We start from the raw sequence: 495,631 nt of genomic DNA, 5'->3' as shown, positions 1-495,631 counted from the left end.
GCAAAGGAGATGACCTCTTCTACGTTTGGAGACACATTATCATTTTCTGAATCATTTACTGTGAGATAAGCCATCTGTAGCATGAGCAGACCCGCGTCGCTGAGAAGAATTCCCCTGACGAGCCGCACCGTCTGGCCCAAACAATGAAACAGATGCTTCCTCCTCGGAGAACTTGTTACAGCTCAGGACATCAATGAGACAATCACTGAGACAATCACAGAGACAACCACAGAGACAAGTGCTGCCTTCGAGTGCTCCTTGGAAACTTCTAATTCCAGGTTAGAAGTCATAAAAATGAGTTGTGGCTCATTAAAATGCCTCTGCCCAGAAAATAATATTAAAATGAAAACCTATTTATTTCTTTTTCTTTTTTTTTTTACTTTTGGAATAATAATCCCCAAAGACGTAAGATGTTTTTGTCCAGAAGCAACTTATTTGCCTGAACATGCCCTCAAATCAGGGATTGCTCAACAGTGAAGAGGCAGGAGGAGCTGAAGCACCCACCCTCTGATTAATGACCAACCTGTGCAACCTCTTCGTGGCAGAAGTTGGACAAGTGCTTGGAAACAGATGTCAACATTTACACTAAATGTTCCTCTTCACAATCCATTCACTGATGCTCAAATTGTATTTGTGATATTTATTGTTCTTGGAAAACTTTCAACCCAGAGTCGCCTGCAGAGACGAGCCCTTTTCTGCCTGTGTTCATTTCAATTCTTATATTCATTGTGTCGTCTCACTTTTCTCTGTGCATTATCTCTGACGTGTTGGGGGAAGTTTTTTTCCACACATTTTTATGGATTTTTTGACTGCACTTTATTGTGGCACTCCGAAATATCATGTGCAACCATGTATTGTTCTCTTTTTAAAATGTCTCTCTCCTTCAGATCATAGCATCCCTTTCAAGAGAAAAACATGGCGGCATGGGAAACATGTCTTCCAGGTAACTTGCTGGCAAATAGCAGATTTGAATATTTCACTCAGAGAAGTGTAACCTTGTTCTGCTTTCCACCCATAGGTGTCGCCAAAGCTTTCTTCCCCTCTGTGATTGTGCTGGTGAAACAGACATGTGAAAAACATTATGCAACAGATTTACTAAGTATATCTGCCCATAAGATAAAGATTGAATTCAGCAGAAACAATGGGGACAGCACGGAGTTGATTTACGTAATATATGTGGTCTGTGCAGTCGGGATAGATTTAGCAGTATTTGCTCATCTAAGCAGAATTGAATTATGGGTTTAGCTGCTGAAGTTCAGTGGGACTAAAATTTAATATTGCCCCCAAAACTAATTCAGAGAAGTTTAGCGTGACCTCATGACAAACCTGGGTTGATTTGTGGTTAAAATTGGTGCCAGTGAGGCCGCGCAGGGACATTCAATAGCATGAGGAATCAGTGGGGGGAAAAATTAAGAAAAAAATAAATCAGTATTCAATAAGAACATCTGCAGTCCCAAGGAAGCAAAAATAAGAATAGTTGGTAGAAAAATTGTATCTTATGTAAGAGTTGAAAGGATGAGCTGACCTACTGTACCAACATTTATTTCTGGGCTGTATTATAATGTCAACTGTTTCTGATTTGCACGGAAATCAAACTTTATTCTAATCTTAACCTGAGATCACTCAGGACATGTTGATGTTTTGCTCCTCTAACAAACAGGTTGTTTTCACAGTTCACATGTTCCTCTCTCTGATTCATAGATTAGTTCAGCACTCAAGACTGAGGACACTGAGGTCATAACCTTCTTCTGAGGATTTGGGTTTTTCTATATCTGTATCTTAAACACTATCTTTCCTGAAACCACTAACCAATCCTCTTTCCTTATACTTACCTAGCTCTCCTTTTGTATATTGCTTAACTTCACATTATTATATTTCATCATCATTATTATTATTAGGCCCACTGTTTCTTCTTTTCCTATTCCTGGTCACCACTCAGCCTGCAGAGTTCTGAATCATCAGTTTTCTGTTTTTATCAATCTTCATGCGTACATGTATTTCAAAATATGTCAAATTATTCCTTTTAGCACAGCACTTGAGTAAATGAACCATATGTTTCACCCTTGTGTTTATTCCCTTCAGAAAATGATCTCAAACTCTCCGTTAGGTCGACATGCTACAAGAGTGAAAATCTAAATGTGAAATCTGAGAGAACAATGTCTGTTCTAAATACTGAATATCCACATTCCAATGACCCTAAATTAAATGAAAACTCCTGATTTTAAAACGTCAGCCCACTAATTTAAGGGGTTTGATGAGACAGACTTTCTTGGACATGTTGTTAAGAGGCAGGAAAATGTGAATGTGCATTTTAATTAGAACGGAGTTAAGCTTCCTAGAGGGCTTTGCTTTTGCGCACATTAATTTGGGCTCTTGCCAATCCTCTGCAGATCAGTCGGCTAATGTGTTGACAAGTGGAGGAAAGTTATCGCAGAATATCAAGCAGACCACATTTGCCATCTGCAGCAGCCTCTAGTCCATGCAGCAACAGCGTGTGTGTGAAAACGTTGTGAATATTAAAGAGGGCAGGATTCGGCTGTAACCCTGGGCTAGAGGAAATGGTGGTGCTATATGTGATGCTGCAAAACGACAAAGATTTCATTCCCCAAATTGACGTGTTCGCCACGTGTTTAGATTTGCATACAGATAAATTAATTCACACTCATGCAACCCGCCTAATGTAAACTATTCTGTTTTCTGCATTTAAAGAGGCTAACTGCTCTTATGAATTATAGAAAACACATGTGAACAAAAAAAACCCATCCTGGCTCTTTCCCAAGTGTGAGAGCTTTAATGAATGTGAGTCTTAGGATTCTTTATCTGCAGCTTCTTCTTGCCTGCAGTAACGCAGCCTTCTCCTCGGACTCTGTGTGGAGTCGAAGAAATCGCTGAATTTGTAATCAAATGGAGGAAAAAGAAATGGACTGTGTGACAGCCTCAGCAATTCCCACCACGGGATGGTTTTTCTTTTTAACAGCAGTCTCTTTTTTTTTTTTTCTTCCCTCCAGCTTTAGCTTGTTAAAAAACATGCCTCTTTTCTCTATCATCTAAATCCTTCCTGCGTTCTGTCACTTTCGCATATTCTCTTATTATCTCCAACTTCTCGTCCTGCACTCTCTTCATCAGTGTCTAATCTTTCTATCATCAGGTTGCATTTCCTCTAACCCCTCTTAACCCCATCTTAATTTTAGTCAATCGCTCCGTTCTCCACACTATTCACCCAATAACCCCCCAACCGTCCTTCTTTTCCTCTTTCCCTCCAGATTTAGCTGTAATCCCTCATTTCTGGTTGCCACATCTGCACATCACTCAACAGCTGGGGACCTACTCACATAAACAGGCATGAACTTCATGTGGTGTGTGTGTGTGCGTATGTGTGTGTGTGTAGATATGTACATGTGCCCACATTTCGGGCACTGGATCCAGACTTAAGCCCAGGAATAGCTAATGCTTTTCCCCAAACAAAAGTATCTCAGTGAGGACGAGGGATTCAGGATGTTGCAGAGTTACGCAAATAAGTATCAGAGGAAATAAATAATGTTATTAACAATGTACAGGGAAGAAAGAGAGGATCTTGTTTAGTTGGTAAAAACTTTTTTAAAAAGGACAACCTGCTTAAAGAAGAGAATAACTTTCATAAACTGGAACTTGAGACTTTTCTCCCTCTGATCTGTGTTTATAAATTGCTCTTTTAAAGTTGAAAATAGAAGAGCTGATAGCGCTTCATAATGCTATCAAAAGACTCATTCTGGAGCTTCTTCACCCACAGATAACATGAGTGAATGTGTAGATTAGATGGGAGTTGCCAAAGGGTTTTATGTCAATTACACACTTTGTTTTACCAAATTAAATCCAGCATAAAAGACCAGAAAATACCAACTCAACTCAGAGTCTGCCGACATGCTAGCAGCTCTGTGAGGGAGTGATTAGCAATAATGCTTTGAACTAAAATTGGATATAATCATGCTACAAAAATTAGCATCCAAGACTATAGTAAAGATGAATGACCCCTTCTTTCGATTTTCCCAATGTCTAGAAATGAAGCCAAAATATCCCAGATGCCAATGTTGCCATGTTGCACCAATGACACCATTAGGAGGTGGAGGTGTGGGATCAAAGTCCCACTGACACAAGTGCTAGACCAATCGTTAGTCAATAATATCATCTGTTAAATCATGACGTTTCACCCTGTTCATATTATAGAATAACTCATTAAAGCCAAAATTAACAGAAACAATTGCACTCAAGCAAACATCTTTCTAAAATGACAAAAATAATTGATGAGAAAATAATTGATTTCAGGTTATCTGGAGTTTTTAGTTTAGTCCATGTCCCATCCACTAACATGGAGGGGGCTGGGTTTATGGTCTGTACAGCTGCCACTGGTGATGGAGACACTTTGGCTTCACATTTTGGGATCTGTCATTCCCTCCATCTTACAGTCTCTGTTTATATTTGCTGATTAGCACTAAACACGAAGTACAGCTAAGACTGATGGGAATTACATTAGTTTTGCAGATATTGTTTATAAACCAAAGTATTGCACAATTTTCTGCCCGATGCCGCTAGATGGAAATCAAGGGATCACCAAAGTGAAATCATGAATGTCTGAAACAAATTTCATGCCAATCCAGTTGCTAAGCCAAATGCTAAGCTGGTGCCAATCATGGCGGCACCAGAGAGAAAGTCTCTCACCGAAGCCAATAGGATTCATCCTCTAAGCATCATAGAGGTTTGTGTCAGATTTTATGCCAATCCATCCAATAGCTGATGAAATATTTCAATGCATTGGTTCCAGTCCCTCACAGACCTTAAAGGATAAGCGGTATAGATGATGGAAGCATTGAGGGATGGAGGGAGGGATAGATAGATAGATAGATAGATAGATAGATAGATAGATAGATAGATAGATAGATTCAGACTGTACTTAGGGTTGGGATGGGTTCATCCCGAGAGCCACACAAGTGTGACCAAATCAAATCTGTCTAATGTCCAACAATGTTATATAAGTTCAAACTCTATGAGATCATGTATCATACATGTACATTTCCTGAGAGATTTCTGGTTGCATGACACATTTCAGCTGTGAAACCGATTCATCATTGATTCAAGGTAAAGCTTGTCGTACTTCAAAGTTTATTTTGTACCTTGTGCGAGCATGAGTCAGATCCACTTACTTCAGCTGACTGCTTCGCATGTCACAAGGTATCGTGACTCGTGTCCCCTCGGGGAATGTTTTCCCAAATGTCATATTGACAAACTAATTTTGCAAATGTCTTTCAGTTTCAGTTTTTTTCTTGTTTTTCACAGACTTTGATGCAAAGTCAGACAGACATGTTGTTTGACGTTAAAAATACACTTTCAAACTGAAACCGAAACACGACAACCCACGTCATGAAAACAGTCGTGATTTCAGTGTTTGTGAATTGTCATTGTTTTCATCGTGTTTCACTGACAGTTGTGTGTTGACTTCTATTCCTCATTCCGGAGCATAAATAATCTTGTAGGTTGAAGCAACATTCACAGCACGAGTCTCGTGTGAGTGCTACATTACACCAGCGGCCTGCAAAGTGTTAACAGCCACGATGATAGATGGGAAGTAGACACAGATTGTGACATCTCACTGCAAGAACTTGTGAAATGTTGGAAATGCTCAAACTGGATTTTATTTCTTTATTAATCAGCCATAAAATTAACAGTCCTTTCATCAACTGAGCTGTTTTTCTTCACAGTATAAAGTTGGACTGGCAACATCTGGACAGAGTGTATAATGTTTGCAGAGTCTGCAGTGTTTACGGGCCGTGTTGCATACTTAAATATGAATTTTTCTTCTCCAGATGGCAGCTCATATTTACAGAAAACCTAACGTGACATGAACACAGCTTGACGGTCGGTGGGAAACCAGCAGAGGTCCAAGAAGCTTCACCTGTGTCTGATCAAACCTCTGCCTGTATATCTACCACATGTGGGGCATATTGTAAAACCATCTAAACACAGCCACTGAGCAGAGAGCGTATATTTAAAAGAATAAACCTAAAAATCATGACTGATGCTTAGCCTGGTGAACTTTGACCCCTGCCTTCTCGTATGTGTTACTGTGCCCGGTTATTGATGTGACAAGCAACAAGCACACAGACCTTTTCCTGGCATCACAACATTTCTTACCTCGGCCAAGTGGTTGTGTTTTTGTCTGTGTATTTTTGCATTTGTTTGTTGGCAGGATTACGCAAAAAGTACTGCATCAATTTCCATGAAATGTTGTGTGGCGCATGATTCAGATTCAGATCAGAGGAATTCATGGATAATGATGAAAATACATCGGGCTTGTTCAGGGGGACTGATACTTATGAGTATGTCCAATTTGGTGCCGAAATAAAAATCCAGATCTAGTGAATTTAGATGTGGTTTCACAATGGGACACGGTGGAGATATGCACTGAGAACCATGCTCCTGTAGTTCAGTGTCTTGTGGGCGCACAGCAAACAGTGGGTTTATCTGGGCTTTTTTTTATGCAAACATCTGCCTGCAGCCAAGACCTGCACTTTGTGAGAAGAAAAACAGTGAAGTTACAGACCAGAGACCCAAAACAATGAGCTGCTGTGGATTAATGCCACATATCACAGTGCAAGTTCATGGAGTGTATTTTGAATGCTGCACACATACAAACACACACACACACACACACACTGATCACCCAGCTTATCAGAAAAACCTGACTGTGGCTTTCTTGGCTTGGTTCCTCTGCTTGGCTGCAGGTCACAGCGTATTTTAGTGTCAGATCCATATTAATAGTCATTAAAAAGGGTCGTATTCCCAATCCCCTCCAGTGAGCATTGATACGGCTGCACCAGATTTTTGTCTCCTTCACGCTCGATATATTTTTTTTTGTATATCTAACTACTCTTTAGCAATAATGCTGCATTGTGACTGTGCTCTCGTATATATGTGGTAGAGTATACTGAAAAATACTGCTTATTGCAACACCTTCATTTAATTACTTATTATTTGTTCTTATAATGGCTTTTTCATTATATTAGTATTTTATTATTGTAAATTTATTGTGTAAATACTTATTTTCCTCTATTCGGTATATTTATCTTATCATTATTATAGTGCTCTGTCTTTTTTACTTACATAACTACTAGTTTTGCTCAGACAGAGCTTCTCTGCAAATGTTTTTCACACTGTTATACTCGCTTAACCGGTATGACGATAGAAATCTTGAATCTTAGTTCATGGAGGGGGTGATACCAGTGTGTGTCTTATGAAAATGGTTCAAATTGAGGCAACTCTTCCCCTAACAATAAAAAACTGTCATCCTGAAAAGCAATTTTCAAGATGAATTCATGTTAAAATGCTGCTTTGCACTTTTAATTACAGAGCTGGCATTCTCTAATGGATTAAACTTCTTAAGCCCTAACTTTTTTATTAAGGATGATAATGATTTTCAAGTATTTTTTTCTTCCATAATGTTTCAATGCAAATTTCAATAAAATTATCTGTTCACAGAAAACACTGAGCTTCCCTGTTCCTCTTCAAATGACCTGGAACAAACCTCAGTCCCGGTGTGGCATCGAGGTCCCAGAATGGGCTGGTAGAAGGTTCAGTGGTGACACACAATAATAACCTGGAGGCACAACCTCAGTTTATCCCTGTAGTGCTAATGCTCATATCCTCAGATACTCCCTATTAACCAGAGTTTCAAATGGAAACCTAGATGCAGAGAGTAATCAAAAGACCTTAGCTGGCCTTTTATCCACAATCAAATGGCCTATACGAGGGAAGTAAACAATCGTGACCTCTAACCAGACGTGAATAAGACTAAGCCTTCTTAGGCCATCATGATGTGTTATGAAATAGCATTGATTGCACTGAGTGGTATAAAACACTCTCTGTGCGATGCTTGAAAATCTATGGGAGGTGATTGAAATGGTAAACGAAGCAGATGCAGGATGAGTAAAGAGAGAATGACGTGTGTGGTGCGTCTGGCGGCGAGGACTCGTCTGAGGGAGCTGAGTGCGATTGTGTGTGTGTGTGTGTGTGTGTGTGCGTGCGTGTGGATACATGCTCAAGGCAGAACTTATTCAACAGAATGAAAACAAGTCAGAACATAGTTACATGGTTCACCTGTCTTGGCAGCGCTGTTACACAATCCCTGCTCAGTTAAAGGCGTACCTCAGTGAAACAGACAAGAAACAACCCCCGACTTTCAGCTGATATCCGGCTCAAATTATTAGCTCTGTTGCTTCCATATAATTATATCTTAATTAGAATTAGCGGTTGTGACTAAAACTGTGTTTAAGCTTTACATAACAAATGCCACTCCTCGCCTGCGCCCTGTCATAGATTGTTTGTCATTTTGAGGTGAATGTGTCATACAGTTGAAAACCCCCCCGCCCACAGGGTCAGCAGATCATGTCATGTGAGGATGTGTTTGTTGTGTTTATGAAATCACTCACATATCACTTCACATGAAAACAACTCACTGTCATGGCATTTTGCAATTTCGTAAATGGAAAATTTCTGGTAGCTCAAGAGAGTGTTTTTTCATCAAAGTCAATCAAAGTTGGTGTTTAATCCACTTTTTTGTTTCTATTTACATTTGTATTATCATTTTAAAGGCATAAAGATTGGCTTTAACTACAAAACAATATTCATGACACATCAAGAGCAGGAAGACTTTGTCATTGTGGCTTGAGTACAGGCGCTCTGGTCCTGTAGCTTTAGATCTTAGTTGTACCAGCATTTATAAAGTGCCTGCTGCTTCCATCATAGTTTTATATCATGGCTTTTATGCCAAGCTAAGCAAACCAACTTCAAGCAGTAGCCTTGTATTTAGTGCACACATACGAGAATGGTATCAACCTTCTCATCCAACTCTCAACAAGAAAGCAAAAGTCAACTATCACTTAAAGTCTGCTGAGCGGACTTTGCACAACTGCACCATATTTGACTTCTTGCTGCTCATGCAGGGAACTCTGTGAAATAAAGAGAAGCCACCATATTGTGTCCTATGACCCGCAGGACATCGATACATCACCAAGCTTCCAGCGCTGCCTATTTCATGATGGCACGTAAATATTTTTTTTTACTTTTAAATGTCAATGGGCAGTTCCTCCTCTCCCTTCGTGCATTTAACCCAGTGCTCCAGACAACTGCCTCACAGAGAGATCACCAGTCCGTTAATAGCAGATCACCAGCACTACTGGAACCCGCTACCCCACTGGCCAACGTGGACACCGATTAATCCCGCACTAATACGGTTTTTCAGTGGAACGGTGAAATTTGCCAATGTCTATGAGGTGATTTAGAGCACCAGACTGGGCTGAGCCCCTCATATCTCATAAGATGAACATAGCTTACTGTATGTGCACTAATGCCTCCTTGAAGCCTATTGGTGGAAATCCAAATGAGGACACATCATCCCGGAGTGCATCCATATGCATCGGCCCACCAAGAGGTCCAGGAGAGGCCGCAAACAGACCATCCAGCTGTTGTGCCAGTTGTGTGGTAAACACATCAAGGATTAGCCCCTGCTCTTAAGCTTGGAGATAATGATACGAAATGGTCCTGGGTCAGAGGTCGATTGCATGTGTCCTGTTCTGTGGGCGGAATAATATGCTCCACGTATCCTGTCTGTTTTCAGAAATAGAGAGACCTGTGGTCGGGGTTGACTCCCAAGTGATTGCCGTCACACCGCAACTTCCAGGCTCATTTGGACATTTTGAGATGCGGAACTGAAAAACTAATATGTATGATGCAGGTTGCACGCACAAGCAATCAAGCACTCACACAAAACTGCATATACAATGCACATAATTTGCACATTTCACTGTGTTATGATGAGAGCGAGAGTCTCAGAGTGACCTCAGGAAGACTCTAAACCTCTGGATAAAGTCTACAATTCACACAAGGTCATGAGAGGTCTTAACTTGCATAATAGACATTAATGAGAGCTCCGACATATGAGAGCAGCTGAACCCATTAAGGTCAACTGATGAATATGACCTTAACTCGCCTCAAATATTAAATCTGATTGCTCTGTATTAACACAGCAGAAAGAATAATCACTCACTGCAGTGGCAGCAGGAGCTGTAGTTATTGGATATATTCACAGTGAAATTCCACCGGTTATGAGCTCAGACAAATCCATACAAGTATATAATGTACCTTTGGAGTTCAAAGTCATGAAGAGCCACAGCTGTTAGAAAGAATAATGTCCCGGAAAAAAGACGCATGAATGTTATTATGGTAATTATATAATTACAAAATTACAGCATGTTAGAGGTTTAGGTTCACAGTATAATACAACCGTTATTTGACCACATCTTCACAGTTTAAAGACTGGAAGGATCTGCAGTTAGATATTCCAAGCTATCCCAACTACTTGTGGAGAACAGTGTCACCTCAGTATTGTGGGTTTCAGCAGAAAAGCTCAATTGTTTTTTTCCCAGTTTAAATACACAAGAAGCTTCTTAAGGCTCATGTGTTAGATATGAAAACGGACGGACCATGCTGCCAGTACTCACAGTATTTGCACACGTCTTCTGAATGTTTTCGGATACGGACAAAACACACAAACTGGAGCTGTACAACAGAAGATTGTGAAAGGGCAGTGTAGCCTAGCGTTCAAGTGAGATAACCTGAAGATATTCAAAACAGTGGCAGAACTTTTTGTGCAGACACTTGGTTGTCTAAGCCGGTTGTTCGTAGGAAAACTAAAGGCATATAAATGATGACAAACGTTTACTCTGACAACCATGTGCATGCGCTCATTGCATGGAAGTGTGTGGGCAGTGATGGACCAGTAATGGACATGGATCTCTGTTCATAGGTCAGAATGAAAACGCCTTTACTGGGAATGCTGTGGCGAAAGAAATAAGATATCACTGTTATGAAGTGCATTACGTTCAAATATGTGTCATATCATATATCAGTGGTACAAACTCTTCATCACCACCCAAGCCTTGCTTCAGTCTAAACAGGAGTAAACAGGAGGAGTTTACTGAGTGGTTATTATGATTTCTCCAGCAGCACTTTGTCTATGTTGGCTTAAAAGTAAATATCAAAGTTCATTTCTGACCTTGGGAATAGCTTTATGTTTGTTTCCTTAAAGGTTTCACACCATGAGCGACTTCACCATGTCAACAGCGATGACACATGCAGAAACAGACGAGCTCTTTGTCAACTCTGTCATGTCCAGTCACTTTGTGCAGAAAAACCTGCTCGACAGACAGGACTTGTCTCGCACTCGGCTCAGAAAAACAACTTTCCCTGTGCAAACATGTTTCCATTTAAAGAGTCTCCAACTCCCCTTAGGAGACAGCACATAAGTGAGCATGCATATTCATGACAGGGGCATGCTTTGTCATGTTACAGCGACAGGAAAGCGCGTACCCACTAACTCCCACATGCTAACAAACACAAGTGCATGATGCATAGTGGTGAGAGTGCACAGGAGGCCGTGCAGCGAGAAAGATTCGGACAATAATGGATGCAGGGTGCCAGCAGGAGAATGCAGCCTGTTTAAGAATGATAGCTGAAAGCCACGGCTTTTTAGTGGGGCAGATCCATAATGTAGGAATCCCAAGGGGCAGCACCTGCCTTCTTATACAGGCAAGAACACACACTTTTTTTCCCCCAGGCACTCACACACACAGTGAGCAAGGCCAGTGGAGGCTGTTGCTGTGGTGGTGTGAGGTGCAGAGTGGGGCCCCTCTTTGGCTGAAAGTCTTTGTTCCTCTTTCATGGGCTCTGCTTCCCTCTGATGATGGGCCCATTGTCCGTCGCTTCCAGTGGACCTGCACCATTCAGGCCCGCTGATAAAGCCCCCTTTCACAAAACCAAAGCAGGGGAAGAAGGTGGGAAAGAGGGAGAAAAGGGTAGAGAAAGGCAGTGATGGAAGTGTGGAAAGGCAAAGGAGATGGGGTGGACAAACTTTAACAAGAAGCAGATAGGTTTTAAGGTATAGCAGAGAAAGGCCTGGGATGGAAGAGAGAGTTTGACTGGTGAGATTTTTTGAGGGTCGAAAAAAAAAAAGAATCAAAGTTAGAAGAAGAAAAGAACAAAAGAATAACAGGATTGAAGTTGGGTGTTTCAAGGTGGATAAAAGACGGTTTTGCTCGTTTCCCTCACTCCTCATCTGCTGATCTGAGATGAGCCATCAGGCGAACAGAAGCTCTCGTCTCTCTAGTTGTTTCCAGGCTGCTAGATCACACACTGTGCAGTCTAAACCAGCACACCCCCAGCGAGCATTGCATGACCTGAAATGTTTTCCCATCATTGCATGAAAACCAAAAAGCTCCCGAGAGGAAAAAATAGCATTTGATGATGATAGCACCTTTTTTCTTAACTTTGAACAATGCTTTGTGCCACCCTGCATGAGAGCAAACATCACCGCTTGAATCACCAAACTCTCCTCTGCGGTTCAGCAAAACACTGCTTACGTAATTATGCAGATTTATTTATTTATTGTGTGTAACCATGCAACGAAACCCTTCTTTTTTTTTTTGCCCAGAAAGGGAGGGAAGAGAAGGCAAACAAAAAAAATGACCGCCGTTGTTGACATGCAGAGCCAGAAGGGATGCTGCTGAGAATGTCACACAGCGTTCGGTCATACAAACAGGGCTCGGCCTTGGAGCAGCCTCTCCCCTCTCTCCTCCGCAGGATTAGAGGAGCACTCATCGTGGTCATGTGTTTTTTTTCCACCGGGGGAGAACGCACAAGCAGAAAGAAGTGAAGAGTGGTAAACAGTAGCCAAGCACCACAGGAAGACATGGATTGGGGCCGCACAGGCCATGGAAGGACAAGGATAGAGCGAGGCAGCTGGTCACCTCAGATGGTTAATGATCCGGTTGCTGTTCGCTCGATGACTGAAAAGCAAGAGAGCAGAAATAACAGATTTGCACTGAGAGAGATATTAAAGCAGATTTGTCCCGAAGATTTAATGAGATCTTTCCCTCATCAAGAAGTTCATTAATCTGCAGTGAAAAGCAATAATCCAAAAATAGTCCTCGACCCCGACCTCGAGAACATGTCCGACACATTCTGCATGCTATTTTTGGTTAAAGCCTTTTGACGTGATGCGCTTCAGCGGAGGTGGTCATCATAACATGATCTGTACTGAGCCCATCCAGAGTGCTCCGTAGCAATGGCTCGAATCGTAGCTTCACGCATTAATGCATGTGTCTGGATGTATAAGCACACTCTCTATGTAAAATGCAAAACAGGAGTCGTGGAGGAGTCTGCTGAGAACAAGCAGGTCTGGTTCTGACACACGAGATGAAGACGCAATTGCACATCGAGTGAAAGATAAATCAATCGTGGTGGCGACTCAGTTTGACAACTCCTGCACTCTCATTTGGGCTCTTTTTTTAAAGCTTAAACGTTTGCCACATCTGTGAGAGAAAACTAACAAATTGCTTTGCAGATCCGCATCAGAGGGAACTCAAAGCACGCTCGGTGCGTCGTGGCATTTCGGGTTAAATTAAAAAAAGTGAACTTTCTAAAATGGAAAAAATATTCAGCTGTGATTATAAGCGCTGTCAAAAAGCCGCTGAGGGCACATTAGTAAGCCGACGCAATGAGCCATTTCAGAGGTGCAGTGTCCGCTGAGTTTTAATTTTCATTTTGTCATTTTAATCCAGCGACTGTGCCCATTACACGTCCGATATCTCACATTCTCATGTGCATGTGCAGGGTCACTCCGAGGGACAGAATAGATTTAACAGGTATCAGGAATAGAGCTGAGCAATTATGTAAGCAAAGAGACCCACTAAATGAGCATTTGCATAAATCCTTACACAAATAGACATGATGTGAAAAAAAGGAGAAAAATCTCTGTCGCTGAGATAAAAATACCCGTTTTGTGAATGGAGGGGGGGGGTTGTTGCAGATCCTATAGGTTAAGACGATAATTACAGGCGGGCAAAGGGGGGGTGACAGGAAGTGCAGAAACTGAGTGGCGAGCAAAGCCGCAGGGAGGACATGTTTTTAGAGGAGACATGGATGTTTTCAGGACTCCCATCCGCACAGCAACAGGCACCGGGACAAAACAACAAGGAGAGAAAACAAGAAATGTGAAGGGAGGAGGAGGAGAGGAAAAAGAGAAAAGAAAAGACAAAGAAGAGTTTGGAGGTACTCGTGTGACTTCAACATGTCATTCTGATATTTAAGGTCCTGTGTGGATTCAAATCCAATCATATCCAGCAAATTAAACCATTTCAAACATTCCATTAACAAAAGCAAAGACAAGAAAGATTAGTGTCATTTGAGTATAAGGGAGGTATATAGGGAGATGGGGGAGGTTATGGAAGGCGGAGGGACGGAGCAGGAGGGTTAAGTACAAATTTGGAACCACACAAGCCAACCACACGCTGAAACACTGTAATTTGGATTTTCCCAGAATAGCCAGTAAACGAGGGAGAGAGGAGGGACAGAATAACATAAACTCTTCAGCAGCACGCAACGCACACAACAACACACTGCACGGGACAGTCATCACATCTCACACACACACACACACAAGGCACACACACTGTACTTATATGTATACACACCCACATGGACAAGCATTGCAAAGTTATATGTAGGCTGCATGTGCTGAAACAAAATGGAATATTTAAAAAAACTTAAAAAAGGACTGATTGTTTTTTCTTGCAGAATGTTTGATGAGAGGATCACTATCACTCTCATCAGCCATCATGGTTAGCTTAGCTTAGCATAAAGAAACAGTTTGTTCCCTGTTTTCAGTCTCTTTGCTTAGCTTAAGTACAAAATGTATGCAATCAAATAACTGTTAAACGTTTCCTTTAATTTTTATGTAACTCCAATGTGATGATAATGGAATCACCAAATACTAAAACTAATGGGTTTTTTTTACAGAATACACAAACAAACTCCATTTCCACTCATTACAATAAGCTGCTGGAATGGATTTAGTTTCTGTAAAGATATTAAAGCGACAACATTCTTTTTCTGTCAAGAAAATGATGAAGCATGTTTTTTTAAAATGTCAATTCCTTTAACACTTAGGTGTTTTCTTTCTTCAGTTTCTCCTCTGCAACCTGATACAGTTAAACCCATATCACTCTTCTCTGCGAAGAACCCTGGAGACATCTGCATGTTTCTTCAGAGAACCATAATCCCAACCGCAGAGTTTCCACTGACTGTTGTTCTAATGCTAACAGCACTCTTGATACAATCTTCAATTCTTCACTTTTCTTTTCTTTTCTTTTCTTGTTTTCTTTTCTTACACAAATCTGTCTCCGTAACTGCACATTCCTGCGAGAAAGTAATTCTTCTGATCCATCCCAAAACATCTGAAAGCAATATTCTCATCAGCAGCAGTAGTGTCACGGCAGATTTACGACTTTGCATTTAACACTTCTATGCAGGCCTGTGAAGCGGCGCACAGTGAGATCGAGATATCCATCTCTGTGGAGGTTATGTCCTCGTCAAAACACTTTCAGCTGCATGTCAGTCGCGCAGACAATGCACAGACATGCGTGGCTTGCAGCAGCTGTCTATCAAACGTGCAGATAGTTTTAAATATCCATGCATTCGGCATAACTGGACCCAGATGTGAAAATCTCTGCAGGATCTGACATGTTGTCTGAGACAGCGTGGATTGCAGAAGAGTAAAAACAAAGTGTCCTTCATGGCAGGGAATTGAAAAAACATTTAAAAATCACTTCTAATATGTCAAGTCTTTCCATACATACACACGTTTTATATGCAGCTTTATTTGATTTTCATGTAGGGAGCGGAGGTTATGATGGCACAGACTGGAAGATAACTGGTTTCAATTGTGGCTCTGCTCAGAAAATTTAATGAGGAAACATTTATTCTAATAAAAATTGCTCAGTGTAATTCCAGTAACTGCTGCTAAAGTGCCCTTGAGCAAGTTATTGTTGACATTATTAACACTGAGCAGTGGTGTGTTGAGGGTGAATGGCAGCTGCATACTTGAGGTAGGGCAGGAAAACAGTGGAGTCAAACACTGTGAAAACAGTTTGAGTTTTACATTTGTCTTCATTCCAAAATAACCTCTCGTATGTACAGTGACATACACTAGGAAGAAGGAAAAAACAAATTTAATGGCCAAGTACAAAAAAGTGAGAGAATGTAGGGTAAAAGTAAACAAATATAAACACACTGATATTAACTTAAAAGTTGTGATTACTGTTTAAATGAATTAATGAGGTCAGTTGATTTCTTCTTATTGTTGTATAATTCATCTAATTTAACAGTATTGTTTAAAATATTGATTCTAAGAGAATGATTCTTGTAACCTTCATTTGGAACATGTGCACGTACACTTGAATTAAAACAATGACTGTGATTTATATCATTATATTCAAACTAGAATTAAATACATTTTTCAAAACCAAAGTCAGTCTTAATTAGTTGTAGTAACTGGGGGGTCACTAAAAAAACATATCATGCCGACCTTGAAGATCCATTTCTCTGAGTGCAACCTTAAATGTTATGTTATCGTGATCTCCACATTCGTACCATGAATATTATAACCCACATTCATTATGAGAAATCCGAGGCCTTCTTAGCTTTATCCACTGTATTTGTTGGCTTCACATACTACACTGACAATATTTACCCAGCCCCTGCTGTGCTCTTACTGGACTGGAATACAACCTTTTATTTATTTTCACCTTGTCTGCCTTATTGTGCATTAACATCGAATCACTAGTTTTGACGGAGAATGAAAACAGCGAACAAAGCTCGTGGCGACCATCGGTCCCCCCCCACTATGTTCTGCTTCAGCAGGTCAAGCAGAAGAAGTAGGTCAGCTGTTGATTTAAACTGGGTCACATCGGCCTATTGCTGATGGCCCTTAAGGCCAGGCAGTGTGGGTATTAAGTGTACACTGCCCTCATTAACAAACAATCATTTTCACTGCAGCAGTGTCACCCTCTGATTCTGCTTGAAGACTCGCTCACAGATGGAGAGAGATTCTGTTTTATTTAAAGTTTAAACAGAAGAGAAAATGACTAGAATAGAATTCAATTCCTTGATCTTCTACTTCTTTGTTTGGCTTGTTTTCCTTTTAAAATGCACTAATGTCTAAAATCATTTCAAAATGCTGACTTTCCTTATTTAAATCAACTGACAGCTCTGTAAAACTAGTCAAATGCATTAATATGATATCTGGTCTGACAAAAGGATTGTCCAGAAATACAGATATATTTTATCCGGTACTAAAAATTAGAGAAATAGATTTTGGAAGACAACTTCACCTCAAAAGGGTGGTTGAATAGATGGATGGATGGATGAGGAGGATGGATGGATGCTGTGTTGGTTGGTTAAATGGATGGATGGTTGGATGATTGGTTGGTTGGTTAAATGGTTGGATGGTTGGATGATTGTTTGGTTGGTTCAATGGTTGGTTTTCCCAGTTTGGGGAAATTCAATTTGCTAGACACCTAGCAAACACTACACATCATTAGATAACAATACTACGTATGATAAAAAGAGATCTCACTCACATGAACTATTGACTAAACTGATTGGTTACCAGCAGAATGGTTGCTATGGTTTCTGGGCTTTTGCGTTCATTATGTTCAAATAGCAGTCGAGTGAGTGAGGTCATGTGCTTAAAATGCTTAACTTTTAACCCAACTGCTGAAAGAAAGTGAGCAACAGCTCAATATTTTCTCCGTAGTGCAGGTCCTTGTTCAGATGTCCTACTTCATTAATTCAACCACAGAGGAAAACCGTCCTTCCTGTGGGATAGTACTCACTTGCTGAAACGCATTTGTGATTTTATTGGCTCCGTGTGTGTGTTATTACCACAGTGTTCTTCTCTATGGTTTCTGTAAAAGCAGCCTCGGGAGTTATAGTCTCTGCAGAGATGATTCAACCCATCAGAGGAAACCAGTATCACCACCAGGCATGTGTCATTAAATATTCCCCGAACCTCCCTGTCGCAGCTCTGCAGCTGTCCTCGTGGTGTCTCCAGATTTTGAGAGACATTCGACACATCTGTGATTTTCATTCTCCATTAGGTAAAGCAAATAAAGCAAAAGTAGAGCACCAGGGCTAAACCGCAAAGATGAGCCAGATATGGCTTCACTTGTTTGGACTGATTTGATTTGAGATTGGATTTCTTATGAGCATTAAACAAGCTGGAGGGCACACTTGACATCTGGAGGGAAACAAAAAAAACTTGGCTGTCAGAACAAGTCATGGAGATGGGTTTGATGGCATTGTTTTGCTCATTGTGTTGGGCATCATCAGCGTAAATGTTGGCGAGAAGAAAAACAATACGCGGTTATTTTAATCTTCCGTTTGGTTCTGAATTTCCACGAAGATTGTTCTTCTGCCATGATGCCAGTGTTGGTGAGGGGATTCAGTGCAGTGCATAAAATAGATGCTGACATCTACCCTCATTGTTACTGGGGACCCTCAGAAACAATGAGCGTACATTTTTCTGTTCATGCGGATTTGACCACATTCGTTTTACTGTCTGTGAATCCAGCGACATTTCTAATACAAGTCTCCCCCACACAAAGTCTTTTCACTCTTCAGACCAGAAATAAAGACTTTCCTGGCAAGCACTGATCCACACTGGGATGCAAATAAATCATTCTGGTAGTGCACACATGACAGTTAGTATCTTTTAGGGGCTTTGTGCAGCTTAGAGCTCAGGATAATTATATTTGATCCAAGGATCTCCTCATCACACGTTCCTCTGTGCGCTTAAAGAAACGGTGAATACGGTTTGATGGAGAGATTGTTATCATGGAGCTGAATGTACTGAGGTGTGTTTGTTCTGCCTGCAAAGCTGCCGCAGGCCATTCACACACCCATCATCAGAGTAACGTTTAATCGTACATACACATAGCTTTACACATACACACACTTTGTATTCATTACATGAGAACAGATGATTTATCATCACTTTTCAGTTTCATATGTCACTTTTGCAAAAAACTGCTTCGCTGGTTGAAATTCGAATCCATCGAGAAAATGGACTCAAAACAGTGAAGCTTCTTATTTTTCCACAGAACAAATACAAATGCAGTTTCATTTTTTAACTGTGCTCTGAGGTTATGTCAGTTATTTGTGTCCTGCTGTGAGCGACTGTCACCTCACAACACTCACAACAAATCAAAATTGACAAATGACCCGATGAATTGAGCCACTTTTTGGAGCACTCTTTTCCATCGATTTCACTTTGGCCGACTCCCTGCTGAGTACTTTTAATGTGATTGACTTATTCTGTGTCGCATTAATAAAGTTTTAAAGAATAAATAACTTCCTGGTTTCTCCCCCTCGGGTCAAAAACAAGAGATTCTATCGCCCAAAATGCTTTTAGCTGATGCCTTGTCCTCAAAATATGTCCAGAATTTCCAGTATTTTCCCTGAGAAAACTGAACTGATGAATCAGTTTGTGTTTTGCCACTTGGAGACACCCACAAGTCTTTGTTGCTGAAGATAAACCAGGCCGCCCAGTCCTGATCCATGATTGTATTTAAATAAGATGGTTTTGAGCCTTTTTGTGGTCTTTTGTGTTTGGTATTACACAGCAACTGTTTTGTTTTAGCATTTCTAATGTGGTCAGGACTCACACGAGAGTCATGTCCAGCACAGGGCGGATGTGCGATATGTGTGAACACCGCTGGCTAAAACTGTGCACTTTGCAAAAATACTGAATGAAAATATCTACAATTTGTGTTTAGCATTGTCAAAAAACATACGTCTCCTCATTTCTAAAAACATGTGTCTCGGCAGTTCTTGGAATTCTCGCTGCTTTTTTTTTTTTCCTCTTAAATTTCCGTGCATGTGTTTGTATATTTGCATTGGGGAGAAACCTGGGAAGGGCCAGCGTCTGGCAAACCGGGCGGACAGACGGACGAACCTGCCAAAATGTGACCGAGAGAGAGGAAGGCGACGTTAAAAAACAAGGGAGGACAAGAGGAAGAAAGAGCAGGGAGACGTTGGACGGTGGAGAAAGCGGAGAGAGACGGGGCCCCTGACCTGACCACACTGACACACTCGGGTCTCTCTCTCCCTGCCAGCTGTGCATTGTGGTCGACTCGCAGAGGACACACTCGCACACACATATACTTATCTACGCATGCTGGCGATGAGGACATACTTGGCCTGTATGCATGTGTGTGTGTTTGAATTAGTGTTTGGATGTGACAGCCCGTCCATGCGTGCTAAAGAGAGTGCGAACGCTACCAAAAATCCTCCCTTCTGTGTTTGTTTTCCCTCCAGCCTTTGTGCCTTTGTGTTCATATCCCTGAACCTGTATGCACATCTGTCCGTGTGTGTGTACACTTATATTTACACGTCTGCTGGGGTGTGCTGGTGCTCATTTCCATCTGTTTTTCTTGCTCGGCAGCTCGAGCGGGCAGGATATTGGTGTGTAGTGTGTCCCCATGTAGCACTCCATCATCTTAGCCTCTTCTCCCCGTCTGCATATGTGTGTCGCGTCTGCGAACCATTAGCAACGTCAAACACAAACGGAGTAATTAGGAATAAGTGCTCAAAGGTGCAACCGTTAGACCCCTAAACCTCCCAGAGATCGCTTCCCACAATGCTTTGCTGCATTGTGAGGCCACCGTTCCCACTGCTGGAGCCTGCCTGTTGCCCAACACGCACATCTCCGCAAATAGAAATGGTGCTGCTAACAGGCGATGTGGGCACCCTATGTTTTCAGAGCGGGCCCCATATGCTGACTGGCCCTCGCAAGGATTATTTTTACCGTGTGTGTAGTTCCGTTGGACTGGCAGAGGAGAGAGGAAATGCAGTATGGTCAAAGAGTCGAGGAGGGGAAAGTTCCCTCTGAACACAGCAGTTTGTCATGTCTGTGTATCACTCTGAGTGGGTGTGTGTGTGGACGTTACACTATAACCAAATGCGGGTGGGCTTCTACAGTGTGTGCGCGCTGTGTTTAGACAAAGAGAACCGTCAGTGTGTCTTGTTTGTACGACTGTTGTGTGTTTGTCTCCCCATTCCTAGGAAACAGGCTTTCCTTGGCAAAGCAGGCGGCCAACAAAACTGCTGTAACCTCTGTAACCCCCACCCACCACCGCCACCACCAGCACCACCACCATCCTCCACCACCTCCACCCTTCCTCACCCTTCAGGAGAGAAGCTGGGAATCGATACTGCACAATCTGGGGGAGTGAGCGTGCCAGCATCCGTAAGCTGAGGTTTTGGGCATGGAACATCAGTCGGATGCACACGCACGTGTGCTTACAAACAATTACACGTAAACATACGCACGCGCACATACTGAGCACACATGTTAATGTTTGCGTGGACGTGGGGACTTCCCACACAAGCTCATGACATCTTAATTCTGCAGCAACGAGTGCAAAGTGGTGTAGAGCTGAGGGAAAAACGGAATGGAAAAACTGTATGGCTCCAGCTGAGGTCAGTTTTGCAGACAAAACCCACATTGAGTGAGCAAAGTAAAAACCTGAAAAATGTGCCTTAATGGCTGTCCTCACTCTGCCCTCCAGCGATTCGTGCTCCCGCCTGAGTCAAATAAAGGACGCAGAGCGAAATCAGCACAAACATATTTGCATATGCTCACAGTTTACTCATGAGCGAGAGCAAACGTGGTGCGGAAAATGGATCCAAATAATCGTAGGTGCAGTCTAATTAAGATAACGCTTTTTTTTTGTAGCGAGTTCAAATCAGTTACACATATAAACAAATCTGCTTGCTATGCATAGATTTTATGGAGAAACACACCCAGCCATGCACATACACACACACACACACACACACACACACACACACACACACACACACACAAGTGTAAACACACTGAGGCCACCATAAATTACAGTCATCCCATCTGGGAGCATTAAGAAGCTGTTAATGAATAGGGTGCAGGAGCAGCAGCCACAAGTGGAGCGTGGAGGAGGGAGGAGCAGCAGAGGCAGGGAGAGCGAGGGGGGGGGGGGCAGGGTCTAGCATCTGGGCAGCAGATACGTGTGTAGTCATGTAAAAGAAGTTGCGGTGAGAGTGCATTTCTTGGGGGGAAGAATCAAAAGGTCTGTTTGGAAGCCAGCGCCTCTCTGTGACCTGCCTGCAAGGAAATGCACGGTATGAGTGAAGCAAATGAAAATAATACCAGTAATCATAATCATGTTTCTTTGTAAAAAAAAAAGAAAAGAAAAGGTCAAACGTGAGGGCTCACATTTTAAACTCAAATGTTTAAGGTTGTGTTGCCAAGATTAAAAAGTCAGATAAACTCAGTCAACCCTCATATGGCCACGGATCTGCAGGGGAGGGGCAGCTCGGCCGCAGACTAATGACTTCACCTTATCTGTGGGAGGTGTCAGAGGAGGTGTGGCAACAGAAGGGCCAGTTATCTTAAGTGACCTTTTAATACCCTCGGCCTTTTCACAACTCCTCCACTTGCAGGCGTTCAAAGTGGACACATGGGCCTTACCCAGAGCACAAGTGTGCCTCAGAAGGGGACAAAAGACACCACCTGTATGCTAATGCATCGTAAAGCTTTCAGAGGCGATGACGCGGCAGAAGCAGGAGGATGAAGTGTGCCGGTCCTTTGAGCGGGGAACACCGGGGGGCTGTAAAATGGAAGCAGAGGGCAAAAATTGATTCTTGGACCCTCTTTTTTGTGAACTAGAAAGAGAAGAAACAAGAAAAAGTGTGCCACTTTACAGGAGGAGAAGGTGCTGTAAAATTGATTTTCTCCTTCTTTAAGGCGGCAAAGGGGAGAGACAACAAGAGCAATGTAGATGAGTAAGTATAGGGTGGTACTGTGGAGAGAAGAAAGGGCACCGGCAGTAAAATTCATTTCCAATCTTTGTGTTAAGTAATGAGAAGGAGAGTGTGCCACTTCAGATGGGAGGCGGGGGGGTGTTTGAGGAGACAGATAGGACCAAAGGCTGTAAAATTCATTTTCCCTTCCTCTCTTTAGGTAATGGGAGAGCAGGAGCCATTGAGGGGGGGTGTCATGCCTTTGTCAATAAGCAGAGGGAATGAAAACGGGGCCATAAAATTCATTTCCTCAGCCCTTATTCCGTATTTTCTTAAAGAAAGAGAGGTTTTACTTGCGGAGTGTGCCGTGGCAGAGGGACGCCTGTTCATATGGAAAAAAGGAAGCAAGGTCAGAGGCTGTAAAAGTCTTCCTCTTATTGCCTGGAGTAATAAGGAAGAGTGGTAGCATGTGCCTGGTTGAATGGAGGGTGGAGTAATTGCTATTAAGCAGATTTTGAGCCTGGCACACTTGCACACAGAGAGAAAGAGGCAGCTCCTCCTTTTTGCAGCCCGGGACCACACATGCATCCTCTCTGCTCATTCATAAACAGGCTTATGTAAACACATCTTCAGCATGCACACAGAGACACCATTCGTGTCAGATGGATTTACTGCTATCTCTGTGCTCCTCCAGACTTTGGAGCGGCAGATTTTTTTCCACACTATCTTGTTTTAGCCGAAAAAGCCCCGAGCCATCTATTTACCACGCCGTCTCAGTGTGTGTGTACATCCAGACCTCTGCACTGCATATTTTTCACACCATCTCTTGTAACGTTTCAGCTGCAAAGCCCCTGAACTGTGTTCAATTATATAACACATCAAAATCTCTGTCTTTATGTGGTTCACATATCTCGAGAAGCATTCATCTCACCAGCCTAACACTTTGCAAGTTTGTTGTTTAGGGCGCAAGGAAGTGCAGTGTCTAATATATTTAAATATCTGGACAAATGATATAACAATAAACTTTGACTAGATGACCAGTGCTCTGCAGCAGCAGCGGCCAGGACTCAGCAACACGAGTGAGACTGTCAATCATGAAAATACTAACTACCACTGATTCTACAGTTCAGTGTTCTGGGTGGACCTTCACCAAACTTTAATTAAATAGGTGAACAGCTCTTTGTGCATCATCAGGGTTCTGCTGAGTCCTGCAGCCTGTAACAATGATGTTCATTGTATCTGTTTCATCAAAGCTTATTTCAACATGCACTGAACTCTAGATAATCTTGTGACATTGTCCGGAGGGGCTGTACGTGAGAACGCAAATGTCTGAGTGACAGGCTTCTTTCTTTCTCTGGAGTTTCTCTTGCCAAAACCTAAATGAGCTGATATGAGAAAGCAGCAGGCCATCCTCCAGAAAATTCACCTTGGGGCACTTTAATGTTGTTTCCAACATATGACACATAGAAGAAACAGACAAGCATGTGAGGAGAGCTTTTGGTGATCAGGGCCGACGCCAGTGTCAATGTGCTGCAGCGGAACCGATAGGTTACGTCCTGTTGTACCACCCCTCACCTCCACCACCTCCAGAGATCTCTGTTTTCCTGCTGCGCTCTTGACACCAAAGGCAAAACCATATACTGGCATGTTCAAAATGGCCCCTGCACTAGTATCAGTAAAATCAGCGGAATGCAGAGTTGGAAAGTTGCATCTGTGCCACCTCGCATGAGTTGGCAGGAGGCAGCGATGTCTCTGTATCTGTCGACTGTACATGCATGTGAAGTATAAGCTCTTGTTAGTGGTGTCGCTTGCTGTCTCCGTCACCCTGACAGTCTGGATGGCGCTATTCTGGGTATATGCCAACTGCTGAAGTCTCTTCTTCCCCTCAAGGATCCCCGGGAACTATGAATTCTGGGAATGTCCGGGCACTCTGGACAGATCGCCGCTCTTTGGGGGGAAAGGCAGAGCGCGTTCATCACGTTCATTACAATAGATTTCAGGGGGGTAATGAGCCAGTGTGAACCGCTTCGACATCCTTGACAGCGCGTGTTCTCTCTCTAATCTGGTTTTGTTGACTACCCTGTGGGATCAGGTGCATCTCGCCTACAGCTTCTCCCAAAAAAAAAAAATTCCACTCTCCTCTTACCCATTTCCTCTGGAGGAGGGTGCTCAGCTGGGCTCCGTGAGATTGTCACTTTAAAACCCCATCGTACAAGTGTTACGTGTTGTTTACCAAGCGATATGATTCTGGTTTCCCTTTTAGTGGGGCCTTGTACGTGTCGTAATGATATAATTGTGCCTCTGTGCGCCGTCGTAATCTAGTGGGCAGGTTATTCACTCCGAGCCCTCGACGATTCTCCCAGGGCTGTTTGTGTTGTTGTGTCAGGGAAAGGCAGGGGGTGGTAAACAGAGCGTCTGGGTGGTCCCTTCAGACTCCCTGGACATGCTGTAAAGTTTGCTGACAGGAGAGAAGAGCTCTTTCTTTTCAGCACAACCTGCATCGCCGCTCTCCTCTCCTTCTGTCGCTTGTTTGTGGCGGCTCTATGGAGCTGCCCCTCATACATATTGAAGGGGCTTTTTGAGGAATCCACCAGTGTGCCGCTTTTTTTCATCCTCTCCTTATTTAAATTTGAGTGTCAGTCTCTCGCTCTCATTCTCCTCGCGTCTGTCTGTACTTTTTCATTCCACTATTCAATTTCTGTCTTTCTCACTCTCTTCCACCTGCTTACTTTGGTGTGTGGGCCCCCCTCCCGTTCTCACACCACTTAGCTCCAAATTTTTCTCTGCATATTTTTTTTATGTAGCTTTTGTCTTGTAGATGAAAAAAGACTCTCATCTCTCAAAGCTTTCCCACCTTAACTCAAACTCCTTGGTCTTTCTCCCCCGCTCCAATTGTTTATTCTGGTGCGTTTCTGTTTTTCTCATTGTCTCCTTGCTTGAAATTATACCTTTAATGAATTTTTCAAACCTTTCCTTTCTGATCTCTCAGCTTTTTTTCCTCAGACTGTCACTCCTGATCCAAATTTTCTCCAGTTAATACAGTGATAATCTATTTCTACTTTTCTTATCATACTTTCCCTCACTTGTGTCCTTTTTATTACCTTGGCACATCACCTTCTCGGGCCTCGCTCTCATATCCTACTCCCTGATCTTTGTGTTTGCAAGTTACGCCGCATCTGAACATCTTATTACATCTTGTGCCTCTCTGCACTCCCTCCGTCCTTCTTGTTTGTTTCCTGTCTATTTCTATCATTCTCACTCTCCCTCTCATTCATTTGGCATCCTTCCATTTCTCCTCTGTACTCACTCTCGCCTCAAGTATATTTATGTTTACACACACGTCTCTTTTCACCTTTATTTTTTCACACCTCTTTTCCTCCTTCATATCTTCTCCTCGTTATTAAACTTCCTGTGGATTTCCATCTCACATGCAGATTTTGCATCACTTCAGAGTGAAAGAGACGGAAGAGGTGGACAACCTTTTCCATTTCCCCAGAGAAGAAACACTGCATGTTTCTGTTGTTTGCGAGTCACCTGCAATAGACTTTCTCACTTACTAGACTGTAACAGTGTGAGAGGGAAATGATGCATCACACCTCAGAAATTCCAGTTTGCTCAAGGGAAGGAGCCACATTTACAGGTCAGTAAATGTGCCATGTTTTTCTAATTACTGGCCCAGAGGTTTCCATGCATATTAAATCTGTGAACACAGATTTATTGTTACTGTAGCTACTTTCAGACATGCATTGAAGTCCGGACGTTTCTTGAAGTTTTCAGGAGGGGCTGTGTGTGACAAAGCAAATGTCCGAGTCAGTTGCTCCAGACATTTACCAGAAACTAAAATGTCCAAAAAACATGAGCCCATGTGAGAATAAAGCAGGTCAATGTCAGCAAAATGCAAAGCAAGTGAGTGGGCGTCTTGGTGACCTTTCTAATTAGGAACCGATGCAAAACTGAAACATACCAAAAGGGGCAGGATGAAAGAAACGCTGATGAAGATGTAAAGTTGGAAAGACAACAAGATTAAAGATCTTTTGACAATTAGGACAGACGTCGATATCGATGTGCTGTAAACAAAAACATTCTCGCTTCGCTTCCAACCGGATATTCTTCTTATGTTATGTTGTGTTATTTTATATTGTGTTGTGCCATTCTATGTTATGTTGTGCTGTTATGTTATGTTGTGTTATGTTGTGCTAAATTAAGTTATATGCTGTTGTGTTATACCTCTTCTTTGCACTATTCTCCTGCATCCTGCTACTTTGCATATTGTCCCTCATAAGAACATGTTTTTTTAAGCCCCTCACTCTCATCTCGCACGCCTCCTCACTTTTGCTTTCATTCTTGGTCTTACACTCCTGTTATCTAACAATGTGTTTGCATTTTTCCTCCAGCCTCCTCTTCCTCATCCGCCTCCTTCTCAGCTGCTCTTTGTCTCTCAGTTTGGTGTGTATGGTGGTTAAGCAGGGGAACGTATTTGTGTCTGTGTGTGTGGGTGCGTCTCTGTGTGTGTTTATATGTGTGTGTGCTTTCCCAAATGTCTGAGCACAGCGGCTGCCTGTTTCCCAGCGTGACATGTCAAAGAATTCAGAGTCTGAACTCCGATCTTTCAGGTGACACACTGATCAGTGAATGTGGCCATGCATAATCAACCACCTCTTTGTTTACCTCTGATAATTAACCACAGCTAATTAGGAACTGGCACTTACCACTTCATCTCTTCACAGCAACGCTAGAGTTACTCACTAATTAGCTTTGTTTTGCTTTAAAATTGCTCCACCTAATCATTAACTGTGCTTTCTATAGCCTTGGGAAAGTCAAAGAAATAATGTATCAACAACTGCACCAGTGCATGAAGGCAAAAACAAGACCATGAACAAACTTGTTCTTCACAGGCAGACTCAGACTATCTGAGGGAAGGAGGGTTATGCTGTCTTTACAGAGTCTCTCTATTTCATAAGCGGAGGTAGACCTGTGCAATGCTAATTACAGGAAACACTTCACTTCCATTGTTTGTGAAGAAAGAGCTCATAGGTTCAGGAACGACTCCTGCAGAGGAGGTGCATTGACTAACAATAGACGACACAGACTAAGGAGGCCAGCGTAGTGAGCGGCACACTGCACCGAGCACCGGTGGGTTGGGGGATTTTGTTTGGGGATGGGAACATTATGAAAGTCTGTCATTAAACCTCTCATTTGTATTCAGAGCAAAAGGCCCAAGCACTTCTCCTGTAATGGCCACATTCGAGAGGAAGGAGGAAAAAAGTGGCAACAGGCTTCAGCCGAAGAGAAGTAGGCAACTCGCTGCATATCTGCGAAAAACCTGCTCAGGTGGAGGCGAACTGGAAAGAGCAGATTAGACATTGTCTGAGAATGTGTTAACCACAGTCATTGTTTTTGTTCGATGTAAAAGTGTAAAGTGCAGGTTGTTCCTGAACAGAGGCGGATATTTTTTCTTAGATTTTACTGGGAAAAAAATCCTGTGTTGTGATTTCTCGTTTCAGGATCACGGAAAGTGCAACTCCACGATGACATCATCTAATTACTCTGGTTGAGATGGTGGAAGAAAACAAATTATGGATGGTCGCGTTCCCATGCCGACATTAGGTGGTTGTCCCTATCATTTTCCTATATCTTATTTTCGTGCCGCGGAACAGGCTCGGTGCAAATTCCGTCAGGGTTTGAGGTGAATAGGGTTGTGTTTATGTGCATGTGTGTGTCTATATTTGTGTCTATGCAGTCGTGCAAGCCTACAGAGATCCATAGATATAAAAAAATACATACATGAGGGCGGTTTCACTCCATCTTTCTGTTTATTCATGCATTATTTCAGGTTGGTATGAAATTAAAGGTCTGCGTAGTTTCCTGATGGAGTTTTGACATAAATGTCTGCGGTGCGGTGGAAGCTTTTCCACAACAGATTTTCAATTGCAATGCAAATGACAATTATGTTGGCCGTCCCTCTCACCTTCTTATCTTCCCACAGAGCCAGAGAAAACAATCGGACTCTGAATAGGAAAAAAGAATGGATCCACCGGGGTGAGCGCTCTTCATGAATACATAGCACATCATTCGGGATGACCTGCTTGACACCGAATAGCACACAATTACCATGTATATGTGCCTTTCTGTATTTGCACAGTTGGATTGGTAATGGTTTGTCAGTTTGGACAGAATTCTTAAACGCAGATTGCATAATACCGTCAATACTCAAATGCATTTAAGTCCTCTTGAGTCTGGTTCTCCTGCAGCAGAAAATAAAGAGTTTACACATAAAGAGCTCTGTGAAATGGTCGTGTGGGCGTCTCACTCCAGGTGATTATTCAAAGATAAGGACAACAGAGCGCTGCAGTGTCAGACCCGGGTTAACAAGAATTGCAAATAGATATTATTTGTCACTTTATCTGCTCGGAGCCGCGGGTGAGTGGGAGTGACAGCGCCGTGACAATTAAACTGTCAGAAAACGTGTGTTGATGTGCAATCAGCAGTCTCACCTGACAGTTTAATTATCTGGTGAATCTATCAGAACAACTCTGAAAGCCTTGACCTTCTAAAGTTTCATCCATGTTCCTGTGGTTTAATCCAATCGAGTTCAGTTGAAAGAAAAACATGATTGATTGCTTCATTCAGAAAATCATGAGGTTTCATGGAGTCTTACATTGTGGTTACATCAGGAGAAACTTGCACCATCTGCAGTCCCTCTCTGCCTTTCTTCAACATGGACCAACAACATTTTCCCTGCAGCGTTCACCTGATGACGTCCCTGCATCCACATGCCCATAGACTCTGTGCTATTATATTCAATATGCACAAAGGTTTTCCTTCATCCTGCTTGTATTTTCTTGTTTACTGTGATATCTTTGGAGCTGTTACAGTGCTAAGCAGGCATAGCAAATGAAGTGCCATGTCAAGCAGAAGCAGGCCTGAAAACCCCCTCCGGCAATATGGCTCACCAGGCTGAACGAGCAGCTCGGGGTCCAGATTACTCATGTCAGTGGAAGAGAAAATGAGAATCAGGGTATGCATTTCTGAAGCTAATGTGCTCCTAGTTGAATGTACAATCTTAACGCGTGCAATTATCTTTTCTTTCCATTTTTGACCAGTTGAAACCCTTTGATTTAACATAAAGCTTTGCATACTGTATACACTGACAGTGGCCTCTAAATGTCTGCGCTCACACAAAGGAGTCATTGAAAACCTGTTGGATAAAAACACCACCTTCAGTGCAAGAAGTCACTGTGCAAACACACAGGATGTTGCCCAACCAGTACTCGAGCAAGGGTGGTGCACTTGAATGATAGATAAGGACTGAGGAGAAAAACTTAACTCACTCGTGGGTGGACGGCAAAACCTGGAGAAACAGCTTAACGTTATCACTTTGCAAATTCTATAAAACATGTTTTTTTTGCAACTTGTAATTTATGGCTCTCATTTGTAAAGTATGACTGAGCTGTTTTATTAACTCTACATGGATTAAGTCTGTATTTGTATAGATAATTGCTTCAAGCATATTATAGGGAAGATTTTGAATCCCTGTTTTTTATGGATGTTGTTTGTTTTCTTTCTAATTTCTCGTTTTGTTCACTCCCATGTACCTTTTTTTTACAGCATTTTTTATCTTTCTTTAGATAAGTGCAAGATAGAAATAGTTTTAATTTGTTTTACCTCCTGTAGGAGTTTAATTTGCACGTAAGCAAACATGATAGAAAAAACTGATTACATGACAAAATGATGAACAATTGATCATTGTAGGTGTAGCTGTTCTTAAATTAGAGCTGCTTCTATAGTTATTTACATAATATGTGTACTAAGATATAGGTTATTATTGGATAACATTTATACTGCAAAATGTAAATTTAATTCAATCTACCAGGCAATAGGATTAAGTTACTCTAATAAAAAAAAAACAGGTGCCTGTGATGTAATACTTCTAAATTCTGTAAATCACAGTCAACATGTGTTAAATATATGTTAGAGGCTCATGAATATATGACGCTGTAATGTTGTGCACAGGAACCTGCGGAGCTCGCGTCTCTCGGACAGCCCTCTGATTGGCCATCTCCGACATGGGGGGCGGGGCTCGCGGCTGTGGGCGTTTCACAAAACCAGCCTCCACGCACCTCCAGCTTCATTCACTACGGATTTGACGAGTTGTCGCGACCTCTCTGCAGTTTTCACTCCTCAAAGACTTGACTTGCTTTATTTTTTTATTTGTTTTTGTGCGCTTCGGGCTGCGTCCTGCGTAAAGTGCGCGCAGTGCTCCACTCACCTCCTCTCGGTTAAAGTTTCTTTCTTTTATTTGAATATTTGTTAATTAAACCCCACCTGAGTTGTGATTCCTCTCGTGCACGCTTCCTCTCCTCCACCATGGATTTGGTTTGGATTGTGGGCTTCGTAGTGAGCGTGTGCGCCTGGTGTGCGTCAGCGGAGCGGCACAGCGTCTACTGGAACAGCACGAACCCAAAGTAAGCATCTGTTGAATTTTTGCCGATTTCAATTCCGTGCATTCGAACCCACCACTGCAACCACTTCTTTACGCATCCATGCAAAACCAACATCTTCAATATAAATCAAAGATAATCCGTGCACATCGTGAAGATCCATATTCAGTTGCGTTTGTGTGGTTGCAGCTTCATGCATATTCAAGGCTCTGGTTGTGATGAATTTGTGATGGAGGCAACTGCCTGTTGTTGTGATGATAATTCAGTTAATAGTTGCATCTGAGTCTCTCTCTCTCCCTCCCCCACCTCCCCATCCATCCCTCCCTCTCAGGGCTCGACCCTGTTATTATGCTGCTGTTTACCTCTAATACTTTGTCTAACCTGTTCAGATTCTATCTATTTCGCAATCTCTCTCTCTCCGTCTGTGTCTGTCTGTGTCTCTCTCTCTCTGTCTGTCGCTCTCTCTCTGTGTGTGTGTGTGTGTGTGTACTACAGGATGAGTTACATCAGGTTTTTGTGATCTGTTTATCTTAGTGAAGTGACAGTGAGCTGGAGGAGCTGCTCACTGTGACATTTTTTCTGTGGCACTCACTTGTTCGTTTGAAGGGGGTATGAGCTATGATTTCTATTTCCTCCTTTTCACTCACGTACAGCATGTAGTTTTCATTATTTGCTACAAGTCCTTGAATTTGCGAGGGCTTACATTTCTTCCTGGCAGTGTTTTCTGTGTGCATGTGTTGGTATCAAAGGCCTGAATCACAGCACAACATGTTGAAATATCTGTTGCAATATTCTCCCCATCGGACAGAGAGGCCTACAACCTCTGTGTGGAGGGGTGGGAGGTTGCCACATCCACTAAATCAAGAGATATCGCATTGGGGGGTTTTAACGTGTCTGTCGGGGAGACATAGAGTGTTCATATTTCAGGTGGTAAGACGAGTAATAATGGTGTATGACAGAGACAGAGGAGGTAACTTGAGAGCTGCCCAGTAGGTCACGCTGTGGGAGAGAGATGGATTGCTTAGGGAGGAGAAATTGGAGCTGAAATTGTTGGGGTGAGGGGCCATTCGGCATAAGTGGGGGTCAATTAGAATTATGGTTGATGATGGCTGGGGTGAAATGGCTCGGGGTAGGGGAAGGGTTAGGTTTACACACCACAGATGAACTTCTATGTGCACCCACACACAGATGGGCAAGCACAAACAGAGACTCCTGGCAGACAATCACCAACCAGGACGCTCAATCAAACAAACTGACACCGTCCAAATCAATCAGTGTGTGCAAACACATGTCTGGTCTTGGTTTGAAACACCTAGATACCCAAAGTATTCTCACAGAAGCTCACACTCACACAGCACCATCTCTCCCCTCCTGAGCTCCACTGCGGTTAAAACTACATTTACTGTTCTCAGAAAGACCATAATTACAGCGACAAAGCCTTTCACTGAAAATCAGAATGAAGTCAAAGTCCCCAGATGGAAAGGCGTTTTGCTGTGTCCCTGCTGCGGAACAACAGTAATCATTCCTGTATATATACTTGTAATCCGTTCCTTTGCACTTGCTATTTTTTTCCGGATGACTTTGCTAAATCTCTCCCTTTGGCTACTCTTAATCCTGTATTCCCAGAAAAAGCACAGAGTTTCTGAGATGTGTTTCTTTTTCTAACAGACAGACGTCCCTCGTGAGATGTCTCTCTCTTTGTTTCTTCAGCCTCTTCCATCCCACTGGTCAGGAAGCTGCCGTTAATCAAATCGATCACAGATTGATCACTTGTGGTGCAGGCTCATTTCCTTTTTCCTCACTGTGTCGACACATGTGCGGCTGCCCTGCTCACCACTCATTTCATTGTGTGTGTTTGCTCGTCCGCCTTGGGGCCTGCTGACTCCCAAGGTCGTATCTGCCCGCACTTTAACGACTGCTTTGTTTCAGCGTGAGTGAAATCTATTCCCGACTGTGTGTGTGTGTGTGTGTGGTGTGTGTGTGTGTGTGTTTTAGAGCTTTCTGACCTTTTGCGTTGCTGTTGTGTTTGTAACCTTTAGTGTCTGATTAACAACGTGCACGGATTGATTCCCAGAAAAGAGGCTCATTGGTGTTGCCTAGTCAGCTGAGGTCCCGGCATGCCAGTGTGTGTACGTGTCTTGTTGTCAACGGAGTGACTGTGCCGGAGCTCGCTCACATGTGCAACAATGCATTCAAGTGACTCACATGCTCTGATACACACACACACACACACACACACACACACACACACACACACACACAAGCACATAAGCACACAAGCCACACAGTTGTGATTGATGTTAACATCGTCCCAGGAGCCCTGTGGACTCTACAACTCTAACGTGAGGCAATAATCTGCTCTTTCACTCCTTTCCCTCTTCTCCTTGCTGACAGAGCATGAGTCGACCACCACCACCCCCTCCTCTTCCTCCTCCTCCTCTCTGTACCTGTCTCTCCCTCTCTCCAGCACCTCCCTCCCCCTCCTTTTGGCCAGGTTCCCTTTCTCAACTTGGTTCTGTGGTCTGCAGCTCGGTGAATCTGTTAACCGTTTCATGGCTCATGCTCACACACACGCACACATCTGTTAGAACGACTGTTTATTTTCACTTCATCATCTTGGCCCGTCTTCGTAACCGTCATCTCTGTTATCTTAAAACTTTATTTTTTTATAACTAATCCAATTTAATTCCGAAGTCTTAATTTAGCTGTTTTCCAATGAGCTGTTGGAATTTGATTTAAATAAATGCAGCATTCACTTGTAGGTTGTTTCAGACCACCATTTCTGGATCAGTGGTTTAATCTGATTGCCTTTTCCAAATAAGTTATATTTTCACCCCTGTGTTTGTTTGTGAGCAAGATTACTCAAAAACCACTGGGTGAATTACCGCAAATCTTGGTGGCAGGATGCCGTATGGCTCAGGGAGGAACCTATTAAAGTTAAGGGCGGATCCTGGAATTTTTTAAATCCGTTTCTCTAACATTGTTAGATATGGAATTTTTTTTCCTTTTTCTCTGATTTCCCATTGGAATAATTCTTGATGAAATAAATCAGGCATATTCATGAGACTGATGCTTGTGTGCAATCTGGTGCAACTAGATTGAGTTTAAGGGGACGTTCTGTGCTGTGTTGGCTCAAATTGGGGACTTATTGAAGCTATGTTTCACAGACATGGAGCATTTTCTTGGTCTTTATCCAGCCAGTATGGGTGTTTTTGGGATACTTCCTATACAAATTGGGGAAGGGTCTTCACAGCGAGCCACAGAAAGAGAATAGTAACTGGTGTGACTGATTGGGGGTCGGAGTTCACTATGTGATGAAGTGGCACAGCCTCTATCAATCTGTCAGTCATTCTGTCACAGCAGCGGTGCCTGAATACTGGCTGCCACTCAGGCCAGCCCCTCTTCACACGGCTGTGGCTCTGCCTCTGGGAAACTGTCGTCCCCCCGTCCCTCCTTCACCAGCTTTTATCTCAACTTTACAAGCTGTCCCTTTTCAGTCTATTATTTCCTCACCTCCAACTTGGGCTCTTGGGAAAGGAGGGAAGCATGCTAAGAGGTGTGGAATTTTTTATCGTCCTTGGCACCCATGGCAATCCGTCACAAGGCACTTTGCCCTTTCCTTCACGCTTTCTCCCTCTCGCCTAAAGCTTTCTTCTCCTACATCCCCATGAAAAGACACTCCAGTCTTCTCAGCAAACCTTTTCCCCTCTTCCTGGTCCTTTCACTTGTCCGCCTGTCGTCCAACGTATTCTTCTCCACTCTCGAGGGCCATCGCTGAAGCAGTGAAAAGAGGTTGAGTCAGTGTGAAAAACGCAGGACAGAAATTAAATGAAGGAAAAACAAATGTGTAGGAGTAGGTTCAAATGTCTGCTTGCATTCCATGTATTTGAGTGTGTGGATGTTGATGGAGCGATGAGAGATAAGATTGGGTCATCACACTGTGATTTCCAAGTTATCTGAACCGAAGCTACTTCCTCAGAAAAGCATCGAAGTTACCCACTTCACCTATTAATCCAGCCTTCGCTCTAAACCCACCGCAGTCCCTACCCCCTCCTCCGCTTGGTTGTCATTCTCTTCAGTAAACTCTTTAAATCTGTTTCCATCTTTTCCTCGCATCATCTGTGCCCCCTCTCCTCCCACCACCCTTAATCTGTCTTGTAATCTGTCTGGTGAATTCAATCTGGGGGGAAAATACTCAGAGCGATTTCTAAACGGATGGTAATCGGCTCTTATAGGCTCAATGATCATTGAAATGTGTTTATGATTTTTCTTGTGTCTCTAAGGAGACTTGGTGACAGTATTGACCAGAGGATATTTTCACCTGGTTCAATATCCCTGTGTTCGACTGCACTAGACAGTGAATTCAGGCTAAAGGTCTTAACTTCCCGAAGGCGTGCTGGTGGTGTTACCAAAGTCTGCACGCTGTCTGCTGTGTGTTTCCCTGTGAAGTGAAGCTCTTCCTGGCTACGTCTTTTCCCGGGAAAACAGCGTATCCTGTCTGCACAATAAACAATACAGTTCTCACACACCAACACACGCGAGACCGTAAACGCCTGGACTCCCGCAGGGGTCGATTGAATTTCCCAGACTTGTTTGGGAAGTGAAGTAGGTGGATTAGGAGTCATTAATAGTGATAAATTGATTTTCTTATGACGGATATGCTGAACCATTGAGCATGGAGGATGATTTGGGATCACACATGCCACTCAAATCTCTCCCCCTCTCTATTTCAGATTCGCCCCTGATCAGTGTTAACACCACCAGCGTATCTCTGACCTCTGCCCATCCTTGTGCCTCTTCCTTATCTACGCTGCAGACTTCCCCTGCTCCTTCCCACTCTTCCCCTCGTCTCTTCCCTGCTTCAATCAGACGTAAAAGCAGAAAGGAAGAGACGCACTGTTCGTACACATATTTAAGATCACGCTGCAATTATAAGGAGGGCCTGCACTTTTGTTCTCATAGTGTGTGAGGGGAGACGTACAGTGTCTGTCCTCCAGACTTGTTTGTCGAATCCTGGTGACATTCAGTGTCATGTGTTTAGATGAGGAAGAATCAGCCAACGAGAGTCAGATAATATCGCTGAAAACGAAGCATTGTGTTTGTTGTGTTGTTTAAACAAAGGTCATTGTGTAACTTTTGTTTTTCCTCTCGCCTTTTTTTTTTATCTGTTTGTTGAAAGTCTGGTTTTAGTGTGTACACACGCCCCGCACAGCAAATACTGCTTCCCCCTAGAGGCCGGTTTTATTTATACCATTTTGAGGACCAGATATCTGTAAGCCAGAGCTGCTGCTACTACTTCTTACTACATTTAGAAATCAATTTAATTTAACCGAGACCTGCGCTAGCTTAGAGTAAATTCCCCATGGGATTCATTAAGCGACAAACTTGGACTATGTTTGTGGGGGGAAAAGAACACGGAACACGACAGCAAAATCCAGAGAAATTGATTTTTGTGCACAGAAATTTGCCTTCTGAGGAATGTGATGTCATTGGTGACCTTTCTGCTCCGGCCCTTATAAGATACAAATGGCTCAGGGGACAGCGTGGGACAGTTGGAAAGAGCATATGAATTCATCTAAGCCTCCTTAGTGCAGTAGTGGACTCAGGACTCCAATTATTTCTCTGCTGAACTTAAAGGTTTGTCATTTTGCCGGGTGGCAAAAAAAAAAGGAGCCCAGCGAGTTCAGCCAGGATTGCTAGCGGAATGACCAATGATCCAGAGAGACAAAGGTTGAATGGCAGGACAGGGAGAAAGCTGATTGAGACGGATGACGAAAAGTCACATGGTGCGAATGAATGAAAGGCTGGAATATTGTGTAAAAAGGGAGGAGCTGAAAGAGTAAGACCATATTTGTTTCTATGGCGACCCCCAGCATACCCACGCCGCTTTGTGCTTGGATCTGCAAACAGTGGGTCAGAAAGTTGCATATTTGGAATACCACTGGGACAGGTTCTGATTGGTTCAGCAAGTTTGGGATGAGGGGGGAGGGAGGGACAGAGTTGACATGAGGATCTGGTTTGCTTATTGAGCGATGAAAGACGGACAGAGAGTGGGAGGGGGCGGCCGACATTGATGGATGAATGGACGGACGGATGAAACAAAATGAGTTTGAGCGGTAACGTTAAACAGTCCTGCTCAACTTGGCTGGCGATGTGCCTCAGATGTGCCACCGCCGTCGTGGAGTCACGTAGCTTTCACAGACACGTCTTGAAAGAAACAGCTCCCTTACGTCCAGTGTCGTTAATTATTCTGTCAACACATCACACTTTCCTCTTCTGTGATGGCGGACACACACTCACACACACACACACACACACACACACACACACACACACACACACACACACACACACACACAGAGTCATAGTCACTGTGTCTCTTTCAACTCCAAAACTCCAGTGTAAAGGAGTAATACCCCAGAACAATAGAGAAAAAAAAGCTCCACCCTGCCTGTCTCACCCCTCAATCTGTACCCAGGGACCTGGCCCCTGCTCTGGGCCTCGCTGTCCACTCTAAGCCCCTGTATTAAGCAGGGTCTGGTGCTAATGAATGGACCCAAGCTCAGCCTCTGGTCAACCCAATAATCCAGGCTTGAGCGAGCCGATTAGGTGGTCCTCACATTCCGGTTCACCCATCTGTGACGTTGGTCGGTCACCTTTCGGGTCACATTGGTAGCATGTGTTAAACAGGAGGAACATGATCATGTGTATGTGCTCATGGTGAATGTGTGGGCTTCAGGTTAGTTAGACTCAAGCCCCTGTTTTTAGATGCAGTGGTCAGATATGTGTAGTTTGTCCTGCGACGGCCTTTACGACTTTAAAATAGATTTTTAAAGAGAGTGATTCCCGATAGAATTAAAAGTGCACAAGGCTGCTCAGTGCTGACTGTTGGCGCACAGAAAATTCTCCGGTGCTGACTTGGCGGTAGTCCGACCTTTTGATCCACGTCGCGGCCTCTTTCGCTTCTGAGGTCCAGCATTCCACAGGGCGATAGAGTGCAGAGATGAGAGGATGATGGATGGATGAAAGGAGGGGGCAGAGGTGGAGAAGAAAGCAAAACGCTGGCCGGAGAGATTAAAGAAGGGAGATTAGACTCTTGCTCCTGAAGAGGCTTCAATAAATCAGGAATTCCTTCTCAGGAGAGGAGGAAGAGTGACCGGGAACAGTCTGTGGGCTAGTTTTCATCAGACAGTGTAATCTCACACACACACACACACACACACACACACACACACACACACACACACACACACACACACACACACACACACACACCCTTTGACTCATTGCTATCATCGTTGTTCATTACTGACATTCATTATCAACCGTATCACACCGAAACACACTCCCAGATTCCTCAAAGCTCTACAGACACAACACAACACACACACAAACACACACACACAACATAAACAATCGCACATTTAAATATCTCAGAGACACAGACACACAGTCCTCTCCGCATAGCTGCCATAGTTCCACAAATCATTCTCGACAAGAGAATACGAAAACTCCTCAACGTTGTTACTTCAAGCTGCGTCACTGTCATCGAAAGAGAGCATTCTGGGATAAACGACGGGCATAAATCAACACAGCCTATTGACGCAGAGAGAGAAACAGTTTGCAGTGAGGGAAATGACAAAGGACGCACACTGGGGGATACAGAGAGGAGTTTGTCCGCTAAAGTGGTGGTGGCATGATTTGAATTAGTTAGTTAAACCTTCTCACACCAGGGCTAGAGCGTCTCTTTGAACCGCGTCGCTGCAATCAGTTAATTAAGCCGATGATGTGGAGCGTTTCAATGCCGAGGCGTTAGAGGGGAACAAAAGGCAGAGGGATAATTAAAACTATTTGCCATTAATAAAAAAGCGCTAGCCGGCCTCCTCGGGTGCGCATTCAGCCGTCGTCCTCTCTGCTAAGTGAGGTATTCCATCAGCGCTGTGAATAGAGACGCTGTATGAAACGGTGGCATTGATGAAGCAACTGTAGCACTCAAACAGAAACACTCACTGAGAGAAACTTCAAAAGCCATTCCCAACTCAAGGCCTTTGACCCCCCCCCCTCCAAAAAAAAAAAAAAAACACCCACCCCTCCCACACCTATTCATGCCCTCTGCACCCCTCCCAAACTCTCGGCCTAAAGGGGCTGGGAAGTGGGTAGCAGGAGAGCATAATTACCCCCCTCCAGGGCAACTTTAATACCCTTTTTTGTGTTTTAATTGCGCCCCCCTTCGACCCCCTTTTGATGAACACATTGGGACCATACCATGACCAGTTTGTAATCAGGGCTCAGGGTGAGGGAGGGGACTCGGGTGTCGGGGGTTTGCCGGGGGATGATAACTCTGTCAGGCAAAAGCAGACATCAGTGTTTGTTCAATAGTGTTGCCGATTCGACTAGAATTGAAAGTGGCAGGGGGGAAAAACACTTCAGCACCATTCTGGTAAACAGTGCGTGGCAGGCAAATGGCAGATAAGCACTAAGCCGTCTAGACCTCTGCGAAATTATAATTATTGCTCTCGACCCCCCCTAAAGTTGGCTGGAGCTCCGCTACTATCAGCACACTTTAGATGGAAGTTTCATCAGTGTAATAAAAAAGGCGCTTGTTTTCCTACAGGGCCGAATTGCTGTTGTTAACAGTGTTGCCGGCTAATCTGGTCATCAGTATTGAGGGAATGCAGTCAGGCGGAGAGGGGTAAAGGGGAGGAGGGGAGCAGGAGTCAGGGCCCGGTGGTTTGGAGCCAAAGCGTCTGTCCTTTTACCAGGGGGGTACCAGGGACACCCCTGGCAGCAAACAACAACACAGGCTAATGAGAGACGGGGGCCGGCGCCTGTGCACTTTGATCGTTACCGTCACACATATGGACCTTGTCACACAAACTCCCCCAAATGCTTCCTTGTTGCATTTTATGAGAAAACACCCTCTTCCTCACAGAAAAGAGACAGAAATGTCAGATTAGCACAACACAGAACTAATTCCGAGAGATCTGTAGCTCTGATTAAATAGCAGCCAGTAACTTAACTCATGCTGTTCTGGCCGCCTCTTTCTTTTTGAGCTGCTGAAAGCTTTGCTGGACCGTGCGTGTATTGATTGCAAAAGCAACAAAACCTTATATCATACACACATTCTCCTGGTGTGTTGTGAAAATATTTAAGTCTGTCAAACATCATCCATTCTCAGGGAACCCCTGGTGATCCAAAACAGTAGGAGATAGTAAACTGATAGTCCTCACATGGGATCCCACTACCAGGGTGTGGGTGTGTATTTCTGTGTGTGTGTCTTTTGGTTGTTGAATGATGGGACTTACTGGGAAAAAGTGTGTGTGTGTGTGTGTGTGTGTGTGTGTGTGTGTGTGTGTGTGTGTGTGTGTGTGTGTGTGTGTGTGTGTGTGTGTGTGTGTGTGTGTGTGTGTGTGTGTGTGTGTGTGTGTGTGTGTGTGTGTGTGTGTGTTGGTAGTGGCCAGATAGAGCTCCAGGCCAGTGATAGATGGCTTTGGCTGAGGGGAGAGCATTAGCTGTGAGCCGCCCCCAGAGCGGTCACTCAGTCAGGGGAAAAAGGGACAAAGCTTGAAATACCTTTAAGTGACGATTCCCCGGAGATAAGCTCATAACATCACTGAAAGAAATATCCAAAGGGGAGAAGGAATTAAGGGCCGTTGGGATAGAGCCAATTTAACCTGCCATGAGTGCGGGTTAACTCGGCCGTATCAATGGTTTTCTGTGAGTGACTGTTTGGACTCGGGTCTAAAGACGAGAGGGTGGATGTGTAGTTTACTTAAAGACTATCGTAAAGAGGGTGGAGGAGCGAAGGGAGGGATGCAGGGAGGAATGGAGGGGAGGCAGACAGTCTGACTGTCTCTCTGTATTTGTAATGAGAGGGAGTTTGGGAGGAGGCGGTTGCACACTCGTGTTGTGTTTGTCTGCGTGTCACTCTGACCCTAATGAATGGGTTAAAACGAGTATGACCTTTATTTTTAACCCTGTGTCGAGTAAACTCAGGTGTGTTTCTGCTTCTCTGGAGATGAATTTGTCATTAAGGAGTCTGCCTCCCTCTCATTGTGTGTGTGTGTGTGTGGGGGGGTGTGTGTGTGTGTGTGTGTGCAGCCCTGCAGATGTCGATACTCATCTCCTGTCTTGCCGGGCTAACTGACTGCTAATGTTTCTCTGTAAACATCAATCAACTCCTGTGGGACATGGGATCAATGTGCACTCACTGCTAACTCACAGCAGCAGCAGCAGCTACACTGGTTACACATTCATCCATATTTATGCGCATGTTCTCTGCAGCTCACTCTTCGCCTTATTGCGTTTTCTCTCTTCATTCCTCTCCGACACACATGTATCCTCACACACAACCTCTCTCCCTCTATCTTGTTCTCTATCTCATATTCCCAGACCTCTAAGTCTTTCCTCTGATTTCCCTGTTGTACACTGGCGTGCAGCCGATCAATATATAATCACAGGTTTTGAGGATTATATTTATTACCGCTCCGATGCTATAACCATGGTTATCAGTCTCCTGCCACCTGCGTAACCCTGCTCTGCCTCCTCCCTCCAGGTTCCTATGGGATAACTACGCTGTGGAGGTGAAGCTCAATGACTACCTGGACATCGTCTGCCCCCATTACCCCGAGGGCGAGGTGCCGTTGCTGGATGCTGAGCGGTACGTGCTCTACATGGTCGAGCGCGAGGACTACGATTCCTGCAAACCCCAGTCGTACGACCAGATGCGTTGGGAGTGCGGCCACCCGTTTGCCCCTCACGCCCCTGAAAAGTTCTCTGAAAAGTTCCAGCGTTTTACTCCGTTTACTCTGGGAAAGGAGTTCCGCCAAGGAGAAAGCTACTATTATATCTGTAAGTATAGCTTTCGCTCAGATCTTCTCTGCCCTCACTGTTTTCCAATGTTTGCATGAGAGTCTGCAGCAACAGTTGCAGCTCTGAGATAAATGCTAATGTTTCCAAAGTTTCCCATATTCAACATTTTAGTTTAGAACAATAGCATTTGCTAATTTGGACTGAGCTCTAAATATATTTAGAGCTAAAGGCAATGTCAATAGTTTTGGAGGTTGGTCATAAGCCAAATTGTTTAGCAAATAAAAAGTTTGACCAAATGATGACTTGATGAAAATATTAAGATTTAGTCAAATACTAAATTTAAGGGCAACCCATCCAAGACATTTCAAACAAAACTGCAACTCACTGGTGGCATATAACAGCTCTCTCACCTTCCTATTTGGCCAAATTGGCGTGTTCACCCGTGTCTCATTTCCATCATTGCCAATCGGAGACGATTAAAACCTGCGTCTACTACAGAGTCATTTGTCCCTGAAGTGAATGCCGATTGTATCCATTCCCAAAAGCCAGATGTTAGTGGGTGTTTTTACCAGTGGTAAAGGGGCTTTAGACTGACAGATCAGCTACCAGTTGTAATTGCCAGTCCTACATCCATGCTGCTGAAAATCTCCACTCTGAACAAGTCTGAAGTACGGCAGAGTTGGGTGGTTTTTGTATTCTGTATTTCCTCGGTCGTCTCTTAGAAGATTTTCACGGACATGAACCAGTGTGCCATCTCAGTTTGCCAAGTTTATGCAACACTCATCTTGCTATAATATGACCACAGAGAGTAAGAAGTGTTGTCACCCTGACCATGGCTGTAATTAGCTAAACGGCAGGACAAGACACACTTCGCCTGGTCACAGATGGCGTCCTGAAGCTTTGTCTCTGTGTCTTGTCTGCTGCCAAGTGTGTGTTTTTGTGTGTGCATGAAGGTGGATTAAGGGGCCAGTGTAGGATAAGTGCCTAAGTTGGGATGTTAACGCTTGTGTTGTTTGTTTCTGCAGCCAAGCCTTTGCACCACCACGGACAAGAGTGCCTCAGGCTCCGTGTGGACGTTGTAGCCGCTGATGGTAAGTGTAACCAACCCCCTGGCTGTGAAGCGAACTGCACTGTCACCTCTAATAGTCGTGCAGAGGAACTGATGGCATTTTTTTTTCTTCCAGGCTCCCAGGAGGCCAGAGTGGCTAAAGGAGGCACAGGTGGGGCTGGAGTTGGAGCCGGGGGCGGGGTTCATAACCCCTCCAACAGATTGCCTGCAGGTATGTTGACCACCCCTGCTTCCTTTCTAATTATACATGACCTCAGAACAATGCAGGTACATTCAGGATTAGCGTCGGGGTGTAAAATATGTGGTAGTAATGCGTCTTCTTGATCTCCTATCTTCAAGCAGATGACCCGGTAGTAATCCTGCCAGATGTCCAGAAGAGCGTACGGACGAACTCTGCAGTGGCAGCTACATCCCTCTCAATCCTCTCATTGCTAGTCCCATTTTCATTACTGCTATTGTTGCAGTGAAAGGACATGAAACAACTGCTGTTGGCAGACCTTTTTTTTTCTTTCAGGGACTACAATGAAGACAGTCCGTGGGGATGAAACCATTGACTCAAAAAGACAGTTTTTCATGCCCAGTGCTGGCCACAGGGGGATTTTTTTTTGTGCTTGCAAAGCACGGACATCGCAGACTTGCGCAACATGTGCCGAGAAGCTCCAGAGCATTTGAGACAAAGTTCATGTGCTTTGTCTTATTTTTCAAAAGGTATGTTTTTCTTGGAAAAACCAACCTCTCCTTGATTTGTACTTTTGGTCGGCTCTCTGGCCAAAACACATGCACCTCTTTGGATGATAATCCCAGAAGAAAATATGAAGAAGTGGAGGAGAGGCCAGAGAACAATCAAGAGCAAAAACACCAACCCGTTAGATAAAACTTCATATGGACATTTAACGGAAAAGTAATCTCTTACCTTTTGAGCCAAAGATAAGTCATCTCTCCAATGTATACACTATTCCACCCTTTAGAGTTGTGTACTATTTGTTGTATTGTTCTCGTAGCGGTATGGAGTTGCATTGACGTCCCGAGTGATTACTTTCTCTAAATGTAGCATTGACACACGGGTGCTGCTGGCATCGCAACCATCCTTTTTTTTGTACACTCGACCATGTGCTTCTATACTGTAGCACTAATTCTGCACAGTACAGACGCACACAATTCAAAAATCACACTGACACTCTGTAATACATGGAAACACACAACATTGAGCTGTGTAACTTGTACATTCTGTGAAGATAATTTATAGCATTTGCAGCTGGGACGTTTTACTGTAAATACCATGAGCTTCTGAAAGGAAAGGTTTACTGTCGCCAGCGAGGGGAGGGTGGTGAGGCTTCATCTCTCTCTTTCTCCTGGTAGAGTTTGTACTTGTGTGAAAGGAAAAGTGTGCGTATTGAAGTGAGAGGAAGAGATTGTGTGTGAGCTACGGAGCGATTGATCGCAAGCGTGACGAGACAAAATGTTTTTCTGCCAAAAGCAAACACTGAGATGTTGTGTGTATCACAGAGAGGCTGGACTTTTCTGCGTGCTGGATCTTGCTCCTGTTTTGGTTCAACCGTCTGACACGAAGAGCTGGTTGTTTTGTTTTTTTTCAACCCTGTCTATCATGGTGCTGCCCTTCATGTTTCAAACACCAGGCAGAAAATAGGCAAATACTTAAAAAAGAAAAAAAGTAAGCAATCAACTATTTTTACTTGTAATAACATCAAAGTTTTTTGGATGATTTTGAAATGAGTCACCAGTTCGCAGAAGACAAGACAAGGCCTCAAAGCGAGACGCCGAGCACATCTTCACCTGACAGGCTAGCTTGATCAACGAAGCACAACAGTGTATGACTACCATTGAAGTCAAGTCTTTTTTTATCCGAATTCTTGTTACCTGATTTTGTACATCTGTAAGTAAAAAGAAGTGTATGATATGTACATATATAAATATATATAGAAGATTATATGGAAGACCTGTTTGATAAATATTCTAAATGTGAACATTTCATGTGAAATAAAAAAAGATATTTTTGGAAAACCAGATCAGCTTTCTTGTGATTACTTTACAGAGGCATGATCACTGGAGCATGGTACGGCTGGCATGGGTCAAGGTATGACACTGCTTCCTGCAGGCCTGTCACCAAGAGCAATATTCCTTGTTTTGTTATATTCTTGCAAGCAGTGAAAGTTTTCAAGGTGGTTTCCTGCATTCTGTGGCCTGTCCCGAAGTAATTTGTCTGAAGGCCTATTGATCTGTTGTGTCAGAGGGTTTGAATCAGAGTCAGACTGCCTCTCCAGCATCAACAAAATAAAGTTTAAATGCAGCTTTCTAACCAGCAGTTAAAAAGTGTGTTGCAGCCATTTCTTCTCACACAGTGTTTATACTCTCATATTTCAACGTCATGATGTGGTCGAGATGTGATTAACTATGATGCAAGGCCATAGAAGGTTTTATTTCTGCATAATAATGTAACTTTAATGCCGTAACTATAAAAGTTATATTTATATTCTGGTTTAGGGACTTGTTGCTGAGTTGGTCAGCCTGTATGTATCTTAAGCATGAAAAGAATTGTGCAGGCCTTCTTTAGTTATCCCGAAGAGTGTGAATAATGATTAACGAGGTATCTCCACTTCCTGTCACTATCCAGAAATGAAGCCAAAATACCCATGTTATGGACACTGCCATATTCCGCATTTGGAGCCAGCCTGGGTAGCGAATTAGGGATAGAGTCGTGTTATCAATAAGATGCAAGCACTCGACATCCTCCATCCTTTATCTTTTCATCTAGTGCCATGATCAGGTCATAATGTTAACTTGTATATTATCCCATCAACCTCAGCAGTGCTGTGTTTAGCAATTAGCATAAGTTAGCATGACAAAGGATGACAATGGTAAACATTAAACAAGCTGAATATCAATATGGCAGCATTGCAATTGTTTGTTGACATGCTGGCTTTTGCATTTAGCTCAAAGCAACAACTGTAGGTTCTCTGTTTTCACTACATATGTATTTGGATAAATTTGTAATCATCTCCTCTAAATAAAACCCAATAATCCAGCTTCCGAACACAATCATCCTCCTATAAATGAAAGATCAATTGTTCTCTCTGGATCCAGACTATAAGGTGATTTTGGTGCTAAAACAATTTCAGGAAAATACCCAAACCGTTTCTCAAACAGGAAGATCTCATCAGTGGAGCCAATCACAGAGATAATGGCTCACCCACACTAATGGGACAGAGTTGAACCAAATCATGGCCAAGACCGGAAAAGGCTACAGCACAGAGATGAAGGGAAAAAAAGGAGAGCCATCAGGGTTGCCTTCTGGCATGAAATCACAGGTGTGATGCTTTGACTTTCATCTCACCCTTCTGGAAATCTTCTACCATGATCTACAACACCCATCCTAATACATTCTTGTACTTCTATCTTAGTGAGGACACTAATTGCTGTAACACATTAGCCAGCCTCTTACCCTAACTTTAACCATCACAACTAAATGCCTAACCCTAATTCTAACCTTAACCCTAAAAGCCAAAGTCAAACAAGCCTTTGAAAAAGTGACAACCGGCCACAATGTCCGTACTTTCCCAAAATGTCCTCACTCTGTAAGGTCTATGCTCAAAATGGTCCTCACCAATCTACAAGTACAAGCACACACACACCTCCTCGGAATCTTTGCTCATGTGCAAGTTGCATGACAAGCCATTGTTCTCCTCTCTCCTTCTCTTGTCTCTCTCTTCCCAGGGGAGCTTTACGGCCGTGACAGTAAAAACAGCTGTAGCACCAAAAACTGGTGCCGCAGCCTCACAGCTCCCCAGTGTTTTCAAAGAGACGGCCATAAATTAAGGCTGGCGGACAGGCCCCTTAACCGCTGACCCTAAGAAGAGGCTCCGCCAAGTAGAAGCTCGTCAAGAGGAGACAATTCTTTTTATTTACTCGCTCGTTCGATGGAGCAGCTTGAGTAAATGTGAGTGGCAAGTGTGAAACCTTTAACGCTGTAATAAATGTAAAGGGCAGTCAAGAGATAAACATGGAGCCAACATGGAAATCAAGAACACCCTGTGAACACAATCTTAGCAAGGGGGGAAAAAAACACATAAAATGTTTGCATCAGATTTTAAAGCCTCATTTCATAGATGGAAAGTGATCATGAATCAAACTCTCTGCCTCGGCTTGTGCCTCGACTGTATAACTCTTTGCTTTTGAGTCACAGCAATTGATCTTCGGAGATTCAGTTTGCACCAACTGCTTTTTTGACACAGTGACAGTTGTTGAAGTGACAGTTGTTGAAGTGTCACAGGTGAATGTGACATTTGGTTCAGATCGAAATAAAATGTGAATCTTCTGATTTTAAATGTCGTTTCTTAGAGGGACTGTTGGGACTTGGCCGAGGTGTGTGCTCTAGAATGGCTCTCAGTCGAGCACACACCTCCACCAAGACCGAACAATCCCCTTGAATTCAATCAAGCTTCACCAGATGCACACACTCATTTTCATCTGGATCCATAAACTATTCCCTGGGAAAATTGTAGAGGTTGAAAACGCCCTATCTTGTAAGTGGAAAGTTTCATGGAAATCCATCCAGTGGTTTCTGTGTAATCTTACTTACAAACAAACAAACGGACGAGGGTGAAACCATAACCTTCTTGGCAGACGTAGCGATGTGGACTTGAACTGATGATAAACCTTTTCACATTTGAGTTGAAATACTTTTCATCCAGATGGTTAGAAGAGTATTTTAAAGTTTTATTTTTTTGAAGACCGCTGAGTATATTTATTTATTCTAAAAAACAAATGTTTGATTCAAAGTCAACATGACTGGAGCTAAATTAAATCAAACATTTACCAACAAGCCCCAAAAAAACCTGGGCTTTAATCAATTTATCAGTCATCGGTGTTAAACAGAGCGAGAAGTGAGCTAACAGTGTGTGACACTACAAACTGGGAGGAGGCCACGAGACGCAGCGAGAAAGATCCATGATTCAGAATGGGTTTGGCGTGGGCAGCTGGTTCGTCTCCGCATCTCCACACTGGGTCGCGCCATCGCTATCAGCGGGACGCGTGACGACCGGTCCCTGTCTGCCTGCGAGCGTATGTTACTCCTCAGAGGAGCCAGGAGTGTATCTGCCTCACAGGGCCTCTGGGAGGTTACCTAATGTTAGTGTAGCTATTTGTAGCATTTATAAGCCTCGTCGTCGCCTCGGAACGGGAACCCGGCGTCCTGTAAGTATCAGAGCAGCTGTTTATGAGCTGGGAAAGAACAATAGGCTGACCCCTGAGTGACTCTTCAGCCTCGTTCACATCGTTGTTTTATGCAGTGATGATGCACTGCATGCTGGGATTAAATTTCGTTTTAGCATAGCTGACCTGTTTCGAAGCTCCTTTATTCTCTCTTCGGCCTTTAAAAGCTCTAAGTCAGGGTCAGTGGGGGCTGATGGGAGGAAACACTTAAGTTACACAGGGTGAGTCGGAGCCTCTGGGTTCAAACGCCACAGATTTTGGTCGGCTGCCATCGCCGGTGGTCAGGGTGTGGTCTTCTCTTCCTGAAAAAGTCCTGTCATACACTTTTGGCTGCTGCCTGGGTCGTCTGTCTTGTTCCAGCTCATGCTTTTGGTTTCCTGTCCGTGTCACTTAGTCACTCAAACCTTTTTATTCACTCTCACTTCCACTTTTTTTTTTTTTATTCACTCTCTCTGTATGTGTCTGTTTCTATTCCAGATCGCGTCGCTCTTTCAACCTGCCATTGTTGTTCACCCTTCCTGTATCAGATACATCTGACCTCCATCTCCTTCAGCTCTGGGCCTCGATTACCAGCTCCCCGTCTCTCCTTCTGCCCGTCTCTGGACGTTTTTGAGGTTTTGCTGTGAAACGTGTGGGTGGGAGAAAAGAGAAGTATTTTCTGTGCAGAGAAATGATAACCTATCATTTTACAGTCTTGGTTCTCAGCCTGTCTGGATGGATTTGCTCCCAGCAGTGTCACTTTAGTGTCTCTAGAAATGTTTTTTATAGTGTCTCAAGGTCTGAGTGGGGCCATGCTGCGGGCACAACCCCGCCGCCCGCTCAACCCCCATTAGATTTCCTCCTGTTTCACTTTTCCCAATTTAACTGATGCTTCTCACTGTGACACTTTGAGGGGAGAAGGTGAAGAACATTCTGTGCACGTTCATCGTCTTTCTCAGCCTCCCTCAGTGTCAAGAGAAGAGCAATTCTGAGAAGTGGGGAAGTGGCTGTCATCCCCTGAGAACCACTCAAAAAAAAGAAAACATGCACAAAAACCATGTAGACGTGTTCCATCTCTAAGAGATTTAAGATCACACCGACAACTGTACAGAACTAAGCACTTTGCGATACAAGAATCAATCAATAGATACAAATATTTTTGTTTGTCATTTGTTATTCAGCAGGATTATGCAAAAACTAGGTTGTTGTATGGCCGAGAGAAGATCCCATGAAATGTTGGTGCAGATCCAGATCAGGGTGTGGTTCCAGATTTTCTTTTTTTCACTTTCCTTAACATTGTGGGATTCTACATTTTTTGACATTTTTGTACATTTCTCAATGCCTCTCTGTGTAACTGGAAAATGATCTGGATTTAGTAAAACAAAATAAACATTTTTATGGGGTTGATCTTTATTCAGTTCCTGTACAGTAATATTCCTGCCTATGTACTCGTCTAGTTTTAGGTCAAATCTGACCTGCTACAGTCAATGATATAATGAAGCTATGTATAAAAGCTAACAATCACCAATAAAAGGATAAAATATAGTAGGTACAGTTGTGTTTTATTGTAGAATAATAATAAAACACTGACTGTAAGCCAAAATTCTTATTAAAGCTACTTTCAGAGCAACTTTGGCCCATAATTAAAAAAAACACAACTCCGTAATTCAGTCTGACAGAGCAGCAATGGTGCCAGCACACACATACTCTCTCACACACACACACACACAAACATAAAACGACAGGTCGTCCGACAGAAACATTGAACCTGACTCAACTTTTGCCACAGAATAACATAATGTCTTCTGGCAAGACGCTGAGTTGGCGAACAACAGACATGAAAGCATAACGTACATTCCTGGTGGATTTCGACTAAGTAAGTGCTTTAGCATCTCATTATTTTGATTTAGTGAATCTAAATCCTGACTTATGTATCTCATAATTTGGACACACTATGACTGTTTTTATTTCTCCCATGCAAAACTTTTGATCTATCTTATTATTGTCCTGGTAGAAATGGTCTTACTACGCACATGAAGCACAGCAAAGCAATTTAGCAGAGGATAAAACATTTTTGAGAATATGAAGCATCCAACTGCCTGTAAGTTTTCACTGATTAATTTCCCAAGAAAGAAGAGCAGAAAAAAAGGGACCTTACATGACTTCAAACCAACAACAGAGGATAATCAGCTGGCAGCTGAATAGAGCAAGCACAGACTCCGGGCCTGTTAGTGCTGCACTGCTAAAATGATGCACCCTAATAACAGCTCTCAAAGTCGACAACACTGAATCTTCAAGACGTCCATTGAAATGCAAAGCCAGCTCTCTGCAGCCTTCTCATCAGAGGAGCAAAACTCTCACCTCCGAGCCACGAGAGCACACAGGCGGAGATATAAAGTTACTTCCCAGTCGTTATTATGGATTTTTTTCTCAGTGTTTCAAGTAACTGCAGCAACTTTATCAGGTGATTCCTCTCTTATGAATCCTGACACTCAATCACTGTTACATCTGATGAGGAGATTATGTTTTATCAGTGTTTGTTTGTCTCATATTTAGCGGCGTTACACAAAAACTACAAAGTGGTTAACCACAAAACTGTGGTGGAATGATGTGGTATGGATCAGGGAAGAACCCAATATACTTTGGTGCAGATCCGAGCAAAGGGGTGGATACAGGAATGTCTTTCCTCTTTCTTTAACGTTGGATTTTTCAACATTGTCACTGTTTTCAAATCTTGAATCTTGATCTTGAGATCAGATTCTCCTCTGAGGAATCGAGGAAAATGTTTAAAAAAACACCATATTCCGCAATGTTGAAGAAAGTGACAAAAACCCCGGATCTACCATCTGATCCAGAGCAGCACCAAAATTTAATGGGTTCTTCTCTGATCCAAACCACATCCACCCACCAAGTTTCATGGAAACCTGTCCTGCAGTTTTGTGCAATCCTACTAAAACAATGACAAAGAAATGGACGGGAATGAAAACATAACCTCCTTGGCCGGGGTAATGAAATGCACTATGGTATAAATATTAAAAAAAAGCTTTAGTGTTTGAGGTCATCTGTGTTGGCGTAGCTCTAACACTTTTCTGTCTATGCGTGAGATTACACTTCATCACATTTTCTATAATGCAAATGCCTGCAGCTATGTCTGGGTTAATGCTTATGTGCTGCATGTTTGGAATAAGGGATTAAAAAGAGAAATGCTGTTCACATGCACTGTAAATGGGCTATAAAACGTCTGGCCCGCTCTGATATATACTTTTGTCTGATAGCCTGTAGAAAGAGAACGAAACAGATGGACGTCTTCAAAGTTAGATTCTGGGGGAGAATGATGACAAAGAAAAAGTGATCAACTATTTCACATGTGGCTACGAGTACGAACATAACTGCCTGCCGAGGGAAGCCTTTGGTGTAATTGCCAGAGTCGAAGATTTTCTGCTAAATAACAGGTTGCCTTTCATCCAGTCTGCTCGAGCAACAGCTTGCAGACATTCACGGGGGGTGACGTTGCAAGGCATGATGGGGCTGCAGCCAAAAGGCACAACAGGCAGAGCTAGCACAGAGAACTGCCAACTCTTTGCATTTGTTCTGAAGTTATGGGAGCTTTTGAAACCCTATAATGACGCCTTTAGCCAGGCTATGCTTTGTTTATTCACAGCAGGGACTCACTGAAAATGAGCAGAGGCAGCCTTTTAAGGATCACACAAAAGACCTGCACTTGCCAACATCGGATTTCTTCAGGACGACATATTTAACTTGTATTTTCTGATTGGAACAATGGAAGTGCTGTACAATGTATATTCCATGTCGTTAGCTGCAAAATGGGACAAAGGAGATCTGTCTCTCGCACAGAGGGAGACATTGGCCAGTTGATGTAAAGCCCTCAGGCCATGTGGGTCATATGCATCATATATGCAAGAATTCATGCACATAATCGCATACCTTCTGAACCAGCCCAGACCAACAATGACACACAAACAGTCAGAGGCAGAAAACCTGAAGAAAATATACTCCATTTTAATTACATCGCAGCAATAGCCACAGGGAACAGGTCTGAAACCGGACAATGGAATGTACACTACAGATAACAATCTATGTATTCTGACAAGCAACAATCTCCAGACAGGCACGACAAGGCCGACACTGTGCGGAGCTGACGCAGATTGAAAGAATGTAAAAATTCCCGGCCGAGAATCTAGTCAGAGGGTGTTTTCAGACATGAACTTTGAACTTTCACATATGAGCAAATCAGCAGGAGATTGTCCAGAACAGATATGATCAAAACAACAGAAACTTGTCTGCATCTTATTCGTGTATAGCACATCCTGAATTATTTTTGTTCTCTTGATTTTTTATAGTTTTATGTCTGTTGTGTGTTAGAAACATCATCAACTTGTCCACTTGCTCGCTGTGAATTTTCTGGACATTTTCCTGCTTTATTTTTACACTGAGTTCCTGTAAAGTTTGAGGTGGCGGGAAAAGTTCTGGCAAATGTCCAGAGTTTCTGAATCAGACATTTGCGATCTTATACAGTTCAGTGCCTGTCTGGATGATTCCAGTGATGAACAACTGGTCACAGACGATAATTAAACACAACAGTGATTTGAACGTATAACTGGTATTCTATTTCTATGGTCATCAGTGCAACCACAAGCTGATATGAACAGAACTGGATGTTGCAAACTTGTTTTACTTCAGACACATCTTTGAATAGACAGGTTTGTAGTTCAGTTCAGAGTTCAGTCTTATTTGTTGTCATCTATGAGTAACACAAAAATCAGTCAGTTGTGCGACTAATGCTGGTTAATACATGAATAAAAACAAACGTGGCTGCATGAATGAAGGGTGAAACTGCTGGAAACAGGAAGTCCGTCCAACATATTTCACACTAGAGACTCCAACCTCAGGAGTGCAGATACCAGGTTGTGTGCAACAGTCCATCAAAAGATTCTGCATGGTCCTTGTCAAGCTTCACATCTTCAGGCCCTTTCTCCTCAGGTCCTCTTTGGCTTCTCGGATCTGCTCCTGCAGCTCTCTCGCCGCCTCCTCGCAGTCATTGAAGGTGGCCACCCTGTAGCCCACGGTGGCCAGCGAGTAGCAGCCGAACGACACCAACAGGTAGAGAGGCATCGGCCAGGCCACCTCCCGGTACGCGAGCGGCAGGCTCAGGTCCAACAGGTCGAAGGACACCACCGCCCAGACCGCGACCACCACCGCCACACCGAGCAGCCACTCCAGGAGCTTCGTCATGATGAGACCCCGCCGGGAACCGACCTGGAGGAGAGAGAGGGAGCAGGTACCGAGCGACTCATTTAATTAGCTTAGCGTTAGCTTAGCGCTGCTGCTACAACACGGAGAGCGGATAAACAGCAGGGGGACGACACGGACAGTCACAGTCTCACTACATAAACACAATCAATCAAATGAACAGATCGTTTACAGATAACTTCGTCCAATTATCTGATTTAGAAACAATAATCCCCCAAAACCCAACGTGTTTACCTTCTCTCTAACGCCACCTCAGCCCTGCGCACGGCAATGACGTATTACACCGCAACGCCTCATGGGAAATGTAGTTACAGTTATGCTACAAGCATAGATATATATATAAGAGGAAATGTATGAATGTACATTATTTTTTTTTAATATAAATTGCATATTACTTGCAAAAAAACTCACAAAAACGAATATATCTATATATAAGTAGTTTTCCCAAAACTGTCGTTTTGTATGCAAACCCTATCACTTGTGAATATATATAAACTAGTAATAATGGCAGTAAAAGTTTTTATTTACTGCCATTATTATTAATTTTACAGATCTTACTAAATTACTAACACGACATCCTTGTTTTACTTGTTAATTAAATTCACATTCTTAATACACCTCAATATGAAAAACATCTTTTGATTATGTTTATATGAAACCCTTTTTGATTTATGAATTCATTGATTATTTGTATTGCCATTATTGTTTTCTACCATGTTATTTAATTATCTATAGTACATCCATGTCATAACTGTTCATTTCCATACATACATACAAATCGTGTACCACTTATCCAAAATGGATGGACTATGAATGTACCCCTGAGAAGCAGGGTACACCCTGGACATGTCATCATTAAATTCATATTAAAGCCTATATTTCCTGTTGTTTTGCAGTAATTAGACACTAGATTTAACTTGGGATCAATAAAGTATCTCTCTATCTTTCCATCTATCTAGAGACGACCGAGAAGACAGTGAGAAAGATGAATTACAGCAACTTCTTCTCAATTAATCTCAATGTTGTTGCTGACTATGTTTTTCATGAACACGCTGCGCTAGACTGTTGTCTGATGTATTAACACCGGTAGCCTGTCAGCTGAGCGAGAGAAAACAATTTGTTTCCTCAGAGTCTTTAAGAGGCCCCCACTCTGACTTTAACACACATTAGACCTCTAACTGTTTCTCTGTGTCATCCTCTTAATTTAGAGGAGCCATTTTGAAAATTAGCTCACCATTAAGGCTAGCTGAAAGCTATCTATTAACACTAATGTTGTTCCGAAGCCAGGAATCCAGCAACAGTTTCATTAGGGGCCTGTGGGAGCCGGCAGTTGCTGGATCTTTATGTCTCTTTAGGTGCTATGGGGCATGTCCTTGCACTCAGGGCAGTGAACTGTCCAGCTGCAGAGGGCACAGACCTCTCCAGGGTGAAATCATGAGGGGTGGGAGACATAAACACCATTCACTTAACTGGGGGGAGGGACATCTTAAGGAGCCACTGAGAGATAAACATCATTCTTCGGGGGAAAATGGAGAGTTATTCTTAGAGCTGTGGTGTTTACGTTTTTCTGCACAAGTGTTAATAGTGTGAGTGATGATCTGTGTGCCTGCAAGAGCAGAGCAGCATGTGTTTTCTCTTTATGTAGGAAGGGTTTATGTCTGTTTGTTGAAAATGTAAATATTTGAATCCTGAAATCAAAATGTATCTTATCTCTGCAGTGTCATTTGAGGTTATTTTATCTTGCCAATGGCGTCTTTGAGGGCCGTCCAGCTTCTACATTGCATGTTCACATTCAGAAAAAAAACAAAAGCAAAAAATGTACAATCGGCTGTTATAAAAGAAAGAACAATAGTAGATCCCAGTATTTGATGAACATTAAAAACAAGGACATATTTGTGGTCCGGTACGAACAGGGATTCAAACCAAGTACCTTCCAGCTGTGAGGTGAGGCTACCCAACAATCATATAGTTAAATATTATTACTTTTAAAAGCCTCAGTTAGCCTGGAAACTGAAACTTTTCAAACTCAAAGGAACTCAAACTTGAGCAAATAGTGAATTTGTTGGGGACTATTTTCAGATGTGGAAAACCTGTCTTGCTGTGAAGCAACTGTGCTTTCATGGCGGACATTTTGACTTGTGGCAGAGGAGAAATCCAGGTGCTCATTAGCAATCGTTCTGAGGCCAAGTGATTAATTTCAATATTTACACCTTGTCCCTACTGCAACATCACAACATAAAACACCTGTACTGGTTTCATTACATTTCTATGCAGCTCTGCACTTAATACGATGTGATGGGGTACATATCAGACTGTCAAGGTCAGGCCGCTCCACTGTCTCCATAAAATAAACCGAATCCAGGTGAGCTCACACATGACACACTGCATCAGAAGCATAGCATGTGTGCTGTGTCCTGCCTGTGTTGTATCGGTATGAGGAGTGTGTGTGTGTGTGCGTGTGTGTGTGTGAGAAACACTCAGTGGGAACAGTGGAGCTGGCTTTTCTCAGTGCGCCTCCCTGCCAGCACCTGTTCCGTTCCAGTACTCAGGAAACCTGCGCTCCAGCCGAGAAGGCCTGGCAGACACAACACAACAGCCTGCGAGAGGGAAGGGTCACTGAAATGGAGAGAATGAGAGGGAGGCAACCAGACTGAGAGAGAGAGAGAGAAAGAGTAAAAGAGAAAGAAGGAGACAAGAAAGGAGACGGGGAGGGCGGGAACCGTTATTTTTCATAAAGAATCATAAGAAACGCTGGGCAGAGCGTTCATAGGGATGAAACATTTATCAGTTTCACGATGCACTATGGTAAAGAAAAAGTGTTTATGGTAAAACGTTTAGTTTAGGGGGGAAATACCTCTTTTACACCAAATTTAGCAGGTAAATTACTTTTTTTAAAACACAGGTAAACCCACTACAAAAGTGATTGACTTCCTTTCCAATGCCAGTAAATTTTAGTTTGCCTTTCACTTCTTTCCCCTCCTTCCTCAGTGTTAATTTTTGATATGCTGTTAGGCCCACATGGTGCTACATTAAGATAAGATACAACTTTATTGATCCACACACCGGGGGGATTAAATTGTTACAGCAGCAGGTAGGTCAGAATGAGGTACACAAGAAAATAAAAACATAGAAAAGTTGTTTGTACCTAATTTAAAACTTTCACATAATATTGTTTTTCCAATAAAAAATATTTAACGTACATTTTGAGCATTTTCTGTTCATTTGAACAATTTTGCCAAAAACCTGATAACCATGATAATATTTGGTCTCTATAATCTATAATCTATCATCGTAATTTGAAATGTTTACACTTTTTAATCTCTGGTTCATAGTTGAGGGCAAGAGAGAGAGAGAGAGAGAGAGAAAGCTGAGAGGACCAGGAATCAAAAACGAAGGGGTGATTGAGTATGTGGACGAAAGAAGAGATGGCAACAGAGAAAAGAGGAGAGGAGGGAGTGGAGCAGACAGGGGGAGAGAGGTTTACACAGGGGGGGGTGAAATCGAGGGATTTGCAGGTGCAGCTTGAACAACCAATGACCTTAATGGTGTGTTAAATCCAGCTGTTGCTTATCCAGACTTTTCTTCAATCTCCCCCTCAGCACCTTCAACTGCGTGCAGCACCTCGGTTCCCACAGCACAGAGTCTGCAGAGTAAAACTCACGAAGGCCGTGTGTGTGAGAGAGATTGACAAAGACAGAGAGCGATGGCAGAGAAGATGCTTCATCCTCAAGTGCAGGAATAGAAGTGACTGTGTGTGACTCGGGCCAGAGAGCACAGATAAGAGGCAGAGATAAAACAGGAAAAGTGGTAATGGAGAGTTGTGTTGACGCTTATCTCTCTGGCTTTGTCAATATTAGCAGAGTGAAAGGTCCAGATAAGAATGTGTGCTACTGAAGAGCTATACAGGGATTGAGATTTGGCCGGATAATTATTGTGTAATATCATAAGAGTGTGAGGGGTGGAGAGAGCCAGACAGAAGGAGGGAAGGGGGAGAGAGAGAGAGCATGTACTGTTAAGTACTGTGTTTAAGATAACAATAGAGCTTGGAGTCAAAAACAGGAACCCTCTGTTTCCTGAGCTGCAGAACAGAGCTGTGTGTAATGTTGTCGTTAGGTGTGTGTGAGTGTGTAGATGTTTGGGAAAAGGAAAGGGTGACTAAAAGTGCGTCACCATGTCCCACAGCTTCCAGGATATCGCTGATGGAGGAGTAAGATCTGATACTTGTCGGAGAGGAATGAGCCTGCGGCCCAAAATCTTTCACAATCAGGTTTTGTTTTGAGAGTTGGGCCTGGAAAAGAACCAGCGTGGAAGTTGACTGCCAGATTCATGAGGAGTGGTTCGGCTGATGAAACGACCGCTCAAATCTTTCAGGCTTGTCAACCTGAGCTCACCTCAGATGTTCAAAAACTGATTACGGGGAATTCAGAAGAAATTGGAGCCAGAATGAATTTCCTGGGTTTTCTGAAAATCTAAGGGATGCATATATGCTGGGATAGTGATGAAAATTTAAAAAAAGGCCACATTCTCCCCTTTTCAGATCCTCTGCAAAATTGAACAGGTTCCCTCTTAGCCCATCTTTGAACCAGGTTTTGTGGAAAGTCATTCAGTAGGTTTTTTAAAATGCTGCAGGCAAACGGACAGGGGTGTAAACAGCCTCCTTGGCCGAGGTAATAAAAAATTACTGAATAGACGTGGCACTCTACACGGTACAAGGTATAAACATTATTCAGATACACAATGAAATAGCAAACAAACAGGGGAGGGGTGGTGTCTGGGTAGATCATGCAGGAGGCAGGACATGATGTGTAAAGTTAAATTAGAGGGAAGTCAAGTCAAAGTCAGGTCTCAAGTGTTGATTTTTGTAAATTTGAGTTCACTTCTGTGACAAGCAAGTTGAATATTCAACCATTCAGGGATTAGGTTTATGTCGGTGTCTCAGAGTAATGAACAGTAATCAATTGTAACTCAAAGTTTATAAGTCACCTCCCCTTTTTTAAATGCTTTCTGTGCTCATATGGTCTGAGTTGTGTTTGCAGGATGACTTTGTAAGTTTAATAAGATGCTCCTCAGACAGGTGAGGTGAGTGCGTATCAAAGTAGCTGCATCAGGGCGGAGGAGTCTGTTGATGCTTCTCATCGGGGGGCCTCTAAATTCCAAGCAGGGCTCCTGAAGGTTTTGGCATTGACGTGGGCGCGGCTCATAAATATCCTTGAGTCAAGATCATTTAGGAACGACGAGCGGCTGTGTTAAATTGCCAAGATAATAGTTGTGGGGACCCCTGCGCCACTTTAGGGACGAGCTTAATGAAGTCTCGGGCCACTCAAGTGGGGTTTTGAGGTCAGAGTGTGGTCAAGTGTGACCAGTCTGAACCATGTGAGAGTAGCACTTGTCTTGCTCTCTGCGCCCCGGAGTACAGACGCACACCTGTTTCATGTGCTGCTGTGACGGCCGCAGTGAAACAGCAGAGGAATGCGCCCCCTCGCCCTCACCCCTCCTCACCCCATCTTTTCTCGCTCTCCATGCTCTCAATGCTGTCCTAATGAATCTCATCACACGGCCTGCATTTGTCCCACTAGTGCTTTGTTTGTTGACCTTTATAAGACGTCATTACTTATTATCTTCATGGGTTGTGTAATTCTGCCCCCATAGCACACACACCCCCCTCACATCCACAGAGCCACAATGTATATGAGTGTGTGTGTGTGTGTGTCTGATCAAATGCCTCTTGTCAGTGTAACAGCCATTAACAGTGGTTTGAGCTTGATGATGTCTCCCTCCTCCGTCTATCCCTCCGCTCCTCTCACCCCAGACCATAATGTCCTTTAGCATTAGCATTATTGACAGTGGAACTAATTGGCACACGGTTATGAAAGTTTCCCCGGGGCCATTTTAAATTGGACTGCACAATTTCCTCCAACATCTGATAAGCGAGTCCTCGCACGGGACCCGCGGAGGTATCGATTATAAACGTATTAATGTGGGTCAGCGCCGTGTACTCAGCGAGGGGCGGATGATGTAGCGATACATGTCTAGACTAGAACAAACTGACCTCATCCTGTGTGTACATAATGGATGGCAATGGGGGGGGAGATGGGAAATTCTGTCTCGTAATGTTATCTGCTCACTGCATCATTTTGCTTTGAGACATCTTTGGCACACTGGTCGTAGGGAGAGGTAGCTACTGTTCGGGTGCATTAAATCTGATCACTGGAGCTGGAAACAACATCGCTCGTCAATGACACATTGATTTCAGCGTCTACATTGCAAACTTCATTGATTCATTTCAGCGATGCAATGAGAAGCAGGGACATGCATTAGGAAGCCAAACACGCCAAACTGAACATGAAGTCACATGAAAAACTCATTAGGTCGACAAATGAACGCATCACTGGGTCTATACGAGATGTTGCCTTCGGTCGCTCATTATATAGACAACATGCTTTGTTGTTCCACCAGATTAGATTTGGCATTCAGATGAAGTACGGTGGTCCTGAAGTACAAAACACAATCAGATGGCAAAACAGAGAAGACAACAACAAATTACAAACCACAACGGAAAACACACAACGGCAAATTTAATAAAAACTAAAAATACTAACCACAATGACACATAAGAAAACACAATCACAAATTACTAAAGACAATAAAGACAATCAACCATAAAACACTACAGCTAAAATAGATTAAGGATTGAAATCACGCACAGATTCATGTGTAGATTTGTTGATGCTTTTGCGACCGTCAGCGACTTTATGTTGAAAATGCAAAAAAGGTCAAGGATTCAAGGATTATGGATTTGTGGTGGGCAGTGGGTAATACCCTGAAAGCTGATTGTGGCCACCTCAGACACAGGCTGTCATTGCCAGTAAATGAAGTTGATTAGGTGAGACTGCTGCTCTGTGGTCCTGTCTATCTCCGAGTCTAGTCTGGACAACAAGCCATATTGTGCCCCCTCCTCGCTCCTCCCACCCCATGACTGCAACTGCTTGACCTCTCAGAAATCTGACCCCCAGGGCTCCTCGCTGCTCCCCCAGGCACCTGCCAACCTTTCACCCCTTCACTGGGCGAGCATCTGGAAGGTGAGGAGAGACAGACGAGGAGGCCAGGGTGGGCCGTCGAGAAGCACTGACACGGTAACAGATAGGACCACAGCGTCGTCAGACTTCAGAGGGCTGTTTGGTTTCTTTTTCTCTTGTCATACATCAAATACTAACTCCCCCCCGCTCCATGTGTACATCTGCGAGTGTCTGTTTTTGTCTTTCTTTATTTCTTTCCTTCACTCGTTCTGTCTTTTATTTCTTTCTCTAACTGTACACACATATCATGCCGGCTATATGATGTATGCACAGCTGGGCCTGACAGGGCTGTCCAGGAAACGTGTGGTTTACGGATCCCCTGTTGACATTCTGATTTGACTTTTCCTTTCACTTCTCCGAGACCTGGAATTTTAACTGAGCAGGGCTTATTGACTCAGCATGTCTGACCATGCAGGAAAACCATTCAAAAATACGCCGCCTACCTGACTGACTGACTGACTGACAGGATGTGTTACATACGACGTAAAGCTCGATCAGAAATCCTGGTTTCTGACCACACATGCAGCGCTCCCACACCTGCTCACTGTGCTCCGTACAAAGAACCTTCTATCATTAGTCTCGCTTAAACACTATTCCACGCCTCGGTTTTATGGAAACAATAATATCCTAGTTGTTAAGTTATAGGCAGAGTGTAAAAACATACAGTATATCTGAAGTTACGCCAGCCTTAAAGTTACACCTCAGGACCAAAAGCTATGAAATACATTTCAGTCCACTTCACATGATCCAAAAGAAGGATTTTATTGTTTTGAACCAGCGAATCATTCCTTTGGGTTCAGAATGAAATCATTTCTAAACGATGGGATGACCACATTCTTAGCTCCACTGTCGTTAAACCTGAGCAGTTTTTAGCCTCTTAGGAGCAGTAGAAACAAGTTTTCAACACAAAATATCATCACCTTTTGATGTAATATGCGAACGTGTTAACTTACCGTTGCATATTTAGACATTCTGTACCACATCCATTCATTTGGAGTTGAGTTTCAGCTACTTGTCAAATGTAAGTGCACTATCCACCCTGTTTTGCATCTGCTTTCATTCTCTGCCAACTCCTGAATGAAATATCTGGCTGCTAATAACCAGCCACCTTTACAGCCACCTGTTGCATCATGCACTAAAAAACTATTACTCACCATTAGCTCGTAAAAGCTGAGGGTGGCAACAGATTCAGGTGATGATTTACAATAGTAATTACTTAAATGTTTTCAAAATGATTAATTATGCCTGCTTTCAAGTGGTATTATGACATTTTGGAAATTATGGTTATTTGCTTTCTTGCCAAAAGTTGGTTGAAAAAAACCACACCACTCCCATGTCTGTTAAGTAAATATGAAACAGCAGGGAAATAATCACAGCTTCCAATGAAACACACAATATGTAACTCTGGCGACTTGGAGTCTCTCAATCGAAACAATAAGAAAAGACCTATTTGAACAGATTAGACCAATGAGATATAGCATGTAATTGAATGAGCTTCAGAGATGCGGATAAGATAGCTGTGCCCTATTGTTTCAAGACTTTATGCTAAGCTAAGCTACCTAGCAGCAGGCTGTAGATGTGCTCTATTAAATAAACAGACAATAGAGTGGTGGAAGTCTTCTCATCTTGGCAAGAAAGCAAACACGTATATTTCAAATTAGCTTTCGATGTCACAGGACACTTGTCTAATTATGAACTGTATATCCAGTTTGATTTATACGATTAATTAACTGGCCGATCGATGCACAGCACTCATTGCATCATTAAACAGAGAGAAACAAAGTGCAGTAGAAGAGGACATGGCACCGGAGTGTAAATTTGAAACTGAATTAGCCCTGTGTCTTCTCCCATAATGCAGTGGGTTACAGTACGTATGCAGCCATATGGGCTCAGTCTAGCATTACTGTCACCCCTCATTTATTATCATGAGGGAAGATGGCCCTGCTATGTCCCTCAAATCCTCTTAGCCAACATTTAGCTGATTGATGTTTTTCCCTTCTACCTCGATTCAGATTATCAATGCGATAAAAGCAGGAAGTTGTATATTATTGATGTTGCCCGTGGGTTGGATGGATGGACGAGAGAGAGAAATATAAATGTTTCAGCAGTGTCCAGACGAATGATATCAACATGGTGTTATTGAATTTTAAAGCAGAGCAAACAGAGTAAAAAAGAAAAGAATGATGTGGATGTGATTCAATCCCTTCAGCAAATAACCTGTTACATATGGAGGAGCAGTGGATTACAGGGAAATTAGACTTGTCATTTCTTGTGAGCATGATCTCGAGGATTGTTCTCATGAAGATTAATAATGTGTCTGCGTCTTCAGTCAAATAAAAGCTCCACAGATATGACGTGTAGGTAGCAGCCGTCTGACAAGGAATTTACATTTAGAAACACAATTTTAATCCCCCCCCCCCGCCTCTTTAATTCCTACTGATGGCCTTAACCACACAGATCCATGGTAATAATTTGAACTCAGGAAAATACGACTAAGCAGGTTCCCCATAATAAATATATATATTACAAACAAATCAGGTCTTTTAAACATGTGGTTTAGCTCCATGTTGTTGAAGACAGTTGAGTCCTGAACGACTCTGTCCTATGTGTTCTCCAGATGGCACCACACGCTGCTTCTCCCAGATTGTATGAATATATCTCTGAGATCCCTTCATAAATTCAGATGATTCCCTCCCCCCGATCCTCTTCCTCTGAACTATACTAAATGATGATCATGGAGATTATGTATTGGTAATTCCTGCCTGGTCTTTAAAAGAATGCCCATGCTGTGCGCTTAATGCTCAGCGGAGGGATTATGCAGACCCCTACATGTGGTGTTGTGGCTGCATACCTCCAGTCAGACTAAACCCAATCTGTTACAGATTTGGACTAAAGAAGAGAGGTGCAGCGAGCACAAGGGGGTGGGTGGAGCACTGTGCAGAGCTGTATCCATGCTTTACAGTACATTCCACTGCATCTATATCATGAAGGATCAGAGCTAAACCTCCCTTTGGACGCAGTATTTTTATCTGTGCGTATTAAGACGTTAAAAAAAGAACCTTGGCTTGTGTCAAGGCTGTAAGCTCCATTTCTTCTCTTGATTCTCTACTCTTTTTTTCTACATTTTTTATTTTCCCCCTGTGGTCTAGGCAAACCCAAATCCTCCTACAGTTTCCCCTTGAATGTGGGTCCAATTAAACACATATGTGGATTTTTTTCGTATCGAAGCTCATAAAAGGTAAACTCAGGCGATTTGCATTACATTTACATAAGGAATGCTAAGTAACTACACGTGTGAGGTGTGAGGCTCTCGATCAAAAGCAGATGGTTGTTACTATTCATCACTCCCTCACCCAAGGTGTTTCATTGAGCATGAATCTCATCACCAGACATGATTTTTCATATGTGTAGGATGTGTCATGTGTTTTATTGTTATCATTATTATTATTAATTAAGTTGTAGTTAACTGATGGTGGGGTTCTGGGCACTTTATTAGCCCATCGGGGCACTTAGGACAAAAGGAAAAAAGAAATATATATATACACACTTTTGTAATTGTAAATGAAAAGGTGTTTTATGCCTGTTATACAGTATATAACAGTTTGACCTATTATATATTATTCCTGTAAATATAGCTATATATACATACATATATAATACTATATATGTGTGTGTATATATGTGTATATATAGGCTCACATATTCATGCTCACTTAAAATATAGTTATTAAGTACATGTATATGGAAATCTATGTTCAAGTATGTTGAAGACAAGTATGTAAACAAAAACGAAATATCCTATTGGAAACAAAAAACAGCTCGAAAAAAAGCATCGAATCAAATCTGTAAGTTTTATGAAAGAAATCTGGAAATGTATACAATTTTTTCCAGCTCTACATTTCTTAAAAGCACATTTTAAAATCTATGTTTGCCAATGTCCTCTGACAAACTAATATGTTTAATGAAAAATTGGCTCAATAATGAATCTGTCTGAAAACAAATATCCTGAGCGTCACAGCTGCTGCAGTGGGTGATGAGGTGGGAGCTGCTGTGGCGATGTGCTGCTGCACCCTAGTGGTGAAACAACAGCAATGATTCCTACAGGTGAAATACTGGATGACTCAGATTGAATTTCCCCCGAACAAACAAACAGGAAGAAACAGAAGGTGTTTTTGTATTTTAAACAGTTTGTATTTATTCAGTGTTCATTTCCTTGATCCGTTTTTCTTTTGCAAACATTCTGCCAGCAGGTGAAGTTTACATGGATTTAATCTGCTGATCAAAAGAAGCGCTGCTCATTTACTTAAAATCAAGCAAGGTTAAGAAAAAGGAAACAACTTTTTGCCGTCAGACAATGAATCAGTCCAACCACACACACACACACACACACACACACACATTCACTTGTTAATTTAAAAAGCAAAATAGCGATGCACAAACAGGACTGTGGAAACTACTGATTATATGCAGCAGAGGTATAATTGCTTCTAATTACAGTATTGCCTCATTGTTCCTCTCTACCTCTAATTTACCGCATTTACATCTCATGAAGACAATACCACTTTGGTTTCACGACTGTGAAAATTAAGTCACGGCTGCAATAAAATATTCAGGACCTTTTTCTACTCACAATTGAATCATATATCTATATAAATCGAACATATGTGAAGCTTTAAGCATTAAGGACATGAAGTGACAGAGTAAAAGCTTCTATAGTAAAGTTAACTGATAGTGAGGTGCTGTATCTACATTAGCTTTATAAACATATGCAATATAGCCGCTAAGTGCAAGCATCAAAGATATAATTACAGATCAAGTGCTGGATATTCCAACACTACTTAAGCAATACTTCTTGCAAAACCACTCATAACAAAAATGTAAGAAACTTAATTACATTGCATATTTGTTGCTATAGAAACATTTTCTCGTAAAAAGAAAATTAAATACGAAACAAAATCGCTGAGATGTCTAACCTTCCGCTCTAGCTGAGTAAATACTTCACGATTACCAATTACATTCCAAATAACCATATAACCTCAGATCAGGCATCAATTGTTGTTTGAGTTAGAGACACGGGGTTGGATGGTCACCCTTCTGACCGGAGTCTGATCTGCGTTGCGATTGGCCACCAGCTCCTGCAGCTGCAGGGCGCCTCCACCAATGAAACAGAAAGCTGGACACACCGGGCCAGAGCAATCCACGTGACCCTCCCACAGGGGGCGCAGGGAATGGGCATCGTAGAAGGTGACGCGACCCTTCTCAAAGTCAAGGCACACTCCCAGCCGGGGCGGCAGAGGGTAGGTGAGGCCTGTGGGTGAGGAGGGGCTGTTGCCGTTGGTGATGGGGTCCCGGATACCGTTCCCTTGATTGCTGTGGTGGTGATAGCTGTGCTGAGGCAGGTAGATTTTACCCATCCCCATAGTGAGGAAGCAGAATGGTGGAGCGGAGTCCAGTGCATCCTCTGCTCCACTGTCATGACCACTGTCTGGGTCGTAGCTGCAGAGAAATAAATAAGGCTCGGTCTCCTTTATTCAGTCGCTTCTGCAGTCGGCTGAGTTCATAGCTTCACAGATACGATTTAATTTAAAACCAAATTATAATCTCAGTGTTTCCAAATCATCCAAGCCTCTCCACACTTGACTGGACTATAACATTCAGCTATTTCCTTTATTTGTGTTCATTATTTACTACTTCATATTACGACTACTCACCGTGGACTGGCCATGTCTTGAGGAAGGTGAAACCATTCCTGCAGTTTAGATTCCAAACCGACTCCCACCTGTTCAAAAGAGAAAAACAATCAATTGGTAATTCATATTTTATTTGTTTTATTGAAAATGTTCACATTACTAACTGATCTCTCGTTTATTTTCTACAATGTTGTCGAGTACAAGTATTTTTATCAGAGCTAAAACCAGGTCAAAAGGAAGAAAAACATATTTTGCTACTTATTCACTTGTTGTTATACTGTACACTCAAAACAACTCATACGTATGTAAAATATACAACTAGAATTTACTTACCTTTACTAAGTAAGAGCCCGGCTCCACTGAGCATGCCCAGTAGTGACGTCCCTGTGTGATAGCTACATCCCCGACCAGAAGGTCCGAAGTCAGGTGACAGGAAGTGAGGGCGTGGTCAGCGGCCTGCAGCAGAGAGAGGCCGGGGACGCTGCGAGCCCCGCGCTGCTCTTTACTGACCACCAGCCGGTCGGCATGGAGACCCCAACGAGAATCCAGATAGAAGTTGAGCACTGTGATGGGGGACACCACAGAAACGGAAAGAAGGGAAGAAGACGTGAGGTCAAAGACAAGACAGAGACGCAGGTGCATTCAGAAATGATGTATAGAGGTTTAGGAGGCAGTGGAGGGAAAGTGGTGCAAATTTACAGTCAGAAAGCAGCGAGGAGAAACTAGGAGAATAATAAACGATTGAGAGGAAAGACCATAGACTGTAAATAAAGAGAGACGAGAGATGACTGATCCCCAAATGTCAAGCCACATCCCAGATCATTCCCTGATGTAGAGTCCGACACCAGGTGGAGTAACCCGCAAGAAAGTGGTGTAATGGGTAAAAAATATATCTGTGTAAATCCACAGTAAAAATGAGCCAAACCGTGCTTTTTTCTGAAGAAATCCGAAAAAAACTTTCAACCTGTGACTCACGTTAGTCTAACCTAGTCAGTCACAAAGTGTTTTATTGTGAAAGCCTATGACGTCACCTTTGAACCCTATGCTAAGATGACTGTCACATCTTACAGCAAACTAGCTGGTGCATAAAAATGGATGATATACTGTAAAGACTTATACTTTCCCAGGAACACACTCAGCCACCGGTTTATTTTAGTTTTAATTAATTATTTAATGTTATAAAGACTGAGTGAAACGTCATGATTGACCGCTGAGAACCTGTGACTGGTTGGGTGCGTGTGACGGCAGGATCTAGATACTGCGTCTCGATCACTACTACGCAGATCCCTTCTGATCAAAAAGCAAAAGATGACAGTATCCGGGATGTTTCTGTACAACGGGAGGAGACAGAGGCGCGTCGTCCATCTTTATTTACAGCCAATGGGAGAGACTGAGGAAAGAGGAAACGGAGAGCAAGCATGCACGTCCTCCCACCAGCACTGGGAGAGACAAGCACACTGACCTATACAGTGATGACTCAGGGAGTAAAATAGAGAAGGTCAAGCAAAGAAACAGCACTCTCCTTCAAGAGAGAGGGAACATTCGCAACAGCAGGAAGGAAACAAATGGTCTTGAAATACAGACACAAGGAATTCAACAACTTCACCATTTAAAAAGCCCTGGATCTCAATGCGATCCATGTTGTTAAGCCTCAGGTCTTAACAAACTGCAAACCTCATCATCGGTGCTCGCACAGATCTTGTTATAAGGAGACAGAGGGGTGAGTGGGCGGAGGATGCATGGGATGACCACAAACTGAGAGAGGAGAGGAGCAGAGAATCATGGGAGAAAAGAGGGGCGGTCGAGGGACATGAATGCACTTCTTACGTTCCATAGGAGGTGTGTAGGTTGGCAGCGTGGATGTAGCGCAGAAGAGGATGACAAGTACAAAGCTGTGAAATGGAAATGATGCATGAGAGAGAGATGAGGGAATAAAGAGTAAGAAAGTGAGGAGATGTGAGGACAGGTGGGGAAACAACTGAAAAAGAAGATGGGGATGGGCAGAAAAGAAAGAGAATGAATTATTAAGAGTTTCACAATGCTTTTTATTGTGACTGATAAATAAATGCAGGTGTGAGGAGATGAATGGCTCCTGGATGACAGCGACTGCAGCTGTGAGAATCTTTCTTTTTTTGTGGAGCTCTCATACACTTTGATTAAAGTGCTTTTATGTCATCAACCAGAAATAACCGAAGATTCCTCCACATTTGTTTTGGAAAATATAAAAAGAAATCTGTATTAAAAAAAAAGACTTGATGCAGGTGAGGGATGAATCGTCTGACGTTGTCGAAGGATAATTCTACTTCATCATAACTTTTTGGGTCTTACTTTCAAAGTTTTGGTCATCTTTCAAAATGTAAGAATAGGATTATAATCACAAAGTTAATTGCACAAAATCAAATTCAACAACAGCACTAAAAAAGAAGTCTATTGAGGTAATGAACATGTGCAGATAAATAAATAAATAAACACCAACGTTTGCAAGAATTATTTTAAACAGAAGAGAAAAATGATGCAAACTGTAATCATCCATGACATTTTACATATGGACTTGAACTTACCAAACCTTTGTTTGTAGTTCTTTTGAAACAGAGACCACAATTCCCTTGAGGAATGAGAGGATTCAGGTGAACCAAATGCTGTTTGTTGTCCTCATGTGTTGCTGCTTCTGAAACCTGTCCCATGTTTTGAAGATTTCTAACCCAAAGCTCATAAATGAAAAAGAGGCGACTCTATACACACCAAATATTCATGACTTAACTGTAATAATTTCATTTCATGATGTAAGAATCCTTCTACTCTTTCTCATTTCCCTTTTTCTTTTCACATCAATATTTCACATCTCAAAGTGCTCTTCACATCTTGTTAACAGGGGAACTGTCAAACTAGGGCAGAGATTTACCTTTTTTTTAATACCCATCTGTGGTTTGGGTGACTTCCCCTGTGGCAAAGTCAAACTGTTTCTGTCAACTTGTTAATGAGGCTGACAGAAAAGTTCAGCGTGCACTCTCACCTGGTGCAGGTGGGGTGTGCAGGTACACCTCCTCGCTGTACTCCCCGTATCCCGCCTTGTTGCAGCCTCTCACGCGCAGCACGTACACGCTGTCCATCTCCAGCCTGTCAATCACAGCGCTGGACCCGCTCACTTCGTCCAGACGCTGCCAGCCCCAGCGGGCGGCGGCCAACCCTCCTCTGAACCCGCCTCTGGACGCTCCTCCCGGCACCACGCCGCGACGGCGATACTCCACGGAGAAGTGCCAGGCGGGCGCAGAGTCTTGGGGCAGTCGCCAGCACAGAAAGAGCTGGTCGTAGGCCAAAGTACGCTGGGTGTCAATCACTGGGGCCAGGGGCGCTGTGATAAATAGTCTCTGTTAGTAAAAATGCTCAAGTAAAAGTCATAGCTGTTCAACCGTTTTCCTTTTTATCACATTCTGTGACTAGATTTCACGGCATTAAAGCTTCATTACACAGAGTGAGTTTTCATCCATACTAATGCCCCTGAAAACGTATATCCCGTAACCACTAGCAAGCGTTTGTGATTGTCTACGTCGTAGTACATGTCAGTTTCTGCCCATTCAGACTAAAACGCTGCCCCGACGTTTTCAAACTAAAACGAGGCCAGCAGCGCTTCTACACATCTCAGTTTAAGAAGCTCTAAAACTCCAGGGTAGTGCAGACGCCAGCGTATCCGTAGCAGAGTTGATTATATTTCAAACAAACACATTGTAGCGATAGGAAGTCATTAAAAGCTCCATCCACACTCCCCTCCTCACCCTGGATGAAGTTCAGCTCCGTCAGGAGTTTGAGTTCTTTGGAGACGTCCAGCTGGAAGTGTCTGAATGATGGATCGGCAGCCAGACTGAAATGCTGGAGATTCTCAATAGCTTTACTCAACCTGGTGCAGAGGGAAACAGGGGGAGCAGTGTTAGAAGAATAAAGGAGGGGTGTTCACATGATGCTTTCATCAGGCTGTGTGGGAGGATGACTGATAACTAGAGTATGATTATTTTTAAAAGATAAGGCTGACATCATTCTGTATTTGTCTCAACATTATCAAATTCCATGAAATAAACCAACACATAAATATTTCTCTCAGTACTTTTCAACTTCCAGCACCCACTCCCTTCATTTCTCCTAAAGACAGGTTATAGAAATATCCTTTTATTTGTGTAAAATGATCTTAAACCTGTTGAACTGTCGTGTTCAGAAAAAACAAAACAACATTTTACAAAACAAGACATAAATAATCCCCGAACAGAAACAAACGGAGAACCTGTTATGAGTCTGGCGAGCAGCCTGCACAAAGCAGGGCTGGTCTGACTCTTTCAGGAGCTCCTGGGTGAACGCCATGAGCCCCGCGTGTTCCATCAACCCCCGTCTCTCTGCCACTTGAGCAGCCAGCGCCTCGCCTCGTTTCTGCCGGGCCACCTCCAGAGCCTGGGTGAGGGAAGCGTGGCGCTCAGCCAGAGCGGCGGTCAGATCCCTGATGCTCTGAGCCAGCTGCTCTCGGGCTGACACGCTGTTTACCTGGTGATGAATGACACAGACGGGTTCAAGCATCTGAAGACTATAACAGCCAGATGCTGCTAACTGATGCATTTGAGTGATGTGGATTCCTTCAAGGCTTTTTCTGTGAGAAGATTTGTGTTTGAAGTGCACAGAAACAGATGAAATGTGTTTTCATTTCCTCTGCCACTGAGGTTTTGTTTTCACCGCTGTCCGTTAGTTGGTTTGATGGTTGTTTAGTTTAAGTTTATCAGGATTACATGGAAACAACTGAATAGATTTCCGCAAAGCCTGGTAGACAGATGGAACATGGCACCATGAGGTGTTAGCAAACATTTGAACAACGGGGCTTAACATTTTCACCCATTTCTGAGGGAATAATTCATGAATCTTAATGAAAATAATCAGGCCTGCTTAGGAAACTGAGTGTGTGTAATTTGATGTAGCTTGATTGAATTTAAAGGGACATTTGGGCCTTGATGGAGGTTTGTGTTGACTGAGTGCCAATCTAGTTTGTTTGTCTGTCAGTCAGAGGGATTGCTCAAAAACAACTGAACCTATGGAGGAAAGAATAACATTTTGGAGTTAATCTGGGTTCAAAAAGAAAACAGGGACCAGGACGTCTTTAAACTTAAATTAACATGGAGAAATACTCCACAAAAGTGTGTTTGGTATAAATCAACAGACAGGAACCTCTTCAACATTTTGTCAATCCTATAAGTATTAATCACCTCGGTCTGTGTGATGCCACTCTCCAGCTGGGTAATCTGAGCCAGAACTGTGTCCTGGTTGGACAGAATGTAGTTCATCTCTTTTGTAATCTTCTCCTGTCAAACGACAAGTACACAGCAGACAGCTTGTCACACACGTCATCACATGAACTCTGCATTGGACCATGTAGTTCACTGATCTACATGTGGTTTGTCTCTGATACACTGAAAGCTAAATGATGAGTATAAGGGCGAGATCACACATACGCAAAACGCATCAGTGGCAAACCTTTGCCTCCCGTTTACTTCCAATCTGTGCGAGTGAGGACGAGAATAAAACATCCACTTCCTACTGCGAAACCAATCTGCAGGTGTGTGCATATGTGTGACCGTGCCCTGAGCCGAGATTTTCCTATGGGTCATTCATATAACTACGAACTTCAATCTTACTTTTGTTTATGCATTTTATTCATTCTGCAGGATATTCAGTGAAAACGAGTTGGGTTGATATCAGATTCAGAGTCGTACCTTCAGGGCTTGGTAAGCCTGGGCCACAGGGAGTATTTTGTGTCCGGTGTGGATGCGGCGCAGTTTGCAGAGAGGGCAGAGCAGCCGCTGACATGACCGACAGTAGAACTGCAGCTTCTCCTGGTCGTGCTCGGGACAAGTCAGAACCTGAGGAGGAGAGACAAGTTAAACATGAACAATATTTACTGTTGTTATATGTATGATGATAATAATAATAATAATAACTTATTTTATGGACTGCTCAGTCTCCTACATCTATGAAAGCTAGGTTTTATATTGAATAAAGTCATTAGTGCCTCCCTGTCTTACCTTTGGTCTGAAGTTGAGTGTAGGCTGAATGTGCTCGTGCTGTGCCCGTGGCGTCCCCCATGGGTGATACAGCTTGAAACACTCGTTGCAGAAATTGGACCTGCAGTCGGCGCAGCCCTTCGTGGCCTCCAGAGCTTGAGGAGGCTTACAGAACTGGCACATAACAGCCACGCTGCCCAGGCTTACTGTGTGTCTGTATCTGGTGGAGGTGTAGGAAGAAATAACACAAATATTCTTATATCTTTAGTCATGCAGCTGCGATTAAACGACTTATTATATCAAGAAGGGACTGCCAAACATACTGTCAGAAACAAAAACTGCAAAAAAAACATTAAACTGTAATGTTTCATGAGGGAAAAACAGCAAAAGGCCAAATGTAATGGTGTGAAAACACTAAAGGGCAAAAATGTCTAGTGCGAAAGAATGAGACAACCACTATTGAATAGGTGATAAAGTGACCACAAAGCTACAAGACAGTGGAAACGCACAGTCAGCGAGTTTAGCTACGGTGTGTTGCAGTGCATGCTCTGCAGGATTCCTGAACAACTCAGCTCGGGACTGAACTCCCACCTTCTGTTGTTCGGACCAAGTCGTCATTTCAATTGGCCCCAAACTGTCAATACCACTGTGTGTGTGTGTGTGTGTGTGTGTGTGTGTGTGTGTGTGTGTGTGTGTGTGTGTGTGTGTGTGTGTGTGTGTGTGTGTGTGTGTGTGTGTGTGTGTGTGTGTGTGTGTGTGTGCCCACCTCTCAACTATACGCTCCAAAGTGAGGTTGCGCAGACAGTCGGTCAGACCCTTCTCTCCCAGCTCCACGTCTCGGCCGCAGGGGACACAGGGGAACATCATCACCAGGGCTGGGCCCTCCTTGCGGCGTCGCCCCCCATGTGTTCCGTATCCCGGGGACCGAGGCATGGATGGCGACGGTGGGTGGGGGCCTTAATCCAAGAATAAGGAAAGCAAGTTGTGAGCAGACACAGACAATGACAAAGATATTGATGATGGTTTGACAAACTAACATGAATGCAATCACACCAAAAAATGCTTTTCAATCTCTGTGACCTCACCTGATCGCAGCACGCGGTCAATTGGTCGCTGCTCAGCTTTAGGCGTAGGCCTGCGTGCCTGGCGGGGCGAGCGGGTGTTGGGTGTGGAGGCTGGGGAGTTGGGCTCTGGGGGAAGCTCTGGAAGCGGGTAGCCACTTGCCACCAAGACCTCGGAGGCACACATGAGGCAGACGCTGTGCTGGCATGGCAGGACCACGGGCTGTTTGACGATTTCCTTACACACGGGACAATGCAGCTCGTGCTCCAGGCTCCTCATGTTAGACTGTGGAAGGAAAAGAGGAAACAAGTTAGACTAAACCACGTTTCACCTCTTATGCAAATGTCAGTTGAGTGCATACCTCTGCCAAGGCCTAACAGTCCCTTTAATTAGATTAAGCTGCACCAAAGTGCACACACTCATAGATATCAGTCCCTTAATTATGCCTGTTTTTTATCTACATCGTTGCATTGTGTCCTGGGAAAATGGGGAAATTGACGACTGTAAAAAATGCCTTATCTCTCAATGTTAGAGACAGTGGGAAGAAAAGTCCTGGAACCGACCCCGACCCAGATCTGCATCTAAACTTAAAGGGTTCCTTCATGACACATAGCGCATCCCTCTACTAAGTTCCAACAAACAAACGCAGATGAAAACAAGGTTATTAGCCTGAGGTATTAAAACTTCAGCACCACATTAGTGATATACTAAGAATAACAAATGTGCACCATTAGAGTTGCAGGCTCCAAAGAAGCAGCTGGACAAGAAATGAATGAATATGAATCCCTCTAATTAAAAAAGAATGAATCTGACCAGACACACAAAACCAAGAACTCGTAATTTTGAGCTCAACAGAACCAGAACCAGAAAAGTACAGAGGTCCCTATATCCAGGTGCACTGCTAAAAGATTCAGTGTCATAGGAGACAGAGATGAATTGAGAGAGAGGGACGGGGTGAAGGGAAAACGTGTCTCAGACAAGTTGACAGCAGGCATCAGTCTTCTTAAATATAGATAAAGACAGAGCGTTAATTATTCAACCACTGCACACAGTCCATCCCTTCAATCAACAACCTGCAACATGAGTGGGGCTTTTCCAATCTTTCTTCAAGAGTGTGGTCTTTCATTTTGAGAGCAGGATTTATGACTCATGTTCAGAATTTTGTAGAGTTCTCCCTCAAAACCTCAAATAGCCCCAGCTTGTGCTTAGATTTCCTCTGCAAATACAAAATATCTGAGTGCGAGCGCACAGTCTGAGCACAAACAGAGCAAATCTAAGCACAAGCAGCTGCTATGTGAGTGCACGTGTGAGCACAGTTTGAGGATGGTGAGTTTGTTTCTTTACTTCAGTGCTGAACCAGCGTCTTCTTGTGTAACCACAGGGGTCAGAGCTGATGGGACGAGTGACTCGAGAGCAGTTAGCGTGTCACTGACCCGCTCAAGGACACGGATTTGACTGGAAAGGACACGGTGGCTGTTGCAGAAGCTTGTGATTTCACAACTACAACTTCTGTATGTCATAGAGAAACAAGGCGTTGACTTGTGTCCATTCATTGAATTTTCCAGTGCAGCCTGAGGAGTACATGTAATTTCTTATGGTTTATTTTGACTCATGGATGCCCTTGACACACAACCTCAACCTGAAATCAAAACTGTTGCAGCACCACTGACACAATGAGTTCACTTCAGAAACCAGGGGGAGACAAAGTGACGGACTGTGCTGCAGAGGGGATTTGGAGATTTTGTCACTGCTGTGATGTGTTGAGATGTGATGCAGCATCAGCAACTCAAACCACCACTGTTTCTGCAGAATCAGGATGATATGCAGGAGATCATGCACATGTACAATCGCTGCATGTCAATTTTAGAGGGACATGAAGTCCCACAAATGCATAAGACTGATACACACAAGGTAACTTAGCAATTAATCAATGTCTTCCCAGTTTACAGACACGTTATATTAAACGATACAGTTTCCCAGTGGGGCTGCATGAGGCTGCTCCCTCTGTGTCATTCTCCAATGTCAACTCCGGCCTGTCTTTTTCCTCCTCCTGTCGCAAATCCAGGCGACATTTGCGCCTCCAGCACACTGTAAACACCACAGCACACTGCAGGCCCGCGTTATGCGTCTGAAAGCGGATGGATGCGCACTGCTAAATGCGGAGGCCGGCGTGAAAACGCGCCGCAGCGGACAGCGCATCCTTACCTTCACCTGGAATCTGGGCGCCATGGCAGCAGAGCAGACTACGTGCACGTTTCCCCAGCATCAAGAGAGCGCTGCCTCTTGGATGAAAAAAAAAAGAAGGGAGGGGTTTGAGGCACTAACATCGAGAGCCACCCCTCCTCCCTCCCCTGTGAACGCAGCAGCATGAGAAGAAGCTATGGTGCATGTGGAAACCTGTAGTCGACCCACCACAGACCACTGTCAGTCATTCATATCACTTCTTCACCAAATAACGACCAATGCTTTACGCACGAATCTACACACACACACACACACACTTCTCCTCCCTCCCTGCCTCAGCACCAGCACCCCAAACTCCTGCATCCCGTCTCCATGGAAACGAGCATCCAGTGAAAAGAAGACAAAATGAAAACCTGTGATTTCAAGTCTGCTTGTTTACTGCTTTAATATTTGTAACACTTCAGAACAGCCTCGCATATCTAACATATCTAATCAAAGAGAGCAGATGATTCGTTGTAGCCCACTGAAAGAGGCGCTCCATCCAGGACCTCCATTACACCAGGAAACACAACCATTCATTTTCTACAACAGGAATATGGGACAACCAGTGTTTGTATCGATATTTATATGTAGGCTTATTCCGGTTGTTTTTACTCGGAGGTTTTTGTTCTGGATGCAGAATTTTAAAAAATGTCGGAATATAGGCCATTTTGTCCGGAACGTGAAACACGAGACGTGACATCCACACACCGTTAATGATGCTCTCCAACTAAAAATACAGGATGAAGCCATTATAATCATAAAGGTGCGTTTTAGATGTGCAGGCAGCGACAACAGAGAAAACACTTGTACTCACACTGATGCGAACCAAAGCTTCCATCGTCGACGTGACTGTTTTTAAATCCATCTCTGCCATTTTAAGAAAACAGCTCCCCCGTTTTCATCATCTGGATATAAACTGAGACGTATCTAGGCCACAGGCCATGAGGAACATATTAATAACTCCAAAAATGTGCAGCTTTGATCCGCTAGATAATTCAGATCTGTCGGTTTATCCATCTTTACCCATTTTTACGCACGGGGGGGAAAAAGGGCTGATAAACGTCAGCTTCTGAGAATAAAAATACAGAGAAGAAGGCGCAGATGGATAAATGTGATGCGAATGTCAGTGTGTGTCCACGCTGAATATTAACAGATGCCTGTAGCTGTGTTCCTCACCCAGACATCCCGCCCCCCACCCTTACCATCCCGCACCGGATGCCTTCAAATGATGTGGCACACACACACACACACACACACACACACACACACACACACACACACACACACAGCAGGGTGAGAGATTGATGTCAATGTCGGATGGGAGAACCGATCTGAGTCCTCCATCAGAGAGGGAACCTGGAGATGTAACGCAGACCGACATCACCAGCCGTTTCCAGTGATTCATAGGCTGCATGGTGGCAGAATAAAGGATCCTCAGAAAGTCAGGCTGCTACAGTAACATGTTCCAGCTGATGTGAACCTGACTCCTTAAAGCTGCTGCTCTGCCTTTGGGTTTGATTGATCTTATCTGACGCTTATCCAATTTCAAAGCACGATGCAAAGGCTGATATTAAAAGCTGAACATGCTGGAAGGTGTAATCTCTGCGTGTCTTTCAGGTGTGAGGCACAGAATGAATGTAGAGGCCTGGGTTTGGCAAGAAATGTGTTCTGCATTGGGTCTGAATGTAAGTATGAAGCAGCTTAAAATGAAAACACTCAAATTGTTTAGAAGTTCCTGTGTGTGTAAAAAACTAACTTGGAAACTAACAATTTGCAGCCAGGTGTGTTTATCATGCATGCAGACGATGATGTGTAATACCAGTCTATTCCACATGAGGGCGTAAGTAGAGCTCTATCTTATTCAGTATAGGAACGTTAGAAATGTTTTCACCACAAGATGGCGCTCAACTCTACAGTAAAACAGAATGAGTAAAACAAAGGGGAACATACAATAATGTTAATAGCACAAAACAAAATGTCCCCCAAACTAATATTCTTTCATTTCAACATCTTTAGTCTTTCACAAATTATTTTTAAAAATGTAGAACGTTGTGGAATGTAATTTGTCTATTTCAAGCTTCATTATAATGGACAGTGTCAGTAAAGTATATATGATATAACTAAATGAATAGAGCAACCTCCATCAATTCAGATGAAATCATATTTATTATTGTACAATATTAAAGTGTGTCATGGCAACATTCATAAGAAATGTCTTTTGTTCTGTTTCGGTGTAGATCCAATCACTTGATCACGTGTCGTTAATCACTCAGTCACCGAGGGACAATAGGACTGTTTAGTGAAGTCATCTCGTAAAGTATGTTAAAACGCTGTTGATTGACTATCCCACATTGTTTCCCACTCACTCCCACATTCTTTTTCATGATAAATCCACCTCTTGATTATTCATTAGCCAAAATGACAAGTTTACTCAATTGTGTCATTGATAAATCACACATTTCTATTAGAGGCTTGACCCCCTGACTGGTTGGGTCCTTCATCCTCAATGTTTTGTGTGCCACAAGTTTTAAGAACAGTTTATTAGGTATTTAATTTATGTCAAGCTGCTTTGTTTTACATGTGTTTTATCAAATTGCTTAATTATAAATGAACATGCAGAAAATGTGGAAGGGAGTTTTAACCCATTATAGTACAATTGGTCGATATATACAATGTTAGTGTGTGTGTATGTACATGTGTGTATATAAACACGTGTGTGTGTATACATACGTGTATATATCTTTTAAATACACACAAATATATATATTTATATATTCTTTAGACATTTACACAGAGACGTTTATATAATTATATACACACCTAAAAACACACACATGCATAAAAAATTCTCACAGTAATCTTTTTATAGAAGAAATAGGAGTTGCTGTTATTAAAAGTAAATAAATCTGGACTAAAGTTTCAATTAATACTTTTCTGTTTGTGTGGTTACTGCTCAACACCGTTATAATCTGGGTGAGCCATTTATATCTGACTCACACTCACACACACACACACACACACTCCTACACACATACACAGCAGTCTGGGCGTCGCCTCACTATAAATTCATTGCTTCACTTTTTCCAAAGTTCTTCACATTCCCACTTCTGCTCCTCTGAGTGACCACGTCCCAGCTCTGCACGGTAAGATCCAACACTGCTCCTCTCTGAGCTCCTCTCTATGATTGTCACAGACACTGTAATGCCTGCAGGGACAGTTAGTTTGTGGAGGGACTGTGTTGCAGTAGTTAGTCGTATCCACCAGTCGCAAGTTTTCTAAAGGGAAACGTGTCCTGTCTGTGGAAGTCATGCTTAGTTTTGTCCAAGAGCTCAACCTACACGGACTTTATTTCAAAGACTTTAGGACTAATGCTATCTAAGAATATTATAAGATATTTATGAGAGTTATACATGAAGATATTAACTTTATTTAACAGTTACTATAACGTGTATAAGATTCAAACAGTGTGATAATACATGAATCGCTCACTGAATACAAACCTTATTTTCTCCAGTTTTACTTTATTTGACCCTTGTGAACACACTTCTTGTAGTTTTGTTATGCATCTACCCTGAGGGTGTGGTTGGACTCTGTAACTTCATGCATCAAACTTCACATTTTGGGGGAATTGGTACATTTTATTTTTCCTCATTCATCTAAAGTTCTCCACTGTCATCCTCTCAATTCTTTTTTAACCATTGAAATGAGACAGAAATGAGACACAGTACTTTGTGGTTGTTTTTTTAAATCCTGTCAGTACCGCTGTGGTAACAACTTAATAACAGGTCTTATCTCAGTCTCATTACCTCAGATGAACATTACTCATGCAGTGGGAAGGGGGCTGGAGCTGAGAGCAAAGTATTGTGCTTTCCCTTCTTGCATACAAAGCAATGGAGCACTCCTTTTTCTCCACGAGACAGAGCAAAAAAACAAGAATCAAGCAAATCCACACATAGACAAGTCATAATTCTACTTCATTTTACTTTATCTCATATTTATATACAGTCATCAGAGGAAACCTTCCTCTCTGAGAGTCATTTGAGAAAGTTTAAGCTGAAACCATTTTCTTTTCCATTCAGCCGTCAGTCATTTTTCAAAATTCTCTGAGGTCTTGTTGTGACTTTGGCCATTAAAGGTAACTGTATGCCATCAGTGATCCTATTCATCACTTTCACTTTATTGTTTGTAACTTGATTTTTCAGTCTAAAGACAGAAACCATGCCTTCTGAACTGGAAACAGCCATGGAGTCACTCATCAAAGTGTTCCACCGTTACGCCTCAAAGGACAACAAGACCACCACCCTGAACCGACGAGAGCTCAGAGAGTTGATGGAAAACGAGCTGTCCAACTTCCTTCTGGTGAGAGAGACGACCAACGTGCCCGAAGATTCTAACGTATTCCATATTATCATATCACCTCATTGTTGTTTTCTTGTTGATGCCCCCTCCAGAGTCAGAAGGACCCCGCTGCTATCGACAAGATCATGAAGGACCTGGACACCAACGGCGACGGCCAGGTGGACTTTGAGGAGTTTGTTTCTCTGGTTGTCGGACTTTCCATTGCCTGTGAGCATTGCTACCAGATGCACATGCACAAGAAGACAAAGAAGTGAAGGACGGCAGCGGGGGAGAGAGGAGAAGAAGCCACAAAAAGCATTTCAATTTTTGTAAAGAGAGTTTTGTCCATTAAATACAATGAAGAATTTCAAACCTCTTGTGTCTGTTGTGTGTTGGGTGTTGTGTTTGTCTTTCAGTGATCTCTCATTTGAATATGAAGCCATGTGTCCCCTCTCAGTTTAAATGAATATTGAAAAAGGACAGTAAGCCACATTAGAGCTCTTGTTTCCTGTTGATTTCCCTCCCGGGGGAAGCTCAGCACAGAGATCATCATGTCCTTGCATAGTGAACAGACAACACTGGGTGTGTTGATGTAATATTTTATGCCTCCCACTGTATCAAAGGGTAGACGGACCACTCCCTCTCTGTTTGATAAAGCCCCCTGCTCATCACCGCTCTGAGGAATCTGAAGAATGTTCTAGACGTGCACTCACCTCTCTGTGAAGGTGATGTCGTAACATGATGGCAACATAAACAGATATATTAGGTGTCTGGGTGCTAACTGAGTAAAAGTTTGCTGCGTTCCAGTCAGTCCCATTTGAGCAGGACGAATAAAAGTGGAGCGTCTGAGTCACAGGGCATCAGGATCACCACTCAGTTTTTTCCACTAAATTCTTTTCATTGTGTTTCATGTCTGCTGAAAGTTGGATAACACCCCCTCACCCACTCCTCCTGACTTTTCCTGAGTTGGACTCTGACTCGTTTTGCCCTAAAATAAAGTCTTGCAGGCAGCACTTCTCCTCAGGCTGAAGACGACTGAGCTCCACCAATAGAATCCTTCCATGCCACATGTTAACGAGTGGACTCTGGTTGATCATCTGCCAATCCTGGTGAAGTAGGCAGGCTTTCCCTGTGGAAGGTATGCCTATGAGGGAAAACTCAGGGCAAACAGAATCTCATGAGTCTCATGAGCATTGCACACACACACATCCTTGGGCAGAGTCTGAGTTTGTGGCCGACCAATGTTCATGACTACAGGGCAAACAGACGCGTTGCTAGGCTACAACGTACTGTACTTGTTTTCTGTACCACTTTAGGACCTTATATACTAAAAACACTATTCTTGTGAGGACCAGCAAACCTCATGGGGACCAAAGCCCAGTAAATGAAGCAAAACTTAATTTCTAAGGTCCTGGTTGAGATCAGGGGTAAGATGTGTGGTGTGGTTATGTAAAGATTAGGGTTATGCTTGGGTTAAGGTTTTGGTTAGGCTGCCTATACTGACTGGAGGTCAATGCAAAGTCCTAGAAAGTATAGCTTTACAAACCTGTGTGTCTGTTTGTGTGTGTGTGTGTGTGTGTGGTCTGTCCAGATATTGCTCATGTTGTGGGGACATAGGCTAAATCTTTTTACGCAGTCACATTATGGAGACTTATCATAACGAAAAGAAAGTTCTTACAACGCAACATATCAACATGTTTTAAGGTTGATTTAGGTTTAGGTAAGTGTCCAGGAAAATAAGGCAAGTCAAATGTGTGTGTGTGTGTGTGTGTGTGTGTGTGTGTGTGTCTGTGTGTGTGTGCAGTTTGGATTCAGCCCCCTCTTTAAACAAGCACCACACCCATGTGATCCACAGCTGAGTACAGAGCCGGGAATTCCTACTTTTGCTGACTGTTTTCTCAATGTCCCTTTTGTGCAGTTCACACAGTAGAAATATAGAGTGCATGCTGCATGTGTATCATGTAGCCTAAAACAACACCAGCATTATTTGATTAGATGATTTCATTTCTCGAGGCATGACACAAGAGACCAGGCATTAAGTTGTGACGACAATGAACGAGCCAAAAGTTGCTCCACTTAGTAATGCTGAGATCACGACCTTTGTCATCACATGATTAATGCTGCATCCATGTAGTTTTATTGTTTCTCGAGTCGTTCCTAGTGGAGACGTGTACTGATTTAAACACCAAGATAAGCAAACATTCACCCACCCATGCCACACCTTTGCTGGACATATGCAGAAAGACACAACAGCCCCTCTCAGTGGACATTATGCAGCAATGTTCTGAACATATCAGCACTGAATGTGCTGTAGCTGTTTCCACTGGATCTGACGTCTGACTGTTGAGATCTTGTTGTAGCTGATGGTGTAGCTTACAAAAATGTTGGAGTGCGTCATGTCCATTTATTTGTTCCTCTTTTGCTGTTGCTTGGTTGTGGGATAACAGTGCTAGATACAGTATATTCACAGCTGAAAGGATATGCAAAACCTTCATGATTATTATTATTATTACGATACAATAACTATTATCAATATGTCTCCAGCTCCCCCTTGACCCTACATGATAATACAGATTATAATGCAATGCAAACAACAACAACAACAATTATTATTATTATAATTGATATATTAGTATTATTATCATTAATAAAAAAAATCAACAAATATTTAATATATTAGCAACTCTCACAATTGTTTTTCTGGTCAAAATATTTCAGAGGAATCATTTTCTGGGAGGGCACACTTGGAAAATATGCTGTGTGTATACTTCACCGCTAGATAGTGTAATTGCGTCCCTGATTATTGGCCTTGGATATTTGATCAGTTTTTAAATCTGCTGCAGCTGTATACTTTAAACATCTCTCATGTGAATCACAGCAGGAAATAACACGGTTTGTGGTTTCCATGGAGATTCCTTCTCTAAGTGATTGAAGTAGTGTGACTACTTCAATCACTTAGACACTCAGTGACAAAAGTAGTGCAATGGAAAAACTGTGTTTGCACTACAAAGTCTGTTCTTAGAAAACATTAATGTGCTCATCTATGATCTGTACTTTAATTTAAAGTAACTTAAAAAAAGTAACTGCACCCTGAGCAAAGAGGAGATAACACGCACACAAAAATACACATACACACAGAGTTGCCAGTGTTGATTTTTGTCTTCTCTTGTTTCAGGTCTCTGCAGCATGATTCACTCGCGTCACGGACATGACTGTGAGTCACAGCCTCGACCAAAAAATTGCAAGGAGGACAGGAGCCACTGACGGCTGCAACAATCCAGGCTCACTGAGTCACCAGGCCTAACGGTTTTTATTTCAGAATCCTATTTATCACAAACAATCCAATAAAACAACAGCAAAAATGACAATTAAAGACACAAAACACCAGGAATTAGTTGGTACAACATATAATTGAAATGTTTTGTAAAACTATGCATTTGATTTAAAACAAACATGCATGATTGTTTATTTGGTCGTTGGATTTGCAAAGTAGTCTGGATACATCTTCACATTTGATCCAAAGAAAAAAGGCAGAAAATTGTATTTAGGGTTTGCTGCACACAGATAACATATATGACAAAACTGCAAACTGAGAAACAAATATGTGCAGGTGAGGTCATGATTTAAGCATATGTTGAATAAGTCAATGTAACAATAATAATTTCTTAGGAGGAAACTTAACCTTCACTTTTTGTGGTTTGTTGTCTCATGACCTCCCTACCATCTTGAGAAATATGTGTTTTCAAAGGTCAAGGATTCTTTTAAAGAATGAATAAAGAATGAACAGCTGCGAGCTGCAACGTACCCAGTAACGAGAAATAGATATCAAATCTATAACTCAAGTTTCAAGTTTATTGTCATATGTAAGTTTCCACACAGTACAAAATTGTCGAACAAGAGGACAGGTCAGCCCAGCAGTAAGAGCAATGCTTAAAAAAAAAAAAAACATAAAGTTTAAAAAATTAAAAGAAGATCTATTTAAATACAATAAAATAAAACTCCTCAAATGCATTCCACTAAAGAATATAAACAGTTTTCAGACGATTTTATGAAGTTTTATTGCAGCTGCAACAAGCACTGAAAAATATTTGCTTTGAAAAAGTCAGCCTTAGTGTTACATCACACTGCTGCTCTTTATTCCAGTCAGCTGTGCTAACCGCATTCATTTTAGATTCAAATCTTGAGATCAAAACATTGATGAAGTTACTGTGATAAACTACTTTATCATTTTCTTTCAGCATTTCCTTCCTTAATTCACATGTGCACTGCAGTTCTGATGTCGACATAAATGAAATGAATCATATCAGATTCCATAACAGTTGACATAAATAATCATCTGTTGATGATCTCCAAGCAACAAATGTTTCTCACAGAAAAGACATGTCACAGGACACCAGGGGCGGAGGTGTGGTTGAGGAAGAAAGGGACATTATGGAGCATTATGGAGGGAGGGACGATGGGTGTGGTGATGTATAAAGCATCCTCTGCATCCATTTCTCCATCACTCCAGCGCCTGCCAGATTGATTTTCACTCTCCAATCTCCACAAACCTCAACCTCGGTGAGTAGAAATCTAAACAATGTTGTTTTACTTGTTGTTTGGTTTGTTATTTGTGTGAAATATTTAAAAAAATCCATGAACTACCAGCTCTGTGAGAACTTTTGAGCTATGACTCCTTGTCATTGCTTTGCAATGATGCAACAGACACGGCTCATGTGCTGCATGTTCAGAAACTTGTTGCATGACCTTTTGGTTGCAAATGCTTCAGTTGCGACCAAATCAAACATCTGAACAGTGGTGCAGTTTGTGTTTTGTGCTCTCTTCCTCCACGACTCCCATGTGTTTACAAACCTTCCAATGCCACAAGTCCTTCCCTGGAGACAAAGCAGCACCATGTGAGTCAGACCTACAACCAGAACTGATTCTCTTGGGTCCGTGGAGTCAGTGGAAAAAAATAAAACACTTTTCAGACATTAAGAAAACAGATCACCACAGGGACTTTAATCAAGTCTTGACCTGCTTCTTTACCTAGTTCAGCGTAGATACCTGGAGAGAATCAACTGTCGCCATAACAATGTCCTGTGTCACTCGCCAGAAATGTTGCGTTAGAGACCGGTGACATGGGCAAATAAATGTGGTTGGGGCCCTGGTGGAAACTCAGGGTTTATTTTTATCCAGCCCCAATGGAAAAGTCAGAGGAAAAACACTGGCAGAAACAAAAGCAATGATGTCAACAAAGGAAATTAGCATGCATTGCATATCATTTATACATATAGATATATAGCCATTAATGCTGTAGCAGGAGGAAAGGGAGTACTGGCATAATGGCGAAGCAGACTGTGAAAAAAGTCAAAACAGTTAAAACTTTTATTGTAACTAAATAAATCTGTTCAATCCCTGCATTACTCTCAGTTTTCTCCCTCTGCCAACACCCTCCAGCTATGGAAATAAACTGTGCTCTCTGTTAGCAAATCAAATTTGACCACCATACCTCATGATCCATTTCAATTTGCATGGGTGAAAGAGAACAGGTCTGGACTCGGCCTCTAGATGGAGCCACAGCAGCTTTGAATGAGAGCTAGGCTTCTCCTGTTTGGTCCATTCTGAGGATGTACAATAATCTGACCCCACAGTACAATCAACACAGAGACATAACGTATTTCTGTCCTCTTGAACCAAGTGTCATCATGTCTGAAGTCCAGAAGGCCATGGGCCACCTCATCAACGCCTTTCATAGATACTCTAAAAAAGAGGGGGACGAACTCTTCCTGAGTAAGGGTGAGCTGAAAGAGCTGCTTGAGAATGAGCTCAAAGAAATGCTGGGGGTGAGTGATTTCTGAGTGTTGAATATGCACAAGTCCAGTGATAATCCAGCCCTGTTTTATGACCATCTGAGAACTTCACTACAACTAATGTCTTCCAGAAGCAACATGTCTCCTGACATTTATTCTAACCTGCAGAATTCCGCTGACAAGACCGCAATAGATCGCATCTTCAACGACCTGGACCATAACAAGGACAACAAAGTGGACTTTGCGGAGTATACGGCCATGGTGTGCAGCCTCACGCAGATGTGCCACGAGTTCTTCACGAGCAAGAAGAAATAGGGACCAGAGCGCCACCTGGAGACCAACACAGAGAGGTGCCTTTCTGTGAAAAAAGTTTCTCTAGCTAGCTGTTCTGAAAAAAGAATAAATATTTACTACTGCTTGAAGGCACTAACGGAAAAAATGTATGTCAAAATGCAAAATGAAATAAATGTTTCTTTTTCTTCTTTGGAAATCTGAGTCGTGAACTTTGTTTTCAGAGTTTCAGGGGTAAACAGCATTGCAGTCAAAGCCAATACAATTGAAGTTAATGGTGACCACTTTTTCAAACAAATAAAAACAACAGAAAAAAACATAAAATGCCTCCATACTGCTTCTGTGGTGTCATCCAAGTGTCTGTTAGCCCTGACATTCAAATTCAAGTCATTTACCGCATGTTTTAGCCCAAACGTCCGCTCGATATCGATAATTATCACGATAAATGTCAAATTATTAAGTTCAAACACTGATTTTTGCTCCAAACATTGTGGTCTTTAGCTCTTGTTTATGAGCAGGGATTTGCAAACAGAGGTGGTTCAGTTGTGTGTTAAACGTCCTCACTGTGCTTTCACCATGCACAAGCAATATATCAGTATATATTGAACCTTTGCTAAATTGTTATTGATGAAAATTATATAATCATTGATGTTATTTAATTGCCAAGCCCCAGTGGCTCATATCTTAGAGACAAACCATATGTAAGAGTATGAGCACATTTATCAAAGCACATTTTAAAACAAGAAATAAAATGCTTCCTGTCTTACAAATAAAGTACTATAACTATATATAAACTTTAATTTAATTTATTTTGATGTCCAGCATCCACATTGGGAACATTGTGTTCTGCAGCAGTGATAAGCTTTACCACCAAGATTATTTTAACAGCAAACCTGCAGGTTTTCATTTCAAACAAATACAGAGGAGGTGATTTCACAGATTGCGCCTCCCCATTGCATTCAAGATAACATGACACATGGCACAATAATATCAGTGGTTGGCATCAACTTTAAATGTTGTCACAGGACAGGGCAGCAAATCAGTGAGTGTGACAAGAATGGGTTGAGACACTGGAGGAGAGAAGAAAAAAAGAAAAAGAAACTAAAGCTACAAGTGACTGAAACTGAAAAAAATACCAGTGGAGGGATTGTGCAATATGTACAGTAAGATAAAGTGTCAAAGTGTCACAGTGATGAATTATTACTCCCAATGATCAGTGAATGTTCGAGAGAAACAGCATTTTCTGGTTTTGAAATATTTCTTTGAAAATAATCAGCTTGGTTTACACACACACACACACACACACACACACACACACACAAATCCAGGTTTGCATCTTATTAGGATTTTGCATTGACTTCCATTCATTGTGGAATATAAATATATATACACATACATATATCATTTCAAATTTGTTAATACATATATATCGTGATTTGTAAATGAATTGATCTAAACATCTTTAAATTAATCTCCTTATTATCATTTCATTATTATTAGTGCTTTTTGTTGTTCTTCCTCGTAATATTTTCGTGTTTTTCTTTAAATTCGATCATTATTTCTTCGCTATTTTTTATTTCATCTACAATCTCTCACTTTGACTGTGTTTTGCAGTGTTCGTACAACACGTTGACAAGTTGTTTGCAGGTTAAAGAACTAGAATAAAGTAAGTTCCAACACAATCAGATCCGTGGACCTGTTACTGCCGCTGTCACATGAACAGATGTGATGATAATCACACTGGAGAGGAATAATCAGGAATAATCAGCGGTGACACGATGACAGATTCAAAGGTTTTTAAAAAAAGACCTGAGCTCCGGTGACGCCTCCGGGAGGTCACGTTGAGTGGCCGTGTCTCGTGACGCTTCCTGGGGGCGGGTCATCAACAACAGAGCGGTTGTCTGTGGAGCTGACGTGACCGAGGCACAGAGCCCGAGTGTTGTTGTGAATTCACCAGCAGACACCGACAGGAGGGGGGGGTACGGTCTGTGGATAAGATGGCGGATGTAGGAGGCGATGAAACTCGGTCGGCTCAGCCTTCGGCATCCCGTAACGGTCCGGCCGCCGGTTCCTCGGCGGCGGCGGGCACCGCGGGCCAGACCGCCACCACGGTAACGTCGGGTCCGCGTTCGGTGAGGATCGTCAAGTCGGAGTCCGGGTACGGGTTCAATGTTCGCGGTCAAGTCAGCGAAGGGGGGCAGCTGCGGAGCATCAACGGGGAGCTGTACGCTCCTCTCCAGCATGTCAGCGCCGTCCTGCCCGGTGGAGCGGCGGACCGAGCCGGCATAGCTAAGGGCGACCGGATCCTCGAAGTGTAAGTCAGCCTCCTCTGTCCGCCTGGGAGTTAGCCAGCGAGGCTAGCTGGAGCCCGTTCCAAGCACGCGTTAGCCGTCCTCGGGGGCTACAAGGCGACGCCACTTGTGTGTTATGGCAACAAAAGTGGTCGTTTACGCAGAACAACTAGTTATTTATTCGGTTTACTGCGTGTGACAGCAGGTTTGGGGGGTGGGGGGGGGTGTAGCTTCACCATGCTAACGCTAGTGACTTAACCAGGAGGCTAACCAGCTTACATAAGTTACACCACAGCCTGTGCATGTTGATTAGCTGCAGCTAGCTGAGGAGCCAGGTAGCTAACGTCCTGTCGAGCTAGTGGAGAGAAGCTACATGACAGCCTTGTTGACATTGTGCTGTCTAATCGTGCGAATGTGTTTTGAGCCTGAAGCCCGAAGACAAATTCAACATCATATGGTTGGTGTGTGTGTGTGTGTGTGTGTGTGTGTGTGTGTGTGTGTGTGTGTGTGTGTGTGTGTGTGTCTGGAGGAGACATCTCTTGTCAGTCTGGCCTGATGAGCTGTGTTGTTTACATGGGACAGTTTTTAGATCTCTCTTATTGTTTACATGCCTGATCAGTGTCCTTGGGTGGTTTGACCCACATGGCTGGATCCTGGAGACATCTTGAAGCAGTAGGAGAAGTCAGGGGGGGGCTTGTCAGACTCTCCCCCAGAAGAGTTTTAGATTGAAATAACTTGTTCTGCACTTCCTCTCGCCAGTAATAGATGTATAATAGTCGTTTAGCAGCAGCTATCGGCTTCTCACTGCTCTTAAAACATCACCCTGATCCTTTGCTTCCATCCTTTGGCTCCTTGTCCAGTTTATAATTGATTTTAAGATTTATTGATCAGGGCCCCTCGGCTTTGGAAGGAACTACCTGAGGAGATAAGGCTCCCAGAGTCAGTGACTTCTTAAAACTCATTTTCATAGACTTGCTTACATGTGAAGTTTTTATCTTTTTCTTTTCTCCATTTATTTTATTCATATTACTGCTTTTATATGTTAAAGTTTTAATCTGACTATATTTATTCATTTAATTTGAACACTACCCTGTGTCCAACCACCTATTAGTGGTTGTCCAGCCTCCTCGTCATGTTGCATCCTGCAGATTGTTATTTCTCTGATATTTACTTGTCTTGCTTTGCTGTTTTTAAAAAGTGCATTATGAATAAAGTTTATCATTGTTATATAAAAGAGAAATTACATCCCACTAGAGCCTCTATCAGCTCGTATTATACATCCAGACTTCTAATAATACACCATTAAACCATGGCTATTATCTGTGGCCTGACCAGTAAGGGCTAAATACTGCAAATGAGTTATATGTCAGTAGTAAATATGTGCAGTTCCTGTTATATATGTTTCTCATAGGTCCATATGTATTTCTGGCTCAGTCACAGTGTGCGCAGTTAAAACATGACCCCAGATTATAATGGTACTTTATTAAACCAACCAGTAATGGAGAAGAGAAACTAAAAACAAGGAACAATGACCTCCCTTAAAGTTGCTGAGGCATCTATCCAACCTATGCATTCTCTATTTTTTATTGCTAAATTGCTCTGTGGGTCATGTGATGGGACTGTTTTTTATCATGTGATATATTAACCAGCTGGGCTATTTCGCAAAAACACAAAAACATCATCCACTGAAGTATGTCTTATGTCACATTTTACAGCAAAGATTTATGACTAAGTGAAAGGGTTGACTTAATCTATGTTAAGCTGCTAAATTGTAGTATTTCTAGACTTAGTCCCCCTGACAACTGCCTGATCGATTGATCTGCACTCAGATTAGATATTTCTTAGTCAACTTATAATAAATCAAAAGTCTGCTCACCTGACAGTAATGCTACAAGGTCCTGTAAAGCTTCACCTCAGTGATAAGTTAATCAATCATTTGGCCATTAATCAGTGAACCTGATGACAATTTAAACTTTGATCCAAATGTGATGACTTGAAACTTGATGACCTTGAAAACACAACTTAACTCTCAGTGAACAATAAAGAGCAGCTTGTTTGTCTCATGTTGAGATTTTGTCTTCACAGCATATTTACTCATAAACAGAGAGAAATAGCTCATAACTGAATGGGTTCAGTCCTACTTTAGTGTATTGTTGCTTAATTTTAGCCAAATTCACAAGCAACCAACCCTCTTTTTTGCTGTTAGAGATGTTTTGATACCGATATCAGCATCAGAAATGCCTCTGAATCTGCAGAAAATGACAGGTCGAGCACCTCCAAGTACGGGAATCTATTTTTTGAAATGCAGATACGCAAAGACCAGGCATCAAAATCAGTATTGGGAAAGGGAGGATGGTATATGAACATCTAGTTGCTGATCAGCTACTGAGACACCTTTCTAGTCGGCTTGCTGTTTCTGTTTTGTCTAACACAAGGATGATTCGATAACAGTTGTGTGACCAAAGCACCTTTATCTTTGTCTTCCTGGTCTCACACCTTAAATTTAGCTTTCAGTCACCTTAATCGCTTTTCTCACAACACAGCCAGCTCTTCTCATCTCCTGATGTTTCTTTTGTTTTTCACAACACACTTTTCCTACACTACACAGGGATGGAGACATTGCATATAATGGACAGACCTCTGCTTGTGCTCTTGCTCCCTCCCTCCTTTCATGTTTCCGTCCCGCTGTTTCTCATTTGAAGATTAACAGAGACACCTGATGCCGGTGCCATCTGGCCTCTGTAAAGCCAAGAAGGGAGGTGTCTCACGGCACCAAAGGAGAGGGAGCCATTGGAGCTGACCTGGTTACTCAGCGCTCCAAACATTGTGTTTGTCAATGAATGACAAAATATGAAACACACAGCAAAAAAAGACACGTACAGATCACATATTTGCAAAATTAATAATAATTTATTATAATGTTGTGCTGAAGATAAGGGATTCAAGTGCCATAATTATAATTCTTACAGATGCCGAAGACTGTATTATTTATTAAGTGAGTTTCTTATCGACTGTGGCGTGACCAATCTGTCCTAAATGCCATTTCTTTACCAGAGCTGTTATAAAATTTAAGTGTCTCTGCTATCGGTTTCATTCCTTCAGTGACAGCAGGCCAATGACTCCGTTTTTAGTGCCACAGGTTGGCCTCAGGTTACCTTACATAAAACTGATTACTCTGTGGATTTTAATGTGGGGACTCAAGGGCAATGCTATCTGGACAGTATTTGATATTTCCCATTAGAATTCTTTTAAGAAGTGGTATTATTAGAAAATGCGCTACACAAATTTTATATTTGATGGAAAATATCCAGTCAAGTACTGCTGTGGTCAGTGCTGAATACTTGATCTGTTGTTTCGGTATTTAGAGAGTCTGCCATGTTGAAACATAAATTCATCACGTGAACAGCGCAGGGTGTAAAATGGTCGTAAATCTCCTATCTCACTTTCTCATCTAACATTCTCTTGCTCTCACTTTTCTTCCAGTAATGGGGTGAGCGTGGAAGGTGCCACGCACAAGCAGGTCGTGGACCTGATCCGTGCAGGGGAGAAGGAGCTGGTTCTGGCTGTGCTCTCTGTTCCACCTCAGGAGGCCGATGGGTTGGAAGGAGGAGAGGAAGTCCAACCCAACTATGACTACAGCGACAAGCAGGCCGTGCCCATTTCTGTTCCCACATACAAACATGTAGAGCAGCACTCCGAGAGGTTTGTGGTGAGTGCTCATTTGACACGCTGGCCCAAACATTTGTCATTCTTGAAATAGCCTCGTGGCTCCTTTGAAACCTGTCCCATATACAGTATGTTGAAAATACATAATCGCACAGTGAATATAATGTGTTTCCTGTGGGAGTCTCCCTCTAATTCCTTTCTGTTATTTTCTTGCTTCAATGGCTGTAGGTGTACAATGTGTACATGTCAGGTAGGCAGCTGTGCTCAAAGCGCTACCGGGAATTTGCCATCCTTCACCAGAACCTGAAGAGAGAGTATTCCAACTTCAACTTCCCAAAGCTTCCAGGGAAATGGCCTTTCTCCCTTTCTGAACAGCAGCTGGATGCTCGGCGTCGAGGCCTGGAGGAATATCTTGAGCGAGGTATGCTGATATGGAAATGTCACTAGTGTAAAGAAAGGCTTGTGTTCATCTTAAGTTCGAGCGAAGACAAAAGGCTTCTCTGTTACCGATCCATACATCAATTGACAGGAATTACAGCTCCATTGTCAAAGGTTGATGCTAAAGTACAAGACTGTATTTAGACCCTCCACCAAAATCCATAATATCAATAATAACAAAAGAAGGAAAGACGAATTGTATACGTGCAGAAACCATCTTGTCAGGAAAAACAATAGTTTTTCACTTTAAAAGGAGAATATTGTGAACCTGAACACAGGATACAAGCAATGTGACATTTAACTGTCCTTTTGTTTATTTAATATGTTGTGACCACCCCACCCCCACTCTCTTTCTCTTCATCCTTGTCTGTGTTGTGTGTCTCCAGTTTGCTCTGTGCGGGTGATCGGGGAGAGTGACATCATGCAGGAGTTTCTCTCTGAATCAGACGAGGTATGCATCTCTGATTATGACAGTGTTTGCATATCAGTGTTTCCCATGAATTACTCTGTAAAGACTTTGGTGACCTGTCATAGTCTAATTTCTCCTGCCACGGATAGATTGGGCAGCTGTGGCTCATGAGGTAGAACAGTTTGTCCACTAACTAGAGGGTGGATGGTTCAATCCTCCAAGTGTCTTGGGCAAGACACAGAAACCCCACTTTGGCCCTGACGACTGTGCCAGCAGTGTGTTAATGATGTGCACCTTGAGTCGTTGATAAGACTGTTATATAAATACAGTCTGTTTTAAAACCAGTCAGTCTAGAAATCAGTTAACTACATAGGCTTACTAGTGTTTGTAGAAGTTCCTGTAGCGAAACAAATAAAATCCTACTATAATTATTTACACTTACAGAGGAACTTAAAAGGATCAGGACTTCTTACCAAAGGACTTCTGGTTTCGTTATGTTTTTTAAAATCCACAAACAACAATTGCATTCATTTCACTCTCATACAACACAGTACCCACCTTTAGTTAATCCACACATGAGTTAGTGCAGCTCGACTGTTCTCATAATGTTTTGCTCCTCTGTGCAGAACTACAATGGAGTGACAGATGTAGAACTGCGGATAGCCCTGCCAGACAAGACCACCATCTCTGTCAGAGTCCGCAAGAACAGCACCACAGACCAGGTGTACCAGGTGAGATCACATGACATCTGCTGGAATGAGGCTGTCGTTGAGCTTTATTTTACACATTATTGCCCTCATAGTTTGAATGTGTGAATTGGGCTTTACATTCAGTTTTTAGCTTTTGTTGTGGCACTGAGGATTACAGAATCAAATCTACCTGTCCATACATACTACTAGTAAATACCTTATATTGTATTAATGCAAATGTATGTTTACACTGGAAGAAAAAAAGATTTGCAGGCAGTTGGAGTTTAAAAGAATTTACTAAGCACTGTTTTTCTTACATAACTGACTGTATTGCTCTTCCTTTAGGCATTAGTGATGAAGGTTGGAATGGACAGTATTATGGCGAGCTACTTTGCCCTTTTTGAGGTCGTCAACCATTCCTTTGGTAAGAACCTTGTGTGTATGTTGATGTTTCTCATTGTTTCACAGCAGAAATTCACAGAGCATTTTTTACATTACAAATTTCTGCTCCAACTTCATCACATGACCATTAAATAAAGGGATGATACAGGTCTAAATAAAGACCTGCATCATCCCACTGGTTTGACTCAGTGGGCCTCAGGGTATGTCTGCAGTTTTGGACAGCAAGGGTTATTTAATACAGGTTATTATGAATTATTTTTTTGATGACTAAACAGACCACCCCCACTCTGTCCACTTCAATATCCCTCTCCTGCTTTCTTTTTTTTGTCACAGTACGGAAGCTGGCGCCCAACGAGTTTCCCCACAAGCTTTATGTGCAGAACTACACGTCGGCGGTTCCGGGGACTTGCTTGGCGCTGCGCAAATGGTTGTTCAGCTTCCAGGAGGAGGAGTTACTAAGAGACAATCCTCTGGCACTGCACTACTGCTTTCACCAGGTAATAACAATAATTGAATCTCATTTGCCATGAACTGATGGGAGCTGGGCACAATTTTACAAATTTGATCTTCTGTCTCCCCAAAGAGTTTGTAAACTTCTTTCTGAATTTTAACATGTTGGAAATTTCAATGAATAATTTCTGCCATTATCGTGGAAATCATTTTACTCTCTTACTTTTAACCATCTAGGCTGGCCTCAAAGAGCCCATTACTTTGAAAGGCCACCTCCTGTGATCAGGAAGCCAAAGTAACATGATATTCTACAAGCCAGTTGCCACAATTTTCGAAGCATAAGTGTGAAGTGGAAAAAATAATCCTCTAATGCAAATGCACTAAAAATAGCTGTAGCTGGGGCAGCAGGCTTCAGGCTGGCCACTGACCAAGAAAGGTCACTACCTGAAGCCTGTTAGGCATGTGAGGTTCAGATGTGACGTGGTAAAAAGAGTTCTGTGAGGAAAGTCAGCACATCTCAGTTCTTACAACGAGCCCAACCAGATTATTTCAACCTGCAATGAATACTTGTGTTAGTGGCCACCTGGTGATTGTATTCATTCTTTTGTTGGTGGAGTTGCTCTCTACCAACTCCAAAGGGAAATATCTGGTTCTTATGTGACTGAATGTTGCATTGTGTTTACAAACCAAAATAAAGATGCCAAACAGGGGGTGGGGGCTCATTGTGATTGGCTAATGAGCCCAGTTCATTGTCATACTGAGTTCTGCTGAAGACGATAAAAACCTTCAGTCTGCAAGGCCACTAACACGGCAGGATTTCTGCTCATGCTTTCCATGATCGGTCCCATTATGACAGACTGGTCCTATTGTTAATGTCTTTCAGAAATAGAGACGAGAGAGACAGCAAAACGCTACGTTAAATATCTTTTATGTTATAATTTTCAGGTCATTATGGAACTGGCAGGACAAATTAGGGTGGGCTGTCAAAGTCTAGCTAAATAATGGAAATCACCGGTCACCTTGTTTCCACATTGTCATTTGATTGATTTTTATTATGACAATATCAATTATAGTTGAACTTACAAGAGCTTAATGCCATTTAATGGATGAACTCACTTACTTCAACCTGAATATCTACTTATAATGGTGTTGTATCTCTTCATGCCACCCTAACCCCGCCATCCACCCCACCCCCTGTCTGTGCAGGCACTGGATGATGTGAAGAAGGGATTCATAAAAACAGAGGACAAATCCTACCAGCTGCAGAAACTGGCAGAGCAGCGCAAGATGGCCACGGTCAGTCCAACAAACCAGTCTTTGTTTGGGGAGGGGATTGGGATGACTGCACTTTTTGCCTGCTCACCAGAGCCATCACCAAACCTTTACTTATTAAGAATTGACAGAAAAGGATGACACAGTTGTTACATGTCAGAATATCTCCCTGTATGTTTGAGAAAGAAGAAATCAGGCTTGTATTCATTTTTGTGGAAAATTAAATCAAAGGGGAATGAAGCAAATTCAAAAAAACATTCATGACTATGTAGCCACCGAGCACATTTCCAAGCTCTTGAAGAGAAACTTTAGAAAAATGAATATAAAATCAACACTCATTAACATGTACTTCAGTGAGCTGATTTATTGATGAAGTCCAAATTTGCACAAAAAAGTCTGGATTTGCATGATAAAGACACAGGATGGTGAATGTGGAGGAATGAAAGGGAAAAAAAATTACTCAGAGCTGTGAATCCTGCTTCCAAAGTAATTCATTAAAATGGAGAACTGCTTTCATTTATTTCTATTAAAAAGCCAGTTTTCAACAGGAGTCTTTTTGCACATTCAAACATGAGACACAATTCTAATGAGCTGGTATTCTCATAAGAAATAGGTTATACATGGTGACCTTTAAGGGCAAAACACATAAAAGAATGAAAGCAGAAATATTAAGGCTACACCAGAGGGGCTTTGGGAAGGGAATGGTGAGTGGTGGGCTCGATTCAGAATGATAGCAGCATTGTAGATAACTTAGCCCATCCATCGCACTTCAATGTATGTGCCTAACCTAAGCCTTTATAAAGTTTTGAGAAAGTAATTTTTTTACCATTGAGGCTTTGAATATGTGGTCGGTTTAACCAAATATACAGTTTGAAAGTTCTGGGGATGTGACCTCTCTTCCAGGTGAGACAGTGTGCGCCCCCTTCCGAAGGAGACTCAGCAAGCCCATTGATAATTTACTGCAGGCTCTGATGTTTTGAAATATGTTCTAATTCCTTTTGGAAGATGAGATTTGGTCTCAGAGTTGAAATATAATGTTTTTTCTCACCAGTCTGTTTGAAGGAAAAGCTGAAGACATGATAAATAAATGTTTTATTAGACAGTTTAACAGCAAGGCTACCTCTGAAGACTTTTGGGGTTCTTATTTGTACAGATATATGATCATATTTCTATAAAAATAAATATATATAAATGAAATATACAGTCTACAATAAATGTCACTTTATTTTTTAACATACTTTACACATAACCCCTATATTTTACTACAGCCACTTTAAATTTGATCCATAAACATTTTCTGGAACATTGCTGTGTGTTCATGCTATATGTACTTTTATCTTTAAGGGCCAACATAAATATGCCATAATTAATGCCAGAGTGTAGTTGGGGAGTAGGTGAGAACTCTGGTCGTAGCCTGAACTTCGTGTTAACAAGGGTTTTAGAGTAGTTTGACTTTGAAGTAAACCTGGTTACTCACAGTAACACTGGTGTGTGCTCTATAATTCTTATCTTTTAGTACCTGAGCCTGTTGCGGACATGTGAGGGCTACAACGAGGTAGTTTTCCCACACTGCTCCTGCGACTCCAGGAGGAAGGGACATGTCATCACAGCGATCAGCATCCATCACTTCAAACTGCACGCTTGCACGGAGGACGGCACTTTGGAGGTGAGTGTGTGTCTGAGCTTTTCTGGGAAAGAAATGTAAAAATACAAATGCAGGTTCCAATTTAAACTTTCAAGGCAACATAGTTTTTTTTGTACCTCTCAATAAAAGTCACCAACACTGTGTCTTCCTCAGAACCAGGTGATAGCGTTTGAGTGGGGGGAGATGCAGCGCTGGGACACTGATGAGGAGGGGATGGCTTTCTGCTTCGAGTATGCCAGAGGAGAGAAGAAACCTCGCTGGGTCAAGATCTTCACTCCATATGTGAGTGATCTGCACCTACACTGCTTTTTGCCATTTCATTGTGTTTATGTATCAATCACCTTGTTGGTATTTAAAGTTTTAGAGTGACCAGTCTTGTAAGTAAGTAATAAATGTGTGATTTAATAGTCTACACACTTTCTTTCACATGTAATTAAAGCTGCAGTAGCAAACACAATGGATAGAAATACAACTTATCCCTGTTACTTTGCAGACTGATTTTTGTATTAAAGACTGAACAACAATTGTGTTTGAATCTTTCTCCCAGTTTAACTACATGCACGAGTGCTTTGAGCGGGTCTTTTGTGAGCTGAAGTGGAGGAAACAGGTAAGAACCACTCCTTTCCTCTTTCATTCTGGGAAGCACATGAATCCTTGCCAAGTTTGAAACTCTAAACTTAGCGTATTATTACATTTTCCTTCAGGAATACACTAAGCCACCAACCTGTTTTCTTAATATTTCTTGTGTGTTATCTCCTGGTTTTCAGGTTGAGGAAGAGGCGTCTGACAAAGACAACAAAAACTGCAGTAACAATGGTGAGTAGCAAGTTGTTTTTGTCCCCCTAAATACAAATTGAAAGAACTCGCTACACACTAAGAGGCTGGAATTTTATCCAGAGAAAATCAAATATGTATTCAGATGTGATACTGAGCAGCGATTAGAATGACAGGACTCATCAAGCTCAATGAATTATTCAATAATTTCCTGTCTGGAAAAAACTAAAAGGGCAAGGGCAGGGAGAGGATACAGGCGAGTACAGTGTGAGATGGTCCTAAAGGCTTAAATATATGGGAATCCTTTACAGGTTTATGAGCATTTTAAGTTCAGTGACATTAAATTGCACCTGGCCCTAGAAGAGGCGCATTCAGAAACGCTTGTATTGTTTTATCTATTTTCTGCAGCTCCTATTTCATTATAAGGAACTGAACAAAATCCAGCAGAAACTGCAGAGACATTTTATAGACTGTTCACCAGAGCCTCACAGAGCACTTAACAACTTAGCAGAGTAAATTCTCTTCCGAGGCTATCGGGTTACTGAGAGAAGACACATCCTGTGGAGTGAAGTAGGTATTCAGAATAGATGCACATAGAGGCATGTGACTCACTGTCAGAGTCATCAAGGGGAAGTTGAAACTATTTCCCCCTTGGCTAACGAAATAAACAAGACATGCAAAACAAGTATGTGGACGAGCAACTCGAAGAACAAGAATGAGTGGGAAACATTCGTAGTTGTAAGAGAACAGACCGATTACAACGGAGGAAATAATGGACAGCTAAAGACAGAGAAGCTGAGAAGGGAAAGGAAGTCAGAGACAAGGTGAGGGAGACATCGTGCTGCAAAGCGACAGACTCAGACACACTGAAATCTATGTTGTATTGTGGAAGCATTTTCATAAGTCGCATGATGTTCGAAATCAGCCCATCATTTAGACTTCCCTGAACCGTCTCTCTGTTCCAGAGATTCTGCCTCCTCTGGAGACACAGCAAAAGGGATGGCGCCACCTAGGGGGGGAGATTGCAACTTCCTAAAACCGTTGGTCACCACACAAACTAGAACTGGTCCACTTGCATCATTACAGCCACCCCTGAGCGCGCCCATCAACAAACACAGGACTGAGTGACGGACTGAGGCGATCCACGCCCCCCGAAAACTGAACTGACGAATGTGGGAAATTGGAATAGTCACACGTAACCAAACCCAGGGATACACACAGCAAGAAGAGCAATGAAAGTTAACAAAAGCCAGCTTTCATGTCATTTACTAGATCTCCATAGTGTGTCTGTTGTTTTCCTCCATGCAATCTCCCTGAGATGTGGCAGGACACGAGCAAAATTCTCGCCACCGGTTGAGATCTAACGCATATCTACAGTGTGTGACTGGTCAGCGTCGACCACAGCGCTGCAGTAACATTTGCTCAAAGCAACTTGACGACGCTTGGGTCTCCTACTTGGATGGATTCAGCCTGAGGCCCCTCGACGCGGCCGCTGATGAACTTGAGCTATGTCGACGGAGAAGAAAACAATAAGGGTTTTCACTTCTGTCAGTTAGTGACAAAGAAAGCAAAGTCATGCTTTTACACTGATGCTGGACATTAACACATAAATGATGTTTTCTATCTGTGAGGTCAGAAGTATTCTGTCTTTGTCAGAAAACATCAGCGACACAAATGTAACTAAAACAACTAAACAAAAACTGATGGGAGGGAACACGTTTTTAATTATATGTTTGGTTAACATAAATATAGGTTAATGTAAGACCTTTAATAATTGGTTTCTTGATCTAACACAGTGAAACACTAACTGATTTGCATTCAAGCTGCTCTTTCTAATCTTTGTTCATCACTTCTTCTGGTTTAACCTTCATTACTTGAAAACCACGTCAACCGTTAATGTCAGTATGGGTATTCAAGTGTTTTATTATGGTGATTTTGCGGAGTTGAGAGGAAAAGGCTTTCTCCTTCTCATCTCTGTGCAAGAATGAGGGGCCAAAGCTTTGACGATGTTGAAATGTCACATGTTCTGCGCAAGGAATCTGGTCCGACGGAATATGAATTTAAGTATGGAGACGGGAGATGTTTTGAGTGGGTGAGCTGCTGTTTTTCTGAACGGACAGCAGGGGGAAGCAGAGTGTAAGACAAACGTAGTGGGATTTTGAAGAAGTAGAAATCTCATGGAGTGCTCCCTCGGGCTCTGTAACTCACCCAAAAGTATTCCTCCACTGCAGTTTGTCCATTAACCACGTCAGGAGGACAGATGCTGTATGTGTGTGTGTGTGTGTGTGTGTGTGTTGAACTGAGCATAGATGGTGCATGAAGTTGTGCGGCTGCAACCATGGCCATCAGCATACAGAGCAATGCAGGCATCTGTCTGCCTCTTGAAAATGGATACAGTATTAGCCGTGTGTGCATATGACATGATTATATGACACTTTTATGATTTACACAGATTGATTTTATTTTGAAATTTCATTTCATTTTAAAATTTTCTGTCAGTTTGAAACATTTTCTCTCACTTAAGGAAATAGCATCTGAACAGAGACGGTTTGCGCAAATGAGCTGATTTCTCCTGAATGCGATAAGAGTTTTGTTTATCCCACGAAGTGCTAGTAGGTTTTTCCTCAGCCAATTCATTACTGACTCGCTCTTGTCCTTCACTCAACCTTCTGGCAGAAACCAAAAAACCTGAAACAGAGAGATGTTTTTATTTAATCACTCTGAATTGTAGAGCAGGTTCGACTTTATATGTCTCTTGTTTCGTACGATCGATCTTTTAGCTTCCGGTTGGATAAAATGTCTATTTCATGTCAAGGTTTAGTCACAATTTGCTTTTCAGTCTGTCATCTTGGAGCAGGCTCTCGTGTTAGTGTGTGTGCGTGGCTGCTGTGTTTTGTGTATATGTCCTCTATGTCTATCAATGACATTGCTGATAAGCTTTCAAGCTCTGATTGGACGTGTCTGATGAGCTGTCGGTGTGAGAGCCAGAAAATGAAGATGAGGTTTTTCTATCTATGTGAGAGTGGAGATGCCAGACAGATGGAGACAAATAGGAGGCGTCTCCTATTGTCATGCTCAGATTCCCAGCCACTCGGAGACACACAAACACACGCATATCCCCGTCTCCCTGCTGCTTTGGTTTGACAAAATTGTTAAATTCAGCCTCACAAGCTCTTTTGTTATTCCAGTTGTTGCCTCTTGAGGACAGGCATCAGTTACACAACAGCCTATAGCAATACATGTACGTACCAGACTGTGGCAGAATGATGTATGTTTTACACTCACACCAGAGACGGCTGGATTGAGATGGAGACTGCAATGTGCAAATTGCTGGATGGTCATTTTGACAGCTAAAGTAATGGCCAATTTAGAGATGGATGACGAGAATTAAAGCTGTTCAACCATGCTGTTTTTTTCCTCTTATAAACTCTAGAGGGAGGGTCAGATAGATTGTGTTGGGATGTGCGATTGTGTGTGTGTGTGTTGGTCTGTCCTGTCCTCTGCTCTCACTCCAGGTTGGTCTCCCGTCATCACAGGGAGATGTGGTTGCCGTGGCAGCACCACGTTGGCTCAACCCTCTTCTGTGTTCCTTTTATTCCTGTCAGGCAACTGACTCAACGATGTATTCAAATCAGTGTTGTTTTTTTAACCGTTTGATATTTGTTGTACGTCCCCGTGGCTCGTGCTGCTGTGAATATGCCTTTAGAAAACTGCTGTTTTTTTATAATTTTGTGTTTTCGGCTCGTCTCGTCCATGCCACGTGCCAGCCTCCGTTCTTCGGCAGTCGTTGGCAGGTGTGTGTACTGTCAGTCGTCGTCCGTCTCGGCCATCAGTGAGATAAATGTCATGGTAACGGTGTTTAAGTGAAAGCGGAGAGATGACAGGAATGTTAAGAAGCACGTCTTTGTACGGTTGGCCTGTGTTTGATAGTTCTTGTTCGTCAGTGTGCACTGTGCTGTGGGCCACCTGTGTTTGTGTCTGAAATGCTGGACAGGCTGAGCTTGTAAGAGAAAGATTATTTATGAAAAATGATCGAACTTTACGGATATAAAGAATGTTTCACTGTAAAACAAACATGGAGGCAGGGGAGTGAAACAAATTCACTGCGCATGAAACTCAGAAACTTTGCGTTCATCAGAACCTGTTGTTGAAGTGCACATCAAAATGATGCAGTTGCTATGGAAACCATCAGTTTTTCAGAGTCTCATGTGCCAAATCAGCACTGATTCCCATCCAACCTCATTCAGCTGCAGGTAACGTACAAGATCTTTTCTGATAGTTCAAAAAACATTTTGCAGGGCTCTCGGACTGCACTGTGTGAGGCAGTGTTCTCACTTTTGACACTGTCCTTTTCAGTCGGAGCTGCCAGGTTAGTCTCATCAAAAGCGCTTTTGTGTAGATTTGATGTTTGTCGACCTCTGGAACGCACGTCCAGCTCAGAGGGGCATTAGCTGCTGGCCTTTTAATTTCAGCTGACGTTCCCTACCTATGACTAAAATGAAAGGTGGATGTAAGTGCTGTTTGAAAAGTGTTAACCTTTATGTAATTACTTTCTGTTCATTGCTTTCGAACAGGGCTTTTCCATGACAAGTAGGCAGTGACATCAATTAAAAGTCTTGTATGTTTGTCTTCAGCATAACCTGTAAATAGCTGTTTTAAAAAAGTTTAAAAAAAAGATATCCTTTGGACAAAATGCACTCTTGTTTCTCCAACTCAAAACTTTTATTTATTTAAGCAGAAATTATAAATATTGGGGAAATGTTAGTGTACAATGCTAGAGCCACCGTCGAATCATTAATTTAGTGTGTGGGCAACAGATGGAGGATTAGTTTAAACCACACAGTGAAACAAGAGAAGCAGTGTTGCATTTACTAAGTGTCGAAAGACGTCGATTAACACTTGATGCTGAACTACGCTACAACATGGAGAGTTTTATATCTAAAAAAAACACAAAGGTTTACTAACCAATAAAAGAAAAAGGACAAAAAGATTTGAAAATGTTGTGTAGAGTAATAAATTGTAACAATATTTTAAATAAAGTTATATATTGGGGAAAAATGCTGCTGGTCTTCATTTATTCACTCTCTCTCCAGGACGTGCGATGAACCGTGGAGGCTGTTTTCCTAATGTTGGCAGTAATCTTAATTGGCTTCCAGGAGGATTTTCTTCTTTTTTTTTTTTTACCATCGGTTAAATGTTAAAACACTCAGGTTGTGTTTTATCAATGTATAGATTCACCTCCTGTCCAGTGAGCCCAGGCCAACATCAAGACTGCAAAGACATAAAGCAACAGCAAGCGCTCATCTGGGACAATTAACTTGTTGAAGGAAAAAGACAAGAGCTCCTGTAATGAGGTTTTAATGTTTAAAATTAGAATTGGTCAAAATGTAACGGCTGTGAATATATTTCTCCAATTAGTTTGTCTTTCGTCGGCTGCCAAGAAAGAAGCCTCATTCATGCACTGTTGTAAGTCTCAAGGTTTACTTTAACCGCTTCCCTTTAGAGGAGATAAGTTTTGTAATCTGTGCCTGCGTGGGAGGCGTTTATGCAAAACGCAGCTCCTATTGAGTTGCTTGGTGGTAAATCTTGAGAGCAAAATTGTTTGGCACAGTGTGTTGATGAGAAGAGAAGACGGGATGGTCATGACGAGGAGCGAATGTGACAGTTTGCTAGTGGGAAGCATTTTAGTGTTGCTCAGCCCCACTTCAGTAGCTTAAGGAAGATGAGGAAGACGAACAGGAAATACAGTGTCTGCAATTATTTAGAGCTCAACAAGTGACCGAACAGACCGGGACTGCTTTCAGCTCATAGACTATTTAAAGCTGCTCAACGTGACTTGAAGTGAAGACAAACATCTCGATCGCTTCCTGATGGCTAGCTTTATAGGTCTTAAATCCCACCCACTGTGGGAAGAAATACGTTTTTTTTTTGTTTTTTTTGGTAGTTTTAGTTCAAGTGTTCATTTTGGTTTGGATTCATTATTTGATGCTATGCCCCATGTTTCAGCTTGATCAGTAGATATCTAAATTATTTCTATCTGTGCTGTGCTACACAAATTGTGTTATTGTCCAGTGCCCTTTTTAAAATTTCACATTTAAAAAGTTCCCATGGCTGAGGGGGTAGAGTGGTTGTCTTCCAACCAGAAGGTAGGTAGGCAGTTCAAATCCCATCTGCATGCTGAGGTGTCCTTGGGCAAGATGCTGAACCCTAAATTGCCCCTCATAGAATAATTGTTATTAGATGCACTGTATTAATGTGTGTGGGTGAATGTACTGTAAAGCGCTTTGAGTGTTCATCAGAACTAGAAAAGTGCTATATAGATACAAACCATTTACATTTCCTGCCTGAAAACTCTCTCAAGGTCTGCAGGCGAGAGAGGAGTGCTCTACTGTGTGTTACAGCTCCCGCAGCAGGGAGCGTGGCTGCTAATAAAAGGTCCACAGGCACATCATTCTAGCAGTGGAACAGGCTCAGTGACATTTTGATGGTCACATGCTGCACAGATCTTTATGTTGTTCGCTGGACTCAACAGGGGCTGTTACAGTCCATGATGGGGTCATAGTGGGACACTGAGGTGAAGTATTATTCAAGCCAGAAATACAGGACCTCTAAAAGCACCCGGTGGAACCAAACCTCACTGGCACTGCTGGCGTGAGAGTAATCCTTTCTTTAGATTTGTCTCCACCTGCGCTCACTTCTCTTTTTCATGTCCAACTCAGGAAGAAGGTAGAATTTGAACTGCTTTGTTTATACTCATTTGAATTGTCTCACTGATCAATCTTAATTAAGACTCTACAAACTACTATTAGTCCATAAATTCAGGTGATCCTTTAGTCTCGCTATGGAGAAATGTGCCTTTGTACAGCACAAAAAGAGGATATTGAAATTCAAGTAACGATACAGTATAAAAGTAGAAAGTAAAAATACATTGTAGACAGAATATATACATTGTAACAGTATTGCAAGTATATGATATTGAAATTGTATTGATAGTAAATGATTATCGCACAATATTGCCTGTACAAGTATATTCACATTATAATTGTCTGTAGCCAACATTAGCAGCTAATATCCTGGTCATTTAACAGTCAAAACCACAGTATTATTATTATTATTACCACCTCTAACTCCAGGAATTTACAATTTATACTGTAAATAAGTTTATTATGTTAAACAGTTGTGATGCATCTACATATAAACTATCCATCAGTACATAAAGGAACATTTGATCCACCACAGCCTGCTAGAAAATTAAAATGCTAATCAGTAGTCATAGTCTAAATTATTTTAGCAAGGGAATAGTTTCAGGGGCTATGCTTCAACATTACGTGTCTCTGAAGGAGACATCAATTTCAACATGTAATTAAGACCTGCTTCACACAGAAACAGAGTCATCTGAAGATTTTATAGAGGTCTTAAAATATGAACTTTTAAACCAAAGTAGATTGTTATTCATTTTTATTGTCTAGACTCCACATGACCTGCTTGAAATTTCAAGTACAAATCAAGTAATTCACACTGAAAGGTCTAAATGATATTAATCATAAAGTAAGACCAGAGTTGAGATAAATCTGCCCCTCGTTGCACGACACGTAGAAGGGATGAGGAGAAGATGAACATTCTTGTATAGTTTTAACAGTCGACTGATTTTAACTGTCAACTTTGAAAAACATCCTCCGATGCTCAGAGTAGCTGTTTACCCATGTAGTCACACCCGAGGGAAAATGTCCACTTAATGTCCTCCTGTGTTGAGGCTTCAGCTCCACACACAGACCGCTTGCTTTAGTGCTTGTCTTTTCTAACGCACAAGACAAGTAAACAGCTTTTTTTTTTGTCTGTTCCTTGTTTGCGTCTCAGAATGGAAGGACAGGTCTGCAATCTCTAACAACATTACATAACAAGCAAGTTATGTAACGTATAATTAAAAGGCAGTTTTAAATCAAGACTCCTCTATCACCCGTCATGCACAGAAGCTCCAGATTATCCCTGTTATACCTCTTTAGTAAACACATTTCAGTTGCACGCAATTGCAACCTTCTCCAGAGAGGCGCAACTGAAGATGGGTTTTAAATATGTCGCACAAACTGCACCATCATGAGTTTTAAACACAATTTTATATTTAGACAAAGTAAGTGAAGTGCAACAAAATGCATTGCAATTTCTAACTACTTATCATTCTATTTCTCATTTTTTTAAATGTTTGCTGTTTTGGAGGGAGATAGAGTGGGTTGGTCACTAACCCCCGGCTTCACCATTCCACGTGCCAAAGTGTTTGTGCCGGTAGTGTGTGTATGAAAGGTGATCGAGACTGTGTTGTTAGTGGAAAGGAGTTGACAGAAGTAGTTTGTATTTTACTTTGGGTTTGTTGAGGGCATTTTATTCTTTATTCTTCTACTAGTCGAGCAAAGAAATCAAAACTCGGTCAACTTAAAACCTGATGAAAACATTTGCCAAATCAGAACCTGCACAGACCAACCAGCCACCCATGACTTATTGGTTAAGGGGCCTGTGTTCCTCAGGGCGGACACCTTGTGTCCACTTAACCTTATGACCGCGCCGGCCTGGGCTGGTTAAACGGCCGACTGTAAACTGAGTGAATGTGGCTTGGCAGGATTAATCAAGCCTAACAACACATCTGTAGGAAGGCTCGCTGGGAGGAGTGAGCATCAATCACCGTATGGAGCTTCCCCCTCTCTCTCTCTCCCTCTCTCTCTCTCTCTCTCTCTCTTTCTTTCCCTCTCTCCCCCTCCCTCTGTGCTTCTCATCAGCCGCATCGACCAGCGCTTTGGGCCCTTGGTAATTAAAAGGCATCGATCGGCCTCAGCCGCAAGATGTCGGGACATAATCATGCAGCACAGCACGCTGGGACCCTTCCAGATAACAGGTGTTCATACACATGGCTGGTGCATCTGGATATGTTTAACATCCACATGTATGTAACTAGTGTGCTGTGCGAATATTAATGTGTGAATAAGTAGGAATTAATGTTTTATGCAGAGCATTTGCCTCGTAATGTTTTTCCCTGGTGTGTTTAGTCTTCTTTAACCCGTGGGCTTCTTTCTGGTTCATTTGTATGCTTTGAAGTGACTGCTTCTTTTTAGCTTCCATATCACCACCGCGTTTACACAGTCATGGAGCTGCGTGCGGCCTAATGTGCCTCCAGTGAGGTTCGGTGGAATTACCCATCTGCTAGAATATCTGAGGTTTTATTATTAAATGGGAATGGGGTGGGGAGAAAAAACAACAAACACTGATTGATTCTGTACATGCGGAAACCCTGCAGCTCATCTTCCATGTGCACATGCACACACACACACACACACACACACACACACACACACACACACACACACACACACACAGTCTTTACACACCATTTTTTATTCCATCTGAGTGAACACAGTAAATCTAAGTGCTGCTAGATTGCTGGCACTGCACATTTTTCTACCTCAGAGAGAAAGGGAGTCAGCCCATCAAACAGGGAACAAGGACCAGCACACGACTATAAATACCCCCCTGAGTCTGACACACTGACTGAGTGACACACTGGAGGCCAACCCCCCCCCCACCCCACCACACACACACACACACACACACACACACACACACACACACATGATGGACAAACGGTTGCATGGAAATATTTCTCTAATTTAGTTTTATTTCTGCAGTATATATTTTCCCTTGTGGTGTGATATACTGCGGTGGCCTTTCATTTGATGTCTGTGACTGAGTTATGCCTGTCTGCAGCACCCATCTCCCCCGCCTCTGTCCCTCATAAATCCGATGAATTACCCAGTATGCCCCTTCTTTCCCCCATTAACCCTCCCCACCCCCACCCCCACCCCCTTCTCTTCTTCCTGAACGAGTGATCAATTAAGGCCCTGTCCAGCTCTGCCTGCGCGTCAGCACTTTCTCTCCTCCTCCTATGCCCTCTCCCTGTCATTTTTCTCCTCTTTTCGGGTGTCGTGCCAGCCACTGTCAACACAGAGAGATGGGGAGCAGAGCAGACCAAAGGTGGGAGAAAAAAATTAAACAAGAGAAAATCCTTCATTTTGGGGATGAGAAATGTTCCGTGGAGATGAGACTGTTTCGGTTTGAGTATGAGCTGGAAAGAGAACATCCCTCTGCAAACCCCCCTCCCCTCTGACAGGAAGTTGACTTTCTGCCTGCGAGGGGACTTGACTGCAGAGAGTAGGTGAGAGCAGACAGAAGATGAAGGAAAGTGTAGAGATAAGAGATTTGTATCTGTGCCCTTACCATGTGTAGCAGAAAATGCACGTTTACAGCCACAAATGACAGAGATTGTAGGAAAAGAGCCAGACTGATTTATCAGCTGGCTGATAACATCGTCAGATATGAGCAGTTTATATTTACGCTGATATGAAAAGTTTTATTTTACAGGATACACAATGCAGAACAGTCTCATTTATGTATACATGGTACGTAAAAAACAATTCCAAGTGTTACCCGTTGGTTGTATTTGTTTTCTTTTTCTTTATAGTTATCTTTAATAAACTTTATGTAAGTGTAACTGTAAGATATCAAGCCTAATTAACGCCTTTTGTCATAATAATAACGAATAGGATTTCATTGCCAGATTTGAGTTTTTTTGAGATATACAGTATATCGGTCAATATATATTTTAAAAAACATTTTCTTACTGCCTGATGTCGGTATTGTCATGGGCCCATGGGCAAACCTTGATTGGCCAGGGTTTCTCTGTGTGGATTTTGCAAATGTGGAGTTTGTGTGGGTTTCGTACTCCAGCTTCCTCCCACAGTCCAAAGTCATGCAGATTGGGGTTAGGTTGATTGTAGGTAGGTTTGAAAGTGAATGTTGGTCCGGTGATGGACTGGTGAACTGTCCGGGATGTACCTCGCCTCTCGCCTAATGTCTGCTGGGATTGACTCCAGCTCCCTGCGACCCTTAAAAGATAAGCGCTATAGATGATGGAAGGAATGGATCTATAATTGAGGTCCAATTTTAAGAGTTACCACTTTATTAGGGAACAAATGGGCATGGAGCTGTGTCCTACACACAGTGTAGGAAAGTACTGGGGCTCTAAACCCCTGAGGAGATTTGACAGTAATTTGATGGGATGTGACTTACACTCCACATTAACTTGAGGATTTTGAATGATCTTAACCTCATTTGTGCTGATTTAAAGACCCGAACTCCTGTTTCAGCTATTAAATCTTTAATATGGTCCAATGTTTGATCAGTTAGGATCCTGCCAGACACAATTAGGTATCTGCTTCATGAGTTATTAATGGTTCAAGCCTCCGCTGTGGTGCAGCCACCGGCCACTGCCTTGTTGATGACCAGTTAATTCAGTTTAGCTCAGTCATGATAAGTGCTTCACAGCGTGCCCGTAGCTGAGGAGCTTTTGATCGCCACTGATTGCTGCAGATTGGCAATCGTCTCAAAGAGATAAGGCCTTGGAATTTTAAAGTGGTCTGCAAAGGGAGAGGGGACTTCATCTTTTAGAAGCTTTATTAGTCTTAAAGATTATCCCAGGTCTTTCAATTTGACGGTCATTAGATAGATGTGATTGAATAATAGATGAGATCTTCGTCTGTTCGTCCCTGCCGTTCTCGATCTTGATCTTTCGGTCCACTTTTGTATACCCGAGCATCAAGCTGCTTACTCCGCCTAAATCTGCCAATGACACGAGGGATGAAGTTTCATTTCTTATGACCGCTCTTTGTTGTCTGTCCTTGTAAAAGTCTCTTTCTCTCCTCGGCACTCTCTCCTCCTCACATCACTTGAACCGATGCAGTCTCCTCTTCATTGTGTGGGAGTGACGGCCTGTCTTTCCCTCCTCAAGAAAATAAAACAGCCAAATGACCGTCTTATTTATCTGTCCCTATCTATCTATGCCTTGTCTCTTCTCCTCTCGTCTCCTCTCAATCTCATCCTTGCTTTAAGAGCTGGTGTTATTTGAGGTTGCACAGGACTGATATCTTCTCTTCCTTTTTCCCTTTCCGACCCACCTCTCCTTTAATTGTTAAGGGAAAGTCTCTAGATTAACCACAATCCATTTCACCTTGTCAAGGATCTGATAAAGCACCCTGCATCAGCCTAATCTCATTTTACTTCACTCTGTATCTCCCTCCTCATCTGTTTTCTTCTTAGATTTCAGTACACAACAGAAATTATTGCAAAGAAAACCATTTGTTTTTTTTCCTATTTCCGAGTCCCTCGCAATCACAAATCACAAAACCCACAGTCCGCTGGAAATTGTGTTTCCAGGTCCACTCCATCCGTCATCTTACATTTAATTCCCCTCATCCATCCTGTCACACTTTTTTCCCTCTTTGCTTTCAAACAAAGTCCTTCGAAATAGCGTCTGCAAAGTTAGGAGCAGACATGAGGATAGAAATGGTGCATATGATGTTGAAAACGCTGAACGCTACCAGACAAAGACGATCGATCACAGCGCCGGCAAACTTCCACTGGTCGGCCACGCTCTCGGCCTCATCCTGCTCCCGGAAACGGTCTGCCATGTAACGCACCTCCTCTAGGATAGACTGTAGCTGGAGGTCTCCTATCCCTGCAGTCGAACACCCTCCAAGTCCTCCTGGTCCACCTCCAAACCCCCCACCACTGGAGACAGTGCTGGGACAGCCGACAGTATCCATGTTAGGGGTGGGAGGCGGTGGGGAGCTACAGAACTGGGATGACAGGTGTGGAGGTGGGCTTCCTGCTACTCGAGGTGGCCCCACCGAGATGTTATTCCTCTGGACGGACTCCGAGAGCATCGCAGGGTCCTCCATGCTCTGGAAGCCCATGTAAAGAAGGTTCCCATTGTTGTTGGCACTGGACTGGGAGTGGAGGTGGGGGTGTCCCGCGTGGAGGAGCCCCGTCTGGAGAGGAGCGAGATTCTGCGGGTGCAGCGGATGGAGGACGGGGTCCGTAGGGTTGGGGATGCTGCCGCTCTGGGAGCCCGAGGAGCAGCGGCGCAGATGAGGGGCGCATGGGGGCCGCTCTGGGTCGTCATTCTCTCCGGGCCGTTTCATACGCAGGAACCATGCTACCCACTGCAGCAAGACGAGCTGCACCTGTGGAGAGCAAAATATAGATTTAAAGATGAGGATGGCGGACAGGGTGTAGGTGAGAAAGAAAGATGAGGAAATATTAGAAAGCTTTAAAGCATTGAAACCCTTGATCTTTTGACTTAAGCTTTTAAAAAGCCTCTTTTGTTGCAGTGTTGTCTCCAACATTGCGTTTTGTTTCAAGACAACGCTGCACTTCTCTGAGCAGCAGAACGAGATCCTCACTGAGGGGCCCAGTGAAAGAGCCTGAGGCAAAGGAGATCTTTCTGCTTTAAGTGAATTCCCAGAAGACACAATATTCAAAGTTTTAAATTCAAACTGTGGAATCGTAGACGCTCAGATTACTGCTCATGACCGTAATGAGCTGAGCACTAATGTTTCCATTAACTGCAGCATTAAGATAAAAAGAAGATGCTGCACCTCGCTCCCCCTTATTTCCACTCCAATATATTTCTTCTTCTCTCCTCTCTTGTACACTCTCCTCTTTTATCTTCTCTGTGTTTCTCTCTGTTTCCACCTTCCTCTCCTCTGTTTTTCCTCCTCTTTGGTCTCCTCCTTATCTCCACTCTATATTTGCTCTTTTCTTCTCTCTTATCCTTGTTTATCTCCTTTCCTCCTCTCCTTTCTTCCCCCCTCTTGTCCTTTTTTTGTCCTCTCTCTGTGCCTCATTTCCTCTCATCTGGACACAAACTACATGTCCCCTGAAATGCCATATTGTACCAACAGCATCCAGATGGGTGTCTGGCATCTAATGAGAAGCTAATGCCCAGATGACTGCTCAATTAGTCTCTGCGAGTGTGTTTACGGACCAGGTAACAGTCCCTGTTGTTGATGCTGTTTTTGTCCAAGCTGCAATTATGAACTGTGCTGGTTCGATGCCCTCGTCTGAACCACACCAATAAGCCCGTTAATTGGCCCGCGAACTGTCTGAACGGGTCATTCATCAACAGGATGTCCTTGCGATTTGTTTAAACGCAGCATCTGTACCCTTACACAACCAAACTTTTATTAGGTAATGAAGCTCTGCCGATTTCTCTTTGCAGTCCCAACATAAATCACGAAGTAAAATACGTCCATAAATGCCATAAACATAATTCGAGAAATTTACAGACTAAATATCAGTTGTCTTATTTGTCAAAAAGATCCAAATGATGTTTAGATTTCTTGTCATTATTTAAGTGTTTTTTCCATAACTCACTTTTTTTGATACATTCACATCAGAGAAAAACTTTTGTAAAAAAAAAAAAAAGTCTTGATAGAGTTTTAGCATTAAACACCAGGCAAGAAGAGTGAAAGAAAGGAATGAATAAATTGAATCCGCCCACATATTCAGAGTGCTTTGAAACGCTCTCCAGTTGAAGTCTGTGTCTCGGCATTTGATGAACACACTCAGGCAGACTGATGCTGCCGGATGACTCACTGCCGAGGAAGTCGGAGAATGAAAACAGAAATGAAACTATACAGCAGAGGGGCACAGGTAGAGCACCAACAGATGGATGAAATAAATGTTATGGAAAATTGCAGAGCAGAGGAGTGGCACTATAATGCTGATGTAGAGATCAACAGAGGAAATCTATCATGTCTGAATATATGGAGAGGAGCAATTTAAAAAACGATTTTAAAAAGCATGATGTATGTAGCTGATTATTTATTTGACATTATGACGGAGAGTGTGAGCTCACCCATTTTGGCATGGTTCCTCCATTTGGATCGTGGTGATGATACTGCAGAACCACCACTGTGGCGATGACAGACATCCCAACGATTATCATTATACTGGCAAAGTACTGACCTTTGGAAGAGAAAAGTATCGAACATTGTGAGATTTCATTTTCTTTTGGCCAATGCAGTTCTGAATTTGCACCAAGGCTGATAAATGTCTGAATAAATAACCAGAGACAAAAACTGAAGGTTATCATAAAAACAAAATGTCATTGTGTTCACCAGTTTCTTCAGCATCTATGAGTTGTTCTCTTCACTTCTTGTCAAGCAGTGCAAGGTCACGAGTTTCATTTTTCCTGTTTTGTTCACATTTTATTCCAACCTGAGACCCGCTGCCAGCACCACCGCTCTGCTTGTTGCAATATTGTGTTTGCAAATCATCAAAGAAATCTAGACTATGCCTGAGTATGTATTCTTAATGGAAAAAAAATGCTGAAAGCTTGTGTTTTTTATTTTTCCTAATCGCCAGGATTTGTGTCTTTGGGCAAACGTTGCCTTGCATCAGTCTCTGGCTCTAATCGTAGTACATTATACATAATTTCCTCTAATGTGCCCACAATCAGTTCTGCCAATTAAACTTGAAGGCGAGCAGATGGCTTAAATAAATTTTGTTGTTCTGTGTTTTTGAGACACTTTTTTTGGTTTATTAGCGCAACGTATTTTTAAGCTTTCATCTAAATGAACAGACTGAGGATAAGGGGTGTGAGGAACCCGGCAGATTGTAGTGAGTTCAGTCGTTCCGCCACTTTGGTCCGGACTTAATTATCAGAGCAACTATCTCGTTGATTGTAAGGTCATTTTCGTGGAAGCGTTTGTTGCCCCCAGAGGATGAATGCTGGAACCTTTGGTGATCCTCTGATATTTTACGTAGCGCCATCATAGGGTCAGAATTTTAATAAATGTGGTTTATGTCCAAATATCTGCAAAACCAATGACATTCAAACACCATCCACAGGGGGCAGACTGTAGTGACTTCAGTGACATAAAGATGGTGACGTTGTTCACCACTTTGGTGCTGAAGTATCTCGGCAACTATCAGATCAGATTTTCGTAAAAACGTTTGTGGTACCCAGAGCGTTAACGCTAGTACCTCTGTACTGTCGAACAGATTCACAGAGCCTCTAGTGTGGCTGTGCATTGATTTTGTTGATTTATAAATAAACCTGATTTTCAACCACGATAGAGTTCAAGCAAAAGCTTTTTCCAAAGCCCCTGAAATCACTTCTGAAGAGACGAAACACGGCAGAGACGAAATATTGATCATCACTGTCAGATCCTCCGGCTCTATTTCTAAGAGTAAAACATCTTTATGGCATACATAGACAATCACTACATGTTGTTGAATCAATAGGTTTTAATTGGGTGTTGTGGGCCCAGCTGAGCTATTTGCTCGTTAAAGGGGAGGTCACGCTACTGAAATAAATACACACAAACGGATTGTTACGTACCTATGAGAGGAACAGAGTCAGACGTGGCTGGCATGATCTCTGCGACCAGCAACATGAAAACAGTGAGAGACAGCAAGACAGTGATACCTGCAAAGATAGTTAGATAGATGTGAGTATGGAATGCCATAACTACATTTTGTCAAGCAGTCAGTATTGTGGTTTAGTCTCGTCCCGAGTGACGGTCGTCTTTCGTGAGTAAATTAGTGCGTTTGGTATTTTGATAAATGATTTCTCTCTGGATGAGATCAGGTTTGATTAATGTAAATGACAAGCTAATGCACCTAAACAGTAAAAATCACTTCCACACGGCAAATAGCAAAGTTTTTTTAACGCATCTCTTACACTCCTGCACCTCGTCTTCATTTATCCACCTCCACTATCTGTCTCACTTCTCCTGCACTCAGAATTTAAGGAGTGCTTTGCTGGCATAACTGTCCCCCTTTCAGAGGAATTCAATTAGGCCGAGAGATAAAATAGGAATGTCCTTTAAGGATATTAAGAAAATTAAAAGCTCCCAAAATATTCCCATTCCTTTTCTTTTGTTTCAGAAATGACACTTTATAAAAGCCATGGTCCTCAAACCCTAACAGGCCCAGTCACTTGTTCCCTGCGTCTCCTCCATCAAGCAGAGTGACAGAGTCTTTTCCTGGAAGGCATTGTGTAAGCTCTCTGCCTCTAATCAATTCACTAGCCTTAATTACATCAATAGGTTAATTGGCTGTATGTGACGGGGTTGGCATTTTTGGTCCAGTGGAGAAATGCTGCGTAATGCATCTGTATTGATGCTGAGGATAATTTGACAACGCTGTCGCTGCCGCTCAGATACGAGTCAAATCATATTTACCTAAAAGCTTAAGCACACATTGGATTTTTTATTTAGTGTATTGGATGAGTGAGCGGACTCGTACCCAGACAATTGTCAGAGAGGGTTAACATCACGATTAACTTGGACTATTTTCTCAAAATAGTGAAATGCCTTTTCTTTTTTGTGTCCAATAGTCAAAAACCAAACAATATTTACTTAATTATATTAAAATGCAACAGAGAATCGTTTATGTGCCCATCTTTTTTGCTCAACCCTCTGAAAATGGACCTTGGCCCCTTAATTTGCCCTGAGAGATTGTTGTTGTCTTAATAATCCTGTTTAAATCGATTTGAAATTAAAACAGTAACATCATTCATAATTTTTGCAGCAGAAAGCCAAGGTTTTGTTCTCCACCTCATCAAGTTGTACACTCCTCTACAAAAATAACTAATCAAATATCATTTTTCTATAAAGTGCCTATTTTATTAATCAACTTATATTTCCATGCAGCTCCTGTTAGAAAGGAAAAGAGTCTTGATGCGGTGAACATCACTCATCTCCACACAAGTCAAAGCAGATTTATTTGAAGCTGCTGTTTGACTGTAGCTCCTCTCTCTCTGTCTTCCAGCCTTTTGTGGTGTGGTTTGATTGTCTCCCACCTTTCCCTCCTTATCATTCCTCTCTCTCTTTGGTGCCGTCCTCTCACGTTGTTTTTCTTCTCAAATCCTCCCCCTGTCTGTGTTCCCCTTTCTCTGCCTTCCCCACTTCCATCCATCTCTGTTCCTCCTCCTCACTTTTCTCATCTTTCTGTTTTTTTCATGTAATCCGTCTCCTCCCTCAGCTCCACACTCTCCTCCTCGCCTCTTTCATAGTTCAAAGTACACTCCTGAAATTTTTTGCCTTTATACAGGAAATGGATCAGAGTGGATACAGACATTTATGAGGGATACGTAACCATTAAATAGAACATGTAAAAGCATAAATATGTGAATTTATTGTCATTTATACTCATATATTTCTGTATCCATTAAAGGTGCCCTGTTGTTTCTTATCACTGTACTTTAAATTAATTTCCTTCCTTAAAAAACTTAGAAATCATTTATACAAGCCTTAAACCTGCACTGTTTACATCCATGTTTTCTGCATTTCTTTGCATTAAATTAAAACATGGCTCTGAAGCAAGTGGCAAACCACGTGATGTGATCCATTGAGTTTTGGCATTTTGGCCATCACCTTCTTGTTTTTTTGAAACCAGAAGTAACCATATTCGGAGAAGCAGGGGGCTTTAAAACACTGCCCACCCCTCTGTAACCTGCAGCTATCGGACCGTAGTAGCTGTCAATCACACAGTATCCACGCACCAATGCAAACGGTCCTTTATCGTCTATTTAATTCTCATGATTGAGACAATAAACTCCTTTGGAAAATGTTTACTGATGTCATAAATCAATAAGTAGGGTTCTCTCATGGATTTCTATAGAAGCTGACTTCTTTTTGCAACCAGTGGAGTCTGCTGGTCATTTGAGAGAATAAAGGTTTCAGGCACTTCCACATTGGCTTCACTTTCAGAACCTGGAGGTCCATATTTATGCACAGTCTATGCTTCTATATGTGATACTAGGAGAGCAACATCAACAGAAGCACTGTGCAACATGACGTTGACTGAGTTGCATTGAAGCTTTGCACCACGCTGTTTTTTAACATTCTCAAAGAAGGAAACCAAGATATCAAACTAACAAGGCCACTTTCCTCTTCTCCCGCTGTCTCTTTGCCCCTCTGCTGCTGCCTTTAGGCACCTGTTTCATCGCTGATAGCTGCGATTGATCCACTCACCCAGCGAGATTTTCTCCCCAGAGTCAGCTGGCAGCACAAAGATGAGCAGAGTCATAGAAGAAAGCAGCACACAGGGGATGAGCAGATTCAGGGCATAGTAGAGCGTTCGTCGCCGTATTGTCACAACAAATGTCACATCTGGGTAGGGCTCCTTACAGCAATCATAGAAGACCTCATTTCTGGTGCCGGGAACTCCTGGAAAGAGGCAGAAAGAAGTTCCGTCTATTCTTGCTCTGTGACTAGACGTTTTAACGAGTGTAGAGGCAAAGGTTTCACCTCACTCACCCATTAGGTCCCACTCTCCGTTGGGCATGAAGCCCGAAATATCAGCATCACTCATTTGAAGGTCCAGCAGCCAACCATCATATGTCCAAGAGCCGAACTTCAGCTCACATTTCTGGATGTCAAAGGGAAACCAGCGGACGTCCACATTGCATGTGCTCATAAATATTCCTGAGAAGTAGACAAAGGACCACAGAAAGACAGAGATGGTCAACAATCAATTGTCTAAATGACATTATTGACCCCTTCAGTTTCTTGGGCAGAGTTGACATGGGAGAGATGTATTGGGAAGCCACTTGTGTCTGCAGGAAGCCTGTTTGGAATAAAAAGTTTATTCATTTCAATGTGACCAGCTCTAAAAACATTGAGGAAACTGCAGCACAGTGCAATAGGATTTTTAAAAACATTGTGCAAATTGAGTTCAGGGTCTGGGGAAGTGAAAGCAAAGATTAGATTAAAAAACAACATCCCACCAAAGAAATGCCTGTGGAAATTCGGCTGCAGGTGTGTCACTCAAAGGTTTCACATATAATGTTCTGCAAACAAACTGTGCTCTGCCTGCACACACAGCTGTTAGTTAAGCCTCAACATCAACAGTGACACTATAAAATGAGATTGTGCACAGTTGCTCTAATCAGATCACCACTTTTACTATGCAAAATAAATGGACCCACAGACACATGAGCAACCTCAAGCAAAAAATCATCGAGAATCCTTTTGCACGCTGGACACCAGTGATCACAGTGATCCTGGCAGTGGTCGCTGGCAAACTCTGGCCCTTAAAGTAATTGCTGAAATAAATGAATCAAGCCCGTTGAGACGTTTAGGATCAAAATGCCAGTGAAGCCTTACATATCTCAGAGGAAGTCATCACGAGGCTTCAGAGTGGAGAGATGAAAGATGTGTGAGCAGATTAGCAGGTTGATTGTTGCTTTCAAACAGAGGCTAAATAACTGAGTTGCCGCTTCTTGTATGTGTATCATGGGGATGTCTGTATAAGTTCTCACATCATTCATCCAGCAATATCCATACCGCTTATCCTTTGAGGGATGTTGGGCAGAACTGGAGCCGATTGCCAATCTCAGGGCCAACATACAGAAAACAAACATCCATTCAAATTTACGCTTATGTCAATTTAGAGTCCCCAATCTACCTAGTCCCACACAGACATAGGGAGAACCTGCAAACTACAGCCAGAAAGGTCAGGATTCAAATATGGATCCTGTGAGGCAACAGTGCTGCTATATACTCCCTGAAACTATTCACTTTAAATGGAACCAAGTGCAAATGCACCCTTTACAACCAATTCTAGTTTCATATAATAAGGACTACAGATAAGCATTTTAATCTAGCAGGTTCGCCGAAAGCCCAAGTCCTCGGAGAAAACCCAAGTGGACACATGGGAGATCATGCAAACGGATTCAAACCACTCAAATCATCAAACTGCTCAGGAAAAAGTAATCCAGTGCTCTGTGCACCTTCATCACAGTTTTGAAACCTGCCTCTAACCTTGAAACCCTCTCAAACAACACACTTCAATTTCTTCTCCCCCTTGCAGCATTTGCAGCTCCCAAAATAAACCTCATCACTCTGAAAAATCGTCTTCCAGGAAGGTGTCACGAGGCCTGGAGACGAGATTACCTTGTTGCAAAAGTCACCGGTTTGAGCTAAAACCCTGTTCCACCTTATCTCCTGTTCCACCACCTCTGCAGTGGCTGTGAGGCGTATTGTGCAGAAGATGGTATTCAGCAGCAGACACCTGGGATACGACAACGTTAAATGATTTACGCTGTGTGAAGCTCTGTGCCTGCCACCCACAGACCTGTTGCCTTTTTAGTGACTGACAATAACGAGCTGGAAAAGACCTCAACAGATGCAACCAGGCTTTTGCGAGGGAGTCTAAAAAGTTTGATGCTTATTCTTCTCCTCTTTCTCCTTGTTTTCCCTCCATTTCCACCCCCCCCTGCTGTCTTTCTCGTCGTGTTTTGGGGTAAAACTTCTCCTCCTCTCATTGTACCAAACCAGATCTTTTATTATCCCTCCCCCTAATTGGCTTTCATCCAAATCGCAGCATTAGGGAGCAGTATTTACATTCAGCCTGAGCCTATTAATAAACATGGATCACTGAAAAGAATTGATGGTGTGGCTTCCTGAGCCACGGTCGGATTCAACGTCAGCCTCACAGTCACCTGGTGTACAAAGGAATTACTGAGAAAATCCACAGTAAAGACCTGAAGGGAAACGCAGGGGAGCTGCTTTCTCGAGTTTGCACAGGTATTGCGTTTGAGTCGAGAGGAAGTGGAGGAAGCGAGTGTCTCCTATTTATAGGTGTTAGGGAATCTGTAGCCAATGAGTAACCAGGGATGTTGTCTTAAACTAATAGAATATTAATATCAAGTGAACAAACGGGGGAGACAGAGAAAGCAGGATGAGATTCCGCAGGGAGAAGAGCGAGGGATGTGATGGGATGAAAAGATAGAGAGAGAGAGGATGAGGAGGAGAGACTCACCTGGGGGCAGGTACTCGGCGTAGCCACTGGAGTTTACCAGAACGTTGGTCTTAAAGGTGGAGTCAAAGTCGTCATCTGCACTGAGGAAGCAGAGGAGAGGGAGTGACACTATTTGATTCAAAGATACCGTGTGTGAGGTGTGTGTTTGAACATGGATTACCTGTTGTAGAGCAGGATGTCAGGCGTCCACACCTGATCCGTGGTGAAGCGGAGGTTTTTAACGCCGGGGTGTTCACTCTGGTTCCACTGGAGATAGTGGTCGAACCAACTCTTAAACACACAGACACAGTTTTGATTTGTATCTTTATTTTCACCGATCCATTCTGGATTTCGTTTCAGACGCAACATAAATAAATAATCCAGTAGAAAGAAATTGGTTTGAGTGTGAAAAATGTGAGCGTTCTTGAAAACAACAGCAAATCCATTTGATTCACAGTCACTAGAATTTGCTAAGTCATGTAAAAACAAATCGCCTGAACCTAAAACAGCTGCAACGTCATTATCACCTCAAACATTTAAGGTTCTTACCATCCGTAGCCAAATGTTTGAAGTCAGCACCTGGTTCTTCTCATCCTGTGAAACGGTAAAACACTTTCAGCACATTTCTTTTCTAAAAATCATTTGCTCTGTCTCACACGTCTGAGAGTAGAATGTCCTAAAATTCATCTGAAAAGCCACATTTTTTAATAAGCCTTTTGATATCTGCATTTTTATTATCCCGAATATCACAGTTTCAATCATAAACTAATCGAATATTTAACTTGGCATCAAATTATATATACAATTTTCTAATTTCAGGCTAATCTCCATAATAATTAGCACAACAAGAAGCGTCTTGTTGTACTAATTAATCATCAAATGGATTAAAAACATACACAGTCAAAATACAGTTTATTTTCACACCTACCACGTCCATGATCTGTACCAGACTGAGGGAGAAGTAAACGGTGAGAGGGTGCGAGTCGTTCCACACCGGCCGCTCCATCCGGTTGTAGTCTTTCAGCAGATTCTTCAGCAGGTTCCTCTGGTGAGGGCCCTGCAACGACACTAAAGAGGCGGACAAATGTGACAAATATCTGATTTAATCTCCACGTGGGATAACAAGCCCCATTTAAATCAGAACAAAACCTCTCTTTGTTGAGATTTCGTTCAACTCCAATGGCTGATTAAGGCTGTTTCCTGTGAAGTGAATCTAAATGACACCAATCTTCAAGGAAAACTTCCAGTAACGATCTCACCAGGGAACCAAATGAGACTTTGTGGATTAAATGACAGTCAGGCAGAGATGGATACTTAAAATATATTAGGAAGAAAAACAAGTTGCTGAACAAATCATAAAGCATTGCCGTCAGGTACGGAATTTCCTCATCCATAAATAATCCAGAGGAACAAGACAGAAAAGAAAAGACAAAGAGGAAAAATGGAAAGTCCTCGAAACTGGACATCTGATGAAATAAGCAGCAATAAAAAGTGGTTATTTAATAATTCATTACACTTATCTTGACTTTTATGGGTTGAGCTTAGGCAAGTGAGACACAGAGTTTATGTCCAGACTGAAATATGAAACATTAACATTGAAAATAAAGATGCAAATAGATGGATAACAAAAATCAGAGACAGCCTGCTGATTAAACAGAATCTAATTAGAAATAGTTAGAGACCTTATAACAGCATAATCGCAGTAACAAATGTAGAATAGCGTTGGTGTGGTTTCTGAGGTAAGAAGGAAAATGTTCCGTTCAGAATAGTGAAGGATGTTTGGAACTGTAGCTTCTTCTTCTATGATTCTTGCCGAAGTGTCCAATTAACTCTAACCCCAATCTGGATAAAACCCACACAGACAATATTGAATTTGATTGAATGGTTTAATCCAATTTCTCAAAGTTTTACATCAACCAGTTATATCACGCTGATGGAATTACTATAAAGGGATTTCCTCGGTCGGTGCAATTAAAGATGTGTGTCTTGGTTTGGTGTTATATAACCCCGATAAAGTGCTAGAAAAGCAGATGCAGGATGTTCTGTATTTAGGACATTGATGAAAAGTGCAGAAACGTGTTTTTGATTCAGATTTTGAAGCAATTTAAGGGAATGTTTAAAGGGAGCGTCAAGGTTTAAAGGGTTGTGGAGTGGGTTTGAGTCCCTCTGCAGAATGAGGGTGCATGCACTACAGGCAGATGGTAGAGCTCTGGATGTTTTATGGAAATCTAGTTCTTTTAAAATTCAGTCTACAGACATAGCGTCTAAACATTTTGCCCTCTGTGCCCAGTATTCACAGTTCTCTCTCTTTTTGAAAGCACTCAAACAAGCAAACTGCAAAAACAAATCCTTGCTTGGACTTCTGCCTTTGGGGAAAGTTCACACGCTCCCCTCTCAGCTCTGTCATCCTCTGTCATCCTCTACATTCTGCTGCTCAGGGCCCCGTCAGCTCGGCTGCAGCAACACGTCCATCGAGGGGGGGGCGCGATGGAAGAGACGGTTTTTAAATGTGCAATTCGATTGATTTGTGACCTGTTTTTTCTTCTTTTTGTACGATCTCCCCTCCCCGACGTGCACACCCAGACTTATGGAGGAGCATTATGGAGGAAGGATGAGCGTATGAAATGTTATGCATGCTGCCGCTTTCACACTTATTTATTCTGCCTCACTGCACAGACTAGATGTCAATCTGCCCGTTCAAGCATCTCATGCAGAAGCTCCAGCCCTCAGGTCAGCACAACATGTGCATCCCCAAAAATAAGTGTACAGTTATGAAAAATCCCAAAGCTGTAAACAAGTCAGCAAACAGGTGAGTCAGATCCTCACTTTTCTGTTTTTCTAGCGTCTTTTTCTATTTCTAGTTTCAAATCTTATTCCAGTGTTCCCGGCTCAGTTGTCATGACCACAGACTCCCACTCCTGAATCCTGTGACAATTGGAGAATTTAGTGCGGCTGCTGCATCTGATTCCTAAAAGCAGAGGGAAAGAGAGAGGCGGGCGGCCGAGCTCACCGTGGATCAGAGCGGAGAATCCAGAGAGGAGCAGAGCCACCGAGTGCCACATCCTGGTGGTGAGGAGCAGGAGGGAAGAGGAGGCAGAAGAGGAAGAAGCTCCGGATGCTGGAGGAGAAGGTAGAAGGATGAGGAGGAAGAGGAGGGTAGGGAGGAGAGGAGAGGGAGGACACACACTCAGGAGGCTGCTGGAAATCCCCTGGTCTGCATCCAGTCAGCATCAGAGGGATGGAGCGTGTGTCAGGGAAGAGAGGCAATGCAAGAGGAGGAGAAGGAAGAGATGGTCTCTCTCTCGCTCTCTCTCTCTCTGCCTCTCTCTCTCTCTCTGCCTCCCTGCTTCCTTGTCTCCCCGGGAGGTGTGACTAAAATGGAGAGCACAAGAGAGAGAGGAAAAAGGGGGAGGCAGTGATGGGGGTTTGAAAGGGTTGAAGATGGAGCAAGCGGAGAGGATGGGGAGGTTTTTTAATTGGTCCGTTGCCACAAGTTGACCTTATTAAACACAAAAGAAAGAGATGATGCAAACAATTTCCAATGATTGTAGCCAATAATGGAGAATTGATTGAAGAAGGTTAATTGTAGGAGGAGTGGGAAGAATGCAACGTACCTGCAGCCAAACCAAGGAGGGGACGCAGTTTGAAATGTGCACAAACACATGCACTGAAGTGATGGATTGTACTTTGACTCACCTGCTTTAACTAGAGCTGCAAGTTAAAGCTCCTTTTCCTTTTTTTGTCAGTTTTTATTCAGAAAAACGAGAAAAAAAAAATCTGCCTCTTGCATGGAGACATTTCTTGTCTTCTTTGTAAGGATGAAGTCTGTGTGTGTGTGTGCGTGTGTGTGTGCGTGTGTGTGTGCGTGCGTGTGTGTGTGTTATGGCTGGTTGAGCATGTGTCAAAAAATATACAGCAGCTGGTTGCACATATGATAACACACCACAGTGGTGACAGTCACGCACTGCTGGAGTGGAAAGCGTACGGGTCTGCGCCCCCCACCACACACACACACACACACATTTAACAGAGGGGTCAGCTTTGAATCAGCAGGGCAGATGGACTCCAGTTTAATTGAGAAAGTGCTGGACTCTGCAGGAGGTGCAACGGAAATGTGCACGGTTAAACTCTTCCTCTCATTTGTCCTCACAAAATGCTGATGTAAGGGCAGAGGCAGCGAGAGGCCGAAAGACTGAGAAAGAGGAAAAGGAGCAGGAGGAGGGGGGATGAAGAGAGGAGGAAGAAAGAGCTGGACTGTATAATAGATTACCCTATTACTTCTACTGCCCTTCGGAATTACCCCCTCTGCTCGGCAGCCTGTCACACATCCAGACTGCTCCCGAGCCACAGATTCATGCTCGGCTGCACACACAGGATGGAAAGTGGCCCTCGGAGGAGGGAAGAGGGACGGCCAGGTCACCGGTTACAGCAGAAAAACTGCACCAGGCGAGGAGCGAGGCCACTGTGTGGGGCGTCAGCAATGTGTCATGGCAGGAGGAGCATCCTGTTGCTGCTGCATCCCCTGCAACACGGCTACTTAACTATGCCAAATTGACTTTGCACATAAAATGCTCCTTGTGCTGTTTAGTGCCAGAAGCAAAATTTATTTATTGGCTTCATAAAAACACACATGAGGAGCCACTGAGGCGTGGGTGACATCTGGTGGATTGTTCTCCAACTGCATGAAGGTACCTGCAGGAGGAGAGATTTTATTTGAATTGGTGGGAGGTGGAGGGAAGGTGATGGTGTTAATTAACAAGGTGGACACAAGGCTAACTGAAACCCTCAATGATGGGTTGATGAGAGGGAATGCTATAAAGAGGAAGCTAATTAGGAAACAATGCAGGTAAATGAGTGGAAACAGAGCAGGGTGTGAATTAGAGCCACATCAATGATCAGGATTAATAAAATCATGTGGACAATTATATTCTGCTGATAGTTCCACACATCACTCTCTGGACGGCTGACATTTGATGTGTCTCTTTTATTGGTCCTGTTGATCCTGATTGTGATTTTAATTGCACGGCAGCAGTGACGACCACAGCTCCTTCCTGGCATGAATCCACCTCACCTCACCCCCCTCCTCTCTCTCGCTCTCTGTGTTAAATGCTGAACGCCGGCCTCTGACAGTGCAGCCATCAGGGCTGCTGTGCTGTGTGTTTTTAATTACTCTGCTGATTAGATTGGGCCCTCCCCGACGCTGACACGTCCCCTCCACTTAATAGGGTGTTATCGACAAAACCAGCACATACATCCACTCACCTGTGACGTCTGATTTGTCAGAGTGGCCTTATCTTTAGTCTTGAATGGAGTTGAGTGGATGAAGTTCTCTTCTAGTGGACAATTACGTCCTGGCTCCAGCAAGCCCAGAGGAGCTGGACAGAAGTCATCCAATAAAACTTAATGGTGCGAAATAATAAAAGTTTACTCCCACAGTTTAGCATCGCACCTCTGCAGTTGGACAGTGTGATGCAACTGAATCAGAGATAAAATCTTATTTATCCCAAACATTCTTCCAAATAATCTGGCAGCCACATTACCCACAATACAATTCATCTGCCCACAGTTAACTCTGCCGAGGGGGTTTTCTTCTGTGATCCCGTTAGTTAGCAGGATCACGCATAAACTGCACAGCCGATTTCCATGAAATTTCGATTTTTCAGAGAATAATTCAAGGATCTTGATGAAATCTGGATTAAGTGAATTTAAACGTAGTTTAATTAGGGGACTGATGGGATTAGGCTGTTTGCTCATGTGTCATTCCATTTTCATTGCTGTTAGTCTGTTTGTTTGCAGGATTACACAAAAACTACTCAACCAATCTTGTTGGAACTTGATGGAAGGATGGGGGGTCAGCCAAAAAGAACCCATTGGTTTTTGGAGCAGATTACATTAATGGAACAGATCCAGGGTTTTTTTTTCACTTTCTTTAACATTGTTGGACAGGGTTTTTCTTTTCTTTCTTTTATTGTGAGTTTCTCCTGAAATGATTCATGGCTCTTGATGAAAAACATCAGGCTCGTTTAGAGGACATTTAATTCAGGTTCTGGTGCGAGATTCAAGTTTGTTATGCTAATAGCAGCGAATGGAGCTTTGAGCTCTATGAAGCTACAGTCAGAAGAGATAGTTTACTACACCAATAAAAACCATCCGAACAAAGATGGAGGGACGATAATATGCCTTGGTGGCATTTTTACAAATGTATTGATATTATTTATTTACCAGTTGCAGCCTATTTGCATATTATTTCTATATTGATGTTAAGTTAACTTAATGGGAACACAGAGATATTAAAGAGGCATCAATTTTTCCATACGACTCTTGGCTGGAAAGTAAATAAGCGTATTTCTAAGAACTTTCAAACCATTACTTTATTTCCTATCGAGCCTTTAACCTTTCAAACATAAGTGTCCAATGTTTGTTTCCTAATAGAACTTATTCATCTTGTGACCAATACTTCCCTGCCGATCGAGACTGATGCAATCAACATCCTGACCAGAGGATTAACTGACCCTCGCTTAAGATTCAGTGCAGAGCAGATTTGCCATTTACCAGCCGCAGCAATTAGTGGACTCAAAATATTTAATTTCACTTGCTTATAGCAGCCAAAGGATGATTTGCAATGGAAGAGACTAATTGAAGATGCACTGGCAAACAGCCACAGAGGCAAAAACAAATTGACATACTTAGCTCCCGTGCAGCTACAACAGCCGGGATTTACAAGCACTTGGCTGCAGGCTTGAATTAATTTTAAGCCTTGCAGATGTGCATATATCCTGTCAGCATCTTGTTATTAAAACAACACCATAACTTAGGAGCATTTCAGCCTCTGTCATTTCAGTGGAGTCAGTTTTGCTTTATATTCCTGCAAAGTCATATATTCAGAGTGTGAGATACTGTCTGATTTACTAGATTGCATCATCCACAAGGGTTTGGTGTTGACAGTGGCGCTCTGAGGCGCAGACAGTGGGGAGCTTCTCGTCTGCAGAATATCAACACAAAACAAAACCCAGACAATAGCATCTGGCTAAGTCTCAGAGTAGGACTGAGTCGGTTCAGCGTAATGAATCTGCTTTACATCTGGAGGGACGTCTGAGGAGGCAGAAATCATACCGGCTGATCAGACTGTTTTGTTGCTCTCCCACTGGACAGTCACCATTTTTAACTACGTGCTGTCTTCAGATTAGATAACGCTGTCCTTTATCCCGCTACTATCCGGATGCACTCCGCCCACCCTTTGCTCCTTGGGCCTTTCCATTTGGAGGGAGATCTATTATCTGTGGACCCATCTGTCACGAGGATTTAGATAAATAAATGATGCTGAATGTCATTGTTATGACTTTAATGCTTAATACTCCTCCCCGGGTCTCTGCATATTGTTCGGTTAAGAAGTGACATATTTGATATTTCATAAGCTCATAAGCATCGGCTCTCTGTCTCACTTGATTAATCTGCGATACTAATCTGCTGAATTGATACTGAGGAGTGTTGTTTTCTTTTGAAAATTGATTTATTTAAAGTTTGGACAAACCATTTAGAATTCTCCCCGAACAATAATGACATCAACTGATGATGGCACAAATGAAAAGTGATTTATTGTCATTTCTGATCAGGTTGATGATTGACACCAAGGCACCCATGTAGAAGCAGGCACCCCCCCTTCCCACACACATGCATGGAGGAGGAAATCTGCCAATCCCGGCTAAAAAAAAAAAAAAAAAAAAACCTCCTGACAGATGACACATTCTTTGCCTTTGCTCCACGCAACATCTGCAACTTAGAGTCTCTGCAGTCATTAAGCCCCTGCAGCTTTAAGGAAGATGTCCTGATGGTGGACAGTCATGAATCAGGAAACGGCCAAACAAGGGAATAAATGGCCAGAAAACGTCATGGATATCAATGTGGGTATTTACCTTGTGTGTCGGCACAGGCAGGATGAGTTCATAACCTCTGCCTGAATGTATGGGAGGGGCTCTGCGGTGCTGAGGCTGCTGATGGATTGCTGGAAAGTTCATACATGCAGACTGAGGACAACTGGAATATTTGGATCTGATCACATCGGAGTTCTTTGGCGCTGCAGCTTGATTTGTTTTCAAATTTGAATTCTTCCTCGATGGAAGTGATGTGTTTGGTTGATCTGAAGTTGCAGCAGGACTTTACTCGGAGGATCTCTTTGTGATTCAGGCAGATGTGACCAACAGGAGTCTGAATATTAAAAAAGAAAATATTTTTTCATCCTCGCAGCAGATTGCAGACTGAAAAGGTAAGAATAAAGATAAGAGATGTTTTTAAATTAATTAGGCATTTTAATATTAGGAACTTATAGTTTAGTGATTGTAAAGTAAATTAAAAGTAAAGTATGTTAAACTAAGTTGAATTTGTGTCTAAATCTTATTGACTGAGCCCTACAACAAAAGTATGTGAATGGGCAAATTATGATAAAAGACATTTGGTTTTCACATAATCTGAATTATTTCCAAAATCATGTTACAGATAAAGAAAGTCTGGTGAGTAAACCTTCAAAACATTTAAACTACATTGTCTAACTTCTGTCTTTCTATCTTACCATCTTTGCTCAAACCCAAAAAGATCCATTGAATCTTCACCTTTAACCCTCTCATCATGGAGCACTCCCCCTCTATCAACTTGTCGGTGGTGAGTGGAGACGAGGTGGAGGACCAGCGACCCCTCCTACCGTCGAGGATGGTCCCTCCACCTCAGGCCTGCTCCCCACAGTGCGGGATCCATCACACGATCCAGACGTCAGCCGATCACACCGTGTGGCTGGACAGAACCCAGGCCATGGCCGCCACACCTTTGTACAACGGCCACCTGTACGTCACGTCTTCCCCTCGCTCCAAACAGAGAGGATGCAAAGCCAAAGGCAAAGAGAAGAAATGTGAGAAAAGGTCAGGGGGGAGCAAAACTCCAGCACACAAGGAGCGGAATCAACAGCGCAAAGCCAAAAACGTAGGTTCACACAGACTCCAAGAAAAAGTCACTTCTTTCACTGACGTCCCCGTTTCTCCCTGCCGGTCCCCCTTCAAGGGCCCCTGCAGGTCCCATTTAGACATCAAGGATGTTGAGGGCCGGGGCAGCGTCTGTTTGGAGATGCACGACCGCCAGAATCTCCCAGAGATCATCATCACCAGCAAAGACGACGACCTCCAGCCACAAAGTGAAACATCCCAGTACCATCAGGACGTGTCTCACGCTAAAGGCCTGCTGCCGGGGGCCGAGTGTCCCAGCCCCAGCTCCAGCTCCAGCTCCAGCCCCAGTCCTCCGCCCAGCCCAAAGCAAAAGGTGGACGGCAAGGACGACCACTACTGGAAGACCCACAGCATCGGCTGGCGGCTGGTCCGCAGGAGGGCTCTGTTCCTGAGGAGGCAGCAGCTGAGCGACTGCGCCCTGGCGGTGGGGATATTCGGGGTGGTGATGATGGTGACGGAAACGGAGCTCTCCTGGAGCGTCTACAGCAAGGTCAGAGGGTCAAAGGGAAAACAGAATGAAACGATGAGCACACATGTGAGATGTGAACGTGATGCTGGGCTGCAAAGGTTTTTCAAGAGTCAAGAAAAAAAGATTTTTAAGAAGAATAATTGCAGATCTTTTCCTTGCTGACAAAAGCCCAGCATTAGTTTTTCTCTTCAATTTTACTGCACATGTCATTTAGATTTTCTTTCACTGTGTTCTGTGAAAAAACACTAAACCTGTTCATCATGAGCTGCATCGTAAAATGTGTTGAGTCAGTGGGAGAACAGATACAACAGCAGCCTCAGGAGAATTCACAGTAAGTTCATGAGATCATGTTCATTATATCAATAGTGGATTATGTAGATGTAAAGTATGTAAGATGAGGAGATTACACAGGATCACTGCCATTTTTTAGATTGAGCCATCAGCTGACAATGATGTCATGTATGCACATTGTGTGTGTGTGTGTTTTCTGCAGAGCTCCATTTACTCCCTCGCACTCAAGTCCATCATCAGTTTGTCCACGTTCATCTTGCTCGGCCTCATCGTGGCGTACCACTGCTGTGAGGTGCAGGTATCTGCTCATTGACAGTTTGAATAATAAATGTTTTTTGTCCACCTTCAAAACAGTTTTCAAAACCATGTATTTTAAATTTAACTCTGTGATTATAATGAGTGTTGCAGATTTGATCTGCTTACTGTCTTTTAATCCAGTGTAGTTTCTTCAAGCATTGTTAAAAGTGCTTTAAAATAAAATGTATCACTATTATTATTAGAAGTAGAAGTAGTAGAAGTAGTAGTAGAAGTAGAAGTAGTATATCCTCCTCTGAGGTTTCCTCACAGATTTAAAAAGTTGGTGAAATATTGAAAGAATTGTTTTCAGAACTTATATATTGGAACATCACGAGTTTCTATAGCAGCAGTTTCTTCTGTGGCTCAGTAAAATAAACCAAAGTGTCCTTGTGACAGTTTATAGTCGTCGTGTGGACATGACTCTGAGCGTTGAAGGATTTTTAAAGGTCTAAAGAGATGAAGGTGTCCGTATAATTTCTTTTTTGCACTTTCCCTTTAATCTTCTGACCTCACAGATTTATGTAAACCAGCTCTTTACAGCACTGTAATGCTCTGCCCCCCCACCCAGCTCTACGTCCACGACATTGGCGCTGAGGATTGGCGTATTGCCATGACGACCGACCGCTTGGCTCTGATAGCCCTGGAGCTGGCGGTGGTGGCCATACATCCCTATCCCGTGGGCCTGCTGTCGTACCTGCAGCAGACCACGACTCGCCTGTCGCTGTCGGAGACGGAGCTGGAGATCGTGCTGGCTCTGCCCATGTTCCTCAGGCTCTACCTGCTGGGACGCTCCATGATGCTGCACAGCCGCCTCTTCACCGACACCGCGTCCCGCAGCATTGGAGCGCTCAACAAGGTCAGAGGTCACCAGTGGAGAGTCTGGCTGTGGGGTTAACTGGATTATAATGCAGAGAAGAGGGGACTACATGGGGCCAATATTTATGGCTGTGCTTCCTCTATGAATGTTTCATCTGTTTGTGTTTTATTTCCAGATGGGCCGAGGGGCCTGTAGACATGTGACACCTGAGATGTGGCTACTAAAGTTTTACTCCTTGTGGTTTACCTTGATTACTTCCATCACTACACGTCTGCTTTCTTTTTCACAGATGATAATATCCACCTGACTGATCCCTTCCTGTATTTATAGTATTTAACAGTGATGAAAATGATCTTTGCCCCCCCCCTGCAGTTCCAAACCTGCAATCCATGTATCAGGCCAGATTGAGAACAAATATTTCTCATCCCATATCTCCTCTCTTTTATATAATCATAATCTGACAGGTACTAGCCTAAATAATCTGTCTAAATAGGGCCCCCTACTGTCAAAGTGCTGACGTAAAACCTTCCCTCTGTGATCCTCAGATTCACTTCAACACCCGGTTCGTGGGGAAAACTCTGATGACGACGTACCCCGGCACCGTGCTGATGATCTTCAGCGTTTCTCTGTGGATCGTGGCAGCGTGGGGTTTACATGTGTGTGAGAGGTTAGAGTCTACACAGGAGTGGAGCGGTTACATCGGAAATGTGAAATTCAAACATTCAACAAATTCAGGACAAAATGAAGCTCTTAAAATATCAGGATGAATTCAAATCCTAGACTTTTGTTTCCAAATCAATTTGGAAACAAAAGTCTTTAATTAAGTGAGTAAGTAGTGCATATGCAATATTTTATATTCAGTTTATGGTTTAGTGCAGTATACGTGGTGGAAGAGGCTGCACAGTGTGATCACGAGTTAATTTATTGTTCCTTCAGACACCACAACTACAGAGACCTCAGCAGCAACTACATGGAGGCCCTGTGGATGGTCTCCGTCACATTCCTGTCCATTGGGTACGGAGACGTGGTTCCTCACACCTACTGTGGACGCAGCATCTGCCTCCTCACTGGTATAATGGTAAGCACGTGGCGATATGGATAAATCCAGATTCTGAATAATCACAATATAAGCGTCTGATTCCGTCTCTTGCAGGGAGCCGGCTGCACAGTGCTGGTGGTGGCGGTGGTTGCCAGGAAGCTGGAGCTGACGCGAGCAGAGAAACATGTTCACAACTTCATGATGGACTCACACATCTCGAAGAGGGTGAATACCAACATGTGCATGAGTGTGTCTGTGCTGTGCATCATTATATAAACTAAATATAACCCAAAGAAACACACAATATATGACCTCTCAGCCGGTTTCTTCTTTTGGTTGTTAGACACTGTCTTTTCTCATGAATGTTATCATTGTTGTTAATTTGTAATTGTGGAGGGGGATCCCTCACTCTGAGATATAAAAATGGAAAATAATATATACAACCTTAACAGAATATATACAATGTAACAGCATTGCACATTCATAAAAGTGAAATTGCACAGCTAGAAATAAATTGTTTCACTCCAGATCAAGTTGCTTATATCCGAGCAGCCTGTCTTGTTGCTCTGTATAACTTTGTCTCGCTGTGCGATCCCGACACTTCACTAATGAAAACAGCAGAATTATCCCACCTCATGAGCCCATGAGCCGAGAACGAGACAAACTCGCTGAAGTACAATTTAGTCTGGTCGTTGTTATTCAGCGTGTGCAGTAAATAACAGCCCAGTGAGGTTATGTGCATGAACATAAAATTATTCCCCTGTGGGTGTTTTCTTCTTCTGCGTCCTCTCACTAGCAAAAAATAGCTGCGGCGAATGTGCTGAGAGAGACTTGGCTCATCTACAAACACACTAAGCTGTCGAGAGAAAGAGATAACACCCGAGTCCGCATGCACCAGAGGAAGCTGCTTCTGGCCATCCACCAGTAAGACACTGAACCCTGGTATCAAGCTGTAACGGCCTTTTCACTTTATACGTCGTATGTCAGCAATGAAACATGTACAGGTGCTTTTTACATTAAGTTGTGTTTGGTTTTACACCTTTTCCTGATGTATTTCTAATGTTTGTGGCAGTTTTCAATTTATTTGATTGATTGATTTTTTTAAATTTTAAATGATCTGTAATTTAAAAAAAAGGGGAAATTTCAACGTGATATTTTAGGCTTTTAAATCTTAAATCTTAAAGTGAAGCGATTTATTGACCAGACACTTAAAAGGGTCAGTTCACCCAAATCACAGATTGAGCAACCCTCTATATAAAGACTCATTAAGTAGCTGTGCAGTACTTTGGGGCCCTTTTGCTCCTGGTTGCATTAGAAATTTAAAGTGAGATTTTGTAAAATTTTAAAAGAAGAAATAAAAAATTCATCTTCTTAGAAAAGAAAGTAGAACTCAAAGCTTCACAAACTGGTATGAGCAGAAGATAGTGACGACTAATAGCTAATGAATGAAAGTAATACACATATTGCTACTTGAGGAACTGTTTTTAAATTATCCAGCAACTGTTGTGTTTTTTCGTAATGTGGTTGAACTGACCCTTTAAATTCCTCCTCTCATCAGTTCTCATGTATTAACATCACATCAACCTCCTGCAGGACCCATATAAGATACTTTTGTCTCCAGGCTGCGTCGTGTGAAGATGGAGAAGAGGTTACTCGCAGACCAAAGCAACACATTAGTGGACCTTGGCAAGGTGAGAGAGGCAAGTGAACGCATCATTTTAAACCCCATCCTGTGGAAACCTCAACAAAGTAGTATCTAATCGTCCCTGATGCCTTCTCTTTTTCCGCCCTACTGTGCACCGCCGTGGACGTCAAACCCCAACGCAGATGCAGAGCCTGATGTACGACGTGCTGTCCGAGGTGCAGGGCTGCAGGGGGGAGCTGGACTCACACATCCACATCCTGGAGAAGCACGTGGAGGAGCTTAGGGAGGGCTTCAGGAGCCTGATGCCTCTCCTGTCCAACACCCTGTCCACGCAGAACTCCTCTATCCGCCACCTGCTCAGGGAGAGGGAGGCGAAGTCAGAGACGGCCAGCGTGAGTGGAAGCAACAGTTAGAGAAGAGGCTGAGGGAGGCGACGCACAGCTGGAGGCTCTTCAAGGTGCTGCAGGTGGATTCATGAGCTCATAATACAGCTGAAATGTTCTTGTCTGGACATTTGTTATCTCAGAAGTGAAGGAAGTGCAGAAGTTATGTAAAATGGTTGAAAAAAAGCATAGGTAGACCATTTTCTGTGTTAATATCACAAAATTAAAATGTAGACTTTAGTCATATTTCACTTTTCATGAGGGGTTTTTACATCTCTGGAGTTACTGATAAACAAGATGTGCAACCAAACCGAACATTTATCAACATGCATCTGCTTCGACATATTAACCATCTAAGTGTCAAACATAATTCCACGTTCAGCTACTGAAATTAAGTAAAATGTAACATTTGAACGTTTTATCTAACATTCAATTTGCAAGTTTCAACACAGAATACTCATATATCATTTTAATGGATGAATCTGGAAACTTCCTACAGATGACCTGGCAGTGCACCATCGTATCCCTGAGGTCTACAAACCCCAAGTTAAGAACCACTACTTTAGGACTCTGAAGGGCTTTGGGTTTTAGTCCAACAGAAATTTTATTTCAGATTAATCGTATCAATAAATAATTCATGATTAAAGCCAAACATAAGACAAACTCACACCACAAATGATGGAGTAACTTTAACTTGATTTAATAAAAACTGAAATCAAAAAGTTTATTTAAAATATGGCCCCTCACAGAATTATATCCTCAAATCCAGATTCTACACCTGTTGTACTTTCTAATAAAGTTGTGAAAATAAGGTCTTTGTCTAACACATCTTTGCACATTAGAAACAGTGAAGTAACCACACGCGAGCTGCTCTTTTAGCCAAAACAATTTATTAAAGAGAGACAGGGTTGGAGGGTGGAGTTACAGCAACCACCGATCTGTCAACGCGAACAGTGGAAATTCATCTGCTGTCCAGTTCGTCTTCAGGTCTCGTTCTTATCATTTCGGATCAGACAGCTGGGTCAAGACGCTGATATCAACCGGTCCATCCCCTCCTCTCCCTTTTCAGCTCCAGGGAGAACAGCTAGTGCTGCTTCCTCCTGAATGAGCACCCTGCAAAAGGAGACAATGACATTCAGACCCGCTGCTCACAAAAGAGAAGCCGTACAGTACAGAAATGCTGCACACGCACACTATTGTGTCACATAATGCTGCGTCCCGTGCCTGATTAGGTCGACACCTCTTCCTACAACTAACTGACTTTACAGTGCATGAGAGAGGAAATCACTGAAGCGACACCAAAATCTACACTGACAAAAAACTATTTGATGATGAAGATGAAATGAGTCACACCGACTTCCTTCATCAGCAACATCAGACCTGTACAGTAACTAGAGCTAATGTTCTCAGCCTTCGAAAGGGGGGAGCCAGTGGTCTAGCGCAACCCTTCTGCAAACCGAGGTCAATCTGGCACTGGAATGAGATTGGAAGTCCACGATAGAGGAAGTCCAGTCACTTGGCAGTGCGGCCAACGTCACATTTGTTAAATTCACAATTAACTCACACTCATAACCTGAAGGGTTTAAAAGCACCAGTAAAACACCAAAGAAACAGGTTGTTGAGTGTAACCTGTTGTGATGAAATAATTAAGGGACATCAAGTCAATTACTATTTTCTACATCAATGGATGTAAACTGGGGGTCCTGACTGATTTGTGTGCTAAATTAAAATATCTGGATATTCTAGATTTGTATCCTGTTTTTGTATCTTCTACAGTTTTGACATTACACTGAATTAAATATGAGATAACTATTGCTGAGACTCTTGAATGTGACGTGTTTGGGCTGAAAACTACCAACTGCCTTCAGTTTACACCAGTTGATGGACGGAGAAAAGGTCTAGTGGGTTAGTGTACTGACCAGGGATGATTCCCACACAAGAGCAAATGTTAAGGGTTCTGGAGCAAACGTTCAAGCTGATATTGTTGTTGAAGGTCGTAAATGCACTTTTACTAACCAGCCCAGAGTATCCTGCATCTGCTTTGTGTGAAAAGCACTTTGTAAACCTTAGTTTTTAAAAGGGGCTATAAAAAAAACTGGCCTGCTTTTCCAAAATTTAACACTGCAGAGATTGGCATGTGTGAATTTCACGTTCATTTAGATAAATATGCTGCGTCTCAGCAGCTGATAGAAACCAGCTTGACTTTGAGTTCACGTGGAGAACACAACAACTCATGTCTTTGTCGGTGTGAGTCTGTGCAAACTTGAAGGACAATACTGACCCTCTGTGAGACGTGCTTTGCCTCCAGTGGGCTGACACAAGACTGTTGAGCAGCCCACACACAGCACCACTGTCTGAGCATGGCTGAACACCGTCGTGATCTTGTAACATCCTGGGAGAAACGAAGAAGACACCGGTTACCAACTCAATCTGAGGAAAATCACCAGACCACGTGGCCACAATGACAGAACAAGTGTCAATGCATCTGCAGATCCGTACCTGGACACTTCACATCCATAAAGTAAGAGTTGGGACTCTGGACGAGACGCTTCTTCTTGTGCCTCCTCTTCTCCTCCTCAGGGGATGGATGCAACAAGTCTTTTGCGAGCTGGATTGAGGGAAAAACAAAAGAAACGTTAACTCTGATCATTCCATTAAAATTGACCCAATCTTGGGATCAATAAAGTTCTTACTACTAGAGATGTTTTACATATCTCATATACAGGCGTTGCTCTATCCCATGCTCACTCCCTTGGTTTAATATTTTTATACCTCGGAGCTCAGAATGAAGTCTTACCTGAATAACTCTTCAACAGTAACAATGTTTATCTTAGCTGGCTAGCCATGATTTTGAAAAATGAAAAATTTGAACAATCTTTTCAAAAATTCCCCAATGTGGGATCACTAAAGTTCTTATCTGTCTAAAAACGGAGCTCGGTCGTGTTTTCTAACAAAGAAAACGTGAACCCGCTGAGTGGTTGTGTTTAAATGTATATTTTAAATTAAAATCACGCCATGTTGTGTTAGCTTAGCGATGCTAACCGCTGAGGCTGCTGCTCTGGCCTGTTTTCTTGGATTAGCTAACGCAGGCTACGCACTTTCACTAACCCGCGGGGGGGGATCATTTTAAAACGAATCTGTAGAAACGTACGCAAGTCACCACCGGGACCTGAACCCAGCAGATCCCGGCTGTTCCGAGTCAGCTCAGCCCGTGGAGCTGGCTCCATGTCCGCGGTGTGTGCGCCGCCATCTTGTGTCACAATGCGCTCGCAATGTGCACATTTATTTTGTTCAAAAACTGGGACCGAGACTCAACAAAAGCCTCCGGAACCGGCTCCAGCTCCGTCGCTCGTTTGTTACGCACACGCTGAGCCGAGTGGTGAACGTACATCGCGGGGTTAAAGTGGAGAAAAAGCAAAGTACCGCGGGCTAAGATACTCACTGGCATGTTGGCGAGGAAATAGCCGCTGCCGAAAAGGAGGCTTCACCGGAAGCGAGGGCTTCATATCGGTGTTTCCTTTGAGCCCGAGACGGAAGTGACGACTCCATACGCGGCATGGCGGCCATATCGGTGAGGTCTAACTGTTTATTTTTTTAACTGCATAATTATTTTAAAGATGTTTCTTCCATGTTTCTCAAATCCCCGTTCAGTTGTCTGCATTATTTGTTTTACTTCTACAGTAGTAAACACTCAGTCACAGTCAGTCCCAAGGTTTTTATAGTTTTCTACCTCTGAGCTTCAGAACGATAAGTCAAGGGAAGAACTACTTTATTAGTCCAGCAATCGGGGACATTTGTAGTGTTACAGCAGCAATTAGATCAGTAAGTGATAAAAAATAAAAAATAACTAGAAATACAGAAACACTATAAACTAATACAGTGTGAAGAAAAGAAGAGTATCTATGCAGTGTGATGAATATTGCACAGTTGAGACTTGAAACCGTTAGAGCGCAGTCCAAAGGTGTTTTTTACTGGCAGCAGTGCTCGGTGTATAGTCTTACTCCTCTCCGCAGATTTTGATGATGATATTTTGCCAGCGTTCCAGAGATCTTCAAGTTCACCTAGTCTCTTACGCTTATCTCTTTCTCTTTTTCCTTCTTTCTCTCTCCATCTCGCTCTGGCCAGAGAGCCAGGCGGAGTGCACAGGCTCCACTGGCCGAGCTACGGTGCGCAATGCCCGGCTAGACACACACAGAACGAGCGCCCCTCCTCATCTGCCGAGTATTTGGTGTTCTTAAGTTATATTTCCAGTGTTCCAGAGATCCCAGTGCCTGAGTGCTGCTGTCTGTGCCCCGTCAAGTTCACTCATAAGCTTTTCTCTGTGATGAAGATGAACAAAAACCAACACAGGAGTCGTCTCACTGATGGACACCTTCACTCCATCTTGAGAGTTTCCTCAGCAAAGAACTTTACCCCAAACTTTAATGAACTGGCAGCCAAGAAAAGATGCCAAACATCTGGCTCTGCGACATGTAAATAGAAGATGAATGTAGCGGACCTAAATATGTTTTATTTTTGCGCTTTATCCAATATCCTGTCTATCCTGTTTAATAAATGTTGACCCTGTTTGGCCCTCGACGTCCCAGTCCCTCTCTGTGATTGGGTTTGACACTACCGACTTAGGGTGTATCAGTCTGTCGCTGAAGGAGCTGCCCAGTGCTGTGATGGTGTCCTGCAGGGGGTGGGACTGGTTGTCCATCAGAGAAGACAGTTTCACCATCATCCTCCTCTGTCCCACCACCTCCACTGAGTCAAGCAGGTATCCCAGGACTGAGGTGGCCCTCCTCATCAGTCTATCCAGTCTCTTCCTGTCGGCAGTGAAAATGCTCCTGCCCCAGCAAACTAATCCAAAGAAGGTGGCAACATGTTCATAATAATCCATTTCACACATTGTAACACCATACACTTACATGTGGTGTCCCTCAAGGATCAGTTCTAGACCCCATCCTTTGTCTAATGTAAACATTGTTCCTGTGCAACTGGAACGCTATCAACTATTCAGGTGTGACGTCATTGCTGGAAGAGCAATGTCATAGAGAGAGGGGGAGCCTGCTACTGTTCTTCAGTGTGAGTCGAACAATTAAATAACTTTTTGAAGGAACTCAACATACTGTTCTTCTTGTCCTTCTTGTCCAAATTCAACAGGACCTCCAGTTGTGTCAGTTGATATTCCATGAATTCTTTCTCCTTTGTTCTCTGACTGTTCAGCTGTTTCCTCTCCTCATTCAGCTGTTTCCTCTCCTTGTCCAGCTGTTTCTTCTCCTGGTCCAGCTGTGTCCTCTCCTTGACCAGCTGTTCCTTGTTGTCTTCAAGGTCTTTCTTCTCCTCCTTCAACTTTTTCAATTCCGTTACCCAGCGCTGTTCTAGCCTGCTGATGTCAGCTTTGGTGTCCTCCGCCAGGGAGGTGTATTTGGTCTCCAGAGCTTTCAGTTGTGAGAGTTTTTCTGCGTCTTTTTCCCTCAGCTTGCTTTTGGCCTCTGTGAGCTGCTTCTTGAGCATCAGAATTCCATTCGGATGGAGCGGCTCTGTCAACTGATCACTGCTCTGCTGGTTATTGAGCTCTGTGACATCACTCTCTTCGTCACTGAACTCAAGAGTGGGCTTGAGGTTTGAGACTTCATTTCCGCGTTTTGACATTGTCTGGTAGCACTTTGCATATTCTTCCTTGAACATCTTCTCCCTCAGCTGTAGAAGGTGCTCAAGTCTTTTGACCCTCATTCTATCTTTACTTATCTCGTAGTTAAACGACCTTCCAGTATTCCCCTTTTTGATGCGCTTGCGCTTGTCCTGGTTTGTATTCTCAAAGTCAATCTGCACACAGGAGTGTACACTGTTGAGTGTAGCTTGTTGTTCATTGAAATGTACATAACGCTCATGGGCATTGGCTTTAAATGATACCCAGTTTTTTGTGTTGTCTCGTCCAGCCATGGCAATGAGAAATTAAGACTCTTCAGGAAAGTGTTGTTGCTGTGGTGATTGTAGACCGTAGTAACTGTTTCTAGCTGCTTGTGGCCGAGAATGCAGTGGGTGAAAACTGACTGGATTCACTTTTGGTCAATAGGCAGGTGCTATGAAGTTGGCTATGGGGTTCTTTGATGGTCACAACTGAGCATAATCATAGAGATAGGATCAAGATTGGATCAAAGGCCCAGTTACCATGGTAACAACAAGTACAATTCTTTTTATTATGGAGGTGCTCAGCTGGTTCTGTCAAGTCTCGTAGGGTAATAAGAGATACAGTAGATGGCGGTAATTCACCTTGACGTTGGTTGCCACCGGCCGATAAACGGACCTAAGAAGTAGAAGAAGAGGCTTATGTGAGAGATTAACAATAATGGAATAATGTGCATTATTAAATATCACCTTTTTTGTTACATCATACTTTTTTAACTGTCAGTTGCAGCAAGCATTTCTCAAACACAGCCTGACTTTGTTACTTTAAAGACAACTGGTCTGTTTCTGTCTCTTGATTTTCTTGTTTGATCTGCATTGAAATTAAATGAAATTTAAACGGGAACAACCACAGATGAATTATGCTTCGTGTAATTTAGCTATACCATTTCCCATTCATGCTCTGTGGTAGAATATAGGATAGACACTGTGACACACATCTGCCCATCATTTTCTGGACAAACAGCCTCTTACCTTTGTTAAATAACACAACTCACATGTGTAAAATAGTATGAGATCAATATCTGCTGTAGTTTGTTCTTCTTCTGTCACTGAAATTGAAAGAAAAGTCGAGGAAGAGAGACAGAGATGAAGATGTTACAGCGCCAAAATGCTCAGTGGCCAGGAGGGGCAGTACATCCGTAATGGTTAACCACTACCATAGAAAATGAATGGGAAATTGTTAAGGGCCATTCAGCTAAACAATCCTTGGATTGCGACATAAAGAGAATCACAGATTTATTAAACTACATCCGTTGTCATAGATACGGACCTAGCAGTGTCCAGTGTTAACCTTTCATCGCAGCCATTCTCTTCTTCTTCTCCTCATCCCAGAGCTTCTGTTGTCCTCTGTTGTTCTGAGGTCAGTCAGCGGTGAACGCTGGATGGTTTGTCAATACTCAGCATTCAAAGGTGCTTCTATGTGTCCTTCCTCTTTATTAATTAATCCACAAGGTGTATTCCTGTGTTGCTGTAGCTCAGCATGGGGCGCTGTATCTGTGTGGTGCCACAGCGAGGAATGCTGAGACAACCTGCACAGATAACATCATGATGCATGAATGCAATGCATCATGTTTCCGGAGGCATCCTCTCTGATCCAGACCTGATGAAAAGTTCTTGGCAGTGAGTGAACGTGTGTGAGAAAGGGGGGGTTAGATGGAAGAGAAAGAGTGTAACAGAAAAAAGTTCCATCAATATGTTTTATTCCAGCAGTATTTATTTAGTCTAAATTGGCTTACTTTGGTTTTTAATTTTTAGATTTTTTTTCTTTAGTCTTCTACTAAAGTAATATCTTTGTATTTAGGCACAAATTAGAGGTTGTTTTTTAATAAAAATGCACAGCAAATGAAGAATAATTTAAATTTTTGAATTCACTTTTATTGCTGCTTAGAATCTTTTATCCACTTTTTAATGATTACCATAGCTATACTCTTTTGTTAGTGATTTGATGCAGTCACAATGTCGGGTTCCTCCCAAATTTAGTAAGATGTTTATGTGCAGTGCCTTGAGATATGAAATGAAAGATATGAAACTGAATTGAAGGAAATTAATGGCCCCTTCCCCTGAGGTTTTGATTTCTCAGAGAATAAGATTGTTTGTGCAGTTTGGTGCAGATCCAAATACTAGTGAATTTAAACGTGGTTTCATAAGGAGACTGTTGGGCCTTAAAATTAACATTAGAATCAAATATTGCATTAAGTGCATGCACAGAGCAAAATGCATGCAGAGTGAACAGTGATTCTGAGTTCCTGACTAAAGAGGCTAACAGTGTCATGTGTCTTGTTTGTTTTCAAACATCACATGTAACCTAACTAATGTAACCCACCACTGTCCCGTCCAGATAAAGACCGGATGAAATGGCAACATGAGACGGCGTCAGGTAAACGAAATCTAAAGCCGGTGGTTCTACCTAACTGGAATGCTTGAATGAGACAATGTTATTTTAAATTTTGAAACGTAAAGTGAAAATGCTGATGGCACTTTCCTGGATGGATGCCTCCAGCTGGATGTCTTATCTTCTGCTCTTTCATTACCAGTTCTCCCACCCCCCCTCTCTGGAGCCTAACACGTTAACCCTGATATCTGATTTCACATTCCAGCATCGTAGAAATCACAAGGTTTTAAGTTGCATTTTTAATTGCAAAAAAAAAAAATCCCACTTGAATTGCTAAGTTATTTACTCACTTTAGTTCTGTTCAGCTCTTCTTGTCAGATACCTGAGAATGGCATGGCACCAGCCTATAAAGCAGGTCACACCTTTCCTAATTATTCCACATCAAAAGAACTTACTGGAAGTGCATTTTCCAGCTCGTATCCAAATCTTTCACCATGCTGACAGAGGTGGAGGGTAGGTACACACACACCCTCTGAGAATGAGGGGGGAAAGTCCCTCCCTGCCACCGTCCTCTGCATTGGCTGGATCAGCATCAGATGCAGGCGAGCTGTTAGCCAATGAACGCAGGAGAGGCAGGAGATGCAGCCAGAGGAGAGGGGAGAGTTTGCAGACCGGGAGACAGAGTGTAGGGACAGACATCTGCTGGAGAGAGTGTAGCCACAGTCAGCTTCTTGATCTGCCACAAATTTAAACAAATAAAATCACTGCTGCATCAAAATGGAGAATAAAGTCACCGATTTCTCTGGAAAATGGAAAATGAAGTCTTCACAAAATTTTGAGGATCTTTTGAGAACTCTGGGTGAGTGCGAGGAACATCTCCAGTCAAGCTTTTTTCTGCTCTAAAAATGTTTCCACTAAATTGCATCCTGTTTTTTAAATGATCTTTGTCTCGAAACGTTTTTCTTCCCTTGTGTTGCCTAAAGTTTTTTCAGAGTTTGACTCCACTTTGGAGCCAAGCTGCACATTGTTATGTAGTTTATCATCAACCACCGAGGTCCATTGTTAAAATGCAAATAGAAATACAGAAAGGAAAGAGATGCATCTTCTTTTACAAAGACCTGTCAATCATTTTGTGGCATCGTCAGCGGGAAATCCACTTTGGCTTCCAGGTCAACTGGTAAAACCAAAGTGGTCTGAAGTGAAGTCTGTGGTGAAATTGATTCGCTCCTGCCGTGCTAACCCATGATCCAGCTGCGCGATATGACTTGTTCAGGTACATGAGGCCGAGTAGAAGAAGTCCTCTGTGGGGAGAACAGGAGAGGAAGGTCAGATGAGGGCCAGCCAGTGGCATCCATTAAAAATCTGAAGACAAATAGCCTGTGGAGGAATTTTAGATTAGACTCATCTGAAGCAGGGTCCTCCTCATGCGGTTGTAATTAGAGCCAGTGTAAACGGAACTAAGCCTCGACATGGGCCCCAGCAGCCAGCCGGCTCTGAGAATGACTTTCCTTCTGTACCCTGGGCCTCTCTGACCCGGTCTGGAACTGTGTGTGTGTGTGTGTGTGTGTGTGTGTGTGCTGCCTCTTTTAGTACCACTCCATGATCAAATAAGGTTTGACTTGAATCAGATTTCTTGGGTAGCCCTGATCCCTCTGAAGCTAGTCCAGCTCACACGCACACACACAAAAACCTGGCAATAGCTTAAGGGTCAACAGGCAATTTACATTTGTTGTACTTCTATTAAACCTCACATCACATCTCTGTTGACCTGGACCACAGATGAAAATACAGGCAGTGAGTTTCATCCTGCTTGTACTTTGCGCATCAGTGAGTTGGTAAATTTTTCCGACAGGTTATAGCTCCCTGTATGAAATCCTGTTAAATTTTTCCTCTTGCTGAACAAATCTGTGGGTGAATTGGCCAATCACAAGCCCACTGACTGAACATATCTTGTTATATTAATCAAATGATTACACCAAGACAAAAATGACTCACAAAGACCATAACGAGATTCAAAACAGCCGCAAAGAGACACAAAAGGACAATAAAGAGATGCAAAACAAGTATAAAGACATGCAGAAGGACAAAATGAACACAAAGAAACTGGAAAACAACAACCACAAAGAGGTGCAAAATTACCATAAATTTGCATCTCTTTAACCAAGGGTAAAGGTCTGTGCGTGTTAATTAGCCCCGCCAAAGAGGATGTGCTGTCTCCCCTGTCCATTAGTGTGTTTGTAAGCATGATTACTCAAAAAGTACTGCATAGATTTCCACAAAACTGTGGTAGAATGTTTTATGAGTCAGGGAAGAACTCGTTGAATTTGCGAGAAAGGGACGTCCCTAATTTCCCAGATAATAATTTAATGAATCCTGATGATAAAAAACGTGCATGTTTTATAAGTGTGCCGCTTGATTGAATTTAAGAGTTCTATTGGGCGTTGCTGGAGGTACGTGCTCTACTCACTGCCACTCAAGTTTCATTCCCAACTCAAGGAACTGGATTCGATATCTTTCCACCTCGATGTCAGACAGAAACTGCGCTGAAGTTTATCGGACCAGTGAATTCAAAGTTTCCATTGTTCCATTTTTAGCTTTTTCCAGAGCTGCCATGTTCAATCTCCATCTCTTTGCGACATCAAACACATCAAGCTGTGAAAAGATGAACCTCCTGAACCTAATTGTTGAAGCAGCGTCAGTTGAGATTTGGCAGATTTGACTGGATAATAACAGATTTTTGTTCTTGGGTAAACTTGAAAGTTTTGTAGCTTTGGGGGTTCTTGTTCCTGCTCGTCAGATTGTCAAGAATGCACTTCTTCTGTGTTTTTGCAAACTGTGCCTTGTATCACTTATAACAGTAATTAGTGGTTTGAAGGAATATACCTGTGGATTTGCACGTTGTAACTCATCCATCCATCCATTAGCTATACAGTTTATCCTGTGAGAGTCGCTGGGGGGGGGGGGCTGGAGTCTATCCAAGCTGACGTTACAATTGATCAAGTTAAATCACATATGTTTTACATTACTGGCAACGGTTTGCCGGAGCATACCATACATTCTAACTCGTAACCAAAGAATTAATCACAATGAGCATTTTATTGCCTCATGGTTTCAGGCAAAAAGAAAATATGTTATTGTTGTGTGGCAATGCAGCAGCACAGACTGCTTTTATAGGCTGCTAAAAAAAAAAGCATTCACAACTTTTGTTTTCTTAAAACCAAACTGAGGAGAAAGATGTGCATTGTGAAAAAGATTGAATGAGGTTGTTTCTTTGTTTTATTGAATAACAAGCAAAGTTAGAAATTCCAGCTCTTGCTGCTTTACCGCATAGTTCTCTTGTAACACTCGTAAGTCTTTATCTGAAAGTGTTGAGAGTTTCATAGTGATGGATTCGCTTCCTAAAGCAGATGTCTGCACATTTACACTGCTCGTCATATGCAGTCGTTTTGAGCTCTAACAATATTCACAGCTGTATATTCTTTCCTCTCATCACAAACCAACCCCCGCAATGTTTTCACCACGGTTCCTCTGCATGTGTTCAGGTGTGAATGTGTTCCTGAGGAAGATCGCAGTGAAGGCCGCCTCCAGCCCAGCGGTGGAGATCACCCAGCAGGGCGAGAGCCTGTCCATCAAGACATCCACCAGCGTCCGCACCACTAATGTCTCCTTCACCGTGGGTCAGTCCTTCAATGAGGCCACAGTGGATGGACGTCCCTGCACGGTACGCCACCCTTTTACTTCCCCTATTAAAGTTTCTGTAAAATATCAAAACATGCCTACCAGCATTTGGCCAAGGACAGCATGGCTAGCATCTCTTCATTCTGAGTGAGTGGTGAAGTGCACTGTTTCCTGAAAGGCCGTAGAAATGTTCTGACATGCGTTGAGGTGCAGTTACGATGTTAACCAAAAAAAAGTTTTGCCATCAAATCCGTGTCCAAAGCACATAAATGATGTCAGGTGTTAATATTCTCCCTGCAGAGTTTTCCAAAGTGGGAAACAGAGAGCAAGATCAGCTGCGAACAGACTTTACAGAAAGGCGACGGGCCCAAGACGGCGTGGACCCGAGAGCTGACCAATGACGGAGAACTGATACTGGTAATAATTTGTGTGCAGCCACCAAGCAGTTTAAACTAGAATCACAGTCTAGTCTGAGAGCTTTACAGTAAATGTATAAATATGACTTCAGATTTAAAAACTAATGATGTGTATATTCCAAAGAAATGAATCAGAGAAGTTTTTAGTAAAAACCACAACCAGCTAATTCTCATTCGCTTATTAGAATTTTGAAGGAGGAATATCCACAATCCAAACAATACTCCCAGTCATGTTTCTCCTGATATTTAATGAAGCATAATATTACAATAGGTTCAACTGTCCTTTTGTTGCTTTTCTTCTTTCAGACAATGACCGCCGGGGATGTTGTCTGCACCAGAGTTTATGAGAGAGAATGAGGACATTTTTCAATATCTTCATACAATACTGTTTTGTGTCTCAACCATCACTTGCCTTTCCTTGCCTAGATTTGCTCTTGTCGTCCTCACAGCCAGTCAGATGTTGGAACAGTCCACTGTGTAGAAAAGGCTTCAGTTTTATTGAATGTATGTAGGTGTGATTGCCTTTTAACACCAAAGCTCTTACATAAATGCCACATATTCCTTTTTTAAAAACAGCATTACTGTGTCTGAATCCATTTTCAAGTTGTTATTAAACTGTTTTATATGAATTAACTTGTTTTGACGACTTCTTTTCAAACATTCGTTCTTTATGCTGCCTCCTCCCTGCACCTCCTATTCCCCTGTCGTCCGTCCACATATCACTTTACATCGCTTTCTGTCGTTCGTTCTCTGGATACGCAGATTATTCCGCACCCTTTCCCCCCACCCCGTCTTTCCATTTGCAATCCAGGCCCCTGTCCTCTGTGTGCTCTCTGTCATCATAGCTCACTGCAATATGTGCACGATTAGCTTTAAAAAGGCCCAAAGACAATTCATATTTCATAAACTCTCCAAGGTACTTTGGCAAAGGCAAGGAAGGAAATGGGGAGTGGAAAGGAAAATGAGCGCAGCCATGAGAAAATCATTTCATGACATCAGGAGGAGGTTATACTTCTTATTCTCTCCCTCTCCAGCTGAACCTATTTACAGAATGAGTTCAGTAAAATTCCCCCCACCCATTCTCTCTGGCTTTGCACCCAGGTACAAAGTGTTAAGTGACCTTCTCTTGCACGTTGTGGTGAAATTTCCAGCTTTTCTCTCTCAAAATCCCCTGTTCAACTTAATGGGTGCAAAGAAAAACATGCAAACCTCAGTTGGAAAATGAAGCGAGCGCACCACCAGCTAAGAATGATCGATTTCCTAGTTCTCAGCGTCCCCAAAGTCCGTCCTGTCCTCAACTAAAACTCAACACCAGTGAGTGTGTGAGACAGACTTCACCTTGCCCTGAAAAATGTGTCGTTCACGGTCTCTCGGGCACTTCCTGAGAGAAGTCGGTTCACGGGCCAGTGATGGTTTTTCCAGGTTTTCAAACAGTGTGGAGACAAGTTCCCCTGTGAAGTGCTTCCCAGTTTATAAAGACAGTGCCAAGCAAACAGCAGGAGGAGTGGATGAACCCTCTCAATGTGTAAATGAGTGTGTTGGGAACGAGCCAATGCTAATATGCAGAAGTGCTCAATTGCAAGAGAAAGTCCTGCATTCACTTTATTTGAGTAAAAGTACAGACACTAGAAAGCAGCAAAAGTAAAAGTAAAGCGCAAAAAGTACATGGATGGATAACAACAAAGGTTGGTGGAAAGATGCGATATGAGGGAAGAATTTGACTGTGCATCTGGATCAGGGGGCAGATTCAGAGTTTTTTTGTGTTTTTTGTTTTAAAGTACTGATATTTATGAGTTTGTGCAATTTGACTCAGATACAAATACAAATATTTTGAATTTGAATGTAGTTTCATAAAGGATCAGTTTAACTGCATCAAACAATAATGAATTCCTAATTGCATTACTGATACTACAATGTACAATTTACTTTTTTTTTCAGGGATATTTAACTTAACATTTTTTGGCTTGAGCAGAATAAATGATTGGATAAAATGAAGACGCAGAGCGGAATGCATCCAAAGTGATTCCGAGTTCCTGATGAAAGTTGTAATCAGTGTCTTGTGTCTCTTTGTTGCATTTTTCAACATTTTGTAATAAAAATAATAATTGAATCAGACATATTAAGGTGACTGATTTTTATGTTTGTGCAATTTGGTGCAGATCCAAATAAGAATGCAATTAATGTTAATGTGGGGACTTGGCGGAGGTACGTGCTCTCTGAGAGCTCTTCTGTTCATACCGTGTATTCATGAGGCAGCATGAAATGATTACTGAGACAAAAAAGTTCTACGACACAAAACTACTTGATCTTTGCTGTGTGAATTATTGGATAATTTGACTTCAGAACAGAAACCATATGAAAAGCAATAAGGGGAAATCTATTTGGTGAAACATAAACTCATAAACATCTAAATGTGACAAAGAGCCCAAACCAGACGCTGTTTTTTTTTTCTCTGAGGGATCATGAGTCTGGAAACTCCTGGTTTAATCTTAAACATTGCATTATATTCTATAATCTCATTGTAGGTGTTTTTGTCTGTAACATTTTAATCTGTAAACTGAAATACACAAAAAATGAGATGAAGTGTGAATTGCGTTATATTAAATCCACATAGTTTCTTTCCTCCACTGATCTTCAGTTTGTGTCAGCATGAAAGAAGGAGAGTGAAAGGATTATGTGTGACTAGGTATGCGTGGATTACACAACCGTCATGTACATGCTTTCATGTCTCACAGGCAGAAAGTACATGTATGTATGTTTTTTCAGCGGTCACAGTGAAACCCAATTCATTGTGTAAGCGCCCATCGGAACCACAGAGGCTTTTTATGACACTCTGGAGGGCACGGAAAGTTCCTCGCTATTTGCACAATGAGAAAATTCAGTCATTGCACACACACACACAAACACGAACACACAAGATGCCTGATTCTGTCTAAATGACCCCTTTGACTTGTGCTTGTTAGAAACTGTCTAAACCACTCAGTCCCTCCTTGTTAGCCGGGTCACTTTCCACACTCAACTGTGATGCCAGTTCATTCCTCAGGCAGTGATGTCATGGAGCACTTGCGTTGCTCGATTGGCTGAGGAATGCTGTGGTTTTGGGACGGGGAGGAACCCAACTCCTGCGTTTGAATCTGGGCCATCTGGACCAATCGTGACAGGGCCCTTTAGAGGAACTGATGAGTCACAGGAGTCGGTCACAGACGAGGCCTGTGAGCAGGTCCTGGCAGACGACATGAGTGCTGATCAGCTGCTGCAGCCAAACTAGAAGAGCCTTCATCGATAATTATTAGATCTGTTAAGACTGTTAAAATGGCCGCTAATTCTTTGCTGTCCACGCCACATCCGTCAGCCATGACTGTCCTCAAATGAATTACTTCCACCACTTCAATGTCAACAACTTAAAGTTTTAGATTCACTTTAAACACTGTGTGTTTAAGTGTTTTGCAGGGAAAAGATGCGAAGACTGTACTAAATACTCTTTGCACATCATTTTTTGCTGTTTTATCTTAATGCATTTTCTTGCACATTATCAAGAACAAGTGAATACTTATCGAGTCCTTTTGAAAAAAGACTTCATCAAATGATTTTGTGATTTTCATCATGAAGAGCTCAATCACAACTGTATGAACTCTGAGCAGTTTGAATAACAGATGAATACTTTAAATTAGAGAAGATCCTTTCAGAGACATAAACTGTTTTCCTTTTTCCTGTTCCACTAAATCAGAGTCGTCTCGCTCGGCCTCACCGCTCCACTTGTGGACAGTCAGTACAAGCTCATGCTGAGGAGACAAACCAGCAGGACTTTAAATTGAAGTCTTGTGGAGAGCCAAATATTTCCAGCGATGCGAAATATGTCAAGTTGAATTCTGGAATTTGAAAAACATCCAGAACTTTTCTATTTTAGGAAATGGTGCAGCCATTAAAAAAACACTGGTCACTTGGACTGGATTAAAAAAAAATCAAAGCTACTTAATCCACTGATACATACAATACTTTCTGTAATATCCAGTTTGCATATGTATAATTTTTTTTAGAGAATCCATAAGTATGGATAACAGGGATTTACAGTATGTGTATGAACGGGTCCGTGTGCGTGAGAGACACTGTCCAGAGTGTTTAAATTGAAATCATGTGACTGCCCTCATCCATGTGACTTGTATGAGAATGAAAGGAGACCAGGCTGGATTGTACACGGGCATTAGGCCATGAAATGTGTATACATTAGTGGAGCTGAACGTGTAATCCTTCCTGCTGCTGCAGGGTCATACATATGAGAGGCACAAGGAAAGACTGTACATGCATGATGTATGATTCATCTGGAGTTTCTTCAAGTTGCTCATAAAAAAAGTCACCTGAAGTGAATATTGTCTAATTGTATTGTCTTTCCTGCACAAATGAAAATGAATGTTGACAGTTGTGATTCTATTGCACTGTTGTTGCCTCGAATCGTGACTGTGATGGTGAATCGTGGATCATGATTGTGGATCGTGGATTATGATTACAACTAGATTGATAGACAGTCATGTTAAAGTATGTGGATGTAATGAAATATGATTTTAAAGTGGATAAATATTTATTTTGCTTTGAGCTACCTCACAGTTTTAATTACACATCTGTCCTGATCTGTTCGAGCCCAGGAGAAAGAAATATTACCTCAATGCACAAGAGGGACATCTACTGGAGGAGGAGGGAATTTCTTTTAAAAACAGGATAAAAGAAAATGACAAAACCAAAAGGGAATCACTGTTGCTTACCCAAAGAGGATGATTTGAAGTTATTTGAGCTCCAGCATAATCATAACAGCAAGAAACCCATGTACCCATGGATTAATTTGTTGATTTATTTTATTTGTTATCTATACCAATTGATTTAGAAATGACTTTATACAAAGCTATATTTCAATAGGTATTCTATCAATTTAAGTGCTGGACACACGTAGTCTGTTTTATTTCTTCCCCTAAAGAAACACGCTTACACAAATGAATCAAGACTTTATATTATTTAATTCATTTTAAAACTGATGACTCATAATAACAAAGAGAAAATGATACTAAAAAAAATGTCAATCGAATAAATAATAAAATTAGTAGTAAAATAAAATAAACTGAAATAAAATATATATGAATGAAAAAACTAAATAATAAGAATAACTATAATAACTATAATAATAATAATGATGATGATGATGATGATGATGATGGTGACGTTCAGCGGTGGTCAGCCCCACGTGTCTCTGTGCCGCAGCAGCAGTCACATGACCTCGCTGGCGAGTCACTTCCTGATGGTCGCTTGTTTTCCTGCAGGAAAGAAAGATGTCGGACGTGTGTTGATGTCTCGCTGCAGCCTGGATCCTGACCGCCGGGACTGAGGAGGACAAACATCCGGTTGATAGCACCTCGAACCTGCGCGCGTCGTCCACCGTGTTCACCTGACACCTTTCATCTGCGGGGACATGGTCGCCAGAAGAGGGGCGGGCAGCTAGCTTAGTGGATAACCCCCCCTTCCCCCCTTGAACACCGCCCGGCTGTGGTTTCTCCTCCACAAAACGAACCCGTCGTGTGATTGAGGAACATCGATTCGTGTCAGATCCTCTCGTATTCACTGGAACCGGTGGCTGCTTCGCGTTAGCTCGGATTTCTCAAGACACGAAGCCGTCGTCATGTCAAAGTACACCAGCTTCCCAGACCCGGTGGAGGACCACAACCCATTCCAGGTGGGTGCAGTGAGCCTACAGCCAACACCGCGTTCTTCTAGTGTCTCCAACATGTTGTGTGTGATGTGTGGAAGTCACTGATGTTGGTGTAATAGCAGGCGTGTTGTTGCTCATGTGACTGTGAGGGGCTGTGTTTTTTTTTCTGGGCCCTGTTTGTTCCTCTTATCTAATGATATGTCTCTGATCTATAATCTACAGTCTATTTGTTTGCTCTTATTTCATTGTACAGCAACGTCACAAAAACATTTCACCTCCATGTTCCGGTACGTCTATAGATGTCCTGATTGATTCATATGTTTTCTGCCTCAGGACCCTGCAGTGACTCAACACAGCAGCAACACAGGATACGCCACACTGGACCTCTACAACCCATTTGACAACACGACTACTGGAGTGAGCAATAGTGTTATTGTAATATAATATAATTATTGGGGCGGTAATAACAATGTAATCAAAATAACAAGGGCTGCGATTGAATGTGTTATTTAGTCCCCGAGCAATATGGATTTCCAGCCTTGTGTCGATACCAATATGAGGGAGAAGAAAAATGTCCAATATATACTGAGACATCGGCCGATGTATTTGTAAAAATTGCCATTGATTCCTAAGATGTTGTTATCAAACCCTTATGACAAGGAAACAGAAGCAAGGCTTTACATTTTAACAGTTTAAACACAAACTTTATTGAAATTCGAATTAAGAGAATAAACAATTTTTTTGTAAAATTTGGACGGAAATGAAAAAACTTGTCTGCATTGTTTATTCTGCTTTTGTATAATACAAACAATAAATATGAATTAATAAATCTTAACATGAATTAGACGAAATTGCCCTGAAAGCAGAAAGGTAGACACAACAGTGCTATAACATACAGTACACATGGCGTGTGTGTGTAATCCACTTCAGTTGTATGTTATGGAGTTTAGTTATGTTGTTGCTAGGAAACAGCTTGAGTCTAACTTATGGACTGTCAAATTGGGGTTCTGTTGCTAGGAAACAGCTGGGATCCACATCTACTTCCTGGTAGTTTGTTGGTAAATACTGCAACAAAAGCATCAACACCTGATTAGGATGATTGAAGGTTTTAATGGCTCTGTCGTTATGACGTGCACCAGCCTCGTGCCCACTCCCACAATCACCCACAGTTCTCTGTCTCGTGGCCCTGAGATGCAGGTTGGGTTTGCTAACTGGCCGAACTGATTTTTGCCGTCTGTCTTTTACGAAATGTTTTCCAGCCTCCGCCACCATATGAGGCCACTTCCCCCTCTGCTCCATCTGTGCCTGCGCAGACCCCACCCAGCAGGACGACGCCCACTGAGCCCCGTAACTATGGCTCCTACAACTCGCAGGTATCCGTGCTGCACCTGTTACCTTCACATCAGTACTGTCAGTGGCCGTAGGATGATCAAAACGCATGTTGGTGTTCGGCCCCAAATTAACCTTCTGTTTTACTCTGTGTGGCAAAATCCTTAAAATGTATAAATCTTTAGCTGGACAGCATTTTAGTTGGATGATTTATTAATACTCAAAACCAAATGCTACGTGATTTTAATCATTGTGTGTACATTGCATCATCTACATTTAATAGAAAACACCTCCTCCGGGAATCTGTAACCATCAGATACCGAAGCTTTTACATTATCCTTTTCATTATTTGTAACACAAACACGACCTCTGACACACCGTTCTGAAGCATAATTTTCCCTCCTCTCTCACTGTGTGAAGACTGCTGCGAACGCCACCACGGCGGAGCTGCTCAGGAAGCAGGAGGAGCTGGAGAAGAAAGCCCGGGAGCTGGAGAGGAGGGAGAGGGAGCTGGAGTCGCACAGCCTGGGACCAGGAGCCTGTAAGATGGGGAGGATATGAAGGATTCAGCTGGAGTCAGAATTGAAAACAATAGTTTAAAATTGTATTTCTAGATATTTAGTTTGAAAAAGTTAATAATAACATTTTGTTGAGGCTGTAAATGATATCAGATCATTTGTGAAAACCTGGAGATGTCAAAAGCTGTGTCCCAATTCGTTGGCTGTGTAGATCATGAAGGCTGCGTTTGAGGATCCTCAGAAGAAAACGGCCCCTTAATTGGGACACAGCTATTGACCCCCGTGTTTTTAATATACTTTCCTTCATTAACTTATCCCTCGCTCTCTTCTTCAGCCCGTCAGAATAATTGGCCCCCGCTGCCCTCATTCTGCCCCGTGGGACCCTGCTTCTACCAGGACATCAACGTGGAGATCACCCAGCGTTTCCAGCGCACTGTCACCATCATGTACTACTTCTGGATGTGTGAGTTCCTTTCATTCTTTCTCAGCGTTTACTATCGCAGCATTAGTTTCATTTCATAAAGCTACAAATGAATTGTCGCAGCTCTTCCGGGCGTTGGGTTCGGGTGGTTTAGATTGGGTGTGTGTGTGTGTGTGTTTTAGTTTCCTGTCTGGAGTACGAGCCTGAGTGTTTGCACAAAGACTCTGACACTTGGCTGCTAGACTGACGACTGTAGCAGGAACCAGCTCATATCTGTGTCAGATTGAATTTGTGTTCTGGTTTGACTTGAACCAATCTGAAAACTCTCTTGAGAGAAAGAGCAGACAATATTTGAAAAGCAAAACTTCACAGAAAACAAAGTGTAATGTTTTCTTTATTTCTCTGAATGTGGACATTAAATGACCTTACTGAGATAATATCTGCAAAAACAGCCTTCAATGGCCCATTACTCATATAGTTAATATTTGCTTCTTTGTTTAATCATTGCAAAATGCAGGGACCTCTGGCCAGAATCAAAGCCAAGCCTACACTCTGCAAACAAAGAGTAGTAACAAAAAGATCATATTGCATAATCCAAAATCAAACTCTAGAGAAGAGCCTGACTGATATAGACACTTGGTGAAAGATAGTGATACCGATATTGCTGAGTAAAGAAGGATAAAATCTATAATGTCATAAGCCGTCTAAATCTATCATAAGCTGTTAGCAACAATTCCCAGGATGTTGTTATCAAACTCTTATGACAAAGGCTTGATATGTTACAGTTTAATCTTTTTATAAATGTTATAAAACACACTAACTTGAACATAGTATAGAAAACAACCCTACCAATATGTCTGGAAGGCACAACAATTCACTTTTGCTCATCCACTTCTCTCCATTCTTTGATCCGTCTTTTGTTTAGTCTGCACTTGCACGCTGCTCTTCAACCTGATCTCCTCCCTGGCCATGTTCTGTGTGGACCCCTCTGGCGGTGTGGGCCTGGGCCTCGCCATCCTGTGGGGGCTCCTCTTCACCCCCTGCTCCTTCGTCTGTTGGTACCGACCTATGTACAAAGCCTTCAGGTGTGTGGCTAAATCCTACTGAAAAAGCCTGTGGGCCAAAAAACCTAAACTCCCTCCTTTGCTTGCCATTTAAAGTTTTTTGGTTTTGGCTTCATTTTGACCTGTGACAAGTCAAGTATGTGTAACATGTCACTGTGTAGGTGACATTCTTCAAGGTTCACCTCTGTCTTTTCTTTAGAAGTATTAATTGTGAGCCCTGACATGTGTCATTCACGTGATAAGTGACTGATCTACACCATGAACACCTGAATTTGAGGCCCGTAAAGGGAAGAGCAAACTTAGTCCTAATATACAAAACAAGAGACTTTATTTCATGACATCTCTCTTTCTTTTAACTTTGTTGTTATAAAGATTTAATTTATCATTTCTCCAGTGTCTCATGCAAGCTTCTGGTTTTAAAGGTCCATGTGGACATCTGCTTCAATTTCCTGTTAGTGTTCTTGCAGCTGGTCGGAAATGACAGCTTCCATCTTTAATATTTTTTTCGAAGGTGGACTTCAATGATCTCACACAACTTTCCAGCACAGCTCTGCTTAACTTCATCCGAGTCTAATCAACCAGAACGAGTGAAGTTATGCCCCTCGTTGGATTGTTGTTGCTTCGTTTTACTGAGTAAATATATTTTTCCTCTCCTCCAGGAGTGACAGCTCCTTCAACTTCTTCGTCTTCTTCTTCGTTTTCTTTGCCCAAGTGGTCGTCTCCGTCATCATGACTATCGGCATCCCAGGATGGGGTTTCAGGTGGGACACATGAAAACGTCATTCATGTTTTAATGTTTTTAATGTTAAACCTGTGTAAAAAAACAATCTGCATTTAGTTGGCTTGTCTTGTGAAGAAATTTCAATTTAGATTTTTCAGTGGCAGACTTTTTCTTTCATCTGGCAGCTTATAATTTTGTGTCTGTTTAACTAAGTGCACGCTGTCCTTACTTGACCTGACAGTGCTGGCAGAACAAAGATAACGAGCATAATTAATACCAAGAGTGAATCACATTGTCTGGATAATTCATTCACATCTAGTCGAGTCTTTTATTTCCAGGTGCAGAAGAGGATATTAACCGACTTCACTCGCTGTTCTCTCCTCTTTTTCTTTCTCTCGTCTCTTTTCTCAGCGGATGGATCGTGAGTCTGGCTGCTCTGAATAGCAGCGTCCCCGTCGGTGTGATCATGATGATAAATGCCATCTCCTTTACTGCCCAAGCCGCCATGGGGGTCGTCATGCTGAAGAAGGTGAATAAAAAAGTTGAACTGGAGGGAAAATTCAAAGGTTGTGACTCACATGAAGGGGGCCATCTTTGACGAGGTGTCAGTCACATTATCCCTGCAGGGACTAATTAACAGGATATTTAAAGTAGAGCCATAAAAAACAGAAACTCCACAGTGTCTAATGAATGAATTATTATTATTAGGTTTAATCATAGATTTTATATAACGTCTCATACAGAAATTAAGCTATGATATATGTGAAATTAACACTTCACAAATATCAGGCTGATGAGAACTAGCTAAAATGACAGAAACCATCTTTGAGAAAAAAGAATGATGTGTACTTTGATTTTTGAGGTCTAATTTGCCAACATGGAGGAGGTGGGTTATATGACCTATACTACAGCCAGCCACCAGGGGGCCGGCAAGATGATTTGGTTTCTCATCCGGGGAGCTGTTATGTCTTCTCATCTTTACTGTTACATTTAATGGTTTAGATCTTCGACTTAAACGGATCGTGAGCAATCTGTTTAGTTTTCATAAAGCAAGAGTGAAAACTGTATTTGCACTTTCTACCTGCTCTGTGTAAACACCCGCACTCGCCTTGTCCAAGTGGTCCACCCACCATCAAGCCGTCCCTAGATAACAAACAGTCTGAAGAATGGCCTCGGTATCAGGTTCTGCGTATCATTTTCACCCTCACAATGTGCGTGATGTGATGATGAATTGCTGCGTGTATCGGGTGTCAGCGTACTCTGCTCTTCCCCGCTCCAGGTCCACAGTCTGTACAGGCAGACCGATGCCAGCTTCCAAAAGGCCCAGGCTGAGTTCGCCACCGGAGTCATGGCCAATCAGGCTGTACGCCAGGCCGCCACCAGCGCTGCCACCAATGCCGCCCAGGGGGCCTTCACTGCGCCTCGGTAGAGAGGTACAAGAGGGGCCAGGAGGGTGAGAAGATGGAGGAACAGTTCAGTATTCATTTCCCCACAGATGATTAGAATTTGATTGGGGGGGGATGTGTCTTTACAATTACCCCGGGACACCTAAACTTTAGGGCACTTGCATGAGACAGAGGTGGGGTTGTCTAATTTCAAAATACAGATATTTAAATGTGCAGGAGAAGTACGCTATATTGCCAAAACATGAGTCAGCATATCACAAATGTTGATCGAAGGAAATAGAAAAATGATGTGAAAACGAAGATGTCGATACTGTAAGAAATTTGTGTCACTGAATGCTTTTTATATGAAGTGACAAGCTGTGTGTGCCAAGTGGAATAGAACTAACATGCATATGTACAAATCTTAAAGACTTGGATGCACATTGTGTTTACGAAGAGCCACGACAGAAAGTTGGAGCTGAACGCTAAAATGTTGCCAGTCTAACATGTGATCCATATCTGAGCGGATCAGCTTCGGCCATCTCTACTTTTTGTTGCTTCACTGTAAAACTAACGCGTTGTTTTTGTTGTTTTTCCAAATGAGAATGCCTATTTGCTGTGTTTGCCAAAACCTCTCATACTATCAGGCTATGAACATGTGTTGTTTTGGTTACTGTATACGTGTCACTTTGTTTAGTGAAACTTGTGGTTCTTATGATTATTACAAGTCACTGTCTTGGTTTAATAAAAAAAATAAATTGTCTTGCTTATACAGTCAACTGCGGTTATTGCTGTCTTATGTTACTGATCATGTAAACCACAGGGTTTGCTAATTAGCTGCTGCGGGGCTTTCATCTTCATCAGCAGAGTTCACCCAGTTGCCATGGAAACAGTTGGTATGAATACAGGATAAACTCTCATTGAAAACCGAGTTGAATTTAAGTGTATTTTAATATTGTGTTTATATAATAATTAATTCAGCGGCTCCCACGTTAAGATAGTTCTCTGCAGGGCTGGGAAATAAAACAAAAAAGGATTTTCTCAGTTTTCATCAATAAGAATGTAGCAGAAGTCCAGTATATATTGATGTCATGCTCAAACAGTGAAGTTTAACACTGCTTGCCTTTTAAAAAGTGACCACTAACCAGAGGGTCAGCGGTTTGATCCCAGTTAGCTGAGTGATATTTACTCGTGAAGATTTTTATCTTGATATCATTTAGTTTCTAGTTTACTGTTATTTACTGACATTTTACATATCCAATTAACTGTAATGAAAAAAAACCTGGGTTAACTTTCTGCACTGTAAAACAAACTCACTGAAAATAAACTTAGATTTAATGATGTGCTTTCGGCTCAGTGTTCACTACATTTGACTTTTTGCAGAGGGAGGACTCCCCTGAAAGATCTTTAAACTCTGGCGACACCCAACAGTCTTCAGAGGAGCTGCACCCCTGATGTCATCATGACATCTTGTTGCTTCTTTTAACAAATTCTTTTTTGTTAAACTTGATATTTTTTTGCAGCTTTTGACCAGAGGAACTCTCATCATTGACCCACAGGTAAATCATTAGCGTGGAAAAATGAATCATAATAAAAATCCTGCATTTCTAATCTGTATTTAAAAGCATGTTAAAGTGAGGATTGTGTTGAATGCTTGTTAGTTATGGTGACAATATAAAGAACAGTGTTTTGCCGGTGCTCTGTCCAGGGCCCCGGACCCTCCTGTCCTGCTGTGAACCGTGGGACAGACCACTGAGACTTTTATGGACTTCCACTGCGACGTCAGGCTCTGCGCTGCACCGTGAAGATGGCGGAGGCACCACAACACCGGTTTTTCTGTCACTGCTGTAAATGTGAAACTAACCCTAAACTCCCGGTGAGTCACCTTATGGACACTTTTGTTTTATTCCACACGTGCCGACCTGGGAATCCTCCACGCGCACACGGACGGAGCGATTACGAATTGTTAGATCACTTTGTTTTTTTAACGCGTAAAGTTTGATTTCTTTTTTTTTTTTTTTAATATATTTGCTGTAAAGTGACAGCCATTATCTCCACTACAGCACACGTGTCATGGCAGGATGGTGGGTTTTATACTCGCTCTGTAAGAACCAGGATCTTACATTAGAGGGAGAAGGGGGAGTAAGATCTGGCGACTCACGTTACCATATTTAGAAGCGCCCCTGTTGGCGACTTAGCGTCCAGTTGTCTTCTGTCAACTGCGTGTCAGAGACGTCAGAGGGGCAGGTCATGTGTCAGCACATGTAGCAGCAGCATGTAGAGCTTCATGCATCACATGTGCAGTTCAGTGTGCACAGGGGAGCCTCCTCCGTTTTGTCTCTGAGACACTTTGACTTTTATTTACTCTGCTGGACGTGCGTAAAGGAGCGCACTTGTAGTGCAGCTGACGCTTTTACGCATGGCACGTTTGTGCACCGGCATTGTTATGATGGACCACATGTTAAACAGAGAGCTGTGTTTAATGTGCGCCACGTAGCCAAAAAAATATCCGGGCACCACTGCTTACTCTCTGTTAGCATTAGGATTATGAGTATTTATTTTTATCCAAGATATTGATTCACTTTTGGGTCCATTTAACAGTAAAATGCTGCATTTTTGTCTATTTGCTATAATAATATAACTCTCTAAAAGCATCAACAAGTACTTTTATTTTTTTTAGTTTAAAACATTTTATTGTTTTACTCAAAAGTAAAATTTTGAAATCAGAAACTGGTTCCCAGCCAGAATAAAGATGTGGACATTGCCACTACAATGTGCCTCACCTCAGGGATGATTCACTTCTGTGTGGTTTGCCCTGTATCTTAGTTCCAATAAGGTAAATCTTAATGATACAGCCGCATACAATTACATTGAGGACAATAGTGTGCTTCTGTTACAAACCATATAACCACACTGTGCCCAGTTCGATTTTTGCATGTTATACCCCTCACTCCTTTCCCCAGTTTCCTGTTTGGTGTGGAAGAACAGATCCCAGAGCTCAGCCTCACCTAACACTGGGACAGTGATTGTTAGTCCAGCTGTATTATCCTCCATCATTGGCGACCTCACTGATGCCCTTGTGGCTGAATGAGTGCTGATTTCTACAGCCTGGTTTTAAAATCTATTGAAAGCATATCCATCAGAACTGAGGTGGATACATCAGCAGATTATTGTCCATAATTTTGGAATAATATGAGAAATTTTAGTTTGAACATGACATGAGTGTAATCCATATTTATTTTCCTTCTCACAGGATCTTGTCTGCCCCAGATGTGACTCTGGCTTCATTGAGGAGGTGACAGAAGACTCCAGGTACACTTGATCTTTGGTGTTTAAATTGTTGTCATACATTTTACAACCCTGATATGAAATTTACTTTTATTTTCCCTCTCCAGTCTCCTGCAGGACAGCACGTCCACAGCTACTGAAGACTCAAACTCGTTGTTCTCAGAGGTATGTCCTTACAGATGGTGTTTTATTAAGAGCACTCTTCTTTCTCCAAGGCTTTGTTTGACACATTGCTTCTCTGGTCTCTGTCCAAGTTATGGCAGCTGCTGTTTATGGAACGCTCTGCTCTGCTGTCGCATCCGCCCTCCTCAGAGTCCCACCCAGATGACAGCGAGCAGGTATCTGCAGGTCAGAGCCGTCCATCTCTGGTGTCACCAGCTGCCTCCACTGCCGCCGCCGAGGCCGAAGAACCAGAGACTCCCTCCCAGCCCGAACAAGAGAGGTCGTCCAGGCCGGAGCAAAGGCCTGCAGTGGAAGGGTGTGTGGACATGGTACACAGAAACATCACCAGTGTGTGCTGAACTCTGAGAGTGTAAAAATCCTTTAATATGTTTTCATATGTTGTAATATACGTTTTTTTTATTTCTGTTTCTAGTTATTTAACAAAAAGTTAACATATAGAACTCAACAACCACCAAAATACACTTTAAATTGAATATTATTTATGTGAACAGAAATAACAAAATAAGTTTACATAAGTTTGAAATTTGTATTATTATGTGTACACACTAAACCGCATTTTTAAATGGAAGGGGTTTGCTTCAAAAGGTGACCAGCCCTTTAGATTACAGCCTGTTAATTACTGTCTACATATCTATGGAGTGCATGTGGGACATCAGTAAGAAATCTCACAGGGCTCATACCAACTCTGGCAAAAATGTGTAAGAAGAAGGTCGAGAAAGAGAAATGTCGGTCTAACAACTTAAGAGGAAGTTAAATTCCATATTTTCCTAATATTTGGGAGGTATTTTAATAGCATTGGATGGTAGGAAAGGAAATACTTGAATAAGCATGTGAAGAAGGGTGGACCTTTATAGTTAAAGCTATGATATACATGATAAAATAATGTCATTTAGTTTAAATATCCAATGTCTAGTCCATCTGATCCTCAGAGTTGATGTAAGAGAATAATTTGTTTGTTTCCCGTCGAAACCACAGATCACAAATAATTTATAATCACAAACAAACTTATACAGTATGAAAGATGTGGCATGTTATTCAGGACTCACACATGACAAGTCAGTCTTATCTTTGACTCATGCATGTTTTAAAAGAACACTAACATCACAGCACAGTTATTACTAAGTAGTTTGGAATGTGGGGTCTTCAACTGACCAGTGACTGGAACAGACCATCACTCACTCGCTCACAAATGTTTCAAGTTATTTCCTCATCTGATACATTTATGTTTTTTACAGCTGTTGAATGAAACTTCCATAATGTATAAAAACCTTGGTAATCATTTGACATCAAAACTGAAAATCATTATGTTGTTGTGTTGACAGATCCGTTGCATGCAGCGGTTCATTTTCCAGCTCCAAATAAAACCACAAAGTCAAGGCATGAATATGAAATAGACTGTTGAACTATGTGTTTTTACATCACACACACTAAGACGTGTTTGCTCTCTTGTTTTGTTTTTACCTTTCAAGGATCTTGCAGCACTTCTTGGCCGACCTCTTCGCCAACAACACAAACCCCAGTGCTGCACCAGCTGCATTGTAAATCTCTTTTTGGAATTTCGATTCACATCACTTTTGATTTCGTTTAATTTGATGTGACACCCCAACCCCCCTTTCCCTCTCCCGCTTCCTCTCTGTTTGTCCGTCAGATCCAGCATGCTACAGTTGCACTCAAACCCAGGAGACTATGCGTGGGGTCAGGGAGGTCTGGACGCTGTCATCACGGAGGTCAGTGATGTCCGAGGGGTGAGGTTGAAAAACTGCAGCTACGTTATTGATTGTGATCTGTTTTTTTTCTTCCAGTCTTGACATCCACATCTTTTCTTTATCTGCGTCCCCAAGAACTCAAGATATTAAGTGTTGACATGCATTTGTTTATTTGTCCTTCCTGTCCCCTGTCCCTCTACCATCTCATCCACCGTATCCATTTCTTCTCGCACTCTCACAGTTGTTAGGACAGCTGGAGAGCACAGGTCCACCTCCTGCAGAAAAGGAGATGATCTCGTCCCTGCCAACAGTTTGCGTCTCTCAGGAGCAGATAGGTATGAATCCCAACATCACTGCACACTGAGTGGCAGGATGAGAACAAAACAGTTCATATGAGGAGAGAATCTGAGATGCTGCTACTTTACATTATGAACAGACTGTTTCCTCTATCTCTCCCTTCCGTCTCCTATCTCTACATCTCCAATAATTAATTTCCCTCTCCTATCTTTCCTTCTCTTCTCTCCTTTCATTCATGCTCCTTCTTTTCATCATATCTTCCATTTTACTCCTCTCATCTTTCCCATCTCTCCTTTTCTCCTCTTATCGTTCCTGTCCTCTTCTATCTTTCCTTTTCTTCACCTTTCTCTTCTTCCCTTCACCTATCTTTCATAACCCACCCACATCTTTCCTTCCCTCCAAAATGTCCTTTCCTTCATCTCTTTCCTATATCTCATTCCCTCCTCCAATCACTTCTCCCACCCACTTTCTTTCTCTCCCTCCTTTCACCTTTACCATCTTTCCCTCTTGTGTCTTTCCCTCCCTCGTCCTATCTTGACTTTCCCCCTCCTGTCATTCCTTTTCTAATTCTATATTTCCTTCCATTATTCTGTCCTCCCTTCCCTCCTATATATGTCATCAATAAAAAGTAGTGGGTTATACAATCCATTACGTTGTTGTTCCTGATTAATAACAAACTGTTAAAGATAAATCAAGATATGTTGATAAAAAGTACAAGAAAGTATCACTCACAGATCTGCTTTAAGAATCTGTGGTGCCGTGAATGTTACCTTCTGTTTAGGTTTTTCTTATTTTCCATCTCAGACTGCAGACTGGAGTGTCCAGTTTGCAGGGAGGAGTATTCACTAGGGGAATCTGTCAGGAAGCTTCCCTGCCTCCATTACTTCCACGGTCATTGTATAGTGCCTTGGCTGGAGCTGGTAAGGACAAGGAATGCTTGTGGTTAGTTGGTTAAGGGGTTTGCAGGTCTGTTAAGAGTATTTGCCACATCCTGACTTCAGGGATGTGAATATCAACCAAAAGATGAACTGCTCTGACATTTTTCCTGCAGATGCATGACCAGGTTCTCTCTCCTCTCCCAGCATGACACCTGCCCGGTGTGCCGCAAAAGCCTGGATGGCGTGGACAACAGCCTCCCGCCCACGTCAGAGCCCCCGGAAGACCGCTCCATCAGGACAGAGCAACAAGAGAGGCAGGCGATCTGAAAAAACAGGATATCTCTACCTCCTCTGCTGTTTTCAAAGAGACACGCTGCCCACCTCAAACCTCTCCCTCCGACACCAACTCCAAAATGATTTTAAAAAGTTGCCGCTTCAGCTCTCACTTGATTCATGCCTCTCCGCTAAGGATTTTTATATTTTCCACACCAACATCTTTTAGGATACACTGCACACAGAAAGGACGTGGCAGTTTGCAGAGAAGATGTGGAGGTGATGTGTCCTTCTTGCTACACTGCCCTCCTAAGTGTTTTTCTGAATGACTGACTTTGATTTCATGAACTAATCACCACTGAGCTGCCGGTGGTTGTTAAAATGATGAGGGATTCACCGAGTTATGAAGTAACGTTTCTGCATTTAAGGCTCTCGGTAAGACAGTTTGGTAATTCAGCATTTTATCGACCTTTTCCCACTCAGTCTGTTTCCTATACATGAAGCTGTTATTAAAGCCTAACCCTGTGACCCTCAACCTCTGCTCCTCTTTCCATCTCCTCAATCATGAGCCATTCAGAGGCAGATACTGTACATTCATAGCCACTGTGTTTGTCTACAACCAATCTGTTTAGTAGTCGGGTGGCAGTTTCTGTCCCTGTATGACATATGTGGTCAGAACTGCTTTAGATGACATATCTTAGACCTCAGTAGAAAAATGTAGCTTGAGAACGACAGTATACGTGTTTGTAGAATGCAGGTGAAATGCAATCTAATTCATTAGAATAGACAGGAATATAAAATACACATGTGCAGTATATTCATATTCAAAGCTTTATTGGATTTAAAAAAAAAAAAAACAATGTTGCCAAAGCATTAAAATCCAAATATTCCAAGTGCACAATAAGAGAAAAAGAACAGTAAACCACACCAAGAATGGAATACATGTATGTATATCAATATTTCCAGTATACTTAATGCATTTGTCCGTCAATCTGTCTGTTGAGGTCATTCACTGACCCTCAGGTTGTGGCATGTTGATGCAGCATATGGTATGAGATGATATGTTATATGATATTTGAGATATTTTATACAATACAATATGGTATGGTATAATGATGTGATATGGTATGGTATGATAAGATATGCCCCATCTCCTTCTATCATTTTCATTTTAAGACACCATTTAACCTATTGAAATGTAGAAGGCCAATTACATAATTGGTAAAAGTGAATGTTCCTTGTTTCGTTGAATGATTTACAGTTTAGGAGGAAGTGCATCTCTGTCTCAACCTGTGGAACAGTGGCCAAGTGTTCTGTTTATTTTTGGTTGTCATAATTCCTGTGTCTTCCTTGTTTATAATAGCTGGCTATGGTGCAGAATATAGAGCAGCAAAGAATAGAAACTAAATGGAAACTTGTCAGTTAAGTGAATTGATTATGACAGAAAATCATTCATCACATATTTAGATAATCAAGTTTAAGTGATATATATTTAGCAAATATGCTGAACATTTACTGGTTTCTTGTTATCAAATATGAGGATTTACTGCTTATACTGTTTTATAATATTGTAAATTGAATTGTTTGGAGGTTTTGGATTGTTGGTCAAACTGAGTGAAAAAATTAATAGATTAATCATCAATGAAAACAAACAAAGGAAAATACAGACCACTCTGTTTAGAAGAGCACAATCTAGATAGATATTTTATCAACTAGGCCTAAAGGTTGTTATTTCCACCATTCATACATCTAAAAAATGTGGTTACATTGAATATAATATATCAATTAGTTTACTGATCACTTTTTAAATTCATGAACTATTAATATATAAAGTAGATGCTGAGAAATTAAATGACAGGTCCACGTTTTTAAAGTGAACCTGTCCACAATCAGACGTCCTTATAAAAAATTGTAAATGTCCTTCCAATAGAAAACCCACTGTAACTTTTCAGTGCAAATGATGTATTCAAACGCTTATGCACTGTTTATACAAACCTTAATAAGTCTGAGTAAACAAGGTACCATATCTTTAGTGTAACATTCCCTCTTTGGAGTGATGATGTGCAACAGAGGGTGAGAAATTAGATTTTGCATCAAAGAGTGAAACTTTGGAATAAATCTAGTTGATGAAATTTGGACAAACTTTGGGAAACGTGCCCAAAACAAAGACTGGGTCGTTCCCATGACTTTCACATTTGTCTGTTCAGCTTCGGGAACCGAAAAGTGCTTCGACACAGACTTGTATCTCTGCTATAACGATGCGATGGACTGGTGAATGGCCTCAGCTCTTGAGTCACAGCACAGGAACAACATCCTGATGGAGCGGGATGATTTATTCATGGGGCTCCCGGTGCCTTCTCCCCTCGCAGCACGGCCTCGTGTGGTGCTGACACCGCGGCTCTGACAGCGGACAGTTCACCGGAGGAGCTCGAACACTCGTCCTGCAGCCGCCGTCCTCAAAACAGACACATAATGAAAGTCAGACGTGTGTTTTTGTTTTTTTAAATGAGCGCAGGAGCCGCGCACTCAACCGACATTTGCTCTCCTCTCCTCTCGCCTCCCCTCCGCCCTCCTCGGTCCGTCCTCCTCGCTCCCTCCCTCCCTCCCTCCCTGGGAGCGAGAATGCCCGTGTTGTACTGACACTGTACGAGCGATACGGGCTGAGCAGACATGGAGGCCCGACTAACGAGGGAGGCCCGTGGCGACACGTCCCGGCCCAGCTAACGGCGACCCGGAGCGGATTTTCGCAGCACCGGCGGGAGACACCACGGACACCAGCCGCTGTAAGGACCGGGGATTTTCAGCATTTCCAGAAGGAATTAAGGGGGAGATCCATTTCGGGTCTCTGTTGATTCAACGCAGCCGCCATTTTGTTGACAGTTAGTGTTTTTTTTTTTTTAATAACCTACACGGCGCTGCATCTGTCACTTTACACCGCTGGATTATAGCCCTCCACATGTGGTGGGTTTATCTTACGTGTGTGTTCCTCTCGGGTGAATCGTGCGTTTGTTCTGTTTATCAAAACCGACATTTGGAGATACATTTTTTTTTTTTTTTCGGGGGGTTTAGCTGACTTTAGCTAGTGCATCGTTAGCCGTCGTAGCCGAGATGTGGTAACACGAGTGCCTGCGAGAATGTGACGGAGATGTGAGATCGTGTGCATCACTTGTCCCGGGGTCGAGTCTCCACGCATTCTCCGGGTTTTTCAGAAATCGTACCGAAGAGCCGAAGGTGTCCGCCACTCGTGTGTTACCCACCGCCGGAGCTGTGCACGGCGGAATTAGCCTGAATCGCCCAGGCTCCTGGTAGATGCTAGTTAGCCGCTGCCATTGATGCAAAATGTAGCACAGGCTGTCTATTATTGGACGGATGGTGGCTGCTAGCTAGTTACAAAATAAACACAAACCTCTCACAATACATGGGGGTCGCATTAAGAAGCCTCTCCATGCTTATGTCTACGCAGCCGTGCTTGTTGTTAGCTTAAATGCTATGAACATGCATTTGTGGGCTGATGCCTGACACTCCGTGGTAACTTTGTGTTTTGGAGGTGGCAAGGTTAATCCGATTTCTGAGCGGTGTGCATTGATTTGTGATTGAGATTTGTGGCCGCTGGTCAATGCGATCGCCTCGTTATAACCCATTTGGCACGTCTGGAAACAGCACAAACATTTGTTATGCAATTGCAGCTCGGATACGAAGAGGGGGAGACATGTACTACTTCCAGGCAGCTGAAGTGTGGTTAGATTAGATTAAGATTTCTATCAGCTCTAATCAAAACACATTGTGACATTTTTCATGTTTTTGTTTTTTATCGGGCAATGCAGCACTTGGAAGATAAAATATGTGGCCACCACGTTGATACACACGAAGGGAGGACACAGAGCAAAATAATGTGAACACCGTTTCTGGACAATTACAGAGGTGAGTGTATTTAATACATTAATATGATGCATGTTTTGATAGCTACTTTTATTTATTCCTCATCTAACAGTGTAGATCCACTGGTTCAGGTCGATCCCTGCTTCTGTTTTTGCAGAGTTTTAATAATCTGATGTTGACACATGAGCAGATGTTTGCAAGAATCATTTCTCCACCACCGCATGCAGTGTCAACCTAATGTCTGTCAAGCACGTCTCTGAGGCTGGGTCTATTTCCAGTAATTAAGGGTCTGGCTAAACATTGGTGAATTCGCTGAGTTAATAGGAGGCACTTGCAGCAAAGAAAAAAAACGAGGTGATCCGAGTTATTGTGCAGTTTTGACTATACAGGAAATCGAAAGCAGATAACGTTATTCGGTTTGTTCAGTCAGCCCTCCGCTGGGCAACCACGTTTTTTTTGTTTTTTTTTTTGAATAACACGTGGGGAAGTGTGGTTGAATTAAAATGTTTCTCGCTTCACTTAAAAGCATTCGAGCCTGAAGAGATAACCAATGTTTACATGGGGCTGGTGCTGACTGACACCTGTCATTCCCATCCGAGATTTACTGAAGCCTCTGCTGCGGCTCGTTTATCGTCAACATCACACCCGCCTCTTCCATTCAGGTGTTTGAACGCTGCTGCTGTTTAGATGATACAAACTAATCGTAGTAGTAAAGGAATTTGCCTGCATCCCCCCTCTCTCCTCCGTCACACGGCTCTGTGCTGATACCAATGGTGTAAAAGCCCTGCAAATGACACCGAGCTCTGAGGGCAGACGCCAGCCCTCATGTGAATGATGTGGGGGTGGATGGGTTGGATACTATTGCTATGGCCAAAGGGAAATCAGCAGTTATGAACAACGTGTGCAAAAGTGAGGAGGGAGGGAGGGAGTGAGGGAGTGAGGGAGTAAGGGGAGGAAAGAAATGGGAGGGGGCGCGGGAAGTTGTTTACTACGTTCCTGCCTGCCCTGCATTTCTCTCTAGATTCTTGACCAGATATTGATCATTGATTCTTTGCTCTCCACATTCATATTTATCACAATCTGACGTTTGTTCTTGTTTTATATACAATTATGTCAACTGTAACTCCTGGAAGTAAAAGCAAACAACACACAGACATGAGTAGTGTTGTTATTCTTCTGTGTTGCAGGTTGACTCAAAAAGTCCAAATGACTATAATGTAGTCTTACTGCTTTGTAAATACAAAAGTACCATGAAGCCAAATGTTACAACGGTGCGTTTTGGTTTTACGGCTTATTAATCACAAGTATCAGATCATTTACAGGAGAGCAACTGCCAGTAAACCACCCGACTTGGCTTGTCAGAGGTGAGAGGAATGTTTTGACTCTCCAGAAGGCTTTTCTCCATGAGCCTCTCACTGAGTTTGGTACTACACTGGCTTATTTTTGGCATGGTTACCGTCAGGCAGCGGAAGCAGTTAGTATCACTGCAAGCGTTAAGCATAAAAGAACGGGGAGAACATTTGTCACTCTGCGTAAGAAAAAAAAAAGGAAATGGAGAATAGAGTTTGGGGTGGGTTAAATGTGTTTTTGGTTAAAGTAGGAACACAGCAACTTTGGTTTGTGTGCTGTTACTACTGCAGTTTGCAAAATAGAGGAGGAAAAGCTTTAGGAAAGCGTTGAAAGAACACAGAGATTGATGGAGTGTTAAAGAAAGGAGGGAGGTGTGATTTGAGTGTGGTATGTATAGTGAGGGGGAGTCTGCAGTTTTGAGGCGAAATGGAGTGAGTAATTGAAGTAAACAGAGAAAGAGGGCGTGGGGGAAGTACAGCCCTGACTCAAAAAATTGGGCTGTGTATACTTTGTGGTTCAACAAAAAAATGTCACTACTGTTTTCCACAGTCATAACCCAAAACAAACATGGTGTAAGATGCTGTGTTGGGTAGATTCTGTTTTTTTACATCTCTTTCTGTGCCTTAATGATGACGACTTGTATGACTTTCCTGAGGCTCCATTAAGTGGCTCCTTTAGTGCTCTCTACTAATGTAGGGCGCAGAGAAACCGCCGGCACATTGACGCTCTATCACTCACTCTCATTTGCTGCTGGCGAAGGCTGGGAAAGGCGGCCGGATCCTCTGTCTAGTCCCAGAGGGTCCAATGTGCTGAGGTCACAGTTCTGAATTGCCTCCAAATGACTCCACACAGAAAAAGCACCTGCTTCGGGGCGAATCCACATTAAATCACTCAGTGGCCATGGGGAGCTGTAGACAACTTCATTGAATTGGGCTCTGCTAGTTACAATTAAGAAAATGCTGCACTCTGCTGCTGCTCTGCAAACATATGGTATGAGCAGCATACCACAATAACAACCATGTTTTCATTACAACTAATGAGGGAGCTTAAGAGATTGCTCTTTCGTTGTCTTATCTCGTGACATCTTAAAAGGATGTGACAACACTGTGGGATGAACTATTGACTCTGGATGTGTTGGGTTTTGTAGTTCTCACATTGACTACCTAAAGTCCTTGAGCTTAAGGTTACCTTTCTTAGGAAGAAGAGCCTTGGCTGTGTAAATAGGTCATAGATTGTTATAGGCTGTGAGGATGAAGAAACCATAAAAAGTCACCCAGACAGGATGAAGGACAGCCTCTAACCAAATAGATGATAAAAATTGTTGCCCTCCATCTGCTTAGCACCATCATTCATTGAAAGACATTTTATACTTCTCAGTTGTAGGGCACTGTTTAAAACTGTCAGTGTTTGGTTGATGTTCTGTGTTGCAGTGACTGATGAAATTTTCTTTTTTTGTCCTCTCCATCCTTGCTCTCTGTCCCTCCCCCTTCTCTACCTAATTTTCCTCCAGCAGTTGAAGGACGGAGAAAGAGGGCTGGACAGCCGAGGAAGGGAGAGAAGCCGCCTTAAATCAAGGAGAGCTTCACCCTCACCGTTATCCCCCTCCCCCTTTTCCCCTTCACCCCCATCCCATCCCCTGACAAAAACTTTACCTGGTAACCACAACATCCCCTCCCTAGTCAACTTGTCCACCCCCTGAAGTTCTGATGGATCAGAAGATGCAGGGGGGAACTGCAACTCCTCCCACTCTTATCTCAGGTGCTCCCACAGGGGAGCGAGAAAAGGATGGAGGAGGTGGAAAGAAAGAAGAAGAGGAGGAAAAGAAGAGGGACAGAGAGAAGGAGGGAGCTGCCACTGGCTCAGCTGGTACTGGAGGGGAAGGTGCAGGTGGTCCAGGAGGCACGAGTGGCGACCAGTCACATTTCTCCATCAAAGAGAGCAGCCTGTCCGAGGGGAATGTCAAACTCAAGATTGGCCTTCAAGCTAAACGCATGAAGAAGCCACCTAAAATCCTGGATATTTATGTGTGCCGTCCAGCCTTTAGGGCCACTGTGAGGCATACAGGGCGTGGAGGTGCCCGTGGAAACCGTGCAGGGGCTACAGGTGATGGCACTCAAACCCAGAGTCCTTCAAATGGCAGGGAAAAAGAGAAAGAGAAGAGTCCCAGTGTCAACAGACCACCCCCATCATCTTCATCAACCCCCTCTGCTAAAGCTCCTACTCCACCTCCTCCTGCTCCTCCTCCTGCTGTCACCACCACCCTGTCACCCTCCCAAGTAAATGGGAGCGCTCCAGCAAAAAGGGTAAGGAGGGAAAACATAATCAATTTATGTACTTTGACTCAAAGTTGGATTCATGCTTTGCCAAAAGCAAGCATTTGATATTGACAGCCAGCCTGTTCACCAATGCATTATATTTGTTTTGTTTATTTACCTCAGTTTCTTTAGATGTTCAGTTAATCAGATCAGTCAATCTCTGGTAAGGCAGTGGCCCACAACAAGATTACTGAAGTAATCACCATGTTATTGCACAGATGAAGAGCGGAACATAAATTGTTCTTTAGTATTCTTTGTGTTCTCTGTTAGCCTGTCTCTATTCATCAAGTACCGCCTCCTCCGGTCTCCCTCCGTCTGTGCCGTCTATCCTCTGTCTCTGCCTGGCCATGTCCTCTCCACCCCCTCCCCTGCTTGACCCTTCTCTCTAGCTCTCCCCCTCTGTCCCCAGTCTGACCCTGATTAAATGTTATTGAGTTGAGTGTAACACCCCCCCTGGACATGCCCAGAAAACAGCTTTGGACAGAAAATCTCAACAATAAAATAGAAATTTGTATAGCGGGGTAAAAAACCTATTGTTTATTGATAGTTTATACTGAGAGTGTCTCTGGTTGGATGCGTTAGCACCACCCTTTCTAATATGTCATTAAATAATAGCTTTGACAGCTTATGACTTGAGTGTGTTGAGAGTCTTTTTTGATAAATCTGTGTAATTTAGAAATTGAGCACTGTATTTCTAAATACAAAAGTTATTCATCAGTTACTTTTTTCCTTTTTTTCAGGGTTCACCAAAGATAGATAGCAAGTCTGACACAAAGCCAGACTCAAAAGCAGCAGCCACCACATCTGAGAGACCCCTCAACCTTCACCGCCCTCCTCCAGACAGTAAAACGCATTCCTCTTCAAAGAAAGCACAGACTCAACAACTCAACCCCAGGACATCCTCACCTTCACCACCACTACCTGCATCAAAGGAACCCAGTTTTGAAGGTGCAAAACCACCCCAATACACCTACACTAGTGAAAGTCAGAGAGACAAGGACAAGAATGTCCAAAACTGGGGAGCACCAACAGTCACTGAGAAATTAGCTCAACTAATAGCGACATGTCCACCATCAAAGACCCCAAAGCCAGCCAAACCCACAAAGACTGACTCCGCTCCTCTTCTTCCAAACTCAGGCTTCATGGCCCCCACAGCCAAACAGCGAGACAGGGCTATGGCCAATAGGAACACATACTCAAGAATGGTCCACCTTTCTCCACCACCTCCCGTATCAAGACCACCTGGTCGTCCCTATGGTTCTAGGAACAAAGACAATGTTATGGAAAATTCACCCAACCTAACACCACTGAGAAAGGAGGACGCAGATGGGGCTGGGAAAGCAAGTAGCAGCAGTGGTAACCACATCAGCAACAGCATGAGCAGCAGCAACAGCAGTAGTCGCAGCAGCAGCCCAGCACTCTCGTATGGCAATAATCGACTGTCAGCCATTTCAAAAGACAGTATCAATGACAACAGCAACAGTAGCATTTCTAAGGCACAGTCGCGTCCTGCTCACTCCCAACCCCATGCAGCATCCTTGCCATCCTGTCCTATTTCATCCTCTTCCACCACCTCAGCTGAGCAGAGGACAGTGAGTGCAGTGAGTCACCTAGGTTCCCCGGTTCCCTCACAAGGACACCATGCACGTGAGAGTCCTGCACTAGCAGAGGAAAGCAGTGCAAGTGAACTGGAGCAGGACAGAGACAGTCCTAGAGATTTAACCAAGTGCCCTCCCCCAATAGGAATAGGAAAGCCAGAAGGGAAGGACAAGGGGGCTAATAATCAGTCACTGCGGGTTGAGAGGGGGAAGAGCTCTAGTCCAAGTAAGCGAAGTCCCAACCGGGATGGTAGTCGACCCGGCCGGACTATCATACTCCCTGAGCCTGTTAGACAAAGGGCACCTTCTCCACCAGATCTGGATGGTGATGATGGTCCACAGACGCCGCTTAGAGATGACTCTCCGGATTCCTCCATAGACTCTCCTGCAGAGCAGGACAGCAAACCCCTTAAAAAACGCAGGGGAAGGAAACCCCGCTGGTCCCGTCTTATGAACAAGACGCAGAGTCAAAGAACAGGCCAGGACAGTCCCTTCGACCAGAGCAACACCACCATGCCTTTATCTTCAAGCTTGGAAGCAGTATCACCACCTGTTAAAAGACCAGTGGGCAGGCCTCCCAACCCAAATAAGGTAAAACCAAATCCTGTGCCACAAAGTCAAGTTTCACAGCTTTTCCCATCTCAGCCTAAGAAAAGGGGAAGGCCAAAGTCCAAAATGCCAAGGCTTGATGCCCCGGCCCATGGGCACCCACCTAACAAGCTAGTCCCCTCCAAGGTCTTTTCATCTTTACTAAAGTCCAAAGAAGAGCAGGACCCACCTGTTCTTCACCCAGAGGTGGACTTCAACCCCCCTAAGCCCATGCCTAGAAAACGTGGACGTCCCAAGCGCCTTCCCCCTACCTTACCCCAGGAGGGTCAGCCTCCCACATTGGCTCCAGAGTCAGGAGACATGGGAGAGAAACGGTTCCGCAGTAAAGGAAATGGGCAGCTCATCATGAAAACTATTATAGGCAAGATCAATAAGATGAAAAGTGTGAAAAGGAAACGCATTCTCAGTCAAATCCTGTTAGGCCCCAGACCAGAGGAACCCCCTATAGGCCCTCCCAGTGGGGTTGTTGGCTCGGTGGAAGCTACCACCCAATCGTTGTCCTCTCTGGCTGCTTCTTTTGGGGGAAAACTAGGGCCACAAATTAATGTCAGTAAAAAGGGCACAATATATATGGGTAAGAGGAGAGGCCGTAAACCAAAAGCAGCAACTAATTCCTCAGCTACGCCTCCACAAGAACCTTTCCTCTCCCCAAACACCACTTCCCCTCTCCATCACCATCAACAGCACCCCCTCTCTTCAGAAGTCTTCCCCTCTCCTTCCCTTTCGCAGTCTAGTGGAGGTCACAGTCCCATCAGTGATGCCAGCTTTGTGGAGCCGGGCTCAGTGCACTTTGCAGGTCATGCTCACTATGCTAACTCCCATCACAGCCACAACACATTCTCCTTCCCTCCTCCAACTTTTTCTGCCCCTAATCCTCGTAACACAGGGCTGGGCTCGACATCGTCATCTATGGCCACAGCAGCTTCCCAGAAAAAGTCATCTTGCCGGGGATACCATCATCACCACCACCATTATAGGCAGCACTACCATTATCATAAGCTTTCCCCTCCTCGACCGCTTCATCCAACCTCCCCTGCCCCCCTCAGTGAGCTAAAAGAAGCCACTCCATCACCAGTCAGTGAGTCACACAGTGAGGAGACAGTGCCCAGTGACAGTGGTATAGGAACGGACAATAACAGTACTTCTGACCGTGGTGAGAAAGCGGGAGGAGCGGGTGGCTTGGGTGCAATTGGGTTGCCCCCTGGGATGGGCAGTGGATTATTAATGCCAGGGGTCATTAGTTCAGCCATGGGTCCAGGAGTGGGACTTAATTCTAGAGGCAGGCGGCGACACTCTGCTGTGCTCATGGAACATCCCTCACCCTCTCCATCACCTCATGGGGTAAGGTCATCACCTGATCCCCGGAGACCTCACCCAGCAGCCCCTGCCTCCTCTTTATTGGGACACAAGGAGAAACATAAGCACAAGTGTAAACGCCGCAGCCACGGGTGTCCTGGCTACGACAAGCTAAAAAGACAAAAAAGGAAACGCAAGAAGAAGTATCTGCAGCTGCGCTCCCGCCGGCACGACCCAGACTTTCTTGCTGAGTTGGATGACATTGTTGTGAGACTGAGTGAAATACGGATAGCACACCGTACCACAGGGCACCGGCTCGGTAGTGGAATAGGTATGGGTGCGGGAACAAGTAGAGTACCAGGGGTGGGGAGCAGGGCCAGTGGGGGTATAGGAGGCACAGGTGGCCCACCTCCACATCATTATGTCCACAGGGACCTCCTGCCTACAATCTTCAGAGTTAACTTTGGTAGCTTCTACTCCCATCCTGCATACTCCTGTGACCCACTGCACTACGTTCGAAAACCAGACATGAAGAAGAAACGGGGACGACCTCCGAAACTGAGGGACTCCATGTCTGAGGTTCCCTTTGTACCTGGGCTTGGATTCCCACTGTCCAGTGGAGGATTCTATCACCCCTCCTACAGCGTTCCTTACTCCTCTGGGCCCCTGGGGTTGGGCTATTACAGAGGCTATCCTGCAGCTGGTGCTCTTTATCCCCACCCACACCACCAGTCACCCCACACAGCCCCATCTCATCACTCTCACCACTCACCATCTTTCCCTCCTCCTCCCCCAACATCTTATATGCATCATCATCATCCCTCACATCTCCTGCTGAACCCCTCTAAATTTCACAAGAAAAAACATAAGCTGCTGAGGCAAGAGTTCCTTGGAGGAGGAAGGTCCCCTGTCCTTTACCCACCCATGTCCTCTGAGCTTTCCTTCAACTGGCACCACAAACACAAACACAGACACAAACACAGAGAGCGATGTGCTGAGGAGGACAGGGAAGAAGCAACAAGAAGTGGATCAGGGAGCCGAGCTAATGCAGGGATATCTGACAGTGGAGCATCAGGGAAAGGAGAGCGAGTTGGCAATTTGGGAATGGCCGAGTCTTTACAAAGATGCCGGTTTGGACGAGACACCTCCAGCGCCAGTGCCAGCAAGCAAACTGCTTCCACCTCTGCCAACTCCCCTTCTTCTTCCTCAACCTCATCTGCAGAAAGGTACAAGCGCAAAGAGAGCTCAATGTCCTGTCTAGGCCCATCCAGGCTTGCATTGGGTAGTAGCTCAAAAGGCCACCACCCAGTGGAGTCCTGGTTCAATATGGGCAGCTCTGAGGCAGACTACTCTAAGCTTTCACGGGGTCATGTGATGCCTGGCCAGGGTCCCTTCACAGATGGACGGGAAGAAGACCCAGCAGGCTGCTCGGACAGTGAAGACGAGGAGCCTCTAACACCCACAGAGGATGTGGAGCCCGGAGCCCATGATTCTCCAAACTTCACAAATCTCTTTGCCTCTGCTCTCACCCGCACTACGCTGAAGGGGGGCCGGAGCAGGAAGACTGAGGTTGTCCCGGAGAGTTCCAGCTTTTCCCGCATGGACCGGCCGATGAGGAAAGACCGCTCAACATCAGCAGAAAGGAGAGAGATGGGTAAGTCACATTTGATTGTATTAAGTTTCATCTGTATTAATAACAATTAGAAGATCCACTCATAAACTGATAAACAGTATACAACATTAAAAAAATAGTTCAGATGTTGTATCAAGAATCCTGTTGCTGAACTTGATTGGCTGAGTTTTATGGCTTGGTCCAGCTGTGGCGAAACTGGCACAGGGTGGAATCAGTTAGATCTAGCCCTGATTCCAGGACTATTAATTGGGGCAATGTTTCTTTCAGACTCTGCCAGATGGCACAGCAAGTGGGCTCTCAAATCTTGCTTGATCTTTGCTCAGCGATAGCTCTGTCTCTTGAAAATCCCTCCTGGTGTTGAAAGTTACCACTGAAACCATCCATACCTCAGTTGTGGTTGGATCAAAGATCACTGGAAAGTGATCAGCTCCGTCACTGTAGCTGTCTCAGCTGTCCCCCATCTGAACAAAGAAATTACTCTACTGAAGAAATAGGCTACTTAATGCTACTGAAAAAAGTCATATTGAAAGAAACCGTGACATCGCCTGTGCATACGCTGACATTTGGTAGCTCTTACGAGTGGTTACAGTTCTGGCAAAAAAAAGAAAACATGCGTAATGACTTACACTGACTCGACTATGAGCGTGGATGGCCACAGTTGGCCACAGATGATCTAGCGTTTTTGCCTGTGCTCATCTTACTGCAGCAGTGGAGTGTTTTGCTAACATGCTATATTTAGTAGACCTTTCCCTCAAAAGCCCACAATGTGAGGCCTAGTCTTCAGCTTCAGCCAGCACCTTGAACAGTCATGTGAAGGGAGATGGGAGGCAGTAAGAGGCTGTATGGTGCAGTTTAAACCAAGACAGGGTAATCCTGGATTATAGCTCAGGACTTGGGGTCAATCAGCAGTCGCAGACTGCATCATGAAGATAGTGGAGGTCAAAGGTGGACTGGGACAACAGTCGGGAATGATGCAGGCTGATGGATGCACACTAACAGAAGAGGTTGGGAAGAAAGTGATGTGGGGGGGAAAAGGGAGTAAAGGAGAGGATGGGGAAACCCACTTTCACTTAGCAAGGACTGAAAAATAATAATGGTCTTGATGGATTTACACCACTAATATTTATTTTTAATGATTTAATAATTTCTTTCACAGTTTTCCCTTTGCTTCCTTGTATCAATATAATGTATTTTTTCACCTTGATAATGAATGTTTTGGTATATTTTAGTATATGTTTAGTATTTTTCAAAATTATTTTACATTAAAATGTCATTCCATTATAAATGAAACATTTCCATTTTACACATTTTCTGTCGACTGAAAGAGAAACAGTCGCAGTACGAAGATTTTATGGTCAATAGTAAATTTATTGACAACGAATGTAGCGGAGTCACTGTTTAGGAATAGGTGGTCGACAATCATACAGAACAAAAGTCAGTATGTGAAGGAGAGATTTAAAGAAAGATTTTTAAGGATGAAAGATGATGATGTGAGTCAGAGTAAATTAAGAGAAGCTGAAGTAAATAAATGAAAAGGCTACTCTATGTTCTACAAGTTCATTTATCACTGAGTGCATGTATAGACTGTCAGCCAAGAAGGGATAATATAGTCTGTTATGCTGTGTTCACCAATTACCTGAGGTTGGTCAAACAAATCTTAGTGTAGACTTTATGTGGTTTGGCTGAGACACAGCTGAGACAGTCACGGGACATTATCACCCAGTTTCCTGACTGTTGACTGTGTCAGCAGTTGCAGTGTCACTCATAAATGCTAAGAATGTGTGCTGAGTGCTTTTATATATACTTAGCATTAATTTGCTGTGTCTCCTCCCCCCCCCCCAGGGTCATCAAGTATTCAGGCAAGAGGGGTTGCCCTCCAGACCCCTGAAGGTCCCGAAGGATCCCTGCACCACAGACAGCAGCACCATCACCAGCCTTCTCTATTTCACTCCCATGGCTCTGCCTCCTCGTCCTGCCTCTCTCCCTCTCAGGACTGCTGCCTGGATGCCTCCCTGCCCCACCACTCCCACCGGGCACAGCCATCCAAACACAGCCTGCACCATGTCAACAAAATCCTACGTGCCAAGAAACTGCAGAGACAGGCTCGTACAGGAAACAATGTGGTGAAGAAGAGAGGCCCCGGACGTCCCAGGAAACACCCGTTACCCTCCCCACCGCCATCCCCACCCCCTGTCGTTGAGTTGAACCCGACCCGGCAAAGGGACAGAGGGGGAGAACGGTCTGCAGGGGTCAGGGGCTGGGAGGGGGACACTGTGACTGATGCTATTGAGGCAGTTGTTCAGGGACAGCGTAGAAAAGGTCAGAAAAGGAAGCACTGGGAGAGAGATGGGGATGAGGAAGAAGAGGAGGAAGAAGAGGACGGGGAGGTAGAAGAGACTGAGGAGCGCCTGCCGGACAGAGAGGAGAACCTGGGAAACCTGGTGGCAAGGGCCAAAACTGGCACAGGAAGAAGCTGGCTTACTCAGGAGGAGCTCCAGCATTTTCGTGGGTAAGCAACTGTTCACTATGTTGCATGATAACCTTTACAGCTGACAGATTCAGCTGTGGGACAAAGACAGTGATTCACAGTAGGTGTGGCTTCAATGCTGGTATATATAGGAACATTTATTACATCCAATTGTCACTAGAAACCAAGTCATGGTTCTATTTTTAGCTCAATGGAAAGCAAGCCAGATGGCCACTGCTCCCCGGAACGCCCAGGCACTGTCTCAAGGGAACAAGCTCCACCCATTTCCATAACCAGCCAACGGGAGAAGAGACCAGCGAGACCTCCAAAAAAGAAGTTCCAGAAGGCGGGTCTTTACTCTGACGTGTACAAGACACAAGAGTGAGTGCCAAGGAAATCAAAAACTAAATATCTTATTTGTTTTGAGAGACTAGCACACCATATATAGTTAGTGTGGACAGCTTCTCTTTACAATGCCCTCTTTTTCTCCACACCCTGTAGTCCCCGGAGTCAGCTTCTGCAGCTAAAGAAAGAGAAGCTAGAATACATACCTGGGGAACATGACTATGGGTTGTTTCCAGCTCCTATACATGTTGGTGAGTCTGGGTCACATTTTGCACTTTCTTATTTTTAAAACACATGATTTGACCATGTAATTACTACCAAACTGATATATATATATATATGTGTGTCTAAAACTAATGTTTCTCATTATGCTGTGTTGAGTCAAATCCAGAAATACTATTTTACTTCAGTGCTTGAGAACACTTCTTTTTCAGTTACCACAAATGTATATTTTCAGCCATTAGTAAATGACAACATTTGCATCAACAGTTCAAACTTCTTATTTACATACAGTATGCCAATATAGCTGTGATAAATGTAGAGTATGTGGTCAAAAATTACTTCCTCCTTAAGTTTTTTTTCTCTCAACATTTCCCCTTTGTTTTTACAGGGAAGTACCTGCGACAGAAGCGTATTGATTTCCAGTTGCCTTACGATATCTTATGGCTGTGGAAACACGATCAGGTGATCCATCACATCGAATACTAATTGTTTTTTAAGGTTTTTTTCCCATTCTCGGAGGGAGCAGCTGATCGGTAGTTTATAAAGTATTAGCCCGCTTGTCATTAAACGCCCTTGTGTTCACTGTTCTGTTGTTGTGTTTCAGCTTTACAAGAGGCCCGATGTCCCCCTGTATAAAAAGATCAGATCAAGTGAGTATCTGGCTTTCCAACATGTAACTTGTCACTGGATCAGTTCTATTACCACCTCTCTGTTGATCCCTCCCTTGGTTGCTTTGACTCTTGTTGTCATTAGTTACATGAACGTTGTTTTCAAAATAGGAATTAAAAATACTTAATGCTCTCACTCCTGGCCATGACTTTAAATGTGAAGTGGTAATCTCCTGTTTGTGTCACAGATGTCTATGTGGACGTGAAGCCTCTCTCTGGTTATGAAACAACAACATGCAACTGTAGAGGTCCTGAGGGCTCAGCTGAGAAAGGCTGCCTGGATGATTGCCTGAATAGGTAAAGAGACATACAGCAATTATAATTTTATTTTCAAAAACCAAGATGCTTTTTCACACACAAGGACACTTTGGAGTTCTTTTGTTCAGTTATAGAACAGACATCAATGGAGGGTAAACATGGTGTCAGAAAAAATACTTAAGATTTAACTTATGTTCAATTGTGTTGTGTTCCAGGATGAGCTTTGCAGAGTGCTCTCCCAGCACTTGTCCATGTGGCGAGCACTGTGACAACCAGCATATCCAGAGACACGACTGGGTCCAGTGTCTGGAGCGATTCCGCGCTGAGGGCAAGGGCTGGGGCATCCGCACCAAGGAGTCTCTCCGCTCTGGACAATTTATCATTGAGTACCTGGGAGAGGTTGTTAGCGAACAGGAGTTCAGGTGAGATATATTATGCAAACTATTCTTGTTTAAAAATGTATGTGGACGTCAGATGACTTAGCATATTACCATACTCTTGATTTTCCTGTTTCTCATTTCAGTACCTATTTAGAAATGGGAGGAAACGTCTCTTTTAATCTTCTTCTTCTTTGTTCTTTCCGTGACTTAGGAGCCGTATGATGGAGCAGTACTTCTCCCACAGTGGCCAGTACTGTCTGAACCTGGATAGTGGCATGGTGATCGACAGCTATCGAATGGGCAATGAGGCGCGCTTCATAAACCACAGCTGTGAACCCAACTGTGAGATGCAGAAGTGGTGGGTGTCATGTCAGCTTTACACCAGTTCACTACTTGTGTCCTTGTGGTTTCTTTGGGTTCTTAACACAAAAACAGATTTGGCTTAAGCCATTTCAGACTTGAGCACTTGCCATACGCAAATGTCTGAGTCAGTTGCACCAGGCATTTTTCGGAGCTCTGGAATTTTCAGGAAAATGTTGATATGCTGTGAATGAAAAAACTCTACTTGAATGTTCCGGACATTTTTCTGTTAGAATGAACGTATACAACCCGACAATGTGCTGCTGTGTTCTTCATATGTGACAGAAAGTGTTAAACGAGTGACAGTGAGACATTTGCTGGATCAATAGTGGGAGAAGCTCACTGGGATAAAAATTGCATCTTGATAATTCAGTGTTTTGTTTTCCAAATTCTTCTGGTGTTTAAGGTTAATGATGTAGAAAATAAACTAGCCCATTAACTAAATAGTTTCACTTAATTGCTCTCCGTTTGCGGGCTTGATGATTTGGATGAGATGGGTAATTTCATATTCTCGCTGCAAGAGACAAACTGACTACACTGGAAGTACCAGAATTAAACTAGTAAGAAATATTGAGGATTCGCAATAGACTCATGTAGTTTGAGTACAGAGCGTGTGTGTACTTTAATGCATGTAAATGGCCTTAATTATATCAGTGTTATATTCCCATATTATCACAGAAATTCTGTGTTATGTTTAGAAGTTTTTTAAAGTTGTGTGGATTTATCACAGCTATGCAGTAAAATCCCTTTAACCTTGGACACGGTTAAGTCGTCACAGTGGATGTTAGAGACTATGGTGTTGTCCTAGTTTAGGTATCATACAAGGGACACGTGTAGCAGGTGCACTTGATTGTAAACGAGAACACTGTGCCTGGAAACCCTAACCTTATTAATGTGGTTTTGTGGTGGTAATCTGATGAGATCACCTCAGTCACACTCTGCCAGTGTTCAGAGACCTAAATGGCTTAAAGGCCTTGCACCACGCCAAAACAATTCACTGGTTTCCTGAGGGATTGTTCTCACAGCATGGCTAAATCCACTGCAATCAGAGCCCTGGCAGAACAGGCTTCACTGTGGCCGATGTTATGAAGTGAAACCTGCTTTAGTCACGGTTTGCCTGTGTTTGGTGAATCTGCACCACGTGTCACTGTAGAGGATTTGATTTTGGACTGCTAACGACCTTGAGAGTCAACTATCAAACCGTACTCTTTACCCTCCAGCGTAGACCTGCTCATAATCTAGGGCACTGGTCTGTGCATGTGTGTGCGAGGCTGTGTGTATAATGTATAGTGGCTGGGCTGAAATAAAAGCCACCACAAGGATGGAGGATTTTCAGCACAAAGCCTGACGACTCATCCATCTTGTCACAGAAGAGAGATTACATGCAGCGGGGCCTTAGATACAGCTGTAGAGCCTGAAGACAATGCGCTGAACCAGCTTTTTACCCCTATAGAAGGAATAAATTATGAAGTGGCTGGCAAACAGAATAGTGCACTTTATTCTTAGAAGAAAGGCGAAAACCTAGAGCACTGCTTCGTTTGGAAAGGAGAAAAAAAAGAGGCTTTACGATGTGTTGAGTGGTAGCCAAATCGAGCAAACTAAAACCTGACAGTCCTCTTCTCTTTTTGTTCCAATTTTAAGCTGTCTTAACGTCAGTAGACTCTGTGACATCAGTGTTTAAACATTAACTTTGAAGGCAGGACAGACACTTGAAAACCTGATTTATGGGAGAGGATGTAACCTCTTTTGTACAAGACCAAGTTGCTTTCTGACAGGTCAAAACACACACTAGCCCTTTGCACCACAGCCACAAGGGGAATGTATAAAAATATCGTGCTTAATATTTCGTTTTCTTTAACTCCATATTGTCACATACACAGTTTATTGTAGGTTGACACATTAGCTCATTCCATGTGTCTGTCTCCTCTCTTAGGTCCGTGAACGGGGTTTACAGAATTGGTCTCTTTGCTCTCAAGGAGATCAGCAGTGGCACTGAGCTCACCTACGACTACAACTTCCATTCCTTCAACACAGAAGAGCAGGTGAAGCAGCAAGAACCACTTTGACCTCTTCATGGAATAACACTTTGTTCAGAGCTGTAATCGCAGCGGTTTCAATTTCAGACCCCTTTCTAGTTTAGTACAACTCTGTCTTTTTCTCTGCCCTGCAGCAAGTGTGTAAGTGTGGCTCAGAGAGCTGCCGGGGCATCATCGGTGGGAAAAGCCAACGCATTAACGGCCTGCCTGCGAAGACGGGAGGGACTCGGCGCCTGGGTCGACTTAAGGAGAAAAGGAAATCAAAACACCAGCTCAAGAAACGAGTAAGTAATGAATGTACTAACAAATACTAAGAACTTGTGTTTGTATCAGTTCACGTGTAGAACTTTTGATTCTTTCATTGAAAAATTTCCCACAGTTTTTGAGTTAAAAGTAAAACTTGTTTTCATCTGTAGTTGCTAGTTGATAAAAGATCAGGTACAGTGTCTATGTAGGGCATGGATGTGTCTGTGTCTCAGAGGTACTCGTAGTGGAACCAAGGTGTCTAAAAGAAAAAGTAACTCAGAACACCATAAGGGGTATGCTTTTGAATAAGGGCTGAACTGCATCACCCAAAATTTACATCATGGTCTATTTTAAATATAGGTTTTCAATCATACTCAGTTTAAGTTTGAGTAAGAAACTTAAGAAGGTGTAAAATAAATCATGAGTAATGGTTTAGTACAACTGTTTTTTTATCAGGAGGAAGAGTCGAGTGACAGCAACAAGTTTTACCCTCATCTCATGAAGCCCATGTCCAACAGAGAGAGGTAAACGCACACACACACACACAAACTGACACCAAAGTGACAAACAGGAGAAACAGAACTGAAACCATCTTGTGCACATCAATCATTAACATGTTTAGTCTGTTTTGCATTTCTGTAAAGCTTTAATGCAAACTATTGAAATAAACAGCATTTGGTTAAATATCTGAAATTACATTTAGTACAATTTACATTCAGATGAAGGGAATTTTTTGCTGCCTCCCTTGTTGTGAATTGTGGCATATTAAGTTTCCAAATGATCAAAAGAAATTCCACCAGAGAGCAATCTGTATATTTGCTATATCAAGTATGAGGTGTGAGCTGATGTTGATGCACACATTCACAAGCTGTCTCTCTTCACACTGTTTTCTCTCCCTCAATCACCAGAAACTTTGTGCTGAAGCACCGAGTGTTTCTCCTGAGGAACTGGGAGAAGATGAGGGAAAAACAGGAGCTGCTGAAGAGAGAGGGTGAGAGAGAGCGTGACGCCAGCAGCCTGTCCATATACACACGCTGGGGAGGAGTCATCCGCGACGACGGCAACATTAAGTCAGGTGAGTGGACAAATTTAAAGATGCGAAGAGGCTTCGGAAGAAAATTGTTTTAATAGCTACAATTGACTGATATGCATGTTATAGCTGCACACAATTTGCAGAGTATGTAACTTACACCTCCCAGTTACAACATTAAAATCAGTAACTGGTTTAAATGTTGAAGTAGATCAGTGTATTTTGACTTATTCAAGCCATGGAAAATCACAGATTATGTTCTAAATACATTTTAAATCACAAAATAAGTGATTACTAATGTTTGAATTCTTTCAACACCGCCTGCAGATAACTGATCAGCGTTTGTGTGTGACTGAGCTGTTGAAAAAATGCCTGATGTTCTCCTGTGTTCATCCCTGGTTTCCAGATGTGTTCCTGACGCAGTTCTCAGCTCTGCAGACGTCACGGTCAGTCCGTACGCGGAGACTCGCCGCTGCTGAGGAAAACACAGAAGTCACGCGCACTGCTCGTCTTGCACACATCTTCAAAGAGATTTGTGACATGATCACCAGCTACAAGGGTCAGTTTTATAGTGGAGAAATATACCTAGTGATAATATGTATAGATAACCAAAGGAATTCACAACTGCGTCTGTTTATTCTGATGTACCCAACTTTCCACCCGAACAGGCCTCTAACACACATCTGTCTCTTTGCTAATGTAGTGAAAGAAAAGATTCTCGGAATGTTGACATCATTGTCGTTCTTTCCCTCAGATTCAGCCGGTCAGACACTTGCTGCTCCACTGGTGAATCTTCCTTCTCGGAAGAGGTAGGAGCGTAAACCTGCATGTCCCCTGGTTCATTCATAATGTGTTTCTGTTTCCAGACAGCAGAGTGTTATCTGGTCTATCAGTGTATAACACCCACATAGTCTAACACTTTATCTTTCTCCTCACGCTTTGAGCCATGACAGCCCCTGCTTTGATTTCTCCTCCAGTATTGATATAATCACTTTTGTGTCGAAACACTAACAGCCCTTACACCGTTACGGGGAGTTTGATTTCCACTGTGCTGCTCCTGTCATCTGTAGACCCATTGACTTACTGTTGCTTTCCCCTGATACACATTTCATTATTAAAGCCACATTTGCGGAAGCTAACACCACTGTGTTCGTATGCCATCAGGAACAGCCAGTACTATGAGAAGGTGTCTGACCCTCTGGACCTGAGCACCATCGAGAAGCAAATCCTCACGGGCCACTACAAGACCGTTGAAGCGTTCGACACGGACATGCTTAAAGTTTTCCGCAATGCTGAGGTAGGCCGCATCAACGATCCCCTTCTATTTACAATGAGAACTGCAGAAAGAGCATTTGTGTCTGCATTCATGCATAATTTAATCGTTCTGTCAGTCGAGCTGTGCCGCCAGAAGAAGAGTATTTAAGGGAAGTTTTGTTCCTCCTCTAACTTACTTTGTTCTCTCATTCACCGATCCCTCCCTCTCTATCTCTCTCTATTTATTTTGCTCTTTAATTAACAGCAACATCAAATGTCTACCCCTCATACTTGTATCAATTCTAGTTGCACTCAGTGTGTCTTTGTTTTGTAAAGTGACGCATATTAGGTTCAGAAAAAATACATATATAATTATATTTGGTATGTCGGCCACATTGGCTGAGCAAACTACTTGATTCTTTTATGCTGCACGTGCCTGTAATTTGGGAAACCACAACAACAACAACCATAAAAACAGAATGCTTGTCGAGGGGTTGGGCTTGGTTAATTTTTTACCAGCCAGAAAACTGCGGCCCAAGCTGCATCAGTGCTATTAAACCACATAATCATCATGTTGATAGTTCCTAAACATTACAAGAACACTTTCTTCTGAGCTGTCTTACATGAACAACATTTAGTTTTTGGTTCCTCTAGGCAGGTTTAGATCTGCTTCTGGTTCCCCTGGGAAAGTATAAGCTGGTGATAGCAGACAAAAAAACTACTGTCAATCAATAACTTTGTACCAGCATCATTATATTTGTCGTATTGATCATAATTTACAATATTTTTCTCAATGCTCAATCAGTGTTAGATACAGTATCTGTATAACAAGCATTAGAAACACACGTGTGATGATTACATGAAAGCTAAAGCTGCTGCAGAATCCAGTTTTCATCATCGCTAACTCCCGAGTATGATCACAGATTCTTTGCTAAATCAAAATCAAGAGGCCTCATCAGAATGATAATTTAAGCTGTTACTGTGCAGCTCCGAGGCGCTCTTCCTCCCACTCAGTCATCGCTTTCCTCTCTTCTTTCGCACACAAAAACCTCCCTAATGGGATGTAACTACATGATTCCTGACGTGTAGCAGGTCCTTTCTATTTACATCTGTATAGCGTAGCAGTTTAAACAAGAGCCACTTGAAACCTCTCAGAGGAGCTTATGTTCCCATTCAGAGAAGTTTGATGCAGACGTCTAAATTAGATTGACCCCTGGGTCCCTGGGCCTTTTTTCTGGCAGACTGAAAAATGTGTGAGTGGAATGTGGTTTATTGTTAAATTGAAAGCTGCTGGGTGTTGGCCTGCAGGTGAAATTTTGGCAGTTGCATAGATAATGCATCTTTCCTTGTCAATGACCTTTGTTCTGCAGCAGCTCTGCACGGAAAAGACTTGTCTGAGTGTTTGAACAATGAGGGTGTAATTCTTGGGTCAAATGTACATTATTCTAATAAGATTTATATCTTCTCTTCATGCTGTCTGTGGGATCCCGCTGTGTGTCAGAACACACCTTCAGTAAAAGATTCACAATGATGATTTCCTGACAATTTATTGTTTTTGGCATAAACATCTAGTAGCTACTCTTTTACGACCGTCTTGTTTTCCCACCAGAAATATTACGGCAGGAAGTCATCAGTGGGCAGGGACGTGTGTCGGTTGCGGAAAGCCTACTACAGCGCTCGCCATGAAGCCGCTGTCCAGATTGATGAGATCGTGGGCGAGACTGCCAGCGAGGCCGACAGCTCGGATTCGCTGGAGCGAGACCATGGCCACCACCACGGAGGAGGAGGGCCCGGGTCCCACGACAAGGACGACGACGTCATCCGTTGCATCTGTGGAATGTACAAGGACGAAGGCCTGATGATCCAGTGTGAAAAGTGCATGGTAAGAAGCGACGCGTCAAACGCATACAACTGAAAACATCTTTAGTTTTACTTTTACATTCTCCATCCACTGTTTACACTGTGTGACAGGTTACACCTGTTTCAGTGAGTGTTTCTCCTGAGACTTCACCAAACTATGAAGCACTTTGTCAAAGGGATTTTGTGCAGTCGGTCCTTTGTGTATATTTATTTTTAGACAAAGGAAACAAGGGTAGTAACAAATATAGATGGAACAGAACTCAGCTGGAGAGAAATCAAGTCAACCACCCATTTTTTTACAATATGTGATTCCAGCTATTTTTCTGTCACTGCAGGTATGGCAGCACTTCGACTGTATGCGGCTGGAGGCCGAGGTAGAGCACTACCTGTGTGAGCAGTGTGACCCTCGGCCTATAGACAGGGTACGTTGTTCCCGGCGTAAAATGCCATGAATACCAAACTGGATCACCGACCTCTTCTAATCTCACTTACATGTGTCGTCATTACAGGAAGTTCCCATGATTCCCCAGCCCAACTACGCTCAGGCCGGCTCTATCTACTACATCTGCCTCCTGAGAGACGACCTGCTGCTACATCAAGGTATAGAAACAATTTAAACCAGCAGTCATGAGCTGATAAAAGCTTAGAAAGGTTTGCTCTCAACTTTTAGAGCATTTTAACAGCTCCTGAAAATCTTGTGTTTGCTGACCTCCAGTGGTTTACCTCCTCACGTTGCTGCAGTGATTTAACATGACATCACTCTATATCAGGCTGTGGGTGTGTTGCACGTGGTCAGAGGTGAAACCGGTTAAAAAAAAGTTTCACCAACCGAAATCAATCCTCTCCAAATTTTGTACAAAGAAGTGAAGTACCAAACTGAGATGTTAAACTCCATCTGTCAAGTGACTGTGGTGTGAGGCAGTCCATTTCTTGTGAAATTTACCATTGCAGACAAGTAACAAGTCAGTGTGTGTGTTGTGCAGGCGACTGTGTGTATCTGATGCGAGACAGCAGACGCACACCTGAGGGCCAGCCTGTCAGACAGTCTTACCGTCTCCTGTCCCACATCAACCGTGATAAACTTGACATCTTCCGAATCGAGAAACTCTGGAAGAACGAAAAGTAAGTTCAACCAGATGATTCGCTAAACATGTCTGATTGTGAGAAAAGTTATAAATACAGTTGTAATTGCTTGTCATTGTTAGGTGCTAAGACACAGTGTTATATATTCTGACCCTGTCTGCTCCACTCAAACTCTAAAGGGGTGAGAGGTTTGCCTTTGGCCACCACTACTTCCGTCCTCACGAGACACATCATTCTCCATCACGACGGTTCTACCAGAATGAGCTTTTCCGCATGCCGCTCTACGAGATCATCCCCCTGGAGGCAGTGGTGGGAAACTGCTGTGTCCTCGATCTCTACACTTACTGCAAGGGTAAGGGAAAAATCCCACAAACCCTCATTATATGTTGGTTTGACTCACTGCATCTTCTGTGACTGATTAATTCTTTGAAGAACTACTGCTCAGCTTCATGTGTTGCTTGATTAAAGCTCCTTACAGGCTGAGTGTGTGTAATTATGGATGACAAGTAGGATAGTGCTGACAAATGAAGGTTGACTATCTCATAATGATTCAGCTCTCAACTTGGACAGATTTCAACCAACATGCAGCAGAGAGAAAAATATACAAACATTTGCTCTTCAAGTATTTTATGATGAGATAAACTGCAGTAGTTCTTTGCTAATACAAAAATCCTTTTCTTCATGCAGGACGGCCAAAGGGCGTAAAAGAGCAGGATGTCTACATCTGTGATTACCGCTTGGACAAGTCGGCTCACCTATTCTACAAGATCCATCGTAACCGCTACCCAGTCTGCACCAAGCCATACGCCTTCAACCATTTCCCCAAGCGGCTCGCGCCTAAAAGAGACTTCTCGGTGAGTGCAGTGGGGGGTTGGGTGGTGTTAATGACAGGGCGGGTGCTGCTGTGTTGGCCTCTGCAGCTGATTTTTAAACACTGAAAGATATTTTAAGAGCGGAGGTAATATTACAGCCCTGGGCACATTTGCCAGGGCAGCTCATCTTGCTCATCTTGTTTAGACTTCCTGCAACACAATACCAGGTGAAGGTAGGGATAACCAGAAAAAATGGAGGAAAACCTCAAGAGCTTCTAGAGAACTGCATCAAAAAACCTGTTCTGTTATTTTGTCACTGTTGTTGGTATGTTGACGACATCCAGTATATTTGTTTTAGTTATTGTGTCCAGTGTCATTTGTATCTAAAAGACGAAAAAAAGACTTGCAGGAATTATTTTACACTGCATTCAAATAAGTTTAGGTCTGTGTCAGGAAAATGTAACTTTGTAGAACTCGTTGTTGGTTTCTCTACTGTGTTGCATTGATTTCATTCATTATTTACAAACCGTCACTATCTGACATCTAAATCAGCTGCATAAAAGTATTTACAAACATTATTCGAACCGAGTGTAATTCTGACTTTTCTGCAGCCTCATTACGTTCCTGACAACTACAAGAGGAACGGGGGTCGCTCGGCCTGGAAGAGCGAACGACCGAAAGGAGCTGGAGGCTGCGAGGACGACGGATCTTCATGCGAGCGGGGTGACGACTTCCCACCTGAGACGGAAGAAGGGAGAGCAGTGGAGGACGACATGGAGATGGCTCCAGAAGATCCCGAAGTTCTTTCAGCGAAGCCCAGGAGAGCGGAGCAGGAAGGGGAGGGAGAGGAAGATGATGATGATGATGATGATGATGAAGAGGAAGGGCAGGAGGCTGAGGAGCGCAAGGAGCTGGAAGAGGGTACCGCCGAGAGGATCGGAGAGATGCTTGAACTCCCGTCCTCCTCAGCATCCTCGCCGTTACACCACCCAGTGCTGGGCAGGAGGGAGGCCCAGAGGGAACGACTTAACAAAATTCTGTTGGATCTGCTGCACAGAACTCCCAGCAAGAATGGTGAGGGACCGGGAACAAAGCAGGGGGGTAGGTCAACGAATGAATGAGGGTTGAATATTCAGATCATTCTCTGTGACATCATTTATCATTTTAAACATGTTGGATAATACATTTCATCACCATTTTCTGTGTAAGTTGGCAGCTGGTATAGAAAAACTGTCGATTAAAGGGAATGAGGGATGACAAGGAATCAAAATCTGCTGCTCAGATTTAGCTTTCAGTCATTTTTATGTGTTTTCACTCTAACAGATGTCTGCTGATTCGTCCGAGTCCTTTCCTCCTGCACTATGTTACAGGCGGTTGTTTTCATTTGCTGACACTGTTACCAAAAAGATCCTAAATATACCAGAAAAATATCGCAAAACCCTGCTGTCAAATATTACAGTACCCAAGTATTTACCAGTATTGGTAGTTTTTGAATACAAGCTGTATTTCCTATGAGTTGATGTTACATAGAAACATAGTGGATGTTCAAACTGTTTTCAGCTTGATGATGTCCGCGACTTGTTAACAAAGCAGAAGTAAGAAGAGAAAAATCTTTTTGTTTACAAAGCCGACAGTCTGTAAAAGGTGTTTTGAACATACAGACCAGTGGAGGCTGCACATCGAACCAAGTAAAACATCTCACAGGTTAGGGAAATGTGATAGATGCATCATGACATCATGGCCTCAAACATAAGTCGAGTGTTAATTGTGTGACAATAGGTAAACTATTTTCAGAGTTTGAGTTAAAACTTGAGGAACAGTCTCCCAGGCTTACTGGATGTTGCTGACTCTGTCTGACTTTTAAGCACTTGAAGCTTAATGGGAATAACAGAAAAGACACCTTCGCCTTTTCTTTGTTTGATACACACCCTGTGTCAGCTGTTTCTGTCCACGCTCCTAATCCCCTCTCTCTTTCTCTGTCTGTTCTTCCAACAGCCATAGATGTCAGTTATCTCTTGGAGGAGGGCGCAGGCCGGCGGCTACGGCGACGGACGCTCGGTTTCGGTGATTTCGTGGGGAGGAAATAACGTTGCCACGTGCCTGTCAAGCACACTGCTTTTCACCTTGTGAGCAAGTGCAGAAAATGGAGCGAAAGCAAGAGGGGAAGTGAGCATTGCTGGCTGCCTGACCATTAAGGACCACAATGCATCCCTCTGGGCCTCTTCCGGTTTACCTCTTCCAAAACTGTCATCTCAAATCTGAGAGCGTGGAGGGGGTTTGGAAGCGCTGACTCTGTGGCAATTTTAGCTTTTCAAAAGTTCTCAAGGAGCACGAAGAGAGAGCTGACCCAGACTTCTTGCTTATTTAAGTAGTTTGATGCAAAAACTGTTTTTCAAATGAATGAACATAGGAGAAAAACCCATGCACTTAAATGCATTGACACATAACAGACATGGGCAGATGAATTGAAACAAGTGGTACGGAGTTCGGGGGGCGGATAGAGGGAGGGACGGTCAGTCCTTTCATTCAGTGGTGATGTGAATGCTGGAGAATCGGTTCAATGCTGCAATGACTAAATGCAAACAAGCGAGAGAAGATCAGCGCCGGGACCGGAGGGGAAGTGGGGGGGTGTGGCTTCTTAGAAATGTATGTTGAGCAGTGGGCTCAGATGCTGCTCATGAGAAAGAGAACAAGGGTGGTGAACTGCACTTTTGGTACCATGGATATTGTGAAGCTCTGTGTAATGTATCTATAATGAAAACACACTAACACTCTCACAGTATTTGATGATGCAGTCTGAAAAACAGAAAAAAAAGAAACGCGAGTTAAAAGTCTATTATCTTTTCCCTGTTATACTGTAGTTGCTCATTTAGGAACAGAAGCCCGGGGGGCGTGTTTATTAACGCGAGGGGAGATTGAGTGTGCGCTTTAGTCAGTCAAAGTGTCTTGTTGAGGTTTTAATTTTTTTATTTTCTTGTGAGGCAGTCAGCTCGGCCCCTCTCTTTTTTGAAGTAACATGATTCACCAGCTTAACTAAATCAGGCATGCGGGGGGACACTGGCTTTAACAGTAACGCCTTACACAGCTGTGCTCTCCGACTGCCTTGCGTGCGAGTGTGTGCGTGCGTACACACTTTTGTTGTGTGTCTGTACTCTGCCAGATTTCTTGAAAATATACCTTTTTAAAAAAAAAAGAAAAAAAAATTAAGGGCTCGATGGCAATTAACAGTTTTAAGAAAACTATGGAAAACAATACTTAACATGAAATGTATCGTGATGGTCATATTTTCTTATATTCTGTGAGACGGGTGGGGCGGTGTATACTGTATATTGGGAGGGGACGGGACTTAGGATCTTTTCTTGTCTTTAGACTATGTTCCTGGTTGCCATGGAGAATGTTTTAAAAGGAAATTGTGATATTTGATGAGATTTCTTTTTTTTTTCCCCAAATGCCTCTGCTAAAAAGGGACAAGCCTGCAATGTCCCCGTGCGGTAAACTGACAGAGACGTGACGAGAATGAGACACTGACGGAGAGGCGGTCGAGAGGGAACGGGAAGCTGTACAGTGCCAAGTTATGTAAATATATACACTTTACATTGAGGAGTGTCTCCAAAAGCAATATCTTGAAAATGGATTTTGTTTATTATTGTACTGTACAGGACTCAGCCCTAAATGTATTATGATTATTATAATAACGATAATATTATAATTTCTTCCGTTTGTATTACTATAATGAAGACACTTAAGCTCGGAGGAAAATGATTTTTTTAATGTCCAGAAAATCTCACCGTAAATTTCCTGACGACGTAAAAACTTAGGTGGAGTTTTCGTTGCCTATAAATGAAATTCATCTATGTACTGCATGAACGAGAGGAATGTCGGAACGGAGACAGAAGGCATTGGGACATGACAGTGACTCAGCAAGACACCTTGTCACTGAATATTGTTAATAATATTTACTTTTAAGGAGAAATGTACTCCTTGTTTTTTTGCTGCAAAGTGTTGAACACTAAAAAAACAAACCAACTTAAAAATGTTATGATATTTTTAAACGGTGACAGAAACAAAAGTAAAGCTGTCTGCCTGATATCATGTTATTATTTTCTTTTTCTTTTTCTTTCAAATAGGAAATGGTTCCGTTTTGTGATAGCAGTCATTGTATGATGCTTGTACTTGTATTTGTGTGTTTTGTGTGATTCGTTTAGGTTCTTTTTAGACAATCACAAAATAAGATGCAAGCATTGTAAATGGCAGACTGGCGGACATTTTGTGATGTGTACAGTTTGTCAAAAAAAAATACTTCTTCCACTCGTTTAAAAGTTTGTAATTATGATTCTTAAGTCATGAAAAATGCTGTTGGTTTTTACTTTTTGTTTTATATTTGTTTTTTGTTTGTTTGTTTTTTTAATAAAAAAGCACTACATTATTGTGAATACACTTGATGTTGTTGTGCTTTCATTACTGCAGAGCTACTACAGAAACGCAGATAGATGTCCAACCTATGTGTTGGCTTGTTTGTGTTTGAGAGTAATCTGAGGACATTTTAATTTGATTATAATCCTTGTACTTTATTATCTCAAAAAATAACCCTTTTAGACACAGTTCATTGATGAGAAATTGATCATGTCTCTGACAGAGCCTCTGTAAAAGTGAAGAAATACGACAGATAGAGACTCTCTGATCTCACATGTGTGTCTGGTGTTTGCCGTCCTGTCTCCTGAAAGTCCAGGGCCGCGTTATGTGAAATGAAAACTTGATCTCCTCTGTGACGATTGAGTGAACCTGCCCCCCCCCCCTCCACCATCTCCCAGCTTGGAAAATTACAACTGTCTGTCAACTTTCTGTCTGTGACCGAATGATCCAAGGATCCAGGAACACGCGCTCGCTCAGGATCCCGTTTACATGAGTCAACAGTTCTCAGAAATTATAATTCTGAAGAATAATAATAAATAATAATAAGCTTCCTAACATCTTTACATTTATAAGAGCAGCTGATTTTTTAAGACCACGTGTTGGTTCAAATATTTTCTAGTTGGTCTTAACGAACCCACGTGACCTACTAGTTAAACTCAACCTGTCAACGAGAAGGGGGCGCGGCTTCCCCTCAACTCTCGCGTGAACTTGTAGCTGGTTGCCATAGCGACGTCCCAGCGGTTCGTGTTGTTAGCACACTTAGCACACGATCCTCAGGTTCACCGTGAGACCAAACCATGTCCAGGAAGAAGCAAGTGAAGGACAAGACGGACAGGACGAATCCCGAGGATGAGAAAAGTACAGGTTCGACAAACAGGGTTTTATCTGTAGCCTGTGTGTTAGCGAGGAGCTAGCATGGTGGCTAGCCAGCTGTGTGTCAGTGCGGAGGTGGAGAGCAAAGTAGCATCAAATAGAAATAAGTGCAAATGAAAGCTACACAAGCATGGGAACAGATGACAGGTAAAACTAAATCAAAAACACAGTAAACAATGATGATGATAAACTTTATAACAATAATAATAGTAACATCCATAAACTTTATTTGCACAGCACCTTTAAAAGCATTCTTACAAACAGGAGACGTTTAAAACACAAATACACGTTGGACAATTGTACACATGAGAAAAGAGGAGCAACTAAATTAAATAAAACGTTCTGAAATGATGACAATGGTCAGAACTAGATTAAAAGTGAATTAATCAAAATGAAGAGGAGAATTCAGAGCCCAAGTCTGGAGAAGGCAGATTGTTGTTAATAAAGTTACGAATGGCTTTCAGGAAAGATTGTGTTCAGTTCAACAGTACTTGAGTAAATAGTCCGACCTGCTACCACCTATGGAAATAATTAGATGTGTTTAAATAGTCTCAACAAAGTAATTGTAATAGCATTATTTCATGATCTCTACATCATAGTAGAACATGCTTGGTGCACTGATGTGAACTTTTATCATTATCACAGGATTAAATACCGTTCTCATTCATTTTCATTTCTGTGACATGTACGTGGTCAATAACAGGATAAAGTGTAAACTCTAGTCTTTCTGTTTTCAGGACAGAGTCCATATGAAACATTACCTGCTCAGACCTTTGGTAAGTAACGGTAGCAGTCTGCCTTTGCTGACGCTGAGAGTTGTATTGTTAATTCTTTAAACCCATCGTCCCACAGATGAATATCAGTGCACAGGCAACGTGGAGATCGACTTCCCTCGGCTTTGTGCTCTTCTGGACATGAAGTGTATCCCAGCTGTCGGCTCCAAGCAACCAGCCTCCTCCTCCGCTGAAACCGAAGAAGCGGATGCAAGTAAATAACAGCTCCTTACTGATCTGAACAGCTTTGAATGAGAAGGCGTTAAAGAACCAGGAACATTCATTACACTGGAAATACACTTCAATGTATTGTACCGTATAGATCATTATATAGGAAGTTTGAACGTACGGTAATTCACTTATATCAACATAACTCTTCCTTCAGAGTACGTCCACTCCCAGATAAAGGACACGTCTTACTGGTCTGAGCCATGTCTTCAAGTGGAGCTGGAAAACGACGATCCCCTCAGTGCCAAGAGCGTGAGGGTTTCAGGTGAGAATCAAACACAGCGGAGAAATATTCATAACCATATTTCACGCTTGGTTTGACACATGATGTATGCATTTTTATAAAAGTGTCATTTAAGTTTCTAAATATGCTAGTGACCTGTCCAGGGCAGACCCGTCCTCTCCCCCCGCGACCCTCAGGCGATAGAGGTGATGGATGGACGGATATAATATGATTTGATATTTTCTTAATATGCACAGGATGGAAGGTAGATGAGCAGATTTCCACAGTGCTACAGAAGATGCTTCCCTCCCTGAGCCGCCTCCAGAGCCTCCAGTAAGTAATGAGCTGCTGCAGACAGGTGTCCTCTTGTCTCATGGAACAAGGTTACAGCTTTCACTGCTGTGTTCTTGTTTGTGTACTCGCAGGTTTCGGCAGGCGGGACTGACAGATCACGTGGTAACCTCCCTCATGAACACAACATCACTGTGCTCCAACCTCAGGTGAGTGGACTCTGTTGTCATTCACGATGTGAGTCCTTGTTTTGTTGCTCCCTGAATCACAGTGTTGTTGTCATTGTACTTGTGTTTTTAGGGTGGTGTCATTAGAAGGTAACGCTCTGCCTGAACACAGCTACCACTGTCTTCTCTCTGAAGACAGCGTGTGAGTCATCGAGCAGCCACACACTTCACATAGCAACACAGAACTTGATTTGCATTCACGAACACACACAAACAGAAGCACAAACACTCCTGTTTCCCCCCCGTTTGTTTCTCTGGTCCAGCCTCACTCACTTGTCCCTGCGAAACAACCAGATAGGAGACAACACTGCTCGTCTGATCGGATCTGCGCTCTCAACATCCATATCTTCGAACAAGAACCTGCTGTCCCTCAACCTGGCATTCAATTGTATTGGTGATGCAGGTGCTGCTCATATCGCTCAGGTATTATAACCTAGAACTGGCTCCATATTCCTTCCACGTGTTCTCTTCATGGCCACTGAGGTTCTGTCTTTGCCTCGTTGTCCCTCTCAGGGCCTGCGCTTGAATCGTGCTTTGCTCTTCCTCTCACTGTCCAACAATCAGGTTGGAGACTCAGGAGCTGCTCATCTGGCTGCGGTATCCTTTTACCTTCAAGTCTTGAAACCCGAGAGATAATGCATTTAGAACAGTAGTTAGGTTGATTTAAATTATTTAGCTTATCGCAACATTGTCATGTAATTTAATAAGTGCCCACTGCTCACCACTTCTCTTTTCAGGTACTTGGTGAATTTGCTCTGACTCATGTTGAAGTTGTGGAGAGGAGGAAGCTGCTTCTGGAAAGATCTCGGTCTGTAAGTGTGGTAGAGCCAAACATTGATAACCTACCGACCCTAAAATCAAACATCATCACTGAATACTTGAAATGTTCCTGTTGAAAAAACCACTTAGAACTCAAAGTCTTGTCTTCAAAGAGAAATGATCAGAGTGATGACTTTGCTAGAGTAGAAGTAGAAAGTCACATGATGCCAGTACAGATGTGAGGTAAAACCACAAGTATAGTACTTGAGTAAATGTACTTAGTTACAATGCAATACTGGCCATGTATCACTAAGAGTGAGTGAGAAAATATGTTACTGTCATTTTTTGATGAACCTTTTAAACGCTGTGTAATTCTTCTTGTTGCTTTATATCTGCAGTCATCTCTAAGGGTCAGTTCTGACCAAACGCCCGCTGACCAACTTCCCTTGGTACCCAGCAGCACTTCACTGAAAGGAGACAACAAAGGCACGTCTAAAAGAAAGGTAACATGTCAACATTGGTGTAATTTCAATGTATTTGATTTGCAGACTTCTGTAAATCTTTGATTCTTAATATCTGTTAAATTGTAGGAGGCACCCAAAAAGGACGAGAAACCCGCTTCCAACAAAGAGAAGTCGAACAAGAGAGGTAACCATTTCCATTACAGAGAAACACTTGTTTTATTATTCTGTCACCCCAGGGGTGATTATGGCTTCATGGCTGTTTCTCTGAATCTCTCTCAGCCTCTGACGTGAAGGCACCTCAGAATAAAGGTGGGAAGCCCGGGGACAAAGACAAACAACCAACTGCACAGGAGGTGTCAGACTCATGCTTTGTGAATCTGTGCGTCAAGTCAGAAATTGATCTAAACATGCGCAATATAGTCAACAACTGTGACTTCTTTCTGCAGGTTCAATCAAGCACAGCTCTGAATGAGGTTTGTTTCTTCTGGGCCAAAATGTCTTTGTTGATCATGACTCAGATTTGAGCAGATTGCTGTTTTGCTCTTGTTTGTTCTGCTGCTTCTCCAGCAGCAGGTGGAGTCGGTGGAGATGGGGAACCCCCTGCTGGATCAGTCGCTGCAGCACAGGGACGGGCAGCTCTTTCTGCCTGGAAACACAACTCTCGCCTCCCTCAACCTGACAGGTCGGTCAGTGACTGTGCTGTGTGACTGTGTGACTGTCTTGGAGATTCATTATTTACAGATCACATTAGGTTAATTACATTTTAACCTGTTAAAGGGTTTCGTACAAGCTGGTTGTTCACATGCAGCTACTTCCCACATGGCTCTGCAGAAGATTAACAATGAAACCTCACAAGGACTTTTAACATTGTTTCCAAGAGGTCTTCAAAAGTACGTTCAAATGTTTTAGTAGGTCTTAAATATGTTCATAGGTCTTATGTATGAAGTTAATTTAACACTGCGTCTGCCATACATTAAAATGACTGTTTTTCTTCAGAGCAATGTTTTGGTGACATAGATTGTAATGTAATAAGCACGCTATAATTAAAACTACAAACAAAACCAACATGAACTGATAACTGAGTCTATAAACAAGGGCTATTCTCTACTTAGCTACTTCACTTTATCTTCAACTATGGGGAAGTGTTAGTAATCCTGGGACTCTTGACATTCCTTCATATCTGTAGGAAACAGAATCACAGAGAGGTCGCTGCCTCTGTTCCTGACGCCAGTGGAGATGCAGGGTGACGATGGAGGCCTGCTGCGTCTCTGTCTGCAGGTGTGTTGGTTTCCCAAGATTCAATTAACGTTATGCATGTTTTCTTTTTATCTATTATCAATTAAAGTAGGTTTTTTTTTTCATGCCAGTATCATTTTTGTGTGATACAAGTAAATGTGATCTGTAGTTCTCCTACATTCTGGAGAAGTGATTCATAAAATCTGGGGATCGCAATATTTTCGCTGGGTGTCACCAGAAGTGAAAAAATGTGTGACATATGACATATTTTAGAATGGGGGTTGTTTTGACATTAATGTTTCTGTACCGGTGATCAGATCTGCTTTAGAATGTTGGTGAGAATGTTTCTTTTGATTCATTTGCTCTTAAAGTGAGAAAACACAAACTGTTGAAGCTGCAGGAGGAAACAATTTGTTTGATTATTTCTGATCTCTCTCTCTCTCTCTCTCTCGCTCAGAGAAACCGCTTCCCACCAGAGTGTGAGACCTATGTGAAGATAAAGGAAGTGATGGCACTCAGATATCAGAGAAGAAATGGTTGTGAAGAGACAGAAGAGGAAGGACAACTTGTGGTTTAACTGTGTTAAATCACACACAGCAGTCTTTTGGGGAATAGAAGGGCAGTGGCTGAACAGGAGGACAACATTTTCATAATTAAAATCCAGATGTCTGTTTACGGCTCCATTTTACTTCTTGGTTTTGCTGACAATCAGAATTTACACCGAGGACAGAGACTGAGAGCAGTAAAATACCAAGCGCTGAATATAAATCGAACCTGGGCCGCCCGCTGACTGATCTCAGAACAACAGAGGACAACAGAAGCTCGGGGATGAGGAGGAGAAGAAGAACATTGGACACTGCTAGTTCTGTTGCTCTGACAACAGATGTAGTTTAATAAACCTGTGGTTCTCTTCATGTAGACGGCTGCTTCATGGTCCTCTGTGCTGAGAGACATTTATTCCACTCACTCATATACAAGACTGTATAAAAGTTTTACATTCTTTCCCATCAGCAGCAGGGAGGTGTGTGTGGACTCAGTTAATCTTGAAACGAGATAACGACCCGAACACACGACCAGATTCTTAAAGAGCCAACTTCAGTGACAAGAAAAACAAGAGCAACCGATGGTAAATGTAATATTTTTCACTTGATTAAAATGAAATTTAGATGAATGACTCAAATGAAAAAATATTTGTAACATGAAGGCAGAATAAACAAATCCAAGCCCAGGACGGAGGAAACCAGAAAGCTTGAGTGAAGCGCCACCTAGCGTTCACTTATGCACCAGGGCGCCTTGCATCCGGAACCTTTAATAGTTGTGTGTTTCCAGACGGGCGTTTTAAAAGCAAACACCGGTCTCGTCATGGCGAGACACCTTCGCTTCGTCGCGCGCACAGTGATGGTTCAGGACGGGAAGGTGGATGCAGCTTACAAGACTCTGAACAAGTAAAGTCTCGTGTTTAAGATCAAATGTTGGACAAAGATTCATTATTGTGTTAGCAAAGACGAGCTAATGTTAGCTACGTTAGCGTTAGCCTTACGCTCAATGTCACCGAGCTGCGGCTGCGCAGTGACGCTCAGTGGGATGTTTGGAGATGTCGACCTCCAACAGAAGAAATAACAAGAAATAAAGAAGTGTGAACTTCTGCAGCTGCTTAACAATCTCACCACAGTTTCTGGAAATCCTCATGGTTCTTATGAAAGAGTTAAACCAGCTGTGGCCCCAAAAAACCTAAACAGTGATTTAATATTAATGTGATATATCATCTATTATAATGTGGTCACCTCCATCATGTCCCCTTCTGATGAAGTGGACCTTGTTTTATTGTCACAGATCAGTCTGCTTGGGTTGTTTTGCTTGTCTCTTGGTCAGAAGACATTTTAAAGTCGTGTTTGTTGATTTTATATGGATTTCTCTCCACAACAAGGTTTCTAGTCCATGATTGTTAGAGCAGAATCCAGCACAGGTACTGCATCATGTGTATTTTTTATTCAAACCCCATCAGTTAACTTACAACCAAATCAAATATACTTTATTGTCCCCATGAGTACAGCAGCTGCAGAACTGTGCATTGTGTTACAAACCTCAAAAAACAGTACACGAGGACATATTGTGTAAGACCCGGTGAATTAATGCAGAATAAACGTAAGTTAAATATGGCTCCTGCCCTAAAAACACCTACAATAAAACACTGAAAGGATATAATGCATAAAAAGATGGAAAAACAAGACACGACATTAAAACCAGAGTGTAAATGTGACAGAGCAGTATGAACATGTCAAATGAAAGTAAGACATGAATAGGATTGCAAAGTATCGGTAGGTGAATGTGATCTCTCCGTTCTTTTTTGTTATGTGTTGTTTGTAGGTTGTAAATCTTAAGATGTAACTTTAAAAAATACTTGATAAACCTGATCATCAAAGTGTGAAAGGATCTAAGTGTGTCATCGGTTTTGTGAAGACTTTAAATTTATGAATTGACTTTGAGTGCTCTATATTTCTGATTGCAATTATTTCTTGCTAAAAAGAAAGTATCTGAATTTATTTCAGTTTAATCAGGCTATTGGTAGCTATAGTTAGCTCCATTATGAATCTGTGAATTGAAGCAGGAAAATCTCTCTGATCTACCCGACCAGAAATGTTGAAGAATCCAGAAATGTATGTTGGGGTCTCTTGTGTTGCTTCTCCCAGTTGAAGCTAGTGTCTTAAATGCAACAGAAGCCCAACCTATTCACACATTTCCATCTCTACATATTCCAGGGTCCTCACTCAGGAAGGGATTATCGAAACTGTCAAGCGCAAGCGCTACTTCGAGAAGCCCTGCCGAGAGAGACAGAGGAAGAACTTTGAGAACTGTAGGCGAATCTACCACACGGAAATGGCGAGGAAAATTAACTTCATCTCCAGGACAAACAGAGAGGATCCCTGGCTTGGCTGCTAGAAGAATGGGAGTGCGATGGACCCGGACTTTATCAATGGACCAGACGGAGACAGCAAAGTGGAAGAAGCAAATGTGACAGAACCTTAGAAATACAGAAAATGACGGCTCTTGTGGCGTCGCACTCTGTGAAACAGACTTGTTTTAAATGTGTTCAAACTGAGTTGTTTTCCAGTTTAAATTTTAAGACCATTTCTTTTGTTGGGAGTGAAAAAATCTTTGCACTCGTTCTTGGTTGTAATGAGCAGGTTGTCAAACACTTAGTCTGTGATTTGAACCTTCCTACATAATCTTGCTGATGAAAATGCTAATAAATGTTTTCCAAAACATTGAAGTTGGTGAAACTTCTGTTTTAAACCACCGGTATGTTCTGTAAACTCAGATTTGTATAAGATATTATGACGTGTAGTTTGGCGTGACATGATTTTCTGGAGAAAAACGATGCTGGAGATGTTTCTGAAGAATCTGGTTCTCTGAAAAATCAATTCAGTGTCCTTACTACACAGTGGGGCGTTAATGCCCTCTGCTGGTTTGTGCCACTTCACACAAACCCCTGCCCCCCACATGTGACACACAAACCCGGCCAAGCACATCTGTCAGACCAAGCTTTTGCCGCATGGGTTCGTAATGTGTGCACTTGTTCACAAAAGGAAAGGTAAACATGTGCAGCAGGCCCACTTGTCTGAGAGGTTACCAGGTCATGCTGATCCAGGTCCTGTGGCATCAGTCAGCGGGGTGCTTTGTGAGCAAAGAGGGAGCAGGACAATGGATTAGTCACTGTGTGCTTTATACTGACAGAGATTTACTCCTGTCTATGACACCTTCAAAGGTTCACTCACATTCAGAATATGTCGGATGTCTGCTGGTGTTAAGATTTCGTTCTGGATTTTATTCGATCAAGTTTCTCTGAAGCCTGCATCTGGTAGAACAAACAGTTCCAAGGAAAACTGCTGTGTAACAAGGATGATGTTGCATTTTTTTTATTTTCCATCTAGGGGCCCTGTTTACCAACCTGCATATATACAAGAGAGAAGTAAAGAATATACTTCCAAGCATATAAACATATCTTTGAAATATAAGTAATAAATAATCACACAGTTCAAAATGTGGATATTGATTCAGACAACAGAGTGTGAAGTTTTCCCCTTCAAATTAAAATTGCACTGAATTGAATACCTTTTATTATTTATATTATATTATTTCAGACATGAATTGAAGACCCATCTGTTTTCTCTGGGTTCGAGTGTCCTCAGGTGTTTTTGATCACTATCAGTAGGTTTGTATGAGATAATGCAGCACATTTTACTGGTGCAGTGTGATTCAGTTGCAGTTTGTGTAACAGGTTGTGCACTTGTGTTAGTGTGCAGTGACACGATTGTGAAATGTGCAAATATTTTTACTGGCTGTTTTCCAACATTCACACACACACAGCCACCTTCCTTGTCACCGACAGACATCAACAACAGGATGTGCAAAATTGCAAACATGTCCCCGCTCAGATATCTTTCTGTTCTGTCACGTGTTGCACCACAGGCTTGCTCACAACACGGCCGCTGCTGCATAACTGTTATTAATCTTGTAATTGTGATATATTTGGATGATTCCCACAACGTGTTAACATTTATCTGTGATTCAGAGTATCTCCATCTATTCGTTCACGTGTCGGCTTCATATCTGAGCCGTCTCACTGCTCTGCCAAGGGAGGTCTCGGTTGGACGCTAATGTTTACATGGTTTCTCAATCCGCTGACGTTACTGGCTGAGGCTGTTTACTTAGTGTCTGTATTGCAATACAAAATAATCAGGAACTAAATGTCCTTATGTAAACTCCAGGAGCTTGCATTAAGCCTGTCGTCATACCAGAAGACACCTGGTCAGACTGACACGAGTGATGATTTACAGACTAAACCATCGAGCCCAGAGACTCAACCTGCCTGTTAGAGCTCCTCCAACTTGAATGAAATTATTTTGTGATAATTGCAACAGCAGTGGTAATTCACTGCTATTGTTCGTGGTGGCACAGATTGAAACAGACTCCTCCACTCCCAAGATGTTTGGCCCCATGTCATGCATTCACAGACACACCCTCTTCTTATTCAGCACATGTTATTTATTCACATATCAGACGACTTGTCCTGCGTCGTCACCGAGCCCGTGGACAGAAAACAAAACAGCAAAAGCAATCACGTGCACACTATTGAGTTTCACACTTGTTTACAGTCATATTATCTGTGTGTCTATTTAAGGGGGTGTCACCTGGGGCCCAATAGGAAATCTTTGCCCCGGGGCCCCTGAGGAGACTCATACAGCCATGGGAAGGTAGTGCAGATCATGGTGCAGATGAACTGATTTGTTTATAAATGAGCTTATACACGTGTTATATCAGTATGCTGTACGTTTCTATTTCCTCATGTGACTCCGCTCATATTTTACATAATTTACACTGTATTTCTAACATAGAGTAACGTTTTGCACATTTTGTGTCATTTGCACGTGTCCTTGTATTTTAAGTACATACGTCTTTTCTATACTTGCTCATGCAAACATCCTGCACTTTACTTTATAACGATTCTATACAAAACACTAAGGTTTATATTGTCTACATATTCAGCATTTTTTAAAATTTTTTTAATTCTTATTTTTATTCTATTGCCTTTTTTCTTTTGTCTACCACATGAAGTCTGATCTGAGCTGATCCTGTGTCTTTCTCAGGAGTGTTTTCAGACAGAGGGACGATCAACAAAAACCAAAGGGATGAACAACAAGCAGTGGATCTTCACGGGAACGTGTGATTACGCAGTTCAGAGTGATGATTAAGTAAAGTACAGTAGCGCCGTTAAAATAGATCCATTTGCGTATTAAGTTCGGAGCGGCCGCGTGCTCGTCTCCTCGTTTCTCAGCCACACCACCTGCACGTGCGGCCGCTCGAAACGCGGCGGGACCAGCGCGCGCCGCCAGCCAATCGGCGCCGCGGACGCCTCCGATTGGCCAAGCCCCCGGGCCCGTGAGCTGGGATCGAACTCGAGTGCAGCCAATCACGGCCGTGTACTTTCCGCCGGCACGTGTATCGTCTGCTGCGCGCCGCGGGTCCTCCTGCTTCAGAGCTGCACATGTGACGGCGCGAACGAGCCGCCCACAGGAACACGATTCAACGGACCACAGGAGCTCGAACCACCGGAGCTCAGGCGCCACCGATCACTCCTGTGTCCGCACGCGTTAGCCGATAGCTCCGCTGACGCCTCCGCTCCGAGACCTGGGACTGTTTGACGCGCTCAAGTGACGTTCGGGTGCCTTATCGAGCGTTTCCATTTTATTTCAGCAGTTTCGTGAAGCCACTTCTGCTCCGGGTAGAAGGTAAGAGCTCTGTTCTTAATCTCTTCTTCTTCATTAGTTGTGATTTGAACTTTGTGCTGCGTCAGAATGTTCCACAGTTTCGTGTTGTCTCTGTTTTCTTTGTCACACGTGTTGTTTCGCCATCAGACGTTTCTCTCCTCACGTTCGATCTGGGATTCACGTGCAGAGTGCACCAGTCACAACAGTGTGTGTTTCTAATTGAGACAACAGATTCCTCAACACACACACACACACACACACACACACACATATACACACACACACACACATATACATACACACACATATACATACACGTACTCACACACACACACACTCACTCACTCACTCTCACACACACTCAAACAGTCACACACACAGTCTCACACACACACACTCTCACTCTCACACACTCTCACACACACACACACACAGTCACACACACACTCTCACACACACTCTCAAACTCTCACTCTCACACACACACTCTCACAGACACACACTCTCTCACATACACTCTCACACACACTCTCACACACACACACACTCTCACAGACACACACTCTCAAACTCTCACTCACACACACACGCCTGCCACATGATAGGTGATAGGAGACACTCTGTGAAGGCAGCTGAACATCGTGCACCGACACTTCAGCTCTCCACCATCACAACAACACGAGGAGGCGATAGGATTCACAACGTCCCCTCTCTCCTGGAGACGTCCACTCGCTTGTAGAATCAGTAACGAGCCACACTGAAGATTGTTTCCTTGCCTCGTCCTGATATTAGTTTCTACTCGCTTGGACATAAGTTGAAGGGCTTGTCTCTTTTGAAGAATATGGAGATTGTGATTATAAATAACTTCAGACGTGTTTACAATCCATTACTGTGCAATAAGGGTGAGTCAACATATCGTTGTTATGTAATTAGTGTGGTACAGGAACAGAGTATTATATTATAAGTATTATTCGAGTAATATCTTGAAATCAAACATTGCACAATTAAATGCACAACTAGAAAGCATGAAGACAGAATGTCTTGGCTTGTTTTATTTCAACATTATCAATTATCTTTTTATATCAGAATCTTTTTAAGGTAAAAGGTCATAACCAAAAGCAGCAAAACTGAAATATTTGCTAGATTTCATCACAATGTACCGAATGTTTTGAGTAAAGGTCACGTTGGGAGGGCAATCCGATGTTCCGACTGTCTATATGTCTGTCCGTTTTGTTTTGTTGTGGATTATTGTTTATTTGTGAAGCACTTAAAGGTTCAGTGTGTAGAATTTAGTGACATCTAGTGGTGAAGATGCACGTTGCAGCTGAACACCCCTCACCTCACCCTCCCCTTCCAAACATAAAGGAGAACATGTGGCAGCTTTCAGTTGTCGTAAAAACTCAAAAGTAGTTTGTCCAGTTATGACGACTATAAAAAAAAAAATTAAAAAAAAAAAAAAAAAAACCATGGCAGCCTCCTTTGAGAGAACCCTGTCCTGTTGTAAATATAAAGTATTTAAATATAAAGGAAAGAAAACAATAAATTGTAATTTAGATGAAACACACCAGTGAAAACATCACTGAGATCTTTTTATTTTCAATTTCTGCTAATAGATCCCTTTCACCTAAAGTCCCGTAAGTGACATTTACTGAAGCTCTGTCTGGAGATTATTTCACTCCTGTATAATATATTTTCAGGTTTATAACAATCTCCTCTTTTTCTCTACCGTATCCACAGATGAATTCCCTGGGCAGTTCTTCCAAATGGCCGTCTTACGACCCGCTACCCTCCACCTTGACCTTTGTCCTGAGTGAGAGTGAGCAGACTGAGGATGAGGCAGATGTCTTTTCAGAGGGAGAGGGAGACGGTGGCAAAAGAAAGTCCCTCTCAGCCGAGGATGGAATCACATATTCTGGACGTTACATCGATTTCCGACCTTACGCCGATCAGCGGCGTTCGATGTTCAGGAGAGAACAGTCCAAACGCTGCCCTGATGGAAGTATACATCCAAACTCAGCCTCCTCTCTTGGAGCTGCCACATTAGGCTCATCGTCAGCGACACCAGGGGATCTGGCCTTCGCTCAGAAAGTGAGCACCTTCAACCTCATTCCTACGCCTGGTTTTCAGTGTTTGTTTAATCCAAATAGCAGAACGTTCACGGTAGTAAACCTTGAATTTATCTTTATTTTCCCAGTGCGCAGATTTGCACAGGTTTACCCGTCCTTTGCTTGGTCTCCTGCACGGACTGAAGACAGGACGATTTGACAAAGGTAAGCTGCTGAGTTATATTAAACATGACTGAATATTTTTTGTTTCGCCCCCTCAGTGTCTAATTACCTTTATGTTTTAACCTTGGCAGGTTTAACCAGTTTCCAGCAGAGCGTTGCCATAGACAGATTGCAGAGGATTCTTGGGATCCTGCAGAAGCCTGATATGGGGTAAGGTGACCATGACAAAGCAGCCTAACATTACGACCGTAGTGAAAGTAGGAACACTGGTCTTCTTATCAGTACCCTGTATTGTCGTTAATGCTTTTTCCTTTTTTTCCTGCAGTGAGAAATACCTCCAAAATCTGCTTCAGATAGAGATGATGTTAAAAATCTGGTTCCCTCAGTTGGCGTTTCAAACAATAGTAACACCAAACCCGACCATCACTCCCCGATATCCACACTGGCGCCAAAATCAGCTCCACATGCCAGTCAAGGTAAGATTCATTCTATAATCCTAAACTTTATGTGTGTGTTAAATCTGTTTATGTATCACAAGACTTTTTAAAAAGATAAGTTGGTGTTAAAGAGCAGGAGGAACTTTGTAAGTTTATTGTGTATCTTTTTTTTTTTTTATTAGTTTCTTATTATATTTTATTACGATTTCATATCTCAAAGAACCCGGTTTGCTGTAGTTGCTTATTCATGGTTCTACTTTCCTTTCCCAGAAGAGAAAACTGAGCTGGTCAGATCCTGAAATCCCAACGAAACATAAGCACCATCACAAACACGAGGTTCAGTGGAGCTTCCAGACATCGACCACAGTCGACCCCGTCACCACATGTCTACCCGAATCACCTAAGAAACTGAAATCTCCCGAGGAGGAAACCGTTGAAGCAGCTGGTCGCAGCTGCAGGGCCGGACACGAGTCTACCGACAGCACTGGCACTTTGAGCAGGCCGTCGTTTTCGTGCAGCTTGAGAGAAAATGATAATCGGAAGCAGCCTGAGATTTTTCCACTTTCACATTGTGGCAGCCCGGCTACACAAGACAACTCGGTGTCCTCCACTGACACCATTACCAGAAATGACTCACCTTAGCTGGACTCAACTGACCTTGCTGCCACATGGAGGTGCCACAACACGCCGGCCAGAGTGAAGGTACTGGGTGGACTCGATTACATAACCATTGAGTTAGTGTATTGCAAAGGCATTAACGGCTGCAAGTCACTTAATACTCCTGGAGGAAGAGGAGAAATGCAGATAGACACTCTCTAACCTCTAACTATCCAGTGTGGAGTTGTTGCACTATATTACTAGTAATTGTGTATTATTTGTCGTTAAGAGCAACTCTTTTATATACATTGAAGACAAAATATGTAGGGAAAACTTCACAAGTGTAATGAGTTAAAGCAATCATTGCTCTGTTTTATATTTTATTCATATCATGGAGCTCAGCCCAAACAGTAACAGGATAGGATTTCATTCCATCGGTGGAAAAACAGAAATAGCACATATCACTGAACATCACAGTGAACAAACAGAGAGGATCAATGTTAAGGCAGTTGTCTATAAAATACATTTAAAAACAAAAAAACAATTTTGATGATTTTTATTTCCTTTATTTGTCACAAACTGATTATCTATTGGTTTTTAATTGAACTCATGGCACCTTGTTATAAATAAATATATTGCAGAACAAATAATAAAACAATGAATAGAGAAAATAATTAATAATGAAATAATTGTCAAAATAAATTAATTCCCTTTTACATACACCTTTATAAAAATTTAAAAAAAAAAAGCCATTTGAGAAAGTTCATTTTTTTCTTGCAGCTTGATTGTAGCTAAACAGAATGTAAATGCCAAACAAAAAGTAGTCTGATATGATGCAGAACGTTATCATATCAAACACACCACTTCACAGACGCTACCTATTTATATATTTAACACATCTTTGCTTCTGTGAAAATAAGAACGGCAAAGTGAAAAAACACTACACGGGAAAACCACAACCTGAGTTTGAGGAGAAAGAGGAAGATGTAGAAAATGTAGTATTTGATAAACATGTGAGCTTTGAGTGACTTTTTCATAGAAGATTCCAGAGACATATTTTATTTGATCCTGTGTGAATTAGAATTGATGCAATTTGACTTTGTGACACAATAAGGAAGAGTTGCACATCAGAAGAGTTTCTATCGGCAGACTTGTAAGTTATTTTCGTGCGCTTGAATGAGAATTTTTATTTGCAAAAATTTTTTGTGTTTTATTTGTAATAATTTAACTTTGGCACTTTGGAATGGAATTTGAAAGGTGTAATAAAAAGTACAAATTTTGCTCATTGTTCACATTAAACGCCCCAATCGTATTGTTTTATAACGAGGGTTGAGAACAGCTTCTCTGTCCCATGATAAATGGAATTGCATCCCTGACTCGTTCTTGTGAAATTAGTTTTTATCACTCAAAGTGCTTTACAATTGATTATTTTATTTTATTTAATAAGGAATAATGTCATTTAGATAAAGAAAACTCCATTCCTGAACACATCAGGTATTTTTGATAGTATTTGGGTGTTGTTCCACCATATTTGAAAACTGATATCATTCATGTTGAATGGCATTTCATCTCTGAGTTTGTCACCAGTCAGCCTTAACGGTAACCATGAACTAGCCTGAAGATACATAAACATTTCTACAAAACTTGTGTTATGTAACTAACAATGGTAAAATCATCACATGACCTCTCATGTCATTGCAAACCAAATGTTGACGTCCCTCACGCTTCACCATTAGACATTTTCATTGGCCTGGAATTAGGCTGTTAAAAATCCTAATGTTAAGCATGTGGTAAAGTACAATAGTTCAGCTTTGTGTTGTTTTGGTCTGTAAAATGTCATCATGTCCTAAAGTACAGGTTTTGCTGTGCTGGGTTACACGTCTGTTTAAAACAACATTTGTAATATGAGAATTCTGATTCTGAAGTTGTTGGAAGTAAAAATCTTATACCCCAGTAATGTGTCCTTAACTCTTCTTCTATGAAATGTATTTTCTTTTCTTGTTATTGATTAATGAATATTTATTATCCCTTATGTAGTTAATCAAAATATAGTTGGGCCAATTTTTCTGTCCGTAAATTATTTTCTTTAATATAAACAAATTAATTAAAGTGCATTGAATTTATTCTAATTGCAATTTAAAGTTCTTCTATTTAAAGATGTTATTAAGCAATTGTATTTAACACATGGATTATGAAACAAAGAAAAACATTAAGTTCTATTTAAAGATGTTACAGTTTTTTTTGTTTCATAATCCATGAGTTAAATACAATTGCTTAATAATAGGACTATTCAGTTTTGATCAGTTCATTATTTTATTTTAACACTGTAAAAGTGTAGTCAGTAACTTGGATACATATCTGTACTGAACTGAAATATTCAGAGTATCTCGATCTCCTTTACTTCATTCTTATATTCCACAATATTTCATAAGGAAATATTCTACTTTTGTTTCCGTACATGTGTTTGATAGCTACGATTGATAGACACTTTACAGATATGAATTATAATTATTCCGAATTGTTATAATTGACTCCACATTCATGTATCAGTAACAATAACCCACGAACGGTCCGTATGGAATGAAGACAACAAAAGTAAGTGTAATGACGACAAGGTTTTAAAGTCAAAGAGTGTTCACAGCAAATATTCATGTGACTTTTTAAATGTATTCACTATCTGTATTATTATTATTATTATTAGAGCTGTATTGTTAGTACAGATACTGCACAGTGCGATACAACCCAACATGTAATTCCAGTTTGTGATTGCACCCCACGCTGCCGGGTAACATGTAGAGACGCAGTGTTTCTTGTTGTGCACCATTATATCATTGTTGTGTAACACGTTGCAGCTCGTTCTGTTGCGCCACACGTTATGTAACACGCACACGAAGTCGTTACCGGTAACACGCTGCAGGTGGCGCTCGCAAACACTCAACCTCCGTGACGCGGGGTGGCGCTATAATCACGTCGTGTTTCCGGAAGTGTCCCTAACTGCTCCGCCAGCAGCGAGTAAACAGACGCGCAGGATGTCGCAAGGCGCTAAACTCCAGCTTTAAAATATGAAGTGATAGAAACTCCCGGCGGCGAAAGAGACGATCATTTGTAAAAAAAGAAACAAAACAACCCAGCAGACTACACATTTTAAGGCTTCGTTACATAACAATGGCGGCGGAGCGGCTGCTGAGCGCTGCGTTCAGCTAGCATGCTAAGCTAAGGGCTAACTTTCAGTTGCCGTCGGGAAATGCGAGCGGGCTCCCGCGGTCATGGCAGCGGGAGCAGGAGCCGCGTACGGCGGATCTCTGGAAGCGACGTTGGCCCGGAAGTTTCAAGGTGTCACCAACACGATGGACTCGATCCAGGGGCTGTCGACGTGGTGCATCGACAACAAGAAGTACCACAGCGTGATCGTGCGCCAGTGGATGAGGTGTCTGAAGAAATGTGAGTGAACGTGCGACTGATGTGGAGTTAAACACGTGACAGAGCATCTGGAGCAAAATGATATCGAGATCAGATGTTGGTCAGTGCTGCTGGTGATCAGGATCAATGTCACATCGTTATTTCCTCTTTAAAGATGTTTTGCTCTGGAGTGAAGGTTGTGGTTTAAACTCTTCTGTCTGAGCAGAGAATGACAAACACTTGTGATTGCAGGTTGTAAAGTTCTCTTTCATTTTAAAGATGTTTGCATTGTAGACCTCAATGTGAGAAGAAATCCGACCCACAGAGTGAAGCTTGTGGTTCAAACACACGACAAACAGCAACAATAGTTGAGAAATCTCAGTTTCAGTCATATGTTACATCTCCATGTGCACAACGCTTAATAATAATAGTTACACCGGTGCTTCAGATTGATGGATAATCAGTGACAGAAATTCTTCTCTGCCAGGGCTCAACATACACAATTCACATTTAAAACACATAAAAACCACATGGTGCCGACACATGACAAGGGCTGTTAATGAACAAACATAAAAGATGCATACATGAAACAAGGTTAGTGTCTTTATCTGTTGGTTCAGGATGGTTATTGTGGATGGATTGATGATCAAGTCGGCGGATCACTGTGGTTATACAGATCAGATAGTGGAGTTTGAGATGAACTGATTATTTTGCCGGCCTGATAAGTTAAACATGAAAAATAGAGCGGAGACAATATATTGGACTTTTGTTACATTGCTCTTCTAGTCCTATGAGATATTTTCTCGTTCTGGCCCCTGTGGAACTGTGGAGATTCAAACGAGCTCTACTCTCAGTGTAATAAGTTGGCACCCAACTCTGCTTGGTTGAATTTAAATTGGATTATTTCCATCTTGATGAATTATCTCCTAAACCCAGGCTGCTTCGTGCTTTGCAAGGACAAACTTGCCTTGCCTGCTAATGATCTTGTGAAGGTGGATATTTGTTTTGGTGTTGTTATGCTGTTCAGATCTGGAGCTGGGCGAAGCTCCTGGGGCCCCACCTCCAGGGCAAAGGTCTCAGGTTGACAGTGCATCAGTTATTTGGCAAAATTGATTACATACAAATTTGTTGGGAATTTGCATATTTTTTATGCAAAGCATCAACTGGGTCAAATAATATCACATTATCTTGTGTCAAAATGAGTCACAATCAAAATATGAGATTATTTTGATTGGTGTTGTGCTTCCATGGTGCATTTGTCTCCTTTAAGAATATACCAAAGTTTCCTTCTTTTGTGATGTGCACTGTACTTGTTGGAAAGTTTGAATCATAGAGGGGTGGTCAGAAATCCGCAGGTTATTTCAGCCATGAAGCTGCTCTGTTCAGTATTGTTTTCTTTTTTACTGTTGACATTTGAGTATGGTTGGCTTGGCTGCTGGATTTAAAACAAACAATGACATAACATGATCAGTCTGGATTTTCAATAAAACTATAATAACACTGGCTGTAAAGAAACATCTTGCCAAAGGGCTGCAGTTGATGTCAGATCCAATTTTGAAAATCAATTGATTTAACTATAAATCAAAGCATTTGCTGATCTTGAAGGAAAATCTCACCAATAGAAATATTGATTAATGCCCATCACACATATGCCTGTCACGAGGGATAGCCATTTGTCATTATTGTCTTGTATTTCATAATTGACTAATTGGTCGATAGACTATAAAGATGATCACCAGATCAGCTGACAGGGAAAATAACTTGCAACCCGACTGCTGATGCTTCTGTTGATGTAGCAGAGGGTGTGGCAGAGCGTGCAAATGCAAAGAGAAGCCATTAAATAAACTTTATCTGCTCAAATAGACTGAGGCATGAACATGAACCCTGAGCACTTTGCACACTAGATTGGACATATTATCGAGAATTCAACATTTATGCAGAATTAAATTGTGAAAGCCAAAATCGTATGAATGATGTTTCATAAAAGATGATCAAATTTCAACTTGAACTACCTTTGCACCTTGTATGTTAGTCATGTAAGCTTTCTACTCTGGTGTGATAATCAGTACGTGTTGAGTAACAGTAACAGTTTGTGGTTTTTCACCTGTGGTTTCGGGATATTGTTGTCTTCTATGTGCTGTATTTCTTAACTCAATAATGTGTTGCATGAGCTTCTGCTACAAGATCTGACATGTGACTTATGAACCTGAGCTTTCAAAGCCCTTTAAAAACAACACTCCTGGTGCTGCAGTAATCATTGTCCAAGACGAGGTCAGAACTGAGATGTTTATGTTGTTAGCACTGAAACAGTAAATATAGATTTATAGAATCAATTCAACATGCTGACTAACCGGATTTTGCATTTCGTTAAAGAATATTAAAACCTGAATGTGTAAATCAGTTTGATATATATAGATTAAATCAGTAGTTCATGTGGATTTTACAATTTAACCAAAAACAGAATGTGATTTGGCTGTAAACTGTCAGCTCATGGTTCAAGTTCTGATCTTTTTTATTTAAATTGAATCTGTTGCACCCAGTTTTATTGGTTCATTTGTGTTTGTTACTCTGCTAATCTGAGGAGGTCCTAGTTTGGTTTCTATCATAGAAAGATTCTTTGATTTTGAATGAAATGGATTTATTGGCAAGATATTTCATTTCATACATTTTATACTTCCTTGTGATTTATATGCCAAGGTTACCTGGTAGATCATAGTTTTGGAGAAGTTTGTCAGAAGTCACTATCAAGCTGTGTCTCACGGTCATTTGCTCTTTGTCTCATGTTGTTGTTGTGAGTTTCAGTCACATTTGAGCAGAAAGCTTTCTGTTACATTTTTATCTGTTCTGCTAAAGAAATCACGTCAGTCAGTTAGCTTTGAAACTACTTGAGGATTGGCTTTTATCATAATTTTTATGCTGTGAACACTGACTGACAGAGCGGATACCTGTTGTTAAAAAAATATAATATTTAAAATGATTTGCACCCTAGTAATGGTGTTTACATTTTAAACACAAACATCAGTTCTCTTATTTATTTAAATAAGATGAATTGATGTAGTTGTGTTGACTGGTTCCTACACTTTTAAAATACAGATGAATTTACGTCTTTAACAAAGCTTCTAACATTCTCAGGTAACTTCAAGTGGCACAGAGCTTGTGCACTTATTCCTTAATGAGATAATTACATTATGTAGTTGCGTGGTTGCTTCTCATGGTTAATTAAAGGAAGGGTTTTATTGGAAAGGTGAACTCTGTGTTTGAAGTATGAATACAACAGTTGTTGGCTATTAAAATGTTTCAAATCATTCTCAGCCCCATATGTGAGCAGGTCGTTTTTCACTCCCCTCAATACAAAAACACAATGACAACAAAGACTGATGGTGTATGTTATGTAGAGAGACTATTTTAAATAATGAATTTATGAATATTGACATAATCGGCCATCAAATTGATCAGAATAATTCATTTACTGTATTTTGGCAAGTAAAAAATGGGATTTCAAATGTTTAGGATCTGGTTGTAGGTGATGGTACTTACAGACATATAGTAGAAGATTAATAAGTTAATCATGACAATAAACAATGATGTCTGCAAATATCTGAAAATTGTGAGAAGTTGCTGATCTGCCAGTCACACTAACGGGGCTGTCTCCTCTGTCCTGTCAGCTGACGCCCCACACAGACTCAACCTGTTTTACCTCGCCAACGATGTCATTCAGAACTGTAAAAGGAAAAATGCCACCGTCTATCGTACGGAATTCGCTGAGGTGCTTCCGGAGGCCTTCTCGCTGGTTAAGTAAGTCGTTTGTTGAAATGTAGTTTTATGTGGTGCTGGAACGTGTCGTCAGTCAGCTCTGATTTAAAGCGTATTAGATCCAGTGATAATCTTTGTGTAGGGTGTCCTATTTGTCCTCTCCTTCCTGTCAACCTTCTCCTTTGTCTTCTCATTTTCTCTGTCTCACTTTGTCCTTGTCTGAGGTTTATCCATTTACAGAAACTCCTCATACATAAATAAAGCAAACGTCATTACAGCAACATAAATCTCTGGCCTCCCTTGTTCTTATTCTGTCATCTCGTCTCCTTTCTCCAGCCAAGAAGGTGACGCCAAGGTGATTAAATCATTGGAAAGGATACTGTCCATCTGGGAGGAGAGAGGTGTGTATGCAGGGACGCTCATCTCTGAGCTCAGGAGTGGCTTAGTCAAGGAGGAGTCCCCGCCTGAAACGCCCGCTGAGCAGAAAAGTAAGTGTGTTGTCTTATTCATTTTTTTTAGAGCCTGATATATTTGAAACAGTTTTTATTGTATTTAAAACCAATTTTGGTTTTATAACTTACGAATGTGTTTTGAATTTATTTATATTTCACGGGCTGAAGTTCTTATTCAAATCTTTTTTATTTTCAATACTTTATGTTGCACACACACGTATATATTAAGCTGTTTGATGTGATCTCCAATTTCTATTTTAATGTTTTTAAAGCTCCAGTCGAGTCGAAAGCAGATCTACAATCCAAGATTGTTGCAGAGTTCGTGGTAAGGAAGAAATTTTAATTCTAATTCAAACCAAAAAAAAATTCAACTGTAACATTCACATATTATTAACGAAGGTAACAATAAATAGCTCTGCACATAGTTTATTTTTATTCAAATGTTGTGTTGGTCTCACAGTGTTACTAACGGCTCCATCTGCTTTAGCCCCAGGCACTAATAGACCAACTGTCCAAGTACAAGAAATCTCTGGAGGATCTGGACCTGAGAGAAAAACAGCAGGCAGCTATGAGAGTTGACATCTGCAGCTCTGAGGCTCTCAAGAAACTCAAAGGTGCCTGATTAAGTCATCTTATACTGTCTGCACCGTCTGAGTAATAACTGTGTCTCTGTATCCTCGACACCTCATAATTGACCTTATAATACCTATATGCATTCATTCTGACAGATAAGGCCGGAGGAAAGAAGTTCTCCAAGGACTTTGAGGAAGGAAACACACAGCTACAGGAGTTTGTCAAGTTCTTTGACAAACAAAGCAAAACAGGCCCTCCTCTCCTGGAGGCCCTCACCAACGCAGATATCTTCTATGAGATGCAGTACAAGGAGGTCAAGATTGTTGCTAATGTAAGAGACAAATATTTGTTGTTTATTAATTTCAGCCTTAGCTTTCAATCAATAAGTAATTAATATAGAGTTTTATAGTAGTGTTTAATGCAATCCTTGTTTAATGGCAGTATAAGCATTTATTTAGTAGATGCAGTTTAAGTATTATAGATGGTACTTCACATTAATGACATAAATGACAGAAAAGTACACACCACAAGAAAGTTAAAATGATCAAACTACTCTTAAAATGACCCGAAACATTAACATCAAAAAAATAATTGAGCAATGTTAATTTAGTTTTTCGTTTATTAATACATCATCAATCTCGTACATCTTTACATTTCTCTCCAGGCCTACCAAACCTTTGCTAACCGGGTGTTGCACCTCAAGCGTAAGCTGGACACCCTGAAGGCCACCTTACCGGACCTGGACGAGTCGCCCATCCCTTCGCCTTCTGCAGATGCACCGTCTCCAACAGGGTCCGAGTCCCCTTTCCATGGTTTGGACCTGGCTGACCCTGATCCAGATCTTGATGGCTCTGCAATGGATGACGAAGCAGAGCCACCGGCCCCGAGCCCTCTGTCCTCACTGGGAGGAGGTTCCCCTATAGACCCAGAGACTGTTGGAGAGAAGGACAATCGTGAAGTGGAAGACATGGAGCTCTCTGAGGAGGAAAATGAGAGCGGGGGCATTATAGGTGAGGGAGTGGGCAGGTGATTTAAAACTGCACATTTAAAGCTTTTTAAAAGTATTATAAGATATTTATGATTATTCCTTCTGGATTTCTAGAATTCAGTTCAAAATGTGTTGAAATAATGAAAATGAGCAGCAGCTGAGAAGTGGAGTCACTAAATTATGCAGAAAAATCTCATGAGACTCGTATCACATGTTATTGGAGAAGGTCCAAGTATATTTCTCCCGACCTGGGTTCAAGGCGGTTTCTCTGGGTCACATTTTACCAGCCACAGATCCATTCAAAGAAAATTATATGAATTTAAATAATATACTTGGTTGTAAATGTGACATTTTACACTTTTATATCCAGTTTTTCATTTTATTGTCTGTAGCACGTTTTACACCTACAGGATGAAATAAAAGACGTCAGCTGCTACAGTCATCACTAACAGTTTAACCTCTTTGTCATTTTTGTTATATTATTATATATTATAAACAAGCAATTTGCCATCATATCATATTTAGCCACATTAAGATTATCTATCATATTATGCACATTTTAGATCATGAAGGTTGATCATAAAGAAAACATTAAGTTGAAGAAAATAAATGACAATAACTGTGTGGCCTAAAAACTAAATATGAAACAACTGGATTTATCTGGCGTCACTTCACTCTCTCTTCCTGCCATTTGTTTCTCCTCAGTTGAGCAGCAGACAGAACGTCCCACCCACCCAGAGGTGTCCACTCCAGTGCCTGCAAACAAGGAGCCACCGGCAGCAGCAGAGCAGCCTGTGACACAGGTCACGCCCCCTGTGGCCGCACCTGCAGCAGCTGTTGAAAGTGTTGATCTGGGTAAAATTGGCTCCATCCTCAACAGTTTAAGCTCAGTCATAAAGAACACAGGTGAGTGCTCCTGGCTGCTCTGATGTCATACAGACAGGCGGATTGATAACATTCAAATAAAATTGAATAAAAACTCTGTTGTCTCCACTGTTTCTCTGTCTGAACTCTCCGCCACTTGTTATACAATATGAACATCATAATATTCCTCTTTTTCAAAATAAAACAAAATTTGATAAGGTATAAGAATACAAGGAGAGTATAAAAAAAATTTGAACTTTGCAAATGTAAAATGTGGTGCAACCCCTGATTTTGAATCCCAGCATATTCCTGTAATTATTCTAATTTCACTGCAATCTTCATGTGTTTTTGCTGTAAAAACAGTTGCAGCGTTCTAGAAAGTGATTTACTTTCTAAGTGTTCCTCTCTGTCTTGCAGGACCTTTGGTGGAGAGTCCTCCTGCAGCTGCTCCTGCTGCCACTCCTGCTTCCACACCTGTGATCTCTGTGGCCTCTCAGGATGCCAGTTCCCTGGTAAACCTCCTTTCCAAGGTGGACGTGATTCCTTCAGATCTCCTTGGTGCTCTGTCCAAAGTCCAGGGCCAGAGCAGCTTTGGGGGTGAGACTAAAGAGTCCTCTGTTTTTAGTTTTAAAACAAAAACTTTATATCATGTTTCTATTTTATAACATACATTAAAAGCAGCTTGCTTAAAATTAATTTCTTCATTTTTCTTTTCTTCTCTTAGGCGTCTCCTCGACTCTGAGCAGCCCAGCTGCAAATGTCTCCTCAGCATCCTCCAGTACAGGCAAGATTCCTCCTTCATCCACAGCTGCATTAGCAGCACCCTCTCAGAGCCCGTCTCTCTCCTCTGTTGCACCCGTGCTTTCTACACCCAACTCTTCTGTAAAACAGAGCACAATCTCCCAAGTCCCCCCCCAGACTTCTAACCGAGCCTCAGCCCTGGTCCAGGCTCTCCATAGAGACATGGATTTGACAACAGAGCCGGAGCCGTCCAAGTCCTCTAAGAGTTTAGAGTCTAAAATCCACCGCTTCCTGCGGGGGAACTCTGCTTTTAATGCATTTGACTTGGGTTTTCCTGCAAACCCAGCAGGAAGTGAAAATGTCAGCCCAGTAACTGGCACAGACCCCCAGGGTGGGACTCCAGTGAGGGACGAAGGAGGAGGCACCCCGACTCAAGATGAGATCATGGACAAGCCTGTGGTTCCTTTCAATTCCAACTCAAATCAGTTGTCTGTGGGAGAAACAGTTGAAACGGCTCCTATCGTGGGCCAGAACAGAACTCAGAAGAACCTCAGCAGCTCCCAACAACTGGCTCACTTTCAGCCGGGCGTGGCTCAGAACGGGCAGGTGTACCAGCCGCCTCCTAGTGGCAAACAGGAGATGTCAGATCATGGGATTACTGCATCTGTAGCACATTTCCAGCAGTTTTCTACACAAACAGGAGAGAGAGCCCCAGGCAGCACCAGTGGCTCACAGGCAGTCGAAGGCTTTCAGGGGATGAACGACAGGGGCTGGTACAGTGACATTTTCCCAGAGGGGAGCTCTCAGCAACCCAGAGGGTACAGCATAACAGTGCCTGGGGGGCCTGGAGAAAATAAGACATCAGGACTTTATCAGTACCAAACAGAGCAAACCGGGGAACCTCGAGATTTAGCTTCCCTGCAGGGAGCCAACCTGCCCCCTGGTTTCTTCAGAGGCAACCTCCCTCCTGTCCCACAGTTACCTCCACCTCCTCACACCTTTGACGGCCCCCCTCCTGTGACCAGCAGTCCGATGATTCCCCCTGATCATCAGGCGATGAACCGCCATGTGGAAGTACCTGGGGCCAGACCGGACAGTGCCATCAGTGGGATGGTGGTGCACGACCATCAGCACAAGTCCATGTTCCATTCAGACGAGCCACTGTCGAAGCTCGACCACCATCGTCACCCTGAAGATTTACACCACCACCGAGACAGCTTGCGTTATCAGGAGGACCAGGAGTGGTACCACGATGAGCCCCACCGTCAAGATTTCAATCGCTTTCAGGATGACACGTTCCACCACCCAGATGATCCGTACCACAGGCCAGGCAGTCCTCCACACCACTACCCCAGAGGTCGAGGCATCAATCCCCCACTCTCCCCCTCAGAAGACCCTTACTTTAGCCACGACTACCAGCGGCACAGCCCCCCTCCTCCTCCCCACTACACTCCAAGAAGGCCACCGCCGCCTCATCTTGGTCTACGACATCCACATCGGCCTCCCCACCCTGCACACCACCCACACCCCAGGGGACCCCCACGTGCGCCCTTTCCTCGGTTCCACGGCCCCAATCCAAGGTTAAGAGGCAAACGTCCAGGTCCAAGAGGAGGAGGGGGAAATCCTGGTCCAATGTTTCCACCAAAAAGACCCTTTCCACCTCCTCGGTACTGACTGGAGACTTTGTTCTGAGCTCTCGAAATCACTGTGGATGTCATGAAGGTGGGGGCAAGACTTTAAAGATTGTTCAGTAACTTACAAGTCAAAATCTGAAACAGAGAATGTCGCAGATACTGAGGTGGGAGTCAGAGGACAGAGGGAGGTTATGCTGAAGAACAAAATTCAGCAGCTGCCAGAAGAAAAGTGAAAATGGTGAATAAAGGACGATTAGAGGGTTGAGAGGAATCAACACCCAGAGAGGTGATGGCCAACGGAGGCTCTGAGAGGGCGGCTGGGCTGAAGAGTGACGACAGAAGATTAAAGAAAAAAAGAGGTGGATATATATAATTCACTTTTTGTTTTATTTGCTCCAGTAGTCAAGCAATTCATTTAATATGTAATGGAGCATCAGTTTGATATAGGTCAGTGTGTGTGCATGGTATGAGGGTGTGCATGCGGTCAAGCTTATGTCATCATGTGAAAGGCCGTTCTCATATTCTTCCATCAGATCCGCAGATAGTTATTTTTGCGAAAAAGAATCAGAAAACAACGTAGAGTGATTCTGCTGTTGTTCAGTTCGTCAGTGAGCAGTTCTGACTGCTTCTCTTCCATACCGGCAGTTTCCCAGTAGCTTTTGGTAAAACATCAATTTGAATTTCACTCTATAAAAAACACAGTGTATTTATAGAGAATTCCTATTTGTCCCACAATTGAATATTTGGGGCAAAATTACTTTCATTTTTTTTATTCAAACTGCGAATGTTATATATTTCTGAAGCACTACTTTCTCCACCTAAGCGTTAAGATCCCTTCGGCGACACTTTCACGTCTCGTTGAGTTTCTTGAAGGAGAGCGGCACAAGTCGGAGATTGAAGGAGAGAGAGAGGTGTGAGTTTCTTTTTTTTTTTTTTTTTTTTTTTTCACCCACCAACACCGACGCAGAAGAAATGCATTTTTGGAGAGGATGAAGATTCTCGACTTCAGTTTCGTTTTACTTGTATTGACTAATAAAAATCTGAGTTTAAAAACTGTGTTGTTCTTTTTCTTTCCTCTACTCAATGGACTGTTGCACCACTGCCTTTAACTACCAGCAGCCATCTATGTTACTTTAGGGTGCGCCTAAACTAGAACATTAGCATTTTAGTAATAACCAGAGACTCTAAAAAGATCATCAAAGTTAATTGAAATTATGTAACACAATTTACGGAATTTTATAGAAATAGGCTTTGCTATTTGAGGGCAAGATTTAGTCAGTATTTTAACAATGTTAAAAACTATTTTGTAAAAAGAACAAGTTTCCTTTCCATGTAAATTGAATCCAGAAAGGTTGGAAACTACTAAATTATTATTATTAGTAAATAGTCACTAGTGGACAACGTGTATCATGTTTTACTTATTTACTTACTCGCTGTTATTGCAAAGAAAGATTTCTTTCAAGAAGGGAATTTTTTTTTAATCTAAATATTCAGTATTTTCTAAAATAAATCAATGAAGCTATAGACATGTGATTGACTATTAATCATGATGAAGGAATGTCAACACTGAGGCTGCACATTTCAGCCTGTGAGGACATTCCTGAAAATGTGTTTTTTAAATTTATCACAATAAAATAATTTAACAGTTTTTCAAGTGGTTTCTCAGAACACAAACTAAACTTAACCTTAAAATCAGTTTTTCTAATTCTCTGTTTTGGTTTTACTCACTTAAATCTATCAGGTTTCTAATTGACCTCAAAACTGTTTGCTTTGTTCATGTGGTTCAGGTTTTCACATCACATATCCACTTCACTGATCTCAGTGCTGGTGTTGTGATGGATTCTTTTCCAGTCGAGGCTTTTATCGTCTCCCTTTGGAAAACCAGGTGTTTGGCTCTTTGATTCAGAAAGAATCCTGCTGCATGAATAGAAGAGGAGAATGTGACAGGAATTTAATTCTCAGGTCAAACTGTGTCTGCACAAGACTTCAATGTGAGAACAAGTTTTAAGACAAAGCAGTAATTAGTCAAATTGATTCGATGACTAAAAAACAAGATCCTTACACGATCCATTCATTTGTAAAAAAAAAAAATCAAATGTAGCTAATTCGACTTGTGGACTGTTGTTCAACAATAAATAAAAAAAATACATTTTTATCTTTGCTCTGAAAATAAAAAGATTAATAGAGTCAATAAATAAATTATACCATCAAGATATTTTTGTTAAATTAATTTAATACCATATAATCCAACACTACCAAATGTTAATTTTTTAATGATAAGTAAATATTCAGTTATTATAACAATAGAAAATAAACGTAACTCCTATGTTATCGATTCTTAACATGATCAATTTGAACACTTTTTTTTTTTTTTTATCTTATGAACCTGCCAGTTTGAATTCAAACCTTTAATTTGTACAGATTTTTCTTATCAGTTTTAATGAAGATTGATTTGATTTCATTGTTGGTGAAATCACGAAAACAAAGTGAAGCTTAAAGTTCAGGTGGATTAATAGTTAAGAATTGAATGGACAAGGTGCAGCAGGTTTTAAAATGTTGTATAGTCAGATCCGATGAGACAGATGTGGACAGATGTGGACAGATGTCAGTGTGTTTCCAGCATCACAAGTAATTATACAAGAGTTGTTTATACCTTTAGAATCTGGACTTCTTCATGTATGTCAGGGAGATTGTTAGTGTCTTTCATTGCTGCCTGATAATTAACATCTTTTGTTTAATTTATCGGGAGTGATAAATAATGTTTACATTCCTCCATCCCTTGACTTTTAACCCATTTTCCTCCTGTTTCATCCCTCCTTCCCTCCTCCTGTTCTCCTCCTCAGGGAAGCAGAGCCACACTTTGATGTGTCTGATGTGATGTCAACTTCTTCCCACAACCTGACTGATGGAGGTGGGGGAGGTGGAGGTTTGCTGCTGCTGCTGCTGTGGTGACTGTCCTCTTTGAATCCCTGCACCGCTGCCAGTGATGTCTCTTCATGGTCTGACATGAACGCAGCTGAGTAAGACTCCACTGAAACACATCAGAGGCCGAGGGCCACCAGCAGGAAATCCTGACAGGGAAAAAACAGGCAGGGGGACAATCAAAATGCTGAAACTGTTTCTCTGTCTTTATTTTTTCAGTGTTTGAGAAGAATCACAGAAGAGCAGGAAGTTTGCACCGAGCCCACGTGAAGTGAGTACAACCAGGATTATTAAATACTCTCACATTGTTATCAACAATATTCAGATGCCTTTTATATGTACAAACTCCACTCAATGCATTTTATTCTGAAATAAAGTATTGTTTATATCAAAGCACGGTTGTGTTGTCAGTTTATTTGCAGTATTTGAGTCAAGTGTATCAGCTGCTTTTTATCCTGTTAAACCCAAAAAGATCCATTCAGATTAGAAAAACTTTGCTCCAATGGGATTGTGGATAATTTGTTCCCATAAAGGGACAGTTAATCCTCAAATCACCAAATTTAATAATGCATGGTTTCTACCACAGAGGACCAACTGATGACCTTTGGCCTGTTTGAGTCTCAGACTTGTCACAGTTTCAGGAAACATTTCCATCATTTATTTAAAGCCAGTGGTGAAATCTAACTAAGAGCATTTACTAAACTACTTCACTACATTTTGCTAATTTATTTAACAGTTGTTATTTTTATACTAAATAAGGTTTTTCATTCATGTTCATGTTTTAAATGATGCCTCGTTTGTTCTTTTCAGAAATCTCCTTCAGTCTTTAAACCAGTGCAGTAAAATATTCCAGCATTCTCATGCAATTATTCAAGTTTCTTGTTTCATAATTCTACTGCAACTTTGAGGCCGTATACTTTATTTCCATATGCAGGTTCAAATAATATATTTATTTCTTTTTAAATCTCCTGAAAAAAACTTTAAGGACACAATTAAAGGCAGGAATTGAGTTTGAGCTGCACAACAGTAAAAAGTAATAATACAAGTTGCTGCAATATGAAGCTGTTTACACGATAATATATAGGTAAAAACAATACACTGATATAACAACAAAATGTGTAACACTACGAAACTAGTATTTAAAAAATACCCGAAGTAATTTTGCTGAAGACAGATTAACACACGTGTGTGTCTGTAGTATTGTTACTACAGACACACATTCAAATCCCCACATGCAGTAGAAGTCGGTATCATTTATAAAGTCACGTATTTAGAGCGCAGTGACAACAACACAGGCACGACAGCCTCGTGTGTGTTGGCAGCTCGTCACCAGATGTCGTTGTTGGTTCCACTTTTTTCATGTGTGCTTCATCCATTGTCACACAAATCACGTGTTAAAAGTGATATTACGTTCATCGTGTGTTTCTACCTCATGGATCAGAACCAGATGAAGTCAGTCTGCCACGCCTGCAGTGTGCGTGTGCGTGCGTGCGTGTGTTCGTGCGTGTGTGCATGTGTTCGTGTGGCTCTTATTGTGGGATGAAGGGCGGGAGGCGGGATTTAATGGCGAATGACAGATGGCGGCGTTAACACTGGAGACGAGCGGAGGAGATGTGGTGTTGGTGGAAACACAGGATCGAATGTGTCACATTGAGATCTGAGCTCTGAGGCTGTTCATTGTGTGTGTAACGTTGAGGACACGGATCAGATCCAGATCGTGACTCCTCTTGAAGAGTCGTGGGTGTGTGCAGCAGGCTGTCATGTGGGCTCATTGTTTACATGCTGTCGAGATTTCACTGTGTGTGTGTGTGCGTGTGTGTGTGTGTGTGTGTGTGTGTGTGAAGGTTCCTGTATTGACTCTATTGGAAATGAGGTGTTTATTCTCATGTTGCATCTCAGAGTCACGAGCGGACTCGAACCATATTCAGGACCACGGTCAGCGCCACGAGAACAAAAGGCGGATTTACATCTTTGATGTCAGGGACCGTCTGCAACTTCCCCCTCAGCAAGAAAAACGACAAATCCCTCCGCGCGAGCACCTCCTGTTTTTATGTCCAATATCTTTTGATTTCTGAAGAACAGTTCTTCTGACGTCTGATTCCCATCGTCCAAAGCCCCTCTCAGTCTGATGTAGTGCATGTTTGTGCAGTCGAGGACAGAATCTGAATTTATTGCCAAGTAGGTTACAAGGAATCTGTTGTGTTTGTGAATAAGCATAAATATAAAAAATAGTATAGAAATATATTAAACACTAGGAGGAAGCTATGTGGGATGTGAACCTTGTAGCCTCTGTACAATTTAATACGTTTTACAGCGTGACCTTTATCAGCCACAGAAGGTTCGGACAGACGTGGTCATGTTGTTTTTAGCCTAAATGTCCGCTGCCAGAAGTAGCGATGCTGCCGGAACTAGCTCGCTTGATTTGAATTTGAACACCAGGGTTTACGGACACTTGGATGACACCACAGGAGCAGTACAGAGGCATTTATGTTGGGTTTTTTTCTGTTGTTTTTTACTCAGAGGTTCAGTGTGTAAAATTTAGGTGAAAGGGATCTATTGGCAGAAACTGAATATCAAATAATCCCAGTGATGTTTTCACAAGTGTGTTTCATTCAAATTGTACACATTGTTCTTTTCTTTACCCTAGAATGGGCCCTTTAGATTTAAATACTTTATTTTTACATCAGGAGCGGGTCATCTGTACGGAGGCCGCCATGTTTTGTACAGTCGTCCAAACCTGAGGAACTAAACACCTTTTGAGTTCTTATGACAACTGAAGTCTACTACACGTTCTCCATCATGTTTGGAAGGGGGTGGTGAGGTGAGGGGTGTTCACCTGCAACGTGCAACCTTACTACTGAAAAGAGTTTTGCGGACTCAAACACTTCACCTACCTCTTCATCGGTATCGAGCAGATAATGAGTGGATTATTTAATTTTTTCGGTGATCTAACCCTTTAATGTCTCCCTTCTTTTCTCCCTCTGTGCGGCTGTCACGGGGCCGGTAGCTTGTGGACGGTCCCTGGCGGCAGACAGCCCAGGGGAGGGATGGAGCTGAGATGGACAGGGAGGGAGACACCGGCTTACGACGTCAAAGGAGTACACACACACACACACACTCACACACTCACACACACTCACACACTCTCACACACTCAGAGGGGAGAGGACCGACCAACCAGACCGACTATTCCCCACGGTCCACTGACGGAAGCCTAAATATCAATTGATCTCCACACTCATCCAGCGGAGCCAGGGAGGGAGAACTGTTTATTCTCTGATTCATTCTAGAGAGAGGAGGGAGAGAGACATCCAGGAATCCAAGAGCAGCGAGGAGGAGGAAAAAAACAAGCAGATCTAGAAAAAGACGCTCATGCCGAATAAAGGAGCGTCGCTGGATGTGAGTTGTGTTGTTTCAGGGGCGAACAGGCCGAACTTGTAGCGGGATTTCAGAGACGCTCCTCCCGACAGATGAACTGAATCTTGGAGCTTTAATAAGTAAAGAAGAAAGACGTCCGCTGCTTCCATCGATTCTCTGCCACCAACAGCACCACAGGTAGGAGGCTTTTTATTTCCACCTCCCTGTGTGTGTGTCTGTGTGTGTGTGTGTTTTATTTTTTGGGTGAAACGTGTAGAATCATGTTGGGGTCATTGTTGTTGTCACCCACGTCTTGACAAAGAGAGCGCAGGTCTCCAGCTGTGTTGACAGACACATGATGTTTCTGTCTCGAACATCGACGGATCGAGCTGTTTACTATCATCTGCTGTGATGTGACTTCACATTTTTTATTTTATTTGTCTTAACACTGACGAAAAGGACAGATTGCAACTTAGCTCTGTAGCTCACGACTGTCTGATCCAAACGTTGATAGAAACCTATGAATATGGAAGTTATGAGATTATAATTTTATTTTCTTGGAACATTTTCTTCTTTAATTTAGGATTTTTTGCAATGAAACACAGAATTGTGGCTTTGGCTGTTTGAAATTGGGTCAAAAATGTGTTTGGTTGCTTTTGAGCCCCTCTAAAATAACATTACATCACTATTCCCATAGAAAATATAGTTCTTACAATGTGTCATACAACCAACAGTGAATTCATGATATTAACTATAAGAATTTTCATCTATTAATATATCAATATCATACTCTATATGTTAATCTTAGTGTTATTTGTGTGTTTTATTGTGACCACATGTGTGTCAGTGTGATTTATGTATTGTATTCTCTCTAAAATCGACTTGAGGATTTGGTCCACCATCTCTCCGAGGATGTAGAAACTATAATTTCAGCATCTCAGTCCCACTGATCGTTCCCATCTGCACCTCTATCCCCAGCCTCCTGTTTGCACCTCCTGTGCAGTGTGAATTTAAGCCTGCAGGCTCCTGTCTGCTCCTCCTGACCGCCTCCACTCTCTCTCTCTCTCTCTCTCTCTCTCTCTCTCTCTTTCTCTCTCTATCTCTATGTGTGTGTGTGTTCTTATTCCTCCCCAGACTTCTCAATGAAGGAGCCTGACGCAATCAAGCTCTTCATCGGGCAGATACCCCGAAACCTGGAGGAGAAGGACCTGAAGCCCATCTTCGAGCAGTTTGGCAAGATCTACGAGCTGACGGTGATAAAGGACAAATACACTGGGATGCACAAAGGTAAGGAAGAAGAACTCCCATCTTGTCTCACAGAGCTTCCTAATGGGGAATAATTTAGCATGAGAGCAAGACATAGAGTCACGATAGTTTATTCTTATGACTGGATTCCCTGTAAATATCAGTGTGGCTCCTCCTCATTTAGCACTTGTCCCTCTGAGGCCTCCTTGAGCGTCGCTGTGAGGCTAAAACCTGTTTTTTTAAAGCACATCTGGTGGAAAGTTTGCATCCTCACACTTCACAAATCTTTTAGTCAGGCTTTCTGTTTTGGATTAAAGTGGAAAAAGATTTGGCTTTGACTCAGACTGAGGTAGTGATTCATGCTAAGTATTTTCAAGCTGAATTGACAACATTTCATTTATTTCCCTGTAAAAGAAGTCAAACTCATTTAGGCAAATACATTTAATTCTAACGTTTTTCTTCTTATCCTTCATGTGTTCTCCTGCTTTAGATATGATCACATAGAAGAATGCACTCTTGTATTTTCAAATGATGGTTTTTTTAAATCTACAGTCTGCACATCAAACTGGACGCTGCAGGGCATCCTGGGAAATGTTATGCCATGTCCCATGATGCTACACCAGAGATTTTAAGACACTATTAGTTTAAGGCTGAATTCACAAAAATGTGTCAATGGTTGTTCTTCACCTCCAACATGATTTTATTAAAATAAGACATCAACTCATTCAAATTAAAAATCATGGAATGAATAAATAACTGTCAGCTGTTAGATTTAGGAGATTATACAGAACTAGGATGACGATCAGTTGAGCAAATACCATCGCCAAGGCCCAACAGTCCCCTTAAATCAAGCTGCACCAATTTTCACACACTCATAGATATCACTTCTCTAAATATGTCTGATTATTTTTAAATCAAGATCTTCTTACGAAATTGGTGAAAAATAAAACCCTCTCTCTCTCAATGTTAAAGACACTGATAAAAAATTTACGTGTTCAGCCCCTTTGTCTGGATCCCAGAATGTCTTGAGTTCTTTTTTGGCTTGTGTACCGTCCTTCAGTCTTGTGGAAATCCTTTCAGGGGTTTTTGTGTAAATCTACAACAAACAAACCCACAATCAGACAAACAAATGGACACGGAGGGGTGAAAACATGACATGACTGGTGGAGATAATAAACAGCATTGTTATACATTTTACAGTGTAAAATGTATAACAACGCTCTCTATATATAATTTTCTATCACCACAGAGGTAGTTCTCTAATTTCCCATCATACAAAACTATTTTGTTCGACCGTAATTTGTTGATATGATGAGCATAGTCAACTTGAAAGTAATGTTTGTCAAATGATAAAAAGGGCTTCTCATAATTTGGAATTAAAAACTCTCCACTGTCAGAATCTAGTTTGACAGATGGAGTTAAGTTGGTAAAAGTGATCTGAGTGAAACACTGATCCCTCCTGTCATCCCTAATGCAAATATGAGCAGGGAAAACAAAGGCTTTTATAAATCCACATAAAGCATCAGTCAGTAGGGAGACGTATAGGGCCAGGTGGTACCAGTCCTCTAACACCTACAACACCTATTCTGCATACATTTACATATTCATGATTTGTGGGAGCCCTAAAGGTTAATGAAGGCCTTTCTCTATTATGTGGGACTGCATACATTTTGCTTGAACAGCATGATATTAAACACTCATTCAGACAGCCTGTGTCTGAATTGTCTCCAGGTATTATGATTTAATAATCCCACCGATCTCCTGCGCTGTTGGGAAAACTATTTAACAAAATGACAGTTGGTCATTGTTTTCATTTCATCTTTTTTTTTTAATGCAGCTTTAAATACATATTTATAATTGTGGCCTGATTAAAGGCTGGAAGCATTTTCATATATTTGAAACACATGCAATCCCAAAATTGTTAAATAAAACCAAAGCACGTACTCGATATCTAATGTGCATATTTATATTATTTATTTGATGTTACTGCCTACAGGCCTTCCGGGGCGAACAGCACCATGTGTTGACAATGTTGACAAATCTGACATTAAAAATACATGCACTTATATTTGGCTGATCTTCTCTCGTTTGGCTTTGTTTCCCAGGTTGTGCCTTCCTGACATACTGTGCACGTGAGTCCGCCCTCAAAGCCCAGAATGCACTGCACGAGCAGAAGACGCTACCAGGGGTGAGTGCGTCGTCGTCTACTCGGGTCCTCAGCCGCTCACATGTGTATAAAAAAAATGGAGGGAGGGAATAACTGGCAGGCGAGGGCATCTGAACACACCGCACATGCACAAACGTGGACACAGTGACACGAGAAAAATTAACAGAGTTTGACATGTCAGCCCGTCTTTCCCCTTTAGCTGATATGCTCCAATAAAGGTCAGGGGCTCCTCTCCCTCTTATGTTTCATATGTGATGCATCCAGACATATCCATCCAGTTAAGGCATGAGTCATCTTGCTACATGTCATGGGTCGAAAGAGAAGAAAGAGACAGCTATGAGGTTCGCTTCTGGAGGGACCTTGCCCCTCCTCATTCTCTCTGATGTGTCTTTTCTTTTATGTACCTCTGGCTTTCGCCCTTTATTCACACACATACACATTTAAACATACATACACATATATATATATATATACATATATATATATAAATATATACATCTTCCCCTGCCTCTCCTCTCTTTCCATCCATCTCTCCCTGTGAATCCTAATCAAAGTTAAACCTAGCTTTATTAGCATAGCCAGGCAGCAGGTGTGCTGCCAAATGACATTTCCAGAGCTAAATATGACATGACAGCCGCGTCTCCATAATAACCGACTCCATGAGAGACAAGGCGACAAGGCAAGGAATTACTGAGACAGAGTGTGCTCCCAGACTCGCTGCTGCTTCCTCTTTTATACTAACAAGGCTTTAACCCCGTTTCCTTTTGGTTATTTTTGTTGAAATCTAAATTCATCATCATTCACTTCTTTTTTTTCTTCCTCCCTCTCCTGAATGACAGCTTATGGCTGCAGATTTTGACGGAAGAGTGAGGAAGCAGGAGAACATTGTGTTTTTTAAAAAAAAATCAATTAATTGGCAGTTAGATTATGTCCATAAGATATTCTGATGTAGTCAAATTGCTTTTTTTGTCCAAAACCAAAAGATTTTAAATTAAGTTTCAAAGAAGATGAAGAAAAACAGCAAATATCAACATTTGAATATCTAGAGACAATTCTTTTTTTGTCAATTTTGCTCTAAACATCTAAAGAACCGTTATTTTTATAATCGATTGATAGCTTGAGTAATTATTTTCACAAAAATGAGAGAAATTCTCTGATTACAGCTTCTTCAATGTGAGGATTTGCTGGTTTTCTTTGTCTAATGTGACAGCACAGTGACTTTGAAATAGACAGACAAAATTACAGACAAAACTATTTATCCAAAAAATAATCATTAAACAAATGGATGGTGATGTGTTCAAGTGCGATGAAATTGCTGAGCAACAGTCCGAACCCTAAATATTTTTCATCTAATATTCAATGTGAGGTGAATTTTAGGTTGTCGTTGTCAAAACGAGATATGTGATGGACTCTGGGAAATCATATTGGACATTTTTCACTACTTTTGTGCATTTTTCAGACAAAAGAGTTGATTGAGAAATGGAATGATGTTGAAAATATATTTGGTTGAAGCCCTGAAACAGAAAAAGCCACAAAACCCTCCTGTGTTTAGAAGCTTTAAACAGCAATCATTTGTGTTTTCTCTTGATAATCACTCGGTGATTGCAATAATTTCAGCAGTAGATCAGTGTTGTAATGGCAGCCGGGTTGGGGGGGGGGGGTTGCACTGCGGGTCGCGGGGACAATTTAAAAGAGCCGGCTGGTATTAGGGTGGCAACAAATGAAATCCTTTTGTTAGCGTGACAGTAGCGTGACCTTCCTGACCTCTCGTAGGGGGGATCAGCAGGACCCAATGCCCCATGGCTAAAGCCCTCTTCCCCCCTGTGTTTCTCCCCCGGCGGCTCTCCTCCTCACAACCTCTTACCTCTAAGCCGAGTGAAACAAGCTAAACCCTCCTGTGTTCTCCCTCCCTACCCCCTTTCTCGGCCAAAGAAAGGCACGGGAAAAAAAAAAAAAAGACGAAAACCATCTTATTAGCTCCATGCACGCCCACGCGGACAAGAACGGCTTCCCACCCCTGCTACCAGCTGTGGTGTAATTGTCATCTAATTGCACCTGCACTGCCAAAGAATAATTAACTTTGGCATCTCGTGGTCGAATGGAGGGGGGGGGGGGGGATGATACAAAAGAAATAACATGAAGCCAATTATAGGACTGAGAGAAGCGAGCTGAAATGAAAGCTCACCTGAATGTAGAGAAAGCTGAAGGATGTCATTAACACTCATCACAGCTCTTTTTTTTTTTTTTTCTTAGCATTTCTTCTCTCCGGGAAGTAGGAGTCAGACTTGCTGCTTATTTCTCCTCCACCTTGCTATTCCACTGATTTTTTCTTTCTTTCTCTTTGCTAACAATGGAAATAGAGAAAGAAAGGAGATAGGGGGGGTGGAATAAGAAAGAAGTCGGGCAGGGGTGAACAGATGGTTTTATATCGGAGTGGCACCTGGCCTTGGGTTTCATTTCAGGTGAAAGAGGTCCGTAAGTCGGAGGAGGAGAGGAGGAGGAGGAGGAGGAGGAGGAGAAGTGTCAAAGGCACAGTCGGCCGAATGCAGGGAAATAAAGTGAGAGAATGGTGGAGTTGGTAGATGGAGAGAAGAGGGAGCTGCATTCTGGTTCTGTCCTGTTTGCACATCTTGTTCTCTTGTTTGAGACCATAACTTCCCGTTCTACCACATTCAAAGAAGCCATTTTACACAGCGACGTGCAAAACTCAACGTAGATTTCAACAACATCCGATAAATATCTGTTGAATGAGCTTTATTATGTCTCTGGTTGCCGGTGGAGATCGTTAGAGCTGAAATTAGTTTTTAAGACATTAAGACATTTCCACAGGCTGTGTGAACGTGTTCTGAGCATGTTTTGTTATTTCCTGACATTTCAGGCCAAATTGACAAAATCATTATCGGGAAAACCGTCGCCAGATCCAAGAAAAAGCTTTGACATTTAGTTAGTATGTTTAATTGGATTCTTGCTGGGAGTTAAATGAGAGGATTGATATCTCGCTGATGTCTGTTTGGTAAATATGCAGCTGGGTCTAGCAACTAGCATACATACTGTAGCTTAGCATAAAGACTGAAAACAAGGGGAAACAGTTAGCCTAGCTCTGTCTAATGGTTCCAGCAACGTTAAAGCTCACTGATAAACTAAAGTAAATAAACTAAATAAAACTACATTTCCTAAAATGTCAGACTTTCACACCTGTGATCAGTAAGGAAGAGAGTCGTAAGTAGCAGCTCTTCATCTGTATAACTGCTTGAGTAGAGACAGAATAAATTGCTCCTCCTCACTTACTTGAATTAATATTTGCAACAAGACCTCACTGTTAATTTCAAATGAAATAACTATTTAATAGTGCAACTGTGCCAAAGTGAGATAGTAGCTGTGTGTGTTCGGTGTGTGTTTGCATTTGCAGCAGGGCAATGGAGGGCAGGTGTTAACACTAACTGGGTTTAATGACTGTGTGTGTGTGTGTGTGTGCGTGTGTGCGTGTTTGCTTTTGTGTTTGTGCGTTTCCGTGGAGGGTACACATACAAAGACATGGACGGATGCATGGATGGATGGATGGAAGTTGTCGGGTTCATTATGAGATCCTCTCAGGTTTCTTTATTCACTATCTGCCGTGTGTGTGTGTGTGCGCGTGTGTGTGTGTGTGTGTGTGTGCGTGCGTGCGTGTGTGTGTGTGTGTGAGAGAGAGAGAGAGAGAGTGAAATCTGTGCCGTGAGGCCTTCTGTGTTTAAGCTGCCTATATGCGAGAGGAAAGATCCCTCTGTGAGTGGAACATCTGACTAAGCCTGACATTTACTCAGCCATAAGGACTCAGACGGAGCAGACAGAGGGGTTTTATCAATAGTCGGAAATAAATGCATATGCTAAATATAGCCCAGGCTTTTTACACAGGATATGAGATGGGAAGTTGCTGTGCCAGAATGTTGTAATTTGTGCCCCTCATGTCTGAGCAAACATTCTGCTTTAGATACATGTGGACTTATAAAGAGTTGCAGGTTGGTTTTACCTGTTAGCTTTGTAGACCTACTCCATCTTTACACAGTGGAGACAGATTAATGGATAAAAACTTCAGGTTAAAAATGATCTCCTCTGCAGAAGTGGCACAGAACCAGTAACTTAGATTGTAGGAGACAAAGCCAAGTCAACGATGCAGATCATTTTCATACATTTTCTAAGTGCCCACTGGAAGAACACCCAGCAGCCTTCAGAGCAGATAGTCAGAACTGCCAACCATTTTAGATTCAATGTTCCATACCCATTCAAAATCCCACAAAAGACATAATTCAGAGACAGAGCCTTTATGAAAATCCTGCTGGCTTTATGAGCTTAAGTGCCTCCCAAGCTCTCGTTTGACGACTGGATTGACATATTTCTTCATTTGCAGAAAACAGACGTGAAGTAAAACATTATTACCGTCTTCTTCTTTCCAGATTTTGTTTCACTAGGTCACAGCGAACATGTTATTTTATGTACCTGACAATTGGTAGATGAAGCAGGGCCTCCATGTGTAGCCTGTGTGGTGACGCCAGTTGGGTGCGGGGATGATGATGATGATGATGATAGCAATTAGCGTGTCTCAGAGCAAATGTACTCTGTCAATGAATGTATCGGGCATTGAGTCATTTACATATGCATGCATATGAATGTGCATCAGGGGCGATGCAGGACAGGCGGCGTTGGCAGCCGACAAAAAAAAGGCCCCTTATTTTTTTTGTACGTCACTCTGTGTCGACAGTAATGATGAATGCAGATTGGATTTACAGACGTAGTAAATGGGTGTGAATGAGAGAGAAATTGGATAAATGAAGGAGGGGTGGGACAATAAGCGAGGGTGGGGGAGGGAAGGAAGAAATGAATGAAAGTTTGACATAATGAACAGTGGGTGGCAGCAAGGGTGGGGGGGGGTTGGAGGTGCATTGAGGCAGTGTGTTTATCAGCTTAAATGCAGACATCTGTTACTGAGAAATAGTGTGTTTTGGGGGGTTTGTGCGTGTGTGTGTGTGTGTGTGTGTGTGTGTGTGTGTGTGTGTGTGTGTTGGGGCTGTTACAAAACTCATTAGGCTTTTTGAACTCGTAGGACTGGTCGTAGCGTAGCATGTACATGTAAAGCATGAGCAAATTAAAAAAAGAATAAAGAAAAGTAGGACATGGGCCCAATCTACACATACATACACGCACAAGCACACAGACACAGACACACACAGACACACACACATTCACACAAATATCTGTCCGTAATACAGTTCTTTTCTCCCTCTGCTCCACTGACTCGAGTCAAACAACACTTGACATGAATATTTAACGGTCGGAGAAGACAAAACAATTGAGAGTCGACTCCAGCGTTGTTAGAAATTTACACTTTGATATTCAGTTTCTCCACTTTGGAGGATTTTTGTCGGCTCTTGTCTGACAAAACGGCTTCAGCTCCGTCTTGACACCGGACAGACTATTGAACCCTGTAGGAGTCGGAGACAACACGGGGAAGCAGATTTAAGATTGAAGGGCAAATCATTGAATAAATATTATCGAACTGTGCTAGCATGGTGCTGTCAGTGTCTTTGTGTTTGATTGATTTAGCGACTGGCTGGATTCAGGAGAAGGTTTCTCTCTCTGCTTTGTGTGCCTACCCACCCATGTGTGTGCGCATCTGTGTGTGCATCCACGTGTGGCAACATTAACAGACCGTACTTGTGCATCTCTGCTTTTCGTCCCTGCCTCTGTTGCTTTGTTCTGACTCTTTGTTCTGAGCTCACAATCATCTGTGTCTGTTAATCTCCTTTTTCTAAGGTCTGTTTTTTATCCTCCTCTTTTTTTCGGCCTGTGAATATACCAATTTCCACCTGTGCTTCTTCTTCCACTTCTTTTTCCCCTGGGTGAATTCACAAGTGCGTCCCAGCGTAAGTGCATTTGTGATGGAGAAGCGAGGGAGCGAAAGCATCAGAGACTGGAGAGGAACAGAACAGGGCGGAGAGGTGGGGAGTGGAGGGGGGGGGGGGGGAGTGGGGGGTAGCAGGTTGATTACGGTCGCAGGTCTCGTTGCTTGGAAACGGCGGGGACGAGGGATGCCAGGTTGCCTGGCGACCGGCACGATGCAATGACCAGCGCTGTGTGATGGAGCGGAGGGGAGGCGAAGACGGTAAATTGTCTTTGTGCCCCCCCACCCCCCAACTCTCCCACACACACACACGCACACAGACCTCCAACTCTCCCTGCTGTAAACGTTCTTCAAAGAGCAGGGGAGATGGTCTCTGCTGATATATTTACCATTCAGAGTGGCTGCTTTTCAGGGCGGACGAGCAGAATGGAATGAAATTGTACAAGAAAACAGGCGACAGAAATGTGTCAGCAGCAGCAGCAGCAGCAGCAGCAGCCGCCTGCTATATGGACTTAACCACACTGGCTTGCGTTGAGCCAGTTGAAAGTATAGAGATTATCATCTGCTCTGTGGGTCAAAATCGAGAGGCGAGAAAAATATTACACCATCAATATGCTTTACTCACCGCGACTGTAAACAGCCCTCCATCTAAAACACATTCCTGCCGCTGTAGCTGATGAAAACGCATTCACGTTGGGGTGTGCGTATTCGGTAGTTGATGGCATGGGGGGTCATGCATTATGGGTAAGGGGTCGAGCCGTGATTTGATTGGATAATCTATGGATTTAATATCTCATAATCCTCTGCAAAATCCCCTGCGGCATCACAGAGCGAAAAAGATTAAGCATGTGTAGATGTGTGTGCTCATGTCGCTGTGACCAACAGGAGCAGACAAAGTGTGTGTGTGTGTGTGTGTGTGTGTGTGTGTGTGTGTGTGTGTGTGTGTGTCAGTAATAATGTATGTGTGTTTAGTGTGACTTTATATAATGTGTGTGTTTGGAGATGGAGCGCGGAGCGAGAGAGAAATCAAACAGCAAAAGCACACAGAGAAAATGGGCTGTTGATCAGGCAGGTTGTGCCTGTGTGTTGTCTGTGCACAGTATGGGACTGTTTTTGTAAACAAGCCTAAGAGAGAAAAGGGGATGGGAGGAGGGGAGCAACAGGAGGAGGAGGGGAGAGAGCAAATTACTGTAAAGTGTTTGTTAGTGGTTTAGGCTTAGAGGGAGATATTTTCCTCCCTGCTTCTGCATCTGCTCTCGAGGCAGCGCCAACATTCAACAGGCACGAACGCTCCCTCCATCATCCCTCTTCATTTTTTTTTTTTGTGTGTGTGTGTGTTCGGAATCTTTCATTTTTCCTTCCCCCTCCTCCCTCACCCATCTAATCCTTCTATCTCTCGACCTAGAAGCACCCTTTGTCCTCCTCATTTGTTTTTCACCCGTCTCTCCTCTGCACATCGTTCAGGGCAACCTTGTTTACCTGATGTGGGGTTCTCATCACCGGGGTTGTCATGACGATGGCCATGCGAGCGCGGCCTTCGTCAGAGGCGGCGGGGCCGTGTTGCCGTGCTGATATGAAGTGGCACGGCGTTGATGCCTCCACTTCTCGCTGTTTTCCCTCTTGTATATTCTAATTCCAATCTCCTGGGCCATCTGCTGCTTCTCCTTATCACCGCCACCACCGCGGCCTTCACTGTTTGTCTTCCTGCACTGAAATATGGGCCATGGGATTTTTTACAGGCGTCAGTCAAACATGTGATCAGTCAAAGATGTCACATTAAACTGCTGCCATGAGGTTGTAGCATCATCTGTAAACCCTTAAATCAACTCTCAGATAATATCACTGTAGATTATATTTTATCTTTGCACTGATCTAATCTGACTCTGGTTTTATTATAGATTTGGAGAATTACTCTGTGTTCAGTGTTTGTGTAGCATGTACACAAAACTGTGGCAACACAACTGAGGTCTTGATACCAAGGTTTTGTTCCTTTTGGCTCTAAGGACATTTTAGCAACTGGACATTTACTCATTTTTACTTAAAAATGAAAAATGGACTGGTGTATGTGGTCATATTTATTTAAATTCAGGTATAAGTCACATCCCTTGATGCGTATGACCATGTATGTGTTATTTTGGTGCAATAACAAAGAAACTGCCCCAATCTATCAGTAACAGAAACAAATATTATGTATCCTTCACCACCATCCTTCATTTTTATTTCATCTATTATTTAGTTGTTGTTGTTTAAAGCTGCTTTCTTTGCTTCCATGTAAAATCTGAATCCTTGAATTTTTGTTCATCTAGTTTGTATACAATGTTGAGTTTACCTTTTTATTTAGTAAATGAAAAAAGAGCATTATGATTAACTAATGTGACAAACACATAATAGAGGGATCCAGTACTTTGAAAATATACATTTAAATAAAAGATTGTTAAAAGAAAAATGAGACTTAAGTTACATGCAGTTTAATATTTAACACCCTGAGCATGAGGCAAAAACATAAAACAAGAATACAAATCAAATTGAATGAATATATAATATTGCACCGTGGTAAATAACACTGAGTTCTGCACAGACTGCTACACTGATATATTCTGTACTGTGGGTGTACAAGTGCAAAATAACATGAGAAGTGATTGGAATAATGGTAAACAAGACAAAAGGCAATGAATGGAGCCTTTTATAATGACAAAGGTGTTATTTGTTGAGAGCTTTCATGCCAAGCGTCACAAGTACATGGATTTTAAGCTCAAGGGCTCAGTCAGAATGATCCTTTCAAAAGAAATACATGTAATTTTATGTTTAAGGACAAAACTGAAACTCTGATTTAAGATGAAATTAGTATTCAGTGATTGCAGGAGCAGACCTCCATTTGCTTGAGTGATTGGAAGATGGTTTTGAGACTTTGGCCCTCCATCTCTTCTATCACCCGCCTAATTGGTGCAATCAATTGGACGCCCTCAGTGAGGGGACGAGGGGACGAGGGGACGAGGGGGCCCTCTGCAGCAGGTGTTTCAGCTGCTGCTCCAGTTCAGTGCGTTGAGACGGCGGTGTTTGTGCATGCGGCCCGGCCGAGCGCGACCGCAGCCACGATCAATAATGTCTCCTGGTGACCGATCACATCCGATCAATCAGTGACACGAGAACAGTGACTGGCCGAAATGTCACCAGCTCCATAATTAAGACCTTCATTAAGCCACAGTTAACAGAGTGTCACTCTGCCGCTCTCACCTCGACTCCTCACCTCACCCATCCCCTCCCTCACACACATCGCCCCCACCTCCATCCTTTCCTCCATATGCTCCTCTCCTTCCCCCTCAAACCCTCTCAATCCCACCCTTCTTACTCCTCTTTGCCCTATTCTCTTCTTTATTCCATTCAATACCTCTTTTCACTGTTTTCTTGCTCTTTACATTTCAAAGACGAGGCTCCGGGAAACTGATGTGTGCACATTTTCATATAGGGGGCTGTGTTAAGTAAATGGGAGGACAATTGTGCAGAAAGAAATGGGATTTCAACAACTTGTCTTTTGATGAATTATGAAAAGGTCACCTAATCCTCCTCTGTTGTGTGTGCTCTATTTTTCCTTTGTCATTCTTTTATTCTTTTTTTTTCTCTAGATATGATGCCTTTCTTTCTAACCCTGTATACCCCCGTCTGTTCCTGTCAGGCTCAGAATCTCTCACTACTCTGATGCTGCATGCTTCTGTAATCCAGATTAGCTGGCGAGTGTTCTTAATCTTATCACTTCCCCAATCCTGCGTGGGTGTGTGCTTTTCCTGGTTTGGTGTGATAGGGGGGGAGAAGGAACGGCAGGCATCGGCATTAGAGCCGATTCTGAGAGACTCGGGGAGACGAGGTGGAGAAAAAGAGAGAGAGAGAGAGAGAGAGACTGTGAATGTAATATCCCACATATCAGTGTCAGTCGTGGTCTAGTGAAGCAGAGTTATCAAAAAAAAGGAAAAGAGAAAATTACTGGGGGAAACGTAGGAAGCTGACTGACAAAGCACAGACATCCATACATGCATACATGTGTCATACCATTACGTCATGTTAAAGCAATAATAGCTGCGTTACATGACCTCTGTACATGTCCTCCTCATGTTCACCAGACAACAGTGATCACAGTTTGTTACGAGCACCAGGACCTGCCAGTTATTTCTAGTTTATAGCGGGTTTTTTTGCAGTTGTATAAATTCTCTATTTTACCTCTTGTTCATGGTCACTACCCCTGTCCTATATTTAAACTCCCTGCGCTGTGTGGCCTCTGTCTTTTCAGATGAACCGTCCAATCCAAGTGAAGCCGGCTGACAGCGAGAGCAGAGGAGGTAAGAGACACCTGCCCCCCCCCCCACACACACACACACACACACACACGTGCACACTCGGACACACAGCACCTGTTCAAATAACAGCACCTTCATAGTGTACACCATCGTCTCCCATAGACACTTAAACTTGCTTTTCATGCAGCAAGTGGAAAACCCCCCAATTTATTTTAACAATATCTTAAAATGACTCTGATGACGGCACAAGAACTAAAACAATCAGTTGAAGTTTCCACAAAAAAACGTCCTCAGATGTTTGTTGCTCCCTGCAGTCACCGCTTCAATCAAACAAGGATTTCCAGAGTTAGTGTTGGATTCAGCGACCTGTTAATAACGAGTGTTTTGTGAATGGCACGTCTCCCAATCTCAACACCTTTAAAGCCGCACTATTGGACAGCTACAAGTGTTCTTCAGTGCTGGATTAGTTCTGCTGCTTCTACAGACGCCACTTCTATGTAATCAATCCGTCGCCTGATCAGTCAGGATTAGATTCACACTGCATCCAACATTCGTGAACACAGTATTAAACATTTCAGCTGTTTCTGTTATTGTGTATTTATTCTCATTTACCACAGTTCATACGTATGTTGCATTGTTGTCGGCCGTTTAATATTGAATGTGATGATGTTGTTGTAGCTTTCGGGTTCAAAAAAGCATAAGAACCTATTTGAAACTGGAAACCTGGTTGAGATACAGCAGCTACTTCATCACACATTCATCTCTTTTGTCCGTTATGAGTAAAAGATTGATTCCGGAGTGTCTGAGGACATTTTGATGTGATACAATAGGAAAAATGTCGGTGTAAATAAAACGTATGAAGGCTGAATTTTCAAATTTCAGCATCTGATATTGTGAAGGACTTACTGATTACAGTGGTCAGTGTGTTATTGTGCTCGGCAGACAAGCTCGGATATTTGAGTCTGTCAAACCACAAGAAATGATCATATTCTACTCTATAGAAACCCCCCTCCCCCCCCCATCTACACACCTTTTTTAATAAGACCACAGGTTCAACCTCTATCTTGTGAAACATTTGCATCCATATAAGAAAACAACAAAGACAGTGAATCACTCTGAGTGAATCTGTATCTCAAGCCTCAGGTCTGCAGCAGATGATTTTCCTGCAGTGTTTTTTTTCGCTCCGGTGTGTTCTGCAGAAATATAACAAGCACATATATTTGTAGTGGATGGGCTGAAACATGCAGGAACGCTGCTCTGATCCCTCACAGACATGGACAGACGGAGCAGCTTCTCTGACAACACAGAGGGCGACAAACATTTGAGTCACCGCCAGATGCTGTTTGTTTGTGGAGATTTTCATGTTACTGCACTCTGGTGGTGTTCTGAAGTACAGCAGGCCAGCGTCCACCCTGCTTTGTCACTGCTCATCACACTGTTGCTTCCTTAATACTCCTGCATGCATGTGTGGTGACATGGCACTTCTCCCTTCTGTCGCCGCCCCCCCCTCCTCTCTCACTGCCTGCATCACCTCCCTCTTAAAACACCCACTCCCATTTTCTCCCTTTGTTTTTATTCTCACTCACACTATCCTCCCCTCCCATCCTGGTGATCTCCTTTTCCTTAGAAGACAGGAAGCTGTTTGTGGGCATGCTGGGCAAGCAGCAGACGGACACCGACGTGAGGAAGATGTTTGAGCCATTCGGCAGCATAGAGGAGTGCACGGTGCTCCGCGGGCCTGACGGTACCAGCAAAGGTAACGTCATGAACACAAGATGCAGGATAAAACAGGCTACTGCATCAGCAGACACGAGGCATGAAATTAAAGCATTGCACAGAAAAAAAACCAATGAGAAATAAAATCCCAGCCCCAAATCATGTCCACATCATGGACTGCTGTGTCTCTACTACATTACAGACTCAATCATCTGTCCTCCACCCATTCCTTTGAATAAAACTTCATGTTTTTACTAAATGGTAATAGAGATACTCTCATCAGTTGGTCATCTGTTCCAAAGGTTTACCCGTTCCAAAGTAAATACAAAACTGGACTATACCAATGAATTTTGAATATTCTCCATGTTGGGCTGATGTGTAGGTGTGTAGTGCTTTGGCATTGAAGCATTTAGAAACACAACTTCACAATTATTCCCTGAGAAAATACAAAAATTCTGAAATATAATATAATTTCAATCTTAGCACCCGCTTTTCCAGATTTGCACAAACAATTTATTTCTTTACTGACCCATACTGCATCCCTCCGCCAAGTTTCATGGAAATCAGATCAGTTGTTTTTGTTAAATCTTGCTCCAACCCAAATAATAAATATATTTTTTTAAATGATGCAGCAGTAAGATGCTTTTGGAAGCTTTACCTTTTCCATAATTTCCCAAACTCCTGTTTCTCACGTGTCCTTGAGCTTTTCTCTCTCCTGAATCGAATGATTGAGTCCAGATCACGACTGTCAACATGACACTGCCTTCATTTAAATGTTTGTATTTTCATCCTCCAGCCCTGAGAGTTAAGCCTGGGACACGTTACCATCACGTAAACGTAAATTGCTATCGTCACTAACAACAACGCTCATAATATTTGCCGTGTAAATCAACGTCCGGCGACAGTTCAAACACAGATGCTAGATTTTTCTGCGTTTGTTGCATGAGCCATGACTAATGGTACAATAGGTTTTATGGGTCATGGCTAATGATGCGTTTGGAGGTTTACGGGCTGTGATTGATGAAGCAATGAATGTTTTGTGGACCATGTGTAATGATGCCTTAATAACTGATGAAGCACTAGATGTAAGACGGCTCCTAATGTATTTTTAAAGCAAAGTCGTTTCTTCATACCGGCCCTGTGAGAGTGTGTGCGTTTATGTGAGGCCACGTTTAATGGTGTGTCATTTTCATGTAGGGTGTGCATTTGTAAAGTTCCAGAACAACGCAGAGGCCCAGGCCGCCATCAACGCTCTGCATGGGAGTCGTACTTTACCTGTAAGTCCCCCCCACCACGCAGAAACGCACACATGCACAGAAGCCACATAGCTGCTTACACATGCTTACACACTCACATGCTCCACATCCAGTCATTTAGGCTCTCAACATGGTGACTCAGCCCATAGTCACCACTTCTCGTTTTTGTCCCCCTCCTCCACACGCTGAATCGAGGACAAAGTCTTTGTAAAATGTGCTCATCTGTTGTTTTTTTTCTTTCTGCTGGAGGTGATTTTCTCCTGTGCTTTGGTGCAGGTTCTCTAAATTAAAAAGAAAAACGGATTTTATGTGGAAAATTAATATTTATCTCATGGTTTTTTGTTTCATATAAGCATTTTTGTCATTTTAGCTTGATTTTATCTTCACTGTTGTCTAATAGATAATATGTCATAGAAAGTGTAAAACTAAAACTCTTTAGATTTTATAACCAGTTATTTTGGAAAGAAATGCAAAGTGACACAGAATTCTTAGGTCCCTGGTTGGACTTGACCCAGAGACGTTATCCCCTAACCCACCAGAACATCCCGTGTTATTCCTTGTTTTATCTTCACTGATTGTTGATGTTTTCTTCTTGATGTTGAAAAGGAGTTACGATGGTCCGCGTTACCTCCACAGGGCGCCTCGTCCAGCCTGGTGGTTAAGTTTGCCGATTCGGAGAAGGAGCGAGGGCTCAGGCGGATGCAGCAGGTGGCCTCTCAGCTGGGCGTCATCAGTCCCATGACCCTGCACCTCGGGGCATACAACGCCTACACACAGGCGGTGAGGAACGCACACACTTTACCTTTCACGAGGACAAACAAACCCACATTTTGGTTTTTTGTTCAGTTTGTTTTTATCCTCCCTGACTCCTCTCGTCTCCCTGATGGTAACTCCAACTCAGTATCAACCCTTATTTAAATAATTAGAAAGAGACCATGCATGATTTGTTAACAAAAGGTTGGCAGGCCCTGAATCACCAGTTGTTTTCCTTATGTAGACTAAAGTAAAAGCTGATGTGACATAAAGCTAAAATTACATGACTCAAAATATCCTCGAAGAAAAGATACAAAACCAATGTTTTGGATAAAGCAAACCTTACTCAACATGACATGTTCCCTGTGATGAGAAAAACGAGGAGTTTTAACATCACACAAGACGGCATTACCGCTCTCTTCTTTGCTAATTGACCGTTTAGTGCAAATGGTTTTAGATTTGGCTCATGAACATTTGTTCAATTTGTGATGCTTAAAGAGGCCTGACAGCATTTTTACTCTGCAGTGTGTCTGTCCGTCACACAAATCAAGAACAGACACATCAATATCGAACATAATGTACAATTTCGGGTTCCTTTTGAAAACTGCCCTGTTGAAGAAATGTAGTAAGTTATTTTTAACCTCACAGTTTAGAGCAGGAACACGCTACATGATTCGAAGACAGATTATTACCTTGATTATAAATACTGTGAAGCGTCTGCACTGGCTTTCACAAACAGAGCAGGTCTCAGAACAGCTGCTCTGTAGTATGTTGTGTAAAGAAAAGATATATAGTGACTCATGATCGAGGTTTAGACTCGAGCCAACGTAACGTGATGAAACATGTTGGGTTTTTATGGCTGGAGCCAGTTACTTGAGCTGGTTAATGAACATAAATAAATATCTGATGTTGACTCCTTTCACAATATATTTGGATATATTGAAGTTCTTTACTTAACCGCCCTGAGTTTATACTCACGCACTCACAAAAACACATCCTCCCTCTCTACTCTCTCCTCTTCTCCTCTCTCCGTCCTCCAGTTGATGCAGCAGCAGGCCCTGGTGGCTCAGTCGGCCTACCTATCTCCTGTTGCCACGGTGGCGGCGGTTCAGATGCAGCAGCTCGCCGCCCTCAACCCCAGCAGCATCATTGCCACGCCGATCGCATCCATCACCCCCTCCTCAGGTAATGAGAGGCAGGGATGTCTGGCTCCGGCCGGCCTTGATTAGATTTCCACCTGAAATATGAGGACAGTTACACAAGGAGAGGTGGACCCAAGAGCACGAAATAACAAACATATATTATGTTGTTTTAAAAAAAATATTTCTCTGATTGTGGGATGTTAGTTGAGTACCATGAACCCTGCATGTAGAATAGTTTATATTCTATACATGCAGGGTTTGAAGCAAATGTCAATAATTGATATTCGAGAATTTTTGAATTATATTAATTGTTCTTAACATATATTTTGAGAAAAATCTCTTCCATTTGATTTTAATTTCCTCAAACATTGCTTTGGCTTTTCTCCACGACTCATATATTTGTAATAAACTAATATCTCAGTAGAGGGACTGAGTGTGCACATCCAGGCAAAACATGAAGGTGCAGGACAAAAGGTGATTCACCACAGAATGCAAAAGAGTTGGACGACGCACTGTTCCCAATAAATCATTTGAATCTCTAATAGGGCGACACTGGGAGCAGTCTGCATCTGTAATATACTAATGTCTGATTGGGATTTATCAGTTGAGCTTGTTAGAAGTTCAACAAACCTTTTTTAATTTCAGTTCACTGCTGTCTACACCGTAATATTCCCCATCAACACCTCACTCCAAAGTCTTAAAGCTAATATGCTGAAACATATGAGTTGATAAACAAAACTGGAAATGTATTTTGGTTGATGATTTCAGCAAATGTTTGTACTTATCTTTTCCCTGTTATTAATTTATTGTATTAATGTGTAAGTAAATATATGTGCAGGTACCAGCACTCCACCCTCCATGGCAGCCACACCCGTTCCTGCTCTGCCTCCACCAATCGCATTGAACAGCTACGCCTCTGTGCCAGCTCCGCCCAACGGCCAATCAGCAACCGAGGCCCTGTACACCAACGGGGTTCATGCTTATCAAGGTACATTCAACACATCATATAAGTAAAGATCATATCTTCCATAGATTCATTGGCTTCTTTCTTTGACGAGCAGTAGTGAGGCTCTAATTAAGAGGAAATGAAATGAAGCTCTGAATATTATTTGGAGAGTAGTGATGAGCTCCTAATAGCATTTAGGATTATTTTTGTGTGTGTGTGTGTGTGTGTGATATACAGCAGTTGGTGACAATATATTTTATTGCTTCACAGCTCAGAGTCCTGTCCTGGACCCTCTTCAGCAAGCTTATACAGGCATGCAGCACTACACAGGTGAGCCTCACAGTTCAGGACAAAGCTATAAATTGTAATGAAAACTGACATTTATTTATAGCAATGTATTGATGTACGCGTCTTGCTGCTGCGACTGATTATAAGCTGCATATATACGACTTGAAATGTCAAATGTAAAACCTAATTTCAAATGTACAAACAAACCAATCATCAGAATCACAAATTCGTTTCACTTTACATGGAATTGAACTACCCGGCCTCAGATTTGTTCCTAGAAATAACTTTTGTGTAACCAGAATGCAAAACAGATTTATGCAACATAATGGATTACAGCTACCCTTGCACTCCCCGACGACACAACACTGCATGCTTGAGTGGAAATCTACATCCAAAGTCAAAACATGCACATATATTACCAAATGTAAATAACCCTTATCTCTATAGAATGAGTCATCTGTAGCAAACCAGATGCATAACATAGCAGATCTGTGGGTTGGAGTGCAGCTCTGTCAGATGTTGTTTTAAGTAGAAAAATGATTAGTTTGCAGTGTTCTGTTTGCCTCATCGCTGCTCTCCGCTCACCTGTTCCTCCTCTCTGACAGCCACCTACCCTGCTGCCTACAGCCTGGTGGGACAGCCCTTCCCCCACCAGCCCACACTGGTGGCTCAGCAGCCGCAGCAGCCGCAGCAGCTGCAGCAACGGGAAGGTAAACTTACTTAGCTGTGCGCGAATGTGGAATAATCATATCTTTAGAGACACATTCCAGTGGTTTTACACATTTGATCCCTTTCACCACGAACCACATTTACTTTAGATAACAGTTTATCGTTTTTTCAAACAAAGCTCCCATGTTTCATTTCAACAGACTTTATTAAATGATATCATTTACACCACAGTTAAGATAAAATCTCCATATGGCTGCACAATCATTTCATTTATGGACTTATCTGTCCAGCATACTTTTGACAATTTGTCTTTCTAACAGTCCAAACAGAAAAAAAGACAAAAAAACTACCTTTGCTCGAAAAACAATTTGAATTTCTGTTTTAAAAATTGATGCAGCTTTGCTGAATTGATGAAATCACTTAATATGAATATAGCTCTTATCAAAATTATAATAATGTCATGCCAACAATGGCTAAATCTAGTGCAGACCTTCCTATTTATTGAGCTTTAACAATCATCTGTGATGCAACTCAAAGTGAATCCTCACTGTACTGGACAGTACAACTGTCTGATTCCTTTCTTTTTCTTTGAAAAAAAATAGAACATAAATCCTCCATAATTATTAAATTTTGCAAACAGACAGAAGATCCAGTCTGTGAAGTTTCCACTTTTAATATGTCCTTAAGTTACTGTTTCCTGAAACATATTAATTTTAAATGCAGATACAGACGTGTTAAAATTAATTAAATGACTGGAACGGCTTCTCTAATATTTGATTTATTCCCTTGCTCTTGTCGTGTTTTTTAGTTTTATTTTTTATCAACCTAACTTTTCAAGTGTTCCTGAACGCTGCAGTTTTAACTCCTCTCTGAACCCGTCCTGTCTTGTCGTGTCATTTCCGCGTCCTTGTCTCTCTCCCGTCTTTGCGTTCAGGACCCGAGGGCTGTAACATCTTCATCTACCACCTGCCACAGGAGTTCACTGACTCTGAGATACTGCAGATGTTCCTGCCCTTTGGAAACGTCATCTCTGCAAAGGTGTTTGTTGACCGAGCCACCAACCAGAGCAAATGCTTTGGTGAGTCACAGTGATGCTAATAGGAGTGATAATTTCAGCGATGGTTTATTTTTACCTTGTGGCTTTTAGCATCTTTCTCTTTTCTGTGACAGGGGACACATTTCACCATGTAATTTTACCTTTACTTGCTTCCACACTTTTCCCCATAAATGGTGCTGCTGTTGCCGCAGTATGAATGTTTGTGTTCACCTCTTTCATTTCCTCTTTTCTTCCTCAGGTTTTGTGAGTTTTGACAACCCGTCCAGTGCCCAGACTGCCATCCAGGCCATGAATGGCTTTCAGATCGGCATGAAGAGACTGAAGGTGCAGCTGAAGAGGCCCAAGGATGCCAACAGACCTTACTGAGCGAGGTGCGTCACTGCACATTGACTGAAAAGTGGGTCGGGGAGGGGATGATAGACAGCTAGAAATGTGTCTGGAAGTTAAGGAGACAGAGTGGATGTAATTGGGGGCTCAGTACTTAAATGGCTATCTTTCATGTGGAACAGAGGAAGTCAATAGCTCTACAGTTGATCTTTACTGAGGTGGCAGCACTCGTAGAAAAACATCCATTTTGAATACAGTTCAAGGATCAGAAGAAATGTTGTGTAAACGTGGCTCCTTCTCTATTGCTCTGTACACAGAGACAGTTTTACTGAGAAATTTAGAGACTTTACCTCGGCTCAAATGTTTTGTCTAACCAGTGTTCTGTCGCAGGGTTGAATGCCAACTACTGTTCGTCATTAATTTTTTGTTTTACTTTTCATTTATTGTTTTTGTGCTGTGCCATATGCCATTTTTCCTGAAAAAAAACATCACACCACTCTCAAGACTGTCCCGTCCATACATATATCGTGGAGACGTGCGTCGCTATGGCTACGGTTGCCTAGCAACCGCTAAAACCTCCCCCCTTCCTTCTCACTGCGTTGTAAGTTAATTGGCCTGTGTTGGTTGCTGTGGCGATATTGCCTGTGATGGTTGCCATTAGCAATTTTTATTTTGGGCCGTTGCCTTGATTCACCATGCTCAACTGCATGGCGGGTTACTGTGGCGACCATGAACTGTGTTTGGTGCGTTGTGAGTTTCCTCTTATTATTTTGTCCTGGTTTTTAATCCTTGCAAACACTGATCAATAACTGTCACTTTACCTCAGCATCTGTAAGTAATTGATTATCATGACAGCAGGCTAATTTAGCTCTTAGCATTGAAGCTTTTAGAAAAAAAACAGCATGTCCATCAAATATGGATAGAATTTCTTCCTTTTAGACTTTTTTGCTTTTGATTACTTTCCTTTTTGTTGTCTGTCATGATTATCATTCTTACACATCCCCTCTGTTTAGTTGGTTGGTGTGGTAGTTTTCGGTGATGCGGGTTTTTTGTTTGGTTGTAACTCAAATCCAAGTGACTTTGTGCCTGAACTTTGTTTGGTTTTTGTGCGATTGAAAATGTACTGAATGTGCCCCTGTATATGGTCGACAACATAGTATCTGTGTTTGAGTGACGTGTGCGTGCGTGAGACAAAGAAGGCGTTTGTTGTGCGTTTATATTTGCGGGACTGTTCTGTATTGAGTAGATGTGAAAAAATATTTGTGTGTAAGTGTGTGTGTGTGTGTGTGTGTGTGTATGTGTGTTTATGTGTGTGTTGTACCAACTGAGACACTAACCTTACTTTAGAAGGTTTTGGGTAAAGCTGTTTGGTTCCTGTGACACGTGCTGCTGGCTGAGGAACTGCATTCCTCTGTAGGAATTCTGGATCAACAAAAAACATAAGAAAGAATCAGCAAACATAAGAATAACATTCAAATATCATTACTCAAATATCCACTTCATATCAAAAGTAAGCATAAATTCAGGGTGTCTTTTGTTCGGGGTATCTGCAGGTTATTGACAACATGAATCAATTATAAAGCCTTTGAATGTCTGAAATTCAGTATTTAATGAGATTGAATTTTTTCCTTCAGATATATATCAAAACTCAAGGATGTTTCTTTACCTGAAAATCGATTTTACAGGTTTTAAATCAGGTTTAGGCTGAAAAATAAAGGCTAAAGTTTCTCTTTAATACATTAGATAAACACTTAATGAAGTCATACATTTTATTTCAATTTAAACACCCCTTAACATACAGTGCCCCCTACCCATATATATTCAAACCCCACACTCCATGTACTCATGGATGCAACTTTATATTACATGTGCTTTATTTATGCATAATTTTATTCCAGCGTCCTGCAAATTCACTGAGACCTTTTTGAAATCCTTAGAAATGTTGGTATTTTTCAAAGTGGGTTGAACAAAGTAACGACTGCTTGTTAAGGGGTTTTTAATTGATCATCTGACATTAAAATAATGTATTAAAAATGTTAATTAGCTGTTTCTGGTACCTGCAGATGCCCAGTTTGCTGCAACCTGCATCACAAAGAAACTGGTGGATGATTTGAAATACTGAACCTTAAATTTTACCTCCCTTAGGAACTCAAGTTTGTTCAATGGCAAGGTTCTGAATATTATTAGAAAATATTTTCAAAAAATGTGGAGAGTTTATCTCCTACCAGAATTCCTATTGTGCATGTTCCGAATCAATTTGCCTGCCAAAAGACATGACCAAGTATTTTCTAAGAACGTGCATACACTGCAGCAGTATGACTGTCACCATTTGAGTTGCATGGACACTAGTTCATTACTGAGACTCCCCCTGAGGCATCAGTGCAAGCAGTGTGTATTCCAGACACCACTCCACTTCCAAAGTCTTAAATGTTTGTGTTCTCTCTCTGTGATTTGATTTAAAATACTTTGTGCTCTTTTTTTCTCTTTCATCTCTTCTCCACCTCCAGGAAAACCTAAGAGTTCAATCAAGAAAAACCACTTGGGATGTCCCAGCCTTTTTTGGTTGTTTGACCAACCGTATAGCACAGGAGCAACACAAAAAGCAGTATCACATGTATGCGCTTACAAAAATACAGCAGTAATATCAGCAACGATCTCCAGAATCCACAATATCAGAAGTGCTCCAGATGTTCCTACTGTATCATTCCACAGCTGGATTCATTTATATTATGTACATACTCTATTGTCAGCAACAAGATCTACATGTTAAGAAAAAGCATATCACTGATGTTATTCTACTGAACAGGGTTCTACTGTATAGTGTGATTTGTGGTCTATGGCGTCAACAGAAGGCCAGTCTACACAGTCAGAGGCTAAAGAAAATACTATTCTGTACGATTACCATTGGTAATATTGTTATGTAGAGTTAGTTTTATTATTTATACGTAAATTAAAAAAATCATGGGGTAATGATGCTGGAAGAGAAATGGATGTCCTCTCAGTGTACATACCTTGGTTTTCAAAATGGAGGTAAAAGGACTTAAAAACGTCACGAGTTAAGATTCTCTGCTGCCACAACTTTTCAAAATTAACAAAGCGGAAGGAAGGGCTGAGAATTTTTCTATCTTGATTTTTTACGTTTAATTTATTTGGTAATCAATTTGATGAAAGGGGGGAAAAAGATGTGAAAATTTCTTTTTTAATTTAAGAGGGAGAAAAAAGAGGATTCCTGCGGTCTTAAAGACAATGAACACACTTATAGAGTTTTTAATTACATAAATGTACCTATGGAAGTAAAAAAAAAAAACAAACAAACATAATGTTTCTTTATTTATTCTCTACAATCGCTGTTTTAAAACATATGTCTTTAAAAGAAAATAAAGTACAATTTAGAAAAAAAACGTCTCTTGGTATGATGTCATTTAACAAATGATGTTGCCCTTTTTACAGCGTCACAAATTAGAACTGACTTGTTTTTATTCATTTGTTTAAACTGATTTTAGAAAAGATAAAGATTTTCTTCAGAGTGTTGCTGTGTGATCATAGGGGAGTTTGCTGCCCTCTACAGGCCTGAAGTGGTGTTGCGTAAAGTGGAAAACATCTGTACTTGAATCCTGGTTGCATCTAAACCTCTGGACCAAAACTTAATAAGGTGAAATGATTGAAATATCGTTGTGTTTCTTTTTTGCTATATCATTTTACTAAGTTAGAAATAGACAAAGCCATTACAGTTAGGACACACATATATATATAAATGTTTAGCTATTGATAATCCCACTTTTGTAAGCTGCCACCACGATTTACTGTGTGTGCATATGTGTCTGATCAGGATGGAAAAGGCTGAGGAGTGCAGTGAGTCAGTCTGTCACAGCATGTTGGGTTTGGTCTGATCCGTTCAAACATGCCTCGTCCCTCCTCAGCATGCCTCTGTGTTAGGAGTGCTGATTAATGCCACACAGACGTTTGGCAAGGGTGGGGGGTGCTATGCTGTTGACACTGCTGCTGCAATTTGAGGAGCAAACAGCTGCACAAGAATGTAAATACTCAAATGTAAGCTAATATTTGGTAACTTAGCCAATGTGTGGCTAAGGAGGAGCATCTTGGCGCCCATTAGAATGGATCTGTATCTAATGAGAATACACCTGTAAGTTCACCTTTATGCCCGAATAAAGACAACCATTAGAAATTAATGAAATCACCTTCTGGGACAGTGTGGTATAGCTTTTGACGTCATAGTGATCATGGTGCCGTGGTATCGAGGTCCCACTGATCCACAGTGATGAAAACTACCTCAAATGAAAGAAACCACCCTGAGAAAAATATATTTAATGTGTACTTTTGACCTTTTTGTTTGGTCCATGTCCCATCAACTAACATGCAGGAAGTGGGTTTTTTTGACTGCTACTACAGCCAGCCACCAGATATTGGCACTGGGATTTAGATGGGTTAGAGGTTCTACTGGTCAGACGCATTCAAATCAACTAAATAATGTCTTGAATGGTCTGGTGTGGAGTGGTGCCTTGCAAGAGGCAGGACACACAAACTGAAGCCGGACTCAACAATAACACAACGCACAATATGCCACTCCTGTAGCCTTCATCGAGCTGTTTGTTATTATAAACCTTATACAAAAATGTTTGAGGTCTCGCCCCCACGTCATTGTCCACAGTACCTCCATGCTGACACTTTGAAACAGCAAACGGGGGGAAGCCTCAGAAGGAAACTTTGCAGCAGCCGAATCCAATACAATTGAAGTCAATGGTGACCAAGACTTCAGATGTTATAAAACAACTGAAAAAACACAAAATGCCTCCACACTCCTCGACATTCACGTTCATTTAACAAGCCGCCGCTGAGTGGGTGATCTCAGGACACTATCCTGCCTCGTCGTCCCTCCCTGTGTGGCACTAACCTCCCCTCATACAGAGTGGAAGTGTGCGTCACTTTAAAACACTCTTCACCCGCCCACTCACACTCTCTTACATACAACCATAACATCCACGGTTCGTGGCCGCTTCATCCAACCAGGCTCCACCGCGAGGGAGGCACCGACAGCCAGGGGAAGAGCTCCGCCGGACACCAGACCCATGTTCTTCTAAAAAAAAAACAACCCAACGGAGAAACTGCGACACGGCTGTTTGAATGAGTCCAACTTGAGTTTGAGAGAAAATGGCGAAAACTACTTAAAACCCACACCAGGAAGAGCGGCCGGACATCATCACGTTACCTGGGTTCACGGAGCTGAGGTGAGTCTACGAGCACCGTTACTTCCCCGCTTCAACTCCGTGGAAGCCTCATGTCACACGCACACCACCGCCGGCTACTATTTTTAGACTCCACCGGGGGAGTCAGGCTCCATAAAGGGGCTTTCGGTGAAGTTATACCCGGAGGGGGGAAAGCCACCAAACCCCCCCTCCTCCTCCCCTCCACTCCCCAGCCGTTATTAAGGAGACGTTAGCCAGCAAACAGGCCTCATGTCGGGGATGTTTGTTTAGGAACGGCCGCGATAAGAGAAGGTCGCGATGCCATTCGAATAAATAACTAATACAACCCGACAGTTCCTCTTCGGGGGGGAAACAGACGCGCCGGAGCGTCAGTCGCCATTTTTTTAACCGTTTATGGTGCAATTTGTGTTACGCTCGAAAAAGTTTTCGACTGGTGATGTCGCTACGCCGAGTTCGCCCCCTCGGCTCTCTCCACACGGGGGGGGGGTTCAAGGTGTCGGTGCTCGGCCCGTGTGTGTGCGGGGGAACACACGTGAAGTGTTGAGTTAGTTTTGAGTTGTTAACTTTCGCTCGAAGCTCCATCTCAGGCTCAGACCGCTATGTCCGGGAGACTCCCCGCTTGCGCACTCTCAGCCACTCCCTGCACGAGTTTACGCAAACGGCGTAGACCGCAGTGACAGATACGAGAAGTGAAAGAGTTCAGCAGCTCCGGAGTCGAGCTCACGAGCTTCAGGAGAGACAGAGGCTCTGACGCGGGGTTGCATGTTCGATACCAGGGCTTGTCTCTGTGTCCTGTTCCCAGGTCAGATCAACTTACATATCACTCATTCTCCCCCGAAGGACTGAACTATCTGTTCAGGACAACACAGACTCCCTTCATTCAAGGTTATCATAAAGAAAACACACAGTAAAACTATATCAAGGGACCTGCTGCTCGATCTGTACATGCAAAACCTTTTTAACTTGTCATGGGCAGCTGGTGAAAACAAATGTTTAAAGACTCCTGTGGCTTTTTTTAAAGGGATAGTTCACCTTTTAAAATTCACTTATTATCCAATACGTCTGAAGTAACAAGTGACCACTGTTTCTAAACAACAGAAAAAAGGCATGAATGCCTCCGTGCTGCTCCTGTGGTTTCATCCAAGTGTCTGAAAGACAAAATTAAATTGGAAACGGCCTCATGTACACTCTTATCCTCCTCCAGAGCTTGTCCCGTGTGGATCACAGTGATATTTAGTGTAAAACTTGGTGTAAATTGAAGACACTTGGATGATGCCACAGGAGCAGTGTTGAGCCGTTTTATGTTTTTCTTTTGTTGTTTTTTTTACATTTGAAGAATTGATCACCCAGTAACTTCAATTGTATTGGATTTGTCTGCAACACTGTTGAACCCTAAAACCTAAAAAGTATTTTGTGGAATCAAACACTTCACCCTCCCCCTGATCGGCATAGTGGTGAGTAGATAATGAGTGAATTATCATTTTTGCGTGAACTATCCCTTAAACTATCTCTGCAGTCACCCTCCATTCAAGGTTATCATAAAGAAAACACACATAGAAAACTATGGCAAGGGACATTCAGCTGATTTTACATGCAAAACTTAATAAACTTGTCATTGGGAGCTTGTAAACACAAAGTCTCTCGTGGCCTTGGAGACTGTTTTCTAAGTCTGATGGGTTATCATAACTAGTATGAGACTTTCAGTTTGTCCCATTCACAGTTTGTGTTTGTGTACAAGGACATTATCAACAGAAAGCCCATCATTCGGTTGACAGCAGAGGAATAATGAAAGACGCTCTTTGAGCTGTAATGTGTTAAGTGTGGGATCTGTGGTTTGATCCGTACTTGTCCATATACAGCATTTTGATCCCTGATTTTTATTCAGGCATTTATAAATTATCTTTTTGCTTAATGGAAGTGCAATACAATACTGCTTGTGTATACCATACATCGGTTAAAAGGGGAAAACATAAGAAATATGCAGTGACATTTGTTCTGATACCAATATATTGACCAATGCACAGTATTATTATTCTTTGAATGGTAAAGATCACACAATTACAACCATTAGCGTTTTTTTTAGTACATCTCTTAATGTTGCTGAATTTTGTGAAAGGAAATATGCATTAAACTTAAAAGTGAGGGTAGTTACTGTCCAAAAGCCACTTTGCCACTCCCGTTCCTGGACTCCAAACCGTAGGTTGCAAAGTGGCATGTTGCACCATGGACTTTCCAAAGAAATTGTAGGTGAGAGGTGAATACTGGGGCTAGATTAAATGTAGTAGCAACAGAGTAGATGTCAACCAGTGTGATAACAGATGGAGGAAAATATAATTAAGCAATTAATAAACACAGCACCTCAGTGATAGATACACAAAATAATACAGTTTGAGGAGGCCGGTTTGTTTTCAAGTCAAATAGCATAATTGGAGTCCAGAGTTTGGACCTTTTTCAATCCAAAATGTGTTTAGGATTACTCTTACTTTTATGTATACTTCATATTGGTTGGTGTGTCAATAAAGACTGGCTAACAAAATAAAGTTTACTTTAGCTTGCAGCAGTTGCACCTGCCAAAAACCGGTGGTGCCACATCTATGCTCCTGCCAGCTATTGATCGTCTCCAGTCAGTTCACCCTAAAGGAAATCAAACACATAAAGGAGCAGACATATACTATTTAATTCTCCCTGCTGCACAAAGGCTGTTGCTGCTGTCGTCTTTCAGTCTTACACAAACACAGGGGAACACAGGGATTTTTACTGAATGTAACTTGTGCACTCTTCACCTACAATGTTGCATGTTTTGGAATTTAGCCTCAGCTGCTGTCCTGAACAGTGAAACACTGATAGATCAGACACAGAGTTACATGTGTACTTTGATAAGAAGAAGGATGAGAGTGTCCACACTAGACAGAAAGACGCTCTGCACGTTCCCCTAAATCCCATAATTCACTCCAGGACTGAATACAATCCTCCGACCTTTTAACCACTTTACACACAATCCACAGAGAGCCCTTTCTCTCTGTTTGAAGCATTTAAAAGACTTAACATGATCTGCGGTCTGCTCAGCATTATGCTGCTTAGCACTAGCTTTGTGTGTGTGGGATTGTGGGTTAAAAACTGCATGTATAAATAAAAATGAGTGTAAAAAGAATTTACCCCTTGGGGGATCAATAAAGTATGTCTTCTTCTTCTTCAGATCTGACTGCAGATCAGAGAGAAAGTACACATGTTAATTTCAGTCAGTTTTATGGAGTGAAAATAGATTTCTGACAGGAGGCAGCAGTTACATTGAAATCCACACATTGATTAACAGACAGAATGGTTGATATTGCACTACTGTTGTTCACTGCCTCATGTAGAAGTAAAACTACTGCTAAAAAGGCTGCCTGCATGAGGTGCAGTTCATTTATAGAAAGCTTCTAATGTGTTAAAGTCCACACACACATCCTCCTTGTAACAAGATCTGTCAGGTGGTGTGTGTGACAAGCTGAATTTTCCTCTGCTCATTGACTCAAAGCTTTGACTGCAGGAACAAAGGTTCAGCTGCATAAAGTGATGGTCAGCCTGAAAAGTTGCTGCTCACAGGTAAATAAGTGTCCCGGTGAGGAGTCGCCTCTAATTATTACTGCAACGCTGACGTCATCCCAGTTAGTTTAACTGCTGCTCCCTGGACTCTAATAACAGAGCAGTGGGACTGTGTCGAGGTATGTGACGCTGCTCATTTTCAGCTCTCTGTGTCCAATTTGAGCCCCCAAAATTAAAAACCATAAAACAAGACAGAAATGTTGTTGTTCTGGACTCCACATGAGGACCATTAAAAAAACATGGGTGTCTGTGCTGAATATCATGGCAGTTCATCCAATGAGCATTGACCACAGACCGCATATAAAGATGGACGAAATGATAGCTTCAACAAATGTGATGGTTCAAAAGTGTCTGGATTGTCCCCTGCTGGCTGGCTGCAGTGAAGGCCCTGTATCCTCAATGTTAATGGATGGGACACAGACAAAACTAAAAATTGTATCACTCTCATGTATGATCAAGTGCTTTTTTCCCCCCAGTAATCAGTAATTTATTTGATGTTATAAAAAGGCGTGAAACATTATGATTGTCAGCTGAGACTGACTCGCAGCAGGACCTCTATATAACTATTGCCTGTTTGCCCTCCTTTTTTTAGAGTCATCTTGCTCAAGAGATTGTCAGCACATGGATGGGTTCATTGTGCAATTTGACTTGCATAGTTCAAACACATTGAGGAACAGATGAATAAGGAATTACCACTGTATGCAAACTCTTCATTATTGCGAGGTGTCATTGTACAAACACTGTTTTCTGTATAGATTTGTTAATGTCAACATGAGGCTCTTTAGTTTTAGTTTTTCTTTAGTGACACATTTTTAAGCCTAGTGTCAATAAGTGTGTGACAGCAGTTAATGTTTTTCAGTTGTGTAGTGCCAGAGACGAACTGCCATGTGTGTGCAGCTTAACAAAATCCGCCCCCCCACATCTGGAGCAGGAAGTGCTCAGATTCTGTGCGTGCTGCCTAATGTCCAGTGAGATTAATCACCTCCAATCAATACTCACTCCTCTCAGCTCCTCTCTGTTTCCTCTCCTTCCTCTCAGGATATTGTCACGACAGAGTGACTTTCTATATCTATCTAATGGAAAATGACCGAAGATCGCAGAGGAGACAAAACCGTCTTTTTTAATACCTGTCTTAATTTCCGCCCAAAAAAAATCTCTCTATCATTTTTTTTAGGATGTCTCGGCTGAGCGAGCAGATATGGGCCGACTGGATTTGGTTTCCTGAAGGCCACGGCTGGGCTGACCTGACGGACCGTGATGGCAAAGTCTTCCCTAAAATTCAGGACCTCTGGGCTACTATCCCCATCGCTCTCTGCTTCCTGGTCATCAGACAGATATTCGAGAGGTGAGTCAACATTTGTGTGATTTGAGTGTTTCTTCCTGACATGATTCGTAAGCAGCATTTTCTTCATCCTGTGTGTTTTCCTCTTTCCAGGACAGTAGCGACACCTTTGGCCTCTCTGCTGGGAGTGAGCAACAGACAGCGTGTTTGTGCTCCTTCAAATCCCACCCTGGAATCCTATTTCTGCAGCACATCAAAGCATCCCACACAGGTAGTAATCTTGCGTACTTCAGGAAACCAACATTGCTTCAGACTCTGTGTGTCCTCATGACAGAGGTCAGAGATGTTGTTTTAGGTGTAAATGGACAAGAATGACAGGATGATGGAAATATTCCCAGACGACCTTAACTTCATGACAGCACTGTCTCGTCTTTTCTCTCCTTGTCCTGCTTTTGTTGCCAGAGTTCCTTAGAGAGTTTAAGTAAAACGTCGGGCTGTTCGGTGCGGCAGGTTCAGAGGTGGTTCAGGCGGAGGAGAAACCAGGACCGTCCCAACAAGCACAAAAAGTTTCGGGAAGCAAGGTAGATAAGCATCATTGGCACAATGTTGAAATTTCACGCTGTTGTATCAAGTTAGTGTAGTAATGCAGCCAGACGTAACAGTGTTGTGTATTTAACAGGATTTTGAAGAGGTCTCAGTGTGCTTTTACAAAAACTGTTTACTATATATTTTGTAAGGGTGCAAAAGGTTTATTACTGATTTAGTCTCTGCAGGAGGAGGGGACGAGTTAGTTCAAGAGAATTACCAAGGAACAGGACCAGAAACATGCATGTGCATTGAGTGTGCTGTTGTGAAGCCACGGCACTAACTGCTCTTACAAAACATAACAAATAATTTAAATGTTCTGTGTTGCCCATGGCCTGCTAATGGATTAACCAACCATTTAACCCAGACAACACCCAGAAACAGGGAGCAAGTAAGGTATTTCCCAAACGCTGTTGCGAAACACCCTGCAGTGACGGGAGGAGACGTTCAAGTGGAGAAATACTGCATAACACATCGAATGGAACTCGGCCGTGTCGCAACAGATTTCAGAAAGGATTTATTTTGACCACTGTGATTCAGGGTTTAAATTCCTGTGGTATTTATAAGATATTTAAAATATAATACAAGAAGTTTGATAAGGATGATTAATAAATGTCTTTTCATCATTTCATGAGTAATTTTGGGGGGCACTGATTTTTGTTTCGTTCACTTTTAATTCTAACACTGATTTTTGTTTCGTTCACTTTTAATTCTAAAACCTTTACTTAAAACCTTGTCTGAGGTTCTACTGTACTATGGCATTTCTGAGATCACTGTGCATTCTCTTACAGTTGGAGATTTACCTTTTACCTTCTTGCTTTCTTTGCTGGCCTGGCAGTCCTTATTGATGTGAGTACCCTGTCATAATCTGGCATTCACCGCTAAATAAAATCAGTGTATGTGTAATTTAGCAATGTGAAACCCACTGGTCAAATTTAGAAACATTTTTATTGAACGACTTACCCCACTCTCAACCTGACTCAAAAATAATCACATAAATAATAAAAGTTCCCATTGTTGTTTCACACAAACATGGTTTTCCTCTGTATTCTTTGTGCTTGCAAATGAAAGTGCTTGTGGTTTTGTGTTGGACATCGTCATAAATATTAAATATCTACCTCCCCTTCAGAAACCATGGTTCTCTGATTTGAAGCAGATGTGGGAAGACTTCCCAAAAATGGTGAGCCAAGTGCTACGACCTGAAACGACTCTTCAGCTAATTTCATATTTGAATACTTTCATTTTTATTATTTTTATGTATAATTCACAAACTGTGGATTACGCTGGCTTCTATTTGTTTATCAATTTACTGAACTGACCAATGGATACAATTATTGGTGTCATGCTCTTACAACAGATCTTACTTTTCCTTTGTTCCAGCCACTGTTGCCTTCTCAGTACTGGTATTACATGTTCGAACTAGGCTTCTACGTCTCGCTGCTTTTTAGCGTAGCATCAGATGTCAAACGTAAGGTAAGTGATGCAGCAATGCTTCCTAAACTTTGTTAGCCCTCTGTACTGTAAAACCCCTCAGCAGCCCTCCATCAAGAGCGATCACTCACTGACTAAGTGCATGAAATGGTCAGAATCAATGATCTGTTGTGTTGGTAGTGTATTTTGAGGTTTGAATATTGATTTCCCGACTAATAACTCCTGACTTTATGCATTGGATTGAGTGGAGCTTTCAAAATTCAGAGAGCCGTTAATGTTCATGTCTGCTCAGTGCGTCCATTTTAACTTCACACCGAGCGAGCAACAAGCTGAACTGTGTCTCTCAGGTCAGGGATGTGGAGTTAATGTGTGACTGGAGCTCTGTGGGAAGTAAAACTGTGGAGAGACCGACTGACTATTTTATCCACAGCTCTGGTTGCTGTTGTAAAAGGTGGCAGACGTTCAAGCCTGTCAGCAAATCACAAGGCCTCGATTCCAGTGCTCATTTTATAACCGAGTTCACAAATGCAACAAACTAATCTTTTAAAACCAAAACAGCAGGACTTTACCGTAGAGCCACAATGTTTAAATCTGTCTCATATTTAAGGATTTGCTTTTTTTAAATACTTTTGAAGTTCCATTTTTTGACTCTGCATGTGGATTTAACGTATTTTTATCTGCTATGTTTGGAAAGTTAATCATTTGTTAAACTGCATCAGTCCAACACACACTGTTGATTAGTGACCAATCTTTATAACCTGATCAATAAGTGACAACACAATGTTGCGTTTTGTTTTTACACCATCTCTCTAATTTACTCTCTGCAGGATTTCAAAGAGCAGATAGTTCACCACGTAGCCACCATCCTCCTTATCAGCTTCTCCTGGCTGGTCAACTACATCCGAGCTGGGACTTTGATCATGTTGGTTCATGATGCCTCTGATTATCTAATGGAGGTACGGCAAGACGCCAACATGGCAGAAAAATATAATCATCAAATTATAATTGTTTCATTTACCTCGTATTTTTCATATTGGTTTCATGATAACAGTAGTAAGATAAGAGAATTGTGCTCCTCATATGGTTCATACTGTCTGCCCTCTAGAGGTGAATACACGAAAGGTTCACACTCTCCTCTCTTTCCAGTCAGCCAAAATGTTCAACTACGCAGGTTGGAGGAAAACCTGCAACTTCTTCTTCACTTTGTTTGCTGCAGTTTTCATCATCACCCGACTCGTCATCCTCCCCTTCTGGTAAAACAATTATTTCCTACATCAGATTTACTGTGACAGTAATGACTCACTGATAAAAACAGTAAATAAGTGCAGCACTGATAATTTCTTGGCTTTCTTTGCACACAAGTGAAGAAGAGACACTCATCCATTGAGAAAACACAAATTAGGTGGGAGGCAGCAGTGAAATACTAGGAGGTGTATCAGAATTAGTGTTAATACATTGAATTTTGCACACAGTCGTGTCCTTTTGAGTGTAAACATGCTTTTCATTTCAACATGCACTGATTCTAGTTTTTCTTTGCAGTAATTTTATTAATGTGTTCTACTGGAAAAACAACAGACACATTGTCTCCCCTCCTGACGCCTCTCAATGGGCTGTGGAATGTGATTGAAGGTGGCTCTCACTGGATCCTCTGTTCTCTGTGTTCTATTGTCCAGGATCATACATACAACGTGGGTGTACCCCCTGACACTCTACCCCCCCTTCCTCGGCTTCTACTTCTTCAACGGGTTACTGCTGGTGCTGCAGGTCCTTCATATCTTCTGGGCTGTGCTCATCTTGCGGATGGTCGTCAAATTTCTGCCAGGAAATGTAAGAACCACCACTTTCGAACTTTTTGTCAGCTCAAACCAGTTGCTGTCCAAAGTCTAAGTGTCTTATTGTTTTTCCCGACAGGACATTGTTGAGGATGAGCGGAGCGACAAGGAGGAGACGGAGTCAGAAGATGAAGATGAAGGCGGCGAGTGGAAGGGAAAGTCTAAAAACGGCCACATTCAGAACGGCCATACGCCACTCAACAACAACCTCAGGAAGAGGTACTGATCAGACAGCGAGTGGGTGGAGATGATGCCGTGTGACGAAGGGCCCTCATGTGTGGCCCTCACCTGAAAGCCAAAGAATGGGCATGTTGAATGGGGCAGCAGGCAGCACCCCCCCACACACACAAACACACACTCACACTCATATAGCTACCCCCCTCCTTTCTGATAATTTCCCCTCTGTGGATCAGACTAAAGTTAACAGAGAGAGGACGATGTCTGGAGAACCACAGTGATGTTTTCTTGTACAGCAGCAGCAGAGTGGTTTTCTCGTTCCACGTGCCTTCTCCTCTTTTCCTTCCACTTAAGTGTAATTTGCTTTTTTCCAAGATTTTCTGCTGTTGACCAAGTTGCCTGCTTCTAGCTTTATGTTTTGTTCCTGGAAGACGCAGTGGTTAGGACGGGCGTTCCCCTCCTGCGATCAGTTAACACTCTTCCAAGTATTACTGCTCTGAACGAGGACTGATTTATTTTTGCTCTCTAAACCACACTGAAGTCAGTGACATTGTGAGGAGCACGGAGGAGAATGAGGCCTTGTCTTTGGACCATAAGCTGATGTGAGTCTTTTTACTGAAATGTCCATTCATGCTTAATTTGTGCATATTGGTTTTTGCACATGCCGCTTCGTCACTTCGGTTCTTGACAATGATTTTGAGTCAGTGTTGCTAAAAAAAATATATACATATATATATATACATATATATATATATAAATATATATATATATGTGTTCTGGTGATGTTTAAAGCAAAAAATAATTGGTATAAATAATATTTTTTTAACCGTACGAGAAGGTGCCACATCTGCCAGGTGTGTTGAAGAGTGCCTAGAGTTTGTCTTAATGTGTTTCGCCTCATTGGCAGCAGAACACACAGAGATCCTTTTTAATTGTTTGTTTGTGTTTATGCTTCATGTCTTGTTGTTTGATTTTTATTTTTACTTTGCTTTGTATTTTATGTTTTTTCCGTCCACTAAGATTTTGAAGCAATTTGTTTAAGTGTAACCCAAACCAATCAGTAATCATGAATTCTTTATGGGCTGGAAGAGTCAATAGCATTTCCATTCAGTGTTGTTTCTCCCACCCATCCAAAGATGCACTTTATGGTTTATTCTATGGATCAGCTTTGACTACTTATCTAGTAAACAAGCTTAGTACATGTGTTTGATTCAAACTCAAACTTAACTCATTTTTTAGTTTTGAGAGTTTTCGAATATGATTTCAATTTAGTTTAATATTTATTGTCATTATTACCCAAGTTCCTCCTTTTTTTTCAGTGTTTTGGATCTAGAACAGTTAAATGAAATCTAAAAATGAAAACACCAAAGTATGGTTTACATTATTTTGTATGACCTCGTCATTTCAAGTGCCTTCATCATTTCAAGTGACAGCTGTAAAGACAAAAATAAAAAACACAATTTCTGTAGATTTTGTCATTATTTCTGCCTTCTCTCTGTGCCCGACATGTTCAACACTGCACTGTCACGCTCCGGGCCTCTAACATCTCTGTGCAACTCGGAAACAACCTATCACCTGTAGCTACCTTTTAAAGTGCCTTGCTACTACAGAGCATGTTTTTATCCTGCATTGTGTTTTGCTCACATGTAAAATTATAATTATCAATGATAAAGATACCTGTGGTTAACTTCTGTGCATACTTGTCTCGTTCTTTGGATTTTAATCTTGAACGACAGTTTGACTTTGACAGATCTGGTTTCAGGTGTTTAACGATGAAATCATGTGTACGGTGAGGAAAATTAAACAAAATAATAGCAAGTGAATGAGTAGAAAGAAAACTCACTGGAAAAAAAAAACCTGGTAATAGCTTTTTTTAATTCTACCCAATTAAATTTAAATTGTGAATGTCCCTTATTTTGATTGTGTCATTAATTTCAAGAAAAAATATAGTTTTGTGTAAAGTCATTTATTTTGGAGAGAGCAGCATAATTAAACATCCATGATTCAGAGGCTGAGAAATGTTGGTACCTTCGTAAAAACACTTGTCTGTCGCTGTGTAAATCGAGTAAGTTCCGTTTTATCCTGAGCACCGCCCGTCAGTCACTGCTTCCACTTTTGCAGATTGCACCGTGGAGCTATAACACTATCAGATGGCAAAGTGTAGTGGTGACACGCTGAGCAGCACCTGGCTGGCACACCTCTGGGATGATGTTGCCAAAAATGTCTCAAGTGATTGTGGAAAAATTATCTCAGAGTCTTCAGGTGGTGGAGATGTTGTTTTCATGGAACTTGGAGAACTTTCTCTTCCATCCTTGAAAAGAAACCAGTCCCTGTTTCTGTGCCACTCAGTTGGCTGCAGCCTAAAAGGCCTCCTGGGTTGATTGCATGTATGGAGTGGGATCACTTTACCCCTGTGCCCTGCTCTTCCGCCTCCACACTGTTCTTGTCATTGGCAGCCCCACTGTAACAATCTCCATTTTAAAGTGGCGGGGTCAATTTCCACTCTGCTCTCGCATCTGGCTCTACAATTTAATTGCTAATGCATCTCCTGTTTCTCCAGCTCCGACGTCTGGGCTTTCCTCTCCACGCCCCCCTCCTGAGTCCCGTCTTACCCCTCCCTCTTTAAATCTTTGCCCTTCCTCTCTAATAAACTTCTCCTCCTCCTCTTTCTTGTTTTTGTTGTTGTTACCTTTTCATCATCTTGTAATGAATAAGACTCAGTGTCGCCTCGGGTGCCTGAGTTGTGGTGGTGAGAAGTCTAATTGGTGACAGGGATGATGGGTCATCTTGACAGGAGAACAAAAGGCGTGGGGTGTTTGATTCGCTTGTGAACTTTGTAGACCGTTATTCAATTCCTGCTTAAGTATTAATAAAGGCTTTACGTGCCAGGGGGAGGATGCAAGGTGCAAGTGTGTGTGTGTGCTGTGTTTATGCAAGGGTGTGTGTGCGTGCAGGAGCTAACTCACGGGCTGCTCATTTTTCCTGTGATGATGATTACTGGGGAACAGTTAAGACTTTGGTAACTGATGAGTGTCTTATGTAACCGTAGCAATAAGGACCCTCAGAGGGAAACAACAGGAGAGTTTTGATGAAGAGACTCAGCACAGGAAGGATGGTGAGGTTTCAAATAATATCTTTATCTTGTTTTAAAATCAGATTAGAGTTTGAGTTTCTGTTTTGGTGAAAGACCTGAGAGGGATTGTAGTTATTCACAGAAGGAACAATATGTTTTCACAGCGTTGACTTGACCAGTAAAGATGAAAAGATTATTTGAGATTATTATTCACATACAGTTGTTTTAGCGATAGATTGTTTTTTTAAATCTTCTAGCAAAACTGCAGAGAATCTCTCTTGTTTGTCTTTTATTCATCCCACGTGCGTTTAATCCAAATGTTTTTTGGACATTGTAAATCGAGATCCAGGCTTTCCAGGATATTGCAGTTTTAGTTTTGTGATGTATCATACAGCCATGATTATTAGGAATTTAACTGGAATTAAGTGACTAAGAAAATCACCGAATCTGTCAAATGTCAGGTAACAATCAACAATCTGAAATTTAACAACAGATGAGAATTCATAATGAGAAATGACAATGCGTGTATTTATCCCCTTTGCTGTTTATGCCATTTTTTTATTCAAGTTACTTATATTACAAATAATTACTTAAAAACAAACGCATGATGAGACCATTAGACTGAACCTGTGCCCACAAACTTTAGTTTCGGTTCCTTGTCACATTTCAGATGTCAAGACAAGTTTATCTATAAAGCACAGTTGACCAAATTGCTGTATGATAAAAACAAAGAGAGAAGTGCAAGAGAAAAGTAAAGATAAAATAAAATAGAAAGAAATGACATAAAATGTGAAAAAACTAAACTGTGTATAGCTTTTCAATTTTCTGTTTTATTGTAATCAAACTGTCTGATGTCCAAAGTATATAATAATTCACAAAAAGCAAAAATTAGGAAAAAGCAAATGTGTGCAGCAGAACTTTAACTCAGATTGAGTTGTGTGGTTAGTGTCTCTGCTTTTAACAGCACTGGTTTAACTTTCTTCATCCCTGTGTGTCTCTCTGATTCATATTTCTGCCATTAAGTCATCACGATCATCTCAAGAGCCCACGTGCACACTCGTGTACTGTCCCTGATCCGGTGGAGTTGGATTAACAAAGCAGAGGCTGACGGGAGCATCCTCAGTCACCACAGTCCACATGGACCAGGCTCCTCGCCCTGCGACACAGTTTGAGGTGGACGTGGACCTGGGCTTCGCTCTCTTCTTCCTCGCCCTCCTGTGCTTCTTCCTGCTGGTGACGGTGGTGCGATGTGCCCAAACGGTGGTGGACCCTTATGGCTCCATCTCCACCTCCACCTACCAGGAGGAGCAGATCACCTGAGGGAGAGCAGAGTAAAATGACTCTGCAGAAGCAGATTTGCTCATGCACTCTTTTTGCTGTGTGTTTTCTGACCATGCAGTTCTCAGTGGATATGATGTTTTTATCGCTCACAGGATTCAGGACACTTTAGAACCAAAAGGAAGCCAATTTCCCTTTTATATCTCTTACTATATAAATCTTTGTAAAGAAAATAACCAGGTCTGTAATGTAGGAAGTATATTTTTTCAGCACAACATTCTCCATCTGAATAAGTCTGCAACTGTCAAGTTACATGAGAATAAATATTGATTGAAAAGACCCAAACATGCATTTTCTGTCGGTTGTGGCTGGATTGCTGAATAAAACCTGGTCTAAAGCGTCAGGGACGTTAACCTGGTGCCTCTGTTTGAAATGGCAATAACAAGATGAACAGTATCAAAGAGCTCAGTCAAAGATAAAGATATAATATTGCATTTATTGCTGTAGGGGAGTAGATATTGATATGGACACTCAGGACACATCCTCAATATTAAGATCACGATCAGTACTACAACCATTAATGACAAGGTTTGAGGATTTTCTGCAAAACGTTGGGGGAAAATTGAGATACAGGATTTTATCAATGAAGAATAATAAAATGTCTTAATTAAATTTCATGCACGTCAATTCACCAAACATGTTCAATTTGAGTAAAAGAAAAAAAAAGAGAGTTTGAAAAAGTGCTCATATTATTTTACACATCTGACAAAATGTATCCTGAACACTTCAGTTTTAGTTCATATTAAGGTTAATCATGCATCTATTAGTTTTGAAATAATAAAACACCAAACACTGATAATAAATATGAACACAATGAGAATATGAATAAAACAATAAAACTAAATGTGCTTTTGAATAAACTTGATTTAATCATCTTTCCTAATTCCTTGTGTGACTGGCTCCCAGTACCACGCCACGCCGGCAGGTGGCGGTGGAGCTCGAAGAAGAACTGAATTTTGAACTTTGAACGACCAAAGCTACAGAAAAGTAAAATGGCGGAAGCAGCGATGTTTTGAAGGAAGCTGAGGTTTTTTTTATTTTCATATCGCTTCACACATTAATGATCCGTCTGAGCAGACGTACCGCGACCTTCTCCACACGACAACCAAGCCGTTCCAATGCTAGCATGCTGTATTAGCTCCGTAGCTAATGAAGCGCGTGTTTATCATCACAGTATCACAACACGATGGTTTTCACGGCGATGTGACGTCAGCTGTTTGTAGTTCTGCAGCGGAATATAAAACAGGAGACAAGAACAGGTGAGCTGCGAGTGTTCCGGTGCTATCAGTGAGAAAGTGCAGCTAACATTAACCATACTGATTTCTTACCCTTTGTTAGCAATGACCTATCAGCGTTCAAACCTCATGACACCTGGTGTCTGTGGGATGAAACCTGTGCAAGACAAAAACTGTGCAAGACAAAAAACTGTGCAAGACAAAAACTGTGCAAGACAAAATCTGTGTAAGACAAAAAACTGTGCAAGACAAAAATCTGTGTAAGACAAAAAACTGTGCAAGACAAAAACTGTGCAAGACAAAATCTGTGTAAGACAAAAAACTGTGCAAGACAAAAATCTGTGTAAGACGTGTTTGAATCCTTCATCATAACAGTTTCCTGCATTGATGTCTGCTGTTGTTAACACATATTGTTAAACCACCATTATTTAAGTTAGTGAATTTCCAAATCACTGTCATTTTAATGTAAAGGTAAAGGTAAAAAGGTAAAATGTGTCACAACATACGATCATAAATGAAGAGTTGTGTTGCTACAGAGGTCAAACAGTCAATGGGACTTTGTTTGACACCGAGTGTCTCACAGAATAACAGCAGAGGTGAGATGTTCACACCTTCAACACGTCCTTCAGACTCAGGACCAGCAGGAATCACACACATGACTCAGACTGTTGATGAAGAGTGATGATGACCTGACAGCTCCTGGACTGTGGGAGGAACTGGAGATGTATCGGCCATATTTATACGCAGTCAATATATATTGTTAAATTCTACATCATTCGTTTCAACATGATATAGAAATCAGGGGAAAAACTATTTAATCTCTGATCAACATTGTTGAGTTCTCTGCTCTAGGTTTTTTTCTTTGTTTCACTAAAGCTTTTTTTTTTCATTGCAGAAAATATCTGACTCTCTGTGTGAGACCATGAATGAGACTTTGAGTAAAGCGACACGTTGGGAGATCGACTCTGATAATCGAATAAAAAAAGCAGTGGTGTTGTTGACCAGACTCCCAGATTATAAGGTCAGAGCTCTACGACCTCCGACGCCTACGCAGTTCTACAGTGAAGATGAGTCTCTCAGCAGCTCGGACTCTGATATGCAGTGGGAGCCAGGAGATGATAGTGATTCAGATTTTTCAGTCTCAACCAATAAACTGAAAGCGGTAAAACCGATAAAGAGTGACACAACGAGAGCACACGCAGCATCAACAAGCAGCAACAACAATGGTAAGCTCTCATACATCACCACTACCACTCACAGAAAAACACACAATGATTCTTAGTGTCAGGTGACTCCACACTAAGGAAAATAAATTATAAATATTATATTTTAATTTTTGATGATAGATCTTTCTAAATCCTTCACTCTGGAACTTTAAAACTGCTCAAGGGTTTAACAATCACTGAAGCTCATATGTTTGAATGTACAGACTTTGTGTTTTTCCACAGGGACAGAAATGGTGCCCATCGTAGGTTTTGACCCTGACACGAAGGTCCGTCCTAACTTGCCAGAGGTAGAGCTCAAAGTGGACATGGTGGTACTGGCCAGGAAGAGGCCCATGATGTGGCAGCGGGGGAAAATAGTGGAAATAGTGACAAAGGGTAAAAAGGAAATGATCACAAACTTGTTAAAACAACAGCAGTGCATTTTGAGAGAACTGTGCTTTTCATCTTTATAATTAATTTCAAACCACATTTGTTTCTTTGCAGAAGATGGACGGTTAAAGTACAAAGTTAGTTTTGAAGAAAAGGGGAAGAGCCTCGTTTCTGGACACCACATCGCCTCTGACCCCACACCGACGCTGGAGCAGCTGTATATCGGCGCTCGTGTGGTGATCCAGTGTCAAAGTAACAAGTCCCTCTTCCGGCCGGGTATTTTAGCGGAGCTCCCAAGTAGAAAGAACCGCTTAAGGTGTGTGTCTCCTTACACTAATACATCACAACCTCAGAAGTAAAGGTTTGTAAAGGTTTAATTTGATTTATACACATTTTACATTTACAGGTTCTTGGTCTTTATGGATAATCACACGCCGGTCTATGTTAGTTTACCTCTTCTTCACCTGGTGTGCCGGCCATGTAAGTGTGTATGAAATGGTGCTTTTAACCTTATGGAGATTTTGTTCATATGTTCTGGATCATAACAGTATTTGAGGATGACATTCATCCAGAGTGACTGTTTGTTTTGCGACAGTGGAGGACGTTCTAGAGAGCCTTCCTGACGACTGTCACAAGCAGTTCATGGAACGGTACCTTAAGGACTGGCCCTTCCCACATTTAACCCAGTACAAAGTGGGACAGACCATACATGTAGAACTGAATGGAGCCCAAAAGAGTTGTGCGGTGCAAGTGGTCGACTGCAGCTTGATACAGGTGGTTTTTGAGGTCAGTATCACTAAGATGGCTGGCGCTCTTATAATGTCCTGTCATGTCTGTGTGAAATGATTTGATCTAATGTGGTGTTTCTGTCTCGTTCTCAGGAGAGTCAACACGAGGAGTGGATCTACCGTGGCTCTGTGAGACTGCAGCAACACATGGCTAGGATATTGGAATCGAAGGAGAATGAAGGGAAGTGACTTATGAACAAAGGCCCAAAGATTCAATGAATTCCCATGAAATCTGGTGGAATGATGGGACATGAGTCAAGAAAGAACCCATTCAAATGGATTTGCACAAAGAGACAGACCCATGATGTTTTTTCATTCACACATATTTTATTATTATTTGTATTTGCTCTATTGTCCCCATTTCCAGAGAGATGTATTAAACATACAATTTTTTAAACATTATTCAAGTGTATTTTTTTCTGCTCTCTGGTCTCAATCCAACTGAAATTCAGTTTGTCTTATCCAGTAGACATAATCTCATGGATGTGATATTTCTCCGTAAGAAAACAAGATCCACATATTATCACTGTGTGTATGACTCTTTAATAAACACATGAAGGAAACTACACTGTAGGAGGAGATGTTAAATTATAAACTATATACTATATCTGTACTTTCTATTCCACTACAGTTTTACAAAGCATTGTGTTACATTTTCTAATTAAAAAAAAAAAGAAATCGATAATGAGAGAGGAATTAGTCCACTGATCCAATCTGTTGGAATGAGACAGTGCCAAGGCTCACACATGTGTGAGTGAATGATGAGTGGTCATGAAGACTAGAACAGTTTTATATAAATACCGACCATTTACTATAACTCATGATAACGAAAGTGTTTTCAATAGAATTCTTTATCAATGTGACATAGTCTTTATGTATATTTGTACAGTATTAAACATAATACACTCTAAAGGCACAGTAAATTGTATAGTTGACTTTTGCATCAGGGAATTGGCTAAACTAGAAAAAATACTTTTACTTTTAATAATTTAAATATATATTTAAAGGCAAGTGCTTTTACTCAAAAGTGGTACTTTCAACTTTTTTCTATTTATTTGTTTGTTTACTTAGTACTTCCTCCACCACTGCTGTATACACACTGTCAAAGAGACACAGACACATAATAAATATGTGTGTACTGTATACAAGTACACGTTGTTGGCCATGAGTTCAGACACTGGGGGGCAGCACTGAGCCTGTCCCGTTGTGGTGCAGCGCCAGGATAAGGCGAAGAAGACGCTGCAGTTGAAAACACGAGAAGCTGCTTGAAGGTAAGTTTCACTTTATTGCTCTTGAAATGAAAAACTCAGAACTTGCACAGAAGAAAACCATCATGACCGAAGATGAAGCGGTGATTGTGGTGGTTTCATCCCGGATCTCCTTCCCTGAAAGAGGAGGAGCGGCTCTCCAACGCGTTTCATCAAATAGTGTGTGTGTGTGTGTGTGTGTGTGTGTGTGTGTGTGTGTCAGATGATGCTTAAGTGTGTGTGTGTCAGATGATGCTTAAGTGTGTGTGCTCATTAATATTTCATTGTACGTGCACTTCGAAAATCAACTAAAGATTTCGAACAAACAGATGAATTAAACATTTTTTAAATCATCTGATAACATATCAAAGACAGTTAATTTGTCTGGAAACCACAGTGATTCTTCTTTCTCTTTGTAAAGTCCCTGATCACTGCTACTTTATTTATGTGAGCAGCTTCTCTTCATGCAGCACCTTTCAAAACCACAGTAACAAGGTGCTGCACAAACATGCAGAGAAACAGGAAATAACAGAAAATCAAACACAATAGAAGAAGAAAAAACTGCACAGGGTAATAAAAGCAATGAACCCATAAGGACTAGACCACAGAAGATAAAACACTAAAAATTAAAAAAGTTCACCTGCTACAATAATGAATCTAGAATTAGGTAAAATCAGGGGATGCAATGCAAAAGGCCTATTTTATACTATATCACATTATTGGCAGAGAACATTGGAACAGAACATATTATGTGGTGGTATGATATGCCATTAAACCATAGACTGTATATAGGGATTTAAAATTGTATCTGTTTATTTTTATGTGTGTGTTGCAGTGAGTATGGAGGAAGACGAGACGAAGATGAGCAAAGAGAAGTTAAGAAAGTGGATCAGGATGAACATAAACAAGAGCGGGCTGCTCCCCCCAGGAGTTCGACAGAAACACCACGAGCTGCAGTCACTGCTGGAGAGGAGAAAGAAAATGGCCGCCAATCTACTGAAGCTCCAAGAGTGAGTGTTGTATCTACACTATAAAGCTAATTCCCTGCATTTATAATATTTATATTGAGCCTGTTGTGGAGGAAAGTTTGACTTCAGCTCCAGGTTTTAGTTAAAAGGCAGACTAGTGGTAAATTGTAATGTCTACACTCAGGGACTTTCATAAATCCACTCCCCTCTGACTTGGAGCAGAGGTCAAGCAACTAAGATAAGAGCCACACACACACTCTACTAATACAACCACTATCTATGTCTTTGGACCATTTTAAGTGCCTCATATTTGTGTTCATTCATATTGTGTATATATTTTTTCTGCTTTTTATGTTTATGGTTCCTTTTACTGCAGGTTACTGTAAGTGTAAAATAAATTCCTGGATCAGCTCCCTAAACCAGAGTTTTGTGGAAATCTATTCAATAGTTTTAGTGGAATCCTGCTGGCAAACAAACAAACAAATGCAAAGTGCAAATCCTTGACATTCGTGTACGTGACATATTAAATTATGCATGAAAATGTTTGAATGTATGTAGATTACAGCATTTACTTCTATGTACTTTTCCTGATTCATTGTCTTTGGGTGAATGTCCTGATGTCCTGCAGGTCTGTGGCAGCGTGTGAAACGATTGTGCGGAAACAGTACTCGTTGCTGGGATGGGAGTACAGAGACACAGATTCTGATGATGACAAGAGTAGCGGTGGTGGCAGTGGTAAGATGCACGTCATTTCTAAATGAACTCTTCGTCCTTCTCCTCTTGGTTGTTGTCAATCTGGCAAACTGGCTTATTTTAGTGTCGTTGTTTAACCTGTGCTCTTTATGTTTGTAGGACATGTCCCTCCATCTCCGTGTGAGTCTGTTCAATCTGGGACTCAAGCCCGTCTTTCTCCAGCTGTTACTGGCTGTAATCCTCTGTTACCAAAGAAAGAGGGCAGTGAGAATCCGCCTAGAATCAGAAAGCGTTTTCGAATGAAGGAACTAGTGGTGGTCTTGACCAGACTGCCTGAATGGCAGATCCGTGATCTACGTCCACCAACACCTCCAATGTCCACCAGTGGAGATGAAAGCTTGGGCGATGCAAGTTCTGATGACAGTTGGGAACCAGAAAAAGAATCCAGTGATTTAGATTTGGAAAGTAATAACTCTGGATCCAAGAAGAGGAGGAAAATGTATCATGCGCCCAAGAAAAAACACGTGAAAAGGGAGAAAACCTGCATTAAAAGTGATCCTGGGAGCATCATTGACACATTGAAATCCCGAGCTAAGAAACATAAGCATAAGAAACGTAAGCAAGAGGGAAAAAATGCAACGAAAGAATTGTCTCCGCCTGCAAACACCAAAGGTAAAGTCCACAAATAACACAACATACGAAAACATGTGAACTCCTCAGGCTTTGTTGCAGATATATTGCACCTGTCATCAGAGCCGGCCCTAGCCTTTATGGGGCCTTAAGCAGAATTTGAGTTGAGTGGCCCCCAGCGCCTCAGTGCCACCAATACTCTTGACCATTGTCAACGCTCGATCATTCACACACAGTCAAACACAAATACACACTGTTCAGTGAAAGCAATGAACAGATGGAGACTTTTGAATAATTGTGGCAGTAAAATCTGAGTCCTTTATTGTCAATGTTCAACATTGTCACCAACATTAAAACAGTGAAAATTGTTTTAGCAGCTCTTCTTGTTACAGCAGCATTTGACTGATTTTAGAACAAGAAGCAAGAAGTAAAAATCCTAAGCAGATGTGAGGAGGAGTCAGTCAATCAATCAATCCATGACTCTGTCTTGGAAAATTAGAATAATTCATTAGATATGCATTTTTATTTGGATCTTCCCCAAAGTGTCCTGTCTGTTTCATCACTTTTTCCTTTTGTAGCTCTCTGCCGATCTTCTGATGACGCCACTAATGACCCTCCCAGTGTTCCTCAAGCAGAGCTCAGTGTGAACATGAAAGTCCTGGCCAGGAGGAGGCCCATGATCTGGCAACGTGGGAAGATCGCCGAAATACTAATGAAGGGTTAGAATTTTTATAAAATCTTTTTAATCTATTCAGCAGCTCAACGTTTAACACAGTGCAACACGTTTGTTCTCTAAAATGTATTTATTTATGTCTTGGCAGAAGATGGGAGGTTGAAATACAAGGTTAATTTTGAAGGGAAGGGGAAGAGCCTTGTGTCTGCTCACCACATCGCCTTGGGACCAGTGTCAAGTGTGAGGCAGCTGTTTGTCGGTGCTCGTGTTGTCATCAAGTCTAAAGCTGACCGGAACTTCTACTACCCTGGAGTCCTGGCAGAGCTGCCGAGCAGGAAAAACAGAATGAGGTGTGTGTGTCTGTCTCTGTCTGTGCGTGATAAATAGAGATGATTCAGTTTTAACTGTTAAATTTCCTTTTTTCTTCCATTGTCCAGGTTCCTGGTCTTTATTGACGATCACACTCCGGTCTACGTTCACTTATCTGGTATTCACCTAGTGTGCCGACCACGTGAGTTTAGGTCTTTACCTATTAAAGTTGTCATTGTGGATTTATTTCAGTGACGAGGAGGAGGTGTGTCACCCATGCACTGTAGAGTTTATACTTCTTGTACATTCAGCAGTAATCTGTCCTTTCAGTCACACCTAATGGTTTACGTGACACGTGTTGTTTTCTTGACAGTGTCGAACCCTCTTGATGATATTCCAGACGACGCCCACAAGAATTTCATGGAGTTCTATTTGAATAGCTGGCCTTACCCACTGCTGACCCGTCATCCGAAGGGAGATATCATCGAAGCGGAACATAACGGCGTCCAGAAGAAGTGTGAGGTGGTGATGGTCGACTGTAGCTTGATCCTGGTTGTTTTTCAGGTATTTTCAGCTGGATTCTTAATTCCCCCCCCCCCATCTGTTATTGTTTAGATTGTGTCACTTACGGGGTTGATGTGTTCTCATGCTCAGGAGGATCAACATAAGGAGTGGATCTACCGAGGCTCCATGCGCTTGAAACACATGATAACGATGAGGCAGCAGATGGAGTTGGAAAAGAAGAAAAGTGACCAATCTACCACAACCAACCTCTAAAACAACACATGCAGTGATCTCTGGTGTTCTACTCGTCTCATGCATGTTGAGACTCACAGGTGCTAAATGGTTCTTCCTGGCTGTAATGGCGGCCAGTCGTGAAGCATTATTGTATTTAATTTGTAATTTTGTGTCTGTGTCTTCCTAAATAAAAACATTATTTACATTTGTTTTGTATGAAGAAAGCAGCAGCTGTTATCAAACTGCTTATTTTCACCAAGAAAAACATTTCTCATGTAAATAGTTTAACATTGTGATGACTAAATAAAAAATATCTGTCAAAATGTTGAGTTACTTTTCAAAGTTATTGAAAGATCACATTTTTACAGACAAGGGCATTTCAAGACAGCATAGTGGGTTGATGTTAATTTGCATCATGTGAGTTGTAAAAGATCCTGCATCTTAATCCTACCACTGATCTTACAGTTTTATTTTTACTAAATCTGCAATATACAGATTTTTATATTTCTAGTGTTAAGTCTTGTGTAATTTTCAAATTGCATTTTTCCATATTGTTTGCCTTCAATTCTTTTTTTTTTAAAACTGTGCCATATAAACAGAGTATTATTATTATTATTATTATTATTATTATAAATGACCAGTCTAAGATTTTAGAGAAATATTCAATTCAGAACAACTTTATTTGTCCCTGGAGTTCAATTTTAAATAATCTAAAAAAATATTATGGTGATGATAATAACATTTTGAAAGATCGTCACTCAAAGTTTATTATCTGCAAATTAAAATAGAAAAAAAAAGTCAAATTTTAACAAATCACATTGGATCAAATGAAAAGTTGACTCGTTTGATTAAAGACATTAAAATGCATGTTTAGATTAAACCTGTAACTTTACATGAATTTTTAAATCGTGAGCTAACTCGTCAACAGTCCTGCGGCTGCAGGGAGACGTCAGCTCCTCTGATCCGGGATCAGCTGCACCGAGCGGACCGGAGGGGGAGAGGCTGTCCGCCTGTTAGCGACACAGCTTCCGCCGTCCGAGCAGCAGCAGCGGCCGCAGCAGCAGCAGCATAGCAGGGGGAACGTGGATCGCCATCACGGATTTCTTGTGGGACAAACGCACGGGTCTCGCTGCTAAAACGGTGACTACGACACACGGCGCCGCTTCGTGCCGTCGAGCGAGCCACGGTGCAAGCTAGCACTTAGCCTAGCGGGCTGGCGTGAGCAGCTAGCTGTGTGGCTAAGATGGCGGTCAAATTATTTACATCCACCGGGGCTGCTAGCGGGACGTGCTAACTGCCAGCGTCTCTCTCGCTGGGGAGTTAGTCAACTGCTTGGGTTTTAAATATGCACTCTCAGTGAAATGTGTTGGTAAACAGGGACGTGTGTGATGTTAGTGCTCAGCAACCAAGGGGGGTTTTTGCGAAGTCAACAACGTAAATGGCTGCGATTGTACGAGGCTCGTGTTTTCATGGTTTGAAAAAAAAAAGAAGAAGACCCGTCTCGAAGTGTTTTGTGAAGCTGGGGTCTGGTGTCGTGGCTGGGACCCAGCTGAGCTAAGTGTTAGCTTGTCGTGAGTGCTCGTTGACTTCAGTTATGTTCTTTGTTTACAGTCGCACCTGGGCCGGTTGTGTTGTTGCTGTTTCAGCGCGATCATGCATCAGTGTTGTCGGGACGTTCCCTCGCATGTGATCCGTGTTGTGTCGCTTCAGCTCCGTTTCAACAGTTGTCTCTTCACCTGCTACGGTCTCTGAGTCTCGATGCTTCCTCTTGATTCACGTGAAAGTCTTGATGTGTGGTTTCCTGTATTCAGATGTGGGTTAGGCCTCCTCCTCCTCCACCAGGAGTGTTTACCCAGCTGTAAATCAGCCCTCTGATTTTTATGAGATCTATCTTTTACGTCACTGGATAAAATACACTTTAAGTAAAAAGCAGTGTTAATAATCATCACAATATACATTTCAACAGTGGCAGTAAAGCCAAAGTCTGATGTACTCACCGATATTTTGCAGGTGTTCCCTGTAGCCATCGTTTTCATTTAGTTTGAGCTGTCTGCCTTCTTTCTTTTTAAAATTCTTAATAATGCTTTTTTTTTATTTTCCATCTCCAATGGTCCTCAAGATGCCTCACACAAGACGATACTCGTCTTCGGACAGAGACAGTCGAAGCAGCTTCCAGGACCGCTACAGAGACCGAGACAGAGACCGAGAAAGAGACCGAGACAGAGGGCGAAGACACAGACACAGAAGATCACCGACATACTCCTCCAGCAGTGACAGAGACAGAAGAGGGCGGGGACACAGACAGGAGGGAAGCTTTGTACGATCAAGGAGGTATGCGTGTGTGCAGTGTGCAGTTTGTTATGTTTAACATGTATTTCATAGCAACACGTCTACATATCTTTATTTAAATTTTGGTTGGTCTGTGTGTTATAATATGTGACTGTCTGTTTCAGTCGTAGTTTTGACAATCGCTCAACGGAGCAACGGCCATTTGACCGAAGATACTGCGAACGGGACCGCGAAAGAGAAAGGGAGCCCCATGGAGCAGCTGAAAGTTACTATCCACGCGACTTCACCCCAAACATGTACGACTACCGACGCGGCCGAGAGCGGGAGCGGGATGAGTCGTACAGGCGGAAAGGCAGCAGGCGTAAGCACAAACGAAGGCGGCGTAGAACCAGGTCCTATAGCCCGTCCTCCTCGGTGAGTACAGCCAGCCCTGAGATTGAGTCTTAACTCTCCTCATCCTCTCTCTGTCCACCTCTCCTGTCTGTTTCACTCAGCTCTTTCTGTCTCTTTCTCTCCCTAACTTTTTCTTTTCCACAGCTCCTGGAATCGGTAAGTAGTACAATCTTTATGATTTGTTTTTGTTCTATTTTATGTTTTTCTTTTTTTTCTCCAAGTCGGTTTTGCTTAAATTGGCGTTTCTTTTTGGCAGAGCATTTTCATTTTTATGCAAATACTTTCTCATTATTAATGATCAACCATTAACTCTTGCTGCTCCTCAGATACACACCCACTGTAGCTTTCTTATTGCATCTTACTTTACACTTAAACCAGAAGCTGTGGCCCGACCTGTGGCAACACTGGATTTAGAAGATGAATTAGAAAAGGCTGAACTGCCTGTCCTGTCAGTCGGTTGGCCACCAGTGAATTTCAGTGCAGTTAGGCTGAAAAAAGTGAAAATGTTCTCCCAAACATCGTGCTAAATTTTAAATTAAACTGAAAGTAGATTTTTGTTATAATTCATTGGCATTTAAAATGTCATTGATTTACTCAAATGCAGTTTCTGTGCGGTTTATATTTGACCACATCTGCTTATTGGGTCGTAAACATTTACCCGAGCAAGGGGTTGACTTGATATAGTATAAATGTTGGTGTTATCTCTCTATGTCTCGTGCTTGATTACATTTGGTCCTCTCATTTTCTTTTCCATCTCGTTTTAATCTGAAAAGTCAGCCTGATCAGTTTTGACTAAGTTATTTCTCTGTCTTAATTGGTGTCTGCGTTGATGAATGGATGTGCCAGTTGCTTCCTTGTTTGTAAGCAGCTGTGGGTTAAAGTTAGAGGGGGGGGCGGGTGAGGAGCAGAGGACAACATGTGATCTTTGACTTGTTCCCTTGCACTATATCCCTATCGTTATATATTTCCTTCACGTGGTGTCATGCGTGAATCGCCCCATGACCACCAAACCCACCTACAACCACAACTACATCAACTACACCACCCTCCTCTTCCCTCCTCGTCTGCCTGTGCCGCCTGACGCCATGGCTGCGGCTGTCCCTGAAACCCCCCCTGTTCCCTTTGGTCGTGTCGTGACCTGCTGATGGCGGTTTGGGTGTGAAAACAGCGGAGCGACAGCCGGACGCGGGCACTGAGTGTGAGGGACGACGAGGAAGGGCACCTGATCTGTCGGAGTGGGGACGTCCTGCAAGAGAGATGTACTCACTGCCACTACTCTATCGTAACCCTTCTCCATATGAGTATTAAAGCATAGAGCATTTACATGACATGGGAGTGCCTGATGATGATGCCTTGCTAGAATGCTCTTCGCTCTAATAGCTGAAATAGCAGGGTGGATTGCAAGAAGGTGTTAGGAGGGATGTTAGATACTTTTCCCCTTTTCGTTGTAGGATTTTAAGCTGTGGAGCATTTTCTATGTTTCACAGGTTACTTGATTTCCCTAAACGTAGAATTCCATTTGCAGCTGTTTGCCTCCGATGTGTTTTAGATTAAAACATAAATCTATAACTTCAGCTAGCCATGAAGGTTTCAGGATTTTGTTTATTTTTTATTTCTAACATGCACATCACCTATTTAGCCTGTTTATATTATATCCAGTGCACATATAGACAGAACATATATACTAACACTTTGGTTATTTTCAGGATCATTGTTGAGTTTAAATTATTTTCCCAGCGTTACACACATACACAATGTGTCCTTTTGGACAGAGACGACCATGTCTTGAAAGGACGTGTTCTCGTTTTCGATGGCTGCAAATTGGTCATCAAATAAAGGGAGCGCTTTACATCTGCCCCCTTGTCGTAGAGCAATTTATCCGATTATCATAGATTACATCAAAGTGTGTCCAGTCTGCCAGATCTGAATAGGCAGCCATTTGAAAAGGGGATGGGCGCTAGCATGGATACGCCTGTCTACACTTTTGCATTTTGTTTTTCTGCTCAAGTCCACATGTCTAATGCTCCTGTTCTTTCTTTCCCTGCTCTCCCCTTCTCTTCCTTTTCTCTCTGTGTGGTGTTGCAGATGAGATTGTCAGCACTTTGGGGGAAGGCACCTTTGGGAGGGTGATGCAGTGCATTGACCATCGCAGGTGTGTTTGTGTGTATGTGTGTTTGTGTGTATGTCTGTTTGTGTGTCAGTTAAAGGTGGAAATCAACAGTTGTGAGTCTCTGGGGTCCTAATTCCAAGAACCCCAGGAGGGAATATTTACTCACTGTGCTGTGTGTGTCTGTGTTGTGCTTGTGGGGGGTTAGACTTGAGCAGCATGACTGGAATAGTAATATATTTTATCCATGTTTACTATAGTTTACCACTGTGGTTCACTGTTTCCAGTCATTGGTTGTTTATGTAAAATCTTCACACTAGATCCCCAAATTGTTATCTTAACTATTAAAATAATTATTGTTATAGTGATGCACACAGGGATTCCAGGATAATGTCTTTTCACCAATTGGAGCTGCTGTAGGAAGTTACTTCTCCTTTTTCATCATATAAATTACTTTGCTGCCAAAATTTTATCTTTCAACTGTGGAGGCAAACAAATCATTTCACTGAAATTCAGGCTCTTCTCTTGGAACTGCATCTTCTTCTCAGTGATTTTTGTGTTTAATTACCTCTTACAGGGGAGGAGCCCGTGTTGCTCTGAAAATTATCAAAAATGTGGAGAAGTACAAGGAAGCGGCTCGTCTGGAGATCAATGTACTGGAGAAGATCAACGAGAAGGACCCTGATAACAAATTGTGAGTTTCAACTGAGTACATTGCTGCTGCAATTTAATGATCTGTACAAGCAACACTGCTGGAAGCAACTTTATTTAACTCGTTAGAACTGAGTGATAAACCTGAAATTATCGCTGACAAAGTTTTGTTCATGTCATTGGGTTCTGTAAAGGCCTCTCTCTCTCTCCTAGAAACGTTTGAGTGTTAACAAGACATGTTGTGCATCATCAGCCTCTTTAAAAATCTATAATTTAGCTGTGGCTAAATTTAGTTTACTGCTGTTGGTATGAATGATTCACTTCATCACTGCCAAACCTTGTGTTTCTGCGGGCATCTGTGGCTCAGGTGGTAGAACGGGTTGTACACTAATGGCAGGAGTGATTGTTCTGCCCATTGCTCCTCCTACTGTCTTTGGGCTAGACATTGAACCCCAACTTTTTGCAATTGCGAAGTGCTTTATACACATCTAAGGTAAAGAGTGTGTTTATTCTGGAAGTGTGGCCATTGACCTTTGTTTTCTTTGTACCTTGCAGTCTGTGTGTACAGATGTACGACTGGTTCGACTACCATGGTCACATGTGTATCTCCTTTGAGCTGCTCGCTCTCAGCACCTTCGACTTTCTAAAGGAAAACAACTACCTGCCATACTCTATCGGTCAGGTCCGGCACATGGCCTACCAAATCTGTCTGGCTGTAAAGTGTAAGTTTTGTTTATGTTCTCTATTTGATTTTAGAACATAAAAACTTTAGGAGAATAAAAATCCAACAAATAGAAACATTAACTATTATATATATATATTGCTGTGCAGTTTAAATAACCAACAGAGCATTTTAATTCTCCTGTAATGAAACATTAATGTCTCAAAAACAAGTTTAAAAACAAACTAACAGACACGCCCTCCTTCGCTGACGTGTTTGGGTCATTTGACTGAATGGGGCGTGACTGGAGTAGAAACAGCTGTTTGTAACAGACAGCCTGAAACCACATGAGGGCATCATAGCTTCAAAGTGATCTCTGATTCTTAACTTGGAAGAAATGATACTGGGTAAATCCTGCCCTGGTGTATTAAGTTGTTGAGTTACTGTTTAAAATATCAGTATCTTTATTGATTCTGTTCTTTTACTTTTCTAAATGTTGTCAAATGTTATCTGAAAGGAATTAAGACAAACCCATTAAGTGAGCAGAAGATGGGATATATAAAGTAGCTTTAAGTGCATTTACAGTTAAATGCAAAATACTAAATATGCAACATTTTCCTCCACAGTTCTCCACGACAACAAGCTGACGCACACAGACCTGAAGCCTGAGAACATCCTGTTTGTCAACTCAGACTTCACTATGTCCTACAATGTAGAAAAGGTATGAGGCGGAGGAATGCAATCACACTTTTCTGTTAGACACCTAAAAAAGTTTTCTCATGAATTTCTGTGAAAGTCATTAGCTGTGGTAGAAACTTGTGTTTTCTTGTCGACAGAAACGTGAAGAGCGGACGGTTAAGAGCACGGCAGTACGTGTAGTGGACTTCGGCAGTGCCACGTTTGACCACGAGCACCACAGCACCATTGTGTCCACACGGCATTACCGTGCCCCTGAGGTCATACTAGGTGAGAATGACCGTGAGCTGTTGTCATTGAAAACAACAGTTCCTGGGAGAACATGTGCGGTTATTTCTACTGACCACAGGTTTCTTCAGGGAGATCAGTTTACAGATAAGCAGCTCAGTTGGCACGACCTGGAGCTTTTTGTAGCAACAGGCTACGTCCTATCAGTGGAACCCAGCACGACTCAGCACCCCCATCCTGATTCATCTAATCAAAATCATTTTAAGGAAATGAGTCCGTAAGCATTAAACCCAGACTGGTGCAACATGTTTTAATGGTTTCACTGTGTTCTTGTCCCTCAGAGCTGGGCTGGAGCCATCCCTGTGACGTGTGGAGCATAGGGTGTATCCTGTTCGAATACTACCTGGGCTTCACCTTGTTTCAGGTACAACAACTTCTGCCAGCAGGTTACATCCGACACCACAGCCTCACCCATGTTTTAAGATAATAGGTAAAATAAAAGTATCTGGTGTGATGACCTGGGCCCTTATTTATCAAAACGCCATTCAATCATCCACCTGATGGGAAATCCTTCATCTTAGTGTAGCTCTGCAGCTCTTCTCTATTTCTGGAGTGTACCAGAGTAACATCAGAGGCAAAGACAGCTTAACCCAAAATTCGAGGACCCACTTCCCCCTGGCAGGCTTTGTTGAGTGGTTGGCAAGAGCACTTGTGTCAGCTCTTATTTTCATGATGAGTGGAAGCAGAGAGCGCAAAGAGGAAGCAGAGCACTCTGCCCCGCTGATGCTCATCCACACAGCTCAGGAAAAGCATCTCTTATTAAAACACCATCATTCTTAAAATCTCAGGCTTGACAGCGGGGTATTGCAAAACCTTTCTTGTACGTGTATACTGTGCAGCACTACAGCAAATGCACATACGTAGTAAATGCAGCAGCAATTGGTTCAGTTGTTTTGACCCTAGAGGAATTAGCCCTTTGAGTTATTTGTGAGCTGAACTGTCTCCAATTACCCGTAGAAGCTCAAGCAGCAGCAGCTAAACCTGATTATCTTCGAAATCAAGTCTCGTTCTGTCTTTTCCTCTGTTCTACTGAATCTTGGTTATCCCTCTCCTTACAGACTCATGACAACAGGGAGCATTTGGCCATGATGGAGAGAATCCTAGGACCAGTGCCCTCAAGGATGATTCGTAAGACAAGGTGAGAAGACTTTAACATACCTTTTAATCAACATACACAATGGAACTCTTACTGACGTCCGTACCCTTTCAGGAAGCAGAAATATTTCTATCGGGGACGTCTGGACTGGGACGAGAGCTCGTCAGCAGGGAAATACGTCAGAGAAAACTGCAAACCTCTTCGGGTAAGAGGAGTGGATAGATATTGGAAAATGAAGAAAAAGAATATTTAGCTGGGCTGATAATTGACAAACGTGCTTTGTTCTGAAAGAACAAAAGTGCCTTTGTTTTGTGCGACAGTTCTTCTCTTGACAGTCTCTCAATATTCCTCCCTCCCCCTCTTTTTTTCTCTTGTCTTCCTCTCTGTCCTTTCATCAGCGGTATTTGCTGTCGGAGGCGGAGGAGCACCACCAGTTGTTCGACCTCATTGAAAGCATGTTGGAGTATGAGCCCACGAAGAGGTTGGTGCTCGCAGACTCCCTCAAGCACCCTTTCTTCGAGAGCGGAGGCGCCAGCGAGGCAACGGGCAGCAAGAATTGGGAGGGCAACAGAGACATCAGCCGGTGACCCTCGGGTTTCAGAGACTGAATGACAGAGGAGATCATGTTCTATAAATGTGGAACAGGTGAACTGTTGAACGAACTGGGGGCTTCGGAAGATGTCATTTGTCATTAGAGCATGGACACCGTAACTTCCTGCTCCTCCATCCCGTCCCTCTGACGTCCACCTCTGCAGCCACAGGAGGCATGTTTTTGTTTCGCTGCAGAGACCAAAACAGCCCACAAAAGACTAAAAAAACCAATCTTTTGTAGTGGTTACAGCCTCAGTCGAGGTCAAAAATCATGGAAGAATGTTTGCACCCACAGTAGCCCTCTATGCAGCTCCTGTCTTCCTTTAGATTTCTGAACCACCTTCGTCCCACCCTCCGTCCGTCTTTCGATTCCATCAGCATGTAAAGACAATAATTCAGCTCTCTAAAGGAAAGAAGCAAGACTTCAAAAGTCAGTTTTGGTGCAGAAATGTCTTCCGACTCTGAAGTCTCTGAGGACAGGGTCAAAAGGTGATAGAGCTGTGTACGCAGCACAAGTCTTCACCCAGATAAATGTAAGCAGTTACATACAAGAAGTTATGCTAACATCAAACCAGTGATAGTTTAATATCACGTTTCCTTGGAAATTGCAAGAATCTTCAGTAGAAGCAAGTGTCTGAAGTTTTGTTTTTGAAAGGTGAGCACTTCCTTCATAGGTCACTTTTCAAGTATTTTTTTTTTATGTATAAAAAGGTTTATTCCCTATACGGAGACTCTTGCTCTTAATGTCCCAGTTATTATTTGCCAATGAGATGATAATGGTGATGGACGCTCCACACTCACACACAGGCCTCTGAAGCCTGTCTTATTGATCTGTTTATGTTATGCAATGCTTTTCTGGGTGTGGGTGTGATTAAGTGTGGATAGAGTGGTTGACACTTCCATGTTAATGTTTTGCTCAGAGTCTTTTTAATAGTTCAGCATTAGTCATGGGAATATTCTCACAACAACAACAAAGTTTACCTGCCTTTTTTTTTTTATTTTCCCATGTGTGATTATGGTCGGACGTGAAGTCTGTCCATCGAGGTTAAGCACACAGCTCCTGGTGGAAGCCAACGAGCCACACACACACAGACACACACACACACACAGACACACACACACACACACACACACACACACACACACACACACACACACACACACACACACACACACACACACACACACACACACACACACACAACTCCTGTCGACGTATTTATTTTGAGTTCCAATAGGTCAGTCCCCTCCCCCACTTGTAAATTACTTGTTTCTTTTGTATGAAATTAAAGCGTATAAAACTGTATATATGTACGATTGTGTAGAATTAAAGCTAAGTCCTCCTTGCCAGAGGCTTACGTGCTCTCAGTATCGGTTCAGGCCTCTGGTTGCTAAAAGGAGGCGTCCTGTCTTTAAATACCACCACTGTGTCTGAGTTCGTCTCTTAACCGTCGCTGATTAACGCTACCTGCTGGATGATTTACAGAGAGATTTAAGAGGTGAGCAAAAAGAAAGATCTGCCGCCTTAATATATCCTCTTTAAATATAGGCTCATATAAATAGATTGTGTATATTAAATATCTTAATGGATTTTTACTTTTGACACAATGTACATTAGTAGTAATGAGGGATAAGGAAAGTCCCACAGATGATGAGGTGCTGAAGAATTTATGATATAGCAAGCAAACTAATTTATATATATATATATATACACACTCTAAACAGAACATTTGTGTATTAACCACTAAAGAAATTAGTGTAAAGTTCTGGCAGAAACTGCAAAAGGTTAAACCCCACAATTTCTTTTAACAATGAACATCAACCTTTTATTCTGTCTAATGTTTCTATACAGATTATATTAATGCAACTTGATGTCGCTTTATATATTTGACTAATATTTTCATCTTTCAGAACAGCCACCACAAAGTGCTTCACAAAGAAGACTGATAAAAACCAATTACACACACCATCTAGGATAACAAGCGAAATAATACAGTAGTGTTTGGAATCAAAGACGTCAAATTATAGAACACACAATGTTAAATCAAGGGCAGAGAATAAAATGGTTCAACATTGTTTGAAATTAATGGAAAAAAGAAATAAAAGGATAAAAGCAAACAAAAAATAGCTTTAAAAAACAAGTAATTCGGTAAAAGGAAGTTTTGAGAGAGTATTTGAAAACAGTAGTTAAGACAGGGGAGATATAATCAGTCAGTCTCCAGTCTTTAGTCTGAACCCTGGTGCTGACCCTGACTTTTCAAAATCAAATCTTTTTTTTTAATTGCATTGTGGTTGTGCGCTTTCATCTTGTTTATTTCTGTTCCAAACTAACCTCATTCATTCATTCTTTTCTAAACCCTGAGCTCAGCTGTCGCCCTGTCAGGCGGAGATGGACACCGAGGATCTGCTGCGACAGGTGCTGAAACGCTTCATCACACAAGCTTCCCCATCTGCCAGTAACACGCCAGTCTACTACTGTTCCATTAACCTCACTCACTGTGGGCGATCTTTCCTGCTGCGTCACCGCTATACAGCTCTGCAATTTGCAGAGGACGCAACAAGCCTCCAGAAAATATAAAAAATATAAAATAGGGCCTCTACTGTTGAGTTTAACTTGACTTAACTAGTGACCTGTTAGTTGTACAGGTGTAATGTTTGGTAATTCATCTTTAATCCAACTATATCTGTCGGTAAAAATATGTAGAAATCAAAAAAGATGTAATGTAAATTCACAAGAAATATGTATGATGCTGCTTTTACACTGAAACGTCCAGAACTTGATGTCACCACTCTTGTGTCTTTCATAAAAGTGTAGACACAGAGTTAGTGGTAGAAGCTGAATCATCCACCTTTGAGATAAGTCTTCTAACCTTGATTCACTTCTGACTTCACTGAATGAAAGAACCAGTGAATAAACTGAGTCATTCGTTCAGTGTTGTGACTCAGCTGCTTTATGTTCCCAGTCAATGAAGCGTCTGTCTTCTTCCGGGGGGAAACAAGAAATCCTCTGCGTCATTTAAAGCGTCAGCGTCCACCTTTCGGCCCGTCCACCCACTGGACTCTTCTGTCAAAGGATCTCATCGGCTGTCAGGTGCTTACCCCTGAAACTTCAAATGTGACTTCCTACATCTTTCCCTCATGTTTTTAATCCGATCCCCTGCTGCATATGCAATAACCTGTGAGCTCTTTCACAGGTCACATGTGAACAGGTGTTTTGTGTTTGTCGTTGCTCTGCTCTTAATGAGATGAACGACTCTGCGTCTGCAGATAATCCTGTTTCAGGGACCAGCGGTGTCATCAGTCAAATCCCCATCAGATTAGACGGTGACAGCAGAGGTGCACACAGAAGAAAATGAGACGAGCAGCGGATTGTGTCCACACGAGACAACAAGGTGAGTCCCACTGATTCTTTGAGGGGCGATGTGTTTATCTGCACTTTTGAAATATGGCAGCAACAGATAGCAAGAACACACCTGTGAGGAGGATTTAGAATTTGACTCTTAACTTCAGCGATAGTAGAGCAAACCTGAAAAGGTCCAGGAGGTTATATAGAAGTGTTCAGAATCTTGCTCCAGCCTTTCATACTGTGCTGAGGAATTTGTGGAATAGATTTATGTCCATATTAAGTGACTGAAAACATTTAATTTGAAGGACCTTAACTGAAAAGTTAAGACTCATCTTGTTCTCGGAGACAATGGAACGAATGTCTGTAGGTGTTGATGATTGTTTTTCTATGTTATCGTTCTTTATTTTGTCATTTGTTGACTTTTTATACTGATGTGGACCTGAGTCAGAAATAAAGCTCAATAAGAACTAGAGCTACGTTCCTAGTCTCCTTAAATTCAATCAAGCTGATAAGTAAGTTCCCTAGATGTTCCTGTTTTTGTTTTAATCAAGATCCATTCATTGTTCCCTGGGAAATTGGCAAAAATCTCAAAAACTCCCCGTTTTCACAATGTTGAAAAACGAAATCCTGGGCTTGCACCCTGAGCCGAATCCTCTCCTAAACTTAAAGTCTTCTTCTTTTACCAACACTTCATCCTTCCACCAAGGTTTGTGGAAACTGGTTCAGTAATGTTTCTGTAATCTTGCTTACAATCAAACAAACCAACAAACAAAAAGATAAAGTCCTTGGTGGAGGTAAAGATAAATTAAGTATTAAGCTCAGGAGATTTCTCTTGATTCTATCATTTGTTGGTGGTGAACTGTTGTTCTTTGTATTTTCAGATTAAAGCCTCATTCCTGTTGTAAATTAAAGAAGGGCATCAACACCCACATTTGTCTGGGACCTAAAAAAACAAAAAGACGCCGCCTGATAAACCAACAAGCCTCGGAACGAGACACAGTGAGAATGGATTCCCTCATGTCTCTGGGTGCCCCCCTGAAACAGTTCACCAGCTGCGTGTCAGGGAAAAGCTCCCCCAACAAGAGAGTGGCCAAGAAGAGCGAGTCCGTCCGCAGGAACAGCTTCACCCGCAGGAGGAGCGTCAGCAGGAGGAGAAGTCTCCCCTGCAGCAGCCAGAAAGTCCCCGACTCCTGGCTCAGAGTGTACCAGGACGAGCTGAAGAGAGAAAGGTAAACATCAACATTGTCAAACTGGTATTTTCATCTGCTCCGTTTCAATTTTACTTTCTGATTTGTTGCTGGACTTATTTTTAGGTGTTGACTGATTTCAGGTGCTGTCTTGTTATCCAGCTGAGTCTCTTAATGAGGATGAGACTCACATGAATAAGCCGTTTGCACGTGTGCTCTGACTAATGGTGTCCTGTGCTGTTTGTTCAAGGAAACGACAACAAGCCATCCTCGCCAAGAAGAACACAGAGAGATCCGTAAGGGGGACTCACTTCAGGAGCCACCACTGCCTCCCCAGGGTAGGTGCACGCTGACGCCAAAGTAAAAACTAAAATAAAATGATTTTTACTCAGCAGCTTCTAAACCCATCATCCTTCCTCCTGCAGCAAACCACCACAGCCAGAAAACCGGCCCCAGCCAAGGACAACTCCTTCTTCGGAGCTTTTCAGGGCCTCAGTCTGGACGGACGAATGGGAGGAACTAATGCTGCTGCTGCGGGTGGAGATCAGTGTAAAGTCATGTAAGAGCAGGGCAGATATTCTGTACTGATTGGATTAGTGTCTTTATTGTCCTTTCAAAATGCATTGATTTAAAAAGACAGTAGTGCCCATTTGTGATTCCTTGACAATTTAGACTGTACACTCTGTTCACTCGTTGTGTATATTTTTATGAAATAAGGTTATAAACTGTTATACATTGGATTTGTGGTTTTCATTTTCTTCTTCCAGTTTCCTCACTAGTGAGCTTGTTTTGTTTAGTGGAATCTTTGAAATCCAAAGCAGAAACTGAGCAGGAAAAATTACTTTATGCAGTTTTCCCAAAAACAACATAAATAGAAAAAGTATGTACAACAAACACCAGTCAGATGTTTGTTTTTATTGACAGTATTTAATTGAATAGTTTTTAAACATGCAGAACCGACGGGTGCATCAAGACAGTAAATAAAAACTGAACAAGAAGATGGTCCAGAAATATTTACGTGTTGCGCCACTACAGCATATTCAAGGGAGTGTGAGTAAATCTGATCAGTATTGTATTGACTTGTGAATTGATCTGTAATAACCATAAATCTGTTAACAGTCTCCTGAACCTGAACTTCAGACAAATTTTAGGCTCAGCTTTGTACGTTTGGCTGGTTAATACCAAGCTTTATTTCATTTTTTAAAAAATAAAGGTCAAAAAGCAAACATAAGGACAAACCACACATTTTTTTCGTCAGTTACAGAAATGGAAGATGCATCGTTTGTCTCTCTGACACGAGGAAGTATGATCTCTGGGTCCAGATCACAAATATGTACATTAGAAACCCCAAGTACAAAACTAAGAGGGTATGACAAGTATCCTTATGGCGACTACACAGCTAAACTGCAGACGAGAATGTGAGGATACACAGAAGTGAGTTTTTCTTTTAGTACAAGTGGGTTTTTAATCTACTGAAGTCGCATCATTCCCTCTGCTCCATCTTGACTTTTGGAGGCTTGAGGAAGGATCTGTTGTTCTTCTTCTCCTTGCGCTTGCCTTTGGCCTGGAAGGTCCTCCAGCTGTCCACACGCCCATCTCTTGTTTCCTGGGGGGGGGAAAATGAAATGCCAAATGCAAGCTCATCTAGATTTTATTCATAAATTAGTAACCGGGAAGGTGAGGAAGGCACCTCAAAGTTTTTCTGCCATTCTCTGTCTCGCTTTGTTTTCTCTGCTGCCTCGATTTCTTCCTCTCTTGCTCGTTTCCTGGTGAGTAAAGAAAAGAAAAGGAAATCCATGACGTCCAGAATAAACACGCTTTTTTGTTTTAATGGTGAAATCATCAGATCAGGTCGTAATTACTCCACATGTCATTTACCTTTCATGCATGTCCTTTGTTTCCCTTTCCTTCCTCTTGATTTCAAGCTCAGCGAACAGCTTCATTGTCTGTTTGTACACGGCTTGTTTGAACTGGGAAAGGACAAAATGAGTCAGAGAAACTTAATGTGGTCATGGACATGACAAATACTGGACAATAAATATTTGCTAGTAAACATCCTAGAAAATGTATAATCGCCTATTATGAGGTAATTATGTGGAACGTTTCTAGGAAATTAGCAGGAAGATTCTGGAGCTGTATGATAAGGCATTATTTAAATATAAAGTATAATTTTTGAATATAAAAAAGTATTTAATCACAATAACTCCGAGAGTAAAAGGACAGCTATATCCTGTTGGAGAATATATTCTTATATGTAAATATGATTATTAATCTTTTTGAAATCTGAAATTGTTCAATATCTTTCTCTCATTCAATAAATTTTATTTTTTAATTCCATCTCATTAAAACGTGTTATGATTGTCTCACCATTTCAGGATCATCCTCCTCCACATCCTGCGACTTCCCTTCTTTCTTCAGCTGTTTCCTTTTCTCTTTTACCTGTTGAAAGAGAAAATAAAACAAATGCCAAATAAATAGTCAGTGGAGCGGAGTAACAACAAGGCAAAGAATGAAAGGATGAATAGTGACGGGATGTGATCAACACTCACCATATGCTCCACATATTCCTTTCCTGCATGGATCACGTCTAAGGCTCTTTTTTTCTGTTCAGGATCCAGTAGAAGTTTATATGCCTTGTCGACAGCTAGAACACAGGGAGACAATCAGTGGAAATGAAACTTACTATGTACGTTCAGGATCTACTATTTCACTGTTAACACACAAAGCCAGATACACAACACGAGTTCATCAGCGGAAGGAATTTACCTTCAAAGGATTTCTGTGCTCTGTCTTGATCACCCTGATTTTTGTCTGGATGGACCAAAATGGACAACTGCATAGAGAAGAGACGAAAGGAAATTAGGAACAAAAACAACAGAAAGAAGAAGAAAAAAAAAAGGTTACGACCACTGAAATGATTTATTTCAACCCTTCACTTTTTCTGCTTACCGCCCGAAATCTTTTCTTTAATTCATCATCTGTTGCATCTGGGTCAATTTGCAGCACCTGGAAATTACAACAACATTTTACTGGCTAATTTTTTTTTGAAATATGAAAACTAAACCAATGAATAGTAATTTGATGAAACCCAAATGTTATGAAAGTAATCATGGCAGCATTTTCATACTTTGATAAATGTTTCACACCAGCAGCGTATTGATTTTAATATAATTCACCAAAGATCTAGACAATCTCAGCATTGGTCTGATTTTGTGTCAGGGAAATAACAGACCAGTGAGATTATGGAGGAGAAAACACTACATCAGATTTTTTTATATCAATTTTACCACAATTAATAATTTCTCAAGATATAAAACTTTCATATGTCCGTAATGTTTTTCTTGCTTTTCCCCTTTTGGTCAGACTGACTTTGTGCTTAAGAAACATGTGATCCATCAGTGGGTTTGACATTATTTACCTGATGAAATTATCAAAAAAAAGAAAAAATATGGGAAAACAACACCAAAAAGTTTTTGATGAGTTCTGGATCAACTACATATCTGAACAAATGTGAAGAGAGATGCCAAAGTGATGTTTTGAGTGAAAAGCTGTTAAAAATGACAAAAAATTATATAAGTTAATTGTTACTTACTGTTTGAGTCCACAAAACACTTCAGGAGTTTCAGGGGTAAAAGGTGGTTTAGCCCAGGTGACCTCTTCTTCAGACGCAATAATAACAACACAACATGCCTCCGTGCTGCTCGTGTGGTGTCATCCAAGATGTTGTGCCCGGGGGTCCGTGAATGCACCTCGTAGGAGGGTATCAACCGACATTTAGACTTAAAACATGGTGTAAATGACCTCGTTTCGAGTCGAGTGTGAATGTCGGGGCTCACAGACACTTGGATGATACCACACGAGCAGTATGGAGGCATGTTAGGTTTTTACTGTTGTTTTTTTTACGTCTGAAGTCTCGGTCACCATTTATTTCAATTGTATCGGATTTGGCTGCAACTCTGTTTACCCCTGAAACTCCAGAAGTGTTTTGTGGACTCAAACACTACGCCCACCCCTCCATCTGCGTAATGGTGAGGAGATAACGAGCGAAGTTTCATTCTTCTGTTTTCAAGAAACTAAGGCAGATTAACTTTAGGGAAAGTACTTATTGTTGTTCAGGAAAAACCTACAAATGTCCTTGTGGAATACTGATTTGATTTAGTTTACTGGAGGTTGCAGGATAAAAACTATTCACAGCCTTGTTTTTAAAAGCACTCTCACATTACTTTGTGTCCTACATAGTTTGCACAGTACTTCACATTAGCGGTGGAGCTTGTCCATCTGCGGACTCACCTCAAATGGATTGAGGTTGAAGTAGGATGAACCAGGTCTGAGCAGCCTGTCCATCTGCTGCTTGGAGGTCAACACAGAGTCTCTCTTCTCGATCTGCTTCACCTGTTTGACAGATAAACACACTGAATCAGAGGCTGCACGCTCACTGCTCATTGTCTCCCCCCCTCACCCCCACCCCCAGGGGCTGACGGTGATGGAATCTGTATCTTTCCCTGGATGTGTCACCTGGTTTGTTAGCTAAACATGCATTGAATGTAGCATTAGCATGAGGGAGCACTGGATACAATCAGTTTAAAAGGGAAGCTAACAACGCCTCACGCTCAGAAGACGTAAAGTTTGTGGGTCTGTGTGAGTTAAAGGAAACGTGTAACACACATATCTTTAGTGGTGCGGCTGCTAGCATTAGTAGGAACACGTTAGCTTGTTGTCGTTAGCCGATGCTCACGTCTGCGAGGCCTCGTACACGACAATCCCGAACACGGCTGAGAAACACACGTCAGCCGACGAATGCGGAGCGACAACAACTTTCAAAACACACGAATCCACGCGAGCTTCCTGGTACCTCCGTGTAGAAGTTTTGAAATAATTCATCCGATACAATCTGAGAAGGCTCTCCTCCGGCGGCCGCCATCTTGCCCCTGGTTTACATATGACGTAGCAGCGCCACGTGACCTCAAAGCTAATTTGATCTAAAACCTTTTTGTGTAAAGTGTAAAATCATTCTTCTATTACACTCAGTTTATTTATACAGTGTCCGTTTACTCAGCGTAATCTGCTCCAATACTATTGAATTATATAGTTGAATCGGAATTTATTTTTTTAAAATGGACAAGTCAGTTTAAAAACGTGAAATGAATCGGATCACACGGAGGTGGTGTTAAACTTCCTGTAAATATGAGGACAAGGACTGCGGAACTTTTACAAAACGCATTTCTTTTCTTTCTAATTAAAATGCTGCATGGTGCTTTATTTTGAAAAAAAAAAAACCGGAACTGAATTGGAATTCGCTTCCGGGTTAGCTCCATCGTTCTGTTTGTAGTCCGACCACATTTTCAGTAGTTTAAAATAGAGCTGTTATTTAAGGAGCAGACTGATTCATGACCAGGAGTTACCACTGAAACGTGTGTTTTTAAACTTTCCTACAGCCTGATTTTCACATTAAGACACCACCAGAGGAAACCAGAGATTTGTCTGGATTTTTTTCTGACATAAACTCAAACCCGGAGTGTAGGAGCAGAGAATGTTTATCACTTCCTGGCCTTTAAACCCTGGGTATCAAGGATCAGCGAGTTCTACTCCAGCAGCGATTACGTTTGTTCAACCAGCCATTTCCAACTGCTCTTATTGTGGAGTGCACAACTTCTTACTTCCTAATGTACACAATTCACAGAATACGTCTCCAATAAGACCCACACAAGGAAAAGTTGTGTTCAGATGTTGAAATGCTGTAAATTAAATATAATGTAGTAAAAATACAAATACTAACACACAGGTTAACTTGGGAAATAAATGTATTGAACAATCAAGATAAACAAATGATTTCTCTTTACAGTTTAGATTCTTTCAGCTGGATGAGGAAGCAGCAGTCTGCTGGACCGAGCTCTGGTTCAGGACACGCCCATCGGCTCTATCCTCCTACGCCTCTGCAGGAAAAGATAAAACAGAACACATTAGAATGGATCTCTCAGGACTCATTTACTGCGTAATTACTGTTGTAAATTAATTAACACACATTACTACAATTTAACTCCACTGGGGTTATGGAGGTTTTCACAAAAAACTGATTTCCACAGAATTTAGAGGATGGGACACGGGCAAGAAAGAACCCATTATGTTTTGGAGCAGATAAGGACAAAGGGACAGATCCAGGATTTCCCCCTTCATTTTCTTTAACATTGCAAAATAGAGCGTTTGTACCAATAAATATAAATAAATATCTGGATCTAGCAGATTTTAATGTAGTAACACAGGATTTAAATTTGGGGGTTTTCTCTCTGATTCATTGTTCTTCTGGAAATAAGAGATGATTTTGTGATCTGAGTTGTTTTTTGGCTTAGCAATAAGGTTTCAACTTTTGTTCCCATTTTCATTCAAAAAGGAACCGAGGATGAAAAACAAATCCGCTATTACTTCTCACCTCAGTTGCCTGCTGTACGCTGGCTCGTACGGTTGTTCTGTGCATCATTCTCAAGGATTCACCTTGTGGAGAACCGCCCCAGACTCAGAGCTAAAAAAAAAAAAAGAAGAAGGCCACACAGATGAAGACATTGACAAATCTTAGTTTGTAATATTTTAGATAAATAAATATATTTGTGCCAGTTTTGTGACTTGCAGAACTTACTCTGGGAAGTAAGTACGTCATAAAGAGACAACTAGGACACCAAACTTTGTTTTCAAATAGAACAAAAGAACCAAAAACAGAAACATGATGAGACTTTTCTGAGAATGAGTTCAGATAATGAACAATCTTACCAATCAGTCCCTTCCATTAGTGTGAACTCATTCACATGGATGGGGGCAGCTCCTTTACTGCCTGGTGACAAGAGGCAACATATAAAGACAGTTCTGATATGAGACGCTGTTTTAAAGACACTCCAGCATTTGATGGCACTTGAATACAAACCAAAATGTGTGTCACATGATACAAGAAGCTGCTGTGGTCCCTACGCCCCAGTCTTACCTGTGTACTCTAAATAATGTAGCTCTCCTACTACCATCTTGTGGTGTTAAAGGGTACATACAGCAGTTTTGAGGGAAATCCATTGTTCTGAAATCAGCCAATTTCATCTATTTTTAGACCACTGTCCCTACTGAAATCTAAATACATTTTACAAGCAACTCAACTAGCAATTATTAACGTATTGATTAACACATTTACAAGTTTAAAAATGGCCAATAAATGCAGTATTGGATATCGGGACAATGGTGCAACAGCCGTGCTGATGACGAACAGCTTCCTCTAGTGGCGTAGGAGAGGAAATACCCCCCCTCCACCCCACCTCTATTCACTGAAATGTGTGCGCACACTGTACAGACAGCCGAGGTCATTTTGGTGCAGTGAGCCAAGACAGGCAACAGGTGCTTGCAGGGTTTGTAACGCTTACCAAATCCACGACTGTGCCTTTTGGCTGTTAAATCCAGTCTAAAGAAAACAGCTTTTTGGCTCTTAAACATTTGCATGACGGGAAAATATGTGAGTGAAATGTGCACTTTTCTCCCAGAATGCTTAATGACAATTAATTTAATATTTTCAATGATTCTTCAGTCAACTTAAGTGACTTTTACTCTTCATATCCTGGGGGAAAGAAGGAAAAATCACACCCCTCCAAAATTAAAAAAACTTGATTCGCATTATAGTATATTAAGTGAGGAAACAATAAAAAAAAAAAGAACAAAGTATAATTATAGCTAGTGTTTCTCCAGAGATAACAGTTAGCTACAGGAGAGGAGACAGTACTCTGTGCAAGGCGAGCTCACCCTTGAGTACCGTTCAGGTGAGTCCCTCATGCTAGTGGTGCCGCCCTCAATGCTTCTCCACCTAGGCAGGTTGGAATAAGAGGACAGACACATGAAACAAAATACAATGATACCATGGTACCAAAAGGCAGTTGCTAAAAACATTTTAACAGGTGAAAACGTCTTAAGAATTTTAACCCCTCGGATGGTCAGATCCTTGGTGTCCTCAAAAGCTGAGATGAGGTGCGGATTTTTGAAATAAAAAAGAATTGGGAGACAACTCGGCATACAAATACAAATCGACTCAAATGTGTTGGAAAGGTGTTTCAGGACCATTCCAGTGTGAGTAACATCTCACCAGTATCCAAGATTGTCCTCATCTTATAGGTTTATGCACACAGGTGAACACAGTATATGCTTCAGTAGATGTTTCCGTATAAACACCAAATTCACACAAGAAATGGATTAAAATACTTACTTTTATGACATTACTTCTATTGTTCAACCACACAACATTCCTGTACTGTACTTCTTAACTTGAAATGCATTTCCTTGGCCAAAACGTTTCTCTGGCTGAATCTGAGTGGAGATACAATCAAGATGGGGTGAAAAACAGGGAATCATTTGTAAAATGAAGGATTTCCAATAGTAATATCTTTGGCAAAATTGTAGTTATAATCTAATAATCAAGGGTAAGAGCAGCATTTAGTGAAGGTAGGCTAAAGCACAAAGATGGGCACAATCTTGGACAATGGCAAGGAGTCACACTGGTCACTGTTTAGTCCTTTAATAGTTGTTGGTATCACTGTATAAATTCTGAGTGCAGATTCTGAGATGTAACATGCACTGAAAAATAAAGGGTTAAAATCCTGTTTAGTCATTGTGTCCTCCAAACACCTTCCAAGTTCTCTTGTCCCGTTGTCTGACTGCACAATTTCAGCCTTTTGTGTTTATCCTTTGAGGAAAAGAAAATTTGAGTAGGAAAAGAAGATCTTCATCCAAATGTGAGAATTGAGGTAAAAAAAAAAATCAAATCAATTACTGAATGACAACACTGAATTTGAGTATCTGACAATTGACTGATGCTCAGCTGAGTTTTATTGAAACGGAACAAACGTAAAAGTTATAAATACAAAGACCATCAGAGAACAAACTGCTATGGCTTTTAAGGTAAGCCAAACCAAATCCTATTGGGAAAGTTCAAAGAAAACATAGGAAGTTATGGTATCAGTTTTAAAAAAAAACACAATTTTTTCCTATCTCTAGAAATGCTAGGCATACACTTTGAACATTACAAAACTTTTGTTTTCTTCCTTCCTGTGGATTCTTTTCTCCACCATTGCAAAAAATGAAATATGAAGCTCTAACCATAAGCATTTATTTACAAGCAAGTCCCTAAGCAACTATGAGAAACCACAAATAAAGGGAGTACAAGAAGGAGAGGGGAGGAAAGGGGGCATGGACAAAAACTCCTGCAAGGCAATATCATTATTTAATGTCCTCTCAGACTTTTCAAAATGAATGTCCACTTTTTTGTAAATGTTCATTGTTGGCTTTAAAAGAATCAGGAACAAAAAGTAACAATAAAAGTATTTTGTGTGTTTTTTTTAAAGACACATGTCCCAATGTAACCGTAGGAGTAACAAATGATTCACCACAACGGTTACGTTCATTTCTTCAGCCAAAAGGCTTTCCAGCCAATCATCTTGAGCCAATTCTGGGGCCTGTCCGTTTTTCTGAGATATATACAGACATTTTTTCATGAGGGATGATGAATAAAAAGTGATTCAAAAAATTGTCGCCAATCTCCTGTTATTTTTTTTCCTTTTTGTTGTTTTTCTCTTTTTTTTGTTGCCACTTTGCCAAATACCTTTGGGTGCATCTACTTCCACTGCTGCCCATAAGAATCCTGTGAAAACTCCAGGGTGTCATTACTGTAACCATAGTTACCAGAATAGTCGGCCCCCTGCTGCAGGGGCTGCTGGGCGATGGGCTGGGACCCCCAGTTCTGTTGGTTGTTGGTCTGGCGGCGCTTGGAGTCAGGCTGGTTAAACACGTCTGCCTTCCTTTTGCCTCCGACATTTCCCCCACGATTGCCCCTGGCCCCACGAGGACCACGGCCCCTCTGTGGCTGGAAAGGGGCTCCGCGCCCTCCACGGCCACCCCTGGGACCACCTAGGGGCGGGCCTCTTTGGGCGTAGCCACCGCGGCCACGAGCCGGTGGTGCTCCGCGAGCCCTAGGCGGAGGAGGACCTCCCCTGCTGGGACGAGTACCACGGCCCCTCATACTGTACACATCATCGTAGCCATAATAAGGATCTTCATAGCCACCACGGTAGTCATGATAGTCGTAACCATAGTAGTCATCATAGTAGTCATCATATCCATAGTAATCTGGTGGGTAAGCATAGCCCCCTCGGCCCCCACGACCCCTACCTCGGCCTGGTGGTGGCATGCGTGGAGGTGGGTAGTAGTAGTAGTCGTCATACCTGCAGTGGTAATGACAGTGTAATATTTATTGATTCCATACTTGTTAACAGGTCAAACAGTTAACCAGCCATGTGTCTCTGTCTAACTCACCCTGAATTCCTGGTGGTCTGACGAGCTGCTTGGCGCTCTTTCCTCTTCTTGTCTGGAGGCTTTGCCAAAACAATCTCAATTTCCTCTCCTCCAAGCTCCCTCCCATTCATTTCATCCATTGCCTTAACATAACAGAAGGGTTAGGGGTTAGATAATGACACATCATGATGAGATGATATTTTGTCAGAGGAATTAAAAAAAATAATAAATAAATAAAACACCTTTACAGCAGCATCCCTTTCTTCAAAATGAACAAAAGCATAGTCTTTGAGTTTCTTTACTCGCTCCAGCTTTCCAAACTGAGAGAACGCCATCTCAAGAAGTTCTTCAGTCACTGCTGTGGCGAGCTTCCTCACAAAGAGCACCTTCACCTATGTAGATTAAAAAAAAGAATTTCATACAGAGTGTGGTTGCAGTCTTCTAAAGTGCATAACATAAAATTAAAAATTACTAACCTTGGCCATGACCTCTGGGTCTGGCTCAGCAACAGGGTCAGCCCACTCCACAGTGACCGCGTTCCCCCACACCTTGACCTTGCCACTCATCAGGCGGCGGCGAGCCTGTGCTGCGGACTTGTGATCCTCGTACTCCAAGAAACAGAAGCCACGGTTCTTCTTCTTGTCGTCAGGCTGGTGGTACAATATCACCTCCTGGAGACCCTCTGTAAGATGAAGACAGTGTCTTTGATTTCATATTAAGGCAAAGAATCAAGCCCCACATATCCGACATGGCAAAGGATCTCCGTGTATGTGGACCTGACCTGTAACTTTGCCGAAGTCTTCCAATATACTTTCCCTTGTCTTGTTCTTTGGAATCGATCCGACAAACAGGCGATTGTTTGCAACAGATATACATACTCCCAAGTACTTGCCAGGACGGATTTCATGGTTATCGCACTGAAAACAAAATGGAAAGACAAAGAAATTAGGGACATTTCACTGTAAATAAACTGCAACATATAGAATGAAACCATTTTCTAAAACAGAGTACACTTCACATTTCTGCTTTTGTATTTTACAATAATGTAATTTTTCCCACTCCCCTGCCAGATCACTTACAAGCTTCACGGCCTTTTGTGCATCGTCCTTGTTGCAGTATGTGATGAAGGCATAACCTCTGTTCTGCCCAGAGAGAGGGTCCATCATTAACCTGAGGTCCCAGATTGCACCAGCAGACTCAAAGAGCGGCACCAGCTCATCCTCATACAAGTCTCTTGGGATTTTTCCAACAAACACCTGATGAAGAAGTGATAATCCGGTGGAGAAGTTCAAGGATTTGCAATGTAAATTATACACCATGATATTTGGTATTCTCAGTGGAGGATATAAAGCAGGAGAGATTTATTATCAGTCATTCTAAAAGCAGTAAAGCCTTGAAATTATTGACAGACAGATTTTAGTATCTATCTACTCATCTACCTCAGTTCCAATCCCTGGTTGCACTCCTTTGAATACATCCTCAGGTGGGGGACCACCATACTTTCTCTGCCCTGTTGTGACGTCCAGGGTGTATCCTGTCCGCTCCAGCAGAGCCTGAAAACAAACACAAAAAAACATGAACTGAGCTCCATGGTTTGAGAGGCTTCTTTATATGACATTCACTCTGACATTTTATACAAAAGTTCCACTTCACGATTTTTTTACCTTAATTTTCGCCTCGTCTGGGCCCTTCGTGGACTCCTGAACTTTACTTCCTTGTTTTTCTCTCTGTCTGTAGGTCTTCATGACTCCACACAGGAAAGCGCTCTTATTCTACAATAAGACAAAATGAGAACAATGTTCATGAAATTAAACTAGCACAGAAATACAAAAAAACAATGTAATCCATCCATGTGGTTACCTGTACATGGGACAGATCGCTCTCTCTGAACTGCTGGAGCACAGTAAGTGCTCCCTCCTCGTTGAACTCCCTCAGAGCATCGATAGCCCTCTCATCCAAATCAAGATACGCCACCAAACCTACAGGTACAAGACAAGGTCAATTGTGTTTGCTAAGCCACAGTCACAAATATTTACTGTAAGAGCCAAAGCAACCATCACCCACCTGTCTGAAAGATGTTGTCTAGACTTTCAGCCACTTTCTGGGGCAGCCCAGCATCAATGAGCGTCTGGTAGTTCTCTGTGTGCGTTGTCGTCACATCCATGGGCTCCTCTTCCTCTTTTGCCGGAGCAGAACTACCGTTCACCTCAGCGGCAGCCATTCTCCTTTATAACAGAGAATCCAAGAAAAACAATATATTCAGAACAAGTTAATCTTGAAGACATTATTAAAACATTTTCATTAAGACAACATTCATTAAGCTGTTATTGACTTCCTGCAGACTAGAGAACGAGCACTGCTCCCAGTCGACCACATGCAACTTATATATCTCACTCGGGTTTTTCAACTACTGTAACTCCACAATAACACATTTCTATCAGTGCAATTTCAATTGCATATACCTGCAATATTTTGTTACAGCATAAATATTTTCATTACATTGGACTTATTGCCTCCCATCCTAAGGTTCCTTGTGTTTACACTTTATTTATTTTTTACATACTTAACACTGAGTATGTATTTTGCGGCAGTAACAGTAAGATTTATATTATAAGGCAAAATATCACTGTATTAAAACCAGGTGAACAACTTATTTTATAAGGTCACACTATCATTGCATCTCTATTCTGATTTTATCACAGGTCTCCACAGTCTCCATTTTATTATTGATTTTACAAATGTGATTAATCATTTCTATTGCTTTTACCTCTTATTAAATATTTATTTAAATTTTTGTCTGTGCTGTTTTTTTACTGAATGCCCCTTTGGATCACCTGGAACTCCCCTCTGTGTGAAAGGTGCTTCATAAATAAAATCGCTTTGCCTTTTCTATTGAATGTGGATTGTAACCTGGACGACTGAGGGATTTACGCAAAGTTAAAAAACCAAACAATACAAATAAAGAGACTGTTGTTATGATCATCATAGTCGTGATCATAACAACAGAAGTGAAAGAAGCACGAAGATAACAACTCGCTCGCTTAAAGAAACCTCCACCGTCCCGCCCCCTTCACATGCGGACAGCTAGCTAACGAGGACGCGTTACATTTACACATTAGCGCAACACAGCGTGTTTCTGGGAGACTTCCGCAAACACTTAAAACGCGTTTCAGTTTCCCGGAACAGAATATATTTAAAGTATCTCTGGGGGGGAAAAACAAAACAACATACGAGCTCCCGGTGGTGCGGGGTTAGCTCGCAGGCTAAGCTAAAGAGCTGACGCGCAGGCCTCGCCGTGCGGACACATTTCACAAATCAAACGCACACGCTCGCGAACAGACAGTTAGCGTGACTCACCGGTTTGATTCCGAACAGCGAGCGGGGCGCGGGTTCGAGCGCGGGGCGATTCAACCGTGGGGCGCGGGGGAAAGTGTTGCGTGGAGCAGATGTTTGAGTCGGAGCCACAGGACTGATTTCCAGACAGCTACGGTCTCGTCGTCGGCTCGCCCGAACAACGCCACCGCTCCGCAAACATCGCGAGAGTTGGACGAAGGGGGCGAAGACACTGGGTGCGTTTGTTTTCCTCCGCGGGATGCGCGTCCTAGTTTCTCCACGTAAAATGCAAAGGAAAGCTTTTTTTTTTTTTTTTAGCTACATATGTTTTACACACGAGGCTCAAGGGGTTGGTTCGATTCAATAGAAGGAGACATTTTAAATTCCAGGGGTTGAAATACATCCGCGGGTTAAATCCCCACGGTGTGTGGATTCGCTCCCCCGCCCGAGTGCACCGCACGGGCATGTCAGCGGGCGGCGCTGGGAATCAAAGCGAGCGCCTCATTCGCAAACACCCAACCGCGGAGCTTGAACTTGACTGAAGCGTCTTCCCGCCAATGAAAACGCATCTTTCTGCACGAGCTGCATTCCAGGAGTTATTCAATGTGCATAAATAACCACCGACATTTTGTCTGAGCACGAGGATTACATATAATGAGTCACACATGTTCCACAGCTTTCACTGAATGTAAATATCGAAGTGCTTTATTGTTTTTCTTAAAAGTTTCCATGCCGTCAGTATCAAGTCTGATACAGGACCTGCCTCGACCAGCAGTAAAAAAAATATCAATCGATATCTTATAATTAAAGACTTGGCAGCGATTCTGGGTCCGGGACAGCTTGGAGGAACACGGACGATGGGCTTCCCCGCTCTGCCTCAGTCGTCGTGTTTCAGCTTTCGGATTTTGCCCTTGTGGCGGTCGATCTCCTTCTGCAGGCGCTCAATCTCCTTTTTGTGGTGTTCGATCTCCTCCACGTGATGTTTCCTCAGCGCCTCCATCTGCTCCTTCTCCTTCTGCCTGCAGGCGGAAAAAAAGAAATTGGGCTAAAAATAACAAATCATCAAAACTCCAGTGTCGGCCCTCCTCAATTAAAGTTCTTGAATCTCGTCGAAAAGTTCCTTCTACGTTTTTGACACCTCTTTATAATCATGGTATGTATCTCTTCTTCCAGTTTCTCATTCGTCACCGGTTAGAAACGTCAATACGCCCACTCTCTCACTGTGAAATTTCTGGACATGATCCTGCAGGAAAATGTCTGGACGTCAGTGCAAGTCTGAAAGCAACTATAACTTACCTGAAGTAGCGCTCCTCCTCCGCTACCTGCCTCTTCCCGAAGGCACCGCCCGCCTCCCTCACGGAGCCTCCTCCACCCCCACCTTTGCCCGCTCCCTTGCCCAACTCACCAAGCTGGAACAAGCAGAGGAAAACATTAGATTTGATTTGTGTAAATAGGAATCATATCACAAGCTAGTGATGTTTATCCTTTAGTCTTACAGGTAATCTCAGTATCAGGGACAAGAATAAGTTGCAACAGATCATCGGCATTAAGTGACCTGACCCGTCTCTCACCTTTGGTAAGAGAGCTAAAGCTCAAGGAATCTTCTTACAGTGTCGACATCCCATCTTTGCTGAATTTGAGGTTTTGCTCTCAGGCAGAAGACAGATTACCAAAGTCCAACAGGTTGAAAAATTATTTTATAATTCAAGCCATCAAACTATTCACTTCTAATGATGACCTAGTTTATGAGCCTCTTATTTTTGGTGTGAGTGACAGTTGTATTGATGAATTTTCAAGCTCTTGTTTTTCTGTTGTTATTTTATGTATTTTAATCTTTATCTGTCTTGAGTTTTTCTACTTTGACCAGGCTGCAAAACAAAAAAAGTGCCTCTGGTACCATAAAGTTGAAGTTGATTTTGTCTCAATTTGTAAATCTGAAATAAAATCAGCATTTCACTTGCATTGTAATTGCCAGGACTCCAAAGCAGTTTGTACATTGGACTTGATAAACTCTAGATAAACTCATTTATCTGAGTACATGCTATCTGCTCAAACTGACAAGACAACAGCAGATGATTGTCTTAAATATCCTCCTGCAACAACAACAATCTTTTAAATCCCTTGTTTTAAAACACACTTTTATCATTCTTTAAAATTAATATTGTCTTTTAATATAAGTGATTCCTTCATTTTTGCTGTGCTTATGATTTAATTACCTTTTATTTCTGCTTAGACTTTGAAAAGTGCTCTATAAATAAAAGTATTTTTTATAAATTGAACAAACCTCAATTCTCATTTGAGGACATTTGAATATATTGCTTAGTCATGCTGTCTCTGCAATAAGACACACACCTGTAGACGCTGGGAACATGTCGCCTTGTACTCTGCATGCATTGTTGTCTACGCAGACCTTTAGCCATGTTTGATATAAACATGCACACACATGTCATCGTCTGTGACATGACATAACACCAGGACGTCAACAGTAACACAGCTGCTTCACTCATAGCGGATGGTTGCAAACACATTTCACATGAACCTGGAGCCATGAGGAAAACTTTACATGCACACATCGTCATCTAATGCCAAACACTCACGGGTTAGCAGCTAGCTTAGCCTCGCTAGCTTCATCAAGGCTGCGACCAATGACCAAGTTGCAGAGTGTAGCTACATGCTAACAGGGCAAAGCGTCTTGATACCTGATCAGATGCCATCCTGATCTGAGAGGCGAGGCATCTCCGCTGGCTCAACCTCAGCAGATACCGGGCCATGGTCTCCGCTGCTGTGTCACTGGAGACGCAGGACGCGGCGGTGAAGACGGGAAAGTTCGGCTCCACAGGTCCGAGCCCCGATATGCGGAAATATGAAGAGGGCGTCGTAGGCGGGGCGGGGGGGGGGCGGGGCGGGGGGGGAAGCACCCACCTTTGGTGTGTGGGAGGGATCGGCTGCTGCCACCAAGTGGTGAGGGGGCGTCAGTGCCGGAGCTGCGGCACATGTTCGGAGGCTGATCCTGCAACATGTAAAAAAAACACAGCGAAGCCTATTGTGTGTGTGTGTGTGTATGTGTGTGTATGTGTGCGTGCGTGCGTGCGTGCGTGTAATGTTACTGGATCATCAATCAATCAAGACATTGCACATTACATCTCCCATGCACATTGTTTGAAATGCTGTCTTATTTCACATTGATCGGTCATCTGTTATCTTATTCTTTATTTTAATCATGTTTATTTTTCATTCTACTTCTATATTTTGCATTGCCTATGCACTTTATATTTTATATATATTCTTCTTTTTTTCTTTTATATTAGTAAGCATATTGTTCTTTGGTCGGGCAGTTGCAAAATAAGAATTTCATTACCCAATAATTAACCGCTGTGTCTGTTATTGTGTATATGACAAATAAACATCTTGAATCTTAAATCAATCTATCAATCAATCAATAGTATTTTATTTTACTCACCCTTCCGTCTGTAAACCCTGACATTCAGATTTGACTCAAAACAGCAGCATTTAGTTTTTAACCATGAACCCAGAAAATAAAGGGTTAATAATTTTTTTTAATGGAATATTTTCTTGTTTCTGCTGTATGTTACCAAACACAGTGTGGATAGTCCATCAAATGAAATCAATGTTTATATATGATTGTGATGGTTTATGTGTCTCCGGCAGAACTAAGTAGCAGTGGTGTAATGTAACAAAGTACATTTACTTCATTACTGTACTCAAGTTATTTTTTGTTATGTTTACTCAAATAGATTTATTTTCAGGTACTTTTAACTTTAGCTCCACAACATACAAATTCATTTATTCATCCTCTTTTTTATATCGAAGATCAGTGAGGCCTTGACCCTGCAGGATGCTACACAACAAATCCACACTGCAGGTCTCGAGTCCGAGTGAGGCATCATCCAAACTTGGGGAAAACCCACAAACTTCCATCACTTTTGATGCAGTGATACTTAAGCTCACTCAGATTTTGCAGCAACAATAATAAACACACAGATTTCCCCTGGTTTCTCATCTTTTGTGCTCAGCAATCTTTATAAATCGATCACCCCAACCGAGCTGCATGGGCAGTCTAATTAATTCCATGCTCATATTTTGTAACCACTGTTTACAGACTGCTGACATCCTTGTGTTGTGGACCCATAACTCAAAAGGATGAGACCCAGTGCTCATCTCTCAAGTGCTGGATGAGACACACTCAGCAGCACAATGGGAAGCTTTGCACAGTAAAGAGAGATGGTGGGTGTATCGTACAGATGAGTCATAATGGAGTCCCGCTGATGAAGAGCCCTCCCTGCCAGACAATACTCATCCGCTGTTTCGAATGAGCTCTTCGTCCCTGACATTCTCTTTTCAGAAGGGTTGACGGTCAATGAATGAATGTAGGCACAGTGCTGTTCTGATGACGTCCCTGCATCCTGTCAGGCTGTTTAAGTGCAGCCAATGACCATGGAGATTTGTCAGCTCCTGCGAGAAGAAAGGCGTCAATACTTGGCCCACTTTGTTCTGTAATTCCAACATCCTTGGTCTGTGTGCAATATGGAAGTGGGACAAGAAGTCTTGCAAGACGAAAAGATTTTAGGATTGGGAACAGGGTCAGGGATAAATGTTTTTCAGATTTTAGCACCTACAGACACATGCAGGCATTTCTTTACTCAGCAAGCACTTTATTAGGAACACCATACTAACAGTGCTCAAAACAGACAAACTAAATTCTTCGTGGCATGCATTCTGTAGGATTTCTGCAGATTTCTCAGCTGCACATTTATGCTGCCAATCTCCTATTCTACTGGATCTGACTGAAGTTCAAATAAATAATTCTCATATTAATGAAAGCAATTTATGACAAATTTTGCTACGTGACAGGGTGCACAAAGTATGAACAGAAAGAGAGGTACATGGTCCCAAACAATACTCAAATTCCCTGATTGCTTGAATGCCACAGCCAATTGTCTAACAGCCAACTGTCTAACTGTCTAGTGACGGTCTAGTTTCCATCTGAGCTTACAGGAGTGAAACTTGAGGTGTTTCTAACAAAGTGGTTTTTGAGAGTACTTCTCGCAAGTGAGAACTGAGGTAGTAACACTCTTGCAACAAATGGTGGCAGTGTGCTCTCATGCAGATGGCGTCTGCTGTGTGCTGCAATGAATATGGAATCGGAAATGCTACCCTTCATATAACACACGTAAAAAAACAAGTCCTTCTTCTGTAGCTGTAATGGACATCAGTAAGTGCTGCTCTCACTTTACCTTAAGTAGAGTCGGAACTTCAGTTTCTTGCAGAAGAATGAATATTCCTTTGCAGAAATCCTTGTTGAACAGTATGTTGCATCATTCACAGAGGAGCTGAATCTACTGCATTCATCACATACCTGAGTTATGATAAATGCATGAGAAAATTATTGATAAACCATCAAAAAAGATGACGTGGAAGAGTAATGAAGGTTATGCACATGTTTTAAAAAGATAGTCACGCTCTGTCACTTCCATGTGAATACCCTAATGTGAAATAATCTGTGAGGTTACACTAAATCAAGGCTGAGTGGAACAGGAAGTCGTCTTGTTGTGTTGGTATCATCCACGGCATTGAGCCTCACAGAAATTCAAGTGCTGTACGTGTGTCTGTGTGCGTTTGTGCATGTTGGGTTTGTATGGTCATGTACGGACTTCCGGTCTGCAGGATACAGAGCAGCCAGTTACCTGGATCTTTTCAGAGCTGCTCACCTCACCGTCTCAAGTGTTGCCATAGGAAATAGTATCCTGGCAACGGCACTAACCTGAGCAAAGACAAAGTAAGGTCATACAGACAACAAGATGTGGCACAGTGTTCCTGTATGAACAACCCATTTTCATAACCTCTGCTCTGAAGGACGTTCATTTCAAATACACAACACAATCCTTTCATATTTTTTTTTGTTGCAGTTCTTTCGAAATCATCATTTAGAATCCCTGCATAACAATCTGAACCCCTTCTTCATGTGCATCATCAATAATTGCATGAAATTTAACTCAAATGTGAAACAAAGCACGATGATGTAGTTTGCATTATGTGTGCATGGACTCGTTTAAACATAAGATACTAAAACATGTACATCTATGAAACATGCAGTAAATTATATCAGAATTACAATGCAGGGATTATATGCATTGTTTTTTGGCAGCATGCACCCTGACTGGTTCTTCAGAAGTATTTACACTTCTGGGGTTTTATTTACATTCATCTCATATATTTCTCAGTGATTGCTGGTGCTGAAAGTCCTTGTGTTGCTAATGGCCCTGATGAGCTGCCTGGATGTTGCCACTGTTGCCATGGTGACCATCAGGGTTGATAAAGGGGATCAGATCTGCAATGTTCTGTACAAGGTCTTTTGGACAAGGAACAGTGGCAGGAACGATTGACAACCAGTCTGGAAATAATTAAAAGGGGTACACTGACTCATTTTGCAAACTGATTACAAAATGAGAAGCAGCCAATCAGTTCTCTCAAAACGGCCTTTCCAAATCTTACCTTTGATTATTGCAGCAGACATATTTTACTCTCCCACAGGATTGTTGCAGCTTTCAATAAACGCTGCATTATAATGTCAAATATAGATGAAAAGGCAAGACACACATCTACAGTATGTAAACCTGATTGTGATTAGCCAAATGTCAGCATACTGACATTTCTAAACTTTCACTAAACAAACAATTGAAGCTGATGAGAATGTTGTTACTTCTGCAGATATTTGATCATTAAAATAACAAACACTGGACAAATTAAAGTCTTGACCTGAGGAGGGCGCTGAATGAAAATTTAAGGGGATCGATAAAAATATTACAAAAAATATGATAATGAATATCTGTATGAAATTAAATTCATCCTTTAGATGTCGAGATACTTTGCAGGATACATCAAAACTTGACCATAATGCTGCTGCTGTTTGAGAAATTGTGGAGGAACCTTAAAGGTACAATGTGTAGAATTTAGTGATATCTAGTGTTGAAGTTACATGTTGCAGCTGAACACCCCTCACCTCACCCTCTCCTTCCAAACATGAAAAAGAAACTGTGGTAGCCTTTAATCATAAAAACTCAAAAGGTGTTTAGTTTGTCCAGTCTGGACTAATGTAAAAAACATGGCGGCCTCTGTAGAGAGGGTCCCCTCGATGTAAATATAAAGTATTTAAATATAAAGGGTCTTTTCTGAGGTAAAGAAAACTACAATTCACACAATTTAGATGAAATGAACTAGTGAAAACATCTTGAGGATTATTCTACATTAAATTTCTGCCAATAGTTTCCTTTCACCTAAATATTACACACTGGACCTTTAAGTCAGGAGGATTCATTCTCTCAGGAGCCTGAAACTGTACAAAACATAACAGCAAGCATCCAGTAGATATGTAGAGATCTATCAAGATGGACAGACCAACGTCTCCACCCGCACCACGTCTGAGTTATATATCCTCTATTCATAATGCAACGTCAATTTTTCATGTGTCACCAACAGTTCCATTGAGCTGCTCAGGAACCCTTTCTATTGAGTCACTTGCTTGTGACCACATGTCGCCTCTGTCCAGGTTTAAGACTGATTTTATTGTACTATTCACTTCAGCCCTACGCGTTCCATCAGCACCGATACTGAACATTAGCCTCAGCCGGTCTTGTCGACCCCTGGGGTTGGCAGACTGTCTGAAAAGTAAGACAAGTGGTAACAACCACTTATGAAACCACTCTCATTGACTGCTGGCATTTGGCTATGACGCACATTCACAGCTGTAATCCACCACATCTGTGTTTTTGTCATTCAGAGGTAAAGGAGCCACATGGTGGGGGGGGGAGTTCCATGGACGACAGATCCTTTGTACACCCCAATTAAGAGGAAAAAAGCAAGAGAAAGAGAGCGAGACACATATAGTGTTTCGGTAGACATGCAGTGCTTATTTTAGTTCAATCACAGACCATATGTAATATCAACCTCCACTGTCGTCTTGTTATTTCCTGTGCTGATTGTATAAGTGGACGCTGATTGGACTTTCAACGTATTTACATTCAAGAGAATTTCTGCCGTCAGAATCAACACAAACCCGAGGGTTAAGCCTCTCAGAGTCTCGCTCTCGGATCTGTTTCGCTCGGGAAGACAAGAGTGTGATTTGAGCTGAAGGGCACGCTGTGCTGCGGCTCAAAAACAATGGATGCAGCTAATCTTCAGAGCTGAAGTTTGGTTCCCCAGAAGTGAGTTGAAACCAGCACAGTGTTGTAGCGAAACATCACAACACAAAAACGTACTCAAAAACAACCAGATCAAAAAATACAGAACACATGTTGTTGGCGCTGGTTTGCGTGTCATTGCAGTAATATTTCATCACAACAAGTAACATTACTGCAGATACACTGACTTGTCCCAAAGATGGAATCCATGCACCAATATGTTAATGTGAACCTGTTTCTATAATCACCACTTTTCAGTATCTCTGATAAACACTGTGGTGCAATTGATAATTACATCACCATGAAGGTTTCATGCATAAACAGCAAAATCCTGTCTTCAGTCTCAGCTGTGACTTTCCTCCTTTGTGTCACAGTATCCTGTTATGAGCTTTGCAAAATGAATCACAGACAATTTCACAAACAAGACTTTTGCAAATCCGCTGATGCCGAGCTGGAGTAGTTAATATCATCGTCATCATGATCGGGAAATTATGTTTTTTCTAATTCCCTCCACCGGGAAGTCAGAGCTGCTTTGCCGACTGCAGAACAGGATGACAGGAGATTATTGTGGAGATAGTTTGCTGGCAGATCTATTAATTTTTTCTATGATCAATTGTGGCTTATTTCTTGCAGAATTTGTTTTTCAGATTGATCTAAATAAACAAAGATATATGGGTGAAATGTGTAGCATGTAGCCACCATATAAAAGATCATCTTTAATGTTAAAGATGATTTATTTCAATATGTTCGATTCCCTCGAGTGTAAAACAAATATTAGTGGCACAATATTAAGACAATGAGTGTTAACCTTTTTCTGTAGCCTCACACTTGATAATTAGAATAATTCAAGGAGCTGCTGACAATCGTTGAAAACTTCTTTTTTATTTCACTTCTCCTTGAGCATTTAAAGACCTTCTTATCTTTGCCCATACTGAGGATTAGCATCTGTTGTTTCTATAGCAACAGCCACCAATTAAGAGACTGCCAGGACCTCGCTGTTACTGCCAGCAAGGTGCTAATTGATACTGGATTTCATGTTGGGAGGGGTGGGGGGGTTGAGATGAGAAATATTGTTTGAGGGTGGGGGTGGGTAGAAACTGACAGCTGTAAGATGTTATTATTGGGACCCCCAACCACCACACACATACAAATCTACATTTACTAATTATTGAACAAGTATAAATATTCATAAGCATGTAACAGTTTAGGCCTTTTTATAGCATATAGACTGCCTGTATGTGCATTTATGGATACAGTTGCTGCTATATTGCTTGCACTCTTGGATGAAGTTATTATAGAATCTAAGTGTGTGGGCATCTTGTTCTTTCCTCTGTCTTGCCCAGTGATTGCAAATATCTGCAGGTCAGGGCGTCAAAAGAAATGCAAATAATGAGCAGCCACAGTGACTCATATTGTACATTTTCAGAGTCTTATTTTGGATTCCACAACCACAGCAGTGAATTGTCAGAAGATGCACGGATGACTTTTGGCTCGAAAATAAATTAGCACAAAATGTTCCACAAAACAAAAATTATTCAGGAACCACTGAGAAAATGAAGCGTGTCATGTGATGTGCTAACAAATATGAAACCCAGTGACAACGACACCTTTAGTAAAGCGCTGTTTGCACAGTAACCAGCCTGCTCTCCATCTGACCCCACAAAATTAGCAGAGCTCGACAAATGGATAATGTAAATCTCCTATTGCTGATGCCTTGCAGCAGAATAACAGCACACTCTTGAATTGAAACGAAGAAGGGATTATGGAGAAGAGAACGCACAGTCTCATTACTGCGGACAAAGTCGGCAAAACTAAATTTAAACCGGGAACATTTTTTTTCTAAAGAGACCAGAGTCATATTCTGTCCCCTGTCAAATTTGTTTGTTTTCTCATTGCTCAACTTTTCAGATCTTTTTTTCCCCCCTCTAATTATTTCGCCTCCTTTCAAGGCATGAAAATAGAACAGAGAATTGCACTTCTATCATCAGTGATTGCTGATTTTCGTCCTGCAAATCACGTCTATATTTAGAGTGGCATGTTTGCCAGAGGCTTTAATGTGGCAGGAGTTCAAAATGCATTTCTTCATGTTCTGCTGCACTCTCTACATACTGCAGTTTGTTCGTTATCTCGCGTTTGAACTTTATTTTTAGGCGCCCATTTGTTTTCTGGCTTTAGATCGAGCTGTCAGACAAGATGCCAACGTGACTCTGCAGGAGTCATTTGTTCAGATTCCTGAAAGTTTTCAAGAGTATATGAGATTCAAAGTCGTATTCCACCACTGGTGAATAAGTGAGGACCACAGTCTTCATGTAATATAGTTGTCTTTTATTAGAAATAAGTCACATTCATTTTGTGCTGTGAAAACTGTACATTTACATAAGGTAAAACAGAACATAAAAAAACAAAGAGACAAGGAAATACAAATGGGTGTTCAATACGAGTAACTCTAGGTATGAATCAGCCTGTGGCCAGGACGGACTAATTGGAAGGGGCAGGGGAATTGGATGGTAATACATACTGTTGAGTTACTGACAAGGTTATTAAAAACACACCATTACAGAAGACATGAGGATCAATTACTCGTTGCTACACAGCGGCGAGTAATAACAAATATCCTGAAGCACAGTTTAGAGATATTCATAGGCTATCATTCACTCTATATAATGTTTACTTTATAGAAGTACAATTATCTACCTGTCACAGCTCCAAATATGGAGTCTTGTGCTAACAAATCTCTAGTGAATAAATTCCTTGAATTACTAATACAGATTTGTCATACAATATTCTCATAAAGCATCTATATGCCCTGTAAATATGAGGAAGATGGTATAAAAGTTCTTAAAATATTCGTAAGAAAAAACTCTTGCCTAAAATCATAATATCGGTCCTGCTTGAGCATCAAGCGCCCATCATATTGCACTGTTTCACACTGATGGCTGAAAACACAAATGTGTTGAAGTCTTGAGGACCTGACGCTGAACTGGAAGTCGCCATCAGCGCCAGGAGCCTCTGCTCTGTCCAAGAGTCCTGCAAGGCTGAGAAACAAAGGGGCGATGATGAAAGGTCTCACTGAACCTTTGGATCCATTTATATATGTGCCACATGGAAGAGCCTGCATCTTGTGCCAGCTGAGAGAGGGCCGAGGTTTGCTACCCCCACCCCCCTGCAACGCCTCCTCACATTTCCACCCAGCATTTTCCCAGAGTGCACTGCTCTTCCCATGTGAGAGTCTGTGTTCATCCTGGTGCTGGTGTTTTGGTAAAGAAGAAGAATGCTGGAGAAACCAGGACATGTTGGGTAACTTAAACGCCACCTCCATCACCACCGCTCAGTATGTTTGTCCCAATGCAGTCCACAAGGGCCCAGAACATATTACAGATCTTTTGAGCCTGATGTTGTGTATGAAAAAATACAATAAAACTTAAAATAGCTATTAACTCAATAATGACAATGATAATCATTGGAATAATAATAACCAGGGTGGTAACAGCGGAGAGAAGCGTTATCTGCTTGATTTAAGTTTTCTCAGTTCAGAGTCTCATATTCTGTTGTAGCAGTTCCAGGTATGAAGCAGAATAAATAAACACACAAACTGAAACAAAACCACCTACGGAGCAAAAAAGCTTAAAATGAGTGTTGGACTCCAATCATGGAACTGGTCCCTTATGCTCTCAAGCCTTGTTTTGGATGGAAACCCAGCTGGTCGAGAAGCAGCCAAGAGTTCCGACGCTCCTCCCAAGAAGCAGGGAGGACGCGCCGTTCTTTTTTAATGTCATAACATTTTTCTCCAAAGTCGAGTTGAAGGAAAAAAGAAGCACAGACATGTCGACCACATCTTCTGAACCCAGGCTGGAGGGGTTCAGGAAACTCCCAGTAGAACCACAGCCAGTCCTGGTCCATGGAAATCACTGGACACTCCACTAACCCTACGCCCACCAGAGCACTCTGACACGAGATACTTTAAGTCCACACAGAGAAGCTACATTAAACATCCCCAACTCCTCTCTTCCGTCCCTCACTGCTCTGGCTGAGGGTTTGAAGACATTGATTCTGGGGCCTACTTCCTCTCTTTCCTCCCTTTCTTGGTTCCCCCTACTCTATCCTTACAGGATCACGTTCCCAAACCAAAAAGGTGACCAAGGTGAAATCAGGTGGCTTCGCTCGCCCCCTCCTCCCCCTCAGACCTCTGTCTGCAGGTCGATGATGTCCTGCCCGACTAGGGGGATGGTAGTGCTGGTTTTCTCCCAATCCACAGAGTGCAGCTCCAGAGGTGAGGCGGCGAGGGGCTCCAGGTCTTTGCGCACCCAGGCAGGGGGCGACTGCGGTATTCCCCGGACTCCCTCCCACGGCCTCTCCAGCGGAGCCTGCTGTTTGTCCTGTTAGAGAACAAAGAGGAGCCACTTTAGCACCGGTGTCGCTCATCAACCCCCGAGCAATTCCTGATTTAATCAAAATGTGATGGGTTTCATTACGTCAAAAGTGATTTTCTAATAATGAAAGTCATATTGTCATTTGGGGGGGAGAATCATTCCTCCTTGAGGCAAGTGTTATATCTGATGGTGTGTCTCATCTACAGGCAGTAAATTTTGTGAGGTTGTATATAAACACTCACGCTGTGGTTCGTTTTGTCACTTCCTCCTGAGGACACACTCCATCTCACAGACTGTAAGAAGGAAGGAAGAAAATAAATCCTTATTCAAATGACCTCAAAGTAACGACAACACAGTTCAATGCACATATCACTGGTTGTTTTAAAAGGTCATTTAATATCAAATAATCATTTTAACATTATAATTGCCTCTATTGTGTTTCTTTTTTTGCTTTGCATTTCCTGGAAATTGATGTCTATGGAAATGGAAGATGAGCATATTATCATGATGTGTTACCTTGCTGTCAGAAGCAGGCGACTCTCTGTCTTTCTCAGCATGATGTAGCTTCCTGTTTAGGTCCTGGAACATGTTCTGGTGGCGTTTCTTTGTGTGCATTATTTTCTACAGGAAGCAAAGAAAAAAACATTTAAAATTCATATTCGGTATTGTTCATTTCATATATAAAACGTGTCATTTATTATCTATCAAGCAAACGGTAACCAAACAATATTCACCTCAAAGTCCAACTCGGCATAACGGGATTTCTGTCTCTGCAAAGAAAAGAGAGAAAGTTGGTTTAATGTCAGATAATATATAGTGCACAAGAATTAATCGAGCCAACACTCTGCCGCAGGTCACATAACTCCATCGATCTTACCTCCAAGGAGCTCATGGAGAGCGTGGAGATGGTCTCGCTCTTGGACATCATGGAGTTCATGGACTCGAAGGTGTTCTCCAGGCTGCTGTGGGTGATGTGAGACTCGCTGGACATGTTGTGGATGTTCTGGATGGGCGAGTCTCTCTCAGAGTACGACACGCTGACCTGGTCGGCGGGGATCGACTTCATCCCGAAAGCGGCCTGGGGCTCGGCAAAGGGCCCGCCGAGGTGCATCAGCCTGGCCTGCGGCATCTGCTCCACGCTGATGTTGTATTTCGTTGGGTCGTCTTTGGGCTTCGACCTCAACGTGGAGGTGGTGTTGGGCATGAGGACGTAGCCGCTGCCATCGGAGCAGCTGCCCTCTGCCTGAACCCGAGCGAGATCTGCGTCCAGCTGCTTGAAGATCTCCCCCTCGCAGACGTACACTGGTTTTCCGCAGGGGTCGACTCCACTCACCAGCCGGCTCTTCTCTCTCTTCAGGGTGAGGGTGTGGCTGGAGTATTCAGGGACTGCATGCATGTGGCTCTTGCTGGGGTTGGACGGCAGGGTGTGGAAGTTGGAGCCCATGGGAAGAGGCTGCTGAGGAGGGGGCATCTTCTCTTCAGAGGAGCTCTTCATTCCTTTAAAGGACAAATGGTTTGAGAGTTAAAAAATAATAAAGAACCATGCCGCATCTGAAATATTGGCTGAATAAATGTGTCCTCTTTTTATGCATGATCAGATGTTTTAAGTGCAAGGCTAAGAGAAATGGAAATGCAAATGGAAAATGGTTAAGAGCAAGAAAAAGGGCTTACCTTGTCTGCTCGAATCTCCATCCTTTTCGTTATCAGACTGCTGATAAAAGAATAATAGATGTTCTATCAGTGCCTAATGTATGCACATATCCATTTAGAGGTAAAACACAAAAGGCACTCAAGACATTAAAAAGGCAATAAGCCAAGAAACCTACCATATGCTGGGTGTGGCCATTGTGAAGGGAACTGCCAGAGTCTCCATTGCCGTCGTCCTTGCGGTCAACAACTCTGCACTTTACAGCTTCTTGAACCTAATGGATGGAGTGCGGGGGGAAAAAAAAGTCAGCTCATGTAACTTCATAAAGACGACAAGCAAGAGAAACAACTTTCCTTTTTGTTTTAATTGCTGTCACTTTATCTCATCTACATGTTTTATTTTTCTCTTACCTCTCTGCGCAGGATGCAGTGAACCATGACAATAATGAAACCCTCCAGGGAGTCGAACACGGCAAAGAGGATCTGGAAGAGGGCTGAGCGGCGGTCGGTGATGGCCAGAACAGCGGACATCCAGGTGAGGGCCAGGAGAGGCAGAACCACGCAGGAGCTCCACAGTGACGCCCTGCAAGGGGAGAAAGAACGGGCTCAACTCAACAGGCTCATACACGGGACTGTTTCTCTACTGGCTCAGATCTATTACCTCCTCTTTTTTGATTGTAAGCCTTGATATCAAAGCACATCATCAATATACCTGTAATAGGAGTGATGGGGGTGATAAGAGCAACACTCTACAGAGGGGATCAATAGGACCTACCCAGCTCTCTCCTTCAGCTTCACGTCAGTGATGCCATCCTTGGATACCAGCTTGTTGAAGACCAGAATACCAATGACCATGTTCACCTGTTTGCAAGAAGAAGAAAAAGACATGGATGAGAAAATGTAATAATGGGGAATGCAGTTAAAAATAGACTGTGTGTGATTGTGATGGACCGGGACGTCAAAGTCAGAATACACACCAAAACAACAGCTGCAGCCGGGCCGACAAAGGAGTAGAGGAGTCCGCCCTCAAGGGAGAGCCAGCAGCTAGAAAAACAAGGGAGGGAGAATATTAATGTATGAACTAAAGGAGGAGTTTTTAAGATGAAGGCAGAGAAAAGGGAAGAGGAAAAACTGGCAGGTTGAGACTAGACTTACTAGTTGACGGTGCCGTATCCCTTAGCTTTTGTGAAACCAACTGACACAGCCACCACCAGCGCAGGAAGGCCTGCAAGATAACACGAAAGACAGAAAGAAATGTTAGAGCTTAAAAGGATTAAAAAAAGCTATTGAGGAAAATGCAACAGAGGAGGAAAAACAGAGAGAAGGAAGAGAGGAACCTAAAGGCAGGTGCTCTTACCCCAGCCTAAGCACAAGAAGCGCTTGCGGATAATGCGGTTGCGCAGACGACCGGTGACAGCCATGTAGGACTGCCAAGCTTCTGTCAGCACCCAGCAGAAAGAGGAGAGGAAAAAGAAGTGCAGGAGAGCAGCTACGAGAGTGCACACCACCTGTGGGTGCCCAGTAGGAAGGAGAGATGGAGGGGGATAGAGGAGAAATCTGTGTCAGTGGCGCCGCTACTTGCAAACGTCCCCAAAGCGTTGAGTCTCAGAGTGGTTTAACGAGAGGTTAGGATTGGCTGGGCGAGTGGCCTTACCTTGTTGCGAGCCTGAGTTTGTCCGATGAGAATGAGGGCATTGGAGCATATGATGGAGAGGCAGAAGTTGATGAGGATAACGGAGCGCTCAGAGCGGATGTACCTGGAGTTTTGGAAAAAAGGAGAAGGAAAGAGTGAGTATAGGGGTAGAGGAGAGAGAAAGCAGAGCGTGTGTGTATAGCTGGAGTCAGGCTTTGTTCGTGGGGGTTACTTACTTCCACACAGAGACATAGATGATGATGAGGAGCAGCAGGGTGAGAGAGGAGACCCCACAGCCAACGATGAGAGTCACGGACGGGAGCAGTGCTTTGTCCATGATCTGCAGAGAGGAGACATGACCAGAGTTAGAGCTGACTGCATGCACACTCAGGCAAAGCAGCACTGAGACACACACACACGCACTATCAAAGCCTCTGAGTGTGCTATCTGGAACGGCAGACAGCTCCCTGTAGGCAAACAGCTGAATGGCACAATCAGGCCACGGATGAGGCAAGGTGACCCCAAGGTGAACATGTCAGAAAGATGGAGCGGCAAACTAAACAAATGGTCAGGGTCACTGCGCTCTTCCATTGAGCTTTTGAGTCAGCAAATGAGGCGAGGAGGATACTGCACATACATCTCAGTATGTGGGGGGTTGTCCGAGTCCCAGGGGCAGTTCAGGAGGGGCCGCTGTATTGAATCATTAGTCTGAGCTGCAGCGGCAACCTTCTCATCACTGACAGACATCCCGAGCTATTCTCTCTCCTCTCGCCTTTTTATCATCTTCTCGCTCATTGGTGCTGAGCAGCAGCTCCTCGCCCGCCCCTGCAGGAGTGAACAGGTGGACCATTATCACCTGTGCATTAATCTGCCACCACCTGCCCTTCTGATCTCTTGACAGCAGCTTAGCGCCTGCCACTGCCAGCGGCGGTGACTGTCCCATGTTTCAAATGGCCCTGGCACCGAACCTCTGGTGGAGGAAACGGAGAAGGGGCAGACTTCTCGCCTGTCGTCCCTGCTGCTCGTTGACCTGGAGCGCTGACGGGTCACGGCTGCGCACACAAATCTCACAGCTCCTTGAGAATCTGCTGCCTGACAAACGCACCTACGAACCCCCATTTGTGTGGTTTCAATGCATCTATAATCTTTGTCTGTCTCGCACCTACTCCTGGCTGTAATAAGTTAATTTAACACATTGGATCAAGTTGTCATCACCACAAAGCGTGTGAAGTATAAATTGCCCGGGCTCGGAATGGAGAAGTTCTCGTCGGCAAATGGTGTGATTATATTTTTTGATAATGTGCTGAGAGGGAAACGTGTGTGAAAGGGCCAAGTGGCTCCAAAAAGGTAAGTGAGAAAATGAAATATAATAAATCTGCAGGTTTCAAATTAGCACAGCGAGAGAGGAAAGAAATAGACATGGCTTTGGCCTTCATTTGATTTATGACATCCATAAATTCTTATTTTGCGAGCGTATGTGATGCGCAGCTCTTAATACTTCTACCACTGTTGATAGTGTTGCAGAAAATTTAAATGGCACAACACTGAGCCATGAAGGATTGTTCCTCTCTGGAGTGATATTGAAGAAGCACAGCTGGTGAAGGCCGGCCTACGGCAGCCAAAGACTAATTTAGTGTGGCAAATTTGTTTCAAAATCTATCCAACTACATCAGAAGTGCCCCAAAACAGATGGTAGATATAGAGTTTTTTTTTTGCCTTTACCATATCTGGGGGAGGAGAAAAAAATCGGGTGATACAGTGTGTTCTGCTCCTCACTTCCCAATCTCTATATCTGGGTTGACGCTTGCACCATGGGCCTCTGAGTGAAATCCAGACAGCCAGATTGACCTAAATATGGAGCATGTCTTCTGCCTGTCCTTGACTGAATCACATGTTCTAATTGTGAGCAAAGACGAAGCACGTAAAGGAATAATAAAACCTTTAAACATTCAAGATTTTGATTCTTTCATTCAATCACCTCAGTGATTAAGAGCCTCTGCTGTACTAACTATATAAAATGCTCCCTCTGGACCATCACGTGTCCAACGCACATGAGTCTTGAACCCAGACCACAGTGAATGAGAGCTGGTAACACACACTGCGGTATCTGCCTGTTTTCTCCTCACTCCTCTTCTCTCCCTCATATGTCTCGCAGGAAGATGTTATTGAAAACATCCATGGCTCACATCAAAGGGTGGATGGAGAGGTGGGCGGAGGGTGAGGGGGGGGGGGGGGGGGGGGGGGGGCATCAATGCATGACCAGACGTCTGTCTCTCATTGGTCCGCCTGGCTGGCATTTTAAGACTCGCTGCTGTGGCCGAAGAGGAAGAAGCAGGAGGAGGAGGAGGGAGGTGGATGTAATCGAGAATTCAGAGATATTGGCAGAGGGAATGATTGGCGCAGCTGCCTTTTTTACTGTCTCGGGAGGTTGAGAGGGAGGGGGGGGGGGGCATGTGCAGCCCTATAACAAAAATATGGGCGGCGCTGTTCAGACTGGCAACTGCAGGACAAATCAAATCTGGGGTGTAAACAACAGGTTGGAGACGGAATTGATTCAGCAGCAGAAAAACACTGCAGTCCGGAGCTGTCGTGAGCTGCTCTGCCTCCGACTGCACGCTCAATAACGTTAAAAAGGAGGAAATGAAGAGATTAAAACTTCAAATATGAATCTCCTCAAACTGATAAATATCTGTTGCTTCCCCCCCGAATGTGCATCAGCAGTCAGATGCACAGCAGAGATTGACAGGCCATTTCCTCTGTCCTGGGGGGGGGGGGCTGGCTGCTGGAGGAGAGAGGAGGAGGGAGGTGGTGGTGGTGGTGGGGGGCTCTACGTGTGTATGTGTTTTTCCTTCAGCACCTCAGTTATCAAAAAATCACACAGGCCGAGTTTGCCTGCAGAAGCCGTTACCAAGGCAACTGGAGATGGAGCAGCTTTACAGGCAACACAGTCTATGGGGGGGCGGGGGGGGGGGGGCGGGGGGGTACACATTGTCTTTGCGCATGCATGAAAAAAAGAAGCAAATATCTGTTGGCAGATTTCAATAATGAACTCATCAGGTGCTTAAAATCGGAACACGCATGATTTAATAAAAAACTGCATAATCGTGCATTAAATTTAACCTCTGATTCCACACTGATCAATAATAAAGTCAGTGTTTATATATTTTCATGCACAAAGACCATTTCATGCATAATCGACCCCCACCCCTCCCCATTGCTGCAATACGCTATTATCCTTTTTTTTTCTTCAATTATGCAGCTGATTGCAAGAATCACATTGACGCGCTCCCACACGAAATACACGTCAAATGTGCAAATCCCAGCGCTTTCGTTTGAAATCCCTCACATGCAATTCCCGCATATCAACACGTTGCACGGTTGATTCCACCCGATGATAAAATAATAATAATAATATCGATCCGAGCATCGGCACCTGCACGGAGACAAAGAGGCTGCGCTACAGCAAAGAAAGAAAGAACAAAAAAACCCCGCTGGAAAAAAACAACAAGTCCCATCATTCACACTGCACCGCATTCACACCGTGCACGTTAAAACATTTCAGATGCATGTTGGATACAGAAGATTAACGTCTACAGATTTTGCGAGGAGACCGGGAGACTTACCGAGTCGAAGTTGATGCGCGCTAAAATGGCGAAGGTGGAGGGGCTGTCACACACGCATTTGGTTCTGAATGAATGAACGGGCACCGATCTGCAGCTCCGAGCAGACCACGAGCCGAGCAGAGAGGAACTGCACAGGGAAGGAGAGAGGGAACAGTGTTAGGAGGAGAGGAGGCATCTGACAAACCCCTCATGTGAGGAAGGTCTCATAATTCCCATAGATTGTAAAAAAAACCCAACATACATGGTATATTCTGCTTATGATAGGCCAATGTGATTTGAATTTTAAGCAGCACACACACATATAAATATACTGTTTATAAACCGTTTAAATGCACAGACATTACTTCTGTGCTCCGGTGTGATAAAGATAAATATTATTTTTCTATAACCTGAGGCATCTCAGGCAGCTTTGATAATGGCTTTCACGTTTATGTGATTAATAGCCATCTGTGCCAGGATTAATGATGATAGGCCCTCCATAAATCTCAATATTAGCATAATCTGTATCGTTCCACGTTATGGCTCATCTTTCCTCGCTTGACACCAGATTATTGGCAACACTTGGCCGGTGCACAGGGGCGACAAAGGACAATGTGTTCCCTCTTTTGAAAAACAAGGAGGAGGGAGTGTGAAGACGAGGGAATCAACACTGCACTTGGTTTAAGAAAAAAACTTAATATATATGCAATATTTGCTCCTGTTTAACCCTGATATTCTGTGCAAAGCCCGATCACACAAAACAGAGATGGAAACATCAGAAACAAAAAGGTGGAACCGGTGAGTGCTTCGTTATGGCCCCTTCAAATGAGATGTGCTTGTCTAACTCAGATCAACTTCTTTATCTTCAGTGCTTTTGTGCAGATGTCGACTTTAAGCCAAACAAAATCAAGCTTTGCCTTCGTGTGCGAGCAGCAAATGCCAGAGAGCAGCGAGCACAGAGGAGGTTGAGGCTGCACCCTCAGGCTCTCACTGACTGACTGACTGGTGAATACAAAGGGGCATCATAGCCAGCAGGTCCAGCATGGTACAGGGCCGTCATGGTTGGACGGCCGCAGGGAAAAAAAAAAAAAAAAAATCATCATGGCAGTTAACTGGAATGACATCTTAAGCAGGCTTGGCTGCACCGTTTAATGTGTGCAGCGTTCAGGCCGTCACATCATGCAGATGTGCGGTGAAGTGTGATGCAAAGAAAAGAGAAAAGCAGGCGTGGTCCATCTTTTGTTTTCATGTTACCAAGAAAGATGCCGTTCGATCAGCGGCAGAGGAGATAATCCACCATTTCCCGAGACGCCCTCAAACATATGCAGCTCCCCAAACAAGCACTGACCCCAAACTCTGCCCTCAGCCAGAGCTTCCTCCTCTGTCATTTCCGCTGTCCCCATCCAGCCATTAATCACATCCGCTGTCAAAAATGAACATAATTTGACTGGAGGCACATGGCCCTCCCTCTGAAAGTGTATGAGTTAATTACATCTTCTCCTTTGATTCATTCTTGCCTTTGCTTATGCTTCCACTCTGGTTGTTATGGTTTATGTGAAAAGCTGTGTGTGTGTGTGGGGGGGGGGGACCAGTCTATCTATATGCAAATGGTCCACCTGTGTGTTCTTGAGGAGGGCAGAGTGGGCCCGGGGCTGATTGATCCCGGCCCGGCCACCAGGAGCTGCTTTCGTAAGTCATTCAAATGCGTGTAAGCGTCCTTAAAAACTCCCGAGCTGCCACAGTCATTAAGTGCTGCGGTGACATATGAACACGGCGGAGAGGCGAGGGAGGGAGAGAGGCCATTGTCTGTCAGATTGACACTGTGGTGCGACCTGTAGGGATGCTCTCGGTGAATTTACTCACTGATGTATGTAATGAGGTTATTAGTGTTGCCTGTGTATTTATCCCCCTCCTCTGGATGTTTGGGGCAACGATTGAGGCTGTGTCAGGCGGTAAGTATGTCAGACAGACTGGGGAGCCAACACATTGTGGCGTTCCTCTATCCTCTTTGTCCGAAATGACTTGCATTTTCAAAATGGCTGAAGCGTTATTGCTCTTTCTCTCACTACAGGGCGGTTGAATGTTTGGTAGCCGTGACAGATGCACGACTGACAGGGGATGAACAACACCAGGCCTCAGATCAGCTGACAGGGCCACACGGGATAGAACATGTGGGTGATGATAAAAAAGAGACTTCGGTCAACACTTACGTTTCGCTCTCGTCCCACGAGAGGCACGTCTCATTCATGGTGCCCTGTGAAAGGAGATGAAGAAGAAGTGAGTGAGGGAGATCTACAGAAAAAAAAAGGGGGAACGCATAGGCTGGGACACTTTACTATAAAACGTGTGAGATGCAACAGCTTGCCACTGCCCACATTTCTCGCCACCCTCCCTCGTAATACAAGTACAAACCTAAAAACAGCCTCTCGTCAGCTGCGGAGATTAATTACTGCACGTGATTTATGATTTATCATCATCAAGTGACCAGTTGTACGTAAAAAGTCACAGTGCTGCTGTAAATGTCAACAAAATGTCAGGCTGTGTACGTGGCGGTGAGCAAACACCCGGGGGGGGGGTGATATTACTACATTAGATTGGGTAACTTACATTGTGGAGGTGAGGGAACTCGATCTCAACGGGGGACGACAGGAGAGTCGTCGTGGGGTTGACGATCACCGTCACCACTTTGGAGTTGAGCAGGGTGGTGTTACTGTGGAGAGGAAGGAGGTTACACGGTCAGCGTTGGTGCAAATGGGGCTTTATAGAAGAATGAATATGGTCAATGGCCAGTTTCATAAAAGCAGAAGAGCTGTCCTACCTCTGGAAGGACAGGACAGACGTCAGGTTCCTGTAGAGGACGATGCCGGTCACAAAAGCATCATTGCCATCTGGAAAGAACAAATCACCTGATTATAGAGTCAACTGCATAAGAAGGAACATCAGTTGATCTGCAGAATAAATGATGGCTGTAGGATCTTACCAGATTGCTTAATGGACAAAGCATCACGGGACACTGAGATCTTCTCCTCAGAGTTCCTGACCCAGTCCAGCATGCCCCTCCAGCCCTTCACGGGGAAGGTGAAGTTGGAGTTTGTGGTTGCCGGGCGCTTGTGGATGCTCAGCACTGCAGGGAGGACACAGATTGACAGACTTTGTCTTAGACGTCATCTACTTCTACACATTTTTTTTTTATCTCAATGAGCCGAAGCGATGCCAAGGACATTTTTCGTTTCATGTGTCTTGTGTGAGCAGAGCAGTCACTTCCCACTAAGTCCTGTGATAATGTCACCTTCATCAAAACAGTAACACACAAGTCACTGATCGGAGATTCAAGCATGAAACTCACAGTTACTCTCACAGTGTTTTTGACGGATTGGTAAGTTTCCGTAAAAGCCATGTGTTATGTGAAATATACTTGTGATCAGATGCAGAACATCTTGGAGACGACACGACTGATGCAGTGCGGCCGACGGACTCTGTCAGAGTGATAAGTGGATGCTTTGTGCTGCCGCTTGTATGGACTCAGACACACGGGCGAGATTAAGATTGATGCGCTGTGGCCGGACTATAGGACACATCATCCTGACGAGACACTGGGCAGCTGGCTGAGGGAATTCAAGGCTCACCGAAATTCTCTGTGACTTCATAGACGTCCTGGAAGCTACTCATCTGTGTACCCATCATGTTCACAAAGTCCTCAACCAGGCGGAAGAACTCTTTAATGCTGGCACCCATCTGGATTTTAAAAATAAAAATGAAAAGGAGAGATGGAGTAAAGGTTAGAAAGAGGGAAAACAGGAGAAAATTACAAGTCCATGTCTAGATTTTCTATTCTCATTTCAGTGCGGCTTGTGCTTTTTCTTTCACGGTGCTCAGCAGTGGAGCAAAAAAAAAGAAAGAAAAAGAACACACTTCTTGCTGCTATGCAACCCTAGTACTTCCTGAAGGCCATAAATGGGCAGGCTGTTGATTCATACTTTTCGTCCTCCCGCTCGGTGGAAGGGAGGGCTGCATGACTTGCGTGTCTCTGACGCAGAACTGCATTGATGTGGGCGCAAGGTGTGTGTGTTTCTGTGTGTGTGTGCACTTGTGTGCGATGTGCTCGTCTGTGTCCCCTCACAAATGCCATCGGTATGTAGGATGGCGCAGAGACTCGCAGATTGCAAAGTGGGCGTTGTGATTGTCCCTGATTCAGTCTCGCTAGTGCTCCCTCTCTGTTTGCTGTCACCTTCAAGCGCTCGCTTTTTCTCTCTCTAGTGACCATGTGCACAAATGTGCGTTGGCTCTCTGCAGTGTTTGTGGAACTCTTATCTTTCCCAGGAATCTCGATTAGAAAGAGGTTTTATACCCTGAACACTGAGAGAGCCATGAGATTAGGAAGGGGAAGATGTCGACAGGTGGTCAAACAAGACCTCTATGGTTTGTTGTAAAAATAACATTTTAAAGATAAAAGCTTCTGATAGATAATAAATCAGCATCTAGACATTTAATTGAATTCACTTTTTGTACAACAGTCTAATCTGAGATATGTTTTCAGCCCTCCTGCTTTCGTTTCTCACATTTGGGTGAGAAAAAGGGCATTGTGGAGTGTTAATCAACTCTCTAAATTTGTTCAGTGCAGAATGATTACACAGCAGCCTTTTTCCCCCTTCTGCCCTTCTCAAAAACACACCCTCTTATCACGTACCAGCTGTACTTCTTCCCATTTGTCACGATGTTCCTCCTTCAGTAAGTTGCTGATGGTCTGGACGTAGTTCTGCAGATCATTAAGCAGAGGCAAAGGTGTAAGAAGTCACCAAATCCAGCTAAATTAGAAACTATTTTTGGTCAGAGTAGCACGAGAGAAACATTTCAAAAGGAAAAAAAACACTTCTGGTTATTTAATGAGAAGATTTCAATTTACCGCGACATCAGCATTGCTCAGGCTCAGCTTGGTTCCCTTGTACATCTCAGTTGTGTTCTTCAGGATCTGCATGATGGCCATGAGGTCGCCGCTGTACTTGGTGCCCTCATCAGAGGAGAATCTCAGACGAGAGATCACCTCAGCGACTCCGTCCACGCTCTGCCCGACCTGTGCTTTGGAGATGTAGTCCCTTGACTGCAGAAGAGGAGACAGGAGGTTAATCTGAGTGTTCTGACATTCACTGGTTTGACTACACCGCTGTGTCCTTTTAATAAGTAATCTCGGGACTTACCAGCATCTGAATGTTCTCATAGTTCTTGGAGACGCACTTGACATGAGATGGGGTCTCCCAGGAGGCGAGACCGACAGCGTCCAGGGTGCACCGGCGCAGAATCAGACCTGTTGATGAGAGAGAGAGTGTTTGCAGTTGGCGTGACAGGCATGACAAACAGTTTAACGTATCCAATCAATGCAGGTACAACACATCACTGCCTCTAATGTCGCTGTACCTGAGGCATCGGCAGGGCAAGCAATGGCAGCCATGTCTCCAGCGGGGGTTTGCTTCCACACAACGTCTCCAGTGTTCTGCTCGGGGCAGATCTCATGGGGCTCTGAAAGGTTACGAGAACAATGCATGATATGATGACTCATTTATTTCCTGATTGGACTCCATTATGGTGAAGTTACACTAATTCAATGCAATGCATTGAAGTCACTAACCAGGGCATCTCTTCTCATTGCAGCGTCTCTGCTCTCCCTTTTCACCGGGGCAAGGTTCTCCACCAAAGAAAGGCCCCTCACACGCTCTCTGTCTCTGATGAGTGCCTCCACCGCATGTCTTGCTGCAGCTGCCCCATGTGCTCCACGATTGCCAGCGTCCATCAACTAAAGACGGAGGATATTTCACACCATGAACAATGTGATACATCTAATCCATTTGTCTTTTATTTACACAGTGATTGTTGAATATGGGAATTTTGTTTCTCTTTTTTTTTTTTTTTTTTTACCGGGACAGTCTTTCAGGAAGCAGTTGTTCATTTCTTTCCAGCTGCCGTGGCACTCAGAGCCGCCATAGGATGGTCCGTTGCATTCCCGTGTTCTCTGCATGGTGCCGTTGGAGCAGGAGGCAGAACATGCGCTCCAGGCAGACCACTCATTCCAGGATCCGTCCACTGGGGGGAGACAGAGGATGGAACATATGCAGGAGAGTTATGGTGGAAGCAAGGACGAGACAGACCCACAGGCCAGAGGCATGGAGGCAAACTCACTGATGCCATCAACAATTCACATGACCTACTTAAGTTCAAGTGAAACCTATCAAGTTAACCTCTTTGTGGACATCATGAACATTGTTTAAAACATTTCACTTGGCTGAGATTTTTTCTTTTTTGTCTTACATAGGAGCAGAACTTTACTAAAATCTACAAACTGGGCATTTGTAATAAAGGGTACAGACACATAAAGGAAAAGGAATATTGATTTGTCGCAGCAAAACACTTTTCATACTCCAGTTTTAAATTTGGGAGTATAACTGCCTTGAAATATTGAAGCACTTTAGACATAGAAATCAATTGTGATTGCTGCTAAATGCTGCTCTTTAAGATGGTGAGGCAGATTGCGTGGCCTTAAAAAGTTAGATTGGCCAAAATAACGTCTCTATCACTCTAAATGGACAATGAAGGGATGACTTAACTTCCTAAAACTTAAAAAGAGAAATAATGACTTTGCCGAAAAAGATGCTGTTTGGGGAACTGGCAGCGACCGAGCCGCTGGTGCACAGAGACATCTGCTGATGGCAGTGTGCAGTTGCAACACAGCAATCAAATAACTTAACAGCCAAACATCATGTAGATAAAGAACTAACTGTACAAACTGAGGCCGTGAAACCCTTTCAACACGTGTGTAGGAGGCAGAATGGGAAAGAACTGAGCTTCTAATGCATTCAGTGACCATGAGCACAGCGTGAGTCACCGGCCGTTCTTATAAAGCCACTGACTAATACCAACAGAAGCTTTTGTTGTGTTGATGTGTCACATGTAATGTCAACCTGCCACTGTGCTCGCTGATTGTGACGGGGGTGATGCCAATGATTTGTCTAATTATCTCTCAAACAACATGAATCAGTGAAGTCAGGAGTCAAACATCACACCCAGAGTCAGTTGTCATGAATTTTTGAATATGGTAGCAGATGAATATACTTTTTTAAATAACATGACACATTTTCAAGATCCCTGACTCACCTGGGCAGACAGCGATGTTGCAGAACTTGGTTTGTCTTGTGGTGCCGCGGCAAGGCTCTCCTCCGTTCTGGGGCAGCTTGCATGTGCGGGTGCGGTCACGGTAACCACGGCCGCATGTGGATGAGCACAGGCTCCAGGGGGTCCACTCATCCCAAGCACCATCCACTGCACACAGGAGACAAACAGGTTTAGTTTTATAAAGGAAGGTAGGAGAGAAAACCTACACTAGAGGCAAACTGTAAAATCTCCACTAGATGGTGCAGTCCTCCACATGATCCCTCACACACGGCACTACATGTGAACACTGTCATGGAAATGTATTAAATATTGAATTGCTGCCTCTTTCCCAAAATCCATATCTCATTGTGTGAAAGCCTCTTTTGCCCGCCTGCTTTTCTTCATCTACTTTTCCTTTGTGAATGATGCTGCATGAAGGGAAATAATTGAGCTATAACTTTAACCATTATTGTGTTGTTTAAAAAACAGGGCCAAGTGCTGTCTTAATGATTTTCTGAATCACACTATCCTTTTTCTCTTTTTCTCCCCCCTGTTACCTTCACACCACAGAGGAGGAACCGGGCACTCACCGGGGCAGACGACGGTGTTGTTGCAGGGCCGGTTCTCACGCAGGGGGCCGGTGCACTGGGTGGTGAAGGAGGAAGTAGCACAGACGCGGGTGCGGCTCTGCCAGCCCTCCCCACAGGTGATTGAGCATGCACTCCAGGAGGACCACTCATCGGTCTTAGTGTCCACTGTGGAGAAAACATGTATTAAATGGTCAGTTCAGGTGAGATTCTCTGGTCCACTTGGAATATTCACATCTGAAGAATCTGTATGAATAAATAATCCATAACTACACCACAGTGTGCAAAGGGTCATTGTAATCTCACCTGTTTGGGTTGCAACAACTCCCTGGCTGGAATCAGCAGCACTGTCCCTCTTCAGACCGACGATGGCCCGCAGACCTTGGCTTCTGCTGCGCTCTTTGCCTGAGGGAATTAGAAAATTACACATATTACTCCACTGGATCTGAGCCACCTGCAGCCAAGTGCTTCCCAGCTAATTGACAGGTGGGCTTACCAATGCAGGGCTGAGGGTTGCAAGCCCGTCCTTCTTCAACTGTTCCCTGGCACACGCTGTCCTCGGGCTGGCAAGATCGGCTGCGCACCTGGACTCCGCCGCCACACTCCTGGCTGCACACGGACCAGCGGCCCCATCCAGCCCAGCCTTCTGCAAGGAAGTCAAAAGAAAAGTTGCTGAGGCAAAGATGGAAAGTGATTTTAACAACTGGTGAAACTAGGTTTTCTAAAACTTTGACTAAAAACGCCTCCTCCAGAAACATTATCTGTGCAAACAGCAAGTAATATTTGTTTTATACACAGCGAATGAGCAAGTATGACTCTTTGTGAGCAGACGCAAGCACCCAAGCCGATAGATGTTCCATTTGAAAAGGTGATTGTCTGCTTTTAACCACTTTCTGTGTGATCCACGGCAGAGCGGTGTGTAAAGCCGACAGGCGGGTTGCCACGACGACCAAAAGTGCTGCACTTCGATTTCCGCTGCCAGCTGACTGAGGTCTCTGTGCTCTTTTCTGCCCCCCCCACCCCAATTGCACAAAAATGTCCTCTCTATCTCTCCCCAACCCCCCCTGACTTTGTCAAGTGTTAAATCTAACATGTCTACCCGGGAGAAACGGAGCGCCGGTGATGTGTGCGGTTCAGGTGGTTCTGCCACTTAAGTCTCAAGATGTTGCGGCAAATTACTTGAACACCTTTGATTTACTTCTCATTGCTTTCTGGAGGTGGAGTGCACATCCTCCGCCTTGTGCCCCAGTCCTACACACACGGATCATTAACCTCAGCAGACAAACAATTAGTGTTTGCAGGATCCACAGAGCGGTGGGATCTTGGAGAACATGACCTCCCTCAATCAATAGTCAGGTACAGCAGGGGTCATTATAAAACAGCATAACAAACCTGGAGAATCACACTGTTATTATTTCATTCGGACACAAGTAAAAACCAAACTAAACCAACTGTGAACTTACTGATAATCTCAGCGTCACGTCCGTTGTCTTTGGGAACAGGAACACAGTTCTCGACATAGACACCGCCCCTGTAACAGCTTCCTGGTTTCCTCTTCGGGGCCTCCCAGCACTGGCAGGGGGTGTTCATGATGCCACAGGGATAATCATGGGTGCTGCTGGACAGACACTTCTCCAGCCACTGGCACAACATCTGGCAGGCGGGCATACTTGGATTCCTCTTCCCCACGACCAGAAAGTCAGCCTTGAATTCGCTGCCGTCATTCTCCCCCTCCGCGATCTCCAGCCCGTTCCTTGGCGCCACTTTGCGGATCTGCAGAAACTGCTTGGTGGACTCCAGGTAGGTGACAGTGGTTGAAGCGTCACACAGCCGAACCACCTCGTCGAAGCTCTCCATGCCCAGGTAGGTGCGGGAAGTCTCGATGAAGGAGTCGAACTGGAAGGTCCTGATCTGGCGGGGCACGCAGGACTCAGTGGGCTTTGTAATTTTCATGTAGACGGTGTAGCGGCGAGGATCAGGGTTCTGCAGGGTCCAGGAGCATGGTGTGGCAGGCAAGGTGGTCGTAGAGGAGAACACACCAAAGAAGCGACTCTGCTCCAGGGTGGCGCAGGTCGCCGAGGCGGGGCCGGAGGGAGTGCAAGAAGTCAAACCAAAACAGAGGAGGACGAGGGCCACACAGGGGCCGGTAAGACCTGACCACGCCATTGGGTTAGATAAGGGATGCTGATGTACTTGTTTCTGTGATTGCTGGTTTAAGGATATTTTTTGACTTCTTTGTTGCAAGTTACTGCACTTGTTTCAGATCTTCTGACTTCTCTTCAAAACCTCTCTGACGAAATGACGGATTTGTAGGTTTTAATGCTTCAGACAATCTGTCATGTCTCTATCAGAAAAGGAGCTGCAGAGAAACATGGAATGAAAAACAGGAAAATGTCTGTTAGTGTGCTTCAACATCTAAATCATCAGAACAAATATCAGTGTGCAGGTAAAGAGCTTTCTCCAAATCAAATGTGTAATTTTCACAATATTCGTTGAAACGATATTTATTCATCAGGGATTTGCCACTGATCAGTATCATTGTGTTTCAGGGCAGATTCAATGATATACATGCCCAGTTCTTGGGGACATAATTGCTCTGCCACTGCAATTACAGTCCTTCACAGCAGGCTGGTATCTCCAAGCTCTTGCTCTTTCCTCCCACACACTGAACTGATCTGTGAATCATGTGCGTCAGTCTGACGTTCATAGAAGCATTGCCACTGGCAACCACAGACGCTTTTTAGTTCTGTTATTTGTACAATGCACTCTTCAGTTAAGTGGCAAACAAGAGGAATGGTTGGTCTGTGTCCGCGGCAAAGTGTGATTGCATATCCTGCTGTGGCATCTCAACGAGTGCTCTGAAAATATGTTGTGCGTTACATACCAGAGCCTGAAGGGCAATGAAATATGCTCCCAGAATGACAAATGACAGTCACTCTTGCAAATGCATGCACGTTAATGCAGATGCATGTTTTAAACTTGTGAATCACTAAAAGCTACTCTAATCAGGAATTGATGCTGCTCTGCAGATCCAGTCAAATGAAGCATCCACAGTTCTCTCGTAGGAAATTAATATTTGACTCATCTTGCAAATATGCTTAATGTGGACTTGACTCGAACCTGTGGCACTGCATGACTAATAGAACCTGGAGAAAGAACTGAGAGCTAAAATCAAGGTCTCAGCACTCGACTGGACCGGCTAATGGGAGATGCTCCTTGAATCCCAGACGTGGAGGAAACACTGTTGCTCAGCAACAAGTTTCTCAGGCATCCAGGGATCTTCTTCTGCCTTCTCATGTTTTTGTACTTATTTTTTCCTTTGTCAGTAGAACAGACCACAGTCATCGTCATGCTCAACTAAAATAGTTAAAGTATTATCAGACAGTGGATAGTTTTTGCATGAGGGAAGCTTGATGTGTTATCTCAGGTTTACCATTGACAGCCTGTGTTTGCTGTGTGTGACAGAGGCAACAATCATAAAGAAGTGGGGCAGTGCAGGGAGGAAGCAGATTGATGCCTGCAACGACATTCGCTTTGAAGAGCACCTGCACTTTTCAGGCTGGGAGAACTCATAATTATGTTCCTCACATTTCTTTTCACATCTCTCCCTCCCTCTCAGTCTCTCTCCATCCCTCCCTCCCCTCTCCTCTCTGCTCAAAGACCTCTGCTTTGTGTAGGTGGCTGCCTCCCTCCTGCCTCCCAACAAACGGAAGCTCCATGAATGGGCATCTGATGAGGCACACAGCGAAAAAAGAAAGGAGGTCCAGCTGTCGTAGGAGAAGTCAGTGTGTGTATGCTGCTGTTCTTCTATGCCCCCCCCCGACCATTCTATCTCTTTCTCTTCCTTGTATATTTGCTGTCGTCAGCAACATTTCTGCAAAGCAGGCGGCCTGAAGAGCAGGTTGTTGTTATGGAGACAGTCTTTATTTTTTGCAGCTCAGTGTGAAAGGCAAAGAGCATGAAAATAACTATCAGCGACATGCTCTCTATTTTTGCTGGCAGTTATGTAGCTTGCCGTCACAGACACAGAAAGCTTTGCAGTGCTCATTATGTGTAAAAACCCAAAAGAAGCAAGACTGAATCAACGTCTGCAGCATCAAGCAAGTCATTTACATTTAACAATAGAAAGATATGAAAAGATACCTTAGATAGAAACTGAAATGAATTTAGACAAACTGATTACTAGATTGTCTTGTGATTTTCCAGCTTCAGTCTGATGTTCAAGATGAGCTTTATTCCCCCGATGTGTGTGCAACAGGTAGGGAAAGATACTGATTCACAATTTCCTGCCCTCAGTCTTTTCCTCTGCAAGATGCTCTGTTTAGTTGAAGCAAGCCCAGTTATGTGGCCGTTATACAAGTCATCCTTCATCCATAAACTGCACACACTCCCTCTTTTGCTGTACACCCGGTGGCAAGTACCTGCACACGTGTGCAAGAAACAGGACCACTTGGCAGATTTGTTGCAAAACCGTGTGACAGCAAAAACAACAAGCAGCAAAAGGGAAACGGACTGCTGACTTAAACTTCTGAGCATCTGGAGATAAGATTTAAAGAAAAGTGTTTATTCAGATTCAAGACAAGATTTATTGACATTGTCTTACAGGCACAATGATATGATGCTCAACACTGGCTCTTAAAGAAAAGTGTGACAAGCAGATCAGATTGAAAGTTTGTCAGGACCTTGATTGAAGACGAAAATGTTTGATTTGAAAAACGACTAAATGGAATTAGGGTTTATATTCATGTAAAAGCATCTGCACTAGAAATGTCTCCATTCATTGAACGGTTGAGCATTATGATTAAAAAAACTTTAACATATTCTACAACCACACCCGCACCAATCCTGCAGCACGAGCACATCAGAAAGTGCTGTGGAGCAACCTGTTGCGAGAGTCTAACTTTCACCTGCTGATCGTTCACCTCGCCTCATCCTGCATGGCTCAGCACATACAGGCTGTATTATTACACCGATAGGCAGCAATGTGGCACGAGAACTCAAATCAATCAAAAGTAGAATCAAAACCTCTGTAAGGAAAAGTCATTATCGGAACAGACGCTGCGTAAAATGTGCGTAAAAGTCGAATCAACAGGTGCATGTTGTTGGAACATTGCAGCAACAGCTTGAGAAAGTTGATGAAGTCAGATCAAACTCAGAAACTCTCACACGCGTCACTCATCCTCAACTTGTTTTTTGTGAATTGTTCGTTTATCAACAACTGTTTCTTTATCACACATTCATTCATTCATAGAAAACACGTGTTTAAAAGTAAAAACCTTTCCTCACCTCGAAAGGAGTCTTCTCTCAGCTCTGGTCAGTGGCTCTCTGTCCGGTGGCCCAAGTGTGTTGGAGCTGGGCTCAGGAAGCAGCTGCTGACTTGATCTCACGAGTCTTCAGATCTGGACAAAAACTTTCTCCGCGTCTGAAGCCACGCGTAAAAAGGATGAAGCGCCTGGTCCAAGCCCGACCACTGTGTGTGGTGGTTCGATCCCAAGCTCCAGTGCAGTCCACTCTCACAAGCAAAGAAATATAAAGTGACTCTAACCAAACTCCAAAGAGTTTACTACCAACTTTGTTTAGCGGCTACAGCCTATCCAGAGGAACCGGCGTGTAGCGAAGAGGCAAATTGGTTGTATCGGAGCTCCAGCTGACAGTCCGCAGAAACGAAAAAAGCTGAGGTCTCGCTGGTCTTTCTCTTTGTCTATGCTCCAGGATAAAATTTGTTGGTACTTCTACTCCCGGCTTCGGAGTCTTCTTGCTTGTGGTCCTTGCACTGCAAGCGGATCCAGTCTCAGTGAAGCTCGTGGCCTCCTCTCGGAGGTATATATCCAACCCCGCCCCCCCTCCCTTCCTTCAAGTCGGGAATCAGTGCGTGGATGGCGCACTGGAGTGAATCAGACGGCACCGAGACGAGGGGAGGGCGCGGGGGAGAGGGTGTCTGTGTGCGCGCACGCCGGCGTGTGCGAGTGTGAGAGTGACTGTGTCAGCGCACGGAGGAGGGAGGGAGAGAGGGAGGGATCTGCGAGGGAGAGAGAGAGAACCATTGGGTTTACACCAAACTACGCAGATATCAACGCAGAGCCAAAGGTACCGGAAAGAAGATCAGCACAATCAATGTGCGTGCGTGAGAGGGATGAAATCGAGACATTAACTGTCTTCAGTGGACACCACATACCAATACGCACAGACATCTGAGACATTCTAGTGGAAGATTAATTATGATAATTAACTTGATAATTAATAATTAATATTTTTTTTTTATTCAGTGAATTTATGATTTGGACTCATTCATACATTCTCTGAGGAGGGAGGGGTGGAGGGGGTGGAGGGGGGGGGGGGGGGGGGGGGGGGGGGGGGGGGGGGGGGGGGGGGGGGGTAATGTCCATAATCTCCTTTAATTAAAAAGGCACCAGAGTTTATGCGCGCTCATGTGCAGGTGCTTGGTAAACTGCAGAAAGCGTGATGTGCTCGCACTTTTCCGGTCACTGTCATTGTGACAGTGCATCCGCAGCCAATTAGAAGTAAGAGTTGAGGTGCAGACGGTGTGGTGAGACAGGAGAGGAAACACACACACCCCCCCCAGGCTGCCTCCCCCTGTCTATCTCAAAGAAACACACACTCACATACACAAACACACATGCACACAGGAATAGGAGTCCCCCTGCTCTCCCTCCCTGGCCGGTGCTGCCTCCTCCTCCTCCTCCTCTAGCTCACACACACTCAGTCTCTCTCCTGGGATGTGGGTGGTTCTGGGGTGCTTCTCAAAGTGTGACAGGGATAACCTAATGTGGGTGTCCGCCTGCTGGTGTGATGCTGGCTCAGTTCCTCTCCTCTACATGAAAAAGTGTGAATTTTTTTTTTTTTTAGAATTAACCAATGCACAAACACTCTCCAAACAAAATGAGTCAATAAACCACAGCAGCTGATTCAAAGTCATCAGTCATCGTCCTTCTTCTTCAATATCATTGTCCCATGGTTACGGTTCAATCACGTAATCAGGGCCTGGTAGGAGTGACGAGTCACGTTGGGCTCTGTTGTGGTGGCATGTGAAGTTATAGATCCCATGTGCCCATCGACACAAAACAAGTGGACGGCACATGTTTTATGCAGATTCGGAGATGTACAAGGCCCCAAGGGACTGTCTTGACCTGACAGGCCGAGGTTGAGGTGACCTGCAGGACTGAAGCTGTTTATGTGATGTGGAAAATGTTCTCTATTCTCAGCAGCGTAATGTGAACACATTATTTCCGTTTGTTATTATAAAGCCACAGGATTGTGTCATCATACTAAAAATATGGTCTTTTCTATTCTAATCTAAAAAGTCTTTTCTATAGTTTAAAGTTATATTCCTATTGGCTCTAATTATTTAAAATCATCATCAGCATCAGTTACAGAAGTCTGTAAAAATCGTCTTATTATAGGAACATGACAGATGTTATTAATTTACTGTATGTTATAGTAGTGAATGAATGTAAAGATGTGTTTTTTTATAATAATAACAATAATAATAATAATAATACATGTCCAACAATTTTCATCATCATCCGTTACATTCCACCTCTCCTCCTGTCTGCTGTACGAGCAGGGAGCTTCTCAATCAATGGACCAAATTCATGTCAGACTGTGTAATCAAACAAGCCATTAGACGCCCGGGATGTGAGGAGCCGAGTTTGACCTGATGCTCAACCTCCCACCGTCCTCCTCCCTCTGCATGTGCAGTGAGGATGCTGGGCATCGGGGAACTGGAGAAGTGATGAGTTGTGATGCTGAGCTGATGTCGATCAGAGTAATCTGGACAAAGCGTGGCTGGCGGTGCGGTGTGAAAACCCACAGACTGTTTGAGTCTCTTTGTTCTCCGTCTGCTGCTCTCAAGCGAATCTTTTCAAGCTTCAGTAACGGAGGCAGAACTCAGTGACCAGAACTAATGCATGCATGCAGCTAACAGCGGGGGGGCATCAGCGAACAAACATTATACGCTAATAAACAATAATCCAATTCAAAACATGTGGTTGAACCTGTTCTTTTGAAAGTTGGATTCTTGCTGATTTGCCAGGGCTTGTTTTTAAAAAAGGGAGACGTGGGCCAGGTAAAAGCACAGTTATATAAACCACTGGGAGTTTTGGGAGTTTTATAGGAATCCCCACTGCACCTCCACACCTGTCGCCTCCGCACTGTCTTTTCACAGGAGCCAGGACAGCCCTCTAATCACTGCAGCATGAAGCACTCAGAGGCCCAGAGAGAGAGAGAGAGAGAGAGAGAGAGAGAGAGAGAGAGAGAGAGAGAGAGAGAGAGAGAGAGAGAGAGAGAGAGAAGCAAATCCCTGCAAAGCTGAATCACAGGTTTTTTTCACACACGTGTGAAGCCTTTCTGTAGATAATTAGATTTTAGCATTAAAGCCGTAACAGGCAACATTTATGATGATTGTAAAAGTCATAGGAAACACTATGAAAAGTATTTTTTTTTAGGTTTTTCCCCAAAGTAGTTCCCACGTTGACTCGATCCCGATTGAGTTACACCAGAAGGACTGATGTCATCCCCTCTGTGCCATCATGGACTATGCTGCTTGCAAGTTATGAGTCAATCTGGCCCCTAGATGGTGCTGTTTTAAGAGGCTCCAAAGTGAGGCTGCAGCACGTTGTGTGTGTGTCTGTGAGAGAGAGAGTGTTCCTGTATAAACCAGCAGGCAAGGGAAAGGGGGGGGGGGGGTTATTTAATCAGAGAGAGCAAATTATGGTGTAAACAACAAATAATTAAAAAAATAGCTGAATTAATTTATGCATTTGCCACTTCCAGTTCGTTTGCACAGATTATGGAAGTGGATGGAATGAAATTGAATCTTGAATTACTGGCATGTGCTGATTCACTTGCAGGTTGTAGGATGTGTGTAAGTGTGTGGAACATGTGGGTCTGATGGCTGCACGTGGTGAAGAGCACTCGAATGTGTCCCCGCTGTATTTTGGGTGAGATCGGATAAAAGCTTGAACAGACTGATGCCTCAAGTGATGCAACTAATGTGCATACTAATGTCGCTCGCTCACGCATGCGCACGCACACACACAATTTTGGATATGGTACAGCGGAACATCAGATGTATCCCACAAGCACCTGTGTGACTACGTCAGCTGCAGCTCTACGTTGTCTATGATGTAGTGAACAATGAGCAGGTTGTTTAAAGTCCAGTTGAGTGAGCTGCTCGTTTCTGTGCACCTGCCACAGCTTAAATATGACTGATAGTCTGAAACAGAAAGAAATACTGAGTCATGAGTGATTCAGAGTTTTTTTCATGTTTGTAGCTTCAGTTATCTTTCACCTACGATGACCCTGAAGTGCAAATTAAAAAACATAGCAGTGAGATGTTTTATTTAATGACCACTCGTCTGTTCAAACGCCAATTAATCCCAGCATCCTGGTTAATATGCATATTTACATTTCAACACCCCTAAAAAAGAAAAGTTCACCCAACATATCATCAACTGGCAAATAACGTAAACGTCTTTTTTGGAACATACTGACTTTGTGTAACTGAAATGTTGATTTTAATTTGGGCAATCAGTGGGAACATGCAGTCCGTGAGCTAACAAGGTTTTTATTTGTTTTTTTCTCAGCTTGTGCATAAAAATACTGTGTTTTCTCTCTCTCTCTCTGTGTGTGTGTGTGTGTGGTTTAATGTGAAGTTCTGGCCAAGATATCATAGCAACCATTTTAGCGTTAAACAAAAAGACAAAAACAGAGCAAACTGTTTGTGGGCGTTCGCAGGCGTGAATGATGCTGCAGTCGTCCAACTGCTTTTTCTTTGGCATGGATTTAAAAGGCAGATAAAATGTCCTTTTTTGATGCATCATTTACTTTAAATGAATGACACGAACGAAAGACGTAATTTGCTTTAACTGGTGACAGGACAGTTTTCAATCTCCAGAGTCAGGTAGCTCTGCCTGCATGCACTCGATGAAACCCCCTAATTTTAGCTGTAATGACCGGCTTGTGCTCCTTCTTCCTCTGTTCACCCACAGTCACCCCACTTCATGTGATACATAAGTCACAGTAATAGCTTTACGAGTATTATGGAGGGCACAGGCTGCCCTGTCTCTTCGTTCCCAGATGAGAGCCCCTGTGAAAGTGAACGTGAGGGAGGGAGGGTCACCCAATTATATAATTTGCCTGTTTACCATGGTAATTTACCAAGTGTACAGATAAAAGCAGCTGCAGCAGACGAGGTACAATGCGTTTACAAATACGAGCTCAATAAGTTATTTTTTATATGGGAGCAGGTAGGTAACCTCTTAATAACTGAGGCAGAGAGAGCGGGTGACAAAAGAATATCTTCAAAAGTCTCTTTTAATTACATTTCGCCACCTTCACTGTTATCTGTGAATCCAGCCGCAGTCCTGCTGTGTTTCCATCTTCACTTCTTGCCTTTTTGTCCCTTTCCCCTGATTGACAAGAGAAGAAGAGCCTTCGCTGACATTCAGGGGAAGGTTTCGAAGAGAGTCTGAAGTGTGAGGCCAGTCTTTTCGCCTGTAAACACCTCTCTTCACACATCACTCTCTCAAACATCACTCTCTCAAACATTACTTTAAAAGGTCTTTTGACAGACTGAAGCATGTCAGTGACATTGGTGAACACTCTGGATGAGATGTATTTCACAGAGCTAAAGTGGTGAACTGAACCACTAATTGACTGAGCAATAAAGAAATTCTGTTAATATCCAGACTCTGAATAAACATATGGTCTCCTCTCCATTAGACGTCAATGCAGAGTCACTTAACAGTTTTAACTAGAAAGAAACAAAAACTGTTAAGCTCCTTATCAACAGCTGAATGTATTTTATTACCAACACCAATTAGAGGTTTTGTTTTCATCTGTGTTCGTTAGTCAGCAGGATTACGCAATAACCACTGGACGGATAATACAGCAAAACCTGGTGGAAGGATGTTTCATCATTATATTGATGAAACCATAATCTGGCCAGAATTAATTTTCCCTCACAACATCATAGCTGTTGCAAGTTATTTAGAAATAATTTTTCAGAGTCTTGTTTGGATAAATCATTGGAACTATTCAAGCGTCTCAAGGTTCAGACTCAGCGGGTCGGACACAAAGATGGGGTCTCACTCTTGGAATCGATGTCTCACAGGGCTCATCGGCTGGTGATAAACTCTGCCATTGTATCCGATTCACATTTTGCACTGTGTCTACTGTACATTCTGTGTGGCTGAACAATTGTTTTGGTGGATCAATGTGGACACGGAGAAGTAAAGAGGGGCCTGAAATGCTGCCATTTGATTTGAAGTGGGTCGATTCACTTTCATGCAACATCCAGCGGAGCTCACCTCAGCCCTGCAGCTTTTTCTTAAGAGCAGGAACGAGAACTAAAGCTGCTGATTCCGAAAACCAACCCTTTCAAACAGAGGTGGACGGAGCACGTGAGGTAAAATAAACACAAAGTTCATTGTGTTTCGGCACGTGTTGATTGCTGGTTTCGCCAAGAACACAAAGCCCATTTTAATCCGGTGGATGCCTCCAGTGGAGAACTGGCAGCGAGCACCGAACTGCACTTACTCATACGAAAAATCCATGATTCATTTAGGAATCGATGGGGCAGGTGGTGTGAATTTAATGAACAGCAGTTAGTGAGATATGTAGGCATCTGGCAGGATGAGTCACAGGAGTTTTTCCACACTGAGGGCCAGAGGAAGGCCTCTTACAACAGGTTCCCATTGAAGACATTGATACAGCTACAGGAAAGACATACATGGTGTTGCCTGTAATAAAGGAGACACTACTTCAATATTTAACACTTGAATTAATCAAGTATGTTTGAATTCAAAGGAAGTGAACACAATTCTGTCATCAAGATGCTCTGTCGTCCATCTTTATGTAGCCTACTGTCAGTGGTTTCCAGTCTTTAAAGTAAGCTAAGCTAGTTAGCAGCATCCACATAGTTACAATATAAAAATGAAATAAAAACAGAGGATGAGAAATGTACTGACTTCCAATGACTGATATTGCGGTGTCAGTATATGACCTAATTTCAAGAGATCGCAACAGCCCACATGACAATGAGTTCTTCTGAGACTAAGAACAGGCGACAAGAAGAAAAGATGTCTCTAGAAAATGGACATAATGAAAGTTAATGAAAGATATTTGTATAGTTGAATTCTTGCTCAGGGAGAAAAGCCCAGTAACAGATGAATAACCCGGTTTGTTAACATTGTGGTAACAGTGTAAATCCTGTCTGCTGGCAGACACAGACAGAGACAAGGAGACGGGCTGTTCTGGCTCAAAATGGGATTACACTCATTCCCTCCCAAATGACAGGCCCACAAAGTTAAATTCTGTGGCTCTGAGCTGCACAACACGATTAGTGATGGTTTTGTAATGTTTAGGATTGTATTTCTTTAATAAAAGATGATATAACATTCAATTATTACCTTCAGTTTGGTATTATTCTGATGCATTTAATGTAGCTCTGAGAGTGGAGGTATGGGATGGTTCAGCTGTTCAGCTCCGAGTGAATTATCGGAGGAACTTTTGGATCGATTGTCATGAAATCGGATGGAAGGATCCATGATTCCCAGAGAGTCTTTAAGCAGTTGTGCAATTTTTGGAAATATTCCTATTTGTCTTCTTCCTGACAGTAAGATGAGAGGACTTATGCTGCAGTCCTGTTCGGTACTTACCTACTGCTCTGTTTGCTTAGCTTAGCACACTTTTTAATGCCCTTTATTTATATTGGGTCGCTGCTGCTGATCATCATCCTACAGGTATCAATATATGTTGAACTTTTTTTTTTCTAGTTCCATATGATGTATTTAGAGTTTGTCTTTATTTTCTTATTGTCGATGAAGCTCCAGTTACAGGCCAATAAATCAGATTACATTTTTCTTATAAAATGATTCAATTTAAACTGCTAAAAGAAAGAGGAGGCAGGAGCGCTACTTGTGTCCCTCAAACCACTGGTGCTCATGGAAAAACTTTTTTAAATTTTAAAGCGTAAAGCCCATTTATATAAAGGCCTTTTACATTTTTCAAACCATTTTGCGTGCCTGGACCTGGATTCTCATGTAAACAGGCACGATTTAACACTCAGACTTCAGCTAAGAAGAAATGAGCTCTTGCATCGCATGGGGACATTTATTCAAAGTAAAAGTTATCTTTTAATTTTTCATCCCTCTGGCAATTTTGTTCTTCACAAGTGTGTTATTGCCTTTGCATTTCATGGTTTGGGTTCTAAAAACCACTATTACAGGGGGAATGTGGCAAAGATGAAAAATGACCCAGAGATGTGCAGACTCAGTGTAGTCTGAGTGCATGTTACTGCACTGCCACATGCATGACAGTCACTAAACAACGTGCATCATCTGGTTGTGGGTAAACCAGTGCAGGGATCTGAAGAAATGTCTTCTCTCACAGGGTGCAGGGAGCAATGCTATGCACATTCAGAGCTGTTATTCTGTGGTCTTATTATTTCAGAGGAAATGTGAACATCATTAGTTGCTTTTGCAGGTTTGCTCTACACAAGATTTTGCAGTGGTTTCATGCCCTCTCTTGCTGTTTCGTGCTTTTGTCTCTGTCTCTCTGTCTTGTAAGGCTGCAGAGAGTGGGAGTCTGAACGATGACTCATCTGTTGCACACCTCATATTCGCCTGGCCATATTTGGGCTTCCCGGAAATCCTTTTTTTTTTTTTCCCTCTCTGTGCTTGTGTAGTGGAAGGGAACAGACAATGTAACGACAACATCATGAACGTTCTGACATTCTCCTTTCGTTCTGTACTATTTTCCACATCAAAGACCTCTAATTCAAGCTCTGTGATGTGTCTTCAACATCACAAGGACACATTTTAAACACACAAGTGTGCCGCAGGGTTTTCCTCATTCAGGGAACATATCTTGCTTTTTCTTGTATGATGAATCAAGCATGAATATACACATATTCTCAAGTGTTTCTTTCTCGCGCACATGCACATTTATACAGCACATGTGCTCTCTTTATTTGTCGAGCAACAGGTTGTCTGTGTCGTCAGTATCCCTACTTGATGGATCCATATAAAATGATCCAGTCTGGTATTTATCTTCGCCCTTTCTTTAGTGGTTATTTACTGAAGTCACATTTCAGACAAAGGACGCATTTTTGCATTTGTATAATTGTGGCATAATGATGCTTATTATATTGCCCAGTCAGAGGAACACTGTTGTCTAAAGATCTCTGGTTATAGATCAGTATTGAGATCTGCTGCACACAACTTCTCTCTTGAATGGTATTAATTCATCCAACCTATCTGCGTGGTCTGCTAAACATCAGGTCCAAATGTTTTCCTCCTTCTTGTCTATTCACTCTTTATTTCTTTGCATTTTCTCCCAGTGCTCCACTCTCCTGCCGCAGTGTAAAGACATGCTGCTGGGGTAAAATGAAGACTTCAAATTACCCATAATGTGTTTTACCTATTTGTGTTTGTGTGTCAGAGCATATTGAAAAAAAGGCTCCACCCGGCCTGTCGCCCGAAGTTGAAGTGGAAAATGAATGAACAAATTTAAAGAGAGGAAGGCAGTTATCCCTTATTTACTTTAATTTCATCTTTAACTCAAATATAGAATAATTCTCCAGGAGAGGAGGATTAATCTTGGTTTAGGCATAAAGTGGTTTTATAATAATAGATGAACACAAATAGGTTTTCTCAGACAGTCCAACATTCAGCCTCATCTTCAATTAACTGAGCTGATTTCCTGAGGAACATTCACTCCAGGACTAATTATGAATTTAAATTATTTCTCTAACAGGTGGCAGATTAACACTGTCTGTCAATGGACACACTCAGATTATTAGTGAAGACCGAGAAGAACAATGAAGATGAGTACTGTCCTTTTTAAACTCTACTTTAAGCTCTGGTTTTTGGTCTCTAACCGACGTCTTTGGGAAATATCTGATTCTTCAGCTGCTTAATGTTTTGTTCCTGAAAAGCTGCGAATGTAGCATAGTTTATTTTTTATAGTTCTTTTTTTACCGATGTACATTGAAGTATTAATCATTCCAAAAAGTTTGGTTTTAATTGGTTATTTGATGCTATATAAAAATGGTGAAACATCATGATTGACTAATGCCACTGACTCCTGATTGGTTGAGTTCACGTGTTCGCAGGACCTTGAAGTGGGTGAAAGAGAAAAGAATGGAGACGGAGCTCCACTGTTCATTTAGAAACACTTCCAGTTGTTTTTTTTCTCATCCCCCCTTCACTGGTTCGTTCCCTCTTGTCATTAGCTTCTGCTGGTTTATTGTCATCGTGACTTCGCGCTTTGTTTGACATCACATGTTTTTAAACAGCAGGCTCCAAGTGGCTTTTTATAACTGGGGTCTCCATGCGATACGAAAATAAACCACAGCGTTTAAGTGTTTACACGTGATTGCATTTGAATGTGGGAGAAAAAACATATGCATGTAATAAAAATGCAATTAAGCAAACAATTAAAATCTGGGTTTTATTCTTCTTTGGATTGTTTGTAGGTACTTCATCTGTTTTTTGATGAAATGAAAACAGAGTTCTAATATGGTTCACTTGTTGGTAGCATTTACTTTTCAAGTTGTCTGAAATATGTAATATGCCCAAACTTGTGTTTTCAACTGTTGGTGCCATTTGAATATGAAAATCTTACTTAGAAATATTGTTTGAGTTTCATGAGCAAGATGCAAACATAAGGTCAGAAACATAAGCTCCATTTTTTGTTTGATTGATTGAGAGCAAAATTACACAAAAATGACTTGGGGGAAGGGTGCAGTACGGATCAGGGTGGACCCCATTCAATTTTAGTGTGGGTCTGAAACAGGGGACGGATCTTAGACATTTTTGTCATGACATAACATTTTCAGCATTTTTAAACATTATTGTTTTTTTTTGTTACACTTATTTCTCCGAGTCGAAAGCCATTCTCCTTGAAACCAGTACTCTGGATAATATGGTTTAGTTCATGCAAAAGCAACAATACGGTTAAACTGACAGGATCAAAACAATGAAAGAAAACAAGAAAACAGACACCGAGGGGTGTGCTGGCGGAGAAAATAACAAGGCAGGTGTCTGTTCCACCAGCAGCAAAAGATCTGAAAAGGATGTGAGACAGAGAGTTTAAACTATTCCAACAAATGAATTTGTCTTAGTTTCTCTGCTTTAGCAACAATGGTGAATGACTCCCCTCACAATGTGACAGCACCATTGTTAAGTGTTTACTACAGAAAAAAGAGAAACAGCAAAAGCACTGAGCTCATGTTCTCCTTGAGAAAGAAGTTAATGAAATAAATGAATTAATTAATTGAATAATAAATATTGGACTCATGTTTTAATACAAAAAACAAACCTGTTCACGTCAGAGCTCCTCTGAAATCCTCAGTGCCACCATGCTTTACTGTACTGTCTGTCAAAATGAGTAATTGCTTTAATTAGACCACTGTTACACTAATTTCAATACAGCTTTTCATCACACGGGATGCATTAAGACACATTCATCACCGCTTGCAGTCAAACAAGGAGAAGAAAAGGAAGAAAAGAGCAGGAACGGACATGACCAAACAGAACAGTCCAATGAATGAAGATATTTAGAAGCAAATCTCAAACTAACAACTACAACTTGCTGATGGATTAAATAGTTTATTAACCACAGGGCAAAATCTGCAACTGGTTCCCTGCTGAGCTTAAAGCTCCCATTTAGTCCAGTAAAACCACCACTGCACTCCAATGCTGGAATAATCCTTTGTGTTAGTTTGATTAGCCATGACATCTAATAATGTCAGACCTCTCACAGCTGATGTGTAGGTGTGTAGGAAATTACCTGGTAAATTTGCATCAAATCTGAATTTTAAGCAAATCAATCCATCCAAGATTGAGTCTCGGGGGGCAGCAGGCTTAGCAGGAATTTCAACCTAACGCAGGAAGAACACCCAACAATACGGCTGATAGATATTAGAGATAAAACGTTTTGAAGGTATTTGAAATAACAATGTTTCTTTATGAGTATGACGTTTGAATGTCAGGAAGGCATATGCTAGTAAAATGGTGGTAGACGATGGAGATGGGCTGGTGAAAGTCACTCTATATTAGTGGTGTTTTTGTCCGCCCACATTTACATGCACAGAGGAACAAAATATTAGAATTATAATATCATGACACTGAGTGCTCTTCCTCTCTCACACCCTCTGTGATTCATTCAGTCGCTCCCTGGCTCATGTACACTCACGCAGCGAGAGGGAATCGCTGCAGCCGTTAAAACTCCAGAACTTGAGGCAGAAGTAGTCAGTGCCACGACAGCATCTTTAAATGAGCCAAGGAGGATCTTTACCTCAGCAGCCACATGTTGCTCACCATGACTGTCTGAAGTTAAAACCCCCCCCCCACCACTGGCTTGTGGCGATGACGTCATCACATCTCATCGGCAGAGGAGGACGTCAGCATCAGAACAATCGCACATCCAGTCATTTGCGATGCACAGGGCTATGAGATGTGAACAGTCCAAAGGTGGCTTGAGGGAACAATAGCTGATCGATGGTGGCAGCTGATGGTGGATTGAGGATAGTGGTGATGGATCCTGATCAATTGTCATTACTGCTCCCTTCATCTCTATCAGACAATTTCTTTTGTAGAAATAAATGTTGACAAACCCTCCATTATGCTAAACTCTGTTTCTTCTCATCAGTGTCGTAAATACTGTTATTTTATTAATTAATTTATTATCTCACATGTGGCTCTCTCCGGGTTTTGTTTCCCTTTTTAATTGTATTTGGTAGTTTTCTTACCCTTGTTGAGAATAAAGTAATATTTCGGTTCCTGCTTCCAGTCTTTATGATAACCCACGACTTCTGGCTTTGGCTTCATGGTATTGAGCAGTTTCCCCAGATTTACTGCAACTAAGCAAGGAAAGCAACTCTACATGGATTTAGTCAATGTATTCCTTGTATAAAATGTACTATTTCAACTGGCTTTGCTTTTATTACATACTTAAGATAAACACAAGCTCAAAACCCAACAAAGTTCAGTTCAGACCTAAAAAAAATAACTTTTAGATGCCAAAACAGAGAAAAAGAAAAAAAGAAAAAATCTAAAACTGATAAACTACAGAACATGTTAAGCACCTGAGAGTTTCTTCTCATTATTTGTAAATGTGGGAATAAGCTTTCAGTTGCAGCAGTGTTGCCAATCAGTGGAGTCTGACATTTACTCTCTGCAGGGACAAGGAAAAAATACCCTCAGCTCAGTCGGGTGTTGAGTACTTTGCTCTATTTCTGTGGTTCATGCTAAACTTCAGAAGTCCTTCACAAACCATTTTGTTTGCATAAAACATAAAAAATTGAAGAATAAAAATACATACATCGGCGTCATACATTCCCCAGCTCCGAACCCTTAACTTAACCAACACAAATAAATCCCTATCCTGATTTTAACCCTTACCCTAAAACATATTCACCAGCACAAACACTTCAATCCAGCAAAAATCCAACCCTAGCAATGGACCAAACACAGTTCATGGCCAATGAAGATGTCCTCAGGGGCTCTGGATTGGATTTGTCTTTCCTAACTGTGATGTCCTGGGTCGCTGCGATGCTTTTGCATCATGGTCCCACCTTTTTGTCCGTCGCCCTCCCTGTTGTTTGTGTTTGTGCAGTATGTAAATGGAATTTCCTCTTATCAGAGCCCAAAATAACAGCATGCCCATGTTGTTCAGTCTGCCAGTGACGAAAGAGTCTGCTTCGCAAGCTGTGTGTGCTGATGAAACACCACAGTGGGGAGTTGATGATGATTTCGTTAACAGCTCTTCCCACACAGCTCAGGCCTCAGGCCTAGCTGCCGTTGTCCATCTCAGCCAGAATACCACTCGGATGACACATCTGATGGCACCCATCAGTCTGAGCACGTGGTTTGTGACTGAATGCCCAGAATGGGCTGGTGACGACTGGCTGGTCCCTGATGGAACGTCCAGGACTCCAACTTCGTCTTCCTCCGTGTAGAAGGTGCCATGAGGGTTGAATCACCGGTGGGTTTGGCACAATGTGGCAGGGCCTCCCACCCACTCAGCCACTATGAGCGGCTCCACTATGGACTTGAGGAGACAATACGTCACAAGGGGCCACCCACTGTATTTCCTAATGTTTATCGTCATGTTGTTTGTATCAGGACTGCAGATGATGCTGACTCCAACCTGACGTCTTCTAAGGACCTGGAGGAGGATCATCCATGTAGCTCCCACTGTTTGAACCATGGGACACGAGCAGGATGTCGGATGTAGACCCTCACCCACTGTGTAATACTAGAGAAAGTTAACTGTTCAGAGTGTAGGATTGTGGTGAAAGGGATCTATTGGCAGAAACTGAATGTAAAACAATTCTAGTAATGTTTTCATTAGTGCATAATTTGTAATTTTCTTAGAATGCTCATGTGTTTTTGCGGCTGCTGACACTTTTGATAGCTATCTGCCCTGCTCCTCTCCACTACTACGATCACTCTGATTCCAATACCCTTAAGTCTGTGGTTTATGAGTGGTCAGCACTTTTTTGGGTTATCTTTTTGTACAATACTCTCAAAACCTTGTTTATGTTTTACTCCATCTCTCTGTCTGGCTTTTGAGTCCCACGTACAACACAAATCAATCCTTGGAAATGTATTCTCTTACAGTTAAACTACCAGATAATGACAACACAGTCTGGATCCCCTTTTTGAAGGATTGATAAACACATTATGGTCTTGTGGCGTTAAAAGCAAAGGTTGCATGTAAATGCACCTGGCTACACACCTCCACCTGTGCACACCTCCATCACCTACACCTACCTGTGCAACCAGCCACACACAAATTACAAATGAAACTCAGACAAGCACTGAGGGAATGTTTTTAAGGCTGTCGCTGCAGAAAGCCATTTGGACTCTGTTTAGTAATATAATTCGCTCTAATCCTGACGGCTTCTTCCACAGCTGGCTGCCCTTATTTACTCTGCTCCGTTTCTTGTCTCTTCTCTGTTCCCCTCTCACCAAGAATTTCAATTCTGGTGTGGATGTTAGTCGATTCTCCGAACTGCTCTGTTAAACAAGAGGGAATCACATTTGCTGGAGTCATAGGGCGGATACGTGGATGGATTAAAAACCGCTGAGGAGCTTTAGCAGGGATAATACATCTTGGTTCAGGGTCTGTAAAACCGGCCTGTGTTTAAAACTTATCTGGAAAACACATCTTTCTGAGAATATTCAGCTGCACAAAGTAAAATAAGCTCCAAATAACCTCAGCAATAATAATTTCCTGTATTTTTCCAGGCAGATAAATATGTGAATTTAGGACTTTGCGAAGGCGACCGCCTCAGATTACTTGTAATGACTTGAGCTTTTGTGTGTTTGAATTACAGGTCGTGGTCCTGAAAAACGTAATGACATGAAACCTGGCTACCTCCTCTCTCCCAGACTCGTGACTTCTGTCTTTTTGTGGCGCCCACACGTTCCTTTTGTGGTGGAATCGTTTATTTCTGAACAGGAATCACGATCCACTTTTCCATGGGAAGTTGAAGTCTGTCCTTCAATCACCAGTTGTTAGATTTTGGCCCCCTGTTGAAAAGTTTATTCTGTGCATTGATTTTAGCAAACGGTCGTCAACATGATGCAACAAATAATTAGGTGTAAAGGTTGTGGTGACAGTCCAGTCTTATGACACTGTTGTTGATACATAGATGTTGTACTGTTTCTATATATATCAGTGCCCCATCAAAACAAGTGCCAAGCCTTAATATGTGACGTAAAACACAATAATTGTGCTGTGCTGTGATTGGTGCGGTCAAGTCTGTCCTCACAGGAGCTAATGAAGGGACCAAATGGAGCAAACATGATAATGTGCCATTGACTGGTGGCTGCCTGTGAGTCACTCACATCTGCAGCCACCAGATCTAAGGATAATAAACAACCCTGCCCGAGATGAATCCAACTTGGTGCTCATTACTCAATCAGACACTGAAATTATTTAGTAATATTACTTTGTTATTATTTTGTTATCAATACCCCATGGCAACCGAAGCTACAGGGCTTTTATACACACTTTGAAAAAGCAAGATAAACACCCCAAAACTTTTTTTTTTTTACAGCATATAGCTAGTGAGCATTTCCTCCCCTTCCTTGGTACACAAGACACAAATGAAACCATAAAACAATAAATAAATAAAAATAGTATTCATATCATGGTAATCCGTTCAGTTAGGGATTTTTTTGTAATCCTAATGTCCTTTTCGGATGTAATAATAAAATTAGTATCATACAAAACAACAAAAGATATATCTTCAAAAGGAGACGATTTTTAGAATTTCCTGAGTCACAACCATCTGCACCATTCATGACATCCTACATGCTGTAAATCACCAGGCCATTTACATAACATTGTTTTTTGGTCTAACTTCAGATAGGGGTGCCGAGGGATTCATCTGATACACATATCTAAAATAGAAACTCAGGAATCCCTCCACACTCACAGATGCATGCTAGTCATATCTCTTCTTTTTTTTGGCGCCAAATGTGTGTAGGAGACTGAACCATACAAAGAAATTTCCGGCTCACACAAATACTTATCAATTCCACAATACCAGGGTGATAAATGTTTTTCTCCTCTCTCTCACACTCCTCCATTCATGTTTTTATCATGAGGTGTTTTCAGCTCTTTCGTCACTGATGTGTTCTAACTATAACTGTGCTTGTGTGTGGGTTTCCTTCATGTGATGCCCACTATGCTGCGTTAGGGCAGGAAGAGGGTGGCTGCTTGGCGGTGGGCGGAGGAGAGAAGGCAGGTGACGCGGTCAGTTGGCATAAGCTGGAAGCTCGGAAATTGGAATCTATCTTGCCTCCACCAGAAATTCAATATACTCAATATATTTACACAGTTTTTTTAAAAAAATCTGGAAACTGTCTAAATAATAAAGTGAACTGCAGCAGTCAGGAGCAGAAGAAAAGCAGAGGTACTCTGGAAACAAGGAAGGAGAGCGAGTGTGAGGCTGTGGGCGGGGAGGATGACCTTCTGCAGTGTGTCGTGGAATCTCCTGGTGATGTCATCCTCAGTAATGACATCACAGCGTAGTCCCTCTCAACATTATGCCTAGCAACACGACAGGAGCTTCCTAGTGATTCATTCATAACAACCTCCTTTGCTACCATCTGATATCTGTAATTTGTTGTCCATATGTGGAATAGCAATAAATGCACTGACGCCTATAAAAGCTAATTGTTTTACGCCTCTCGTACATCTCCATGGCAACTTAACATCTCAAGAAATTCGAAGGAACTGGCTTTACAGTAGTGTTTGATAATTTCAGTTTTGTTGTGGCAGCTTGTGGAGAAAAAGCGAGAAGGGAGAAGTAACATTCACAATGCAAAGTCAATATGACTGAAACATCACTGTACTTTATCAACTCTTAAAAAGCACCAATACCTGGTTTGTCAGGTGCGTGGTATTGTGTGATATTGTTTTGTAATCCGTCTTCCTCCCACAATCCATCAACATGCAGATTAGGGGTGAATAAGTGTGAATGTTAGTGTGAATGTGAGTGTGAATGTTATGCTAACCCCACTTCTCACCCAATGTCAGCTGGGATTGGCTCCAACTTTCCCTGTAACCCTCTCATGATAAATGGGAAAGCTGATGGGTGGATGGATGGATGGGTAAAGAAAACAATCAAATATCATTTCTATATCGTATATTCAGGAGCTATTTGTGTTTAGAAAATGTGTGTTGAGAGACTGACCTAATAGTAGAAATCGTTATGACTCCCGTTATACAGGACTAAAAAGCTCTGGACGACTCAGAGGAACTTCAGAGTTGGGTGATAAAAGAGCCTTTCTACATTATATATAATATTTAAATCCATTTATATAAACACTAGTACAGCTTTGAAACATTGTAAATCCCCATGTGGACCTTTATCGGTGTAGATAATGGATGGATGGATATAACCCATGTTTACTCGCTATAATCAGTATGCAGCCATAGTCCAGCACAATTGAACAACCCACAAAACGTCCTCAGACAGGATGGAAGAGCTTCAACTTCCATCACCCCCAACTCCAGTAAAGGTCATTGGAACAGCAGTGAGTCATCATTTGTGCATTTTCAGTTGTCATGATTAAATATAGGCTGTCGTTGGAATGAGCAGAAATAGATGTGTCGGTCTTAAAAATGAGCCATATCAAAGTTCTTTGACCAATGCTTTTCCATTCACAGAGCTTGTTAGATGCATAGGTAGACACAAAAGATGCATCTCTTGGAAACTTGAGGCTCTTGAGAGATATCATTTGGTGAGCGAAAATGATTCACTGTTCCTTTTATGAACCTCTTGCTAGGCAACATGATAATGCCATTGGGGTAAGTCTATTAAAAATAACTGCTGGGATGTTATTCATAATTCAGTTGCATAGCCAACCGGGACAAAAATACTGCAAAAATAAAAATTGATGACGTGAGGAATCAGCAGGAGAGCTTCCTAGAACAGGAAAGTTAACTTCTGAAAATCACGACGGGATCATATGGCTCTTATAATCGTTCACTTAATAAATAAATGATGACTAACTGCTGCGTCATGTCAAAATAACTAAGGACTTATCCAGCTTGTCATTTGGTAAAATTGGCAACTATCAACTATATTGTTAAAATATATAGCAATTATTTTTCATGTTGTCTTCATATAAGCTCAGTTTGGTAGTTCTCATTGGGATCTAAGCAAATAGTTAAGGTGTAGACACGTTATAATATTAACTAAATAACCTAAATCTACATAAATGGATGTTTTGGCCTATTGGTGGCAGCACAACAAGCTGACAACATATGTTGATAAAGCTAACATATTAGCAGACATTTGCCTAATCACACATTTACTCTACTTTAAACTCTGTATTTGTTCTCCACCAGCACCTGAGGGGAAGCTCTGGTGTTTTCATCTGAGGTGAAACCAGCTGCAGTGAGAACAAATCTAAACGGTGTAGATGCAGGTTGGACCATAATGAGCTGACAGACGCTGAAATGCTCTGTAAATCTGAGGAGAACTGTACAGTTGGCTGAGTCATTTGATTTATCGTTGATAAAACAATATTGACTTTAGCTTTAAATTGTGACAAATTCACTTTCCACAGTGAATCATGCACAGTTTGCATCGTGCAGTAATAGTAACATACTCAATTCACCAAAGTCACAAACAGCTGCCACCTTCCTGTTTTGATTCACAAGACTTCTTTCTGATACAGTTTGGTTTAGAGCTCGGAGCTATAAAATAAAATTTAATGCACTTCATGGGGTAAAAGGAAAAACACTTTTAAGTGAAATGTCTGGTTTAGTGAGAGAGATGAATGTGTGAGGGACAAAAGCAGACACAACATGAGAAGACCTGTAATGAGAACACCAGACAGAGAGACCGGTCTCCGCCAGGTCATTAGCTGCTCCTGTGTTTGTCTCACAAACTGGATTTCAGCATTTCTGATGTTCTGGCACCAGGCGTCCAGCTAGCACCTACACTTTGTCCTGACACTCATGAAGTCAACATCTTTTTTAGCACACACAACTCTTCCAAATGTCAGAATTGTCAAGAATTCTAATGCACATTATAAAATGAGGGCAGTGTCAGAAAATATGACACTGCACAGGCAAATGATAATATAAGGTCTGGTTACCAAATGTGGCATGAACCAACAGATGGATTTGAATACTGAATTCTCAATTTTTAATGAGTATTCAAAATGACCCACTGCCACGCTAACTGGTTGAATCATCCAGCTGAATAAGTCACTTCCTGTCACATTTTCCAGCCGTGACAACCGTCTTCATAACTGCAATAACAATTTCTCTGAAAAATGTTTCTGATGCTTCTCATTTTACAAGTTTAAAAAGATTTAGAAAAATCCTTTCACTGATAAAGAAACAGTTTGAACTCCCTCAGTCAGTTTAGTCGATTTAACTTGGATAATGTTCTACATCAATGTGATGCAATAAGCCCAAATGTTTTGCTGTGAGGTGGGTGACATTATATACCAGCAGGGGAGGGCGCATGCAGAGGTTTTACAAAAATCAAAAAATCACACCATTGAATATCCTACTGAAGTCTGGAACTCTAATAAACTTGAATAATTTCAATTAAAAGTATGTGTTCCAGAAAGAAGGACCTTTGTAAGAGATATATTATTACCTCCACTGCGGAGGTTATGTTTTCACCCTTGTCCATTTGTTTGTTTGTTTGTGAGCAAGCAAATAATTATTTCATTATTGAAAGAGCCAAACACAGGACTGTAGGAGGAGGTACAATATCATACACAAAATAGTTGTTAACAGCTTAAACTTCCATGGCAACGGCCCGAATCGGCCAGTGTGCTGCAGTGATCCTTTCTGCCTCAGAACGTAGCTGAGGACTTTTTCGGGGATCACCTGTGGAGGTGCAGGGCAAATCAAATGGTAATATGTGCTTTGCTCTGAGTGCTGGACAGGAAATCCCTCTATCACCATGACGACGCCATGCACCTGCGTCGGAATGGCGTCAACCAAGTCCCTGAGCCCCACAGCAATACTTCCCCCCCTCCCCTCTCCCTGCAAATCAAAGCTTGCCCTTCAGCTTGAGTCATGTTATGATCTTAGTGTGAGGAACAGGATATGACAGGAACAGGCTCTCTGTGCTCTTATTGGACCACTCATTGGCTGTGTCATGGAACGACTGTGGCCTGGAATTTTACGAGCTACAAACGCAATCCTAATCGATAACAAATTACTCAGATACACTTAGACAAAGCTGGTACAACTGGTCATTCTTCTGTTTGGCCTAATCCAGGAAAAAACTCTCTCATATTCTCCCTTAACCCCTTTTTCTGAGCTCCCGTTCAATACTTGCTTGGTGTACAGATGGTTAAAGTAAGATTTACGTTATGTTTATGCTTGGTTTTGTTGGTCTCTGTCATTATCACTTATTGTCCGCAAGCCTCCGTCAGAGGGACCCTTCAGTTGTTACGATGGCCTTTCCATCCATCCAAACAGAACTTTATGAAACGAGCACATCTCTCTTCTCTTTCATCCACTGACATGTCATCCCCATCGGTTCCATAGTTCATTTAAAAGTGAAATGAGAGACTGTTTCCTCTCTGATGAGAATTATGGTCTGACAATGGAGTGTCAGGGAGGCTGTAGGTGGACAAGAGCCTCTTTGATACTTTCGCTTCAATAACCTACATCCTCCAGTGGGTCCCTCTCAATTAGACTCACCATGAAGAGACATCAATGCTTATCCTCTTTACTCTTCGTAAGACTCATGCTGTAATCCCAACAAACTTGGATACGAACAGTTTTACTGTCGGTTTTTGTGGTAAAACTTTTCTTAAACATGGTTGTCTGTTTTATCTTAGGCTCTCTTCTGAAATGGTACATGTAGCATTTATTAAACTGAAAAATGCCTCTTTGCAATGCCGACATTACTTGTATGTAAATATAATCAGTTAATTAGTTAAATATTGTCAAAGAAGTGTTACAGATTTATGTACATTATTCACTTTTACTGGATGTCAGACAAGCACTATAGCATCTTAGATTAAAAGTAATGCTTCCTTCTATCCCCTCTATGTTCTCAGAGCGTATGGTTGTTGCTGAGCCCAGTGAATGGCCCTCAAAACACAACTAGCAGCATCAATGACTGAATACAGCTACTCTGTGAATGAGAGCCAAAGGGTAATTCAGATGTTACAGTTACTAAATATAGTAATCATCATCATCGTCTTTATTTGTATACTTCTCCAACACAGTTCCAAGGTGCTTCGCAAAATTATAGAATAACAGGAAACAGTGGTTAATTCAACCACGAACGTCCCATTGACATTAAGAATATTTTTGTCCCTAACAATGTAAAATAGGCTCAAACAGCTGCAGCCCTGAGTGCACCAACGTTCAATTCAGACTTCAGACAGTTTGTATGTAGAGTTTGGATCACACAAAGAACGTTGCCTAGAAGATGCATCTTAATCATCATCTTCTATTGAGAAATGCGTGTTGGACCTTTGAATGTCATGCAAGACTCAATTTTTTGAAAATATCAAGGCAAAGGGGGGGTGGCTGGCTCGAGTCTCTCACAGTTACATCTGGTCACGCCCACAAAACCTTCACACTCCGCCTGGGGACAAGATCATTACTGCATATTCTGTGTACTCACCCTTCACACTCACTTGTAGAACCAACACCCTTCCCACCCTCAGACTAACACTCTAAGCTTTAAACCTCATTCTCAACTGTGGATACATGCAAATGTGATCTTCCAAATTGTTAACTGTCACATCTTCTCTGTTTCCTCACCTCACATCTGACTCGCTTGACCTCAGTCAGCCATGCAAGCACAAACGCACGTACTCAAACTTTCGAACTGAGCTCATCCACGCAAGACCTGTTAGCTTTTTAACCTATGTTATTAACTGGATGCTGAGAGCAAAGCCCAGAGAAGAGCAAACAGATTGCTTCTGCAGAAGAGGAGAAAGCATGGAAAGCAGCAAGCTTTCAAGTTTACTAAATGTTGGACATGACAGGCTATTAGAGAAGGGAAAAAACTTCAACTGTTGCTGAAAAAGTTTTTCAGGGGCATTTTTGTCGAACTTCAGGTTATTAGATACACAAACAAACACTTAAATTCAGATGCTGATACTCAGCTGAGAGACAGGGTTTTTTTAAAAATGAGGGGTGATATTTGCTCATCACTCCCCATTATATCAATGTATTCACATCTAGGGGAGCGATAAAGTCTGAGCCAAACTCAATTCCAACCCGATCCAGGGACTGTTCATACTATAATTTACAAAAATACAATGTTACAATTTAAAATTGTACATTATTATCCAAAGAAGTGTTGTATAATTCCTTACTGTCTCAAATCCACTGTCAAAGAGATCAGAAAGACCACTACCTTTATCTTTTTGTCATCATTGAGCATGTCTCTGCTCAGCAAACAGTGTGTGCGCTTCCTTAATTATTTCCCCTGCAATTTATATGCATTATGCCATTTTCCTAGCTAATTATGATTATGGCAGAGGGTACACAGAATGAATAACACCTTGTTTCACAATCCATCTCTTTCTCTAGCCCTCTCAATTTCAATGTGGCATCTAATTTCTACCAATCTTTTCATTCTCTCCTGCTTCATTTTGTTGGTCTCTCTCATTTTCACTTGTTGTGCACAAGCCTCCGTCATAAGGGACCCTTCAGTTGTGTGGCTGCCAAAGGGTCAACGAGTGACCTGATAACAAAGAGTGGGCAGCCATGTGGACTGTGTTGATCCGTCTCCTGGCAGACACTTCATATGCATACTCTCTCCTCGTACACACTCACACAAGTAATGAGTCAGAGGCGGGGGAAACACAGTGCCCTCAGTGTGGGTGAGGCACTCAGAGTGGAGGACAGGAGGTGGTGAGACGGGGGAAGCTGCAAGATCAACCACAATCAGGAGAGGGAGGGTCAGCAGCATCAAGATCAAACAATGAGAGTCTGAATGGTTGATCAAAAAGGTCAGCTAGCATTTCCTCATCATAAGCATTCAGACAACTGTCAAGAGGTAATGTGATACACATGAACTATCACAGCCATGTGCACGGTATAATGCTTAATGTCGTCTTAGAAGCCTGTGGAGATTGATGTAACTTGGTTAAAGTAATAGTTTGACATTTCAGAATATGTCATTTCAGACATATCTATTGTAAACTGAAAGTGTCTTCAATGTGCTATCCAACTCAAGAAAATGCTATATTGCGAAAAACGCTAATGCTAATTCGTGTAATTTAGCTACATTCATTCGCTTGCATTAAGTTTGTCTGTTACCAGGCTTGTATTTGGAATATTTTGGAATTGTATTTGTGTTTACTAGCTAACTCGTTAGCACGTTTATGTTTACTAACTAATGTTAATAAGACGTCACATAAAAAGCCAAAGGGACAAAGGAACTGCATTACGAACTAGTAAAATAGCCATTTTAGCTGCATTTGTGCGGATCCTCTCCAAAATATTTGTGTATCATCTACTTCCCTGATGAACCATCTTATTTACTATTTAGTGTCTTTTTGCAGCCAAGTAGATTTTGGTTTCAGCCAAGAACCCATTGAATTACAGCCCACGTTTTTACATCATTTCCCTTAAATCTTCACACGTACGCACAATGTCTACGGTGGTGACTGGAAATAACTCGAGTCGAATTTCAAAACCAGGCTACCACTTACAGCCTTGGAGCCATCAGCGTGCCAACCCCCCACTGCTCCATAGAGCTTATGTGCGTCATTGCAAGTGTTGGCAAGCATCTAGGCAATAGGAATAATCCAATGAACAAGACAAGTGAAACAGTTATACCTCATTCTTTAAATGCAATTTATACTTTAGATTTACAGATAAAGGTCACTTTAGTTTGTCAGAGTTTCACAGGGCGTATACAGTTAAAAGTTTACCTGGTTGACTTATCTGACAGGCATTGGTCCCATTGGTTTAAACAGTAACATTAAAATTATGTTGTCCTTTGACTGGGCAGTAGTGGTTGGCGGTCATGTGACTTAGCCCATTTAGAGCTCATGCGAGGTAGTGTTGCTACAATTCGACTGAGATGTTTTAATAACTAGAGACCACTTTTTGATTAGTCGCAAGGCAAAACAAATCTCAGGTGTTTGTTTGGGTTGGCAGATCTTGGTGCATCTCCGTTTTTTGGAATGCACTATTAAATGACCATAAATGACCATGCTGCCTAAAGCTGTTATGATATGATAATGATCATGATAAACACTTTTTATTCAACCTAATTATTTCAATATGCAGATATACAGCCAGACCACAACAAAGTTGTCACAGTTGGCATTAAAGTGCTTTCAATCACTGACATGGTGAGTCATCATAGAGAAAATAATAATAATGATAATAGTATTAATAACTAATTAAAGTAGGTTGATCAAATGTTCCCTGTGGAGACTAACTTGTCATCACTCTCGAGTTGTGATTGAATTGAGAAGTAAGTCTTTATCCATCATTGTCACAGTTTGTTTGGTATAATGCCTGCCGTGTTTGCTGCGTGTCATTTCCCAGCCTGATAAATTTGGCTCTCATCACAGATAAAGGTTGCATATTTTGGAGAAAAGCAGCTTTTTTGGTTGTTATACATTTAAAATAGTCCTCAGCACAGCAATACAGCCACGTATAATGGGATCACTCCCTCATTAATATGCATGCATCACTCAGTGAGTGGGATATGGTAGATTTTCTCATTATCATGGCTTCCAAAATTACAAATGAAGGAACTGGATGTAGCCGACACCGTGAAATGCTAGCGATGCAGGCTCTGAAATGTCAACACAGTCATGCCAATACTCACTACAGCCTGCATGTGCAGAGTTTTGGAACGCTGTGCAGTATTCTGGTGAGGTTGAAGCCACTTGTGTCAACAGAGAATTGGCTGTGGATGGAGACATGCTCAGTCACTGTTGTTCTTGTGCTGTGTTTGTCAGTCTGCTTGTGGAGTTGATGGGGAAGATTATGAAGCCATCTGGCTCCGTAAGACCAACATCTTAGGGTGCAGTTGTGAAGGTGACAATTGCAGATGGTATGAAATCCCTGTGTCCTAATTGTGTGGCATGGTTTTGTAACAATTGTTCACACTAAATAATGAACATGCCACAACAAAAACATTTTTCAAATAGCCATTAAAACCTGCGATTTGCATTTTCTACCAATCCCTCAATGAATAGCAGCAAAGGGCTCTGGTGTTTCTTCCTCTATCTCCCTTGAGAATTAGTGCATGTGAACAAGTTAGTAAACAAAAACACATTCAAACTTGATAAACGCTAGGGGCTGTATAGAATAAAGAGATAAATAATTGTGTGTGTGTGGACATTCCTGTCTTCTGATGCATGTGAAGAGACATATTCCTCTTGTGTGCATTCATATGGACATTAAGGTACCACCCACAGACTGTATATAAAGATGGATGACATGACATCTGGCCAAAACTTAAGCCAAATCATCTTCCACTGATCGGGTCTACAGTATTATACCCAACTACTCTATCACAGAGACATCATTATTTATCATGACACTTTTTAATCAGACACCACAACTTTTTCTGATAAATAGTAAAATAGTTTGCCCCAGAAATTAAGAGTTAACATGACATGCAGCTGAAAGCTCTTCTGTTCTGCTTGAGGTTTCTTCCATTTATTGGGGGAGTTTTTTTCTCTTCCCACAATGAGCAGCACTTTGGCGACTGTGAGTTTCTATATAATTTTAAGGTCTTGACCTTATTATGTTATGATTTGGCCTTTAAACTTCAACTGAATATATTTTATTATATTTCATTCTTCTTTTTGCCATGGATTTTATTGTGAAGCACTTTGTAACCTTGCTTAGATAAGTGCTATACAAATAAAGTTATCACTACTGTATGGCTTGCATAATGCACAATGGGGCACTCTCAAAAAGTATTATAGTGTGAGTGGGAAATTGAAGGGATGTGACTGGGAAGGTATAATTTATATCCTGCGTAGTATTTTTGACAGAAAGTATGAATTATGGCCGCTCGTGTGTAAACATGCATGTTCACCCCACCCACAAACACACACTACCCCCAAACTCAATCTGCTCCTGATGACTAACACCTAGCAGCTCTCTCCCCTTGAAACTTCCAGATGGATCATATCTGAAAAGAATAGCTGTGGTTCCATTCACCTAACAAAGATTACATGTTAACTTTCATCCATCAACACGAGTTTCAATTGAAGTTAAACTTCCTTCAAAATACACTGGAGCCTTCACATTACAATGCATCACTAAGGTCAGAACACCAGCTTATTTATTTGCTGATTAGTCATCCTTAGCAACAGCCTCATCCTGTCAGAGGTGGATTTAGTCATAATGTCAGTCTATTCTACATGTGGGCGTCTGACAAAGAGCAAAAAGATGTCGAGTTGTTCTGATCCAGCATCATTTCATTGGCATGTGCTGGTGACATTGTTTACACAGTTTAACACAACGCAATTAAACTTCAGTCAGACTCAATTGTCACGCCTGTCTGGTGCCAGCAAAGGAAATGAATTTATGGGACGTCATTCTTAAATTTTTTTTTTTACAAAGATTTGAAGTCATGACTCGAAATGTCAACCTCACATGATATTGATATTTGATTTATTTATTATATAGAGACAGTAAATGAGCCAGAGTTAGCTGTATAGGCTAATCTACATGTGTTCAGAAACATTAAGGCACCCTGAAATAAAATGACCTATCTTCTATAATTACATATAATATCTATAGATCATTTGCATTATGCATACAATCTAAACTACTACTACACACTCATGATTAAAACACAAACACCTTTTAAAACATGCAAAAAACACTCAGATACAATACAAAGCCAATATGCACATAACTAAAAAACAACATAGTGTTCATAGGCTTAACTTTTCCACTTTAAAGACACTGTTTCATAATTAAATGTCAACCAGACTTATTACCCTCAAACTGCACTGCCTGCTGAAAATAAAGAGACGTTTTCAAAAAGTTATTTTAAATTTAAATAATTATATTCAGTGTTAAATATTACAGGACTGAAATAGGTGTGGGTGTTCCGGCCTTTGAAATTGCTTCACAATCTAAAGGGGGAACTGAGACAACAGGCACAGATTTTGTGATTTTAAATGGAGGGTGTAAATTTCCCTGTGGTGTGAATGTGGATTTTGAAGCCAACTGAAAACATGTTTTATAAAAAGGAATCATCAAATGGTAAAAACAAAATTTAACACCTTAAACACCTATAAACAAAGATCTACAAGGTTTACATTCAGTGACATCATTATTTATCATCTTTTCAATCAGACACCACAACATTCCTTCCAGTTAATGAGGGAGTTTTTTGTTTCTCCAGTCGCCAAAGTGCTGCTCATTGTGGGAACTGTGAGTTTCTATATCATTTTAAGGTCTTTGACTTCTATGTAAAGTGCCTTGAGGTGGTGTATATTGTGATTTGAAGCTGTACGAATAAAATGTAATTGAAATAATGGTAATATACAGTACTACTTCTTGCCCTACAGTACTGTCAATGTAAGCAACCTGATGGTGTAATTAAACAGTTTGTACAGTTTGAATATTGGCATTAACTTTCTTCTTCCATTTCAGTAAAATAGACCAGTTTCTCAATCCCTGAAAAAGGCCTGTATTTTACCTTGGTCAATTTAACACTTATCCTTGTACATCTGAAAGTCCTTCACTAGATTTGAACTGCTTACTTAATAACTGCCTTCACCAAACACACCTACCCCGAAGAATGGATAACAGCAGGGGCACTGGGACAGCGTCACACGGCTACATGACAATGTCAGACTCACACACAGGTCATCGCATGTGCAACACACATTTTCACACCTGTACTGTACATGTGTGGGCATTGGAATTCGATTATGTGTTGAAACATGCTTTGGCCATTTAGTGACAAGATGCTAAAATTATCCTGCTTTGTAAAGAATTTAACAAAAGTACACTCTTTCGCTAATGTGTAACAATTAGTAGGGTGGCCGGCTGCACAGAAATAGAGGTGCAAATCTTACTGACGTCAGCAGCGCTCACTTTACCACTCGTGAACACTCACAGAGACAGAACTGTGGGTTTTAGTCTTAAAGAGAACATGGGGAGGAAGACATGTACAGTACAACAACCAGGAGGTGGCACTTAGACCTGACTCATATTCAGACACTTCCAAAATAAATACTTTCCTCCCTTTTAGTCATAGTGAATGTAAATAATAAAACTATTAATAGATAAAAGGATATGGTGTCACTCATTCACCCTTTTCTCCTACATTTCATCCTGTTCATACTGTACTGGTGCTATTCATAACTAAAACAAGCCAACAAGTGGGTCCATTATATCCATTAAAGCTCATGTGGACCCACATCTTTCTTTCCCCCATTTATCAGCCTGGGAAAGTGGTTTAGGAAGTATAACTCTGTAAATACAGACATTGTTGAGATCCATTAGGACATGAAAATATGCCACTTTTAAAAATAGTGCAGAGCAGAGATACAGGGGATTGGTCCTGGAGGCGCATGTATTTAAATGAAAATCACAAAGAACGGTGGCCATGGAAAACATGTGTTACAGGTTTCTCCACACAAAACGCAAACCCTGATAGTTTTTATAGGTGTTTTAGGTCCCGAGGACATTTTAATGAATCTGTTTTAACAGCTATCTACATATGAATGCAGATAAATTAACTAGAGAATTAGAAACTGAAACCAGAAGGTTTCTGGGCCCACAATCTTGTCCCTCACCTTCAGATTCTACATATTCACAGACATGAAGATTTGTGGTTAGGTCAATTGGTGACTCTGTCTGTAGGTGTGAATGGTTGTCTCTGTATGTTGGCCTTCAGATACACTGGTGCGCTTTCGCCAAATGTCTGTGATTGGCTCCATCTCCCTCCTCAACCATCAAAGGATAAGCGGTATAGATAATAGATTGACAGATTAATGAGAATTCCCTTTTTGGCCGGTGGAAAATTACATATTTTCACTTTGGAAAAAAAGTCTTTAAATACATTTTACACATGCAAAAATTAGAAGCACCTACTTCCAACATACTGCTGGTGTGGAGTGTTGCAGTACAGAGGAAACTGCTGAGCTATAATGAATAAATGAATTCAAAGCCTGCAAGACCAATACAATACCATGAATACCTGTGCAATATAATGCAATCTGTTGCAGAGGGACTTCAGCATTTGAAACCGATGATGTTTTTGTTGACAAAATAGTGTTGACTGCACTGATATTTTTTTCCAGGCAATTTACTCCACTCTGTTGAAAACTGAACCCAACAGCCTCGACCATAAACAGTATTTGTGCCCCTGCAAACAATTAGCAGAGATGTAGATGTGACAGACGCTGTGCTTTGCAGGATTAGTGATGTAAATATTACACTGTGACACAGACAAAACAAATCATCCCAACTTTGAAAATGTCAGTTACATAATGATTATAATACTATAATATCTTGTATTATTCATTAACATGAGATCCTGGTTAGCCGGTGGCCTGAGGAGTTTTATGTCTATGAATGTGGGAGCAAAATAAAAGTCCTTTTCTTGATAAATTTGAGGGAGGTTCCAGAACAGAGCCTTAACACTAAATATGACTTATTGCACTTATTGACATCAAATTAATTTAGTTTAAACTTGCATGTTCCAGCCCACTTCCAACCAGGCTGCAAAGATTTTGGCAGTCATAGCAGAAAACAGAAAGATTGAATTTGCTTCAAAGTTGTTTCCTTGGAATTATGTTGCAGAAGCTTCTCCCCAGCTGAGAGCTACAGTATCTGAGATACATGATGTGTTTAGACACATGGAGAGAGATTCTTTCACTATTGTCTGGTATATTGCATTATGGAGTTTGAATAGTTGTCCTTCACAAAATAGATTCCCATTGAATTAAATGGCAATTTAATTGACAAACAAATAGCACATAATGACATATGATTATGCTTTTTTTTTCTTCTATCTGTGTCACTCTAGCTGAAAGGAATCAGTGTTGATGACCTGAATACAGCTCGATAGTCATTTTGGCTTCAGGGCAGGAGGTTTCTCAGGCAAAAAACTATCCATATGCTAATGTGGAGACTGTCAAAGAGACGGATGGTGAGGAGAAAAGCAGCGTTTGAAATACAGGCCAAATTTCAGAGAGAAAATGGACAAGCAGAGGGAAACAGTTGTGGGCAGAAACATAACAGTCTCACATTATGCTGACGTGAACCTGGCTGTGAGACGAGAGCCACAGCAAAAAAGAGAGATACGCAACGAGGGAGGGAGGGAGGGAGAGGAGAGGAACCGGGAGCGAGCGGAAGTAAGTGGGCGAGGCAGACAATGTGCTGAGTTTGAGTGAGAATGATAGAAAAGCACTGACGGGAAAGAGAGAGAGAGAGTGAGAGAGAGACAGAGCTGCTGCGGAGAAAGAAAGAAAACTATGTTGTGAGAGTTGACGAGAATTTGGTGTCGGGGGATGAAAACAAAGAGCTCATCAAGGACGAGGCAGCGGTACGATGGCTGAGAGGTCATTCAGTGTAACTGATGTGTTGTGCTCAGACTTCAGTTGAATGAGGAGAACTGAGGAGGGACTGTTATGTCTTGCAGGCACGAAAGTTTCAGTCTCTGTCCTCAGCTCAGGATGACAGAGTTTGTACCCAGGATGTCTTGGCTCCATTCCTGGGTAGTGGGAGAAAGTACAGTCTATGGGTGAACACAGCGGAGCATCTAAAAAAATAAAAAAGCCAGATCATTATGTCATTAGTAGAAGAAGCTGATACATTGGTTTGACTTTTGTAAACAGACCTTTTTATAGCAATAACTTTTGGGATTATAAAGTAACTTTCTGACAGCAGAAAACTTCCAGTGTCATCTTAAGAACTCATGACTGCAACAAGAAACAGCCATAACTTTTATTTCTCATTATCATCTCATTTAACCAAAGAATGTAGATGGAAGAGCTAGTTTCATAACAGTCACAGGTGCCCTACTTCAAACTAGACTCTCAGCACTCTGATGGTCTGAGTGAATGATAAATGAAGTAAAAGCTCAGAGGAGAGACCCATGACTTAGCACTCCTCACGCCCCCCCCCCCCCCCCTTAAAAAAAACACCTTGTTCTTGTTCCTCGTCTTGTTCCGTCTCACACTACTCCCCCCTCCCCATATCTGTCACTCGCTCTCAGCTGATTAGGTTTCCATGGAGACAGGGAATCGTTCTGTTGGCAGGTGGTGAATTCTCAAGGACCTGTATCAGTGCTGGGTCTTCCACTTCCGACAGGTTGATCGGCTCTCGCAGGAAACAGAGGAGAGAAAAGAGCCGGAAAGAAATTCTAGTTGCAATTAGTTCTCAGTCAAGCAGTTCTTACATTAATAAATGCAGTGGCACTCTGTCATTTCCTGCTGTAATGCTAATAACTCAAATTAACATGCCCTGCTGACTCCTCTTTGTACATGAGGTATTTTGTTATGCAAGTGTTTAACCTTCACATTGGCTGTACTTCCTCATTGTTTGCTGCTCTCATTCATTTTGTTAAAATCAATTTTTTTCTTATTAAAACTAATTATTGTAATGAACACATTTCTTTGCCCCCTTAAAAAAAACAAATGATAACAAAAAGGATAATGGCAGCAATCAAAGAAGTATTTCATGTTTTATAGCCTCAAGGCTAGGTTATTGTTTCGAATCCCGGTTCCCTTCTCTGTGTGAAATTTGTACTTTCTCCATGTGGGTTTCCTCTGGGCACTCCAGCTTCCTCCCCCAACCCAAAAACTGGTAGATTGTGGTTAAGTTAATTCCATCAGCTCATCCATCATCTACACCACTTATTGTTCTTGAATGTCGAAGGGGGAGCTGGAGCAAATCAGCTGACATTGGGTAACAGAGGGAATACATCATGGTCAAGCCAGCAGTCCATCACAGCACCAACATACAGAGACAACAGCCTCTCACATTAACACCTATGGTCAATTAAGTGTGTCCAATTCAAGTCAATCTGTCTTTGGACTGTGAGAGGAAGCAGAAAACCCAAAGAAGACCCGTACGGACCTGGGGAGAACATTCAAACTCCACACAGGAAGGTCCCCTCCAAACTGGGATTGAGTGAACAGTTGTTTGTCTCTGCATATTGGCCCTGTGATATGCTGGCGACCTGTTCAGGGTGTACCCCACCTCTCGTCCGATGGATGGATGGATGCAGAAATACAACAAATAAAGTATTTTGACCCAATGGTCATGCTAAGCTAGATTCATAAAAACAGGAAGAGATCCACGCTCTGTCTTCTGCAACTTTTCTTGGCAAAGAAAGTGTTCGATATGTGACAGGAAATCCAATACCCACACTGAGTAAGTATTGACGTTTACTGTCTGTTAATGACGTCTTTGGCCCCTTTGCTTATGATAGACATTGTGCAGCCTACAGTATGCATTCACGTGAAAGGCTAATAACAGCTGTTAGAGTGCCCCGGTGATGCTGATAATGCCTGGCTTCTATAATAACACTATACATTCTTTTTTTATTAATTTTCTCAAAGTTATTGATTAGCCTTGTGCTATAAACCAGCAGTCCGGAAATAAAATAGTCGTAAAGAGGCGAGGTTGATGTGTGTGTCATTTGAAATTCATACTAACTTGAATTCTGGAAAAGGGACACTCCTCATAGTGCGCCAGTGACCTAGCAGGGAAGTCTTATGTGACTCATCGTAGCAGCCTCTTCTTCTCTACTACAAACCCACCAGCAAATTGCCCTTTTGCAAATTTTCTATCAAATATATGTAATGATCTCTGAATTTAGATCAAATCCACTGGCTTTGATCAGATTCCTTGGAGAGGTTGTTAGTGTTTCGCAGCTTTTCATAGGAACCAACGCATGGTCACTCGGTAAATGTTGATTCTTTCTGGATCTGAGAATAAACTGTCTATCATTAAAACCTATTTTTGGAAGATACAGATGGACTTGCATGATGAGGGCAGTAATTGACTTTTACTTCAGACGCTCCCATCGATAAGACACAGCAAAAAATAGAGTTCATTTACCGAACCTGGTTTTATGGGAGAGGGTTTTCAAGTTTATGACATCCAATTACAGTACCTCTCATCAAAGGGAGCTCCAGGAAAATAGTCTGTGTATATCACCACAATTTGACTTATTTTACTTTGAAAAACAGATTGATTGAGCCACTTATAGAAGCACTAGTCTGACCGGCATCTGTATTTGTTTTCATTTAGCATCAGACAATCTCAGGCAAGACAAATGTAACATAATTGATTGTGCTCTGCAAATTGAAATATAAAGTGGTGCCCATAATTTAAGAGCTATTTTCTTGCTGAACTGGCCATTTCAGCACAAATCTAGAAAAACAAGGAGTTTATAGCTGCAGTAAATAGACATTAAGGAGCATGTGTTTAACTCAAATTACATATTTCTTTGAATGTTTCTTTATGTAACATGCAAGTGTTGACATATTTCTATTTGTACGTTTTGTTTGTTTGGTGCTCATATGATGGTTGTTATTCAAACACGCAGTAAGTATTATTTATTTCGGTCTTCGAGCACAAGAAATACTGGCAGTGGCAAGTGGTTGAGATGTTTTTTGTTCTGTTGTGAAATTATGTTTGTCCTTGTGTGAGGTAATGGACGTCTTGGGATGCGAGACAAATATCAGAAGAGATTCTGACAGTAAAGTGTTAACTAACCTAATAATTAGTAGGAACTCAAAAATTGTGTTTTAAGCAGTTTTAACTGATTCTTTTGACCATTTGGGGTCGTAGAAGAAACTTTAAAAATAATATGCAATATAATAATTGTATGAAGTTGTAAACCTGAGCAGTTATCACATAAAGCAGCACTATAATTAATTTCAAGTTGTGTTTCTGGCTATCTGCTGCATAAGCCCTTTTTTTTGGGTCTGTTTTGGTCTTAACCAACTCCTGAGGGAGGAATTTGGCTCTTTTGTAGCTATAAACTCCATTATGTTTGTCAGCTAGTCGCTAAAAGGTAGCATACAGTGGGTGGCTGACATAAAAAGGTTTTAGGCCTTAAAAAAGTTCAGTAAAACTTAAATGCACAAAGGGAGCTGTCTGTGGCGTCATATTATTGACTCCCTTTACTGACACATAAGATCCATTATTAATATCCAACAATTAAAGTGCAGCTATAAATACTGGTTTTAAGTAAAAATACTTATTTTACCCAACATCTACTCCAAAGCCAACATGAAAATATTGATGGAATTAATCGACAAATTATGATGCTGTTGACAAAACTGTGAAAGTTATAGCTGTCAGCACACATGTGAACCGAAACATATTTGTCGAGCTTAAACAGGCATTGCATTATTTTCTGACCCCATATGGTTTGAGTACATCAAGACATCCTACATCAAAGTTCAAGAAATTTATAGAAGCTGCAACTTCAAGCTTGATGGCACATGAGGAAGAACATTAGGTGCTCAGTCATATTCAATACACAAGTATCAGACGTTGCTATGAGGCTCACCGAGCGGCCGCGGCATGCCCTTCAAAATGGGCAGTGATGAATGTGATAGGTTGTCCATCGCCCTCGCTTATAGCATCTGGCACGAATGGTGTTAACTCACAGTAAGCAGATGTCTTGGAGGAGTCGTAAGCCATCTGTCCCCATATTGCACGGCTCCTGGCACACTTTGACTCCCTCTGATATACCCAGTGTCATGACACAGTTTATTTGAAGACATGCACACAGCCAGTGGAGGAACGCATGGATCCGGCTGCAAGGGTCGTATACACCTTGAAGTTGGAAAAACCTCTAAAAATATGCATGGAAAGAAAATGTCCTATTATGAAATTACAGAAAATCAGTAGGAAATCATTGTTGGCAAAACTAATTATGTTGCACAACTATCAAGACTTGTGTGAAACCTTTGCACACCTAAGATAAAGTATGCTCTTTACCATCAATGTTGAACAAGCAACTATATGTTCATCTCAGCTGTGCAAAGGCAATATTAACATAATGCTGAAAATACATCCTCTAAATGTCTCACACATCTACAAAAACAGCCTAAATGTGCTTATTGATTTCTTCCTCTGGCTCCTTCCATGACTGCACCATTCTTTCACTTAGCTCTAACTTTTTATGGAACAGTTTTTAAAACAAACTACTTCCTTTCAGCCTTCCAATTGCTGTGTTCCTGTTCCTTAATCTTCCTCTTTTTTATGAGGCTTTGATGCTGCTGCCTTCACAGAGGAATTCATTACTGTAGTGTATGCGTCTGTGATGTTCTGCTGAGAGGCACTGGGAAGTAGAATACTCTGAACCCAACAATGTGGCAAATCACATTTCAATTCCTACACAGCCAATGGGGAAATGTACATTGCTACAGCAGAAGCAGGGGATGGATGAGGGCAGGGGTCCAGCATAATGAGCAACAATGTGTTACATGACGTGTAATATTGCACACGTGGGGAGGAAAGACAAAAAAAAAACAGGAGTCATGTTTTTCTTTGGAACCACCATTACGAGCTGTAGTATGAGTAACCACTGACAAGCGTCCCACTCCTACCTCAATTCGGGTGTGGGCTGTGGAACGGGCAGGTCTGAAGCACGAGGCTTCAGGGCTAAAAATGACTTCCACCTGCTGACCAACCAACACACTCTGTCACACACCTACACACAAAGATGGAGCAGCCTTGCACTGTCCGCCATCACGAACTCTCGCCCCCTTCAAGTTTCCTCCCTCCCTTTGTTAAAACGCTGGTGAACACATTTATACAGTAAGTTTACCAGGGACGTTTCACTTCAATTGGTAAACAAGAAATATCACGACAATACGCAACAATACAATGATCATCAAAAACTAATTTAGATCAATTAAAGTTGTTCAAACAGTTTTGTCAACTACTTGTGACGTGCGACGCTACAGAGGGAGGAGTCAGTGAGAGTGTAGTGAGCTCAGAGGTTGTTTTATCTACTTTTCACTTGTTTCCGTCATTTCCACATTATTGAAAAGACCTTGATGATGAATCACTGTCAAACCAGTGTGTGACTTGTTTAAATGATGTTATTCTCACTATATTTTTATATGAATGTGTTGTACTTGTACACAAATACATGTACCAGCCATATATGTTATACTATCATATACAAAAACTATAATAACTATACTATACTGAGTCTGTATGCCAGATGTCTGGTTTAGCCACCATCCCTTTATGAAGATGGGTAATTCATATAAGTAGAGTAGATATTTAAATACATGTACAATATATATGTGTAATACTACACTAACTATATACTATAAACATAACTATATTGTGCACCGTATGTGTCTGAGTTAAGCCGTCATCCCTTCATGCAGATGTGTTGTTACATATATGTTTAGGACTTATACTTGTACTTTATGTATATGCAAGAATACAACTTTGTACAGTAAAATTACTATTGTACTATACTCTGCTATTGTATACCTGATGTGTGTGTGAGTAAAGGGTGACAATAACTATATAATTTGCATGAAAAAGTTTTCCTCTATGTTACTGTAGTAGATTATAGAATCAGTGTAGAACTTGTTTTCTTAATTACTGACCGACAGTCCTGTTGTATGATGTGTATGATCTTTTTAGAAGAAACCTGAGGAGACTGAGATTGCCTGAATTACAGTTGTGTGACTAAGCGGCTGAGCTGTTTGTTAGTAACCTCACAGCCTGTACTTTCCTCAGGCATCATGCATGGAGCTGGCATCTCCAGCACTCTCCTGCCCCTCTCAGGTCGAAGTCAGGGTAGCAGGACTTCCGGTTGTCCTCATCTTTTGTATTCTACTCATGGTGCAGCCCTCCTCCCTCTATCGGTTTTTATTGAAGAGACATCTGCATGCCCAGGCGCATAGATACATGCTTATATTGTGTGTGAGGAAAACTGGTAGAAGAGAGAGTTGTCATGAAATCATGAACTTATGGGGGATGCACATGTTATATTCATATCAGAATAAAAGGGAGCCAAAGGAATTATTTTAGGTAACATCGTATTACTTTTCCTCAGGAAACTGTGATGAGATCAGATTGAAACTGAAAAGAGGGGTCGTTAACTTAGCAGAGAACAGCTGACACCTTCAGAGGATGAATAACTAACAAGATGGACAGACAGGTATATGAAAGAAAGTCTGAAAACTTATCCTATATTATATATATATAGTAATGCAGATTAACAAAATATATTTTGTAAATTATACTTTAATAATCAGAGAATAAAGTATATACTACACAATTTGTATAAGTTGCTCCATAGTATAATTTATGCATGTTCATGCATGCACTGCAGATGCTCTGCAGCTTCTCATTAAAATGAGACTGTCTGCACAGGAAGTGTTGCACAACCTGGCGGCACATAACAGCACAGAGAGCTCGCCATGGTGCACGATGAATAGAAAAAAAGAAAAAAGAAAAGAAGAACCTGTTTGATGACGATCTATGAGTGCATCAGGTTAACACCGTGGGTGTGAGGTGTTTTCTAAGACTTGATATACTTTGGTTCTCGTCCTCTGTGCTGTGGATGTTTCCAGGCTCTGCACAGTGACCAGTGTCTCTGCCTCCCCCACTCTCACACTTTCACACTGCTTCCTAAGCAGACCTCTGCAACCCCAACACATCTGTTGTGTTGAACAAACTAGACCTAGTAGGGAAAGGTTATAAAACTTTAATCTCTCTTCTTCAATGCCTCAGGTATGAATGCTCCCTACTCTAACCCGGTCGGCCACAGGTGTCAGTGGTGTCACTGTTTTGGGAAACCTTGACCAGCTCTATCTGAAGCTGACGTGCACGTGGTCTCTGCAGCACGTGTTGAGAAGACATTCACTGGATCACGGCATCCCTCCTACTCTCTCTCACAATGATACAGCGTATAAAAAAACAAAACAGGAGAATATAACATCTGATTTGTGGACAGATAAAAAAATAGATGGCATTTGTGGGTGGATGGTGTTTGGATGGTGTTAGAATGTTAGAGAAAAAACAACCAAATAGATAGAAATACTGAGACTGATCCCATAAAGACAAGAACGGTGAGAGGATATGAGACCAAATACAGAAATATTAGGAGCAACACAGACTTAACGATGCTTCAGATACTTATTTTACTCAAGCTGGTGCCTGCAGGCTATTCACTGTAGATATGGTTGACCTATGTACTTTAAATATTATATTTCTAGTGAGGTACCAGGCCGCTGTGCTCTAACTCTGCCAAGTTATTGGGTCATTTTGTAAAACTTTTATTTGCATGACTTTGGGCATGTATAAAGTCAAGATAGTAAGTAAGTAAGAGCTTCAGCCTGTATTATATGAATACACACAGTCTTATCTACAGTGTTCCCACTAAATGCAAAGCAAAAGCGATACAGCCTAGAAAGACATTTTTTAAAATAAAGATTATAACTTTAAACACAAGCGAGCAGCCATTGGAAAATAAAATTCCCTCTAAGTTTCTCACAGTTGATCTCATTTGCACATCGCTCCACGTTTATCATGTGCAGAAACGTCAGAAAGGAACTGCCATGAGACACTTGTTTTGTATTTACACAGAAATCTATTCCTTTTATTGTGTGACATTGATGAATACAACCAGTCTTCAGCACAATAGAAGAAACCTGTGGGAATGGATTCTTTCATTAGTCAAGGTTTACCGTGTGATGATATTAACGATGCTCTGTAAGGAAACACAGTACAGAGAAACTACTTGTTGATCTTCTTTCCAGCTGCCAAACAAATGTGCTGCTTGTTTCATGTGTATTCAAAGTTCAAATATACTTCGAATCCAAATGTGCTTCTGCAAAGACATTTTACAAGGAAGCTTTAATTCCAGGACGTGATTAATGGCTTAATGATCAGAGCTTACGACATTCACTTAACAGGTATCTAAGAAATCATCTAAGATGTCTGGACACTCGCACAAGATCTCTATATGAGAATTTCTTGGAGGATCAGAAATGGAAACGCTTCAACAATTCCACTGAGCGTCATTGAATTCATTAAAGATTTATAAATGTCCAGAAATGGGATTAACATAGACAAAGTGTGAAAAGACTTATAATGACGGAACAGCCTATTACTCCTCCTCACTGGAGGTTTCGTCACTGCTACACGTGACGCTTACAGCTGAATTCCCAGAGTTTGTCAATCAGCAAAGCTCATTGTATCCACTAAATTATTGTAAATAATACAAATAAATGTAACTGCTTTTATCCCCACCTACTTTTTTAACCATCATAGAATGGAGAAAACAACAACGACAGGTCTCTCACTCCAGAACTGTGAAGCTGCTCCAAGATGGCTGGGATCTAAAGAGCTTTTCTCTGTAGAGGAGACATTTCTGCTGCAATTAGATTCAAGAGGCACAACAGTTCACCTGGAACTCAATTTCCTGGATAAAAAGGATTTATTTCAGTAGTTTTCTATTAAAAGCTTTGTATGATTAGTTTTTTTTTTTTAAAGGTACTATACTAAGATCCTAAGACAACATTTGTCTTGAGCTGCTATTCCGAGTATTAATAACAAAATTGCTTCGTTTTCTACTCAGCATTGTGGAAGCTCTGCTGATTTTCCATCTCCTGTATTTCTTTGCATCTCGTTGCAGTAACTGTGTTCAAATTAATTTCCATTTATACCAACATTCGATTCTCAGTCATTATTGTTGCAGATTGTTGTTTCTCCTCTGAATTATTTAATAGTGCAAAACTTTGATATATGTTATGTTGCATGCCGCTCTGTAGAAGTGCTCACTTGTCGTAACAAAGACCATACTAATATTTTACAGGGATGAGATGCTTTTGTCATACTCCACTTGTAGAACAAAACAGATTTCAGGTCAGTGACAACTGTTATATTTCAGTGATACTGGACACCATGGCAACAGCACTGTGCTCAGGCAGATGCTAGCTAAATTATTAAAATCAACATTAAAGTACTGTTCTGTATATCTCACCATTACCTGGATATTACGTGATTGATGGACAAGAGAAATGTCACATTCAACCAAGGTTTATTGACTATTTGTTGCAAGACTGCAATTAACCTTACCTAAAAATTAATTATATATTTATAACAAACAGTAGTTACTAACATATAGCAAGAAACTGAGTATCAGCAAATGGATAAAGAATAAAAAGCACAATAATACGACCAAAGTAGTCAACAAAGTTTTAGGTTCAGACTTTCAGAAACATTGTTGTTTTTAAGTTCATCATCACATCGAGTGAGATCAACAACTTATATTAAAAAACATTTATTTATATCCCAGCACTGCCTACGCTCCCAAATGTGTAATTTTCATGTTTTCTTCTGTCATGTCAGTCACAGAGACGGTGACACGCTCCAGAACGTCGTTATTGAAAGAACCATGATTCACAAGCTATTTAAAGCCTGTGGAGGACGAGATGCTCTGGTTGTTTTCTATGTGCAGAAGAAAAGCTCCGTCTACTTTCTTCTATGAACAATTTAAATATAGTTGGTTAATAACGACACATCACAGCTCAGTGATTCACAACAAAGTAAGAACGACTTTGTTTCGAGTTCTGAGACTTTCATAAGATGAGATAAAACTTTATCGATCCACACACTGAGGAAATTCAGTAACTTTCATGTGATGGTTTTGCACTTTTGTCTTTTCCCCCCATTCATCCAGTCAGGCTGTTTGTGCAGACATGTTCCAATCCTGCTGTTATTTTCAGTGCATGCACTTTCCTGCCTGTTGTACCTGACAGGAGAATCACCTCATCTGCTCTTCCTCCTCCTCATCCCACCTGCTCCTCCTCCTCACCGCACCTGCTCTCCTGCTCCCTCATGGCTCCCATGTATAAACTGCTCATCCAAATATTAAAACAAGCAACTTGTTTTCATGATGTGGATGATTTTGTAAGTTTGAGTCTTTACTTGTACATTTACCTCCCAGTCGTGATCTCAGGTTTCTTTTTGAGAATTGTGACAGTTTTCGATTTAACTGATTTATTCCCACTTTCAAAATACAAGGGAGTTTAAAGAATTGAGACCAAATCACTCCTTACATTGCATTTGTGGATTTCCTTGTGCTGACTCATGATGAACCAGTGCATAATATTTGCTGGAAGTAGAGTTGCAAATTACGATTAGAAAGATAAAAGAACAGATGGTGGTCGAGCGGGTAGTGCAAACTTTACTCTCGAGACTCTTCAATTCAGTAAAATTAGAAATGCTTCGGTGCAAAAAGAATCAAGTACTAAAAAAGTACTTTCCAAAGGTATCATCAGAAAAATGTACACAAGACAAAAGCACTCCTTTCAGAAAGTTGTATGATAAAACAGAAATTATTTTATCGCCAATGTTCTCATTTGTGAAAGATGCAGCTGTTGCACAATTTAACAGTGTCGCAAATCAGCATTAGCCCACACAATGACTGACAGTTAGAAATACCCCTCCTCAGAGTCATGGACTGTCACAGTGAGTTTTAGTCTGTGAACCGGTGAGAGGATTTCGTTTCACAGCAGCTAATGATACAGGGGTTTACTTCAAGGCCTTCTGAGGATACAATAAACGTGCCCATCCAAACATGTCAGTGGGTAGCTCAACTACTTTGTTCCTCATTTACAGAGATCAATAAACGTAATGTGTGTTGTCCCACACGGTCACAGGTTCAACAACATTACTAGATTAGAAAACAAACCTCAGCCAAGTCCCATCAGTCCACTTATGAAACCACTTTTAAATTCACTCCAGGTTCTATTTGCACAAAATTGCACACACTCAAAAATATCCATTTCATTTTATTCTTCATCAAAATCCATGAATTATTCCCTGGGGAATATGTGAACATGTGGAAAAGGCCCCATTTTATAATGTTAAAGTTAAAAAGAAGAATCCTGCATCCAGCCTCTAATTTGAATCTGCACCAAACTTTAATGAGTTTTTTCCTGACCTGTACCACATCCTTCCTCCAAGTTTCAAGGGAATCCATTTTATAGTTTCTGTGAAATCCTGCTAATTAACTGATAAACTAACTCAGATGAAAACATGATCTGCTTGGCAGAAGTATTTTAACTATGAAAAAGTTACCTTCCCTTGTAACTACAGCTACTTAATATAAATGTTAATATCTGTATTCTGAATGAGGCGTACTTTGTATTAATTCAGTTTTCTTTGACTTACCATGTGTCTGCTCCACCAGCACTACTTCCTGGTTTAGTCCAAAGATGTGCCTGAGGGTGGAGCCTGATGGTGGAGCCTGATACAGAGGCTCAGCAAAATGGGCCAGACCAAGTGCTGCATCAGTATGGGGGTAGGTGGGGGGGCAGTGCTCTTCATTTGGCGTTTTTGGTATTTATACCAAACTGATTCAATTTCTTGGACATATAATACTACAACTCTTAAAGTCAAGATCTGACACTGTCCTATACTGTAGGTGGTGGCGTGCACATTTGATCTTGCTTTGCAACGTGCCATTGCAACCAAAGAAGAATTAGTTTGTTAGGAGTATTGTAGAGTTCTCCTTGCAGGATTTATTTTTTTATTTTTTGTTTCAGATGACACACACTGTAAAGTGCCAAGATGGCAACGATGACTGCATCGCATAATTGTTTTCTCTTTAATGGACAGATGGAAAAATGATCAACTGTATAATTGTCTTCCTCCTAATTTCCCTGCATGCATTCCCTTAATTTCCATTGAGAGAAATTCTATGACTTCCTTACTCTAATATAGTGTGAATCATTCCTCATTTTTATAATTACCAACGATTCTTGTTTTGCGTCAGAATCGGTAAAACTTTGAGCTCCGTTAAATTTTCATCTGGTGGGTGGTGCCTTGTTTTCATCACTCTTACTCACTCTGGATTCTTCTCATTGAGGAAATGACGCATCACACGACCTTAACACGCCCCCACAGACTCCTTCATAACCTCCCTGTTGCTTTGTGGATGGACCAGCAGTAATTTTGTCTGTGGTTTCTCTCAGTCCAGACCTGCGCTCGCCTTAATGCCTGCGAGACGATGAGTGTTGTAGGGATGTGTCAGTTTGGAACAACATTTCCTTTTCCCCTGTCAGGATTTCTACCATTTAGTTTTTATTGCTTTTAAAACGAATGGTTTGTGCAGTGCCTCGTGATTTGGTCTGGTCCAAAAAGTTTTCTACAAGTTAAGTTGTAAAACAGAAAAGCAAAGTGTGAAGATTTATTGCTGACACCTCTGCTTCACTAAAATCTAATGTGTGTTTTTTTTCTTTTGCGAGGAATCTCTCTCTTTTTCTCTGCTCGTCTCACTGGAAATAACTTTTCCTCCCAAATTTAGAAAATGAATGTGAAGAAGACAAACAGCACTAATTTTCCAGTCAGGTGCTATTAAACCAGTGCATCAGAGGAAGGTATGATGAGATGACATAATGTGGTGAGTGAAGCCTCAGATGATGGAATTGTGACATAAACACAACATCGTTTTGTTTTTTTCAATTTGAAAAAGGTTGGAGAGTTCTTATCTGATCACATGGATCTGATGTTTTTTCTCGTCAGGTGCAGATGAGCACATTTGACCATTGGACAGAGCCAGACTGTTTTTTGGTCTCAATCTTCTCACAATTTTAATCCAGTAAATGCATTTGCCATGATACAAAAAACATAACGCTCACATGTTGACATTTTTCCTTTAACTTGACTTTCACACATCCACCGCAAGATTCAAGACTCTTTATGGTCGTATGCACAGTTAAAACAGGCGTTGCACCGTACAAAGAAAATCTTACTTTGCTTACTTGCTAAGTTTACTTAGATAAAGAAGTAGTTAATATATAAATAAAGTCATACACACTCCCACACACACATATCTACATACACTTGATGCACAAACCTTTTGTGTATTTGGATGTATTTTGTGCAGAGAGTAGCAGCAGCAGAATCATAAAGTGAACATTATCACAACAGGTCATAAAGTGCTTTTTGCATTTTTGTTGTGTATTATTTCCCACACACGCAAATGCACTGGATAAGTTACGTTGACTTTTTGAGTCGACCGTTTCAAACCAGGACAGTTTGATCAGCTCTCCACTATAAGGAACAAAATTTCACACAGCTCTTTTTGACATTCACCCTCTAGTGTGCACATGATGACGCTAAATGAAATGTCTGACAGGAATCCTGTCTTCTTGCACAGGCCTCCTGAGTCACATGTACGTTTCCTGCTATCTCCACCTTGAGCCATGCAAGCTGTCAATGTTCTCTCTCCCTCATGTCATTCAGTTCATTAAGTGACCCACCACCTCAAATCTCCCCACCTGGTCGTCTCCTTCAACCATCCAATCAGAAACCTTCATTAGACACCGGCGTCTCGTCTCCGTCCACCCAAAGCATCATTTGTTGGCCTGCTTCCATGGCGTCCTACCTCCTGCTGGGGTCTAAGCGCCAAAGTCTAGTCCTCTGTTCATAATACATGTAATTTAATTCTAATTTACTCATTCATTTATCTCCTGATTAAACTGTGTATAATCGACCGGATACATCACTTTGTTTCACGTGATGTGGTGCGAACACGTGTCGACGAGTCTTTTAGCCTCTCAGAAAAAAAGAAAATCTCAGTGATGATAATCTGGTTAAGAAAAAGAAATGAGAGCATAAATGAACAGAGCAGTATTTAGATTGCGTGGGAGGAGCCATTCAGTGGAGAAACACTTGGCTTGGCGTTTACGTACTCAGTGATGCAAAGGCCTCCATACAGCACAGCAGAAACTACTGAACATATTAGGTGAATGATGTGGCACATGGAGCAGACGCCCACATATAGAGGACGAACAGGCTTTGAGACACATTAACAGTAACGCCGTTTGATCGCCTGTGCATTAGCACCTGCTCACACAGGCCGCAGAGAAGAAAGAAAAAAAACAAAACACATTTTCCAACCTATGCCAGCATGAACTCACAGTTGTGCCGCGGGGCTGAGTCTCTCTGCCTGTGACGTATGTCCTCACTATTTTGCCGCAGGGGCCGCAAGCAAAGGAGCTCTCCCTTGTTGAAGGATGGTTCAGGGGTGACAGTGAATCACCACTTCCCTCAGTGATTTGTCATTATTGCGTTGGGTTTCCAAAGGCAGATGGGAAGTGGATAATTGCTTTTTATCTCTCAGTAAGCATGAGGGTTGTGGAGGGAGAGAAAAAGGGAAGAGTTACATCCAGTTCAAAGATGACTTACAATGAAAACTGCTTTATATTATCATTGTATTTATCATAACGTCTTTATTCCTGGATCACATTTCCCTCTCCCATTTTTTTAAACTAGTTACACAAAGAGGGACTTGTTAAGTATAAATAACATAAAGTACTAGAAAGACTTCATTAATGTATGTGACGACTTAAGTGACTTTAAATCATTTTTTATTTTTATAAACATGTTTTGATTTGTATTTTTGTTGCATGTTACGCACTTTGAGCTTTTATCCAAGGTGCTACGCAAATTAACATTTTCAAATTCTTATTATTACTTCAGCTTGTGTTGAATAGCATTGTTCTCCTCATATCTCCAGCACGGTTGTCAAATGATGTGGAGGATTGTAGAGCTGCAATCGACATTCCGGCTTTTTCAATGTAATAAAATAAGTTTTTCTTGTAAGCGAGAAACTTGTGGAATTTTTTTTGTGTGTAAAAGTCTGTAAAATCTCCTTTTTACAAATTTTCACCTTGATGACATTTATCCTAACAATGCTGAATAAAATAAGCAGTTCCTTTTTTATGAAGAGGATTGAACACATCACATCATCAGAATGGTGCTCAGGGATGTGAAGAACGGCATCATGCACAGATGTTGTTGTGAGATTACTTCTACATTACACTGTGAAGCTTATTAGAATACTATGAGCCAAGTGTATAAGACATACAGTGATACAAGAGAGTGTATAACAGATACAAAAACATCAGACTTGTCTTTTTCTTTGTAACTGCATCCATGATATTAAAATACATAAACTGTGAGTATTAAGGAGATTAGGTAGTGTCTCAATTTGAAGAAGTATAAAAGGCAAATGCCACTTTAACATCTGCTCTACCTAGACATTGCTAAACATCTCACAATACTTCTTACTAACTTCTTACATACTAAGGAAGCAAAAACAGATATACTCCAAAGCGATGAATCATCCTGTTAAACATTTTATAAAACTTATAAAAAACAAGATTCATTCATTTCTTTTTAGTTATTTTTCTAAATCATGAAAAGCCCCTCATCTTTACCCACCACAGAAATGTTTTTGTTCAACTAAACCATTATTCCTTCAAAGAAATATTAGTCACCAATGAAAAGATTGTAGACAGACACCTTTAACCTGTTCTCTCGTCCCCATTTTCAGTCCGTTTAAATGTTTTTCTTTTCTCTGCTGCAAACAAACAAACACATTTTATATCTTCACCATTGGTCTGACCTTCAGGATATGTTGCATGCTTTGGTGAAGAATGATGAACATAAACACAACGTGTTTGCTTGGAATGAAACTCCTGCAGGAAGAAACAAGGTCAGAGCCGAGACAATAATATCAAAATGTGTACTCAGTAATAACACAGTTCCCTGGGTGAAAAACAATACTCTACAGGAAATGTGCAAATGTTACACTGAATTAATCTTTGCTTACTCTATCCTATTGTCACATACACAATATGAAAAAAATATTTATATGATCATTTTGAGCTTCACTTTATTTCCTTTTGTTAAAAAAAAGAATTTGTGTATTGTTATTTTCATTCAAGACAAATATAATACATGTTTAATATTAAAAACATAATTTGGTAGCTGCAACTGTGGGAAGACAAGTGGACATTAGAGAAGATGCAGGTATTCAGGGAGACTGGAGACAATCAGGAGGAGCAGGAAGTGGAAGAAACAGGAAACATGACAACAAATTAAAGTGATGATAATAAAGTAACTTGGAGACATAACACACAAGCCTCAAAGTTACTTTCTCATCGTTGGTATTTATTTGTCAGTGGCACGTGAGGAGGTAAGAGTATACAACAAATGAGTCTGTGTGATAACAAATGCAGCTTTGAGGAACCTTCCAATTGAATTGATCATTAACAACAGTCTTCTCCTGCCAGCCCCACAAACTACATGCTAAAAGCACTTAGTGAAGTAATTAATGCCAGAGTTCAATAGGTAAAAGCTCTTTTCTGAAAAGCTTTCATCAATTTCATTGTGTTAATGAAGACTTTTTTCATTGGCCCTCATGTTAGTTCATGTAGTTTAAACACAGTTGACAAGGCTCTAAGGTTAAATCTGTGCTTCCCTGACTACACTGTACAACTCACACCCTGTTAACCTGTATTACCTGACTGCTAATATGTGGAGCTGGGTGACAGGCAGGTTCTGTACCTTCATTCAAATTAAGGGATAATTTACAAGAACTTCATGTGGGGAACTCTGCTGTATTTTCTAATGAGGATGTGGTGTTAGCCTCTGTGTTGATTAATGGAACAATATTATATAAATAAAATAATTAACTGCAGAATGGCTCAGAGGAATGCAGAAATCATAAACCTCTCTATCAGTACTACAGCCAAGAACTCAGGCTGACTATGCAGAGAGTAAATATTAACATCACAACAACAAGATCTAAAGGTCCACATATTATAGCTACTTAATTTAGATATTTCGATTATGATGAAAGTAATTTCTGCAAACAAGTTTAGTCTGGTCAAATTCCTAATTGATCATAAAATGGGAATCTAATTTCTGAGATGGCATAACAAGATCACCAACAAATTCAGGAAAAAAGTTATTCATAGAGACTTGGAACCAACTTCGCGCTGCTTGCTCGAAACGTGCTGTAATTCGGTGTGGTTGCGTGGCAGGTTGCCCTTTATTAACCCTGAAATGCCCAAGTCTCTATGACTTTCAGAAAAAAAGTTATTCAAAAATATCTTGTACTTTTTTTTTTAGATTTGGTGGTTTCACCATTTCCGAAGGTCGTAGAAGCTCGGGGATGGTCCCAATGGATCGGGCATAGCCACATTAGTGGAGATGGAACCGACTTCCAAGTCTCTATGACCTTCAGAAAGAAAGTTATGGAAGAATATCTTGATCTCCAATGGGTTTTCAGCCCTAACCCTAACCCTAATCACAACCCAAAAAACAAACACTCATCACAACCCTAACCCTAACCCTTCCAAAGGTCACAGAAGCTCGGGGGTGGTACCAATGGATCGGGCATAGCCACATTAGTGGAGATGGAACCAACTTCCAAGTCTCTATGACCTTCAGAAAGAAAGTTATGGAAGAATATCTTGATCTCCAATGGGTATTCATCCCTAACCCTAATCACAACCCTAGTCACAACCCTAACCCTAACCCTCATTGCAACCCTAACCCTAATTCACATTAGGGTGAATAAGTCCGCGCTGCTTGCTCGAAACGTGCTGAAATTCGGTGTGGTTGCGTGGCAGGTTGCCCTTTATTAACCCTGAAATGCCCAAGTCTCTATGACTTTCAGAAAAAAAGTTATTCAAAAATATCTTGTACTTTTTTTTTTAGATTTGGTGGTTTCACCATTTCCGAAGGTCGTAGAAGCTCGGGGATGGTCCCAATGGATCGGGCATAGCCACATTAGTGGAGATGGAACCGACTTCCAAGTCTCTATGACCTTCAGAAAAAAAGTTATTGAAGAATATCTGGATCTCCAATGGGTTTTCAGCCATAACCCTAACCCTAATCACAACCCAAAAAACAAACACTCATCACAACCCTAACCCTAACCCTTCCAAAGGTCGCAGAAGCTCGGGGGTGGTACCAATGGATCGGGCATAGCCACATTAGTGGAGATGGAACCAACTTCCAAGTCTCTATGACCTTCAGAAAGAAAGTTATGGAAGAATATCTTGATCTCCAATGGGTATTCATCCCTAACCCTAATCACAACCCTAACCCTAATCACAACCCTAACCCTAACCCTAGTCACAACCCTAACCCTAACCCTCATTGCAACCCTAACCCTAATTCACATTAGAGTGAATAACTCCGCGCTGCTTGCTCGAAACGTGCTGAAATTCGGTGTGGTTGCGTGGCAGGTTGCCCTTTATTAACCCCGAAATGCCCAAGTCTCTATGACTTTCAGAAAAAAAGTTATTCAAAAATATCTTGTACTTTTTTTTTTAGATTTGGTGGTTTCACCATTTCCGAAGGTCGTAGAAGCTCGGGGATGGTCCCAATGGATCGGGCATAGCCACATTAGTGGAGATGGAACTGACTTCCAAGTCTCTATGACCTTCAGAAAAAAAGTTATTGAAGAATATCTGGATCTCCAATGGGTTTTCAGCCCTAACCCTAACCCTAATCACAACCCAAAAAACAAACACTCATCACAACCCTAACCCTAACCCTTCCAAAGGTCGTAGAAGCTTGGGGGTGGTACCAATGGATCGGGCATAGCCACATTAGTGGAGATGGAACCAACTTCCAAGTCTCTATGACCTTCAGAAAGAAAGTTATGGAAGAATATCTTGATCTCCAATGGGTATTCATCCCTAACCCTAATCACAACCCTAACCCTAACCCTAATCACAACCCTAACCCTAACCCTAGTCACAACCCTAACCCTAACCCTCATTGCAACCCTAACCCTAATTCACATTAGAGTGAATAACTCCGCGCTGCTTGCTCGAAACGTGCTGAAATTCGGTGTGGTTGCGTGGCAGGTTGCCCTTTATTAACCCCGAAATGCCCAAGTCTCTATGACTTTCAGAAAAAAAGTTATTCAAAAATATCTTGTACTTTTTTTTTTAGATTTGGTGGTTTCACCATTTCCGAAGGTCGTAGAAGCTCGGGGATGGTCCCAATGTATCGGGCATAGCCACATTAGTGGAGATGGAACTGACTTCCAAGTCTCTATGACCTTCAGAAAAAAAGTTATTGAAGAATATCTGGATCTCCAATGGGTTTTCAGCCCTAACCCTAACCCTAATCACAACCCAAAAAACAAACACTCATCACAACCCTAACCCTAACCCTTCCAAAGGTCGTAGAAGCTTGGGGGTGGTACCAATGGATCGGGCATAGCCACATTAGTGGAGATGGAACTGACTTCCAAGTCTCTATGACCTTCAGAAAAAAAGTTATTGAAGAATATCTGGATCTCCAATGGGTTTTCAGCCCTAACCCTAACCCTAATCACAACCCAAAAAACAAACACTCATCACAACCCTAACCCTAACCCTTCCAAAGGTCGTAGAAGCTTGGGGGTGGTACCAATGGATCGGGCATAGCCACATTAGTGGAGATGGAACCAACTTCCAAGTCTCTATGACCTTCAGAAAGAAAGTTATGGAAGAATATCTTGATCTCCAATGGGTATTCATCCCTAACCCTAATCACAACCCTAACCCTAACCCTAATCACAACCCTAACCCTAACCCTAGTCACAACCCTAACCCTAACCCTCATTGCAACCCTAACCCTAATTCACATTAGAGTGAATAACTCCGCGCTGCTTGCTCGAAACGTGCTGAAATTCGGTGTGGTTGCGTGGCAGGTTGCCCTTTATTAACCCCGAAATGCCCAAGTCTCTATGACTTTCAGAAAAAAAGTTATTCAAAAATATCTTGTACTTTTTTTTTTAGATTTGGTGGTTTCACCATTTCCGAAGGTCGTAGAAGCTCGGGGATGGTCCCAATGGATCGGGCATAGCCACATTAGTGGAGATGGAACCGACTTCCAAGTCTCTATGACCTTCAGAAAAAAAGTTATTGAAGAATATCTGGATCTCCAATGGGTTTTCAGCCCTAACCCTAACCCTAATCACAACCCAAAAAACAAACACTCATCACAACCCTAACCCTAACCCTTCCAAAGGTCATAGAAGCTTGGGGGTGGTACCAATGGATCGGGCATAGCCACATTAGTGGAGATGGAACCAACTTCCAAGTCTCTATGACCTTCAGAAAGAAAGTTATGGAAGAATATCTTGATCTCCAATGGGTATTCATCCCTAACCCTAATCACAACCCTAACCCTAACCCTAATCACAACCCTAACCCTAACCCTAGTCACAACCCTAACCCTAACCCTCATTGCAACCCTAACCCTAATTCACATTAGAGTGAATAACTCCGCGCTGCTTGCTCGAAACGTGCTGAAATTCGGTGTGGTTGCGTGGCAGGTTGCCCTTTATTAACCCCGAAATGCCCAAGTCTCTATGACTTTCAGAAAAAAAGTTATTCAAAAATATCTTGTACTTTTTTTTTTAGATTTGGTGGTTTCACCATTTCCGAAGGTCGTAGAAGCTCGGGGATGGTCCCAATGGATCGGGCATAGCCACATTAGTGGAGATGGAACCGACTTCCAAGTCTCTATGACCTTCAGAAAAAAAGTTATTGAAGAATATCTGGATCTCCAATGGGTTTTCAGCCCTAACCCTAACCCTAATCACAACCCAAAAAACAAACACTCATCACAACCCTAACCCTAACCCTTCCAAAGGTCGCAGAAGCTCGGGTGTGGTACCAATGGATCGGGCATAGCCACATTAGTGGAGATGGAACCAACTTCCAAGTCTTTATGACCTTCAGAAAGAAAGTTATGGAAGAATATCTTGATCTCCAATGGGTATTCATCCCTAACCCTAATCACAACCCTAACCCTAATCACAACCCTAACCCTAACCCTAGTCACAACCCTAACCCTCATTGCAACCCTAACCCTAATTCACATTAGAGTGAATAACTCCGCGCTGCTTGCTCGAAACGTGCTGAAATTCAGTGTGGTTGAGTGGCAGGTTGCCCTTTATTAACCCCGAAATGCCCAAGTCTCTATGACTTTCAGAAAAAAAGTTATTCAAAAATATCTTGTACTTTTTTTTTTAGATTTGGTGGTTTCACCATTTCCGAAGGTCGTAGAAGCTCGGGGATGGTCCCAATGGATCGGGCATAGCCACATTAGTGGAGATGGAACCGACTTCCAAGTCTCTATGACCTTCAGAAAAAAAGTTATTGAAGAATATCTGGATCTCCAATGGGTTTTCAGCCCTAACCCTAACCCTAATCACAACCCAAAAAACAAACACTCATCACAACCCTAACCCTAACCCTTCCAAAGGTCATAGAAGCTTGGGGGTGGTACCAATGGATCGGGCATAGCCACATTAGTGGAGATGGAACCAACTTCCAAGTCTCTATGACCTTCAGAAAGAAAGTTATGGAAGAATATCTTGATCTCCAATGGGTATTCATCCCTAACCCTAATCACAACCCTAACCCTAACCCTAATCACAACCCTAACCCTAACCCTAGTCACAACCCTAACCCTAACCCTCATTGCAACCCTAACCCTAATTCACATTAGAGTGAATAACTCCGCGCTGCTTGCTCGAAACGTGCTGAAATTCGGTGTGGTTGCGTGGCAGGTTGCCCTTTATTAACCCCGAAATGCCCAAGTCTCTATGACTTTCAGAAAAAAAGTTATTCAAAAATATCTTGTACTTTTTTTTTTAGATTTGGTGGTTTCACCATTTCCGAAGGTCGTAGAAGCTCGGGGATGGTCCCAATGGATCGGGCATAGCCACATTAGTGGAGATGGAACCGACTTCCAAGTCTCTATGACCTTCAGAAAAAAAGTTATTGAAGAATATCTGGATCTCCAATGGGTTTTCAGCCCTAACCCTAACCCTAATCACAACCCAAAAAACAAACACTCATCACAACCCTAACCCTAACCCTTCCAAAGGTCGCAGAAGCTCGGGTGTGGTACCAATGGATCGGGCATAGCCACATTAGTGGAGATGGAACCAACTTCCAAGTCTTTATGACCTTCAGAAAGAAAGTTATGGAAGAATATCTTGATCTCCAATGGGTATTCATCCCTAACCCTAATCACAACCCTAACCCTAATCACAACCCTAACCCTAACCCTAGTCACAACCCTAACCCTCATTGCAACCCTAACCCTAATTCACATTAGAGTGAATAACTCCGCGCTGCTTGCTCGAAACGTGCTGAAATTCGGTGTGGTTGCGTGGCAGGTTGCCCTTTATTAACCCCGAAATGCCCAAGTCTCTATGACTTTCAGAAAAAAAGTTATTCAAAAATATCTTGTACTTTTTTTTTTAGATTTGGTGGTTTCACCATTTCCGAAGGTCGTAGAAGCTCGGGGATGGTCCCAATGGATCGGGCATAGCCACATTAGTGGAGATGGAACTGACTTCCAAGTCTCTATGACCTTCAGAAAAAAAGTTATTGAAGAATATCTGGATCTCCAATGGGTTTTCAGCCCTAACCCTAACCCTAATCACAACCCAAAAAACAAACACTCATCACAACCCTAACCCTAACCCTTCCAAAGGTCGTAGAAGCTTGGGGGTGGTACCAATGGATCGGGCATAGCCACATTAGTGGAGATGGAACCAACTTCCAAGTCTCTATGACCTTCAGAAAGAAAGTTATGGAAGAATATCTTGACCTCCAATGGGTATTCATCCCTAACCCTAATCACAACCCTAACCCTAACCCTAACCCTAATCACAACCCTAACCCTAACCCTAGTCACAACCCTAACCCTAACCCTCATTGCAACCCTAACCCTAATTCACATTAGAGTGAATAACTCCGCGCTGCTTGCTCGAAACGTGCTGAAATTCGGTGTGGTTGCGTGGCAGGTTGCCCTTTATTAACCCCGAAATGCCCAAGTCTCTATGACTTTCAGAAAAAAAGTTATTCAAAAATATCTTGTACTTTTTTTTTTAGATTTGGTGGTTTCACCATTTCTGAAGGTCGTAGAAGCTCGGGGATGGTCCCAATGTATCGGGCATAGCCACATTAGTGGAGATGGAACTGACTTCCAAGTCTCTATGACCTTCAGAAAAAAAGTTATTGAAGAATATCTGGATCTCCAATGGGTTTTCAGCCCTAACCCTAACCCTAATCACAACCCAAAAAACAAACACTCATCACAACCCTAACCCTAACCCTTCCAAAGGTCGTAGAAGCTTGGGGGTGGTACCAATGGATCGGGCATAGCCACATTAGTGGAGATGGAACCAACTTCCAAGTCTCTATGACCTTCAGAAAGAAAGTTATGGAAGAATATCTTGACCTCCAATGGGTATTCATCCCTAACCCTAATCACAACCCTAACCCTAACCCTAGTCACAACCCTAACCCTAACCCTCATTGCAACCCTAACCCTAATTCACATTAGAGTGAATAACTCCGCGCTGCTTGCTCGAAACGTGCTGAAATTCGGTGTGGTTGCGTGGCAGGTTGCCCTTTATTAACCCCGAAATGCCCAAGTCTCTATGACTTTCAGAAAAAAAGTTATTCAAAAATATCTTGTACTTTTTTTTTTAGATTTGGTGGTTTCACCATTTCCGAAGGTCGTAGAAGCTCGGGGATGGTCCCAATGGATCGGGCATAGCCACATTAGTGGAGATGGAACTGACTTCCAAGTCTCTATGACCTTCAGAAAAAAAGTTATTGAAGAATATCTGGATCTCCAATGGGTTTTCAGCCCTAACCCTAACCCTAATCACAACCCAAAAAACAAACACTCATCACAACCCTAACCCTAACCCTTCCAAAGGTCGTAGAAGCTTGGGGGTGGTACCAATGGATCGGGCATAGCCACATTAGTGGAGATGGAACCAACTTCCAAGTCTCTATGACCTTCAGAAAGAAAGTTATGGAAGAATATCTTGACCTCCAATGGGTATTCATCCCTAACCCTAATCACAACCCTAACCCTAACCCTAATCACAACCCTAACCCTAACCCCTTGTCACAACCCTAACCCTAACCCTCATTGCAACCCTAACCCTAATTCACATTAGAGTGAATAACTCCGCGCTGCTTGCTCGAAACGTGCTGAAATTCGGTGTGGTTGCGTGGCAGGTTGCCCTTTATTAACCCCGAAATGCCCAAGTCTCTATGACTTTCAGAAAAAAAGTTATTCAAAAATATCTTGTACTTTTTTTTTTAGATTTGGTGGTTTCACCATTTCCGAAGGTCGTAGAAGCTCGGGGATGGTCCCAATGGATCGGGCATAGCCACATTAGTGGAGATGGAACTGACTTCCAAGTCTCTATGACCTTCAGAAAAAAAGTTATTGAAGAATATCTGGATCTCCAATGGGTTTTCAGCCCTAACCCTAACCCTAATCACAACCCAAAAAACAAACACTCATCACAACCCTAACCCTAACCCTTCCAAAGGTCGTAGAAGCTTGGGGGTGGTACCAATGGATCGGGCATAGCCACATTAGTGGAGATGGAACCAACTTCCAAGTCTCTATGACCTTCAGAAAGAAAGTTATTGAAGAATATCTGGATCTCCAATGGGTTTTCAGCCATAACCCTAACCCTAATCACAACCCAAAAAACAAACACTCATCACAACCCTAACCCTAACCCTTCCAAAGGTCGTAGAAGCTCGGGGATGGTCCCAATGGATCGGGCATAGCCACATTAGTGGAGATGGAACTGACTTCCAAGTCTCTATGACCTTCAGAAAAAAAGTTATTGAAGAATATCTGGATCTCCAATGGGTTTTCAGCCATAACCCTAACCCTAATCACAACCCAAAAAACAAACACTCATCACAACCCTAACCCTAACCCTTCCAAAGGTCGCAGAAGCTCGGGGGTGGTACCAATGGATCGGGCATAGCCACATTAGTGGAGATGGAACCAACTTCCAAGTCTCTATGACCTTCAGAAAGAAAGTTATGGAAGAATATCTTGATCTCCAATGGGTATTCATCCCTAACCCTAATCACAACCCTAACCCTAATCACAACCCTAACCCTAACCCTAGTCACAACCCTAACCCTAACCCTCATTGCAACCCTAACCCTAATTCACATTAGAGTGAATAACTCCGCGCTGCTTGCTCGAAACGTGCTGAAATTCGGTGTGGTTGCGTGGCAGGTTGCCCTTTATTAACCCCGAAATGCCCAAGTCTCTATGACTTTCAGAAAAAAAGTTATTCAAAAATATCTTGTACTTTTTTTTTTAGATTTGGTGGTTTCACCATTTCCGAAGGTCGTAGAAGCTCGGGGATGGTCCCAATGGATCGGGCATAGCCACATTAGTGGAGATGGAACTGACTTCCAAGTCTCTATGACCTTCAGAAAAAAAGTTATTGAAGAATATCTGGATCTCCAATGGGTTTTCAGCCCTAACCCTAACCCTAATCACAACCCAAAAAACAAACACTCATCACAACCCTAACCCTAACCCTTCCAAAGGTCGTAGAAGCTTGGGGGTGGTACCAATGGATCGGGCATAGCCACATTAGTGGAGATGGAACCAACTTCCAAGTCTCTATGACCTTCAGAAAGAAAGTTATGGAAGAATATCTTGATCTCCAATGGGTATTCATCCCTAACCCTAATCACAACCCTAACCCTAACCCTAATCACAACCCTAACCCTAACCCTAGTCACAACCCTAACCCTAACCCTCATTGCAACCCTAACCCTAATTCACATTAGAGTGAATAACTCCGCGCTGCTTGCTCGAAACGTGCTGAAATTCGGTGTGGTTGCGTGGCAGGTTGCCCTTTATTAACCCCGAAATGCCCAAGTCTCTATGACTTTCAGAAAAAAAGTTATTCAAAAATATCTTGTACTTTTTTTTTTAGATTTGGTGGTTTCACCATTTCCGAAGGTCGTAGAAGCTCGGGGATGGTCCCAATGTATCGGGCATAGCCACATTAGTGGAGATGGAACTGACTTCCAAGTCTCTATGACCTTCAGAAAAAAAGTTATTGAAGAATATCTGGATCTCCAATGGGTTTTCAGCCCTAACCCTAACCCTAATCACAACCCAAAAAACAAACACTCATCACAACCCTAACCCTAACCCTTCCAAAGGTCGTAGAAGCTTGGGGGTGGTACCAATGGATCGGGCATAGCCACATTAGTGGAGATGGAACTGACTTCCAAGTCTCTATGACCTTCAGAAAAAAAGTTATTGAAGAATATCTGGATCTCCAATGGGTTTTCAGCCCTAACCCTAACCCTAATCACAACCCAAAAAACAAACACTCATCACAACCCTAACCCTAACCCTTCCAAAGGTCGTAGAAGCTTGGGGGTGGTACCAATGGATCGGGCATAGCCACATTAGTGGAGATGGAACCAACTTCCAAGTCTCTATGACCTTCAGAAAGAAAGTTATGGAAGAATATCTTGATCTCCAATGGGTATTCATCCCTAACCCTAATCACAACCCTAACCCTAACCCTAATCACAACCCTAACCCTAACCCTAGTCACAACCCTAACCCTAACCCTCATTGCAACCCTAACCCTAATTCACATTAGAGTGAATAACTCCGCGCTGCTTGCTCGAAACGTGCTGAAATTCGGTGTGGTTGCGTGGCAGGTTGCCCTTTATTAACCCCGAAATGCCCAAGTCTCTATGACTTTCAGAAAAAAAGTTATTCAAAAATATCTTGTACTTTTTTTTTTAGATTTGGTGGTTTCACCATTTCCGAAGGTCGTAGAAGCTCGGGGATGGTCCCAATGGATCGGGCATAGCCACATTAGTGGAGATGGAACCGACTTCCAAGTCTCTATGACCTTCAGAAAAAAAGTTATTGAAGAATATCTGGATCTCCAATGGGTTTTCAGCCCTAACCCTAACCCTAATCACAACCCAAAAAACAAACACTCATCACAACCCTAACCCTAACCCTTCCAAAGGTCATAGAAGCTTGGGGGTGGTACCAATGGATCGGGCATAGCCACATTAGTGGAGATGGAACCAACTTCCAAGTCTCTATGACCTTCAGAAAGAAAGTTATGGAAGAATATCTTGATCTCCAATGGGTATTCATCCCTAACCCTAATCACAACCCTAACCCTAACCCTAATCACAACCCTAACCCTAACCCTAGTCACAACCCTAACCCTAACCCTCATTGCAACCCTAACCCTAATTCACATTAGAGTGAATAACTCCGCGCTGCTTGCTCGAAACGTGCTGAAATTCGGTGTGGTTGCGTGGCAGGTTGCCCTTTATTAACCCCGAAATGCCCAAGTCTCTATGACTTTCAGAAAAAAAGTTATTCAAAAATATCTTGTACTTTTTTTTTTAGATTTGGTGGTTTCACCATTTCCGAAGGTCGTAGAAGCTCGGGGATGGTCCCAATGGATCGGGCATAGCCACATTAGTGGAGATGGAACCGACTTCCAAGTCTCTATGACCTTCAGAAAAAAAGTTATTGAAGAATATCTGGATCTCCAATGGGTTTTCAGCCCTAACCCTAACCCTAATCACAACCCAAAAAACAAACACTCATCACAACCCTAACCCTAACCCTTCCAAAGGTCGCAGAAGCTCGGGTGTGGTACCAATGGATCGGGCATAGCCACATTAGTGGAGATGGAACCAACTTCCAAGTCTTTATGACCTTCAGAAAGAAAGTTATGGAAGAATATCTTGATCTCCAATGGGTATTCATCCCTAACCCTAATCACAACCCTAACCCTAATCACAACCCTAACCCTAACCCTAGTCACAACCCTAACCCTCATTGCAACCCTAACCCTAATTCACATTAGAGTGAATAACTCCGCGCTGCTTGCTCGAAACGTGCTGAAATTCAGTGTGGTTGAGTGGCAGGTTGCCCTTTATTAACCCCGAAATGCCCAAGTCTCTATGACTTTCAGAAAAAAAGTTATTCAAAAATATCTTGTACTTTTTTTTTTAGATTTGGTGGTTTCACCATTTCCGAAGGTCGTAGAAGCTCGGGGATGGTCCCAATGGATCGGGCATAGCCACATTAGTGGAGATGGAACCGACTTCCAAGTCTCTATGACCTTCAGAAAAAAAGTTATTGAAGAATATCTGGATCTCCAATGGGTTTTCAGCCCTAACCCTAACCCTAATCACAACCCAAAAAACAAACACTCATCACAACCCTAACCCTAACCCTTCCAAAGGTCATAGAAGCTTGGGGGTGGTACCAATGGATCGGGCATAGCCACATTAGTGGAGATGGAACCAACTTCCAAGTCTCTATGACCTTCAGAAAGAAAGTTATGGAAGAATATCTTGATCTCCAATGGGTATTCATCCCTAACCCTAATCACAACCCTAACCCTAACCCTAATCACAACCCTAACCCTAACCCTAGTCACAACCCTAACCCTAACCCTCATTGCAACCCTAACCCTAATTCACATTAGAGTGAATAACTCCGCGCTGCTTGCTCGAAACGTGCTGAAATTCGGTGTGGTTGCGTGGCAGGTTGCCCTTTATTAACCCCGAAATGCCCAAGTCTCTATGACTTTCAGAAAAAAAGTTATTCAAAAATATCTTGTACTTTTTTTTTTAGATTTGGTGGTTTCACCATTTCCGAAGGTCGTAGAAGCTCGGGGATGGTCCCAATGGATCGGGCATAGCCACATTAGTGGAGATGGAACCGACTTCCAAGTCTCTATGACCTTCAGAAAAAAAGTTATTGAAGAATATCTGGATCTCCAATGGGTTTTCAGCCCTAACCCTAACCCTAATCACAACCCAAAAAACAAACACTCATCACAACCCTAACCCTAACCCTTCCAAAGGTCGCAGAAGCTCGGGTGTGGTACCAATGGATCGGGCATAGCCACATTAGTGGAGATGGAACCAACTTCCAAGTCTTTATGACCTTCAGAAAGAAAGTTATGGAAGAATATCTTGATCTCCAATGGGTATTCATCCCTAACCCTAATCACAACCCTAACCCTAATCACAACCCTAACCCTAACCCTAGTCACAACCCTAACCCTCATTGCAACCCTAACCCTAATTCACATTAGAGTGAATAACTCCGCGCTGCTTGCTCGAAACGTGCTGAAATTCGGTGTGGTTGCGTGGCAGGTTGCCCTTTATTAACCCCGAAATGCCCAAGTCTCTATGACTTTCAGAAAAAAAGTTATTCAAAAATATCTTGTACTTTTTTTTTTAGATTTGGTGGTTTCACCATTTCCGAAGGTCGTAGAAGCTCGGGGATGGTCCCAATGGATCGGGCATAGCCACATTAGTGGAGATGGAACTGACTTCCAAGTCTCTATGACCTTCAGAAAAAAAGTTATTGAAGAATATCTGGATCTCCAATGGGTTTTCAGCCCTAACCCTAACCCTAATCACAACCCAAAAAACAAACACTCATCACAACCCTAACCCTAACCCTTCCAAAGGTCGTAGAAGCTTGGGGGTGGTACCAATGGATCGGGCATAGCCACATTAGTGGAGATGGAACCAACTTCCAAGTCTCTATGACCTTCAGAAAGAAAGTTATGGAAGAATATCTTGACCTCCAATGGGTATTCATCCCTAACCCTAATCACAACCCTAACCCTAACCCTAACCCTAATCACAACCCTAACCCTAACCCTAGTCACAACCCTAACCCTAACCCTCATTGCAACCCTAACCCTAATTCACATTAGAGTGAATAACTCCGCGCTGCTTGCTCGAAACGTGCTGAAATTCGGTGTGGTTGCGTGGCAGGTTGCCCTTTATTAACCCCGAAATGCCCAAGTCTCTATGACTTTCAGAAAAAAAGTTATTCAAAAATATCTTGTACTTTTTTTTTTAGATTTGGTGGTTTCACCATTTCTGAAGGTCGTAGAAGCTCGGGGATGGTCCCAATGTATCGGGCATAGCCACATTAGTGGAGATGGAACTGACTTCCAAGTCTCTATGACCTTCAGAAAAAAAGTTATTGAAGAATATCTGGATCTCCAATGGGTTTTCAGCCCTAACCCTAACCCTAATCACAACCCAAAAAACAAACACTCATCACAACCCTAACCCTAACCCTTCCAAAGGTCGTAGAAGCTTGGGGGTGGTACCAATGGATCGGGCATAGCCACATTAGTGGAGATGGAACCAACTTCCAAGTCTCTATGACCTTCAGAAAGAAAGTTATGGAAGAATATCTTGACCTCCAATGGGTATTCATCCCTAACCCTAATCACAACCCTAACCCTAACCCTAGTCACAACCCTAACCCTAACCCTCATTGCAACCCTAACCCTAATTCACATTAGAGTGAATAACTCCGCGCTGCTTGCTCGAAACGTGCTGAAATTCGGTGTGGTTGCGTGGCAGGTTGCCCTTTATTAACCCCGAAATGCCCAAGTCTCTATGACTTTCAGAAAAAAAGTTATTCAAAAATATCTTGTACTTTTTTTTTTAGATTTGGTGGTTTCACCATTTCCGAAGGTCGTAGAAGCTCGGGGATGGTCCCAATGGATCGGGCATAGCCACATTAGTGGAGATGGAACTGACTTCCAAGTCTCTATGACCTTCAGAAAAAAAGTTATTGAAGAATATCTGGATCTCCAATGGGTTTTCAGCCCTAACCCTAACCCTAATCACAACCCAAAAAACAAACACTCATCACAACCCTAACCCTAACCCTTCCAAAGGTCGTAGAAGCTTGGGGGTGGTACCAATGGATCGGGCATAGCCACATTAGTGGAGATGGAACCAACTTCCAAGTCTCTATGACCTTCAGAAAGAAAGTTATGGAAGAATATCTTGACCTCCAATGGGTATTCATCCCTAACCCTAATCACAACCCTAACCCTAACCCTAATCACAACCCTAACCCTAACCCCTTGTCACAACCCTAACCCTAACCCTCATTGCAACCCTAACCCTAATTCACATTAGAGTGAATAACTCCGCGCTGCTTGCTCGAAACGTGCTGAAATTCGGTGTGGTTGCGTGGCAGGTTGCCCTTTATTAACCCCGAAATGCCCAAGTCTCTATGACTTTCAGAAAAAAAGTTATTCAAAAATATCTTGTACTTTTTTTTTTAGATTTGGTGGTTTCACCATTTCCGAAGGTCGTAGAAGCTCGGGGATGGTCCCAATGGATCGGGCATAGCCACATTAGTGGAGATGGAACTGACTTCCAAGTCTCTATGACCTTCAGAAAAAAAGTTATTGAAGAATATCTGGATCTCCAATGGGTTTTCAGCCCTAACCCTAACCCTAATCACAACCCAAAAAACAAACACTCATCACAACCCTAACCCTAACCCTTCCAAAGGTCGTAGAAGCTTGGGGGTGGTACCAATGGATCGGGCATAGCCACATTAGTGGAGATGGAACCAACTTCCAAGTCTCTATGACCTTCAGAAAGAAAGTTATGGAAGAATATCTTGATCTCCAATGGGTATTCATCCCTAACCCTAATCACAACCCTAACCCTAACCCTAATCACAACCCTAACCCTAACCCTAGTCACAACCCTAACCCTAACCCTCATTGCAACCCTAACCCTAATTCACATTAGAGTGAATAACTCCGCGCTGCTTGCTCGAAACGTGCTGAAATTCGGTGTGGTTGCGTGGCAGGTTGCCCTTTATTAACCCCGAAATGCCCAAGTCTCTATGACTTTCAGAAAAAAAGTTATTCAAAAATATCTTGTACTTTTTTTTTTAGATTTGGTGGTTTCACCATTTCCGAAGGTCGTAGAAGCTCGGGGATGGTCCCAATGTATCGGGCATAGCCACATTAGTGGAGATGGAACTGACTTCCAAGTCTCTATGACCTTCAGAAAAAAAGTTATTGAAGAATATCTGGATCTCCAATGGGTTTTCAGCCCTAACCCTAACCCTAATCACAACCCAAAAAACAAACACTCATCACAACCCTAACCCTAACCCTTCCAAAGGTCGTAGAAGCTTGGGGGTGGTACCAATGGATCGGGCATAGCCACATTAGTGGAGATGGAACTGACTTCCAAGTCTCTATGACCTTCAGAAAAAAAGTTATTGAAGAATATCTGGATCTCCAATGGGTTTTCAGCCCTAACCCTAACCCTAATCACAACCCAAAAAACAAACACTCATCACAACCCTAACCCTTCCAAAGGTCGTAGAAGCTTGGGGGTGGTACCAATGGATCGGGCATAGCCACATTAGTGGAGATGGAACCAACTTCCAAGTCTCTATGACCTTCAGAAAGAAAGTTATGGAAGAATATCTTGATCTCCAATGGGTATTCATCCCTAACCCTAATCACAACCCTAACCCTAACCCTAATCACAACCCTAACCCTAACCCTAGTCACAACCCTAACCCTAACCCTCATTGCAACCCTAACCCTAATTCACATTAGAGTGAATAACTCCGCGCTGCTTGCTCGAAACGTGCTGAAATTCGGTGTGGTTGCGTGGCAGGTTGCCCTTTATTAACCCCGAAATGCCCAAGTCTCTATGACTTTCAGAAAAAAAGTTATTCAAAAATATCTTGTACTTTTTTTTTTAGATTTGGTGGTTTCACCATTTCCGAAGGTCGTAGAAGCTCGGGGATGGTCCCAATGGATCGGGCATAGCCACATTAGTGGAGATGGAACCGACTTCCAAGTCTCTATGACCTTCAGAAAAAAAGTTATTGAAGAATATCTGGATCTCCAATGGGTTTTCAGCCCTAACCCTAACCCTAATCACAACCCAAAAAACAAACACTCATCACAACCCTAACCCTAACCCTTCCAAAGGTCATAGAAGCTTGGGGGTGGTACCAATGGATCGGGCATAGCCACATTAGTGGAGATGGAACCAACTTCCAAGTCTTTATGACCTTCAGAAAGAAAGTTATGGAAGAATATCTTGATCTCCAATGGGTATTCATCCCTAACCCTAATCACAACCCTAACCCTAACCCTAATCACAACCCTAACCCTAACCCTAGTCACAACCCTAACCCTAACCCTCATTGCAACCCTAACCCTAATTCACATTAGAGTGAATAACTCCGCGCTGCTTGCTCGAAACGTGCTGAAATTCGGTGTGGTTGCGTGGCAGGTTGCCCTTTATTAACCCCGAAATGCCCAAGTCTCTATGACTTTCAGAAAAAAAGTTATTCAAAAATATCTTGTACTTTTTTTTTTAGATTTGGTGGTTTCACCATTTCCGAAGGTCGTAGAAGCTCGGGGATGGTCCCAATGGATCGGGCATAGCCACATTAGTGGAGATGGAACCGACTTCCAAGTCTCTATGACCTTCAGAAAAAAAGTTATTGAAGAATATCTGGATCTCCAATGGGTTTTCAGCCCTAACCCTAACCCTAATCACAACCCAAAAAACAAACACTCATCACAACCCTAACCCTAACCCTTCCAAAGGTCGCAGAAGCTCGGGTGTGGTACCAATGGATCGGGCATAGCCACATTAGTGGAGATGGAACCAACTTCCAAGTCTTTATGACCTTCAGAAAGAAAGTTATGGAAGAATATCTTGATCTCCAATGGGTATTCATCCCTAACCCTAATCACAACCCTAACCCTAATCACAACCCTAACCCTAACCCTAGTCACAACCCTAACCCTCATTGCAACCCTAACCCTAATTCACATTAGAGTGAATAACTCCGCGCTGCTTGCTCGAAACGTGCTGAAATTCGGTGTGGTTGCGTGGCAGGTTGCCCTTTATTAACCCCGAAATGCCCAAGTCTCTATGACTTTCAGAAAAAAAGTTATTCAAAAATATCTTGTACTTTTTTTTTTAGATTTGGTGGTTTCACCATTTCCGAAGGTCGTAGAAGCTCGGGGATGGTCCCAATGGATCGGGCATAGCCACATTAGTGGAGATGGAACTGACTTCCAAGTCTCTATGACCTTCAGAAAAAAAGTTATTGAAGAATATCTGGATCTCCAATGGGTTTTCAGCCCTAACCCTAACCCTAATCACAACCCAAAAAACAAACACTCATCACAACCCTAACCCTAACCCTTCCAAAGGTCGTAGAAGCTTGGGGGTGGTACCAATGGATCGGGCATAGCCACATTAGTGGAGATGGAACCAACTTCCAAGTCTCTATGACCTTCAGAAAGAAAGTTATGGAAGAATATCTTGACCTCCAATGGGTATTCATCCCTAACCCTAATCACAACCCTAACCCTAACCCTAACCCTAATCACAACCCTAACCCTAACCCTAGTCACAACCCTAACCCTAACCCTCATTGCAACCCTAACCCTAATTCACATTAGAGTGAATAACTCCGCGCTGCTTGCTCGAAACGTGCTGAAATTCGGTGTGGTTGCGTGGCAGGTTGCCCTTTATTAACCCCGAAATGCCCAAGTCTCTATGACTTTCAGAAAAAAAGTTATTCAAAAATATCTTGTACTTTTTTTTTTAGATTTGGTGGTTTCACCATTTCCGAAGGTCGTAGAAGCTCGGGGATGGTCCCAATGTATCGGGCATAGCCACATTAGTGGAGATGGAACTGACTTCCAAGTCTCTATGACCTTCAGAAAAAAAGTTATTGAAGAATATCTGGATCTCCAATGGGTTTTCAGCCCTAACCCTAACCCTAATCACAACCCAAAAAACAAACACTCATCACAACCCTAACCCTAACCCTTCCAAAGGTCGTAGAAGCTTGGGGGTGGTACCAATGGATCGGGCATAGCCACATTAGTGGAGATGGAACCAACTTCCAAGTCTCTATGACCTTCAGAAAGAAAGTTATGGAAGAATATCTTGACCTCCAATGGGTATTCATCCCTAACCCTAATCACAACCCTAACCCTAACCCTAGTCACAACCCTAACCCTAACCCTCATTGCAACCCTAACCCTAATTCACATTAGAGTGAATAACTCCGCGCTGCTTGCTCGAAACGTGCTGAAATTCGGTGTGGTTGCGTGGCAGGTTGCCCTTTATTAACCCCGAAATGCCCAAGTCTCTATGACTTTCAGAAAAAAAGTTATTCAAAAATATCTTGTACTTTTTTTTTTAGATTTGGTGGTTTCACCATTTCCGAAGGTCGTAGAAGCTCGGGGATGGTCCCAATGGATCGGGCATAGCCACATTAGTGGAGATGGAACTGACTTCCAAGTCTCTATGACCTTCAGAAAAAAAGTTATTGAAGAATATCTGGATCTCCAATGGGTTTTCAGCCCTAACCCTAACCCTAATCACAACCCAAAAAACAAACACTCATCACAACCCTAACCCTAACCCTTCCAAAGGTCGTAGAAGCTTGGGGGTGGTACCAATGGATCGGGCATAGCCACATTAGTGGAGATGGAACCAACTTCCAAGTCTCTATGACCTTCAGAAAGAAAGTTATGGAAGAATATCTTGACCTCCAATGGGTATTCATCCCTAACCCTAATCACAACCCTAACCCTAACCCTAATCACAACCCTAACCCTAACCCCTTGTCACAACCCTAACCCTAACCCTCATTGCAACCCTAACCCTAATTCACATTAGAGTGAATAACTCCGCGCTGCTTGCTCGAAACGTGCTGAAATTCGGTGTGGTTGCGTGGCAGGTTGCCCTTTATTAACCCCGAAATGCCCAAGTCTCTATGACTTTCAGAAAAAAAGTTATTCAAAAATATCTTGTACTTTTTTTTTTAGATTTGGTGGTTTCACCATTTCCGAAGGTCGTAGAAGCTCGGGGATGGTCCCAATGGATCGGGCATAGCCACATTAGTGGAGATGGAACTGACTTCCAAGTCTCTATGACCTTCAGAAAAAAAGTTATTGAAGAATATCTGGATCTCCAATGGGTTTTCAGCCCTAACCCTAACCCTAATCACAACCCAAAAAACAAACACTCATCACAACCCTAACCCTTCCAAAGGTCGCAGAAGCTTGGGGGTGGTACCAATGGATCGGGCATAGCCACATTAGTGGAGATGGAACCAACTTCCAAGTCTCTATGACCTTCAGAAAGAAAGTTATGGAAGAATATCTTGATCTCCAATGGGTATTCATCCCTAACCCTAATCACAACCCTAACCCTAACCCTAATCACAACCCTAACCCTAACCCTAGTCACAACCCTAACCCTAACCCTCATTGCAACCCTAACCCTAATTCACATTAGAGTGAATAACTCCGCGCTGCTTGCTCGAAACGTGCTGAAATTCGGTGTGGTTGCGTGGCAGGTTGCCCTTTATTAACCCCGAAATGCCCAAGTCTCTATGACTTTCAGAAAAAAAGTTATTCAAAAATATCTTGTACTTTTTTTTTTAGATTTGGTGGTTTCACCATTTCCGAAGGTCGTAGAAGCTCGGGGATGGTCCCAATGTATCGGGCATAGCCACATTAGTGGAGATGGAACTGACTTCCAAGTCTCTATGACCTTCAGAAAAAAAGTTATTGAAGAATATCTGGATCTCCAATGGGTTTTCAGCCCTAACCCTAACCCTAATCACAACCCAAAAAACAAACACTCATCACAACCCTAACCCTAACCCTTCCAAAGGTCGTAGAAGCTTGGGGGTGGTACCAATGGATCGGGCATAGCCACATTAGTGGAGATGGAACCAACTTCCAAGTCTCTATGACCTTCAGAAAGAAAGTTATGGAAGAATATCTTGATCTCCAATGGGTATTAATCCCTAACCCTAATCACAACCCTAACCCTAACCCTAATCACAACCCTAACCCTAACCCTAGTCACAACCCTAACCCTAACCCTCATTGCAACCCTAACCCTAATTCACATTAGGGTGAATAACTCAGCGCTGCTTGCTCGAAACGTGCTGAAATTCGGTGTGGTTGCGTGGCAGGTTGCCCTTTATTAACCCCGAAATGCCCAAGTCTCTATGACTTTCAGAAAAAAAGTTATTCAAAAATATCTTGTACTTTTTTTTTTAGATTTGGTGGTTTCACCATTTCCGAAGGTCGTAGAAGCTCGGGGATGGTCCCAATGTATCGGGCATAGCCACATTAGTGGAGATGGAACCGACTTCCAAGTCTCTATGACCTTCAGAAAAAAAGTTATTGAAGAATATCTGGATCTCCAATGGGTTTTCAGCCCTAACCCTAACCCTAATCACAACCCAAAAAACAAACACTCATCACAACCCTAACCCTAACCCTTCCAAAGGTCGCAGAAGCTCGGGGGTGGTACCAATGGATCGGGCATAGCCACATTAGTGGAGATGGAACCAACTTCCAAGTCTCTATGACCTTCAGAAAGAAAGTTATGGAAGAATATCTTGATCTCCAATGGGTATTCATCCCTAACCCTAATCACAACCCTAACCCTAACCCTAATCACAACCCTAACCCTAACCCTAGTCACAACCCTAACCCTAACCCTCATTGCAACCCTAACCCTAATTCACATTAGAGTGAATAACTCCGCGCTGCTTGCTCGAAACGTGCTGAAATTCGGTGTGGTTGCGTGGCAGGTTGCCCTTTATTAACCCCGAAATGCCCAAGTCTCTATGACTTTCAGAAAAAAAGTTATTCAAAAATATCTTGTACTTTTTTTTTTAGATTTGGTGGTTTCACCATTTCCGAAGGTCGTAGAAGCTCGGGGATGGTCCCAATGTATCGGGCATAGCCACATTAGTGCAGATGGAACTGACTTCCAAGTCTCTATGACCTTCAGAAAAAAAGTTATTGAAGAATATCTGGATCTCCAATGGGTTTTCAGCCCTAACCCTAACCCTAATCACAGCCCAAAAAACAAACACTCATCACAACCCTAACCCTAACCCTTCCAAAGGTCGTAGAAGCTTGGGGGTGGTACCAATGGATCGGGCATAGCCACATTAGTGGAGACGGAACCAACTTCCAAGTCTCTATGACCTTCAGAAAGAAAGTTATGGAAGAATATCTTGATCTCCAATGGGTATTAATCCCTAACCCTAATCACAACCCTAACCCTAACCCTAATCACAACCCTAACCCTAACCCTAGTCACAACCCTAACCCTAACCCTCATTGCAACCCTAACCCTAATTCACATTAGGGTGAATAACTCAGCGCTGCTTGCTCGAAACGTGCTGAAATTCGGTGTGGTTGCGTGGCAGGTTGCCCTTTATTAACCCCGAAATGCCCAAGTCTCTATGACTTTCAGAAAAAAAGTTATTCAAAAATATCTTGTACTTTTTTTTTTAGATTTGGTGGTTTCACCATTTCCGAAGGTCGTAGAAGCTCGGGGATGGTCCCAATGTATCGGGCATAGCCACATTAGTGGAGATGGAACCGACTTCCAAGTCTCTATGACCTTCAGAAAAAAAGTTATTGAAGAATATCTGGATCTCCAATGGGTTTTCAGCCCTAACCCTAACCCTAATCACAACCCAAAAAACAAACACTCATCACAACCCTAACCCTAACCCTTCCAAAGGTCGCAGAAGCTCGGGGGTGGTACCAATGGATCGGGCATAGCCACATTAGTGGAGATGGAACCAACTTCCAAGTCTCTATGACCTTCAGAAAGAAAGTTATGGAAGAATATCTTGATCTCCAATGGGTATTCATCCCTAACCCTAATCACAACCCTAACCCTAACCCTAATCACAACCCTAACCCTAACCCTAGTCACAACCCTAACCCTAACCCTCATTGCAACCCTAACCCTAATTCACATTAGAGTGAATAACTCCGCGCTGCTTGCTCGAAACGTGCTGAAATTCGGTGTGGTTGCGTGGCAGGTTGCCCTTTATTAACCCCGAAATGCCCAAGTCTCTATGACTTTCAGAAAAAAAGTTATTCAAAAATATCTTGTACTTTTTTTTTTAGATTTGGTGGTTTCACCATTTCCGAAGGTCGTAGAAGCTCGGGGATGGTCCCAATGTATCGGGCATAGCCACATTAGTGCAGATGGAACTGACTTCCAAGTCTCTATGACCTTCAGAAAAAAAGTTATTGAAGAATATCTGGATCTCCAATGGGTTTTCAGCCCTAACCCTAACCCTAATCACAGCCCAAAAAACAAACACTCATCACAACCCTAACCCTAACCCTTCCAAAGGTCGTAGAAGCTTGGGGGTGGTACCAATGGATCGGGCATAGCCACATTAGTGGAGACGGAACCAACTTCCAAGTCTCTATGACCTTCAGAAAGAAAGTTATGGAAGAATATCTTGATCTCCAATGGGTATTCATCCCTAACCCTAATCACAACCCTAACCCTAACCCTAATCACAACCCTAACCCTAACCCTAGTCACAACCCTAACCCTAACCCTCATTGCAACCCTAACCCTAATTCACATTAGGGTGAATAACTCCGCGCTGCTTGCTCGAAACGTGCTGAAATTCGGTGTGGTTGCGTGGCAGGTTGCCCTTTATTAACCCCGAAATGCCCAAGTCTCTATGACTTTCAGAAAAAAAGTTATTCAAAAATATCTTGTACTTTTTTTTTTAGATTTGGTGGTTTCACCATTTCCGAAGGTCGTAGAAGCTCGGGGATGGTCCCAATGTATCGGGCATAGCCACATTAGTGGAGATGGAACCAACTTCCAAGTCTCTATGACCTTCAGAAAGAAAGTTATGGAAGAATATCTTGATCTCCAATGGGTATTCATCCCTAACCCTAATCACAACCCTAACCCTAACCCTAATCACAACCCTAACCCTAACCCTAGTCACAACCCTAACCCTAACCCTCATTGCAACCCTAACCCTAATTCACATTAGGGTGAATAACTCCGCGCTGCTTGCTCGAAACGTGCTGAAATTCGGTGTGGTTGCGTGGCAGGTTGCCCTTTATTAACCCCGAAATGCCCAAGTCTCTATGACTTTCAGAAAAAAAGTTATTCAAAAATATCTTGTACTTTTCTTTTTAGATTTGGTGGTTTCACCATTTCCGAAGGTCGTAGAAGCTCGGGGATGGTCCCAATGGATCGGGCATAGCCACATTAGTGGAGATGGAACCGACTTCCAAGTCTCTATGACCTTCAGAAAAAAAGTTATTGAAGAATATCTGGATCTCCAATGGGTTTTCAGCCCTAACCCTAACCCTAATCTCACCCCAAAAAACAAACACTCATCACAACCCTAACCCTAACCCTTCCAAAGGTCGCAGAAGCTCGGGGGTGGTACCAATGGATCGGGCATAGCCACATTAGTGGAGATGGAACCAACTTCCAAGTCTCTATGACCTTCAGAAAGAAAGTTATGGAAGAATATCTTGATCTCCAATGGGTATTCATCCCTAACCCTAATCACAACCCTAACCCTAACCCTAATCACAACCCTAACCCTAACCCTAGTCACAACCCTAACCCTAACCCTAGTCACAACCCTAACCCTAACCCTCATTGCAACCCTAACCCTAATTCACATTAGGGTGAATAACTCCGCGCTGCTTGCTCGAAACGTGCTGAAATTCGGTGTGGTTGTGTGGCAGGTTGCCCTTTATTAACCCCGAAATGCCCAAGTCTCTATGACTTTCAGAAAAAAAGTTATTCAAAAATATCTTGTACTTTTTTTTTTTAGATTTGGTGGTTTCACCATTTCCGAAGGTCGTAGCAGCTCGGGGATGGTCCCAATGGATCGGGCATAGCCACATTAGTGGAGATGGAACCGACTTCCAAGTCTCTATGACCTTCAGAAAAAAAGTTATTGAAGAATATCTGGATCTCCAATGGGTTTTCAGCCCTAACCCTAACCCTAATCACAACCCAAAAAACAAACACTCATCACAACCCTAACCCTAACCCTTCCAAAGGTCGCAGAAGCTCGGGGGTGGTACCAATGGATCGGGCATAGCCACATTAGTGGAGATGGAACCAACTTCCAAGTCTCTATGACCTTCAGAAAGAAAGTTATGGAAGAATATCTTGATCTCCAATGGGTATTCATCCCTAACCCTAATCACAACCCTAACCCTAACCCTAATCACAACCCTAACCCTAACCCTAGTCACAACCCTAACCCTAACCCTAGTCACAACCCTAACCCTAACCCTCATTGCAACCCTAACCCTAATTCACATTAGGGTGAATAACTCCGCGCTGCTTGCTCGAAACGTGCTGAAATTCGGTGTGGTTGCGTGGCAGGTTGCCCTTTATTAACCCCGAAATGCCCAAGTCTCTATGACTTTCAGAAAAAAAGTTATTCAAAAATATCTTGTACTTTTTTTTTTAGATTTGGTGGTTTCACCATTTCCGAAGGTCGTAGAAGCTCGGGGATGGTCCCAATAGATCGGGCATAGTCACATTAGTGGAGATGGAACCGACTTCCAAGTCTCTATGACCTTCAAAAAAAAAGTTATTGAAGAATATCTGGATCTCCAATGGGTTTTCAGCCCTAACCCTAACCCTAATCACAACCCAAAAAACAAACACTCATCACAACCCTAACCCTAACCCTTCCAAAGGTCGCAGAAGCTCGGGGGTGGTACCAATGGATCGGGCATAGCCACATTAGTGGAGATGGAACCAACTTCCAAGTCTCTATGACCTTCAGAAAGAAAGTTATGGAAGAATATCTTGATCTCCAATGGGTATTCATCCCTAACCCTAATCACAACCCTAACCCTAACCCTAATCACAACCCTAACCCTAACCCTAGTCACAACCCTAACCCTAACCCTCATTGCAACCCTAACCCTAATTCACATTAGGGTGAATAACTCCGCGCTGCTTGCTCGCAACGTGCTGAAATTCGGTGTGGTTGCGTGGCAGGTTGCCCTTTATTAACCCCGAAATGCCCAAGTCTCTATGACTTTCAGAAAAAAAGTTATTCAAAAATATCTTGTACTTTTCTTTTTAGATTTGGTGGTTTCACCATTTCCAAAGGTCGTAGAAGCTCGGGGATGGTCCCAATGGATCGGGCATAGCCACATTAGTGGAGATGGAACCGACTTCCAAGTCTCTATGACCTTCAGAAAAAAAGTTATTGAAGAATATCTGGATCTCCAATGGGTTTTCAGCCCTAACCCTAACCCTAATCTCACCCCAAAAAACAAACACTCATCACAACCCTAACCCTAACCCTTCCAAAGGTCGCAGAAGCTCTGGGGTGGTACCAATGGATCGGGCATAGCCACATTAGTGGAGATGGAACCAACTTCCAAGTCTCTATGACCTTCAGAAAGAAAGTTATGGAAGAATATCTTGATCTCCAATGGGTATTCATCCCTAACCCTAATCACAACCCTAACCCTAACCCTAATCACAACCCTAACCCTAACCCTAGTCACAACCCTAACCCTAACCCTCATTGCAACCCTAACCCTAATTCACATTAGGGTGAATAACTCCGCGCTGCTTGCTCGAAACGTGCTGAAATTCGGTTTGGTTGCGTGGCAGGTTGCCCTTTATTAACCCCGAAATGCCCAAGTCTCTATGACTTTCAGAAAAAAAGTTATTCAAAAATATCTTGTACTTTTCTTTTTAGATTTGGTGGTTTCACCATTTCCGAAGGTCGTAGAAGCTCGGGGATGGTCCCAATGGATCGGGCATAGCCAAATTAGTGGAGATGGAACCGACTTCCAAGTCTCTATGACCTTCAGAAAAAAAGTTATTGAAGAATATCTGGATCTCCAATGGGTTTTCAGCCCTAACCCTAACCCTAATCACAACCCAAAAAACAAACACTCATCACAACCCTAACCCTAACCCTTCCAAAGGTTGCAGAAGCTCGGGGGTGGTACCAATGGATCGGGCATAGCCACATTAGTGGAGATGGAACCAACTTCCAAGTCTCTATGACCTTCAGAAAGAAAGTTATGGAAGAATATCTTGATCTCCAATGGGTATTCATCCCTAACCCTAATCACAACCCTAACCCTAACCCTAATCACAACCCTAACCCTAACCCTAGTCACAACCCTAACCCTCATTGCAACCCTAACCCTAATTCACATTAGGGTGAATAACTCCGCGCTGCTTGCTCGAAACGTGCTGAAATTCGGTGTGGTTGCGTGGCAGGTTGCCCTTTATTAACCCCGAAATGCCCAAGTCTCTATGACTTTCAGAAAAAAAGTTATTCAAAAATATCTTGTACTTTTCTTTTTAGATTTGGTGGTTTCACCATTTCCGAAGGTCGTAGAAGCTCGGGGATGGTCCCAATGGATCGGGCATAGCCAAATTAGTGGAGATGGAACCGACTTCCAAGTCTCTATGACCTTCAGAAAAAAAGTTATTGAAGAATATCTGGATCTCCAATGGGTTTTCAGCCCTAACCCTAACCCTAATCACAACCCAAAAAACAAACACTCATCACAACCCTAACCCTAACCCTTCCAAAGGTTGCAGAAGCTCGGGGGTGGTACCAATGGATCGGGCATAGCCACATTAGTGGAGATGGAACCAACTTCCAAGTCTCTATGACCTTCAGAAAGAAAGTTATGGAAGAATATCTTGATCTCCAATGGGTATTCATCCCTAACCCTAATCACAACCCTAACCCTAACCCTAATCACAACCCTAACCCTAACCCTAGTCACAACCCTAACCCTCATTGCAACCCTAACCCTAATTCACATTAGGGTGAATAACTCCGCGCTGCTTGCTCGAAACGTGCTGAAATTCGGTGTGGTTGCGTGGCAGGTTGCCCTTTATTAACCCCGAAATGCCCAAGTCTCTATGACTTTCAGAAAAAAAGTTATTCAAAAATATCTTGTACTTTTTTTTTTAGATTTGGTGGTTTCACCATTTCTGAAGGTCGTAGAAGCTCGGGGATGGTACCAATGGATCGGGCATAGCCACATTAGTGGAGATGGAACCGACTTCCAAGTCTCTATGACCTTCAGAAAAAAAGTTATTGAAGAATATCTGGATCTCCAATGGGTTTTCAGCCCTAACCCTAACCCTAATCACAACCCAAAAAACAAACACTCATCACAACCCTAACCCTAACCCTTCCAAAGGTCGCAGAAGCTCGGGGGTGGTACCAATGGATCGGGCATAGCCACATTAGTGGAGATGGAACCAACTTCCAAGTCTCTATGACCTTCAGAAAAAAAGTTATTGAAGAATATCTGGATCTCCAATGGGTTTTCAGCCCTAACCCTAACCCTAATCACAACCCAAAAAACAAACACTCATCACAACCCTAACCCTAACCCTTCCAAAGGTTGCAGAAGCTCGGGGGTGGTACCAATGGATCGGGCATAGCCACATTAGTGGAGATGGAACCAACTTCCAAGTCTCTATGACCTTCAGAAAGAAAGTTATGGAAGAATATCTTGATCTCCAATGGGTATTCATCCCTAACCCTAATCACAACCCTAACCCTAACCCTAATCACAACCCTAACCCTAACCCTAGTCACAACCCTAACCCTCATTGCAACCCTAACCCTAATTCACATTAGGGTGAATAACTCCGCGCTGCTTGCTCGAAACGTGCTGAAATTCGGTGTGGTTGCGTGGCAGGTTGCCCTTTATTAACCCCGAAATGCCCAAGTCTCTATGACTTTCAGAAAAAAAGTTATTCAAAAATATCTTGTACTTTTCTTTTTAGATTTGGTGGTTTCACCATTTCCGAAGGTCGTAGAAGCTCGGGGATGGTCCCAATGGATCGGGCATAGCCACATTAGTGGAGATGGAACCGACTTCCAAGTCTCTATGACCTTCAGAAAAAAAGTTATTGAAGAATATCTGGATCTCCAATGGGTTTTCAGCCCTAACCCTAACCCTAATCTCACCCCAAAAAACAAACACTCATCACAACCCTAACCCTAACCCTTCCAAAGGTCGCAGAAGCTCGGGGGTGGTACCAATGGATCGGGCATAGCCACATTAGTGGAGATGGAACCAACTTCCAAGTCTCTATGACCTTCAGAAAGAAAGTTATGGAAGAATATCTTGATCTCCAATGGGTATTCATCCCTAACCCTAATCACAACCCTAACCCTAACCCTAATCACAACCCTAACCCTAACCCTAGTCACAACCCTAACCCTAACCCTCATTGCAACCCTAACCCTAATTCACATTAGGGTGAATAACTCCGCGCTGCTTGCTCGAAACGTGCTGAAATTCGGTTTGGTTGCGTGGCAGGTTGCCCTTTATTAACCCCGAAATGCCCAAGTCTCTATGACTTTCAGAAAAAAAGTTATTCAAAAATATCTTGTACTTTTCTTTTTAGATTTGGTGGTTTCACCATTTCCGAAGGTCGTAGAAGCTCGGGGATGGTCCCAATGGATCGGGCATAGCCAAATTAGTGGAGATGGAACCGACTTCCAAGTCTCTATGACCTTCAGAAAAAAAGTTATTGAAGAATATCTGGATCTCCAATGGGTTTTCAGCCCTAACCCTAACCCTAATCACAACCCAAAAAACAAACACTCATCACAACCCTAACCCTAACCCTTCCAAAGGTCGCAGAAGCTCGGGGGTGGTACCAATGGATCGGGCATAGCCACATTAGTGGAGATGGAACCAACTTCCAAGTCTCTATGACCTTCAGAAAGAAAGTTATGGAAGAATATCTTGATCTCCAATGGGTATTCATCCCTAACCCTAATCACAACCCTAACCCTAACCCTAATCACAACCCTAACCCTAACCCTAGTCACAACCCTAACCCTCATTGCAACCCTAACCCTAATTCACATTAGGGTGAATAACTCCGCGCTGCTTGCTCGAAACGTGCTGAAATTCGGTGTGGTTGCGTGGCAGGTTGCCCTTTATTAACCCCGAAATGCCCAAGTCTCTATGACTTTCAGAAAAAAAGTTATTCAAAAATATCTTGTACTTTTCTTTTTAGATTTGGTGGTTTCACCATTTCCGAAGGTCGTAGAAGCTCGGGGATGGTCCCAATGGATCGGGCATAGCCAAATTAGTGGAGATGGAACCGACTTCCAAGTCTCTATGACCTTCAGAAAAAAAGTTATTGAAGAATATCTGGATCTCCAATGGGTTTTCAGCCCTAACCCTAACCCTAATCACAACCCAAAAAACAAACACTCATCACAACCCTAACCCTAACCCTTCCAAAGGTTGCAGAAGCTCGGGGGTGGTACCAATGGATCGGGCATAGCCACATTAGTGGAGATGGAACCAACTTCCAAGTCTCTATGACCTTCAGAAAGAAAGTTATGGAAGAATATCTTGATCTCCAATGGGTATTCATCCCTAACCCTAATCACAACCCTAACCCTAACCCTAATCACAACCCTAACCCTAACCCTAGTCACAACCCTAACCCTCATTGCAACCCTAACCCTAATTCACATTAGGGTGAATAACTCCGCGCTGCTTGCTCGAAACGTGCTGAAATTCGGTGTGGTTGCGTGGCAGGTTGCCCTTTATTAACCCCGAAATGCCCAAGTCTCTATGACTTTCAGAAAAAAAGTTATTCAAAAATATCTTGTACTTTTTTTTTTAGATTTGGTGGTTTCACCATTTCTGAAGGTCGTAGAAGCTCGGGGATGGTACCAATGGATCGGGCATAGCCACATTAGTGGAGATGGAACCGACTTCCAAGTCTCTATGACCTTCAGAAAAAAAGTTATTGAAGAATATCTGGATCTCCAATGGGTTTTCAGCCCTAACCCTAACCCTAATCACAACCCAAAAAACAAACACTCATCACAACCCTAACCCTAACCCTTCCAAAGGTCGCAGAAGCTCGGGGGTGGTACCAATGGATCGGGCATAGCCACATTAGTGGAGATGGAACCAACTTCCAAGTCTCTATGACCTTCAGAAAAAAAGTTATTGAAGAATATCTGGATCTCCAATGGGTTTTCAGCCCTAACCCTAACCCTAATCACAACCCAAAAAACAAACACTCATCACAACCCTAACCCTAACCCTTCCAAAGGTTGCAGAAGCTCGGGGGTGGTACCAATGGATCGGGCATAGCCACATTAGTGGAGATGGAACCAACTTCCAAGTCTCTATGACCTTCAGAAAGAAAGTTATGGAAGAATATCTTGATCTCCAATGGGTATTCATCCCTAACCCTAATCACAACCCTAACCCTAACCCTAATCACAACCCTAACCCTAACCCTAGTCACAACCCTAACCCTCATTGCAACCCTAACCCTAATTCACATTAGGGTGAATAACTCCGCGCTGCTTGCTCGAAACGTGCTGAAATTCGGTGTGGTTGCGTGGCAGGTTGCCTTTTATTAACCCCGAAATGCCCAAGTCTCTATGACTTTCAGAAAAAAAGTTATTCAAAAATATCTTGTACTTTTCTTTTTAGATTTGGTGGTTTCACCATTTCCGAAGGTCGTAGAAGCTCGGGGATGGTCCCAATGGATCGGGCATAGCCAAATTAGTGGAGATGGAACCGACTTCCAAGTCTCTATGACCTTCAGAAAAAAAGTTATTGAAGAATATCTGGATCTCCAATGGGTTTTCAGCCCTAACCCTAACCCTAATCACAACCCAAAAAACAAACACTCATCACAACCCTAACCCTAACCCTTCCAAAGGTTGCAGAAGCTCGGGGGTGGTACCAATGGATCGGGCATAGCCACATTAGTGGAGATGGAACCAACTTCCAAGTCTCTATGACCTTCAGAAAGAAAGTTATGGAAGAATATCTTGATCTCCAATGGGTATTCATCCCTAACCCTAATCACAACCCTAACCCTAACCCTAATCACAACCCTAACCCTAACCCTAGTCACAACCCTAACCCTAACCCTCATTGCAACCCTAACCCTAATTCACATTAGGGTGAATAACTACGCGCTGCTTGCTCGAAACGTGCTGAAATTTGGTGTGGTTGTGTGGCAGGTTGCCCTTTATTAACCCCGCAATGCCCAAGTCTCTATGACTTTCAGAAAAAAAGTTATTCAAAAATATCTTGTACTTTTTTTTTTTAGATTTGGTGGTTTCACCATTTCCGAAGGTCGTAGCAGCTCGGGGATGGTCCCAATGGATCGGGCATAGCCACATTAGTGGAGATGGAACCGACTTCCAAGTCTCTATGACCTTCAGAAAAAAAGTTATTGAAGAATATCTGGATCTCCAATGGGTTTTCAGCCCTAACCCTAACCCTAATCACAACCCAAAAAACAAACACTCATCACAACCCTAACCCTAACCCTTCCAAAGGTCGCAGAAGCTCGGGGGTGGTACCAATGGATCGGGCATAGCCACATTAGTGAAGATGGAACCAACTTCCAAGTCTCTATGACCTTCAGAAAGAAAGTTATGGAAGAATATCTTGATCTCCAATGGGTATTCATCCCAAACCCTAATCACAACCCTAACCCTAACCCTAATCACAACCCTAACCCTAACCCTAGTCACAACCCTAACCCTAACCCTAGTCACAACCCTAACCCTAACCCTCATTGCAACCCTAACCCTAATTCACATTAGGGTGAATAACTCCGCGCTGCTTGCTCGAAACGTGCTGAAATTCGGTGTGGTTGCGTGGCAGGTTGCCCTTTATTAACCCCGAAATGCCCAAGTCTCTATGACTTTCAGAAAAAAAGTTATTCAAAAATATCTTGTACTTTTTTTTTTAGATTTGGTGGTTTCACCATTTCCGAAGGTCGTAGAAGCTCGGGGATGGTCCCAATAGATCGGGCATAGCCACATTAGTGGAGATGGAACCGACTTCCAAGTCTCTATGACCTTCAGAAAGAAAGTTATGGAAGAATATCTTGATCTCCAATGGGTATTCATCCCTAACCCTAATCACAACCCTAACCCTAACCCTAGTCACAACCCTAACCCTCATTGCAACCCTAACCCTAATTCACATTAGGGTGAATAACTCCGCGCTGCTTGCTCGAAACGTGCTGAAATTCGGTGTGGTTGCGTGGCAGGTTGCCCTTTATTAACCCCGAAATGCCCAAGTCTCTATGACTTTCAGAAAAAAAGTTATTCAAAAATATCTTGTACTTTTTTTTTAGATTTGGTGGTTTCACCATTTCCGAAGGTCGTAGAAGCTCGAGGATGGTCCCAATGGATCGGGCATAGCCACATTAGTGGAGATGGAACCGACTTCCAAGTCTCTATGACCTTCAGAAAAAAAGTTATTGAAGAATATCTGGATCTCCAATGGGTTTTCAGCCCTAACCCTAACCCTAATCACAACCCAAAAAACAAACACTCATCACAACCCTAACCCTAACCCTTCCAAAGGTCGCAGAAGCTCGGGGGTGGTACCAATGGATCGGGCATAGCCACATTAGTGGAGATGGAACCAACTTCCAAGTCTCTATGACCTTCAGAAAAAAAGTTATTGAAGAATATCTGGATCTCCAATGGGTTTTCAGCCCTAACCCTAACCCTAATCACAACCCAAAAAACAAACACTCATCACAACCCTAACCCTAACCCTTCCAAAGGTTGCAGAAGCTCGGGGGTGGTACCAATGGATCGGGCATAGCCACATTAGTGGAGATGGAACCAACTTCCAAGTCTCTATGACCTTCAGAAAGAAAGTTATGGAAGAATATCTTGATCTCCAATGGGTATTCATCCCTAACCCTAATCACAACCCTAACCCTAACCCTAATCACAACCCTAACCCTAACCCTAGTCACAACCCTAACCCTCATTGCAACCCTAACCCTAATTCACATTAGGGTGAATAACTCCGCGCTGCTTGCTCGAAACGTGCTGAAATTCGGTGTGGTTGCGTGGCAGGTTGCCTTTTATTAACCCCGAAATGCCCAAGTCTCTATGACTTTCAGAAAAAAAGTTATTCAAAAATATCTTGTACTTTTCTTTTTAGATTTGGTGGTTTCACCATTTCCGAAGGTCGTAGAAGCTCGGGGATGGTCCCAATGGATCGGGCATAGCCAAATTAGTGGAGATGGAACCGACTTCCAAGTCTCTATGACCTTCAGAAAAAAAGTTATTGAAGAATATCTGGATCTCCAATGGGTTTTCAGCCCTAACCCTAACCCTAATCACAACCCAAAAAACAAACACTCATCACAACCCTAACCCTAACCCTTCCAAAGGTTGCAGAAGCTCGGGGGTGGTACCAATGGATCGGGCATAGCCACATTAGTGGAGATGGAACCAACTTCCAAGTCTCTATGACCTTCAGAAAGAAAGTTATGGAAGAATATCTTGATCTCCAATGGGTATTCATCCCTAACCCTAATCACAACCCTAACCCTAACCCTAATCACAACCCTAACCCTAACCCTAGTCACAACCCTAACCCTAACCCTCATTGCAACCCTAACCCTAATTCACATTAGGGTGAATAACTACGCGCTGCTTGCTCGAAACGTGCTGAAATTTGGTGTGGTTGTGTGGCAGGTTGCCCTTTATTAACCCCGCAATGCCCAAGTCTCTATGACTTTCAGAAAAAAAGTTATTCAAAAATATCTTGTACTTTTTTTTTTTAGATTTGGTGGTTTCACCATTTCCGAAGGTCGTAGCAGCTCGGGGATGGTCCCAATGGATCGGGCATAGCCACATTAGTGGAGATGGAACCGACATCCAAGTCTCTATGACCTTCAGAAAAAAAGTTATTGAAGAATATCTGGATCTCCAATGGGTTTTCAGCCCTAACCCTAACCCTAATCACAACCCAAAAAACAAACACTCATCACAACCCTAACCCTAACCCTTCCAAAGGTCGCAGAAGCTCGGGGGTGGTACCAATGGATCGGGCATAGCCACATTAGTGAAGATGGAACCAACTTCCAAGTCTCTATGACCTTCAGAAAGAAAGTTATGGAAGAATATCTTGATCTCCAATGGGTATTCATCCCAAACCCTAATCACAACCCTAACCCTAACCCTAATCACAACCCTAACCCTAACCCTAGTCACAACCCTAACCCTAACCCTAGTCACAACCCTAACCCTAACCCTCATTGCAACCCTAACCCTAATTCACATTAGGGTGAATAACTCCGCGCTGCTTGCTCGAAACGTGCTGAAATTCGGTGTGGTTGCGTGGCAGGTTGCCCTTTATTAACCCCGAAATGCCCAAGTCTCTATGACTTTCAGAAAAAAAGTTATTCAAAAATATCTTGTACTTTTTTTTTTAGATTTGGTGGTTTCACCATTTCCGAAGGTCGTAGAAGCTCGGGGATGGTCCCAATAGATCGGGCATAGCCACATTAGTGGAGATGGAACCGACTTCCAAGTCTCTATGACCTTCAGAAAGAAAGTTATGGAAGAATATCTTGATCTCCAATGGGTATTCATCCCTAACCCTAATCACAACCCTAACCCTAACCCTAGTCACAACCCTAACCCTCATTGCAACCCTAACCCTAATTCACATTAGGGTGAATAACTCCGCGCTGCTTGCTCGAAACGTGCTGAAATTCGGTGTGGTTGCGTGGCAGGTTGCCCTTTATTAACCCCGAAATGCCCAAGTCTCTATGACTTTCAGAAAAAAAGTTATTCAAAAATATCTTGTACTTTTTTTTTAGATTTGGTGGTTTCACCATTTCCGAAGGTCGTAGAAGCTCGAGGATGGTCCCAATGGATCGGGCATAGCCACATTAGTGGAGATGGAACCGACTTCCAAGTCTCTATGACCTTCAGAAAAAAAGTTATTGAAGAATATCTGGATCTCCAATGGGTTTTCAGCCCTAACCCTAACCCTAATCACAACCCAAAAAACAAACACTCATCACAACCCTAACCCTAACCCTTCCAAAGGTCGCAGAAGCTCGGGGGTGGTACCAATGGATCGGGCATAGCCACATTAGTGGAGATGGAACCAACTTCCAAGTCTCTATGACCTTCAGAAAGAAAGTTATGGAAGAATATCTTGATCTCCAATGGGTATTCATCCCTAACCCTTATCACAACCCTAACCCTAACCCTAATCACAACCCTAACCCTAACCCTAGTCACAACCCTAACCCTAACCCTCATTGCAACCCTAACCCTAATTCACATTAGGGTGAATAACTCCGCGCTGCTTGCTCGAAACGTGCTGAAATTCGGTGTGGTTGCGTGGCAGGTTGCCCTTTATTAACCCCGAAATGCCCAAGTCTCTATGACTTTCAGAAAAAAAGTTATTCAAAAATATCTTGTACTTTTTTTTTTAGATTTGGTGGTTTCACCATTTCCGAAGGTCGTAGAAGCTCGGGGATGGTCCCAATGGATCGGGCATAGCCACATTAGTGGAGATGGAACCGACTTCCAAGTCTCTATGACCTTCAGAAAAAAAGTTATTGAAGAATATCTGGATCTCCAATGGGTTTTCAGCCCTAACCCTAACCCTAATCACAACCCAAAAAACAAACACTCATCACAACCCTAACCCTAACCCTTCCAAAGGTCGCAGAAGCTCGGGGGTGGTACCAATGGATCGGGCATAGCCACATTAGTGGAGATGGAACCAACTTCCAAGTCTCTATGACCTTCAGAAAGAAAGTTATGGAAGAATATCTTGATCTCCAATGGGTATTCATCCCTAACCCTAATCACAACCCTAACCCTAACCCTAAACACAACCCTAACCCTAACCCTAGTCACAACCCTAACCCTAACCCTCATTGCAACCCTAACCCTAATTCACATTAGGGTGAATAACTCCGCGCTGCTTGCTCGAAACGTGCTGAAATTCGGTGTGGTTGTGTGGCAGGTTGCCCTTTATTAACCCCGAAATGCCCAAGTCTCTATGACTTTCAGAAAAAAAGTTATTCAAAAATATCTTGTACTTTTTTTTTTTAGATTTGGTGGTTTCACCATTTCCGAAGGTCGTAGCAGCTCGGGGATGGTCCCAATGGATCGGGCATAGCCACATTAGTGGAGATGGAACCGACTTCCAAGTCTCTATGACCTTCAGAAAAAAAGTTATTGAAGAATATCTGGATCTCCAATGGGTTTTCAGCCCTAACCCTAACCCTAATCACAACCCAAAAAACAAACACTCATCACAACCCTAACCCTAACCCTTCCAAAGGTCGCAGAAGCTCGGGGGTGGTACCAATGGATCGGGCATAGCCACATTAGTGGAGATGGAACCAACTTCCAAGTCTCTATGACCTTCAGAAAGAAAGTTATGGAAGAATATCTTGATCTCCAATGGGTATTCATCCCTAACCCTAATCACAACCCTAACCCTAACCCTAATCACAACCCTAACCCTAACCCTAGTCACAACCCTAACCCTAACCCTAGTCACAACCCTAACCCTAACCCTCATTGCAACCCTAACCCTAATTCACATTAGGGTGAATAACTCCGCGCTGCTTGCTCGAAACGTGCTGAAATTCGGTGTGGTTGCGTGGCAGGTTGCCCTTTATTAACCCCGAAATGCCCAAGTCTCTATGACTTTCAGAAAAAAAGTTATTCAAAAATATCTTGTACTTTTTTTTTTAGATTTGGTGGTTTCACCATTTCCGAAGGTCGTAGAAGCTCGGGGATGGTCCCAATAGATCGGGCATAGCCACATTAGTGGAGATGGAACCAACTTCCAAGTCTCTATGACCTTCAGAAAGAAAGTTATGGAAGAATATCTTGATCTCCAATGGGTATTCATCCCTAACCCTAATCACAACCCTAACCCTAACCCTAGTCACAACCCTAACCCTCATTGCAACCCTAACCCTAATTCACATTAGGGTGAATAACTCCGCGCTGCTTGCTCGAAACGTGCTGAAATTCGGTGTGGTTGCGTGGCAGGTTGCCCTTTATTAACCCCGAAATGCCCAAGTCTCTATGACTTTCAGAAAAAAAGTTATTCAAAAATATCTTGTACTTTTTTTTTTAGATTTGGTGGTTTCACCATTTCCGAAGGTCGTAGAAGCTCGAGGATGTTCCCAATGGATCGGCCATAGCCACATTAGTGGAGATGGAACCGACTTCCAAGTCTCTATGACCTTCAGAAAAAAAGTTATTGAAGAATATCTGGATCTCCAATGGGTTTTCAGCCCTAACCCTAACCCTAATCACAACCCAAAAAACAAACACTCATCACAACCCTAACCCTAACCCTTCCAAAGGTCGCAGAAGCTCGGGGGTGGTACCAATGGATCGGGCATAGCCACATTAGTAGAGATGGAACCAACTTCCAAGTCTCTATGACCTTCAGAAAGAAAGTTATGGAAGAATATCTTGATCTCCAATGGGTATTCATCCCTAACCCTAATCACAACCCTAACCCTAACCCTAATCACAACCCTAACCCTAACCCTAGTCACAACCCTAACCCTAACCCTCATTGCAACCCTAACCCTAATTCACATTAGGGTGAATAACTCCGCGCTGCTTGCTCGAAACGTGCTGAAATTCGAAGTGGTTGCGTGGCAGGTTGCCCTTTATTAACCCCGAAATGCCCAAGTCTCTATGACTTTCAGAAAAAAAGTTATTCAAAAATATCTTGTACTTTTTTTTTTAGATTTGGTGGTTTCACCATTTCCGAAGGTCGTAGAAGCTCGGGGGTGGTCCCAATGGATCGGGCATAGCCACATTAGTGGAGATGGAACCGACTTCCAAGTCTCTATGACCTTCAGAAAAAAAGTTATTGAAGAATATCTGGATCTCCAATGGGTTTTCAGCCCTAACCCTAACCCTAATCACAACCCAAAAAACAAACACTCATCACAACCCTAACCCTAACCCTTCCAAAGGTCGCAGAAGCTCGGGGGTGGTACCAATGGATCGGGCATAGCCACATTAGTAGAGATGGAACCAACTTCCAAGTCTCTATGACCTTCAGAAAGAAAGTTATGGAAGAATATCTTGATCTCCAATGGGTATTCATCCCTAACCCTAATCACAACCCTAACCCTAACCCTAATCACAACCCTAACCCTAACCCTAGTCACAACCCTAACCCTAACCCTAGTCACAACCCTAACCCTAACCCTCATTGCAACCCTAACCCTAATTCACATTAGGGTGAATAACTCCGCGCTGCTTGCTCGAAACGTGCTGAAATTCGGTGTGGTTGCGTGGCAGGTTGCCCTTTATTAACCCCGAAATGCCCAAGTCTCTATGACTTTCAGAAAAAAAGTTATTCAAAAATATCTTGTACTTTTTTTTTTTAGATTTGGTGGTTTCACCATTTCCGAAGGTCGTAGCAGCTCGGGGATGGTCCCAATGGATCGGGCATAGCCACATTAGTGGAGATGGAACCGACTTCCAAGTCTCTATGACCTTCAGAAAAAAAGTTATTGAAGAATATCTGGATCTCCAATGGGTTTTCAGCCCTAACCCTAACCCTAATCACAACCCAAAAAACAAACACTCATCACAACCCTAACCCTAACCCTTCCAAAGGTCGCAGAAGCTCGGGGGTGGTACCAATGGATCGGGCATAGCCACATTAGTGGAGATGGAACCAACTTCCAAGTCTCTATGACCTTCAGAAAGAAAGTTATGGAAGAATATCTTGATCTCCAATGGGTATTCATCCCTAACCCTAATCACAACCCTAACCCTAACCCTAATCACAACCCTAACCCTAACCCTAGTCACAACCCTAACCCTAACCCTAGTCACAACCCTAACCCTAACCCTCATTGCAACCCTAACCCTAATTCACATTAGGGTGAATAACTCCGCGCTGCTTGCTCGAAACGTGCTGAAATTCGGTGTGGTTGCGTGGCAGGTTGCCCTTTATTAACCCCGAAATGCCCAAGTCTCTATGACTTTCAGAAAAAAAGTTATTCAAAAATATCTTGTACTTTTTTTTTTAGATTTGGTGGTTTCACCATTTCCGAAGGTCGTAGAAGCTCGGGGATGGTCCCAATAGATCGGGCATAGCCACATTAGTGGAGATGGAACCAACTTCCAAGTCTCTATGACCTTCAGAAAGAAAGTTATGGAAGAATATCTTGATCTCCAATGGGTATTCATCCCTAACCCTAATCACAACCCTAACCCTAACCCTAGTCACAACCCTAACCCTCATTGCAACCCTAACCCTAATTCACATTAGGGTGAATAACTCCGCGCTGCTTGCTCGAAACGTGCTGAAATTCGGTGTGGTTGCGTGGCAGGTTGCCCTTTATTAACCCCGAAATGCCCAAGTCTCTATGACTTTCAGAAAAAAAGTTATTCAAAAATATCTTGTACTTTTTTTTTTAGATTTGGTGGTTTCACCATTTCCGAAGGTCGTAGAAGCTCGAGGATGTTCCCAATGGATCGGGCATAGCCACATTAGTGGAGATGGAACCGACTTCCAAGTCTCTATGACCTTCAGAAAAAAAGTTATTGAAGAATATCTGGATCTCCAATGGGTTTTCAGCCCTAACCCTAACCCTAATCACAACCCAAAAAACAAACACTCATCACAACCCTAACCCTAACCCTTCCAAAGGTCGCAGAAGCTCGGGGGTGGTACCAATGGATCGGGCATAGCCACATTAGTAGAGATGGAACCAACTTCCAAGTCTCTATGACCTTCAGAAAGAAAGTTATGGAAGAATATCTTGATCTCCAATGGGTATTCATCCCTAACCCTAATCACAACCCTAACCCTAACCCTAATCACAACCCTAACCCTAACCCTAGTCACAACCCTAACCCTAACCCTCATTGCAACCCTAACCCTAATTCACATTAGGGTGAATAACTCCGCGCTGCTTGCTCGAAACGTGCTGAAATTCGAAGTGGTTGCGTGGCAGGTTGCCCTTTATTAACCCCGAAATGCCCAAGTCTCTATGACTTTCAGAAAAAAAGTTATTCAAAAATATCTTGTACTTTTTTTTTTAGATTTGGTGGTTTCACCATTTCCGAAGGTCGTAGAAGCTCGGGGGTGGTCCCAATGGATCGGGCATAGCCACATTAGTGGAGATGGAACCGACTTCCAAGTCTCTATGACCTTCAGAAAAAAAGTTATTGAAGAATATCTGGATCTCCAATGGGTTTTCAGCCCTAACCCTAACCCTAATCACAACCCAAAAAACAAACACTCATCACAACCCTAACCCTAACCCTTCCAAAGGTCGCAGAAGCTCGGGGGTGGTACCAATGGATCGGGCATAGCCACATTAGTAGAGATGGAACCAACTTCCAAGTCTCTATGACCTTCAGAAAGAAAGTTATGGAAGAATATCTTGATCTCCAATGGGTATTCATCCCTAACCCTAATCACAACCCTAACCCTAACCCTAATCACAACCCTAACCCTAACCCTAGTCACAACCCTAACCCTAACCCTAGTCACAACCCTAACCCTAACCCTCATTGCAACCCTAACCCTAATTCACATTAGGGTGAATAACTCCGCGCTGCTTGCTCGAAACGTGCTGAAATTCGGTGTGGTTGCGTGGCAGGTTGCCCTTTATTAACCCCGAAATGCCCAAGTCTCTATGACTTTCAGAAAAAAAGTTATTCAAAAATATCTTGTACTTTTTTTTTTAGATTTGGTGGTTTCACCATTTCCGAAGGTCGTAGAAGCTCGGGGATGGTCCCAATAGATCGGGCATAGCCACATTAGTGGAGATGGAACCAACTTCCAAGTCTCTATGACCTTCAGAAAGAAAGTTATGGAAGAATATCTTGATCTCCAATGGGTATTCATCCCTAACCCTAATCACAACCCTAACCCTAACCCTAGTCACAACCCTAACCCTCATTGCAACCCTAACCCTAATTCACATTAGGGTGAATAACTCCGCGCTGCTTGCTCGAAACGTGCTGAAATTCGGTGTGGTTGCGTGGCAGGTTGCCCTTTATTAACCCCGAAATGCCCAAGTCTCTATGACTTTCAGAAAAAAAGTTATTCAAAAATATCTTGTACTTTTTTTTTTAGATTTGGTGGTTTCACCATTTCCGAAGGTCGTAGAAGCTCGAGGATGTTCCCAATGGATCGGGCATAGCCACATTAGTGGAGATGGAACCGACTTCCAAGTCTCTATGACCTTCAGAAAAAAAGTTATTGAAGAATATCTGGATCTCCAATGGGTTTTCAGCCCTAACCCTAACCCTAATCACAACCCAAAAAACAAACACTCATCACAACCCTAACCCTAACCCTTCCAAAGGTCGCAGAAGCTCGGGGGTGGTACCAATGGATCGGGCATAGCCACATTAGTAGAGATGGAACCAACTTCCAAGTCTCTATGACCTTCAGAAAGAAAGTTATGGAAGAATATCTTGATCTCCAATGGGTATTCATCCCTAACCCTAATCACAACCCTAACCCTAACCCTAATCACAACCCTAACCCTAACCCTAGTCACAACCCTAACCCTAACCCTCATTGCAACCCTAACCCTAATTCACATTAGGGTGAATAACTCCGCGCTGCTTGCTCGAAACGTGCTGAAATTCGAAGTGGTTGCGTGGCAGGTTGCCCTTTATTAACCCCGAAATGCCCAAGTCTCTATGACTTTCAGAAAAAAAGTTATTCAAAAATATCTTGTACTTTTTTTTTTAGATTTGGTGGTTTCACCATTTCCGAAGGTCGTAGAAGCTCGGGGGTGGTCCCAATGGATCGGGCATAGCCACATTAGTGGAGATGGAACCGACTTCCAAGTCTCTATGACCTTCAGAAAAAAAGTTATTGAAGAATATCTGGATCTCCAATGGGTTTTCAGCCCTAACCCTAACCCTAATCACAACCCAAAAAACAAACACTCATCACAACCCTAACCCTAACCCTTCCAAAGGTCGCAGAAGCTCGGGGGTGGTACCAATGGATCGGGCATAGCCACATTAGTAGAGATGGAACCAACTTCCAAGTCTCTATGACCTTCAGAAAGAAAGTTATGGAAGAATATCTTGATCTCCAATGGGTATTCATCCCTAACCCTAATCACAACCCTAACCCTAACCCTAATCACAACCCTAACCCTAACCCTAGTCACAACCCTAACCCTAACCCTCATTGCAACCCTAACCCTAATTCACATTAGGGTGAATAACTCCGCGCTGCTTGCTCGAAACGTGCTGAAATTCGGTGTGGTTGCGTGGAAGGTTGCCCTTTATTAACCCCGAAATGCCCAAGTCTCTATGACTTTCAGAAAAAAAGTTATTCAAAAATATCTTGTACTTTTTTTTTTAGATTTGGTGGTTTCACCATTTCCGAAGGTCGTAGAAGCTCGGGGGTGGTCCCAATGGATCGGGCATAGCCACATTAGTGGAGATGGAACCGACTTCCAAGTCTCTATGACCTTCAGAAAAAAAGTTATTGAAGAATATCTGGATCTCCAATGGGTTTTCAGCCCTAACCCTAACCCTAATCACAACCCAAAAAACAAACACTCATCACAACCCTAACCCTAACCCTTCCAAAGGTCGCAGAAGCTCGGGGGTGGTACCAATGGATCGGGCATAGTCACATTAGTGGAGATGGAACCAACTTCCAAGTCTCTATGACCTTCAGAAAGAAAGTTATGGAAGAATATCTTGATCTCCAATGGGTATTCATCCCTAACCCTAATCACAACCCTAACCCTAACCCTAATCACAACCCTAACCCTAACCCTAGTCACAACCCTAACCCTAACCCTCATTGCAACCTTAACCCTAATTCACATTAGGGTGAATAACTCCGCGCTGCTTGCTCGAAACGTGCTGAAATTCGAAGTGGTTGCGTGGCAGGTTGCCCTTTATTAACCCCGAAATGCCCAAGTCTCTATGACTTTCAGAAAAAAAGTTATTCAAAAATATCTTGTACTTTTTTTTTTAGATTTGGTGGTTTCACCATTTCCGAAGCTCGTAGAAGCTCGGGGATGGTCCCAATGGATCGGGCATAGCCACATTAGTGGAGATGGAACCGACTTCCAAGTCTCTATGACCTTCAGAAAAAAAGTTATTGAAGAATATCTGGATCTCCAATGGGTTTTCAGCCCTAACCCTAACCCTAACCCTAATCACAACCCAAAAAACAAACACTCATCACAACCCTAACCCTAACCCTTCCAAAGGTCGCAGAAGCTCGGGGGTGGTACCAATGGATCGGGCATAGCCACATTAGTGGAGATGGAACCAACTTCCAAGTCTCTATGACCTTCAGAAAGAAAGTTATGGAAGAATATCTTGATCTCCAATGGGTATTCATCCCTAACCCTAATCACAACCCTAACCCTAACCCTAATCACAACCCTAACCCTAACCCTAGTCACAACCCTAACCCTAACCCTCATTGCAACCTTAACCCTAATTCACATTAGGGTGAATAACTCCGCGCTGCTTGCTCGAAACGTGCTGAAATTCGAAGTGGTTGCGTGGCAGGTTGCCCTTTATTAACCCCGAAATGCCCAAGTCTCTATGACTTTCAGAAAAAAAGTTATTCAAAAATATCTTGTACTTTTTTTTTAGATTTGGTGGTTTCACCATTTCCGAAGGTCGTAGAAGCTCGGGGATGGTCCCAATGGATCGGGCATAGCCACATTAGTGGAGATGGAACCGACTTCCAAGTCTCTATGACCTTCAGAAAAAAAGTTATTGAAGAATATCTGGATCTCCAATGGGTTTTCAGCCCTAACCCTAACCCTAATCACAACCCAAAAAACAAACACTCATCACAACCCTAACCCTAACCCTTCCAAAGGTCGCAGAAGCTCGGGGGTGGTACCAATGGATCGGGCATAGCCACATTAGTGGAGATGGAACCAACTTCCAAGTCTCTATGACCTTCAGAAAGAAAGTTATGGAAGAATATCTTGATCTCCAATGGGTATTCATCCCTAACCCTAATCACAACCCTAACCCTAACCCTAATCACAACCCTAACCCTAACCCTAGTCACAACCCTAACCCTAACCCTCATTGCAACCTTAACCCTAATTCACCATAGGGTGAATAACTCCGCGCTGCTTGCTCGAAACGTGCTGAAATTCGAAGTGGTTGCGTGGCAGGTTGCCCTTTATTAACCCCGAAATGCCCAAGTCTCTATGACTTTCAGAAAAAAAGTTATTCAAAAATATCTTGTACTTTTTTTTTTAGATTTGGTGGTTTCACCATTTCCGAAGGTCGTAGAAGCTCGGGGGTGGTCCCAATGGATCGGGCATAGCCACATTAGTGGAGATGGAACCGACTTCCAAGTCTCTATGACCTTCAGAAAAAAAGTTATTGAAGAATATCTGGATCTCCAATGGGTTTTCAGCCCTAACCCTAACCCTAATCACAACCCAAAAAACAAACACTCATCACAACCCTAACCCTAACCCTTCCAAAGGTCGCAGAAGCTCGGGGGTGGTACCAATGGATCGGGCATAGCCACATTAGTGGAGATGGAACCAACTTCCAAGTCTCTATGACCTTCAGAAAGAAAGTTATGGAAGAATATCTTGATCTCCAATGGGTATTCATCCCTAACCCTAATCACAACCCTAACCCTAACCCTAATCACAATCCTAACCCTAGTCACAACCCTAACCCTAACCCTCATTGCAACCCTAACCCTAATTCACATTAGGGTGAATAACTCCGCGCTGCTTGCTCGAAACGTGCTGAAATTCGGTGTGGTTGCGTGGCAGGTTGCCCTTTATTAACCCCGAAATGCCCAAGTCTCTATGACTTTCAGAAAAAAAGTTATTCAAAAATATCTTGTACTTTTTTTTTTAGATTTGGTGGTTTCACTATTTCCGAAGGTCGTACAAGCTCGGGGATGGTACCAATGGATCGGGCATAGCCACATTAGTGGAGATGGAACCGACTTCCAAGTCTCTATGACCTTCAGAAAAAAAGTTATTGAAGAATATCTGGATCTCCAATGGGTTTTCAGGGAACCGACTTCCAAGTCTCTATGACCTTCAGAAAAAAAGTTATTGAAGAATATCTGGATCTCCAATGGGTTTTCAGCCCTAACCCTAACCCTAATCACAACCCAAAAAACAAACACTCATCACAACCCTAACCCTTCCAAAGGTCGCAGAAGCTCGGGGGTGGTACCAATGGATCGGGCATAGCCACATTAGTGGAGATGGAACCAACTTCCAAGTCTCTATGACCTTCAGAAAGAAAGTTATGGAAGAATATCTTGATCTCCAATGGGTATTCATCCCTAACCCTAATCACAACCCTAACCCTAACCCTAATCACAACCCTAACCCTAGTCACAACCCTAACCCTAACCCTCATTGCAACCCTAACCCTAATTCACATTAGGGTGAATAACTCCGCGCTGCTTGCTCGAAACGTGCTGAAATTCGAAGTGGTTGCGTGGCAGGTTGCCCTTTATTAACCCCGAAATGCCCAAGTCTCTATGACTTTCAGAAAAAAAGTTATTCAAAAATATCTTGTACTTTTTTTTTTAGATTTGGTGGTTTCACCATTTCCGAAGGTCGTAGAAGCTCGGGGATGGTACCAATGGATCGGGCATAGCCACATTAGTGGAGATGGAACCGACTTCCAAGTCTCTATGACCTTCAGAAAAAAAGTTATTGAAGAATATCTGGATCTCCAATGGGTTTTCAGCCCTAACCCTAACCCTAATCACAACCCAAAAAACAAACACTCATCACAACCCTAACCCTAACCCTTCCAAAGGTCGCAGAAGCTCGGGGGTGGTACCAATGGATCGGGCATAGCCACATTAGTGGAGATGGAACCAACTTCCAAGTCTCTATGACCTTCAGAAAGAAAGTTATGGAAGAATATCTTGATCTCCAATGGGTATTCATCCCTAACCCTAATCACAACCCTAACCCTAACCCTAATCACAACCCTAACCCTAACCCTCATTGCAACCTTAACCCTAATTCACATTAGGGTGAATAACTCCGCGCTGCTTGCTCGAAACGTGCTGAAATTCGAAGTGGTTGCGTGGCAGGTTGCCCTTTATTAACCCCGAAATGCCCAAGTCTCTATGACTTTCAGAAAAAAAGTTATTCAAAAATATCTTGTACTTTTTTTTTAGATTTGGTGGTTTCACCATTTCCGAAGGTCGTAGAAGCTCGGGGATGGTCCCAATGGATCGGGCATAGCCACATTAGTGGAGATGGAACCGACTTCCAAGTCTCTATGACCTTCAGAAAAAAAGTTATTGAAGAATATCTGGATCTCCAATGGGTTTTCAGCCCTAACCCTAACCCTAATCACAACCCAAAAAACAAACACTCATCACAACCCTAACCCTAACCCTTCCAAAGGTCGCAGAAGCTCGGGGGTGGTACCAATGGATCGGGCATAGCCACATTAGTGGAGATGGAACCAACTTCCAAGTCTCTATGACCTTCAGAAAGAAAGTTATGGAAGAATATCTTAATCTCCAATGGGTATTCATCCCTAACCCTAATCACAACCCTAACCCTAACCCTAATCACAACCCTAACCCTAGTCACAACCCTAACCCTAACCCTCATTGCAACCCTAACCCTAATTCACATTAGGGTGAATAACTCCGCGCTGCTTGCTCGAAACGTGCTGAAATTCGAAGTGGTTGCGTGGCAGGTTGCCCTTTATTAACCCCGAAATGCCCAAGTCTCTATGACTTTCAGAAAAAAAGTTATTCAAAAATATCTTGTACTTTTTTTTTTAGATTTGGTGGTTTCACCATTTCCGAAGGTCGTAGAAGCTCGGGGATGGTACCAATGGATCGGGCATAGCCACATTAGTGGAGATGGAACCGACTTCCAAGTCTCTATGACCTTCAGAAAAAAAGTTATTGAAGAATATCTGGATCTCCAATGGGTTTTCAGCCCTAACCCTAACCCTAATCACAACCCAAAAAACAAACACTCATCACAACCCTAACCCTAACCCTTCCAAAGGTCGCAGAAGCTCGGGGGTGGTACCAATGGATCGGGCATAGCCACATTAGTGGAGATGGAACCAACTTCCAAGTCTCTATGACCTTCAGAAAGAAAGTTATGGAAGAATATCTTGATCTCCAATGGGTATTCATCCCTAACCCTAATCACAACCCTAACCCTAACCCTAATCACAACCCTAACCCTAACCCTCATTGCAACCTTAACCCTAATTCACATTAGGGTGAATAACTCCGCGCTGCTTGCTCGAAACGTGCTGAAATTCGAAGTGGTTGCGTGGCAGGTTGCCCTTTATTAACCCCGAAATGCCCAAGTCTCTATGACTTTCAGAAAAAAAGTTATTCAAAAATATCTTGTACTTTTTTTTTAGATTTGGTGGTTTCACCATTTCCGAAGGTCGTAGAAGCTCGGGGATGGTCCCAATGGATCGGGCATAGCCACATTAGTGGAGATGGAACCGACTTCCAAGTCTCTATGACCTTCAGAAAAAAAGTTATTGAAGAATATCTGGATCTCCAATGGGTTTTCAGCCCTAACCCTAACCCTAATCACAACCCAAAAAACAAACACTCATCACAACCCTAACCCTAACCCTTCCAAAGGTCGCAGAAGCTCGGGGGTGGTACCAATGGATCGGGCATAGCCACATTAGTGGAGATGGAACCAACTTCCAAGTCTCTATGACCTTCAGAAAGAAAGTTATGGAAGAATATCTTAATCTCCAATGGGTATTCATCCCTAACCCTAATCACAACCCTAACCCTAACCCTAATCACAACCCTAACCCTAGTCACAACCCTAACCCTAACCCTCATTGCAACCCTAACCCTAATTCACATTAGGGTGAATAACTCCGCGCTGCTTGCTCGAAACGTGCTGAAATTCGAAGTGGTTGCGTGGCAGGTTGCCCTTTATTAACCCCGAAATGCCCAAGTCTCTATGACTTTCAGAAAAAAAGTTATTCAAAAATATCTTGTACTTTTTTTTTTAGATTTGGTGGTTTCACCATTTCCGAAGGTCGTAGAAGCTCGGGGATGGTACCAATGGATCGGGCATAGCCACATTAGTGGAGATGGAACCGACTTCCAAGTCTCTATGACCTTCAGAAAAAAAGTTATTGAAGAATATCTGGATCTCCAATGGGTTTTCAGCCCTAACCCTAACCCTAATCACAACCCAAAAAACAAACACTCATCACAACCCTAACCCTAACCCTTCCAAAGGTCGCAGAAGCTCGGGGGTGGTACCAATGGATCGGGCATAGCCACATTAGTGGAGATGGAACCAACTTCCAAGTCTCTATGACCTTCAGAAAGAAAGTTATGGAAGAATATCTTGATCTCCAATGGGTATTCATCCCTAACCCTAATCACAACCCTAACCCTAACCCTAATCACAACCCTAACCCTAACCCTCATTGCAACCTTAACCCTAATTCACATTAGGGTGAATAACTCCGCGCTGCTTGCTCGAAACGTGCTGAAATTCGAAGTGGTTGCGTGGCAGGTTGCCCTTTATTAACCCCGAAATGCCCAAGTCTCTATGACTTTCAGAAAAAAAGTTATTCAAAAATATCTTGTACTTTTTTTTTAGATTTGGTGGTTTCACCATTTCCGAAGGTCGTAGAAGCTCGGGGATGGTCCCAATGGATCGGGCATAGCCACATTAGTGGAGATGGAACCGACTTCCAAGTCTCTATGACCTTCAGAAAAAAAGTTATTGAAGAATATCTGGATCTCCAATGGGTTTTCAGCCCTAACCCTAACCCTAATCACAACCCAAAAAACAAACACTCATCACAACCCTAACCCTAACCCTTCCAAAGGTCGCAGAAGCTCGGGGGTGGTACCAATGGATCGGGCATAGCCACATTAGTGGAGATGGAACCAACTTCCAAGTCTCTATGACCTTCAGAAAGAAAGTTATGGAAGAATATCTTGATCTCCAATGGGTATTCATCCCTAACCCTAATCACAACCCTAACCCTAACCCTAATCACAACCCTAACCCTAACCCTAGTCACAACCCTAACCCTAACCCTCATTGCAACCCTAACCCTAATTCACATTAGGGTGAATAACTCCGCGCTGCTTGCTCGAAACGTGCTGAAATTCAGTGTGGTTGCGTGGCAGGTTGCCCTTTATTAACCCCGAAATGCCCAAGTCTCTATGACTTTCAGAAAAAAAGTTATTCAAAAATATCTTGTACTTTTTTTTTTAGATTTGGTGGTTTCACCATTTCCGAAGGTCGTAGAAGCTCGGGGATGGTCCCAATGGATCGGGCATAGCCACATTAGTGGAGATGGAACCGACTTCCAAGTCTCTATGACCTTCAGAAAAAAAGTTATTGAAGAATATCTGGATCTCCAATGGGTTTTCAGCCCTAACCCTAACCCTAATCACAACCCAAAAAACAAACACTCATCACAACCCTAACCCTAACCCTTCCAAAGGTCGCAGAAGCTCGGGGGTGGTACCAATGGATCGGGCATAGCCACATTAGTGGAGATGGAACCAACTTCCAAGTCTCTATGACCTTCAGAAAGAAAGTTATGGAAGAATATCTTGATCTCCAATGGGTATTCATCCCTAACCCTAATCACAACCCTAACCCTAACCCTAATCACAACCCTAACCCTAACCCTAGTCACAACCCTAACCCTAACCCTCATTGCAACCCTAACCCTAATTCACATTAGGGTGAATAACTCCGCGCTGCTTGCTCGAAACGTGCTGAAATTCAGTGTGGTTGCGTGGCAGGTTGCCCTTTATTAACCCCGAAATGCCCAAGTCTCTATGACTTTCAGAAAAAAAGTTATTCAAAAATATCTTGTACTTTTTTTTTTAGATTTGGTGGTTTCACCATTTCCGAAGGTCGTAGAAGCTCGGGGATGGTCCCAATGGATCGGGCATAGCCACATTAGTGGAGATGGAACCGACTTCCAAGTCTCTATGACCTTCAGAAAAAAAGTTATTGAAGAATATCTGGATCTCCAATGGGTTTTCAGCCCTAACCCTAACCCTAATCACAACCCAAAAAACAAACACTCATCACAACCCTAACCCTAACCCTTCCAAAGGTCGCAGAAGCTCGGGGGTGGTACCAATGGATCGGGCATAGCCACATTAGTGGAGATGGAACCAACTTCCAAGTCTCTATGACCTTCAGAAAGAAAGTTATTGAAGAATATCTTGATCTCCAATGGGTATTCATCCCTAACCCTAATCACAACCCTAACCCTAACCCTAATCACAACCCTAACCCTAACCCTAGTCACAACCCTAACCCTAACCCTCATTGCAACCCTAACCCTAATTCACATTAGGGTGAATAACTCCGCGCTGCTTGCTCGAAACGTGCTGAAATTCAGTGTGGTTGAGTGGCAGGTTGCCCTTTATTAACCCCGAAATGCCCAAGTCTCTATGACTTTCAGAAAAAAAGTTATTCAAAAATATCTTGTACTTTTTTTTTTAGATTTGGTGGTTTCACCATTTACGAAGGTCGTAGAAGCTCGGGGATGGTCCCAATGGATCGGGCATAGCCACATTAGTGGAGATGGAACCGACTTCCAAGTCTCTATGACCTTCAGAAAAAAAGTTATTGAAGAATATCTGGATCTCCAATGGGTTTTCAGCCCTAACCCTAACCCTAATCACAACCCAAAAAACAAACACTCATCACAACCCTAACCCTAACCCTTCCAAAGGTCGCAGAAGCTCGAGGGTGGTACCAATGGATCGGGCATAGCCACATTAGTGGAGATGGAACCAACTTCCAAGTCTCTATGACCTTCAGAAAGAAAGTTATGGAAGAATATCTTGATCTCCAATGGGTATTCATCCCTAACCCTAATCACAACCCTAACCCTAACCCTAGTCACAACCCTAACCCTAACCCTCATTGCAACCCTAACCCTAATTCACATTAGGGTGAATAACTCCGCGCTGCTTGCTCGAAACGTGCTGAAATTCAGTGTGGTTGAGTGGCAGGTTGCCCTTTATTAACCCCGAAATGCCCAAGTCTCTATGACTTTCAGAAAAAAAGTTATTCAAAAATATCTTGTACTTTTTTTTTTAGATTTGGTGGTTTCACCATTTCTGAAGGTCGTAGAAGCTCGGGGATGGTCCCAATGGATCGGGCATAGCCACATTAGTGGAGATGGAACCGACTTCCAAGTCTCTATGACCTTCAGAAAAAAAGTTATTGAAGAATATCTGGATCTCCAATGGGTTTTCAGCCCTAACCCTAACCCTAATCACAACCCAAAAAACAAACACTCATCACAACCCTAACCCTAACCCTTCCAAAGGTCGCAGAAGCTCGGGGGTGGTACCAATGGATCGGGCATAGCCACATTAGTGGAGATGGAACCAACTTCCAAGTCTCTATGACCTTCAGAAAGAAAGTTATGGAAGAATATCTTGATCTCCAATGGGTATTCATCCCTAACCCTAATCACAACCCTAACCCTAACCCTAATCACAACCCTAACCCTAACCCTAGTCACAACCCTAACCCTAACCCTCATTGCAACCTTAACCCTAATTCACATTAGGGTGAATAACTCCGCGCTGCTTGCTCGAAACGTGCTGAAATTCGAAGTGGTTGCGTGGCAGGTTGCCCTTTATTAACCCCGAAATGCCCAAGTCTCTATGACTTTCAGAAAAAAAGTTATTCAAAAATATCTTGTACTTTTTTTTTTAGATTTGGTGGTTTCACCATTTCCGAAGGTCGTAGAAGCTCGTGGATGGTCCCAATGGATCGGGCATAGCCACATTAGTGGAGATGGAACCGACTTCCAAGTCTCTATGACCTTCAGAAAAAAAGTTATTGAAGAATATCTGGATCTCCAATGGGTTTTCAGCCCTAACCCTAACCCTAATCACAACCCAAAAAACAAACACTCATCACAACCCTAACCCTAACCCTTCCAAAGGTCGCAGAAGCTCGGGGGTGGTACCAATGGATCGGGCATAGCCACATTAGTGGAGATGGAACCAACTTCCAAGTCTCTATGACCTTCAGAAAGAAAGTTATGGAAGAATATCTTGATCTCCAATGGGTATTCATCCCTAACCCTAATCACAACCCTAACCCTAACCCTAGTCACAACCCTAACCCTAACCCTCATTGCAACCTTAACCCTAATTCACATTAGGGTGAATAACTCCGCGCTGCTTGCTCGAAACGTGCTGAAATTCGAAGTGGTTGCGTGGCAGGTTGCCCTTTATTAACCCCGAAATGCCCAAGTCTCTATGACTTTCAGAAAAAAAGTTATTCAAAAATATCTTGTACTTTTTTTTTTAGATTTGGTGGTTTCACCATTTCCGAAGGTCGTAGAAGCTCGGGGATGGTCCCAATGGATCGGGCATAGCCACATTAGTGGAGATGGAACCGACTTCCAAGTCTCTATGACCTTCAGAAAAAAAGTTATTGAAGAATATCTGGATCTCCAATGGGTTTTCAGCCCTAACCCTAACCCTAATCACAACCCAAAAAACAAACACTCATCACAACCCTAACCCTAACCCTTCCAAAGGTCGCAGAAGCTCGGGGGTGGTACCAATGGATCGGGCATAGCCACATTAGTGGAGATGGAACCAACTTCCAAGTCTCTATGACCTTCAGAAAGAAAGTTATGGAAGAATATCTTGATCTCCAATGGGTATTCATCCCTAACCCTAATCACAACCCTAACCCTAACCCTAATCACAACCCTAACCCTAACCCTAGTCACAACCCTAACCCTAACCCTCATTGCAACCTTAACCCTAATTCACATTAGGGTGAATAACTCCGCGCTGCTTGCTCGAAACGTGCTGAAATTCGAAGTGGTTGCGTGGCAGGTTGCCCTTTATTAACCCTGAAATGCCCAAGTCTCTATGACTTTCAGAAAAAAAGTTATTCAAAAATATCTTGTACTTTTTTTTTTAGATTTGGTGGTTTCACCATTTCCGAAGGTGGTAGAAGCTCGGGGATGGTCCCAATGGATCGGGCATAGCCACATTAGTGGAGATGGAACTGACTTCCAAGTCTCTATGACCTTCAGAAAAAAAGTTATTGAAGAATATCTGGATCTCCAATGGGTTTTCAACCCTAACCCTAACCCTAATCACAACCCAAAAAACAAACACTCATCACAACCCTAACCCTAACCCTTCCAAAGGTCGCAGAAGCTCGTGGGTGGTACCAATGGATCGGGCATAGCCACATTAGTGGAGATGGAACCAACTTCCAAGTCTCTATGACCTTCAGAAAGAAAGTTATGGAAGAATATCTTGATCTCCAATGGGTATTCATCCCTAACCCTAATCACAACCCTAACCCTAACCCTAATCACAACCCTAACCCTAACCCTAGTCACAACCCTAACCCTAACCCTCATTGCAACCTTAACCCTAATTCACATTAGGGTGAATAACTCCGCGCTGCTTGCTCGAAACGTGCTGAAATTCGAAGTGGTTGCGTGGCAGGTTGCCCTTTATTAACCCCGAAATGCCCAAGTCTCTATGACTTTCAGAAAAAAAGTTATTCAAAAATATCTTGTACTTTTTTTTTTAGATTTGGTGGTTTCACCATTTCCGAAGGTCGTAGAAGCTCGGGGGTGGTACCAATGGATCGGGCATAGCCACATTAGTGGAGATGGAACCGACTTCCAAGTCTCTATGACCTTCAGAAAAAAAGTTATTGAAGAATATCTGGATCTCCAATGGGTTTTCAGCCCTAACCCTAACCCTAATCACAACCCAAAAAACAAACACTCATCACAACCCTAACCCTAACCCTTCCAAAGGTCGCAGAAGCTCGTGGGTGGTACCAATGGATCGGGCATAGCCACATTAGTGGAGATGGAACCAACTTCCAAGTCTCTATGACCTTCAGAAAGAAAGTTATGGAAGAATATCTTGATCTCCAATGGGTATTCATCCCTAACCCTAATCACAACCCTAACCCTAACCCTAATCACAACCCTAACCCTAACCCTAGTCACAACCCTAACCCTAACCCTCATTGCAACCTTAACCCTAATTCACATTAGGGTGAATAACTCCGCGCTGCTTGCTCGAAACGTGCTGAAATTCGAAGTGGTTGCGTGGCAGGTTGCCCTTTATTAACCCCGAAATGCCCAAGTCTCTATGACTTTCAGAAAAAAAGTTATTCAAAAATATCTTGTACTTTTTTTTTTAGATTTGGTGGTTTCACCATTTCCGAAGGTCGTAGAAGCTCGGGGGTGGTACCAATGGATCGGGCATAGCCACATTAGTGGAGATGGAACCGACTTCCAAGTCTCTATGACCTTCAGAAAAAAAGTTATTGAAGAATATCTGGATCTCCAATGGGTTTTCAGCCCTAACCCTAACCCTAATCACAACCCAAAAAACAAACACTCATCACAACCCTAACCCTAACCCTTCCAAAGGTCGCAGAAGCTCGGGGGTGGTACCAATGGATCGGGCATAGCCACATTAGTGGAGATGGAACCAACTTCCAAGTCTCTATGACCTTCAGAAAGAAAGTTATGGAAGAATATCTTGATCTCCAATGGGTATTCATCCCTAACCCTAATCACAACCCTAACCCTAACCCTAATCACAACCCTAACCCTAACCCTAGTCACAACCCTAACCCTAACCCTCATTGCAACCTTAACCCTAATTCACATTAGGGTGAATAACTCCGCGCTGCTTGCTCGAAACGTGCTGAAATTCAGTGTGGTTGCGTGGCAGGTTGCCCTTTATTAACCCCGAAATGCCCAAGTCTCTATGACTTTCAGAAAAAAAGTTATTCAAAAATATCTTGTACTTTTTTTTTTAGATTTGGTGGTTTCACCATTTCCGAAGGTCGTAGAAGCTCGGGGATGGTCCCAATGGATCGGGCATAGCCACATTAGTGGAGATGGAACCGACTTCCAAGTCTCTATGACCTTCAGAAAAAAAGTTATTGAAGAATATCTGGATCTCCAATGGGTTTTCAGCCCTAACCCTAACCCTAATCACAACCCAAAAAACAAACACTCATCACAACCCTAACCCTAACCCTTCCAAAGGTCGCAGAAGCTCGGGGGTGGTACCAATGGATCGGGCATAGCCACATTAGTGGAGATGGAACCAACTTCCAAGTCTCTATGACCTTCAGAAAGAAAGTTATGGAAGAATATCTTGATCTCCAATGGGTATTCATCCCTAACCCTAATCACAACCCTAACCCTAACCCTAATCACAACCCTAACCCTAACCCTAGTCACAACCCTAACCCTAACCCTCATTGCAACCCTAACCCTAATTCACATTAGGGTGAATAACTCCGCGCTGCTTGCTCGAAACGTGCTGAAATTCAGTGTGGTTGAGTGGCAGGTTGCCCTTTATTAACCCCGAAATGCCCAAGTCTCTATGACTTTCAGAAAAAAAGTTATTCAAAAATATCTTGTACTTTTTTTTTTAGATTTGGTGGTTTCACCATTTCCGAAGGTCGTAGAAGCTCGGGGATGGTCCCAATGGATCGGGCATAGCCACATTAGTGGAGATGGAACCGACTTCCAAGTCTCTATGACCTTCAGAAAAAAAGTTATTGAAGAATATCTGGATCTCCAATGGGTTTTCAGCCCTAACCCTAACCCTAATCACAACCCAAAAAACAAACACTCATCACAACCCTAACCCTAACCCTTCCAAAGGTCGCAGAAGCTCGGGGGTGGTACCAATGGATCGGGCATAGCCACATTAGTGGAGATGGAACCAACTTCCAAGTCTCTATGACCTTCAGAAAGAAAGTTATGGAAGAATATCTTGATCTCCAATGGGTATTCATCCCTAACCCTAATCACAACCCTAACCCTAACCCTAGTCACAACCCTAACCCTAACCCTCATTGCAACCTTAACCCTAATTCACATTAGGGTGAATAACTCCGCGCTGCTTGCTCGAAACGTGCTGAAATTCGAAGTGGTTGCGTGGCAGGTTGCCCTTTATTAACCCCGAAATGCCCAAGTCTCTATGACTTTCAGAAAAAAAGTTATTCAAAAATATCTTGTACTTTTTTTTTTAGATTTGGTGGTTTCACCATTTCCGAAGGTCGTAGAAGCTCGGGGATGGTCCCAATGGATCGGGCATAGCCACATTAGTGGAGATGGAACTGACTTCCAAGTCTCTATGACCTTCAGAAAAAAAGTTATTGAAGAATATCTGGATCTCCAATGGGTTTTCAACCCTAACCCTAACCCTAATCACAACCCAAAAAACAAACACTCATCACAACCCTAACCCTAACCCTTCCAAAGGTCGCAGAAGCTCGTGGGTGGTACCAATGGATCGGGCATAGCCACATTAGTGGAGATGGAACCAACTTCCAAGTCTCTATGACCTTCAGAAAGAAAGTTATGGAAGAATATCTTGATCTCCAATGGGTATTCATCCCTAACCCTAATCACAACCCTAACCCTAACCCTAATCACAACCCTAACCCTAACCCTAGTCACAACCCTAACCCTAACCCTCATTGCAACCTTAACCCTAATTCACATTAGGGTGAATAACTCCGCGCTGCTTGCTCGAAACGTGCTGAAATTCGAAGTGGTTGCGTGGCAGGTTGCCCTTTATTAACCCCGAAATGCCCAAGTCTCTATGACTTTCAGAAAAAAAGTTATTCAAAAATATCTTGTACTTTTTTTTTTAGATTTGGTGGTTTCACCATTTCCGAAGGTCGTAGAAGCTCGGGGGTGGTACCAATGGATCGGGCATAGCCACATTAGTGGAGATGGAACCGACTTCCAAGTCTCTATGACCTTCAGAAAAAAAGTTATTGAAGAATATCTGGATCTCCAATGGGTTTTCAGCCCTAACCCTAACCCTAATCACAACCCAAAAAACAAACACTCATCACAACCCTAACCCTAACCCTTCCAAAGGTCGCAGAAGCTCGGGGGTGGTACCAATGGATCGGGCATAGCCACATTAGTGGAGATGGAACCAACTTCCAAGTCTCTATGACCTTCAGAAAGAAAGTTATGGAAGAATATCTTGATCTCCAATGGGTATTCATCCCTAACCCTAATCACAACCCTAACCCTAACCCTAATCACAACCCTAACCCTAACCCTAGTCACAACCCTAACCCTAACCCTCATTGCAACCCTAACCCTAATTCACATTAGGGTGAATAACTCCGCGCTGCTTGCTCGAAACGTGCTGAAATTCAGTGTGGTTGAGTGGCAGGTTGCCCTTTATTAACCCCGAAATGCCCAAGTCTCTATGACTTTCAGAAAAAAAGTTATTCAAAAATATCTTGTACTTTTTTTTTTAGATTTGGTGGTTTCACCATTTCCGAAGGTCGTAGAAGCTCGGGGATGGTCCCAATGGATCGGGCATAGCCACATTAGTGGAGATGGAACCGACTTCCAAGTCTCTATGACCTTCAGAAAAAAAGTTATTGAAGAATATCTGGATCTCCAATGGGTTTTCAGCCCTAACCCTAACCCTAATCACAACCCAAAAAACAAACACTCATCACAACCCTAACCCTAACCCTTCCAAAGGTCGCAGAAGCTCGGGGGTGGTACCAATGGATCGGGCATAGCCACATTAGTGGAGATGGAACCAACTTCCAAGTCTCTATGACCTTCAGAAAGAAAGTTATGGAAGAATATCTTGATCTCCAATGGGTATTCATCCCTAACCCTAATCACAACCCTAACCCTAACCCTAGTCACAACCCTAACCCTAACCCTCATTGCAACCTTAACCCTAATTCACATTAGGGTGAATAACTCCGCGCTGCTTGCTCGAAACGTGCTGAAATTCGAAGTGGTTGCGTGGCAGGTTGCCCTTTATTAACCCCGAAATGCCCAAGTCTCTATGACTTTCAGAAAAAAAGTTATTCAAAAATATCTTGTACTTTTTTTTTTAGATTTGGTGGTTTCACCATTTCCGAAGGTCGTAGAAGCTCGGGGGTGGTACCAATGGATCGGGCATAGCCACATTAGTGGAGATGGAACCGACTTCCAAGTCTCTATGACCTTCAGAAAAAAAGTTATTGAAGAATATCTGGATCTCCAATGGGTTTTCAGCCCTAACCCTAACCCTAATCACAACCCAAAAAACAAACACTCATCACAACCCTAACCCTAACCCTTCCAAAGGTCGCAGAAGCTCGGGGGTGGTACCAATGGATCGGGCATAGCCACATTAGTGGAGATGGAACCAACTTCCAAGTCTCTATGACCTTCAGAAAGAAAGTTATGGAAGAATATCTTGATCTCCAATGGGTATTCATCCCTAACCCTAATCACAACCCTAACCCTAACCCTAATCACAACCCTAACCCTAACCCTAGTCACAACCCTAACCCTAACCCTCATTGCAACCCTAACCCTAATTCACATTAGGGTGAATAACTCCGCGCTGCTTGCTCGAAACGTGCTGAAATTCAGTGTGGTTGAGTGGCAGGTTGCCCTTTATTAACCCCGAAATGCCCAAGTCTCTATGACTTTCAGAAAAAAAGTTATTCAAAAATATCTTGTACTTTTTTTTTTAGATTTGGTGGTTTCACCATTTCCGAAGGTCGTAGAAGCTCGGGGATGGTCCCAATGGATCGGGCATAGCCACATTAGTGGAGATGGAACCGACTTCCAAGTCTCTATGACCTTCAGAAAAAAAGTTATTGAAGAATATCTGGATCTCCAATGGGTTTTCAGCCCTAACCCTAACCCTAATCACAACCCAAAAAACAAACACTCATCACAACCCTAACCCTAACCCTTCCAAAGGTCGCAGAAGCTCGGGGGTGGTACCAATGGATCGGGCATAGCCACATTAGTGGAGATGGAACCAACTTCCAAGTCTCTATGACCTTCAGAAAGAAAGTTATGGAAGAATATCTTGATCTCCAATGGGTATTCATCCCTAACCCTAATCACAACCCTAACCCTAACCCTAGTCACAACCCTAACCCTAACCCTCATTGCAACCTTAACCCTAATTCACATTAGGGTGAATAACTCCGCGCTGCTTGCTCGAAACGTGCTGAAATTCGAAGTGGTTGCGTGGCAGGTTGCCCTTTATTAACCCCGAAATGCCCAAGTCTCTATGACTTTCAGAAAAAAAGTTATTCAAAAATATCTTGTACTTTTTTTTTTAGATTTGGTGGTTTCACCATTTCCGAAGGTCGTAGAAGCTCGGGGATGGTCCCAATGGATCGGGCATAGCCACATTAGTGGAGATGGAACCGACTTCCAAGTCTCTATGACCTTCAGAAAAAAAGTTATTGAAGAATATCTGGATCTCCAATGGGTTTTCAGCCCTAACCCTAACCCTAATCACAACCCAAAAAACAAACACTCATCACAACCCTAACCCTAACCCTTCCAAAGGTCGCAGAAGCTCGGGGGTGGTACCAATGGATCGGGCATAGCCACATTAGTGGAGATGGAACCAACTTCCAAGTCTCTATGACCTTCAGAAAGAAAGTTATGGAAGAATATCTTGATCTCCAATGGGTATTCATCCCTAACCCTAATCACAACCCTAACCCTAACCCTAATCACAACCCTAACCCTAACCCTAGTCACAACCCTAACCCTAACCCTCATTGCAACCTTAACCCTAATTCACATTAGGGTGAATAACTCCGCGCTGCTTGCTCGAAACGTGCTGAAATTCGAAGTGGTTGCGTGGCAGGTTGCCCTTTATTAACCCCGAAATGCCCAAGTCTCTATGACTTTCAGAAAAAAAGTTATTCAAAAATATCTTGTACTTTTTTTTTTAGATTTGGTGGTTTCACCATTTCCGAAGGTGGTAGAAGCTCGGGGATGGTCCCAATGGATCGGGCATAGCCACATTAGTGGAGATGGAACTGACTTCCAAGTCTCTATGACCTTCAGAAAAAAAGTTATTGAAGAATATCTGGATCTCCAATGGGTTTTCAACCCTAACCCTAACCCTAATCACAACCCAAAAAACAAACACTCATCACAACCCTAACCCTAACCCTTCCAAAGGTCGCAGAAGCTCGTGGGTGGTACCAATGGATCGGGCATAGCCACATTAGTGGAGATGGAACCAACTTCCAAGTCTCTATGACCTTCAGAAAGAAAGTTATGGAAGAATATCTTGATCTCCAATGGGTATTCATCCCTAACCCTAATCACAACCCTAACCCTAACCCTAATCACAACCCTAACCCTAACCCTAGTCACAACCCTAACCCTAACCCTCATTGCAACCTTAACCCTAATTCACATTAGGGTGAATAACTCCGCGCTGCTTGCTCGAAACGTGCTGAAATTCGAAGTGGTTGCGTGGCAGGTTGCCCTTTATTAACCCCGAAATGCCCAAGTCTCTATGACTTTCAGAAAAAAAGTTATTCAAAAATATCTTGTACTTTTTTTTTTAGATTTGGTGGTTTCACCATTTCCGAAGGTCGTAGAAGCTCGGGGATGGTCCCAATGGATCGGGCATAGCCACATTAGTGGAGATGGAACCGACTTCCAAGTCTCTATGACCTTCAGAAAAAAAGTTATTGAAGAATATCTGGATCTCCAATGGGTTTTCAGCCCTAACCCTAACCCTAATCACAACCCAAAAAACAAACACTCATCACAACCCTAACCCTAACCCTTCCAAAGGTCGCAGAAGCTCGGGGGTGGTACCAATGGATCGGGCATAGCCACATTAGTGGAGATGGAACCAACTTCCAAGTCTCTATGACCTTCAGAAAGAAAGTTATGGAAGAATATCTTGATCTCCAATGGGTATTCATCCCTAACCCTAATCACAACCCTAACCCTAACCCTAATCACAACCCTAACCCTAACCCTAGTCACAACCCTAACCCTAACCCTCATTGCAACCTTAACCCTAATTCACATTAGGGTGAATAACTCCGCGCTGCTTGCTCGAAACGTGCTGAAATTCAGTGTGGTTGCGTGGCAGGTTGCCCTTTATTAACCCCGAAATGCCCAAGTCTCTATGACTTTCAGAAAAAAAGTTATTCAAAAATATCTTGTACTTTTTTTTTTAGATTTGGTGGTTTCACCATTTCCGAAGGTCGTAGAAGCTCGGGGATGGTCCCAATGGATCGGGCATAGCCACATTAGTGGAGATGGAACCGACTTCCAAGTCTCTATGACCTTCAGAAAAAAAGTTATTGAAGAATATCTGGATCTCCAATGGGTTTTCAGCCCTAACCCTAACCCTAATCACAACCCAAAAAACAAACACTCATCACAACCCTAACCCTAACCCTTCCAAAGGTCGCAGAAGCTCGGGGGTGGTACCAATGGATCGGGCATAGCCACATTAGTGGAGATGGAACCAACTTCCAAGTCTCTATGACCTTCAGAAAGAAAGTTATGGAAGAATATCTTGATCTCCAATGGGTATTCATCCCTAACCCTAATCACAACCCTAACCCTAACCCTAATCACAACCCTAACCCTAACCCTAGTCACAACCCTAACCCTAACCCTCATTGCAACCTTAACCCTAATTCACATTAGGGTGAATAACTCCGCGCTGCTTGCTCGAAACGTGCTGAAATTCGAAGTGGTTCCGTGGCAGGTTGCCCTTTATTAACCCCGAAATGCCCAAGTCTCTATGACTTTCAGAAAAAAAGTTATTCAAAAATATCTTGTACTTTTTTTTTTAGATTTGGTGGTTTCACCATTTCCGAAGGTCGTAAAAGCTCGTGGATGGTCCCAATGGATCGGGCATAGCCACATTAGTGGAGATGGAACCGACTTCCAAGTCTCTATGACCTTCAGAAAAAAAGTTATTGAAGAATATCTGGATCTCCAATGGGTTTTCAGCCCTAACCCTAACCCTAATCACAACCCAAAAAACAAACACTCATCACAACCCTAACCCTAACCCTTCCAAAGGTCGCAGAAGCTCGGGGGTGGTACCAATGGATCGGGCATAGCCACATTAGTGGAGATGGAACCAACTTCCAAGTCTCTATGACCTTCAGAAAGAAAGTTATGGAAGAATATCTTGATCTCCAATGGGTATTCATCCCTAACCCTAATCACAACCCTAACCCTAACCCTAATCACAACCCTAACCCTAACCCTAGTCACAACCCTAACCCTAACCCTCATTGCAACCCTAACCCTAATTCACATTAGGGTGAATAACTCCGCGCTGCTTGCTCGAAACGTGCTGAAATTCAGTGTGGTTGCGTGGCAGGTTGCCCTTTATTAACCCCGAAATGCCCAAGTCTCTATGACTTTCAGAAAAAAAGTTATTCAAAAATATCTTGTACTTTTTTTTTTAGATTTGGTGGTTTCACCATTTCCGAAGGTCGTAGAAGCTCGGGATGGTCCCAATGGATCGGGCATAGCCACATTAGTGGAGATGGAACTGACTTCCAAGTCTCTATGACCTTCAGAAAAAAAGTTATTGAAGAATATCTGGATCTCCAATGGGTTTTCAGCCCTAACCCTAACCCTAATCACAACCCAAAAAACAAACACTCATCACAACCCTAACCCTAACCCTTCCAAAGGTCGCAGAAGCTCGGGGGTGGTACCAATGGATCGGGCATAGCCACATTAGTGGAGATGGAACCAACTTCCAAGTCTCTATGACCTTCAGAAAGAAAGTTATGGAAGAATATCTTGATCTCCAATGGGTATTCATCCCTAACCCTAATCACAACCCTAACCCTAACCCTAATCACAACCCTAACCCTAACCCTAGTCACAACCCTAACCCTAACCCTCATTGCAACCTTAACCCTAATTCACATTAGGGTGAATAACTCCGCGCTGCTTGCTCGAAACGTGCTGAAATTCGAAGTGGTTGCGTGGCAGGTTGCCCTTTATTAACCCCGAAATGCCCAAGTCTCTATGACTTTCAGAAAAAAAGTTATTCAAAAATATCTTGTACTTTTTTTTTTAGATTTGGTGGTTTCACCATTTCCGAAGGTCGTAGAAGCTCGTGGATGGTCCCAATGGATCGGGCATAGCCACATTAGTGGAGATGGAACCGACTTCCAAGTCTCTATGACCTTCAGAAAAAAAGTTATTGAAGAATATCTGGATCTCCAATGGGTTTTCAGCCCTAACCCTAACCCTAATCACAACCCAAAAAACAAACACTCATCACAACCCTAACCCTAACCCTTCCAAAGGTCGCAGAAGCTCGGGGGTGGTACCAATGGATCGGGCATAGCCACATTAGTGGAGATGGAACCAACTTCCAAGTCTCTATGACCTTCAGAAAGAAAGTTATGGAAGAATATCTTGATCTCCAATGGGTATTCATCCCTAACCCTAATCACAACCCTAACCCTAACCCTAGTCACAACCCTAACCCTAACCCTCATTGCAATCTTAACCCTAATTCACATTAGGGTGAATAACTCCGCGCTGCTTGCTCGAAACGTGCTGAAATTCGAAGTGGTTGCGTGGCAGGTTGCCCTTTATTAACCCCGAAATGCCCAAGTCTCTATGACTTTCAGAAAAAAAGTTATTCAAAAATATCTTGTACTTTTTTTTTTAGATTTGGTGGTTTCACCATTTCCGAAGGTCGTAGAAGCTCGGGGATGGTCCCAATGGATCGGGCATAGCCACATTAGTGGAGATGGAACCAACTTCCAAGTCTCTATGACCTTCAGAAAAAAAGTTATTGAAGAATATCTGGATCTCCAATGGGTTTTCAGCCCTAACCCTAACCCTAATCACAACCCAAAAAACAAACACTCATCACAACCCTAACCCTAACCCTTCCAAAGGTCGCAGAAGCTCGGGGGTGGTACCAATGGATCGGGCATAGCCACATTAGTGGAGATGGAACCAACTTCCAAGTCTCTATGACCTTCAGAAAGAAAGTTATGGAAGAATATCTTGATCTCCAATGGGTATTCATCCCTAACCCTAATCACAACCCTAACCCTAACCCTAATCACAACCCTAACCCTAACCCTAGTCACAACCCTAACCCTAACCCTCATTGCAACCTTAACCCTAATTCACATTAGGGTGAATAACTCCGCGCTGCTTGCTCGAAACGTGCTGAAATTCGAAGTGGTTGCGTGGCAGGTTGCCCTTTATTAACCCCGAAATGCCCAAGTCTCTATGACTTTCAGAAAAAAAGTTATTCAAAAATATCTTGTACTTTTTTTTTTAGATTTGGTGGTTTCACCATTTCCGAAGGTCGTAGAAGCTCGGGGATGGTACCAATGGATCGGGCATAGTCACATTAGTGGAGATGGAACCGACTTCCAAGTCTCTATGACCTTCAGAAAAAAAGTTATTGAAGAATATCTGGATCTCCAATGGGTTTTCAGCCCTAACCCTAACCCTAATCACAACCCAAAAAACAAACACTCATCACAACCCTAACCCTAACCCTTCCAAAGGTCGCAGAAGCTCGGGGGTGGTACCAATGGATCGGGCATAGCCACATTAGTGGAGATGGAACCAACTTCCAAGTCTCTATGACCTTCAGAAAGAAAGTTATGGAAGAATATCTTGATCTCCAATGGGTATTCATCCCTAACCCTAATCACAACCCTAACCCTAACCCTAGTCACAACCCTAACCCTAACCCTCATTGCAATCTTAACCCTAATTCACATTAGGGTGAATAACTCCGCGCTGCTTGCTCGAAACGTGCTGAAATTCGAAGTGGTTGCGTGGCAGGTTGCCCTTTATTAACCCCGAAATGCCCAAGTCTCTATGACTTTCAGAAAAAAAGTTATTCAAAAATATCTTGTACTTTTTTTTTTAGATTTGGTGGTTTCACCATTTCCGAAGGTCGTAGAAGCTCGGGGATGGTCCCAATGGATCGGGCATAGCCACATTAGTGGAGATGGAACCAACTTCCAAGTCTCTATGACCTTCAGAAAAAAAGTTATTGAAGAATATCTGGATCTCCAATGGGTTTTCAGCCCTAACCCTAACCCTAATCACAACCCAAAAAACAAACACTCATCACAACCCTAACCCTAACCCTTCCAAAGGTCGCAGAAGCTCGGGGGTGGTACCAATGGATCGGGCATAGCCACATTAGTGGAGATGGAACCAACTTCCAAGTCTCTATGACCTTCAGAAAGAAAGTTATGGAAGAATATCTTGATCTCCAATGGGTATTCATCCCTAACCCTAATCACAACCCTAACCCTAACCCTAATCACAACCCTAACCCTAACCCTAGTCACAACCCTAACCCTAACCCTCATTGCAACCTTAACCCTAATTCACATTAGGGTGAATAACTCCGCGCTGCTTGCTCGAAACGTGCTGAAATTCCAAGTGGTTGCGTGGCAGGTTGCCCTTTATTAACCCCGAAATGCCCAAGTCTCTATGACTTTCAGAAAAAAAGTTATTCAAAAATATCTTGTACTTTTTTTTTTAGATTTGGTGGTTTCACCATTTCCGAAGGTCATAGAAGCTCGGGGATGGTCCCAATGGATCGGGCATAGCCACATTAGTGGAGATGGAACTGACTTCCAAGTCTCTATGACCTTCAGAAAAAAAGTTATTGAAGAATATCTGGATCTCCAATGGGTTTTCAGCCCTAACCCTAACCCTAATCACAACCCAAAAAACAAACACTCATCACAACCCTAACCCTAACCCTTCCAAAGGTCGCAGAAGCTCGTGGGTGGTACCAATGGATCGGGCATAGCCACATTAGTGGAGATGGAACCGACTTCCAAGTCTCTATGACCTTCAGAAAGAAAGTTATGGAAGAATATCTTGATCTCCAATGGGTATTCATCCCTAACCCTAATCACAACCCTAACCCTAACCCTAATCACAACCCTAACCCTAACCCTAGTCACAACCCTAACCCTAACCCTCATTGCAACCTTAACCCTAATTCACATTAGGGTGAATAACTCCGCGCTGCTTGCTCGAAACGTGCTGAAATTCGAAGTGGTTGCGTGGCAGGTTGCCCTTTATTAACCCCGAAATGCCCAAGTCTCTATGACTTTCAGAAAAAAAGTTATTCAAAAATATCTTGTACTTTTTTTTTTAGATTTGGTGGTTTCACCATTTCCGAAGGTCGTAGAAGCTCGGGGGTGGTACCAATGGATCGGGCATAGCCACATTAGTGGAGATGGAACCGACTTCCAAGTCTCTATGACCTTCAGAAAAAAAGTTATTGAAGAATATCTGGATCTCCAATGGGTTTTCAGCCCTAACCCTAACCCTAATCACAACCCAAAAAACAAACACTCATCACAACCCTAACCCTAACCCTTCCAAAGGTCGCAGAAGCTCGGGGGTGGTACCAATGGATCGGGCATAGCCACATTAGTGGAGATGGAACCAACTTCCAAGTCTCTATGACCTTCAGAAAGAAAGTTATGGAAGAATATCTTGATCTCCAATGGGTATTCATCCCTAACCCTAATCACAACCCTAACCCTAACCCTAATCACAACCCTAACCCTAACCCTAGTCACAACCCTAACCCTAACCCTCATTGCAACCCTAACCCTAATTCACATTAGGGTGAATAACTCCGCGCTGCTTGCTCGAAACGTGCTGAAATTCAGTGTGGTTGCGTGGCAGGTTGCCCTTTATTAACCCCGAAATCCCCAAGTCTCTATGACTTTCAGAAAAAAAGTTATTCAAAAATATCTTGTACTTTTTTTTTTAGATTTGGTGGTTTCACCATTTCCGAAGGTCGTAGAAGCTCGGGGATGGTCCCAATGGATCGGGCATAGCCACATTAGTGGAGATGGAACCGACTTCCAAGTCTCTATGACCTTCAGAAAAAAAGTTATTGAAGAATATCTGGATCTCCAATGGGTTTTCAGCCCTAACCCTAACCCTAATCACAACCCAAAAAACAAACACTCATCACAACCCTAACCCTAACCCTTCCAAAGGTCGCAGAAGCTCGGGGGTGGTACCAATGGATCGGGCATAGCCACATTAGTGGAGATGGAACCAACTTCCAAGTCTCTATGACCTTCAGAAAGAAAGTTATGGAAGAATATCTTGATCTCCAATGGGTATTCATCCCTAACCCTAATCACAACCCTAACCCTAACCCTAATCACAACCCTAACCCTAACCCTAATCACAACCCTAACCCTAGTCACAACCCTAACCCTAACCCTCATTGCAACCCTAACCCTAATTCACATTAGGGTGAATAACTCCGCGCTGCTTGCTCGAAACGTGCTGAAATTCGGTGTGGTTGCGTGGCAGGTTGCCCTTTATTAACCCCGAAATGCCCAAGTCTCTATGACTTTCAGAAAAAAAGTTATTCAAAAATATCTTGTACTTTTTTTTTTAGATTTGGTGGTTTCACCATTTCCGAAGGTCGTAGAAGCTCGGGGGTGGTACCAATGGATCGGGCATAGCCACATTAGTGGAGATGGAACCGACTTCCAAGTCTCTATGACCTTCAGAAAAAAAGTTATTGAAGAATATCTGGATCTCCAATGGGTTTTCAGCCCTAACCCTAACCCTAATCACAACCCAAAAAACAAACACTCATCACAACCCTAACCCTAACCCTTCCAAAGGTCGCAGAAGCTCGGGGGTGGTACCAATGGATCGGGCATAGCCACATTAGTGGAGATGGAACCAACTTCCAAGTCTCTATGACCTTCAGAAAGAAAGTTATGGAAGAATATCTTGATCTCCAATGGGTATTCATCCCTAACCCTAATCACAACCCTAACCCTAACCCTAATCACAACCCTAACCCTAACCCTCATTGCAACCCTAACCCTAATTCACATTAGGGTGAATAACTCCGCGCTGCTTGCTCGAAACATGCTGAAATTCGGTGTCGTTGCGTGGCAGGTTACCCTTTATTAACCCCGAAATGCCCAAGTCTCTATGACTTTCAGAAAAAAAGTTATTCAAAAATATCTTGTACTTTTTTTTTTAGATTTGGTGGTTTCACCATTTCCGAAGGTCGTAGAAGCTCGGGGATGGTACCAATGGATCGGGCATAGTCACATTAGTGGAGATGGAACCGACTTCCAAGTCTCTATGACCTTCAGAAAAAAAGTTATTGAAGAATATCTGGATCTCCAATGGGTTTTCAGCCCTAACCCTAACCCTAATCACAACCCAAAAAACAAACACTCATCACAACCCTAACCCTAACCCTTCCAAAGGTCGCAGAAGCTCGGGGGTGGTACCAATGGATCGGGCATAGCCACATTAGTGGAGATGGAACCAACTTCCAAGTCTCTATGACCTTCAGAAAGAAAGTTATGGAAGAATATCTTGATCTCCAATGGGTATTCATCCCTAACCCTAATCACAACCCTAACCCTGACCCTAATCACAACCCTAACCCTAACCCTAGTCACAACCCTTACCCTAACCCTCATTGCAACCCTAACCCTAATTCACATTAGGGTGAATAACTCCGCGCTGCTTGCTCGAAACGTGCTGAAATTCGGTGTCGTTGCGTGGCAGGTTGCCCTTTATTAACCCCGAAATGCCCAAGTCTCTATGACTTTCAGAAAAAAAGTTATTCAAAAATATCTTGTACTTTTTTTTTTAGATTTGGTGGTTTCACCATTTCCGAAGGTCGTAGAAGCTCGGGGGTGGTACCAATGGATCGGGCATAGTCACATTAGTGGAGATGGAACTGACTTCCAAGTCTCTATGACCTTCAGAAAAAAAGTTATTGAAGAATATCTGGATCTCCAATGGGTTTTCAGCCCTAACCCTAACCCTAATCACAACCCAAAAAACAAACACTCATCACAACCCTAACCCTAACCCTTCCAAAGGTCGCAGAAGCTCGGGGGTGGTACCAATGGATCGGGCATAGCCACATTAGTGGAGATGGAACCAACTTCCAAGTCTTTATGACCTTCAGAAAGAAAGTTATGGAAGAATATCTTGATCTCCAATGGGTATTCATCCCTAACCCTAATCACAACCCTAACCCTAACCCTAATCACAACCCTAACCCTAACCCTAACCCTAGTTCCAACCCTAACCCTAACCCTCATTGCAACCCTAACCCTAATTCACATTAGGGTGAATAACTCTGCGCTGCTTGCTCGAAACGTGCTGAAATTCGGTGTCGTTGCGTGGCAGGTTACCCTTTATTAACCCCGAAATGCCCAAGTCTCTATGACTTTCAGAAAAAAAGTTATTCAAAAATATCTTGTACTTTTTTTTTTAGATTTGGTGGTTTCACCATTTCCGAAGGTCGTAGAAGCTCGGGGGTGGTACCAATGGATCGGGCATAGCCACATTAGTGGAGATGGAACCGACTTCCAAGTCTCTATGACCTTCAGAAAAAAAGTTATTGAAGAATATCTGGATCTCCAATGGGTTTTCAGCCCTAACCCTAACCCTAATCACAACCCAAAAAACAAACACTCATCACAACCCTAACCCTAACCCTTCCAAAGGTCGCAGAAGCTCGGGGGTGGTACCAATGGATCGGGCATAGCCACATTAGTGGAGATGGAACCAACTTCCAAGTCTTTATGACCTTCAGAAAGAAAGTTATGGAAGAATATCTTGATCTCCAATGGGTATTCATCCCTAACCCTAATCACAACCCTAACCCTAACCCTAGTCACAACCCTAACCCTAACCCTAACCCTAGTTCCAACCCTAACCCTAACCCTCATTGCAACCCTAACCCTAATTCACATTAGGGTGAATAACTCTGCGCTGCTTGCTCGAAACGTGCTGAAATTCGGTGTCGTTGCGTGGCAGGTTACCCTTTATTAACCCCGAAATGCCCAAGTCTCTATGACTTTCAGAAAAAAAGTTATTCAAAAATATCTTGTACTTTTTTTTTAGATTTGGTGGTTTCACCATTTCCGAAGGTCGTAGAAGCTCGGGGGTGGTACCAATGGATCGGGCATAGCCACATTAGTGGAGATGGAACCGACTTCCAAGTCTCTATGACCTTCAGAAAAAAAGTTATTGAAGAATATCTGGATCTCCAATGGGTTTTCAGCCCTAACCCTAACCCTAATCACAACCCAAAAAACAAACACTCATCACAACCCTAACCCTAACCCTTCCAAAGGTCGCAGAAGCTCGGGGGTGGTACCAATGGATCGGGCATAGCCACATTAGTGGAGATGGAACCAACTTCCAAGTCTTTATGACCTTCAGAAAGAAAGTTATGGAAGAATATCTTGATCTCCAATGGGTATTCATCCCTAACCCTAATCACAACCCTAACCCTAACCCTAGTCACAACCCTAACCCTAACCCTCATTGCAACCCTAACCCTAATTCACATTAGGGTGAATAACTCCGCGCTGCTTGCTCGAAACGTGCTGAAATTCGGTGTCGTTGCGTGGCAGGTTGCCCTTTATTAACCCCGAAATGCCCATGTCTCTATGACTTTCAGAAAAAAAGTTATTCAAAAATATCTTGTACTTTTTTTTTTAGATTTGGTGGTTTCACCATTTCCGAAGGTCGTAGAAGCTCGGGGGTGGTACCAATGGATCGGGCATAGTCACATTAGTGGAGATGGAACTGACTTCCAAGTCTCTATGACCTTCAGAAAAAAAGTTATTGAAGAATATCTGGATCTCCAATGGGTTTTCAGCCCTAACCCTAACCCTAATCACAACCCAAAAAACAAACACTCATCACAACCCTAACCCTAACCCTTCCAAAGGTCGCAGAAGCTCGGGGGTGGTACCAATGGATCGGGCATAGCCACATTAGTGGAGATGGAACCAACTTCCAAGTCTTTATGACCTTCAGAAAGAAAGTTATGGAAGAATATCTTGATCTCCAATGGGTATTCATCCCTAACCCTAATCACAACCCTAACCCTAACCCTAACCCTAGTCACAACCCTAACCCTAACCCTCATTGCAACCCTAACCCTAATTCACATTAGGGTGAATAACTCCGCGCTGCTTGCTCGAAACGTGCTGAAATTCGGTGTCGTTGCGTGGCAGGTTACCCTTTATTAACCCCGAAATGCCCAAGTCTCTATGACTTTCTGAAAAAAAGTTATTCAAAAATATCTTGTACTTTTTTTTTTAGATTTGGTGGTTTCACCATTTCCGAAGGTCGTAGAAGCTCGGGGATGGTACCAATGGATCGGGCATAGTCACATTAGTGGAGATGGAACCGACTTCCAAGTCTCTATGACCTTCAGAAAAAAAGTTATTGAAGAATATCTGGATCTCCAATGGGTTTTCAGCCCTAACCCTAACCCTAATCACAACCCAAAAAACAAACACTCATCACAACCCTAACCCTAACCCTTCCAAAGGTCGCAGAAGCTCGGGGGTGGTACCAATGGATCGGGCATAGCCACATTAGTGGAGATGGAACCAACTTCCAAGTCTCTATGACCTTCAGAAAGAAAGTTATGGAAGAATATCTTGATCTCCAATGGGTATTCATCCCTAACCCTAATCACAACCCTAACCCTAACCCTAATCACAACCCTAACCCTAACCCTAGTCACAACCCTAACCCTAACCCTCATTGCAACCCTAACCCTAATTCACATTAGGGTGAATCACTCCGCGCTGCTTGCTCGAAACGTGCTGAAATTCGGTGTGGTTGCGTGGCAGGGTGCCCTTTATTTACCCCGAAATGCCCAAGTCTCTATGACTTTCCAAAAAAAAGTTATTCAAAAATATCTTGTACTTTTTTTTTTAGATTTGGTGGTTTCACCATTTCCGAAGGTCGTAGAAGCTCGGGGGTGGTACCAATGGATCGGGCATAGCCACATTAGTGGAGATGGAACCGACTTCCAAGTCTCTATGACCTTCAGAAAAAAAGTTATTGAAGAATATCTGGATCTCCAATGGGTTTTCAGCCCTAACCCTAACACTAATCACAACCCAAAAAACAAACACTCATCACAACCCTAACCCTAACCCTTCCAAAGGTCGCAGAAGCTCGGGGGTGGTACCAATGGATCGGGCATAGCCACATTAGTGGAGATGGAACCAACTTCCAAGTCTCTATGACCTTCAGAAAGAAAGTTATGGAAGAATATCTTGATCTCCAATGGGTATTCATCCCTAACCCTAATCACAACCCTAACCCTAACCCTAACCCTAATCACAACCCTAACCCTAACCCTAACCCTAGTCACAACCCTAACCCTAACCCTCATTGCAACCCTAACCCTAATTCACATTAGGGTGAATAACTCCGCGCTGCTTGCTCGAAACGTGCTGAAATTCGGTGTCGTTGCGTGGCAGGTTACCCTTTATTAACCCCGAAATGCCCAAGTCTCTATGACTTTCTGAAAAAAAGTTATTCAAAAATATCTTGTACTTTTTTTTTTAGATTTGGTGGTTTCACCATTTCCGAAGGTCGTAGAAGCTCGGGGATGGTACCAATGGATCGGGCATAGTCACATTAGTGGAGATGGAACCGACTTCCAAGTCTCTATGACCTTCAGAAAAAAAGTTATTGAAGAATATCTGGATCTCCAATGGGTTTTCAGCCCTAACCCTAACCCTAATCACAACCCAAAAAACAAACACTCATCACAACCCTAACCCTAACCCTTCCAAAGGTCGCAGAAGCTCGGGGGTGGTACCAATGGATCGGGCATAGCCACATTAGTGGAGATGGAACCAACTTCCAAGTCTCTATGACCTTCAGAAAGAAAGTTATGGAAGAATATCTTGATCTCCAATGGGTATTCATCCCTAACCCTAATCACAACCCTAACCCTAACCCTAATCACAACCCTAACCCTAACCCTAGTCACAACCCTAACCCTAACCCTCATTGCAACCCTAACCCTAATTCACATTAGGGTGAATCACTCCGCGCTGCTTGCTCGAAACGTGCTGAAATTCGGTGTGGTTGCGTGGCAGGGTGCCCTTTATTTACCCCGAAATGCCCAAGTCTCTATGACTTTCCAAAAAAAAGTTATTCAAAAATATCTTGTACTTTTTTTTTTAGATTTGGTGGTTTCACCATTTCCGAAGGTCGTAGAAGCTCGGGGGTGGTACCAATGGATCGGGCATAGCCACATTAGTGGAGATGGAACCGACTTCCAAGTCTCTATGACCTTCAGAAAAAAAGTTATTGAAGAATATCTGGATCTCCAATGGGTTTTCAGCCCTAACCCTAACACTAATCACAACCCAAAAAACAAACACTCATCACAACCCTAACCCTAACCCTTCCAAAGGTCGCAGAAGCTCGGGGGTGGTACCAATGGATCGGGCATAGCCACATTAGTGGAGATGGAACCAACTTCCAAGTCTCTATGACCTTCAGAAAGAAAGTTATGGAAGAATATCTTGATCTCCAATGGGTATTCATCCCTAACCCTAATCACAACCCTAACCCTAACCCTAGTCACAACCCTAACCCTAACCCTCATTGCAACCCTAACCCTAATTCACATTAGGGTGAATAACTCCGCGCTGCTTGCTCGAAACGTGCTGAAATTCGGTGTCGTTGCGTGGCAGGTTGCCCTTTATTAACCCCGAAATGCCCATGTCTCTATGACTTTCAGAAAAAAAGTTATTCAAAAATATCTTGTACTTTTTTTTTTAGATTTGGTGGTTTCACCATTTCCGAAGGTCGTAGAAGCTCGGGGGTGGTACCAATGGATCGGGCATAGTCACATTAGTGGAGATGGAACTGACTTCCAAGTCTCTATGACCTTCAGAAAAAAAGTTATTGAAGAATATCTGGATCTCCAATGGGTTTTCAGCCCTAACCCTAACCCTAATCACAACCCAAAAAACAAACACTCATCACAACCCTAACCCTAACCCTTCCAAAGGTCGCAGAAGCTCGGGGGTGGTACCAATGGATCGGGCATAGCCACATTAGTGGAGATGGAACCAACTTCCAAGTCTTTATGACCTTCAGAAAGAAAGTTATGGAAGAATATCTTGATCTCCAATGGGTATTCATCCCTAACCCTAATCACAACCCTAACCCTAACCCTAACCCTAGTCACAACCCTAACCCTAACCCTCATTGCAACCCTAACCCTAATTCACATTAGGGTGAATAACTCCGCGCTGCTTGCTCGAAACGTGCTGAAATTCGGTGTCGTTGCGTGGCAGGTTACCCTTTATTAACCCCGAAATGCCCAAGTCTCTATGACTTTCTGAAAAAAAGTTATTCAAAAATATCTTGTACTTTTTTTTTTAGATTTGGTGGTTTCACCATTTCCGAAGGTCGTAGAAGCTCGGGGATGGTACCAATGGATCGGGCATAGTCACATTAGTGGAGATGGAACCGACTTCCAAGTCTCTATGACCTTCAGAAAAAAAGTTATTGAAGAATATCTGGATCTCCAATGGGTTTTCAGCCCTAACCCTAACCCTAATCACAACCCAAAAAACAAACACTCATCACAACCCTAACCCTAACCCTTCCAAAGGTCGCAGAAGCTCGGGGGTGGTACCAATGGATCGGGCATAGCCACATTAGTGGAGATGGAACCAACTTCCAAGTCTCTATGACCTTCAGAAAGAAAGTTATGGAAGAATATCTTGATCTCCAATGGGTATTCATCCCTAACCCTAATCACAACCCTAACCCTAACCCTAATCACAACCCTAACCCTAACCCTAGTCACAACCCTAACCCTAACCCTCATTGCAACCCTAACCCTAATTCACATTAGGGTGAATCACTCCGCGCTGCTTGCTCGAAACGTGCTGAAATTCGGTGTGGTTGCGTGGCAGGGTGCCCTTTATTTACCCCGAAATGCCCAAGTCTCTATGACTTTCCAAAAAAAAGTTATTCAAAAATATCTTGTACTTTTTTTTTTAGATTTGGTGGTTTCACCATTTCCGAAGGTCGTAGAAGCTCGGGGGTGGTACCAATGGATCGGGCATAGCCACATTAGTGGAGATGGAACCGACTTCCAAGTCTCTATGACCTTCAGAAAAAAAGTTATTGAAGAATATCTGGATCTCCAATGGGTTTTCAGCCCTAACCCTAACACTAATCACAACCCAAAAAACAAACACTCATCACAACCCTAACCCTAACCCTTCCAAAGGTCGCAGAAGCTCGGGGGTGGTACCAATGGATCGGGCATAGCCACATTAGTGGAGATGGAACCAACTTCCAAGTCTCTATGACCTTCAGAAAGAAAGTTATGGAAGAATATCTTGATCTCCAATGGGTATTCATCCCTAACCCTAATCACAACCCTAACCCTAACCCTAACCCTAATCACAACCCTAACCCTAGTCACAACCCTAACCCTAACCCTCATTGCAACCCTAACCCTAATTCACATTAGGGTGAATAAGTCCGCGCTGCTTACTCGAAACGTGCTGAAATTCGGTGTGGTTGCGTGGCAGGTAGCCCTTTATTAACCCCGAAATGCCCAAGTCTCTATGACTTTCCGAAAAAAAGTTATTCAAAAATATCTTGTACTTTTTTTTTTAGATTTGGTGGTTTCACCATTTCCGAAGGTCGTAGAAGCTCGGGGGTGGTACCAATGGATCGGGCATAGCCACATTAGTGGAGATGGAACCGACTTCCAAGTCTCTATGACCTTCAGAAAAAAAGTTATTGAAGAATATCTGGATCTCCAATGGGTTTTCAGCCCTAACCCTAACCCTAATCACAACCCAAAAAACAAACACTCATCACAACCCTAACCCTAACCCTTCCAAAGGTCGCAGAAGCTCGGGGGTGGTACCGATGGATCGGGCATAGCCACATTAGTGGAGATGGAACCAACTTCCAAGTCTCTATGACCTTCAGAAAGAAAGTTATGGAAGAATATCTTGATCTCCAATGGGTATTCATCCCTAACCCTAATCACAACCCTAACCCTAACCCTAGTCACAACCCTAACCCTAACCCTCATTGCAACCCTAACCCTAATTCACATTAGGGTGAATAAGTCTGCGCTGCTTACTCGAAACGTGCTGAAATTCGGTGTGGTTGCGTGGCAGGTTGCCCTTTATTTACCCCGAAATGCCCAAGTCTCTATGACTTTCCGAAAAAAAGTTATTCAAAAATATCTTGTACTTTTTTTTTTAGATTTGGTGGTTTCACCATTTCCGAAGGTCGTAGAAGCTCGGGGGTGGTACCAATGGATCGGGCATAGCCACATTAGTGGAGATGGAACCGACTTCCAAGTCTCTATGACCTTCAGAAAAAAAGTTATTGAAGAATATCTGGATCTCCAATGGGTTTTCAGCCCTAACCCTAACCCTAATCACAACCCAAAAAACAAACACTCATCACAACCCTAACCCTAACCCTTCCAAAGGTCGCAGAAGCTCGGGGGTGGTACCAATGGATCGGGCATAGCCACATTAGTGGAGATGGAACCGACTTCCAAGTCTCTATGACCTTCAGAAAGAAAGTTATGGAAGAATATCTTGATCTCCAATGGGTATTCATCCCTAACCCTAATCACAACCCTAACCCTAACCCTAACCCTAATCACAACCCTAACCCTAACCCTCATTGCAACCCTAACCCTAATTCACATTAGGGTGAATCACTCCGCGCTGCTTGCTCGAAACGTGCTGAAATTCGGTGTGGTTGCGTGGCAGGGTGCCCTTTATTTACCCCGAAATGCCCAAGTCTCTATGACTTTCCAAAAAAAAGTTATTCAAAAATATCTTGTACTTTTTTTTTTAGATTTGGTGGTTTCACCATTTCCGAAGGTCGTAGAAGCTCGGGGGTGGTACCAATGGATCGGGCATAGCCACATTAGTGGAGATGGAACCGACTTCCAAGTCTCTATGACCTTCAGAAAAAAAGTTATTGAAGAATATCTGGATCTCCAATGGGTTTTCAGCCCTAACCCTAACACTAATCACAACCCAAAAAACAAACACTCATCACAACCCTAACCCTAACCCTTCCAAAGGTCGCAGAAGCTCGGGGGTGGTACCAATGGATCGGGCATAGCCACATTAGTGGAGATGGAACCAACTTCCAAGTCTCTATGACCTTCAGAAAGAAAGTTATGGAAGAATATCTTGATCTCCAATGGGTATTCATCCCTAACCCTAATCACAACCCTAACCCTAACCCTAACCCTAATCACAACCCTAACCCTAGTCACAACCCTAACCCTAACCCTCATTGCAACCCTAACCCTAATTCACATTAGGGTGAATAAGTCCGCGCTGCTTACTCGAAACGTGCTGAAATTCGGTGTGGTTGCGTGGCAGGTAGCCCTTTATTAACCCCGAAATGCCCAAGTCTCTATGACTTTCCGAAAAAAAGTTATTCAAAAATATCTTGTACTTTTTTTTTTAGATTTGGTGGTTTCACCATTTCCGAAGGTCGTAGAAGCTCGGGGGTGGTACCAATGGATCGGGCATAGCCACATTAGTGGAGATGGAACTGACTTCCAAGTCTCTATGACCTTCAGAAAAAAAGTTATTGAAGAATATCTGGATCTCCAATGGGTTTTCAGCCCTAACCCTAACCCTAATCACAACCCAAAAAACAAACACTCATCACAACCCTAACCCTAACCCTTCCAAAGGTCGCAGAAGCTCGGGGGTGGTACCGATGGATCGGGCATAGCCACATTAGTGGAGATGGAACCAACTTCCAAGTCTCTATGACCTTCAGAAAGAAAGTTATGGAAGAATATCTTGATCTCCAATGGGTATTCATCCCTAACCCTAATCACAACCCTAACCCTAACCCTAGTCACAACCCTAACCCTAACCCTCATTGCAACCCTAACCCTAATTCACATTAGGGTGAATAAGTCCGCGCTGCTTACTCGAAACGTGCTGAAATTCGGTGTGGTTGCGTGGCAGGTTGCCCTTTATTTACCCCGAAATGCCCAAGTCTCTATGACTTTCCGAAAAAAAGTTATTCAAAAATATCTTGTACTTTTTTTTTTAGATTTGGTGGTTTCACCATTTCCGAAGGTCGTAGAAGCTCGGGGGTGGTACCAATGGATCGGGCAAAGCCACATTAGTGGAGATGGAACCGACTTCCAAGTCTCTATGACCTTCAGAAAAAAAGTTATTGAAGAATATCTGGATCTCCAATGGGTTTTCAGCCCTAACCCTAACCCTAATCACAACCCAAAAAACAAACACTCATCACAACCCTAACCCTAACCCTTCCAAAGGTCGCAGAAGCTCGGGGGTGGTACCAATGGATCGGGCATAGCCACATTAGTGGAGATGGAACCGACTTCCAAGTCTCTATGACCTTCAGAAAGAAAGTTATGGAAGAATATCTTGATCTCCAATGGGTATTCATCCCTAACCCTAATCACAACCCTAACCCTAACCCTAACCCTAATCACAACCCTAACCCTAGTCACAACCCTAACCCTAACCCTAATTCACATTAGGGTGAATCACTCCGCGCTGCTTGCTCGAAACGTGCTGAAATTCGGTGTGGTTGCTTGGCAGGGTGCCCTTTATTTACCCCGAAATGCCCAAGTCTCTATGACTTTCCAAAAAAAAGTTATTCAAAAATATCTTGTACTTTTTTTTTTAGATTTGGTGGTTTCACCATTTCCGAAGGTCGTAGAAGCTCGGGGGTGGTACCAATGGATCGGGCATAGCCACATTAGTGGAGATGGAACCGACTTCCAAGTCTCTATGACCTTCAGAAAAAAAGTTATTGAAGAATATCTGGATCTCCAATGGGTTTTCAGCCCTAACCCTAACCCTAATCACAACCCAAAAAACAAACACTCATCACAACCCTAACCCTAACCCTTCCAAAGGTCGCAGAAGCTCGGGGGTGGTACCAATGGATCGGGCATAGCCACATTAGTGGAGATGGAACCAACTTCCAAGTCTCTATGACCTTCAGAAAGAAAGTTATGGAAGAATATCTTGATCTCCAATGGGTATTCATCCCTAACCCTAATCACAACCCTAACCCTAACCCTAACCCTAATCACAACCCTAACCCTAGTCACAACCCTAACCCTAACCCTCATTGCAACCCTAACCCTAATTCACATTAGGGTGAATAAGTCCGCGCTGCTTACTCGAAACGTGCTGAAATTCGGTGTGGTTGCGTGGCAGGTAGCCCTTTATTAACCCCGAAATGCCCAAGTCTCTATGACTTTCCGAAAAAAAGTTATTCAAAAATATCTTGTACTTTTTTTTTTAGATTTGGTGGTTTCACCATTTCCGAAGGTCGTAGAAGCTCGGGGGTGGTACCAATGGATCGGGCATAGCCACATTAGTGGAGATGGAACCGACTTCCAAGTCTCTATGACCTTCAGAAAAAAAGTTATTGAAGAATATCTGGATCTCCAATGGGTTTTCAGCCCTAACCCTAACCCTAATCACAACCCAAAAAACAAACACTCATCACAACCCTAACCCTAACCCTTCCAAAGGTCGCAGAAGCTCGGGGGTGGTACCGATGGATCGGGCATAGCCACATTAGTGGAGATGGAACCAACTTCCAAGTCTCTATGACCTTCAGAAAGAAAGTTATGGAAGAATATCTTGATCTCCAATGGGTATTCATCCCTAACCCTAATCACAACCCTAACCCTAACCCTAGTCACAACCCTAACCCTAACCCTCATTGCAACCCTAACCCTAATTCACATTAGGGTGAATAAGTCCGCGCTGCTTACTCGAAACGTGCTGAAATTCGGTGTGGTTGCGTGGCAGGTTGCCCTTTATTTACCCCGAAATGCCCAAGTCTCTATGACTTTCCGAAAAAAAGTTATTCAAAAATATCTTGTACTTTTTTTTTTAGATTTGGTGGTTTCACCATTTCCGAAGGTCGTAGAAGATCGGGGGTGGTACCAATGGATCGGGCATAGCCACATTAGTGGAGATGGAACCGACTTCCAAGTCTCTATGACCTTCAGAAAAAAAGTTATTGAAGAATATCTGGATCTCCAATGGGTTTTCAGCCCTAACCCTAACCCTAATCACAACCCAAAAAACAAACACTCATCACAACCCTAACCCTAACCCTTCCAAAGGTCGCAGAAGCTCGGGGGTGGTACCAATGGATCGGGCATAGCCACATTAGTGGAGATGGAACCAACTTCCAAGTCTCTATGACCTTCAGAAAGAAAGTTATGGAAGAATATCTTGATCTCCAATGGGTATTCATCCCTAACCCTAATCACAACCCTAACCCTAACCCTAACCCTAATCACAACCCTAACCCTAGTCACAACCCTAACCCTAACCCTCATTGCAACCCTAACCCTAATTCACATTAGGGTGAATAAGTCCGCGCTGCTTACTCGAAACGTGCTGAAATTCGGTGTGGTTGCGTGGCAGGTAGCCCTTTATTAACCCCGAAATGCCCAAGTCTCTATGACTTTCCAAAAAAAAGTTATTCAAAAATATCTTGTACTTTTTTTTTTAGATTTGGTGGTTTCACCATTTCCGAAGGTCGTAGAAGCTCGGGGGTGGTACCAATGGATCGGGCATAGCCACATTAGTGGAGATGGAACCGACTTCCAAGTCTCTATGACCTTCAGAAAAAAAGTTATTGAAGAATATCTGGATCTCCAATGGGTTTTCAGCCCTAACCCTAACCCTAATCACAACCCAAAAAACAAACACTCATCACAACCCTAACCCTAACCCTTCCAAAGGTCGCAGAAGCTCGGGGGTGGTACCGATGGATCGGGCATAGCCACATTAGTGGAGATGGAACCAACTTCCAAGTCTCTATGACCTTCAGAAAGAAAGTTATGGAAGAATATCTTGATCTCCAATGGGTATTCATCCCTAACCCTAATCACAACCCTAACCCTAACCCTAATCACAACCCTAACCCTAGTCACAACCCTAACCCTAACCCTCATTGCAACCCTAACCCTAATTCACATTAGGGTGAATAACTCCGCGCTGCTTGCTCGAAACGTGCTGAAATTCGGTGTGGTTGCGTGGCAGTTTGCCCTTTATTAACCCCGAAATGCCCAAGTCTCTATGACTTTCCGAAAAAAAGTTATTCAAAAATATCTTGTACTTTTTTTTTTAGATTTGGTGGTTTCACCATTTCCAAAGGTCGTAGAAGCTCGGGGGTGGTACCAATGGATCGGGCATAGCCACATTAGTGGAGATGGAACCGACTTCCAAGTCTCTATGACCTTCAGAAAAAAAGTTATTGAAGAATATCTGGATCTCCAATGGGTTTTCAGCCCTAACCCTGACCCTAATCACAACCCAAAAAACAAACACTCATCACAACCCTAACCCTAACCCTTCCAAAGGTCGCAGAAGCTCGGGGGGGTACCAATGGATCGGGCATAGCCACATTAGTGGAGATGGAACCGACTTCCAAGTCTCTATGACCTTCAGAAAAAAAGTTATGGAAGAATATCTTGATCTCCAATGGGTATTCATCCCTAACCCTAATCACAACCCTAACCCTAACCCTAATCACAACCCTAACCCTAGTCACAACCCTAACCCTAACCCTAGTCACAACCCTAACCCTAACCCTAACCCTAATCACAACCCTAACCCTAGTCACAACCCTAACCCTAACCCTCATTGCAACCCTAACCCTAATTCACATTAGGGTGAATAAGTCCGCGCTGCTTACTCGAAACGTGCTGAAATTCGGTGTGGTTGCGTGGCAGGTAGCCCTTTATTAACCCCGAAATGTCCAAGTCTCTATGACTTTCCGAAAAAAAGTTATTCAAAAATATCTTGTACTTTTTTTTTTAGATTTGGTGGTTTCACCATTTCCGAAGGTCGTAGAAGCTCGGGGGTGGTACCAATGGATCGGGCATAGCCACATTAGTGGAGATGGAACCGACTTCCAAGTCTCTATGACCTTCAGAAAAAAAGTTATTGAAGAATATCTGGATCTCCAATGGGTTTTCAGCCCTAACCCTAACCCTAATCACAACCCAAAAAACAAACACTCATCACAACCCTAACCCTAACCCTTCCAAAGGTCGCAGAAGCTCGGGGGTGGTACCGATGGATCGGGCATAGCCACATTAGTGGAGATGGAACCAACTTCCAAGTCTCTATGACCTTCAGAAAGAAAGTTATGGAAGAATATCTTGATCTCCAATGGGTATTCATCCCTAACCCTAATCACAACCCTAACCCTAACCCTAACCCTAATCACAACCCTAACCCTAGTCACAACCCTAACCCTAACCCTCATTGCAACCCTAACCCTAATTCACATTAGGGTGAATAACTCCGCGCTGCTTGCTCGAAACGTGCTGAAATTCGGTGTGGTTGCGTGGCAGGTAGCCCTTTATTAACCCCGAAATGCCCAAGTCTCTATGACTTTCCAAAAAAAAGTTATTCAAAAATATCTTGTACTTTTTTTTTTAGATTTGGTGGTTTCACCATTTCCGAAGGTCGTAGAAGCTCGGGGGTGGTACCAATGGATCGGGCATAGCCACATTAGTGGAGATGGAACCGACTTCCAAGTCTCTATGACCTTCAGAAAAAAAGTTATTGAAGAATATCTGGATCTCCAATGGGTTTTCAGCCCTAACCCTAACCCTAATCACAACCCAAAAAACAAACACTCATCACAACCCTAACCCTAACCCTTCCAAAGGTCGCAGAAGCTCGGGGGTGGTACCGATGGATCGGGCATAGCCACATTAGTGGAGATGGAACCAACTTCCAAGTCTCTATGACCTTCAGAAAGAAAGTTATGGAAGAATATCTTGATCTCCAATGGGTATTCATCCCTAACCCTAATCACAACCCTAACCCTAATCACAACCCTAACCCTAGTCACAACCCTAACCCTAACCCTCATTGCAACCCTAACCCTAATTCACATTAGGGTGAATAACTCCGCGCTGCTTGCTCGAAACGTGCTGAAATTCGGTGTGGTTGCGTGGCAGGTTGCCCTTTATTAACCCCGAAATGCCCAAGTCTCTATGACTTTCCGAAAAAAAGTTATTCAAAAATATCTTGTACTTTTTTTTTTAGATTTGGTGGTTTCACCATTTCCAAAGGTCGTAGAAGCTCGGGGGTGGTACCAATGGATCGGGCATAGCCACATTAGTGGAGATGGAACCGACTTCCAAGTCTCTATGACCTTCAGAAAAAAAGTTATTGAAGAATATCTGGATCTCCAATGGGTTTTCAGCCCTAACCCTGACCCTAATCACAACCCAAAAAACAAACACTCATCACAACCCTAACCCTAACCCTTCCAAAGGTCGCAGAAGCTCGGGGGGGTACCAATGGATCGGGCATAGCCACATTAGTGGAGATGGAACCGACTTCCAAGTCTCTATGACCTTCAGAAAAAAAGTTATGGAAGAATATCTTGATCTCCAATGGGTATTCATCCCTAACCCTAATCACAACCCTAACCCTAACCCTAATCACAACCCTAACCCTAGTCACAACCCTAACCCTAACCCTAGTCACAACCCTAACCCTAACCCTAACCCTAATCACAACCCTAACCCTAGTCACAACCCTAACCCTAACCCTCATTGCAACCCTAACCCTAATTCACATTAGGGTGAATAAGTCCGCGCTGCTTACTCGAAACGTGCTGAAATTCGGTGTGGTTGCGTGGCAGGTAGCCCTTTATTAACCCCGAAATGCCCAAGTCTCTATGACTTTCCGAAAAAAAGTTATTCAAAAATATCTTGTACTTTTTTTTTTAGATTTGGTGGTTTCACCATTTCCGAAGGTCGTAGAAGCTCGGGGGTGGTACCAATGGATCGGGCATAGCCACATTAGTGGAGATGGAACCGACTTCCAAGTCTCTATGACCTTCAGAAAAAAAGTTATTGAAGAATATCTGGATCTCCAATGGGTTTTCAGCCCTAACCCTAACCCTAATCACAACCCAAAAAACAAACACTCATCACAACCCTAACCCTAACCCTTCCAAAGGTCGCAGAAGCTCGGGGGTGGTACCGATGGATCGGGCATAGCCACATTAGTGGAGATGGAACCAACTTCCAAGTCTCTATGACCTTCAGAAAGAAAGTTATGGAAGAATATCTTGATCTCCAATGGGTATTCATCCCTAACCCTAATCACAACCCTAACCCTAACCCTAATCACAACCCTAACCCTAGTCACAACCCTAACCCTAACCCTAGTCACAACCCTAACCCTAACCCTCATTGCAACCCTAACCCTAATTCACATTAGGGTGAATAAGTCCGCGCTGCTTACTCGAAACGTGCTGAAATTCGGTGTGGTTGCGTGGCAGGTTGCCCTTTATTTACCCCGAAATGCCCAAGTCTCTATGACTTTCCGAAAAAAAGTTATTCAAAAATATCTTGTACTTTTTTTTTTAGATTTGGTGGTTTCACCATTTCCGAAGGTCGTAGAAGCTCGGGGGTGGTACCAATGGATCGGGCATAGCCACATTAGTGGAGATGGAACCGACTTCCAAGTCTCTATGACCTTCAGAAAAAAAGTTATTGAAGAATATCTGGATCTCCAATGGGTTTTCAGCCCTAACCCTAACCCTAATCACAACCCAAAAAACAAACACTCATCACAACCCTAACCCTAACCCTTCCAAAGGTCGCAGAAGCTCGGGGGTGGTACCAATGGATCGGGCATAGCCACATTAGTGGAGATGGAACCAACTTCCAAGTCTCTATGACCTTCAGAAAGAAAGTTATGGAAGAATATCTTGATCTCCAATGGGTATTCATCCCTAACCCTAATCACAACCCTAACCCTAACCCTAACCCTAATCACAACCCTAACCCTAGTCACAACCCTAACCCTAACCCTCATTGCAACCCTAACCCTAATTCACATTAGGGTGAATAAGTCCGCGCTGCTTACTCGAAACGTGCTGAAATTCGGTGTGGTTGCGTGGCAGGTAGCCCTTTATTAACCCCGAAATGCCCAAGTCTCTATGACTTTCCGAAAAAAAGTTATTCAAAAATATCTTGTACTTTTTTTTTTAGATTTGGTGGTTTCACCATTTCCGAAGGTCGTAGAAGCTCGGGGGTGGTACCAATGGATCGGGCATAGCCACATTAGTGGAGATGGAACCGACTTCCAAGTCTCTATGACCTTCAGAAAGAAAGTTATGGAAGAATATCTTGATCTCCAATGGGTATTCATCCCTAACCCTAATCACAACCCTAACCCTAACCCTAATCACAACCCTAACCCTAACCCTAGTCACAACCCTAACCCTAACCCTAATTCACATTAGGGTGAATCACTCCGCGCTGCTTGCTCGAAACGTGCTGAAATTCGGTGTGGTTGCTTGGCAGGGTGCCCTTTATTTACCCCGAAATGCCCAAGTCTCTATGACTTTCCAAAAAAAAGTTATTCAAAAATATCTTGTACTTTTTTTTTTAGATTTGGTGGTTTCACCATTTCCGAAGGTCGTAGAAGCTCGGGGGTGGTACCAATGGATCGGGCATAGCCACATTAGTGGAGATGGAACCGACTTCCAAGTCTCTATGACCTTCAGAAAAAAAGTTATTGAAGAATATCTGGATCTCCAATGGGTTTTCAGCCCTAACCCTAACCCTAATCACAACCCAAAAAACAAACACTCATCACAACCCTAACCCTAACCCTTCCAAAGGTCGCAGAAGCTCGGGGGTGGTACCGATGGATCGGGCATAGCCACATTAGTGGAGATGGAACCAACTTCCAAGTCTCTATGACCTTCAGAAAGAAAGTTATGGAAGAATATCTTGATCTCCAATGGGTATTCATCCCTAACCCTAATCACAACCCTAACCCTAACCCTAGTCACAACCCTAACCCTAACCCTCATTGCAACCCTAACCCTAATTCACATTAGGGTGAATAAGTCCGCGCTGCTTACTCGAAACGTGCTGAAATTCGGTGTGGTTGCGTGGCAGATTGCCCTTTATTTACCCCGAAATGCCCAAGTCTCTATGACTTTCCGAAAAAAAGTTATTCAAAAATATCTTGTACTTTTTTTTTTAGATTTGGTGGTTTCACCATTTCCGAAGGTCGTAGAAGATCGGGGGTGGTACCAATGGATCGGGCATAGCCACATTAGTGGAGATGGAACCGACTTCCAAGTCTCTATGACCTTCAGAAAAAAAGTTATTGAAGAATATCTGGATCTCCAATGGGTTTTCAGCCCTAACCCTAACCCTAATCACAACCCAAAAAACAAACACTCATCACAACCCTAACCCTAACCCTTCCAAAGGTCGCAGAAGCTCGGGGGTGGTACCAATGGATCGGGCATAGCCACATTAGTGGAGATGGAACCAACTTCCAAGTCTCTATGACCTTCAGAAAGAAAGTTATGGAAGAATATCTTGATCTCCAATGGGTATTCATCCCTAACCCTAATCACAACCCTAACCCTAACCCTAACCCTAATCACAACCCTAACCCTAGTCACAACCCTAACCCTAACCCTCATTGCAACCCTAACCCTAATTCACATTAGGGTGAATAAGTCCGCGCTGCTTACTCGAAACGTGCTGAAATTCGGTGTGGTTGCGTGGCAGGTAGCCCTTTATTAACCCCGAAATGCCCAAGTCTCTATGACTTTCCGAAAAAAAGTTATTCAAAAATATCTTGTACTTTTTTTTTTAGATTTGGTGGTTTCACCATTTCCGAAGGTCGTAGAAGCTCGGGGGTGGTACCAATGGATCGGGCATAGCCACATTAGTGGAGATGGAACCGACTTCCAAGTCTCTATGACCTTCAGAAAGAAAGTTATGGAAGAATATCTTGATCTCCAATGGGTATTCATCCCTAACCCTAATCACAACCCTAACCCTAACCCTAACCCTAATCACAACCCTAACCCTAGTCACAACCCTAACCCTAACCCTAATTCACATTAGGGTGAATCACTCCGCGCTGCTTGCTCGAAACGTGCTGAAATTCGGTGTGGTTGCTTGGCAGGGTGCCCTTTATTTACCCCGAAATGCCCAAGTCTCTATGACTTTCAGAAAAAAAGTTATTCAAAAATATCTTGTACTTTTTTTTTTAGATTTGGTGGTTTCACCATTTCCGAAGGTCGTAGAAGCTCGGGGGTGGTACCAATGGATCGGGCATAGCCACATTAGTGGAGATGGAACCGACTTCCAAGTCTCTATGACCTTCAGAAAAAAAGTTATTGAAGAATATCTGGATCTCCAATGGGTTTTCAGCCCTAACCCTAACCCTAATCACAACCCAAAAAACAAACACTCATCACAACCCTAACCCTAACCCTTCCAAAGGTCGCAGAAGCTCGGGGGTGGTACCAATGGATCGGGCATAGCCACATTAGTGGAGATGGAACCAACTTCCAAGTCTCTATGACCTTCAGAAAGAAAGTTATGGAAGAATATCTTGATCTCCAATGGGTATTCATCCCTAACCCTAATCACAACCCTAACCCTAACCCTAACCCTAATCACAACCCTAACCCTAGTCACAACCCTAACCCTAACCCTCATTGCAACCCTAACCCTAATTCACATTAGGGTGAATAAGTCCGCGCTGCTTACTCGAAACGTGCTGAAATTCGGTGTGGTTGCGTGGCAGGTAGCCCTTTATTAATCCCGAAATGCCCAAGTCTCTATGACTTTCCGAAAAAAAGTTATTCAAAAATATCTTGTACTTTTTTTTTTAGATTTGGTGGTTTCACCATTTCCGAAGGTCGTAGAAGCTCGGGGGTGGTACCAATGGATCGGGCATAGCCACATTAGTGGAGATGGAACCGACTTCCAAGTCTCTATGACCTTCAGAAAAAAAGTTATTGAAGAATATCTGGATCTCCAATGGGTTTTCAGCCCTAACCCTAACCCTAATCACAACCCAAAAAACAAACACTCATCACAACCCTAACCCTAACCCTTCCAAAGGTCGCAGAAGCTCGGGGGTGGTACCGATGGATCGGGCATAGCCACATTAGTGGAGATGGAACCAACTTCCAAGTCTCTATGACCTTCAGAAAGAAAGTTATGGAAGAATATCTTGATCTCCAATGGGTATTCATCCCTAACCCTAATCACAACCCTAACCCTAATCACAACCCTAACCCTAGTCACAACCCTAACCCTAACCCTCATTGCAACCCTAACCCTAATTCACATTAGGGTGAATAACTCCGCGCTGCTTGCTCGAAACGTGCTGAAATTCGGTGTGGTTGCGTGGCAGGTTGCCCTTTATTAACCCCGAAATGCCCAAGTCTCTATGACTTTCCGAAAAAAAGTTATTCAAAAATATCTTGTACTTTTTTTTTTAGATTTGGTGGTTTCACCATTTCCAAAGGTCGTAGAAGCTCGGGGGTGGTACCAATGGATCGGGCATAGCCACATTAGTGGAGATGGAACCGACTTCCAAGTCTCTATGACCTTCAGAAAAAAAGTTATTGAAGAATATCTGGATCTCCAATGGGTTTTCAGCCCTAACCCTGACCCTAATCACAACCCAAAAAACAAACACTCATCACAACCCTAACCCTAACCCTTCCAAAGGTCGCAGAAGCTCGGGGGGGTACCAATGGATCGGGCATAGCCACATTAGTGGAGATGGAACCGACTTCCAAGTCTCTATGACCTTCAGAAAAAAAGTTATGGAAGAATATCTTGATCTCCAATGGGTATTCATCCCTAACCCTAATCACAACCCTAACCCTAACCCTAATCACAACCCTAACCCTAGTCACAACCCTAACCCTAACCCTAGTCACAACCCTAACCCTAACCCTAACCCTAATCACAACCCTAACCCTAGTCACAACCCTAACCCTAACCCTCATTGCAACCCTAACCCTAATTCACATTAGGGTGAATAAGTCCGCGCTGCTTACTCGAAACGTGCTGAAATTCGGTGTGGTTGCGTGGCAGGTAGCCCTTTATTAACCCCGAAATGCCCAAGTCTCTATGACTTTCCGAAAAAAAGTTATTCAAAAATATCTTGTACTTTTTTTTTTAGATTTGGTGGTTTCACCATTTCCGAAGGTCGTAGAAGCTCGGGGGTGGTACCAATGGATCGGGCATAGCCACATTAGTGGAGATGGAACCGACTTCCAAGTCTCTATGACCTTCAGAAAAAAAGTTATTGAAGAATATCTGGATCTCCAATGGGTTTTCAGCCCTAACCCTAACCCTAATCACAACCCAAAAAACAAACACTCATCACAACCCTAACCCTAACCCTTCCAAAGGTCGCAGAAGCTCGGGGGTGGTACCGATGGATCGGGCATAGCCACATTAGTGGAGATGGAACCAACTTCCAAGTCTCTATGACCTTCAGAAAGAAAGTTATGGAAGAATATCTTGATCTCCAATGGGTATTCATCCCTAACCCTAATCACAACCCTAACCCTAACCCTAATCACAACCCTAACCCTAGTCACAACCCTAACCCTAACCCTAGTCACAACCCTAACCCTAACCCTCATTGCAACCCTAACCCTAATTCACATTAGGGTGAATAAGTCCGCGCTGCTTACTCGAAACGTGCTGAAATTCGGTGTGGTTGCGTGGCAGGTTGCCCTTTATTTACCCCGAAATGCCCAAGTCTCTATGACTTTCCGAAAAAAAGTTATTCAAAAATATCTTGTACTTTTTTTTTTAGATTTGGTGGTTTCACCATTTCCGAAGGTCGTAGAAGCTCGGGGGTGGTACCAATGGATCGGGCATAGCCACATTAGTGGAGATGGAACCGACTTCCAAGTCTCTATGACCTTCAGAAAAAAAGTTATTGAAGAATATCTGGATCTCCAATGGGTTTTCAGCCCTAACCCTAACCCTAATCACAACCCAAAAAACAAACACTCATCACAACCCTAACCCTAACCCTTCCAAAGGTCGCAGAAGCTCGGGGGTGGTACCAATGGATCGGGCATAGCCACATTAGTGGAGATGGAACCAACTTCCAAGTCTCTATGACCTTCAGAAAGAAAGTTATGGAAGAATATCTTGATCTCCAATGGGTATTCATCCCTAACCCTAATCACAACCCTAACCCTAACCCTAACCCTAATCACAACCCTAACCCTAGTCACAACCCTAACCCTAACCCTCATTGCAACCCTAACCCTAATTCACATTAGGGTGAATAAGTCCGCGCTGCTTACTCGAAACGTGCTGAAATTCGGTGTGGTTGCGTGGCAGGTAGCCCTTTATTAACCCCGAAATGCCCAAGTCTCTATGACTTTCCGAAAAAAAGTTATTCAAAAATATCTTGTACTTTTTTTTTTAGATTTGGTGGTTTCACCATTTCCGAAGGTCGTAGAAGCTCGGGGGTGGTACCAATGGATCGGGCATAGCCACATTAGTGGAGATGGAACCGACTTCCAAGTCTCTATGACCTTCAGAAAGAAAGTTATGGAAGAATATCTTGATCTCCAATGGGTATTCATCCCTAACCCTAATCACAACCCTAACCCTAACCCTAATCACAACCCTAACCCTAACCCTAGTCACAACCCTAACCCTAACCCTAATTCACATTAGGGTGAATCACTCCGCGCTGCTTGCTCGAAACGTGCTGAAATTCGGTGTGGTTGCTTGGCAGGGTGCCCTTTATTTACCCCGAAATGCCCAAGTCTCTATGACTTTCCAAAAAAAAGTTATTCAAAAATATCTTGTACTTTTTTTTTTAGATTTGGTGGTTTCACCATTTCCGAAGGTCGTAGAAGCTCGGGGGTGGTACCAATGGATCGGGCATAGCCACATTAGTGGAGATGGAACCGACTTCCAAGTCTCTATGACCTTCAGAAAAAAAGTTATTGAAGAATATCTGGATCTCCAATGGGTTTTCAGCCCTAACCCTAACCCTAATCACAACCCAAAAAACAAACACTCATCACAACCCTAACCCTAACCCTTCCAAAGGTCGCAGAAGCTCGGGGGTGGTACCGATGGATCGGGCATAGCCACATTAGTGGAGATGGAACCAACTTCCAAGTCTCTATGACCTTCAGAAAGAAAGTTATGGAAGAATATCTTGATCTCCAATGGGTATTCATCCCTAACCCTAATCACAACCCTAACCCTAACCCTAGTCACAACCCTAACCCTAACCCTCATTGCAACCCTAACCCTAATTCACATTAGGGTGAATAAGTCCGCGCTGCTTACTCGAAACGTGCTGAAATTCGGTGTGGTTGCGTGGCAGATTGCCCTTTATTTACCCCGAAATGCCCAAGTCTCTATGACTTTCCGAAAAAAAGTTATTCAAAAATATCTTGTACTTTTTTTTTTAGATTTGGTGGTTTCACCATTTCCGAAGGTCGTAGAAGATCGGGGGTGGTACCAATGGATCGGGCATAGCCACATTAGTGGAGATGGAACCGACTTCCAAGTCTCTATGACCTTCAGAAAAAAAGTTATTGAAGAATATCTGGATCTCCAATGGGTTTTCAGCCCTAACCCTAACCCTAATCACAACCCAAAAAACAAACACTCATCACAACCCTAACCCTAACCCTTCCAAAGGTCGCAGAAGCTCGGGGGTGGTACCAATGGATCGGGCATAGCCACATTAGTGGAGATGGAACCAACTTCCAAGTCTCTATGACCTTCAGAAAGAAAGTTATGGAAGAATATCTTGATCTCCAATGGGTATTCATCCCTAACCCTAATCACAACCCTAACCCTAACCCTAACCCTAATCACAACCCTAACCCTAGTCACAACCCTAACCCTAACCCTCATTGCAACCCTAACCCTAATTCACATTAGGGTGAATAAGTCCGCGCTGCTTACTCGAAACGTGCTGAAATTCGGTGTGGTTGCGTGGCAGGTAGCCCTTTATTAACCCCGAAATGCCCAAGTCTCTATGACTTTCCGAAAAAAAGTTATTCAAAAATATCTTGTACTTTTTTTTTTAGATTTGGTGGTTTCACCATTTCCGAAGGTCGTAGAAGCTCGGGGGTGGTACCAATGGATCGGGCATAGCCACATTAGTGGAGATGGAACCGACTTCCAAGTCTCTATGACCTTCAGAAAGAAAGTTATGGAAGAATATCTTGATCTCCAATGGGTATTCATCCCTAACCCTAATCACAACCCTAACCCTAACCCTAACCCTAATCACAACCCTAACCCTAGTCACAACCCTAACCCTAACCCTAATTCACATTAGGGTGAATCACTCCGCGCTGCTTGCTCGAAACGTGCTGAAATTCGGTGTGGTTGCTTGGCAGGGTGCCCTTTATTTACCCCGAAATGCCCAAGTCTCTATGACTTTCAGAAAAAAAGTTATTCAAAAATATCTTGTACTTTTTTTTTTAGATTTGGTGGTTTCACCATTTCCGAAGGTCGTAGAAGCTCGGGGGTGGTACCAATGGATCGGGCATAGCCACATTAGTGGAGATGGAACCGACTTCCAAGTCTCTATGACCTTCAGAAAAAAAGTTATTGAAGAATATCTGGATCTCCAATGGGTTTTCAGCCCTAACCCTAACCCTAATCACAACCCAAAAAACAAACACTCATCACAACCCTAACCCTAACCCTTCCAAAGGTCGCAGAAGCTCGGGGGTGGTACCAATGGATCGGGCATAGCCACATTAGTGGAGATGGAACCAACTTCCAAGTCTCTATGACCTTCAGAAAGAAAGTTATGGAAGAATATCTTGATCTCCAATGGGTATTCATCCCTAACCCTAATCACAACCCTAACCCTAACCCTAACCCTAATCACAACCCTAACCCTAGTCACAACCCTAACCCTAACCCTCATTGCAACCCTAACCCTAATTCACATTAGGGTGAATAAGTCCGCGCTGCTTACTCGAAACGTGCTGAAATTCGGTGTGGTTGCGTGGCAGGTAGCCCTTTATTAATCCCGAAATGCCCAAGTCTCTATGACTTTCCGAAAAAAAGTTATTCAAAAATATCTTGTACTTTTTTTTTTAGATTTGGTGGTTTCACCATTTCCGAAGGTCGTAGAAGCTCGGGGGTGGTACCAATGGATCGGGCATAGCCACATTAGTGGAGATGGAACCGACTTCCAAGTCTCTATGACCTTCAGAAAAAAAGTTATTGAAGAATATCTGGATCTCCAATGGGTTTTCAGCCCTAACCCTAACCCTAATCACAACCCAAAAAACAAACACTCATCACAACCCTAACCCTAACCCTTCCAAAGGTCGCAGAAGCTCGGGGGTGGTACCGATGGATCGGGCATAGCCACATTAGTGGAGATGGAACCAACTTCCAAGTCTCTATGACCTTCAGAAAGAAAGTTATGGAAGAATATCTTGATCTCCAATGGGTATTCATCCCTAACCCTAATCACAACCCTAACCCTAACCCTAGTCACAACCCTAACCCTAACCCTCATTGCAACCCTAACCCTAATTCACATTAGGGTGAATAAGTCCGCGCTGCTTACTCGAAACGTGCTGAAATTCGGTGTGGTTGCGTGGCAGGTTGCCCTTTATTTACCCCGAAATGCCCAAGTCTCTATGACTTTCAGAAAAAAAGTTATTCAAAAATATCTTGTACTTTTTTTTTTAGATTTGGTGGTTTCACCATTTCCGAAGGTCGTAGAAGATCGGGGGTGGTACCAATGGATCGGGCATAGCCACATTAGTGGAGATGGAACCGACTTCCAAGTCTCTATGACCTTCAGAAAAAAAGTTATTGAAGAATATCTGGATCTCCAATGGGTTTTCAGCCCTAACCCTAACCCTAATCACAACCCAAAAAACAAACACTCATCACAACCCTAACCCTAACCCTTCCAAAGGTCGCAGAAGCTCGGGGGTGGTACCAATGGATCGGGCATAGCCACATTAGTGGAGATGGAACCAACTTCCAAGTCTCTATGACCTTCAGAAAGAAAGTTATGGAAGAATATCTTGATCTCCAATGGGTATTCATCCCTAACCCTAATCACAACCCTAACCCTAACCCTAACCCTAATCACAACCCTAACCCTAGTCACAACCCTAACCCTAACCCTCATTGCAACCCTAACCCTAATTCACATTAGGGTGAATAAGTCCGCGCTGCTTACTCGAAACGTGCTGAAATTCGGTGTGGTTGCGTGGCAGGTTGCCCTTTATTTACCCCGAAATGCCCAAGTTTCTATGACTTTCCGAAAAAAAGTTATTCAAAAATATCTTGTACTTTTTTTTTTAGATTTGGTGGTTTCACCATTTCCAAAGGTCGTAGAAGCTCGGGGGTGGTACCAATGGATCGGGCATAGCCACATTAGTGGAGATGGAACCGACTTCCAAGTCTCTATGACCTTCAGAAAAAAAGTTATTGAAGAATATCTGGATCTCCAATGGGTTTTCAGCCCTAACCCTAACCCTAATCACAACCCAAAAAACAAACACTCATCACAACCCTAACCCTAACCCTTCCAAAGGTCGCAGAAGCTCGGGGGTGGTACCAATGGATCGGGCATAGCCACATTAGTGGAGATGAAACCAACTTCCAAGTCTCTATGACCTTCAGAAAGAAAGTTATGGAAGAATATCTTGATCTCCAATGGGTATTCATCCCTAACCCTAATCAAAACCCTAACCCTAACCCTAATCACAACCCTAACCCTAACCCTAATCACAACCCTAACCCTAACCCTAGTCACAACCCTAACCCTAACCCTCATTGCAACCCTAACCCTAATTCACATTAGGGTGAATAACTCTGCGCTGCTTGCTCGAAACGTGCTGAAATTCGGTGTGGTTGCGTGGCAGGTTGCCCTTTATTAACCCCGAAATGCCCAAGTCTCTATGACTTTCAGAAAAAAAGTTATTCAAAAATATCTTGTACTTTTTTTTTTAGATTTGGTGGTTTCACCATTTCCGAAGGTCGTAGAAGCTCGGGGGTGGTACCAATGGATCGGGCATAGCCACATTAGTGGAGATGGAACTGACTTCCAAGTCTCTATGACCTTCAGAAAAAAAGTTATTGAAGAATATCTGGATCTCCAATGGGTTTTCAGCCCTAACCCTAACCCTAATCACAACCCAAAAAACAAACACTCATCACAACCCTAACCCTAACCCTTCCAAAGGTCGCAGAAGCTCGGGGGTGGTACCGATGGATCGGGCATAGCCACATTAGTGGAGATGGAACCAACTTCCAAGTCTCTATGACCTTCAGAAAGAAAGTTATGGAAGAATATCTTGATCTCCAATGGGTATTCATCCCTAACCCTAATCACAACCCTAACCCTAACCCTAGTCACAACCCTAACCCTAACCCTCATTGCAACCCTAACCCTAATTCACATTAGGGTGAATAAGTCCGCGCTGCTTACTCGAAACGTGCTGAAATTCGGTGTGGTTGCGTGGCAGGTTGCCCTTTATTTACCCCGAAATGCCCAAGTCTCTATGACTTTCCGAAAAAAAGTTATTCAAAAATATCTTGTACTTTTTTTTTTAGATTTGGTGGTTTCACCATTTCCGAAGGTCGTAGAAGCTCGGGGGTGGTACCAATGGATCGGGCAAAGCCACATTAGTGGAGATGGAACCGACTTCCAAGTCTCTATGACCTTCAGAAAAAAAGTTATTGAAGAATATCTGGATCTCCAATGGGTTTTCAGCCCTAACCCTAACCCTAATCACAACCCAAAAAACAAACACTCATCACAACCCTAACCCTAACCCTTCCAAAGGTCGCAGAAGCTCGGGGGTGGTACCAATGGATCGGGCATAGCCACATTAGTGGAGATGGAACCGACTTCCAAGTCTCTATGACCTTCAGAAAGAAAGTTATGGAAGAATATCTTGATCTCCAATGGGTATTCATCCCTAACCCTAATCACAACCCTAACCCTAACCCTAACCCTAATCACAACCCTAACCCTAGTCACAACCCTAACCCTAACCCTAATTCACATTAGGGTGAATCACTCCGCGCTGCTTGCTCGAAACGTGCTGAAATTCGGTGTGGTTGCTTGGCAGGGTGCCCTTTATTTACCCCGAAATGCCCAAGTCTCTATGACTTTCCAAAAAAAAGTTATTCAAAAATATCTTGTACTTTTTTTTTTAGATTTGGTGGTTTCACCATTTCCGAAGGTCGTAGAAGCTCGGGGGTGGTACCAATGGATCGGGCATAGCCACATTAGTGGAGATGGAACCGACTTCCAAGTCTCTATGACCTTCAGAAAAAAAGTTATTGAAGAATATCTGGATCTCCAATGGGTTTTCAGCCCTAACCCTAACCCTAATCACAACCCAAAAAACAAACACTCATCACAACCCTAACCCTAACCCTTCCAAAGGTCGCAGAAGCTCGGGGGTGGTACCAATGGATCGGGCATAGCCACATTAGTGGAGATGGAACCAACTTCCAAGTCTCTATGACCTTCAGAAAGAAAGTTATGGAAGAATATCTTGATCTCCAATGGGTATTCATCCCTAACCCTAATCACAACCCTAACCCTAACCCTAACCCTAATCACAACCCTAACCCTAGTCACAACCCTAACCCTAACCCTCATTGCAACCCTAACCCTAATTCACATTAGGGTGAATAAGTCCGCGCTGCTTACTCGAAACGTGCTGAAATTCGGTGTGGTTGCGTGGCAGGTAGCCCTTTATTAACCCCGAAATGCCCAAGTCTCTATGACTTTCCGAAAAAAAGTTATTCAAAAATATCTTGTACTTTTTTTTTTAGATTTGGTGGTTTCACCATTTCCGAAGGTCGTAGAAGCTCGGGGGTGGTACCAATGGATCGGGCATAGCCACATTAGTGGAGATGGAACCGACTTCCAAGTCTCTATGACCTTCAGAAAAAAAGTTATTGAAGAATATCTGGATCTCCAATGGGTTTTCAGCCCTAACCCTAACCCTAATCACAACCCAAAAAACAAACACTCATCACAACCCTAACCCTAACCCTTCCAAAGGTCGCAGAAGCTCGGGGGTGGTACCGATGGATCGGGCATAGCCACATTAGTGGAGATGGAACCAACTTCCAAGTCTCTATGACCTTCAGAAAGAAAGTTATGGAAGAATATCTTGATCTCCAATGGGTATTCATCCCTAACCCTAATCACAACCCTAACCCTAGTCACAACCCTAACCCTAACCCTCATTGCAACCCTAACCCTAATTCACATTAGGGTGAATAAGTCCGCGCTGCTTACTCGAAACGTGCTGAAATTCGGTGTGGTTGCGTGGCAGGTTGCCCTTTATTAACCCCGAAATGTCCAAGTCTCTATGACTTTCCGAAAAAAAGTTATTCAAAAATATCTTGTACTTTTTTTTTTAGATTTGGTGGTTTCACCATTTCCGAAGGTCGTAGAAGCTCGGGGGTGGTACCAATGGATCGGGCATAGCCACATTAGTGGAGATGGAACCGACTTCCAAGTCTCTATGACCTTCAGAAAAAAAGTTATTGAAGAATATCTGGATCTCCAATGGGTTTTCAGCCCTAACCCTAACCCTAATCACAACCCAAAAAACAAACACTCATCACAACCCTAACCCTAACCCTTCCAAAGGTCGCAGAAGCTCGGGGGTGGTACCGATGGATCGGGCATAGCCACATTAGTGGAGATGGAACCAACTTCCAAGTCTCTATGACCTTCAGAAAGAAAGTTATGGAAGAATATCTTGATCTCCAATGGGTATTCATCCCTAACCCTAATCACAACCCTAACCCTAACCCTAACCCTAATCACAACCCTAACCCTAGTCACAACCCTAACCCTAACCCTCATTGCAACCCTAACCCTAATTCACATTAGGGTGAATAACTCCGCGCTGCTTGCTCGAAACGTGCTGAAATTCGGTGTGGTTGCGTGGCAGGTAGCCCTTTATTAACCCCGAAATGCCCAAGTCTCTATGACTTTCCAAAAAAAAGTTATTCAAAAATATCTTGTACTTTTTTTTTTAGATTTGGTGGTTTCACCATTTCCGAAGGTCGTAGAAGCTCGGGGGTGGTACCAATGGATCGGGCATAGCCACATTAGTGGAGATGGAACCGACTTCCAAGTCTCTATGACCTTCAGAAAAAAAGTTATTGAAGAATATCTGGATCTCCAATGGGTTTTCAGCCCTAACCCTAACCCTAATCACAACCCAAAAAACAAACACTCATCACAACCCTAACCCTAACCCTTCCAAAGGTCGCAGAAGCTCGGGGGTGGTACCGATGGATCGGGCATAGCCACATTAGTGGAGATGGAACCAACTTCCAAGTCTCTATGACCTTCAGAAAGAAAGTTATGGAAGAATATCTTGATCTCCAATGGGTATTCATCCCTAACCCTAATCACAACCCTAACCCTAATCACAACCCTAACCCTAGTCACAACCCTAACCCTAACCCTCATTGCAACCCTAACCCTAATTCACATTAGGGTGAATAACTCCGCGCTGCTTGCTCGAAACGTGCTGAAATTCGGTGTGGTTGCGTGGCAGGTTGCCCTTTATTAACCCCGAAATGCCCAAGTCTCTATGACTTTCCGAAAAAAAGTTATTCAAAAATATCTTGTACTTTTTTTTTTAGATTTGGTGGTTTCACCATTTCCAAAGGTCGTAGAAGCTCGGGGGTGGTACCAATGGATCGGGCATAGCCACATTAGTGGAGATGGAACCGACTTCCAAGTCTCTATGACCTTCAGAAAAAAAGTTATTGAAGAATATCTGGATCTCCAATGGGTTTTCAGCCCTAACCCTGACCCTAATCACAACCCAAAAAACAAACACTCATCACAACCCTAACCCTAACCCTTCCAAAGGTCGCAGAAGCTCGGGGGGGGTACCAATGGATCGGGCATAGCCACATTAGTGGAGATGGAACCGACTTCCAAGTCTCTATGACCTTCAGAAAAAAAGTTATGGAAGAATATCTTGATCTCCAATGGGTATTCATCCCTAACCCTAATCACAACCCTAACCCTAACCCTAATCACAACCCTAACCCTAGTCACAACCCTAACCCTAACCCTAGTCACAACCCTAACCCTAACCCTAACCCTAATCACAACCCTAACCCTAGTCACAACCCTAACCCTAACCCTCATTGCAACCCTAACCCTAATTCACATTAGGGTGAATAAGTCCGCGCTGCTTACTCGAAACGTGCTGAAATTCGGTGTGGTTGCGTGGCAGGTAGCCCTTTATTAACCCCGAAATGCCCAAGTCTCTATGACTTTCCGAAAAAAAGTTATTCAAAAATATCTTGTACTTTTTTTTTTAGATTTGGTGGTTTCACCATTTCCGAAGGTCGTAGAAGCTCGGGGGTGGTACCAATGGATCGGGCATAGCCACATTAGTGGAGATGGAACCGACTTCCAAGTCTCTATGACCTTCAGAAAAAAAGTTATTGAAGAATATCTGGATCTCCAATGGGTTTTCAGCCCTAACCCTAACCCTAATCACAACCCAAAAAACAAACACTCATCACAACCCTAACCCTAACCCTTCCAAAGGTCGCAGAAGCTCGGGGGTGGTACCGATGGATCGGGCATAGCCACATTAGTGGAGATGGAACCAACTTCCAAGTCTCTATGACCTTCAGAAAGAAAGTTATGGAAGAATATCTTGATCTCCAATGGGTATTCATCCCTAACCCTAATCACAACCCTAACCCTAACCCTAATCACAACCCTAACCCTAGTCACAACCCTAACCCTAACCCTAGTCACAACCCTAACCCTAACCCTCATTGCAACCCTAACCCTAATTCACATTAGGGTGAATAAGTCCGCGCTGCTTACTCGAAACGTGCTGAAATTCGGTGTGGTTGCGTGGCAGGTTGCCCTTTATTTACCCCGAAATGCCCAAGTCTCTATGACTTTCCGAAAAAAAGTTATTCAAAAATATCTTGTACTTTTTTTTTTAGATTTGGTGGTTTCACCATTTCCGAAGGTCGTAGAAGCTCGGGGGTGGTACCAATGGATCGGGCATAGCCACATTAGTGGAGATGGAACCGACTTCCAAGTCTCTATGACCTTCAGAAAAAAAGTTATTGAAGAATATCTGGATCTCCAATGGGTTTTCAGCCCTAACCCTAACCCTAATCACAACCCAAAAAACAAACACTCATCACAACCCTAACCCTAACCCTTCCAAAGGTCGCAGAAGCTCGGGGGTGGTACCAATGGATCGGGCATAGCCACATTAGTGGAGATGGAACCAACTTCCAAGTCTCTATGACCTTCAGAAAGAAAGTTATGGAAGAATATCTTGATCTCCAATGGGTATTCATCCCTAACCCTAATCACAACCCTAACCCTAACCCTAACCCTAATCACAACCCTAACCCTAGTCACAACCCTAACCCTAACCCTCATTGCAACCCTAACCCTAATTCACATTAGGGTGAATAAGTCCGCGCTGCTTACTCGAAACGTGCTGAAATTCGGTGTGGTTGCGTGGCAGGTAGCCCTTTATTAACCCCGAAATGCCCAAGTCTCTATGACTTTCCGAAAAAAAGTTATTCAAAAATATCTTGTACTTTTTTTTTTAGATTTGGTGGTTTCACCATTTCCGAAGGTCGTAGAAGCTCGGGGGTGGTACCAATGGATCGGGCATAGCCACATTAGTGGAGATGGAACCGACTTCCAAGTCTCTATGACCTTCAGAAAGAAAGTTATGGAAGAATATCTTGATCTCCAATGGGTATTCATCCCTAACCCTAATCACAACCCTAACCCTAACCCTAATCACAACCCTAACCCTAACCCTAGTCACAACCCTAACCCTAACCCTAATTCACATTAGGGTGAATCACTCCGCGCTGCTTGCTCGAAACGTGCTGAAATTCGGTGTGGTTGCTTGGCAGGGTGCCCTTTATTTACCCCGAAATGCCCAAGTCTCTATGACTTTCCAAAAAAAAGTTATTCAAAAATATCTTGTACTTTTTTTTTTAGATTTGGTGGTTTCACCATTTCCGAAGGTCGTAGAAGCTCGGGGGTGGTACCAATGGATCGGGCATAGCCACATTAGTGGAGATGGAACCGACTTCCAAGTCTCTATGACCTTCAGAAAAAAAGTTATTGAAGAATATCTGGATCTCCAATGGGTTTTCAGCCCTAACCCTAACCCTAATCACAACCCAAAAAACAAACACTCATCACAACCCTAACCCTAACCCTTCCAAAGGTCGCAGAAGCTCGGGGGTGGTACCGATGGATCGGGCATAGCCACATTAGTGGAGATGGAACCAACTTCCAAGTCTCTATGACCTTCAGAAAGAAAGTTATGGAAGAATATCTTGATCTCCAATGGGTATTCATCCCTAACCCTAATCACAACCCTAACCCTAACCCTAGTCACAACCCTAACCCTAACCCTCATTGCAACCCTAACCCTAATTCACATTAGGGTGAATAAGTCCGCGCTGCTTACTCGAAACGTGCTGAAATTCGGTGTGGTTGCGTGGCAGATTGCCCTTTATTTACCCCGAAATGCCCAAGTCTCTATGACTTTCCGAAAAAAAGTTATTCAAAAATATCTTGTACTTTTTTTTTTAGATTTGGTGGTTTCACCATTTCCGAAGGTCGTAGAAGATCGGGGGTGGTACCAATGGATCGGGCATAGCCACATTAGTGGAGATGGAACCGACTTCCAAGTCTCTATGACCTTCAGAAAAAAAGTTATTGAAGAATATCTGGATCTCCAATGGGTTTTCAGCCCTAACCCTAACCCTAATCACAACCCAAAAAACAAACACTCATCACAACCCTAACCCTAACCCTTCCAAAGGTCGCAGAAGCTCGGGGGTGGTACCAATGGATCGGGCATAGCCACATTAGTGGAGATGGAACCAACTTCCAAGTCTCTATGACCTTCAGAAAGAAAGTTATGGAAGAATATCTTGATCTCCAATGGGTATTCATCCCTAACCCTAATCACAACCCTAACCCTAACCCTAACCCTAATCACAACCCTAACCCTAGTCACAACCCTAACCCTAACCCTCATTGCAACCCTAACCCTAATTCACATTAGGGTGAATAAGTCCGCGCTGCTTACTCGAAACGTGCTGAAATTCGGTGTGGTTGCGTGGCAGGTAGCCCTTTATTAAACCCGAAATGCCCAAGTCTCTATGACTTTCCGAAAAAAAGTTATTCAAAAATATCTTGTACTTTTTTTTTTAGATTTGGTGGTTTCACCATTTCCGAAGGTCGTAGAAGCTCGGGGGTGGTACCAATGGATCGGGCATAGCCACATTAGTGGAGATGGAACCGACTTCCAAGTCTCTATGACCTTCAGAAAGAAAGTTATGGAAGAATATCTTGATCTCCAATGGGTATTCATCCCTAACCCTAATCACAACCCTAACCCTAACCCTAACCCTAATCACAACCCTAACCCTAGTCACAACCCTAACCCTAACCCTAATTCACATTAGGGTGAATCACTCCGCGCTGCTTGCTCGAAACGTGCTGAAATTCGGTGTGGTTGCTTGGCAGGGTGCCCTTTATTTACCCCGAAATGCCCAAGTCTCTATGACTTTCAGAAAAAAAGTTATTCAAAAATATCTTGTACTTTTTTTTTTAGATTTGGTGGTTTCACCATTTCCGAAGGTCGTAGAAGCTCGGGGGTGGTACCAATGGATCGGGCATAGCCACATTAGTGGAGATGGAACCGACTTCCAAGTCTCTATGACCTTCAGAAAAAAAGTTATTGAAGAATATCTGGATCTCCAATGGGTTTTCAGCCCTAACCCTAACCCTAATCACAACCCAAAAAACAAACAATCATCACAACCCTAACCCTAACCCTTCCAAAGGTCGCAGAAGCTCGGGGGTGGTACCAATGGATCGGGCATAGCCACATTAGTGGAGATGGAACCAACTTCCAAGTCTCTATGACCTTCAGAAAGAAAGTTATGGAAGAATATCTTGATCTCCAATGGGTATTCATCCCTAACCCTAATCACAACCCTAACCCTAACCCTAACCCTAATCACAACCCTAACCCTAGTCACAACCCTAACCCTAACCCTCATTGCAACCCTAACCCTAATTCACATTAGGGTGAATAAGTCCGCGCTGCTTACTCGAAACGTGCTGAAATTCGGTGTGGTTGCGTGGCAGGTAGCCCTTTATTAATCCCGAAATGCCCAAGTCTCTATGACTTTCCGAAAAAAAGTTATTCAAAAATATCTTGTACTTTTTTTTTTAGATTTGGTGGTTTCACCATTTCCGAAGGTCGTAGAAGCTCGGGGGTGGTACCAATGGATCGGGCATAGCCACATTAGTGGAGATGGAACCGACTTCCAAGTCTCTATGACCTTCAGAAAAAAAGTTATTGAAGAATATCTGGATCTCCAATGGGTTTTCAGCCCTAACCCTAACCCTAATCACAACCCAAAAAACAAACACTCATCACAACCCTAACCCTAACCCTTCCAAAGGTCGCAGAAGCTCGGGGGTGGTACCGATGGATCGGGCATAGCCACATTAGTGGAGATGGAACCAACTTCCAAGTCTCTATGACCTTCAGAAAGAAAGTTATGGAAGAATATCTTGATCTCCAATGGGTATTCATCCCTAACCCTAATCACAACCCTAACCCTAACCCTAGTCACAACCCTAACCCTAACCCTCATTGCAACCCTAACCCTAATTCACATTAGGGTGAATAAGTCCGCGCTGCTTACTCGAAACGTGCTGAAATTCGGTGTGGTTGCGTGGCAGGTTGCCCTTTATTTACCCCGAAATGCCCAAGTCTCTATGACTTTCAGAAAAAAAGTTATTCAAAAATATCTTGTACTTTTTTTTTTAGATTTGGTGGTTTCACCATTTCCGAAGGTCGTAGAAGATCGGGGGTGGTACCAATGGATCGGGCATAGCCACATTAGTGGAGATGGAACCGACTTCCAAGTCTCTATGACCTTCAGAAAAAAAGTTATTGAAGAATATCTGGATCTCCAATGGGTTTTCAGCCCTAACCCTAACCCTAATCACAACCCAAAAAACAAACACTCATCACAACCCTAACCCTAACCCTTCCAAAGGTCGCAGAAGCTCGGGGGTGGTACCAATGGATCGGGCATAGCCACATTAGTGGAGATGGAACCAACTTCCAAGTCTCTATGACCTTCAGAAAGAAAGTTATGGAAGAATATCTTGATCTCCAATGGGTATTCATCCCTAACCCTAATCACAACCCTAACCCTAACCCTAACCCTAATCACAACCCTAACCCTAGTCACAACCCTAACCCTAACCCTCATTGCAACCCTAACCCTAATTCACATTAGGGTGAATAAGTCCGCGCTGCTTACTCGAAACGTGCTGAAATTCGGTGTGGTTGCGTGGCAGGTTGCCCTTTATTTACCCCGAAATGCCCAAGTTTCTATGACTTTCCGAAAAAAAGTTATTCAAAAATATCTTGTACTTTTTTTTTTAGATTTGGTGGTTTCACCATTTCCAAAGGTCGTAGAAGCTCGGGGGTGGTACCAATGGATCGGGCATAGCCACATTAGTGGAGATGGAACCGACTTCCAAGTCTCTATGACCTTCAGAAAAAAAGTTATTGAAGAATATCTGGATCTCCAATGGGTTTTCAGCCCTAACCCTAACCCTAATCACAACCCAAAAAACAAACACTCATCACAACCCTAATCCTAACCCTTCCAAAGGTCGCAGAAGCTCGGGGGTGGTACCAATGGATCGGGCATAGCCACATTAGTGGAGATGAAACCAACTTCCAAGTCTCTATGACCTTCAGAAAGAAAGTTATGGAAGAATATCTTGATCTCCAATGGGTATTCATCCCTAACCCTAATCAAAACCCTAACCCTAACCCTAATCACAACCCTAACCCTAACCCTAATCACAACCCTAACCCTAACCCTAGTCACAACCCTAACCCTAACCCTCATTGCAACCCTAACCCTAATTCACATTAGGGTGAATAACTCTGCGCTGCTTGCTCGAAACGTGCTGAAATTCGGTGTGGTTGCGTGGCAGGTTGCCCTTTATTAACCCCGAAATGCCCAAGTCTCTATGACTTTCAGAAAAAAAGTTATTCAAAAATATCTTGTACTTTTTTTTTTAGATTTGGTGGTTTCACCATTTCCGAAGGTCGTAGAAGCTCGGGGGTGGTACCAATGGATCGGGCATAGCCACATTAGTGGAGATGGATCCGACTTCCAAGTCTCTATGACCTTCAGAAAAAAAGTTATTGAAGAATATCTGGATCTCCAATGGGTTTTCAGCCCTAACCCTAACCCTAATCACAACCCAAAAAACAAACACTCATCACAACCCTAACCCTAACCCTTCCAAAGGTCGCAGAAGCTCGGGGGTGGTACCAATCGATCGGGCATAGCCACATTAGTGGAGATGAAACCAACTTCCAAGTCTCTATGACCTTCAGAAAGAAAGTTATGGAAGAATATCTTGATCTCCAATGGGTATTCATCCCTAACCCTAATCAAAACCCTAACCCTAACCCTAATCACAACCCTAACCCTAACCCTAATCACAACCCTAACCCTAACCCTAGTCACAACCCTAACCCTAACCCTCATTGCAACCCTAACCCTAATTCACATTAGGGTGAATAACTCTGCGCTGCTTGCTCGAAACGTGCTGAAATTCGGTGTGGTTGCGTGGCAGGTTGCCCTTTATTAACCCCGAAATGCCCAAGTCTCTATGACTTTCAGAAAAAAAGTTATTCAAAAATATCTTGTACTTTTTTTTTTAGATTTGGTGGTTTCACCATTTCCGAAGGTCGTAGAAGCTCGGGGGTGGTACCAATGGATCGGGCATAGCCACATTAGTGGAGATGGAACCGACTTCCAAGTCTCTATGACCTTCAGAAAAAAAGTTATTGAAGAATATCTGGATCTCCAATGGGTTTTCAGCCCTAACCCTAACCCTAATCACAACCCAAAAAACAAACACTCATCACAACCCTAACCCTAACCCTTCCAAAGGTCGCAGAAGCTCGGGGGTGGTACCAATGGATCGGGCATAGCCACATTAGTGGAGATGGAACCAACTTCCAAGTCTCTATGACCTTCAGAAAGAAAGTTATGGAAGAATATCTTGATCTCCAATGGGTATTCATCCCTAACCCTAATCACAACCCTAACCCTAACCCTAATCACAACCCTAACCCTAACCCTAATCACAACCCTAACCCTAACCCTAGTCACAACCCTAACCCTAACCCTCATTGCAACCCTAACCCTAATTCACATTAGGGTGAATAACTCTGCGCTGCTTGCTCGAAACGTGCTGAAATTCGGTGTGGTTGCGTGGCAGGTTGCCCTTTAATAACCCCAAAATGCCCAAGTCTCTATGACTTTCAGAAAAAAAGTTATTCAAAAATATCTTGTACTTTTTTTTTTAGATTTGGTGGTTTCACCATTTCCGAAGGTCGTAGAAGCTCGGGGGTGGTACCAATGGATCGGGCATAGCCACATTAGTGGAGATGGAACCGACTTCCAAGTCTCTATGACCTTCAGAAAAAAAGTTATTGAAGAATATCTGGATCTCCAATGGGTTTTCAGCCCTAACCCTAACCCTAATCACAACCCAAAAAACAAACACTCATCACAACCCTAACCCTAACCCTTCCAAAGGTCGCAGAAGCTCGGGGGTGGTACCAATGGATCGGGCATAGCCACATTAGTGGAGATGGAACCAACTTCCAAGTCTCTATGACCTTCAGAAAGAAAGTTATGGAAGAATATCTTGATCTCCAATGGGTATTCATCCCTAACCCTAATCACAACCCTAACCCTAACCCTAGTCACAACCCTAACCCTAACCCTCATTGCAACCCTAACCCTAATTCACATTAGGGTGAATAAGTCCGCGCTGCTTACTCGAAACGTGCTGAAATTCGGTGTGGTTGCGTGGCAGGTTGCCCTTTATTTACCCCGAAATGCCCAAGTCTCTATGACTTTCCGAAAAAAAGTTATTCAAAAATATCTTGTACTTTTTTTTTTAGATTTGGTGGTTTCACCATTTCCGAAGGTCGTAGAAGATCGGGGGTGGTACCAATGGATCGGGCATAGCCACATTAGTGGAGATGGAACCGACTTCCAAGTCTCTATGACCTTCAGAAAAAAAGTTATTGAAGAATATCTGGATCTCCAATGGGTTTTCAGCCCTAACCCTAACCCTAATCACAACCCAAAAAACAAACACTCATCACAACCCTAACCCTAACCCTTCCAAAGGTCGCAGAAGCTCGGGGGTGGTACCAATGGATCGGGCATAGCCACATTAGTGGAGATGGAACCAACTTCCAAGTCTCTATGACCTTCAGAAAGAAAGTTATGGAAGAATATCTTGATCTCCAATGGGTATTCATCCCTAACCCTAATCACAACCCTAACCCTAACCCTAACCCTAATCACAACCCTAACCCTAGTCACAACCCTAACCCTAACCCTCATTGCAACCCTAACCCTAATTCACATTAGGGTGAATAAGTCCGCGCTGCTTACTCGAAACGTGCTGAAATTCGGTGTGGTTGCGTGGCAGGTAGCCCTTTATTAACCCCGAAATGCCCAAGTCTCTATGACTTTCCGAAAAAAAGTTATTCAAAAATATCTTGTACTTTTTTTTTTAGATTTGGTGGTTTCACCATTTCCGAAGGTCGTAGAAGCTCGGGGGTGGTACCAATGGATCGGGCATAGCCACATTAGTGGAGATGGAACCGACTTCCAAGTCTCTATGACCTTCAGAAAAAAAGTTATTGAAGAATATCTGGATCTCCAATGGGTTTTCAGCCCTAACCCTAACCCTAATCACAACCCAAAAAACAAACACTCATCACAACCCTAACCCTAACCCTTCCAAAGGTCGCAGAAGCTCGGGGGTGGTACCGATGGATCGGGCATAGCCACATTAGTGGAGATGGAACCAACTTCCAAGTCTCTATGACCTTCAGAAAGAAAGTTATGGAAGAATATCTTGATCTCCAATGGGTATTCATCCCTAACCCTAATCACAACCCTAACCCTAACCCTAACCCTAATCACAACCCTAACCCTAGTCACAACCCTAACCCTAACCCTCATTGCAACCCTAACCCTAATTCACATTAGGGTGAATAAGTCCGCGCTGCTTACTCGAAACGTGCTGAAATTCGGTGTGGTTGCGTGGCAGGTTGCCCTTTATTTACCCCGAAATGCCCAAGTTTCTATGACTTTCCGAAAAAAAGTTATTCAAAAATATCTTGTACTTTTTTTTTTAGATTTGGTGGTTTCACCATTTCCAAAGGTCGTAGAAGCTCGGGGGTGGTACCAATGGATCGGGCATAGCCACATTAGTGGAGATGGAACCGACTTCCAAGTCTCTATGACCTTCAGAAAAAAAGTTATTGAAGAATATCTGGATCTCCAATGGGTTTTCAGCCCTAACCCTAACCCTAATCACAACCCAAAAAACAAACACTCATCACAACCCTAACCCTAACCCTTCCAAAGGTCGCAGAAGCTCGGGGGTGGTACCGATGGATCGGGCATAGCCACATTAGTGGAGATGAAACCAACTTCCAAGTCTCTATGACCTTCAGAAAGAAAGTTATGGAAGAATATCTTGATCTCCAATGGGTATTCATCCCTAACCCTAATCACAACCCTAACCCTAACCCTAATCACAACCCTAACCCTAACCCTAATCACAACCCTAACCCTAACCCTAGTCACAACCCTAACCCTAACCCTCATTGCAACCCTAACCCTAATTCACATTAGGGTGAATAACTCTGCGCTGCTTGCTCGAAACGTGCTGAAATTCGTTGTGGTTGCGTGGCAGGTTGCCCTTTATTAACCCCGAAATGCCCAAGTCTCTATGACTTTCAGAAAAAAAGTTATTCAAAAATATCTTGTACTTTTTTTTTTAGATTTGGTGGTTTCACCATTTCCGAAGGTCGTAGAAGCTCGGGGGTGGTACCAATGGATCGGGCATAGCCACATTAGTGGAGATGGAACCGACTTCCAAGTCTCTATGACCTTCAGAAAAAAAGTTATTGAAGAATATCTGGATCTCCAATGGGTTTTCAGCCCTAACCCTAACCCTAATCACAACCCAAAAAACAAACACTCATCACAACCCTAACCCTAACCCTTCCAAAGGTCGCAGAAGCTCGGGGGTGGTACCAATGGATCGGGCATAGCCACATTAGTGGAGATGGAACCAACTTCCAAGTCTCTATGACCTTCAGAAAGAAAGTTATGGAAGAATATCTTGATCTCCAATGGGTATTCATCCCTAACCCTAATCACAACCCTAACCCTAACCCTAATCACAACCCTAACCCTAACCCTAATCACAACCCTAACCCTAACCCTAGTCACAACCCTAACCCTAACCCTCATTGCAACCCTAACCCTAATTCACATTAGGGTGAATAACTCTGCGCTGCTTGCTCGAAACGTGCTGAAATTCGGTGTGGTTGCGTGGCAGGTTGCCCTTTAATAACGCCGAAATGCCCAAGTCTCTATGACTTTCAGAAAAAAAGTTATTCAAAAATATCTTGTACTTTTTTTTTTAGATTTGGTGGTTTCACCATTTCCGAAGGTCGTAGAAGCTCGGGGGTGGTACCAATGGATCGGGCATAGCCACATTAGTGGAGATGGAACCGACTTCCAAGTCTCTATGACCTTCAGAAAAAAAGTTATTGAAGAATATCTGGATCTCCAATGGGTTTTCAGCCCTAACCCTAATCACAACCCTAACCCTAACCCTAACCCTAGTCACAACCCTAACCCTAACCCTCATTGCAACCCTAACCCTAATTCACATTAGGGTGAATAACTCTGCGCTGCTTGCTCGAAACGTGCTGAAATTCGGTGTGGTTGCGTGGCAGGTTGCCCTCTCTTAACCCCGAAATGCCCAAGTCTCTATGACTTTCAGAAAAAAAGTTATTCAAAAATATCTTGTACTTTTTTTTTTAGATTTGGTGGTTTCACCATTTCCGAAGGTCGTAGAAGCTCGGGGGTGGTACCAATGGATCGGGCATAGCCACATTAGTGGAGATGGAACTGACTTCCAAGTCTCTATGACCTTCAGAAAAAAAGTTATTGAAGAATATCTGGATCTCCAATGGGTTTTCAGCCCTAACCCTAACCCTAATCACAACCCAAAAAACAAACACTCATCACAACCCTAACCCTAACCCTTCCAAAGGTCGCAGAAGCTCGGGGGTGGTACCAATGGATCGGGCATAGCCACATTAGTGGAGATGGAACCAACTTCCAAGTCTCTATGACCTTCAGAAAGAAAGTTATGGAAGAATATCTTGATCTCCAATGGGTATTCATCCCTAACCCTAATCACAACCCTAACCCTAACCCTAACCCTAATCACAACCCTAACCCTAGTCACAACCCTAACCCTAACCCTCATTGCAACCCTAACCCTAATTCACATTAGGGTGAATAAGTCCGCGCTGCTTACTCGAAACGTGCTGAAATTCGGTGTGGTTGCGTGGCAGGTTGCCCTTTATTTACCCCGAAATGCCCAAGTTTCTATGACTTTCCGAAAAAAAGTTATTCAAAAATATCTTGTACTTTTTTTTTTAGATTTGGTGGTTTCACCATTTCCGAAGGTCGTAGAAGCTCGGGGGTGGTACCAATGGATCGGGCATAGCCACATTAGTGGAGATGGAACCGACTTCCAAGTCTCTATGACCTTCAGAAAAAAAGTTATTGAAGAATATCTGGATCTCCAATGGGTTTTCAGCCCTAACCCTAACCCTAATCACAACCCAAAAAACAAACACTCATCACAACCCTAACCCTAACCCTTCCAAAGGTCGCAGAAGCTCGGGGGTGGTACCAATGGATCGGGCATAGCCACATTAGTGGAGATGGAACCAACTTCCAAGTCTCTATGACCTTCAGAAAGAAAGTTATGGAAGAATATCTTGATCTCCAATGGGTATTCATCCCTAACCCTAATCACAACCCTAACCCTAACCCTAATCACAACCCTAACCCTAACCCTAATCACAACCCTAACCCTAACCCTAGTCACAACCCTAACCCTAACCCTCATTGCAACCCTAACCCTAATTCACATTAGGGTGAATAACTCTGCGCTGCTTGCTCGAAACGTGCTGAAATTCGGTGTGGTTGCGTGGCAGGTTGCCCTTTAATAACCCCGAAATGCCCAAGTCTCTATGACTTTCAGAAAAAAAGTTATTCAAAAATATCTTGTACTTTTTTTTTTAGATTTGGTGGTTTCACCATTTCCGAAGGTCATAGAAGCTCGGGGGTGGTACCAATGGATCGGGCATAGCCACATTAGTGGAGATGGAACCGACTTCCAAGTCTCTATGACCTTCAGAAAAAAAGTTATTGAAGAATATCTGGATCTCCAATGGGTTTTCAGCCCTAACCCTAACCCTAATCACAACCCAAAAAACAAACACTCATCACAACCCTAACCCTAACCCTTCCAAAGGTCGCAGAAGCTCGGGGGTGGTACCGATGGATCGGGCATACCCACATTAGTGGAGATGGAACCAACTTCCAAGTCTCTATGACCTTCAGAAAGAAAGTTATGGAAGAATATCTTGATCTCCAATGGGTATTCATCCCTAACCCTAATCACAACCCTAACCCTAACCCTAACCCTAATCACAACCCTAACCCTAGTCACAACCCTAACCCTAACCCTCATTGCAACCCTAACCCTAATTCACATTAGGGTGAATAAGTCCGCGCTGCTTACTCGAAACGTGCTGAAATTCGGTGTGGTTGCGTGGCAGGTTGCCCTTTATTTACCCCGAAATGCCCAAGTTTCTATGACTTTCCGAAAAAAAGTTATTCAAAAATATCTTGTACTTTTTTTTTTAGATTTGGTGGTTTCACCATTTCCGAAGGTCGTAGAAGCTCGGGGGTGGTACCAATGGATCGGGCATAGCCACATTAGTGGAGATGGAACTGACTTCCAAGTCTCTATGACCTTCAGAAAAAAAGTTATTGAAGAATATCTGGATCTCCAATGGGTTTTCAGCCCTAACCCTAACCCTAATCACAACCCAAAAAACAAACACTCATCACAACCCTAACCCTAACCCTTCCAAAGGTCGCAGAAGCTCGGGGGTGGTACCGATGGATCGGGCATAGCCACATTAGTGGAGATGGAACCAACTTCCAAGTCTCTATGACCTTCAGAAAGAAAGTTATGGAAGAATATCTTGATCTCCAATGGGTATTCATCCCTAACCCTAATCACAACCCTAACCCTAACCCTAACCCTAATCACAACCCTAACCCTAGTCACAACCCTAACCCTAACCCTCATTGCAACCCTAACCCTAATTCACATTAGGGTGAATAAGTCCGCGCTGCTTACTCGAAACGTGCTGAAATTCGGTGTGGTTGCGTGGCAGGTTGCCCTTTATTTACCCCGAAATGCCCAAGTTTCTATGACTTTCCGAAAAAAAGTTATTCAAAAATATCTTGTACTTTTTTTTTTAGATTTGGTGGTTTCACCATTTCCAAAGGTCGTAGAAGCTCGGGGGTGGTACCAATGGATCGGGCATAGCCACATTAGTGGAGATGGAACCGACTTCCAAGTCTCTATGACCTTCAGAAAAAAAGTTATTGAAGAATATCTGGATCTCCAATGGGTTTTCAGCCCTAACCCTAACCCTAATCACAACCCAAAAAACAAACACTCATCACAACCCTAACCCTAACCCTTCCAAAGGTCGCAGAAGCTCGGGGGTGGTACCGATGGATCGGGCATAGCCACATTAGTGGAGATGAAACCAACTTCCAAGTCTCTATGACCTTCAGAAAGAAAGTTATGGAAGAATATCTTGATCTCCAATGGGTATTCATCCCTAACCCTAATCACAACCCTAACCCTAACCCTAATCACAACCCTAACCCTAACCCTAATCACAACCCTAACCCTAACCCTAGTCACAACCCTAACCCTAACCCTCATTGCAACCCTAACCCTAATTCACATTAGGGTGAATAACTCTGCGCTGCTTGCTCGAAACGTGCTGAAATTCGTTGTGGTTGCGTGGCAGGTTGCCCTTTATTAACCCCGAAATGCCCAAGTCTCTATGACTTTCAGAAAAAAAGTTATTCAAAAATATCTTGTACTTTTTTTTTTAGATTTGGTGGTTTCACCATTTCCGAA

At 42.6% G+C, this 495,631-nt stretch overlaps 28 protein-coding genes, 1 long non-coding RNA gene and 1 other non-coding gene across 62 annotated transcripts; 20 read left to right on the top strand and 10 right to left on the bottom strand.

Annotated features, from left to right (window-relative positions):
• The first annotated feature begins 30,831 nt into the window (after window positions 1–30,831).
• Window positions 30,832–45,054, top strand: efna1a (ephrin-A1a). 3 transcript variants are annotated; one of them, XM_020102408.2, is made up of 5 exons: window positions 30,832–31,172; window positions 41,704–41,999; window positions 42,986–43,051; window positions 43,145–43,240; window positions 43,369–45,054. In XM_020102408.2, exons 1-5 carry the CDS (start codon window positions 31,075–31,077, stop codon window positions 43,494–43,496), a joined length of 684 nt encoding a protein of 227 aa, XP_019957967.1. In that variant the 5' UTR covers window positions 30,832–31,074; the 3' UTR covers window positions 43,497–45,054. The 3 variants fall into 3 exon arrangements, with proteins under 3 accessions (XP_019957967.1, XP_019957968.1, XP_069372395.1); XM_020102409.2 differs by having other exon boundaries at window positions 30,838–31,172; window positions 43,372–45,054; XM_069516294.1 differs by having other exon boundaries at window positions 30,838–31,172; window positions 42,986–43,240; window positions 43,372–45,054.
• Window positions 45,055–52,237: 7,183 nt separating this feature from the next.
• Window positions 52,238–53,818, bottom strand: dpm3 (dolichyl-phosphate mannosyltransferase subunit 3, regulatory). Its single transcript, XM_020102512.2, has 2 exons — window positions 53,743–53,818; window positions 52,238–53,514 (listed from the first exon to the last, which is right to left on the bottom strand). The coding sequence occupies exon 2, from the start codon at window positions 53,488–53,490 to the stop codon at window positions 53,212–53,214; it is 279 nt and encodes a 92-aa protein (XP_019958071.1). The 5' UTR covers window positions 53,491–53,514; window positions 53,743–53,818; the 3' UTR covers window positions 52,238–53,211.
• Window positions 53,819–64,751: 10,933 nt separating this feature from the next.
• trim46b (tripartite motif containing 46b) lies at window positions 64,752–76,790 on the bottom strand. Of its 3 annotated transcripts, XM_069516292.1 has the most exons (13): window positions 76,409–76,789; window positions 75,574–75,650; window positions 73,392–73,653; window positions 73,073–73,262; window positions 72,328–72,526; window positions 72,019–72,165; window positions 71,512–71,607; window positions 70,548–70,801; window positions 70,048–70,169; window positions 69,288–69,626; window positions 66,608–66,837; window positions 66,296–66,363; window positions 64,752–66,080 (listed from the first exon to the last, which is right to left on the bottom strand). In XM_069516292.1, exons 2-13 carry the CDS (start codon window positions 75,595–75,597, stop codon window positions 65,633–65,635), a joined length of 2,379 nt encoding a protein of 792 aa, XP_069372393.1. In that variant the 5' UTR covers window positions 75,598–75,650; window positions 76,409–76,789; the 3' UTR covers window positions 64,752–65,632. The 3 variants fall into 3 exon arrangements, with proteins under 3 accessions (XP_069372393.1, XP_069372392.1, XP_069372394.1); XM_069516291.1 differs by lacking the exon at window positions 75,574–75,650 and having other exon boundaries at window positions 76,409–76,788; XM_069516293.1 differs by lacking the exons at window positions 64,752–66,080; window positions 66,296–66,363; window positions 75,574–75,650 and adding an exon at window positions 68,102–68,252 and having other exon boundaries at window positions 66,637–66,837; window positions 76,409–76,790.
• A 426-nt stretch (window positions 76,791–77,216) lies between these two features.
• Window positions 77,217–80,304, top strand: s100a10a (S100 calcium binding protein A10a). The gene is made up of 4 exons (XM_020102511.2): window positions 77,217–77,279; window positions 78,684–78,737; window positions 79,797–79,953; window positions 80,046–80,304. Exons 3-4 carry the CDS (start codon window positions 79,813–79,815, stop codon window positions 80,205–80,207), a joined length of 303 nt encoding a protein of 100 aa, XP_019958070.1. The 5' UTR covers window positions 77,217–77,279; window positions 78,684–78,737; window positions 79,797–79,812; the 3' UTR covers window positions 80,208–80,304.
• A 4,051-nt stretch (window positions 80,305–84,355) lies between these two features.
• Window positions 84,356–86,214, top strand: LOC109639150 (ictacalcin-like). Its single transcript, XM_020102457.2, has 3 exons — window positions 84,356–84,492; window positions 85,613–85,757; window positions 85,893–86,214. Exons 2-3 carry the CDS (start codon window positions 85,620–85,622, stop codon window positions 86,037–86,039), a joined length of 285 nt encoding a protein of 94 aa, XP_019958016.1. The 5' UTR covers window positions 84,356–84,492; window positions 85,613–85,619; the 3' UTR covers window positions 86,040–86,214.
• A 596-nt stretch (window positions 86,215–86,810) lies between these two features.
• On the top strand, window positions 86,811–103,109 carry snx27a (sorting nexin 27a). The gene is made up of 13 exons (XM_069516290.1): window positions 86,811–88,329; window positions 91,790–92,015; window positions 92,201–92,393; window positions 92,797–92,861; window positions 93,446–93,550; window positions 93,854–93,932; window positions 94,244–94,407; window positions 95,567–95,656; window positions 97,149–97,298; window positions 97,431–97,559; window positions 97,825–97,884; window positions 98,045–98,093; window positions 99,017–103,109. The coding sequence occupies exons 1-13, from the start codon at window positions 88,013–88,015 to the stop codon at window positions 99,085–99,087; spliced, it is 1,698 nt and encodes a 565-aa protein (XP_069372391.1). The 5' UTR covers window positions 86,811–88,012; the 3' UTR covers window positions 99,088–103,109.
• On the bottom strand, window positions 102,048–123,017 carry chrna11 (cholinergic receptor, nicotinic, alpha 11). Its single transcript, XM_020102454.2, has 10 exons — window positions 122,698–123,017; window positions 120,616–120,755; window positions 120,237–120,281; window positions 119,869–119,978; window positions 119,709–119,788; window positions 117,203–117,370; window positions 116,918–117,112; window positions 114,280–114,366; window positions 112,792–112,901; window positions 102,048–111,115 (listed from the first exon to the last, which is right to left on the bottom strand). The coding sequence occupies exons 1-10, from the start codon at window positions 122,747–122,749 to the stop codon at window positions 110,378–110,380; spliced, it is 1,725 nt and encodes a 574-aa protein (XP_019958013.1). The 5' UTR covers window positions 122,750–123,017; the 3' UTR covers window positions 102,048–110,377.
• A 4,383-nt stretch (window positions 123,018–127,400) lies between these two features.
• Window positions 127,401–134,606, top strand: LOC109639151 (small conductance calcium-activated potassium channel protein 1-like). Of its 2 annotated transcripts, none has more exons than XM_069516289.1 (10): window positions 127,401–127,950; window positions 128,277–129,167; window positions 129,640–129,735; window positions 130,303–130,590; window positions 131,097–131,218; window positions 131,488–131,629; window positions 131,705–131,815; window positions 132,387–132,514; window positions 133,212–133,281; window positions 133,418–134,606. In XM_069516289.1, exons 2-10 carry the CDS (start codon window positions 128,310–128,312, stop codon window positions 133,646–133,648), a joined length of 2,046 nt encoding a protein of 681 aa, XP_069372390.1. In that variant the 5' UTR covers window positions 127,401–127,950; window positions 128,277–128,309; the 3' UTR covers window positions 133,649–134,606. The 2 variants fall into 2 exon arrangements, with proteins under 2 accessions (XP_069372390.1, XP_069372389.1); XM_069516288.1 differs by having other exon boundaries at window positions 133,212–133,290.
• rps27.1 (ribosomal protein S27, isoform 1) lies at window positions 134,492–137,201 on the bottom strand. Its single transcript, XM_020102502.2, has 4 exons — window positions 137,061–137,201; window positions 136,118–136,226; window positions 135,900–136,010; window positions 134,492–134,731 (listed from the first exon to the last, which is right to left on the bottom strand). The coding sequence occupies exons 1-4, from the start codon at window positions 137,064–137,066 to the stop codon at window positions 134,703–134,705; spliced, it is 255 nt and encodes an 84-aa protein (XP_019958061.1). The 5' UTR covers window positions 137,067–137,201; the 3' UTR covers window positions 134,492–134,702.
• Window positions 135,017–135,146, bottom strand: LOC138405976 (small nucleolar RNA SNORA35). The gene has a single exon (XR_011239647.1). It is a non-coding gene; the product is annotated as a small nucleolar RNA SNORA35 (small nucleolar RNA).
• A 5,045-nt stretch (window positions 137,202–142,246) lies between the features above and the next one.
• crabp2b (cellular retinoic acid binding protein 2, b) lies at window positions 142,247–146,346 on the top strand. Its single transcript, XM_020102501.2, has 4 exons — window positions 142,247–142,482; window positions 145,166–145,344; window positions 145,602–145,718; window positions 146,024–146,346. Exons 1-4 carry the CDS (start codon window positions 142,401–142,403, stop codon window positions 146,072–146,074), a joined length of 429 nt encoding a protein of 142 aa, XP_019958060.1. The 5' UTR covers window positions 142,247–142,400; the 3' UTR covers window positions 146,075–146,346.
• Window positions 146,347–150,708: 4,362 nt separating this feature from the next.
• scamp3 (secretory carrier membrane protein 3) lies at window positions 150,709–157,626 on the top strand. Its single transcript, XM_020102515.2, has 9 exons — window positions 150,709–151,433; window positions 151,743–151,826; window positions 152,669–152,782; window positions 153,159–153,279; window positions 153,591–153,719; window positions 154,603–154,762; window positions 155,401–155,502; window positions 155,874–155,991; window positions 156,742–157,626. Exons 1-9 carry the CDS (start codon window positions 151,380–151,382, stop codon window positions 156,889–156,891), a joined length of 1,032 nt encoding a protein of 343 aa, XP_019958074.1. The 5' UTR covers window positions 150,709–151,379; the 3' UTR covers window positions 156,892–157,626.
• Window positions 157,627–158,274: 648 nt separating this feature from the next.
• On the top strand, window positions 158,275–164,007 carry rnf115b (ring finger protein 115b). 4 transcript variants are annotated; one of them, XM_020102450.2, is made up of 10 exons: window positions 158,282–158,406; window positions 158,556–158,723; window positions 160,101–160,159; window positions 160,243–160,300; window positions 160,390–160,613; window positions 161,788–161,856; window positions 161,967–162,045; window positions 162,266–162,359; window positions 163,126–163,241; window positions 163,404–164,007. In XM_020102450.2, the coding sequence occupies exons 2-10, from the start codon at window positions 158,655–158,657 to the stop codon at window positions 163,524–163,526; spliced, it is 891 nt and encodes a 296-aa protein (XP_019958009.1). In that variant the 5' UTR covers window positions 158,282–158,406; window positions 158,556–158,654; the 3' UTR covers window positions 163,527–164,007. The 4 variants fall into 4 exon arrangements, with proteins under 4 accessions (XP_019958007.2, XP_019958009.1, XP_019958012.1 ...); XM_020102453.2 differs by having other exon boundaries at window positions 158,283–158,406; window positions 160,390–160,626; XM_020102449.2 differs by having other exon boundaries at window positions 158,285–158,406; window positions 161,967–162,063.
• A 2,071-nt stretch (window positions 164,008–166,078) lies between these two features.
• ash1l (ash1 (absent, small, or homeotic)-like (Drosophila)) lies at window positions 166,079–193,610 on the top strand. 8 transcript variants are annotated; one of them, XM_020102475.2, is made up of 27 exons: window positions 166,079–166,255; window positions 167,297–167,393; window positions 170,215–171,004; window positions 171,757–176,173; window positions 177,995–178,661; window positions 178,827–179,000; window positions 179,121–179,215; window positions 179,575–179,648; window positions 179,791–179,836; window positions 180,043–180,151; window positions 180,328–180,534; window positions 180,704–180,850; window positions 182,786–182,894; window positions 183,023–183,172; window positions 183,591–183,658; window positions 184,043–184,209; window positions 184,571–184,723; window positions 184,919–184,973; window positions 185,329–185,461; window positions 187,028–187,300; window positions 187,614–187,700; window positions 187,788–187,878; window positions 188,262–188,400; window positions 188,541–188,713; window positions 189,049–189,215; window positions 189,785–190,247; window positions 191,169–193,610. In XM_020102475.2, exons 3-27 carry the CDS (start codon window positions 170,408–170,410, stop codon window positions 191,258–191,260), a joined length of 8,853 nt encoding a protein of 2,950 aa, XP_019958034.2. In that variant the 5' UTR covers window positions 166,079–166,255; window positions 167,297–167,393; window positions 170,215–170,407; the 3' UTR covers window positions 191,261–193,610. The 8 variants fall into 8 exon arrangements, with proteins under 8 accessions (XP_019958034.2, XP_019958031.2, XP_019958032.2 ...); XM_020102472.2 differs by having other exon boundaries at window positions 189,785–190,274; XM_020102473.2 differs by having other exon boundaries at window positions 166,085–166,255; window positions 170,212–171,004; window positions 189,785–190,274.
• Window positions 193,611–194,290: 680 nt separating this feature from the next.
• On the top strand, window positions 194,291–199,580 carry lrrc71 (leucine rich repeat containing 71). Of its 2 annotated transcripts, none has more exons than XM_020102521.2 (17): window positions 194,291–194,450; window positions 195,197–195,235; window positions 195,312–195,446; window positions 195,618–195,725; window positions 195,941–196,016; window positions 196,109–196,183; window positions 196,275–196,343; window positions 196,465–196,624; window positions 196,715–196,798; window positions 196,939–197,013; window positions 197,359–197,463; window positions 197,551–197,608; window positions 197,704–197,777; window positions 197,871–197,897; window positions 197,995–198,106; window positions 198,611–198,702; window positions 199,118–199,580. In XM_020102521.2, exons 1-17 carry the CDS (start codon window positions 194,384–194,386, stop codon window positions 199,235–199,237), a joined length of 1,476 nt encoding a protein of 491 aa, XP_019958080.2. In that variant the 5' UTR covers window positions 194,291–194,383; the 3' UTR covers window positions 199,238–199,580. The 2 variants fall into 2 exon arrangements, with proteins under 2 accessions (XP_019958080.2, XP_069373041.1); XM_069516940.1 differs by having other exon boundaries at window positions 197,992–198,106.
• Window positions 199,581–199,947: 367 nt separating this feature from the next.
• Window positions 199,948–201,931, top strand: mrps21 (mitochondrial ribosomal protein S21). Its single transcript, XM_020102523.2, has 2 exons — window positions 199,948–200,105; window positions 201,420–201,931. The coding sequence occupies exons 1-2, from the start codon at window positions 200,023–200,025 to the stop codon at window positions 201,598–201,600; spliced, it is 264 nt and encodes an 87-aa protein (XP_019958082.1). The 5' UTR covers window positions 199,948–200,022; the 3' UTR covers window positions 201,601–201,931.
• Window positions 201,932–204,696: 2,765 nt separating this feature from the next.
• ciarta (circadian associated repressor of transcription a) lies at window positions 204,697–208,925 on the top strand. 2 transcript variants are annotated; one of them, XM_020102422.2, is made up of 6 exons: window positions 204,697–204,950; window positions 206,667–207,017; window positions 207,124–207,199; window positions 207,289–207,367; window positions 207,483–207,633; window positions 207,865–208,925. In XM_020102422.2, the coding sequence occupies exons 2-6, from the start codon at window positions 206,667–206,669 to the stop codon at window positions 208,234–208,236; spliced, it is 1,029 nt and encodes a 342-aa protein (XP_019957981.2). In that variant the 5' UTR covers window positions 204,697–204,950; the 3' UTR covers window positions 208,237–208,925. The 2 variants fall into 2 exon arrangements, with proteins under 2 accessions (XP_019957981.2, XP_069372780.1); XM_069516679.1 differs by lacking the exon at window positions 204,697–204,950 and adding an exon at window positions 205,533–205,831.
• Window positions 208,926–211,174: 2,249 nt separating this feature from the next.
• rprd2a (regulation of nuclear pre-mRNA domain containing 2a) lies at window positions 211,175–223,910 on the top strand. 2 transcript variants are annotated; one of them, XR_011239570.1, is made up of 12 exons: window positions 211,175–211,632; window positions 215,256–215,385; window positions 215,680–215,831; window positions 216,068–216,120; window positions 216,283–216,409; window positions 216,524–216,699; window positions 217,033–217,378; window positions 218,062–218,262; window positions 218,638–218,817; window positions 218,945–220,954; window positions 223,439–223,615; window positions 223,737–223,910. XR_011239570.1 is itself a non-coding variant. In XM_020102476.2 (10 exons), exons 1-10 carry the CDS (start codon window positions 211,458–211,460, stop codon window positions 220,633–220,635), a joined length of 3,231 nt encoding a protein of 1,076 aa, XP_019958035.2. In that variant the 5' UTR covers window positions 211,175–211,457; the 3' UTR covers window positions 220,636–221,648. The 2 variants fall into 2 exon arrangements, 1 of the variants encoding a protein (XP_019958035.2); XM_020102476.2 differs by lacking the exons at window positions 223,439–223,615; window positions 223,737–223,910 and having other exon boundaries at window positions 218,945–221,648.
• A 1,217-nt stretch (window positions 223,911–225,127) lies between these two features.
• Window positions 225,128–252,008, top strand: celf3a (cugbp, Elav-like family member 3a). Of its 8 annotated transcripts, XR_011239571.1 has the most exons (15): window positions 225,128–227,072; window positions 228,009–228,161; window positions 230,225–230,307; window positions 240,447–240,495; window positions 242,081–242,209; window positions 243,367–243,446; window positions 244,032–244,205; window positions 245,219–245,363; window positions 246,144–246,308; window positions 246,537–246,596; window positions 247,160–247,264; window positions 248,158–248,301; window positions 248,519–248,651; window positions 249,112–249,208; window positions 251,115–252,008. XR_011239571.1 is itself a non-coding variant. In XM_020102478.2 (14 exons), the coding sequence occupies exons 2-13, from the start codon at window positions 228,017–228,019 to the stop codon at window positions 248,644–248,646; spliced, it is 1,404 nt and encodes a 467-aa protein (XP_019958037.1). In that variant the 5' UTR covers window positions 225,130–227,072; window positions 228,009–228,016; the 3' UTR covers window positions 248,647–248,651; window positions 251,115–252,008. The 8 variants fall into 8 exon arrangements, 7 of the variants coding, with proteins under 7 accessions (XP_019958037.1, XP_019958036.1, XP_069372499.1 ...); XM_020102478.2 differs by lacking the exon at window positions 249,112–249,208 and having other exon boundaries at window positions 225,130–227,072; window positions 242,084–242,209; XM_020102477.2 differs by lacking the exon at window positions 249,112–249,208 and having other exon boundaries at window positions 225,132–227,072.
• Window positions 252,009–253,582: 1,574 nt separating this feature from the next.
• Window positions 253,583–264,411, top strand: cers2a (ceramide synthase 2a). Its single transcript, XM_020102500.2, has 11 exons — window positions 253,583–253,853; window positions 258,592–258,762; window positions 258,853–258,970; window positions 259,162–259,280; window positions 260,076–260,133; window positions 260,414–260,464; window positions 260,665–260,757; window positions 261,543–261,671; window positions 261,862–261,968; window positions 262,389–262,542; window positions 262,627–264,411. The coding sequence occupies exons 2-11, from the start codon at window positions 258,593–258,595 to the stop codon at window positions 262,771–262,773; spliced, it is 1,146 nt and encodes a 381-aa protein (XP_019958059.2). The 5' UTR covers window positions 253,583–253,853; window position 258,592; the 3' UTR covers window positions 262,774–264,411.
• A 1,218-nt stretch (window positions 264,412–265,629) lies between these two features.
• LOC138405906 (cortexin domain-containing 1 protein) lies at window positions 265,630–267,488 on the top strand. The gene is made up of 2 exons (XM_069516399.1): window positions 265,630–265,839; window positions 266,821–267,488. Exon 2 carries the CDS (start codon window positions 266,935–266,937, stop codon window positions 267,115–267,117), a length of 183 nt encoding a protein of 60 aa, XP_069372500.1. The 5' UTR covers window positions 265,630–265,839; window positions 266,821–266,934; the 3' UTR covers window positions 267,118–267,488.
• A 599-nt stretch (window positions 267,489–268,087) lies between these two features.
• On the top strand, window positions 268,088–271,155 carry setdb1a (SET domain bifurcated histone lysine methyltransferase 1a). Its single transcript, XM_020102426.2, has 7 exons — window positions 268,088–268,394; window positions 269,266–269,596; window positions 269,819–269,971; window positions 270,080–270,281; window positions 270,372–270,445; window positions 270,561–270,751; window positions 270,847–271,155. Exons 2-7 carry the CDS (start codon window positions 269,293–269,295, stop codon window positions 270,940–270,942), a joined length of 1,020 nt encoding a protein of 339 aa, XP_019957985.1. The 5' UTR covers window positions 268,088–268,394; window positions 269,266–269,292; the 3' UTR covers window positions 270,943–271,155.
• A 766-nt stretch (window positions 271,156–271,921) lies between these two features.
• LOC109639136 (histone-lysine N-methyltransferase SETDB1-B-like) lies at window positions 271,922–276,334 on the top strand. 2 transcript variants are annotated; one of them, XM_020102430.2, is made up of 9 exons: window positions 271,922–272,024; window positions 272,836–273,010; window positions 273,597–273,703; window positions 273,821–274,333; window positions 274,870–275,010; window positions 275,113–275,314; window positions 275,402–275,475; window positions 275,647–275,837; window positions 275,928–276,334. In XM_020102430.2, exons 2-9 carry the CDS (start codon window positions 272,841–272,843, stop codon window positions 276,048–276,050), a joined length of 1,521 nt encoding a protein of 506 aa, XP_019957989.2. In that variant the 5' UTR covers window positions 271,922–272,024; window positions 272,836–272,840; the 3' UTR covers window positions 276,051–276,334. The 2 variants fall into 2 exon arrangements, with proteins under 2 accessions (XP_019957989.2, XP_019957986.2); XM_020102427.2 differs by lacking the exon at window positions 271,922–272,024 and adding an exon at window positions 272,041–272,180.
• A 603-nt stretch (window positions 276,335–276,937) lies between these two features.
• Window positions 276,938–286,205, top strand: clk2a (CDC-like kinase 2a). Of its 4 annotated transcripts, none has more exons than XM_020102509.2 (13): window positions 276,938–277,151; window positions 278,131–278,342; window positions 278,465–278,714; window positions 279,862–279,952; window positions 280,779–280,845; window positions 281,378–281,494; window positions 282,007–282,173; window positions 282,739–282,833; window positions 282,949–283,078; window positions 283,378–283,460; window positions 284,155–284,234; window positions 284,307–284,397; window positions 284,591–286,205. In XM_020102509.2, exons 2-13 carry the CDS (start codon window positions 278,131–278,133, stop codon window positions 284,777–284,779), a joined length of 1,572 nt encoding a protein of 523 aa, XP_019958068.1. In that variant the 5' UTR covers window positions 276,938–277,151; the 3' UTR covers window positions 284,780–286,205. The 4 variants fall into 4 exon arrangements, with proteins under 4 accessions (XP_019958068.1, XP_069372495.1, XP_069372496.1 ...); XM_069516393.1 differs by lacking the exon at window positions 276,938–277,151 and adding an exon at window positions 277,628–277,755; XM_069516394.1 differs by lacking the exon at window positions 279,862–279,952 and having other exon boundaries at window positions 276,952–277,151.
• A 951-nt stretch (window positions 286,206–287,156) lies between these two features.
• LOC138405905 (uncharacterized) lies at window positions 287,157–290,056 on the top strand. The gene is made up of 6 exons (XM_069516396.1): window positions 287,157–287,199; window positions 287,747–287,874; window positions 288,051–288,175; window positions 289,011–289,358; window positions 289,567–289,654; window positions 289,742–290,056. Exons 4-6 carry the CDS (start codon window positions 289,135–289,137, stop codon window positions 289,877–289,879), a joined length of 450 nt encoding a protein of 149 aa, XP_069372497.1. The 5' UTR covers window positions 287,157–287,199; window positions 287,747–287,874; window positions 288,051–288,175; window positions 289,011–289,134; the 3' UTR covers window positions 289,880–290,056.
• Window positions 290,057–290,223: 167 nt separating this feature from the next.
• On the bottom strand, window positions 290,224–294,320 carry dnajc8 (DnaJ (Hsp40) homolog, subfamily C, member 8). Of its 2 annotated transcripts, none has more exons than XM_020102524.2 (9): window positions 294,169–294,320; window positions 293,607–293,708; window positions 292,266–292,322; window positions 292,083–292,149; window positions 291,866–291,960; window positions 291,684–291,755; window positions 291,195–291,286; window positions 291,007–291,082; window positions 290,224–290,922 (listed from the first exon to the last, which is right to left on the bottom strand). In XM_020102524.2, the coding sequence occupies exons 1-9, from the start codon at window positions 294,235–294,237 to the stop codon at window positions 290,800–290,802; spliced, it is 753 nt and encodes a 250-aa protein (XP_019958083.1). In that variant the 5' UTR covers window positions 294,238–294,320; the 3' UTR covers window positions 290,224–290,799. The 2 variants fall into 2 exon arrangements, with proteins under 2 accessions (XP_019958083.1, XP_019958084.1); XM_020102525.2 differs by having other exon boundaries at window positions 294,052–294,265.
• A 779-nt stretch (window positions 294,321–295,099) lies between these two features.
• Window positions 295,100–303,303, bottom strand: LOC109639165 (heterogeneous nuclear ribonucleoprotein R). 3 transcript variants are annotated; one of them, XM_069516392.1, is made up of 16 exons: window positions 302,979–303,303; window positions 301,686–301,846; window positions 301,482–301,600; window positions 301,286–301,393; window positions 301,061–301,174; window positions 300,701–300,877; window positions 300,403–300,538; window positions 300,098–300,303; window positions 299,864–300,013; window positions 299,643–299,764; window positions 299,013–299,551; window positions 297,541–297,641; window positions 297,084–297,144; window positions 296,079–296,139; window positions 295,744–295,833; window positions 295,100–295,249 (listed from the first exon to the last, which is right to left on the bottom strand). In XM_069516392.1, the coding sequence occupies exons 2-12, from the start codon at window positions 301,840–301,842 to the stop codon at window positions 297,595–297,597; spliced, it is 1,875 nt and encodes a 624-aa protein (XP_069372493.1). In that variant the 5' UTR covers window positions 301,843–301,846; window positions 302,979–303,303; the 3' UTR covers window positions 295,100–295,249; window positions 295,744–295,833; window positions 296,079–296,139; window positions 297,084–297,144; window positions 297,541–297,594. The 3 variants fall into 3 exon arrangements, with proteins under 3 accessions (XP_069372493.1, XP_019958047.1, XP_019958046.1); XM_020102488.2 differs by lacking the exon at window positions 297,541–297,641; XM_020102487.2 differs by lacking the exons at window positions 295,100–295,249; window positions 295,744–295,833; window positions 296,079–296,139; window positions 297,084–297,144; window positions 297,541–297,641 and having other exon boundaries at window positions 298,143–299,551.
• Window positions 303,304–303,631: 328 nt separating this feature from the next.
• atp5if1a (ATP synthase inhibitory factor subunit 1a) lies at window positions 303,632–305,874 on the bottom strand. Its single transcript, XM_069516397.1, has 3 exons — window positions 305,654–305,874; window positions 304,251–304,363; window positions 303,632–303,973 (listed from the first exon to the last, which is right to left on the bottom strand). Exons 1-3 carry the CDS (start codon window positions 305,723–305,725, stop codon window positions 303,832–303,834), a joined length of 327 nt encoding a protein of 108 aa, XP_069372498.1. The 5' UTR covers window positions 305,726–305,874; the 3' UTR covers window positions 303,632–303,831.
• Window positions 305,875–313,456: 7,582 nt separating this feature from the next.
• On the bottom strand, window positions 313,457–335,939 carry LOC109639115 (adhesion G protein-coupled receptor B1-like). Its single transcript, XM_020102403.2, has 32 exons — window positions 335,418–335,939; window positions 331,595–332,490; window positions 330,628–330,777; window positions 330,438–330,536; window positions 330,135–330,299; window positions 329,548–329,712; window positions 328,315–328,479; window positions 328,028–328,192; window positions 327,817–327,918; window positions 327,600–327,706; window positions 327,308–327,502; window positions 327,092–327,160; window positions 326,031–326,139; window positions 325,385–325,528; window positions 325,223–325,292; window positions 325,012–325,114; window positions 324,615–324,658; window positions 322,426–322,552; window positions 319,039–319,142; window positions 318,824–318,926; window positions 318,527–318,677; window positions 318,325–318,394; window positions 318,147–318,213; window positions 317,945–318,030; window positions 317,581–317,752; window positions 317,349–317,444; window positions 317,194–317,233; window positions 316,400–317,019; window positions 316,257–316,292; window positions 316,039–316,143; window positions 315,765–315,815; window positions 313,457–315,528 (listed from the first exon to the last, which is right to left on the bottom strand). Exons 2-32 carry the CDS (start codon window positions 332,295–332,297, stop codon window positions 315,331–315,333), a joined length of 4,581 nt encoding a protein of 1,526 aa, XP_019957962.2. The 5' UTR covers window positions 332,298–332,490; window positions 335,418–335,939; the 3' UTR covers window positions 313,457–315,330.
• Window positions 335,940–365,601: 29,662 nt separating this feature from the next.
• Window positions 365,602–377,887, bottom strand: LOC138405934 (uncharacterized). The gene is made up of 3 exons (XR_011239596.1): window positions 377,808–377,887; window positions 370,259–370,446; window positions 365,602–366,390 (listed from the first exon to the last, which is right to left on the bottom strand). It is a non-coding gene; the product is annotated as an uncharacterized lncRNA (long non-coding RNA).
• Between the last annotated feature and the right edge of the window lie 117,744 nt (window positions 377,888–495,631).

This window comes from Paralichthys olivaceus, chromosome 20 (assembly GCF_024713975.1).
Source record: "Paralichthys olivaceus isolate ysfri-2021 chromosome 20, ASM2471397v2, whole genome shotgun sequence".
Taxonomy (NCBI): domain Eukaryota; kingdom Metazoa; phylum Chordata; class Actinopteri; order Pleuronectiformes; family Paralichthyidae; genus Paralichthys; species Paralichthys olivaceus.
Note: the sequence above shows the minus strand (reverse complement) of the source record. Positions and strands in the feature narration are given on the sequence as shown.

Excerpts from the sequence above, each read along its gene's own strand:
- efna1a (XM_069516294.1), top strand. The coding sequence starts at position 31,075 with ATGGATTTGGTTTGGATTGTGGGCTTCGTAGTGAGCGTGTGCGCCTGG. Across the intron at positions 31,173-41,703 it reads TGGAACAGCACGAACCCAAA|GTTCCTATGGGATAACTACG; the intron begins GTAAGCATCTGT and ends TCCTCCCTCCAG. Across the intron at positions 43,241-43,371 it reads CTCCAACAGATTGCCTGCAG|ATGACCCGGTAGTAATCCTG; the intron begins GTATGTTGACCA and ends ATCTTCAAGCAG.
- dpm3 (XM_020102512.2), bottom strand. The coding sequence starts at position 53,490 with ATGACGAAGCTCCTGGAGTGGCTGCTCGGTGTGGCGGTGGTGGTCGCG.
- trim46b (XM_069516291.1), bottom strand. The coding sequence starts at position 76,468 with ATGGCAGAGATGGATTTAAAAACAGTCACGTCGACGATGGAAGCTTTG. Across the intron at positions 72,166-72,327 it reads CACTCAACTTCAGACCAAAG|GTTCTGACTTGTCCCGAGCA; the intron begins GTAAGACAGGGA and ends TCTCCTCCTCAG. Across the intron at positions 70,170-70,547 it reads GCTCGCCAGACTCATAACAG|GTTGAGTAAAGCTATTGAGA; the intron begins GTTCTCCGTTTG and ends CCTCTGCACCAG.
- s100a10a (XM_020102511.2), top strand. The coding sequence starts at position 79,813 with ATGCCTTCTGAACTGGAAACAGCCATGGAGTCACTCATCAAAGTGTTC. Across the intron at positions 79,954-80,045 it reads AGCTGTCCAACTTCCTTCTG|AGTCAGAAGGACCCCGCTGC; the intron begins GTGAGAGAGACG and ends TGCCCCCTCCAG.
- LOC109639150 (XM_020102457.2), top strand. The coding sequence starts at position 85,620 with ATGTCTGAAGTCCAGAAGGCCATGGGCCACCTCATCAACGCCTTTCAT. Across the intron at positions 85,758-85,892 it reads AGCTCAAAGAAATGCTGGGG|AATTCCGCTGACAAGACCGC; the intron begins GTGAGTGATTTC and ends TCTAACCTGCAG.
- snx27a (XM_069516290.1), top strand. The coding sequence starts at position 88,013 with ATGGCGGATGTAGGAGGCGATGAAACTCGGTCGGCTCAGCCTTCGGCA. Across the intron at positions 88,330-91,789 it reads GGCGACCGGATCCTCGAAGT|TAATGGGGTGAGCGTGGAAG; the intron begins GTAAGTCAGCCT and ends CTTTTCTTCCAG. Across the intron at positions 92,862-93,445 it reads TTCTCTCTGAATCAGACGAG|AACTACAATGGAGTGACAGA; the intron begins GTATGCATCTCT and ends TCCTCTGTGCAG.
- chrna11 (XM_020102454.2), bottom strand. The coding sequence starts at position 122,749 with ATGTGGCACTCGGTGGCTCTGCTCCTCTCTGGATTCTCCGCTCTGATC. Across the intron at positions 120,756-122,697 it reads ATTCTCCGCTCTGATCCACG|TGTCGTTGCAGGGCCCTCAC; the intron begins GTGAGCTCGGCC and ends CCGCCTCTTTAG. Across the intron at positions 111,116-112,791 it reads GAGGAACCATGCCAAAATGG|GTGCAGCTCGTCTTGCTGCA; the intron begins GTGAGCTCACAC and ends TGCTCTCCACAG.
- LOC109639151 (XM_069516288.1), top strand. The coding sequence starts at position 128,310 with ATGGAGCACTCCCCCTCTATCAACTTGTCGGTGGTGAGTGGAGACGAG. Across the intron at positions 130,591-131,096 it reads GCATTGGAGCGCTCAACAAG|ATTCACTTCAACACCCGGTT; the intron begins GTCAGAGGTCAC and ends TGTGATCCTCAG. Across the intron at positions 133,291-133,417 it reads ACCTTGGCAAGGTGAGAGAG|ATGCAGAGCCTGATGTACGA; the intron begins GCAAGTGAACGC and ends ACCCCAACGCAG.
- rps27.1 (XM_020102502.2), bottom strand. Across the intron at positions 136,011-136,117 it reads TATGGATGTGAAGTGTCCAG|GATGTTACAAGATCACGACG; the intron begins GTACGGATCTGC and ends CGTTTCTCCCAG. Across the intron at positions 134,732-135,899 it reads CAAAGCACGTCTCACAGAGG|GGTGCTCATTCAGGAGGAAG; the intron begins GTCAGTATTGTC and ends CTCCTTTTGCAG.
- crabp2b (XM_020102501.2), top strand. The coding sequence starts at position 142,401 with ATGGAGAATAAAGTCACCGATTTCTCTGGAAAATGGAAAATGAAGTCT. Across the intron at positions 145,345-145,601 it reads TGGATGGACGTCCCTGCACG|AGTTTTCCAAAGTGGGAAAC; the intron begins GTACGCCACCCT and ends TTCTCCCTGCAG. Across the intron at positions 145,719-146,023 it reads ATGACGGAGAACTGATACTG|ACAATGACCGCCGGGGATGT; the intron begins GTAATAATTTGT and ends TTCTTCTTTCAG.
- scamp3 (XM_020102515.2), top strand. The coding sequence starts at position 151,380 with ATGTCAAAGTACACCAGCTTCCCAGACCCGGTGGAGGACCACAACCCA. Across the intron at positions 151,434-151,742 it reads AGGACCACAACCCATTCCAG|GACCCTGCAGTGACTCAACA; the intron begins GTGGGTGCAGTG and ends TTTCTGCCTCAG. Across the intron at positions 155,992-156,741 it reads GGGTCGTCATGCTGAAGAAG|GTCCACAGTCTGTACAGGCA; the intron begins GTGAATAAAAAA and ends TCCCCGCTCCAG.
- rnf115b (XM_020102448.2), top strand. The coding sequence starts at position 158,655 with ATGGCGGAGGCACCACAACACCGGTTTTTCTGTCACTGCTGTAAATGT. Across the intron at positions 161,857-161,966 it reads AGTGCTGCACCAGCTGCATT|ATCCAGCATGCTACAGTTGC; the intron begins GTAAATCTCTTT and ends TTTGTCCGTCAG. Across the intron at positions 162,046-162,265 it reads TGGACGCTGTCATCACGGAG|TTGTTAGGACAGCTGGAGAG; the intron begins GTCAGTGATGTC and ends GCACTCTCACAG.
- ash1l (XM_020102472.2), top strand. The coding sequence starts at position 170,408 with ATGGATCAGAAGATGCAGGGGGGAACTGCAACTCCTCCCACTCTTATC. Across the intron at positions 183,173-183,590 it reads AACACCAGCTCAAGAAACGA|GAGGAAGAGTCGAGTGACAG; the intron begins GTAAGTAATGAA and ends TTTTTTTATCAG. Across the intron at positions 184,974-185,328 it reads AATCTTCCTTCTCGGAAGAG|GAACAGCCAGTACTATGAGA; the intron begins GTAGGAGCGTAA and ends GTATGCCATCAG.
- lrrc71 (XM_069516940.1), top strand. The coding sequence starts at position 194,384 with ATGTCCAGGAAGAAGCAAGTGAAGGACAAGACGGACAGGACGAATCCC. Across the intron at positions 194,451-195,196 it reads CGAGGATGAGAAAAGTACAG|GACAGAGTCCATATGAAACA; the intron begins GTTCGACAAACA and ends TTCTGTTTTCAG. Across the intron at positions 195,726-195,940 it reads CAAGAGCGTGAGGGTTTCAG|GATGGAAGGTAGATGAGCAG; the intron begins GTGAGAATCAAA and ends TAATATGCACAG.
- mrps21 (XM_020102523.2), top strand. The coding sequence starts at position 200,023 with ATGGCGAGACACCTTCGCTTCGTCGCGCGCACAGTGATGGTTCAGGAC. Across the intron at positions 200,106-201,419 it reads GCTTACAAGACTCTGAACAA|GGTCCTCACTCAGGAAGGGA; the intron begins GTAAAGTCTCGT and ends TACATATTCCAG.
- ciarta (XM_020102422.2), top strand. The coding sequence starts at position 206,667 with ATGAATTCCCTGGGCAGTTCTTCCAAATGGCCGTCTTACGACCCGCTA. Across the intron at positions 207,200-207,288 it reads GACAGGACGATTTGACAAAG|GTTTAACCAGTTTCCAGCAG; the intron begins GTAAGCTGCTGA and ends TAACCTTGGCAG. Across the intron at positions 207,368-207,482 it reads CTGCAGAAGCCTGATATGGG|TGAGAAATACCTCCAAAATC; the intron begins GTAAGGTGACCA and ends TTTTTCCTGCAG.
- rprd2a (XM_020102476.2), top strand. The coding sequence starts at position 211,458 with ATGGCAGCGGGAGCAGGAGCCGCGTACGGCGGATCTCTGGAAGCGACG. Across the intron at positions 215,832-216,067 it reads AACGCCCGCTGAGCAGAAAA|CTCCAGTCGAGTCGAAAGCA; the intron begins GTAAGTGTGTTG and ends ATGTTTTTAAAG. Across the intron at positions 218,263-218,637 it reads CTCAGTCATAAAGAACACAG|GACCTTTGGTGGAGAGTCCT; the intron begins GTGAGTGCTCCT and ends TCTGTCTTGCAG.
- celf3a (XM_020102477.2), top strand. The coding sequence starts at position 228,017 with ATGAAGGAGCCTGACGCAATCAAGCTCTTCATCGGGCAGATACCCCGA. Across the intron at positions 240,496-242,080 it reads TGACAGCGAGAGCAGAGGAG|AAGACAGGAAGCTGTTTGTG; the intron begins GTAAGAGACACC and ends CCTTTTCCTTAG. Across the intron at positions 247,265-248,157 it reads GCAGCTGCAGCAACGGGAAG|GACCCGAGGGCTGTAACATC; the intron begins GTAAACTTACTT and ends CTTTGCGTTCAG.
- cers2a (XM_020102500.2), top strand. The coding sequence starts at position 258,593 with ATGTCTCGGCTGAGCGAGCAGATATGGGCCGACTGGATTTGGTTTCCT. Across the intron at positions 260,134-260,413 it reads GCCTGGCAGTCCTTATTGAT|AAACCATGGTTCTCTGATTT; the intron begins GTGAGTACCCTG and ends CCTCCCCTTCAG. Across the intron at positions 260,465-260,664 it reads GGGAAGACTTCCCAAAAATG|CCACTGTTGCCTTCTCAGTA; the intron begins GTGAGCCAAGTG and ends CCTTTGTTCCAG.
- LOC138405906 (XM_069516399.1), top strand. The coding sequence starts at position 266,935 with ATGGACCAGGCTCCTCGCCCTGCGACACAGTTTGAGGTGGACGTGGAC.
- setdb1a (XM_020102426.2), top strand. The coding sequence starts at position 269,293 with ATGAATGAGACTTTGAGTAAAGCGACACGTTGGGAGATCGACTCTGAT. Across the intron at positions 270,282-270,371 it reads AGTAGAAAGAACCGCTTAAG|GTTCTTGGTCTTTATGGATA; the intron begins GTGTGTGTCTCC and ends TTACATTTACAG. Across the intron at positions 270,752-270,846 it reads TGATACAGGTGGTTTTTGAG|GAGAGTCAACACGAGGAGTG; the intron begins GTCAGTATCACT and ends TCTCGTTCTCAG.
- LOC109639136 (XM_020102427.2), top strand. The coding sequence starts at position 272,051 with ATGAAAAACTCAGAACTTGCACAGAAGAAAACCATCATGACCGAAGAT. Across the intron at positions 275,476-275,646 it reads TCACCTAGTGTGCCGACCAC|TGTCGAACCCTCTTGATGAT; the intron begins GTGAGTTTAGGT and ends TTTTCTTGACAG. Across the intron at positions 275,838-275,927 it reads TGATCCTGGTTGTTTTTCAG|GAGGATCAACATAAGGAGTG; the intron begins GTATTTTCAGCT and ends TCTCATGCTCAG.
- clk2a (XM_020102509.2), top strand. The coding sequence starts at position 278,131 with ATGCCTCACACAAGACGATACTCGTCTTCGGACAGAGACAGTCGAAGC. Across the intron at positions 281,495-282,006 it reads AAGGACCCTGATAACAAATT|TCTGTGTGTACAGATGTACG; the intron begins GTGAGTTTCAAC and ends TGTACCTTGCAG. Across the intron at positions 283,461-284,154 it reads TGGGCTTCACCTTGTTTCAG|ACTCATGACAACAGGGAGCA; the intron begins GTACAACAACTT and ends CTCTCCTTACAG.
- LOC138405905 (XM_069516396.1), top strand. The coding sequence starts at position 289,135 with ATGGATTCCCTCATGTCTCTGGGTGCCCCCCTGAAACAGTTCACCAGC. Across the intron at positions 289,359-289,566 it reads GACGAGCTGAAGAGAGAAAG|GAAACGACAACAAGCCATCC; the intron begins GTAAACATCAAC and ends TGTTTGTTCAAG. Across the intron at positions 289,655-289,741 it reads GCCACCACTGCCTCCCCAGG|CAAACCACCACAGCCAGAAA; the intron begins GTAGGTGCACGC and ends TTCCTCCTGCAG.
- dnajc8 (XM_020102524.2), bottom strand. The coding sequence starts at position 294,237 with ATGGCGGCCGCCGGAGGAGAGCCTTCTCAGATTGTATCGGATGAATTA. Across the intron at positions 291,756-291,865 it reads AGGAATATGTGGAGCATATG|GTAAAAGAGAAAAGGAAACA; the intron begins GTGAGTGTTGAT and ends CTCTTTCAACAG. Across the intron at positions 290,923-291,006 it reads AATGGCAGAAAAACTTTGAG|GAAACAAGAGATGGGCGTGT; the intron begins GTGCCTTCCTCA and ends TCCCCCCCCCAG.
- LOC109639165 (XM_020102487.2), bottom strand. The coding sequence starts at position 301,842 with ATGGCTGCCGCTGAGGTGAACGGTAGTTCTGCTCCGGCAAAAGAGGAA. Across the intron at positions 301,601-301,685 it reads AGACAACATCTTTCAGACAG|GTTTGGTGGCGTATCTTGAT; the intron begins GTGGGTGATGGT and ends TTGTACCTGTAG. Across the intron at positions 301,394-301,481 it reads GCGATCTGTCCCATGTACAG|AATAAGAGCGCTTTCCTGTG; the intron begins GTAACCACATGG and ends GTCTTATTGTAG.
- atp5if1a (XM_069516397.1), bottom strand. The coding sequence starts at position 305,725 with ATGGCCCGGTATCTGCTGAGGTTGAGCCAGCGGAGATGCCTCGCCTCT. Across the intron at positions 304,364-305,653 it reads TCAGGATGGCATCTGATCAG|CTTGGTGAGTTGGGCAAGGG; the intron begins GTATCAAGACGC and ends TGCTTGTTCCAG. Across the intron at positions 303,974-304,250 it reads GAGGAGGAGCGCTACTTCAG|GCAGAAGGAGAAGGAGCAGA; the intron begins GTAAGTTATAGT and ends TTCCGCCTGCAG.
- LOC109639115 (XM_020102403.2), bottom strand. The coding sequence starts at position 332,297 with ATGGCGTGGTCAGGTCTTACCGGCCCCTGTGTGGCCCTCGTCCTCCTC. Across the intron at positions 326,140-327,091 it reads AATGGGAAGAAGTACAGCTG|ATGGGTGCCAGCATTAAAGA; the intron begins GTACGTGATAAG and ends TTTAAAATCCAG. Across the intron at positions 324,659-325,011 it reads AGTTCCCTCACCTCCACAAT|GGCACCATGAATGAGACGTG; the intron begins GTAAGTTACCCA and ends CTCCTTTCACAG.